The sequence below is a fragment of the Lagenorhynchus albirostris genome, chromosome 1 (genome assembly GCF_949774975.1).
Source record: "Lagenorhynchus albirostris chromosome 1, mLagAlb1.1, whole genome shotgun sequence".
In the NCBI taxonomy this organism is placed as follows: Eukaryota; Metazoa; Chordata; class Mammalia; order Artiodactyla; family Delphinidae; genus Lagenorhynchus; species Lagenorhynchus albirostris.
The window spans coordinates 56,559,940-57,136,655 of NC_083095.1; the positions used below are offsets into that span (position 1 = coordinate 56,559,940).

A 576,716-nucleotide genomic window follows, 5' to 3' on the forward strand; every position below is an offset into this window, starting at 1 on the left:
AGCTCTGTTTACAATAGCCAGGACATGGAAGCAACCTAAGTGTCCATCGACAGATGAATGGATAAAGATGTGGCACATATATATAATGGAATATTACTCAGCCATAAAAAGAAACGAAATTGAGTTATTTGTAGTGAAGTGGATGGACCTAGAGTCTGCCATACAGAGTGAAGTAAGTCAGAAAGAGAGAAACAAATACTGTTTGTATTTGTTTATGTATTTGTTAATTAAACAAATTAAACAAATACTGTTTGTATTTGTTTACAAATATGCTAACACATATATATGGAATTAAAAAAACAAATGGTTCTGAAGAACCTAGGGGCAGGACAGGAATAAAGATGCAGCCGTAGAGAATGGACTTGAGGACACGGGGAGGGGGAAGGGTAAGCTGGGGCAAAGTTAGAGAGTGGCATGGACTTATATATACTACCAAATGTAAAATAGATAGCTAGTGGGAAGCAGCCGCATCGCACAGGGAGATCAGCTTGGTGCTTTATGACCACCTAGAGGGGTGGGATAGGGAGGGTGGGAGGGAGACACAAGAGGGAGGAGATATGGGGATATATGTATAAGTATAGCTGATTCACCTTGTTATAAAGCAGAAACTAACACACCGTTGTAAAGCAATTATACTCCAATAAAGATGTTAAAAAAAAAAAGTAGCAAAGTCTCCTCCTGTCTATTTTTTTTTCCATGTAGCCATTATACTCCACATTTGATAAAAATTTACTTTGGTGATTAAAATGTATCTGCTATCCTTTTAATAGTTGTTTATTGGGAAGGAGAAATGAAAAAAGTGAGGGTGTAAATAAGGTTGGGGAAGGAGAGAAAAGGAAGAGAAAGCTCATTTAATATAGTAAAACAAAATTGTGTGACTTTTATATCAAATATGTAAAATTTGACTTATATTTTTAAATTTCGATCAAGATAATGATTAAGTGTAAGTCACAGAGGTGCCCATGCCTATCAGTTGATTTTCCAAGACTGCCCTTGATCTCTTGCAGAAGGTCCTTTGCCCTGGCTGAGAGCTAGAGTAGGCTTGCCCCTCCTCTGATTGTACCTTGCACCTGCGATTGAGAAGACCTGAGGCCACAGGGACATGCTCACCAGGAAGCTAAACACTGTCTTCCAGAACTAGCTCCCTTACTTGTGACCTTGGAATTAACTGTCGAACAAGCCCTGAGAAACTTACAATTTTGCCTTTTTAGGCCCAAGAGGTGGCCAAAGGACAGCATTTATGAAGTTGGGTGCTTGCACTTGAGGCTGGAATGTGCACACACAAGTCTTTGCCCACAAAAGCTTGTGCACACACAAACAAGGCCCTTCACATGGCAGGAAGGATGGACAAGGCCATGGGAGATGAGTAGGCAGTGCTTAGGAGGCCCTCTGCTTGAAGCCCTATTCAGGTTCAGGCTCTGAGCTTCTAGGAGTCAGAGAAGTCTGATTGAAACCTGACCTTTTGGAACATGAATGAATCCTTTTGTTAGTTCTGTTTGTAACTTTTAAACTTTCACATACATGTTTACTTCCACCTGTACCCTTGGCCGCTAGCCCTATAAATGTTAAGAGGGATCTTTTCAAAATAATTCTAAAACTTCAAGCTGGCAAGGAGTTAACTACCAGGAAAAAAAAAAGTATCAGAGTTAATATATAAATTTTATATTAAGTCTTATATAGAAAAAGCAGAGACTCACCACAGATTCTCATCCCATCCCATCTCTTTTCAGTAATCAAGTTTCAAAGTTCACACTCTGCATCCTCATTTGCTTCATCCTCAGTATAGAAGGCTCCTAATCTCCAGCTCTCTAAATCCATTCTTAATTTAGCACCAAAATGCCTTTTTTGGAGATCCCACATTCTCAGATACTAGTTTCTGGTTAATACCTTTCTTCTCTCTAATTTCACCTTTTTCCTCTATTGTCTTTTTCTTGTCCACATATCATGTTATCATTAAAAACAAATAGCAAGGAATTCCCTGGTGGTCCAGTGGTTAGGACTTTGTGCTTTCACTGCTGAGGGCCTGGGTTTGATCCCTGGTCAGGGAGCTAAGATCCCACAAGCTGCACAGCACAGCCAAAAAAAAAAAAAAAGCAAAATTTAGAGAAATGGCTTTTCTTATGCCACTTTTTCCTTTAGATATTTTCTACTTACTTCCGTTTAAGTCCAAATTTTTATAATTTTTCCTTAGTATAACTTTGTCTAAATTATTCTCCATTATTATGTTTCTTGTCCACCTATAATGATGTCTCTATCATTATAATTGCTTAATCATTTGTTTTCTCTACACTGTAGGCTCTGAAATGGGAAGGGTTATATTCTCTTTCATTGTGATATTATAGGTGGATTTAAGTTAGGCCTAGCATGTTTCAGTAAATGTCTATTGAATAAAGAAAAAAAAAAATGAGTGTTGATACCTTTTTACTTCTTTGTTTAAATATGTTGTAGATGGATATACAAAAAGACACATAGTAGTATATATTATTAAAGTAAACAATATTATGGAAGAATTTATAATCAAGAGCACAAAGCAGACGCCAGTTCCACCCTGTTCTCACTATAATACCACTTTTCAGGGTCATCAAATGTAACCAGTATTGCTTATTGCTCACATGGTAGTTAATTGCATGCCTCTAAATAGTGTACTATTCTGCTTTTTCTGAGATTATCATCATTAATACTGTCTACTGAATTCTTGATTTGATAACAAAGCAGGTAACTTTCTTTTCCAATTCTCTCTTCTCTCCCTTTTCCAATCTTTTCTTGTTACACCACTAATTTTTGCTTCTTTCACTATCTTGCTGACTTCATAAAAACCTGTATATCTATTTTTTGTCCTAATAACTTTTATAGAATTTCCTGTCCTTCATTTTGCAAAGGAAGCAATTGTCACTCCTACCTTTTCATTCAATTTTCCTCTCATTTCTATTTATATTTACTTTATGAAGTACATTAGTACCCCTTATTCACAGTTTCCCTTTCTGCAGTTTCAGTTACCCTTGGTCAACTGCAGTCTGAAAATATTAAATGGAAAATTCCAGAACTAATTTGTACACTTTAAATTGCACACCATTCTGAGTCGTGTGATGAAATCTTATGCCATCTGCTCCTTCCCACTTGGGATTCCCAACCATTGGCATGGTGTGCTCCTGACATCCAACCATTGACATCACCATGGCTTGATGATTCAGGATCACTTGAAGCAGATGATCCTTCTCTGACATATTGTCAAAAGATCAATAGTAGCCTAATGTTACCTCACAATGCCTATATCATTCACCTCACTTCATCTCATGGTGTAGACATTTTATCATCTCACATCATCACAAGAAGAAGAAGGGTGAGTACAATAGATATTTTGAGAGAGGTTGTTACCGAGTTCACCTGTAGTCATTCACAGGTGGGCCTTGTCAGGATGTTTCTTGTGAGCTAAATAAAGGCATTTAGTTTAATACTCATTACCTGGGAGGCAGGGTTCCCAGAGATGGACCAATATGTATAATTTAAGCTTATAGGCAACATCTCTTTAGTGTTTAACTTGTAATAGAATATAAAGATTCTTCCCTATTACAAGGCCACATTCATGTAGCCTGTATTACAGTATATCATTATATTTGTTCTATTTTATACTTATTATTGTTAATCTCTTACTTTATTTAGAAAACATGCTACCACCTTCTCTTGCTATTAGTTCATGCATATTTTCATTTCTGCTTTTTTTTTGAGAATACCACTGGCATTCTATCTTCATACTTATGCTAGAAATCCATCAAAGTTTAAAATTTTATATGTAAAATTTTATTACATAAAAGTTATAATAATGTTCTTTACAAGTTTTTTCAGAGAACTGATTAAAGGTATCCCTTAGAAAACATTCAGTATGGAGATGGCACTAAACATCTATGTCTTAAAGCTTTTATTCCCTAGGAGTTATGGGAGCTAATTTTCAAAAGAAAAACAATATAAATGACAAACTATCAACACTGTTACTTATTTGGGAGACCAAATAAGAATAGTGGCTGTTCTTTAAAACAGAGTCACAATATATATACTGTTCTTGAAAACTGAATTATGGCTGTATGACCTCTCATTACTACTGGCATTTTCAAAGTAAATGTCAGAATTATACTTCAAAGAAAACCCACTGTGCCATGTCAGTTTCTATATTATAGGTCTGTCAACCATGAGATCACCATCATCATAGCTTATGATACAAGTAGAAGTAAATGCAACTCTCTATATTAAGTACTTTGCACATGTACTCAAAAGAACAGATGTCACAGTATAGTTTTGCTATTATAGATTTAGCTTTCTTTGCTACACAGATTCTTAATATGTACATTTCAACAAAATTTTTATTTTAATAAGTTTTAACTAAAATGTCATTGTTATTATCAAAATAATTCATTATTAGAAACTTAATATTCAATTATTCAGAAAGCTAACATTTCTAAAGTAATTTTTAAAAGGCAGAGAATGTAAGGCACAATTCGATTCTCCTGTGAGGCAGTTAGCTTGACTCTGTTTTGTGATCACCAGTTGTACTGCACCCTTGACTGACCTCAGTCTTAAGTGATAAAAGCAAATGTCTTTGCAGTTAAAGTTGCATAAGATCAAAATCACACCCGCTATGTATTATTCACTCCTCCAAACATCTCTAGAAAGTTTCTTAGCTGAAATAAATTCCAACAACAAAGTCAACAACTGTAAAATACAGAAGTCAGCCTGACTTTAGCCTCCAACATTTTCCATTAACACAGATTAATTTGTCTGCTTAGCAAGATGTCAAGAGAGATAACATTAGTTTCATGTCTACCAAAACTCAATTACCATACCTGTATTTTCATGTCTCTTCTTTAATCTCCACAGCTATACTCTGAGCTAGGAAAAATTATTTCCATTTTACCAAAGAGTTAATTGAGGTTCATTTCTGGTAAAAGGGTGTTTCTAAATCAATTCTCCAAAAAGTGGGGAGGTTAGGATTTAAACCTGGATAATTGAGATGTCAAAATATATGATGTAAATCAACTATACCCCAACAAAAATTAAAATATGTATGATATTTCAGTGCAGATTAATGGAAATGCACAATAGAATCATAAATTTTAGTAAGAAATTAAAGTATGAGGGAGGAATGGGTCCTGAGAAGATAATTACCATAAACTAGGAAGCCAAAGGGCAAACCTATCTAGTCTCAAATTGTTACCTAGGACTTCATGTAGTTAATACAAACAGAAAATAAGGAAATAATACTCTGTCAATATATAAAAAGAAACAATGAAATGAGGAAGAATGAAGAAAGGAAAGGATTAAAATAAAAACGAGAAAAAACGTAGTGAACTTGATACAATATATGTGAGATACAGAATGTGAATGACAGGTATGTTATTTTCATGAAGAACTCATTTGCTTATATTTTGCAAGGTAGAAAAATACTTGTCTTTACTTATTGTCTGCTAGTTTGATATGTACTCATTTATTTAGATTATATGTATGTGTATATATATATAAAATTAGCTCAAGATGAAATCTCATCAGAAACTGTAAATTCAGAGATGACTCTAACTGGTATGTTTTGACTTGATTATCTTTTCTTGCTTTTGAAGATTCCATAAAAGTTTTAAATGTATATATAATAATTAGATCAAGCAGTGAAGTGTTTATAATTAATTAAAATATATATGTATATATTGGTATATCTGTTGTAATGTCTAAGTAGTCAATAAATATGTGGTAGAAAACAACATAAATTAGGTTTTCACCTTTTGCATATATAGTAGCTACATTTATCACTTGGTTCTTTAGCTATGAAAGAAAAATTATAAGGAGATTGTATGAAATAGTCTTCTTTTACTTTGCATTGTACATAATTTAACAGTAATCTAATCCTTTTGCAGTTTAAAGGATTTTTATCCTGAAAAGAAAGCATAGTGCAAAGTACACTTTAGTGATGTATCTCCTCACATGGACCCCTGGCTGATTAGGGACATATATAATTTGTCACCATTGCTCTGAAACACAGTGTATGTATGGTTTCCTTTGAATACTGTAATTGAAGAAAATTATCCTCAAGAGAGGATTTACTTGTCTCAAAACATCAGGGTATTTTCAGATAGATCTGACTTTGAGGAAACAGATAAAGGAAAGTTGTAATTATCCATCGGAATTATCTTAAGGATTTTCTAGCACATGTAATGTGCTTGTCATGGTCTTGAATTTAAAATAAATGTTTCCCTTTGTTGTATTCTCTACTGCCTTTCAAGCCAGACCATGACCCATGATTCTGGTTCCTTTTTCAGTGATGCTGGTAGACACAAAGATGTAAAAATGTCAGTTTATCTATGAATTTATTCCTGTTAAGCAGTGAATTCTAGCTCTTGTCCTATAACCGGTATGTTTACTAGTATGTCTGTACTAGGTTACAAAATACACTGGAATCTGGACTGATTTCAAAATATTCTAAAATACATATACTTTAGATGGCTTGTCTTCTGTTGACTCTTCTGTTAGATACTGTGTATCAATTAGGTAAGACCAGTTTATGCTCTAATAACAAACAAACAACAACAACAAAAACCTTAGTTTATAATCCAAGTGGCTATAGAAAGAAAGATTTGTTTATTGACTGTGCCGAATGTATATCACAAGTTGGCTGGGAAATCTGCTGATAATAATCTGTAAGGAATCTAGACCGAACAAGGTTCAATCTTCAAATGTACTTCCATGACCACTGAGTTAGAAGGATGAGGATACAGTGGATCTAAGTTTCAGCTCAGAAGTAATACACATCACTTCACTTCTGTATACATTTTATTGTACAAAACAAATCATTAATCCAAGTGCCTGAGGAAGTGCAATCCTGTGATATTCCAAAATGGAAATGAATACTTGGTGAAGAGGGCCAATGAATAAACATAGTGCCTTTGTTGTTTTTCTAAAGAGTTTTCAATTTCTCATAATCTCTGCATACATTCTGCTGTTATGTGAGTTACAGTACTTATTTAAATTTAGTCATTTCATTTTACAAATGGTATTTTCTGTGCATGTGGAAGTATTTTATATTCATTATGTAATGGTTTCTGATTTGGGGACTATTGTTGGAAAGATCTTCCCTACTCCAGGGGTAAAATATATGGTCCAATTATTTGTCTATTTTAGATTCATTTTTTTAACATCAAAATCCTCCATATATGTTGATTTTATCTTAGCACATGGTGGAGGGCATTAATCTAAATATATTATGAAGATGTCTACTCAAATGACCCAATATTTAAATAGTTATATTTTCTAAAATGAATTAAAATGCTTCCTTTATTATCTACTAAATCACCACATGTAATAGCTATATTATCTGTACTTTCTATTAAACCTAGTTTTAAAAACAAATTTAAAAGATTTAGCCAGTTACTGTTAAATTGAGGGAAATTGGAAAAATGGTAAAAGGACTGATGAGTATAATTTATTTAAAATAGACCTAAGGGGCTTCCCTGGTGGCACAGTGGTTGAATCCTTCTGCCAACGCAGGGGACACGGGTTTGAGCCCTGGTCCAAGAAGATCCCACATGCTGCAGAGCAACTAAGCCAGTGCGCCACAGCTACTGAGCCTGCGCTCTAGAGCCTGCGCGCCACAACTACTGAAGCCTATGCGCCTAGAGCCCGTGCTCCACAACAAGAGAAGCCACGACAATGAGAAGCCCATGAACCACAACGAAGAGTAGCCCCTGCTCAACGCAAATAGAGAAAACCCACGTGCAGGAGCAAAGACCCAAAACAGCCAAAAATAAAATAAATAAAATAAATAAATTTATCAAAAAATTAAGAAAATAATAAAGACCTAAGGTAAATCTAAACATATGGGAATTTTAGGTATAAAACGGTAATGTTAATGCTACAAACTGCACATTGTAGCATTAGAGAACTAAAAACAATTGAGGTAGGGAGGCAGAGAAAATTGGAATGAAAATACTAATATCCCTATATTAAATAGCTGGGAGTTTGTCAAATCTGAAAATTAAATCATATAACTAAGAAACTAACTTCATCTTCAACATATATTTATTTGAATTAAAAATATGTCAATTTCTTTTTTATCTTAAATATAAATATAAATAGGCATAATTTATTTTAAAGATTTAAATAGCACCCCGAAGTAAAATCTCATAACAAAAGTATTTGTCTACTCATACCTATATATAGAAAGATATCTGTATAAGTTCAATTAACTGTAACAAAGATTATTATAGAACATTAAAATTACTTTATAGTTTTTATCTGTGGCCCTTTCTGCTTTTTTTAATGATTGATAATGAACACATATGCTTTACCCAAAAATTTTTTAGTTTTTATAAAAATGACTAAAATAAAATATGTCAAATAGTTAATAACGGTTACTTCTGGGCAATGGATATATTGTTAATTTCCATTTTCTTCTCTATACTTTTCTGTATTTTTTATTTTTTAAAACTAATCTGTATGAGAGTAATCTTAAGAGAATACTTTTCAAATAATTTTATAATATTTCAATTGATTGCCAGTTTCTGCAAGGGTTGGCCATGCTTTGTTATTCCTTTGCAGAATGACCCCCTTATTGGAAGTGTTCATGGTAATCCATTTTCGATCTCTTCCATAGTAGCAAATAGATTAAATAATGTTGTAGCTTTTTGACATCAGCCAAAAAGATATCTTAAATAAAAGTCATTGTTATCAAAATGTTAGTCTAAAGCATGTTAAACTAAGGGAGTAACCTAAGTAAATGTATTCTCAGTAAGTTAAAGTATGAATGAACACATTGCCAGCAAATTCTTTTGAAAGTATACTTTACATTACTAACAAACCAGCTAACTAACTAGCTAGCTAAGTAAATTAGTAAATACACTTCCACCCATATTTAGTCAGGTACTTTGAGTTGTCTATAGAAAAGCAGTAAACTTTTCTAGAGTAGAAATAAGAGATCTTCTATGCTTCATTTACTTGACAAAATAACTATAAAGGTGATGAATTGAGTGTGTTTCTGTATGATCCAGTGATTATATTTCTGAGTATATACAAAAAAATCAGTGAAGGAAGATACTCAGACAGGTTTGTATACTCATGTTCATTGCAGCGTCATTCACAGTCGTCAAATGGTGGAAGCAACCCAAGTGTTTATTGACAGATGAATGGATAACCAAAATCTGGTAAATAAATTTTGAGCCTTAAAAAGGAAATTTTGACACATGCTACAACATTGAAGACATTGCACTAAGTGAAATGTCAGTCACAAAAGGACAAATATTGTATGACTCATACAAGGTTTCTAGAGTAGCAAATTCATAGAGATGAAAAGTAGAATGGTGGTTAACAGGGGTTAGAGGAAGGGCTGAATGGAGAGTTAGTGTTTAATAAGTACAGAGCTTTAGTTGGGGAAGATGAAAACATTCTGGAGATGAATAGTGATGATGGTTGCAGAACAATGTGAATGTACTTAGTGCCACAAAATTGTACATGTAAAAATAGTTAAAATGATAAATTTTATATTATGTATATTTTACCACAAAAAAAGAAGGAATGCCTCTGATGAAGTTGCCAAATCTCATGTCAGTAGGCAAATTGTATTGCAAGGTATTAGATAGAGCCTCTGATGCTAATGCAGATTGATATAAAATGCAATTAAGTGAAGACACTCAAATGTTCACAAATCATTTCAAGTCATGAAGGTCCTCCATTTATATAGGGAGTCTAGATTTCTTTTGCTGTTGACATTGTACTGGTTATAGATTTTTTTTAAATCAAAGGTAATGGAACTGTGACATTTCCAAAAAATCACCCCCGCAAAAAAAAATAGAAATCCTTTTCTGTTGATGATGACATTTGGGTTTCATCTTGCAAAGAATTGTTAAAGTGTTATCTTACACAGTGAAGCAAATAGCCTAATTTTCAGTTCTTCAAAGAAATGTGTTGAAATGTAATAAAAATATGTTAATGATCTGGGTCAAATGGAATGCCATTGTTCTTTTTTTTTCTCTTTGTTCAGTAATAGTGTTCTGGACTATTTCCAGGCTTCATCACATCATTCCCTCTCTATTAGTATTCATTATATCATATATTTAATAGGAAAATAATAATAGTAATAATAATAACTTATATTTCTGGAATGCTGAGTATTTGTCAAATAAAAGATACCTAGGACATTATGTTAATTATCTCAAATGAACCCAAAAGTATACCTACAATATAGGTAGTCATACATCATTCTTTAGAGTAGGAAATTGAGGCTTATATAGCCTGAAAAAAATTGCCTGATATCATTTGAGATCAATCTCAGAGAGAGGCAGAATCTAATTCTCTATATGTATGCTTTTGTGTGTGTGCACAAGTGTGCGCTCTTAACCAAATATATGTATTGTGAATCAATAACAATTCTAGGTTTTCATGACCAGGCTTTTCTCTTCTCTTGGAAAAAGCTCAAGTTCCAACATTTTCAAATTATCTTCCTTTTTGTGTGTGAAAAACGATTTTAACTGTGGATTTTTAAGATGGACTGACATACATAATTCTCAAGGTGTTTTGGTAAGAACGTTATTTCCATTGGCAAAGGCATCACTTCTTCAGACTCTGGATGTTGGTCTCAATATGCTAGCTTATAGATGGGTGTCGGAATAAAGGTAGTGAAAACTTCTTTATGCTCATTTTGTTTGATATTTTCTATCCTTAATTCTAATGTAGCCAAAACTAATATTCATATTCTAACCATAATAAACTACCTTATATGACAATTTACATTCATAACTTAGCCGCTTGACACTTGGTACAGAATTGTACATTTTAAAATACACTTAAAAATTGTACATTGTAGTTTAGCATTTTTAACAAAGAGGATTTTTTAAACAACATGAAAAATGCTTGAAAAGAAATGAGGTTCAGATCTGAGAAATTATTGCTTGTTTGAATTTGAGATTAATTAGGGATATTAAAAATTATCAATGATGATGTGGCAAAACGGAGAAATAAACATTTATCTCTATACATCAGGTAGAAAAAGATGAATCAAGAATACATAAGAATTACTGTGTGTAACTCTGTATGAAAAAGCAACTGATTACTAATATAGTTGCAATAAATCCTAATTTAAGAGAGTGGATTGCTATCCTCAATAAGGAATATAAACATTTAAGTCACTAGAAAGATATATCCTTCTATTTTGCATTCAGTTTACTTTCCATTCATCAGTCTTATGTAAATTTTCTTTTTATGACCTTCACTGAGGTCTACTAATTTCTAAGTGGACAGATAAAAATAATTTTTAAGTGTAAGATGGAGGACCAAAGCTCCATGTGACAGTAAATTAACCATATTCATGCCTTTCCATAAAGTAATTCATCAGCCTTTTGTCAAGCATTTTCTGTGAAATGAAATGCCATGGTTTCACATCCTTACTGTACACAGAAAAAAAAAATGGTGAATTTTTCAACAGCTCTCTTACTAAAATCAGGTTTTTTTGGTTTTTTGTTTCTTTGGCTTTTACACCTAAGGTGCAATACTTCACTTTAAGAGCAAACCAAGTAACCATTCAAATTACTGCATGTGTGTGTGTGTGTGTATGTGTGTATACATACACACACAATATATATACACATATATTACACATAATATATCCATATATAGAACTTATCCATATAATATATATTGATAGGTGGACAGATAGAGAGAATGAAGGCCTGAGGTCCCACAGGTAATAATCTCATAATCTTTTAAAATATCTGCTGAACCCCATAATTTGATTGTACTCTTTTATTCTGATATTAAATTTAAAAAAACTTTTCCATAAAGATTCAATTGTTGTAAATAGAAATCAATCCAATTAAGTTCACAGTAAAAGAGAAGTTCCTACATATTGTTGGTATACTAAAACTGGGATACTATTATTAATGTATTTGAACACATATTATATTAACAGCTTTAAAATATTCTACATTTTTTTTAATCTGAAAAATTTACTTTGGATATTCTGTCGTGAAGAAATAAAATCAAATACAAAAATTACAAAAAAGTACTATGAATGAAGTTATCCATGTAATGTTATTATAATTGTGAAAAAAGTGGAAATGACACAAACATCCAAATATATGACATGGTTAGGTCACTAATAGAGGATTAATCAATGAAATGTTATATAGCCACAAGAATTATGTAATATATTTAGTAATTGGTAATAAACTGGAAATTATTTTGTGCAAAAAAGCACATAATTGAGAAACAGAGAGCACAAAATATTGATTTCATCTTCTCAGCAATATTACCATTGTTACTGTTCTATCTCTAATGATAATACTAGATACTCTAAAGAACGTTAATTTTCTCTCCGAATTGTTCACTGGAGAATTCCCGATTTAGTTTTACTTTAAGAGATAAAATGTGTATCTCCCTTTCTTTTAATAAAATACATATTTTATATTTTATAATCACTTTCAATTACCTTTATCCTTATAATTATGTGATTCTGAAGTAATATCTTCTCATATTTATTTACTGAAATAAACATCTATTTAATGAGAAAATATCACAGTATATATCGTTTCATCCAATTTTCCTTCCTGACAACTATCAATATATTTTTAGCAGTTGTTCTCAGTTGAGGTGTGGGCAATTCTGTCTCCCATGAAGCAAGTGGCAATGTCTAGAGATATTTTTAGTTGTTATTGCAAATGGAAATATGGTTCTGGCACTGGTGGATAAAGGCTGATAAATATCCCACAATGAGTAGGACAGCTAGCCCCTGGCTCCCAGTAAAGAATTATCTAGCCCAACATATCAATAGTGCCAAGGTGAAAGAATTCTGATTTGTAGTTTAGTTATTTAACACTTCTTAACAAAAGCAATTAGAACAGAATCTGGCTAATTTATGAAGTTAGGTAATTTATTAAAGGATGCTTCGAAGATCACAGAATCAACGAGAGAGCCAAAGATTTAAGTTCAAAGATGAAACAGCCAGGAATACTAACTGTAGATTATGTTGCATAACTAATCTGATACACATACCACTGTCACAGTCAGTAGCCCAAGACATTGAGGTTGCACAATACTCCCCTCCCCCATAGTTGAACCCTGCAATAAGAATTACCTAATGATTATACTAGGTATTATTAGCGTTGACATCCCTCCCGCGTCTAGAAACTGAGTGAAGATATATAGGCATACCTCGGAGATATTTTGGGTTTGGTTCCACACCACCACAATAAAGGGAATATCACAGTAAAGTGAGTCACACAATTATTTTTGGTTTCCCAGTGCATATATAAATTACAGTTATGCTATACTGTAGTCTATTTAGTGTGCAACAGTATTATGTCTTACAAATGTACATACCTTAATTAAAATGTATTTGATTGCTAGAAAAATGTTAACTATCAGTTGAGCCTCAAGCGGGTTGTAATCCGTTTGCTAGTGGAGGGTCCTGCCTCGATGGTGATGGCTGCTGACTGATCAGGGTGGTGACTGCTGAAGACTGGAGTCACTGCGGCAATTTTGTAAAATAAGACAAAAGTGCAGTTTTCTGTATCTCCTGACTTCCTTTCATGAATGATTTTTTGCAGCATGCAATGCTGTTTGATAGTATTTTACCCACAGTAGAACTTCTTTTAAAACTGGAGTCAATTCTTTCAAACCTTGTCACTGCTTTATCAACTAAGTTTTTGTAATATTCTAAATCCTTTGTTGTCATTTCAGCAGTCTTTGCAGCATCTTCCCCAGGGATATTATCCATCTCAAGAAGCTATTTTCTTGGCTCATCCATAGGAAGCAACTCCCCATCTGTTAAAGTTTTATTATCAGATTGCAGCAATTCAGTCACATCTTCAGGCTCCACTTCTAATTCTAAGTTATCTTGCTATTTCCACTACATCTGCAATGACATTCTGCACTGAAGCCCTGAAGCCCTCAGAGTTATCTATGAGATTCAAAATTAATTTCTTCCAAACTCCTATTAATGTTGTTATTTTGATATCTTCCTGTGAATCATGGATGTTCTTAATGGCATCTAGAATGGTGAATTCATTCCAGAAAGTCTTCTGTTTACTTTCCCCATATTCATCAGAGGAATCACTATGTCAGCTCTAACCTTACAAAATATATTTCTTAATTAATAAGACTTGGAAGTTGAAATGACTCCTTGATCCATGGCTTGCAGAAGGGATGTTGTGTTAGCAGGCACAAAAACATTCATCTCTTTATATGTCTTCATCAGAGCTCTTGGGTGACCAGGTACATTGTCAATGAGCAGTAATATTTTGAAAGAATCTTTTTTTCTGAACAATAGATCTAAATAGTGGGCTCAAAATATTCAGTAAACCCTGCTGTAAACACATGTGCTGTCATCCAGGTTTTGTAGTTCATTTACAGTGCACAAGTACAAAATTTAGCACAATTCTTTTTTATTCTTTTAGCACAATTCTTAAGGACCCTAGGATTTGTGGAATGGTGAACAAACATTGGGTTCAACTTCAAGTCACAAGCTGCGTTAGCCCCTAACAAAAGAATCAGCCTATCCTTTGTAACTTTGAGGCTAAGTATTGACTTATCCTCTCTAGCTATGAAAGTCCTACATGGCATCTTCTTTCAATAGAAAGCTGTTTCATATACATGGAAAATCTGTTGTTTAGTGCAGCCACCTTCACTGATTATCTTAGTTGGATCTTCTAGATAACTTGCTGCAGATTCTACGTCAGCATCAGCACTTGCTGCTTTACCTTGTACTTTTGTGTTATGGAGAAGGCTTCTTTCCTTAAACCTTATAAACTGACATCTGCTAACTTCAAACTTTTCTCTGCAGCTTCTTCACCTTTCTCAGCTTTCCTAGAATTGGAGAGAGTTACGGCCTTGCTCTGCATTAGGCTTTGGCTTAAGGGAATGTGGCTGGTTTGATCTTCTGTCCTCCATATCAGCAATAATGCTGTTTGTCTTTCCTATGATTCGTGTGTTCACTGGAGCAGCACTTTTTCCTTCAATAACTTTTCCTTGGCATTCACAACTTGGCAAACTATTTGGCACAACAGGCCAAACCTCTTAACAAAGAGGTTAATGGAAATAAATATTTTGAAAGTTTCATTATATCTACAGAAATCAACCACTTAAAAAGACATAATGGGAAACTTCCCTGGTGGTGTGGTTAAGAATCCGCCTGCCAATGCAGGGGACACGGGTTCGATATCTGGTCCGGGAAGATCCCACATGCTGTGGAGCAACTATGACCGTGCACCACAACTACTGAGCCTGCGCTCTAGAGCCCGCGTACCACAACTACTGAATCTCACGTGCCTAGAGCCTGTGCTCCACAACAAGAGAAGCCACTGGAATGAGAAGCCCGTGCACTGTAACGAAGAGTAGCCCCTGTTCACCGCAACTAGAGAAAGGCCACACACAGCAACAAAGACCCAAAGTAGCCAAAAATAAATAGATAAATAAATAAATAAATTTATTTTTTTTTAAAAAAAGCTAGACAAAGATATCACAAGAAAATAAATAAAATATTAAAAGACAATGGGAAACACTGATTTATAATAACAGTACTTAGGAATAAGTATAATACAAACTAAGCAAAATATTACAATATAAAAATGTCTCATTCCTGATCCCCCACTTCAAATGTGGAAAATAATAGAAAGGATTCCAGGTATTTGAGTAGGAAGAAAATCTCATAAATATATCAATTCTATTTATGTTAAACTATACATTTAATACCATGACTTTTTAAAGTAAGCTGATTTTAAAAATCCATTTGAATAAATAAAAGTTCCATCTTTGCTAATTTTTTTCAAAAAATTAATAATAAGGTGGTATGAGCCTACCTTTTCAAGATATTAAAATATATCTAAAAACTATATTGTTGCACTTCACAAAAATAGACTGAGAGATCTATGAAAAAGAATAGAAAGTCAGAAAATACACCTAAGTAAATATGAGATTTATTATACATTAGAGATAGCATTTTAAATAAAATGACAAAGGAAAGGTTATAAGTAAATTGTTCAGAAATAACTTTAGAGCTACCTAAAAAATAAGCTGGATTCATCCCTCAAACCTTACACCAAAAGAATTCCACATTTCAAAGATACAGTTGTATAAAAAGACTCTAGATGTGCTAAAATAACTCATGAGATATTTTTGTCGTCATTAATAATATTGAAGTGGAGACAGCTTTTCTAAACATATTATAAGTTGCTATAATAATAAAATTAAACATGAATAATTTTGACCAAGCAAACGTTAAAGCAGTTTTGTCTGGCAAAGTGATTGAAATAACTGGGAAAAAAGTTCTATCTCATAGGACGAGTAGTAGAGTGATTTCCTTAACATATACAAGTTTCTTTTAAACAAAAAGCAAAAAATATATACAAAGTAGGCTATAAAAAACTTCACAGAAACAAATATGTTTTTCTTATGCTTATGGAAAGATGATGCTTTCACTAGTAATAACAGAAAAGCAAATTACAACATATTGAGATATAAAGTTTCACCTTTCAAATGGGAATAGAATTTTAATAATTTGTAAAGATCTTGTGTAGTTGAATGCTGAGGAAATAGTCATTTTCATATATTGCTAGGGCAATAGTAAATAGGCAAAACTCCAACTGGAGGGCACTTTAATAATGTATCCCCCAAATTATAAATGCATTCTCATTCATACATTGACCCATTAAATCTACTCATGAGAACTCAACCTACAGATATACTTGCATGTATATAAACTTGCTTTTCGAAGGTCATTCATTACAGCATTACTTATAATAGCAAAAAACTAAAACAACCAAAATCCACCAATAGAAAATTAGTTGTTATAATTTACTCATATGATGAAATAATTTAAAATTTAAAATCACAAGTTCTTTCTGTATTGATATGGGATGAGTTATATGAAATAAATTGTAAAACAAACTATAATATGTAGAACACACTACCTTTTGTATAAGAAAATTATATGTGTTTATCTTTGTACAGGTGTAGGGTTTTTCTAAAAGCTGAAAACCTTGCCTGGCCACCAGGTAGGGAAACTGAGTGGCTAGGTGTTAGGAAGGGAGACTTTCCATTATATACTCTTGTAATTTTTGAATTGTGTATAGGTGAACATATTACATATTCAAAGAATAAACGCACTTAAAAATAACTTCCTCTCTAAAGTCAGACCATAGTTATTTTCTTGTTCCTCTTTCTCTCTTTCTTCTCTACATTCATTTTGGAATAAGTTAACATTATTGATTCTATACTGCCTCTCTACTCCTCTTGTAATCCCAAGAAAAATTATGTTCTTTTTTATGTGATTACTTATTCTTACTCCTGCTCAGCTTTTGTGTTGCTTTAGAATTGTATTCTCTTTAAAAGAAAGAAAGAAGAAAACATTTGAATTTTCAGCCTCTCTTTTATTATACTTATGCATTGAGAGTTAAACAAAAGGACTTTGGACCTTATCCAAAATGAAGAAAATTATGTGAAATATTGAAACAAATATCTTTTAAATTCACTTTAAATATTGTTGACATTTTCAGTTTTCATTCCATGCTAGTATTTTCCAGTGCCTAAAAAAGCTAGAGTAGCCTAGCTGGAATTTCCTGCTTTCTAACAGAAGCCTAAGAGGAACCAATATGAAACTACTACCAATACTACTAATAATAACAACAGCAACAATTATTATAATAACCCAAACAGAAGCCCTAGAAATGAAGAGAAAGCATTCAATAAATTACATTCAACCATGGTCAGGGTCTGATACATAGGGTAGCTATGTCTATTTTCCTAGTACTTGTAAATACTTAACTCAGGATTGAAAGATTAATACATAACAAATTTTATTTAGGTTAATTTATCTAAGTTGATTGTTCAGTTTCATTTTCCTTTTATAAAACATTAAAATGTGTAGAAACTAAAAATTCAAGAATACACTATTTGAAATATTGACATATTAATTTTAAGAATATAATTAATATAACTGAAGATAGGAAACCATAATTCTGAGGAATATTGTAAAAAATGTTCATAGTAAATTCTAATATATAAGGTTTGTAAATTAAATGCTCAGAAATTTACAACAGAGCCAATTTCTAAACAATATATAGTATTTTACAATGCATTACACAGGAAGCATAATGAGGTGACACACTCATAAATTTATTGCTCCTGAGGTTAAAAATGGAATATCATGCTGTTCAACCCCTTCAACAGTTACAGAAGTTAGTCTTTATTCTGAAGAAGATGTATTCATGTGTATCCAATGAAATATGACCAAGAGGTCTTCACCTTTATTTTGGTGGTTAACTCCCACTCAGTGATTTTCTCAGAACAGCTTGCCTTAGATTATAGCAATTTAATGGCATAGTTGGCCATTTTTACCATCTCCTTGAACTCACAAATGAGAAAATTTAAACATCCCACATGGGATTTTGCTCCAATTGCCCTCAGAATAAATGCATATTGATAATGATTATCATAATTACCATGTTAATATGAAAGTAGGCAAATCTACTAAAATAATTAACAGTCTAAACTGGTAGGAGGATGAGGTGGTAGTTGAAGAGAGAGTAACCCCAATCTGAAATATGAACACACCACATGAACATAATGAATTGCATTAATGTTTTTAAAATGTAACATTCTATTTCTGTATTGAAACAATCACGAATTTTATTTTATGTCAGCCATCTTTGTCATTGAGATTTTTCAGCAGCAGAGACTCCTGTCTGGAACTTTAGATATCTGCTCTGATCAGCACCTCTTCTTCTGGCTATCCTTCGTAGTCCATCTTCTCAGTGAGGCTTTTTCTAAACCCCTATTCAAGATGACAAGGTTCTTCCACTCTCTCTGACCTGTTCATGGTTTACTTTTCCCCCAGCACTTATCACTATATGACAACATATACTATAATCTTTTTTTTCTTTATTATCTCTCTCACCTAACTAAACAGGAAACTCAGTATGATCTAAGTCACTTTGACCATTATATTCACTGATATATTCTTAGCGCTGGAACATTGTCTGGAATATGGTGGGTTCCACAGATATTTATTAAATAAATTGATGAATACATGAAATAGAAGGAGATGAATAAAGAGTAGGAGTCTTTTATTGATAGATATTGTATTTTAGATGTTGATATTTTATAATTTTCAATTGTGACAAACCACTCTAAATTTGAACTATATCAGTGCTGCAAATTTTAGGTGAAATTTCAAAGGTAACTTAAGCATCTTGCTAAATAGAATGTCTGGATAGACAAAACATAGTGTGGAAAGAAGTACCAAAAATGTAAAGGATTCTAGTACATGGTATGTCTACTATTTTAATTTTAGCCATTCTAATAGATGCATAATGGTGTTGTATTGTGGTGATTATTTGAATTCCCTATTGACAGATCTTTTCATTTGCTTATCATATGTACCATTTTTTTATTAGACTGCTGGCTCAAACATATTGTCCATTTTAACTCTTGTTTTTCTTGCTATTATTAAGTAGTAAGAATATTTCCATTTATACAGGTCTTTAAAAAATTATATATATATATAAATTATATATATATGTAATTTCAGCCTAGAAATTGTGTACATATTTAGTTAGAATTATGAGGATATATTGGTTTTGATGCTGTAGTGTTAGACTTATAATATACCTTTAATAATACTTAATTATACTACTAATAATATTATCATATAAAGTATATCTTACAATGTATTATACTAATTATTGTACATCATATCAATACCTTGTACTACATGGCAGTATTTTTTATATTATTTTCCAGATGTTCATTAATAGTGTGTGTATATACATTTATATATATATATAATTTTATTTTTATATAGTGAATATATATCCTTATCTTGCAAAACTCTTATTAGTTCTAGTAACTTACTTGTAGATTATCTTAAACTCAATACAAAAAAGGTAGGAAGAAATATGAAACAAAATAAAGCAAAAGCAAATAGAATGCTTAAAATGTACTTCTCTTCTATTTCTTATGCTGGGTACTCATGGCTACATGTTTTTTAAAAATTACACCTTACATATGGCTTACAACTTTTCATATAGTCATGTATGATTGACTATTCTTTTTTATAGAAATTGCATTTTCAATTCATGTCCATTTTGTACTATGCAATCTATTTTTACTGCTTGGTTTAAACACTTTACATGTAATATTAAAGAAATCAAATACCTCTCTGTCATATATATTGAAAATATTTTTACTCAATGTGGCAGTTTGCTTTTTAACTTGTATTTTGTTTTTTTATTCACGTTCAGAATGTTAAATATTTATGTAGTCAAATTTATCAAAAATTTTCTTTATGCCTTCTGTAACTTTATGTCTAGCTGGACATGATTTTTCATTCTGAAAACATTTATTCATGCTTTGTGAAGTTTTATGACTTAATTTTTACTCAAATACTTGATTCATATAGAACTAATTTGGAGTATAAAGAATATATTAGGAGATATAGATAGATAGATAGATAGATAGATAAATTTCTCTCTATATATATATTTGGGGAATGGTGGTAATAAGTTGCCCAATTTGTCTCAACAGCATAAACTGCACTGTATAAGCCCTCTTTTACTCACTATCATAAAGTGAAGTCTTGTATGTATGCCTATTTTTAGAATTTTATCCATTTAATTTATATTTAATATTATCTCTTCTCCAGAATTCAATAATCATAATTACCACGAATTCATGGAATATTTTACTATCTGGAGTACTATCTGGAGTTTATTTTTCCCTCTTACTTTGTAAGTTTCCAAAGCAAATTTGTTGTCATTTTAACTGGGAAAACAATTTATTGCATAGTACTGCGTTTTCAGTACTTTGTCAGTCTTAATTATTATTAATTCAAGAGTCAGACTCCCATCCTTTAGCCCAGTTTTATACCCAGAGCACAGTGGATCCAGGGTGCCTGGGTTGTAGCTATCTGTTCCAGTTCCTATCTAGCCCAATGAGAAAAGAAAAAAATAAAACCTGTAATTTTATTGTAACTATGTATTTTAATTAAAACAATAACTGTTGTTTTTTTATTTTAAAGACTTTATTTTTTTAAACTTCTTATTTTATATTGGAGTATAGCCAACTAACAATGTTCTGATAGTTTCAGGTGCATAGCAAAGTGACTCAGCAATACATATACATGTATCCATTCTCCTCCAGACTCCCCTCCCATCCAGGCTGCCACATAACATTGAGCAGAGTTCCCTGTGTTATACAGTAGGTCCTTGTTGGTTATCCTTTTTAAATATAGTAATGTGAAAAAACAGCTCATGGAGCTCAATATCAAAAAAACAAACAACCCAATTAAAGAATGGGCGGAAGACCTAAATAGACATCTCACCAAGGAAGACATACAGATGGCCAAGAGGCACATGAAAAGATGTGCAACATCACTAATTATTAAAGAAATGCAAATCAAAACTTCAGTCATGAAGTTTGCAAATGCAAATCAAAACACCGATCAGAATGGCCATCATCAAAAAAATCTAGTTACAATAAATGCTGAGAGGGTGTAGAGAACAGGGAACCCTTTTGCACTGTTGGTGGGAATGTAAATTGATACAGCCACTATGGAGAACAGTATGGAGGTTCCTTAAAAAACTAAAAACAGAACTACTATATGACCTAGCAATCCCACTACTGGGCATATACCCTGAGAAAACCATAATTCAAAAGGACACATGTACCCCAGTGTTCATTGCAGCACTATTTACAATAGCCAGGACATGGAAACAACCTAAATGTCCAATGGTAGATGAATGGATAAAGAAGATGTGGTACATATATACAATGGAATATTACTCAGCCATAAAAAAGAACAGAATTGGGTCATTTGTAGAGATGTGGATGGACCTAGAGTCTGTCATACAGAGTGAAGTGAGCCAGAAAGAGAAAAACAAATATCGTATATTAACGCATATATGTGGAATCTAGAAAGATGGTACAGATGAACCTACTTGTAGGGCAGGAATAGAGATATAGATGTAGAGAAAAGACATGTAGACACAGTGGGAAGGGGAGGGTGGGACGAATTGGGAGATTAGGTTTGACATAAATACACTACCATGTTAAAATAGATAGCTAGTGGGAACCTGCTATATAGCACAGGGAGTTCAGCTCGTTGCTCTGTGACTACCTAGATGGATGGGATGGGGGGTGGGAGGGAGGTCAAAGAGGGAGGGGATATAGGTATACATATAGCTGATTCACTTCACTGTACAGCAGAAACTAACACAACATTGTAAAGCAATTTTACTCCAATTAAAATAAATAGAAATAAATGGTTAATACACATTAGAATAGTGCCCACCCCATCGTATGTATTATAATATGTAAGAGCTAGCTATTATTATTGCTGTAATTGTTATTAAACAAAAACTAGAAGAGTTAGTTGAGATTATCAGAAAATTTCAATAAAATTTTACACTTCCCATTTTCCATACAATAAATAAATAAATATAGCAGTGTGTACGTGACTTTGTTTTTTAGAACAGTTTTAAGTTCACAGCAAAATTGAAAGGAAGATACAGAGATATCCCATATACCCTCACACATGCATAGCCTCTCCACTATTTATTGTTGTTTTGAGAGTGGAAAGAGAAGTTTGAAAATGGATCTCACAGTGCATTTTGAGTACTACCTGATAATACTGAGTTTCAAAACTATTTTAAAACTTTTCTTATGAGAAATCTGAACATAGCTCAAGGTTAATTCACATACAAAATAATCAATACCTAAAAAGTAGACAGAATAGAAATTAAATGGTTATGATGTGCTTACCTCTGAGTGATCTCTAAGTTCTAAAAAGACATTTGAATTTACCACTACTATCCCAAGACTGATCAAGCAAATATGCTATAACTTCATAAGGTTTTCAATATTTATGATTTAAATACTGGTTCTTTATAAATACCTCCCTCTTAAATTATCATTACTTTAAAAAATATTCTAAACAATTGACCAGAAAAACTACTTTCTTAAAGAGAGTGAAAATAAGAAGCTATATTTCCAAGCATGAATATACCTACACCAGAGATAGTTGTACTTCTGTGCTATGTTTATACATCTCCTGGGAGGGATATTTCAGATTTCTTCCTTACTCTTTCTTTTGTTTCTCTAACAACTTAAGCACTTAGACTTTGGGGACTGGTAAGAGTGCAAAATAGCTGAATTTACACCATGCCTAGATTTAAAATGACATTGTTGTTTCCTTGGTAAAGCTACATCTTACAGCTAGGTGAATTAGTTGTCAGAAAAGTGGCAGTGATGATCTATTCATAAGCCAGGAGCAAGTAGCAAAGATCTAAGGAAAATACTGGTTCTCTGGAGAAATTGAAAAATTGATTATGCTTGCTAGTGTTAAAGCCAACATTCCCTAGGTTCCTGCTTCAACTGATGGGGAAACAAGAATCATAACATTTTAAATAAAATAGGGAGGTAAATTTGGATTAGGTAAATTATGTTAAGCATCCTGTGAACAAACAGTACCGATAAAAGAAAGGAATAATTGTTGAGATAAAATCTCTGTGAAAAATTAATTGTGCAGTCTTTCAATTTACTTAAAAAGCAAAAAAATTGAAATGTGTTTATATTAAGCTGTAAAATATTCAGCAAATATTAAATGTCATTGGAAATTATTACCAATTTGTTTATTAGGTGATATTTACATTAGAAATAAATTAGAATGCCAAAGCAGCAACATGGATACATATTTACTCCATGTGTATGCATGTGTATTTATGTAAATCAGAAACAAAAACAATGTGTAATATATACACCATATATTTTGAATATACATGATTGTGGAGAAGAAAAAATAATTAGAAGGGGTATGAAGTTTGCAATTCACCAAAGGAGGTAAATGCAGTAAGAAAAGTTAAACCAGAGATTATGAGAATAAAGCATGGCAAACCAGGAATACTACAATGAAAAAGTAGTGTCAACAGTGAGAGGAAATTTTTTTTCTCTTTTTAGTCTTGTTTTTTTCATATATGGTCACATATACACAAAATGTATTGACATAAATGTGCATTTAAATACAAATACATGCAAATTACAGCAGCACTGTATTAGCTACAAATCACTTCACATAATACACTATTTCAGGTATATTATCATCACAAAACAACTCAGCAGTATAAAGCAATGATATATGCATATTTTGAAACTAAGTATGCTGGATATATTTTGCATCCTTCCAGAGCCACTCCAGAATCACATCTAAGAGTTAGTTCATATGTCCCTTGCCTTCCTGTTGGCTTTAACCAATGAGAAATCATAAAGGAGGACTGGAGAGTTTGAGGAGAGAGAGGTCAAGGTATGCAGTTCCCTGTTTCCCACACTGTGAGTCTACCCTGTGCTTGCCGTATCCCTTCACAGAAGGGTGCTGTTTCTCCCATAATGACCTGTTCTACAGAATTCTCCTTTCTTTTGGAATTCTAAGTCTCTTCCTCATCTCTACTATTTGGAGCTAGAGGTGATGATAGTTGTATTGATACTAACCTCAAATCTGAGCACTATTCATTATGGTTCCCCCATATACCTCCCAAATTTTGAAATTGTTTTTTGTGAATAAAGTCTTAGTTATTCAAATTTGTTTGTGCCATCTGTTTCACATTGGGCCCTGACTAATACAATGAGAAAATAACGTTGATAATGAGAAAACAAAGTTGACCAATGGAAACAGTAGGAGTGGCAAAGCTTCATATAGAAAATACATCTGAATATGTACATAAACATCTGCAAATTGTGTTGTTCTATATAAGTGGTAACTTAAAGAAAAAAGAATGAGAAGCATGCTATCAACTATCATTACAATGCTCTCTAATTAGAATATCCTGTAGGTGCTCCTGATTCTCAAACTTCATTTTCAATGTAATTTAGAGGAAATTGTTAAGATTCTTAGGACCTCACCATAGAAATTTTGGTTTAGCAGATGAGGAGTGATTCATAAAACTGCATTTTAAACATCACCACAGGTGATTATACTACAGGTGTTCCAAAGAGTGGGATTTGAATAAAACACATGGACATAAATAAGATTATATTCCTTAAGAACAAACAAAAAATAACACTGCAAAACACTTAGCTATTATAACTGCAATATCTCACTAAACACTTGCTTGAGAACTTTAGCCAAACCACTCCTGCCTTCTTTATAAAGTAATATAAACAAAAGACTAGAACAAAATGGTTTCAGGATAGGTTTTTAAAGAATATGCCTTTTGCTGGTCAAAATAGTTTATCTGATTTCACGTATGACAAACCCTTTTTCTATGGTTACATGAAAGAAGCACTATGTTCAAGATACAATAGATTTAAATGTATGTCCTGAATTTTATTTCTGTGATTATTTAAAGTCAAGACTGGGGGAAAGAGAAGTAATTTGAAGACTGGTCTTGAAATCAACATTTGTTGATAATATAAAGATTGCATTAAAACATCAATAAAGGGGCTTTCCTGGTGGCACAGTGGTTGAGAGTCCGCCTGCCACAGGGGACACGGGTTCGTGCCCCGTTCCGGGAAGATCCCACGTGCCGCGGAGCGGCTAGCCCCTTGAGCCATGGCCACTGAGCCTGCGCGTCCGGCGCCTATGGTCCGCAACGGGAGAGGCCACAAGAGTGAGAGGCCCGTGTACCAAAAAAAAAAAAAAAAATCAATAAAAAACCATAACGTCTTATAAACTGTGAACTTACCTAAGTTAGCAAGCAGCAATGAACTCAGAAGATTATATGGTTAGATTTATAGCTAATGTAGCCTCTTTTTTGTGGCTATCTAAAATAACTAAAATATGTAAAATGACTTTTGATTAAGATTATTCTAAAACATTTAATAGATGTCTTGGCAATACTCCTAAAAATTTAATCTTCCCTATACAACTTGAAAATGTTGTCATATCTATATACCACCTTACTAAATATCCATGTAGTGTTTTTCTGTTAATGAATTTTAAATCAATTCAGTTTTTTAGACATGCTCTAGAAATAATATTCATCAAGCCATTGATTTGATATTTGTAATGTAAAATGGTTTGTCAAGTAAATGATTTACCAGTGTGACAGTTAAAATAATTCTCCATATTATCATTGTTATACATATTATATCTTGTCAGGTATTAAAATGTCTGTATAATATTTTCAGATTCTATTTCTCTAACTCTGGGAATTTATCAGGTTCTTTGAAAATGTATAATTTCTTGTCTAGTTTTGAGTAGGTCAGTATTGCATTTGGCCAAATCAGGTACTATTGAATAAAGAGATTTTTCTTATTCTTTTGCAATTAATTGGTTAACTGTTATCATAATTTTAGCTATTATTATGCCCCAAACTAACTGAAAATTGATTTTTCATTTTCAAGAAATGGCTAGAGACAAAATATTGTAAGTTTATAATAACCATATGCAGAAGACAGGATTGATGCCTACTAGTTATTTTTTTAATAACCATTCCCAAACTAACTTAGATTCTGATTCTCCACCTTCTAGAGAAAGAATGTCTTACTGAGTAAAATCATAAGATTGACAACATTTAAAGAGAAAAGAATATCTTTTGTGTTTATATCTCAGAAGACGAGGAAAGATTCATTAGGCATGCTAGCTAACCATAGATGTTGGCACTAGAGAAGGCCCCTGGTGGTGAGGTTACATTAAACTGGAGTGTTAAGTAACAAAAAGGGATACTATCAGAAGTGTAAATATGCATTCCAGTATAGGAGGAATCTCCAGGTCACCATCATTGGCATAGGCTAAGGGATGAGGACCAAAGGTAACAATGAAAGTAAAAGATAACAAACAGGTCAGGAAACAAGAATTCAATGGAATAAAATTAACAATATAAGGATATATTTTATCAGTTATATAATTGACATATTATATATTGAAAGCATGTTACAGGTGTGGGTTGGTTATTATAGACTCACCTAAGAATAGACTGCACACTCCTTCTTGAGCCCATCAAGTCTTGATGTAACTTGCCTCTGTCACTTCTCCAAATATATCTTCTGTCTTTGCCTTCCTAATTCACTACATGCCATGCCTGCTGACATTTTTTCTGTTCCACTAATATGCCCTATTCCTGCTTCCCAGACTTCAGATTTTCTGTAAACTCTGCCTAGAAAACTTGTGCCCTCAGATCTTCATATTGTTATTTTCTTCTTGTTATTCATATTTCAGCTCAAAATTCACACTCCTTAGACATGCCTTCCTGGTAATCATATTCAAATCCTAGAATTACCTAGGACCAAAAACCCACTGTTATATATCATCAGTAGTACCTACCACTCTCCAAAATTATCTTTTTATTTGTTTATTTGTTTATTTGTTTTCTCCTGCAAGAATGTCAACTTCATGAAGGGGAGGAAGGGGATTGCCTGTCATGCTAACAACTCTACTTCAACATCCTAAAAATGCCTGGTACATGGTAGGCAAAAATATATATTCACTAAATGTACCTATATTAGTCAATTTTTATTAAAATTTTCTGTAGAAACAAGCACCCCCCAAATCTCATAAGGCTATTTCTTGCTTATGTTTTATGTTTGCTGCAAATTTACAGCCAACATGCTCCAAAAGTTTTTATTCTAGGACTCAGAATGAAGGAGCCACCTTCAGCTGGCCATGACATTGTTGTTGCAGAGGGAAGATAGGGAATGGAAAAAGAGTTCAGTGACACTTAAAGTATGTCTTTTCCATTCACATTCTATTGTCTTATCAAGCGACTTGACCAAATCTGATTTCAACGGGAATTGTTGCAATTCACATGGCAATGGTCAGGGTTGTACAATTCTGGCAGCATTTTATAGGTGTAAGTTGATTAAAGTGTATTATGCTAGAATAAATTACACACTATTCTGTGCCTTACAGAGAGGGAAACCAGATAATTATGAATAATAATTCAATTTATCATAGTATTAGAATTAATAGAAAGTGGGTGTAGCAAAAAGCCATAGAGAACATTATTTTCTGAGTGAAGCTAAGTGAATTTTAGGTAAAGTTCAACCTGTGACTCAACTGTCAAGCACAATTAACATGCTGACCTAACTAACACTGGAAACTCCTTCTAAAAGATGTATGTATTTCATGAAACTAAGTTATCAACCATTCTAAGATAACAACATTATTTTATGTATACCTATGAAAGAAAAAATAGCCAATGAAATAGACACAATGTTAAGAAGCATTAAGCAGAGACAGTAAAAGGAGACTAACACATAGATATTAAAATCAATAAAAGATGGTGGTGCTACATATTAGAAATTAATTATTCAAATAATTAGTAATTTGTATTCAATATTAATTATTTAAGCTTATGGTACTTTTCCACAAGCTGAATATGTATTTATTTTTGACTGAATAAAGAGGAGATTAACTATGCAAATTAACAGATCAAATATACTTGTGGGAGCATATTTAATCTGCTTAATGTTCTTTAAAAATAATCACCTATTAATTTTGATCTATAAATGATTATTATTTCTAAGAAAATATTATCTACATGTCAACTGGACAGCTGTTGATACTTCAATTTGCAAAGAATACTGGGAAGCAAGATAGAAAATCTCGTTCTTATTGCCACTTAACGAGCAATACTTCTTTGCAAATAAAAGTTGACCTCAGTGAGTCTCAGTTTCACATTCTGTACAATAGGAATGGATTAGAGCAGCTATTTTCAAGCTGTGCTTCATGGAGTCTTACTTGATGGTATTCAGGGACCATTAAGGGATGGGAAATGTGGAGGAAGTAGGGGTAAAAAATCTCTTTACCTCTTCCCCAAATAGATAAGTTCATTTTTTAATCTATTCTATATAATGAAGTATCAAGTAACATTTCATATAAAAATTAAAAAAAGAAAATGTCTTTCTGACAAAAAGTTGAAGACTAGATAATTTCTATGAAAATACGTGTAAAAATTAAAATGAGAAATCACATATAAAAATTTCATGATTCCTGGACATGTCAAGTCTTAGAGACTGAAACAGACTAATATGTTAGGGTCTATCAGAAAGTGTAAGTTTTATACACTCAGGTTCACTTCACAGTGTCAACTAAAAAGTGTATAAAATGCTTTCTGATTATTAAAATATATAATACTGTGATTGCCAATTCTGGCAGGTCTGGAATTGTCCTGAGCCATTTTACTGAAGTGAGGCATGTATCTGTATGACACTAACCCCTAGTCAAGGCATAGGTTTACCGATTAATACTGTTGCCGTATAAAGAGCTTAAAAACCAGTTTAAGCTTAGCAGCATAGTTTATTCACAGTGGAGATAAATGACTCGCATGTGGTCTCAGTGAGACCCACAAGAGGGCGCTGCCATTGCAGTAGGTTACATAGAAAAATTAAGCCTATGTGACCTGCAGGGTGTAAGTCTGAGCTTATACTCTATTGTGGACTTCCTGATTCCATGGTACTCCATGCACAAGACAGTGATTCCTGACCCCCAAAAGAAAGCAGATCATGGTTCCCCTGCAGAGGAAGGATGATTGGAGATTGTATGCACATTATTTGAACCTCATCTATGAGCTAGCCTTTGAATTGTGATTATTTCTGTAATCTTTGCTATATGGTATCATTTTCCTGTTAACGCAGGATTTGTAAAACTTGTCATTTTAGTCCTGTGGGTCATCTTCTGCAGCAAATGAACCCTGTCAAACTGCCACCATTAATGTGTGTGCGTATGCACATGTACACACATACATACACCTACATTTGCTAACTCTTTCCTAAATGATTTACTATACCTTTCACCTACCTCATGTCATTTGAGAACTTACTGGATGACAATAAGAAAATTAATGGATACTGATGAGACAGGATGAAAATATGGATGGTATCCTCAACATAGACAATTTACCTTCCTGCGAGAAAAAGAGTGTCCAGAGGCAGCAGATCACAAGCAAGACGTGTGGAACCACACAAACCAGCGTTTGATACTGGCTCTACATTTATTTTCTTAGTAATCTTAACCAAGGAGATTAAACTCTTCAATGATGATACGTAAAAGGAAAAAAAAAAATGCCTTGCATGTTCTTATCATGTGTATTAGGAAAAAGTATATCTGTATCTACATCTATAGAGCTCTCTCTCTCTCTCTCTCTCTCTCTCTCTATATATATATATATATATGTACATTCTTTATAAATACATATATATAAGTACATATGTACCTATATAAATAGCTATACATCTATATCTATATTATATCAATATTAAAATTACCTGTATCTAGTTGTTACTCAATAATACCGAAAAAACAAAAAAACCCAAACCCAAAAACAACACTGATCTTAGTATTGAAATATTTAAACTACTTTGACATCCTTGGAACTTTCATTTTACTAAATAAATGTAAAATTCCTGATAAACCATGGCCACGCTTGATGAGAGATTGTTTTTTTTTTTTTTACAAAATTTAGACAGTGGCCATAGAGAATTGCTACACTTAACTCAAAAACAAGACAATTAGAAATTAAAGACAAACAATAAGACAAAACAAAATTGGCATAGAAGAAAAAATATATATTGTTAATTTTATATTATGTGATTGTATAATATGTAAAATGTGTCATAATCTCTACTTTTTCAAATAAACTTTAAATTTTTAAAAATGTGTATGATCACCTGAGGAGAGAAACAAAATTAAGTGTTTATGCATCACCATCACGGATCTAATTTGGAAAACATAGAACATAAATTATTTCTCCAATATATATGTGTTTGATTCCTATCCATTATTTTGCTAATAATAAGTTCATAATATAGAAATTGTCATATTAGGGACCACAGGGGTATAGAATTATAAATCAGAGATATATTTTGCAGTGGGGTTTATAACAGTAGGTGTAATATTCCTGTGCACTAATAATTAAATGCATAATAAATAATTGCTAAGTAGTATAAACAAAATAGATATAAAATGTTTCAGGAGTTTAAATGTAGAAGAAATTAGTACTAGACATTCTGGAAAATATCACTCAGGAAATGGTATTTTGTGACTCCAATTTTTCCGTTTCGTTTTCTAACTTGTTATTGTTAACATATAAAAAAGTTATTATTTTATACATTTATCTTTTATCAGGTGACTTGACTGAATTATGTTAATTCTAATAGTTCCTTTGGATAATTCTCTTGGATTTTCTAAGCAAACATTATATCATCTGCAAATAATGAATTCTGCTTATTATAAATTTGTCTTATTGCATTGATTAAACCCTCCAGAACAATGTTTATTAAGAGTAGTGAGCATCCTTATCTTATTCTTTATTTTAATGGCAAAAATGCTGTTTCTTTTCGTTTTATATGGATATTTATTTTCCTGTTAAAGAAGTTTTATTCTACTCCTATTTTATTAAGACCCTTAACTTGGAATGGCTCTCTTAAATTCCTTCTTAACTTCTAGAATATTGTTTTTTTCCTTTAATGTAAAAATTGTATTAATACATTTCCTAATGTGTATCTAGTTTTGCCTTCCTGTAATAAAATATATTTCAAAAGGATACATTATTCTTCTGGTATACTACTAGAAAATTTTTTATAGTTGTTGCAAGAATTATTTAGAATTATATATATATGTAATTCCAAATATATACACACACACACGTATAAGTTTTTTTCTTTCCAGTTTTAATATATTATAGTCAAAAATGTATCTTACAAGAATTCTACTTTTTGAAATTTAGTAATATTTGTCTTTTAGCCAGTTGTTCTAAAGTCCTATAGACATTTAAAAGCAATGTATGAGACAAAGCTTTAAGTATATTTGTGTAGAATATAAGATTCTAAATCTGTTATATTAAAATTATTAATATTATTCAAGGTGTTTCCATTCTTATTTATTTTTTCAACACTCAAAATAGTCTCAGGGAAATGTTAAGTAATTCTCACTATGATTATAGATATTTTTCTTATATTTCTTCTGGTTTCTGCTTTATATATATTTGTTTCTTTGTTGTTAGGTGTACAGTGGTTCACAATGTCTACCTACTTTGTGAATTGTACCTTTTATCATTAAAAGTAGTCATTTTTGTTGCATTTAATTTTTTGCCTTGGAGTCTGTCAAATGTTAGTATAAATTAGATTTATAAAGGTCTCTGTGACTTCTATAGATTATATGAGAGCAAGATGGAGGCAAGGAAACCTATCAGAGGCAGTTGTTGATGTTAGTGCCAGAAACAGTGGAGACTTAACTAACTAAGCTTCGGGGGAATGTGCAGAATGGGTCACCTTTGAGATGTATTTCGAGGATAAAACAAATAGTCCTAATGAAGAAATAGATGACTAGGTAAAGAAATAACAGTAATCAAAGAAGACTTAGATTTTGAGTTTATTGGTGTATACAATATTATAATCAAGATGGAAATATCTAGGGTAGGAAAATGTTTTCTAAAAATTCCATGGATTCTGTTCTTCAACTCTTAATTTTGAGAAGCTATTAGACATCCAGTGGGATTTTAGGGAGGAAATGTGTAAGTTTGGTTTTCAAGGAAAAGTTTTGGCAGCCTCCAGGAGCTAATCATGGCCTTCAGGGGACAGTGGGTAAGGAAAGAGGGATTTCTACAGTATTCAATTGACTAATAAAAAGGATTTGGCACAAAAATGACCTTTGGTAACTTGACAGTGATAATTTCTGTAGAGAGGAGACATTTGCCTTATCAGAGAAGGTTAGTGAGGGAATAAGTGATGAATGTGGAGCCACTGAGTATGCACAGTTTGGAGGATTTTCCTGTGAAACAGAGGGGAGCAGATAAAGATAGTCTGAGGGGAGCAGAGTGATGGTGAGTGCATATTTCTCATAAAGAAGTATATAGTAAAACTATGCTGATAGGTATGATAAATAGAAGGGAGAACAATCACAGGAGCAAAATCCTTGAGAAGACAAGAGAGAACACCAAGTATTCAGTGTTGCTGCTTTCATTATATCAATGCGGAAAACATTGAAGATGGATACAGTGGTGTTAGCTTGATTTGGTAGATACGAAATGTGGCAGTTCTTAATAGCTTTCATTTCCGTCCTTATGGAAGTGCTTTTTGACAGTTTTAGGTGAAAGAAAAAAGATATGAAATAATTACTTGGGACAGTTGAAAATATAGAAGGATTTCCAGACAGTGATTATACCCGTTTGAGCTCTTTGGTCGTCAATTCAAAGTGAGAACAGTCAGCTCTATTCTTAGACATTTTTCCCCACGGCAAGTTAAATTGCTTGGGGAAAATCCAGATGGGTCTAAGAGATGACTGGGATGACCTGAGCTGCACCATTTGCAAAGAACTCACTTTAATGATTGAAAATGGACAACTTAATCAAGAGAACAAATCTAGGACCCAGCATTCAGGTCAGATATTATGCATTTAAGTGAATAATGAAATAAATGTAACAGTGCAGTAAATGATACTGCTCTAATTGCAACAAATATGGAGAGAAGAATGATGGGAGAAATTAAAAATAAAAATTAATTTTCATGGACATAAGTTAAAAAAGAATATCCAAGCAATTTAAAAAATCATTTTGCTGGTTTCACCCTGATTCATACTTATTTTTAAATAGAAACAGAAAAAAAAATTATGGTAATGTAAATTTTGGAACTGAAAACGAGAATCTTGTAAGACTGAACATGGAAAATACTTTTTAAATCATGTACAGAAAAAAATATTTTCATGATTACAGTTTGGTTGCTTGTGTGATTTCACAATTGATATATTAACAAAGTGATAAGTAAGGCAGGAATATTTTTAAAGCCAAAGATAATATTCTCATAAAATTCCCAACATAACTTGTCAAAATCAATTTCTCCTGAGCATATTTTACTCAGTTGTGTTTTTATGACCCACTTTGCTAATAGTTTTTCATCCATGCAATGAAATGCATAATCTCTAATTTTACATATTTTTCCTATTAAATTATTGTTATTTTTAGACTTCTTTATTTAAAGTGTTAGATTTTTAACACTCCTATTAAAAACCTAATTTGCTCTGAACAAATTGGATTGGAAGATGCCTATGTTTTAAAGAATTAAACAAACAAAAAAAGAAAAGTAGAAAAGGAGTTTAAAAGTAATAATTTTATTTTTGTGGGACCAGTGAAGGTAGATCACAAATCTCAAATCGTATTTGAAGTATAAACCAAGTGAGAAAAGGAAACATTTGAAGATTAAACAGTAAATTCTTGGGTGACTAAAGAGCGACTCTATTGTTGGTATTGGTGAGGATTGGAGGAAAAACAAAGATTACCATGTTTTTCTGAAATCAAATTATAGTTAAATGAGTATAAAATGAAAATATAGGCTATCATTCTTATAAATTATACTTTTTGTATATATACAGGAATATATGTATATTCCTAGTTCCTGTATATTCCTATTTCCTGTATATTTCTAGTTCCCAATCTTAATAACTATGTAAACTTTAGAAAACTTAACCTTGCTAACTATTTTTTCTCTAAAATGAGAATAATATTCCCTCCAAACATTCAAAAAACATATTTAGCAAGTACCATTTATTATAGAATATTGTAGGCACTGGGACAATGTTGACAAAGCAGGCATGGTTTCTGCCCTCCATTGTAAAGATAGATAATTAGCAATTATGTAAATGATTATTTAATTAAATTATGAAAAGAGATATGTGGGAAGATTATAAGAGTTTTAATAAAGGATAGCTGGAGAAACTAGTTCAATGTAGGGCTGTCTTAAGTGAAACTTTTCTAAGAAGTGAAATTGTACTGAGGACCAGAGTTTGGTTAGACAGCTCATTAGAGAAAATATGAATGTAGCCAATTATTATATTTTTAGAAAGTTTATTAAAAATCATTAAAATGAAATTGAAAAGAATATTTTTTCTCCATCTACCACAAAATATGATGGTACCCAATACTGATAAGGACTTGGAGATATGAGCACTTTCAGCCAATGCTAGTAAAGCTTAAAATAGTACAAACAGCAGGCAATTTTTTTCTATTTTGCCCAATCTATAAAAAGTATCTGTCCTAAGACTTACATGTTTAGCATCTAGGCAATTATATTGAATAATAAATAATCAAAGAAAAATTTATAATAGAAATATTTATGTAGTTGAAAAAATACATAATGTCTAGTTCCACAGCAAGGCATTTAAACTATTATGATGCCTAATGTAGAATAAAGTATATCTATTAAAATGATTCTTTTAGTGATTCTTACTATATTTTCAATCAAAGCAGTTCAAATTTGAATATATTATGAATAGAGTAAACTTATTTTTATAAATTTTATTATAAAAATCATGGAAAGGCATTCACCAAATGTGAACTATTGTTCTCTCTGAGTTTTAGCATTAAGAAGAACTTGTATCATTTATTTTTGCTATAGCTATAACAACACTTTCATAGATTAAAAAACACAATATTAACCTGTTTATCTTGTTGTCTATGGAAGAATTATGACATATCTTGAAATAATAATTTTGAATATTTTCATTAATTATAAAATATATTTCATGAAACATAAATTTCAGATAAAATGGATGTTTGTTAAAGTGAACATGGCTGAAATATAATTTTTTCAGGTTGGATGGAAGTAAAATAGATTAAAAAATCAAATGTTAGAGGAGCACCAGTCACAGTGCTACCAATACAGAATTGGCAGGAATTGTTTTAGAAATGGTAAATAATATTTTAATAAATATTTTGCCCTTTGACTGCTGCCTAATGCAAATGTTATCATATTCTGTGAAAAGTGTGAAAAACAGTGTTTCTGTATCCAAAAAAATCAACAGATTTTTCTTCAAATGGGAAGATATTAGGTTAATTTGTACCATTTGCATATCTGACCTGCCCAAAACACAAACAAACAAAACCCAAATACAGATAGCCTATCAATTTACAAATATTCTATAAATTGTGTTTTATGTTATTCCAAACACTCCTAAGTCACTAGCACTGAAGCATGAACACATGCTTTGAAACAGGAAATAGTAGTGCCTTTTCATTAATTAGGATTATAATTTTTATAGAATTGCACCATCCAACTAGAATTTTAGTACAGTTTGGAATTGAAATATCACAGTTTGTGTTAAGACAGTGCTCAGGATGCTGGGTTAAATCTGGTAGTTCTTAAAAATGTATAATGAATAAAACATATCAATTCAAACTTGAAAATTTACAACATATTTTATTGCCACTTTACATGGAACTTACTACTCTGTTCAGCTCAGACTCCAAAGTCTGCCACTTTGCAGACAAACATTATCCAATTTCTGCACTCTTGGGATGGTGGTTCTTTATAGGTCAAATATTGCTTCCATGCAGTGGATATTTATAGCGTCCTACTTTGCTGGAGAAAAGCTGACATTGCAATACTGTATTTAACTTGTGAGCTCAGATAACAGATTGGGTTGATAACATTAGTTCCAGCTTTTCATTTCACCTTTCTTCCTTCTTAGTCCATTTCTGTGAATCATTCTATCTACCTAGTTGCACAAATGTCATGTCTATCAATTCAGGGAAATATCTGTTCCCTGTTTCTTTTCTCACCCTGGAGCATGTACTTTACCTTGACAGACGCAAAATGAAAATAAAGTGTGTCAGACTGTTTCTCTAAGCAAGCTGATAAAAATGCATAGTGTTCTTGTTTGTGAGGTTTGGGGGTTTTATTTTCTTTTTTTCTTTCTAAAGTCTCAGAAAAAGCAGTGCATGCAGGCATATACTCATTAAGTTCAAAAGCATCAAATACTGATTGGAATATGAAGAATCACTACACACGTCTGTCAGATATCAGTGCAGCCCTCTTAACCCTAAAGGAAATCTGTTACTGGCTCCAGTAGCAACATCCTAGTTAAATACATTTTAGAGTACATGCCGATTTGGCATATATAGCATCTCTGGTAATTTCCAGAATAAATATGCTGCAGTGAAGTATGACTAGCTGAAACAAAATAAATAATAATGATAATATTATTATACTTATCTGAATTTTATTGTCCTTTCACGAATTTCAAAACTAACCATCCCAACAATCCGAAACCAAAACATTGCAGTGTGTATATATTACAGCAATAGAAAACAATTTTCAAGATAAATAAAGGTAACTTCTTGGACAAAGTTCAATTGAATGATACAATATAAACTGAGATTGTCCTCACAGAGGATATGAAAGAATAATGAAGTTAACAAATTCACAGCTGACAGTTGCACCATCGACCTTAAATGAGCTTAGTTTGTTCTACAAAAAAAGACAGAAATATTCACAATAGTAAGTCATTAAAATAGGCACAATCAAAGTTGAAGTTTCAAAACTTTCACATACTCCTTATGTTTGGCAAATATTTACTTTATCATGTAAAAAACATTAAGTGGCATTTGGTAAATTTCTCTTTCAGCCAATAGATTTTCATATTTGTGGTATCTAGAATTCATTTATATGAATAAGTGACTCAATGTTAAGTCCTTCATAAAAGTCACATGAGATTTTTAAAGCAGCTCAATAGAGGTATAAATCGTATGCAATTCAATTCACTGTTTCTATTTGAGTGTATATTTAAAGAGTTTTACCAATGTATATAATTTTATTACAACTACCACAATTGATATAGGGAACCCCAAAATGTATATTTCTGTACTTTATTGATACTGATTTACCACAAACATCACTAGTTCACTAGTATATGAAATTTTTTTCAATATTTAATTTTCAATATTTAAATATCCAATAAATATCTGATAAAAGTAGTTTCCACTACTAACGTAAGGTAATATTTTGTCAAGAGAATGTTAATTGTAATTTTTTCAAAAAGAAATGTATTTTATAAATTATAATTAAAATAAAAACTTTTCCTACTACATAAGCGAGGAATTGCTTTTAACTTCTGTCAATGGGATCTGAAAAAGTATAGCTTGAAAAAATTAGTGGTTTTAATTTCACCACATAAAAAGAAACATAAAGGTGATGGTCCAGGGCTAGAACTAAAGAACTTTAGTGTCATTAAGAACCCAGACTCTTTCTTCACAGTCACCCTTATTCTATGCTTATTTGTGCACAGTCACAAGATGTCTACTAGAGTTCCGAGTATGGATGCTTAATATTCCGAGGAATAAGAAAATAAGATACAAAAAGGCAGTGAACAAAAGACATGTGCAGACTGTCAGCCAACACTGACCCCTAACCTACAACAAGCATGAATGAATGAATGTATCAATCAATATTTTTTTTAATTAAAATGTTGGTAAAATTAAAATCAATAATATTTTTTTAAATTAAAATCAATCAATAATATTTTTTTTAATTAAAACGTTGGTAAAATGAAAAGGCAAGGTACACACTTGGAGGCAGAAAATTTGTAAAACATCTAGCCAATCATCTGGCCACAGAAGTATACAAATAACTCTTAAAATTGAATGAGACAAAAATCTCAATAAAAAGAGGGCAAAAAATTTTGAAGTCAATTTAGTATAAAAAGAACAGTTAATAAGCACATTAACACTTCTCAAGATCAGTAGGCTTCATGAAATGCAAATTAAAAACTCAAGGAGATACCTTTACACACACAGAAGCATAGGTAAAATTTAAAAGAATGACGATACTAATTATTAGAAAGTATGTGGAACATCTAGAACATTCATTCATTGTTGGAGAAGTTCTAAATGGTACTACAGTTTTGGAAAATAATTTGTTTCTTATTAAGTTTAAAATGTATTTACCATATAACCTACTAGTTCAACCTAAAACAAATAAAAACATGTTAACACAAAATTCAGATGCAAGTGTTCATAACAACATTCATCTTAATATCCCAAATCAGAACATCAGTCAACTGGTGAATAAACAAATTTTGGTGAAGGGATAACGATAGAATACTATTGGTATATACAACATAGATTAATCTCAACGTATTTCCAGTTGTCAGGAGCTAGATGGGAAAAAAATTATATACTTTATGATTCTATTTACAAACAACTTTAGAAAAGGCAAAACTATAGGGACAGAAAGCAGAACAGTTTTTCCATGTAACTGGGGCCAAGAAGACAGTATCAACTGCAGTGAGCACAAGAAAATTTGGGAGAGATGATGAAAATAAGCTACAGCTGTATTGTGGTGGTGGATTCACTGAGCTGTGTACTTAATATGAGAGAATTTTATTTTATGTAAATTAAACCTGATTAACAGTTTTAAAATGTGTTACATTTCTTCTTTCTCTTATTTTTCCTCCTCTTTTCCCTTCATGAATGAATCAGCCTAAAGCTACTAATTAGGGTTAAATAAGGCAGACTGACTCCTATGCTGGTGTGGTGGTAAAGGTATGGCCATAGTGGCTCACAAGAAGTTAGTAAGTGCTTCTATGCCAGAGGGTGATGGCCAGACATAGCTAGAACAGGGTGTCAGAACCCAAGTGGGTCAAACTTCTTCCCTGGGGTTGCTGCTAGGACCCAGTATCACTTCTCTGATATACCTTCCAAAGATGCATGAAAAGTATTCTAAACAAGAAGTATCAAAGAGACTCAGATTTGGGACATTATGCAAAACAAAACAAAAAGAAAAACAGAAACACCAAACAAACAATAACAACAAAAAAACTGGCTAGAAATGTCAAGATCTTTACAATCAAGAAAAGACTAAAGATATAAGATAATATTCTTGTATGTGGGAAATATAAATAAAAATACTGAGGCATCATATGGCTAATTTTCTCTCAGATACTTCAGAAAAATATTTTAAAGTTTCTCTACTGCACTTTTCTCTAAATTTTAGATAATGTCTAAATAAAATTGAACTATATTTTATAGAATTCCAAAAATTAACACTGTAAGGATGCTATAAAATTCTGAGAAAGATTAGATGAATATGATAGTGAAGAAACTATCCCTGATATTTAATATTTTAGTTTATTGAAAAGTAACAGATCTTGGTATTTAAGGAAAAAAATTATACAAATACATTGATTATACAAATTTTTAAAATCATCACCTAACTTACAGTAAGTCAATAGTTTGATCTTTGAAACATGAATCTTATACACAGTATTTTTTTTAATTTATTTTATTTATTTTTATTTTTGGCTGGGTTGGGTTTTTATTGCTGCGTGAGGGGTTTCTCTAGTTGCGGCAAGAAGGAGCTACTCTTTGTCATGGTGCACAGGCTTCTCATTATGGTAGCTTCTCTTGTGGAGCATGGGCTCTAGGCATGTGGGCTTCAGTAGTTGTGGCACACGGTCTCAGTAGTTGTGGCTCGTGGGCTCTATAGCACAGGCTCAGTAGTTGTGGTGCACGGGCTTAGTTGCTCCGCGGCATGTGGAATCTTCCCGGACCAGAGCTTGAACCCATGTCCCCTGCATTGGCAGGCGGATTCTTAACCACTGTGCCACCAGGGAAGCTCCTTATATACAGTATTTTAAAGATTAAAAATGTTTTTAAATTATTTCTCAAAAATTAAAGTTAATTTTAATGTCATTATTCAAACAGTAAAATCAATAATTCTGTGCAATTTATTTGCATTGAAAGATTCTTCCTGTTAACATATGTAGAGTCTGATCTATGGGAGAATGTTTAAAATAATTTACATTTTATACATTTTTTATTGAGACATTATTTAATCGAGTATAATTTTAAGCATACACTTTTATGATTTTGGACAATATGTATAGTCATGTAGCCAACATCAAATCAAAATAATAGGATAGTTTAATCACAATATCAAAATTAAATTATTTTCAACTAGCAAATTCCAAATATTTTAAACATTAAAATGCAAATATTCATTAGTTTAAGTATTTGCTCTCATACACACATTCAATATATCATTAACAGACAAAAAGCTTTAGTCCTATGTTTTAACATTCTTTGTATCTCTTTCTTTCCATCTTGATATTCTATGAGAATTTGTATTTTGGCAAGAGGATGCTAGGACCACTGAACACAATAAAGATGACTTTTTCAACTCTAAAATAACTCATATAATTAAATAAATTTTAAGTAAAATTATTAATAACACATTTCTCACTTTTTTTTTGGCCTTTATTTTCTCCTCGGAACAAATTATCAATCAAACCTAAAAATATTTTCTTTTTATTATTCTGTATCTCTTGGTCTTCATAGGAAAAATTTATGTATGCATGTGTGTATGTGTGGTCAAACAGGATTCTTATAAATATGTAACACATAGTCTTAGTGGGATCTTTCACATATAATGAAATATTAATCCCCCCCAATAAAAGGAAAGGAAGGGTAAATTGTTATCTCAAAGTTAAAAAACAGTTGTTTCACCCATTTCGTGAAAATATTTAATTCCATAATGATGTTTTCTCATCTTACAGAGTTTCTTGATCTATTGCTATTATTTTACATTTAATGACAAGTATATTAAAAGTAAAGAGCAATGTATACACACAAATTTCTTTAATTATTTATATTAACAGGACAGGGCAAGCAAGTGAAGAAGAGCCTTTAGGAACAATCAGTCCCAAAGCAACTAGTTTCAGAAATTTGAAAAAAAATTGATGTATGGGCTCAATAAAATCTTACCTGGCAATTAATAGAGTGAATGGTGAATGTAGTCTCAAGGTTGCACAGATATTTTTCTCTGATATGGATACTTTTTAATAATCCCAAAGCATTGATGATATTAGAATATTTTATGTAGCCTAGAATGCATAATTCAATTGCCCTTTTTTACTGCCCTGAATTTACTGTTTCTCTGTCACTGGATTGTAAACACTGTCCTTATTAAACACTGACATCTGACATACGTCCTTTATCATTGAGAATTTAATCAAAATCTAATAGAGTTATACTTTAAATCTTTTCTAGAGAGGATTAATGTATTTTAAAAACAGCAATTAAATTAATTATTTGTGAGCAGATGTACAAAATCTCAAATTTTCTACCATCATCTTAAAAATCAAATGTGTTTGGTGTCAACAAGATTCTCTCTCCCTCTTTCACTCTCCATCATTCTTCTCCCCCCACCCCTTCTTTTGACCATAGTCATTTGAGAATAAGTCATTTACTGACTACTTATTCAATAATACTATAACTTATGTCCTCTTCTTTTTCCTCCAGCAGTTCTTATAGTTTAGGGAAACAAAGATAAAACACAACATTTCTATCACCCTGACATTTGTGGAGTATTTGCCACAAGCTTTTTTATACGTATCTGTCTTTGACCAATTGTTAATTTTATATATACCATATATGAAAGGTGGTATTGAGCTTTTCCCCATGAAAAATCACCATGAGATTTTCCATATCCTCTTAGAAGGTAAGTTTTACTGAAAAAAAAGTAAATATATTTAAGAATATTAAAAATATATATGACCATGGTGAATGTGATATGATTTAAAATGCTTCATCATGATTCAGTATTGCATCTTATTCTGAATACATTTTCTGTTGTATTCTGGCAAGAATATGGGAAACAGTGAATAAAAAAATATTTTATATCTAATATTGAAGGGCTCAGCCATATTTTATGCAAATCAATCTCCTAACTAAGTCAAATTCCAAACCTCCTCTTCATAAATTTAATTATGTATTGAAAGTTGTAGATGTTACCTAGGGATACTTAATATTCAGTTTCACTGCAATTATTTACATATTTTAAAATAATGTCTAAATATTCATGGAGCTCATATATAAGTACAAGTCAAATGTGGATACATTGCATTTGATTAATGCCTCTAATAAAAAAGTTATTTACTGCTTCAGCTCAATGGAAATACTGACTAGCATTGCCAGTCAATATTGCTGTTATTCACAAGAGAAAAATATAGATCTTTACCCTAGCATTCACTTCTGTCATATTAGAACAATTGTGGTTAAAGAGATTCTGGATAAAATAACTAGACCTTTACTACAGTTTTCTATAATGTTATAAGAATAAGCACAATGTTAATAATTCCCTTAATTTTCTGAAGACTTCTTATTATAAAAGGCGATGAACAGAGTAACAAAAAGTGATGCTTTTGCTTTTCTTCATGGCATATTTAGATGGGAATAACTGATAAATCCTATAATTACCATTTTATTATATCAATTATGAAATGCTTTAGGATGTCATAAAATACAATTTAATCACTCACCCATACCTAAAAGCATATTGGTAAAGAATGCTTGTTTTTGGATGTCGGACACTCTTCTTTATAAGGAAGGATACATGTTGACTCAATAGGCCCCTAATTTTTTTTCTATCTATGAAAAGTAGTTCCTACTCGGAAGGTAATTACCCAGTGATGAGGTGATTGTTTGACGTATAACAGACTCAGCAAATGACAATCACTTTGGTATTTACGTTTACTAAAAGAAAAATGATCCTTACAATGAAAACGCTTTTTTTTAATAGTGAAGACACTTTAATGGATAATTTTGTCTCATCAATTTATTTATTTTTTATTGAAGTATAGTTAATTTACAATGTTGTATTAATTACTTCAGTACAACAAAGTGACTCAGTTATACATATATATACATTCTTTTTCATATTCTTTTCCATTATGGTTTATCACAGGCTATTGAATATAGTTCCCTGTGCTATACAGTAGGACCTTGTTGCTTATTCATTCTATATATGCCAGTTTGCATCTGCTAATCTCAAATTTCCAATCCATCCTTCTCCCACCACCCTCCCTCTTGGCAACCAACAGTCTATTCTCTATGTCCGTGATTCTGTTTCTGTTTCATAGATAGGTTCATTTGTGTCATATTTTACATTCCACATATAAGTGATATCATATGGTATTTGTCTTTCTCTTTCTGATTTACTTCACTTAGTATGCTAATCTCTAGTTGCATCCATGTTGCTGAAGATGGCATTATTTTGTTCTTTTTATGGCTGAGTAGTATTCCATTGTATATATGTACCATGTCTTCTTTATCCATTCATCTGTCAGTGGACATTTATGTTGTTTCCATGTCTTGGCTATTGTGAATAGTGCTGCTATGAACATCAGGGTACATGTATATTTTTGAATTATAGTTTTGTCTGGATATATGCCCAGGAGTGGGATTGCTGGAATTATATGGTAATTCTATTTTTAATTTTCTGAGGAACCTCCATAATGTTTTCCACAGTGACTGTACTAACTTACGGTCCCACCAGCAGTGTAGGAGGGTTCCCTTTTCTCTACATCCTCTCCAGCATTTGTTATTTGTAGACTCTTTTTTTTTTGCCTTTCAACTATTTTAATCCAACCACTCACCATTGCAGTGGATCAATTTACAGGAAAATATTATGTTTGTATATTTTTCCAGAGTGTACAACAACCAACTAAATAAACAAAAATAAAACAAAAGTGAGAAATGTGCTCAGTAATGGACCAGAGCCACAGAGTGGCTGAGACTCATCTACAGGTGACTGTTTTCAAAAACGTTATTTTCACTTCTCATCCATGACAGAAAGATTGAAGGAGGGAGGATTTCATTTAATGTTTGTATCCAGTTACCTAAGAATCCCTCTAGATTTCACCCTATACAAAGTATTCCCACCAATTTTTAAGACTTCCTTCCTCCAACAAATTTTAAAGTACAAACACAAAATAATACTATAAAAAATAAGTGTCAGGCTTCCCTGGTGGCACAGTGGTTGAGAGTCCGCCTGCCGATGCAGGGGACACGGGTTCGTGCCCCAGTCTGGGAATATCCCACATGCCGCTGAGCGGCTAGGCCCATGAGCCATGGCTGCTGAGCCTGCATGTCCGGAGCCTGTGCTCCACAACGGGAGAGGCCACAACAGTGAGAGGCCCGTGTACCACAAATAAAAATAAAAAAAATAAGTCTCAATGTATAATTTATATAATAGATTGAGCTAACATAGGACTTTTTCACTCAAATTATTTTAAAATGCTAGAAAAATTATAATTAAACATTTTAAAATACAGTTATGTTCAAATTTAAAGAAAACTTTCGATGCTAGAAATAAAGAACTCAAAACCAGAGCAATAAGTAAGCACTATTTTCTCCTTTTCTCTATGTGGGTTTCAGAACCAGATATACACATAAAGGGCTGAATGTGGATACAGGAATTACAGCCACAGTCCCAATGTGAAGTGCTGTTTCTGAGCTTTTTACATAAAATCATGAACCAAGAAAAGCTGACCCATCTTTGAAAAAAAAGATTACAAAACTCTGCCACTGTACTAGAGATATGGCATAGAGGCCAACTACTACAGTGGGTGGGAAAAGAAAACAGAGAAATATGAAACCAAATCCTTTAATGTGTAAAGCTAGGAAACTCCAGTTTGAGAAATTAACAGAAAACTAATTCAGTACTGGCAAAACTCTTAGAGCACAGGGAGAGTCAACCATAAAACAATCCCATAGAGGTATCTTCACATGAAGACATATAGGACTTCCATGGAAACAATTTCTTAAAAGACAAATTCATAAGTCGAACTTACCAAAAAAAAAAAATGAAGAAACGGATTGCCACAAAGCCAGGTCACAGATGCAATACACTGGAGAACTCATAGCACAGAAACAGCAAATAATAGAAAAATATGGAAGATATCTTAAAATAAGTATGCTTAAAGTGATCAAATAGATAGCAATAACAGAGATCTATGGCAAGAATAAGATAATATGGAAAACAACAGACAGCGTTTAGTTAAGTAGAACTAAAAGGAAATTCTTGAACTAAATATACGGAAAACAAAATTAAGAAGAACAATTCAAATTTAGGCTAAATAGCTTACTAGATACAGCAAGAATTAGTGAACTGAAAGATAGATTGGTAGAAATTATTTTGAATGCAGCACAGAACGTTAGAATTTTTTTTTTACATCTTTATTGGAGTATAATTGCTTTACAATGGTGTGTTAGTTTCTGCTTTATAACAAAGTGAATCAGTTATACATATGCATATGTTCCCATATCTCCTCCCTCTTGCGTCTCCCTCCCTCCCACCCTCCCTATCCCACCCCTCTAGGTGGTCACAAAGCACCTAGCTTACCTCTCTGTGCTATGTGGCTACTTCCCACTAGCTATTTTACGTTTGATAGTGTATATATGTCCATGTCACTCTCTCACTGTGTCACAGCTTACCCTTCCCCCTCCCCTTATCCTCAAGTCCATTCTCTAGTAGGTCTGTGTCTTTATTCCCATCTTACCCCTAGGTTCTTCATGACATTTTTTTTCATTTCTTTTTATGGCTAAGTAATATTCCATTGTATATATGTGCCACATCTTCTTTATCTGTTCATCCAATGATGGACACTTAGGTTGTTTCCATCTCCTGGCTATTGTAAATAGAGCTACAATGAACATTTTGGTGCATGACTCTTTTTGAATTATGGTTTTCTCAGGGTATATGCCCAGTAGTGGGATTGCTGGGTCATATGGTAGTTCTATTTGTAGTTTTTTAAGGAACCTCCATACTGTTCTCCATAGTCGCTGTACCAATTCACATTCCCACCAGCAGTGCAAGAGTGTTCCCTTTTCTCCACACCCTCTCCAGCATTTATTGTTTCTAGATTTTTTGATGATGGGCTTTCTGACCGGTGTGAGATGATATCTCATTGTAGTTTCGATTTGCATTTCTCTAATGATTAATGATGTTGAGCATTCTTTCATGTTTGTTGGCAATCTGTATATCTTCTTTGGAGAAATGTCTATTTAGGTCTTCTGCCCATTTTTGGATTGGGTTATTTGTTTTTTTGTTATTGAGCTGCATGAGCTGCTTATAAATTTTGGAGATTAATCCTTTGTCAGTTGCTTCATTTGCAAATATTTTCTCCCATTCTGAGGGTTGTTTTTTGGTCTTGTTTATGGTTTCCTTTGCTATGCAAAAGCTTGTAAGTTTCATTAGGTCCCATTTGTTTATTTTTGTTTTTATTTCCATTTCTCTAGGAGGTGGGTCAAAAAGGATCTTGCTGTGATTTATGTCATAAAGTGTTCTGCCTATGTTTTCCTCTAACCGTAGACTTTTTTTTTTTTTTTGTGGTACGCGGGCCTCTCACTGTTGTGAGAGGCCACTGTTGTGGCCTCTCCCGTTGTGGAGCACAGGCTCCGGACGCGCAGGCTCAGCGGCCATGGCTCATGGGCCCAGCCGCTCTGCGGCATGTGGGATCCTCCCAGACCGAGGCACGAACCCGCGTCCCCTGCATCGGCAGGCGGACTCTCAACCACTGCGCCACCAGGGAAGCCCTAACCGTAGACTTTTTAATGATGGCCATTCTGACCTTGCCTCATCAGTTTAGATGTCACCTTTTCCTGGAAGCTTTTCCTCATCTGCAAAGACTACATTAAGTCTACTTCCTTTAGAGAACTCTCTGTTTATTCTTATGTTTTAGACCACAGAAAGTAACTGACTGAAATGGTGTTGATCTAGAAGAGCTGCTAATAAAATTATAGGGAGGGATGGAGAACCAGATTAAGGTTGATCTAGAGAAAAAACAGTATAGAAATTGGGAAAGCAGGAAAAAAATTATACTTCTCCTAGAAGAACTGAAGTTTAACAATCAATACAGATACATTACTGGTTCTAATAATTCCCCTGCTGTCAAGTAGAAAGCAAGAGTGACAAACAAACCCTGCCATGTGAAGTTGAAGGTTAAGGTCATTATTTCTAGAGAAGCAGAATAGGAGCAGGTAGGAGAGAAACTGTCATAATTGAATCACTTTTCCTTGTAGCTGTTGTCATGTTATAAATGTCTGTGTGTGGCCCTGGCTACTTCTAACAATGAGTTATAATTGCAAATAAAATAAAAAACTAATAATTTTATACACATTATATATATGTTTTTATACAAATATTATGATTGGCTAGCCCAGAAAAATACACCTGAGAAGCAAAATAGGTCTTAAAATTGTCAGGTTTGATATGTGATTCTGTGGAATTTTGTTAACCTGCCATGAAATTAGAATATTACCTCTTTCGATTATTACTGAGTAATACTCTCTGTATTATCCAATATTTGAGTATTCTAGTTAGGCTACAATTTTTATAAGTAATTTAACAGTAAATATATAAAGTTATGTGAATGTCATGGGAGTACTTCAACATGCATTCAGTAACTAAAATCTTAATTAGAAAAGGCAATTTGGATCACACCAGCAAAACCAAGATATTCATAATTAAACAAAGGAAATGAGCTTATATGAAACAACATGTACCCTAATCCAAATAAACTTTTAACCATTCCATCAAAGTCAAACCACCTGAAATAAATTGATCTATCTCTGAAATATTTGTCATGAAACAAAGATGAAGACTCTCAGGGCAGTAAGCACTTTGTGGGATTTAAAATTTTCTTTTACTGTTGGTAATGTCTAAGTATTAAATTTTTGTGATGTCATCTTTCAATTTTTGAATGATCTTGTTTTGCCATTTACTTTATGTTCTTTATCTCATGACACATCACAAAATTTTACAGATTAGAAAACTAAAGACCATGAGATTAGCTATTTTGATATAGATCCTCATAGATTATGAATGGCACAGTTGAGATTAACTCATGTCCATCATACCGTAAAGTGTCTTTCTATTGCACCATACAAAATATCTGCATATGGTAGAAATTATTTCAGAGAATCATAAAAATTTTACACGTGTGCCTTGTTTCAATATGTTTTAAAATAGTTTAATATATAATTTTCAGATTTTTCTTAAAACAGAATGAGAAGTACACTCATCTGATATCACTTTATAGTTTTTTTTAAACTAGATTTTTACCCATTCTTACCCATACCTAATTTAATATGTTTTTATTTTGTCACATTTATCAAACTTTCAGAACCATCCAAACTATAGGAAGATCAACTTGAATTATTTTTATACCCATATATCATTGGCCTATAGAATATAAAACTACTTTATGTATAACACCTAAAATTGATAGAAATAGCTTTGTGATCAGAACAGCTGACTCTTTGTAGGCAAAACACTCAAATGTTGGCAGAAGGACTCTATCTTACAACTGAATGGTTTAATAAGCCTTGTCAGGGTCAGGCAACATGTCTTACATTGAAATAGAAAGCATCCACTAATCCAGAACAGAATCCTGTTTTAAAAGTTTTCATTATACAGCAAATCTGAAGGTTTGTTTTGCATGATACATAGTGATAAAATTCCATAAATTTCACTAATGACATTTGGACAAGACTACAAGCTCATTCATGTATTTCTATATTGTATCAGGATACCTAGATCATATTAGATGCTGAATGAATATTTGTTGAATAAAAAGTTTGGTGGTTGGATGTGTAATGTATAACTTCCAAACTAGGAATGATTAATTCACTCCATTCAACAAATAATTGTTGAGCATCTACCTTAGCCAGACATATTTATAGACATTGAGAATAAAGCTATGATCAAAGTAGAAGAAAAACATGTCCTCATGAGACTTATATTTTAGGGCATATGATAGATAATCCACAAGATAAATTGGTAAAATACAAAAAAAGTAAAACAGATAGCGATGAACCGTCTATAAACTGTGTGGTGACAAGTGCCAAAAATTGGAAGCAAATATTAATCATTGATTAATTTTGGTACTCTTGCACACTTGGGTATAAGCAACTTAAAATGTGATGCCCTAGAAACTAGATGTATTAGAAGGTGATAATGGATAGCGTAAGTGACAGATATGCTTCTAACTTTCATCTGAATGGAAAAGTCAGAATGTTTCTTAGTATATCTATGTACTCTAAAAAAGTTCACAGTAACATCAGACATTTTCTTTAGATCTGATATGTCACGTGTGACAGTTTCTCATTTAACTTGCTTGCAGTCAGTACCAAATATGACATTTTGTTAACAAAAGCATGTTAATGAGAATTTCTTAGTTCTAATATTCAATTCTTTAGAGATTATTTAAAATATTTCCAAGTATACTTTATATGGAAAAGACTCTTAAAGGTTAAGTAATGCAGATATTTTAATTGTGATTCAATCTCCTTTACAACAAGTGCTCATCTAGACAGAGTATCTAAATTATTTAATAAGGAAAGTAATGGAATTTTAAAATGTATAGCTCTTAGTTGTTTTTTGTTGTTGTTTTTTCTTCATATTATTCCAGATTCTTTGCTGACTATATGTAAATTAGTTAATTTTAAGATTAAGAAAGATTTTTAAAAGTCTTCTGCAGCTAACTTTCTTCAGCTTTCCCAACGCTTTGCCCTACTATCATTTTCCTAACATATTGGAAAGCCAGTTTTAAGGCTATAGAATTTTTAAATCTTTTTGTACCAGTGTACCTCTCTTAGTGCTGGATTTCAGAGACCAGCTTTTTATCTCCTTTCTTTGCTTTTCTTTTCCCTCTCTCTCTCTCTCTCTCTCTCTCTCTCTCTCTCTCTCTCTCTCCCTCCCTCTCTCTCCCTCTCTCTCTTATTTTTAATGGGCAAGAATCCCAGTTTCAATCATCTATTAAAAACTGAGTTAATTATATATCTGTATGCCTACATGCAAATTTGTGGATGGAGTAAAATGTTTCTAAAGAAAAGGAAATGGAACCCATCTTTGCCTTTACAGGTTGATTTTGAGAGAAGTAACACTTTTAACATGTATCTATTGTAATAGTAGTAGGAAATCTTTTATGTTTGTTGTCAGCTGTTTAGAGCAGTACTTCACAAGTATTTAGGCTCAGGACTCCTTTGCATTATATATATTGATATTCATTTTGTTAGATATTAGAACTGTGGAATTTAAAACATACTAATGGATTAATTCATTTAAAATAGTATTAGGACACCCATTGCATTTTAATATATTTAACATGTTTTATGAAAACAGTAACAATATTTTCCAAAACAAAACAAAATGAAACAAAACAAAACATAGTGAGAAGAGCTGCATGGTTTTGAATTTTTACAGATGTTTGATGTCTTCTTATACCTGTTCCTGAGTTGTCTGTTCGGAGAACATGTGTCAAATATGTAACCTCTGAATAACTCTACTGTACATTTTGAGAACTGCTATTTTGGAAACTTATTCATAATGATCTTGTACATTTCTCACATGATTTCTTAGGAATATTAGAATTTTTTCAACATGATTGTGAATGCCATTCTATTTAATCCGACTATGTTTTCTGAGTGGTTATGATTGGCTACTAGAAAGATTGTTGAAAGACATGTTTTGTTATTGTTTCTTCTGGTTTATTATTTTGCCTTAAATTCTCATTTTCTGATACTGGTAAAACAACACAAACTCTCTTTTTATCTTTATATGTGCATAGTATATTTAATGCAATTGCTGGTGTATTTGGTTTAGACCTATCACATATTTGTTTTCATGTTATACCTATTTATGTTCCCTTTTCTCTCTGTTTTTGGCTTCTTCATGTGAATATTTCCCCTTCATTAGCATTTGTTTAGGCATTCTTTTAGTGGCATCTCTAGAGATTTTAATATTTTTTTATTATAAAGATGAGTATAATATCCATTTCTATTATCTCAAGAGGCATCACCCCCTGTGAATCTAGATTAAGCTCTATTTAATTTATTGACATTTTACCCATCATTTTGAATTTAGCAATACGTTTTCAGGAAAAAGTGATACGAAACAGAGCTCATAAATCTTTTTTAATTGGTCTCTTGCTTATTATGCTATGAGTATATATTTTAACTCCCCATCCATTTAAGCTCAACAGGTGAATATTGTTATTTCATACAGGCAATATTTATTTACATTTACCACTCATATGCTTTCCCTGCCAAATTTTTAAAATTTTATTTCTCTCCTGTTTGTCTGAACTGCCATCTAGGAATTATTTTTCTACTGCATGAATAACATCACTTTCATGCCAGTTTGTGCAGGTCTATTAGTCTCTTATTTTAGGTCCCATCCTTTAATCCCTATGTGCTTTAGCATGTTTATATTGTTCTGAACTGTATTTCAGTTCACTAATTCTCTCTTAGGTTCCCTCAAATCACCTTTTAAACTCATTCACTGAATTCTTAATTTCAGTTGTATTCTTTTAAATTCTGGGACATTCGTTTGCTTTATTTTTATAGTTGCTGGTTCTCTGCTTACTTTCTCCATCTTGTATTTCATTTTCCTGATCATATTATATATAATAATATTAAAATTTGTATTTAATAATTTTATTACATTATATTTCTTTGGTCTCTTTCTGCTGTTCAACTTTGTGTTCACATCTTTGGAGACAGTCCTGTGTTTTTATAGGTCTGGTCATTTAGATAGAGAGATGGATCTTCTTTATGAAAAATCCTATAGATAACTCAAAGCTCTGGCTTAGATTTCCCATTGAGGATTTAATTTTGCTTCAGGCTGTCAGCTTGGCTGGAGGCAAAAGCAATCATAGATCAACTTAATTTAAATTAATTATAACTGGGCTTTGATCCCTATGACGAGTGGTCTATTTCTGACGTATGCTTTCTCTTAAAGTTTGCCCACCATGGTTTCATCCAAAAAGTGGCAGTTACACCCTCCTTTCCACTATCTTTAGATGCAACTTATGTTTCTCCATTTTATCTTCCCTAAGGCTTAAACATTTCACATTCATCATTCACCAGAAGGGAAAAGTAATACCAAATGGGACTCACAATTTTGGTTTTCCCTACTTTTCAGGATCTTAGCTTCACAAGTTTTTACTAGCTTGTTAGCAATCTAATGACTTCAAGTATACATTAAACATTTGTCAGCATCGTGATACGAGGATTCATCTCAGGGATGTAGAGCTAGAAACACTTCACTCTCCCATACTTACAACAAGACAGAAGATGAACTGTATATTAATGACTTCTGTTGAACCCATCAGAGAACCTAGGTCCCAGAGAATGGTGAATAAAGGGGGAAACCTGAGCATTTGCTTACTTGTGGCAGATGCCACCTGATATACAAAAGTCATAAATATTAATGTTCCTACAAGAAAGTTTTAGAAATTGCTAAAGTTTAACTGTAACCTGTGGTGAAGCTCCTGCTATCCACAGACATATGGAAGTTCCCACCCACTTGAAGGTTTTTCTTTAAGGGTATCCATCTGGCTCTTAAGAGAAGGACTGAGGAGAATTTAGAGATAGCCTCCCTCCCCCTATGTGGTGCTACTTGGTGGAGAGGAAAAACAGCTACTGCTGAAATTCATGTAAACTCATGTTCCCTATCTCACTTATGGAGCAAAGAATTTATTCTGCTGGGGAAAATTTCCACAGCAGCTGTTGGAAGACCAGGGAAGCCACATTCTGCCTGAACCAATTTTTCTTATATCCATCAGGTAACTAAGGCTTTAATCTGCAGGGGCAACAAATCCTAAACTGTAGTCTGAAGACACTGATGGACATCCACTGCAGTTGGAGAAAGAAAGAGAGTCCAAAAAAATAAACTTAATCCCTGGAGGAGGGGAAGAAAACTGGTGAAGGCTATACCCTCAACTCAGGTTCATAGCCTGAGGCTCAAGATGTTCCAAGAACCCCAGAACATCATAGAATGCTCCACATGACCCTTCCCCTCCGCCACCATACCAACAAGCCCCAAGGAAAAATTAATAGTGGAAAAGTTAGGAAAGCTGCAGCAAAGAGACCCTTTCAGGGAAGCAGTACAAAGGAGAGCCCAAAACCCAATCAGGGAGACAAAATAATAATAATAATAATAATAATAATAAAAATATTACTACAGGAATTTGAAGTAGCTGGTGAACAAAACAACAACAAATTCCAACTCTGGTAATCACAGTAACAACAAACTTTACACACAATCTGACTCCTAAATAGATTCATACAAATCCTCATACTAAAGGCCTATGAAAAGGAAATGGACTGTTCTCCAAACATTAAAAGTAAGTCCCCCAGTATCATTGTTTGATGGATGTCCAACTTTCATCAAGCAATTACCAAGCATGCCAAAATCAAGAAAAAATACTCTGAAGAGATGAATCAATTATGACAATCAGACACAGGTGTGACACAGGTTTGAGGACTAGGAACTACGAGGTAGAGAATCTTAAATAACTATGATTAATATGTTAAAGACCCTGATGGAACACACAGGAGCAGATAGGTAATGTCAGAAAAGATATGGAAATTGTAAGAAAAAACCAAATGGAATTGAGAGAAATCAAAAACAGTGTAACAGAAATAAAGAATGCCTTTGATGGACTCATTAGTAGACTGAACAGAACAGATAAAAGTATGGTGAACTTGAAGACATTTTGTGAAATTACCCATACAGAAAGTATCAGACAAACCTAACTTGAAAGACATTCTTCAAAATACATGGCCAGAACTCCTCAAGACTGCCAAAGTCATGGGAAAAATAAAAAAAGACTGAGAAACATTTACAAACCAAAGGAAACCAAGGAGACACGAAACTAAATAAATTTGCTATCTTGTATTGGATTTCTGGAGCAGAAAAAAAGCACATTGGTAGAAAACTGGTGAAATTCAAATAAAGTCTGAAGTTTATAGTATTGAAGCTTGTGTCAGTTTCTTAACTTTGACAAGTGCATCATAGATTTAAGATGTAACAGCAGGAGAAAAGGAGGAGTGCTATATGGTCTGAATGTGTCTCCCTAAAATTCATATTTTGAAATCTTAACCCCCAAAGTTGTGTGTACTAGGAGTTGTGGCCTTTGGGAGGATCTTAGGGCAGGAGGGTAATGCCCTCATAAATGGAATGAATGCCTTGTAAAAGAGACCTCACAGAGCTCCCTATCACCTTCTATCATGGGAAGACATAGTAAGAAGTTGTCATCTATGAGCCAGGAAGCAGGCCCTCACCAAGCTGCCCCACCTAATCTGGCAGTACCATGATCTTGGATTTCTCAGCCTCCAGAACTACAAGTAATAAATTTTTGTTATTTATAAGGTATCCAGTCTACGGTATTTTGTTATAGCCACCCAAATGGAATAAGGCAAAGGTTATATGGAAACTCTCTGTCCTATTTTTTATACTTTTTGTAAATCTAAATTTGGTTAAAAATTAAAAGTTTATTAAAAATTTTCTAATTCTAATTTTTTTTTGTGGAATAATTAATTGAAAACAACCTGAATCACCATTTCTTGCCTCAAACACATTTATAGAGGGTTTTTAACATCAGCCTGAGTAGTTTGAATTTTATGTTTGTAAATATCCACTGTGAGTAACAGGACATGATCAAAGCAAATTTTTTGAGACGAATCTTCTTGCTGGAATTTTGAATAAAAAGTAACTTTGGAATCCATGTATTAAGTTTTGAGGATATTTCTATAATTGTAGTACTTCTAAGTATGAATTAAAAATGGGCTAGTAAATTGTGGTGGTGATGGGAATGGGAAAAAGTACACTGATAGTATTTGAGAAGGAAGCACTACTAGGACTTTGTGACATATTACAATCTTCTTCTGATAATTAACATTATCTGATATTAATAATAATTCTTCATGTTTCTAATAATTAACAGAAATAATAAGACAGGGCTTTCTAATAACATAATTTCAGTTAATTTATCTCTGTGGAACAGATGGCATTAATACCTTAAACTTACTTTCACCTCAGCATGTGTTATTTGTGTGCCACCTGAAGCAACTAATACACTCATCAAAGCAGTGTGTTCTATGCTTAAATAAAGAGAGAAGAATATTAATAGAATCAGCCCTTAAAATCAAATGGTATCCCACATAAAAAGTACCTTGTTGTTATTAGCAGTGGTGGTAGTCGCGGTGTGTGGTTGTTTAGGAATTATTTTCTTAGTAAGATCTTTTTTTGTTTCTTTTTGTCTTACTTTTATACAATACAAAATTACTAATTACAAGGGTATGAAATACCCAATAATTGTTCTTTTAGAATAATAAGACCATGAATTTCAAGTCATTCATAATCTGCAATTGAGACAAGAAAAGCATACATGGTAAAGGATGAATTCATATATATTTAAGAGATAAAGGAAGGAATGAATGAGTACTGAGAAAATTCAAAACTGGGAAACAATTCTTATTAAATAGAGGTAAAAATAATGCTTCCAGGAGAGCAAGTGAAATTCTGTACATAGAGCTCAGTTAGAATCACATGATGACCTGTAGGAAAAATAAATTTGAATAACTTCATTTTTTTTACCTACTTTGCCCTTAGTAAGAATTGATAAAGGAAGTAAAACATATGAAAGACAAGAAGAAATTTAGGAAGAATAACAAAAATATAACATATTTTATAGTTTTCCTTCACTGTCATCTACTCTTTACTGAACAATGGGTTTTAACCCTGTTTTTGTAATTTTTAGTATCTGTTTATGACACATTATGCTTATTTTTTCATCGTTAAAGGAAAATAGTCAGATGGACAAGGTGTCCTTAGGCATATTTCTCAAGATTATTTCCCCAATTTAGTATTGTAAAATGTTCTGTATTTTAAGGCAACAGCTAGATTCCTACATTACAGTAATTGTAAAACAACAATTTATTTCCTTACAAAACTGTGTTACTTGTATATAGTACATGCGCTTGATGTATCTATCATGATAGCACATCTAGGCAAGATGAGCTACACCTTCAATGATAAACAGTTCCTTAAAGCTTTGCAGTTTTTATTTTCTCAAGACATTTCCAAAAAGCTGTTCAGAAAAAAATACATGTACCTATTAGGACACGATAAAAAACACTTTATTCGCCAAAAACTGAAGAGTGTGAAGTGGGAGTTTGGGGTTTCAAAATTATCCTTAGCTTTCCTGGAATAAATGCAGACATTTTCTTTAATAGGTTATTAGTTCTGAGGCTATCTTGGAAACTGGAGTCGCTACCATAAAAAAGTGTTATGGGAAACAATATCTTTTTAGTCTTTTCAAGAAACAAATGCTCTGGTAGTGACATTTCAGAAATGCCTTTCTGAAAATGAATTAATTAAATGTTTTTCCAACTATAGTTCTGAGAAATGACAGCAATGCTCTCTGGTTATTTAAGTTAATGGCATTTACATGTTTGCAGCAAAGCTTTTAGGACAAATAAAATATCTAGTTCCATAGGTCTTCTAACACAACTGTTTCAACAAATTTAGAGATAGAATACCTGGTGGCCTATACATAGGGGTGTGTGTGTGTGTGTGTGTGTGTGTGTGTGTGTGTGTAACATCAGCTTAAAAAGAAACTTCCATAGATTCTTTATAAATAATGTCTTGAAATATGGAAAAATAAAGACAAATAAGGTTTTATCCAATTCCATAACATATAAAAGATAGAAAAAAAAGAGGAAAAGCATTCAGAAGTACACCATGAATTTTAGCCTACATTGATTATCCGTATTGAAATGAATCCCATAAAGCAAAATCTAAAATAAATACAATTATTGTCTTAGTCATTTGGGGCTGCTAGAACAAAATGCCATAGACTGGATGACTTATAAACAACAGAAATGTATTTCTTATGGTTCTGGAGGCTGGAAATCTGAAATCAAGGTGCCAGCATGGTTGGGTTTTGATGAGAGCCATCTTTTTGCAGGCTGCCAACTTCTCACTGTGTTCTCACATGGCAGAAAGAGAGTAAGCAAACTCTCTTGTGATTCTTAAAAGGGCTCTAAACCCGTTATATATTAAGCTCTAAACCTTTATCTCTCAGAGGTCCCACCTCTTAATACCTTCACATTGGGGAGTAGGGTTTCAACATATAGATTTGGGGTAGGGAGATATAAACATTCAGTCCATAAGAATTATGGAAATTAATTTTTACCAAGATGTCATCCATTATTTTATTCATGAAATAAATTTTCAATGATAATAGTGATATTTTAAAGATCATTTTCTATCTAAAATTACATGTGCATTTCAAGTCATAAGTCTACATAAATATCTGCACCACTGATGTCCATATCCTTGTGGACTATTCTGATTACCTCAACCTCTCATTTTGCTTGAGTCAGAGCTAATAATGGAACTGATTGCTGCCACATGTTGTCTCATTCTCAAACGGTAATTTGCATGAGAGTATTTTGAAAAATATGAAAATGTCTTGGGAGAGATATCTCAAACTTAACACACATTGTCGTGATAAATAATCGAAGATTTTTCAATTATTTTCCACATGAAAAGAGCAAAAAGATCTTTTGAGTAATGAATAGTTGGTGGCATGTATTATACAAGCAGGAAAGGAGCTTATCTCTTTTGCATATATAAATTTTTGCATAAATCATAAAACTTTTCCAAATCTTCTGAAAATATGTCCTCTGCAGTAAAAGAGTTCACTGATGCAATTGTCTATATTATTTTAATTGGAAAAAATAAATCTTGGTGTTTTTTAAAAAAGTGCTAATTGCTTACATAGTTGTTAATAAATATAAACACTACATTCTGTATATATTGTTGGAAAAGGCAGGCATGTTGTTTGGAATTACACATATATTCAAATACCTGCTCTACTTTATTTATGACCTTGCAGGCATCATGTTAAAAAGTTACCGTTCTATAGACTCTTCAAAATCTGTTAACTCTAAAATGAAAATAATGAATGATAAGTTTGTTGGAAGGATTAAAGGAGGAACTTATCTGTGTGTGCTAGAAGAAATTGCCTTTCTAAGGCTCAGTTTCCTAGTATGTGTTTTTTAAAATTGTTAAGTGCAGTAATTCATGTAAAGGGCTTGAGTGTTCAATTATTAGTATTGACATATTGAACCATGCTTGGCATAATAGATGCTTAAGGCATGCTAATCACTTATTCTTAACCAGTAAGATATACTGCCCCAGAGTTTTAAAATACGGAAAATAAGAATCATTAAATATATTCCATGGAGTTTGGTAATATAATTTTCAAATATCTGGACTTGAGATTGTTTGCTTCAATATAATTTAGATTTATGAATTCCAGATGATGAATTTTATACTTTATACTAAAGTAATAAGGATTAAAAAATAAATGAAGAAGGAAAAAAAAGAGCACCAGAAAGAAAGCAAGGATGAAAGAGAGAGAAAATAAGAAAGAGAGAGGGAGGGAAGGGAAAAAGAAGTGAGAAGGAAGGAAGGGAGGGAGTGAGGGAAGAAAGGAAGTTTAGCTTTGCAATATGAGGTTTGTTTGGGGTTTTTGTTTTTTGTTTTTTGTTTTTCTCCACACACAGTCACCATCTGAACAGTCAGAGCCATTTGAATATTTAAATGTGTTGTGAAGCTACAGGAGACCACATGGCATATAAAAGTAATGTACTATATTGAAACTGTCCACTGTAAAAAAGTGCACAACCTAAAAATTGAAAATTATGTTTTATTTGTAGGCCTTGTTGAGGACTTAAGCCTAGGAGACAGCTTCTCAGATAGCTCTAAGGGACTGCTCTGAAGAGGTAAGGGAGGAGCCAGGATGTATAGGAGTTTTTGCAACAAAAACCAGGTAAAGATTACTGTTAATTAAAGAAAACAAGACATCTCAAGTTAATGAATTTAGTGCATTTCTTTGTATGGGAAGATGCAAGAGTCTGGGCTTACTGAAATCATTTTTTTTATATGCATTTGAGTATCTAAGGCCAGTATCCTGTTTTTCTCCATCCTGAATCCCCTCAGGGTGCACAGCTGGGGGTGGCTACAGTGGCTGATGGCTTGATGGCCACAACATCCTTTGTTTACTGATATGGCAGGTAGAATTCTTCATCCACTAAGCCAATGGGAATTGATGGAAAAGACTTATTAAAGGCTACAAATTAATCTGAGACTTTAGTGCCCAAAAGCTTCAACATGAACTAGCCAGGCTTAAAATAATTCTAAGTGTTATACTGTTAGGTTCTGAAAGCCTTAGTGTTAAAATTAAGCATTAGTTAAGACATTTGTTCCTCATAACTAATATTTAACAAACAGCATAATATATAGAAGACATGAGCATCTTTGATTTTGTGTGATAAACTTAGAATAGGTCAGCCTTAAATGTTTATTCTGAGATATAAATAACTAATTATAACATATCTACCAATTTAATTGATACTATGTTGATATTAATATAGTAACAAATAGAATGATTCACTGTTTCCAAGACATAAGGTAATTTTTTTTAACATCTTTATTGGAGTATAATTGTTTACAATGGTGTGTTAGTTTCTGCTTTATAACAAAGTGAATCACCTATACATATACATATATCTCCATATCTCCTCCCTCTTGCATCTCCCTCACACCCTCATTATCCCACCCCTCTAGGTAGTCACAAAGCACCGAGCTGATCTCCCTGTGCTATGCAGCTGCTTCCCACTAGCTATCTATTTTACATTTGGTAGTGTATGTATGTCCATGCCACTCTCTCATTGCGTCCCAGCTTACCCTTCCCCCTCCCCATGTCCTCAAGTCCATTCTCTACATCTGCATTGACATAAGGTAAATTTTAAAAGATTATTGTATATTTTCCTTCTATCCCCTCAGTAACTCCTGTACCCCAGCCCCTTTTACATTAAACATGCCTTTAATATATGTTTAATTTGTTCAGAGATTTAAATTGTTTACATTTGTAACAATTATGGAACTAAATTGTCAACCCTGAAACTGTAATTCTTGTCATCATTTAATTTATTTGCAAGGATACTTCTGTGTGTGTGTGTGTGTTAAGAATTCATGTGGGAAATAGGGGAAGTGATGGATATTGAATTGAATTCTCAGTATGAAGGCTCCTCTGATGTCTTTTCATTGCCATCCATCTTAATAAGAAAAGAGTTTTCCTGTCTTGTCTTTTTTGAGGGGAATTATGCCATACAATGAAATTTATGTTCTGTAATTTATTTCAATTTAAAATGCTGGAATTCTATGTGTTAAAAAATGTATATGTATATACATTTATATGTGTTAAAAAAAGAATATATGTATATATAATATTTATAATATATATAAAATATATAATCAAAAATATATTTTTCAAAAGTATGAAATACATATACACATGTATAACTTTATACAGATAATTAGTAGAGTAGTTTGATATGCATCTAACGGACTTTTTATTATATCAATAAAAAGGAGATTCAGATATTCTGCTTTTTTTCAGCCTTCAAAATATTATCATTAAATATCATATGGAAAGATTGTATGTGTGCACGTGATCACTTATTCCTAGTATATAGTGTATTCTATACAAATTGAAACAACAGCAAGAAAGATTTTTAAATAGCCTCATAGCTTTGGCAGACCGCCAGTGGTTCTAGCCTGAATTCAAATTAGTCCATTGCTGAAATTTAAACTGGAATAAAAGAGTCATTGTTTTCTTTTACATACAGTTATCACTGATATTTATAAATTTTTAGAACAAACTCAATCAGTGCAAACACACAGGAGTGCTATTATTTATTCAAATAAATATCAAACCATAATAAACAAATATGAGGCTGTAAACTGACATTCTACTTCCTCAATTTATTCAACATATCAGTTAATAAAATACAGTTTTCTAGAATCATAGATAATTGAATATTGCCTTCTATGATGAGTTAAATCAACCTAAGTCATTTTTAAAACAATCAAAGGAGATAGAAATGTGTTTTGAAGTTGTAGCAATTCAAAATTTGAAAATGATATATCTCAGCATGGCTTAATCTATATGAACCACTTTTTACTGCATCTGAAATAATATTATACAGCTAGTAATATTTGCTTATCTGATTAGCTTACTTCATAAAACTTATGAAATTTGTGAAGAGACCTTCAAGGCAGAGGAGTAAGACATGGAGATCACCTTCCTCCCCAGAAATACATGAGAAATACATCTACATGCGGAACAACTCCTACAGAACACCTAATGAACACCGGCAGAAGACCTCAGACCTCCCAAAAGGCAAAGAACTCCCCATGTACCTGGGTAGGGCAAAAGAAAAAAGAATAAACAGAGACAAAAGAATAGGGATGGGACCTGCACCTCTGCGAGGGAGCTGTAAAGGAGGAAAAGTTTCCACACACTAGGAAGCCACTTCACTGTCAGGGACGGGTGGTGGCAGAGGGGGAAGCTTTGGAGCCACGGAGGAGAGTGCAGCAATAGAGGTTCAGAGGGCAAAGTGGAGACATTCCCACACAGAGGATCAGTGCAGACAAGCACTCACCAGCCAGAGAGGCTTGTCTGCTTACCTGCCAGGGCAGGTGGGGGCTGGGAGCTGAGGCTCCAGCTCCTGAGTTCAGATCCCAGGGAGAGGACTGGGGTTGGCTGTGTGAACACAGCATGAAGGGGGCTAATGCACCACAGCTAGCTGGGAGGAAATCTGGGAAAAAGTCTGGAACTGCCTAAGAGGCAAGAGACCATTGTTTTGGGGTGCACAAGGAGAAGGGATTCAGAGCACCGCCTAAATGAGCTCCAGAGACAGGCGCAAGCCATGGCTATCAGTGCGGACAGCAGAGACGGGCATAAAATGTTAACGCTGCTAACACAGCCACCAAGAATCCTGTGTGCAAGCAGAGGTCACTATCCATACCTCCCTTTCCAGGAGGCTGTGCAGCCCTGCACTGCCAGGGTCCTGTGATCCAGGGACAACTTCCCGGGAGAACACACGGCACGCCTCAAGCTGGTGCAACATCATGCCGGCCTCTGCCACTGCAGGATCACCCCGCATTCCGTACCCCTCCCTCCCCGCAGCTTGAGGGAGCCAGAGCCCCCTAATAAGCTGCTACAGACGCCCTCAGGCAACCTACACACAGAGGAGGGGCCAAATCCAAAGATGAAGCCCAGGAGTTTTACGAACAAAGAAGAGAAAGGGAAATCTCTCCCAGCATCCTCAGGAGCAGTGGATTAAATCTCCACAATAAACTTGATGTACCCTATATCTCTGGAATACCTGAATAGACAATGAATCATCCCAAAATTGAGGCAGTGGACTTTGGGAACAACTGTAGATTGGGGTTTGCTTTCTGCATCTAATTTGTTTCTGGTTTTATGTTTATCTTAGTTTACTATTTTGACTTTATTTTCTATGATAGATTTTTTATTGATTTGGTTGCTCTCTTCCTTTATGTATATATATATATATTTTTTTCCTGTTTCTCTTTTTGTGAATGTGTATGTGTGTGCATCTTTGTGTGATGTTGTCTGTATAGCTTTGCTTTTACCATTGGTCCTAGGGTTCTGTCTGTCCGTTTTTGGTTTTTTCTTAGTATAGTTTTTAGTGCTTGTTATCACTTGTGGATTTGTTTTTTAGTTAGGTTACTCTCTTCTTTCTTTCTTTCTATGTTTTTAATTACTTATTAATTTTTTTATTTTTAATAATTTAAAAAATTTTTACTTTAACAACTTTATTTTATGTCATTTTATTTTATGTTATTCTTTCTTTCTTTCTTTCTTTCTCTCTCTCTCTTTCTTCCTTCCTTCCTTCCTTCCAACCTTCCTTCCTTTCTTTCTTTCTTTTTCTTTCTTTTCTTTCTTTTTCCCTTTCTTTCTGAGCCGCATGGCCAACAGGGTCTTGGTGCTCAGACCTGGTGTCAGGCCTGTGCCTCTGAGGTGGGAGAGTTGAATTCAGGACATTGGTCCACCAGAGACCTCCCGGCTCCACGTAATATCAATCAGCAAGAGCTCTCCCAGAGATCTCCATCTCAGAACTAAGACCCAGATCCATTCAACGACCAGCAAGCTACAGTGTTGGACACCCTATGCCAAACAACTAGCAAGAGAGGAACACAACCCCATCCATTAGCAGAGAGGATGCCTAAAATCAAAATAAGGTCAAAGACACCCCAAAACACACACCGGATGTGGTCCTGCCCACCAGAAAGATAAGATCCACCCTGTCCACAAGAACACAGGAACCAGTCCCCTCCACCAGGAAGGCTACACAGCCCACTGAACGAACCTTAGCCACTGGGGACAGACACCAAAAACAATGGGAACTACTAACCTGCAGCCTGTGAAAAGGAGACCCCAAACACAGTAAGTTAAGCAAAATGAGAAGACAGAGAAACACACAGCAGATGAAGGGGCAAGGTAAAAACCCACCAGATGAAACAAATGAAGAGGAAATAGGCAGTCTACCTGAAAAAGAATTCAGAGTAATGGTAGTAAACATATCTAAAATCTTGGAAATAGAATGCAGAAAATAGAAGAAATGATTAACAAGGACCTAGAAGAACTAAAGGGAAGACCAAACAAACAATGATGAACAACACAATAAATGAAATATAAAATTCTCTAGAAGGAATCAATAGCAGAAGAACTGAAGCAGAAGAACGGATAAGTAACCTGGAAGATAAAATAGTGGAAATAACTACTGTACAGCAGAATAAAGAAAAAAGAATGAAAAGCATTGAGGACAGTCTCAGAGATTTCTGAGACAACATTAAACACAACAACATTCGAGTTATAAGGGTCCCAGAAGAAGGAGAGAAAAAGAAAGGGACTGAGAAAATATATGAAGAGATTATAGTTGAAAATTTCCCTAATATGGGAAAGGAAGTAGTCAATCAACTCCAGGAAGTGCGAAGAGAAACATACAGGATAAATCCAAGGGGAAACATGCCAAGATACATATTAATCAAGCCATCAAAAATTAAATACAAAGAAAAATATTACAAGCAGCAAGAGAAAAACAACAAATAACATACAAGGGAATCTCCATAAGGTTAATCCCCATAAGCTGCTCTTTCAGCAGAAACTCTGCAAGCCAGAAGGGAATGGCAGGACATAGTTAAAGTGATGAAAGGGAAAAACCTACAAACAGGATTACTCTACCCATCAAGGATCTCATTCAGATTTGATGGAGAAATTAAAATCTTTACAGACAAGCAAAAGCTAAGAGAATTCGGTACCACCAACCAACTTTACAACAAATGGTAAAGGAACTTCTCTAGGCAGCAAACACAAGAGAAGGAAAAGACCAACAATAACAGACCCAAAACAATTAAGAAAACAGTAATAGGAACATACATATCAATAACTACCTTAAATGTAAATGGATTAAATACTTCAACCAGAAGACATAGACTGGCTGAATGGATACAAAAACAAGACCCGTATATATGCTGTCTACAAGAGATGCACTTCAGACCTAGGGACACATACAGACTGAAAGTGAGGGGATGGAAAAACATATTCCATGCAAATGGAAATCAAAAGAAAGCTGGAGTAGCAATTTTCATAACAGACAAAATAGACTTTAAAATAAAGACTATTACAGCAGACAGAGAAGGACACAACATAGTGATCAACGGATCAATCCAAAAAGAAGATATAACAATTGTAAATATTTTTGCACCCAACATAGGAGCACTTCAATACATAAGGCAAATGCTAACAGCCATAAAAAAGGAAACTGACAGTAACACAATCATACTAGGCGACTTTAACACCCCACTTTCACCAATGGACAGATGATCCAAAATGAAAATAAATAAGGAAACACAAGCTTTAAATAACACATTAAACGAGATGGACTTAATTGATATTTATAGGACATTCCATCCAAAAACAACAGAATACACTTTCTTCTCCAGTGCTCATGGAACATTCTCCAGGATAGATAATATCTTGGGTCACAAAACAAGCCTTTGTAAATTTAAGAAAATTAAAATCATATCAAATATCTTTTCCAACCACAGTGCTATGAGACTAGATATCATTTACAGGACGAAATCTGTAAAAAAATACAAACACATGGAGGCTAAACAATACACTACTAAATAACCAAGAGATCACTGAAGAAATCAAAGAGGAAATCAAAAAATACCTAGAAGAAAATGAAAATGAATACATGACAACCCAATACCTATGAACTGTAGCAAAAGCAGTTCTAAGAGAGAAGTTTATAGCAATACAATCCTACCTCAAGAAACAAGAAATATCTTAAATAAAAAACCTAAACTTACACCTAAATCAATTAGAGAAAGAAGAACAAAAGGACCCCAAAGTTAGCAGAGGGAAAGAAATCATAAAGATCAAGTCATAAATAAATGAAAAAGAAATGAAGGAAACAATAGCAAAGATCAATAAAACTAAAAGCTGGTTCTTTGAGAAGATAAACAACATTGATAAACCATTAGCCAGACTCATCAAGAAAAAAAGGGAGAACACTCAAATCAATAGGATTAGAAATGAAAAAGGAGAAGTAACAACTGACACTGCAGAAATACAAAGGATCATGAGATAAATACTAGAAGTAACTATATGCCAATAAAATGGACAACCTGTAAGAAATGGACAATTCTTAGAAAAGCACAACCTTCTGAGACTGAACCAGGAAGAAATACACAATTTAAACAGACCAAAGACAAGCACTGAAATTGAAACTGTGATTAAAAATCTTTCAACAAACAAAAGCCCAGGACCAGATGGCTTCACAGGTGAATTCTATAAAACATTTAGAGAAGAGATAAACCTATCCTTCTCAAACTCTTCAAAATATAGCAGAGGGAGGAACACTCCCAAACTCGTTCTACGAGGCCACCATCACCCTGATACCAAAACCAGATAAGGATGTCACAAAGAGAGAAAACTACAGGCCAATATCACTGATGAACATAGATGCAAAAATCCTCAACAAAATACTAGCAAACGGAATCCAACAGCACATTAAAAGGATCATACACCATGATCAAGTGGGGTTTATCTGAGGAATGCAAGGATTCTTCCATATATGCAAATCAATCAATGTGATACACCATATTAACAAATTGAAGAAGAAAAACCATATGATCATCTCAATAGATGCAGAAAAACTTTTGACAAAATTCAACACCCATTTATGATAAAAACCCTCCAGAAAATAGGCATAGAGGGAACTTACCTCACCATAATAAAGGCCATATATGACAAACACACAGCCAACATCGTTCTCAATAGTTAAAAGCTGTTACCATTTCCTCTAAGATCAGGAACAAGACAAAGTTGTCCACCCTCACCACTATTATTCAACATAGTTTTGGAAGTTTTAGCCAGAGCAATCAGAGAGGAAAAAGAAATAAAAGGAAACCATATTGGAAAAGAAGAAGTTAAGCTGTCACTGTCTGCCGATGTTATGATACTATACATAGAGAATCCTAAAGGTACTACCAGAAAACTACTAGAGCTAATCAATGAATCTGGTAAAGTAGCAGGATACAAAATTAATGCACTGAAATCTCTTGCATTCCTATACACTAACGATGAAAAATCTGAAACAGAAATTAAGGAAACACTCCCATTTACCATTGCAACAAAAAGAATAAAATACCTAGGAATAAACCTACCAAAGGAGACAAAAGACTTGCATGCAGAAAACTATAAGACACTGATGAAAGAAATTAAAGTTTATACAAACAATTGGAGAGATATACCATGTTCTTGGATTGGGATAATCAACATTGTGAAAATGACTCTACTACCCAAAGCAATCTACAGAATCCATGTAATCCCTATCAAACTACCAATGGCATTTTTGACAGAGCTAAAACAAAACATTTCACAATTTGTATGGAAACACAAAAGACCCTGAATAACCAAAATCTTGAGAAAGAAAAACGGAGCCTGAGGAATCAGGCTCCCTGACATCAGACTATACTACTTGGCTACAGTATTCAAGACATCATGGTACTGGCACAAAAACAGAAATATAGATCAATGGAACAGGATAGAAAGCCCAGAGATAAACCCATGCACTTATGGTCACCTTATTTTTGATCAAGGAAGCAAGAATATACAATGGAGAAAAGACAGCCTCTTCAATAAATGCTGCTTTGAAAGCTGGACAGCTACATATAAAGAAATGAAATTAGAACACTCCCTAACACCATACACAAAAATAAACTCCAAATGGATTAAAGACCTACTTGTAAGGCCAGACACTCTAAAACTCTTAGAGGAAAACATAGGCAGAACACTCTATGACATAAATCACAGAAAGATCCTTTTTGACCCACCTCCTAGAGAAATGGAAATAAAAACAAAAATAGGGGCTTCCCTGGTGGCGCAGTGGTTGAGAGTCCGCCTGCCGATGCAGGGGACACCGGTTCGTGCCCCGGTCTGGGAAGATCCCACATGCCGCGGAGCGGCTGGGCCTGTGAGCCATGGCCGCTGAGCCTGCGCGTCCGGAGCCTGTGCTCTGCAACGGGAGAGGCCACAACAGTGTGAGGCCCACGTACCGCAAAATAAATAAATAAATAAATAAATAAATAAATGGGACCTAATGAAACTTACAATCTTTTGCACAGCAAAGGACACCATAAACAAGACAGAAGACAACCCTCAGAATGGGAAAAAATATTTCCAAATGAAGCAACTGACAAAGGATTAATCTCCAAAATATACAAGCAGCTCATGCAGCTCAATATCATAAAAACAAACAACCCAATCCAAAAATGGGCAGAAGACCTAAATAGACATTTCTCCTAACAAGACATACAGATGGCGATGGCCAACAAACACATGAAAGGATGCTCAGCATCACTAATCATTAGAGAAATGCAAATTAAAACTACAGTGAGATATCACCTCACACCAGTCAGAATGGCCATCATCAAAAAATCTAGAAACAATAAATGCTGGAGAGGGTGTGGAGAAAAAGAAACCCTCTTGCACGTTGCTGGGAATGTAAATTGATACAGCCACTATGGAGAACAGTATGGAGGTTCCTTAAAAAAATTAAAATAGAACTACCATAGCAGTGGTACCCAGCAACTACCCAGCAATCCCACTACTGTGCATATACCCCGAGAAAACCATAATTCAAAAAGAGTCATGCATCACTATGTTCATTGCAGCTCGATTTACAATAGCCAGGACATGGAAGCAACCTAAGTATTCATTAACAGATGAATGGATAAAGAAGATGTGACACATATATACAATGGAATATTACTCAGCCATAGAAGGAAACAAAATTGAGTTATTTGTAGTGCGGTGGATGGACCTAGAGTCTGTCATACAGAGTGAAGTAAGTCAGAAAGAGAAAAACAAATACTGTAAACACATATATATGGAATCAAAAAAAAGTAAAAATAAAAGGTTCTGAAGAACCTAGGGGCAGGACAAGAATAAAAATGCAGACGTAGAGAATGGACTTGAGGACACGGGGAGGGGGAAGGGTAAGCTGGGATGAAGTGAGAGTGTGGCATGGACATATATACACTACCAAATGTAAAACAGATAGCCAGTGAGAAGCAGCCGCATAGTACAGGGAGATCAGCTCGGTGCTTTACGACCACTTAGAGGGGTGGGATAGGGTGGGAGGGAGACGCAAGAGGGAGGAGATATGGGGTTATATGTATATGTATAGCTGATTCACTTTGTTATAAAGCAGAAACTAACACACACACACAAACTTATGAAATTTGTGTTACAAAATAATTTGTCAAAGGTATTGCCTAAAAATCATTTATAATTGTTTTGTACATTAGATAATGCTGATTACTGGACATTTTTTCTAAATTATGTTATACATTTCTCAATATGTCAAATTTTGAGCATCTGATAGTCTTATCTATTATTACATAATTCAGTTCAGCTTCTGTGTTAGTGTGTTAGTCAGGGTTCTTCGGAGGAAAAAAAATACAATAGCATATATAGGTAATTAGCTCATGTGATTGTGGTGGCGTGGCCAGTCCAAAATTTGGTGGGGCTGTCTGGCAGGCTGGAGACTCTGGAAATTGTCAGTTTGAGTTCAAAAGTGGTCTGCTGTAAAACCAGGAAGAGTCAATGTTGCAGTTAAATTCTAAAGGGGGACTGTGGAGAACTCCATCTCATTTGTGGGAGATCTGGCTTTTGTTCTATTCAGGCCTTCCACTCACTGAATGAGGTCCACCTAAATTATAGAGACCAATCTACTTTAATCAAAGTTTACCAATTTAAATCTTATCTAAAATAAACCTAACAAAAACCCCCAGAAGTGTATTTAACCAAATATCTGGGCACTGTGGTCCAGATAAGTTGACACATAAAATTTACCAACACAATTCCACCCCTTGTCAACTTGGCAACCATATGCAGCTCTTTAAACCATACTTAATCTCCAAATAAAGAGAATAACAAGGTCATACTTTTGACTACCATGATATAACTATCCTGCATACAACCAAAGAATGTACTCTTGTCCCAGAAGAGGATGCAAAGAACTTGGATGATGTTTACTCTTTTCCTTGATATCCTGTACTTAAATACTATTAAGTAAAGTTAACAATACTTAAATAATACTATGATATAAAGTCAGTACACCTTATGTTACATGATAAGAATATAATAGAGGGAGAAAAACAAGATATTTGCTTAATATAATTTATATATATATATTTATATATATAGTATTCAAACAAATATATGTATTTGCTAAATGTATAGATAGATAGATATAGATAAATAGACACAGGCATGGAAACATATTTATAACAAAATAAGGAGGAAATACTTGTAAAAAATATCAGTCCTTATAACTGGTCAAATGGTTATAGCTGTTATTTCTGGCTATCATCTTCCTTTATTCATTTGTGTCATCTTTAGTTTCAGCAAAGCCCTCCTCTGATTATGGTTCTTTACCTGGTTAGGTGACTTAAATCTTCATTCCTGAAGGAACTGGGCCATTAGTAGTCCTACCTGGTTCGAGTTGATTTTAATCACAGGACATGGTAATACTTTGAGATGCCCTTGGGGATATCCTGTATACTCTTCCTTTCTTCCATTGTGGAGTAGCAGTCCAATTGCTCCTTGTAGACAGTAGCAGTCTCCCCAGCCAGCACTGTAACTCCCTTCTTTGCCTGTTGATTTAGAAGAATTGGGAACCCAAAGTGGCGAGGTTGTAGTCTTAACTTCTAATTTAATGAAATGACTTGTGTCTCCTGGTGGAATCATTTCTCCCTTTGGAACTTAGAATTCTATACCAGCAAAGCATAAGGGCCAGGGACGGAAAGAAATATGCTAGTGAGTAATAGTAAAATTTTCTATTATGAGGGGTAATTGTAGGTGGTGCCACTTCCATTTCCACCCCTTGATTTTTAGACCTGTGCATCCTAACTTCTGCAGAGATGGCTTGGATGCCATGAGTTGTGCCCATGACCTCTTTATCAAATGATTTTCCGCCATACCCTTGATATTCTTTCTAGAGCACACTTTTCTCTTTTTTGCAATATGGATAGGCTGATAATTTTCCAAAACTTCAAATTCTGGTTTTGTTTTGTTTTGTTGTTTAACAATTCCTTCAATTTATCTCTCTCCTCTCACATTTTACTATAATCAGTCAGGGGAAAAGAGGCACAGCTTCCTATGTTTTTCATACTATATAAATTCAAGCTGTTTTACTAACTAATACATACCATTTAATAAGTTAAATTCTATGCATGATTTGAATGCAACTCAGATTCTATGAATGATGAAATTTGAGGAATTGCCAATATTATTTAAAAATGCCATTATCTTAAGAACATCCTTATGAATTCTTTTAGACCAGAAGTGTCCTTAGAAACTAATAATCATATTTTTCCCTGAACCAAGACCAATTTAGAATATTTACATGACATAATGGTTATTGGGTGCAGTTGGGTAAGAATATGTATTTTATATAATATAAATAAATATATTCATATAAAGTATCTTTTGGGATTAGGAAGGAAAGTAATTCTCAATGCTGAATATAGCTATTTTATTTTCTCTTCCTGAAAATAGATTCAAAGACTAACATTTAAGTCACACTAAGCCTCTTGTATCTTCCATAAGTGCCTGTGTGTTAAAATATGCTAAATTTTTTCAACCTATGCGTGTACTGAGCAAAACTAAATTATGGTCATCAGTAAAATGTTAGTCTAGAAGCCATTTAGCAATAAAAGCTATAAAGACTTTTGTTGTAGTTACCAATAAGTAAAACTTACAGACTTTTCCATGAACTGTAAAAATCATAATTAGGAAATGAGTAGACAAAGCTGAGGTTCCACTCTTCATATTAGAATGTTGTTACATAAGAAAGAACATAGTGGGATTCTAAACTATGTCCACTCCTAGACACATCTATGAACTTGTTGACCCAGGTTAAGTAAAAGGGTTTTTACATTGGTAGAGAAGAGAGAAATGGGACCAAATCAACAGATCCACTTTATCTTCCAGTTCAGACTAGTGTTTTATGTCTGGGTTTAAGTTAGATTTCTATTGCTATGAAAAGAAATTAATACAAATTTACTGGCTTAAAACAACAAATGTATTGTCTTGCAGTTCTATATGTCAAAAGTCTTACATGAGTCTCAATGGGCTAAAAGTAAGGTATGGAGAGGGATGCATTTTTTTTTCTACAGGCTTAGGGAAACATCTGTTTTCTGTTTATTAATGTTGTTGTCAGAATTCAGTTGCTTGAAAATGTAGTACCTATGTCCCTGTCTAGTTTCTGGTTGTCAGCTGAAGGCCATTCCTAGCTTTTAGAATTTCCTACATTCTTTGCCTCAAGGCTTTCTTCCTTCATCTTCAAAGTCATAAATGACGATTCTTCTTATATCATGTCTCTCTGACTCACTCTTCTGTTTCCCTCCTCTGTTTCCAAGAACTCACGTGATTAAAATGGTTTGTGGACAAAGAATGTTGTCCGCCATTTTAGTAAACAAAGAATGTTACCTGCCATTCCAGTAAACAAGGAATTTTGCCTGTTTTCAAGCTATCAGCCGGGGCAGGCAGCTGACCCCATGGTGTAAGTATGTAAACAGGATACTGGCCATAGTGGTTAAGATGCATATCAAAGGAATAATTTCAATGATCCCACACTCTAGCATCTTCCCATATGTAGAAAAGCAGTAAAATCATTAACCTGAGATAGCTGGGTTTTTTTGTGATTAGTAGTAATCTTTTGACATTCAACTACATGTTTTATTTTTCAGCAAAAGTTCCTATATATTCTGGCTCCTCCCTTACCTCTTTGGAACAGTTCCTCAGAGCTATCTGAGAGGCTTTCTCCCAGGCTATAATCCTCAGCTATTAAGATCAGCTAATATAACAACCTTAATTTCCTCTTCAACTTTAATTCCTTTTTGACATATAACTTTAACATATTCAAAAGTTCTGTGAATTAGGAAATGGACATCTTTTTATAAGCATTTATTCTGCCTACCACAGAGTTCAAAGAGGGTTGGTTTTCATATTGGTTCCAAAGAAGCTATTTTGTTAAAGCCATGGTCAATAACTGGGACATAAATAGCACTGCCTCAACATAGACATTAGAATTCACGTTATTAAACTTTCGTTTGATTTTCTCGTTAATCTGCCTCATGTCAATATATGCTTAGACCAGACAGAAGAACCAAGAAGTGTAGAGGAAAATTTTTTCTACCCTGACACCCTCAAACAGAATCACAGCAGAGGTCTTTGGACATAGGGGCTAGAGAAGGAAAGGAAGAAAAAGAAAATACTATTGTATTTGTTATTGACATGCTTTCTCATGAAAAATCATCAGGAGATGCCCTAGAACTAAATGATATATTACTGTGTTGGTACTGTATTATATACAGCATTCTCTAGTCTCAAAGTGTGTCTTAAGGGGGCTGGTAGACTCTGTCATGTAATTTGACACAAGATAACATAAACATTATGTTAATATCTAAAAGAACTTCCTCATGACCTGCCTGAGGTAGTCTGGAGGAATTATTTTTGAAAAATAATATGACTATGCAAAATCTGCAGGTCATCTATCTATGCAGATAGATAATTGCTACTTAATGAAGATGATTGAAGAGTCTCACTCTGACATCAGTGAGAAGACAAGCCAGAATATTGAATATTACATGTAATAATGGCAAGATTGAGAGTTCTAAGTAATGTCATGTTAAAGGGCTTGATAAACAACTCAGTAATTTAGGGGACATACATGAGAAAGAATTAATTGCTTCCTAACAGGTTACTGATATGAGTTTAGCTGTGAAAGACATAGGCATGAGAGAATTACTGGTGCTGCCTCCTCTTCAACAAGCAAGAATGAAGAGTTGTAATTTAGGGACTTCAGACATTATAGTGAGTCCTAATAATAAAGTGTTTCTTGAACAAACTCAAAATCTCTAGGCCTCTTTCCAGTCTGCTGTTTCCAGACCTAACATGATTTCCAAAATAGACAATATATTTTGTGTGCCTATATATCTAACACTTTAACTCTGAATTACCTACCACTAATTATTTTCCATATCAGTAGAATGTAAAATTATCCAATTTTCTCACTAGTATTGGATTCTATATACATTATGTAGGTGTGATTTTAACTCTTGCACAGTTATATTTTATTTTGTAATAAAGGTTTATAAAACTGGAAAATCAACAGTTTAGATAAACATTACAGGCATATTTTTTATAAGATGCCCTACTACAACTTGAATTTTCTTATCATGTGGTTGTGGTAGTATATTGTATACCTACTGAAAGCTGACATGTAAGTTATATTGACACTTAAAAGTAACAACAAAGTGACATCTGAGAAATGGCAGAGAGAGGACCACTGGAAATTCTCTCCTCCATAAAATCAATGACAACACTGGAAAGAATTTTTAGAATTAACTTTTTCAGACTTCTGAAAATTGACCAAAGGCGTGCAGCAAATGAGAAGCATTTAGTCCAAGAAAAATGGCTGAATCTCTGTAAGAACAGCAAGGTTTGTAGCACTTTAACTGACTCTATTCTTATTTCCCCCAGGTTGTGCAGTAGCTTTAAAAACTAACAGTCTCACAATCAAGATAAAAGCCAGCAGCCTGGTAGCCACCTAAGGGGTCAAAATGTGACTGAAGCTTTTTCAAAGCTTCATTCTTAGATAATTGTCATTATTTTAAATTTCCCAGGAAAACCCACTTGCAAAGTTGATTTATTTGACCTGACTCAGAACTTACCCAGTTCAAAAGTATGTTTCCATGGGATCACTATCAAAAACCATTGAAATCAGTTGTTTTAACTCTGTGGCTTCCTGGCGCAGTGGATAACAGCTGTAGCAAATTACAGATAAACTTGAAAGAAAGAGCTGGAGAATGAGATGTTCATAAAGGCTTAGAAATACTATGAAATACTCCTGAGAATCTGGAAGGTCACTTGCGTCATAGGACCATGTGCATATCATGACTGAGCATAAGTTTAGGAAAGACCTAAGAAAGCTTTAAGCTTTTATCTCTAGATAAAATCTCGAGGCTCTGCTCAATCAAGAAGTAAAGGCTAAGGTAAAGTAAAATGCCTGGTGAAGTGTAAAGGCATACACCAATACTCATACAAAACCTCTCAGCAAAGATTGGTTGAATTATTGGTTTCAGACATTTAAGGAAATATCTGTGGAAACATTAGCTGACCCCTAAGCTAACCAATCAAACACATCAGTGTCCATGAATGACAACACAGAACTTACAGAATCATATCAGGAAACAAACAGCAAAGAGCAACAAAAACAAACTCTAGGGAAGAGAAAGAATATAATTTCCAGAGTTGCCAATTTATATTACATAGCATTTATAGTTTTCAATCAAAAATTAAGAAATATACCAAAACAAATAAACAAACAAACAAAAGCATGGCTCATACATAGGAGCAAAAAAGACAGTCAATTGAAATTGTCCTTGAGGATGTCCAGGCATAGGAATTACTAGACAAATGTTTTAAATCAATTTTTTAGAATATGCTAAAAGAACTAAAGAAAACATGTCTAAAGAATTAAAAAATGAGAATACTGTCTCAACAAATAGAGAACATCAACCAAGAGATGACAAAGAATCAAATAGAAATTCTGGATGTTGTAAAGTTTAATTACTGAAATGAAAAAATTTACCAAAGGAACTCAACAGCAGATTTAAGCAGACAGAAGAGAAAAATCAATGAACTTGTAGATTGGTTAATGGAAATTATTCAGTCTGTTAGAAGAGAAGAAAAAAGAATGAAGAAAGATGAACTCAGAGACCTGTGAGACATCATAAAAGATAGTAACAGACACATAATAGGATTTCCAGAAGGAGAGGAGATAAAAGGCAGAATGACTATTTGAAGAAAAAATTGCTGAAAAATCCCAAATTTCATGGAAAACATCACATATCACATAAGGTTTTTGCATTATATAAAGAATTCTTATTAAAAGCTCAACGTTTAAAAGACAAAAAAATTCAATTTAAAAATGGGCCAAGGATTTGAATAGAATTTCCCCCAAAGAAGATACACAAATGGCAAATAAGCACATGAAAAGACTCTCAGCATCTTTAGTTATCTGTGCAATGTAAATCAAAATGGCAAGGAGATAAAATTCACTTTCTCTAGAATGACTTTAATTAAGCAAAAGACAATAGCAAGTATTGGTAAGGATATATACCAATGGAAACAGTCATACATAGCTGGTGGGAATATAAAAGATTGCAACCACTTAGGAAAATATTTTTAGCAGTCTCTCAATAAGTTAGACATAGCATTAGCATATGATTCAATAATTCAACTCCTAGGTATATACCCCTCAAAATTGAAAACATGTTCACATAAAAACTTGTACATGAATGTTTATGGCAGCATTATTCATGATAACCAAAAAATGGAAACAACCCAAAATGTCCATTAACTGATTAAAAGATAAATAAAATATAGTATATCTATACATTGGAATAGTATTCAGACTTAAAACTGGAGTGTGAATATATGCCACATCATGGTTGAATCTTTAAACATTTAAATATTGGAAAGAAGCCAGACACAAATGCTTATTGTGTTATTCCATTTATATGTAAAGTCAGAATCGACATTTCCCTAAAAACAGAGCATATGTTAATGGTTTCCAGGGGCAGAGGGGAAGAAGAAAGAGGCAGTGGCTGCTAATAGGTACATTTTCTAACTGTGGTGATGAAAATATTCTGGAATTACAGAGTGGTGATGTGGTGATGGCTGCATTATTAGATTCATATTTAAACTAAAAAATATTATAGTTAGCATGAATAAAAAATATATTTTCCTAATCTATTGATTTGCTTTTATGTCAATACCTATATGAGTTACAAAATGAATTATAAAAGAAAAATGGATAGTGAAACTTTAATAATACAAGAAGTATTACTTGAATATGCAGTCAGGTAAAATAATTAGAGCCTTGTTTATTGGAGCATTTAATTTGAATTCTGTACTGATTTTAATGCCAGAAACATAAGTGAAGCATTTCAACAGCTTTATTTATAGATTGCAGCACTCAGAAAAGGTAATCTTTGTAGAAAAAGTAGAATATTTGTTTAATTGAGTATATTTTTTTAACCTTCTGTTTTTAACCTCATTTTGTCAACCTTGTGAACACACTTTTCATAAAGTTAAAAAATTAGAAATAAAATCAGAATAAAATGGAGTATTAAAAATAACTTAAATCTTCTGTAGATATGTATAAGTTCCCATTATACCTTCCCAATCAAGGTAGTTTGAGCTATTGTAAAAAAGTTCATCTCTAAAAAAAAAAAAAAAAAAAAAAAAAAAAGTTCATCTCTCTTTACATATGCCACTAGGATAAATATTTACATTGTTTTCTATGTCCAACAAAACTCCACTAACTAAGGAAAACAAAGTGCTTATCTACTCAAAATATATGACAATAGAATAATGTTACTACAATAGAAGAGAAAGTAATTGAACAATGACTTTATACAAATTAACAAGGTATTAATTATGTAGCTATACAACATCTCTATAAGCAAAACGTTTTGGAAGTAAAGAACTTGAGCAAAAGATATTGGAAAAATTTGAGAATATAGATTGTTTTAATTTTTATTCTAGTTAAAACTTGAGATGTTAGAAGAGAAATGGCAATGTGCAGTTGAACAGTTGGTTAATTAGATGGTGAAGATGAAAATGATTTAATATTCTGTACTTTGGCTTGAGATGCAAAAATGATAACTTCCTGGCAAGAAATAAAGGAAATCTCACAAAGACATGAGATAAAATATTTGGTAAAATATTTTTAACTTAACGAAATGACTTCCAAAATTTTTTTTATCAATAATTATAATGAAAAATCTCAAAATATATAGCATTCAGTGGTAGAACAAACTTGACTTAAATAGATTAAAGGATTGAGTTTTCCTATGATTTCTCAGGTAAGCAGGGAGAGATCTAAGGCACTCTTCAAAAGTGTCAAGATTGTGAAAAACAAGGAAAGACAGAGACACTGTCACAGATTGCAAGAGACTAAGGAGACATGAAAACTAAATTCGGTGTAGTATGCTGGTTTGCATCTGGAACAAAAAAAATGTAGAAAAACTGATGAAATCCAAGTAAAGTCAATAGTTTAGTTACTAGTATTTTACCAATATTAACTTCTTGATTTTGGCAAATTTGCCATGATTATTTAAAACGTTAACATTATGGAAAGCTGGGTGAAGGGTTTTGGGAAATGTCAGTGCTCTATTTTCGACTATTCTGGAAGTTAAAAATCATTTCAGCATGAAATGTTAGAAAAAATCTGGGAAAGAATAAAACGATCACTTGACCATTTGTATGTGGGTCTATCTGGAATCTATCTTCTGTTCCATTAATATATATGCCTGTTCTTATTTAAAAACCACACTCTCTTGAATACTATATCTAAGTCAGATACAAATCTTTCAACTTTGTTTTTTTAATTTCAAATCATTTGACTAATAGACTTTTCAAATTTGTTTTTGTTTCCAAAAACGTCTTACTGGGATTCTGAGATCACTCTGAATTTATAGATTACTTATTGAGAAATGGTATCTTCAAAATGTTGATTCTTCCAGTTCCTGAATATAACATGTCTCTTTCTTTAATTTCTCTCAAGATTGTGTGTAGTTTTCAGTGTACAAGTTTTAAAGACATTGTCAGGGACTCAGCTGAGCTGAAGCGAGAGCTGCATTTCCAGGTGTCAGAATAGGCATTTAAAGCAACAAGCCAAAGGTAAAAATGACAGTCAAGCCTTTAATCACTTACTGCCATAGTACAAGCAAGAGTCTAAAAGCAGAAAAGGTGCCCATTGCCTCCTGTTCCATTTTCCCTCAAGGAACTGTACTCAGGTGGATCAGCACATAAGAGGCCATTGCAAGGGATAATTACACTGTTGAGAGTGTCCTGAATAAAAGACTCCTACCATTTTATGGAGCTGTGTACAGTGGTAAAGGAAGGGGAAAGTAGTAGGAGTGGAAAAATACTGAATACTCACTGAGAGTGGAGAAAAATATCTTCAAGTTTCCCTTACAAGGAGACCTCCAAGTGGAGGTGCCTGGGCAAGGAATGCAGAGATGCATGAGAATGTGGCCAGCCAGAGGAGCAAGAGTTCTTGCTGTAACTACCTTCAGGGACTGCAATGTGCTAACAGTGCACCAAATCTAGTGTGAAGACAGGTCTTCCTCATGGGACCAGCCAGGTAACGCCTCTGTAATTGCCTAAGGTTGGGTCTGAAAAACCACACTTAGTTTTTTTGACCAGGAGCCTGATCTCTCACATATACTGTTAAATGTATCCCCAGATAATTCACTTGTTTGGATTCAATTTTAAACTATTAGTTTCAACTATTTTTTTTGTTAATTGCTGGTGTACAAAAATCCTTTATTTTTGTATATTGCCTTTTTTTGTGTACAGTTGAAAAGAATGTGCATACTTTAGTTGAATTGTGTTCTTAAATTTCACTACTCTTTAAGGATTTTTTTTCAACATTGACATTTTTCATTATATGAGCACAATAAGTTGAAGGTCTCTTCTCTTTCTTGAATATGAGAAAATTCTTAATCATTATTTCTTCAAATATTTTCCTCCCTTATTACTTCTATTTCCCTTAATTTTGGATTCTTATTATAGGGATATTAATACATCTTCTTGTATGCTCACATCTTTTTTCCTTTATATTTTCTATTTCTTTTTTTTCAGATGGATGAATGAAACATCAAATCAAAAATTTTAAATAAGCATAAACATTTCCCCAAAAAAAATATGAAAATATTTTGGAAATGTGAACCACTTGAAAATAGTGAATGTAAAAATTAATATTACTAATATGAAAATGCAGTCACTGGAGTAAAACAAAATGGATGCAAGAGAAGCACATACTATTTTTTTTAATTAAAGTATAGTTACTTCACAATATTGTGTTAGTTTCAAGTGAACAGCATAGTGACTCAGTATTTTTGTAAATTATATTTCATTATACATTATTCCAAGGTAATGGGTAGAGTTCCTTTTGCTATACAGTAAATTCCTGTTGCTTATCTATTTCATATATAGTAGCTTGTATATCTGTTAAACCCAGACCCCTAATTAGTCCTTCCCCCCTTCCCTCTTTCCTTCAGCAACCATAAGTTTTTTCTCCTGTGTCTATGAGTTTATTTCTAGTTTGTATGTAAATTTATTTGTATTGTTTTTTAGATTCCAGATATAAGTGATATAGTATTTTTCTTTCTCTGACTTATTTCACTAAACATAATATTCTCTAGGTCCATACATGTTACTGCAAATGGCAGTATTTCATTCATTTTTATGGCTGAGTAATATTCCACTGTATATATATACTACATCTTCTTAAGCCAGTCATCTGTTGATGGACACTTGGGTTGCTTCCATGTCTTGACTACTGTAAATAGTGCTGCTGTGAACATTGGGGTGAATGTATCTTTTTGAATTAGTGTTTTCCCAATATATACCTAGGAGTGTAATCACTAGATCATATGGTAATTCTATTTTTAATTTTTTAAAGGAACCTCCTTAATTTTTTTAAAGACCCTTTCCCTAGTGGCTGCACTAATACATTTCCACCAACAGTGTACGGGGGTTTCCTTTTCTCCACATCCTCTCCAACATTTGTTTTTTATAGACTTTTTCATGACAGCCAGTCTGACAGTTGTGAGGTAATATCTCATTGCGCTTTTGATTTGTATTTCCCTAATAATTAGCAATGTTGAGCATCTTTTCATGTGCCTGTTAGCCATCTGTGTGTCTTCTTTGGAAAGAAAAAAATGTGTATTCAAGTTTTCTACCCATTTTTGATTGGATTGTTTGTTTGTTTTTGATATTGCAGTTGATGAACTGTTTGGATATTAACCCCTTGTTGATCACATCATTTGCAAATATTTTCTCCCGTCCCATAGGTTGTCTTTTCATTTTGTTGATGGTTTCCTTTGCTGTGCAAAATCTTTTAAGTTTAATGAGGTCCCATTTGCTTATTTTTGCTTTTATTTCCTCTCATTTCCCCTTGAGGGACTGATTCAAGAAAATATTGGTTCAATTTATGTCAAAGAGTTTTATGCCTATGTTCTCTTCTAAGAGTTTTATGTTTTCATGTCTTACATTTAGTTCTTTAAGACATTTTGAGTTTATTTTTGTAAATGGTATGAGGAAATGTTCTAATTACATTGTTTTACATGTGGCTGTCTAGTTTTCCCAGCACCAGTTTTGAAGAGACTTTCTTTTTTCCACTGTATATTCTTGCCTACTTTGTTGTAGAGTAATTGACCATAGTGTGTGGGTTTATTTCTGGGCACTTTATTCTATTCCATTGATCTATGTGTCTGTTTTTGTGCCACTACCATACCGTTTTGATTATTGTAGCTTTGTTGTACAGTCTGATGTATAGGAGTGTTAAACCTCCAACTTTGTTCTTTTTGTCTCAAGATTGCTTTTGTAATTTGGGGTCTTTTGTGGTCCCATGTAAATTTTATGATTGTTAGAGTTCTGTGAAAAATGTCCTGGTTATTTTGATAGCAACTGTGTTAAATCTGTAGATTACTTTGGGTTCTTGGCCATTTTTAATAATATTAATTCTTCCAATACAGGAACATAGGATATCTTTTCATTTTTTTGAATCATCTTTAGTTTTCTTCATCAGTGTTTTGTAGTTTTCAGTGTATAGTTTTCACCTCCCTGGTTAAGTCTATTTCTACTTTTCTTATTTTTTTGCTGTGATTTTAAACAGGATTTTTTTTTGTTTTTTTACTTTCTCATTCTGATATGTAATGTTTAGTGTATAGAAACACAACAGATCTCTGTATATTAATCTTGTATCCTGAAACCTTGCTAAATTCATGTATTAGTTCTAATGGTTTTGGGGTGGAGAATTTACAGTTCTCTATAGAGTATCATGTCATCTGCAAATAGCGACAGTTTCACCTCCTCCCTTCCAATTTAGATACCTTTTATTTATTTTTCTTGTCTGATTGTTGTGGCTTGGACTTCCAATTCTATGTTAAATAGAAGCAACAAGAATGGGCATCCTTATCTTATTCCTGAATTTAGTGAGAAGACTTTCAGCTTTTCACAGTTGAGTATAATGTTGGCTATGGGTTTGTCATGAATGGGCTTTATTATGTTGATATATGTTCCCTTTCTGCCCACCTTGATGAGAATTTTTATCATGAATGGATGTTGAATTTTGTCAAATACTTTTTCTGCATCTATTGGGATGATCATTTGGTTTTTGTCTCTTCTTTTGTTAATGTGGTGTATCACATTGATTGATTTGCATATGTTGAGCCATCCATGTGAGCCTGGAATAAATCCAAATTGATCATGGTGTATAATCCTTTTTCATGTATCTTTGGATTTGGTTTGATAATATTTTGTTGATGATTTTTGCATCTATATTCATCAAAAATTTTGGACATAATTTTATTTTTTTACTGTCTTTTTCTGCTTTTAGTATCAGGTGATGGTGGCTTCATAGAATGAATTTGGGGGTGTTCCCTCCTCTTCAATATTTTGGAGTAGTTTGAGAAGGATATGTATAAGTTCTTCTTTAAATTTTTATATGTTTAATTGAATTTCCCTGTAAAGTTTATCCATTCCTTGACTTTTGTTTGCTGGGATTATTTTCATTACAAATTAAATTTCACTACAAGTGATTGTTGTGTTCAAATTATCTGTTTTTTCTTGATTCAGTCTTGGCAGGTTATACGTTTCTAGAAATTTGTCTGTTTCTTCCAGTTTGTTCAATTTGTGGGTATATAACTGTTTCTAGTATTCTCTTATTTTTTTTTTCATATCTCTATGGTATCAGCTATTATTTCTCCTTTTTCATTTCTTATTTTGTTTATTTAGATCCTTTTTTCTGCTTGGTGAGCCTAGCTAAAGCTTTATCAGTTTTGTTTATGTTCTCAGAAAATCAGCTCATTTTATTTATCTTTTCTATTGTTTTTTTAATTTATATTTTATTCATTTTTTCTCTGATCTTTATTATATCCTTCCTTCTGACTTTAGGCTTTGTTTGTTCTTTTTCTAATTCCTTTAGGTGGTAGGTTAGGTTGTTTATTTGAGATTTTTCTTGTTTCTTAAGGAAGGCCTATATGGTTGTGAAATTTCCTCTTTGAACTGCTTTTTTCTTCATCCCTTTCTGTAAAGTGTTGTTTTCATTTACATTTGTATTGAGGTATTTTCTAATTTCTTCTTTGATTTTATTTTTGACCCATTGTTTTTTTAGTAGCATGTTGTTTATTTAGTCTCTGAGTGTTTGTTCTTTTCTTGTTTTTCTTTCTGTAGTTGATTTCTAGTTTCATACCATTGTGGTAGGAAAAGATGCTTGATATAATTTCTATCATCTTAAATTTGTTAAGGATTATTTTGTGAGCTAGCAGATGGTCTATCTGGAGAAAGTTCCGTGTGTGCTTGAAAAGAATGTGTATTCTGCTTTATTTAGATGTAGTGTCCAGCAGATAATTATCTATTGTGTCATTTGGGACCTCTGTTGCCTTATTTATTTTCTGTTTGGGTGATCTGTCCATTGATGTCAGTGGGGTGTTAAAGTCTCCTACTATTATGTATTATTGTCAGTTGTTCCCTTTGTGTCTTATTTGGGACCCTCTGTGCTTCCTATTCCTAGATATCTGTATCCTTCTTTCTGTTTGGGAGGTTTTCAGTCATAATTTCTTCAAATACATTTTAATCCCCTTCTCTCTCTCTTCTCCTTCTGGAACCTCTTTTATGCACATGTTGGCACATTTTATATTATCTCATAGATCTATCTCACATGCTACTTTAATTTTTTGTTTGTTTTTCTGTCTACTGTTGTAAATAGGTGATTTCTATTATTCTATCTTCCAGATCAGTAATGCTTTCTTCTGTGTCATTTATTCAGCTATTCATTGTTTCTAGAGTGTATTTTGTCTCAGAAATTGAATTGTATATTTTTGATTGGATTATCTTTATAATTTATACTTCCTTGTTAAAATGATCTACATTTATATTGATACTCTTTCTTTATTCATTTAGCATTATTTTTATCACCAACTTTTTGAACCCAGTGTCTGGTAGACTAATTATCTCTGTTTCATTATTTTTTCAGGTGTTTTCTCTTGCTCTTTCAATTGGGAGTAGTTCCTCTGCCTTTATATTTTACTTATCTTTCTTTGTCTCTGTGAATTTTGATGAAACAGTTATCTATTGTGAACTTGAAAAGGTATTTTTATGTGGGGGGGGGGTGTCTGTATTTAGACTGTGTGTGCCCAGGAATGGATTTGATGTGGACACCAGCCATGCCTTTCCTCAGGATGTGCTGGCCAGTAACACCTTGATAGAAAGTATGCCTGGTGTTGGAGGAGCTAAAGCCTGAGCAGGGTGTGAGGTGAGACTTCCTCTCTGCTCCATAGCTGTAGCTTCCCTGTCAGGGGCAGGGTCTGCTTCCCCAGTTAATGGAGTGGAAGCCCTGAGGGTTGGGCTCAAGTAGGCTCTGTTCTCTTTAAGTTTATGTTATTTCTTCTCCCCGCACTGGGATCTCTCCTCTGCATCCCTAGATTGAGTCTTTTCTCAGGACCTGACAGCCCCAGATCCAATACCCAGCTGTAGCATGGAGTGGGCAGGGTCAGAGCATTTGCTGGCCTGGGAGTGGGGATCATGATGTGCTAGTCACGGGGGCTTGAGTGGCTGCGTTGTCACCAGAGGTCTGGGCTGCTGCCCTGGTACTATCTGAATATGTGCTAACAGTGGCCACTGCCACCTCTACTGGACCAGTCCCTAGGACCCCTGGCCATCTCTGCATCACCAGGTAAAGTCTTTTCCTAGGACCCAGCTATCCTAGATCCTGTGCCAAGCTCTGGTGTGGGGCCAGGGTGTTTGTCCAGCTTGGGTTAATGAGAGTGGTAGGGCAGCAGCCACCAGTGCAAAGCTCTCTCCTCCCAGCACCCATGCATTCCTTGCAAGTGGAGTCTAGGCTTTTCCGGCCACTCTATGTGTCCCAGTAGTTCTCCCAGAAACCAAGGGGGCTTATCTCCTCCATATAGGGCCCCAACACTGGGATATCCAGTCTGTGGCTCACATCCCAGGGCAAGAGTTTGCCTGTGCAGTCTTTCCTTTCTTCTTAGACCACTCCCAGGCATATAGGTCTCAACCAGATGCCTTTTTCCCCATCCTACCCAGTTATGTGCAATCTTTCTTGCAGCCTTGGTTGTATAGGAGTTCTTCTGCCAGTTTTCAGTTAATTTTCCATGATATTTGTTCTACATGTAGATGTATATTTGATGTGTTTGTGGAAGGATATTAGCTCCATGACCTTTCACTACACCATCTTGATCCCCCTCCCCCAAAGTCCATTTATTATTGAGTTTTATAATTAGAGAAAGCTTGTCTAATAACAAAATACCTAGTAATTTCCATATTAAAAATAATAAAGAATATTTCTATTTTTATCTTGCTTAGTTCTGTACAATAACTGACATTATTGACCACTCCCTCCTACTTGAAATCTTATTTTGGCTTAGGACCATCAACATTATTAGTTACCTACTGCCTTCTGGCTTAGCAATTTCATTCTCTTTAGAGCTTTGTATTCTACACAAACCTTACATATTGGTATTCCCTAGTGTTACTGTTTGCTCTTTCACTTGACAAAACTTTTCTGGACCAATGTCTTTTACACATACAGTTTTCTATTAGTCCTCAGTTTGAGTGCAAGCAATCAAAGCAAAAGCAAAAAACATTTATTTAGACCAGAAAGGACCTAAAATTGCCATAAATCCTAGAGTAGTGTAGGAACATAGGCTGCACTCTCTACGAAATACATAATTCAGGAGTGTTATTGGAACTAGCTACATTCCTTGTTGTTGCAACTTTTTCCAAACATGAATTATCTGCCTCCTCCAGTATCAATTATAGATTGTTCACACGCTTTGCTAGTATTTCAGAAATTCTAGGTTGTTTGATCACATACTTTACCCTGAAGAAATGAAAACCCCTACCTGCTTTACCATTTGTGGGAAATGATTGTTGGAATTGCCCATTTACACTATCATCAGGCATGGAAAAATGATGTGACACCCCAGTAGTCCCCAGGCATTTTATGCTTACATTTTCCCACACCCATAGTGGAGCAGCAAACCTGGCTTTTAACGGTGATCAGAACCAATAGCCCCTGCAAGTAACTCTTTGCCTGCTGTTCCATGTATGGAGCCCAAACTGATTGCAAGGTGATAATATCTGTAACATCTGTCTGTGCTCCCTAGTGGAAGAATTTCATCAGTTCTCACTACTAGTACTAGGATTCCAGACCTCTGATCCAGCAAAGCCTAAGGACTCAGGAATGTGAGACAAAAATTCTCTAAGTGGTTCACTAGAAATAATTATTAGAAAAACAAGACATACTTCTATCTTTTGATTCAATGTATTAGAATATGATATATTAGCTATTGATTCTGCTACTGGGAAAATTTCCTTTACCAATATCCTTCTGAGCCATGCCTAAGTTGGTTCGCTGTGTTGTGGCAGTTCATCTTCAATTTTCACTTAATACATCATATTGGATCAACCCATCTGTTAACCAAACTGAGCTCTTTTTTGTCTGCTAATAGTTGGTCTAGGAAAGAATATTTCCCCCACTTTAGGCCCTAGGTGCAATTTAAGAAGGAGGCATTGGTGCAAGAGAAGTAATTAAAATGAAAAAATTGTACTATTTGGGCTTCATCCCAAATGTACCATTTCTAGGGTATGATAGATTGCTATTTCACTTACTTTCACTTATGCTATTTGCTATTTCTTATTACTTTCACTTATGACACTTGACTTGCTGAGTATCTTAATCCATTTATGCTACTGTAATAGAGTACCACAGACTATATGGTTTATAAGAACAGAAATTGATTTCTCATAGTTCTGGAGGCTGGAAGGCCCAAGATCAAAGCACTGGCAGATTCTGCATTAGATGAGGGCCCGTTTCCAGGTTCACAGATGGCAATTTTCTCATTGTGTCCTTACATGGTAGAGGAAGTATGGGAGATCTTTGAGGTCTCTTTTATGAGGGTGCTAATATCATTCATGAGGGCTACCTCCTCATGAACGAATCACCTCCCAAAGCCCCCATAACTTAACACCGTCACATTGGGCTTTTAGATGTCACCATAGGAATTTGAGGGGAACACAAATATTCAGTCTGTAACAGAAGTGTAGCAACATGACTTTTAACTTAAAGCAGAAATTCTGAGAGGACACAGATCACTGGATCCTTGATACTTTCATTGGAGTGGCAGGTCTTTGCATCTGCAAGGGGTTTATGTCCAATCCTTTGGCCTGCCTGTGTCTTTTTAGGGCAAGCAGAGTATTTAACCACTTCCTCCTTATCAAACCCTATTCCATAATAGCATAATGTCGTCAATATAGATCAGCATGATGTTCTTGGGAATGTTCAAGACTACCAAAATCCCTGAAGACTATTTTTACAGAAAATAAATGTTAACATAATCTTGAATAAGACAGCGAATGTTTACTTCTATCTTTCCTACATAAAAGAATAACTGGTTTTGATCTCTACTTATGGGCATATTAAAATAAAGAACACATTTTCCTATTTATAATGTAGCAGTGACACTTTTCCAACACAACAGCTGGTTCTGGGGCCAGCTTGTGTAAGATTCTGGTAGTTTGCCATCATTTGCCATGTTTCATCTAGTTTTCCAGGATCCGGACAAGTGTCTAAATGAGGATATGATTCAGAACCCATATTACAGTTTTTGATGGGTTGCCAGTCTCTGCATTTCCTAATGGAATCTAGCAATGCATCTGATGCACTATCTTGGCTGAAGCAAGTAGACACATACTGAGTCTTCCATTTTTGTCTTTCTGCTATATTTCTATTCTCATTTCACTGTCATAAATCCAATGTGAGGGTTCTACTAGATGTTCTATCTATTAATGCTGATGATAATTGCACCTGCCTTTTCTCTGAAGGTAAAGTGCTACCATTTAACCTTTGCCTTTCTATAATCTACACTACTCTGGGTGACCTCTAGGAGCTAAGAGCAGAACCTGGCACACAGGTAGCAGCAAAACAAGGACCTCAGTCCCTATAGCTGCAAAGAAATTAATTCTATCAACATCTCATGATGTTGGAAGAAAACTAAAAGTCTCTGCTGAGAACCACAGCTCCACACTTTGATTTTAGCCCAGTAAGAGCCTGAATAGGAAATTCAACCACAATGTGCCCAAATTTCTGACTTATAGAAACTGTGAGACAATACATTTGTATAGTTTTAAGCCACTAAGTTTGTGATAATTTGTTTTGCAGCAGTAGGAAACTAATATACTTCCCCCACAATTACAATACTGTAGTGGTGAAACAAGAGGCTAAGGTAAATGCTGCTTACATGGTGGTTTGTTTCACAGCTGAGGAACTCCAACTTTATTAGCAAACCCAGACTTCTTATAATGGAATACAAGTAAATAAGTCTTCCCTTTTCTCCAGAGAAACAAATTCTATATGCTAAGGCACTTTGAAATAAATACAAACTTGAAAAAGTAGTATGAAATAAAAACAGCCAACACCTCTGTTTGCAAGATATACAGAAACATAAAGACCTGTCTCCCAACAGAAGTGACTTCTGGCTTTTCTCAGGGAACATAGTCACACAGTGAGGTCTCTGGTCTCACAAAAATATTTAATTGTATTATATCTACCTACTATGTAATTGCAATCTGACTTTCATCCTAATCTATCTTATTTGGTGTTCATGTAGCACAAAGTTACCCATTTGATGACTATTGATTATCCATAGTCTAGTAATAGACTAGTATCTACTGCATAAGGTTGATGTTATGATTAAACATGAGTTTGAAATGTAGTGAGCCCCAACAAAGGTGGTGGTGGCAGTATGTTCTAGTCATGGTATTGCTGGCAGAACCTGCTCTGGGGATTGTATAGAATTAGTTCTCCACCTGTTAGAGCCATCACTTCAGAATGGTTTATGCAGGCTTAGTTTCTTTATTAAGATAATAAAGAACCTAAGAATATAAAAATACATGTTTATTTATTTGTTTTTGTTTTTTTAAATCTGTCATTGGTTTAGCATATCTCAGTTTTCTCAGGGTAATTTTTAATGGTATGTTTATGAAAGTATATAATAAATATAGCAATATCATCTATATGTCAAAAGGTAATTTCAACATGACTATTCAATTTATAGAATAAAATATCTTACATAAATAGTATTTCCCTGAAAATTAAAAGTGACAGAAAATATGTTTAAAAAAAAGCCAAGTGACAGAAAATATGTATTATATAATTTATCAGTTAAATTTGTATATGTAATTTTATTATATTAAACAGAATCTTAATTTTTTGTTCTATAGCTTGATTGTATAGAAAGTACAGACTTAACCATAAATCGTTTTTTTCTATAGAGAATAGAGAAAAATATAAATAAAAGTTTTAACTTTCTCTGCTTCACATAATACCACAGATTTAACTTTAAATCATCAGGAAACCCTAACATTTTTGTATAAAGGTTAATTATATGATTTCTCAATTCCTCTATTTTTTAAAACACCTTTAATGGGTACATGTCCTTGATGAAATTCAAAATGTCATACAAATACTGACATTTTCTAAACTGAACTAGAAAGAGAATGCTTTTGAGTTGTACAGAGAACAAGTGTTCATTCCTACTTTAGTCACATTTGCAGTCAGATTTCCTCTGAAGTTCTTTTCTCGAAAAATTCTGAGAAACGTTATGAATTATAAAAAACATTAATAGAGTAAAACATGTTAAATGTGGAATATCAGAAAAATTTTATTTTTTTTTCAGAATGTACATTTGTTATATAATTTCAGAATGTACATATGTTATATAATTTGGACTGAAATTGTAAAGAAAAATATAAAACTTTTGACTTGTACATTTTAGCCTATTTCTTTAGGATCTAAATAAATTTTAACTGGTGTTCATATGTGAAAATATAAATTACTTATTATGCTTACATAATAAGTGTGTATGTATACACAATTGCAACTATAATTTAAGCAGAATAGAATATTAAAAGTTAACATACAGCATGCTGTCAGTGATTATCTCTGAGTAGTTGTAAGTGAATTTTATTACTTTAATTGAGATTTGTTTATGTATTCATAACTTTTATAGGGTTATCTTTGGTAATACGAAATGTACATGTTATTTTTTCTGTTACTGATGCCTTCAGCTGAAAGTAACATCAGAAAAGAGAAAATGGAAAGAAAGAAAGAAAGAAAGAAAGGAAGAAAGAAAGAGAAAGAAAGAGAGAAAGGGAGGAAGGGAAGGAAAAGAAGGAAGAGAATTACCAATAGTAGATGTCAATGATAGGATTTTAGATGAGCCCCTGTTAATATTTTTAGAAAAATGTTGAAGTATTGAATGCCATCTTTTATGATTAACCCCAGGGAATTATAGAGAAAATACATCAAGCTATGGAGTAAACAGTCAGATAACTTCTGGGGTGACAAGCACTGTTTTAAAATAGTGTATGAGGATTTGGTGGCAGCAGTGGGGGTCATGGCTCTAGAATGATAATAAAAGATAGAAATTCTGGTTTATGTTCCTCCATCTCTGTGTTCCTCTGTGGGTTAATCCTATATGAGATTCTCTGTGCTTCCTGAACTTGGGTGACTGTTTCCTTTATGGAAGTTTTCAACTATTATCTCTTCAAATATTTACTCAGGCCCTTTCTTTCTCTCTTTTCCTTCTGGGACCCCTATAATGCAAATATTACCACACTTGATTTTGTCCCAGAGGTCTCTTAAACTGTCCTCATTTCTTTCTTTTTCTTTCCCTTTAAAATCAGTTTGTATTTAAATATATAGCAGTTTCTGGATACCAAAATCACAAACTGTTTGCACATAACTTATTAAGGTTTGGATGCATAAAATCATAAATTTGGGAGGCATCATAGTGATAGTTTACTTCAACTTTCTTCCTAACTTGATTTTGTAATATTCTTTATGGAGAGTACTAAGCTTCCAGGGATGAAAAACAATCTTATAATGCAGGCTGTTTCTTTTGAAGAGGGTGATGAACAAAGTTTTTCTTATATGAAATAAAATCTACCTTTTTCCACTTCGGTTCATTAGTTCTAGTTCTTCCCACTAGAACAGCACAAATTAAATTCAAATTTTCCTCCACACAAACTTTCATGTATCTTCCTTTGGTGTTTTCTTCTCCTCCTCCTCCTCCTGTTTCTCCTTTTAAAATGATTTTATTGAGATATAGTTTACACACTATAAAATTCATCCACTGTCCTCATTTCTTTTCATTCTTTTTTTCTTTTTTCTGTTTGGTGACAAAGATTTCCACTACTCAGTCTTCCAGCTCACTGTTCCTTTCTTCTGCCTCATTTAGTCTACTATAGATTCCTTTTAGTGTATTTCTCATTTAGGTTATCATACTTTTCATTTCTGTTTGGTTGTTCTTTATATTTTCTAATTCTTTCTTAGAAACTTCTAATTTCTCACTCTGTGCATCCATTCTTCTCCTGAGTTCTTTGATCATCTTTATGATCATTACTCTGAACTCTTTCTCAGATAGATTGCTTATCTCCACGTCACTTAGTTCTTCTCCTGGAGTTTTATCTTGTTCCTTTTTCTGAAACATATTCCTCTGTCACCTCATTTTGGCTAAATTCCTATTTGTATTTTTATGTAGATGGTAGGTTAATTACATTTCTCAACCTTGGACAAGTGGCCCTCTGTAGGAGACATCCTATGCACCCCAGCAGTACTCTCCCTCTCATCACCCAAGGGCCAGGGGCCGGCTAGTCCCAAAGTAGTATCTGGCCTGTGTTTGCAGACATGGTCTACAGGCTGTGGAGCTGTGGTTTTCTTTCTTATGGTGTCTCCCCCCCGGTGGATGAAGCTGGTAAAGCTTTGTGCAGGCTTCTTGTCAGGAGGGGCTGTTGCCTGCCCACTGGTTGGTGGAGCTGGGTCTTGGCCCTCTGGCTAGGCTGTGTCTGGGGGCATGTCTAGAGGCAACTGTGGGTTCAGGAAGTCTTTAGATAGCCTATCTGCTGATGCGTGGGGCTGTGTTCCCTGCTCAGTTAGTTGTTTGGCCTGAGGCATCCCAGCACTAGAGCCTATAGGCTGTTGGATGGGGCCAGAACTTGGTGCCAAGATGTCAGCCTCCAGTAGCACCCATGCAGATAAATTCTTCCTTATATGTCCACCACCAGTGTCTATGTCCCCAGGGTGAGCCAAAGCTGCTCCCCCACCTCCCCAGGAGACCCTCCAAGACCAGAGATAGGTCTGGCCCAAGCTTCTATCAAATTACTCCTTTTGTACTTGCTCCCAGTGCACTTGAGATTTAATGTGTGCCCTTTAAGATTGAAGTCTCTATTTCCCCCTATCCTGTGCAGCTCCTGCAATCATGTCTCACTGACCTTCAAAGCCAAATGCTCCGGGGACTCCTCTTCCCAGGGCCAGAACTTCAGGCTGGGGGGCTTGACATGGGAGAATCTCACTACTATGGGAGAATCTCTCACTCCTGTGGGAGAATCTCTGCTATGTAGTTATTCTCCAGTTTGTGGGTCACCCACCCAAAATGTATGGGATTTGTTTATATTGTGAGTCTGCCCCTCCTACCTGTCTTATTACAGTTCCTTCTTTATGTCTTTAGGTATAGATGATCTTTTCTGGGAGGTTTCAGTCTTTTTCATCAATGGTTGTTCTGCAGTTAGTTTTGATTTGGGTATGCCTATGAGAGAAGGTGAGCTTAGCATCCTTCTACTCTGCCATCCTGGCTGCTCTCCTCTGTTTTCCTTTTCTTAAACCAAGCTGAGCTAAAAAGCCTTGTGGGAGTCTAGGAGTCCAGCAGAAATGTTTCAGCACATCATTGGAGCAAGAAAAATCTGAATCAAGGTCCTAGAGCTACACCCTACTTACTGTGTGCAGCAGATAGTGGGCAGGACATGGCATCAATCTTTGCTATTCAGAGGAGAAGGAGGCTACCATTTATGATATGACATATCTAAAGTGCACTGTAAGATCTTCCAAGATCTTCTAGGGTTGACTTAAAAGGCAACCCTAGGGGTCCATGTTTTTTCTTAATCCTTATCAGGATCGCTAGAGAGCAGAAGTTCCCTCTAAGTTTAAGATATCAGTCCTCTGGAGCCAGAGAGGGAGAATATTCCGAAGCTCAGGATAGGCACAGAGGCAAAGGCCATAGACAGCAGCAGCTGCAGTCACTAGAGAAAAGCTGAAACACCAGAGCAAGAGAGACCAGGTCCAGGATGCTGAGCCTGTTTTTATTTCACTTGCTAGGAGTCTGACCGGTGCTGACTCTAGAGAAAACACTGCCCAATGGGTAAACAATGAAAATACAAAGTTATATGACATCGAACTCCTAGATACTGTGATCGTTATGTGTGAGAAATGTTAGAAAGGAATCTCTGACATCCAGGAAGAGCTGCTACTGGGAGCTATAGTAATTTTTAATTCTCATTCCTTTCACCTTAAAATTATAAAAATGCTTTTATTTTCCTTGTCTGACACAGATAAAAAAACCAAAATAATTTCAGGTGGGAAATTAATGAATTTATATGAACATAAAATATGAGCATATATACATTAAATCAATTGGGAATATACTGAAAGGAAATAGAAAACTATTTTTAAGGATTATGTAACATTAAGCAGAAATCATTTTTACCAGCACCATATTGGGCAGGTATATATGCTTAAGGCGTGTTATAATTTGAAAATGAAGAAAACAATAACATTTTGTTTTCAGAAAGGTAGAATGTGTGGGATACAAGATCTTAATTAGAAATACTGACTTCTTTTTTTTTTTTTTTTTTTTTTGCGGTACGCGGGCCTCTCACTGTTGTGGCCTCTCCCGTTGCGGAGCACAGGCTCCAGACGTGCAGGCCCAGCGGCCATGGCTCACGGGCCCAGCCGCTCCGCGGCATGTGGGACCTTCCCGGACCGGGGCATGAACCCGCGTACCCTGCATCGGCAGGCGGACTCCCAACCACTGTGCCACCAGGGAAGCCCCAGAAATACTGACTTTTAACAAGAGAACTACAACTTTCCCTAAGCCTAAAATCAAGGAACTATGAGTGGACTCAAATATAGGCAGTAGTCTTGAGGGGGAGGGACTTGAGTACATATAGATAAATATGTGCATATATATATAAATATGAATGAACAGTCCTATCTGTAAGAAATATAGTCAATATGTGTATATATGTATACATTTTACCAACCTAAATATACTCTTCATGTACACAAAAATATCAGAAGGAGGAAGTTCATATTTAGATTTCTTCTGAAACCAGGGAGAAACAAAACAAAATCATTAATGAGAAGAGTCATATGGGAAGAAATTATATAAATAATCAAATACAGTAGTAATTTAGAGAAAGTAATTTTCCCTCAGGTAAGGAAAACATGATAATGATGCTTAATTTTTTCTTTAAAATTTAGAATATTCACTATCAAACCTAAATTTAGACTAATTTTCTTTCATTTAAAATTTGTAAAACACTAGCATTTCATTTTTTCTTAAAAAATTCTCTTTTGGAGGACTTAGTAACTCATTCACTTTAAGTGTAAACATTTTTATGTTTATAGGTTTTTACTTTTATCTGTATGCATATTGACATATATCTAGTGATGTAAATTAGAAATTAGTGTTTTATTATTTTACAGCTTATATCACATATATTCACTTATTCAATCACTTGTAATTATCAAAACTATTTTGCTTCTCTTAATTTGTACCACTTTCAACTTACTTCCCTGGTAAAACTCTTTTATTGTGAAGAAAACATTTATTTTTTTTCTTAGTTCTTCATAGCTTTGCCCTAACTTATTAAATTACCTGAGATGATAATGTTGCTAGAAAGTGTTCCTGTAGTTTTATTTCTATTGAGTTTATTCATGGAACTGTTTAATTATTTATTATATGGACTGAAGCAACATCTGTCATATTTAGAAATTTTAAAGACAAAATAAGGTTTGCATTATATTTCTCTGAATTACATCCCCACTAGCTATTTTTAGTCATAATAGAAAACAACCATAATTTTATACTGTAGCAACTGTTTCTTGTGTTACAATAAAGAATAATAGTTTAAAGGAATTGTTATGTGTATTCCTTGAGGTGGGACCAGGACCCTTCCCCAAGGCTGCACCATTGTTTCTTGGCTGCCCCTCCCTTGTCAGCATCCCTTCCCTTCCCAGATTAGCAACTGTCTGAATCTGCCCTTTGGAACTCTGGGAAGGTCATGGAGGCTGGAGGTCTGTTCCCTACAAGAAATGGGGGACAGAAAGTCTTCCATGCCCAGGAACCCCACAGGATTTTGCTCGGTTTCAAAAGAACCATCAAAAAATCAACATCAGGCACTGTGGACACTTATGGTAGCATGGCCAGTAGTTTCTCTGAAGATCGTCATGGAGAATCTCTGAAATTCTGTCAGCAGTAAAGATTCTTCCTAACTGGTACATTAATAAAGTAAAAAGAAAGTTTTATTCAGGATTGCTTGTCAAAAATAGTTTTGAATTGTCTGCAGCACCCTAAAAGAAAAGGCTTTAAATGAGGGTAATGCACTGCTACTTCTTCTCATGAGTTGGGAATGATTTAAATGCATAATTACAACGTTTAACTGGGAGGTAGCCTAATACATTGGAAAAGCAGAACATCTATTGAATGAAGTGAGTTCAGCAATGAGTGTGTTTTTCTATGTGCTGGGTGCATGTGACCACCTGAAATAGATGAGAAATAATTTTGATCATGTAAAAAGAAAAGAACCCAGAAGATATAGTGAGATTTTTCAGGAAATATTTAATAATGTCAAATAGACTTTCATATTTGGCTCATTGATTACTTTTTTTTTTTTTTTTTTTTTGCGGTACGCGGGCCTCTCACTGTTGTGGCCTCTCCCGTTGCGGAGCACAGGCTCCGGACGCGCAGGCTCAGCAGCCATGGCTCATGGGCCCAGCCGCTCCGCGGCGTGTGGGATCTTCCCAGGCCGAGGCATGAACCCATGTCCCCTGCATTGGCAGGCGGACTCCCAACCACTGTGCCACCAGGGAAGCCCTCACTGATTACTTTTAATATTTTTACTCTTTAGTAGAAAACTCAGATTTCACCAGGACACAAACTAACACAGCATTAAATTCTTTCATACTTTTGAAAAGTTTGAGCTGTATATTTTGGATGCAGAGTTACTGCTTGCATAGAGCAATACAGATCTGAGCACCCATGTAGAGAAGGCTGGTGCTGAAGAATCCCCAAGAAAGATAGGAGATAAAGCTAACCTTTCAGAGTATCTTGATGGTTATCAAACATTACATGGTGTGAAGAAAAAGGGAGTGGTGTCAAGCAACTTTGCTATTGCCTGATACTTTTAGATAATTATGTCAATATGGAAGGGAGGACACCAAGAGCCCTGGGAGGAGGTGTATGTATGGCTGTGTGGGGCAGAGTTGTCTTAAAAGATATTAAGACATAATGATATTGGAACAAGTGGATTCTGTCTTTTTCATTAACTACCTGTGTGCAGTTTACCAAGTTACTCTGACTTTCTGAGCATTATTTCTAAAATCCAAGATTGAATAATTAAATGATATCTCAAGTTTCTTATTACTTTGAAAATTCTGTTATTTTAAAATTCTCAGTTTTCACTCGTTCATGTTTTCTGGCAGAGAAATCTGATTCTTTAGTTATAAAGTAAGTCATGGAGATGTAATGCATAGCACGTTGACTATAGTTAATAATGCTGCATTGTATGTATAAAACTTGCTAAGAGAGTAGATCTTAAAAATTCTCATCATAAAAAAGAATTGTAACTCTGTGTGGTGATGGATGTTAACAAGACTTATTGTGGTGATTATTTTGCAATATATACAAACATTAAATCATTATGTTGCACGCCTGAAACTAATATAATGTTATATACCAATTACATCTCAATTAAAATAAAAGACATCTTTTTTCTTTAAATATAACAACTAGGTAGAACATCTTTGTTCTGTAAATTTAAATGCTCTATTTAAATACTATTTTAATTCATAATTCTTGACTTTTCTCTCATATTTTTTCACATCTTTCCTTTTATTGAAAAAAATTTTAGAAAATGGCAGTTAAAGGGCACACACAAATCAACAGAGATATATTAGTGGACAACCTAGGCAAGATAAAACTAAAAAATGCCATTAGCTTCTTTAATTGGTTAAAAGCACAAAATGTAACAGGCAGAAAATTTCTTTTAAATTAAAAAGCTGTGTTTTTTTCCCCCAATTCTCCTCAAGTCAGATATATACACACCCACAAAAATAGTGTGTGAAGGAAAGCTGACATACACAAAAAGTTGTAACCTGAATTAAGGGAAACAGCCATTGAAGCAGGAATTAACACAAAAAAGTCAGCAACAGGTTAACAGTTTTCAAAACTGAGTCCTCAAATACTGCATGACACAAAGCTATACCATATAAAGTACTGCTAGGTATGAAGGAAGGAGTCTGTACCACTTTTAGCAAAAATGCTTTTCCAGAGAAGCAAATCAAAACAACACAATCAGCAAACTAAAGAAGCTATAGCTAGATATTAGAGCTACAACTACTCATATCTGACCTAGAAAGTCCTATTTATCCAGAATAGACCAAATTTTCAGGACAAATTAGGGACTTTTTTTTTTTAACATTTCTTACTTTATCCATTTTAAGTTCTGTTTCTTTCTCCCATACCCCTTAATTCATCATGATTCAGCAGAAAGATGGCTGGTTATAGAATTGGCTATTTTTTTTCTCTGTGGTGAGACTGACATTGAGCCTGGATATTTCAGGCTTGTACACATCCATAACAGTGTTCTACTGTGGTCAAAATCTTAACAGTGAACTTGGTGAGCTCGCCTTCCCATTGCTGCTTTGTTCTTCCACTGATGAAGGTCAGCTTTAGAGTGTATTTGTCACCGAACCTTTTGAGAATGTACCAAATATCATCAGGATACATCCCTGTAGAATCTTTCCTGGGGCCACAAGAAAGATGCTTTTCTCCTTATATGAGGTATAAATGGTCAGGATCTGCATCATCACAAAATAGGATATGATGCACAAAGCCAGAACAGGCTTGGACTCTGAGTCCAAATCAAAGCCACTGTGGCAAAGAAACAAGAAATGGTACAGATGGTGAGGCGAACATCAGTTAGACCAAAATTCTCCACATACTTGTACATTTTGGCAGAATCATTCAAAGAATTTTTCACAGCTGACACATCCCATTTGTCAGTTTTTACAGGCTTATCATCAATCTTCCACTTGTCCAACAAGCCACTATGGCTACTGCCTGTCCCATAGCTGGGGCTGTTATCAAATCCCAGTCCGTGTGCCTGACACACGGTGAGGCCCAACAAACCAAAACATTGGAGTTTGAAGGGGAGAAAGGTTTATTGCAGGGCCAAGCAAGGAGAATAGGGTGGCTCGTGCTCTAAAGACCTAATCTCCCTAATAGTTTTTGGGGAAGAGAGTTTATAGACAAAATTTGGGGGGAGGTCTGCAGAGTGTGTGGCCTTCCTGATTGGTTGGTGGTGAGGTAACACGGTGGTGTTCCAGGAATCTCAGTCATCAGCCTTCTAGTTCCAACCAGTCTGGGGTCCACAGGCTGTGCTCAGCCTAAAGTTACCATCCTCCACCTGGGTGGGGGCCTTAGTTCCTGTAGAAGAACTTAGAGACATGTACCAAATTGTTAGGCACATCCCCTGAGGAGGATCCAGAATGAGGCCCCACCCTGCACTATTGTTTCTTTCTGCATTGCCTTACTCCCCTAATTAGTAACTTTGAATCTGCCCTTTGGAGCTCAGAGAAGGTCTAGGAGGCTGAAACGTTTTCCCTAAAAACAGGAAGTTGGTGGGGGTGGGGGTGGGGGGACTTCCCTGACTGTCCAGTGGTTAAGATTCCGTGTTCCCAATGCTGGGGGCCCGGGTTTGATCCCTGGTTGGGGAACTAAGATCCCACATGTTGTACTGCACAGCCAAAAAAAAAGGAAAAGAAATGGGGGACACAGAAAGGCTTTTCTACTTGGGAGGGGCCAACAGTGTCCTGCTCAGTTTCAATTCCCAGTTTTATTTGATATTTCTCAATCTTGAGGAGAACAAGAAGAGGAATAACATTTTGGATAGAAAAGTTAATCATAAACTCAGCAGAGGAACTCAGTTTTAGTGGGACTTGTGTTCAGGACCACTGTCAGCCCCACTACTATCTCTGCCACCATCTTGTCTCTTTCTCATTATTTCTTTCAGTTGATTCTTCGACTACATTTTATACAACTGAACCTGCACAACCACACAGGCACACAAATACATTCTCATGGTAGAAAATTTTTTGAGCTGCATTTTTAAATAACAACTGAAAAGAATGTAAATATATATGTATCTATTTAAACTACTCAGAATTTTGAAAATAAATTAGTTTAAATAAGTATTTCAGTAGACAAGAAGATGTTGCTATTTAAAATATATTCAACAGTTAATAGACTGAGTAAAAGGAAGGCTAAAATTTTGATTCAGGATGAAAGTTTTGTCTAAATGAGTTAAGTATGAATGGTATTCCTAAATTGTGAATATAGTAATTAATTCATTTTTCTTCTTTGGAATCTCGTGTCAGTTCAATTTACAAAGCTATACTCAATTTATTTACAAATATTTGTATTATCCCACTGTTCTATCAAATTCAGTTACTATCCAACCAAGTAGTAAAACTACCTGTTGTCTTTTTTTATTGCTTTTAGTGTCCTTGAAACAACATTAATTTTCTCCTGAAAAATAAAATTTGTAATTTCTATATAGATGGATCCTACTAACACTGGATGATGTGAAGGATGACACTTTTAGTCCATATTTGTGAATCAGATAATACTATACCAATTAGATAAATTCTGACAAATTTCATTTGATACTATGACATAGAAGTTCAGTTTATGTTGGCTGGTTATACATGAGTGCATATATGACTATATATGAGTGTATATATGATTATATATGTGTATATGTTTGTATATGCATATTTACACACCCATATATATATATGCACACACACAAGGTGATCATACCTATAATTTTAGAAGTATAATTTGTAAAGTCATAGATGTTTGAGGGTTGTTCTAACAAGCAGATAATATTCAAACATATTCTTATAATTTTGAAAATTAATGTATACAAATTATTGCATATCAGAATTTCCTTGACAGATTGCTATAATACCAAATGGATATATAGGACAGCTGTTGCTATAGCAACAGGATAGGCTTTGGGAACCAAATACAGGATAATTTTTTTTAAATGATCGTACCCATTCACCTCAATCCACATACATGATAATTTTTTCTTCTGTATATACATTACTGGCTATACATTATTATCAATGATTTAAAAAATAAGGTTTGTTTGTACTTCTCTGATATATTTATATATAAGTACATTCTAAAAACTTTAAAAAAATTGAGACTTTGGTTTTCTGCTGATTATTTGCTCTTATTTATGTTATGGTTTGATTTTCATGAATAACAGTTATATAGACATATGATAGATATAGAGATTTATATTTTTGTAATTTTGTATGCAGGTTAATTCTTATCATTGAGAGAATAGAACTATATATCTCAATTTCAGATGTATATATATAGATAGATATAAATATAGATATAGATATGTTCTAAACATTAACATAATTGACATTTGGGACCAAGTAAATTGGTCCCCTTTATTAGGGGAGGCTGTCCTGTACACCCTAGGATGTCTAACTGCATCCCTGGTCTCTATCCGGTAAATGCCAGTAGCATTAGTGGATGCTATTAGTGGATCCCCCACCACTCCCAATTTCAAGAAGCAATGAACGTATATAATTCAAGCAATGTATACCAAAGATGTCTCCAGATATTGCCAAATGTTCCCTTGGAGACAAATTGGCCCCTGTTGTGAAAAGCTGTTCTAATGTTTTAAAAATATTCCATACCAGCCAAATATATATTAAAGATTATCAGCAATAGATTAAATATTTAAGCATTTGAACTATTTGAAAAATCCACATACATCTTTGATGAATTTTCATGGACTCTTCCAGTCATTCAAATCTTGGGTCTTTAAAATATTTTAAAATATTAGATACATAAGCAAATTTTCTTTCCTATAAACAAGTCTTTTAATAATATGTAGTAAGAAAAACACATAATATATGTTAGGAACTTTAAATCATCTATGATTTTATATTATTTACAAGCTAATTAATTAACTTGCCTTGGTTTTATGTATGCTGGTAGATGACATGAGGTTCCTTAATCTAAGATGGGCAGTTTATTGCTAAAGCAATAGCAGTAGCCAGAGAATCAGTTTTATTTGTGTTAGATTTCTGAGTTCCACTTCCTACAGGGAGACCCAAAGAGTCAGAGGATAACTGCACAGGTGGGGTAGATTGTATTGTAGGAAAGGAATGTTGAGTTTAGAGAATTCAAATCTCTTCAAATGGGGAATTAGTATGCCTGCCCTTTGATCTAGAGGGTGACAATATCTCTATTTTCAATCCTGTTTGCTACAAAAATGTCCTTTAAAAAAGAAATCTGGAAGAAAAGGCAGTCAGTTCTTTGCTTACAAATGTACAAAACATATAAGAGACCCAGGAAGAATTGTTTCCCAACAGGTACTGCATATAGACAGATTACATGAAACATAAACTTGAATTTAATTATTGCTAAATAAATGCTGAAACAATTTGAAATCAAATTTGACTGACATGTACTGATTTTATCATCGGGACCAAGATATATAAAACCTATATAAAATAAATAAATACAGGCCCCAAATTTTAAAACACAAGTAATTGTGCTTTTAATTACCTGCCTTTTTTCCACTTCTAGAAAAAGAATATCCTGTGGTATTTACAGAATCAGACTTGGGAGCTTGCCTGTCTGGATTCAGATTCTGGGTTAGCTACTTAACAGTGATATGACATTAGAAGAGTTTTCTTTCTTTAGCTATTCATTGTTCAACTTCAGTTTTTTCTGTAAAAGAGAGAAGATACTAGTACTCATAGCACCAGCTGTTGCTAAAATTATAAGTGGTAATTCACGTAATGTATATAGTGTAGAACAAAATAAATAATAAATGCTACTTACTGTTATTTCTTCTTTATTGTATGAGTGAATTCAGTATGCAAGTCACTGAAGCAAACATTGAAAATGCCAAGATATATAAGACACAATCCTTGTTCCTAGGAAGATGATGGTTATTGGATGAGAGAAACAGTCACCAAAAGTTATTTTTATCTTTTTACATATGGTAAAGATATATAGAAAGTACTGTATTTTTATTAAGAAGATTCACAACTTTCTATGCTATATAGGTAAAGAGAAATATAAGTATAATTTATATATTTTTAAGAAAAGATTCAATGGATATTTTAATTTAGCCTGAAAAAACAAGTATTTCATATTTCACAAAAACACAAAAACCATATTTTTTACTGTGGTGTTTTGGAGATTGAATAGAAATTACAATGAGATAATGTCATTGCTTTATTTTTTTAAACCATTTAACTTAGACTTACCATTAGAATACTCATTCTAAAACTTTACTATGCTGTATATCATTGCTTTATTCTAGCAATTTAGTGAAATAAGAGCAGATGATTCTAACATTTATTTTATTACTGTCTCCTCAGTACAATTTTAAAGGTTTTTTCCTTTTTTATCTGATTTCTTGGAAAATAAATTTATATCTAATTGGGCCTTATATTTAAGTTTTTGTTCTTCTGAATATCTTTGTGCTCTTTCTGGGTTTAGTTGCAGGCTGTCTCTCTATATATTTTTTTAAATCTCTAACTTGTCTTTAGCACTAATATTGCAAAAAAATACAATGAGCTTAATGTTTTCTGATATCACTTCACCGTTTTTTTTTTTTTGACAATTTGGCATACCCTGTTTCTTTTATCTGAATTATCCTCCACCTTCATGATTCAGTTCACACAACAACTCAGCAAAAATTCTCCTTGATTATCTTAATGCAAACCTAGCCCATATGAACTTCTATAATAATCTTCCATCTTTCATTCATTCTTTTTTTTTCATTTAACCAATATTTCTTACACATCAACTATGTGCCAAACACTCTACAATGTACCTAAAAGGGAGATTAAATAAGACACCAACCCATCCTCTCCATGAGCTTGAGATTTAGAAGTGAACATCGGTATTTCAACTCATTAGTTTCTTTTTGTTTAATGACTTAAAGTAGATTGTTAGCCATGTGCAAAGGAGCACACAAAGGTGATGAATAAGCTTGTACTTGAAAATAATAAGATATAGCTAAGAGATAAAACAAGAAATAAATTCAAGACAGAGGAAGCAGAAGGGGGAAAAAGAGAGTAGTTTAAGAACAGGGTGTGTTTTATTGAAATCATAAGTTGGGTGTGTTTGGAAAACAGGTTATGTGATAGGTGAGAAATTGGCATGGTTCTCTGGGTATTAGTTTAGGATGGGTCCAGTTACTGGAAAACTGACATTGCATGCTATTATTGTGTTAACCTTTATTATTTGGGCACTTATAAGTAAGATGTGACAAAATCACATTGATTTTGAAGACATTTGACTCTGACAGTAATATAGAAACTATCTATGGGGAAATCTGAGTTACTTAGAACAAGAACAGTTCTGTTTGTCTGATACTACTCTGACTAATGAAAAAAAACAAGGACTATTCCCTTCAAAATATGTTTTCTCAATTTCTCTTTAGGATTGTGTTTTGTACCCCCTCCCTTTTATTTTTTACCTCTTTATATAACAGACACAATGGAGATACTTGAGGTACTTAAGAAGAACAACTCCATCTGAGCAAGGGGGAGAATGGAAGGTGATGAAGTCAGGGGGTTAATGTGGAATTAATAATATATATTGTGTAATTATATGCAATATGTATTACAACACACACACACATGCGATTACAGAACTAGATCAAATATGTTTGCAATATCAAAAAATAGAAATAGACTATCTCACTTATTAAAATGTTTGTTTTACATGTTATATATGATATATAATTTTATAATATTGCATATATTTACTTTATAGTCTCTGCTTTTGGTATGCAATATTTTTTGGTCTAGTAACTACTTTTATATTAATGTCTTATAAATACACATACTTCCTTGTTGTATAAGGTATTGTATATTGGCTTAACAGACATTAATAGATTTACATAGAAATATCTTCTACCTTATTTTTTTTCTAAATATCTGATTTAAAATTTTTTTCATTCCAAGTTAATATCTGTAAGGCAGCCAATTCTACTATTTATTTATTCTAGCAATTATTTGTTTTTCCTAGTTTTATTTTTATCTATTGGAGACTGTAATATTTGCATCCCTTGCCATCACTCATTCCTAGATTCTTAAAAACATTAACTGCTCACTTCCAGAACACATAATAAATCGTCTTCAAATTTTTCTTATTTATATATATCTTATTCTAAGAAAGGATGTATAAGATTAGTATTCCCTGAGTTTTTGCATTTTTATTGTCTGTTTGTTTCATTTATCCTTTTTTTTTTTTTTTTTTTTTTTGCGGTATGCGGGCCTCTCACTGTTGTGGCCTCTCCCGTTGCGGAGCATAGGCTCCGGACGCGCAGGCTCAGCGGCCATGGCTCACGGGCCCAGCCACTCCATGGCATGTGGGATCTTCCCAGACCGGGGCACGAACCCATGTCCGCTGCATCGGCAGGCGGACTCTCAACCACTGCACCACCAGGGAAGCCCCAGTTTCATTTATTCTTGAAAGACACTACTGCTTGATAGAAAAACCAGCTATCCTAAAAATGTTACACCATTCTGTTTTGGAATAAAATGTTGCTTTAAAGAACTGATTTTTTTTCCCGTATAAATCACTTGATACGGACATCTAAAATTAATTTTTCTTCAAAATTTTTCTGTGTTTTAAAATAAACTTTTGTACTGTTACTTGGTTAATTTTCACCTTTTGTTACTATATATATATATATGTGAATGGGTAATAATTCTTACTGATTTTTCATGCTTAAATGAGTTGTGTTTTCCGAGGTTATCTGGAGGTACTTAAAGTGATAAAACAGATTAGCTTTCCCAGTCTAATAACTAATGTACAGATTCCTCCCTTTGTATTTTTACCATGAGGTATTGAAAAAATGTCTCTTTGTTAAGTCACTTCTCTATCCCTCACAGATAAATCAATTCAAAGGTACTTTCTTTGTACCATTTTTATCTTCCAGAGCTCTACAAACCTTTCTTTTAAATGGGTCTCTTGTTTCTGAAGAATGTATTTTGCTGCTATACTACATTCTGAATTTTTTTTTTTTTTTTTTTTTGCGGTACGCGGGCCTCTCACCGCTGTGGCCTCTCCCGCTGCGGAGCACAGGCTCCGGACGCGCAGGCTCAGCGGCCATGGCCCACGGGCCCAGCCGCTCCGCAGCATGCGGGATCTTCCCGGACCGGGGCACGAACCCGCGTCCCCTGCATCGGCAGGCGGACTCTCAACCACTGCGCCACCAGGGAAGCCCTACATTCTGAATTTATCATCGTCTGAACCTCTCTTCCTTCATATTACTTCTGTATATCTGGGAGGCCCAGCATTTGTGCCCACCACTTCTGCTGCCTGCAGTTTGTGGTAAATTTCTATCAGTTGGAAAGGAGGTAGTTTTATCTGCACTTTTCAACAGCTTGAAGCTGGTATGGATTTTGAATCTTGTCAGTTTTCTCAGATTTGTTCACCTGGTAGCTACTCAGCCAAGTACCTCTCTTTTGGGGTATAAATTTTATTGGCCATACCTTCATTCTGAGACTTGTTAGATCTTTCAGTATCGTACTTTCCCTCTATCACTTCTACAGAGAAGTTGCTGATCCTGGTCACATACGCCTATGTTCAAGAGTTGATGCGGTTCCTTCTTACCTAGTGTTGTTGAAGATGCCATATATGGATTTTTTTTTTCCTTTTACTCTACAGTCCAGTCTGTCTGTTGACTATAGTAAAAAACAATGATGTTTGTACTATATTTTTGTCAATGGGAATCTTCAGTGGTATTTTATTTATTTATTTATTTATTTTTTGCGGTACGCAGGCCTCTCACTCTTGTGGCCTCTCCCGTTGTGGAGCACAGGCTCCGGACAAGCAGGCTCAGCAGCCATGGCTCACGGGCCCAGCCGCTTCGCGGCATGTGGGACCTTCCCAGACCGGGGCACGAACCCGCGTCCCCTGCATCGGCAGGCGGACTCTCAACCACTGCGCCACCAGGCCCTTCAGTGGTATTAAAAGGCATGAAATTGGATGATGCAGCCTAGAAAGTAAACACAGGTAAGAGGTCCCCAAGAAACTGTTACCTATACGAATTGGAAAGTGGAAAGGACAGAGTAGAAGACAGCAGTGTAGGAAGTCAAAGAGTTGGCATTTTGGAAACCAAAATTTAAAATGTTTCAACGAGGGTATGCTGCTGATAGGTGAAGTAAGATAAAAACGAATACAAGATGGGATTGGTTTTATGTTAAAATAGTAAAACACCTCTGTAAAAATTTTAAAATCTGGTGTCACTCTGGTCAATATTGCAGATGCTCAACTCAAGGGTACCCTAATTTTTTTAAGGATTGGTTACCAATATTTGTCTTAAATATTATAAATGCAAATGATATTTGTGGATTTTCCAATTCATAAGTATTTCTAGACTCCACACTGGAATGAATCATATCCAATAAGTTAGCACAAGGAACAGAATTATGTTTTCATCTTGAATTTTTTGTTGTCTTGTGCCAGTTACTGATTTATCGCCTTTCAGCTCCAAATTCACCCTGTCAGATTGCTCTGTGAAAATGGTACTTGACATTTTAAATACTTTTTTTTCCATTCCAGGTGGCAGGAAGCTCTGTCAGTAGAAGGGGCTGAAGAGACATTCCAGGAAGAAGGGTTTTTTCTTCCTAGCACAGGTCTGCTCACTCATAGCAAGTGACTCCTACAAGCATTTTCCCCTCTTCACTGCCCTTTCCTGTGGGACACGGGAGAGCAGCACTAAGCAGCCAGAAGCTTCTCCCAGCGTGTAGGCCTTCACCAGGCTTTCTGGTAGCAGTCTCTCAGCTCCTTCGGTGCTTGTAAATTCTCCAGTTCCCAGCTCCTGCAGTGCACAGCTGTAAGCACTCAGCTGTGGGCACCCTCCCCCACCACTTTTCCGGACCATCAGGCAGTTTTATAGCAGAGTCCTTTGGACCCTTGCGTCACATCCGGCTTCCCCAGTGCCCTGCTTCTGCACTGCATGACAGCCAGCAGCACCCAACAGGGAACAGCTTTCTCTGGCACCCCAGAGGGTAGATTTCTGGCAGGTTCCACCACAAGTGGAACAACACAGGTACTTCTCTGCCATTCAGTGAGTCACAGGGGTGCTTTCTCCGAGACCTGGATGTTGGTCTAGGGGAAGCAGGAGTCTTCCATGGGCATTCTATCTCAGCCCTAGGGTTAGTGACTGCTTTTTCTATAATTAGAGTTCTCTTTCTTAATAGTCAATCCCTCCTTACGCTAATACTCTAATAATTAATAATTCTTGATATTAAAGTTCCCTGTTCAAATTATTGTGTTATTTCTCTTTCCTGATTGAACATTAACTAAGTATGTATGCAGGACAATGCAAAATTCAGAGTCCACAATTCCATTTATTGATCTTATACCATAAGTTTAAATTTGACTCTCTCAATATTTTAGCATCATTATGGCTGTAAACCTAATAATCATCACCATATTTTGTATTGCATATATAACATGAACCTTGCACTGTTTTAATACATTCATATGGTTATCAAGTCAATTAATCTTTACAAAAAACATGTAAGAAAGATAATATTGTTTTCCTTTCTTTAACAGATGGATTAACTGATAGTAGGTAGGTTAAATAACTTTGTCCAAGATTATGTATCTCAGTTAAGTGACAAAGCTGAGAATCACATACAGTATGTCTGGCTCCAGAGTCTATGTTACCAACACTATGTGTAATTCAATTATTTTTCCTTTTAAATATGTGTTTGTAACAGGGAAGAGCCAAATCTGACTACACGTTGGATCTGTTTCTTTTACTTTAACCTTTGCTTTACACTGCTTTTGTTCACTAAAAGGATACTGTCTATACATAATAGCCTGCCTCAGGGAACCCTGCCCCTCTGTCTGAATGTTAAACCAAAGTGCCTTTGTTCAGGGAAACATCCGGACCCTGTCCATCTGTGGATGGTTGCAAGAAGAAGAAGAAATTAACACATCCCCTCCCTAAGGCTGGCCATTCCATCTGATATTTCCAAATTTATGGCCTTTTTACTTCCTCGTCTCCTCCCCCTCTGTGCTATAAAAGAAGCTGGCATCCAAACCCTGATAAGATGATTATTTTGAGATGTTAGTCTGCCATCTTCTCGGTCTGACGGCTTTCCAAATAAAGTAATATTCCTTCCTCAACACCCCATCTCCGATTTATTGGCCTGTTGTGTGGTGAGCAGAGCAAGCTTGGACTCAGCATCATGTTTATTTTCATTATAGTTAAAAACTAACTGGAAAAAAATGCAGTGTATCCAAATTTCACAAGTCACATACTCAGCTAATTGACTAACAAATTCTTACTGTCCTGGATTTTCCTTCCTGAGACCCACCCACCACTTATCAGTATTTGGTTTTTGTGTAACTAAGTATGTGTTTTCTGCCTCACTTTGTAGAATATAAGCTGCTTGTGGAAAGAGTCATGTCCATCTCATTCTTCTTTAAAGCTTAGCACAGTGCCTGCTTGTGTTTTATGAATAAATGCATAATGGAAAATAAATAATTCTCCCCAATTTTATTTTTATAATTCATACCTTTAATTTGGAGTAAATTTTTCTTTGGGGAAGAAAAATCTGTTTTTACATGTATGAATCATTAGACTGCACTAAACTTTTAGTTCTTCTCTCTTCACAAGGTATGTTAACACCATTCTCTTAAAGGAAGTTCTATTATTTTACTATTAAACTACTGTCTACATTTGATAGTTTCTGAACAGTTTGCGCTCAGTAAAATTTGTTGATGGATTCTTTAATCTACATTTTTAACTCTAAACAAGGAAGTATAATGAAGTAATACAATGCACTGCATTTTCTAGGTGTCAGTGCTTGGAATTATGTGTTCCTTCTAATGATGCTATGTTGAGGAAATGGAATGTGAAGTATCATTTTGAGCCCATAAATGTGGCATGTTGCATAATGAAAAAGAAAAAGTGGCAGTTGTTCAGAGATGTGTTGGTGGAGCCTTACAGCAGAATTGTGACAAAGAATACTGAGGGCGAGCTAGAGGATATTTTAAGCCCTGCTCTCATCTCTTTTATTTGTTTCTTCTCTAGTTCTATGTTTTAATTAAAAGAGTAAATTGAAACAGCCTGAATCTTTTAGCACCAATATTCTCAAGGGATGTTACAAGCCAATTGGGTTAAGAATCAGGCATCTACAGCATAATTTTCAGCCAACTAGTCAATGATTAGCACTCTGGCCCTGGATAAATCTCATAATCCCTTTGCAACAGTTTCAGTACTGGCAAAGTGTAATAGCAAGTTTGTCAGCTCACATTCCACTCACTAGGAATAAAACATCTCTAAGCAACACACATGACAAAGGACTTCTGGATTCACTCCAAACCCAGTACTACAAAAGAAAATAGTTGACAGATCTTGATGATTATTTCAAATCAGGATACAAGAATTGTATTAATATTTAAGGGCCTGTAGAAACATTTAATCAAATAATAATGAACATGCAATATTTGGTTGAACAGTAGACTTATATGTATATATGGCAAATAGATTAATCACTTCAGCAGACCAGCTCATTGACACTTTTCACTTTCATTTACCTATTTCTGTGTAAGCAATTTGTGAGATTTATAATTTTAGATATGAATGTGGCTTAAAACATCAAGTTGAATTTTGATTTGGACAGCTATGGCCTTCATAAAATTGTTATAGACACATTTTCTTTAATGTACTCCAGGATCCAAAACAAACAAAATCTACAATTAAAAAATATATATATTATAAAATTAAAGCAAAAACAATCTGTTAGATAAAGCAACCAAAAAGTTCCAGTTTCTTTACATGCCCTTTTCCTATATATTGCTATGGATATTAACTTTGGTTAGATTCCTTGTTCTTACATTATTTTTAAGTAAAGTGGACCTGAAAGCAAAGATCCTGAGGGAATAAGACAGAGAGTGTACTTAAGAAAAAATATTACATTCTATTACTGCTCAACAATGTTTATTTTGTTTGATACCATATAAATTTGGAGGAAAACCCTACTATTGCCCTTGTATTTTCCTAACTTTGAACATCATAGATTTGCTTTCACCTCTTTTTAAAGTTTACATAGATGCAGTTATACAAACTATACTCTTATGTATGGCTTCAATCACAACGTTGTATTTGTGAGATCAGTAATATTTCATGAAGTAGTTCAGTCATTTTTATTGCTATAATCTAATCTATTAAAGTTAAAACAATTTATTTACCCATTAAAAAAAAAAAGCAACAAAGTATTCCCCCCAATTCCTTGTTCTGATGGAACTGCACAAGTAATACTAAGACAGTTCAGATATATATATTTTCAAGATAAGCTGCACATATAAATTTCTGTTTAACATATTTATGTAATAATACCTTCTGAATAAACCCATGCCACCATTCATGAGTGGATTCTCTTAAATTGTAAAACCCTAGTATTAACACTCTGAAGAACTGGTATTAAAGCAGGGCTGGATTGACCTCTATTCCTTCATCTCCTTTCCTTATACTTCAAATCACTTTTATATTCTGGCTCATTTATGTTTCATAGCTAACATCTTATGTGTATATGTGTCTGTATGCTTTAATGAGGAATAAAAAATTACTTCAACCAGAAGACCCAGACCGGGTTCAACAATCTAGAATTCCTACAGTGCTAGGGGAAAACAAAACCCAAAAAAACAAAATTTACTTAATGAAGTAAAGTAGCATAGGCATGATAAAGAAGAAAAAAATTTTAAAACTTAGAAAGAAAAAAGGAAAGAAAGGAAGCAGAGAAAAAATGAAGATAGGAAGGAAGTGGGAGAGAGAAAAGGAGAAAAAGGATATCATGATTCCTATCAAAAGACAGAATTTGGGCTTCCCTGGTGGTGCAGTGGTTGAGAGTCCTCCTGCCGATGCAGGGGACACGGGTTCGTGCCCCGGTCCGGGAAGATCCCACATGCCGCAGAGCGGCTGGGCCCATGAGCCATGGCCGCTGAGCCTGTGCCTCCGGAGCCTGTGCTCCACAACTGGAGAGGCCACAACAGTGAGAGGCCCGCGTACCGCAAAAAAAAAAAAAAAAAAAAAAAGACAGAATTTATATTTTTAAATACTTTGAGTTGTTTAAGTGACTGTTTGCCTAAGCCAGAGTCTTTCTCTTGGAGACAAAACATACTTGTAAGTAAACAGATGTTTAAGGGAAAGGTGAAGAATTGCTCCCATTGTAAGTCACAGGTTTCAGCAAACTATGAGATATCTTTCCCTTTTTGCGTAAACGTCTTGTCTCCACATGGTTTGACAAGATGGGCTTTAGGCTTTCACCACACTAACAAGTCAAGAAAACTGTGTACGCTAATTCTGTGTATGCTACCATTCAGAAGGCTGTTCACATTCATTGCAGACTAACTTGGTCTCACCCTTCAGGTCCTGTTTGATGCCACACTATGCATCAAGCTTTCTCTGCACCCACAAATTCAGGTAGCGCATCCCACTTTATGACTCCATAAAACATTGTACTTCCCTGTGATATCATTTATCATTGTATATTGCTGATATCTATTAACTTGCTTTTTCTCCCATTTAATTGTAAGCTAAGCACTAAGGCTATAAAATAATGGTAGTGATATGTTTTATAATATATAAAACTTCCTTTATGCCAAGCACAGTTCTTTACACAAATTATAGTCTTAAATTCTTTACATTCATTTAATCCTCACAATGACCCTGGAAGTTAGGTGATATTATTATCTTTTATTCATCATTAAAGAGAGGGAAACAAATAGAGGTTAGAGAATTTGCCCAGGGCAGCGATTAAGACAGGATTCTTACACAGAAAAGCTGGTACCAGAGACTTTGATCTTAACCATCATAATATTTTGTATCATTATTTTAGCCCTAAGTCACAGCATGAATGTCTGGGACATAATATGCACTCAGTAGATATTGCTCGAAAAATAATCACTCTACTATCAATATTTGCGAATGAAAACTATATGAAAAATAAGTCTTGTATCTTCGGGTATTTTTATTGTCAAAATTTCTCTACTGATTCTATGTGCTCTACTAGCATTTTGCCATCACAAATGCATTATCTTCCCTTAAATGTATGTTTGAGTTTTCTGTTCTGTTTGTCTTGCTAGTTATCTAAACTAGAGGGCAAGGAAAAGAATATCAAAACAACATCTTGTGTAGAGGAATAGTCTGTGGAATTATACACATGATGATCTCCCCCTGAAAAAGAAGTAAAATTACAGCGTGTTTAAAGTTCATTCACCCATCTCTTGATGCATAAATCTATTCAAAAATGTTAATTGAACATTTTTAAGCCAGATAACATTTTAAGCCAGATAACATGTTAGACCTTGGACATGTTATGCTTTATAAGAATGAGTTATAAAGCATAGTCTTTCCCTCATGAAACTTAGTAGACTAGGGATGCAAATAAACATAAGTAAAATAAGAAGATATACATGTAATTCTAAATCCTGACAATGTTCTGAAGGGGAAATATGCATAATTGACAAACCATGTATATATAGGGAGCCCACCCTAGGCTGTGAAATCAGGAAATGTCCTAAGTCAGGAAGAAGCAAGAGTAACTAAACAGAGTCTGGAAATGAACTTGGAGAGAATCCTGAAATTACATCACTAAGGGCCTCAGAGGCAGTGTTAATTGTTTTGTGCTTCCTTCTAAGAAAAACAGAAGATAATTGATAAAGTTTTGGTCAAGGGATGGCATGGTGAAATTGGCATTTCAAAAGGACTGTCCTTGCTCCTGTGTGGAGAACTGATCTGGAATATTCAGCATATATTTATAGCTATTGTCTCCTGCTATTCACAGAAAAGACTATATAATAGCTAAGTTTAGCAAAACTTTACTGACATTGTTATGCATTTATTAAATATGCGTCTATCTAGTCCTCAAATCACCCTCATCATTACTTCCATTTTTATAGGTGAGGAAAATGAAGCTAAGATTTTGTGTAACTTACCAAATGTAAATTTAGATAGCGTGAAATTTTGTCTCCCTTAAAGCATCTTGGGCCAGTGTCTTGCCAGTGAAAACAGAAAGAAGAATTACTTGAGTGCTATCTAGGAGGTATGGTATGCCAGACTTAGTGACAGATTGATTTGGGGAAGGTCAGAGTGGTGGAGTGGGGAGAAATGTAGAATTGACTCCTAGGTTCTTATTTATGCAACTAGATATGGTTGGTGATACTCACTGAGTTGGGGAAGAAGAATTAATCTTGCAGAGGAGATAAAAGTTTCAGCATTGGACATGATGTCTGTGGATGGTTTTGAGATGTTCAAGGTGCCGTCGCATGTGAGTCAGAGGTAAGACCTGTGACAAAGGAGTTCCTAAGCGCTTGGGGGTCCTAAGTATTGATAGCAGTTGTTGGGAAGGGTAGCCAGTGACAAAGGTGTGACTTTCTTAAAGACAAGAATATCCACAGAAGTGAAACTAGGCCTACATTTTTAGAACTTCCGAGATTAAAAGTAGAGCTGTATGTTTGAGAAAAAGTGGCTATAGTTGTGGGAAAAGCTCAGGAAATTACAGCTGAGAATGATTCAACTGGAAGAATTATCAAATGTGTAGAATAAAAATATAAAGTCAAGTTATATGAGAAATAAAATATATCTTTAAATTTCAAGCAATAGACCTAATTTCTGACCTTAATGATAGCTCTTTCAGTGTATCGATGGAAATACGGGCAAGGTAAATTGAGAAGTGAGTGTCAGATAAAGAAATGGATACAGAATGTGAGAAACATGTAGGCATGCTTGATTTTTTTTAATTTAATAAAAACTTGCTTCATTTAAATTCTAAATGTGAAGGATAAAATGCCAAGGTGAGGTTGAAGACAGAAGAGGTAGAGTCAATAATATACAAGTCATTAGAGGGTCAGAGAAAATATGATCATGTGCCTAAGAAGAGGAACGGTTCTTCAAGTGAAACAACACTAAATAATAAATAACCATGTCTATATTTAAAATACAGAATGAATCAAAGAAAACTTTTCACTAGTATGTGCAATTACACTGAGAGTGTTTTATTTTCTAAATATAAGTAAACTCCATAGCTTAATCAAGTTAATATATTTGAGCAAATACTAAAGAGACCTCTGCACTTGTAGAGCTCTCTTCTGAAAGTTGTAGAAGACTAGTCTAGACAGATGTATGAGGAGGCCAGTGTTAATGAACAAGAACAAGAATTTGTGGCATGACTTCAAACAGCAGAATCTCTGTAGTATATATCTAGCTTGTTCACATAACATTTTAAGACCATGGATTTGCAGCAAGAAAAGTAAGCAAACTACCTGAAAAATCAATGCTTTTAAGTAGTCAAGTTTCTTGTCCTAAAGAAATACGTAGCCGTTCAATCCAGACTTGCATGATATACAGGCCTTTAGAGTTTCTTCCACTGGGACCTCGGCTAGGAGAATAGGGAGTGTATTAACATTGTCATGCCTTTTTCCTATACTCTTGTTTGATCGTTTGTTTCCATTTGCATATTTATTTACTCATTAGGCTATAATATCCCCTACACACTAGCCTATCTTCTTTGAGGGCCTAGTATTGAGTACTCTATCTGGTTGACTTATGAAGATAGTACGGAGTATTTGCATAAATGAACGCCTAATTCACGTTGCTGAAAAATCCATTCTCCAGTAATGTAGCTTAAGAAGAGTGATACAAAATCTTATTCAAACCAAAAATTACATGAAAACCCTTGCATTTTTATAGGATAAAGACAGATAGGAAGATAAGTATTATATGCACAATTACAATAAACAAGTTTATAATAATATCAGTAAAACAGAATCACAAAAGTTTCTTGTATGATGAACACAATAAATAATGGAAACAACTCTACCAAACTGGATTTCTTTGCAATTTATAAATATCTTGGATTCTGATGACATTGCAGTTGGTAAGCTAATAAACAGATTTAAAGATGTATATTTAACTTAAATATAATATTTTAACTAAAAAATGTATAAATGCACATTTTCCACCAAGCTTTTTATAGGCAAATAATTCCTTTTAACATGAATAATAGTAATAAAGCTCTGGCAAAATTTTTGCAGAAAACACATGTACAATGTATCCTCTGCTATTTTCATCTTTTTTCTTTAGAAATGATCAAGAAATTAGACACTTATGAAATAATCTGTGTATAGAATTCTTACATTTTTAGTTAATTTGTCCATCCATTAAATACCTGGCATACATTGCTAGTTTGAAAGGCTTTTTCAAGTATTTTCTAAATATTTCAACTGTGCTTTTAAGAGAACTAGGGGTCTCTCTTTTAAATTTATTTATTTAATTATTTGGTTGCACTGGGTCTCTTAGTTGTGGGAGGCAGTCTCCTTAGTTGCGGCATGTGGTCTCCTTAGTTGTGGTGTGCATGTGGGATCTAGTTCCCTGAGCAGGGATTGAACCTGGGCCCCCTGCATTGGGAGCATGGAGTCTTAACCACTGCACCACCAAGGAAGTCCCTCAACAGTGATTTTATAGAAACACCCTATTTCTTTTCCAAATCCTAATTTATGTAATATTTCATGACATAGTTTATAATATTTAATGAAATAACTATCAAGTAAATAACTCAAGTAAAACTAACAGATTTGAGAGCAGACATTTAGAAAATTCACTCTAAACTAATGGGATTAGAAGAGAGCATGAAGTATCCCATTATAAGTAGGTCATGTGAACAGTTTGCAAGGCAGAAATAGAGACACAGATGTAGAGAACAAACGTATGGACACCAAGGGGGGAAAGAGGGGTTGGGGGCTGGTGGTGGTGGGATGAATTGGGAGATTGGGATTGATATACCCTAATATGTATAAAATAGATAACTAATAAGAACCTGCTGTATAAAAAAAATAAAAAAAACCTGCTATATAAAAATAAATAAAATTTAAAAAAAATTTGTAAGTGGGTCATGTGATTCATGAATATGACACATTAATTAATTAAATTTATTTAATTTTTGGCTGTGTTGGCTCTTCGTTGCTACACGTGGGCTTTCTCTTGTTGCGGTGAGCAGGGGATCCTCTTAGTTGCGGTGCGTGGGCTTCTCATTACGGTGGTTTCTTTTGTTGTGGAGCACGGGCTCTAGGTGCACGGGCTTCAGTAGTTGTGGCTTATGGGCTGTAGAGCGCAGGCTCAGTAGTTGTGGTGCACGGGCTTAGTTGCTCCGCAGCATGTGAGATCTTCCCGGACCAGGGCTTGAACCTGTCTCCCCTGCATTGGCAGGTGGGTTCTTAACCACTGCGCCACCAGGGAAGTCCCAGCCTTACTTTAAATATGTATTTATAGAACTAATATAATACCTGTTTGTCTTTAATGAAAAATGAATTACTTAACACCATCTATTATTTTACTCATCTAACAGAAATATTAAGGAGCAGAAACACGTGAAGTAATTAAGAACCACCAATAGCCCATCATCACTTGTCAGTACACACTTCTCATAATGAGATATATCCTTCCTGTAAAACTGGGCTTTTAAAATTTTATTTAAAATATCTCCTAGAAAGAGATTTTGTAATCCAAGTTTCATTCTGAAAAGAAATTTAATCACATAATTATAAATAGTTGAAAATATGGATTTTATAAGGGAAATGTTAACAGGGTCTTAACTGCAGTGTTACAAATGTGATGCTGCAATAGGACAAACAGGAAATGAATTACAGTTATATGCAAAAATCACTATGCATTTTATAATGTCAAAAGATGAATATCTTTACTCATAGATAAATGACACTACAGATTGACATTTATTATCATTGTCTCTATCTCATAACCCATTCATTTATTTGACAAACTAGAAGATTATCAGTTGTGTTGTATCACAACTTGTTAGTTCTGGTTTACTGTTAATTATTTATTTTTGTAATTAGTCATTCATGAATTGAGCTGGCAATAATTATAGTTTTTTGACATCACATTGATAAAGCAAACATTAACACCTTATTATGTAATACGTGACTATAAAATGCCAAACCTTTAAAAAAAACTCTAAAATATACATAAAGATCTTCAAAATTAGTATCAGTTGGGAAATTTGTACTTCCTGCTTTTATATGTACAATGAAAATCTTTTATAACTCTCAATATCTTTGTAAGTATATGTTGCAGCTCCTTGATGTTATATTTTATTTGAATAACTGCTTAAAGCATTAGTTTTCTCACAAAATGCATATTGATATTACTTGTTATAGACACAAATTCATAAGATGTATTTTCGTTTGAATTTTCCATTCATATTTTATGATAAAAACACTGGATTTCTAATCATAAACCCACAATGTGCTCACTTTCATTTTTTGGTAGTTACATATAAAAAGTCAAACATCTTAAGGGAAAAATACATCTTTAATAAAAGAGAATATTAAGTAGAAAAATCAGGTAGTATTCAGTGGAATTATGATGTATATATTATCAATGTACTTATGAAATAAATCATTGATTTTTCATAAAATATATCCAATCAAAATTGGTTTATTAGTTTATATTTCCCAAGACATATATTTATCTCAAGTGGAGCATTTAAAAGCTAAAGAATTGTCTGTTAATCATTAGGAGGGATACTGACAGCATAATGTAAAGGCTTTAACTTCAGAAACTGTGATGAAGGAAATATTCCTAATGGTGTTAGCAGGATAAAAGGGAAAATATATGGTCGTTAAATGTCAGGCAAAACAACTGTGGGAAACTGTTATGTTCCCCAAGGGTAGGAAGGAAGCAGAGTTAAAGCCTTGAAGAGAGCAGAAGCCAGAATGAGTGAGTTGCCTCATTGAATTTGATAATCCAAACAATCTTATTTGGTAGGAATATATGAATTCAGGTTGTAGACTGAGACATACAGAAGTCAAATGATTTGCTCAGGTCACACCACTCAGAATTCCCTATCTCCTCTGCATCTAGGAAAGCTTATGACATTGAATTCTGGCTGAAGGAATTCAGTGTATTTCTTCTTGCATCTGTAGGCAGAGTGTGGACATCTCCAAAGTGACCTTGGAAGTCACTTGTCAAAAATTGAAGAGCCTCCATTTTCTTCATCCATGAATAACTAGATGAAACAGTATCTTCTGATTTATATGACCACCATTAACTAAACTCATGCATGCTCTAAAAAAAATCTGCTTTGTATTGACACAGATTTCAGAGATTATTATTTCAGCTAATACTTAGCTCAACTACAGTAAGGGTCTTTATTCTTTATTATAAGAAGAGTGTAATATAATACTAGTTAAATGGGCTTCTAGACAATTAAGTTTATCTAATCAGATGTGTTTTATTCATGTGTGTAGTAAATGTAATAGAGAATATAAATAAGAAAGGAATAATATAACAATGAGGTATTAAGAAATTATCCTCATTCCAATAACTTCAAGGTTTCTTTTGGTATAATGCACACACAAGAGTTAGAAAGGAAGGTAAATCTATCTACTGATTCCCTTAATAAAAAAGATAAAGCCCACATCTAAGTAATTGGACTCTTCTAACAGTGGAATCCCACCTAATGCTTGGGCTCAAGTGGGTTGAGCGTGGTTATGTGGTAGGCTATAGAGAATTTGGGGGAGTGGTGTATTCTAAAATGTATGATTCTCTAATTATGCTGGCCAAAAATCAGTCAATTAAGAGTTAGCTAAAATAGTGTCTGGCATTGACTATCAAGTCATCACCAATACAGAAACAGCATCTGCTTTTATCAAGTGTTTAATGAATTAAATCAGAGCAATATTATATTGTTAATTATGAGTAATTAATAGAATAAATATTTAGTGCAAAATTCTGCTAAGGACAAATATTAGGTGCTTTGCAGATAAGTAATAACAGAGCAGGTGAACACAGCAATTCATAGTGTGCTAAATCAAGTAGAGCACATTGTGAGCCAGGTTCCTCAATGAAAACAGCCGTGTTAATGAGACAATCACTATTTTAGCTGAGCTTAAAGTAGCCACAACACCGAAGGAATAAAACATTCTATAACACGATAAAGTTACCTACATAGATTATATACCAGTTATTCCCTAAAATGGAATATCTAACAGAGTATTATCACGTTAAAACTAAACTTATGTTTTTTTCTTTTTAGTGGATTTTAATTAGATTTCTCAGAGACACATACAATTTCTGTCAGAATTCTATATGAATCTTAAAGCAGAATAACTATATATCTCCTTCCATAAAAAACCCCCAGAAAACAGGGAAAAAAAATGTAACGGACCAAATAAATTGCTTTAGCAGTTTAAGAGAAATCCAGTCTGAAGAGAAAATACTCCTCTTTGAGAGAGAAATATTATGTCAAGAATTACACGTATTCTTTTCATACATATATTCAACAGTAGGTATTTTCCAATTTCCTATAGCAAATACATATGCGATGGCCAAATGTATATGGTGAGAAGGAATGTAGCCCAAAAGGAATGTATATTAATTAATAATTAATAGCTATAGTACAATTAATTAAATATTAATTAACAGTGAAATTCCTGCTTTGGTTTTAATCAATGATATTTTCTAGTAGGTTGTGTTGGTAATGATGATTATCATCTCCTATGAGAATTATTTATTTGATTAACATATTGACTATAATTCTGTTTTTGAAAATTTGCTTATATCTTAAAAATAATGACAGCCTTTAGCTATATATATTTTATTAGACATCTAATAGATTGCTTAAATGAAAAATATTAAAGAATAATAGAATAAATGCTAAATTGTGTGCTATATAAAATTAGGGGAATGATCCTGTGTAATAAGCCACTTATTGAAAAATTTAGACTAACTGTGGAAACTACATATAAAATATTGGGACAGTAACCTCCAGTGTGGATTAAGACTGGAATAATGTTACATCCACAGTCGTATTATTTTTTTAATTAATTAGAAATTATATTATTTTATTTAGAAGATTAAGAATATATCAATTTCCTGATGGATAAAAATATCTTATTTTTAATAAAATATCTATAATAAGTCAAAGCAACTGAACCATGTGGGCAGTCAGTAAATTCTGTATCATTTTATTTTGGTAAGTAGTCCTGTGTTTTTCATAATCATTGATCACTTTTAAAAGCCTAATAATACGTATGACCTGAAATTCCTTGCAAGGCAACTAAATGAATACAATGTTTGTAAATTCAGTATTTGAAAAAATACTGTTGCTGCATTGATTATATTGTGCTTTTTATAACCGAAATACTGAAAATCAGATATTGTACATAGAATATAAATAGTATAAACTTGAAATTCCTAGGAATTATTGTTAGTATAATGTTCATTATTTTTCAAAGTACATCTCAAATGAATATTTTATAAAAATAGTGACAGAATATGTATTTACCTTCATGGATAAACTCCAAGATGAAACATCATAAACTGCAGGTTGCTTATCTTTCATTTATCAACATGCATTTTAATTAACTAATTAGTATATTTCTAAAGTCTCATTAAAAGTAGTGTAAGTATTGGGGCTTCAGTAAAATAGAAACCAAGATAACAAGATTTGGCTACTTAGAGAAAAATATTCCATATTGTGTGGACAGACTGATCACTCGGATGAAATGAACATTAGACAGGTCCATTTCATATACTAGACCAATATTTTCCATCCTTGATGTTTCTTTCTATCTATTGCCCAGTCTACCCACATGCATATCCCTCATGTAATGTCATTTCTTGTATGCATTATAAGTTCTTGCTCCCAAGTTAACCTTAAATTAGGAAATTTCTATTAAATTTGAATTCTAAGAAGCCAAAATAAAATGAATTGTTTTTATATTGCTCTTTCCACTCGGATGGTTGGGAAACCAATTCAGTTCAGCTTTTACAAATTTTACATGTACCTGATTGTTGATTATTAACTCAGCATCAGCTGTCTCCTTCTACCCCTGAGGGAAGAAGCCTGGGAACTCCTTTTCTCAGAATTCCTTGTGAGCTGGTTTCTAGGTTAGATTCTGCTAATGACAGGCATTCACAAGTGATTTAGGAAATGGAAAAGGGGGAACTAACGTGATAGCAGTTGCAGAAAGGTTATAGATTAGGGTTTTTAGAATCTTCTGGACAAGCTCATGTTAATAGCTTGGATACTCCAAGCAGGTGAAATCATCCAAGGCTTCCTTGAAAATCCTGCACTTGCTGACTGAATGACTGTTTCACAGGTGTTCCCTGCCATGGAAGACTTTAGTTTTCTGCTTTAACTCTCTTGTTGCTTAAAATATTTAGAATGACTTTTATTTTATTGACAGAATCTTGATTAACCAATTAGGGTTCAGAATAGATTATATTTGAAGCTTTATTATCAGTAAAGCATAATGTGCCCTTTAAATATAGTCTATGTTTTAGGGACAAATGGCCAGGCCTTAAAGAGATAGTACAGTATGTGTTTGTTCGTAGACTACTGAAGGAATTAAAGTTATAAATTCTAGCACATGAGGAGGTTCCACAATAACAACTAACAATATACTAATTTGAAGGAATGAGCATGAATTAAAGCAAAAGTATGCAAAGGAAAATGACCTGTTATGTATTACTTAAAAGAACATAATGCAATTTAACATAGCTCTACATTTCTGATATTTTTACAAAATATGTTTTAAAATCAGAATACAAAGAGTTATATGTACTTACTGCAGAAGATTTGTAAATTAGAGAAAAGCTTAAAAAGAAAATAAAAACATATGACATGTGATATGATGATCCAGAGGTGGAATGAAGAGAGTTGCTAAAAATAAAAATGTAAAGTATACTCACAAAGTTATCTGTATATATACAAGCACACACAAATTTTACATTAATTGGATGCTTCACATAAATTGCAACTTATGTCATGAACATTTCCAATACTATTAAATATTCTGAATCAAAAGCATTTTTAGTAAATCTGATTTCCATCATATTATGCACCACACTTTATTATATCAACCGTTCATTTTTTAAAATATGAGATATAAGAAATACCAGAATGAACATTCATGTTTATTAAAAAAAACTAAACAAAGGACAAAAGAAAAAGCAAACCTTTGCTCTACACATTTTTGCGAATTTCTCTTGGGAGATTCTAAGATGAAATTACTGTGTTAATATGTGAATAGCTTCTTTGTGCTTTACGTAATTTCCTTTAAAATTTTTGTTCTGGTACTATATAAGAGGATACACACACATACACATATATACAGATTTGGGGGACATATATATACAAACACATATATTTCAATTTACAAATAATTGTAAGTATTTTTATTTTTAAATATAGCCAGCTTAAGAGATAACAGCTGTTTTTCCTTTTTATATTTACATAATACAATATAATACTTTTAAATTATATTTTTAGTTTATCTGATTTCTACTGAGTTGAATATATTTTATACATTTATCACTGAGGTTTATTTCCTATTTTTAAGTCTCCTCTAAATGTATTTGGATCTTTTAAAATTATATTAATTATTTTCTTCCTCACAGAAATTTTTATATTATTAATATTTTATCATTTACATGTAGGTTGTTTTCTTTGCAGCTCAGAAATTGTATTGTTTTAAAATGAAATAGATATGTAGACATACTCAATTTAAAAATGCTCACATTGCCTTATTTAAAAAAAAACAACAAAAAGTCTTTATTTGAATCCATAACCTTGTCCCCATAGAGAATTCACCAGAATAGCCTCTACACACTGTCTAAATTTCTACCTTCTAATAACTCTTTTTGAAACCCATTTTAATTAAAAAATAGTACAACCTTAGTCCAAAGTAGAAATAAATACAATAAAATCTCAAGCACACATCATGCACACTTTTAAAAGTTAAACAGTTGATTAACATACTAAAAAAATAAATACAATTTTGCAGAGACAGTTGCAGCTCACTCTGCAGCACCCCCTCAACCCCTTTGCTTCTCTTCTTCCCTAGCAGTAAACACTCCCTGAAGTTGGCATCTTTCCTTCCCTTCTAGGTTTTTGTAATTTTACCACCTATATATGCTTTCTATTAGTAACCAATGATATTTTTGCCATGTTTTTCCATTTTATGTACTTGATGTCATATTCTACATGTAAAAATAGTTTGTTCATTTTCTCTCTGTACAGTATTCTACTGTAAGCCTGTACTGAATTTTTAGGCCATTCTCCCATTTATGAGACTTTTGATGCAAGTTGGTTATATGATCTGTAAAAACAGTGCTGTAATTAAAAATTCCTTCTAGGTGAATCGTTGTGAATATGTACAGAAGATTAATTTATGTTAAATACATGGAGGTGGAATTGCAACAATTCAGTATGTAAAATATTTTGGTATTCCATTTGGCCCACTTTTAACTTATTCCAGCTGCTTTGGCAAGCAGTTGCATAACTCTCTCATTCTGTTCTGGGCCATCACTGCCTCCACTGGGATGACCGTGGGAACCAGCTCAGCAATTCTGATTCATGTGCAAATCCAGACGTGTAAGGGAGTTAAATGCAATAAGATGAAACTCTGATTGACATATGTATACTCAGGCAGTCAATTCTCAGGTACGTTCTACATGGCCCTTTAAAGTCCCCAGTGGGATCAAGCTCCAGTTCCCCAGTGTAGTATTTAGCTCAATAAACCATAGTTGGATTATGTTTTTGTACAGTCAGGCCGCTCAAGACGGCAGTGCTCTTGCTCTCTGTACACCCCCTGCCCGACCAGTGCCTGATTCACCTACACCCCATTTACATGACTGATCTTCCTACATACTTGCCCCAGGCCCCAGCTGGTAATTGTTCTCATCAAAGGGGTGGTGAGGGGCGTGCCCCTCTACTGGTTTCCCTGGTAACTAATGAGCCCAGCTGGCGTCAATTCCCCTATAACTGGTAATCTTCTCTCCTACCCAGCTTCCACCGGGAGCAAAGACTAGCCCCTCGTCCTGCCGGCCAGCAGCCACACACGGTGGGGTGTCACTCCAGGCCTTGCTTCAGACGTGTAAGTTCCCCCATTCATTAAACCGTTGATGTCTCTGTTGCTGACTCTGGGCTGTTTCTTCGGTCTTGAAGCTGGGCAAGCACAGGCCTTATAGGCCTGCGGGGTGCAGCCCAACAGTTCTCCTCCCCTGTTTCACTCTTCACAGTCTCTCACTCCTGCTTTTTGCGGTCACTTCCCCAAGTAGTCTGCCTGCATGCAAGCCCTAGACTCCAGCTCTGCTTCAGGGGGCAAACCCAGATTACCGCTCTTGCTTGTAGTGGCCCTAGAGAAAGTATAATTTCAGGACGGGATTCTGAATGTGGTAATTAACCAAGTTGTCAGATGGTGAAGATAACTATCGCTGGTGGTAAGTGGGGAGGTAAAAAATATAAAATAAAATTTTGTTGAGAGCAGCACCTGACTATGGTGTGTTCAGAAGGTGAATTGTTGGTGTTTTGAGGTAGCAGTATCATTTGTAATGTATGAAGGCAATCAAAATTATAAGAACTGTAGAGTCAGAGGAGTCAGTTAAAGGTTTTAGGTACCTTCCAAAATTGCGTAAATACAGAATAACCAACCAACAAATCAAGGCACACAACTAACAACTAATGCCCCAAGGCATTATTAAAAGACACTTTAGCTCTTGTAGACTTAGGGCAAAACGTGTTGAAAATCAGACCCAGGATTTTATTTACGTATTTATTTATTTATTTGGCTGCGCCAGGTCTTAGTTGCAGCTCAAGGTTCTTCATTACCACATGCAGGATCTTCATTGCAGCACACAGGATCTAGTTCCCTGACGAGGGATCAAACCCGAGTCCCCTCCTTTGGGAGAGCAGAGACTTAGCCACTGGACTACTAGGGAAATCCCCAGACCGAGGATTTAATTTTAAGAACTACAAAAGATGAATACCTAGCTTAAACAAGTCTCTTAAATGGAAGTCAGGGCCTCTACAGGGAAACAATGAGACCTGAGTCCTAGGACAAAGTCATTAATATAAAGAATTTAAGGACCTTCTTGCTCAGATTTCCCTACAGCCTCCAAGCTGGTAGCAGCAGCTCCTTTTATCAGCTTTAAAAGAAAGCCCTCTGGCTCGGAGACCCTTAGAAAGTCCTAATCTGAGTCAGCCCCCTCAAAAAAGGTACTCGTTCAACACCAGGATTTACCCCTACTTCATGCACTCTGTCTTCAAACCAACAATTAGGGTAGAGTCAGCCTAAGCTCCCCACAGAAGTAGCACACACCTGCAAAGAATCATCTCACTGATATGTGTGGAGGGGGTTTAGAGGGCATTGGAAACACGTGTGGAAGTAGATCTCGCGACTGCATGGGGAGGATTTATTGACGTAAAATTCCTCTCTTGTGATTTGTGGCTTGGTGTTGTGTTCAGGACACTGGTTTGTGCCTGATAATGTGCTGCAATAAATATGTAGGTGATGTAAGAACTGCCTTGGCAGAGTATCGAGAAGGAGAGACAGAAAACTTAGTGAACTGGGCATAGTCAGATGAAATTATCTTGTGAGCCAGAGAAGCTACCTCCAAACTATGATCGCTGAAGGAATAGGAGACAGATTCTGCTATTCTAGACTCATTTTTATTGATGTCGAACACCTGGGTGGCAAGACAACAGCTCTCAGTCACACTGAATTACAGATGAGAGACAACACAGATTTTCTCAAAGGCCCCAGTTTCTCCTCACTAGTTCATTTCATAGTGTCATGAAGAAAAAAATGCCTCATGGGCAACAAAGCCAGAGGAGAAACTAGGGTGCCTTAATCTGCAGGCCTTTAGGGCAGTGGCTAGGAGATCATGGTATAGAAGTGAAATAGATGGAAAATCAACTAGTGTGTTACCAGATTTTATAACCTAGGAAAAAAGGCAAAGTCTGGGAAGCAGAAGGGTGACATTAGCTGCCTCAAAGGTAAAGTAAATGGTAATCTCAGGCTCAGATTACAGACTAAACTACTTCCCAATTCCAGAGACTATTGATTAAGAGAAATTCTGGGATTTTTGGTTTGTTTTTTAAGGGTATTTTTTGAGACTGAATCTACAAGAATATAAAATATCTAATACCCAATTTTTCCCCAACTGCACCTGAGTCCATTTACAAGGATAAACGTATGCTGGGAAAAGGAGGTAACCCACACCTCCAAAGAGCTATTTCATACAGTGACTTAGCTGACAAAGTAGTAAACCCCAAACATTATCATCGCCAACAGTTAAGGCTGGGAGCTTATACTGGTCAATTGATAGGTGGACTAATGGCTCAAATCGGTGTCACAGTTGGTCTGTGGACTTACCCTGCAGTAATTTTTCTAACCCTTGAATGCAGATCAGAATCTACATATTGTTTCCTGACCAGTAAGTAAAAACAACTATAGTAGGAATGGCAAAGGGAAAATGCCCGGCATTTATCACTTCCCCATCCCTTCACCTCCAACCAAAATGGTAAATTAGGAGCCATTAGTTGCTGAGTTGTTGCTCAATGAAAAACTGCACAAACCCCTACAATAGTGATGTTTTGAGGGCTGGGTAGTCTGACCTGTCAGCTTTGCATTTGTAAAATGCTGTCAAGTCCCATGATCACATTTCTGCTCTGGTTGGTATTCAGAAATCAGGGGAGGGAATGATATCCTGATGAGACCTCACATCTCTAGATCAAATCACTCCTTTTCTTTTTGGATTCCACTTTGACCCTGGCAACTTTCTCAATTCCTTTCCCTTATGCCTTGTGGTGCTCTTCTAAGGTTTCAAGACAAAACCAGAGGTGCAGATAAATATTTCAGCAGAAGCAGTTGGTCAGTGAAAGAAGTGTTAAATCACAGAAAATATAAGTAAAAAAGACCAAAAATATTCCTCTTATTTTTTTTTTTTTACTTATTCCCCTCCTTCCTTCTGGGAATATTAATGTTGCCAAAATATTGGCCCTCTGTGCACCATTGCCAAATAGAAATACAGAGGCAGAGTTTTGGAGGAAAGAGAAAGGGTAGCTTTATTTCTTTGCCAGGCAAAGAGGAAACAGCAGGCTAGTGCCTCAGAAACTGTGCCCCCTCCCTGGGGAATAGGGAGAGGTCTTATAGTCAGGGCTCGTGGTCAGGGGTAAGTGATAAGGATCAAGGAAGTGACAGGCTTGCATTCTTCTGATTGGTTGGTGGTGAGGTAAGTGGGAGTCAGCAACATCAATCTTCAGGTTCCAATTGGTCTGGGGTCTATGTGCTTCCGGGCAGCACACCATCCTTAATCATTAACTTCTCCCACCTGGAGGGGGTTTTAGTATCTGCAAAACAGCTCAAAGATATCTTTGTGAGTATCCATTGATGGGGAATCTGGACCTTGCCCCAGGGTTTCACTATTGTTTCTCTTGACTGTTTGTTTCTCCCTTGCCTTGCATCCCCTCCCTTCCCTAATTAACAACTGCTTGAATCTGCGAAGTCGGAGAAAGTTATGGAGACTGAATGAAGACTATTTCCTCTAATCAAATAAATGGGGGACACAGGAAGGCTTTGTGCCCAAGAGCCCCACAGGGCCCTGCTTGGTATCATTAATATTCATCACCACTTTTACCTCTGTTCTTCTTCTTTCTCTTTTTTCTGTTGTCTGTTTCTATCACTTGCTAGATAGAGTCTTCTAGGAGAGTTTCTCCATCTGAATTTCTATGTTATTATTCACATTTAATCAATATCAATTTGTGTTAATTTTTGTATATGGTATGAGGTAGGAGTCCAACTTTATCATTTTACATGTAAATATACAGTTGTCACAACATTTTTTGAAGAGTATGCTCATTGAAACAACATGGATAAACCTGGAGTACATCGTGCTAAGTGAAATAATCCACACATAGAAAGACAAATACTATATGATCTTACTTATATGTGTAATCTAAAAAAGTCAAATTCAAAGAATCAGAGAAGAATGGTGGGAGGTGAGAGAAATGGGGAAATGTTGGTCAAAGGGTACAAACTTTCAGTTATAAGATGAAAAAGTTTTGAGGATATATATACAGCATGGTGATTATAGTTAATAATACTGTATAGGATACTTGAAATTTGCTAAAAGAGTAGATCTTAAGTGTTCTCATCGTGAAAAACAAAAACAAACAAAAGATATTGATTAACACATTGATGGATGTGTTAACTTGATCTAGTATGCATTTTACAATATATACATACAGTAATTTATGTTGTACAACTTAAAAAATATATTGTACAACCTAAATATAAAAATTTTTGTCAATCATACCATACCTCAATAAAACTGGAAGTAAATAAAATAAAAAAGAATTTTACCCACTGAATTATAATGGTCAGAAATCAATTGAACATAAATGTAAAGATTTACACTGGACTCTTAATTGTATTCCATTGATCTAAATGCTTATGACAAAACTAATGCGTTGATTATTTATAGTAATTTATTACTGTATTACAATCAGTTGATTACTGTATTTAGTATTGATTACAGCAGCTTTGTAGTAAGTTTTGAAATTGGGAAATTGAGTACATCAACTCACATTTGTTTCTCTTTTTCAAGATTGTTTCACCTCTTCTGAGTTCCTTAAACTTCCATTTGAATTTTAGGATCAGCTTTTCAACTTCTTCAAAAAGCCCACTGGGAGGTGATATCTCATTTTAGTTTTGATTTGCATTTCCCTGATGATTAATGGTCTTGAGCACCTTTTCATATAACTTTGCTATTTATATGTCTTTGGAAAAATGTAGAAGTGAGAATAGAATGATGGTTATAGGGCCTGAGAAATGGGAGATATGGAGAGAGGTTGGTCAAAGGGTACAACGTTGTGGTCATGTAGAATGAAGAAGTCTTGAGTTCTAATGTATAGCGTTATGACTACAGTTAATGTACATTGGAAATTTAAGAGAGTAGATTTCAGGTGCTTTCACACACACACACTCACACACACACACACACACACACGAAAGGTCGATGTGTGAGGAAATGCATATGTTAATTAAGTTGACTATAATAATAATTTCACTGTCTATATCAAAGCATCATGTTGTACTCCTTAAATATGTACAATTGTTATTAAAAACATTTTCAAAAAGCCAGCTGGGGGTTTGATAGTAATTATGATGATTCCATTTAGTGGAATTCAGTGAATCAGTTGGACCTACACTTTTTGTGTATGGGAAGTTTTTAATTTCTAATTTACTGTTTTTACTTGTTAAAAGTCTATCCACACTTTCTAATTCTTTTTGAGTCACTTTTGATAATGTTTGTCTTTCTAGGAATATGTCCATTTTATCTATGGCATCATATTTGTTGGAATACAATTATTCATGGTATTCCCTTATAAAACATTTTGGGTTTTTTTCCTATAAAGTTGGGAGAGATGTGCCTTCTTCCATTTTTGTTTTAGTAATTTGAGGCTTCTGTTTTTGCTTGGTTGATCTAGCTAAGTTTTTGTTGATGATCTTTTTAAAGAACATACTGTGGTTTGTTTTACAGTCTTTATTTTTCCATTCTCTATTTCATTTATTACTACTCTAATAGTTATTTTCTTCTGTTTATTTTGGGTTTGATTTCCTTTTAGTTTTTTAGTTGTCTATTATTACTATTGTAAGAACACTTAACATGAGGTCTTTCCTTGTAACAGATTTTTAAGTGTGTAATTAAATATTGTTATCTATAGGCATAATGTAAATCCGGTCACTAGGAAATCCAGTAATATGTGACAACATGAATGAACTTTAAGGGCATTATACCAAGTGAAATAAGCCAGTCACAGAAGGAAAAATACTACATAATTCCACTCATATTCGTATTGAAAATAGTTAAATTCATAGAAGGAAAGAATAGAATGGTGGTTGCCAGGAGCTGGGGGGAAGAGAAAGGAGCTGCTAATCAATGTATTTACAGTTTTGGTTATGCAAGGGAATAAGTTATTTTTCTAGTTTTTTTAAGGTGAATATTTAGGATATTGATTTGACATCTTGATCCTCATTTTATGTAGATGTTAACTATAAATTTTCCTCTAGCACTACTTTAGCAATATCCTTTGTTTGGAGATGTGTTTTTTTCATCTCAAAGTATTTTAAAATTTGCCCTGTGATTTCTTCTTTATTCTGTTACTTTTGAATGTATTGTTTAATTTTTACATACACTAAGTTCCCTACATACGAACCTTCAAGTTAGGAACTTTCAATGATACGGGTGTGCATTTGCATATCCAATCAAGTAAGTTAGTTCAAGTGTCTGATGTACATTGTCACGTGCATGCATCCTCTACAAGTGGTTGCGCTTCTGTGTACTTGACTATACAGTACTGTATAGAGTACAGTAGTACAGTATCTTTATTTCAAGTCCAGGATGTCTGGAAGCAAGCGTAAAAGCAGCAGTGTTGTAGCTGGTACTGCTAAGAAGCACCAAGCCATAACGATAGAAACAAAAGTGAAAATAATTGAGAGAGTGGAGTGAGGCAAAAAGATGGTAGACCTCGCTCATTCTTATAACGTTAATCGCTCAACCATCAGCATGATTCTAAAGAACAAGGACAAGATCATGGAACATGTAAAGTCTGCTGTGCCAATGATGACAAGAATATAGAAGAAACATGGAAAAGTGATGGAGGAGATGGAGAAACTTCTTAGTGTGTGGATGCAAGATCAGCCTCAGTGTCGAGTCCTGCTCAGCTTAATGTTGATTCAAGAGAAAGCTAAAAGCCTTTATGAAGGCTTGAAGAAGAAACATGGTGGAGAATCAGAGGGTGCATCTTTTAATGCCAGCCATGGCTGGTTTCATTGGTTCAAGGCTAGAGCCAACCTTCACAGTGTAAAAGTAAGTGGTGAGGCAGCAAGTTCAGATACAGTAGCTGACAGGGAATTTCCTGAAATGCTTTGAGAAATTATTGATGAAGGCACATATTTACCCAAGCAGGTTTTTAATGTGGATGAGACTCAACTGTACTGGAAGAGGATGCCAGACTGAAGTTACATCAGTAAGGAGGAAAAGCTGATGCCAGACTATAAAGCAGGAAAGGATAGGCTAACTCTGACTTTTTTTTCTATACAGCAGGTTCTTATTATCTATTTTATACATATTCGTGTATATATGTCAATGCCAATCTCCCAGTTCACCCCCCCCCCGGCCCCTGCTTTCCCCCATGTTTGTTTTCTACATCTAACTCTGTTGTTTGGTGGCAGTGCTTCCTGGGATATAAAACTGATGCCTTAGTTTATCATTCAGAGAACCCAAGGGCCCTTAAAATGTAGACGGGGGCTCTCTTCCTGTTGTGTGGAAGAGTAACCCCAAAGCCTGGGTTACACAGGCCATTTTCCAGGGCTGGTTTTTCCACCACTTTATCACAGAGGTAGAGAAATATTGCTTGGAGAAGGATATCCCACTCAACATACTTTTGCTGTTTGACAGTGCTCCTGGCCACACCGCATTCATGGATGACTTTCATCCCAACATCAAAGTAGTACATCTGCCACCGAATACTGTACTGTATCACTCATCCAACCTATGGACCAGGGAGTTATAGCAACTTTCAAGAAATATTATTTATGTCACACTTTTTGTAAAGGTAGTAAAGGTGAGTGATGAATCAGGAATAACCTTGTGACAATTTTGGAAGGACTATAACATCTACAAGGCCATAAAAAACATTGACTTTGCTTAGCATGAGGTTAGAGCCGTCACCATGAATGGGATTTGGAAGAACCTTTGCCCGCAGTTTGTTCATTATTTTCATGGATTTGAGAAAGTGGATGAGGAGTCCAAAGAGGTCTTCAGCAACTTAGTGACCCTCAGCGAGAAGCTGGAGCTAGATCTGCAAGAGGATGACTTCATTGAACTCCTTGTTATGCAACACGGGAAGCTTACTAATGAAGACCTGATGGAATTGGAGGCCCAGAGAAAGGACGAAGAGAGACAAGAGGAAGAAGTAGTATTGATAACTGAAAGACTGAAGAGATTCATGATGCAGGAAATGGCAAGGGGATTTTCTTTATTTGAGGATGCACTGTTAGTTTTTGAGGCACAAGACCCAAACGTAGAATGGTACACAAAGGTTGCTGCAGCATTTCAGAATGCAATCCAGTGCTATCATGTCATTTATGATGAGAAAAAAAGAGCTAATACTCAGACATCACTGGATCGTTTTTTCAAGTGGGTGGATAGAATTGAATCCAGCAAGGAATGAGAATCTGTGCCATCAACGTCAGGCATGAGTGAAATTGCAGCTTGCCCTCTGTCTCCTGTTGCTGAAGATCTTTCAGCTCTACCATCTTCCACCTCCTCTCTCTCCTCTAGTCAGTAACTCTTCTTGCCTGTTCTCTCAATGCCAGCCTCTGTATGCCAGCTTTTGTACTGTACTACTGTACTTTTCAAGGTACTACACTGTAAGATTAAAAATATTTTATGTTTTGTGTTTGTTTTTTATATAATATTTGTGTGAAAAGTATTATAAACCTATTACAGTACAGTACTATGTAACCAATTAGCTGGGTACCTAGGCTAATTTTGTTGGACTTAGGAGCAAATTGGACTTACGAACCTGCTCTCAGAACAGAGCTCATTCGTATATAGGAGACTTACTGTATTTGTGAGTTTTCCCAACGTATGTCTCTTGTTGGTTTCTAATTTCATCCCATTATGTAAGAGAATATACTTTGTTAATTTCAATTTTTTAAAAATTGAGATTTGCTTTATGGCTTTACCTATCATCCTAGAGAATATTCCATGTGCACTTAGGAAGAAGGTATATTCTGTCATTGGGTGGGATGATATTAAATATTTATTAAGTATGGTTGAATTATATTTCAATTCATCTATTTCTTCATTGATCTACTGTGTTGTTGTTATCACTATTGAAAGTGGGATATGGGTATCTTCAAACTAATCTTGTGAACTGTTGATATCTCCCTTGAATCTGTTAGATTTTTGCCATGTATTTCTGGCTTCTGTTATTAAATGCATCTATATTTATAATTATATTTTATTGATGAATTAGCCCTTTTATCATTATATAATGGCCTTTTGTCTCTACTAACATGTTTTGTCTTAAAGTCTATTTTGTCTGATTTTAATGTAGCTACTATAGCTCCTTTAGTTACTGTTCAGATGGTATATCTTTTCCCATTCTTTTCAACCTATTTGTGTTTTGGGATGTAAAGTTTGTCTTTGGTAGATAATATATATTTGAAACATGTTTGTTTATCCCTTCTACCAGTTTCTACTTTTTCATTCAAGTGCTTAATCCATTTGCATTTAAGGTAATTACTGATAAGTTACAATTTCTCTCTGTTATTTTACAATTTTTTGCATATGTCTAATGTCATTTTGTTCCTCTATTCTTCCAATACTGTTTTATTGTGTGCTATATCAATGTTTTCTAATGTATCATTTGAATTCTCTTATCTCTTTTATATATGTATTTTTCCTTTTTTATTATTTCTTTTTTTGTTATTTCTGTAGTGGTTACCTAGGAATTACAATTAACATGTTATAACATTTAGTTTGAATACCAACTTAAGTTCAGTATTATAAAAAAAGTTTCTCTTATATAGCTCCATTCCCCCCTTTTCCTTTTGCTATCATTGTCATGAAACTTACATCTTTATATGTTATAATCCATCAATGCAATTTTCTAATTATTACTTCCCGTAGTTCTTTTTAAAATTGTTTAAATTATCAGTTTTTAATATGAAAAGATGGTATATAATTTATTATGTATGTATTTATTTAAATAGATGGAGTTTATTACATGTCGATTACACACAGCATGTGGGATCTTAGTTCCCCAACCAGGGATGGAACCTGCGCCCCCTGCATTGGGAGCATGGAGTCTTAGCCACAGGATCACCAGGGAGGTCCCAATGATGTATAATTTAAAAGGGTATACAGTCATCCCTCAGTACTCATGAGGAACTGTTTCCAGGACCACTCCCACAGATACCTGCAAATGCTCAAGTCCTTTATATAAAATGGCATAGTTTGCATATAACCTTATAAAATTTTTAAATCATATCTAGATTCCTTATAATACCAAATACAATGTAAATGCTATGTAAATAGTTATATATATAAAGTAAATAGTTGCCAGAATGGACCAAATTCAAGTTTTGCTTTTTGGAAATTTCTGGCATTTCTTTTTGAATTTTGTTGATCTGCAGTTGTTTGAATCTGTGGATGTATAGCCCACACATATGAGAGCCAACTGTGTTTATAAAGTCCCTTATATTAGTCTATGTAGTTACCTTATCAGTCAATGTTCTTTTTTTCTTTGTGTGGATTTGAGTTAATACCTAGTGTTCTTCCATTTTAACCTGACGGACTCCTTTTAATATTTCTTGTAGGGTGTACCTGCTGGCAAGGAAGTTTCTGTTTTGTTTATTTGAGAATATTTTAATTTCTTTCCTTCTTTCAGAAAGATAGTTTGGCTGGATATAGGAATCTTGGATGAAAGTCTTGTTCTTCAGATTCTTTATTCTAGCAATGAATTAAAGTATATCTGAACTTGTGGTAGAATGCTATCCTTCATTTTGGAATTCTTAAAAGATCATTTTAGTATGAAGTCCACTGAAATGTGGGTCAGTAGTCAGAAGTTCTCCAAAGTTTCTGTGTGTGTGTGTGATTTAGAAAGAAGCTATCTGACTATGAATGATGTTCAAATTTATGTTTGAAGACCTTCTTTAGAAATGACTACAATTCTGAAATATGTAGTATAGTTATGTCATTGTAATTCTTAATGTTGCTTTTAATGAAGTGGTATTTTAACAAAATGAAAAGAGTGAAAATTTGGAAATAGAAATAGCACAAGTTTGGGAACAGTACGTCTGCTGTATATAAGTACTATAATGTTGTGTTACTGAGTCCAAGCTTGCTCTGCTCGCCGTACTCATGACAGGCCAATAAATCAGGAGATGAGGTGTTGAGGCAAGGAATAGCAACATTATTTGGAAAGCTAGATGTCCGAGAAGATGGCAGACGAGAGTCCTAGAGAACCATCTTATCGGGGTCTGGATGCTAGTTTCCTTTATAGAACAGAGAGAGGGGGAGGTGAGGAGGTAAAGTAAAAAGGGCATAAGCCTTGCAAAATATCTTCTGGTTTCACCAGACTAGGCGAGGGGATGTGTTAATTTCTTCTTTCCTGCAGCCATTCACTAGTGGGCAGGTTCAGAATGTTTCCCTGTGAGCTGAACAAAGGTACTTTAGTTTAACATTCAGGCAGACGGAGCAGGGTTCCCCAAGACAGGCCATCATGTATGCTTATAGCTATAGACAACATCCTTTTAGTGATTACAGTAACTTGCAACAAAAGAACTGAAGGCAAAGGTTAAAGTGAAAGAAACAGATCCAGCATGGAGTCAGATTTTTTTCTTCCCTATTACAATTGCAAAAGTAACATTTTTTAATTTTAAATTTGAATTATTGTTTCCTCAATTGAATGATTTGGGTTATAACTGTTGCTTGGTAGAGTTATTGTTAGGAGACTTAAAGAAAGATCCTTATACTTAGAAGATGTCTAATCAGGGCTTGCTAAAACAATTATCTTCCTCAAGTAAATAACTGTTAAAAAGAAAGTATAATTTTTCTTTGGCCATTTTCATTAATGTCTGTTTCATCCATCATCCATTATCATGCTTCTTTTCCATTCTTGCAAAACATTTCTTTTGAAGATTTAAAATGTGACAGCTTGTCATGTAGATATTGGAAACAGAACAATGAAGTAAAAAGACAATAATCCTAGCCTTCATTGTATTACTTGTGCCAAGATAAACTAGAACATAATACATATTTAATAAACATTTATGGCTAAAATAAATTTATGAATGAATTAAAGCTGAATTCTAAGTAGTTTTCAGAATGTTCTTGCCAGTTATTTGCTTGAGGGTTCATATGTTTGCTTGGGGGTTAATATGTTTGGATTAGCTAGTTTATGCAATAAAAGATAGCCCTGAAATCACAGTGGCTTAAAATAATGGATTTATTATTTTTTCACTTACTTATTTTTACCAGTCAGCACAGAAACTCATTTATGGACCCAGGCTAAATATTGACAATTTCTGTTTGAGAGAAAGAGTATATCACTGGCCAGAACCCTGTCACATGGGTTCTGTGAAACTGTCTATGAAACTCATAGACAGTTATAATTTTGCCATGTGCTTTGAATCAGGGAAGAACAGAAAATATTAGAATAGAAAATATTAAATAAAATGCAAATATTCCATAGTATATTTCATATCTTGCTAAATATTTGGTGGTGAAAAGAAATCCACTTCAGTTAATCAGACTAGTGGTGATGAAGAGAATAATGTAATTAGAAAGCAGAATTGTATCAAAAATAAGGTTAGACATGTAAGATCATAGACTCAGAGATGAAATCAAAAGAAGAAAAATGGAGTCTATCATTGGCCATATCAACAGTTAAAAACTGTTAAACAACAGTTAAAATAACAGTTAAAACCTGTGTCAGTTATTTACTGCAGTGGTCCCAAACCTTTTTGGCACCAGGGACAGGTTTCATAGAAGACAGTTTTATCATGGACGGGGTGGGGGGATGGTTCAGGAGGTAATGCAAGCGATGGGGAGCGATGGGGAGTGGCAGATGAAGCTTTGCTCACTTGCCCGCCGCTCACCTCCTGCTGTGTGGCCCAGTTCCTAACAGGCTGCAGACCAGTATTGGTCCATGGCCTGGGGGTTGGGGACCCCTGATTTATTGCATTTATTTATTATTAAAGTGGCCTGAAGAGACATTCTCTTGTCCTTATAAAATTAAATGTCAGTTTCTCAAAGCACTGGCAGTTTTATATACTTTTGAAGGAAACATACTGCTATCACCTAATGGATATTCTCATATGTAGTAAGAAAAGATAATCTAATTTTGTACTAAAATATTTAGGATGTTAAAAAATGATTACAATCAAAACATATGAAATTGTCTTCACCACCACTAGAAATCACCAAGTGACTCCATCCCATATTTCTATTTTAAGAATCTTTGCCTATTTTGAAAACCTCAGACTTATAATAATTCCCAGGTGAGATGTATGTCATATAATATTTTGTAATGAAATCCTTTGTTTCCATTTTCTAGAACATATCCATAAAATTAAATTTAAATCTAGTAATGTGACATACATAAGCAAACATAATTTTCTTGTGTCTTAGATATTCATTTAAAATAGCTCCAAGATTATTCTTAAATTCATTAGAAAAAAGTTTGTTTTAAAATGACCCCTATTTAATATTTTTATTAAAAAAGCTATATATTGCTGGAAACCAAAGCAATTGATGAAATAAATTTACCTCTAGCAATTTAAAAGTCTAATTTTCCATTTATATGGCATTTTATACTGTGCTACATTTTCTCCAAAATTACATGTACACAAATGATGTTTAGAAATAGTAATTTACCAGGATATAATAATACATGATTGAGATGTGGTGCTATATAAATTTCAAAACTTTAGTATTCTTTGCTTATTAAAAATTCTAGTTTTAACAGTGTAGCTTCTGTTTCACACTCTAATATGGGCACAGTTCTTTTATAAAATATTTTATATTGCCTTACTATGTTGCAATATATAATTTTTCCATCTAATACTTTTGACAAATCTATAGTGTCCATAATTTTACTCAAGAGAAATCTATTCTTTGTTTAAACATCAAAACCCCTCAAAATATTCAAAAGCAAATCCTAGCATCACTGATATATCATTTTGTGTCATCTAACAAAATTTTGGTTTCCAAATGTGCATAAGGAAGTATGATAGATGATTGTGCCATACTATGAAACACAACAAAGTTCCAAATGTTAAGGATGTTAAATCTGAGTGAATAAGATTAATACAATTTTCTGAGGTTAATTTTAGAGTTATATTCTAATTATCACTGAAAAATAACTATAGGTAGTTTTTGAAAAGCTTTCAGGGCTTAGGAGAGTATGTTGGGCTGGGTAGCATTGTTGGTTAAAGGGAGTTGGTAATAAATAAAACTTAGAAGAAAAAAATTAAAAATACAAAGGCAGTTTAATCTCAAACTGAAAAGTCTGAACCTTATTCATTTACTCATTATATGCTTTTAGTTGAGAAAGTATGAAATAAAAACCTGTCCTTTAAAAATATTAAATTTTTACTATTGTACAGAGGAGATTGGAGGAAAGCTAGAGGTAAGAAAACAATTAGAGACTTGCATTAGTTTAGAAATAAGAAAATAAGAGCTTGGATTGGAAAATTAGCCATGGGAATAGGAAATAAAGCATAACTAACAGATATATTTCAAATATTTTACATTACTTAATAAAGCATTAGCTATTAATGTGAAGAAAGACAGTTTTAAAATGATTTATACTTTTGAGCTTGATTGACTAGAGACATAGAGTAATTCCATAAGGGAGGAAGGTCAGAGATTCTGGCCATGGGGATTCAATATGCGTCTCATTTAAACATGTTGAGCTGGAGGGCACAACATATTGTGCAAGAATATATTTTAGTAAGTCGTTGGAAATGTGGAGCTAGAACTTGTAGAATAGTTTTTAGGATCCTAAGAAATAGATAAATTATATACAATTGCATAATTATACTTGAACGTCCCTATGTATAGCTTTATTTTAATTATTCATTTATTACAAGCTGTAAAAGTGAATTTGGAGGATATGAATGATCGTATATCTGTAAAAGCCCTTATTTTTCTCTAGCCCAGTGGGTCGAACTAAATTTTTTTTTTAAAGTTAATGAAAGTATGGTGACCTACTTTTCTTCTGAGAGGTCTTAAAATGCAAGTTTATTTTTCTGATTCTAATAATTCAAGTATTTTAAACACTCTTTTTTGGGCAGTAATAGCATGCATGATGTATTCTGCAGAATAAAGCTTATAGGGATTTCATACTTTGACATCTTGTCTCCTATAAGTAGATAAAATGTTAAAAAGGAAAATAACTATGATGAATCAGGAATATTAAAGAACATGTCACACTAATGAAGGAATTTATGTCACAAGAAGATTCATTTTGAATAAATATGTACAAAGACAATTGAAAGCAATAGGATATATAGGGCAAAGGATTTATGTCATATAAAGAATGTGGTTTCCTCTCAACTTCTTTTGTTAGTGCAAATGAGTAATATGATCATTCTGAAGGCGTGCTATTAATGTTATTAATGCTAAGATAAAGCAAATATAATTGTAACAAAATTATTTGTCTTACAAAATTGTCAATAGAGATTTTGCTAAGTAAATAATATTCTATTTACAATAGACAAAAAATATTTGTGCAGTTTTGTTACCAGTATCAGATTTTCTGTTTAGTTAAAGCTTTTTCTGGGGCTTCCCTGGTGGCGCGGTGGTTGAGAGTCCGCCTGCCGATGCAGGTGACGCGGGTTCGTGCCCCGGTCTGGGAAGATCCCACATGCCGCGGAGTGGCTGGGCCCGTGAGCCATGGCCGCTGAGCCTGCGCGTCCGGAGCCTATGCTCCGCAACGTATCGACAAAAATTTAAAAAAAAAGAAAAAAAATAGTGAAAAGCTTTTTCTCCTCTTAAATCTGAGGTTTTTGAAAAAGTATGTTTCAAATGTTAAGTTTAAGATTAATTACTGTGTGATCAGAATTCTCTCCACAAGTCGTAAGATCTCTTTTTGTCTGGAAAGAGTTTTTATTCATTCAATCAACATTTTTAAATCAAAAAGCTGTTATGGGCCTGTTCCAGGTATTGCTTATATAGCAGTGAATAAGACAAAATATTACTTTACATTCTGAGAGGAAGATATACAAAAGAAAAATAACTGAATTAATGTAAAATATCCTATTAGAAAGCCATAAATCCTATGAAGACAGGCAAAGGAAATAGAACTCTTAGAGTGTTCATTAGGGACAAATCATATAGGTCCTTATACAGTATTCTCAGTGATAGAAATTTGTGGAAAATTTTGGAACAAGAAGTAACATCATCTAATTTTAAGTTAGTAAAAGAAAGTAAATTTCATAGACCATTATATGAGGTGATAGTGGTTTGGTCAAATATAAGAGCATAAAAATTACAGAGAAGTGACAATACTAGGCATCTAGTTTACAGGTAGAAATGACAAGACTTGCTAAGGTGTAGAGAGACATAGACTATGAGAGATTGAGACAATTCAAGGATAATTTTTTTTGGCATTTTGGGGTCTGAGTAACTGAATAAGTGTTGTTATTTACTGAGATAGAAAATATTAGAGAAGGTACAGGTTAGATTTGCTTATTAATATCAAAATGAAGATTCTTAATATGAATATGGCAGACATGGCATAGATTTGTGACAGCTTCGCTTCCCATCAATCATGTAGGTTATTTTGTTTTCATTAATGCAGCACCTAATTATTGCCCTCTATAATAAAAATCTCTGATAAAAACTTAGTCTACAGTTAGTATTTAAAGTAAGCCATGAAACTTGTTTAGATTAAAAGGAGTTTTTTTGATAAAGAAAAGTTCTTGAAGAGTTAGTCTTGGGAAATTCTATTATTTACTAATTAGAAATAAAATAATCCAACAAAATAAATGAGGAGAAACACATAACGAGGCAGGAGGAAAACAGGAGAGTATGGTGTTGTATAGCATGGGGTAAAACATAAAGAAGGAGGAAATAATCAACAATAGCAAATGCTGCATGGCTGAATACCATAAGGACTGGAAATTATTTATTAGATTTCCTGACATGGAAGTCATTGTGAACAATAAGGAACTGTATCCATGGAATTGGACACATATGTTTGATTGAAGTGGGTTTAAGAGAAAATAGGAGGTAAAGAATTGAAGCTGGTGAGTATATAAAAATTAGAGGAATTTTGATATAAAGAGCTATGAAGAATGAGATATGGTGAAGAGTTACAGGGAATTAAAGCATTTGTTTTTCTTTTTACTGGGACATATCTCAGCATGTTTCTCTGCTCATAGGAATGATTCAAGTAGAGAAAAAAATAATGTCAGAGTTTGAACGTGTCAAACTCTTTCTAGAAAGTGTCAGAGTTTGAAATATCACCCTGATGCAGAGTTCTAGAAGCTGAATACTTAACCTCAAATTGTACTGCTTCCTTAACTGCATTTTAGTCTCATAAAAATAAAGCACAACTGAAAAAAAAAATGCCCATTGGTTTAAAGGAATAGATGCCATGGGTAACTTTTGAGAAAGAGATAGCAAACTTTTTCTGTAAAAGTCCAGATGTAAATATTTCAGTCTTTGGGTACAATATATCTATGTTACAACTATTCAGCTTGTCCACTGTAGCAAAATAGCAGCCATAGACAATATGAAAATGAATAGGCATGTCTATATTCTAATAAATCATTGTTGACTATGGGACATAATCTGCTTCTCACTGAACTAAGTGATAGTCTTTGGTGAGCTAACTGAAATGAAAGCCATTGTGAAATTCCTTAAGGATGAAATTTACAAGTTTAATTATACCCTATTTGCCAGTAACTAGGCTCAAAGAGATCCTTACAGTTGAGTTATACTGATAGAAATGTTTGACTCTAGGAGCTTTTTAAGGTATTAAGAAGAGAATAAAAAATGGGAGATACTTAGGAGAAGGGAAAGCTATAACAAGGAAACAAATTAAATGCTAGAAAAAAATTTACAATAGTGTGAAAGACGAAATGAGAATGTAACTGAAAGAACTTGATATAGTATCAAATATTTTAATCGATTTTGCTTTGAATTGTTACATAAGAGTTCAAAGTAAATCAACACCTTAACATTTTTAGAAGGTATTGCTATTTAGAAGGTATGATATATCAAATGCCATGTCATACAACCATAGTTTATTAAGGTAAAAAAATGACTTTAAAATCAGCAATACAGCAGCTTCAAAAATTTTATTTGCTATGTACTATCATATTCAGAGTCTTTCCAGGTGTTTTCGAGACTGTGTTAAATAATTTATAATTATGGTAACATCAACATCTTCCGAGGCAATTCATTCCGTTTTTGAATATTCCTAATTAGAAAGTTATTCCACTATGACAAAAGAAATCTAATCTTTCTTTCTTTAATAGCCTTTCAGATATTTAAATATAGGTATAGCATACTTTAACCATTCATGAAAACTGCAGTCAAGTACACTAAACGTAGAAAAATTAGAAACACATAAAACTTTGAATTCCACTTCAGCTATTTGATAGATAAGGTAGAAGGCACATATTACAATAAAATTAATTGGAAACAATGAAGATAAAGAAATTTGTTGACACAGTACTTTTGAGAATGCTGAAGACCAGTTTATTCATTAACATTGCTGTAAAGATAAAGCCTGTTGAAGACTATTAATAAATCAGTTACCATAAAGATTCAAAGAGTAAAATCATGGGGGATGTGGTTAGTGAATTTCCAAATCTATTATACCACTAAATAATCTGTATCTTGTAGTTATGAAAAGGTTTTTTTTTTGCAGATAAAAGCAAGCATTCTCCTATGATAGTGTTTCTTACAAAAATATATGCTTTGGTAGCGTATGTAATATAGCTTTTTGTGTCCATGCTCTAGTCATTACATTCTTTCTTTATAAGGCTATTATAAGGAAATTGAACTTGGAGAAAATTGAGCCTATAATGTATACACCATCTGTATGATGACTAACACATTATCTGGAATATCATTCAATTATAGCTATAATTCCAATAATATTAAATGATATAAATCCACTTGGTAGACAGGAAAAATTTAAAAACCTTTGTTTTCATTTCCTCTCTAAACTCTCTTGAGAAATTAAATTGGCAATTTTAACAGATGTACTTTAAATTCATAAGAAATTTTTTCTTTTGAAACTATATGTCATACTATGACTTCTTTTTAGGCAATTTCTTAACTACACCCACAGTTTTTAAAATTACATTTACTGAGGTAAAATTTATATACAATAAATGTTTCTAAAGATTTTCATTTATTTAAGGTCTTGCTTCCTGTTGGTATTAGTTCTTTTCAGTCAGAAGTACTCCCTTAAGCATTCCTTAGGGAGCTGGTCAATTGAGGAGAGTAGCTTTTGTCTTCCTTTACCTGAAATTCTCATAATTTTGCCTTCATCCTTAATATATATTTTTAACGGATAAACAATTATGAATTTTCTATTTTTTCTTTAAGCATTTTAATGATGTTCCATTGTTTTTTGGTCTACCATGGTTTGTGATGAGAAGTCCATGTATATTTGAATTGTTGTTTCTCTCTCTGTATATTATATTCCTCTAGCTGCTTTAAAGATTTTTCTTTTTATCTTTTTTTATCTTAAGCTTTTCTGTAGCTTGACTATAATTTGCCTACTTATAATTTTCTTGGTATTTATCTTGTTTTGGGTTCACTGACTCTCTTGAATCTGTAATTTTTTTTTTCTTTTACAAATTTTGAGTAGCTCTTAGCCATAATAACTTTATTTTTCTGCCTCTTTCTCGCTCTTGTTCTCTGGTACTCAAGGTACATGTATGTTGCATTTTGACATTATCCCACAGATTCTTAGGTTTTATTCATTTTTAAATCTGTTTCCCACTTCGTTTGATTGGATAATTTGTATCAATCTGTCTTTAATTCTTTCTTCTGTCTCTCTATTCTGTTTTTAAATATATTCTGGTAATTTTTATTTTAGTCATTGGAAATTTCAATTCTAAAATCTTCAGTGCAAGAAAGCCATTTCTTTGCTAGATTTTCTATCATTTTATTTATTATAAATATGTTTGCATTTCTTTACCTCATTGACCATAGTTATAATATGTTATGTAAAGCTTTTGTTTGATAATTCCATCATCAGAGTAATAGCAGGGTTGACATCTGTTGACTTTTTTTTTCCTTTTGAGTCTTGTCATATTTAGTATGTCAAGTCATTTTAGATTGAATCCTGGTCATTGTAAATGGTTATGTTGTTGGGACTTTGTATACTATTATATTCCTCCAAAATGGTGATGTGTTTGATTTTATAGACAATTAATGTAGAGTCAAACTGTAAATTTGGTTACACCTATGCAGAGGAATTGTTCAGATTCCAGTTTAGAGTGATTTTAATCTCCTCACGTATAAGTGGTTCATGATCGGAAAGAGACTTTGGCAGTTTATATGCAAAATCTGAGGTTCTAGTTTTTTCAGCTATCTCTTACCCAGTGATTCTCTCTCAAGCTCAAATGGTTTTTGTTGTCCTAGGCTTCTTTCTCTTTTTACTATGTCCAGAAAGACGGCAGGCTTTCTCTCATAGTTTTAACCACCTCAAAAAAATACAATTATGATTCAGTCTGCCCCCAGAATTTATAGCTGTTATTTACAAGATTGATAGTTTTTTAGGAACTTTCTCTGCATTATACACTTATTCAAATTTGATTATGTTTTAATTTATTTCAAAATATTTCCTATTGTCTTTGATTTTTTTACTTTACCATGATTGATTTACCAGTATGTTTAATTATCAAACAAATGGGGATTTCCCTGTGGTGTTTCTACTGCTTAATACTAATTTGATATTGTTCTTTACAAATAACATACTCTGAATAATTTGTCTTTTTATTTTCAATTTTTCTCAGTTTCATTGAGAAATAATTGACATATAAAATTGTGTAAGTTTAAGGTGTACAATATGATGATTTGATACAAGTATATATTGCAAAATGCTTGTGACAAGTTTAGTTAACAACATATATCACATCATACTCTTACAATCTTTTGTTCTTCATGAAAACATTCAAGGACTACTTCCTTAGCAACTTTCAAGTGTGTGATACAGTATTGCTAACTATAGTCAACCTTCTTTCCTATTGGTTCCTAAGACATTCATCTTATAACTGAAAGCTTGTATCCATTGAGCAACATCTCATTGTATCCCCCACTCCAGTCCTACTCTTGGTTTCTGTGAGTCTGGCTTTTTTTATTTTTTTTTTTAAGATTCCATATATAAGTGAGATCATATAGTATTTGTCTTTCTCTGACTTATTTTACTCAGCATAATGACCTCAAGGTACGTCCATCTGTTTTGCCACTAATAGCAGGTTCTCCTTTCTCATGGGTGAATAATATCCCATTGTTTGCCATATATATCACATTTCTTAATCCATTCATTAGCGTCCATTCAGTGGATGCTAAGATTGTTTTCATGTCTTGTCTATTGTGAATAATGCTGCAACAATCACTGTGTGGAAATCTCACTGAGATTTTTGATTTTACTTCCTTCAGGTATATACCTAAAGGTGAAATTGCTGGATCATTTAGTAGTTCTGTTTTTAATTTTTTTAGGAATAAACATACTGCTTTCTACAGTGGTTTAACCAATTTATATTCTCAACAACAGTGAACAAGACTTCCCTTTTCTTTATAGCCTTGCTAACGCTTGTTATCCTCTTTTTTTATGATAATCATTTTAAAAGATGTGAGGCAATATATCATGGTTTTGATTTGCATTTTTCTGATGATTAGTGATATTGAACATCTTCTCATGTATGTATTATTCAATCTTTTTGGAAGAATGACTATTTAGGTCCTCTGCCAATTTTTAAATTAGATTATTTGGTTTTCTGAATACTATGAGGCTTTCATATATTTTGGATATTAATCCCTTATTAGATATATGTTCTAGAGATATTTTCCCCTATTCCATAGGTTGCCTCTTTGTTGTTTGTTTCTTTTGCTTTCAGAAGCTTTTGAGTTTGATGGAATTCCTCTTGTTTATCTTTACTTTTGTTGCTGTGCTTTTGGTGTCATATCCAAAAAAAATGTTGGCCAGAATAATGTCAGGGAGCTTTCCCCTGTGTTTTCTTCTAGGAGCTTTATAGATACAGGTCTCACATTTGAATCTTTAATCCACTGCAAGTTAATTTTTGTGAGGGATATTACATAGGAGTCGAATTCCATTCCTTTGCATGTGGCTGTCTTGATTTACCAATGCCATTTATTAGAGTGACTGCCCCTTCTCCACTGAGTATTCTTGGTTCCCTTGTTAAATATTGGCATGTGCATGTCACCTCCATTTCTGGGATCTGTATTCTGTTCCATTGCTCCATGTGTCTGATTTTATGCCAGTATCATACTGTTTTGAACATTATAGCTTTTTAGTAGAATTTTATATTAAGAAGAGTGATGCATCCAGCTTTGTTCCTTTTTTTTTTTTTTTTTTTTGTGGTACCCGGACCTCCCACCGTTGTGGCCTCTCCCGTTGTGGAGCACGGGCTCCGGACGTGCAGACTCAGCGGCCATGGCTCACGGGCCCAGTCGCTCTGTGGCATGTGGGATTTTCCCGGACCGGGGCACGAACCCGTGTCCCCTGCATCGGCAGGCGGACTCTCAACCACTGCGCCACCAGGGAAGTCCCAGCTTTGTTCCTTTTTAAGGTTGTTTTGGCTATTCTGGGTCTTTGTGGTTCCATGTGAATTTTAGGTATTTTTCCCACATTGCTATGAAAAATGCCATTGAATTTTTTTTTTTATATCTTTAACTCTCTGTCTGCATTTTCTTTTTTTTTTTTTTACATCTTTATTGGAGTATAATTGCTTTGCAATGGTGTGTTAGTTTCTGCTTTATAACAAAGTGAATCAGTTATACATATACATATGTTCCCATGTCTCCTCCCTCTTGTGTCTCCCTCCCTCCCACGTTCCCTATCCCACCCATCCAGGTGTTCACAAAGCACCGAGCTGATCTCCCTGTGCTATGCTGCTGCTTCCCACTATCTATTTTACATTTGGTAGTGTATATATGTCCATGCCACTGTCTCACTTTGTCACAGCTTACCCTTCCCCCTCCCCATATCCTCAAGTCCATTCTCTAGTAGGTCTGTGTCTTTATTCCTGTCTTACCCCTAGGTTCTTCATGACATTTTATTTTCTTAGATTCATATATATGTGTTAGCATATGGTATTTGTCTTTCTATTTCTGACTTACTTCACTCTGTATGACAGACTCTAGGTCCATCCACCTCACTACAAATAACTCAATTTCTTTTCTTTTTATGGCTGAGTAATATTCCATTGTATATATGTGCCACATCTTCTTTATCCATTCATCTGATAATGGAAACTTAGGTTGTTTCGAACTCCAGGGTATTGTAAATAGAGGTGCAATGAACATTTGGGTACATGACTCTTTTTGAATTATGGTTTTCTCAGGGTATATGCCCAGTAGTGGGATTGCTGGGTCATATGGTAGTTCTATTTGTAGTTTTTAAGGAACCTCCATACTGTTCTCCATAGTGGCCGTACCAACTCACATTCCCACCAGCAGTGCAAGAGTGTTCCCTTTTCTCCACACCCTCTCCAGCATTTATTGTTTCTAGATTTTTTGATGATGGCCATTCTGACCGGTGTGAGATGATATCTCATTGTAGTTTTGATTTGCATTTCTCTAATGATTAATGATGTTGAGCATTCTTTCATGCGTTTGTTGGCAATCTGTATATCTTCTTTGGAGAAATGTCTATTTAGGTCTTCTGTCCGTTTTTGGATTGGGTTGTTTGTTTTTTTGTTATTGAGTTGCATGAGCTGCTTGTCAACTTTGGAGATTAATCCTTTGTCAATTGCTTCATTTGCAAATATTTTATCCCTTTCTGAGGGTTGTCTTTTGGTCTTGCTTACGGTTTCCTTTGCTGTGCAAAAGCTTTGAAGTTTCATTAGGTCCCATTTGTTTATTTTTGTTTTTATTCCCATTTCTCTAGGAGGTGGGTCAAAAAGGATCTTGCTGTGATTTATGTCATAGAGTGTTGTGCCTATGTTTTCCTCTAAGAGTTTAATAGTTTCTGGCCTTACATTTAGGTCTTTAATCCATTTTGAGCTTATTTTTGTGTATGGTGTTAGGGAGTCTTCTAATCTCATACTTTTACATGTACCTGTCCAGTTTTCCCAGCACCACTTATTGAAGAGGTTGTCCTTTCTCCACTGTACATTTTTGCCTCATTTATCAAAGATACGGTGACCATATGTGCATGGGTTTATCTCTGGGCTTTCTATCCTGTTCCATTAATCTATATTTCTGCTTTGGTGCCAGAACCATACTGTCTTGATTACTGTAGCTTTGTAGTACAGTCTGAAGTCAGGGAGCCTGATTCCTCCAGTTCTGTTTTTCGTTCTCAAGATTGCTTTGGCTATTCGGGGTCTTTTGTGTTTCCATACAAATTGTGAAATTTTTTGTTCTAGTTCTGTGAAAAATGCCAGTGGTAGTTTGACAGGGATTGCATTGAATCTGTGCATTGCTTTGGGTAGTAGAGTCATTTTCACAATGTTGATTCTTCCAATCCAAGAACATGGTATATCTCTCCATCTATTTGTATCATCTTTAATTTCTTTCATCAGTGTCTTATAATTTTCTGCATACAGGTCTTTTGTCTCCTTAGGTAGGTTTATTCCTAGATATTTTATTCTTTTTGTTGCAGTGGTAAATGGGAGTGTTTTCTTGATTTCACTTTCAGATTTTTCATCTTTAGTGTATAGGAATGCCAGAGATTTCTGTGCATTAATTTTGTATCCTGCTACTTTACCAAATTCATTGATTAGCTCTAGTAGTTTTCTGGTAGCATGTTTAGGATTCTCTATGTGTAATATCATGTCAACTGGAAACAGTGACAGCTTTACTTCTTCTTTTCCGATTTGGATTACTTTTATTTCCTTTTCTTCTCTGATTACTGTGGCTAAAACTTCCAAAACTATGTTGAATAAGAGTGGTGAGAGTGGGCAACCTTGTCTTTTTCCTGATCTTAGTGGAAATGCTTTCAGTTTTTCACCATTGAGGACGATGTTGGCTGTGGGTTTGTCATATATGGCCTTTATTATGTTTAGGTAAGTTCCCTCTATGCCTGCTTTCTGGAGGGTTTTTGTCATAAATGGGTGTTGAATTTTCTTGAAAGCTTTCTCTGCATCTATTGAGATGATCATATGGTTTTTCTCCTTCAATTTGCTAATATGGTGTGTCACGTTGATTGATTTGCATACATTGAAGAATCCATGCATTCCTGGAATAAACCCCAGTTTATCATGGTGTATGATCCTTTTAATGTGCTGTTGGATTCTGTTTGCTAGTATTTTGTTGAGGATTTTTGCATCTATGTTCATCAGTGATATTGGCCTGTAGTTTTCTTTCTTTGTGACATCCTTGTCTGGTTTTGGTATCAGGGTGATGGTGACCTTGTACAATGAGTTTGGGAGTGTTCCTCCCTCTGTTATATTTTGGAAGAGTTTGAGAAGGATAGGTGTTAGCTCTTCTCTAGATGTTTGATAGAATTCACCTGTGAAGCCATCTGGTCCTGGGCTTTTGTTTGTTGGAAGATTTTTAATCACAGTTTCAATTTCAGTGCTTGTGATTGGTCTGTTCATATTTTCTATTTCTTCCTGATTCAGTTTTGGCAGGTTGTGCATTTCTAAGAATTTGTCCATTTCTTCCAGGTTGTCCATTTTATTGTCATACAGTTGCTTTTAGTAATCTCTCATGATCTTTTGTATTTCTGCAGTGTCAGTTGTTACTTCTTTTTCATTTCTAATTCTATTGATTTTTTTTTAACATCTTTATTGGAGTATAATTGCTTTACAATGGTATGTTAGCTTCAGCTTCACAACAAAATGAATCAGTTATATACATACATATATTCCCATATCTCTTCCCGCTTGCGTCTCCCTCCCTCCCACCCTCCCTATCCCACCCCTCCAGGCGGTCACAAAGCACCGAGCTGATCTCCCTGTGCTATGCGGCTGCTTCCCACTAGCTATTTACCTTACGTTTGGTAGTGTATATATTTCCATGCCTCTTTATCGCTTTGTCACCGTTTACCCTTCCCCCTCCCCATAACCTCAAGTCCATTCTCTAGTAAGTCTGTGTCTTTATTCCTGTTTCACCCCTAGGTTTTTCATGACATTTTTTTTTTAAATTCCATATATATGTGTTAGCATACGGTATTTGTCTCTCTCTTTCTGACTTACTTCACTCTGTATGACAGACTCTAGGTCTATCCACCTCATTACAAATAGCTCAATTTCGTCTCTTTTTATGGCTGAGTAATATTCCATTGTATATATGTGCCACATCTTCTTTATCCATTCATCCGATGATGGACACTTAGGTTGTTTCCATCTCCGGGCTATTGTAAATGGAGCTGCAATGAACATTTTGGTACATGACTCTTTTTGAATTATGGTTTTCTCAGGGTATATGCCCAGTAGTGGGATTGCTGGGTCATATGGTAGTTCTATTTGTAGCTTTTTAAGGAACCTCCATACTGTTCTCCACAGTGGCTGTATCAATTTACATTCCCACCAACAGTGTAAGAGGGTTCCCTTTTCTCCACACCCTCTCCAGCATTTATTGTTTCTAGATTTTTTGATGATGGCCATTCTGACTGGTGTGAGATGATATCTCATTGTAGTTTTGATTTGCATTTCTCTCATGATTAGTGATGTTGAGCATTCTTTCATGTGTTTGTTGGCACTCTATATCTTCTTTGGAGAAATGTCTATTTAGGTCTTCTGCCCATTTTTGGATTGGGTTGTTTGTTTTTTTGTTATTAAGCTGCATGAGCTGCTTATAAATTTTGGAGATCAATCCTTTGTCAGTTGCTTCATTTGCAAATATTTTCTCCCATTCTGAGGGTTGTCTTTTGGTCTTCTTTATGGTTTCCTTTGCTGCGCAAAAGCTTTTAAGTTTCATTAGGTCCCATTTGTTTACTCTTGTTTTTATTTCCATTTCTCTAGGAGGTGGGTCAAAAAGGACCTTGCTGTGATTTATGTCATAGAGTGTTGTGCCTATGTTTTCCTCTAAGAGTTTGGTAGTTTCTGGCCTTACATTTAGGTCTTTAATCCATTTTGAGCTTATTTTTGTGTATGGTGTTAGGGAGTGATCTAATTTCATACCTTTACATGTAGCTGTCCAGTTTTCCCAGCACCAATTATTGAATAGGCTGTCCTTTCTCCACTGTACTTTTCTGCCTCCTTTGTCAAAGATAAGGTGACCATATGTGCGTGGGTTTATCTCTGGGCTTTCTATCCTGTTCCATTGATCTATCTTTCTGTTTTTGTGCCAGTACCATACCATCTTGATAACTGTAGCTTTGTAGTATAGTCTGAAGTCTGGGAGCCTGATTCCTCCAGTTCCTTCTTTCGTTCTCAAAATTGCTTTGGCTATTCGGGGTCTTTTGTGTTTCCATACAAATTGTGAAATTTTTTGTTCTAGTTCTGTGAAAAATGCCAGTGGTAGTTTGATAGGGATTGCATTGAATCTGTGCATTGCTTTCGGTAGTAGAGTCATTTTCACAATGTTGATTCTTCCAATCCAAGAACATGGTATATCTCTCCATCTATTTGTATCGTCTTTAATTTCTTTCATCAGTGTCTTATAATTTTCTGCATACAGATCTTTTGTCTCCTTAGGTAGGTTTATTCCTAGATATTTTATTCTTTTTGTTGCAATGGTAAATGGGAGTGTTTTCTTGATTTCACTTTCAGATTTTTCATCATTAGTATATAGGAATGCCAGAGATTTCTGTGCATTAATTTTGTATCCTGCTACTTTACCAAATTCATTGATTAGCTCTAGTAGTTTTCTGGTAGCATCTTTAGGGTTCTCTATGTATAGGATCATGTCATCTGCAAACAGTGACAGCTTTACTTCTTCTTTTCCGATTTGGATTCCTTTTATTTCCTTTTCTTCTCTGATTGCTGTGGCTAAAACTTCCAAAACTATGTTGAATAAGAGTGGTGAGAGTGGGCAACCTTGTCTTGTTCCTGATCTTAGTGGAAATGCTTTCACCATTGAGGATGATGTTTGCTGTGGGCTTGTCATATATGGCCTTTATTATGTTGAGGAAAGTTCCCTCTATGCCTACTTTCTGCAGGGTTTTTATCATAAATGGGTGTTGAATTTTGTCAAAAGCTTTCTCTGCATCTATTGAGATGATCATATGGTTTTTCTCCTTCAGTTTGTTAATATGGTTTATCACCTTGATAGATTTGCGTATATTGAAGAATCCTTGCATTCCTGGAATAAACCCCACTTGATCATGGTGTATGATCCTTTTAATGTGCTCTTGGATTCTGTTTGCTAGTATTTTGTTGAGGATTTTTGCATCTATGTTTATCAGTGATATTGGCCTGTAGTTTTCTTTGTTTGTGACATCCTTGTCTGGTTTTGGTATCAGGGTGATGGTGGCCTCGTAGAAGGAGTTTGGGAGTGTTCCTCCCTCTGCTATATTTTGGAAGAGTTTGAGAAGGATAGGTGTTAGCTCTTCTCTAAATGTTTGATAGAATTCGCCTGTGAAGCCATCTGGTCCTGGGCTTTTGTTTGTTGGAAGATTTTTAATCACAGTTTCAATTTCAGTGCTTGTGATTGGTCTGTTCATATTTTCTATTTCTTCCTGATTCAGTCTTGGCAGGTTGTGCATTTCCAAGAATTTGTCCATTTCTTCCAGATTGTCCATTTTATTGGCATAGAGTTGCTTGTAGTAATCTCTCATGATCTCTTTTATTTCTGCAGTGTCAGTTGTTACCTCTCCTTTTTCATTTCTAATTCTATTGATTTGAGTCTTCTCCCTTTTTTTCTTGATGAGTCTGGCTAGTGGTTTATCTATTTTGTTTATCTTCTCAAAGAACCAGCTTTTAGTTTTATTGATCTTTGCTATTGTTTCCTTCATTTCTTTTTCATTTATTTCTGATCTGATTTTTATGATTTCTTTCCTTCTGCTAGCTTTGGGGTTTTTTTGTTCTTTTTTCTCTAATTGCTTCAGGTGCAAGGTTAGGTTGTTTATTCGAGATGTTTCCTGCTTCTTAAGGTGGGCTTGTATTGCTATAAACTTCCCCCTTAGAACTGCTTTTGCTGCATCCCACAGGTTTTGGGTCGTTGTGTCTCCATTGTCGTTTGTTTCTAGGTATTTTTTGATTTCCTCTTTGATTTCTTCAGTGGTCACTTCATTATTAAGTAGTGTATTGTTTAGCCTCCATGTGTTTGTATTTTTTACAGATCTTTTCCTGTAATTGATATCTAGTCTCATGGCGTTGTGGTCAGAAAAGATACTTGATACAATTTCAATTTTCTTAAATTTACCAAGGCTTGATTTGTGACCCAAGATATGATCTATCCTGGAGAATGTTCCATGAGCACTTGAGAAAAATGTGTATTCTGTTGTTTTTGGTTGGAATGTCCTATAAATATCAATTAACTCCATCTCGTTTAATGTATCATTTAAAGCTTGTATTTCCTTATTTATTTTCATTTTGGATGATCTGTCCATTGGTGAAAGTGGGGTGTTAAAGTCCCCTACTATGAATGTGTTACTGTCGATTTCCCCTTTTATGGTTGTCAGTATTTGCCTTATGTATTGAGGTGCACCTAAGTTGGGTGCATAAATATTTACAATTGTTATATCTTCCTCTTGGATCGATCCCTTGATCATTATGTAGTGTCCTTCTTTGTCTCTTCTAATAGTCTTTGTTTAAAGTCTATTTTGTCTGATATGAGAATTGCTACTCCAGCTTTCTTTTGGTTTCCATTTGCATGAAATACCTTTTTCCATCCCCTTACTTTCAGTCTGTATGTGTCTCTAGGTCTGAAGTGGGTCTCTTGTAGACAGCAAATATATGGGTCTTGTTTTTGTATCCATTCAGCCAATCTGTGTCTTTTGGTGGGAGCATTTAGTCCATTTACATTTAAGGTAATTATCGATATGTGTGTTCCTATTCCCATTTTCTTAATTGTTTTGGGTTCATTAATGTAGGTCCTTTCCTTCTTTTGTGTTTCTTGCCTAGAGAAGTTCCTTTAGCAGTTGTTGTAGAGCTGGTTTGGTGGTGCTGAACTCTCTCAGCTTTTGCTTGTCTGTAAAGGTTTTAATTTCTCCATCAAATCTGAATGAGATCCTTGCTGGGTAAAGTAATCTTGGTTGCAGGTTTTTCTCCTTCAACACTTTCAATATGTCCTGCCACTCCCTTCTGGCTTGCAGAGTTTCTGCTGAAAGATCAGCTGTTAACCTTATGGGGATTCCCTTGTGTGTTATTTGTTGTTTTTCCCTTGCTGCTTTTAATATGTTTTCTTTGTATTTAATTTTTGACAGTTTGATTAATATGTGTCTTGGCGTATTTCTCCTTGGTTTTATCCTGTATGGGAGTCTCTGAGCTTCCTGGACTTGATTAACTATTTCCTTTCCCATATTAGGGAAGTTTTCAACTATAATCTCTTCAAATATTTTCTCAGTCCCTTTCTTTTTCTCTTCTTCTTCTGGAACCCCTATAATTCGAATGTTGATGCGTTTAATATTGTCCCAGAGGTCTCTGAGACTGTCCTCAGTTCTTTTCATTCTTTTTTCTTTATTCTGCTCTGCAGTAGTTATTTCCACTATTTTATCTTCCAGGTCACTTATCCGTTCTTCTGCCTCAGTTATTCTGCTATTGATCCCATCTAGAGTACTTTTAATTTCATTTATTGTGTTGTTCATCATTGCTTGTTTCATCTTTAGTTCTTCTAGGTCCTTGTTAACTGATTCTTGCAATTTGTCCATTCTATTGTCCATTCTATCTCCAAGATTTCGGATCAACCTTACTATCATTATTCTGAATTCTTTTTCAGGTAGACTGCCTATTTCCTCTTCATTTGTTAGGTCTGGTGGGTTTTTATCTTGCTCCTTCATCTGCTGTGTGTTTTTCTGTCTTTTCATTTTGCTTATCTTACTGTGTTTGGGGTCTCCTTTTTTGCAGGCTGAAGGTTCGTAGTTCCTGTTGTTTTTTGTGTCTGTCCCCAGTGGCTAAGGTTGGTTCAGTGGGTTGTGTAGGCTTCCTGGTGGAGGGTACTAGTGCCTGTGTTCTGGTGTATGAGGCTGGATCTTGTCTTTCTGGTGGGCAGGTCCACGTCTGGTGGTGTGTTTTGGGGTGTCTGTAGACTTACTATGATTTTGGGCAGCCTCTCTGCTAATGGGTGGGGTTGTGTTCTTGTCTTGCTAGTTGTTTGGCATAGGATGTCCAGCACTGTAGCTTGCTGGTCGTTGAGTGAAGCTGGGTGCTGGCGTTGAGATGGAGATCTCTCGGAGATTTTTGCTGTTTGATATTATGTGCAGCTGGGAGGCCTCTTGTGGACCAGTGTCCTGAAGTTGGCTCTCCCACCTCAGAGGCACAGCACTGACTCCTGGCTGCAGCACCAAGAGCCTTTCATCCACAGGGCTCCTTAATTTGGGATGATTCGTTGTCTATTCAGGTATTCCACAGATGCAGGGTATATCAAGTTGATTGTGGAGCTTTAATCCGCTGCTTCTGAGGCTGCTGGGAGAGATTTCCCTTTCTCTTCTTTGTTCTGACAGTTCCCAGGGGCTCAGCTTTGGATTTGGCCCCGCCTGTGCTTGTAGGTCGCCGGGGGGCGTCTGTTCTTTGCTCAGACAGGACGGGGTTAAAGGAGCCGCTGATTCGGAGGCTCTGGCTCACCCAGGCCGGGGGGTAGGGAGGGTCACGGAGTGCGGGGCGGGCCTGCAGCGGCAGAGGCCGGCGTGACGCTACAGCCTGAGGGCGCCGTGCGCTCTCCCGGGGGAGCCGTCCCTGGATCCCGGGACCCTGGCAGTGGCGGGCTGCACAGGCTCCCCGGAAGGGCGTGTGGCTAGTGACCTGTGCTCGCACACAGGACTCCTGGCGGCGGCAGCAGCGGCCTCAGCGTCCCATGTCCGTCTCTGGGCTCCGCAATCTTAGCCGCGGCTCGCGCCTGTCCCTGGAGCCCTCTCAAGCAGCGCTCTTAATCCCCTCTCCTCGTGCACCAGGAAACAAAGAGGGACGTAAAAGTCTCTTGCCTCTTCGGCAGGTCCAGACCCCTCCCCGGACTCTCTCCCGGCCAGCCGCGGCGCACCAACGCCCTGCAGGCTGTGTTCACGCCGCCAACCTCAGTCCTCTCCCGGCGCTCCCGCTCCGACAAAAGCCGGAGCCTCAGCTCCCAGTCCCGCCCGCCCCGGCGGGCGAGCAGACAAGCCTCTCGGCTGGTGAGTGCCGGTCGGCCCGATCCTCTGTGCTGGAATCTGTCCGCTTTGCCCTCCGCACCCCTGTTGCTGTGTTCTCCTCCGCGGCTCCCAAGCTCCCCCACTCCACCTCCCGAAGTCTCCACCCGCGAAGGGGCTTCCTAGTGTGTGGACACTTTTCCTCCTTCACAGCTCTCTCCCGCTGGTGCAGGACCCGTCCCTATCCTTTTGTCTCTGTTTAGTTTTTTCTTTTGCCCTAACCAGGTACGTGGGGGGTTCCTTGCCTTTTGGGAGGTCTGAGGTCTTCTGCCAGCGTTCAGTAGGTGCTCCGTAGGAGTTGTTCCACGCGTAGATGTACTTCTGGTGTATCTGTGGAGAGGAAGGTGATCTCCGCATCTTACTCTTCCGCCATCTTCCCGGAAACCTCTAATTCTATTGATTTGAGTCTTCTCCCTTTTTTTCTTGATGAGTCTGGCTAGTGGTTTATCAACTTCGTTTATCTTCTCAAAGAACCAGCTTTTAGTTTTATTGATCTTTGCTATTGTTTCCTTCATTTCTTTTTCATTTATTTTTGATCTGAGCTTTATGATTTCTTTCCTTCTGCTAACTTTGGGGGTTTTTTTGTTCTTTCTCTGATTGCTTTAGGTGCAAGGTTAGGTTGTTTATTTGAGATGTTTCCTGTTTCTTACGGTAGGATTGTATTGCTATAAACTTCCCGCTTAGAACTGCTTTTGCTGCATCCAATAGGTTTTGGGTCGTCGTGTCTCCATTGTCATTTGTTTCTAGGTATTTTTTGATTTCCTCTTTGATTTCTTCAGTGATCACTTCGTTATTAAGTAGTGTATTGTTTAGCCTCCATGTGTTTGTATTTTTTACAGATCTTTTCCTGTAATTGATATCTAGTCTCATAACGTTGTGGTTGGAAATGATACCTAATACAATTTCACTGTTCTTAAATTTACCAAGGCTTGATTTGTGACCCAAGATATGATCTATCCTGGAGAATGTTCCATGAGCACTTGAGAAAAATGTGTATTCTGTTGTTTTTGGTTGGAATGTCCTATAAATATCAATTAAGTCCATCTTGTTTAATGTATCATTTAAAGCTGTGTTTCCTTATTTATTTTCATTTTGGATGATCTGTCCATTGGTGAAAGTGGGGTGTTAAAGTCCCCTACTATGAATGTGTTAATGTCGATTTCCCCTTTTATGGCTGTTAGTATTTGCCTTATGTATTGAGATGCTCCTATGTGTGCATAAATATTTACAACTGTTATATCTTCTTCTTGGATCAATCCCTTGATCATTATGTAGTGTCCTTTTTTGTCTCTTCTTATAGTCTTTATTTTAAAGTCTATTTTGTCTGATATGAGAATTGCTACTCCAGCTTTCTTTTGATTTCCATTTGCATGGAATATCTTTTTCCATCCCCTTCCTTTCAGTCTGTATGTGTCTCTAGGTCTGAAGTGGGTCTCTTGTAGACAGCATATATATGGGTCTTATTTTTGTATCCATTCAGCCAGTCAGTGTCTTTTGGTGGGAGCATTTAATCCATGTACATTTAAGGTAATTATCGATATGTATGTTCCTATTCCCATTTCCTTAATTGTTTTGGGTTTGTTATTGTAGGTCTTTTCCTTCTCTTGTTTCTTGCCTAGAGACATTCCTTTAGCATTTGTTGTAAAGCTGGTTTGGTGGTGCTGAATTCTCTTAACTTTTGCTTGTCTGCAAAGCTTTTGATTTCTCTTTCAAATCTGAATGAGATCCTTGCTGGGTACAGTAATCTTGGTTGTAGGTTTTCCCTTTCATCGCTTTAAATATGTCCTGCCACTCCCTTCTGGCTTGCACAGCTTCTGCTGAAAGATCAGCTGTTAACCTTATGGGGATTCCCTTGTATGTTATTTGTTGCTTTTCCCTTGTTGCTTTTAATATATTTTCTTTGTATTTAAATTTTGACAGTTTGATTAATATATGTCTTGGCGTATTTCTCCTTGGATTTATCCCGTATGGGACTCTGTGCTTCCTGGACTTGATTAACTATTTCCTTTCCCATATTAGGGAAGTTTTCAACTGTAATCTCTTCAAATATTTAATCCGTTCCTTTCTTTTTCTCTTCTTCTTCTGGAACCCCGATAATTCAAATGTTGGTGTGTTTAATGTTGTCCCAGAGGTCTCTGTGACTCTCCTCAGTTCTTTTCATTCTTTTTTCTTTATTCTGCTCTGCAGTAGTTATTTCCACTATTTTATCTTCCAGGTCACTTATCCGTTCTTCTGCCTCAGTTATTCTGCTATTGATCCCATCTAGAGTATTTTTAATTTCATTTATTGTGTTGTTCATCGTTGTTTGTTTCAACTTTTGTTCTTCTAGGTCCTTGTTAAATGTTCCTTGCATTTTGTCTATTCTATTTCCAAGATTTTGGATCATCTTTACTATCAGTATTCTGAATTTTTTTTCAGGTAGACTGCCTATTTCCTCTTCATTTCTTAGGTCTGGTGGGTTTTTATCTTGCTCCTTCATCTGCTGTGTGTTTTTCTGTCTTCTCATTTTGCTTATCTTACTGTGTTTGGGGTCTCCTTTTCGCAGGCACATGTTTGTAGTTCCCATTGTTTTTGGTGTCTGTCCCCAGTGGCTAAAGTTGGTTCAGTGGGTTGTGTAGGCTTCCTGGTGGTCGGGACTAGTGCCTGTGTTCTGGTGTATGAGGCTGGATCTTGTCTTTCTCGTGGTCAGGTCCACATCTGGTGGTGTGTTTGGGGTGTCTGTGGCCTTATTATGATTTTAGGCCACCTCTCTGCTAATGGGTGGGGTTGTGTTCTTGTCTTGCTAGTTGTTTGGCATAGGGTGTCCAGCACTCTAGCTTGCTGGTTGTTGAGTGAAGCTGTGTGCTGGTGTTGAGATGGAGATCTCTGGGAGATTTTTGCTGTTTGATATTATGTGGAACTGGGAGGTGTCTTGTGAACCAGTGTCCTGAAGTTGGCTCTCCCACCTCAGAGGCACAGAACTGACTCCTGGCTGCAGCACCAAGAGCCTTTCATCCACATGGCTCAGAATAAAAGGGAGAAAAATTTGAAAGAAAGAAAGACACTAAAATAAAATAAAGATAAAATTAAATAAAGTTATTAAAAAATAATACGAAAATTTTTTTTAAAAGTAAAAAAAAAACACAGAAGGATAGAACCTTAGGACAAATGGTGAAAGCAACGCTATAGAGACAAAATCTCACACAGAAGCATACACATACACACTCACAAAAAGAGGGAAAGGGGAAAAATAATAAATCTTGCTCTCAAAGTCCACCTCCTCAATTTGGGATGATTCGTCGTCTATTCATGTATTCCACAGATGCAGGGTACATCAAGTTGATTGTGGAGATTTAATCCACTGCTCCTGAGGCTGCTTGGAGAGATTCCCTTTCTCTTCTTTGTTCGCACAGCTCCTGAGGCTTAGCTTTGGATTTGGCCTCGCCTCTGTGTGTTGGTCGCTGGAGGTTGTCTGTTCTTCGCTCAGACAGGACGGGGTTACAGAGAAGCTGAGTTGGGGGCTCTGGCTCACTCAGGCTGGGGGGAGGGAGGGGTGCAGATGCGGGGCGAGCCTGCGGCGGTAAAGGCCAGTGGGACGTTGCACAATCCTGAGGCGCACCATGTGTTCTCCCCGGGAAGCTGTCCCTGGATCCCAGGACCCTGGCAGTGGCGGGCTGCACAGGCTCCCCAGTAGGGAGGTGTGAATAGTGACCTGTGCTCGCACACAGGCTTCTTGGTGGCGGCAGCAGCAGCCTTAGTGTCTCATGCCCGTCTTTGGGGTCTGCGCTGTTAGCCGCGGCTCGCACCCATCTCTGGAGCTCCTTTAAGCAGCGCTCTTAATCCCCTCTCCTCGCGCACCAGGAAACAAAGAGGGAAGAAAAAGTCTCTTGCCTCTTCGGCAGATCCAGACTTTTCCCCGGATTCCCTCCCGGCTAGCTGTGGTGCACTAACCCTCTGCAGGCTGTGTTCACACCGCCAACCCCAGTCCTCTCCCTGTGCTCCGACTGAAGCCCGAGCCTCAGCTTCCAGCCCCGCCCGCCCCAGCGGGTGAGCAGACAAGCCTCTCGGGCTGGTGAGTGCTGGTTGGCACTGATCTTCTCTGCAGGAATCTCTCTGCTTTGCCCTCCGCACCCCTGTTGCTGCGCTCTCCTCTGCGGCTCCAAAGCTCCCCACCTCCTCCACCCGCAGTCTCTGCCCGCGAAGGGGCTTCCTAGTGTGTGGAAACCTTTCCTCCTTCACAGCTCCCTCTCACTGGTGCAGGTCTCGTCCCTATCCTTTTGTGTCTGTTTATTGTTTTTTCTTTTGCCCTACCCAGGTACGTGGGGAGTTTCTTGCCTTTTGGGAGGTCTGAGGTCTTCTGCCAGCCTTCAGTAGGTGTTCTGTAGGAATTGTTCCACGTGTAGGTGTATTTCTGGTGTATCTGTGGGGAGGAAGGTGATCTCTGCATCTTACTCTTCCACCATCTTCCCTCCTGCTCGCCATTGAATTTTGATAGGTATTACATTGAATCTGTAAACAGCTTTGAGTAATATGGACATTTTAACAATATTAATTCTTCAGATCAATGAACGTGGCATATCATTTCATTTATTTGTGTCTTCCTCACTATCTTTCAACAGTGTCTTATAGTTGTCAGTGTAGACAACTTTCATTTCCTTTGTTAAATTTATTCTTATGTATTTTATTGAATTTGATGCTATTGTAAATGAGATTGTTTTGTTAATTTCTATTTTTGACAGTTTGCTTTAATGAGTAGAAATAAAAATGATCTTTGTATGTTGATTTTTGTATCTTGAAGTTTACTGAATTTACTTATTAGTTCTAATATTTTAGTATTTTATGGAGACTGTAGGGTTTTCTATGTATAAGATAATGTCATCTGCAAAGACAATTTCACTTCTTGTGTTCCAGTTTGAATCCTTTTATTTCTTTTTCTTGCCTAATTGCTCTGGCTAGAACTTCCATTACTGTGTTAAATAAGAGTGGTGAGGGCTTCCCTGGTGGCGCAGTGGTTCAGAGTCCACCTGCCAATGCAGGGGATGTGGGTTCGTGGCCTGGTCCGGGAGGATCCCGCATGCCGCGGAGCGGCTGGGCCCGTGGGCCATGGCTGCTGAGCCTGCGTGTCCGGAGCCTGTGCTCCATAACGGGAGAGGCCACAACAGTGAGAGGCCCGCGTACCAGGAAAAAAAAAAAAGAGTGGTGAGAAGTCTTCTTCCTGATCATAGAGAAATTTTTTTTCAGTTTCCACTGTTGAATGTGATGTTAGGTGAGGATTTGTCATAAATGTCCTCTATTATGTTGAGGTAAGTCAGTCTATATTCATTTTGTTGAGAGCTTTCATCAGGAAAGGGTGTTGAAGGGAGTGAAAAAGTACAAACATCTAGTTATAAATAAGTCATGGGGATGTAATGTACAGCATGGTGACTATAGTTAATAATACTGTATTGCTGTTTGAAAGTTGCTAAAAGGGTAGATCTTAAAAGACCTCTTCACAAGGGGAAGAACAGTTTTTGTGACTATTTTATGGTGATAGATATTAAGTAGGCTTATTGTGATGATTTCACAATAGTGTACACAAATTTTGAATCATTTTGTTGTACACCTGAAAGTAATATAATGTTAAATGTCAATTATACGTAATAAAAAACAATAAAAATAAATGGGAAGGAAAGAAAGTGTGTTGAATTTTGTCAAACACTTTTTCTGCATCTATTGAGAGGCTTGGATAATATCTATCCTTCATTCTATTAATGTAGTGTATCACATTTATTGATTTGTCTATGTTGAACCATTTTTGCTTCCCAGGGATAAATCCCACTTGATCATTGTATATGTTCCTTTTATTGTGCTGTTGAAGATGGTTTGATAGAATTTTGTTAAGAATTTTTGTGCCTATATTCATTAGGGATACTGTCTTGTAGTTTGCTTTTAATGTTCTTGTCTGGCTTTTGAATCAGTGTTATGCTGGCCTTGTAATGTGAATTTGGGAGTATTCCTTCCTCTTCAGTTTTTTGAAAGAGTTTGAGAAAGATTGGCATTAATTTGTCTATAAATGTTGGTAAAATTCACCATTGAAACCATCTTGTCTTGGGTTTTTCTTTGTTGGGAGGTTTTGATTACTGTTTCATCTCCATAGTCATTATTGGTCTATTCAGATTTTCTACTTTTTATGATTCAGTCTTGGTAGTTTGTGTATTTCTAGGAAATTATCCATTTCTTCTAGGTTATCCAATTTGTTAATGCGTAATTGTTTGTAGTAGCCTCTTTAAAAATGTATTGAAATATAATGACATATAAAATTATATTAGTTTTAGGTGTACAACATAATGATTCAGTATGTGTATATATTGCAAAATGATCACCACAATTAGTCAACATCTGTCACCACACATAGTTAAACATTCTTCCCTGTGATAAGAACTTTTAAGATCTCTCTTAGCAGCTTTCAAACATGCAATACAATATCATTAGTTATAGTCACCATGCTGTACCTTACACACATATAACTTATTTACTTTACAACCAAAAGCTTGTACCTTCTGACCCCCTTCACCCCTTTACCTACTTGAGTCCATCCCTTGCCTTTACAACAACAAATAAGTGAGATCCTATGGTATTTGTCTTCCTGTCTGACTTATTTTACTTAGCAAATGCCCTCAAGGTCCACTCATGTTCTCTCAAATGACAATATTCCATTCTTTTTTTTTTGGAGGAATCATATATCATTTTATATATGTATAGTCTTCTCTCCTTTTTCTTGGTTAATCTAGTTAAAAGTCAGTTTTCTCTTTTCAATAAACCAGTGGGGTTTTTCACTGTCTATAATGGGGTCTGCAGTTGGCCAGCTTGTTACCAGGTGCTTGGTATGGTGTGGATCCTGTCTGGTCATTGGATGGATGACCACCATTGAGTGTTGTCTCTAATACACTGTTCAGTAAGGTGGCAGTGAGACAAGGGCCTGTTTCAGAGTCCAAAATTGGGACCTCAGACACGGGCCTATTGCCTTGTCACTGAGTGAGTCCCTGAATGGGTAGGACTGGCCCTGAACTATGGCTGAGAAGGGCTAGAACTGAGCCCAGGGCTGTTTCAGGTTCCACAGCCAAGAATGAGGTCTGCATACTTGGCTTTGGAGGCATGAATAGATGTGCCTCCTACCAGGTCCATGAGTGGGTTGAACTGGTCCCTGACCATGGCTGGAAAGACTAGAGCTGAAGATATGGCCCTATACAAATTTCCTGAGGCACAGATATGAGTGTCTCCCGTCAGGTCCCTGTGCTGCAGGACTGCTCATGGACCACAGATGGGAAGAGCTGAGGCCTAGTGTAGTACCCTTTTAGAATCTTCTGGGTTGTAGACATGAATGTTTCCCATGGGGCCCTGGAACCCCAGGACTGCTAGCAGATTATCAGTGTGAGGAAAGTGGCACTGTATATAAAGCCCCTTCCTGATCTCTGGGGGTCCAGATGGGAATTTCTCCTGCTTGATCCCTGTGCCAGAAGACTTGCTCACAGACTACTACCACCTAGTATACGGCCCTTTCAGGATCTCCCCTGCACGATCCCTGTGCCAGCAAGATGGGAGTGTCTCCAGCAAGATTCTTATTTTTGGATTGTGGCAGAGACGGGCTAGAGCCCAGTTATAGAGCCATTTAAGAATCTACAGTCTGACCAAGTTTAGTGGGCTTATCTCCAGAGGTTTCCAGACTGCAGCCAAGAGGGGCTAGAGCTGGTTCACAATCCACTTCAGGGTTCACAGCTGGGACTGAGGTCTGTAAGTCTATTTATTTCCTGTTGCACAAGTGGGCATGACTCCTCCCAGATCCCTTGGTGACGGTAACAGACCCACAGCCAAAGGTGGCATTGGCTGAGTTATCAGGGGCACAGAACTGTTTCTGTCTCTGTAGCCAGCACCATACTCATTGAGTCAACTACCTTCATTTGGACCGGACTTCTTAAAGTGGCTCTCGGTCTTCAATTACATCAGGGTTTCACAGTCTCCTACATGGATCCCAAAGCTCTCGTGAAGGCACTTCTGTCTGTGGATGGCTGCCAAATTATTGTTGTTGAAGGGAAAATAAGGGAAGGGTCTTCTTATTCCACCATCTTGCTGACGTCGCTCCCCTCAATCCTTTCACATTTACTGAGGCTTGATATATGCCTCAGCATATTGTTTGTCTTAGCGAATATTCTGTAATGACTTGAAAATAATTTTAATCTACTGTTTTTCATTGGAGTTTTCTATAAATATCAATTAAGTCAAGTTGGTTGATGGTGTTTTTCAAGTCTTCCTTATCTTTACTGATTTTCTGTCAACCTTTTTATTAATTGCTGAAAGAGGAATGGTGTAATCTCCAATAATAATTGTGTATATGTCTGTTTTTCTCTGCAGGTCTGTCAGTTTTTACTTCATATATTTTGAAGCCTTGTTATTAAGTGAATTTACATTTCAGATTGATATGTCTTCTTGATGAATTGCCCGTAATTTTGAAAAGTCCCAGTTAATAGTTCTTTTTCGTAAATGTACGGTATCTCATATTAATTTATTGTCTCTAGGTGCTTATGCTTTGCCTATCTGTTTAAATTTTTAAAGTGGAATTTTTGTCCATGAAAATTAGATTTGTCTTATTCTTCAGGTTTTTTAAAAATTATTTTTTCGAAAATTTAAAGAGTTTAAACAATTTTCATTTGATATAGTTATTGATACGGTTTAGTTCGTATCTCCCATGTTGCTATTTGTTTTCCATTTTCTCCATTTGTGTTTTGTTTCCTTGTTCTTTTTTTTAATAACTTCTATTTGAATATTTTCAGTACATTCTCTCTTAAGCCTAGTACTGGCTTATTAGCACAGATTTTACTAGTGTGTGATCAGTGTGATAATGTAGACCCCACAATCAAAGGAGCTGCATGGTTCGTTTAATATTCTGATGTAGCCATCTTGAAATTCTTAATAAGTTTTTAAAAGGCTTCAGCATTTTTATTTTGCATTGAACACCAGAATTTATGTAGCTGGCCCCCACACAAATATTTTATTTTTTAGTGTTTACCTTAAGATTTACTATTTTCATCTTTAAATTTTTATAGTCTATTTGCAGATAATACTGTTATCACTTCAAATATAAGAAATTTAAAACTGTAGAATTCTATTTGCCTCCTCTCATTTTTTGTGTTATTATTGCCATGTATTTTACTTCTACATAATCCCTATATTAAATCATTATTTTAAAAATTAGTTATTTCTTAAATACATTAAAATAAAATAATTATTTTTATATAGATCATCCGTTTACCATTTCTAACATTCTTTTTTTTTAATTTAGATTGTTTGGTTTTATTTATTTTTTTGTATTTAATTTATAAATTTACTTAGAGGTTATGTATGTGCAAGGTCTAATTGTGCAGGGAGATTAAATATAGTTTTGTGATTGTATTTATATAGTAACATTTGTCATCATTGGAGTTCCACGGAAATTGCTTTCTTTTTTCCTTTTAGTTGAAGTATAGTTGGCTTCAATAACAATATATAGTTTCAGGTATTCAATATAATGGTTCAATATTTTTATAGATTATACTCCATATAAAGTTATTATAAAATATTAGCTATATTCCCTGTGCTGTACATTATGCTTTTATATCTTATTTATTTTATAGCTAGTAGTTTGTATCTCTTAATCCCCTTCACTTATCTTGCTCTTCCTTCACCTCCCCACTGGTAACCCCTAGTTTGTTCTCTGTATCAGTCTCTTTTGTCATATATGTTTATTTGTTTGCTATGTTAGATTTCACATATAAGTGAAAACATACAGTATTTGTGTTTCTCTGACTTATTTCATTAAGCATAATACCCTCCAAGTCCAACCATGCTGTTGCAAATGACAAAATTTTTTAATGGCTGAGTAATATTCCGTGTGTGTGTGTGTGTATATATCTATATCTATCTCACATCATCCTTATCCATTCACCTGTTGATGGACACTTAGGTTGCTTCCATATCTTGGCTATTATAATAATGTGATAGATAAGCATGCAATCATCATAATAATTGGGGTACTTTTCAAATTAGTGTTTTTGTTTTCTTCAGATGTATATCTGGGAGTGGAATTGCTGGGTCATATGGTAGTTCTATTTTTAATTTTTTGAGGAATCTCCAAACTGTTTTTTATAGTGGTTGTACCAATTTACATTCCCACCAGTGGTGTACTAGGGTTCCCTTTTTTTCCACATCCTTGCCAACACTTCTTATTTGTTGTCTTTTTGATACTCTGTGTGTCCAAAGGGCATGCACTCCATCATCTCGTCTATCAATATATCCAATGCCTATAAAAATAAAAAGGAAGGTAAATCTAAATCTTTATCAGAAACAGATGCTAGAGTTTTATCCTCTTTAAGATAAAATATAAAACTAAAAAAATATATTTCCCCTTCTAAAGAGAAATGTGTGTGTGTGGTGTGTGACTTCTCTACAGATATGTTTGGAATATGCAGGAATACACAAATATAAACATACACACATTTTCATGTCCAAAATATGTTTCTTAAAAATATATTTAATGTTTGAAAAGTTCATGAGAAATTTGTACAGAAAAATGTATGTCTGGTTACAGACTGGTTTCTTTGTGGATATCAATAGAAATTTTTTAGGATTTCCATATAAATAACTTTTTTCTTTCTTTTAACATGAAAATTGTACATATTGAATCAATTGCAAGGATATGAAACAAGGAACAATTTCAGAAAATTCTATCACTTCCAGTTTTCTTTCTATATTGAATAATATTTCTACTAGGATTCCTAATATAGGTAAGTTCTGAATAGCTTTTAAAAAAATATTTTCCTAGTTCTTTTTATTCATCAATAGTTTCTAAATTCGAATTCAAATATCAGAGTAGTAGAGCAGGTTATTAAAGCAAGAATGTAGTTGAGATTGATAATATTCTGTTTCTGCAGCTTAGTGAGTTAAGATATTGGGGGCAGCATTACCTTTTTTGTAAGTAATTTATGCATGATACATAAATCTGAAAGCTAGACCTCCAACCTTGGCAGACTAAACATATTTCCACTGTTTCATCTGCCTGGTTTATTTCTTGATCCCCTTTCTGAGGTTGAAGGATTGAAACAAAAGCTCAAAAGTGGCTGTGCAACTCTGCCTTCTACCCGTATCTTTGCCAGTACTGAATTCTCTCCCATCTGTGCCTGTTTGGCTGCCTAAAGCTGTCCTCCAAATCAATAGACAGACTGGGACTCTTAGCAGATATGTATACATAAACACTTAATTTTACTGAACAAGTAGAATCTGCATAAACTGTATCATAGAGGGCATACACATAAAAAAGTATATTGATTTTTAAAAATATGAATATATTGTAGAAGTTGAGAATAGAGGGAGGAAACAAAAACTTTAAACAGCTTGTTGGAAAGCTATTTGTTGAATCTATACTCTGCATTTCAAGAGGGATTTTATGCAGCATAAAATAAAATATAAGGTAAATTGGAGAGCAAAGAACGCAAGCAAAATAAAGATATGCTTTGAAAGTCTTAGAAGCAATAAATATTTCCAGGAATATGAGCTAAAGCTTCTTTGTAAATGGATATATATTTTAACACTCTATTGCCTGCTGACTAAGTTGAAAGAGGAAATATTCTGGTCCAAATAGTAATCATTGCTGACGAAAGGAGTACGGACGTTTATATGCAGAGAGATACTTTTTGTCCCAGAAATAAATTTAAGATTTTATTATGCGGTTGCCTTCTTTAGGGACATTTGGAAGTGTAATGAATATTGTCTCCTCTACCACCAGAAACTTATTTTTGTTCTTGGTTCAGTAACTGCAATATAAGATGTGATTAAAATTTTAGAGCCAGTTATTTCAGCCAACTAAGCACATTCCTTTACCTTTACCCATATGGTTATTTCACTGCACTTCCTACCGCCATCCATATTCATACCCATGGCATTCTTTCATAAAGCCACCCTGTGCGTTTATTTCAATATGGTTCAATACCTTTCTTCACGGGGCTGTAATTTGTCTCCTCGTAAACAGTTTTATTGTGTTTGTGGATCATGCAATATCTTCTGGGGAAAAAAAAATCTCTTAATTCTTAACTTTCAGTAGTATTTAATGTCCTCACTGCAATGGAATATAGTTTTTCTCAGAAGAAATAAAATCACAGTTATTTCAAAGACTCTTCCTACTTTCACCTCCATAAAATTGAAGGGAAATTATGTAAATGATTTGTGAATAATACAGCCCACCTCTTGTATTAAACAAGGAAGCATTGTACTTCAGCATTTTTCTTTTGCCTTTTTAAAAGGCTCTTTCCTCTTAAATGCAGGCTAGTCACTTTCCTCTTTTTACTCTTGCTATTGCCTGCTATGCTCTAAGATATACATCTCTCTTCGATAAACAGTTTAGACCACATTGCTTTGCTTTTAATTAGGAAATTATTCTTGAAAAATTCAGCACTTGTTTGGTAATTTTTCCCTCAACATCTGGTGCACAGATTTCCTTGAAACCTTTGATTTTTGAGAATTTCAGTCCTATTTTATTTTATCTCCTTGTAGGAAGGTGACAACAGAAGTATCATCAGTGCTTAATATTTTAGCCTTCCTAAGATCTTGATGAAATTCCTCTCTTGATTTACTATGTCTTACCCTTCCAGTGTTAGGATTACATTGCCTCAAGCAGTTCATCTTAACCACGTTATCACAGCGTCTCTCTCTCAGACTCACTGTGTTCAGACTCCATCCACCTTTGTTTCTTCATCTAATCAAGATTTCATTAACATGTCCTTCAAAAATTGAGTTGTAACTCAGTTTCCCTTTTCTATACAGCTGTCAATCGATGCAAAATAGCAATAGGTATTCATATTTTATAAATTTATGGAATGCATTTTACCAATTAATTTATAGATAGTTCAATGCAGGATAAGGTTAATCTTTGGAAAAAATTGATATATAAACATACTTAAAACGGATAAATAAGTAATACATTATTATCTAATTGGGTAGGATATTTGCATGATATTTGTATAATGTTTTATATTGTCACATTCATTAAAATTAGCCTTGTAGTATGAATAGTGCATATATATCTCAAAAAATTACAATTGAGAAGAAAGGCTAAAGAAAAACATTAAGTATATAGTCAAAGCCCCTGGCAAAGTTTGAAGCCAGAATAATATCAGACAAAATAGAGAGTAATAGAAAAGCATTGCTAAATAGAGGGTAATTTGATAATGATTAATGATACACTCATCAGAAAGATGTAACTACAAAGAAAAATGTAATAATCTATAATGTAAGATTTTAATACACCACTCTCAGTACCTGATATATGAATCATACAAAACAGCAAACATCATGAAAGTTTAACCAATTCAATGAGCAAGCATGATCCGGTAGACACATATAAAACACTGTGCTGACACTTGCAGTATAATTTTTTTTAGAATACATCGAATGGTTTTTAAAATTGACTAAATGCTGAGCCGTAGAAAAAGTCTTAATACATTTCAAAGGGCTAAAATCTTACGTCATATTGTCTTTGATCAGATAGAAAATTCCATATATCTGGCAGTGTACTCTTAAATATTGCTTGAAAAAAGTTACAATGGATATTTGAAAATATATTTACCTGAAAAACAAACAAACAAAATTTGTTGGACCCAGCTAGAGCAATTTTTAAAGGGAAGCTAATGGCTGTAAATCCATATGCTAAAATTTAAAAAGTCTAAGATATCAAAATGTTATGCATCCATCTCAAGAAAATGATATGCAAGTTAAATTCTAAGAAATTAGGACAATGGGAATAATAAGGATCGAGCAGAAAGTAATGACATAAATAATACAATAGAGGAAATCAACCGAACAAATGGCTCTCTGGAAAGATTAATAAAATATATTTACACTTTCTAAGACAAATCAAGAAAGATGAGAGAAGACAAAAATATCCAATCTCAGATAAAAAAGAGGAGAATACTATAAATGCTAGAGATATTAAAAAGATAAAACTTAATGTCAACAAATGTGAAAAATTTAGATTTTATCATATTGCTTGAATTATGCAACATCAAAACTCACACAAGAGAAAATAGAAATCCTGAATAGCTTGCTATTTTAAAAAAAATTGAATCTGTATTTAAAAATCTTCCAACAAATAAAACTACATAGCATAATTATATTACCCATTATTTCTGGCAAATATTTAAGGAAAAGATAATTCCAAAATCATGCAAGTATTTCTAGAGAATAAAGAGAGGAAGCATCCAAATACAGTTGACCCTTGAGCAATGGGGGAGTTAAGGGTAAAGACACTACATGCAATTTAAGTCTACATATAACTTATAGCCAGCCCTCCACGTATGCAGTTCTTCCATATCCTTGTTTCTTCTGTACCTGCAGTTCCACATTCATGGATTCAACCAACCCCAGATTGTGTAGTATTGTAATATTTACTACTGAAAACTCTGCTTATAAGCGGACCTGCACAGTTCAACCCTTGTTGTAAAGGGTCAACTGTACATTTTAAAAAATTAAATAAATTTGGCATGTAACATTGTGTAAATTTAATGTGTATATGTTTCTTTGATACATTTAGATGTTGTTGTGTGATTGTCATTATAGCAATATTTATCATATTACACAATTACAGTATGATATTGTTGTCTATATTCATTATACTCTACATCAGATTTTGATAACTTATTTACTACTTCTTGCACGTATGTACCCTTAAACAACACCAGTCTTATCCCCCAACCCCCATCCACTGGTAACCACCAATTCTCTCTTTTTTTTAAAATGAATTTGACTTTATTAGATTTCACATAGTAGTGATATCATACAACACTTGTCCTTCTCTGTCTGACATCTCACTTAGCATAATGTGCTCAAGGTCTATCCACGTTGTCACAAATGGCAGGATTATCTTCCTTTCTCATAACTGAATTATATTCCATTGTGTATGTATGCTGCATCTTTTTAATCCATTATTCCTTTGGTGGACATTTAGGTTGTTTACATATATTGGCTAATGTGACTAATGCTACAATAAACATGGAATGCATGAAATTGAAATTCTGTTTTCATTTTCTTTGATTATATAACCAGAATATATGGATCATATGGTGGATCTATTTTTAATTTCTTAAGGAATCTCCATATTATTTTCCACAGTGGTTCGACCAATTTACTTTCCTGCTAATGGTGTATAAGGACCCCCTTTTCACAACATCCTTGCCAGCACTTGTTGTTTCTTCTCTTCTTGATGACCACTCTAACTGATGTGAGGTGATATTTCACTGTTTTTTTTTATTATTATTTTTTTTCGGTACAAAAAATGATTTTTGTATGTTGATTTTGTATCCTACAACTTTACTGAAATTATTGCGTAGTTACCACCATTTTTGATTGACTTTTTGAGATTTTCTGTGTATAAAAATGTATTAACAAATAATGATAATTTTACTTTTTCTTTTCAATTCAGATGTCTTTTGTTTCTTTGTCTTGCCTAATTGCTCTAGCCAGGATTTCTACTTCTATACTGAATAGAAGTGGTGAGTGTGGGCATCCTTGTCTTGTTCTTGATCTTAGAGGAAAAGCTTTCAATTTTTCTCCATTCAGCATAATGTTAGCTGTTAGTTTGTGGTATATGACCTTTATTACATTGAGGTTTGTTCCTTCTAAACTCAATCTGTTAAGGGTTTTTATCATGAAAACATGTTTTATTTTTGTCAAATGCTTTTCCTGCCTCTATTGAGATGATCACATAATTTTTATCTCTCATTTTATTGATATGATATATTAATTTATTGATTTGCATAAGTTGAACTGTCCTTAAATCCCATGGATAAATCCTTCTTGGTGATGGTGTATAAACCTTTTCATATGTTCTTGAATTAAGTTTGCCCATGTTTTGTTCAGAATATTTGCACTGATATTTATCAAGGATATTGGTCTATAGTTTTCTTGTGGTATTGTTATCTGGTATTGGTAATGGTGGCTTCATAGAATGGGTTTGGAAGTGTTCCCTCCTCAAGAACAAGTTAAGAAGACATTCTATAGACTAACAAAACTTAGTATTTAAGATGATGTGGCATTGAATAAATGATAGACAAAGGTCAACTGAAAAGAATTAGTGAGTACACTAACAGCCCAATACTTATACATAATCTTAATTTAGGACAGAGACAGTGGGGAAAAATGGTATTTTAATAAATCGTGCTGAGTCATTTGAATGTCTATACAAAGGACAGTAAATCTTGGCTTGTTTTGGTAATGTCACCCCCATACTCAAACTTGATGATTTGATCCAAGGACTCATAAGAATTGATAGCAGGTTTTATATATATATGATAAGCAAACAGATAAAGAACAACAGAAACACGAAAAAAAGATAAGCATTGGGCAAACTTCTGAGGAATAAGGTACAGGCTTCCATGTTCTTCCACTTCTGGTATTGGATAGAATGCATTTATCTCTGGCCTGTGACTTTCTGGGACACATGAAAAGTGTCCCTTCTCAGGGTGTTGATGGAAGGCTGGTCACATAAGCATATCCTGTTATGTGACCAGCGATGGTAACTGAAACACAGGAACCCCAAAATGAAAACTAGTGCACATTATCGATCTTGGTGTTTGTGCAAAGCAAAACTGATAAGTTGATATGGCACAACTTATTTTTCCAGATAAAAAAATCATCAGTCATTAACATAAAGAACCTTCCAAGGAGCACATTCTTGGGAGTTGGCCAAGGGTTCATGATGGTTCCAGGCAGCTTTGAAGACATGTGAGGACTGAGCAAACAGACCTGTTATGTTAATTCTTTTTCACACAATCCTATTTCACACCAAGAATTAATTATAAGTAGAGTGTAGATTTAAATAGAAAACCAAAGTAACAAAATTTATAGAAGATAATAGATATCACCTTTACCTTAGAATAAGGAATGATTTCTTAAATGGGGAACACAATGTATAACCATAAAGCAATGACTGACAAATTAGGTTTAAATTAATAATTTATATTCATCAAAAATAGAGTTAACATTTGTAAAAGGAAAAGCACAGATCAGAGAAGACATTTGCAAAACATATACCTAATGAAAGAACTCCTACAAATCAGTGATAAATCAGCAGAGAAAATGTGCAAAATACTTGAACAGGCTTCACAAAAGAGAATGTTTAAATAGGCAATGAAAGTATGAAAGTTTACTCAGCCTCATTACTAACCAGGGAAATGCAAATTTAAAACCATAATGATATATCACTCCTTACCCACCAGATAGGCTAAAATTAAAATGCTTGAAATTAAGAAATATTGGTGATGATATGGACAAATTAAAAATCTTATGTATTACTGGTGGAAATGGGATTTTATATAGTCACTTTGGAAAGCTGTTTGCCATTATCTACTGATGTTAATACATTAATATCCTTTGATCTAAAAAATATTTTTTCTGAGAGTATAACTAACATAAATGCGTGTATATGTTTGCCAAAAGATACACATGAAAGAGTGGATAGTAGTAGCATTATCCGTATAGGCCAAAAGCTAGAAAAAACTACACTGTACATCAAAAGAACAGATAAATAATTTACGGCTTATTATATGAAATATTTTACACAATGATAAAAATAATTGAAATCTACTTGCATATATTCACATGGAAGAATTTTCCAACATTATGATGAGTGAAAAAACTAGATAATAGATGTATATTATGTAATTCAATTTATATAAGGTTAGAAACAAGCAAAATAATAACTGCAGTTTTTGAAATCTGGTTAAAGACTACCTTTAAGGAAGAAGGAAATGATAAATATTGGATTCAGGAAGGGAAATTCAAAGTGTCAGTGTTACACTATTCCTTTTTTTATGTTACACTGAAACATCTTTGTTTATGTAACAGTGGCCATCTTTCATTGAGCAAATTACTTTATCTCATTTGAGTTTAGAAACTGTCCAGGAAAATAAATTACATACTTATTGTTTTTTAAATGTGGGCAATTCAAAACAACATGGTTGATTTGATTAAAAATCAATTTCATTATAAGGGTATGAGCTAGCTTAAAGAAATGAAGGAAAATTTCAACCAGGCTTTGGAAACCACGCAAACCAGAGTAGCTCTTAGGATTCAGTTTTCAGTAGTAAATTAACATGTTCTTCTGTAGGTAACACTGGGGAAAAAAATCAGCTCATTTCCTTCCTTTTGCCACTATATTAACTTCTTATTGTAACCTTAACAAATTTCCACACACTAAGTGGCTTTAAGCAACACATATTTATTCTCTTAAAGTTCTGGAAGTTGGAAGTAAAAAATGGATCTGCAAGCAGGTGTTTTTCCTGTAGGCTGTAGTAGAGACAGTGTTCCTCGCCTTCTCCAGCTTCTAGAGAATACCTACATTCCTTAGCTCATGGCCTTCTCCATCTTCAAAGTCTGCAGTATAGTGTAATCTCTCGCTGGCATCTACTTCGATTCTTATGTATTCTAACTCTGATTTTCCTGCCTCTCTCTTATAAAAAACTTTGTGATTGCATTGGACCTGCCCAGACAATGAAGGATAATCTCCCCTTCTCAAGATTCTGCAAAGTCTCTTTTACTTAGTAAGATAATATATTCGCAGGTTCTGGGGATTAGGATATAGACATCTCTGGGGGGCATTGTTCAGCAAACCATGGTCATTTTGATTAAACTGGGCCTTCTAAAGGGAGAATTTATTTCAATTATTCCATATGCCTAATTTTTCATGAGGAATGTTCAAGTACCAAGATTGAGCAGACAATCAAATTCATATAATATTTCAGGGATTGCTATTATCGTGTGTGTGTGTTTTTGTGTGTACAAATCATAGCTTTTCAGGTTTTACAGGGTGTGATTAGGTTAACATCCCCTCATGTTGTGATCACTTCAAAGAAATGTGATAGTCACATCACATAAAATTTAGTGTGCATATCAAAACTGATGACACCACTCGTGCACCAAGAGGGTAGGTAAAGGTCTATTACTAACATAATGAGGCTTTCTGGAAGGAACAAGGCTGACTCTCAAGCAGGTCTAGAAATGGCTTGAGATGGCAAGGAAAAGAGACTGGCTGGGATTTTACTGTGGTTAGAGGGTAGGACTGAGTTGATGGTTCTCCTGCACATGCAGCCTAGGGCAAAAGGAGGGAGCACTCAGGCCCTTTTATCAGCTGGCCCAGATGAGGGGCGAAAAGGAAAGGGAGTATCGGGCCTGAAAACTCTATGAAGTATCTCAGGTCCCGTGAACAACTAAGATTTAGTTGTAAGATAATAGAATGCTTCCCATCCCCCTACATCTTGCCACCAATCAACAAGGTTCCAATGTGTTAACAGTGGATTACTCAGAGAGCCAAAATGCACAGACAGTATTTAAGAATTTCTTAAGGAAGCCCCGAGACAACAGGGAAGAAAGAAAAAAGAGAGTAAACATACTACAGGAAATTTAAGCTCCAGGCATCTATGCTAAAGCAACCACTGAACATGCCAACAACAAACCAGTTTATCATAAAACCTCATTAAAAACCCAATTACCTTGGTTCTTACTACTTGATACATTATGTCCAGGTTTCACCAAAAATTTACAAGTTGTGCTAAAGAGCAAAGGAAAACACTGAAGGATTTTGGCTAAGCTAAGGACCAGTCGTGCCCACCCGGCTGCTGGAGCTGTTCTGCTGCAGTACCAGCTGAGCGGAACCCAAAACAGACGTAGTAACTCCACTCATTGCGCAGAACTTAAGGCCATCTCATAACTCTGGCAAATACTCCCTTAGATTAACTTTGGTATATTTTTCTACTGATTCTTGGGCTGTTCCCAATTGCCTCACTGTTTGATCCGCCCTTGAAAAATTAAATACTGGCAAATTGTAGACACCGTTCTTTGGGGCCATGAAATGTGGAAACAAATCATGGCTATTTATATAAATACCTGGGTAATTCATGTGGATGTCCATGGTAAAAGATCATTTTCTGATGCAACTGACTAGAAACAAGCTGCTGATCAAGCCTGCACTCCTCAGATTGTGACAATTACTGCCTAGATCAATCATCGTACTAGACATGGCAACATATCCACTACTATAAACTGAGCTACCACTGTATGATAGACCTGTGACTCCCGCCAAAAGTTTACTAGGTTATCTCCCAGTAGACTAGATCTCATTGCACTAGGTGTTTCCCGTATGTGTTCCACATCTGCAGATTGACTATATCAGGCCTTTGACCCCAGCTCAAGGCCACACATCATGTCTCACCACTGTTGATACCTTTTCAGGTTGTTATTACTGTTCCAGTCTGACCAACTGACCTGAGCTACAATGTGGTGCCCCTTGAAACTACTCTATCATTTTTTTTTACTTTTATTAATCATTTACAGTCTAACAACGGTATTTTTTAATCACAAAAGCAATTCAACAATACACTGATAGTTAAGATATTCAGTGGACCTTCTTCACTTCCTATCATCTACTGGTATCTTTTATTGTTGCACATTGGAACATCTTCCTCCAAAAATGACAAAAAGACTTCTTAATCTACCTCCTCCACCTCTTTGTGGTCTATACACATTAGAAAGACAGTTTCGTTGCTGAATGCAGCTACCTCCAGGAAGGAATAATCTCTTCTTGGTTGCTTGCTGGGCTGCTATCAGGATAAAAATAGGAACATTAAATAGACCTATTTTGAAATTTTATTATTTCAGGCTCTCCTGTTTCCCATGGGAAAATCAATCTCCTATGCCCTCTATATTTGATTTTTTTTCTTAAAGCCTATATTAAATAATAATAAATGATAATGAAGAACTTTGTACAAACAATTAACAGACTTCTACAAATTAAAGAGATATTATTAAGGTTTTTGTTGTTGCTGTTGCTTTTGATATTTTTGCTTTTTCCTTTGATTGGAAGTGATCGTCTCAAAAATGTAACACATATTAATAGGGGTTGAGGATACTTCTGATCCCTACCAAATGGTGGAGCAAACAGGCACTTAGATATTTGAATTTTTGACACACAGAACATACAGCCAATCACAAAGTGGATATGTCAATGCATTAAATTCTAGAAACATCTATCTCTTTCTTTTAACCTCAATATTAAATATAATTAAGTGAAACGACCATTGGTCATTTCCTAAATTTGCCATTCGTATGGGCTCACTTTCTCTCTCTCAATGACGCTAGATTTTCCCTACATTTTAGAACTATTTCTGTTCCAAAAAAGCCCTGATATTCTTCTACGCTGGTGCTGGTTTCCTTTATTTCACTTGCTTTTTTTTTTTTTTTTTTTTTTTTCAGTTTGCTGACTTGGTTTGGAAGCCAAGATTCTGCATCAAATTGTATGATTCTTAACTAGATATGAGTTTGTAAGAGCATTTGATTTTCATTATTTCTCGGCTATGGTATCCTGGTTTACACCTGGTTGAATTCATTTTGTCATATTCCCCTATCTTTATGGAGATAGAACGGTGCTCAAAAACCAATTTCTTCATTTATTAATACATTAGTGAAGAATCCTCACAGATTTTTGACCCTCCTTCTTCAATTTTTCCACCTTACCTATTATGACTAAGGGTTGGGAGGAGAGAATAAACTTTATTGTCCCAGGAAATGATTGGGCCTACAACCATGATGAAGGAAGAGAGAAAGTAGATTTCAGGTACATGCATTTTATTAATAAAGCTAAAGTCAAAACAGTCTTTTAAATCTTGATGTTGGCACATGCCCTGTGCATGCAACCAAAATTATGTTTTGATGATAGAGAATAAGAGGACATACTCAGGGTCATTATCTGTATGTTCCCTAGTTCTTCCAGAAAAACTAAGTGTCATTGTTTTGTAATGCTTTACTTCACCAATACATGTATGCTTTGAATGTTTTTAACTCAACATATCAAATGTTAAAGTGACAAGAATTTATGATGTATTCCATTCAAGGATGACCTTAATAAAGTTTGAAAACTAATCTTCAGAATCTCTGTATCCTTGGGATGCCACTCTACTTAAGGAAATAAATCTCTGATGAAATTTAGCCTGGTATAACAGAGAAAAGCCCTAATATGGATTACTTTTGGAGCAGTTTGCCATATTTTATTCTCCTTTCCTCTGTCATGATTTACCTTAATACAAACCCTGAGAGTACCATCATTTTCCATTACAGCTATTTAAACAATAAATTAATTTATGCAAATGTGCTAATAATTTTCTTTCTCTGTTAATATAATTACTTTTGAACAGGGTCGTTCTGGAGATATAGGTCGTTCATATCACACGAATGACAGTAACAGGGAATTTACACTTTCCACATTACACTGGGTCATGTAATACTTTGGTTCTTCTCAAAATGTGTCCCATAAAGAACAGTTACTCTGAATTTACAACTGGCTCTTTTCTGACCATTAAGTTAAATGGCAGTTGTTTTGTTTTTCTCAGCCCTTGGTTTGTCTCTCAAGACTTTCTCATAATTTACCTTCTTGTAAATACAGACATGCAGAAACACAAATGACTATTAAACATGCAACTAAGTATTAAACTTTATACTAATTAGGAAATAAAATAAAACTATAACAGATATATGACACTTAAAATATTTTTAAGGAAAGATACAGTTGACTCTTGAACCACATGGGTTTGAACTGTGCAGGTCCACTTACACACAGATTTTTTTTTTTCCAATAGTAAATACTTCAGTACTACAAAATCCCTGCTTGATTGAATCTGAGGATGCAGAGGCTCAGATAAGGAGGAATCATTTATGTGGAGAAACCTTAAATACAGAGGGCCAACTATAAGTTGGATTTTCGACTGCTTCGGGGGCTGGTGCCACTAACCCTTTGCTCAAGGGTCAACTGTATTTTCATTGTAACTGAATAGAATATATACTGGTAAATGTCTACTGAAGATACACTTTTCTTCCTCCTTAGTAAAAAATTTTTTCTGAATTTTTATGGATAACAATGCATCTGTTAGGAAACGTTTTTATTTAACAGTTTAACCTTTATGATGTATAATTGATGTACAAAAAATTGCATGCATTTAATGTATTCATCTTGCTGAGTTTGGACATATGCATGCACTGGTGATATTTCACTACAATTAAGATACTAAACACATCCATCTCCTCCAAAAACTTCCTTCTGTTTGTGTGTATGTGTGGTAAGAACACTTAATGTGACATCTATCTTATTTTAAAGTGCACAATAGTATATGGTTAACTATAGGTACTATGTTGTACAGTAGATTGCATCTGGGTTTGGTCATGTGATGTAGTTCTAGCAAATGATGTGAAGGTGATTGTGGCGATGAGATTTCAGATAAGGCTGTTAAAGACAATGTACCAGCAGAATTTCCTAGAAAGTGCTTTATCTTTGCCCTTCCTTTCTTCCTTGTTTCTTTCTGAAAATTGGATCACAAGTACGGTGTGAGAGCATCTTTCTTATACTTGAGTATTAAAATCAGCAAATCATAGGATGCTGGCACAATGAGATAGAAAGAGACTGAGTCTCTGATATCATGGAAGAGCTACAGAAGCCTTGTACTACCTACTTCTGGACTTCTTTTATATAAAAATTAAGCATTTATTGTATTCATTCACTTTTATTTTAGGCTTTTTGTTTTATGCAGTTGCCTAATTCAAATGCATGCACTAATTCTGGGGAAATAGATTAAACAATCTCACTGGTTGTTTTGTTTCTGCATTTAGGACAATTACTCAAATGTTTTGAAATACTTATTTCAAGGTTTTTCTCTTTAGCTTCTTAGTTTATGGACTTTTTTCCTCCACTTTATTGAGATAATTTACATATAACATTGTTCATTGTTTAAGGTGTACAACATGTTGATTTGATACACTTATATATTGAAAAATGATTACCACTACAACATTTATTAACACCTGCATCACAATACATAGTCACCATTTCCTTTTTTTTGTGGTGAGAATATTTAAGATCTACTCTTTCAACAGCTAGAGTATATTCATTATGCTGTGCATCAGATCCCCAGACCTTATTCATCTTTTAGCTGAAACTTTATACTCTTTGACCAATATCTCCTCTTTTTCCCCAACCCCCTGCCTCTGGTAACTACCATTTTAGTCTGTTTCTATGAAGCTGACTTTTTAAAAATTTGTATATAAGTGATAGCATACAGAGTTTCCCTTTCTCTGTCTGACTTGTTTCCCTTAGCATAGTGACCTCAAAGTCCATTTATATAGTTGAAAATGACAGGATGTCCTTTTTTCACATGGCTAAATAATATTCCATTGCATATATATATACCATGTCTTCTTCATCTGCTTATCCATTGACTGGCACTTAGGTTGTTTCTATATCTTGGATATTGGGAGAAAAATGCAGCAATAAGCATGGGAGAGCAGATATTTCTCTAATATTCCCTTTTCATATTTTTTAATCTATACCCAGAAGTAGAATTGCTGGATCATATGGTAGTTCTATTTTAATTTTTTGAGGAACCTCCATACTGTTTTTCAGAGTGGCTGAACAAATTTACATTTCCACAAACAATGAAACAGTGTTCCCTTTTCTCATCAGTATTGCTATTTCTTGCCTTTTTGATGATATCCATTCTAAAAGGTATGAGGAAATATCTCATTGTGGTTTTGATTTGCAGTTCCTTGATGATTAGTGATGTTGAGTACCTTTTTGTGTACTTGTCTGTTTGTATATCTTCTTTGGAAAATTTTCAGTTCAGTACCTCTGCACATTTTTAAACAGGAGCAATATACACATTAGACCAGATGGACTTAACAGATATTTATAGAACATTCCATCCAACAGCAGCAGAATACATGTTCTTCTTAAGTGCATACAGCATATTCTTCAGGATAGATCATATGTTTTGCCACAAAACAAATCTTAAATTTAAGAATTTTGAAATCATATGAAGCATCATTTCTGTACACAGTGGTTATGAAAGTAGAAAACAGTTACAAGAAGAAAACTAGAAAATTCACAAAAATATAAAGGTTAAACAACATGCTTATAAACAATGAATGAGTCAAAGAAGAAATCAAAAGAAAAATTCAAAAATATCTTGAAACAAATGAAAATGAAAACATGACATACCAAACTGTATGAAATGCAGCAAAAGCATTTCTAAGAGAGATATTTATAGCAACAAATACCTTCATTAATAAAAAAGAAGAATCTTGATTTGTCTTCTTCCCTCATACTCACATCCAAATAATGAGAATTCTTCTGGCTTCTCCTTGTAATACATTCAGATACCAATCCTTCATTACTATGTCTCTTGCTACCATCCTAATCTAACCCCACAGCACCTAAATTTCTCTCCTAGGCCAATGCAATAAAATTCTAAGGGATCTTCCTTCTCTTACTCCTTCATTCTCCTGTCCATAGAGCAGCTAGAGGAAGAGGCTGGAGATGATGGGATTTTTAAAAGCTCCCCCCAACAATATATCTGCTTTTATTTTTATTTGATTGCCTCTTCTTCAATTGTATTTTATTTGTCTTTTGCCTCTCTCCCTCTCTAGTTATTAGCATGCTCTTACAGAGGCTTATTTCTATTGTTTTTGTTGTTGTTGCTGAATCTCAAATACTACTATAGCATCTGACACATAAAGATTTTAATACACTTTTGTTAAATGGATGCATGGATTGTGAAACTTGGAATAAACCTATATGCTTAATATCAGCAAAGTGTTTAAATGAATTATGGGAAATCCATTCAGTGAACAATTTGCTGCTGTATAAATAATTATGTAGCATATTTTGTTTTATTTTAAATGAAATTTACTTTTAAGAAGAGATTTAGTTTTATTTTTAAAAGTTGTAAAGGTAGTACAGAGAGTTCTCATGTAACCCAAACACAGTTTTAGCGGTTATTAACATTATTACATTTGTATGGTACATTTCTTACAAATAATGGATGAATATAAATACATTATTATTAGCTAAGCATATTTTATTCAGATTTCCTTAAATTTTACCCAATATCTTTTTCACTCCCAGATCCCATCCAGAATATCACATTATTCATAATTTTCTATCATTTGTCATTCCATCATTCAAGTTCATTCATCATTTCTCTTTCAGGTCCTCTTGGCTGTGCAAGTTTTCCAGATGTTCCTTGTTTTTGATGACTTTGACAGCTTTGAAGAGCACTGACCAGGTATTTTATAGAATGACCTTCTATTGAGATTTTTCTGATATTTTTTCTTACCGTGAATCAAAGGTTATAGTGTTTGGGAGGAAGAACATAGAGGTAAAGTGCCATTTTCATCACATAATACCAAAGGCACATACTATCAACATGACTTTCAACAGTTGGTGATGACCTTGAGCACTTGGCTAACATAGTGTTTGTCAAGCTTCTTTGTTGTAAAGGGACTCTTGTTTACCTCTGTCATGCTGTACTCCTTAGAAGGAAGTTACTATGCTTAGCCCACAGGTGAGGAGTAGGGAATTATGTTCTGCCTCCTTGAAGACAGAGTATCTATGTAAATTATTTAGAATTTTTCTACATCGTAGGTTTACCCTCATTTTTATTCAGGTTATTTATTTATATCAGTATGGACTCATGTGTACTTATTCTACATTTTGGGTTATAATTAAATGTAACTTTATTTTGTCATTCAAATTACTGAAGAGCTTTGAATTTTGGGAGGTTTTTCAGTTGTCTCCTGTGTCATTTGGCATACTACAACCATTGTGGGTGTTATTTTGCATACTTCCTTACTTTCTGATATTATGAGTTCTCCTAGCTCATGTATATTTCATAATATCAGTCATTTCTCTTAGGAGCATGGGTTTTTAAAATTGGAGAGTGGTGTTAGAAACCAAGACATAGGTGCTAGGTGTGCTTCTTGCCTATTGTCATTGCTTTCAGTTTTCCTCAACTGACAGAGCAAGGAAATATATGCTCTATACTAACATATATATGCATGTATATCTATCAATATATGTGTATGTTACGGACTGTGTTTATATTAAGCTAAACTTGATCTCATAATGATGTCTCAAACTCTAATGTATCCGTTATCAAATGAGTCATTCTAGTTCCCCTCTCCTTGCTTATCTGCAATTTCCCTCTCTAACAGTGAGAAAACTGGCTTCAATTGTCTGCCATCCATTTACTTAATTGTTCAGTTCCAGTATATATTTATAGTAGTACCAGAATTGTTAACCAATATCCTCTGGGGTTTAACTTTATCAGCTAGTGTACCTTGCTTATATACAGTTTATTTTGTCTTTAATTTTAGATAGTCCACTCATTTCTAAACTTAGGTCAGTGCCTGTTTTCCCTACCCAGTTCTGTGAGATTTCTTCATACATTTGTGTTATATTTGGATTCTTGCTTACCTCATATCGTGAATTAGGAAGTGTTCTCTCTGCTTCTATTTTCTAGAAGAAGTTGTGGAGAATTGGTATAATTATTTTCTTAAATGTTCTTTAAATCATTTGTAAAACAATCTGTGCCTGATTATTTCTTTTTAGAGGGCTTATTAGTTATTGAATCAATTTCCTCAATAGATATAGGCCTATTAAAGTTATGTATGTTTCCTTGCATGCTTTTTGGTAGCATGAGTCCTTCACACAATTGGTCTATTTTATCTAAGATATCAAATTTGTGGATATTGTGTTGTGTATAGTGTTCCTTACCTCCTTAACAATTTTAATAAATAGAAAATATACTAAAGATAAATACTTTGAGGTGGAAACTCCATTCTGTCTCATTTTTGCTTGCAGTTGATGCAAATGAAGTGACTGACAAAAGCATTCCTGTTGGGTAATTAAAAAAAAAACAACTAAAATTTAATTTGGGTTCTAAAACACATTTTAGTCCCCAGTAATACTAAGAAAGATTATCAAGTCATATATAAATGTTCACTCTTCCAATCGTGTAAAAATTAATGGGATTTATAAATTAAAGCAAAAGTCTTTCAAAGGTCTTTCTGGCTTTCAAGTAAGGAAGTAGTCACAAGAAATTAAAAGTTCAAAATAAATTTTAAATCCCTTATTGAATATACGGAATATCAATATGGAAATCCGGCTAAATTGCCTTTCTTCAGGAACTAAGCATATATTGTATAATTAGAGTGATGTAATGTGCTACCATGGTAACACAGGAGTTTATATTCTGCAGCTGAATTTCTAAATTGAAATAATAAAACTCATCAATCATTTTTATTTTCACAAAGTGGTCAATAGGATCCTTACATTTCACATTTGCATGTAGTATAAAACATACATTCATATGTGTGGCAAAAGGTATTATTGCATTTTTGTTAAGTATAGACATCATAAACCATAAGAACACTCAATTCAGTACTCAGATTTCCTTGGTTAAATTTAGAACCATCTCTACATGAATGTATGACAATTTATGTTTTTAAACATACAGCTGTCTATAGAAATAAAAGGATTATAATTTATTGTGCATTTACTCTGAGCATAATTAGCTTACATATTTGAGATGTTATATTTAATTTCATCAGAAAACTTTTTTTTTAGGTATTATTATCTCTGTTTTCCTGGTTTAAATGGGTATGACACTTGCCAAATCCATACAATTAATAAATTTATGAGCTATGCTTTAAATTCAGGTATTCTTGATCTCAGTCCCAAATATAAATCACTGTACAGTACCATCTATTATAATAGGTTTTCCAAATACATAAAATAGGAATTTGAAAGTTATACATTGTAATATTATGATATATCCCTGAGAAAGTTGTTACAAGTAAGCATATAATGAATATGAAATTTGTTATTAAAATGTGGAAGATAATTTTTTATAAAGTAAAGCATTAATCTCTTTTATAAATGTAGATTCATATAGAAGATTCATTTATAGAAGACTATGCCTATACCCATCAAAATCTATGCTGCATTCTTAGATTTACCACTTAACATCTAGGTGACATGAGACAATTTATTCAAGTGTTTTTTTTCCTAGTTTTATTAAAAACAAAATAAATATAATAAAAGTATATTGATTATGGGTTTGTTGGGAGGTGTATTAAGGTTATCCAGAGAAACAGAACCAATAGAGTGGATGGATGGATGGATGAGTGGATGAGTGGATGGATGGATGGATAGATAGATAGATAAACATAGAGATATAAGAAGATTTATTATAGGAATTGGCTCAGGTGATTATGGAGACCAAAAAGTCCCATGCTCTGACACCTGCACTCTGAGAACCAGGAAAGCCAGTGATGTAATTCAGTATGAGTTTGAAGGATCAGAACCAGGAGCATTGATGTCAAAGTGCAGGAGGAGATGTGTGTCCCAGCTCAAGAAAAGAAAGCAAATTCACTCACCTTTCTGTTCTGTTCTGACCCTCATTGGATTGGATGCTGCCCAACCATATTGGTGAGGATGTACTTGGTTATCTTCTTTACTCAGATTCAAAGACCCTCACAGACACAATCAGAAATAATGATTTTACAGCTGTCTGGGCATCCCTTAGCCCAATCAAGTTGACATGTTAAATTAACCATCACAGGTGAATTAAGTGAATTAATGCATATAAATTACTTTTGAAATTGCTTGCTGCTAAATAAGCAATAATAAATATAACTGTTATCTACAACACATGCTATCAGATTTCTTGAGTTGGGATCATAAAAAGTTAATCCATGAGTTTTGTGGATTTGCTGTAAGAAATGTTTGATGTATTACTTCACTAATGTGATTTGACATAAGGATTTCTGTTGATTATTTACACAGACTTACTGGGAAATATGGAGGATAATTAATATAATGAGTGACATCATCAAGCAGCAATAATTTAGCTGGAATCACAATAGTAGATGCAGTCTAGGAATAAGAAGTATGAATTTTACAAATGTAAATTTGTCTTTATATAATACAAGGAATGTCCCATATAATGGTCTGAATTACATACCACTGTACTCTTTACTATCAAAAGATTGCTTTTCAGGAGTAGCATTATATTTATTATTTTATATTAGCTAGTAATAAAATGTATCATATTTGCAAGATCTGACTTGAAGAGGACAGATCATACTTTTCATATATTTTAGTTCTGACGTGGCTAACAGCATGATCTATCATCCCATCTTATGTGAGAGAGCAAGTTACTCCATAAAATATTGGCAGTGTTTGAGTAGAGGATTTTGATGCACAGATGAAGATAATTAGAAAATTAGTAATTAATAATTAATTATAATTAATAATTAAAAGCTGTTTGGACCAAAATCTTGTTACCAGAAAAGGAAGGCATCAGACAGGAGAAATAAACCACTCACATAATATTTCTGAACCTCGGTATTTGCATATACCTCCACTACACATATAATTTCAGGGCCTCAGCAATCATGGTGAATGAGGGCTTTTATTTCTACCAACTAACTAGTTTTAAAAACTTTACCAGACAACCTCTCTTTTTCCTATTGAAAAGAGAAACAACACATTTCCCCTGGTGATCCTCTTGATTAAGTCTTTATTTACTATGTTACAGATAATGGCATATGGGTTGGAGAGGATAAACTAAACATAAACAGAGTGGTATCTTCTTCCTTTTCAGCAACTGCTTTACTTCCTTCTTAGACTTTATGACATTATATCCTAAATATTTATTATTCTTTGTCTCTAGATTCTCAACACATACTCATTCTTCAAATTTTAATATTTATGTACTCTCAGTGAGGTTCTGCATCCCTAACCCACTTCCACTGGTTGTCTCCAACTAGTTTGTTTTCTCATTTGCCTAGCATTATTTGTATTAACATTTTCAAAGCATCATGACCTTTGAATTTTTTGTTGTTGTTTATTGAAGATAGTTGACTTAAATATTAGGTTCAGGTACAACATAGTGATTCAGTATACATTATGCACCATAAAATGTTATTACTGTATTATTGACTATATTCCCTGTGCTGTACATTACATTCCTGTGACTTATTTATTTTATAACTGGTAGTTTGTACCTCTTAATCCCCTTCACCTGTCTGGCCCATCCTTCCACCCTCCTCTGCTCTGGCAACCACAAGTTTGTTCTCTTTATCCATTCATCTGTTGATGGACACTTAGATTGCTTCTATATCTTGGCTATTGTAAATAATGTTGTGATGAACATTGGGGTGCACGTATCTTTTTGAATTAGTGTTTTTGTTTACTTCAGATCCAGAAGTGAAATAGCTGGATCATATAGTAGTTCTATTTTTAATTTTTTGATGACCCTCCGAACTGTTTTCCATAGCGACTGTACCAATTTACATTCCCACGAATAGTTTCCTTTTGTCCACATCCTCACCAAAACTTATAGTTTGCCTTTTTGATAATAGCCATTCAGATAGGTGTGAGGTGATATCTCATTACAGTTTTGTTTGCATTACCTGATGATTAACAATGTTAAGCATGTTTTCATGTGCCTGTTGACCACCTGTATGTCTTCTTTGAAAAGTGCCTATTCAGGTCCACTGCCTATGTTTTTAATTGGATTTTTTTATTGATATGGAGTTATATGTGTTCTTTATATATTTGGGGTATAAACACTTCATTGGACATATAAGTTGCAAATTTCTTTTATCATTCAGTAGGTTACCTTTTGTTTGTTGATGGTATTCTTCACTGTGCAAAAATTTTAATTTCCATTTGTTAATTTTTTCTGTTGTTGCCCTTGCCTGAGGAGATATATCCAAAATGTACTGATAAGACCAATGTCAAGGAGTGTACTTATTGTGTTTTTATCTAGGAATTTTATGGTTTCAGGTCTTACATTTATGTCTTTAATCCATTTTGAGTTTATTTTTGTATATTGTGTGTGAAAATGGTCTAGTTTCATTCTTTCACATGTAGCTGTCCAGTTTTCTCATCACTACTTATTGAAGAGACTGTCTTTTCCCCATTGTATTTGCCTCCTTTGTTGTAGATTAATTGACCATATGTGTTTGGGTTTATCTCTGCCCTCTCTGTTCTGTTTCATTGAGCTGTGTGTCTGTTTTTGTGCTGGTACCATACTGATTTGATTACTATAGCTTTGTAGTATAGTTTGAAGTCAGGGAGTATAACGTTCCAGCTTTGTTCTTTTTTCTAAAGAGTGCTTTAGATATTCAGGCTTTTTGTGGCTCCATATAAATTTGGGGTTTATTTGTTCTAGTTCTGTGAAAAATGCCATGAGTATTTTGCTAGAGATTGCACTGAATCTATAGATTGCTTTGGGTAGTATGGACATTTTATCAATACAGTTGACCCTTGAACAACAACAGTTTGAACCATGTGGGTCTACTTCTACACAGAATTTTTTCAATAGTACATACTACAGTACTACACAATCTACAGTTGGTTGAATCTATGGACATGGAACCATAGGTACAGAGGGCCAACTGTAAAGTTATACAGGGATTTTTGACTGCATGGGTGGTTGGTGCCCCTAACTCCCATATAGCTCAAGGGTCAACTGTATTAAATTTTCTGATCCATGAGCACAGTAGATCTTTCCATTTATTTGTGTCATCTTTAATTTCTGTCATCAATGTCTTATAGTTTTTAGAGTACAGGTCTTTCACCTCCTTGGTTAAATTTATTGCTAAGCATTTTATTCTTTTTGATGTGGTTGTACATGGGATTGTTTTCTTCATTTCTCTTTCTGATAATTCACTGTTAGTGTATGGATATGCACCAGATTTCTGTATATTGTCTCTTGCAACTTTACTGAATTCATTTATTTGTTATAACAGTCTTTGGAAGGAATGTATAGGATTTTTAACTTATAGAATCATCTCATCTGCAAAGAGTGACAATTTTGCTTCCTCTCTTCCAATTTGTATGGCTATTATACAAATTGCCTGATTGCTTGCCTGATTGCTGTGCAATCTTGCCTGATTGCTGTGACTAAGACTTCCAAACTCATTCTACGAGGTTAGCATTGCCCTGACACCAAAACCAAACAAAGATACTATAAAACAAAAGAAAATTACAGGCCAGTATCCCTGATGGACATAGACAAAAAAAATCCTCAAAAAATATTAGCAAACCAATGAAGGGGGCTTGTCCTCTCAACACTGGTGCGCAGGGACAGGGTGCCCAATGGGGGATTTGAATACCTTTCTCCTAATAAAGGATTTCCGAGTTTGTGATACCCCTTTTTGCTTGTGGGTTGCCAGTTGGAAGTGTGGGTCCTGACTATATTGCATCTCTGCCACTCCTACTCATCTCAGTGTGTTGTTTCTTTATATCCTTAATTGTAAAAGAGATGTTCTGCTAGTTTTTTAGGTTGTTCTGAGAGGGTTGGTCTATATGCGGTTTTAGTTTTGCTGTGTCTATGGGAGGAGTTGGGCTTAGGATCATTCTACTCCACCATCTTGATCCTGCCCTTTGAATTTAATTATTGACAATTATATATACACACACGTGTGTGTGAGAGAGAGAGACAAAGCTTGTTGATTCTATTTAATCCAGAGAGTTTTGAAATTCACCATTATTAGTTAACTCAATTTATGTATAATTTGTTAAATACTAAATACTTGTATACTAAGAGTACTATGTTAAATAGTGAAATGGAGATTATAAAGTAAAGGAGAAAATTAAAACCCACATAGATCTTGGAGTAAGGTAGGCCTGGCTTTAAATATCAGGTTTGAAAATAGACATGTAATTTGAGTCCTTTTCACCACCTGCCCATTTACTGCTATGATACAAAGCACAGTCATCTCAAACCTGGATTCTTACAACAGCCTCTTATAGCTCTTCCTGCTTTAGTGCCTGCCCCCTAGGTTCATTTTCAACACTGCATCCAGGATGATTCTTTAAAACAAAGTCAGGGCTTCCCTGGTGGCACAGTAGTTGGGAGTCTGCCTGCTGATGCAGGGGACACAGGTTCGTGCCCCAGGCCAGGAGGGTCCCACATGCCGCGGAGAGGCTGAGCCCATGAGCCATGGCCGCTGAGCCTGCGCGTCCGGAGCCTGTGCTCCGCAACGGGAGAGGCCCGCGTACCGCAAAAAAAAAAAAAAAAAAAATCTTTTTTCTCCTCTAAAGAAAATACTACAGTGGGGAATACTTCTCACTCACAATAAATGCCAAAATTCTTGGAATGGTTTATTAGGTTCTACAAACTGTGCTTTCCACACTCCACCCCTAACTCTTTGATCTCATCGCTTACTACTTTTTCCTGAGTCTCCCTCAGGCCCCTCACCTACTTCAGATCTTAACTCAAATGACACTGTTTCACAGAGCATCTCCTAGCTACACTATCTAAATTGAGATTACTCTTATATACTACCTGTGCCATTTCCCTGCTTTATTTTTTAGAGCTTATCAACATCTATATTATACATTGTATTTATTAATACTGATATTTTCTTTATATTGCCACTAGAATGTACGCCACATGAGCTTTTGTTCTGTTTTATTGCTTTATTCCCCAAGCCTAGCCTAGTAGGCACTCAAGAATAATTTTTGAATAAAAGAATAAATGAATTGCAGTGCTGCTAATTTTTAGATATGTGATGTCAAATTCTTCTCAATAATCTGAGCCTCAGAATCTTCATCTTTTTAAAGACCATAATATTATAATAATCATAATATCACTGTGAAGATTACGTATAATTCACCAAGGGCTTAGTGTAGAGTAAATGATGGTTTTATTGGTAGCAATTATTACTATTACTGGCTATTATTATGTCACTACTACTAATTATTATTCTATTACTAGTTATTATAATAATCTAGTTGATTTTTAGCTACCTTTTTGTTTGAAACAATTACAGTAAAGAAATACCCTCAAATGAAACCAAATCTGATTTTTAAAGTATGAATAGAATAATATCCATCCTCCTATTGTAAAAATCTAGAAAACCAAACAACTGTTAGATGACAGTTTTCAAACACTGGATGACAGTCAGCAAAGAACTGTGCTCTATCACTAAGAGAAGGAAAACCTAGGAAAGCCCTGGCTTTCTGCCTGGAGACAATCTCCAGGCAGCAAAGCTGAGAAGGGAGAAGAGAGTCCAGAAGTTTTTTTGAGTTGAAAAGACAAAGAACAGAGTTCAAGGAAGCAGACTGAGCAAGAATTTTCAGGGCAAGTGCTGGGAAGGAGAGAGATGCCGAGACAGAGCTTCAAAAATCAGTAAAGCATCCTCTTGAGCTTATATCCACTGGGTGAAATTTCATGAATTCAAGCAAAGAACAAATGCCAGGAAAGAATAATTTCAGGAAAACCATGAACCACACAATTCCTAGAACACATAAAGGTTTGTAAATCATTCAAGTTCACACCAGCCAGAGTAGAACAACCTTATGAATATATAGAGCGTTCACTAGACATCAGAAAGTTCACTGCTTAGTAGTAGACTATAGGCTTTATTCCAGAAGTTCCCTGAAAAAAAGTGTATAAATAAGCTTCAGAATGTTCAGCTGATCTGTAGATAACTGCCTGCCAGAACAAAATTAAACTCTTTAATTTTTTTAAGTTCAGCTTTTAAAAATATAAAATTAGAAATCCTTTCTCATCATTAAATTTACTAATCAGACAAATAAGCAAGAAAATATTACACATAAAATGAGAAAAATAGCCAATAAGAGCACGATTCCTAATCATAAATTCATAAGGTATAAATTCATAAAGATTATGAATGTGCTCAGTGATTTAAAGAAAACAATGAATATAATAAGGAGAAAAATATTTTAAAAAACCCCAAATATCTGAAATAAAACTTTTCTGGATGGTATTATTCACAGAGTGGACACAGTAGATTTAAATAGTAGTGAACTTGAAGATATATCAATGGAAATTATCTAAATTAATCATAGAGAAAAAAAGACTGATTATCTGCCCTATAATTATGCTTAAAACATAATTAACAGCATCAGTGACTTGTAGGACAGTATTAAATGTTCTAGTGCATGTATAATTGGAATTGACAAAGGAAGGTTGAGGAGGGAGGAAGAAAACACATTTGCAAAAGCAATAGCCAAAACTTTTCCAAATTGGATGAAAACTATAAACCCAGAATTCCAATTTAGTCTGTGAATGTCAAGCTGGAAATATATTTTTTTAAAAAAATGAACATACACATCCCAATTCATATCATAAATTATTTCCAGAAAGACACGTTATGTATAGAAAATCAGAGGTAAGGAAAACCAAATAATCAACGCTGCTGTATTCAGAAGACAACAGAATGATATATTTGAAGTGCTTAAAGATTAAAGAAAAAGTAAAAACTTTTCTAGAATTCTGTGGTTTAACAAACATATGGTAAAACCATAACATGAAATAGTACTCAGCCATCAAAAGGAACCAACCATTAATAGATGGGACAACTTAAATAAACCTTAAGAGAATTATGGTGTATGAAAGAAGATAATTTCAAGTGAATACTTTATGATTCCATTTATATAATATTCATAAGATGATATTATTATAGAGAAAGAAAACATATGTGTGGTTGCTAGTGGTTAAAGATGGGGGTAGTTGAGGATGCCTTTAAAGAAATAGGAAGGGGAAAAGGAAAGAAATAGGAAGAAAGGGATTTTAAAAGGGAGCTTTTGATGATAGTAGTTTTGTAACTTAATTGGGGTAGTAGTTACATGAAGCTACACATATAATAAAATTGCATAGATTTATACACACACCCACACAGAGAAACACACACAAATGTGTGAATATGTAACTGGTGAAATCTGATTATACAAAGTGGATTGTACCAATTGTGTCTTTGATGTTGTACTATACATACACAAGGTATTAACTTTAGAGGAACCCGAGTGAAGAGTGTATGTGGCCTTGCTGTCTATTTATTAGTTACTTCCTTTGAATCTATAATTATTAGATATTATAATAAATAGTTTTTGAAAAGTGAGGCACATAGAGATGAAGGATAAAAAAGGGAGCCTAGATTTTTATATGAAAATAAAATATCTTTCAAAATAATGAAATACCAAATTAAAAAAGTTGACGGGATCTACTATGACCATTAGATCTGAAGTATAAGAAATGTCAAAAGAAGTTATTTAGCTCAAACAAAAATAATATTAAATAAAATCATGGATCTATGCAAAGGAATACAGCCCCAGAGTTGGAAAATATGTGAGTAAATGTAAAAGACATTTTCATATTTTTAATCTCCTTGAAAGATAATTATCTATTTAAAGCAGAAATAACCGTGTGGGATTTAGAGCACAGGTATAAAAAGTCTGTGCCAACCCTAGGACAAAGGATATGAGGATACTGGACAAACTTGGACAAACTGGGACCAACACTAGGATAAAGGATATAAAGGTGCAAAGGAGGAATACTGATAGAAATCTGTAACAATCTCTTCCCTTTAATACACTTTTGCTAAATCTTCCTCCGGTAGACATTGTGGGCAACCTCCCCACCAGTTTTTGGCCACTATATTTTCTGAATTTAAGCAAAATATATATAAAATAATTTTACTATTAACAATTTATATGCAAAATTGTTATACTATCAACTTACGTTAATAAATAGGGATGCATCAATTAGAATGATTATATGTATTATAAAAATTCAACTTTAATTGAAATGCTGTATATGTTAATAGTATGCCCTTGAGCTACTCAAGAAACAGTTTTGAGTTTTACATAAGCCGTTGAGGGAGTGTGAAAGTGAAGTCAATAGACTTCTTGAACAAGGGAATTCCGCTCATCAGTATTCCATTTTGCAGTTACTATACTTGAACATAGATTAGAGAAGATTCTTTGTGACTGTTAATCATTAGCATTTTTTGTTTTAACGTAAGGTCTAGTGATTCTTCACACTGTGAATTTTATGAGTTGAATGAATATGGACACTGTTGGTACTACACTGTATTAAAAGAATTATCAATAAAAATAATGTTTCAATATTTCTGTGAAAATATATAATCATGACACAATTTGCATAACCTGACTTCGAACCATCAGAGCTGTTTCGGTTGGGTACCACAACAGGTAATTTAGGTTCATATTGGTCACTGCACTGAATTTATACAAATGTTTTGAAACTTTATCATTTGGTGGTCCAGATAGACCACTAAGATAGCTAAACTGAGTAGTTTAGCAGAGTCACAGCTTATTTCTGTATGTTTATACTAAGCAACCAGTAATAGAAATGTCAGAGAATAAAAATGGTCACTGCAAGTATACAGGCCTTGTCTGTATGTCAGTTCAGTTGAAAGTGATTTGGAGAGTTCACAAGCTTATTTGATAACAATAAGACTAAAGAACTGAAATAAAGTTTCAGGTCTGTTGCTTATATTTTGTTATTCTGCTCTGATAGAGAGCCATGCAATGGATGTGGTTAGTGGAAGTATAAATGAGGAAAAGGGTGGTTCTCTTCTGTGCATCTTATCTTAGCGAGTTAGAAATATACAATATGTGATCTCTATGTAAACTATGTTACCTAAATTATTTGAATACCTCATTAATTTAGCAAACCTTTTAAAATGCTTTCTATGCTTCTAGAATATAAAAACACTTGGATTGTTATATTTGGTTTAATCACTTCCCTAATTTCCTGTGCTTTATAGAAAAAGTCATAATCCACTGAACCAAGCATGTAAGACCCATCAAACTCTGATTTGGGGTAACTTGTCCCATCATTATCGTTAGTCAACTTTGGCTCTAGCCTTCGTTAGTCATTCTTTCCTTAAGATGATGTTTTTGAAACAGTTTCTTAGTATCCTAGGGTTTTGTTTTGTTTTGTTTCCAAAATGGCAAGGGCTCCATTGAATGGTGGGGTTGGGATGGGGTGGAGGTGATGAATGGGTGGGATTTGCTTCCCCTCACACCAACCAAAGAGATAGCTTTTTTCCCCCCAAACTCTGTATTTTTTGCTGTTTCATTTCCTGCCCTAATTTTTATTCTGGGCATTCTTTGGGTAAAAAAGAAGATTCTATTTTTAAAATTTAGATTGAAAGTATGCATTCAGTAAATTTCTCCCTTTCTACTTATTCACATCAGCTTATATGTTTTCTACAGTTTTCTCAATCTCTTGAGAGAGTATGGATTTATTATTTTGAAGATGCATACTTTGTTTTTAGATCGTTTAAAAGTGATACATATGTCAGCAAGGATCTCTAAGCAATTCATTCATTGCATAAATATTTATTTAATGATAACTAAGTGCAGGCACTGTTCTAGGTGTTGTACATACACCAGTGATTTAAACAAAGACTCTTGCCCTTGGAGACATTATAGTCCAGCAGGAAGAATATGGATACTTCACCATAAGCATAAATAAGTAAATAATATACAGTACTAAGTTAAAAGGAGAAAAGTGCCAGGAATAAAAGAAAAGGTAGAGCAAGGATAAAAGGGAATAGAGCTTATTGGTGTAGAAAGATTGAGGAAAGTTTACAATTTTATGTAGAATAGTCAGGAATAGACCTCATTTAGATGGTGACAGATAAGCAAAGACTTGAGAAAGATAGGTTAATAATCTGAGGAGAGAACATTACAGGCAAAAAGAACAAGAGCAGTTTGGGGGGAGCAGGTTCACTGAGAAGAGTAAGATTACTGGAAAAGGTCATTATCCATCCAGTGAAATGAACATTTAGACATATTTTCTGTTTCTTATCTCTACACATAATCATAAATGTTAGTGCTGAAGGGAATCACAGAGATCAAATCTTAAGTGTTTACTTTAGAGGAAGGAAATAGTTCCAAGAGGCTAAGTGACACCTAGTGGCAAAACAGGACTGACTCTAGTTGCTTATTCTATAGCCATTTGATGCTCTGAGGCTTCTAAAATGGTTGAAATGCTTTTTTTTTTTTTTTTTTTTTTGGAGTGACAGCTTTTAATAAAGCCTTGGACAAATCTAAGTAAATTGCTTTCACTTGAAGGATACCTGGCTTGCCTATATTTAATGCCAGATCTACTCGATGTTAAATTGTTGTTTTATTTGCAATAAAGAGCAGGTGGATATGTGAAATCCGTCATGGACCTGAGACCCCTGCGACCTATAAAAAGCCCTGTGCGCTGGAGGCACCGTGTTAAAGCGAGTTCTGATCACTGTCTTTAAATTATCCAATGTACTCATGCTCAGAAGGAGCAACAGCTTATTTTTTAACGCAATCTCTTGTAAAACATTTGATTCCCATACTGATTTTTTTTTTTTGCTGAAATATAAAGGTGTGGCCAGTTTGAAATGATAAAACATGAGTGTAGCTACTAACATCTGGTGTTATTTTTGGAGGAAAACATACATTTATATGAGTACCTTTCCTCATTGCATAGGAGAAGAACTACACATGCGTTAGTCTTATTAAATATCATCATTGTTGACATGTTGAAAACAACAAAGAAGAATACTTACAAATTCAGTAAGGAGCTAATGTATATAATTGGTTGCTGTATGTTATGAACAATAACAAGTAGAAAGTACGTGAATTATGTAGAAAAGGTATATAATGTCACGCATTTCTGAAAATATATGTCAACATAAAATACATACAAGTAATATGGAAAAACCCAACGATGTAACAGATATTTTCATTTTTACAGTGAATAGCCATATATTTTTCCCATTTGATAATTATTTTCTTCTATAATGAATATTTTTAAGTAAATGATAATACTAATATCCAACTGAAAGTTAAAATTTAACCTCTCAGAAATGAAAAAGTAGGTAAGAGATAAAACTATTAAAAAGAGGTTAAATTCTTAGTAGACATATTTTTTGTGGATGATAGAAGAGTATTACACATCACCAGAAACATAAGAAAATTTAATGCCTTCATTAAACAAGTTTAATAAGCTTGAACTTTTAGTGTCTGCAAGGCCAAATGATGAGTCTACCTACACTCTCATCACCCTGTACAGCTACCAGATGCAAGTTGAAAAAATTCTCAGAACTATATCAGAGTGGCAATGGGTTAAAAACATATAAATTCCTAAGAGATAGTAAAATTATCTCTTTTTTAAATTATTCAATACCATATAAACAGTCTGTCAACAGAATGGTATGCCTGAGGAAGAGTTAAGCATAATAGGGAGTATTCATTAGGATCAAATGTAAGTTGGCGATATTTATTTAGAACCCACTCTCTCATAGAAAAGTGAATTTACGAACTATCATATTGATTAATTAATATAGATAAGTGTAATAGATTTAACTTTATATAATACAGGTCTTGGTCCTGTGGATAAAAGTGATGAATAATATCTTGTCTCTGCTTTCCAGAAATCAGGAAGAATGTAGTGAAAGCTATACGTACAAAGTAATCACAGTAATACATTTTAAATGTTTTAATAGATATTTAAGTCAAATTCCTAGAGTAGTGCAGTTGAATTAACAGTCTGCAAATGTTTTATGATAATGATAAAAAGAACAACAGACAACAGATAAAAACAACAACAATCTTTACAATAGGTAAAGATTTCAGTGGTTGAAACTTTTCCCTCACGGTCTATTTCCTGCTCCACTTGTCAGTAGGAAGATCTATGTGAGATTACATGTGATAAAATTTAGACACAAATTAAAGGCAAAGAAGACAGTTCCAGCAAGTATGAAAAATTTGCCATTCCTTTTTTTCAGATAAAAAAACGTAATATAAATTTATACTAGCATCAGTTCTCTCTTCAGTGTTTTGTAATCAAAGGAATATGGTCCCTTAAAAGCACAAAATATGTCTTCATGATAATTTTAAACAGTTACATTTTTATTTTTTATTTGACACTCTACTAAAAAATACTTATAAAATAAATCTGTACTACTATAGCTTCAAAAGTGTCCTACATACCGAATTATTAGGCTGTTAAAAAGGATGTACTTCATGATTAGATATATTTTCATTCAAAGCGTCAGTTTATCCATTTAACTTCCAATGTTATGTTAAGATCTTTAACAAACATAAAAATTACTGAGCTACCAACTATTACAGCACCTTTTATTTTGATTTCTATTATAATTCTGTTTTGTAATTCTCAGTAAAATTTTCTAATTCTATGTCTGAATTGTTAATATTATTGCTATCTCATCACCTGTGATTTCATTTTTAACTGAAGAGATTCCAGTAAAAAAATCAGTAATGTATAAAACACATGCATTTTGAATATATCTTCAAAATATTATAATACTAGATAGTAAGTTAAAATTTACTGTAATTTTAGGCTTTGTTATTTCATGTAAAATATGTCCATATTTACTGTTTTGTTTTCTAAAACCATATTTCAGTATTTCCATTGCTTAACCCTCAGTTAGGATTCTTTGATAATAGGAAACAAAGAAATCAAACTCCCATTAGCAAAAGCGCGGTTTTTTCCCCCTGACTTGGGAAGACTAGAAATAATGTGTTTTTAAGCAAAACTTGATGCAGGTACTTAGAGAAATTATCAAAATCCATTCTTCCTGTTTTCCTTTCTCTCTTCCACTTCTCAGTGTGCTGAGAAAAATGTGGTTGATAATTCCTGATTCTCATTCAGCAGGCTGTATTATCCAAATCTGCCTTTTCCTTAAGCTCCTAAAATGAAAGAAACATATATCTGGGGAAGAATAAAGATCTGTCTTAATTTAACAAATGCACAACAGAATGTGATAACTGAATGTCCTGGAACACATTCTCAAACTTATGGCTGGGAAAGAAATATACTAGGAAGGCAGCCCCACCCCATTCACATGAATAGATGGGAGGAAGGAACAGTTACGCAAAGAAGGAAGGAGGGAGTCTCTGAAAAGACAAAATCAACTCTGTTATATTAAAATATAAACTTCAAAAAGTTAGAAGCATGAATGATAAGAATAAAAAATAAACCTGTCAACCATTTATTAACTAAATCGTTAATTAGACTAATGAGATGGTATAGCTGATTCAAATATCACTTGAAGAACTGAGATACATATAAGTACATTAAAGTGGCATGCAGAAATAAGGTGTTTTTAATAAAGAAATTTACAGTTAATACTGTTATCTTTTCTACTAGAAAAGAGACATTTACATTACATTACTATTAGGCCTATAATCAGTTGCTTTGCTACAAGTAAATATCAATGAATAGAAAATCAGACCAAGGTACATATGAGATAATCCTCATATGGACCTATTAGATAACACCCAGCACAACTGAAAGAACAATCCACAATCCCATTGACCTGTTTCCAAATCTGGATATTTTTTTCTTAACAGGTGAAATATGCAAAACACATAATTTGGAGTCGAGGCTTTCTTTTTCTAAACTTGGCTTATTACTTTAGACCAGGCACTGAATTTCTCTGATATCTTGTTCTTCACATCTAAAATCTGTCTACCAAACTTCAAATACGTTGTTTCATAGGAAGAACAATTATTTTAAACTACGGTATACATAAACTTATTATCATTATACAAAACAACTTTAGTGCTCTTCTATTCCAACTCTACTCAGACCTAAACAACAGATACATTTTGGTAACCATTATGTTTCAGGTACTACACTATGCTAGAAATACACAAGTGGTTAAAGTATGAGATCTTCTCTAAGTAATGTGAGGTCAATTATAAAGAAAAATGTGTAAATGAGTATTATGTTATAGAATTGCAAGTGCTATAAAGAAATCTATGTAATAATTTTCAAATGGGATTGAAGCTGGAAATTGGACATCATCAGTCCTATCTCAGTGTTTCAAGGTGAGGGATAAGTACTGATGGGGACTGACCCCTGAACTCAGGAAAACAGATATGTGTGGTAATAAATGTAGACAACCCTTAGCTCTTGTTATCTGTCTTCCTTGTTAGATGGTAAATTTTGAGGACAAGCAATCATGTGTCTTTTTTTTTCAGTGAAACATCTCAAGACTAAGTGTAATGATAGCAAGTAGGTGCTCAATATTGTTCAATGAATGGGTTATAGCAAAAAGATCAACATAATCAGCGACACTCATTTTATAGCTTAGTGTTCAATAATATTTAGTGATTCAAACTGAAAGTGAAACAAAACCTTACTGTATACAATAGGAGTTCTATATACTTAAAAATACAGTGAGAACATCCCAAAGAGTTATAATTAAAAAAAAAAATTAAGGGATTAAGTATAGCATGATTTATACTACATATTCAAAGATGCACATGTTATACTATTAACAATATATTTTAAAAACAATATTCGGTGTGGTAGATTTATTCCATTTACTTCCATAAGGAATGAATCAAATTTATTTCTCACTTTCCATCACCAGGTAACAAATAGCCCTCAGATGCTTGTCAAAATCCTAAACCAAACATCTTAACTGGTGGAAACTATTTTTAAAAAATTATGGGATACTATCTCCAGTTTCATGGCCTGACTTGATTTGATGGAAACAAAAATCACCTGGAAATGATTTTTTCCAGCTGGGAACATCTTTCAACACAGTTCTTTTCCCTTCCCTGTCAGATCTCATTTTATTCCTATATCCTTAAACACTTCAGTAACTTTTTTGCTCTGTTTCCATTTATGAGCATGCCAGTGACATCCACAAGTTTCTTCTCATCTCACTTTTGATGTTCCTATATAATTTTATGCCTCATCTTTTTCAGCAAGCACAGGGAATACTTTCAAATACTTTTTTGTATCTTCCTCAACTTCAAATTGGCAAAATGTATTGTGCAGTGAGGGATATTCTACTTAAATTAGCAATTCATTTTATTTGATGTTCTAACCATTAGTTTTAAGTGCCTTAATTATTTTACCCCTTTTCTGTAAAATTTTAATAAGTGTAGGTATGTATTTTTATAAGAATTATTTGCTTTCTTATGATTATTTATCTCTTATAAGTTGAGATCATTATTACAGCATCTTAATTCACCGTTGCACATAACTCGCCAACATTCTAATAAACTAAAGCAAATGAAATGTAAATTGGTATAACTTTTAAAGCTCTAAACATTGTGTTTGTTGGAGACAGATATTTTTCTTATAGTTTCTGTAGTCTTGCTTTCAGACAGAATTAAATATTCTTAGACCTGAATTTAATTTAATACTCATTTTCTGCTTTTGGTACTGTTATATTAGGCCATTGCCTAATGAGAACAAAATTATTTTCATTTTTATTCTTTAAATCATTTTGTATATTCCAAACCAGAAAAACATCTTAAGGAAATTATCAAACTTCCTCTTGTGTTTTTTGTACACAATAGAAATATATGTGTTATTATCCGTCATTCATAAATCAGTGCAGTCTTTAGATTTTTCCCTATGAAATGTTGATAATGCATTTGACTAAAGAAGCAATAGAGATATATCATCTGTTTTCATTGCTGAGAAAATGAAAACAATATCTATGAAAATAATTAAAATATTTTATAAATTAAAATATTTTATAAATCAAAATGTCTTTGGCTGTCAACAAAAAAGAAGAGGAGGATTTACATATAAACTTCATTTATAAGTAGAGTGTCTCACCAAAACCAAGTATATTGCTCGGGAAATATCAAAGTTACAATGTTAAAATATGGCTCTATGTTTCACAGCCATTAGCCCACAACTTTGATATTTTAAATTAGTAGCTTAATAACATTTGGTGATTGCCACCCATTGGGTGCAGCTTCCAAAGGGGGCTTGATAAGTAAGGGAGTACTACGACTCTATGGAGAAATTGGGATAAATTGATAGTTGGATGAGGGATTAAAACTAACTTTTGGTGAACTACTTCATAGCTGGGACTGAGCTTACAAAACCTTTTAATCAACTGAAGGCTCCTTGAGGTCACTTTTTTCCCTCAATTTATATTACTTAGGATACTCATAAAACATATCTACTCTTAATTTGTAAACTTAGGATACTCATAAAATATATCGACTCTTTCTAAATTATAAAATATGTAAGTGATCGGAATTTGAATATGGACAATTTGAAATTTAAATCCAGGCCACTTTGTCTTTTTCTTTTATTCTCGCCTTAAGGATGCCTAATTTGTCCAGCTGTCTCAAACCATCTTTCTTGTCTCCATATATCACCCTTAAATTGTTCTTTTACTCGAGGATTGATAGTGTAATAATAGTGAGAGTGCTTTCTTTCCCAGAAACATTTCATTTAAAGGTAAATCCTTGTACTAATGTCATCAGCTGGTAAATGAGGAAGGGCTTAATTTGTTTTGGAGCTTTATCTGGCTCTGTTTATTATAGTCACATTTCTTATTGTAGGGCCAACCATCCACTTCATATAGACACCTGAATTTTTATACCATTCTGCTAATAGAATAATCAATATAGCTAATTAATTTTAATATCAAGTTTTGCATGAGGAAACCATGCATTCAGTTCTGAGCTCCACTAACTTCTACCTTTGTGAACTTTTGAAATTTATTTGAATTCTCAGAGCATCCATTGACTTTGTTGCTTCATGTGTCAAAAGATTCCCTCAAATCGTTGTTTGGGGAATTTGTGACAATGTATTCAAAAGTGATACAGTTTATTATGATTAAGGGCACCATGTACACAGGAAAAAATATACTAGGGAACAAATAAACCTACTATGTACCAGGCATCATTCAAATCTAGGTAGTAGATGCCAAAAATGTCTTTTGATTAAGATGTACCTTAAAACAATATTCCCAGGGATTTAGCATTGAAAGAGCCAGTGTCATCCCCATCCTTCCTTCTCTTCCTTCCTTCCTTTATTCTGTTTTCCTTCCTAACTTCCCATTTTCATTTGACATTTGTAACCTTTCAATAAAAGTCCTAATTAAAATCATATTTAATCATAGCTGAAAAAATAAAAGTGTGTTCAAGGAAGTATAGTTAATAACCAGAAAATGGACAAGAAAGTTGTTGAACCTTCTCTCCACATATGAAATATAACTTTTATATATATACATGCATATATATATATATACACACACATATATATATATATGAGCAAAGATGGATTTCTATTGCTACTTTGACCTATTTATCTTATGTGCTAAAAACACAATAATTGATTTACAATAGGACTATAGAGTATTGTGAGACCTGAAAATGTAATTCCTCTTCATTATTCTTATTTATTAATTTTTTTGGTGTAGGCATAGAGAATAATTGTGATAGAATAAGTTTTTAAGATACCTGCAGAGCAATACGTGGTGCTGGGAAAATTGGACAGCTACATGTAAAAGAATGAAATTAGAACACTCCCTAACACCATACACAAAAATAAACTCAAAATGGATCAAAGACCTAAATGTAAGGCCAGACACTCTAAAACTCTTAGAGGAAAACATAGGCAGAACACTCTATGACATAAATCATAGCAAGATCCTTTTTGACCCACCTCCTAGAATAATGGAAATAAAATAAAAAAATAAACAAATGGGATATAATGAAACTTAAAAGCTTTTGCACAGCAAAGGAAACCATAAAACAAAAAGACAACCCTCAGAATGGGAGAAAATATTTGCAAATGAAGCAACTGACAAAGGATTAATCTCCAAAATTGACAAGCAGCTCATGCAGCTCAATATCAAAAAAGCAAACAACCCAATCCAAAAATGGGCAGAAGACCTAAATAGACATTTCTCCCAAGTACACATACAGATTGCCAACAAACACATGAAAAGATGCTCAACATCACTAATCATTAGAGAAATGCAAATCAAAACCACAATGAGGTATCACCTCACACCAGTCATAATGGCCATCATCAAAAAATCTACAAACAATAAATGCTAGAGAGGGTGTGGAGAGAAGGGTACCCTCCTGCACTGTTGGTGGGAATGTAAATTGATACAGCCACTGTGGAGAACAGTATGGAGGTTCCTTAAAAAACTAAAAGTAGAACTACCATATGACCCAGCAGTCCCACTACTGGGCATATACCCTGAGAAAACAATAATTCAAAAAGATACATGTATCACAATGTTCATTGCAGCACTATTTACAATAGCCAGGACATGGAAGCAACCTAAATGTCCATTGACAGATGAATGGATAAAGAAGATGTGGCACATATATACAATGGAATATTAGCCATAAAAAAAGAACAAAATTGAGTTATTTGTAATGAGGTGGTTGGACCTAGAGTCTGTCATACAGAGTGAAGCAAGTCAGAAAGAGAAAAACAAATACTGGATGGTAACACACATTTACGGATTCTAAGAATATCGTACTGATGAACCTAGTGGCAGGGCAGGAATAAAGATGCAGATGTAGAGAACGGACCTGAGGACGCAGTGGGGGAAGGGGAATCTGGGACAAAGTGAGAGTAGCATTGACATATATACACTACCAAATATAAAATGGATGGCTAGGGCTTCCCTGGTGGCGCAGTGGTTGAGGGTCCGCCTGCCGATGTAGGGGACACGGGTTCGTGCCCCGGTCCGGGAAGATCCCACATGCCGCGGAGCGGCTGGGCCTGTGAGCCATGGCCGCTGAGCCTGCGCGTCCGGAGCCTGTGCGCCGCAACAATGAGAGGCCCGCATACAGCAAAAAAAAAAAAAAAAAAAAAAAAAAAAAAGGATGGCTAATGGGAAGCTGCTGCATAGCACAGGGAGATCAGCTCGATGCTTTATGACGACCTAGAGGGGTGGGATAGGGAGGGTGGAAGGGAGGCCCAGGAGAGAGGGGATATGGGGATATATGTATACGTATAGCTGATTTACTTTGTTGTACAGCAGAAACTAACACAACATTGTAAAGCAATTATACTCCAATAAAGATATAAAAAATACCTGCTGAGGCAGGAATTAGAATTGATTATAGCTGGTTGTAATATGAAGAAATGTTATGTATGACAAGTCCTGATATTAGCAGAATCTAAATCATATGGATGAGAGAAATTCCTACTAATTTCATATGATTACTATCATAATCAGAATTAAGCTGTAGCTTTAATTGTGGATTTTCCTAATTAGAGTGACTTAATTTATGATATTGACAAGCATTTTAATATATTTCATTTAAAATTCAATCCCACTGTTTTCCAATCTTGTCAACTAAAATGTGTTTCAAGAATATTCAAGTCCTTTTCACTCAGGACTTCTATGGAAAAAGAAAGTGTAAATATCATATGCTTACAGTTTCCTTGGGGATTTGTTTTACGTTTCCCACCAACCGCTATAGTAAAAGCATATAGTAAAAAAATTCATCTAAGTAATTTATCATTAGTTAAGTGTTATTTCAAGACAGTGTATTCGTTATAGATATTTTGTTACCAAATTTGGGGAATTATTTATCAGGCTATAAACCTACTGAATACGTATAATTTTGGAGGTGGTTATATTCACTTATTTGGTCAATATTGGGAAGTTTTTCATCAGTCAGTTTCTTTTAATAGCATTGAAGGTGAGAATCTAAAAGATAATTGTTTACATCTGCAAGATAATTATTAATTTTGTTTTCTTTAGGGTTTAAGCAAACTTTTCATATTTTTTTAAAACTAGGATAAAATTCCAATAATTGTCTTTCTCAAAAGCAATTTTACCATTTCCCCTTAACTACTCATTTAATACTGATGAGCTCTAGGATGGGATTTAGTCTCCTGATTCATTCACAAAAGATCATTAGTATACTTTATAATAAGTCAAACCAAAGGCTTAGGTGGAATAAAAATATTCTTAACAAAACAAGTGTGCCATATTTCTATTCCTCTATCTATACCTATGTCTACATCTATAAAATCACTTATATTTAGCAAAAGATACCATAAAATACTCAGCAGAGAAATGGTAGATATGGGAAAATATAGATTTTTGATATGGATGGCAACAAAAGGTATAATAAAGTAACATGTGGAAAAATGTGCAAATTCATTAGTAGTACAAGTAAATTATTGTAAACTGATAGGTCTTTCAACATATCAGACTACAAACAATGAAACAATTAAAAATTATTTATGTCTTCCAGAGGCTTGATTAGAAGAGTATTTACATACATGGCAGGTGTAGGCATAGTTTTGAAATTAATCAGGCAACATTTATTAAAACTAAAATCAGCAGCTATACTCCAATAAAATTTTAAGTAAAAATTTTTTAAAAACCTTAAAGTCAAAATTAAAAATATAGATGGTCTGTGAACTAGTTTATGCTGAGTCTTGGACTCTCTCAATTAAAATGAAGGCACCAAGGCAAACAGACATATAAGCAATAATATTTATTAAATATGATCAAGAAAAATTTAAAGCAAAATACTTGTCCATCAAAGGGTTTGCTGGGGGAGAGAAAGCAAAAGGAAAGAGAGGGAAAAAACTGAAAAGGAAAAAATGGTGCATTTGATTATTACGTACATTAGAATAGTCTGTCCTTTAGTTACTTCTTCTGGTTCATCAAATAGATGACATTCTGAATGTTGCATAATGTAGTGTGTTTGTGTGTGTGTGTGTGTGTGTGTGTGTGTGTGGCAAGGGAGAGGGAAAGAAAGGGAGAGAAGGAGGGAAGGTAATGAAGGGAAGAAAGAGAGGGTGTATAAGGTTATATTTAGAAATAAAGTTAAAAAACAAATAGTTGAATGGAACTGGTCCTATATTTCCTTATCTAACTTAATATTGCAAAGTAGCTCTCCAATTAACCCTCTCCTGGAAAACTAAGACATTAATGAGAGGGATTGTTAGTGTTTATGTGGGTATGGGTGGTATAAAGTGGGATTAATCTTACACTGGCTCAACTATTTAATATTACTTAGGGAGATAATATTTGGCAAGAGAAATAAAAACATTGTTTTAGTCAGAATGAGCTGACCAGTACTAATCTCAGTTCTGTTGTGGATATAAAATAATGGCATTCACTTTTAAGACATACAATGTGGCATGTGTTTCTATTTGTCATGATTAGAAAGTATAAACATTATTTTCTGGAGTTAAAAGCCTAATATAGAGGTCTATTGTCTAGTAATATCCTAGAGTGAGAAAAGTAGATACACACTTTTTCTTCTCCTACAGAAAAAGATAGATACACACTGCCTTTTGGTAACACTCAAGAAAGTTAAAAGTTACGTCTTTATATCAGATGGACTGAAAACTCAGAGGACCTGATATAACTGTGTTTCTTTTAAACAGCCTCATTCTGATGGAGCATGAAAAAATTAGAGGTATTATAGTATTTGCTGAAGGAAAATGGTGGTAGCTTCAAAGATTCTGTCCTTACAGCAACCTGTTTCACACCTCCAAGTGTTGATGTAGACAGTTGAGGCTATTGGAGAACAAAGCTTTCATAAATCCCAATAAGAAAGGCTATAAGCAATTTTTTTTCCCAGATAAAAGTACAGAATTAACTCTCACAGAAATACAAAGAATGAAGATTTCTAAAGTTTAAATTATTTATTGGTTAGCTATATGCACATATTTACATTCTCATGTCTTTAAATGAGGCTGGAAGTCCTTAAATATTTAGAATGTAAATAGTAAATGTTTATGAATATTACATAATTTTATGAAGGATTCTTTACACTGCAGCCTTAGACCAAAGCTTTAAGTCCATAACATAGGATTTTACTCACTAGTTATGCCTTTATTATTTTTAGTAATTAATTATTTTAATGTTTTCTGAAATGTATCCACATTAACATGATTCCTGGCCTGTAGAATTATGGAATTATAGTGAACTTCCCATTGTTCACAGTGCCAAAAACAGCATGATAGTATATATGATGTACAGAATGGCATTTAAAGTTATTCAAAAGTCTCAGAAGAAATTTCAATCCGTTGTCAGTAGGACCACCGTACACTGAATAGGCTGCATGAGGAATTGAACACTAGCATAAATCTCTTCTTCATTCTACATTTTGTATTTCAGTTGCATTCTATCTTTAAGATATCTGTTAAGACATTTCATCTATGTGTCAGTATGGCATGCTGATATATTTATATTGTCTTTGTAAGCAAATTAATGTTCCCCTGCTATATTGAAAAACAATATAATCAAAATAGTTCATATGTAATCAGTATTTTGTTTTAAAGGCTACATGTCTATTGGTTTGTAGTGCCCTAATTATTTTTCTCTCCCTGAAGATAGCTTTCATAAAAGGTCATTTCTTTTCTTGAACAGGTAAATGGGATATTTACAAGTTGGCAATATGTAACCTTATAGTAGGATACCTAATGGAGCGTGGCAAAAAACAAATGAAACAATTTGACTGGCTGATAACCATTTCAAGCTATGCTAGTTTCAAGGCAATTACAGCAGTTAGAACATATCCAACTATTCAAGCATTTCTGTGAGTGCAAATCTATAACCATTACATGATTTAAGTAATCTTTAATAATATGAAACATTTCCCATTACTTCATGTAACATGTATAGCTAACTGGCAAAGAAGTTATGAAATACTGAGAAATTGTTCTCTAAATTTGACCAGATGAATTCTCGTGAGTTGTCTCAGGAATCCAGTTCAATGTCCTAAACACATTAATTTCATCAGAAAATCAAAGGGAATGGAAGAAAATAATCTTTAGAGATAAAGAATTTATTTACTATAGATTTTCTTCATTTCTGTAAAATCCCAATGTGTAGTTTTGCATAAGCATAATTATTGGGTTAGCATATATGTATTGACAAAAATCTAGAGCAGTGATGCTATTATTATTATAAAAATATTACAAATTTTATTGATAGTGTCACAACATCTACTTTAGTTCTTGGGTTAGTGACAATGTACTTAATTTTCTTTTCCAAAAACAGTAGGATGATATCTATACTGTGAAGTAATAGAATTATTAGGCAAATACTTCTATAACTTCCTAATGTATTAGTTATGTAATACATTGTTTTGAATTATTAACATTTTCCAGATATTCATATAGGTACTAGGGAAATATAATAAACAAGTTACAGGTCCTATTCATAAAGTTTTTGTGTTCTATAGGAAGAAACATAGCAGAAAATAAACATTCCACTGCTTTCTATGATTTGACACTGTATACAAGTATCATGAAAAGAAATGAAAATAGGATGAAGAGCTGGTGCTCATTTACCTAGGAAGGTCAAGAAAGGTATCACACATTTTATGAGGGGTATTTGAGATGAGATGTGAAATATGGGGAAAAAGGAGTCACATAGACATGTAGAGAAAAGCTTTCATAAAGAAAAAGAGTAAGTGTAAGGGCCATGATATGGTAATAAAGTTGGCATATCCAAGGAACGTTAAAGTGGCTGCTGGGATGGGTCACTCAGGTTCTACCCTCCCAGGACAAAAGCATTCCCACACTGCTGAGGATTGCTGAAAATTTTGCTTGAGAAAGTTGATTATATTTATATCTATATAAATATAGATATATTTAGTCTGTTTATATCTCTCTATATATCTATCATAAAGCTAGACCAAAGCTCTAACAAGGTAGCAGAGCTAGGGAGGAGAGCAAAAGCCAGAATCTTATGGCTACACTGAGAAGTCTGAGAGAAGAGTTAAAAACAACTAAGGAGCAATCAGAAAGATAGGAGCAGTGGTGTGCTGGTGAATGTTTAACGACTGACTTACAGAAGGGCAGAGGGGAGCAACTTTATAGTGTGTGTCAATTCCTGTGTTGTCAACCCTCCCACTATGGCGTATTTCAACCTATCAAAGCAAAGTCACTGGAGGCAGAGTTGGGAAGAGAGGTGCAGTAGGATATTATAGAGGATATTATATTATTATATATGCAATAGACCTAAATAATCTCAAGAGCATAGTAATAGTAAAATGTAGTAAAATGACTGATTAATAAGTTTTGAGTATTGACTACTTCAGTTTTTAATATTATTTATTGTGAGTTTATATAATTTAATTTTTATAAATGGCTCACAAAATACATGAGAGTTAAAGGATCAGCTCTTATGAGCCAGTTCAAGCCAGAAAGCACACCAATGGGCAGGAGACAAGTGAATTATGGAGACAGATTGAGTGTCTAGAAAACAGACACTGAGATAAAAGTCAGGAATTCAAAAGGTTTTTCGGGGGGTAATATTTTGAAAGAAAAAGTGGAGGAAGCAGAATTTTGTAAGAGAGGCTGTCAGACTGTGATATGGTCCTGACACAATCACAGCCAGACCATTGGTGAGCAGAGATTTCCTGTTACTGGAGTCCCATATTGGGAAGAAATGGCTTAGCTCCATACCATTGCCTTTCTCAGTTGTTGGCCAGGGATCATTTAAGAAGGGCATGAGGGCTTCCCTGGTGGCGCAGTGGTTGGGAGTCTGCCTGCCGATGCAGGGGACACAGGTTCGTGCCCCGGTCCGGGAAGATCCCACATGCCGCAGAGCGGCTGGACCCGTGAGCCATGGCCGCTGAGCCTGCACGTCCGGAGCCTGTGCTCCGCAACGGGAGAGGCCACAGCAGTGAGAGACCCGCGTACCGCAAAAAAAAAAAAAAAAAAAAGAAAGGCGTGAACTGAAAAAGAACTAACAGTGGGATGCTGTCAGCCACTTTCCCTCCTTACTGCTGGGCAACCCTTCCTTTCTTGAAGGGGTGTCGGAGGGGCACATCTCTGTGGCTACCACAGTTACCATGAGGTAGGAATGACCAACCATGATAAATTATGCTTTGTAATTGACGAGATAAACACAGAGAATTAACTCTTGGGAGTAATGAGATGTAAGTCTTCATCAGTGGTTTTCAACCTGATCTGAGAAAGAATATGAGGTGAGAAATGGAGACTTCGAGCATAAGTGTTTCTTTAAAGAATTAAAAGGGAGTGTATTCAAACAGATTCATGCATCGAACTAAGAAACAGGGTGGTAGTAGAGACATAGGAAGCATAGGAATGTTCCAAAACATTTAAAAGTTTTCATAAGCAACTTAATAGAAAAAAAGTGTCTTTCAGAAGAAAGATAATTTGGTTGTAACAAATTTCCCCACTTGATTTAAAGGAACAGATGACTCAGTAAATAGTTCTTGGTTTTCATTATATCCATCTTTTGAAGAAAATCAGGAATAAAGAGATAGTGGGTTTTGTCCAAAAATGGCAATAGATCTACACTGAAAACCATGGGGAAATGACATTTCCTCCTAAGAGTTATATCACTTTTGGAGCCAGGAATTCTTTCATTGAATTTGGGGATTAAATGACCTTTGTATTGAACGGTTGTTTCTACTCCAGTGGCCCTTTAATGGTGAAAGGCATTTTTAGTGAAATAAAAAGTGTTTTCATTGCAAAGTGTTAACACATTTTTGGTCATTAAGCTAACAAGTAGTTGAACAAATAGTAAGACCTTTTACTCCCTTAACTGATGTGTGCCTAGCTCCCAGTTTTGACATATACAAAGATCTTGGTGAAAGAATATTGGTAAAATTATACTAAAAACTATGAAAATAAGAGGGATTTCTGTGCATTTCTAAACGTGTAGATCTTATTCCTTTAAAACTGACTTTCATTTGTTCTTCAAACATGCCAAGTTTGCTGCTGCATTTGCTGTTGCCACTGCCGCTCAGAATGCCCCACACTAGACCTTTGCATGACTGCTCATTCAGACATCAGCTCACATTTCATCTGCTCAATAAGCCCGACATAGATCACCCAGCTGAACTATCCTCCAACTCCTCAGTCAAGCTCTACCACATTTTTCTCCCAGCACTTACCAGTTTCTGAAATTATCTAGTGCATTAACTTTCATTCTCCATTATACTAATGAAAACAATGACCTTCTCCTGTTCACTTCTCTATGAATGTTGCTACCAAGAAGTAGAACAGAATAGTACACATCATAGGACCTAAATAAAGAGATGCTGAATGAATGACAACTAATTTAATACCTTCTTTATAGTGTAAAGTTATTAATATTTGCTGATGTTTAAAATTAGTTTTATAAACAGCCCATTTTTCTCATCTCCAAGAATGGGATATTATTATTATTTTATTTTTTGCCTGCGTTGGGTCCTCGTTGCTGCTCAAGGGCTTTCTCTAGTTGAGGCAAGCGGGGGCTACTCTTTGTTGTGGTGGTTTCTCTTGTTGTGGAGCACGGGCTCTAGGCGCGTGGGCTCAGTAGTTGTGACTCACGGGCTCTAGAGTGCAGGCTCAGTAGTTGTGGCGCACGGGTTTAATTGCTCTGTGGCATGTGGGATTTTCCCTGACCAGGGGTCGAAACTGTGTCCCTTGCACTGGCAGGTGGATTCTTAACCACTGCACCACCGGGGACGTCCCAGAAAGGGGTATTATTTTAACTTCTCTACTGACTTATTCGTTGTCTTCATTTTCTCTCCTTCTACGTACTCTTCAAAATACTGTAACCAGGCTTAAACTGTCAACAACCACAAGTACTTCTGAAAAAAGTTAACAATAACCTCTAATTTAAAAATTGAAGAAAGGGCTTCCCTGGTGGCGCAGTGGTTGCGAGTCCGCCTGCCGACACAGGGGACACGGGTTCGTGCCCCGGTCCGGGAAGATCCCACATGCCGCGGAGCGGCTGGACCCGTGAGCCATGGCCGCTGAGCCTGTGCGTCCGGAGCCTGTGCTCCGCAACGGGAGAGGCCACAACAGTGAGAGGCCCGCGTACTGCAAAAAAAAAAAAAAAAAAAAAAAATTAAAACAAATTTTTAAATTGAATATTTTGGTGCTTGTCATACCATACTCAGCCTACCTTAATTTAACACCGTAGATCTTTCTTCTATTGACATTTTTCCACTGGCTTCTGGATACTTCTTGATCAAGTTTCCCCTCCTACATCTTTAAGTATTAAATGCAAGTCTCTATCTGAAGTTGGTTCCCCTTCTGCCCACTTTGAGCTGTCAATGTTAGTCCTGTCCATATTTATCTTTTCTTTTTCTTTCCATTCTAACTTCTCTTATCCTGTTCCATATCCCTCCTGTATTATATTTTCCTAAATTATTTCAGTAGCCATTAAGCTGGCCTCCCTGAGTCTGGATTTGCCTGTATCCTCTACAAAGCTGTCAGAAGAATCTTTCTAAAATAGTAGTCATACTCTAGCTTGAAACTTTAAAATGGTTTTCTTAACCAGTTAATAAACTTCTCAACAGCAAGAAACATGAAAGATTTTGCTCTGCATCCTCAGCATGTAGTTCACAGAGGGCATTCAATAAGTGTTTAAGGAAGAAAGAGAAGAAGGAACAATTGTTCAGACGATGCCAAATTACTATGAATAATGAATTTTCTCTTCCTCTTGAGGTAAGGAATTAGAAAAAGAGCTTTAAACAAAAGGTTACAACTCTGGTATTCCCAACTAGTGGTTAAAACCTTGCAAATACAAAAAGTTGAGCAAAGTGGACATTAGAGGGTTTAATGAAATTAATTTAAATCATTGATATAAATAATGTGTGTATATATTCATGTACCTGCATATATGCATTACACATCTACTAGAAGCAGGAAACAGCAAAAACATCAATAATTACTCCTTTTCTTCTTCCTCCATATTGTATTCAAAGAAACCAGTATCAGTGAAAAGGAAAGAAATAGGCAGGTTAGGCAAGGGTAGCAGATTTCTGCAGGGGAAAACTGGGATCAAGGGGGAATTTCTCATTTTAAATAGAAGAGCATATATTAATGCTATTGGTAAGGTTCCATTAGAAATAGAACAAGTGAAGGGAAGAGAGGAGATAATCTTACACATACTTATGACATGTAATCTAGACATATTCTTAAGTGTTTTTAGATGCATTTAGAAACTTGTCCTATCAATAGAGAGTAATCCTTAGGAAGACAACACAAAGGTATGTTTTACCTAATTGTCAGTATGTATAATCTTTTAAAATGATCATATTTAATATTGTAGATTATTTTGTGTTTCCTGAACAGGTCATGAGGTACAAATATTAATGTATTTATTTGAAAGTGAATATAGCCTGTTTATTCACAATGCAAACCACTATGAGAAAATAATTTTCCTGTATAGCAATATTCTAATGAAAAAAACCCATATAGCTTTCATTTACACTCTTATTTGTCCAAAGATAAATTTTTTTGGCCCCTTTTAAATTAAGGGTTTCCATTTTCTGTGCATTTTAAATGTTTTAGGAGCTTTTATATATAAAATAGTTTCATTAAATTGTTTTTTTGAGTGCTTTAAGCAGGGATGGTATAGAAAAACGTAATATTAGTAAAAATGACTTATTTATGGTACTAGACATTTATTTATGAATAAATGGAAAATTTTCTCCTTATGATCGAACATGAAACAAGATGTTAACATATTTCCATGGACTTCCTCATGATAATTTTTATTTCTAAATTTATGAAGGCAAAGATGAACTTAGATACAGAAAATCTAAAACACAAGACATCATGTTTCATTCCTAAACATAATATAATTTTCAGGGCCAAGCAAAACATATATTCAGCTTTGACAGAAGAATTCAAATGTTAATTTCATACCAAGAAATAAAGTTGTTTGTTGTCACTGAAATTCAAGGAGTAGAACCTCTCTGTAATTCTTCACAAGACCTACAACTGGATTATTAGAATAATATCAGTTGTATATACTCTGCACCCTTCATCCCCAGCTGAACACTAAAATAAAATGGATTGTGACACAAATGATAGTGTTTGCATGTCTCATTGTTCATGAATTTGAACTATTACTGTCTATTGATGTGTCCCTGTGTGTATTTAGACTAAATATATCAAACTGTTTCTTAAACTACTTATATAAAGGGCCACTGAGCTCAAAGTTGTATATTATAATCCTTTCTTTCCTGAAAACAATGACATTACAGTGGAACGAATATGATAAATATTGCTATTATGTGTAGAGTGGGAGTTACATTTTATAGTAAGAGATAATAAAGGCAATGTTACTTTATATGACTTTTCCATATGACTAATGAACACATTATCCAGAAGTTAGTAAGAGTCATGCTAAACATGTGATTCAAATGATAACAAAGATATTTATTTATTTTTTTAAAAAAGATTACCAGCTGTACTAACTTTAAGAGACACGATGTATAATGGGTATGGTTTAACATTTCTTTATGAAATAAGGAGAAAACTGAATCTAAAATTGTTAATTGTAGTTAAATTCAATTTGTGGATTAAATGAAGCAGTCTATGGTAATTCTCACCTCTCAAACTGGCACACAGTACTTTTCAAAAGGGTATGCTGTGAACGAAGAATATGTAATTAGGAAAATGTTTTTGAATCCGATAATAATTTCCTAAGACATAAATGATACAAAGGTATTATTCACATAATAAAAACTACAGAAATTATAGCTCCACAAAAATCTTGTAAGCCGGTGGTAATAGGCAGAAGATGCAATAGGGAGGTCACTCAAAGCATATTCTGCAATTACCATGATCTATGGATGACACATATAACACAGGCAATGGATTCATATGGACCTGAGTTTAAATTCAGGCTATTCCACTGACCAGCCCCGTAACATGGGGCAGTAGCCTGGGTCAGTTTATCCTACTCCTGCCTCAGTTTTCTTTTTATTTATTTCTTTTTTAAAATTTAAAAAATTTTATTGGAATATAGTTGATTTACAATGTTGTGTTACTTTCAGGTGTACAGCAAAGTTATACATATATTCATTCTTTTTCGGATTCTTTTCTCATATAGGTTATCACAGGATATTGAGTAGAGTTCCCTGTGCTATACAGTAGGTTCTTGTTGGTTATCTATCTTATATATAGTATTGTGTGTATGTTAATCCTAAACTCCTGATTTATCCCTCCCACCGACGTTTCCCCTTTGGTAACAATAAATTTGATTTCGATATCTGTAAGTCTGTTTCTGTTTCGTAAATAAGTTCATTTATGTCATTTTAAAAATTAGATTCCACATATGAGTGATATCATATGATATTTGTCTTTCTCTGTCTGACTTACTTAGTATGATAATCTCTAGGTCCATCCACCTTGCTGCAATCTTTTTATGGCTGAGTAATATTTTATCATTTATAAGTACCACATCTTCTTTATCTATTACTCTGTCGATGGACATTTAGGACCCTTCCATGTCTTGGCTGTTGTAAATAGTGCTGCAGAGAACACTGGGGTGCATGTATCTTTTTGAATTATGGTTTTCTCCGGATACATGCCCAGGAGTGGGATTGCTGGATCATAAGGTAGTTCTGTTTTAGTTTTTCAAGGAACCTCCATACTGTTCTCCATAGTGGCTGTATCAATTACATTCCCACCAACAGTGCAAGAGGGTTCCCTTTTCTCCACACCCTCTCCAGCATTTATTGTTTGTAAACTTTTAATGATATCCATTCTGACCTGTATGAGGTGATACCTCACTGTAGTTTTGATTTGCATTTCTCTGATAATTAGTGCTGTTGAGAATCTTTACATGTGCTTTTGGCCATCTGTATGTCTTCTTTGGAGAAATGTCTATTTAGATCTTCTGCTAAGTTTTCTTACCTGAAAATGAGCCACATGAAGATTCAATGGGTAGTGCAGGTAAATGACGTAGCACTGTTCTAACACATAAAGAATGTTCTAAGAAAATTGGCTTTTTTAAAGACATTTAAAAAAATTGATGTTAGATGCATTGGATATGGTATGTTTAGTAATATAATACTCTTTTATATTTAGTTCAATATTATAGTTTTTTATTTTGAACTTATTTTACATTTGAATGATTACTAAAAGTGGTTTCAGCTCTCCAAATTTATTCTATTAATTTCCCATTTCATCTCTTCCACAGATTAATTTTTAACTGCTTTTTTAAGTAAGAGAATTTTTAAATTGTGAGTATTTATATTTGCTGCATACTCTGTCAAGCTGTGGTGGTTGTTAGGCTGCCAACATAGGTATTTAAGGAAAGTAGGACTAACCCTTGACTAGATAGATGAAGTTAATTATAAACCTGCCAGCCTTCATTTACCACGCTGGTATATAACTAGTATGAGTGCAAAATCTCTTGTTATTCTCTCTTAAAAATGTAGCTTTTGAATAATAAGGACTAAAACAATCAAAAATTTATACAAGTGTAACTTCTCAAATTTTACAGAGGTCCAAGAATCAAGGAGTGTTGTCTTTCAGAAATAATATGTTTCAAGGTGAATAATATTTTAGTCCAGTACAAGAAAGATTTATTTTTAAGAAATCAGAGGTGTTTCTTTTTCTGCAAAGTGTATTTCATGATATTATGGGCATACATTATTAGAAATGATCAGAAATGATTCACATATTTTCTTTCATATTTAAGTGATACCTTCCTTGTTTTAAAGATAAAGAATCTGTAATTTAGAAGTGAAGTCAAGTTTACAAGGTCAGACAGAAAATGGTCTACTGGAGTTTGAAAATAATTATAATTACAAAGCCTTCATTTTCCTCCACTTCTCTATAGAGCCCCTGCAAGCCAATGAACCAAATGTTATATTATTACTTATGGAAATATTGAGATTTTGCCAGTCTTAATATGGGTTCTCATGGTTAATTTTATTCACCAGTATAGTGAAATTGTTTCATAGAATCATCATGCTTTGATTTTGAAAATATAACCAGGATAGTTCAAATCTACAGCTCACAAATATAATTATTATTTACTACTTTCCTTATGCTTTGTCGGCATATTATAATTATTAGTTACTCTTTAAAAAAAAACTTTTAAAATAAAGTGGTAATACTTTCTTCATTATAGACATGAAGAAATGGGATATCCAGAGGTGAAGTGATCTGTTAAAGCTCAAATAAAAAGCCATGGCCGAGTCAGAACTAGAGTCCTTATTTTTTACTAGGCCATTTTCCTACAGCAGATTTAGACACATTGGGAAAGAGAGAAGGGAGGGAGGGAGGGAGGGAGTGAGGGAAAGAGGGATAGATAGAAAGGCTGAGAGAAATTAAAAGGAAATATTTTAAAACCAGGGCAGAGTCAAAACGTTAGCGGTCTTTAACATCAATAAAAGCTGAATATGTTTCTAGTGTAATCTTTAAGGAAAAAGGAAGAAAAAGGTCACAAATTACTTTACAACACCAGAAATAGATCATGATATAGAGACATGTGAAAGAGAGAAAGAATGATTATATGAGAAAGTCATGCAGGACTTTGAGAAAGTGAGGTCTATTTGAAGTCCAGTGCTCAAGTAGGGAATCCACTTTTAAAGTTCTACAGGAAAAACTGACTCGAGCCAGAACACAGGTGCTCTTATATCAATAAGGCAAATAGGCACAACAGCCTTAGAGTTTTCTGAAATCTGTATGATAATCTATCTTCCATAGCTTGGGAACATGGAAGTAGTTCATAGTGATTTGTTTAACTCATTGAAAACCTTTCCAACCAAACTTGCTACTCCCATCTTTCCATATTTTTTTTTAAGTGTCTCTCTAAACAGTTAATTAACAAGTATTATTGGGAGTTAAATGGCTAGCAAGGAGAACACTAACATTCTTCCTGTTTAATGTATCACCAGACAAGTCTCTGGAAATATTATTTTATGGCTTTCTAAAAGATATTTGTGATATAATTGAGTAATGATATCAAAGACAGAAATTAGCAATATGGATCAAAGAAGCAGTGCACTGAGAGGGCAGCACCTGAAAATCCTACTGAATCATCCTAATCTAGATATTTTGCACAAGCCAGGTCCTTAGAAGGAGACTGAGTAGAGTTTAGAAATCTGTGACTTTAAAAGGCATCAAGTAGGAGTTAACAAAATTTCAAACATCTGAATTCAAGACAAAAATGTTATAGAAAATAGAATTATTTTATTTGAATTCTAGGAGAGATGATGTATCTTTCAATAAATTAAAGAAATTGACTTTTGGATCTTGCCTGGAAAATATTCAAAAGTAACGGCTGAAAGTGAAAAAAGAGGAAGAGATAAGGGCTTTGAGTTGCAATTTTAGGTTTATTATCCTCTTTATTACTAGTTGGCTTTGTGACCTTAGAAGAGAAACTTAGCCACTCTGAACATTATTTTTGAATCCATTAGATAATTATACATATCTCATGATATTGGTAATTTTATTAGATAATGTGTGAAAGTGCTTTACAAATTGTATAATACTTAAAAGTTAGTTGTAACAAACTCAGAATGTTGTGGATCCTTAATTCCAAAACTGGCTTGAAACCCACTACCTAGAATATTTTGGGTGTCTGATTTTCAAGCTATAGATGAGGCTTCCAGAAGTTAGATGTTTCACGATTTTTTTTCACTCTTTGATGGGTTTTAACTACTTCAACAAAAAATTATTAATAGCTACCTAGAAAATATGATCGTTTTTAGTTCCACAGAAGATATTGAAAAGTTTTTCCTAACAGTTAAAAAATAGAGTGTCTGACTTGGTTAAATATTCTGTAATAGACTAAGCTTCTTATCTTGGATTTACTTTTTATGAGCTAATACAGACTTTTATATGTTTACCTGAGATAGAAATTTTAAATATATATATTCTCTTGAGGTAAACTTGGATGTTCATGGAACAAATGCCATTGCTGGGTCACATATGAAAGGTAATTGGAAGAGTTTAGGGGTTTTTTTTTCATCTGGTTGATATAGAATTAGTAATGTAATGGGTTTGCACCTGGAACTTTCTGCTCATTGCAAAATACTGGCAGTTACTGAAGCAGCAGGTTGCAGGACGTGTGGCTTCAGTTTATGGAAATACTCGGACCACGCACAGACTTTGATATGCTACAAACAGGAATGCTCTATGTAAGGGAATGTGACTGAATTGTGCCTCTGCAGGGTTGGTGTCAACAGGAACCGAGTAAGAGTCCATGTCATGTAAATATATTTGGCCTGAAATCTGCCCAAATGCTAGGGCTCTTTCATTTCTCATGGATTTTATATAGAAGCCCATGGGTAAAACAGCTGTTGTTTTGCAGGAGCTGGTATACAGCTTTAGGCAAGGGATATTAAAAAAACAAAACTAAACTAAACCTATTTCAAAGAGAGTATCTCTTTTAACAATAGGTGAATTTATAATTCAAATGTTTGATACATCAAATTAAAATATAGAGGTAAACTAGCAATTCCCTATAAAATGGACTACAAAATTACACTGTAATAATGTATTCTCTATGTCTTCATTTTAATGCCGCTTGGATTGTTTATTAAAAGCCTGCTTATAAACCAAGTCAAGGGTTAGTTGCAAAATCAAATCATAAGCTACCAAGTTGTTAAGGTGTTGAACGTCTTCTCTTATATCTCTTGGTTTCAAAGATAAATAATTTAAATTCTGGAATTCAAAGATAACTATTCTCTTCATCTATTGAAAATGTAAAGAATTGGAGCATGACGATAATTCAGCATTTTACCATATATCTAAAGGATGATTCTGTAGACTTAAAAGTACAATGACCCTAATGACCTTGAGCACCATGTACCAGGGTAACAGATGACTATATGGGTTTACATATTTCTTTTTTGAGGGGCAGGTGGTGAAGACATAAATCCTGATTTAATGAGTAGTATTTTAATCCAATGATGCCACAGCTATTTCTTCCTTATATCTTAAATCCCAGTAGTTGGTGAAAATATCAATGTCTTTGGGATATTTTAAGCTAAATGCAAAAATTATTGAAAATTTTTCTGGAAATTAAAATTTCCCTAAATTTTTCTGTAACAACCTTCTTTTTAATTTTTTTTTGCAATAGTATCATTCATTCACAAAACTAACAAAATTAATGAACAACTCCCATGAACTGTATTATTTCCCTTTATTTCTAAAATATTTCTAAAGCAACTAGCTAAGGCTAAGCTTATCGCTCTTCAAAAGATACTCTTTTTTAAAAAATCTTGTTTTGAATCATCAGCTATTTTGTAAAGGTCAAAATATATTAATTAAAATGTACTTAGTAAATCTCTCCAGAGCTTAGTTTTGTCTGTTTAGCTTTTTAAAATGCCTGTGTGTTTATCAAGTAAGATAAAATATGCTTTACAAGGAACAAGATTTTCTGAAAAATGACCTTCAGGGAGGATCCTGGGTGGCCCAGACCACAAGTTGATAGGAGAGCCCAGCTTCGCTTCTCCCAACAGCAGGATTGGTGCCCAAGCTTAGTTTCCCACAGCACTCTGGGCTTCTTCAACTTGGCAGGGGTATTTGTAACCACAGACAGGCTCCAATAGCCTGATTGTTCCACAAGCTCCAGGTACAGAGCAACTGGCCTTCCCAGCAATTCCTGTAAACAGCTGCCACCTAAATCAATACTGCCTGGTGTCAAGCTGCCCATGTATTCTCCAAATGTAAAGTAGCGTTCCTTTGATCGCCATATTGAGGGAGCTCACAGTGGGAAAGTGTCTTCCCCACTAGGTGAAACCCACACTATGTCCAAAGGACGGCCTGGCCCTGGCACCCCTCTCCATGAGTTGGTAGAGGAACTAGGGGATCTTCATGCTGCTAACCTGATCTTGTAATTTTTCCCTTTTACCAAGAAAGCCTGTTCCTTAACCCAAGCCAAAATTCTGTTTGACAACTAGTAGCCCTAAAAGGACCCACCTATCCATAATAATACATTTTTTTCTTAATGCCATAAATATTACCCCTTTTTTGAGAAAGTTTCTGTTTTCAAGGAAAATATGATTTTAAAAATGTGGACAAGTTTAGTCATATATAATCTAAATTTCTTGATGAAATTAAAGCCATAGGAAGAAAAGATCTTTGTTGAGGAAATTTCACTTCATAAGTGGACAATTTCTATAAATAGTTCTATAACTATTTCAAACATACAAATAACTTGAGAGGATAGCAGCCACTTTTACTCTTTGTAAAAGAAAAATCAATACTAGACACAATGCTAAGAATCTATGCAGGTGATAGCACTGTGAAAAACTGACCAGATGTGGCTATGGAGAGCACATGCCCTGCCAGGGGGAGTCAGACAAGCTTCTTAAGTTCTATCTGACCTGTGTTTATGTGAATTTTTTTTAAAAGGAAACACTGCCTTATTTTAGACACTTTGGGCCTATAAAGCAAACAACATCACGTCTCTACATGCAATTTTAGGAAGATTAAGGCCAGCTGGAATATTTTGTGACTCTTTCAATATGCAAAAATTGGTATATTGTACCTTTTTAAAGAATTTCTATTGCAAATGAACGATTTTAATACCTTTAAAGAGTGATTAACAAATTAGAGACATCGTGCTAATTTTCAGTTTTCAAAACTAATGTTTTAACAAGTATCCTTTTGATATTGTTAAAATAAACCAAAATGGAGACCAAGCTTGAGAATCCCCCAAGCAGACAAAACCATTTAAGACACGTAAGCAAAACCACATCTAGCTTATTTCATGAATGTAAGTGAAACTTAACTTAGTTTATTTCTTAGAAATACTTGTATTCATCATAAAAGAATCTTAAGTCATCCTCCTAAAATGGTAGGAGATCATCACTTTTAACCAATCCCCTGCTGTCTGGAAAACCCCATTTTAATAACCAATCATTATAAAGGTTAAGCAACTAACTTTTCAGGTTATAAGCCATCCTGTTACATCATGCCCCTGAGCTTCATATCAGTTTGGATTTGAAAGTTGCCAGTTCTCGAGCTTTTCTTAGGTACACAGTATATCCTTGCAAAATATTATTTTATTGATCTAGTGTTCTAAATTTTGCTATTTCTGGATTTTTGACGATATGCTTGCTGACCTAAATGAAGACTGCTAAGGCAATATATTTATTACCCTAGAGAACAGAGAGTCAAATTACACAGGTGTTATATCACTGTCAGAAAATTAATTTATACTAAAAAATGTAATGCCTCTCAGATATAAAGTATGTTTTCAGATTTATCTCCAGAAAAGTCCATAAATAGGAGAGAATAACTATAGCTACAAGTATTTTAATGTATATTAAAATATATAATTTAAATATGTTTTCTTAGTAAAGATGAAAAGGGGCAAGTTTTGGTAGAATTTGAGAAATAGATAAATAGGTTTAAATTTTATTTTAGAAATAAAGCTAATTTTTGAGCTTAGCTCTTCCCTTAAATGTGGAGAGGATCCCTATAGATTTATGTTGTAGCTATTGAATTTAAGAATATATATCTATTTATATCACATGATCCAATATACAAAATATAGGTACATTCTAATAGCACATATGAAATAATAGATTAGTGGTAAAAATGTGTGAGCTTTTTCAGTATATTGTGTAATATATCAAATATATTACTTCACAGCACACATTAAAAAAAGCAACAACAATTTTAGGAAGTATATTTTGAAATTATGCTGAAGCAAGTGAAATTTTGCTAGTGTCAAGCAATTAAACTTTGATCCTGGTAGAAAGATTCTATTTCAAAATGCAAATTTGTAGTCCTCTGCAACTTCATAAAACTCTTGGTAAAGTTTTGGTTTCTAAGAGCAAAACCTTACTTGTATCTAGAGCAGTTATACCAAGTGTTTTGTCTAGTTTAATAGAAAATGCAAAGCTGAATTTACAGAAATAAAGTTTCAGCTTAACTTGACTTTGATTTGATGAAAGCAGTCAAGTTTCCAATTCCAGTTCAGTGTGTATTTGGATCTGGCTTTTCAGTTCACTAAGCCCAGCTAGTAAACCATACAAATTATCAGTAATTTGTCAGCATATGATAAATGACTTAATGCCAGTGAGCTGCCACTGATCCTATGTCATCTGCCTCTGCCTGGGTCAGCACATTTTCCTAATGCTCTAAGAACCTTAAAAAAGACAGTATAATAAAAATCATTTACTTAAGACCTTGACCCAAGTTTGTCCAGTAAAATGTGCTTAATATGAAAATAGTGCATTATGTAATATAATATGTTTGACTATGATAATCTACAGTTAACAATAAAGTTAAACTACTAGGAAACATGTAACAAGCAGGAAAAAAAGATAAAGCATTCATTATTCATGCATTTCTTTCAAAATAATTGTTTACCAAGCACTAAGATTTTTTTTTCTTCCAGTTATCTTATTTTCTAACATTTTATTCATAACTTACTTTAGCGTACTTACCCATACAGATGATTAGTGTCATAATGAACAAAATGGGTCACTGGTCTATCACTATATAGATTAACTTCTAAAACAGAGAATCTCCATTTTAATTTAACAACCACTGCCTATTAACCTTGTTGTTGTTTAGAAGAGAGGCTACAGAAAAATGGCATGAATGACTGACTTAAACTGGGCTCCCTGAAAACACTGGCCTTGAAGCCAAAGATTACATCATAATGCTTTATTGGAAGGATGTAATCCCAAGAAAAATGGACTGAAAAATTGGAAAAGCAGTGAAGAGCGAATATAATTTATGTGGTGTGTTAACCAGCTGGCTACAGCTTCCCAATAAACACATCTGCTTTCTCAGTCAAGTACCAGGGCTCCAGAGATGCATTATGGCACCATCGAGTTTCTGGATGGTCCTAGATTCCCTTCTCACTTGCTCAGAGTCACCCCAAGAGGCATTACCTCCCTGGCACTTCTGTGTTCTGTTGCACAGCCCTTCCAGGCACCTGCTGAAGAAGAGATCTGCTGTGCATGCAGTATGGTCAGGGAGAAAGCAGAGGCAGTCTCTCGTGTCAGCCGGCCCTACTTGTGAGGGCTTCTAGTTCTATGGTGGCTGCAGCAACACAGAAGGCAGCTGGGGTTTTTCAACTACTGTGGTGGCATAAGCCAAAGGAAGGATTATTTTGGCCTAGAAATAATGCAATCGGCTAAAACTTGTCAGAGTGGCAGGTAAGCATATCTGGAATATAGAATAAACTTCGCCTGGTATAATGGTACAACTCAATCCGTAATGATTGAAGCAAAGAGCTCAATGTATATCACTTTCAAAATTGAAGGACATAATGCAGTATAACGATCTATAATTTTAAAAGGAAAAATAAAGGTATAGGAAGAGAGGTGGTGAATATCAGGGCGAGCAGGAAAGAGAAAATAAACATGAAAATTTCAGATATCTTGCACTTGTGCTCAGAGTAAAAATACATTTGATGCTGAAATTTCTCTTCACCTTTTTGCAAATGGGAGTGAGAAATGTTCCCACAGAAGACTAACCAACTCATCTCAGGTCCATGGGGTATTTGGCTCATAATACGCTCAAGTTGATTTCCCTGTGCTACTTTCATTGTAGGAATCACTTCCATCTCTTCTTATCCTGATTTCTTTCTCCTGAGGCTGTCTCAAAAAATGAAATGAAATAAAATAAAATAGGCACATTTTTGTAGGTCGTTCTATTCCTGATATCTTCCAAATTAGCATACCTCTTTAAAATTTTATATCCCTCTTTGTAGTTTTTTGGTTTATTTACCATGTTGTTGAATATAATACACATATAGAAAAACTAAAATCTAAGACAAAAAATGAACTTTCAGTCTCCTGATATGGCCTCTCTCAATCATTAATCCTTCTTCCATCCTATAATTGTAAGTAATATAATAAAAGCAATGTTACATACATATATATGTGTATATATGTAATAAGCATAATCTTATTTCACTGTAGATTAGTTTTGCCAGGATTGTCTCTTTATATGTATAGAATCACACAGTTTGTATTCTTTGTGTCTGATTTCTTTGCACAAAATTATGTTGTTGAGATCCACCTATGTTTTACATGTGCAGCTCATGTATAGATAGTAGTCCTTACTGTAGGTATGTAATATTCCATTGTATGAAAATATCATTATTTATATATCCATCCTACTATTGATGGATATTTGGGTTTTTTACCAGTGTTTAATTATTATGAAGCATGCTATTATGAAGAATCTATACATGTCCTTTGATACATATGTGTCTGTGATTTTGTTGAATACATCTCCAGGAATAAAATTATTAGGTGACAGTATATGAATATCTTTTAACTCAGTGAAAAATGCCAGAGTTTTCCATGATATTTATAGCAATTTACACTCTGATCAGGAATGTTTGAGTTTCTACTGCTTTTGCTAGAACTTGGCCTTCAGACATTTTTGGGCCATTTTGCTGTATGTTTATTGGTACATATGGACTGGTTTCACAGTGTGATTTTATTGGTTTGAATATCTTTTCATAACTTTATTAGTCATTTACATATTCTGTTCTTTGAAGTGCTTGTTTAAAACTTTCCTCTATTATCCTATTGAGTTATCTGTCTTTTTCTTATAGATATTTTGGGGTTTATTTTATTTGGATAATAGTTTTTTGTTGGTCAAATATTATGCAAATGTCTTTTCTTATTTTCTGAATTGACTTTTCTCTTTCTCAGTGGTAGCTTTTGATGCCCTAGTCAATTTATTAGTACCTTTATTTATGGTAAGCAATATTTGTGGTCTGTTTAAGAAATATTTTCCTACACAAGGTTATAAATATATTCTCTTTTAGAAGCTGAATGGTTTTACCTTTCATATTAGAGCTATAATTCCTCTAGGACTGTTGTTTGGAAAAGAGTGACTGGGATAAGCTTTATTTTTTCCACTTTTAAAAAGTATAATATATAAATTGATATAAAATAAACTGTACATATATGAAGTATATATTTTTATGAGTTTGACATTTGTATAAACCTGGGAAATTATCACCACAATGAAGACAATAAATACAGTCATTGTCCACAATAGTTTCTTTATGCCCTTTTGTAATCCATACACTTCTCCATCTCAGGTGGCCACTAGTCTCTTTGAGTCAGAGTGGATTAGTTTATAATTTCTAGAATTTTATATAAATGGAATCAAATAACATGTAGTGTTTGGGGTTTTTTTTGATAGGCATTATTCATCTGCTATTACTGGTTTAAGATTCATTCATGTCACATTTGCCCATTGCTTGCTCCTTTAAGGCTAAGTGGTATCTCATTGTTATCTATTCATTTTCTGATGAGCATTTAGTTTGTTTTCAGTTTTGTCTATAAACATTCAAGTGTAAGTCTTTGTATGGCCATATATATTCATTTATCTTGTGCAAACACCTAGGGGTAGAATGTAATTGTACTATTTTATGCTTCTACAAGCAATGCAGGAGAATTGCAATGGCTTTACCCAATTATTCTAGCACCACTTGTTGAAAACATTATCCTTTCCTCATTAAATTGTCTTGGTACTTTTTCCAAATCTGTTGAACTATTTATATACGCTCTACACTATTTTTAATTTGTCTATATATTTTTCTTTATGCCAATATGGCACTGTCTTGCTTACTGTAGGTTTATCATAATTCTGAAATCAGGTTGTAAAAGTCCTCCAATTTTGTTCTTCTTTTGACTATCCTAGAATCTTTATCTTTTCATATAAACTGTAGGGACCAACTTGCTATCTTCTTTTTTTTTTACCAGAAAACCTACTAAGGTTTTAATCAGAATTGCAATGAATTTGGGGAGAATTAACAAAATCACAATATTGACTCTTCTACTCAGTGTGCATCATATACCACTCCATTCATTTAGGTCGTCTTTAATTTCTCTCAGCAATTTTTGAGAGGTTTCAGTACACAAATTTTGTCCATCTTTTCAAATTGATCCTAAGCACTTAATGTGACTGTACTTAATATGTTTATTTCAATTTCCTTTTATCCATTGCTATAATATAGCAATACAATTTATTTTTATAAAACCTTATAATTAGCAAACTTATTAAACTTATTCTGTTAGCTCTTTGTAGATTCCTTAGATTTTGTATATAGATAATAATGTCTTTTTTAAATAAATACAATTTTACTTCTTTTTAAAATTTTTTGGTCTGGTCTTATATTTATTTCTTTTCTAATGCCGTATACAGTTCAGTACAGTCTTGATGAGAAATGGCAGGAACCAACTTCATTTCCTTGTTACTATCTAAGGTAGAAAGCATTCAGTAGAGATTTTTTGCTAATATGTGTGGTTATTGCATCATCTTTACCAGAAAGTATCATCAAAATTATATGAATCTTAACGGGAAACTCTTCCTTAACCAAACCTTGTGAATCTGGATGAGCTGAAAATATTTTTTTCATCTTTATTTAATTGTTTATGCTAGATGAGAATATTTGCAATTACCTAAACACATTACGTTGGTTAGTTTAAACTATTCTAAGATTCCTGACAACAAGAAATTTCAACTTTAGTTAAGAATATGTTAGAAGCAGGTGTATTGATACTCACAAATTTTTTATCTATAATTTAATATGGCCAAAGAGAAAAACTGATTGATCCTAGAGATTAATTGTACGCTATACAGGACTGAATAATATCATAGATCCAATAGTGTCAGTTGATGCAAACTGTGCAAGAAGCTGAAGGAGACTGTTATTCTGTGATTAATGGGCTGATACATTCTTTTAATACCTATCGCAAAAAAAAGCTAGTATCATTTTGCATTCATGTGGGACAGATTCCATAACACATTTATTGTTCTCTCACAGGGATTTCAAATTATCCTGTTTGTTGTCACAACACAGGGGAAAAAAAAGACTGAGATTGTATTTATTATTAATTATATTGATAAAATGATGTTTATATCTCAAGATGAAGATCAATCTAAGACCAAGTTACAAATGTGTGGTAAACACTTAATAACAAAGTCAGGCTAATTAATCTGACTAAAGTACAAGGCCCAGTGCAAATCGTAAAATCCTTAGGCATAAGTTAGTTGAAATGACTAGAAAAATTTGACTTTATCTTACAGTCTCCATCTCTGTTGAGATTCCCCATCTGTTCATGAATGTTGTCTACCTTTACCATTAGACCCTTTAACGTGTTAATCATAGCTATTTTAAATTCCTTACCTGATAGCTCAAACATCTGGGTCCGCTATGAGTCAGCTTCATTGTTGACAGTGGTTATGTATGTGTGATAATTTTTTATTCTTGCCAGGGAATGTCACATCTTCTTTTATACTAGGCTGCTAGTGTGGGGTTTGGTTTACTAATCTAGTCATGGATTAAGCCAGGTTTGGATTTTGTAGTGGTTATGGTTAACTTTAGTGCACAAATGGCTTTACATTTCTCTTGCAGCTGGGGTGATGGTGGGTTTTTCTCTGTGTTTCTGCTTGCTCCTCAGTTTTCAGCCTATTCTGTGCACCTGCACTTCAGAGAAAGTCTCTATTCATCCTCTTGCCCCTTCTTCAGTGCAGTCTCCTATTTCTTTTTCCTGGTGTTTCCTGGCTTGGTGGTGGTGGACAAGCTATGTTGTCTATTACCTTGATCAGTCTCAGAGCTAGGCAGGCTCTTGTCCCTAAGGTCTCAAAGATGCTGCTTTCACAGTGATCATGCCTCTCTTTCCCATGATAGCCAGAGTCTGCCTTGTCTCTCTAATGAATTTACGTAGAGAATTTCCTGCTAGTCCTTCCAAAGTTTGGAGGCTTATAATAGTATTTGGTGTAGGTTGCTTGTCACACTTTACCCACAGGGATGGTGGATTTTTTTCTATTACCCTTCTCCCACTGCCAAGAGTCATCCTCTGCATACTGGCAGTATGGACTTCATTAATTTTTCTCCAGAACTTAAGGCTTATTTTCTGTGGGTGGAAGTGTCTAAGGGGAACTTTGTGTCTTTCCTGCAGCAGTGGCAGTATACTTCTCCAGGCCTGCACTCCAACAGAGGCCACTTTGCACCCAACATCCTTGTGAGCAACTGCTCAAAAGTCTGTAGAGTAGGTCCTGTGAGTAGGTGTAAACTGCCCTTGTGTCAGTATTTCTCAGTTTCTATTCTTTCACATTAGTTCATACTCAACTTCAAAGCAATATCACTTCTCCCTGTTTGTATATAAATTTAATATCATCCAACTAAAAATGCCAACAGTTTTTTCTAGCTAGACAAGTTAATTTTTATATGGATAAATAAATGAGTAGGAAAGACATAAAAACATTGAAAATGGAGATAAATCAGGGAGGGGGAGAAAGCTCTGTCATATATTAAAATATATGATAAAGTTGCTTTAATTAAAATAGTACGGTTTTGATGCCTGAATAGTCATATTACCATTGGACCTGAATTGAAAGCTAAGCAATACACCAAATTTTGCATATGACAAATATGGCCTCTCAAATCAGTTGGTGAAAAGATGAAAGTCTTAATAAACTAAATTGAGAAAACCAAGAAGGTAGTAATATATTTGTATATCACACCATGTATTGTGAAGATGTCCACATAGATCAGTCATATAAATGTAAATATTTGAAACCATATAAGTACTAGAAAAAAAGTTATGCCTGATTTGCATTACAGCTCTAAGACTGTGGTCCCAAAATGACAATAGAGAGATAAATTCAATTGATGTATACATGTGTTTATTTATTTGTGTTTTTTTGGGGGGGGTGGATATGAGGCTATATTATTGTTTATTTGTTATGTTTTTTTCCTGTAGAACATATACTCTCTTTTGGACAAATTCCTATCCCTCCCTATTGGCTCTTAGCTAACTTGCTTCATCTACTTTCCTGTAGGGTCCCTGAAGCTATTTTAGCTATCTGATTCACAGATATAACAGGGAGATTTAAATTCTCTCTGGTCAGGGAATGCTGAGAATTAAAAGTAATTAGAGGGCTTCCCTGGTGGCGCAGTGGTTGAGAGTCCGCCTGCCGATGCAGGGGACACGGGTCCGTGCCCCGGTCCGGGAAGATCCCACATGCCGCAGAGCAGCTGCGCCATGGCCGCTGAGCCTGCGCGTCCGGAGCCTGGGCTTCACAACGGGAGAGGCCACAACAGTGAGAGGCCCGCGTACCGCAAAAAAATTTTAAAAAATTAAAAAAAATAAAGTAATTGGAGCATTGAGCCATTATTTCTCAGTTACTGTAATATTTTGCAATTTAATTCATGGAAGGAAGAGGTAAATTCTTACCTATCATAATGTCAGTGTATTCATTCTGAAGAAATAGCATAAATATTATTAGTAGTTAAAAGCTATTATAGAAAAATGATTTTATAAAATAAATTCATACTTAATAAGAGGAATATATTTAATTTAAAATATTTGTTGGGTAGACAGGCACATGCTGAAGTGAAACACCTGACCATACCCAAACCCACCACCCCTGTCATCCATGGCAAGGAAACTTTCCCCTTCCGCTTGTACACATTTCTTATGTCAGGAGAGCCAATAGAAACTGGAGATAGGGCAATGAAAATGGCTTGAACTGCTGCCAAGGGATGTGGAACTTGCCAGGCACAAGAAGGAAATAAGGGAACTGGAGTTATGGCAGAGGACTGGGAGATGTGGAAAGTGTAATCTGATAAAATTTAAGTTGGAGTAAGAAAAAAACTACTCTCTCCATCACCTTTTCTCTCTCCTCCCTTCTAGCCCCCAGACATGTGGGTCAGAGTTGAGTTAGGCAGACTGCAGACATTTAAACCAGTATGTGCAAAATTAGAATTTGAATGTAACCTTGTCTTTGGTTTTTAAGAGCTAAATATAGGAGAGTTTGTTTAGTAGAAAGCATCTGGAAAGCTATGAGATCTGTCCAAGGTATCAGTGGGAAGACTGGAAGAAAAATTCATCGGAATGTGATTAAAGACAATGGAGGCAAGGCCATGTATTTAGGGATGCAGACATGGCCTTGCCATCAGGACAAGTTTGAAAGTAACACAGTATGATTCAGTGAAGAAAGTTTGGTTTTTTGCAAGAATATTATCTAAAAGAGCCATTCATAATTATTCTATATAGAATTTAAAAATTAAAGCATTGTCTTAATTATAATGGCCCAGAATAGTCATTACATGTAGATTTGTGTGGAAAACTCAAATGTATGAGCAATTATTTAATTTTTTAAAGCAGATACAAAGTTTTTTTATGAGTGTTAAAGTAGTAAATGACATTAAAATTTCTCTTTTCCTTAATCACTTAGGTAATAACGTCAGGAAGAAGTTTCATTACATGATAATTTTTTTCAACAGAATTTGTTATTACTATGCTTTAAAATTTTGCAAAAAGACTTTTTTTTTTAGTGATTCTGTCCTTTTAATCAGAAAAGTGGATGCCCCTTAGTGATGAAGCCATATATATATATATCAATATGTTGCATAGATTCTAGAAAACATAAAAATACATTATTTATATGACTAGAGCCACATTGTTGCAGTGCTATCACGCTTAGGGGGATTTCATCTCTAAGAAAATGCTTAGTCTCTAATGAATATTTATATCTCAGTTTCACTCTAATCTTAACAACATTGATGTTTTAACTAAATTCTGGAGAAGTGTAAGAGATTAGATGCTTATCAAATACTTATGAGCAGCAAACTACTGACCTAAACAAAGAAATACATGTATTAAATTATTGTGGTGCTTTGCAAAGAAAAGTATATAAATAAATCTGAATAAAGTGGCAACAGCATACTTGATTTTTTTCTTCTACCAGGCTGGTGAATTTAACAGTATTTAATTACATACTTTTTCAAAGAACTGGCACTGAGAAATATTTACTATGGGTGAGTGTTAGGAAAAATATTAAAATTTTTACCTTATAGAATATTTAGCAATAATAGAGAAATGTTCTATACTGTGTATTAGCCACAGTTAGATGGGAAAGATAAATAGTTCGGAAACTTTATTTTGAGAGGTATATATGTAAGTAAGATATGGAGAAAAGTATGATTTAAAAAGTTATGGCACACATATATATGTATTATAATCTGTATGGTTAGAATGAATCTGGGAATATTATTGTACTTGCAATATTATTTTAACTTTGGAGTTAAAAAATGTACTTAAAAATCACTCCATTTTCCCTTCTCTCCTGCTTTACTGAAGCTCAGAAAAGGTAGGGACTTATTACTTTGTCCATTTCTGTCTCAGGACAATCTGCTGAATGAAATACTAAAATCCTTAGAAAAGATGAGAGTAATTTCAAATCAGTCATGTACACACAGAGCAGAGTTCCTGGGAAATTTTAGCAAAGTCATGCTCATACTTTAAAATTTAAAATTCCTTATGTGATAACCTTATGGCTTCCATATCTGTTCAGAGATTGATATTCTAAGCCATTCAGTTCACTGGAAATATCAGAGTAGACTGGGTTTTGACTAGACTGTTGTTTCAATACATCAGTTTTGCACAAAAAAATGAAATTATGATAAAACATGCTTACTTATAGTTTGCAAATGAACACATTAATTGGGGTCACACTTGCCAGAAATAGATTGTTTCCACATAGCTCTAATCTTTAATGTTTTTACTATCTGGAATGTCATCAAAGCTTAGCCATTTGAAATGCTCACTGGCAGTACACACTTCTTTTTCAATTCTACATCAGCATAATGGTTAATTTAATAATGGGATCCAATTTGCTCTCTGAGCATGAACATTTTAATTATGTAAAATATAAATAAAGAAATCTTCGTTACAGAAATTCTTTCTCTGAAAGGTAAGGCAAACATAAATATTAATTTTTTTCTCTCATTTCATCGACCATGTTACTGGTTCTCAGGAAATAATTAAAACAAAGAATTTATTCATCTAGAATAACAAATCATGCAGATCAAATCTAGTAATTTCATAATCTTAGTGTTTAAATATGCATCTAAACATATATTGTTGTAACTCTTAAAACCAAATGAAATAAACAGGGTAATAAGACAATAACATTATATGAAAAGAGATATATGTGAAATAGTAAACATGAAAGTTACTGTCTGTATGATTTATAATGAAGCTGGCAATATGTTTTTACTTCCAGAGACTTCCAAGTAAAGGATAAAGTTATTAACATATTTAGAGTTACAGTTACTCCGGAATGTAATATTTGAGGAAAGGTTTATGAAAATGCAATAAGCACATATATTTCTCTCTGTGTGTGCTTAGTCTATCATTTTGAGGTATATATTTTTAGATTTGTTTTTACCTTATAATGCTTTATATAATATATTTTTTAATAAAACAGTATAAATTGAAATCTAGCTCTTCTTTTGGACTCTCCTCTGTGTTCCATACTTGCGTGGTAGATGGTTTGCTCAATATCCCATTTGATTTCTAATTGACATTTTAAATGTAACATGTCCAAAGCAAGTTATTTTATTTCCTTCTTCTAGTCACCTCATCTCAGTAAACAACATCACTCATTATCCCTCCTTTTTGTTCAGGCAAAAATCAAGGAGTTGTCCTGTACTCTCTATTTTATCTAATCTTTGGGGAATTTCTGTTGACTGTGCCTCTGTGGTAGGCATTAATCTAAGATGACCCCCATGATCCCCATCTCCTGGTGCTCATGCTCTGTGTAATGCCCTCCTCTTGATTGTGGGTGAGACTGTGGTTTGCTTCTAGACAGTAAAATATGGCAAAGATGAGGGATTTTGCAGATATAATTAAAGTCTTAAATCAGTTAATTTTGAGTGAATAAAAATGATTATTTTTTTGGCCCTGACCTCATCAGATGAAATCATTCAGAAGTGGCATTGAGCCCTCTCTAAGGTTAGAGATATTCTAGGGGATAATGGGATCCAATGAGGCAATTAGGGTATATGTCTAAATACATGTAATTGTTTGAGAGTAGCTCACCAAAAAAAAAAAAAAAAAAAAAAATTACCCCTGAAGACTGAAATTCAACCATTCTTGTTTATTTTGTTAGTAAGAATTTGCCTGTATTGAGATGAAATAACTTGGTGAAGGAAATCATATAAGACTTTCCCTTAATTAATTTTCAAATTAAATTAAATTCATACAACACTTAAATGAGATTAAGGAATTAGAGAGAGAGCCTGGTGTCATTGCATACTTATTGCAGGAAGAGATAGTCATACAGAATCACAGAGCCATAGAACGGGGGAAAGGGAATTGAATATAAAGATGACCAAGTTCACATTTCTGGCTAAGGGTGGATTCAGTTCCCACACTTTCCTGAAAATATGCCACTATGTACAACTGCCGGAGACAAAACGTCGGAATTCAGAGCTAAATATGTCACAGGACCATCTTAATGTAGTGTTTCTTATATCCTGTGTTCCTAAATCCAGGTCTGTAAGCAGAAATTTAAACATCTTATCCTAAGGGTGATGAGAGGAGGCTGCTTCCATAAAAATTTAGGGATCGAGGGTTAACAGCATGCATCCATATTAAGGATATAAGATTTGCTATTCATTTAAAAATACCTCATTGCTTTTATTATGCAGCTATTTTTGATTCCTAAATAAATGAAACCACATCATAAATATGTATGTGTGTTTATTCTCAAGGAGAGCCCGAGGGTAGTGGGGAAAATGATTCAAGTGCACAGCCCCTCTCAGTGGCACTTCAGATGGAAACACACATGCACTGGTATAAGGAGGTCAGGCTCTCTGAGAGTTAATATAGAAATCAATATTCTTCTATGTAATATAGGTGCAACATGAAAAAGACATGAGCTCTTTGGCTAGCTTCATGGGAAGGATTGCTCCTTAGGGAAATTATGCTAGCAATTGGTTCACTCATTTTGTTATTGAATTTTTGTCAGCAAAGTTGTTTGTGCTTTGATCAGCAGCAACTTTTATTTATAATTGAAACCTTTTCAGTACAGGTACCATAGGAATTAAATGATAATGGGGGTGGGTAAGTGCTTCCTGTTTATGAGGTAATAACTATATTAAGTCTAGAATTAACTTGGATATTGAAGTCCCCTAAGGACCTAGTAACTACTGAGTTACTAGGCAAGCCACACTCTCATTCTGATTATCAAATACATTTTGAAAAACAAATTATTTAAAGACCATACATTCAAAATAATTTTAAAAAAAAACAATTTATTAGGAAGGCTAGAGATAGCAATTTTTTTTTTTTTGACTTGGGTACTGTTTTTGATAGTATACTATCTAAGAGTCATCACTAGTCTGGCAAAACTGTTAGTATGTTTTTTAAAAATATTTTAGCTATTCCCTATATTATATGAGCACCAGACACTGTGCTGGTTTTAAAGGATGCCAAGATAGATGTGCAGAATAATACTACCATGTAATGAGCATTATAGTAGAGAAAAAAAAGTGGAACCATATAAGTACAAAAGTACAGATGGATATCAGATAGTATTCACAACAAATGTTACACTTGTACTGAGATGTAAAAGATTAGAAGTTTGCCTGGAGGAAAAGTTCTCATTTCCTTTGATAACTCTAATTTTCAAAATTCTTGATTTTGGAAAAGTATATACGTTTACACCAAAATGCTGCAAAAACTTCTCCATAAATCAAAAAAAATAACTGTGGTTAGTTTTCCCAGGAAATTCCAATAAATGTAAATAGGAAATAAATGTAAATATCTAATTGATATATTTAAGACTATTAACAATTTGCCTTTTTTAGGTTTTATTGCACATTTAAATATTTGACTCATTCATTTGATAGTTCTCAGTTGAAGCAAGCAAAAATATTGAGTAATAATTACTGAACAGTCTAATTTTAATCATGCGTCCATTTTGAAGAAAAGATTCATGGACAAAGACTAATTTCCCTATGGTTCTCTTCCCTGTTTATTGGCAGTTTAGGTCATTAGTGTTTCCGCCATTGTTGTCTCCTTATAATTTTCTGATTCCAATAATTTTGCTCTTGCTCTGCTTCTCTTCTTGCAAATATGTATATGCTTTCCCTAGATCATCTATAACCAATACATTACAATTTCTATTATCCTTCAGAATTATTCCAAAAATCTTCACTCTCTGCCCTGTACCTATTGCTATTCCCTTATTTCAAGTCTCAGCTATTTTAACCATCTTCTAATTGATCTCCTTGTGACTCTTTTCTCTCTACATTAGTCCATTTTCCGTGATGCCTGTGTGATCCTCTCAAAACTCTGGTTATATCCCTTCCCACATAAAGAACTTTGGTGGTGATCTATTGAACAGACCAGGAGGTCCACACAGCTCCTTCTCAAGCCTCTACTTTTATCTATGACCATCTCTTGACATTCTACTTTGTATTCTGTCTACCCCTGTGCTACAATCATCACTATATTCTGTTCACAATGATAGTCTTACATGATATGCTTGAACATATCATGATGTTCTTTGAAAGTTGCTTGTCCTTCTCTTGAGTAACTCCAGCTCTGACTTCTAATACTTCTTGATTCTTCAGGGAATTTGTCACTGAACTTGCAGTCTTTCACTAAGCTATGCATACCTTCAAATATAATATAATGTATACATTAATGACTTAAATTTTTTGGAAGGAGTTAGGTAGTACACAAACATGTGTATGTGTTTGTGTGTGTGTGCATAAGAAACAAGGAGAAGAACAAAGGAGGAACAAGTGGTAGAGGCAAAGAACAGAAGATAACCTGAGTAATTCAAAACAAAGTTTGGAAACTTCAGTTTTGCATTTAATCCAGAGTTACCCAAACATTTGAGTGATGAGAGTAGCCAGTTACATTGATTTCCCTATAAATAATAACACTACAAAATTCCGAAGTTACATTTCTATGGCCAAATCCACTTAAAAATGGAACAGAGTGCTAAGAAAATTTAGGCAAAATTCCCAGCAGCTTGATTTTGATTATCTAGGCAATTGAAGCAAAAACACTTTTAATGCTTGAATTAACCAAGTGATTACCTAAACTCTTCACTTCACTTTAGCTATGGCGACAAACACCTCATTGGCTTTCTCCCTAATCATACTTTTTCTGTCACAAGTCACTAAGCAGTTTCATGTATACATACTATTTAGAAACTCTATTTACTTAACTGGTAAGTTTAATACTGCACAAGAAATAAAGAAGGAGGCAAATTGTTTACATGGCCACATTATTCAGAGTCATTCTAGGAATTAATTTGGTAAATTGTCTCATACAATAGAAATAAATCTGAACACTAAGAAATCAAGAAATTACTTTTCTCATAACAAGAAATAAAAACACATACTAGTAAAACATCAACCCGCAACATTTTTCCCTCTCTATTCAGATATGCAAGAAGTGCTAACCATGTGATATCCATGATATTAATAATCTATATTAGCAAAAACATGTATCATGGTATTTGAACATAATTAGATTCCTAGAAAGTTCTCATAAATCTTTAAACATTGTAAATTAAGGGAATTATAATTACTCTTAATTTTAGAGGTAAACTACATTAATTAGTTTTGACTCAACTTTATTGTTAATTTTTTTTAAAGCAGGCATTTTCTCTTCTGATTGATTCCCTTTACTGTCCTATTATAGTTTTTAAATTTTTTCTCACTAATTTAATAAAAGTAACTCATTTGTTTTAGATTTGCCAGCCATGTATCTTACAAGGACTCTGTATTTAGCATCCTGGTAGTTGTAGCATGCATTATATTTCAGCTAACTAGCTTATATGCAAAGCAATAGAGTGAGCACAACTTGGCAAGACAAACCTCCTGATAGATGAAAAACACACACAGATCATTTTCAGTTCTACTTTATCATATTTGAGTGTAACCTTCCTTGAATTTACTTTCTCCCCTTATATAGTATCTTAAAATTATTTATTTTCTTATTTTCTTTTTGATCTTTCTTTTTGTTTTTAACCAGATTTATTGTGAAGTACAACACATGATGAATACATGAAACCATAAATGTATTGCTTAACCAGTTATCAAAAAATGTTCAACTATATAAGATCAAGGAATGAAATACTGTCAACAGCACAAAACCTCTCCCCCAGTGTGTCTCTTCCTAATAATTAGCTTTTCCTCTAAAATTAACTCCCCTGGGCTTCCCTGGTGGCGCAGTGGTTGAGAGTCCGCCTGCCGGTGCAGGGGACACGGGTTTGTGCCCTGGTCCAGGAAGATCCCACATGCCGCGAAGCGGCTGGGCCCGTGAGCCATGGCCGCTGACCCTGCGCGTCCGGAGCCTGTGCTCTGCAACGGGAGAGGCCACGGCAGTGAGAAGCCCGCGTACTGCAAAAAAAAAAAAAAAAAAAATCAACTCTCCTAACTGACTTTATTGCAATTTTTCTTGCTTTTCATTTTAGGGTACTGTATCAGTCTGCTCAGGCTGATGTAACAAATTACCATAGACTGAGTAGCTTCAACAAGAAACATTTGTTTCTCACAGTTCTGGAGGCTGGGAGGTCTATAGTCGAGGTGCTGGCAGATTCGGTTCTTGGTGAGAGCCCATTTCCTGGTTTGCAGACGGCTGTCTTCCCATTGCATTCGCAGTTGGCAGACAGCGCTGCTTGCAAGGGCACTAATCTCATCTTGAGGGCTCTACTCCCATGACTTAATTACCTTCCATAGGCCTTATCCCTAAATACCATCATATTGGGCATTAGGGTTTCAACCTATGAATTTTGGGGAGACACAAATTTTTCTAAGTATTCTCAGTTTTTAAATTGTATATAAATGGGATCATAGAGCATATATTATATTGTATGTCTCCCTTATTTTTTAAACTTTATTCCATAAAAATAATATAATTGTATGTATCTCTTTCACTCATGTTTATTGCTGCATAATATGCAATTGGTGATTATAGCACACATTATTTAACTGTCAGTGAACAGTTTACCCTATGATCTTTCTTGTATATGTTTCCTGGCACACCTATCTGTAAAGTATATTCAGGAGTGGAATTGTTCACAATAGGGTATGTTCCCTCTTTCTCTGTTTATACAAAAATGAATGCACCTATCAATCTGTCTTTGCAGTTAATACTGGTGTAATTTTAATCAGCAGTGGCTCCCTCCACATCTTCTTCTGAAAGATATGAGTTTTGAGGACTAACATTTCTACCTGCATAAGTTCTCCAAGCTATTCCCCCCATCCTGATGAGATACAACAAAGCTCAAAAAGAGAATAGATTGAGTGCAGTAACTCATTGAAATTTGATGATGGAACACATGACTAAATTATACTATAATGTGATGCTCTTTTGCTTTTGTTTAATTTTTTGGAGTGTAATTGCTTTACAGTATTGTGTTAGTTTCTACTGTATAGTAAAGTGAGTCAGCCATATGCATACACATATTGCCTCTTTTTTAGATTTCCTTCCCATTTAGGTCACCACAGAGCACTGAGCAAAATTTCCTGTGCTATACAGTAGGTTCTCATTAGTTATCTATTTTATACATGGTAGTGTATATATGTCAATCCCAATCTCCCAATCCATAACACTCCCTCTTCCCCCCTTGCTATAAGTTTGTTCTCTACATCTGTCTCTCTATTTCTGCTTTTCAGATAACTTCATCTGTACCATTTTTCTAGATTCCACATATAAGCAATATTATACGATATTTGTTTTTCTAAAAAAGAATGAAATAGTGCCATTTGCAGAGATGTGGATAGACCTAGAGACAGTGTTTTTTGCTTTTTAAATGTTTGGTATACTTTTCTGTTATTCTTATGTTAAAGTATTCCATAATAGTACATTTCCATTCTATCTGCATCAAATGTAAAGAAAATTTGAAGCTTGGCAAGTATAAAATAAAATAAGACACTTCTATTATGGCCTTTACCTCAATTCAGTCAAATGGTTCAGAGGTTACTACTACTAAATTAATTGTAATTGAATCAATAAATCACAAGTTTCCAACAACTGTTCACTGTAGAGACTAGTATTGGGAATTATATTTTTGGCAAGAATGTCTGTAGGATTTTTGTTTTTTTTCCTTACCCCAAATGCTCTTTTGGCAACACTTTTCTTGATTTGGTGTAACAGAAGACAAACACAACCCAGGGTCATCAAGTGAAATTTACCTTGTAGCTTTCTGTTTGCAAAGTTCTTTTCTGACTAAGGGTTACAAAGCTATTACTTTTTTCATTGACATTTCTTCAGGAGACTTGCATGAGTAGAGCTGACTTTCACTATTAGATTTGTAGATATGGGACACAGAAGTTAACTAAAGGTTTCTAAGGGAAATATTTTATTTTTTACCACATCATTTGCATAGTATAGATATCATATTTGCATTATATCCATATATTTTATTTTTTTCTGTTCCTTCAGGGACCTATACGTTAGTTTATTCTGCTCATTGTTTGAGCCAGTTGAAAATGTCTGGATAAAAAAGGGATAGCTCTCCTAAAGAGAAATCCTCATCATTTGGCCAATGATCACCTTCCAAAATATAGGCAACAAAGCTGAAAACATAACCTCTAACTGTCTTGGTTACACGTTGATGTGTCTTTTCTATCTCATTAGGATATATTTTCATCCATATCAAATCTAGACACATTGAGAATTAAAGACAGTTAATTAACTATGTTTCTAAGTAAAACCAAGTGATTAATTGTATGGTGGCATTTGACTAAACTGACTAATAACATTAAATTTTACATATTTAACTTAGCCAGAAAAATGTCTGTAAATGTTTTACTGGGAAAGTAAGTTCATACAGTAACTTGATAAAATTATTCTTTAATTTATTTTTGCCAAATATGGTGATCAACAATTACCATTGGTAGAAGACAGTGGTGAACCTAAATATAGATGTAGACATTTTCAAGGTTTACATGGTTCTCCCTTTTTCACTCTATATGATCTGATGAAGTGAATTTATTTACCCTTGCAAAATCTATTAATTAACCACACAAAATAATACTTATTGAGTCAATGCAGACCATGTTGCTCTTCACCTGAAATCTAATTCCTAATGTGTCCAGTACCTACTGGTTTTATCTAGACATCCTCATTTTGAGATGGTTATCTAGACATCCTCATTTTGAGATGACAACAGATACTTATACTCCAAATTGTGAAGATCAAACTCATTATCCTTTATTCTCTAAATATTTTCCTTTCATTGCTAACTTACATACCCAGTAACTTAGCCAAATTCATGGGCTTCATCTTTTACTCTTTTCTCCCTCTGTTACTTCACAATAGTCTCTCTGTATTTTATTAATGTTCTCTAAGAAGTATCTCTTAAATCCAAGTCTTCCTCTCTGACAATGCCTTAGTTCAGACCTTCACCATCTTTTTCTTTAATTATTATACTAGATTTCTACCTGTGCTCACTTCTCCTAGTCTCATCCCCCTCTACACTGCCAGTAGGATGATATTTCTATTCTCTTAATCAGAAAAAACGTCAAGAATCGTAACAAATTCCTGGGCATATACCCAGAGAAAACCATAATTCCAAAAGACACATGCACCCCAATGTTCATTGCAGCATTATTTACGATTGTCAGGTCATGGAACCAACCTAAATGCCTGTTGACAGACAGATGGATAAAAAAGATGTGGTACATATATACAATGGAATATTACTCAGCCATAAAAAGGAACGAAACTGGGTCATTTGTAGAGACGTGGATGGACCTAGAGACTGTCATACAGGGTGAAGTCAGAAAGAGAAAAACAAATATCGTATATTAACACATATATGTGGAATCTGGAAAAATGGTACAGATGAGCTGGTTTGCAGGGCAGAAATAGAGACACAGATGTAGAGTACAAACGTATGGACACCAAGGGGGGAAAGCAGGGGCGGGGGGTGGTGGTGGGATGAATTGGGAGATTGGGATTGACATATATACACTAATATGTATAAAATAGATAAATAATATGAACTTGCTGTATAAGAAATAAAATAATATTCAAAATATATCATAACTTCTGATGACTCTCATCTGTTCTTTACTTGTTTATAAATCCTTATCATTTAATAGACAAAATCCAAATTTGCTTTCACTGCAAATTTCCACATTCATGTTCTCTAACTCTTTAACATCACACTTATTCAGCATTTTTTTACCCTGAAATTGGACTATTTGTCCCAACCATATAAAGTTACATATAGCTTCAAGTTATATAAATCATCCATGGCTCTATATTTCTATATATGTTATCTTTTGTCATGTCTGTTTACCTTCTATCTGTCTGTAATATACCTATCTAACCTGAAATGTTGGCTTATCTTTCATGTATATTATGAAAATAGAGTTCAATAATTTGCTAAACATTTAGTGAGTACCTGTAATTAAAAAGTTCTAAAATTGGCACCAGGGATACAAAGAATTGTTTTTAAATATTACCTATTCATTCAACAAATATTTATTGATTACCAACTCTGAACAGAGCACTGTAGTTGTGGACATTCTAGATAGAGTACATTTCAATGGAGGAGAGATAATATTTGACAGGGAGGGAGAGAGAGATAGAGGGGGGCAGGGGAGAGATGTATGGACGTATGGACACCACCACCACCCCGCCCCTGCTTTCCCCCCTTGGTGTCCATACGTTTGTTCTCTACATCTGTGTCTCTATTTCTGCCCTGCATTGGGGCTACGAGGTCTCTGGTGGTCCAATGTCCTGAATTCAGCTTTCCCACCTCAGAGGATCAGGCCTGACACCAGGCCTGAGCGCCGAGACCCTGTCAGCCACACGGCTCTGGGAATTCAGGCAAAGTTGACAGGAATCAGCTCCAAATGTTAAGCAAGAAATCAAAGATGTACTTTTGATTAAAGTGGAGGAAGAAGGAGAAAGAGAAGGAGGGAAAGAATGAGGCTGGATAGGAAGAGGCAGAGGTCCAGGATAAGAACAAGGAGAAGACAGAGAAGAAACGTCAGTGTGGTTGGACTCTAGTGACGGTAGCAATAACAAGAGAGATGCCAGATCACGTAGAACTACGCAGAACCTAATAGGAAAACTGGACTTTAATACACCAGAACACCATTAGAGGGTGTTAAACAGGGAAGTGACAGGGTCTTTCATCATCATGACATATCTCTATTCTGGAGCTGACTTGATATTGCATTAATTTCTTTATATGTCTATGCTTCCTCCCACATATGATGCTCCTTGAGGGCAGAGAGAGTCCTATATACTCAATGTGTACATTTTGAACAAGGGAATGATTGAATGAAGAATTGAAATGAATGAAAATAACTTCAAGGGCTTTAAAATAGAGTTCTATAACTAATAAATTAGTGAGTAGTTTTATATGCCTACTTAAGGCCTGAACAAAGACTAATATATATAAAAACCATTTTTCTCAAGGTAGGTATACTAAATGGAAGAATTCAGTAACTGCAAATTATTTTATAATTCTCAGTCAGAGGGAAATCAGATAATTTTATCTACTGTATTTCTGAACAGAAATACTAGTAATACGACAGAAACCAGAACAAAATAAACATTTAGAATCAACATATAAAAAACTTCTTCACTGACCACACTTAAAACAAGCCTTTCTTAAAACATTTTTAAAAATCATTCCTTCCTTCAAAGTTATATTTTATTCATGCACACATATTGCTTATATCTTCATTTATAAAACAAGTTGTTCCTTAACATTTTTTGCTGACACCTTTAAAAATAGTCGGGAAGAAAATAGCCCAAAATAACCGGTCAGTGGAAAGCTTGGAGAGCTGCAAGTAATATCCAATGCATCCCACTAATGAGGGCAATACTGCCCGAAATGACCTTGCAGCAGATGATTTGGAGGCACTTGAAATCTTGCTTCAACAGCAGATCTGAGAGTTGTGGTGTTATTTATTTTTTGCCAAAGCTTAGCAGTTGGACACAAGAGTATGTGCTGCAGTAGTGAAAAATCAATATGATTACCTCTTTGCCACAGGGCTACATCTGACTACAATATCCTGGACACCACATATAAGCATCACTCACAGATAATGCTGCATTGCAGGTGGGAACTGGATGAGAACAAATAACAATGACATTTCTACTCTCAAAAAAGTTACAGATGGCATTAAGTTTTAACACAGAGTACATTAAAATAAAGGATTATGGTTATCTTTGTGGTATGAAATTAGAAACTGACTTGTTAGTGCTGCTTTCTGAGATCAGATTGAGTATATTTGGCCAAAAATGGGAGGCTCAGCTTACATAAGAATCGAGATCATATATATTTTTATTATTTTCTGTCACATTACTAAAAGAAATCATCAACTCACTTCACCTTCCCTATATGTTCAGTTAAAAATACCTTTTCATTGAAATAGCATTTAAGATAAGATTGAAATATTAGCATCAACCTTCAGCATGTTGAAACTGGTGAGGTGTTCTTGACTTTCAGCTCCAGTGGTTTGGGTAAAATGCTGCAAAGAAAGGAAACTATTTTAATTAAAGCAATTTGAGGGTTTATTTGCTGTTACAAAAGGTAACAGAAGGCTAGAAGTGTTCATATGCTTATCACCCACATTTCTGCACTCATATTATCTGTATACATGATGTTCAAAATTATATTTCCTAGTTAATAACTTATTTTTAAAATAAATAAATTTCAGGATATATTAGTGGCTAAAGACCAAGCAGTAAAGCTATAATTGATTTCTCTGTTCACAGTTTTCTCAAGCTTCATTTCTGTATTTTGCAAGGGAAATAGAATAACTACACCTCAGTAAATGGTTGAAAATAAATTTATACATATGAAAACCATTATCTAACAAATAGAATATATTTATCCACTTTACTTTTAGTGCACTATTATATTGACTCAGCCGCTGGACATGCTTTGATATAAATAGCAGATAAAAGCCCTCTGACTTGGAGACATTAGCCTCCATCACAACTGGTGGCTTGCTTTTAGTGATTTGGACTGTGGTTCAGGCTGTTCTGTGTATAAAACTACTTAGAAATTACGTGACAGATTCAGGCCAGAATTCAGAGTCTAAATGGAAAAACTGTACGTCTGTAGGCTTAGCATTCTAAACTAAACACATGACTCAGAGCAGGTGGATATGCATAATTACAAAACACTGTCTTAAGCTTTTAAAAATATTTATTCACCTAAGATATTAAACTGTATTAAAATAATGAAATTCTTCAGTGGAGAAAAATGTGAAGGTCTTCTGCTATGAAATATGTGCATGTCTGTTTATATTTATTCATTTAATAACAGTAATTCGCCACAAAAATAGGTAGAAATTTTATACCCTCTCATAAATGAGGTTTGGGCATTGGTGGATTCAGCTATTTTAGAAAGACCAGAGTAGTGATTCAGGCTGGTATGAATTAAATTCAACTTCAGGATGTACAAACAAAGGCAGCATGAGAAATCTAGCTGGTCTAAGGGCTCCTAAACATGAGTTTCACTCCAGTTTCAGGAATGAATTAGGACCAGAGGAAGGTGGTGGGGAAGAGCAAAGGATGGATTTTTATGTCTGAATGTATTGCGCCTTGCCATTTCATGTGGAGTGAGAATAAGATTGATGAGCTGCACCTGGCCCAGATGAGGTGGTTTCACAGTGGTAAATCTTTAAAAAAATTATTTTCCACTGAATGAGATACTTTCCATTTTTATGATACTAATGCTTTCGTCATAACAATAAACAGCCAACACAAAACAAATGGGGAAGAGTTTTTGTCCCTGTGTTTAATTCTTTTCAGGCTGTAATTTATGTCTTTTCTTTTTCGGCAATTTTATTAATTTTCTACTGTTTTTTGTTATATGTACCTACACACATATATAAAACATTTTATTTTATTTTTTCAGTATACAATATAATATTATTAACGATGATTTTAATGCCATACATTAGATCTCTAGACTTTTTCATCTTACATAATTGCTACTTTGTACTCTTTGACCAAGATCCAATGCTTGATTTGTGTACTACATACTTGTCCTTTTTTTTTTACTTCAATGGGTTCTGGACCTCAATACCCAGAATTTTTAAATATTCAGATGCACTAGTTTATAATATATTTTATATATAAAACAAATAGTATACTGAAAATAAAATAGATATTTCTCTCCCTCCAATTCTATGACCAGTTTCCTCTCCAAAGAAGTAACCAACTACAGCTGACCCTTAATCAACACAGGTTTGAGATGCAGTGGTCCACTTATCTGTGGATTTTTTTTTTTCAGTAGTAAATACGACAGTACTAAACAATTCACAGTAGCTTGAATTTGCGGACATGGAACCAAGGATACCAAGGAACCTTGTGGAGGAACCACAGATTCAGAAGGCCTACTGTTAAGTTACATGTAGATTTTCCACTGGGTGGGAAGGTTGGTGCCCCTAACCCCTGTGTTGTTCAAGGGTCAACTGTGTATATTTAATATGTTCCCTTCTACTTCATGATTTTATATTTATACTTTATTTATTGTGTAACACTACATTGCTTTGTATGTTCTTTGAAAGTATGAGCAAATGTTATCTTCTCTTCCTCTTAATTTTCACTCAAGATTATTTATAATCTCTATACATTGATATGTATAGACAACATTCTCATCTGTCTACTGTTGATTGATATTTGGTTTCTCACATTTTAAAAATTATTATAAGCAATAGACATCACTTCTGTTACACATACTCACTTTTCTAGAACATGCATCTAAATGTTGAAATGCTGAGTGATAACAAAAATTTTAACTTCACTAAATATTGTCAAATGTCTTTGCAAAGAGAGATACAACTTAAAATTCTAACATCAGTGTGAGAGTCTGTGCTTCACCCTCACTAAAATTTAGCATTATCAATTTTTCCTTCATGTTGTATTCTTGATAGGTATAAATTTGTATTTCACGTTTATTTTCAACTACATGTATTTATTTACTAATTAATATCTTTTGTATGCTTATTAGCTATTCAAGATTTTGATTATGCAGATTGCATAAATTCTTACCTTCTTTTGCCATTGAGTGTTTGTCTTTTTGTCTTATTGATTTGTAGAGACATTTAGTATATTTCCGTATTATTTTAAATTATTTTAGTCTTTAAGTGTAAAATTTTATTTTTTCATGTGAATATGCTTAATGTTTACCAACTTTATCAATATTTTCTTTATTAGTTATGATATTCTGCCTCCTGTATAAAGAGTTCTTTTTTTACTTGACCCTGCAAATGAATTTTTAAAATTTCTTTGAATAGTTTTAAAGGTGCTTTTTAATTCATTTTTTCACATGCAGTCCTTAAATCATTTGGAATTTACTTGATAAATATTGTGAAAATTCAAATTTTTTCATTTACCAAGGCAATTTTCTCAATATTACTGATTGAATAGTTACTTTCTCACTGATATCTAATGTAAATTTTATAACATGCCTATTTTCTTGATGTTAATTTCCAAATTTATCTTCATTTATATTTTTAAATATTTATGTTCATTTTGGGTTTAAATTAACTTTACAGTCAACTTGTTTAGATCTATGAGTAGTCTATTGGGAATTTAATAAAATAAAATTAATATTATAGATTAATTTGGGAGAAACTTAAATGAAAACAATATTGACAAAGTAAGTCTCACTACTTATTCAGTTGCATACCCTTAACAGTGTTTTGTAATTTTACACATTATTATTTGTTGGTACCTTATAGTTTTGTAATGTTATGATTGGGATTTTTTAAAATTTTTAAATTAAAACAAATTTTAATTGAAGTATAGTTGATTTACAATATTGTGTTAGCTTCAGGTGTACAGCACAGTAGGTCCTTGTTTATCTATGTTATATGTAGTAGTATGTACGTGTTAACCCCAAACTCCTAATTTATCCCTTCCTTTTCCCCTTTGGTAACCATAAATTTGTTTTCTATGTCTGTGTCTCTTTCTATTTTGTATATAAGTTCATTTGTGTCTTTTTTTAGATTCTACACATAAGCCATATCATTATTTAATGTTATTTTTTCTAATTAATGATTTCTGATAAATGGCAATGCTTCAGATTTTTACAAATATTCTTACTATGTGATTGATTCAATTTATGAATTCTGTAGTACGTCTGAGTGTTTTTAGTAGAAATAGACCATTTAAACAAATTAATTTCTAAAGAAGAAATTTTTTAAAAAATCAAAGAACTATTCTCAAAACAAACAATAATACAAAAAACTACGAAGTCAAGATAATATTTTAGGAGATTTCTACTAAAATTTCAAAAATCAGATATCTCCAAATCAATTTAAATTACTCCAGAACCTAGAAAAAGGTAGAAAACTTCCAAGCACCTTTATGAAACAGTGACTTAGATACTTATAGGTGATAAGCATTGATTAAAAAAGAATTACAGACCAATCTAAATTATGAATAGAAACACAAAATTCCTAAATAAAATAGTGAAACAATTTAACTGGGCATTATACATCCTGCCTTAGCATTTTTTTCCCTAGGTAGCTCAATGTTAGGGGATATATATCATTCAACATAGTATTAAATCTAAAGGGGAAATCATATTACTTTCTTATAGTAAGATTTTTAAACAAAGTTATGAAAATAATGGCAGAAGTCTGTGGGGTTTTTTTTTTTTGTTTTTTAAAATAGACTTGGGTCTAAGTCATAGCACTACTGCCTGCTATTTGTGTTATTCTGAGAAGTGACTCATCCACTCTAAGTTCCTGTATTAATATCTATAAAATAGGAACTGTGTTAGTCACAGCTCTTCCAGCTCAAGTAGGAGAAACCTAAACTTATTCAATATAGTTACTAAAAACAGAGTTATTATAAAGATATAAAGTCTCTCCACGATTTCTCTTTTCCCTCATACCACTTGACCAATTCTTTCTGTTGGCTTAATTTTCAAAATATATCTACCATTCTGGGTCTACTGCAATAAAACTTTGATTTCTGTGTTTTTGCACGTGTATTATGGAAGTGCTTCTCAAGTGTTTTGTGGTGAATGACCAGCTTTTTTTGTTTGTTTTCAATATATCTTACACTGTCACTTTTAAAAAATACAATGAAAGTGAATGAGCTTAAAAAAAATCACACACATTTATCTTGCCACTATGTCACGTTACACAAGTTTTCAAATGTTTACTCTTCATTCTTGTGCTTATCCTAGAGTGGTAAAAACAGTTCATGGACTGACACTCATCTGAGTAGGACTACTCATAACAATTTCCTCGATTTATTTGATATTGTAAAAACATAATCTAGAATATATCTCCTGTTGCTTAAAACCAATGTCTTCCCATCCCAGTTAATAGAATAATAGCCAAACTCTTTAGCTCAATGCAACAAGCCTTACCTTACCTGGCCTCTGTTTACTTATTCTGCCTCATTTTTGGCTACTCATTTACTTGCTCAGATCACTTTATTTACTCTGGCCTTCTGGCTCTTCTCAAACAAATTGAGCATATTCCCTGTCAAGAATACTTTTAATGAGTTTTATCAAATATACACAAAAGATACAGAGAACAAATCAAGAAGCAGCCAAGAACCCACAGTTCTAATTGAAGTTAACATTGTAGTGTACCGTATATTTTTTCTAGATCTAATTTCTTCATTTCCAATACACATATCACCTAACATTCTGATTTTATTTTTATCATTTCATGCATATTTTAAAATGTTAATATATTAATGCATTCTTGTTGTTAAAGTCCTTTAAGATGGTATTTTGCTGTAGTTTATCTTTTTTTTAATTCTTTCTTTCCATTTCTCTTTATATTAAATGTTTACTTTGTCTTAATACTTTCCTCCAATCTTTGTAGGATTTGCTTTTTCACAATATTCAAGTCTCCGCTCAAAAGGCACTTCCTCAAAGACCACCTAAAATGGTCCCCTACAGCTACCCATACTCTTCTCAAATATGCCTTGATTTTTCTTCCTATCAGTACTACCTAAAATCACAGTATTTATCTATTTGCTTGATTAATACTTGTCTCACTCATTAGGTGGGAAGCTCCATGAAGGCAGAGGCATTTTCTTGTTTACTGTTTTATCACCACAGTTTTAAACTGTTCGGCACATAGTAGGTTCTTCAAATATTTAATACATGTATATAGCTACATGAATTATCTCTCTGTGAACTTAATGACACACATTCCAGACAAGCCTTAGGAAAGGGCTAAAACGAATTTAGACATCCATCAGAAATTTAGGCAACTTCTCCTATAGAGAAGTACTGTTATTTTTTACTTTAAAAAAATCTGCATATCAACATTTTATGTTTCTCAATCTACACTGAATGAAAAGTGGCATTCCAGGCTAACCAAGCTTACAATGTTCATTGTGGTTCAAACTAAGCTATCAGGTATTTAGATCAGTTTAATATTCCCAACAGAGAAAATGTGATTGTTCTTTCTTTGGCCAAATGTCCAAATGCCCAAGTGGCCCAGTCACCTATCGCTGAGAACCTAGATGGGGTATGAAATCAAGAGAAGCATATGGTACATATATAGCACTTAGGATTCAAATCTAAGGATTGGGGTGACTATGAAAGCATTATTTTGAATGTATCAGACACTCACATAAAAAGTTAGTTTAAATATACTAGCATGAACATTTAAAGGTACTGTGTGAAGAAGAAATAGCATGAATGAAATCACCTCTATTCCTGTTATATAACCAACAATATATGTACAGGTTTAAGCATTTGTGTTTATTGTTGTACCAGAGATGCTTAATCTTAATTCTGTCAGTTTGAATTATGCATCTGTGTTCATGAGAAATATTGGTCTGTAACTTTTTTGTTGGTAATATTTTTGTCTGGTTTAGTATTAGCGTAATGCCTGGGTCATAGAATAATTTAGGAACTTTTCCCTCTGCCTTATCTTCTAAAAGAGTTTGTAGAGAACTGGTTTAATTTTTTTCTTAAAATTTTGCTAGATTCACCAGTGTACCCATCTGAGCATGAAGTTTTGTGGTTTGGAAAATTATTAATTATTGATTTAATTTGTTTAATAGATATAGGTTGATTTAGATAGACTAACCTTACGTGAGTTTAGGCAAATCTTCTCTTTTAAGGTAATAGGTCCACTTTATCTAGGATATGAAATTTGTGAACATAGTTTTCTTCATAGTATTCTTTTATTATTCTTTTAATGTTCATGGTGTCTGTAGTGATGTCCACTTTTTCATTTCTGATATTAGTAATTTATGTTTCCCTCTTTTTTTTTTTTTTTTGTGGTAGATGGGCCTCTCACTGTTGTGGCTTCTCCCGTCGCGGAGCACAGGCTCCAGACGCGCAGGCTCAGTGGCCATGGCTCACGGGCCCAGCCGCTCCGCAGCATGCGGGATCCTCCTGGACCGGGGCACGAACCCGTGTCCCGTGCATCAGCAAGCAGACTCCCAACCACTGAGCGACCAGGGAAGCCCTACGTTTCCCTCTTTTTTAGTTCATAACTAGAGGTTTATCAATTTTATTAATCTTTTCAAAGAACAAGCTTTAAATTTTGTTGATTTCACCTATTGATTTTATTGATTTCTGCTCTATTTTTTTCTTTTTTCTGTTTTACTTTGAACTTAATTTACTCTTCTGTTTCTAGTTAAAAGTGGAAGTTGAGATTATTGATTTTAGATCTTCCTTTTTTTCATTTGTTCACAGCTTTATTGAGATATAATTGTTATATAACATCATGTAAGTTTAAAGTGTATAAGTAAGGTGTTGATCTGATACCCTTATATATTACAAAATTATTGCCACCATAGTTTTAGTGCATAGTGCCACACCTACAACACATTACATAATTATCATTTCCTTTTTGTGCTGAAAACATTTAAGATTCACTTTCTTGGCAACTTTCTAGTATATGATAAGATATCATTAACTATAATCACTATGCTCTACATTAGATCCTCAGAAGTTACTCATCTTATAACTGTAAATTTGAACTTCTTGGCCACCATTTCCTCTTTCCCCCCACTCCCAAGCCCTTGGTAACCACCATTCTAGTCTCTATTTCTATGAGTTCAGCTTTTTTAGATTCCATATATAAGTGAGCTCATACAGTATTTGTCTTTCTGTGTCTGATTTATCCCACTTAGAATAATGCCATCAAGGTCCATCCATGTTGTCTCAGGCAGCAGGATGTCATTTCTCACTCCTGAATAATATTCCATTGTATATATATCCCACATCTTCTTTATTTATTCATCTGTTGATGGAACCTAGGTTATTTCTATATTTTAGTTATAGTGATTAATGCTGCAATAAATATGGGAGTGCAAATATCTTTTCAATATCCTGTTTTCATTTCCTTTGGCTGTATACCAAGAAGGGAGAATGCTGGATTATTTGGTAGTCCTATTTTTAATTTGTTGACAAACCTTCATATTGTTTTCCATTGTGGCTGCATTAATTTACATTCCTACCAATAGTGTACATGGTTCCTTTTTCTGAACATCCTCAACAACACTTGTTATCCTTTGTCTTTTTTTTTTTTTTTTGGTGGTATGTGGGCCTCTCACTGTTGTGGCCTCTCCCGTTGCAGAGCACAGGCTCCGGACGTACAGGCTCAGTGGCCATGGCTCACGGGCCCAGCCGCTCCGTGGCATGTGGGTTCTTCCCAGGCCGGGGCACGAACCTGTGTCCCCTGCATCAGCAGGCGGACTCTCAACCACTGCACCACCAGGGAAGCCCCTCCTTTGTCTTTTTGATGATAGTATTTTAACATGTGTGAGGTAATATTTCATGTGGTTTTGATTTGCATTTCCCAGATGATTAGTGATGTCAAGCACCTATTTATTGTCCTATGTGGAAAATGTCTGTTCAGTTCCTCTGACCATTTTTAATTAAACTGTTTTTTTTTTTTGTTTTTTTTAATATTGAGTTGTGTTAGTTATTTATGTATATTGGATGTCAACCCTTACCAGGTATGTGGTTAGCAAATGTCTTTTCCCATTCCAAATGTTGCCTTTTCTTTTTATTGATGGTTTCCTTTGTTGTGCAGAAGTGTTTTGGTTTGATGTGGTCCCATTTGTTTATTTTTGCTTTTGTTGCCTTTGGCTTTGGGGTAAAATTCAAAGAAATCACTGCCAAGACCAATATCAAGGTAATTACCCCTATATTTTCTTTTAGAAATTTTATAATTTCAGATGTTACATTCAATTCTTCAATCAATTTTGAGTTGATTTTATGTATACTGTAAGATAGAGCTCCAGTTTTTTTGTTTTGTTTTGTTTTGCATGAGGCTATCCAGTTTTCTCAGCACCATTTATTGAAGACTGTTCTTTCCCCATTGTATACTTTTGGTTCCTTTGTCAAAAATAAAGTGTGCATACATGCATGTGTCTATTTCTGGGCTCTTTGTATTGTTCCATTAATTTGTCTGTTTTTACACTAATACCATATTGTTTTGACTGTTATGCTTTATAATATAGTCTGAAATTAGGAAGTCTGTTGCCTCCAGCTTTGTTGTTTTTTCTCAAGATTGCTTTGGATATTCAAGTTCTGTTGTGGTTCCATACACATTTTAGGATTATTTTTTCTATTGCTGTGAAAAATTACACTGATATTTTGATAGGGATCGCATTAAATATATGGATGGCTTTGAGTAGTATGGACATTTTAACAATGTTAAGTCTTCTGATCCGTGAACATGGGATGTCTTTCCATTTGCTTGTGCCTTCTTCAATTTCTTTCATCAAAGTCTTCTAGTTTTCATTCTACAGATACTTCACTTCCTTAGATTTAAATTTATTCCTAAGTATTTTATTGTTTTTAATTGTATTGTGAATATGATAGTTTTCTTTATTTCTTTTTTAGATATTTTTTGTTAACATATAGAAATTTCTGTATTTTGATTTTATATTCTGCAACTTTACTGAATTCATTGATTAGTTCCAACAGTTTTTTGGTTGTGTCTTTAGGATTTTCTGTGTATGAAATTATATCATCTGCAAATTGTGACAGTTTTACTTCTTCCTTTCTGGTTTGGATGACTTTTATTTACTTTCTTACCTAATTGCTCTAGCTAAGACTTCAGCATAATGTTGAATAAAAGTTGAGAGTTAGCACCTTTGTCTTTTTCTGGTCTTAGAGGAAAAGTTTTCAGTCTTTCACAGTTCAATATAGTGTTAGCTGTGGATTTGTTGTTTTATTATGTTGAGGTGTGTTCCTTCTATACCCAAGTTGTTGAGAGATTTTTTTTCATGAAAGGGTGTTGTATTTGCCAACAGTAGCAGAACATTCTTTCTTTCTTCTCTTGTGCACATAGAACATTCTACAGGATATATCATATAATAGGCCACAAAACAAGTCTTAGAAAATTTTAGAAGACTGAAATTGTACCAAGTGTCTTTTCCAACTACACTGATATGAAAACTAGAGATCGGCAATAAGAGAAAAGATGAAAATTTTACAAGCATGTGGAAATTAAACAACACATTCCTGAACAGCAAGCAGTCAAAAGAAATCAAAAGGGAAATAAAAAACTCTCTAGAAACAAATGACAATGAAAAGACATTACACCAAGAAGTGTGAGATGCTGCAAAAGCAGTTCTGAGAGGGAAGTCTATAGTGATAAATGCACATATTAAGAAAATAGAAAGATCTCAAATAAACAACCTAACTTAATACCTCAAAGAAGTAGAAAAAGAAGAAAAACTAAGCCCAAATTTAACAGAAGGAAAGAAATAACAAAGATCAGAGCAGAAATAAATGAAATAGAGTTCAGAAAAACAATAAAAAATCAGTGAAACTAAGGATATTTTTGAAAAGATTAAAAAAATTGACAAATCTTGAGCTTGATTAAATAAGAGCAATGAGAGAAGACAAATAATAAAATCAGAAATGAAAGAAGACACATGTATTTCTGATGAGTGATACGAGAAAAATACATGGGAATATAGGAGACTACTATGAACAATTATTTGCTAACAAATTAGATAAACTTAGACAAAATGGATAAATTTCAAGAAAACATAAAACCTACCAAGACTGAATCAGGAAGTAATAGAAAATCTGAACAAACCGATAGTAAGGAGTAATCAGTTTTGGATCAGTAATCAAAAGCCTCCCAACACAGAAAAGTCCTGAACCAGATGGTTTCAACGGTGAATTCTACCAAATATTTAAATAATTAATGCCAATTATCTTCAGACTCTTCCAGAAAAATGAAGAGGAGGGAACACTTCCAAACTCATTCTATGAGGCCAGCATTACCTTGATACCAAAGTCAGATAGGGACAAAATAAAATGAAAGAAAAAACATATATCAGTATCCCTAATGAATATACAGGCATGCCTTGGAGATGTTTTCAGTTTGATTCTAGACTACCACAATAAAAAGAATATAGCAGTAAAGAAAGTCACAGGAATTTTTTGGTTTCTCAGTCTGTATATAAGTTACATTTACACTATACTGTAGTCTATGAAGTGTGCAATAGCATTATGTCTTAAAAAAGTACATATCTTAATTTAAAAATACTTTATTGATAAAAAGGCTAACCATCATCTGACAATGCAGGGTAACCACAAATCTTCAACTTCTAATAAATACAACATCTGCAAAGCACAATAAAACAAAACATGATAAAATGAGGTATGACTATATCTGCAGAAGCATCAAGAAAATATTAGCAAACTAAATTCAACAGTACATTAAAAGGATCATGCACCATGACTAAGTGGGATTTATCACCGTGATGCAAGGATGGTTCAACATATGCAAATCAACAAAGGCCATGTACCACATTAATAGTATAAAATATAAAAATCATATGGTCATCTGAATAGATGCAGAGAAAGCAGAATACTGAAAACAGAATACTGTTGAATTTTGAGTGTTCTTTATATATTCTAGATACTAGTCCTTTGTTGAATATTGGTTTGCAAATATTTTATTCCAGTGTATGGCATGTATTTTCTAAAATATTGCATTTGATTTTTTGTATCAGTACAATGCTAGGTTCAAAAAGTGAATTGGAACGTGACCCCTGCTCTTCTAATTTCTGGAAGCATTCATTGTTTAGTAATGAGTTTAATTCTTCTTTAAAAATTTGGAAGAATTCTCTACTGAAATTTCTGGATAAAATAATTTGGGGGGGATATTTTTATTTACAAATTCAATTTTCTGCTTGTATTAGGGCTATTCAAATTATTGATTTCACATTGTAGGTGTTGTGGTAGTTCATGTTTTTCAATAAGTGGATAATTTCATCTATTGTCAAATGTATATGTGTTTATTGATTCATAGTATTTCCCTATTTTTGATACCTTGGTAACATCCTCTGTGTCATTTCTTTCTTTTTTTTTAATTAGAGTATAGTTGCTTTACAATATTGTGTTAGTTTCTGCTGTACAGCAAAGTGAATCAGCTATGTGTATACATGTATTCCTTCCTTTTTGGATTTCCTTCCCATTTAGGTCACCACAGAGCATTGAGTAGAGTTCCCTGTGCTATACAGTAGGTTTTCATTAGTTATGTAATTTATACATAGTAGTGTATACATGTCAATCCCAATCTCTCAATCCACCCCCCATTTCCCCCCTTGGTGTCCATACATTTGTTTCTACATCTGTGTCTCTGTTTCTACTTTGCAAGTAGGTTCATCTGTCCCATTTTTCTAGACTCCACATATATGTGTTAATTTACAATGTTTGTTTTCCTCTTTCTGATTTACTTCACTCTATATGACAGTCTCTAGGTCCATCCATGTCTTTGCAAGTGGCACAATTTTGTTCCTTCTTATGGCTGAGTAATATTCCATTGTATATATGTACCACATCTTCTTTATCCATTCCTCTGTTAATGGACATTTAGGTTGATTTGATGTCATGGCTATTGTAAATAGTGCTGCAATGAACATTGGGGTGCATGTGACTTTTTCAATTATGGTTTTCTTAGGGTATATGCCTAGTAGTGGGAATGCTGGGTCATATCATAGTTCTATTTTTAGTTTTTAAGGAACCTCCATACTGTTCTCCATAGTGGCTGTATCAATTTACATTCCCACCAACAGTGCAAGTGGGTTCCCTTTCCTCCCCACCTCCTCCTGCATTTATTGTTTGTAGATTTTTTTGATGATGGCCATTTGGACTGCTGTGAGGTGATACTTCATTGTAGTTTTGATTTGCCTTTCTCTGATAATTAGTGCTGTTGAGCATCTTTACATGTGCCTTTTGGCCATCTGTATGTCTTCTTTGGAGAAATGTCTATTTAGGTCTTCTGCCCATTTTTGATTTGGTTCTTTGTTTTTTTGATATTGAGCTACATGAGCTGTTTTACATTTTGGAGATTGATCCCTTGTTCATTTCTTCATTTGCAACTATTTTCTCCAATTCTGAGGGTTGTCTTTTCCTCTTGTTTATGGTTTCCTTTGCTGTGCAAAAGCTTTTAAGTTTAATTAGGTCTCATTTGTTTACTTTGTTTTTATCGTCGTTACTCTAGGAGGTGGGTCTAAAAAGATCTTGCTGAGATTTATGTCAGAGAGTGTTCTGCCTATGTTTTCCTCTAAGAGTTTTACAGTGTCCAGCCTTACATTTAGGTCTTTGACACATTTTGAGTTTATTTTTGTGTATGGTGTTAGGAAGTGTTCTATTTTCATTCTTTTGCATGTATCTGTCCAGTTTTTCCAGCACCACTTATTGAAGAGACTGTCTTCTCCATTGTATATTCTTGCCTCCTTTGTCATAGATTGGGTGACCATAGGTACATGGGTTTATCTCTGGGCTTTCTGTCCTGTTCCATTGATTTATATTTCTGTTTTTGTGCCAATACCATACTGTTTTGATTACTGTAGCTTTGTAGTATAGTCTGAAGTCAGGGAGCCTGATTCTTCCAGCTCCGTTTTTCTTTCTCAAAATTGCTTTTGCTATCTGAGGTCTTTTGTGTTTCCATACAAATTGTAAATTTTTTGTTCTAATTCTGTGAAAAATGCCACAGTAATTTGATAGGGATTGCATTGAATCTGTAGATTGCTTTGGGTAGTATAGTCATTTTCACAATATTGATTCTTCCAATCCAAGAACATGGTATATCGCTCCATCTGTTTTTGTCATCTTTGATTTCTTTCATCAGTGTCTTATAGTTTTGTGAATACAGGTAGTTTGCCTCCTTAGGTAGTTTTATTCCTAGGTGTTTTATTGGTTTTGTTATAATGGTAAATGGGATTGTTTCCTTAATTTCTCTTTCTGACTTTTTGTTATTAGTGTATAGCAATGCAAGAGACTTCTGGGCATTAATTTTTTATCCTGAGACTTTATCAAATTCATTGATTAGCCCTAGTACCTTTCTGGTGGCATTTTTTTGGATTTTCAAGATACATTATCATGTCACCTACAAACAGTGACAGTTATACTTCTTCTTTTCAATTTGTATTCCTTTCATTTCTTTTTCTTCTCTGATTACTGTGGCTAGGCCTTCCAAAACTATGTTGAATAATATTGGCAAGAGTGGACACCCTTGTCTTGTTCCTGATCTTAGAGGAAATGCTTTCAGTTTTTTACCATTGAGAATGATGTTTGCTGTGGGTTTGTCATATATGGCCTTTATTATGTTGAGGTAGGTTCCCTCTATGCCTACTTCTGGAGAGATTTTATCATAAATTGGTGTTGAATTTTGTCAAAATATTTTTTTTTCATTTATTGAGATGATCATATGGGTTTTATTCTTCACTCTGTTAATATGCTGTATCGCATTCATTGATTTGCATATACTGAAGAATCCTTGCATCCTGGGGATAAATCCCACTTGATCATGGTGTATGATCCTTTCAATGTGTTGTTGGATTCTGATTGCTAGTACTTTGTTGAGGATTTTTGCGTATATGTTCATCAGTGATATTGGTCCATATTTTTCTTTTTTTGTGATGTCTTTGTCTGGTTTTGGTATCAGGGTGATTGTGGCCTCATAGAATGAGCCTGGGAGTGTTCCTCCCTCTGCAGTTTTTTGGAAGAGTTTGAGAAGGATGGGTGTTAGCTCTGCTCTAAATGTTTGATAGAATTTACCTGTGAAGCCATCTGACCCTGTACTTTTGTTTGTTGGAAGATTTTTAATCACCATTTCAATATCATTACTTCTGATTGGTCTGTTCATATTTTCTATTCTTCCTGGTTCACTCTTGGAAGGTTGTATTTTTGTAAGAATTTGTCCATTTCCTCCAGGTTGTCCATTTTATTGGCAAATAGTTGCTTGTAGTAGTATCTTATGATCCTTTGTATTTCTGCAGTGTCAGTTGTAACTTCTACTTTTTCATTTCTAATTTTATTGATTTGAGACCTCTCCCTTTTTTTCTTGTTGAGTCTGGCTAAAGATTTATCAATTTTGTTTATCTTCTCAATGAACTAACTTTTAGTTTCATTTACCTTTGCTATTGTTTTCCTTGTTTCTATTTCATTTATTTCTGCTCTGATTTTTATGATTTCTTTCCTTCTCCTAGCTTTGGGTTTTGTTTGTTCTTCTTTCTCTAGTTGCTTTGGGTGTAAGGTTAGGTTGTTTATTTGAGGTGTTTCCTGTTTCTTGAGGTAGGATTGTATTGCTGTAAACTTCCCTCCTAGAACTGCTTTTGCTGTATCCCATAGGTTTTGTGTCATTGCATTTTCATTGTCATTTGTCTATAGGTATTTTTTTTTATTTCCTTCTTGATTTCTTCAGTGATCTCTTGGTTATTTAGTAACATATTGTTTAGCCTCTATGTGTTTCTATTTTTTACAGTTTTTTTCCTGTAATTGATTTCTAATCTCATTGTGTTGTGGTCAGAAAAGATGCTTGATACAATTTCAATTTTCTTAAATTTACTAAGGCTTGATTTGTGACCAAACATGTGATCTATCCTGGAGAATGTTCCACATGCACTTGAGAAGAAAGTGTAATCTGCTTTTTTCAGATGGAATGTCCTATAAATATCAATTAAGTCTATCTGGTCATTTGTGTCATTTAAAGCTTGTGTTTCCTTATTTATTTTCTATTTTGATGATCTGTCCATTGGTGTAAGTGGTGTGTTAAAATCCCCTACTATTTTTGTTTACTGTCGATTTCTCCTTTCATGGTTGTTAACATTTGCCTTATGTAATGAGGTGCTCCTATGTTGGTTGCATAAACATTTATAATTGTTATATCTCCTTCTTGGATTGATTATTTGATCATTATGTAGTGTCCTTCCTTGTCTCTTGTAATAGTGTTTATTTTAAAGTCTATCTTGTCTGATATGAGCATTGCTACTCCAGCTTTCTTTTGATTTCCATTTGCATGCAATATCTTTTTTCACCCCCTCACTTTCAATCTTTGTGTGTCCCTAGTTCTGTAGTGGGTCTCTTGTAGACAGCATATATACAGGTCTTGTTTTTGTATCCATTCAGCCAGTCTGTATCTTTCAATTGGTGCATTTAGTCTATACACATTTACAGTAATTATTGATATGTATGTACCTATTACCATTTTCCTAATTGTTTTGGGTTTGTTATTGTAGGTCTTTTCCTTCTCTTGTGCTTCCTGCCTAGAGAAGTTCCTTTAGCATTTGTTGCAAAGCTGGTTTGGTGGTGCTGAATTCTCTTAACTTTTGCTTGTCTGTAAAGGTTTTAATTTCTCCATTGAATCTGAGTGATATCCTTGCTGGGTGGAGTAATCTTGGTTGTAGGTTTTTCCCTTTCATTACTTTAAATATGTCTTTCCCCTCCCTTTTGCCGTGTAGAGTTTCTGCTGAAAGATTAGCTGATAACCTTATGGAGATTCCCTTGTGTGTGTTTTTTTGTATTTTTTTTTTTTTTTTTGCGGTACACAGGCCTCTCACTGTTGTGGCCTCTCCCGTTGCGGAGCACAGGCTCCGGACGTGCAGGCTCAGCGGCCATGGCTCACGGGCCCAGCCGCTCCGAGGCATGTGGGATCTTCCCAGACTGGGGCACGAACCTGTGTCCCCTGCATCAGCAGGCGGACTCTCAACTACTGCACCACCAGGGAAGCCCCCTTGTATGTTTTTTATTTTGCTTTTTCTTGCTGCTTTTAGTATTTTTTCTTTGTATTTAATTAATATGTGTCTCAGCATGTTTCTTCTTGGGTTTATCCTGTATGGAGCTCTGTGCACTTCCTGAACTTGGGTGACTATTTCCTTTCCCATGTTAGGGACATTTTTGACTATAATCTCTTCAAATATTTTCTCAGACACTTTCTCTTTCCCTTCTTCTTCTGGGACCGCTATAATTCGAATGTTGGTGCATTTAAAGTTGTCCCAGAGGTCTCTGAGAGTTTCTTCATTTCTTTTCATTCTTTTTTCCTTATTCTGCTCCTTGGCAGTTATTTCCACTATTTTATCTTCCATGTCACTTATCCGTTCTTCTGCCTCAGTTATTCTGCTATTGATCCCTTCTAGTGTATTTTTCATTTTAGTTGTTTTATTGTTCATCACTGTTTATTTGTTCTTTAGTTCTTCTAGGTCCTTGTTAAACATTTCTTGTATTTTCTCTATCTATGCCTCCATTCTGTTTCTGAGATTTTGGATCATGTTGGCTCTCATTACTCTGAATTATTTTTCAGGTCTATTGCCTATTTCCCGTTCATTTATTTGGTCTTGTAGGTTTTTACCTTGCTCCTTCATCTGTAACATATTTCTCTGTCGTCTCAGAGTTGTTGATGGTTGATGTGTTCCTGTCTTGCTGGTTGTTTGGTCTGAGCCATCCAGCACTGGAGCTTGCAGGCCATTGGATTGATCTGGTTCTTGGTGCTGAGATGAGGACCACTGGGCGAGCTCACACTGATAAATATTCCTCGGGGCCTGAAGGTCTCTGGTAGTCCGGCAGCTCAGATTCAGTCCTCCCACCACAGGGGCTCAGGCCCAATCCCCAGCCTCAGAACCAAAATCCCCCCCCCCAAGCCACATGGTATGACAAAAAATAACCCAGACAAACAAAGCCCAAGGCAAATATAAAATAAAACTGAACAAAACGAAAAGCAAACCTACAAACAAAAAAAAATAAAACACAAATAAAACCCAAGAAAAATAATGAAAACAAATCTAAGCAAACAAAAGACAAACCAACAAGCAAACAACAACAAAGGAAAGCAAAAAACAGAAGACACACAAATAAACAAGAGAATCCAAAAATCAAAACCAATAATAAAAACAAAACTAACCTAAACAGAAAACAAAAAACGAAAAAGCAAACTAAAAGAACAGCTCGTTTCTTGAAGATTTTTCTTGTCCACTTAGATTCTGAGGTCCTCCACTAGTGTTCAGTAGGTGCTCTGTGAGAATTATTCCAATGTATTCTTGATGTACTTTTGAGGAGATCTGAACTCCACGTCCTCCTATTCCTGTCTCATTTCTGAGATTGGTAATTTGTATAATTTCAGTTCGTCTAAATTTGTTGTTGTGTGTATGTGCACTTTATGGTCTAGAAAGTGGTCATTCTTGCTATACTTTTATGATCACTTATATAGAAGGTATATCTGATGTTGCTGGGTCACATTTTTTAAAATGTGTGTAGATTATATACTGTTGGTTGGTTTTGTTTTTGAGTCCTTCTATGTCCTTCTTTGTCTTCTGTCTAGTTGTTCTATTAATTAGTGGTAGAGGGTATTTGTGGTTCCAATTATAATTGTGGACTTATCTATTTCTTAGAATTCTATCAGTTTTTGCTTCACTATTTTGCTGCCTTCTTCTTAGGTGCATATGCATTTAGGATTGGTATGTCTACTTTGTATAATGACCCTTTAATCACTATATATTTTTCCAGTCTCTCTCTGCTAACTTTCTTTGTACTGAATTCTACTTAACTTATATTAAATTATCTACTCCTTTTTTCCTTTGATTAATATTTTCATGATACATGTTTTTCTATCCTTTAATTTTCAACCTGCCTATCTCAATATATTTAAAGCAGGTTTCTTATAGACCACATATATTTGAATCATATTTTTTAACCTACTCTGCAGTATCTGCCTTTTAATTGACCCATTTAGATTATTTACATTTAATACAAGTATGATATATTAGGGTTTATTCTGCCACTTATTTTTTTGGTTTTTCTTTGGTCTCTCTAGTCTTTTTTGGCATATCTCTTGACTTTTTCTACTTTCTCTTTAGTTACTTGAGCAAACATTTTTGAGAATTCTATTTTAAATAGAATTCTATTTTAAATAAAATTCTATTTTGACATTTACCAGTTCAAGTCTAGTGCAGCAACTTTAGCTCTTTTTAAGTTCTTTCGCCCTCCCCTATTTGTAATATAATCCTCTTACATAATTTCTGTACAGACACTTATAATTTCATCAGGCAGTGTTCTAATTTTTGTTTCACCTGCCAAAAATAATTGAGAAGATGCATGAGAAGGAGAGTTTAGTTATCTGTGCATATTTTGCTTATCATGTTCTTTTCTTGTTTCTGATCTTCCAAGATTCCTTCTTTGTTGGTTTCCTTCTGTTTAGAGAACATTTTTATATATCCTTTTAAGGTAAACCTCCTAGGGACAAATTCTCTTATTTTTCAATAATTTAAGAATGTCTTTGTTTCTCTTTAATTCCTAAAAGATACTACACTGGGTAGATGATTCTGAGTTGGAAATTCTTTTTGAAATATTTGAAAAATATTGTGATACCTCTTTATGGCTTCCAGTTTCTAATGAGAAGTCTTCTGTCATTCAAATTGTTTTTTTTCCTCTACATAAGGTTTCATTTCTCTCTTGCTGCTTCAAAGATTTTTTTCTTTTTCTTTAACTTTTAGAAATTTGACTAACATATGTTTTGGATTGGGTTTCTTTAAATTTATCCTGTTTAGAGTTTGTTCAGCTTTTTGAAACTGTAGGATTATATTCATTGTCATTTTGAGGAAGTTTTCAACCATCATTTCTTTAAGTACTTTTTCAGACTTGCCCTCTTTCTCTCCTCTCCTTCCAGGAGTCTAATGACACATATGTTAGATTTTTTAAAAAATAATCCCACAGGTCCCTGAGGCTCTCTTAAATTTTTTTTAGTCTGTTTTCTCTCGTTTGTTCATATTGGGTAGTTTGTTTTGATCTCCCAGTTTCCTGATTGTTTCCATTTTGCTGTTGAGCCTTTCTACTGAGCTTTTTATTTGGTTATTGTATTTTTCAGTTCTAAAATTTCCATTTGGTTCTTAGTCATGTCTTTTCTTCCTTTGCTTACAACTTTATATTTCTTTGCTGAAGCTTTGTATATTTTCATTTGCTTCAAGCATGTAGGTAATAGCTCACAGAAGCATTTTTATCATAGCTGTACCAAAATCTTTGTCAGATAATTCTAACATGCCTGCTATTTTAGTGTTATTCATTGCCATTTTCATTTAGTTTGAGATATATTCTAGTTCTTGGCATGATGAGTGATTTTTTTTTGCTGAAAACTAGACATTTTGAGTATTATGAGAATAGATCTTAATTAAACATTTTGTTTTAGCTGGAATTTTCTGATACTACTTTGGCAAGTGATAGGGCACCACCTTGCTACTGCCAGATGGAGGTAGAACATCAGGTTTCTCATTGGGCCTCCATTAGCCAACAAGGGCATGCTCCTCATTACTGCTGGATGGGGATGGGAATTCTAACTTCCCTAGTGGTCTCCACTAACACTGGTGGGAAAGCTTCATTATTGCTAAGGGAATGTGAAAGTCATGGCTCTTCTCTAGGCCTTTTCTGATATCACTCTGGCAGAGAGAGGGAGGAGCACCTCATTACTGCAAGTGAAGGAAATCCAGGCTACTCAAGTGGAGTTTACTGAAAGCACTGTGCTTCTACTTCCAGTGGAGGTGAGAATCTTAGCTCTCTATTTGGTCTTTTCCAGCATTATATATTGGGTGTACCTCATAGAGTCTCTCTATGGTGGAAGTCTAGGATTCTCACATTGCCTTTGCTTACATGTGTGGGGATAGAGGATTATATTTCTGTGTGTGAGTGAGTGAGTGAGTGTGTGTGTGTGTGTGTGTGTGTGTGTGTGTGTGTGTGTGTGTGTGTGTGATGTTTAGCTGGAGTAGAGCAGTTATTATGTAAAGTTGTTTTTTATTTTTTTTCTTTCTAGAAAGCTTTCTTACTACTCTGGCTAGAGATAATAGGTTTTGGATGTAGTTCTTTTTGTCTTTTTGAGTTTCCATAATAGCAGTCTTTTTAACACCCAGCCTGGTATATACGAGACAAAAAGAAAACCCAAGTAACCCCCACCATGTTGTTCCCTGTGTCCTGAAGTAACCCAGCAAGTCTGCTTTCTTCTATTCACTCCTTAGAGTATTATTTTTGTTTTATATGTAATGTCTACATTTTTTAGTTGTACTTAGCATGTGGAATAGGGAAAAGTACTCTGTGTCCCGGAAGCAGAAGCCCATCTACATTTTTGTAGATCTAAATCAATTACTATTTTTTCCATAATGATTCTTTCATATTTTATCATCTTTGTACCTCTATTTTATCAGGTATTTCACTATCATAGTTCTTATGACCTGCATTTAATAATAACACTATTTAAAATAGTAATTGTCAATCACTCATATCTATATCTCAATAAAATGTTCATTATAGACTGCCTCTTAGAAAAGTGTGCAGTTATTATTTGTTATTCACAAATAACTAGATGAATAATTGTTTGCTCTACACATTTGAAGAATTCTTCCTCCTGAAAGAGATCATGGTACAGATAAGGGCATCATGGTATTAACCTTCAAATAAATAATTGGTAATGTGCTTTTTTTCATAATTTTATCCAATAGTACATCTAAAGTAATGACCTGGTGACCAACTAGTTGCTTAACTGCATTGGAGTCACTGCAGTTATTCAAGCGCCCTCAAATAGATTCCATTTCAAAACTAGAAGAAAAAAAAAAAGATATAATGACTTTGGGCTTAATTTATATTACATATATATCAAAGTTCAGTTCTTGCAAGTTAACATAGTTCTTCAGGGTTCACTGGAAGATAAAAGTGTGAGATTTTAAAAAAAACAACAAAATAAAACACCATAGTTTTGTTGGTCAATAAACACCTCTAATTTTGTACTTCATTTGATTGTTTTTAAAATATTTGAATTTTACAGATAATATTTACATGATAAAATTTAATGCCTCAAAATGGAAAAGCATAAACTGCTTAGTGAGTTTGAGATGCTGTTATCATGTAATGGCATTTACAATATTTTTAAAAAATCCAAATGTAGCTCTTCTTGCAGCATGACAAAGAGAATTAAATGTATAACACTTGGCTTTCTAGAAACTCATATCAAACAAGTAACCCTAAATTATATAAAAGATATATGAATAAAAGCTGAGCAAGTACACAAATCAATCAACATAACAACTTTATATACCAACAAAGTGAAAAACAATCACATTGTTTCTCTTGAATGAATAAAGATTTGCCAATTAAGGTTTAGACAAGTAGACCAAGAAAATTTTACTGCCTTTAAATACTCCCTTGATAATAGTATACTACAGATGATAAAACAAAATGGCTGGATTAAGTCCAAACATTATTGATTAAATAGTACTAGTTTGGAGATTAATTTGAACACATATTACAATACTTCATTTTAACAGTTATGAGTCCTGGCTATCATACAACTTGTTTGGTATTTCAATCATTTTTCTTTTCATCTTAAAATGAAAATAAAAATCATGATCTGCATTATTTTCTTTAGAGATATTGCAGTAAGATGTTATTTAAACACATTATGTCTAAATGCATTCTGAGTTATGATTACCTGATCAATTTGATTTGGGAGGAAGAACACTTTTATCTTCTACTATTATGTACTTTTTTTCATATTGAAAGAGTTCCATATGCCATAATGGCATGTTCACTCTGTAGTCAGTTTACTTCCTTTAGGAAAAGAAAGAGGCAGGGTGGGATAATACTGTGTTATAAAGAATTTGTCTGGTCTTTGTTCTGAGCTCCTGGAAGAGAAACTCTAAATCCATGGAATTTCCCCACGTGTGTATCTTTTTTATTAATGATGGGCTCCTCAGACTACACCTGAGTTTACACTAAGGAATTTATTAATGTTGGGCACCTAGATGGTTTCAGGATGGGAGCTGGACATGTGAGAAAGACCATGTGATGATTAGACAGGCCTTTGAGTGATATCAGCTAGGCCTCTGGAGAAGGGAGAGGGGCTAGAGATTGAGTTCAACTAAGAGGCCAGTGACTCAATCCATCATGCCTACAAGATGAAATTCCAATAAAATAACTGCACACCTGAAGGTCAGTGAACTTTACTCACTGGTAATCATAAATGGAGTGCTAAGAGAGTGATGAGTACTGAGGCAATGGAAGCTGCACATTTGGGAACCACCCAGACTTTAATTTATATGTCTTTTCATTTGACTGGTCCTGTCTTTTATCTTTTAGAATAAAAATGTAATCATAAATATGGCACTTTCCTGAGTTCTGTTAATCCTTCAGACAAATTACCAAACTTGAGAAAGTAGTGGGAACTCACAGATTGGAACACAGTTGGTCAGAGAAACCTGGAGCTTGCAGCTGTAGTCTGCAGTGAGGACAGTCTTGTGGGCTCTGGGCCATTAGCCTGTAATATCTGTGCTCACTCTGGGTAGTTAGTGTCAGCTGCAATGCAGGTAGTAATAAAGAAAAAATTATTTGTGACACTTGTTAAAGATGGTAAGGCATTATTCAGGACTATTAGATATAGGTGATAGGTATAGGGACAACTAAGATAGAATTTTGCAGTAGATGAGAGAGATTGGGTCCAACTCCAAATATAGCATGGACACATGGGAATTCATGTATAGCCAAGGAATAGGCTGGAGGACAGTGGATGAAAAATTACTAAGAGGAAACATATCAAGGATAATGGGGATTCTGGCTAAAGATTCTTGCTGAAGACAGGCCAGGGAGATCAGAAATCACCTGGGGGATGGTGAAGGATGAAAGGCCTGATCAGATAATGAGGGTGATCAGATATGGAGGGTGAGGGATTCTGGTTAATCAGACCTAGCAGGGTTCTCGTTAAAATTAGCTTTTTTAAGAAAGTGCACAGATGAGCCTAGAAGAAGGTTCAGAAGCCTGATTAAAGTTTGGTTAAGCAAAAAATCTTTGTCAGTAGTTAGCCTCAAAATGGTCAGCAATGATCCCTGCCATGTGGTATTAACACCATTGTATATTGTCCATCCACATTGTATGATTATTCTGTGTGATGGGTCAACTGAATATAGCAGAAGTGATGGTATATTACTTTCAAGATTGTTAAGGTATACCAAGCATTAAAGCTTTCATTTGTGTCCTCCCCTTTACCTACCCTCCCATGTGGTCTTGACTGATTTGCCATGCTATGGAAAACGGCTGTCACGGTGTAAGCAGCCCTGTACTAAGTGTGCCTACTTTTGGGAGACTAAGTCTAAATCCCCTATAAACATGTTTTGGCCAGGACTTGGAAAAAATGGCAAAAATTAAAATGTAGGGGTTGAAATAAGTGTAAGATGATGGAAAGTGTTGGTACTGCCAGTGTGCTTGGTCCTGTGCCCTCCACTTTACTTTGTGGATTGTGCATTCAGACCATGGCTGTTTGCAGCACTTAATTTGTTTTGATTTACTTTTAATAAATGTGAGTATGTGGTTGTTCATTATATTCTACACATTTTTTTGGTAAATCTGAAATATTTCTTGTTTTAAAAATGGAAAGGGCATGCATTCAAGTTAAATTCTCTAGTCTTAACACCTTCAGCCTTCTATTGGATTCTAGTGTAAATGATATATTGAAATGAATGTCATTACTTTGAATAAAACTAGTGGGAATTTTATAGAATCATCAGCATTTTCCCCCTGATATTTGCCCTCTCCTACTCAAAAGACCTGCATATATCTTGAGAATCAAATTCTTCCCTGTCTCTGAATCTCTGTGGGTAAAGCTGCAACTTTACCATTTCCTGACTAAGGAGTGAAGTTTTCCTATGGGTCAGCATTTTCTCTGGGGCCTGATACTCCTCCAGGAAGCCCACTACTAATGCTTTGATCACTTGTGCTGTTAAGAGCACAGAGTTCTACGGAAGGAGAATTCATCACTTCTCTTTGCTATTCAGTCCTGCAAGTATGCTTTGATAATTTTTAGAGTTTAGAGACCAGAGATTTTAGGTTTATTTACACCCCTTTTCCCTCAAGATTTCAGACATTTGTGTAGGAACTTGGACCACATACATATTTGATTTAGTCCTGATTTTGTTCTCCAAATTACCTCTACTTTTGTATTCAGCATGTTAAGTGAGTAACTTCATCAAGCTTGGTTCTCTCTTTCATCAGGATTAGTTCTCCCCCAGGACTTCCCTCAGTTAAGAGACTTTTTTTTTTTTTTGCTATATTTTAATAGTGCTTCAGGCAAACCTGTATAGACAGTACTTTAACAGATTCTCTGCTATTCTACCCCACCCCCTAACCTCAAGTGGAGACTCTTAAAACACAGTTTAAGAGTGTAAGCAGTATGAGTGTGACCCGCTTGTAAAATTTCATTCTGATTAACAGCATGGATTTTTAACTTTGGAAACTTCATTGTAGCATAACATCCTTACTTGATTCATTCTCAAGATTTATGGATTTTATAAGTGCTACAATAAAGAAACTGACTGAAGCTGTGTCTGCTTCATCTAGACTGAATGATTGCTTTTGTTGTAGTAAGGTTTTGAATATGCTTATTACCATCTCAAAACACATGCTTGTGCCTTTTTTTCTTATTTAATCACAAGCTGAGTCAGAGTATAAGTACAATTTAGCAGATGCTCTGTTTAATATGGTTAACATTCAGAAACTAAGTTCATACTCCCTCGTTTTCCCCCAACTTTGCCCAATATACTTCTTTAATGATCAAGTCATTCAGTAGTACATCTATTAGTGAGTACCTACTCTGTTTCCAGAGATAAGCAAACAAATATAAACACAACCAATGAGAACCTTAATGTGCTTAATACCTAATTGGCAGGGCAGGGAAGGGCGACAGTTATTTGAATACATTGGTATAAGGAAAGAAAAATTGAAATGAATATAACTTGAAAAATAAGTATACTATATTGTGGTAAAAAGAAATAAGACCAACTATTTGCAGCTGAGGAAATTAGAGCATGTTTCTTGACGGATGATTCATTTGAGTTGAGTCTAAAAGGAGGAAGCTAATCCCAGGAGGAGATGGATTGGGAGTGGGAAATATAGGTAGATTGCGTAGGGGCCAGATTAGAAACTTATATTTGTGTGAAGGAGTTTAGCTTTTGACATCTTGCTATTGTTAGAGAAGGAAAATAATATTTTCTTTTCTGTGTTTTAGAAAGAGAAGCACTACAGAATGGATAGGAGGGAAAAGAGAGGGGAATTAATGAAATTAATCAATATTAAATTCAGAGGTCCCAAGAATGTTGTTTTCCTTTCTCAGTTCTTTTTTCTTTTAATTTTATATTTCTCCTCAGTCCAAATAATGGTGTGGGTTTCACACAGCACATACTAAGTAAATGTAGAGTGTACACATCTGTCTGAGCATAATATCATTTTCTTACATCTGACAACACAGGGACAACTGTCATTTATAGTCCCTTTGTGATTCACCAATGAGAAAGTTTGTGTTTTAGGTACAACCATAATTATATAATTTTTACAGTCGAGAGGGAACTATATTTCCACTTAGGGCAAGCTTCTCTTTCTTACACTGGAAAGTTGTAATGATAATGAAACATCCATCTAGTTTAAATAGAGCCATTCTTTCTGCATGACAAAACTGAGTGACTCCTTCTCTCTCTCCTACACTGTTAAATGTATATCATAATAATTAACAGGCAGAAATGTCCTTAGAGAAGATCTAGTCCAATCTCCACAAATTATGGATGAGGAAAATGAGACTTAGAAAAGCTTCTTTCAATTCTACACATTAATTTCTACTTCTATTTTATTTTTATTCTTTCAGGCACCCAATACAGTATCAATACTGGTGTAGATACTTAGTCAGTATCTACTTAGAAAACTTAGCAGGAAAAGAAGCTGAATTTTAAATAACATTATATATTGCCATCTTTCCCCACAATAATAATGCTCTTCTCAGCATTGTGAGCCTGTATAACACAGCAGATTTATTACTTTTAACAGTAATAAACTACAAGTTTATGCTCATTATTTGAATAATTTATGTAGTACTATTGCTGAAATCTAGATTTATATTAAAATCTACAAAATGGTTTAGAAGTTGTCTTAATAGAATTTTTTTCGCTGTTTTTTAAAAGAAAAAATGAAGGAGAGCATAGCAGGTGACAGTAAGAGTTATGAACTCTCATATGTAAATTGGTATGGAAATAAATATAGTCTTCACGTTTTTATATACAACATTTAGGGACCCTTAAAGAATTATGAACTTGACCTAACATATTTCAATTTCTGGGACTTGGGCTAGAATGTAATTTTCTGAATAAAACAGTTTTTCTCTACGAACTTCATGACTGGGGACAGACGTTATATACTCTTAACATTTCTTTACACTGCTACTGAAGAGAGAGACTAGGAGGTCTAAGCAGGAAGACCTCACATTCCCTAGAATTGCAGCATTTTGCAGAGGTTGTATCCCTTTTTAATGAACATGTTTTATTTTTCTTTAGGATACACATTAGTTTTTTCTATATACATAAGTTCATTTATTAAATTAAACTAATTTCTCATAAGTGTCTGGATGAATAGACTTCAAATCACTGAGCATTTGATTAAAATTTTCATAGATTTAATAAATATTAAAAACAAAAAATTCCTGATTATATCCATATTTCCTTGACACAAATGAGATTTAAGTCATTCCATTACTTTATTTTTGGCAGCCTTTATACTCACGTTCTTATTGTTTCTATACATAGAACAAAGGAGTTTATTAGTAAGGTTACAAAAGATAAACCTTACTAATGTTGGTTATTTTTTACAACCAATTATAAAGTGTCTCCCAAGAAAATTTTTTTGTGTGTGTGAAACAAAAAATTTGTTCTAATAAAAAATTTTGATGAGACATTGAAGAGGACAAGTGATTCCAAAATAATACATAAAGTCACTACCAATAATACCATGTTTTTCTTTCCTGTAAACAATGGTTAATAATAATGTAATGGTATTTAGATGTTCAGCTGCAAAATCAAGAAAATAAAATTTTAGGAAGAAAGTACACTCTTAGAGAATGTAATCTAATGATGAGTGTAGGAATGAAACCCCAGTTGGTTTCTTAAGCAATCCAGGTAGAAGGGCTAAAAGGAAATTAGTCAATAAATGTAGGTAATTCTTCTGCACAGTGTAATTCAGTATCTTCTGTTAATGTGTGAAGAGCAAGAAGTTATTTATGAGTGCTTAATAAATATATGTTTTGCAACAAATAACAAAATTCTAAAAAATGATGTGATTTTATTGAAATACATCATTATACCTACCTAAAAGAGATGGTATTTTAAAAGATGCAAAGGTTAATGTCTCTGCTTATATGAGAGCTGTGTGAACTTGTATATATGTATGCTCACTGAGAATACATGTTCTAAACATTTAAAAATACTAAAATTCAAACTTCTCACATGTATCACCATAGGCAAAGAGTTTATTTAAAGAGATCCATACAGAGATGTAACAAGATTTGATTGAAATAACACACAGTGATATGTGTGACAAAATTTAATCCCTCTGATTTACAGAACCAGATGACAGGGGCTTATATGAGGCAGTTTAAGACTGAGGGAGAACCCCCAAGTCTGAAGGGGCATTCACAAATTTTCTTAGCTATCTGATATCCTGTCTGAGTCTGTAAGACGTGTAGTGTAGTTCTTATCACCTTATAAGGTATATATGAGAGTATATATGATACATTCAAATTAATGAACAGATGATTTCACTATGCATGATAATACTGTGTGACCTATGTCAGCCTATGGACAACTGAACTGTCAAGTTTATAGACAAGTCTATGTAGGTAGGTAGGTAGTCATTATATGAACCCCACACTTAAGCATGCTTTTCCAATTATAATAACCTCAGGACTCATCTTTAACTTGAGAAAATTAATAAAAATTATAGAAGTGTTCTCACAGAAAATGATATTTATAAAATTTTTTAACTTAGGATAGCCAAATGTTTCTGCTCTTATTTATAAATAATGGAAGTTATTATTTGAGGCAATAGCAATATTAAATATTGAATGAATATTTTCCTGAGCAAACACAAAAGCTAAAGCTAACATAGCTATCTGATAAAGAGTATAAAATATTTATGTGGGAAATTCTTAAAGAATACAAGATGAGAATCATGAGCACATCACAAGAAGCTACATCTATGACTAATTCTTTTGAAAAAAAAAGGTTTGAAAGAAATATATTTGTTAAAACTCAAAAAAATAAAAAGGACTTAGTGGGTTGAACGATAAATTAGACAGAATTGAACAGGGAAGTAGTGACTTGGGAACTGGGTCATAAGTAACTACAAAGGATGCAGCAGAAATCAAAGCAGCTGTAGTTTATAAAAGTGAAGTCAAAATATATGGAGATATAGTGACAAATTCTGACATACATTTAATCAGGACTTCTAAAGAATAAAATAGAGAAATAGATGAGAGACAGTACATGAAAAAGTAATAACTGAATTTTTGAGAGCTGAAGAAAGCCATAAATTTATTGATACAGGAATTATGTGTTAAGTAGGATAAATTAACTTGTAGACATATTTTATTAAAAGGGCAGAATACAAAATGAAAAGAGAAGATATTAAAAGTATCCCCTACTCAAGAGAAGAACAAAAATTATACTGTGCTGACTTTTCAACAAAAATAGTAGACCTTAGATGATCAAATCTTAACAAAGCAGACTCTAGTGCAGGTGTGCCAGGGCTAAATTCCATGGTTGTCATTTACTAACTCCATGGCTATAGGCAAGATAATTAAATTTTGTGTGCATCTATTTCCGCACCAGTAAAAGAGGGATTAAAAATAATAACTAATACATATGTTAGAGTAGGCACAGAGCAGCAATTATATGTTCCCAGGCTTAGAAACTATATGTTCCCAGGCTCTGGTAAATTTTAAATGCTAAACAGGTTTGCAATTATTATTATTTAAAGTTTGCAATATAATACTTCATTCATGAATTGTCCATAAAGTATATTTATTGTTCAAAAAGTACAGTAAATACAGTGCTTTCAGGTGAATAGAAATTGAAAGAGTTTGCTAATTAACAGACATGATCATAAAATCTTTGACCCCCCCAAAAATGTATTTAAACAGGAAGGCAAATGATCTGGAATTGGACGAAGAGAAGAAGGAAGTAAAAAAGGGTAACATTCAAGAAGAAACAAATTAGGCAAAACAAAGCTAAATCCACTAGTAAAGTAGGTAGGAATATAGTGTGTGAAAAATAAAGTAATAGCAATGATAATGTTGCTTAATTTGGAACTAGAAAAATTAAGAAATACCATTCTGGATAACAATAGCATTGAATGTGGGAGGGGAGGTATTTTGAACTAGTTTTTATACAAGTTTTAGAATGTTCCTGAGGACAGGCAAGATATTTAATTATCCATTTAATTAGTCAAGGCAATATTTAAATGACATTTTTAAAAGAAAAGAAATGATAAAATTTCCATTCTAGTAAATGAAATGTTATAAATAGTATCAAACCACCACATTTTTTTAAAAAAATTAATTTTAAAAGTCAAAAATTCTAAGATAACAGGGCTTCCTTGGTGGCGCAGTGGTTGAGAATCCGCCTGCCGATGCAGGGGACACGGGTTCATGCCCCAGTCCGGGAAGATCCCACATGCCACGGAGCAGCTGGGCCCGTGAGCCATGGCTACTGCGCCTGCGCGTCCGGAGCCTGTGCTCCGCAACTGGAGAGGCCACAACAGTGAGAGGCCCGTGTACCGCAAGCAAAAAAAAAAAAAAAAAAAATTCTAAGATAACAGTAAAAGAAGAATAAGTATAAAACAACATAATATTGTAGAAAAGTAAAAATATGGTATAAGAACATCATGATTGAGATAAAAGTATTAAATTAATTTTTTAAATAAAGATTGTCAGATTGGATTAAAAATGAAATTCAGAATTTGTTTTGTTTACAAAAGATACATCTAAAACAAAGATTGCAATTAAATAGTAAAGCATATACGGAAAAAACTAACAAGTACAAAACTAGAATATAGACTAATATTAGTGGAAATAGTCTTCCAGGCATAAAATATTAGGGAAAGAATAGGTTACTCTATAACGATACAGATTTTTTAATGATTGGGATGATTTTATGCACAAATATATAGAGAACAAAAATTGAAAGCTCTATAGGAGATATTGGAAAATTTGCTACCATAATGGGAGATATTAACAAATCTGTCTCCATTACAGGAAGTTCATGCAAAGAAAAAACAAAGCAAACATATAATAGACTGAAAACATAATTAAGAAGATGGAATTATTGGAAATAAATAAACTTATGACACATGAACAGGGCAAAAAGAAGTGGTCAACATTAATTTTCCTAAGTCCAGTACTTGGAGCCATTGTCACTTGAAGTTGGCTCTTTAGAAATATAAAAAGAGCTGAAGCCTCTTTCTGTATGCTTTTTACCATTCCATTAATTTACAGCTTTCTATACTTCATTTCCTTAAAATTTGAGACTAGGTACCTATATATTTCTGATATAACTATTTAGGGTGCGCAGGAATAATATAAATAATATGAATGGCACAGCTATTCAGAAACTTAGAAAAATACCTAACAAACACGAGGCTCAGTTTTCCTTTAAAAGTTCCAAACTACATACTGAAGCATTAAGAGCAGTTTGTTTTAAGAGCCTCAATTAAAAAAAAAAATCCCATAGGAATATAAAATGCAGCGATTTAAAATTTCTTGCAAAGTGAGTCAAAGATAAATGATATTCCAGAAATAAAATTGATTAGGTTTTTTATTTCCCCTGGGGGACAATTTTATCCCACATCTGGGGATTTCAATTTTGAATATTCTTAAATAGGAGGGAGAATTTGGACATAACTTTTACTGTGAGCAAATTAAAAATTTGCCAGCCCTGTGCTACCTTCTCTTGTGTGTGTCCCAAAGTCCATCCCACCAGTGTTCATGGGTGTTTGATCAATAAGCAAGTTTGTCCACAAGCAAAGCCCCAATTCAAAGTTTTATACTAGTTGTGTGTCCAAAAATATTTCCTTAGATAACATATAATTATTAAATTCAACAGGCTTCAATTTTTAAAATATATGATGAAAATGATCAAAGAATACAATTCTGTTTTGTGTTTGGGGGAGGGTAACAATTTTTCATATTTACTCTAAAGATTTTCTGTATCTTTAAGTAGAAATCAGCCTTTTTTGCAGATATTGTAGTGATTCCACTAAAAATAATCATTTCTAATTTTTAAAAAAAATCTGGCTACAAACAGCAGAAATGCCAAAAATTTTGACTTACTCAAAATAAAATTTATTATTCACATAAAAGGGGTTAAAAGCAGTCATGGTGTGACTTTACTCCCTAGGTACCTTTACTCTCCAGGTTCCTTAGGGATCCAGACAACTTTCAGCCTGTCCTCCATCATTCCAAATATAGCCTAGGCTTTCATGACTTAAGATATATTCATGTTTCAGGCAACCAAACCAAAAGAAAGATAAAGAAGAGATACAGTTTGTGTGTGTGTGTGTGTGTGTGTGTGTGTGTTTCAGTTGTCTCTTAGAAAAGGTCCTTGGAAGTTTGTGTTACCTACCCTTCCTTCAACTGTTTCCCTACCCAGTTATTATCTGCGTCAATAAGAAGAAATAGCCTTTCCTTTTTGTAGCAGCCAGCAGAAACTTAATTGGCTAAGGAATGGAGAAGGGGAGCTCATGCTCTGAAAGCACCTTCTTCCTGGGTCTAGGCAAGGACAAGCTTTTTATAGGTATGGGGTGGTATGGGGCAGAGACCATTATCACTTAAGTTCATGGAAATGGGTGGAAATTTCCTGGAATGGGGTCCATGCCTCTTTTCTGCCCTTTTATGGTCCTTCAGGGTTTGGGTTGGAAGGAGGTTGAACTAACATGGAGCCACGGAGATGGGAGGGTAGCATTAAAATGAGATGATAATGAGCTTTAGAGTGACCTTTGTCCCAGTTTTGAAGTTCAGCCAGCCTATACCATTTTCTCGTGGTTAAGCCCTCTTGTTCCCATCATGTAAACACGGCTGGAGACACAGTCAGTTTTGGCTTTGCAAGTTTGCCTAGAGGGAGGTTTTTATTAGAAATGGGGATAAGGGGGGCTTCCTTGCTTGCTTGTCTAAGGCGGGTGTACTTGTGTTTTATAGACACACTTTAGGCACAGGTTAGGGACCCTCTGGTTGCTCCCCTGGGTGACATTTGCACAGGATACATCTATCAGTACTTCATTTTGAGAGATTGAATATACAAGAGACAATGGCCTGACCATACATGAGCATAGAGCTCTGACCCACAGCCTCTGCAGTAGTCATTCCAGGAAGCTAAACCGCGCTTCTTCATCAATCAGTTGAAAACAATCAAGACTTGATCAGTGCTTCCTTGATTACCTAATTATTGCCACCACCTGCATCTCAGAACAAACCCAGGAAAGTAAAATATGTTCCTCAACCCAGTTTTGTAAGTTTTCCCTCATGTAGTTAGCCCTCTTGGAGCTTGCCCCTGCAGACAACCTTTAATCAGGGCATATGTGAAGCATTAACAGTTTTTTCACTAAAAAATTTCCCACTCTCCTGCATGTCTTTGAGTCTCTGCCAAATGCAAGTGCAGGTGACTGACCCCTTTACCATAACCTCTGCTGCTTCTCATTCTTCTTTTATTTCCACAATTCTTTGACTATGTTTATATCGGACCACTGGAGATGCTAATAATGTAGTTTTTAGTACCCCCAAAACCATGTACCAGTTTAAAAACCCATTACTATGAAAGAGGCAAAAATGAACTTTAGGGATCAACAGTTTCTGCCACACATACCAAAAGAGGCATGGAAAAATTTTATAACCCAACCTTGTAAGAACTGAAACAACATAATTTCCTGTCCCTGTTTTAGATAAGACTAAACACTCTTTCCTGTCCTCATGTTAAATAATTTTGGAGTGTGCATTTTTTCCTTCCCTATCTTAAATGAACCTAAAAACAAGTAAAATTATCTAGCTACTTTCTCCAGGAAATAATTTGCTGGAGATGAGAATTTGCACAGGCACTATCCTTACAAACTGGTACCGTTTTATGGGGTGTTTTCAGCCTACTTGGCACAACAGGGCAAAGACCTGCTTCCTTCATATAAAATCTAGGAAAAAAATTGAAATCACAGTGATAACTTCAGGAACTTTTACCATGCAAAGGATTTGAGTCAATTTAGGAAAAAGGAAAAAAGAAAAAGAAAAACAAAGGAAGAAAAACTTGTGAGGATATTCTCTATCTTCTCCATCTAAAAAAAAATGACATCTGCATTAGTAAGAGCTTTTTAATTATACAAGAGTATTATTATACTCTTGATGAAATTACTAAGAGTTCAAGTTATTGGTTAAAGTACAGCAATTTCCTCTCTTGTACATGTACATGTTTTAAAATTTGTTTTTCTACACAAATGCCACCTCCTCTCCTTGAAAAGGGACTATAGTTAGCCTTTTTACAGTAATAATTTCATACCTATTTTAATTCTTCTCTTTCCCTTCCATTGCATCTCTTTTTATCTTCTCTGGGAAAACTATGAAGAGTACTTCAATAAACAAGAATTCTCTCTCCATTATGTGTACACTCTAATAGTATCTACTCAAGTTAAATGGTTAATAATTTCTAAAAGAAAGAGGAAACAATTCATTGTGCATCTTTTCTATGTTTTCTCCTTGCAAAACTGAAACTTAGAAGAAATATTGCTTGTAAGTTTGGAAAATAGTTTTGGTTCCTAGACAAGAAGAAATAGTATACAATTAAAGATTTTAGTATAAATTCAAGAGATAGAATCTTTTGGTATATACATAGAGATTTACATAAAATACATAAAATATACATAAAATAATTCATGTAATATTCCTGATAATTAGTTTACTCTTTGAAACAGTCTTTTATAGTTCAACTTATAAAATACTCTTTGTTCTCTTCCTAAAGATATCACCATATAAAAATAATTTTTGCACGATATTTAAGAGATTTTTGTTTTATTACTTATGATTTAAACTTTATATGATTTCTACATTAATTCTATGAGCCCAGTAGTTACCATTGTTTCTACAAATTATTTAAGACTGTAAAATATAAACATGTTTAATTAGAAATTGCATTGAGATCTTTTTAAAAGATTTCAATATTGTAAATTATTTGCATACTACAATAAGGAAAGGAAATTATTTGTTGCATTAAATTGTAACTTCTAGATCCTTAGTTAACTTTATTTCAATATCTGTAATATTAAATTGAATTAATTAATATATAGTACTTGGATACCTAGACAATTTCCAGATGGAAAAAAAAGATGAAGTGTTAGTTATTAGATTATACATACCCATGTTCCTAATTTTTTATACAGACATGCTATAGAAAAACAGGTGAAATTTAAGCAATATTTACATGTATTTACTTTAAAATTTGTTAAGTGATACATAAACTAATATAAATGTAAGCTTCTGTCCAGAAAAACAAAACAAAAATTGATTACTTTGGTTCAAGGTGGTAATTAATATAAATGGTTCAGAAAACACGCAGTATAATGATTACAAATAAATTTGAAAATGAACACAAGATATTAAGTATGTTTGTCTATTGGCTTTTTAGGAAACAATTATACTCTATTAAGAGAGTAAATTGTTATAAATGTGAATACATGCATCGTTTTATTTAATATGCTAAAAATTTAATTATATTTTAAGCATAATGTAAATGACTAAATGTTATTATTTACATATGTACATTTTTGTATAAATATATAAATATAAAAGTATATTAAGATCATTGATCTTAATATTTTAGTTTATAAATAATAGTTAAAAACAAACCTATGGACATTTTGTAAATACAAAGTATCTGAGGAATGTGGAATCTGGATTTATAATGCCTAAATATGATGACTTAGTTGGTTCATTGTTAATGCATATATTAAGAAAGAAAAGAACTTAGGGATCCTAAACCGTAAATTTTTACATGCCAGATATTTAAAAAGTTGAAATTAGAGGGACTTCCCTGGTGGTCCAGTGGTTAAGACTCTGTGCTTCCAATGCAGGAGATGTGCATTCAATCCCTGGTTGGGAAACTAATATCCCACATGCTGTGCATTGCAGCCAAAAGAAAAAAAATTAAAATTAGAATTTTGGTTTTCGTTTTATAAAATCATTAAGTTTCCCTGTGGCCAAGTTACAGAGATTATTTTTTATCACCAAGATTTTCTGTTAAGTCTGAACTTTCATTTTTACAGTTTCTTAATTTTGAAAATAACATTATATTCCTAACATATATATTTTAGTTGTATATTATCAAAATGTCAAGTACATCAATTCTTTTACTCTTGAAGAGTATGATTTTTGTTTGTATTTTGCCTCCTTTGACAATCCTACTTTATTTTGTTTGTCCCAAATTTAGGCCACTCAGTTGGAGTTTTAAAAAATCAAACAAAAACCCTGTTAAACTGTCTTTCAACACAAAAGTTAAACAAGGTTTCCTAAAATGACCACACATAAAAACTATTTGTTCCGGGGCTTCCCTTGTGGCGCAGTGATTGAGAGTCTGCCTGCCGATGCAGGAGACACGGGTTTGTGCCCTGGTCCGGGAAGATCCCACATGCCGCGGAGCAGCTGGGTCCGTGAGCCGTGGCCGCTGAGCCTGTGCATCTGGAGCCTGTGCTCCGCAGTGGGAGAGGCCACAACAGTGAGAGGCCCGCATACCAAAAAAAAAAAAAAAAAAATTATTTGTTCCTTCAGCTTATAAAATAAAGCATAGTAGAAATAACTGGTTCTTTTTGATGTTATCAGCATTTTATCTTGAGTCATCTTTCATTTATTAAATTTAAGATCAATAATCTTATAAACACTGACAAATCAAAAAAAAATTAGTAATTCTATGTAGAAGTAAAAATAATTACTATGATTCAGTGTCTGTGTATTAACTAGGAATATATTTATGTATTATATATTTATTAGGAGCATATTCAGGTACTTGTAAAAAGACTGCCACCCATATACCTGTTACTAGGTTCCAATGCATTTATTAATTAAAAATATCACAGTATGCATTATGCTTTAAATCAAAAATCCCCCTTTCCTCACCCCACTGTTATGCATGAGTTTTTTTTCTATATCTGTGAGTCTGTTTCTCTTTTGTTATATACATTTGTTTGTTTTACTTTTTAGATTCCACAAATAAGTGATAATATACAGTATTTGTCTTCTGTTTGACTTATTCACTAAGTATAATACTCTAGGTCCATCTACATGGTTACAAATGGCAGAATTTTATTCTTTTTTATGAATGAGTAGTATTCCATTGTATATACATACCATATCTTCTTTATCTATTCATTTATTGATGGACACTTGGGTTGCTTCCATATCTTGGCTATTGTAAATAATGCTGCTATAAACATTGGGGTGTATTTTATCTTTTTGAATTCTATTTTCTTTCCTTTTTTTATTGGCTATATTCCTGAGTGGAATTGCTGGATCATATGGTAGTTCAATTTTCAGTTTTTTGAGAAAAATCTCCAGACTGTTTTCCATAGTGTCACCAATTTACATTCCCAACAGTGTACAAGGGTTCTCTTTTCTCCACATCCTCTCCAACATTTGTTACTTGTAGAGGCTTTGATGATAACCATTCTGCCAGGTATGAGATGATATCTTATTGTGGTTTTGATTTGCATTTTTCTAATAATTAGCAATATTGAGCATCTTCTCATGTGCCTGTTACCCATCTGTATGTCTTCATTGGAAAAATGTCTACTCAGTTCTTCTGCCCATTTTTTAATTGGGTTGTTTGTTTTTTTGATGTTGCATTATATGAGCTATTTATATATTTTGGATAGTAACCTCTTATTGGTCATATCATTTGCAAATTTTTTCTCCCATTCAGTAGGCTGTCTTTTCATATTATTCATGGTTTTCTTTGCTGTGCAAAGGCTTTTAAGTTTAATTAGGTCCCATTGGTTATCTTTGATTTTGTTTCCTTTGCCTTAGGAGACAGATCCAAAAAAATATTGTTATGATTTATGTCAGAGTGTTCTGCCTAGGTTCTCCTCTAGGAGTTTCATGGTTTCAGGTTTTACATTTAGGTTTCAATCCATTTTGAGATTATTTTTGTATATAGTATTAGGAGATGTTCTAATCTCATGTTTTTACATTTAGCTGTTCAGTTTTCCCAACACCACTTATTGAAGAGATTGTCTTTTCTCCATTGTATATTCTTGTCTCCTTTGTCATAGATTAATTGATCATAAATGTGTGGGTATATTTCCAGGCTCTCTATTCTGTTCTGTTGATCTATGTGTTTGATTTTGTGTTGGTACCATGCTGTTTTGATTACTGTAGCTTTGTACTATAGTCTGAAGTCGGGGAGGGTGATACCTCATACTTTGTTATATTAGCAAGTGTAATATCTCTTCTTGTATTGATCCCTTTATCATTATATAATGCTATTCTTTGTCTTTTGTTATAGACTTTTTTAAAGTCTATTTTGTCTGATATGAGCATTGCTACCCATGCTTTCTTGTTTTTTCCATTTGCATGAAATATCTTTTTCCATCCCCTCACTTTTAATCTTCGTGTGTCTTTAGTGTGAAGTGAATCTCTTGTAAGCAGCATATAGATGGGTCTTATTTTTTCATCCAATTTACCACCCTACGTCCTGATTGGAGCATTTAGTCTATTGATATTTAAAACAATTATTGATATGTATATACTTATTTCCATTTTATTACTTCTTTTCTGGTTGTTTGTGTAGTTCTTCCCATTTTTTGTTTGTTTGTTTGTTTGCTCATGGTTTGATTATTCTTCAGTGGTAGGTTTGTGTTCCTGTCTCCCTTGTTTTTGTGTATCTGTTGTAGGGTTTTGATTTGTGGTTACCATGGGGCTCATATATGTTGACCTATAATGATATTTACCTGTTTTCAACTGGTAGTCATTTAGGTTCAAACACATTTTAAAAGATCTCCATTTTTTACTCTCCTCCCCCACATTTTGTATTTTTGATATATTTTACATCTTCATGCTTATCCCTTCACTACTCATTGTAGTTATTGTTGCTTTTACAATTTTTTGTCTTTTAATCTTTTTACTAGCTTATTTAAATGGTTGATCCTCTGCTTTTACTATATATTTGCTTTTCTTAGTAGGATTTTTTCATTTCCTATAGATCCTTACTTCTTGTTATAGCCTTTTCTCTTCCATTAGAAAAGACTCTTTAACGTTTCTTTTAGGGTAGGTGTAGTATTGATGAACTCATTTAGTTTTTGTCTGAGAAGTTCTTTCTCTCTCCTGCAATTCTAAATGATAATCTTGCTGGGTAGAGTATGCTAGGTTGTAGGCTTTACCCTTTCAGCACTTTGAATGTATCTTGCCACTCCCTTCTGTCCTGCAAACCTTCTGCAAAATATCAGCCTGATAGTCTTATGGAGGTTCCCTTGTATTTGACTCTTTGTTTTTCTCTTGCTGCCTTCAGAATTCTTTTTATCTTTAACTTTTGCCATTTTAGTTATGGTATGGCTTGGTGTGGTTCTGTTTGGGTTTATTTTGTTTGGGACCCTCTGTGTCTCCTGTACCTAGATATGTTTCCTTCTCCAGGATTAGGACTCTTTCAGCCATAATTTCATCAAATACATTTTTGACTCCCTTCTCTCTCTCTTCTCCTTCTGGGACCCGTATAGTGCAAGTGTTGGTATGCTTTATGTTATCCAGAGATCTCTTAAACTGTTCTCATTTTTTAATTTTGTTTTTCTTTTTGCTCTTCTTATTGGGCAATTTCCACTATTCTGTCTTATAGAGCAGTTATGTATTATTCTGTATCACTTGGTCTGTTTTTTAATTCCTTCTGTAAGTTTTTCATTTCAGTTATTGTATTCTTCATTTCTGATTGGTTCTTTTTTGTATTTTCTAGTTCCTTGTTAAAATTCTCACTGTGTTCATCTATTCCATCCCCTAATTCACTTAGCATTCTTATTACTAATGCTTTTAATTCTTTATCTGATAAATTGTTTACTTTTGTTTCATTATTTATTATTTCAGTTTTGTCTTGCTCTTTCAATTGAGACCAGTTCCAATGTCTTCTCATTTTGCTTAACTTTCTCTCTCTCTATGAATTTAGGCGAAACAGTTAGTTCCTACAGTCTTGAAGGGGTATCCTTATATGGGAGTGTCCCTATAGACTCTGCATGTTCCCAGTGACTTTGGTGAAAAAGCTGGGTTTGACATGAACACAAGTCACGTCTTTCCCCTGGATATGCTGGCAGCTATAACCTTGGTATGAGGTAGGGCTGGAGATGGAGGCACTAGAGCCTGAGCCAAGTGTGAAGCAGAGCTTCCCCACTGCTGGGTGGCTGTCACCACCCTATTGGGGATGGGGGCATACCCCAAGTTGCTGGAGCAGAAGCGCTGAGTATCAGGTCTGCTCTGGCTCTATTCCCTTTAGTTGTGTGCTCTCCCTTCTCCTGGCACCTGCACCCTTGCCCCAGAGGTGAGCAGTGCTGGAGCAGGAGGGGGTTGTGTATAATGGAGATGAACTGCAGTTGGCCAGCCACAGACAGAGGTCCAGGCTGCCTGAAATGTGCCACCTGTGCAAGCACCAGCAATGGATGCCCCACCCTGCTTAGTCACAGCTTCTGGTCTGATTCTCCTTTTTCCCTTACAGCCAACCACTACACCAAGCCTCCATTACCCCTGCCCTCTTATGGAGCCATGCTTCAAGGCAGGTGGGGCCTAAATGGGCTCTCAGCATGTATTGGCATGTGGGCTGTGGAGGTCAGGCTTCCTTTAGAGATTGGTACCACCCCGATATGCTGCCTTTAAAAGCACCAGCAATGGCCACCCTAGTCCCACTCAGACCCCGACCCAGATCTGAGTCACCTCTGCATCCCATGGTAGATCCCTGGTCATGGCAGCCTTTGGTCCCCTGCATACCTGCCATGTGAAATAAGCTCGGTTGGAGCTTTGCTTGGCTCAGGCTGGGACACCCCCTGAGGTAGTCACTGGAAACTAGGCAGCCACTTGAGCAGTCCTCAATCCTCCCCTCTCTGCCCTACCTCAGGAGCAAGCCAATTCTCACATGTCCTTAGGAGTGAGGTCCAGGCTTCCCACATCCCCACTGTTGATCCCAGCAGGCTCTCAACCAGCCAATGGGACTCCTCTTCCCTGTGTTGGATCCCATGACTGGGGCACCCAATATGTGGCTTGAACTGCTCACTCCCTAGGGCAGATCTCCACCCATGTAATCTCCCTTTGCCTCTGACTCCCCTCCCAGGGGCACAAGTCCCAGACTGATCACTTCTCTTTCCTTCTTTCACAATTCCTTGTGGATCTTTCTCACAGCCTTGGTTGTACAGGAGTCTTTCTGCCAGTTTCCAGTCAGTTTCAGTGAGAACTGTTCCACATGTAGATGTATTTTTGTTGAGTTCTTGGGGTGAGGTGAGCTCCATGTCCTCCTAATCCACCAATTTGGTCAATATCCTTAGTATACTAATTTTAGACTTTAAATATTTAATTTAGTAAAATTGAGGGAAAACAGTCTTACATAAGATAATTATCAAGATTAATGTAATTAATAAAAATGTAAATCTGGATACCACATACATTTATTTTTCTTTATAACACAAAATGGTTATAAAAGAATTTCTAAATAAAGAATTCAAAGAAAATTCTATTTCAAAATCAGAATTTGTACAGATGATAGTCTAATCAAAATACTATTAAAATAGAAATTAATAACTCTTTATAACCCATGGTTATTTGTAATGGTCACTTTGGGTTTGAATTGAAAAATAAAACTTCATTGGGATCCCATTTTAAAATTAATAACAATGGAATCTAAGGATGAAGACATTTTGAGAGAGTTTCACAGGCTAAAAGAAACCTTGAATTTGAGGGAGATTAATTCCAAGATAGCAGTAACCCTGTTATTCAGACTTGTGCCTTGAAGGGTGATGTGGAAAGTACAGACAAAATCAAGATGATAGATAGAGACATAGTTTCATCTAGCGTTTCACATGTCATTTTCCTCAGTAACACTGTTTTTGCAGAAATAAAGAGCAGTAATAGAATTCTTTAGAAAAATCTAACCATGGACTGGTGGTAGTTTGGAAGGCTGTACTTATTTTAAAAAATTGTGGAGGACATTTGAAGTTTGCCGTTGATAAGATAAACATTATGGCAGAGGGATTAGTGAATTAGTTTTCAGTTTACAAATCTATCACCATATTTTTCTGCAGTTTGTATAATTTGCAATCTGGAAGATACCAAAGACCTCCTACTGCGCAATTGCTGCATACACCTCAGTTTTGCCAGTGTTCTGTAGTAGATGTTCTTAGAGATCAAAAAGGTGAGATTTTAGGGCTTCCCTGGTGGCACAGTGGTGGAGAGTCCGCCTGCCGATGCAGGGGACATGGGTTCGTGCCCCAGCCATGGCTCACGGGCCCAGCCGCTCCGCGGCATGTGGGATCTTCCCGGACCGGGGCACGAACCCGTGTCCCCTGCATCAGCAGGCGGACTCTCAACCACTGCACCACCAGAGAAGCCCCCTTGAGATAGTTTTGATTTGAAAATCTTTAAACACACAAGTCTTCCTCAGCTTAAGGGGTTAAGTCCTGAGAAGGCTTATAGATAATAGCTTATCCTAGCCTACCTAAAATATGCTCAGATCAATTACACTAGCCTACAATTGGGCAAAATCATCTAACACAAAACCTATTTTATAATAAAGTGTTGAATGAATTATGTAATTTATTGAATACTGTACTGAAAGTGAAAAACAGAATAGTTGTATGGGTACAGAATGATTGTTAGTATCAATATGTCAGCCTCTTGATCACGTGGCTGACTGGGAGCTATGGCTCACTGCTGCTGCCCAGCATCAGGAGAGAGCATCATACTGCATATCACTAGCCCATGAAAAGATCAAAATTCAAAGTACGGGGCTTCTAATGAATGCATATGCTTTTGCACCATCATAAGGTTGAAAAATCATTTAAGTCAGACCATTGTAAATTGGGGAATTTCTGTAGTTCTATTTCATTAGAGAATCAGTGGTACTACTTTAATTACAGTCATTTGCCTCCTGATACAATTTTTGATTCTTGACACTTATTTCAATAAATACTTTAGTAGGCATTTTACTACTGTTATCTGTGTGCATTTGTAAGCTCTCTTAGGAAAAATAGCCAAATAGGAAATGCTTTCCAAATCTATGCTTCATTGCTGCTGGATGATTAACTACTTCTGTTCCTTAAGAAGTAAGATCAGTCTTGCTTTCTGAATAATCAGTAGATTAAATTAGTGTCAACAGAAACTTGGTGATGGCTGGGAGCATGCTATTAAAAGAGCACTTTAAAAATCATTATTAAATAAATGAGTACAGTATAGCTGTCTGTTTTGCAAGGCTATCATCTTCACTTTGAAAACTTGTCTGTTCCATTTTACATTTAATTAATATCATGACAATTTAGATTTTTGTCATGTGCCTGTTAGGCATAAAATGAAAGTATGTTTTAAAGCCCAAGGTTTTTACATTAGCAAGAAGTTTTAATAGACGTTATACATTCAGTTTATCAAACACTAATGGCTTTATAGTTATTCTGTAAACATATAACATGTAAAACATATGGACAATTCTGCTTTTATATCTGGGATCCACAAGGAACACAGTTTTCAGAGTATGTGTAAATATTCTGGAAGGCACCACATTTTAGTGAAAATAGTAGAAAAACTTTGAGAATTTTCACTAATATACTAGAAGGGACTGGATCATAAGACAATTGTGTTCACAATGGCATAACTGCAACAGGATTTGCCTTCCTTAGTAAACAACAAGAGAACTTAAAAAAATAAATGAAAGCATTATTTTACCATTAGACAACAGACAGAACGAGACAGTAATCTGAAAGAATGGCAACAAGCAAGGTGAGTTTGACAGTCATATTACTTACTGGCTATAGGCACTTCCTAGACCACGATATAGATGCAAGATGTGGGAAAGTAAACAGACTGTGACAGTCTGGCTGATTTGAGGAGATGGAGATTGAAGTTTGGAGAGGCTGAAGTAACTGGAATTTGTGGAGCAAAGGACCACAGAGAGGGAACTATACAGAAAAGTAGTTCCTGAAATGTACATAGGGCTGCACATTAGGTGGTATTTTTGGCTGAGAACTAAGCTGCTCATGCACAGGGCAAGAATGCATGAAGCTAAGCAAAGACTCACTATTGAAGAGCAACAACTGCAAAGTTTAAGTAGAACAATTCCTAGAGTCATGCAGGGAAGGGAGATTTTCTAGTCCTGAGCAACCTGAGTAAAGAAACTTTGTTTACTAACTAGGAAATCTGTAAAGAACATGAATAAATATACTAATTCCTAGAAACATACAACCTACTAAGACTGAATTATGAAGAAATAGAAAACCTGAACAGACTAATAATGAGTACGGTGGTTCGATCAGTTGAATAGTTGAGCTAAACTAGCTCAAAAACAAAATCTTCATAGTCATGCCAGAAAATGAAGTTTAAAAACGAGGTTCGAAAATATCATGCTGATCTACATGCAACTAAACTTCCTGTTAAAAATCAAAACACTTTAAATGAACATAACAAAATCTAGGCATTCAGAAAATTAGTATTCCAAATGTAACCCATAGCAAGAGAAAATTAGGCAATGTAAATGATGCAACAACTTAAGTAAATAAATAAAATGAAACATCAAAGCTATATGTAATATCACACTGGAAGAGATAAAATGAAATTAAAATATGCAGTTTATTCAAAAATGCATAAAAGTGGAAAAAATAACAATGAGAAATTGAAAACAAATAGCAAGATTATAAACTAAGGTTGCATATATAATTACATTAAATGAGTGTTCAGTCTCTTCAGTTAAAGATGGAGATTTTAACAATAGATTCAAAAAGCAAAACCAAATTCTATCTTGTGGTGGTAGGCAAAATAATAGCCCCCAAGGCTGCCTACATTCCAAACTCTGGAACCTGTGATTATGTAACATAATATCATACTTGATACATACATAATACTTGATATCAATATAATATCAAGTAGCAAGGGGAAATTACAATTGCATATGGAATTAAAGTTGCTAAACAGAAGACAGATTATCCTGAATATCTAGGTGGGCACTACATAATCACAAGAATTCTTGAAGATGGAAGAGGGAGGCAAAAGGAGAGTCAGAGTCAGAGAAATTAATGTGGAGATGAAAAAGTCAGAGTAATTCTATGCGCTCAGGATTTGCTGTCTTTGAATATGGAGAGAGGAGGTGCTGTCTTTGAATATGGAGAGAGGAGGTGATGAACCCAGGGAGGTTGCTGGCCGCTGGGACCTAGAAAAGGCAGGGAAATGGATTCTTCCCTACAGCCTACAGAAAAAATTAAAACCATAAAAGAGATAAAACTGTAAACAAAAATGACTTTAGTTCCTCACCTGTATGCTCTAATAATTTTTTTATATTTTAACGGCATACTTCGCAAAATAACATTTCCCTACCTTATTATAAATTTTCAATAAATTATTATTTTTAAATCAATGGCAACGTAACAGATTTACATAACCATTTCTCTTCGTTCTTCTATTTACATATTAATTGACATCAAATTTTATTTATATATCTGGATGCTATCAATCTTACGAAATGAAGAAAGAATTGATTTATTTTAATTGATTTACTTTTATAATCCTTTAGAGGAAGACATAGTATAAAAATACATATTTGCTCTTTCGAACAGTTTGTTGCAAGAAGTGTGTCAATATCGTATGAATGAATTATTAAATGAAGTATTTAAATGATGGTATTTTAAAAACTTTAGCTATCAATACATAGTGATGCAAAAGTGGTTGTGTATGATGATCTCTTGCATGATGCCAGTTAATATATTCATTTAACAGATATATGTTAAGCATCTAAAAATGCAAGGTACCAGATAAGTTTGTGCTAACATGTGGTTAAGACTCTTAATCTTAATTCCAGTGAAATGTAAATGAAGGATCAAGTCTTCTTATTTCTTTTACTGTATTCCTGCTTTCCAAAGCAGTCAAATCAAGTAGTATCTCACGCATACATCTTTACAGAGGGGAAAAATCTATAGTGTTTAGATATTGAGCATGTTAAGTCCAGATTTGTAGCTGGAGGGGAAAAAGGGGAACTTTTCATTGGAATAGCTATGAAAAATGCACATGTCCTTTCCAGATTTAAAAATAAAAAGACTGATTTTCCAACTATGGTCAGAAATTGCTTTCAACCCCTAAATGAAATCATTAAAACCCCAATAATTTGAAGTTACAATCTCTTAGTATCTGTTTCTTGTCTGTTTGTTGGCAGTAATATCTGTTTCTTATCTATATCTCTGTCTGTACCTCTGTCTAAATCTATATCCATAAGCATCTGTATATCTCTTGATATAAGGAGAGAGAGAAAAAGAGCCATAAAATATTCAGATTTTATACATGGTCTAACTATAAAATATATTGCAAGGCAAGAAAAATACTATTTTTTTCCTGTCTACCATTACTTGCAAGCTATATTGAATCAGAGACTCATTTTTTCAACAAATATGTATTATATATTTACTATCAATATCAGTTTCCTTATGAACATTTAATAAAATGGGTTGTAAAAGTGACTAACTTAGGGTTAGTTTCTTCAGCTTGGCATACTGTGGAATGTAGGAGCATGTTTGGGTTGTTGCAGGACCCACAGCTTACTATTAAATAAGAATGGATATAGATGACCCAAACACATAGCAGGTTATTCCTGAGGGGACAGCTAGCCTGATAAATTGGATAAAAGCCACATTAAAGGTTGTTTTCCACAAGAATTGGAATTTTACAGACGAAGTGACTGATGGGCTATGTATGTAAGCCTTGTTGGACTGGCTTTACAATGAGCAGGATGTTCACCCACCTAAATATACCCCTTACTCAGGTCATAATAAATGCTGCAATTAAAGGGGCTCTATTGCATGGGCACCCCATGTAACCTTACTACGACAAAATCAAGTAATGGTCTGAGAAGCCGTATCAGATTTGTTTCAGCTTCCACTTATGAATTTTACATATGGTAAGAAAATTAGAGTGATCTACAAGACTATATGGACAGACCAAAAGATAGTCAAGGGATGCACACTAGAGGTTGGAAGACTAAGGAACATGATGAACTTGGCAGACCCTGACTGGAGTGACACAGGGGCTTAATTCTGTACTATCAGTTGTTGGGTGGACTGATGACAGGCTCTGCTGATCCCCCAATATTGAAGGGTTCTAAACAAATGACTCTACTTACTCTAGTTTGGAGGAATTTATGATGCCAGAAGGCAAAGAAGGTAATGAGAAAATTGACCTCAAAATGTCAGGGGTGATAGTGGGACAAATTAATCAGAATGAGTATTGATGAAAGGACCACAGTCTGCTGGCCTGACCTTCAGTTGGGGACTTAAAGCCATATGCACATATGTGAGTGAAATGGCCAGGGATTGGAAAAGAAACTTTTCTGAGGTTTCTTGCCAGGAGTTCCCAATGCACTATGATTCCAAAATATGTTGGTGAAGTCCTAATAGAGTCTAGATTAGTAGTATATGAGAATGCAATGGTTGATGGGACTAAGGTGAAAATTTGGATGAAAATTGGAATATTTGCACTGACTTTATGTAAAGTGATTGTGGCTCTTATACCCAGGATTATTGGAATGGATATTATGTCTGACTGGGGAACATTTCCCCTATCTTGCATAATAAAGCAGAAGGCATGCATTTGTTCTTTGTTAACTATTACTTGGACATGCTGAAAAGGAACTTACATAATTTTCCAAGCTCATACAGGTTTTCTTTTTTTTATTATTAATTTTATTGGAGTATAGTTGATTTACAATGTTGTGTTAGTTTCATGTGTACAGCAAAGTGATTCATTTCTACATATACATATATTCATTCTTTTTCAGATTCTTTACCCATATAGATTATTACAGAATATTGAGTAGAGTTCCCTGTGCTATGCAGTAGGTCCTTGTTGGCTATCTATTTTATACATAGTAGTGTGTATATGTTAATCCCAGTCTCCTAATTTATCCCTCTCCCACCCCCCTTTCCCCTTTGGTAACCATAAGATTGTTTTTGAAATCTGTGAGTCTGTTTCTGTTTTGTATATAAATTCTTTTGTAACATTTTTTAAAATTAGATTCCACATATGAGTGATATCATGTGATATTTGTTTTTCTCTGTCTCCACTTAATGTGATAATCTCTAGGTCCATCCATTTTGCTGCAAGTAACATTATTTCATTCTCTTTTATGGCTGAGTAATATTCCATTGTATATATGTACCACATTTACTTTATCTATTCCTCTGTCAGTGGACATTTATGTTGCTTCCATGTCTTGGCAAGTGTAAATAATGCTGCAATGAATATTGGGGTACATGTATCTTTTCGAATTATGGTTTTCTCCAGATATATGCCCAGGAGTGGGATTGCTGGATCATATGGTAACTCTATTTTTAGTTTTTTAAGGAACCTCCATACTGTTCTCCATAGTGGTCATATAGATTTTCAGTTGTACCAGTGTCAGATACCTGGTGGATAAAAAGATATTACTGTATTTACTAACATGCTAGAATGTAGAGTTCTATTTCCAACAAATTCTCAGTACCGTAGTCCGATGTGACCCATGAAAACTGTGCAAGTCTCATGGAGACCAACAGAAGATAATTAAGGCTTGAATAAAGTACTACCACCTCTATTGTCAGCAGTTCCTGATTTGGTTTTAACAGGAAAAAAAAAAAAAAAGAAAAACCTGAAGGAGACCAGTACTCAGTGATAGATCTTGCAATTGCTTTATCTTGATTTCAGTCTTAGAAAAGAAAAAAACTGCAGAGTGCCTTCACATGCAAAGTATCAAAATTTGAATTTACTCTATTCCCCCCAACGTTATTTGAATTCACCAATTTACTGTAATGATTTGGTTAGAAGGGATTAATGCTGGTCCCCAGTTGGATAATATTCTACATTGATGACATAATGATAATTTTCAATGGTGACACATGTGACTAAGAGATGCTGGATGATAAATCCAACAAAGTATCCAAGGGCCATCCAAACAGGAAAATTCTTATGAATAACAGGCAGAAGCTACCTGTGACATTCATAGGCAACTAAAAATAAAACACTGTCATTGCCTACCCTCATAACTAAGCAAGAAGCACAGTGCCTGGTGGACTTGTTTGGATTTGAAGGATTCATATTCTATGTGGATGCTGAAAGCTCAGCCTCTCTGCACGAGTCCTGAATCAAATCTCAGAGACAGCGTTTTGGGTGAAGTAGAAGAGAATAGTTTTGTTGCTTTGCCAGACAAAGGGGGACACAGCAGGCTCCTGCCCTCAAAAACAATGTGTCCCAGCCCAGGAGAATTTGATGAAGAGTTTTATAGCAATGGTTCAAGGGTGGGGTCTCTGACAAGACTAGGGTGTGTGCAGGGCCTCCACTCCCTTAATCTAGTCTCAGGTGGTTGGTCTCCTCATCTTGATGAGCTTCTCTCCTCCCTTTAATCTTGCCTCGGGTGGTTTCTTGGCTGCTCCTCCCTGAATCTGCCCTTTGGAACTCAAGGAAAGTCAAAGAGGCTGGAGTCTTGCCTACAAGAAACAGGGGACAAAAAAGGCTTCCATGCTCAAGAGTCCCACAGGGTCCTTCTCAGTTTCAATATCTGGGAATTTTGCTAGACACTATCTACAAAAATACCTGAAAGAAAGTCATTTTTGAACAGGGCCCTGAACAGCAGCAGCAGACTATGTCTGAATTATAAAAAGTGGTGGCTCATTCCATGCCTTCTAGCCCTTATAACCCCACTCCAACTTGGTTTGGAAATCTGTGCAGTTTGAACTTATGCAGGTGGAAGCTTATGGCAAAAGCCTGTGAGTGTTGCCCAATAGCAAGTACTGGGATTTTGGACTAGAAAATTTCCAAACACAGTGGTAAGATACATGCCATTTGAGAGACAATAATTGGCTTAATATTCTCCATTAATTAAAACTGCCCCTATTACTGAAGGACTTAAGATAATCTTGAAACCTGAAATACCTACAGTGTCTTGGGTTATGTCAGAAACACTCTACTAAGGCAGTATTCAGAAAAGTTCTATAAAAAGATGGAAAAGTTTTATATGCAGACATCCTGCTGAAGGGAGGTACTCACTGTATTCATGAGCAGGTAACCTCTCTTCCTCTAGGGTTGGCTTCGAAACCACCTAAGTATGTTGCTAGATCCTATTGCTACAAGTGTGTTGCCCTATGAACCGTTCCCAAAGGACACTATAAAGCACTCAACTGACCAGCAAAACACCGTGTTTACAGACGGCAGTTCCAAGGTGGATGAACAGCATCCTATTTTGAAGGCTGACACATTACTACAGACTAATGAAAAACTCTAAAGAAGATAGTAAACAAATCAGTTCAGTGGACTGGATTGCAGTGATGGAGTAATTGAAAACCAATAAAAGCCCTGATGTTTGGGTATATGCTAACTCATGGCTGGTGGCCAGTGGCTTGGCCATATGGTCAGGCAGATGGTCAATAAAAAAATGAATTATTAAAGGGATGCCTCTAAGTGTTACAGACTTACTTTAATGTGCTCCTTAAATTCCAATAGGATTTTAGTAAGGCATGTCAAAGCCCATCAGAACCCAGTCACAGATTGAAAGTTAATTAGAACAACCCAGTGGATATCCTGGTGCAGTTGCTTGAAGTGGCCACCTGGGTTTCTGAAGTGAGGAGACATGGGGGAGGTGCATCAATACAGAGATGGGTTACTCACAGCACACAAGGGAAACCAGTCTCAATACAAACTATGAACTAATGAATGGTGACTAGTTTTGTCCTCAACTGACGTAAAACCCCCAAATAATTGAATCATGGCCAGTTGTAATGACATCATTCCATAATAAATTCTGATATATGGAGACAATTCAATTTTGTTAGGAAGGTATAACAAATACTTTTGTAATTCTTATTGATTTGTTCTATAATAAAACTGAAATTTACCATGAGGATACTGCAATATGGTATAACACCGGCATTATTGGAAAGATTCAAGTACCTAAGCAAGTAAACTAAGCAAATTGGCTTTATAATAATTCTGATATGAATGATCAAATGTAGTGGGAAGTCAAGTTAAATTCTCCTTAGGATATAATACTGATGAAAATTGTCTTGCCTGAGTAAAAACTGAATTTGGCTAACCACAAGTTGATTTCTATGCTTGCTACTTCCATGCAAGTTTATCTTAAGGTACGAGTAACTGTCGATCGAAAGAGGAAGCAAATAACTAAATTAGTACAAAAATATTTTTTAAATGTATGTAATGGCTTTATAAAATGGATTAGTTATTTCTTTAAATCCATCCCTACCCTACACTGACTGCCCCAAATGCTAGGCATATTCGTGCTCATACTATTGCTGTGTATGTAATATAAATTCTTCACTAAATATAAATGCCTAGAAAATTTTGATTATTTTGCTGTAGCAGAATGTAGGCCATGGAACAGAGAGGTAGTCTGTGAAGGAAAGGGTTAATTCAGCAGACCTGAGTTGTTTAAATTCTGCACACCCTCCCAGAAAGGCCTGTCTTCAGGACTGGTCCTTGGATGGCTCCTAAAAGTTAAGCTGAGTTCATGAGTATTCTGCCTGATAAGAATGTTTTTCTATGCCTGATACCTTGACCTACACATCAGCAGTTTAAAAGGCTAACAATGTGGTTTATGGTGAATTCCTGTTTTTGTTCTAGGACTTGGAGTCTCAGTTACTGAGGTCAGTCATATGGGTGCTGCATGACTATTTGAGTGACCCCCAATCAAGACCATGGACACTAAGGCTCAGATGAGCTTCTCTGGGTAGCAATACTTCACACACGTTGTCAAACATTGTTGCTAAAAAAGTTAAGTGCATCTGTGAAACTCCATTGGTGTGGTCCCTTGGAAGCTTGTGGCTGATTTCTCCTGAACTTCACCCCATGGGCATTTTGCCTTTGCTGATGTTAATGTGTATCCTTCTGCTGTAAGAAGCTGTCGCCATGAGTATGAAGCTTTTCTAAGTCCTATGAGCCATTCTAGTGAGTCACAAAGTCTGAGGTAGTCTTGGAGACCTTTAACATAGTTAGAAACTTAAAGAGTGGATCAAATACTATGTAAGCTAGATACAGAGTAAATTTGTCAATCGACTGAAGAGAAAGCTCAAGAATAAATGTTACATATACCTCATTTACTGTAGTATCCAAAACAGTACAAAGAGCAGAAATAATTGGGTGAAAGATCTTACGGATACTAACTCAAACATTTTATTCATAATAACTCAGTATGTGGCATTTATATCTTTTTGGGTTTGTGTCCTTAAATCTCTAACACCTGCCCTCAGACATATGATATTTACTGTCCAGCTCTGTTGCTGGCTCTTTTTCTCTGAAAAATAGACTAATTCATCCCCTTCCAGGACCTGGAGGCTATGTCACACATAGAACACCAGAAGCTGGCAGGCTGCTTTATGGGAAAAAAGAAATTTTAGATATTTTGCCTGTTATCTCATTATTTTCTTCCTTTTCCCCCAAGTTTTTTCCACTTTTATGAAGGCTTTTCCTAAAAGCATCTCTTAGACTTCCTCTTCTTGGCCCTGCCTCTCAGTCAAATACATGGGCCTTTCTTTGCATAGTACTTTTGAGGACATACCATACCCTGCACTAAGGACAGACAAATGATCTGTTTTCTAAATGTATGTATGTGTATGTGCTTGTTAGATATACATTATGATACTTTTCAGGAGCAAAAAATACCTTTGTAGGTAATTACTTTACATACAAAATAGACAAAGGCAGTGGCAGGTACTGTTTTTGGCTTACAGAGCCCACCTCCCACCCTTCCTCCTTTCTAGGAATGACTGCCTCCCTCTGTATATATGAAAATGCCAGGCACTCACTTTCCCAGCTATCTTTGCAGGTAAAATAACATACGTGGTTAAATCCTGGCCTGTGTGAACAAATGGAATGTGTTCATGTTATATATTGTGTTTCCAGGAAAAATTTGCCGTCCCTTATAATAGAAAGTGATGTAAAAATAGAAGTTCCCGGGGCTTCCCTGGTGGTGCAGTGGTTGAGAGTCCGCCTGCCGATGCAGGGGACGCGGGTTCATGCCCCGGTCCAGGAAGATCCCACATGCTGCAGAGTGGCAGGGCCCGTGGGCCATGGCTGCTGAGCCTGAGCATCCGGAGCCTGTGCCCCACAATGGGAGAGGCCACAACAGTGAGAGGCCTGCATACTGAAAAAAAAAAAAAAAAAAAGAAGTTCCCTCCCTCCATTTCTCTATTTAGATGTTTCGATTCACTGAAAATGTTGCTTGGATCTGTTGTAGGCAGTTTGCAACATAAGCACAGAGTATCAAAAAAGAAGGTGATATAAGGCTATGATATCATTGTTTTGTTAAATGAATAATGGACTCAGCTACCTCTGGTTTCCTGTGTTTAGGGAAAAGAGCCACTCGGTGTTCTACAATAACAAACACACTAATAGGGTCATAGAAAATATTGTTGAGCCCAGGAGACCAAAATAAAGATGCTTAAGTTTAACTAATATTAAATTTCATAATCAATCATTAACATGAAATAAATATATTGACCATGTTACTGAACCAAACTCAGGAAAGTACAGCATTTATTTGAAGAGCACCAAGCAAGGAGAACAGGCAGCTAATGCTCAAAAGACCCAAACTCCCTGATGGCTTTCAGGCAAGGGTTTAAAGGCAACATTAGGGGTGAGGGTTGCAGAGTGCATGATCAGCTCCTGGACATTCTTCTGATTGGTTGGTTGTGGGTAATAGGGTGATGTTTTGGGAATCTTAATCATCAGTCTTCTGGTTCCAGTGAGTCTGGGGTCTATGTGCTTCTCATCAGCATGTAGTCAACATCCTTCACTGCATAGGAGTCTTAATTTCTGCAGGACAACTCAAAGATATGCTTCAGATTGTTATCTATATCCCTTCAGGAAGAACTAAGAGTTCTCTGACTCTATTATTCAAGCTATTATTACTTTTCTTACTTGACTGCTTTCCTCTGTTTCTGCCTTTTCCACTTCTCTCATCATTAACTGTGTGATTCTGCTCTTGGGAACTCAGAGAAGGCCTAGGAGAAAAAAGCTTTTTCTACAAAAAAGAGGTGGGGGACATGGAGTGGCTTGTAGCTGGGAGGGCCCTGCGGGGTCCTGCTCTGTTTCAACCACCTGCTAGGTTTTGTATATTGTTGACAAACTGAGGATACAGAAGTTAAATAAATAATTGTTGCAATCAAAGGTGGAAATGAGATGTTGGGGAAAAATGCTTCTTCCTCACATTTGGAGGAATCAGGAATGCATCACCCAACCATGTTATTTTTTAGAAGCTGATATGTCTGGAGAATGTGCTTTCTTTCAATCACTCATGGTTATGAGGTGAGCTTAGAGATATGGCCTTGCTTATGGGAGAGGTGTGTATTGGTCTAGTATGAATACCTGTTCTATAGTCACTGCCTAATTCTGATATTCAGAAGCTCACTTGACCTTACGATTAAGCCTCACTTACAAATGTCCTTTTTAAGAGGTTTTTAATCTCTATCTGTATTATTTACCTCTTACTTTTCAATTAGTCCAAAACTAGCATGTGAAAGAGCAGTTTTACTACAAGACTTCCCTCAAACTTCAACATGATAAGTTAACCATGACCCATTCAGGTAATTAAGAAAATGGCATAGGAAACTGGTGCTGGTGCCCCACATGTATCCCTTTTGCACTCATCTGACACTATGGAAAGATTTTCTGAGAAGCCAAGCACACCACAGAAATCTAGTGATAAGCTGAATCATTTGTAGTTTATATGTTTTATTTCCCTGAAATTAGTTGGGGAGTGGTCTTTATTTTGGTTCCCTCACCAATAAAAATGGCTAGCTGTGTCAAAATCATCGCTTTCCTTAGATTACTCTTCATTGCATATGAATTAGGTTGAATCCCCCAATAAAGCACAAATACATTTGCAGGATACTCCAGCATTTCCTGAAATCTTGATGATTTCCTTCTTACTGTCTCATGAATGGCTTTTGCATTTTGCACTGTGACTTGAACTTTGTGTATTTAGAAAGGACCAACAAATTCTTTACCAACTTTTTTTCTATTTTGCATGGAATCAGTCAAAATTTAGTAGGAGCTAGTTGATGTTTCCTTCAATCACTTCTCATAAGATTAATATTTCCATACACTTAAAAATGCTGACTTCCTGGTGGTACCTGTTTTGTGGTGTTACAATTCACTTTTATATAAAAATTTATTTTGGGTTATTTTATTCACATTTTGAGAGAATAGTAGGTGTTTGGTCTCTAGGCATCATACTGAAAATATTCTCAGATATTTGAAAATAAACTTTCACATAAATTGAATCAATCAATAAACATTAAGGGATTAATTTCTGTTAAACATAGACACATACATACAAACACTACAGATTAATCAGTCCTGTACTCTTTTGTATAAGTAAATTAATGTCATAACAAATTTCTATTTAAGAACACCAGAGCTCTTCTGAACCAAGAATCACTTATTTTGGCTAGTAGATTGAGATGTTTTAATTGAATACCTGGGGCTTGACTGCTGGGTGGGAAAAGAAACTAAGTGAAAGTGTAGAATATTTACCACCACAAAGAGAATAGGAAACATGAATAATTGAAATAGTTTTATTTTAAAATAAATACCTATAAGCTTCACAACTGCAATATAAAATACTCAGGTATTCAAAACCACATAATATCCATAAGTCAAATGACTACTGTTAATATTTATAAGGGAAGAAATTATTTTTAGTCACCTAAAGAAACACTCAATTAAGTGGTGAAAACTTAACAAACATGATTGAATAAGTATATATAAACAAGAATTGGGACTTCTCTGGTGGTCCAGTGGTTAAGACTTTGCCTTCCAATGCAGGGGGTGTGGGTTACTTCCTAAGAATTGTGTAGAAGTATCCGAATTATATAAACATTGTTGAAGAGTCTGGTCCATGCTGTATGTTCCCTTAGAACTTATAGGATGACTCATATAATTTTAAAAATAAATGAATAATAAAAATGTAGAGGGAGACCATCAAGATAGCAGAAGAGTAAGATGTGGAGATCACCTTCCTCCCCACAAATACATCAGAAATACATCTACATGTGGAATAACTCCTACAGAACACCTACTGAGCGCTGGCAGAAGAACTGAGACCTCACAAAAGGCAAGAAATTCCCTACGTACCTGGTTAGGGCAAAAGAAAAAAGAAAAAACAGAGACAAAAGAATAGAGATGGGACCTGCACCTCGGGGAGGGAGCTGTGAAGGAGGAAAAATCTCCACACACTAGGAAGCCCCTTCACTGGCAGAGATGGCGGGTGGCCGGGGGGGAAGCTTTGGAGCCACAGAGGAAAGCACAGTTACAAGCAACTCATGCAACTCAATATTAAAAAAACAAACAACCCAATCCAAAAATGGGCAGAAGACCTAAATAGACATTTCTGCAAAGAAGATATACAGATTGCCAACAAACACATGAAGGAATGCTCAACATCTCTAATTATTACAGAAATGCAAATCAAAACTACAACGAGATATCACCTCACACCAGTCAGAATGGCCATCATCAAAAAATCTACCAACAATAAATGCTGGAGAGGGTGTGGAGAAAAGGGAACACTCTTGCACTGTTGGTGGGAATGTAAATTGACACAGCCACTATGGAGAACTTTATTGAGGTTCCTTAAAAAACTAAAAATAAAATTACCATATGCCCCAGCAATCCCACTACTGGGCATATACCTTGAGAAAACCATAATTCAAAAAGAGTCATGTACCACAATGTTCATTGCAGCTCTATTTACATTAGCCAGGACATGGAAACAACCTACGTGTCCATCGACAGATGAATGTATAAAGAAAATGTGGCACATATATACAATGGAGAATTACTCAGTCATAAAAGAAACGATATTGAGTTGTTTGTAGTGAGGTGGATGGACCTAGAGTTTGTCATACAGAGTAAAGTAAGTCAGAAAGAGGAAAACAAATACCGTATGCTAACACATATATATGGAATCTAAAAAAAAAAAAAAAAAGGTCATGAAGAACCTAGGGGCAGGATGGGAATAAAGATGCAGACCTAGTAGATAATGGACTTGAGGACACAGGGTGGGGGAAGGGTAAGCTGGGATGCAGTGAGAGTATCATGGACATACATATGCTACCAAATGTAAAAGCGATAGCTAGTGGGAAGCAGCCGCATAGCACAGGAGATCAGCTTCGTGCTTTTGTGACCACCTAGAGGTGTGGGATAGGCAGGGTGGGAGGAAGGGAGATGCAAAAGGGAAGAGGTATGGGAATATATGTATATGTATAGCTGATTCACTTTGTTATAAAGTAGAAACTAACACTCCATTGTAAAGCAATTATATTCCAATAAAGATGTTAAAAACTAAAATAAAATCCAAAAAAAGTAATATACCTGCCATCAATATATACATTTTTCTAATTTTGTTCTCACTATGATTTTAATATTTAAAATACTGTTAAATATTTGGTAGACATTTAACTAACTACTCAGTTGATATAAACACCATCTTTTTCTCCTGGTAAACGGACTTTGGAATTTAGCCAAAGTAAGGGAATATGTATGATCTGGAATTTTCAGGGAAAGGACTAGAAGAGCTTAGTGTTTTTCTAAACTATTTGGAATAAAACAAAAGCTTGGGGTTCAGTAACACAGTATGTTAGTTTGAATGCTGAAGACAAATCTGTTTCTAGGCAGTGACCAGAGAAACATGAGCAGCAGGTGGAGGAGCAGTGTGTTGCTGTGTGTTTGAGTTAGACTGTCAAAGAACGGCTGGATGGTAGAAGTCCAGAAGCTTTTGTTATTTTCCACAGCAACCAACATAGCACCTGCTAGCCACATTGGCTGGATATAACAGAACTGCCTGCATTTGCAGTGGGGTAATGAAGAAGGGCTTACAACTGTAGTTCTCATTTAAAGAAGCATTTTCTAATTTCAAAAATGGTTTTATGGAGATCAACCGACTCTGGAAATTCAGGCAATTAAAGAAATTAATGATTTTATGTTTATTGAAAGATGTTGGTCTTCCAAAGAAACAAATATCTGTTTGCAAAGTAGAATCTGCATAATAGAAATATAGCAGTTTTTTTCATTTCTCTTGAATGTTTTTATATCAAAATTTAAAACTGTCACTTGCCCTGTGTGGCTTCAGTATCAGTCATTAAAGATTTGCTTGAGCCAAATTCTAATCACAGTACAGTTAGGACACTTAATTGTTTCCAAGATTTTCTCTTAGAGACAAGCTAAGTTGTGAAGCAGGATTTAGGATACAGGTGGGTAATTGGTCAGCTCCAATTGGTTGAGAGGTATTGAATTCCTTTTAGTTCATAGGCAACATACCTTGAACAATTATTAACTTTTAGGGAATAATTGGAGAATTATTTATTCATTCATTTGACAGTTACTTATTGAGTTCCAGTTATATGCAAGGTTGTTTCTAGGTAATTGGACTACATTAGTGAACAAAATAGACAAAGAATCTACACACATAGAAATGGATTTACTTTCTAGAAGAGTTAGATAATAGCAAATAATCATAATGCACAAGTAAACTTAAATTAGATGGTGATAAAATCTACAGATAAAAAGAAAACTAGAGCCTGGTAAGGGGAATCTAAAAGGAGTGGAAGATGGTTCAGAATAGAGGTTGGATTTTTAAATGAGGTGATTAGGTCTGGCATAATTTTTTTAATTTCTTTCTTTTCTCTCCTTTTTTTTTTTGTTTTTTGCTAAGGGAAATTCAAGTCAGTGAATCAGTGGAAAAGCAATGCAAATTGATGCTCATCTGAAGAATTAAGATTGTCACATCTCAATATTATGGCAGTTATACAGATTTAGAGTCAATTAACCTTTACTCAGTTCCTACTATTTGCCAAGTTTTAGTGCAAAGTGTAATCACTAATAATATGCTGATTAAATAACAGTGCTTTGAAGCAGTTATCACTGCCCAGGACACACTGTAGCTCATGGAGGCTAAGTGAATTGCTTAGGGCCACGATGGAGATTGATCAGAGGCAGGAAAGATGGAGGTGTGCTGAAGAGTGGTTATTAGCAATTTGATTTTATTTGGGTCAATAATTGCTTTTCTTTCTGTTTCTTCAAAATCAAACCTTGTAAATCAACATATTTATAAAGAAAACTTTAGTTTTAGCTGTTTTTATTTATGTGTTGAATATGATTTTCTAATTTAAACTCCTTTTAAGTTTGTTGTATCATCACATATGTTGTTACCTAGATTACATTTCTTCATTCCACATCAAAAAATAAATAATGACCACTCAGAACTCAATGATTGTTGGAATAAAATACTGGCTTCTAAAGGAATTTAAAATAATAGTTTCAGAAACTAGAGAAATGCAGTGCATCAAGAAACCAGTTTGTTGCTTATTTATATGCATGCATGGTGGTTGAGTAGATTTCGGAAGAATTCTGCTTCTATTCCAGAGAGGTAAAATTTTTCAGCTCCAAAGTAGCCATTCAAGGACATGTTACATTAAGTAGAAAGAAGAAACCAGACAGTACTTTCAGTGCTTTGCTTGGAAGTCCCCTTAGCTAGATAATCAAATTCATTAGACATATTTTAAATGTCCACATAACTGCAGACAACAGTTTCATTAAGCTCTTTGCCACTTCATAACAAAGGATCTCTATTTTTTTCCAGTTTCTGATGACATTTTTCTTATTTCCTCTTTAGTCATTTTTATTATCTCCTTTTTAGACAGCATCCTCAAAACCAGATTTCTACTAACACTCTGTTGAAATCAGTTTAGGGTTACCCTTATGTGCTCCTCAAAATCTTTCTTGCCTGCGGCATTCCATCCCTTTTGCCATATTTTGTTTGTTAGAAGCAAGTTTCTAGGCATGGTCCTCTCTGGAAGGGAAGAAGTTATGTAAGGAACGCCTACCTGGAGTTGGAGGTCACTGGGAGCCATCTCAGAGGCTCCTGTCACAACTACATTCAGATAACTAGCAGTCTTTTTATATTGTACCAGCAAATAAGTTAGATACAGAAAAAAGAAACAAGAATGTGGTGTCTGCAGCAAGGTAGTACTCCATTAGAAATTCTCATAAGTACGTGGCATCGGGTATGCAAATGCAGGAAATTCCATTCTCTAGGTTAGAAGTTACCAAGAAAAATGGATAGCTGAAGGCTCTCAGGAGAACATATTCTCTGATTTCTGTTTTTCAGGGTTTTTTTTCCCTTCTTTCTCTGCTTTAATTAGAAAAATTCCTATTTTCCAAATTTTCAAGTTTATTCATATTTTTTTCTAAATGTCTAATGTGCTGTATGCCTATCTAGTACCTTTCTTATTTTAGATATTACATTTAACTATATATTTTATGATTATCCATATAGTCCCCTAAAATTTCCTATCTCTTCACAATTTTTATTGTATTATCAACATTGTGTATAAAAGTTGATTGGAAACTGAAGCATAGTTTTGTTTTGTTTTGTTTTTATTTCCCAGAAAGTGTAGGCCTTTTCACCTCTGGGAGTTAGTGTGTGCATGTGGGTAGAGGAGGGCGCTAATCACTTTCACTCCTTGTGCAGTAAAGTTCAGTTAGCTTAGAGTTTCAGATTTAATAGGATAAAGTTCCCTTGTAATTATACCAACTCCCAATCACCAAGTGGTGGCCTTTATAATTCTACTTTAGTAATTAAACTGGAAGAGTGTTACATTCACTTCTCCCCTCTTTTTAATGCTACTTTTTTGACGTGGTTGAGATAAGGGTTATTGAGCCAAGGAATCTACTTCAGTGTTTGGGGCTTTTCTAGACTCTAGCCAATTTCACAGTCCCACAGTGAGATCCAAAACGTGCTTGATCCCCTTCATCCCTGCATGGTTATTCAGCCCATGGTAACCTTCCACCCCCATGGTCCACAACTTCCAGGATGCTCTGATATTCTATGAACACGTCATTCTTTATCTGTCTCTAGAATTTAATTCATCAAGGCTTCCTTAATCTTGCTTTCCATTTTGTTAGTCCCATTGAAAAGTATGGCTTTTATTTTGTCAAGTTCATATTATCACAAGAGCAAAGGTCTTACATGTCATTCTCTATCTTCCTTGGAAATGAAATTTCACTTGACTTACTCATAATAGTAGGACACAAAATGATATTCATTTTATATTCTTTTAAAAGGTTTGGTTTAATGTCTACAGATAAGTTTACTTAGAATTCATCTCTTCAGACTTCCACAATTTTTCAAATAGGTGATTATAATTTTATGTTAAACATTTTCACAATTCAGTTTGTCAGTCGCCTTTTAATAATTGATTTCTTTGAATAATTAAATGATCATTTCTATAACACAAAAAAAACCCTGATATTATATGGAATTAGAGTATATATAAAAATCATGACTTCTCATCCTTGTTTTACATTTCATAAAATTACTTAGATTTCTTAGCCACCATTTTTAATTTGTGGAATTTTAGAATTGATAGAAAATTTAGTAGTCTCTACAATCACTTTATTTTTCAGATCACACAATTACAGCCTAGAAACTACAACACATATATATGCATCTATTCATTAATGTGTCTTTTCCCAAAATGCTTTTCTGATGTGTCTTATTATCAGGACTCATGTGCACTGCTTTCTTCACAAATCCAGGGATTATTACTACCCAATGGGATTTACTAAGTCTGCTTTTCCATTTTTAGGTCTGATACCTGAAGCTTGTCTCTAAGAGCTACTCTGATAACATGGGCAGTCCTAAGGAGATACACACGGTTTAAATAACAGCTCTTCCTCTAATGCTGCCTCATTTTAAATGTGCCTTGATTATATTTCACTTACTGTGAAAACAATCTGCATTTAATTGCTTTTAACCTGCATAGTAAAATAAAGTAACTAAATTCAGTAAGGCTGATAAGTCTCCAATATTAGACCTTGGTAATCACAATTCAGAAAAAATTGTGGTTGTTTATACATCCTTTTTCTAAAGGCTGGGAAAGCCCTCTTTCCATTGTTGATATTTTATTAATAAACATTTTCATTTAATTAAGATAACCAAAGCTATAAATAAAAGTAGATGTATCTTGATTTGATCTATCATTTTTCTTAATGCTATTCATATTGATGTGATTTATTATTATAAATGAATAAGCATTTCCTTAAGGACAGATATATTATTTCAAGCATGTAGATAAATAAGTGATTTTTTTTCCAAGTATGACCTCACTTTTTAGTTTTAAATTTTAAATTTATTTTTCTTTATTCAGGTGCAGTTAACAAATATTCTTACTTATAAGATAAAGTGTACAGTGCAATAATGATTTGGTATAGGTATACATTGTGAAAGAATTCCCCCAGTGAGTTAGTTAACACATCCATTCCTATATATTTACAGTGTGTGTATGAGAAAATTTAGGTTCTACTTTCTTAGAAAATGTCAATTATACAATACAGTGTTATCAAGTATAGTTACAATATTATACATTAAATCCTCACTCTTTATTCATCTTATAAATTGAAGTTTGTACCTTTTTACCAACCTCTCCCTGTTTCTCTCACCCCCCACACCTGGCAAACACTTTTCTCTGTTTCTATGAGTTTTTTTTTTTTTCTTTTTTAGACTCCACATATAAGTTATACTGTGTCCTATTTGTCTGTCTCTGCCTGGCTTATTTCACTTAGCACAATGCCCTCCAGTTTCATCTATATAGTTTCAAATGACAGAATTTTCTTCTTTTTTTAAAGCTGAATAACATTCTATTGTGTACTATATGTATAATATAGATAGAGAAAATATTATATAGATACAGATATCTCCATTTTTCCAGTTATTTGTGGAGGGACACTAAGATTGTTTCCATATTTTGGAACATAGGAGTACAGATTATCTATTAGAAATAATTATTTCATTTCCTTTGGGTATGTATCAAGAGGCAGGATTGCTGAATCATATGGTGGATCTATTTAAAATTCTTTGAGGAAACTTCATACTGTTTCCCATAGTGGTTGCACCAATTTACATTCCCACCAACAGTGTACAAGAGTTCTCCTTCACATCCTCATCAGTATTTCTTATTTCTTGTCTTTTTGATATAGCCATTCTGATAGGTATAGAAAATATCTCATTGTGGTTTTGACTTACATTTCCCTAATGATTAGTGATGTTGAACACTTTTTCATGTACCTGTTGGCCATTTCTATGTCTTTGAAAATTATCTATTCAGTTTACCTGCTATTTTTAATGAGTGTTTGTTTCTTTTTCAATTGAATTGTATGAGTTCTTTAATATATTTTGGATATCAACCCCTTATCAGACACATAATTTGCAAATATTTTCCCCCATTTCATAAGTTGCCTTTTCATTTTGTTGATGGTTTCCTTAGCTATACAGAAGCTTTTTAGTTTGATGTAGTCCCACATGTCTATTTTGCTTTTGTTACCTTTGTTTTTGGTGTCAAATTAAAAAAAAAAATTACCATGCGTGACCAATGACAAAGTGCTTACTAGGAGTTTTATATTACATTCAAAGCTTTAATCCATTTTCAATTAATTATGGTACATGGTATAAGATAGTTGTCCACTTTCATCCTTTTACATGTGGTTGTCCAATTTTCCTAACACCATTTATTGGAGAAACTATCCTTTCCTCATTGCATATTCATGGCTCCTTTGTCTTAAATTAATTGACCATATATGTGTGGATTTATCTCTGAGTGTCATTTCTCTTCCATTGTTCTGGGTGTCTGTTTTTATGCCAGTACCATACTGTTTGGATAACTGTAGCTTTATATTACAGTTTGAAATCAGGAATTGTGATGCCTCGAGCTTTGTTCTTCTCTCTCAAGATTTATTTGGCTGTTCAGAGTCCCTTGTGGTTTCATACAAATTTTAGGATTGTTTGTTCTATTGCTGTGAAAATTGACCTTGGAATTGTGATAGGGATTACATTGAATCTGTAGACTGCTTTGAATATTATGGTCATTGTAACAATATTAATACTTCCATTCCATGAGCATGGAATATTTTTTCATATATGTGTGTCCTCTTTGATGTTTCTTATCAGTGTCTTATAGATTTCTGTGTACAGGTCTTTCACCTTCTAGTTAAATTGACTCCCAGATACTTTATTCTTTTTGATGTAATTGTAAATATAATTTTTTAAAAAAATTATCTTCCTGATAATTAATTGTTAGTATAGAGAAATGCAACAGATTTTTTCATATTGATTTTGTATCTTTCAAATTTACTGAATTCATTTATTCTAACAGTTTTTTGGTGGACTCTTTAGGGTTTTGTATATTTAATAAACTGCCATCTACAAATAGAGATAGTCTTACTTTTTTCTTTTCTATTTAGATACTTTTTCTTTTTGTTGCCTAGTTGAATCAATGTGGTGAGAGTGGGCATCCTTGTCTTTTTCTTGATCTTAGAGAAAAAGATTCTCACTTTTCAAGGTTGATTATGATGTTAGCTGTGGGTTTGTCATAAGAGCCTTTATTATGTTGAGGTACATTCCCTTTATACCCAGTTTTAGAATAGATTTTATCATAAATGGATATTAAATTTTGTCAAATGCTTTTTCTGAATCTATTGAAATTATATTATTTATATCCTTCATTTTGTTAATATGGTGTATCACATTGATTTATTTGAAAATATTAAAACATCCTTGCTTTCCTGGCATAAATCCCACTTGATAAAGGTGTATGATTTTTTTAATGTATTGTTGCATTCAGTTTGCTAATATTTTATTTAGGATTTTTGCATCTGTGTTTATCAGGGATTTTATATACCTTAAAATAAGGAATAGTGGGCTTTATTGTACATGTTGAAAGAATGAGGTAAGAGTATTATGTATTAATTTATCTATAAATTTCATGTGTAAATAAATTTAATTTAGAAGCCATAGTCTTTAAGGGAGTTGTGGTCTGAATTTGTTGTCTTGTACTGACCATTGCATGTAAATATAGTATACTCTTCTGGATGCAAATTTTAGAAATTCAGTATGTGTTAACATTAATAAAAAGGTTAATCCCAGTCTTTAAAAAAAGTTTTTCTTTTTCTTTTTTTTTGTAGTGTCTTTGGCTTTGGTATCAGGTAATGTCTTGTAACCTATATGAATTTGGAAGTTTTCCCTCCTCTTCAATTTTGGGGAAGTATTTGAGGGATTGATGTTAGTAGCTCTTTAAATGTTAGAATCCCCCTGTGAAATCATCTGATTCTAAACTTTCAGTTTTGTGAGGTTTTTGATTACTGATTCAATCTCCTAAGTAGTAATTAGTCTGATCATATTTCTATTTCTTCAAAATTTAGTCTTTGTGAGTTGAACATTTCTAGGATTTTATCTGCTTTTTTCAGGTTGTCCAATTTGTTGGTATGTAATTGCTCATAGTAGGCTTTTATGATTCTTATACTTCTGTGGTATCATTTGTAATGTCTCCTCTTTTTCTTGATAAGTCTATGTAACAATTTGTCTATTTTGTTTATCTTTTCAAAAAAAAGCTCTTCTTTTATCTTTTCTATTGTCTTTTAATCTCTATTTAATTCTGCTCTGCTCTTTGTTATTTCCTTTCTTCTTCTAACTTTGGGCTTAGTTTGAAGGTATAAAGTTAGATTGTTTACTTGAGATCTTTCCCTTTTTCTTAATATTGACATTTATCACTATAAACTTCCTTCTTAGAACTGCTTTTGCTGATTCCCATAAGTTTTGGTAAATTGTGCTTCCATTTTTATTTGTCTCAGAATATTTTTTAATTTCTCTTTTTAAATTTTTTCTTTGACTCATTTGCTGTGCAGGAACATGTTATTTAACCTCTTATTTTCGTTTACTCAAAATATTTTTTAATTTATTAAAAATACCCAGCATTCAAGAACAACTTGAAACTCTATATGAATTTTAATCCCGCTCCTTGCTGTCTTCAGAGCACTCACAGACAGAAGGGCATGGGGCAGAAACCTGAGACTTGGTGGAGCATTAGGGCTGACTCTGCCAGAGATTGGTTGTCACTGAGGCCAGGAGGCAGTTAGCACATGTCAGGGCCACGTTAGTTGGGGGACAAGGCAATAGGAGGCTGGGGTTTGTGAGGAAGTTGTGGAGATACAGACTCCAAGCTCCATCCAGCAGAGGAGTCAGCACTGGGGGAGCTCAGGGCCTGCTCACAAAGGATCCAGAATCATCATTTCAGACTGGCTGCCCCAGTGGGCCTCACCATGGGGTCTTGTCCTCTTCTGAGGCAAACCTTTTAATGAGCAAGTCTTTCAAAAGGGAATCATTTGTTTCATTTGTAAACCTAAAACAGATGTTGATTTCAGTTGGGTTATGTGTCCATAGCTGTAAACATATTCTACCATAATTTACATAGCAAATTGCAGATGGTACAGATAATCACAGTTTAATTGTATATATGTCTTAATTCAGAAAGTTGTTATATCTAATCTGAAAAGTTGGAAGAAATTCCTGGGAAAAATCACCCCCTACATGCCTCACCCAGTGAAAAACCAGCCTTATAACAGGGAGAGGAATATAGCTTTCTACCTTAAATTAAGTACTTCCATAAAGGATATTAAAGTTTCCTTGTAACTCTCTTTGAGGTGGCAGTAGATGCTTTAACTTAAGAGTGATTAAGACATGATTTGCATTACTGTTTAGGTTTAGTTTGAAGAGGCAGCATAATTGATAGAATGGGTAACACCTTCTGTAATAAATTTTTGTCTCTAAAAAGCTTGATCCTGAAAAAAATTCACAACCTTATGAATGAGTGTCATAATTGTTCTAATTCATGATTCATTCCATAACAAAATAAATCCTTTTACTAAGTATTTTATTATAGTGCTCTTAAATTTCTTAAAATTAGATCGCTCAATGTAATGTTAAAACTGCAAAAGCATTTACCACTTGGAAATCATAATTGTCGTTATTTTGCATTTAATAAACAATGCATCAACCAAATATCTTTGTGATGGTGAGCAAGTTGAGCTTTAGAATAGTGATTATTAAATGTATTTTTTCAATAGATGACATACAGTTTTAATTTTAATGGCTACAAGACTTTCTATCGATGCAATTATATGAATTTATACTTGCACCAGATACATATTTCTGCTAACATTTAATATTATCAAAATGTAAGTTTTTGCATGTTTGTTGGGTAAAAATTTACTTATTTAACAAATGTTTGTGCCTGCCTCTATATGCTAGGTCAGGTCTTAGTTTAGGTTTTGAGAATTTGGTAATGAACAAAACAGCTAAAATTCCTGTCCTTGGCAGGAATTTTGGCACCATATTGTCTTTTTATTTTCATTTATATGAAGTGTAGTGAAGTTGGGCACATTTTCATGTGCTTATCTGACAATTCTTATGATTTGCATTTTACCTTTGGTTTTAATTACTGATGAGTTTTTAAGTTAGTCACTTACATAGTTGTTTATAGTGAACAGTATCCACATTTCTTTCAGTAATTTTTTTTTTCTGTAAAGAGTTTAAGGTTTTTCAAATCCGAGATGATATAAGGAGGGCTCAGTATTCATGGATAACTTTCCTTTGCTAAATGTGTATCAAAAGTGAGGAAATATCTGTATATTAAATCAGTTTGTCAAAAGAAATACAAATCAAGCTAAAAAATAATTACATGATATTTCAAAACAAAAATTAGGGTTTTTAGAAATGTCACCCTAAACTTCCCACATTTTCACAGTTTGAAATAATTTTGCGTAAATAATAATTTGAAATTTGTGAAGATATATAAAAAAAGCCAAACTCTTTTTGGTACCTCTTTTCAAGAACGTCAGAAGAGAGATAATTATCTAGTTGTCTTGCTAAATATACATGTAGTTTAAAAATATGATTAATTAATGCTTTTCATTTTTTATGACAATTTTACTTTCTTCCTTTTTTTATTCCTTCTTCTCTTCTTGTAACCAAAATGCAAAAAGAAGACCATGTGCCAATGTACTAAAAATATTGTAAAGGATTTCAACTAATTATAATAACAATAATTTAATGTTAAATATTGATAACATACTTTATTAAATGTGTGTGTATACTTATTTAATCCCCATAATAATGCTCTAAGGTAAAGCATACTACTCTATTCCAATTTTATCCATAAGGAAACTGAGGCAACATTGTTATCCAAGGTTATACAGCTATTATTTAGCAGAGCAGGTAGTAAAACCTAGGCCTTCAGGCTTCAAAGTCTACTTCGTTAAAACTGGAATAAAGGTGTATACACATTGAGGCTTCAGTTACTGGCCAGGTCTTAGGGCTAGGCACTTGTGTGAACATTTAACACATTTAACCTGCAAAAACAACCCCCTGAGAATAGTTTCTATCATTGTGTGCCTGAGGAATCAAATGCAGAATGACTAAGTAATTTTTCAAAGTTTACAGGGAGTTATATTAGAGCTGAAATTTATACTCATTGTTCTATGACTTCAGATTCAAAGATTTGAGGAGATAGTATGCCCTGGTTTGTCCCTTTGATTGTCAGTTTGTCTCTGTTATTCCAGCCTAATTATTCATAGGGATTCATTTAAATATGACAAGTACCTCAATTAGGATGGGAAATTGCATCATTATCCTATTAATACCTCCTAGTTTGGAGCTCTTAAACTGCCCACCTTGAGTTGCAACTGAGAACTGTTACCAGGAGATCACATTATGCTGACCTCTGTAGCAGAAGCTATCTTACTGATCCCATCACCCCATATCAAGCTTCCTTTATAATTGACTGCTTGTATGGTTATCCCCTTAGGTCTCCTCTGGCCATATTTATGTCTGAGTTTCTCCTGCAGGGAAAATGTGTCCCTGTCTCTGTCATCATAAATAATTCTTTTACAAATATAGATTCACCATGAGAAAAATCATTCATCACTTGGGAATTTCTGGGTTAGATACATTGCTTCAGACCTGTTTGGAATAGGACCAGACACCTCATCCTCCCATTCTGATCATTGCTAGGTTTTTAATATCAAACAGTGGGTGAATACTTAGCCATTTCTATAAAAGAGCTTGGATTACATACTTCATCAAAAATGTCATAGGAATCAACATGATATAGATGATACGGATCGTCTGTAATAAAGATGATTTAAGCCTATATTTCCACTGTAAAAACATTTCAAATTAGCGGGACTAATGGGAAAGCCAAAGACCCAAACTAGTATCACTGATTGGAATGTCACACAAAGAAGGAGATAAAAGAAATGACAGTATTCATTTCTTTAAAATTAAATAGAAATTTTATGGAAGCATTTTTTTCCCTGAGAAGCATGAAGCACTGTTGTTGTTAGATGCAGATGGGTCAGTTCCAAACTCTAGCTCTGCTGCTCACTACTCACTAGCTCTGCTACATTATATAAATCTACTCTGACTTTTTCTTTATATGTGAAAGATGAATAATAATAGTGAATACTTCATAGGGTCCTTGAATATTAAATTAGATAATGCATGCTTGACTACTGGCATATAGTAGATGCTTAATACATTGTTGTCATTGCTGCATTTAACAATCTTATCAAATTTTCAAAAGGGAAATCTCACCCAACCTACTATAACTTTTAAGATAATTATTTATAAGTCAATAAGCATTTTAAACAAGTGTCAGCACATTTAAAAATTCTTAACATCATAAAATTTATCAGTTGTTTTGAAGAGTCAGAGTAAATATTCATAGTTCATTCTTGGGATTATTTCCTTATTTTAATTCCATAATTTGGTTTTGTAGTATGACAATATATTCTTCTTCAAAAAGAGACAATATTTAGACATTTTTTTTCTGGGTTCTTATGCAATATCAAAAAGGCCCTGTGAAAATACAGAATGTTAAAAGAAAAATTAACTGCTGTACACAAGCGTGGCTTTAATAATGTCTCTTCATTTTGGAGAGCTTGCTTTGGTGGCAGAGTTTGTCCAGCCCATGAACTTTAGCTCTTATTTAAGAAAAATGAAATGGATGACCCAGGGATACTATCACTCTCTGAAGATAATCATTAACAGTTCATGGGAGAGTAACCTCATAAGGTCAGTGGCAGGCTCATCTAAGATTTCTTCACCTCAGTGCACAGAATTGGGAGGTAATTGACCAAGTTACCACTGTCCTTTTAGCACTGAAGATTTGTTGATTGTTAGTTGATAAGGAAAATGACATTACTGTAATATCTTGTCCCTCACATTATTACCGTGTGCATGCAAAGAGATGATTTTATATTAGATCAGGTCTAGGACCTTGAATGAATGAAGAGAAGTTTTATAGGTCTAGTGAAATCTCTGCTTTTAGAGGATGAATTATAGTTTTTACTAGAAGGGAGTATTAAGCTAATAGCTTTCAGGCAAGTAATGTATTTCAAAGGGCAAAAGAGCTGCTAAGGTCTCTGTGCCTCTTTTTCTTACTTTTATTAAATATTTTATTACTCTAGAAAACACCTTAGAGCTTGTTACTGCAGAAGAGGGTCCTAAAAATGCAATAACACAATGTGCTGCAAAGACAACTCCCATTCTTATATATCTAACTTGAAGCTCCAGACTGTAAACAATGATCCTCACAGCAGATGTACCTGTTTTTCAAAATGTATTTCACATAATTTACTAGTAATTAGGCAGAAGCCTTTGTATTGAAGCTGTTTTATAGGTAAGCATCACATTAAAATACCTTCTAGGTATTAAGAAAAAATGGCACCCGACAAGAGGAGAAAAAAGAAGTTGAATTTATTCTTACACTACTGCAGTAGGGGAGTGAAACAGAACCCAGCCTCACTGTGGGAACAAAAAGGCTGGGAGTAGGCTGGGGATTTAAGCACTGGGTAAGCTAGTGAAAAAGCACTGGAGGACATTCAGAAAGGAGTGGGGGTAAGGTTGATCAATGGATGTGCCAAGCATTATGTGAGTTATTCCTGAGTTTGCAAATGTTTCTCTTTGTGATCAGGCCATCTATGTTTGCTAATTTGTGCCCACTGAAATTAGGCTCATACCCTCCCTCAGAGCCTGGGAGATAGAGGTGCTATCTCTTTCTATGACTACATTTCAGAGATAGTTCTAAGGACTTTAAGAGAATCTACAACTCTTAGTCATCTTATTATCTGTAAAGCAGGAAAGATGATAATAATTCTTACTGTTTTTGTGAGGATGAAATCAGCTAATGAAATACATTTAGAATTGTTACAAGCACAGGGTATGGCTTTTCGTAAATGAGAGCTTTCATTATCATTACCTAATATCCATTGCAGCTTTTTTTTTTTCCGGAATCTCAGTGGAACACATTATACTCTTAGAATTCCAGTATAAAAACAAATAATAGAAAATATAAAATTGTAAAGAAAATTATTTGACATTATATGAATACCTTTAATTGTTACAGCGATGAAAAATATCAACAACTACTATTACCCAGCTGGTAGAGTTCAACTCTTTCCCCATTCTCTCTCCCCAGTGCAGACTGTCAGTTTGAAGATATGTGTACTAAGTATTTGGATCAAAGGAAAGAATAAATCACTTAGTAAGAACATGAAATTTAACTTTACATGCTGATTTTCTGTTTGAAATCTATGGTGGGAAATTAAAAGTGGCAATTTTAATGGCTAAAAATGTATATATACACACATATGTATGTATGCATACATACATATATGAACACATATAGGATAAGTATGTATTATATATGGTCCTATTACATACATATATAGGTTAGGTATATTAAATCCATATTTACTCTCATAAAAATTTAGGATAGATTTTTAAGTGGACAAAAATATTTTAGATACCTTTTAATAGAGTCTTAATTACTTAAATAAATAAATGGTAGATGTTAATATTTATTAATATCTTTGGAAACCAATCCCTTATGTAAAACAACCTAGCAGGAAGCCAGGCTGCTCTAAGTCTTGTATATAAGGTTTGTGAGAAGTCAGACTGCTGTCTCTAGTAACAATCCAGGAAGTCAAACAATAACTTCTATAGCAATCAGCTCAACATGGCCAGGGCTTGATTAATAACTGAACGTTTCCCTGATTTCTGAACCAGTTTCCAACTTACGGCCAATCAGAGAAAGCCCAAATATGCATCCCTAACCAATCATATAGGATGCTCCCCTTCTAGTTAGCCTGCTGATAGCTTCCCCATACCAATGATCTCCAATCAAGGCACACCTAAAGCTTTCTCTTTTTGTTCACTATAAATCTTTTCCACTGCTCTGCCTGATTTTGAGTCTGTACCAAACACAAGTGACAGTGGCTGATTTTCTTGCTAAAGCAAGCTCTAATAAATAGCCTTTGCTTGTTCTTATTTGGTTGGCCTTTGTTTATTTTCACAGATACAGTGGAAGTCCCACTAAAGCCCACCAGTCTGCACTGCCCTTCACCGCAGATCCTAGCCTTCGACCAGGTACAGTATCCACAGGGGTCCCTTGTGCCTTGCTACTTGCAGGTTGTCTAGTCTGTGAAGATGTAGTAAGTCAGCATGGGGATCTGAAATCCATTTTTTTCATTGTCTTTATGTTGAGTTCCTGGGCTATTTATTATTTGGTTTGGTACTTGGATTTTATTATTGGTTCCTATTTGTTTGGCATCCTTGTTGGAATCAGGCATTCTTTCTCATCTCTCTTTGCTGTCCTTGTTAACTGTTTTGTGTTATGCAGTCTAAAAGTGTTCTTGTCATAAGAAGGAGAATCATAGTGTAGAACACAGGCATATGCCTTATAATCCTGTTGTTCAAGCCTGACTCACAGACCAGTGCAAATAATTTGGTCTTTGTTTATTTCCACAAAATGCAAATGAACTGTTTTCTAGCTCAAGAAAGAATTTATTAACATCATTGTGGAATAAGTCAATTTTGTAGTCCTGATTGCCTATAAATGTGTCTGTCGTTTGCATTCTCCTCTGAAACATTTTTTAAAAGATCTTTCTGATTTCCTCAATAATTAATAAGTAAAATGAAATTGCTGACCTATGTTCACTTATATGTGTCTGTCATGAATTTCCTCTTTAAAATTATTTTGAGACTGCATATAAACCATATGAGTTAAAATTTATATAAAAGTATATATTTTTAACTGGTGAGAAGTTTCATTAAGATTTGAGTCCCTTTAAAGAAATTAAGTAATGGGGTCTTCTTCTTGATAAAAACAACAAAAAACAAAGAACAAAACTGTACACCAAAAATGTTTACTTCACATTTGAAAAGATGTCTTTCAGTGATTCAAGAATTACATATGAGAATCATAAGGTACGTGTTTAATATGTTTATTATTTAATTTGAAAATATTGCATAAGGCATAATGCTAATTTTCAAATGGATTATCCTGTATCAATTCTTATGTGGTCCACTTAAGTTGCTGGTTTAATATTAGATTGTTTTGTGGTTGATATGAACATAGTGGTTGATGTTAGATTTCAGTTCTCAGAGATGCAGATGGCTATGACTCAGTCACTACATATCATATTTTCAACAAACAATAAGCAAATACACACACACGCATACACAAAACCTAAAACGTAAAGGAAGTAAATGTTTGTTGCTTCTTTGTAATCTTTTGCAAAGCTAAGCAGGTCTTGTGTGACTCTTCAGAAAAGCGTGGAAATCAGGGTAAGTCTATACAGTCTCAAAACAAAGTATTGAAAGCATAAAATTGAGAAGGTACACTGGGTATTTTCTCAACTAGGTATTAAAAAAATATATTTTAAAATAAATATCCTTTTTATTAGCATAGGAACAAAGCCTAGTTCCCAAAAGAAAAAGAAAATTACATGTTTTCTGGTAAAAAAGAAAAATCAGAGCGTGATAATGCTTTGTCCTTCCTAAATGGAAACAAAGCTATAGATTGGGATAAAGAAGATAATGAAGGAGAATATTTTATCAGAAATTATTATGGGAAAAATGTGTGATGAGGTTGTTAATAGAGTCAGCCAAAATAAAGGACAGGAATTGTGCTTTATCAATTGTACTTGATGTCTAGGCCCAGTGCTAATCTGTAGTTGTTGGAGAACATTGAAAAAAGACAGCTAAAAATTACAATGAAAGGTTATCTGTGGCCCCTAGGTATCCTTTACAAGTTCTAATTTATTGTTGTTCACTGAACTGTTTCAGTCTTTCAGTAGCCCACACATTCTATTTACTCTAAAACCAAAATGACAACTAAAGGCCTTTTGTACATGTGTACATTTGAGAAATAGAGTACATTTCCCAGAGTGTTTGGCCAGTATTTTTTTACAAAGACATTGAAATATATAGGCAAAATGACTTAAGCTTGTTATGTTGTCCCTGCTGTATTTTTATACTGTGCAACTTTGATTTTCAATTCCATAATCTGCTGGCTGAGTTTAGTTTGGCTACTACTGTTGGGATTCTATCATATATATTTTTTGCTGCTTTTCATCCCTTTGATAGTATGATTTTAATTCCCTAGTGGTAACACATATGTTCTCAGACATGACTCAAGGAATTATTAAAAACAATTTAAAGAAAATTGAATAAAATAATAGCAAAATACACACCTTGGATGCTTCCAAAAATGCTACCATTGTAAAGTTGTGTGATTTCCTTCACTTAGTTTTACAAACATATTTTAAAAAATCTTTTGAAATCATAATTTATTTGTAATATTTCATCACATTTCTTTGCCTAATATTATAAGATAGTTAGCCATGTTCCTGAATAGTTTTCATAAGCCTAATTTCACCACCTGTATTATGTACCTTTAATAGATGCTCTAAAATATGAAAACTCTCCCATAGAAGCTTTAATTTTGTTGTTTTTGGCTTTCATTGATGTCGTGTTGAACACGTATGTGCACATTTTTAAGTCTACAATTTTGATTCAACTGAAATTCAATTGTATTTCTGGGTTAGCCATTGGAAATAGACAGATGATTAATAATTTGTCCCGTTCACAACAAGCTCATGTTTTAGAGAAAGAGACCGTTAAAACATACATACCCAAACACAATATCTTCTCTTGGTCCCACATATACACAAATATTATGATCCTAATGAGAAAAAGAGATTAAAATAAACTCATGAAAAATTTGGTATAATTTTGTGTATTATCAAATACCAAATAAATCTGTGATTTATAAGGCTCATTAATTAGTGTCAGTCAATTTCTCTGCAAAATTTGTTACTGTTTTAAAATGCCCATTTCAGAGGATACGTGTAACATTTTTCTCTTCTTTGCACTGAGACTTCTTTTTAAATTCATCGTATTATTCAAACCTATATTTAAACAAATCTTTACCTACCAGAGAAGTTCTTACTCCACATTTCCCATTCAATTGTATAAATACACAATTTAATCTTACTCGACCCATGACAATTTTATGCACAAACTTATCTATTAGAATAGGGTAAATCATTTTAACTTCAGTCCTTCAGTGTCTCACAGGTTTTAGCTCAGTTTCTTTTTGAGAATGCTGCAAATAGTTCTGAAGGGGTTGGCTTTGTCTCATCTGCCTTTTATCTCTACCTCTGCTCCTGATCTGTCATCTCAGCTTTGTGTCCTTTGATGTTCCAAAGTTCTAGTTCTCTTTTTCTAATTATTTCCAACTTGAATTACTGCGGACAAAGCTGTACGTGATCTCAAACTCCTTTGACGGTGAAATCTTAAAAGCAAGTTAAAGACAATCACTTGAGGAATTGAAAACTTTCAGACTGAAACATTGGCTTGGAGCTATGCATAAAAGCAGAGAGAACTTGATACAGTCAGAGGACTGAGGAAGAAAAGCGTTTCTTTCCTTCATGGATTTAACATTAGTGTGATTGAACAACAAAAACAAAAAACCTAAACATTTTATATTATTTTCAATTATTAAGTTTTCTTATGTTTATGGAACGAATCTTTTCAATCTATTCAATATGTGATTGAGTGAATCTAACCAATGAGCTTCCAGCTTAATTCAGTATTATTGCTCTCAGTTGACAGTTGTTTTCTCTTAATAATTGAAACTAATTTCTGTGACATATTTCTGCTTCCAGCCAAGATTTAGTACTTCAGGCAGTGAATGACAGTGATACTTGAGAGATGAGAAACAAGAAGTGTGAGCCTTATGACTGCCTCATTTATTTCTGTCAAAGCAAAGATTGCAACAGGCAGAGTTTATTCAAGTTTATTTCAATAGAGAAGAGAGACTTGAACTCAGTTCTGCTGGGGTAAAAAAAAAAAAGAGCTGGAGGGTTGTTCATTGCTGGGTTGGGCTTTTGGAGAAGTACTGGAGGGGGACTTTAGGGAGAAGGTCAATCAATGGAATGTTATTTGTGAGTTAATGGGAATTAATAGAAGTTATTCCTGAGTTTGCAAATGTTTTTCTCTGTGATTAGGCCATTTGTTTGCTTACGGATGCCCACTGGCTCCTACCTCCCATAGGGACTGGGATATTGGGGCCCTATCTACTTTGATGTTTACATTTCAAAGACATGGTTCTCAGGTCCTTGAGAAAGACATTCCCTGGGTCCTCAAGTGGTCAAGAGGCTTCTGTGGAGATTTACGTGCATTGTAGAGAGGCAGAAGAAGAGTTTGCAGTTATAAAATTTCAAGGTAAATGCTCTGGGAAAAGGGATGTCAGGACCATGTCCAGAAATGAACCTGTCTGAAGTACAGTCCAGCTGAGAGGAACATTAAGACCATCTTGGTCACTGCCCTGAGAATTTCCTTGCCAAGGAGCAAGGATGGAGAACAATGCATATTCATAACAATGTTGAACTTTGCCTGATCCCTGTACACCTGGAAAGCAGTGATGGCTATAAAGTTCCTCATCACTTTATCTTTGGAAACAGTTAACTGCAGGGACCACCTTTCCTCATGACTAAGATAGTCATTGCCCACCATTCCCTGTGAGTCCCTTGTTTTACTGCCTTTATAAAACTTAAGGCTTACTTCCTTTTCTCTAAGACATTTTCCTGCAGAAATGAACTTTCTCCCTATTAAAATAGCCTGAATAAAATAATCTTCTTAATTGTCCAATGCATATTTTTTTCTTTTACAGTTTTCATGCCATGACTCATTTTTAAATTCCCTTTAAAAACGAGTCTTTTTTGCTCCTTTCTTGGCTGTAACCTGGGGACCAGACAGGAAGTTTAACACCTGATCTTGCGCTTCTGAGTCTTGCTCATGTGTAGCAGGGCAAGAATTTGATTTTGATTATTTTTGAGTACTGGCTTGATTTTAGTGCTGATTCCTTCTGCTTTGAGTTTTATTTTTGGTTTGTTTACAGACAATAAGTTATTTCCCATTGGGAATTTGGTTTTATTGTCTAACAATTTGGTGATCTTTATAAACAGATTAATGGCTTATAGAGCTCTTAGCATTATTGGATAAGAGACAACAGGTAATCTGGTTTATTATTCTTTTCGTTTTTTTCTGTTCTGAGCTCAAATCAATTAAGAATGTGTCTCCACTGAGAAGAGAACAGATCTTTGATATGGACCTGTGAGTTTTATATATCTGTGTTTACTCCTGATCCAGGGATGGGATTTTAGAATTGAGTTTATAAGCTCTGATATGTGTCTGTATGTACATTTTTGTGTCTGTAATTCAGAGAAGTCTTTCCCACTCATTAATTGTGTAATATTTCCTCCCGCCAGATGGTAATACCAAATTAGACTGTAGAATCTCATTAAAAAACTATATTCTGATTGGATTAGAGATAGACCTTACATAAATACAATATTCTCAATTTCTTTTATAGAAAATAAGAAAACTGAAGTAACTTCTGAGAGTTTCAGTTCTGAGATTTTAAAAGTATCCTTTAAGAAACCAATTTGGAATTTTTTAAGAATTCAAGTTCACATAATTAAGGTAAATCTTTGATAGGTGAGATTGTTACCTAATCAGATTCGGCTGCTTGCTGCTCAAAAAATCAGTACTCAAGGGAGAGAGACAAATGTTAGTAGAAAGAAAATTGCTTTTAATCAGAATGCTGGCAATCTGGGGAGGTGGTGGACTCAGTGTCCCCCAGAAACCATCTCCGAAGATTCTGCTTGGCCATGAAAGGTTTTAAAGGGAAAAAGGGAAGTAATCTCAGTTAATCATTAAAGTGGGGATCAGAGTCATCACCATCCCCCACTGTTTGCAGGCTTGTGTGCCGGCTTGTCAACTTCTTTTGATTTTTCTTTAGATGCTCTCTTGTTCGCACAGTTTGTGAGATTACTGAAGGGGAAACTAGGAAAGAGATCTGGTCTTCTGTTAATTACTTATTCTTCATTTCTACTTCTTGGATGTATGGAAAGAACCAACAAATTAGGCAAGGTATTGTGTGGTCAAAAGATTTAAAAAGTGTGCTAGGGCCAGAGATGAGTAGAGCATGGGGGTGCCTGGTTTTAAGGTTTGTGACAAAACAAAGGGGCCTCCTGCAGAGAGCTCTTTCCTGCAGAGAGCTCTTCCCTGTCAGAAGGGGCTTACAAATCCCCACTTGTCAGAACATCATTCCTTTTTTATGGGATCATGGGCAATGGTCCCTCTTCTGTAACTTCTTCATGCTAATGTAGGGCGCCATATTCTTAGAGTGCAAGATGTCAACAGGGGTCTGTAGCATCTCTTTGCTGACAGTTATAGTTGCCTGTTTACATACATGGGCAGAACAAGCTACAATTATTTTGATGCCCACAAAGATATAGATTATTTTGAGCAATAGTGTTAATCCCATCCTCTTAAGGCCAGTTCTTGGAACTGTGTTAGCCATAGACTCAGTACTGCTCAAAATAGAGCAGTTTATGTCATGGCTGCAGTCTGGTCACCACACAGTCAGCCTTTCCCCTCTGGTAGCAGTTACAGTATATGTAAAACAACTCAGGAATGTGCATCAGACACTGTCTGTGACTCTATAGTCCTAATCATTAGCTGCTTGAGCCTGCTCCTTTATGACTCAGGAAGACCTGGGAGACTTCAGCTTCTCTAAAAACAAGAGGCAGGAAACCTGGAGGGGCCTTTGTATTTGGGGGGCGGGGGGGCAGGCAGGGTTCTGCTTGGTTCCAAGATTAGTTTAATATTTTTGGTTTAATAAAAACAGCTATGCGTTTTCTGATTTGTCAGTATTAAATATAATATACATATACATTTTTATTCTACTTGGGTATTTCTCCCTAAACTTATACAGATTTACTGATTAAATAGGCTAATATTGCCTCTACTTATAATTATGAAAATATAAATTTTTAAACCAAATTGAATCATTATTCTGACAAACTATTACAATAATAGTTGTATTTTATAGTGTGTCAGAAGATAATTTCAAAAAACTTTAGGTAACTTGCATACTTGGACTGATAGTAGGTTGAGTTAATAGATACTCATAAGATATCTAGAACATTTCTAAGTAAGAGAATGCTACATTGATTACTAAGCCTAATTTAACTTTATATACTTCCACCTTTTATTTTTATATGCTGCAGAAAAACTATATCTTTAGGTATATCCTGAGCATTCATTTCTGTCCCTTTGAGAACTGTATAAATGATGTGTATGGCTATAGACAGCTGTGTTACGTTTTCATGAGCTCTGCAAATTTGCTGTAAAAGGCTGCTGTATGATCACGCACAGTTATCAACATCACCCTATCCCAGTTTTCTCTGTGAGATACAAGTTAGTTTCTTTGGTTAAAAGTTATAAGTAATGTGATGTTTAAACTATACATAGATACACTAGTTCAGAGAAATAGATCTGTATAAGTTCTTCTGTAGTTCAAAGGAATAACAAAATCTGCACACAATCTGTTCAGTGTAAATAATATAATACATTATCAGGCAAAACTTTGCTCATTTTTACCTTTTAAATGACCCCAAAAGTCTATTACTTAGTGTCAACATATCATTAAATAAGTTTTTAAAGAGATTCTATTAATATTTATACTTGGTACAAGGCTAACTGAGGATAAACCAAGACTCTCTGGGCAAAACAGATATTAAACTTACCCCACAATTAGAAATTCATGGATTACTGGAAACACCAAAAAAAAAAAAAAAAGTTCCAAAAGCACCAGAAACACCAAAGTAACTGTTTTCCTATACTCTTAAGTCAGTTAACATTTCTAGTCAGAATATGCTTCCACCGTACTGTGAGTAAGCCTTTTTAAACGTTTTTTTCTTCTTTTAAATTGTGGTAAAATACATGTAACATAAAATTTACTGTTTTTGCCATTTTTAGATGTACAGTTCAGTGCTATTAAGTACATTAATATTGTGCAAACATCACTACAATCCATCTAATGGAACTCCCTCATCTTGCAAAACTGAAACTCTGAACTCAAACAATAATATTCCATTTCCCCCCATTTCCTGGCAACAACCATTCTTTTTCTTGTTCCTATGATTTTGACTACTCTAAATACCTCAAATAAGTGGAGTTATACAATATTTGTCTTATTGTGATTAATATTTTACTTAGTATAGTATCCTCAAGATTCATCCATGTTGAGGCATATATTAGAATTTCCTTCCATTTTAAGGCTGAACAGTATTCCAGTGTGTGTGTGTGTGTCTAAACATATATACAGATATATATGTGTGTGTATTTCATTTTGCTTATCCATTCACCTGTCCATAAACATTTGGCTTGATTCCATGTTTTAGCTGTTGTGAATAATGCTGCTATAAAAATGAAGTGGCATATATCTATCCAAGACCCTGTTCTTAATTCTTTGGGGTATATACACAGAAATGGAAACATTGAATCATGTGATTATTCTATTTTTAATGTTTTTGAGGAAACTTCAAACTGTTTTCCACAACAGCTATAATATTTACATTCCCATCAACAGTGAAAAAGGGTTCCTATTTCTCTATATCTTCCAACACTTGTTATTTTCTGGATTTTTGTTTTTTGATAATAGCCATCCTAATGGGTCTAAGGTGATATCATTGCAGCTTTGATTTGCATTTTCCTAATGATTAAGAATTTTGAGCATCTTTTCATGTGCTTATTGGCCATCCAAAAATCTTTGGAGATATGTTTATGATATTCTTTGCCCATTTTTGGAATCAGTTGTTTGTTTTATTATTGTTGAGTTTTAGGATTTCTCTATACATTCTGTGTTATATCCATAATCAGATATATAATTTGTAAATATTTTCTCCCATTCGTTTTTATTTTGTTGATAGTATCTTTTGATGCACATTTTTTTTCTTTTCCGTGAAGTCTAATTTTTCTGTTTCTTCTTTTGTTGCTTCAGTCTTTGGTGTCACAACTAGGAAATCACTCCCAAATCCAATGTAGTGAAAATTTTGCCCAATATTTTATAAAAGTTTTATAGTTTTACCCCTTACATTTAGGTATTTGATCAATTTTAAGTTAATTTTTGTACATGATGTTAGGTAAGGGTCCAACTTCATTCTTTTGCATACGTACATCAGTTTTTTCAGCACCATTTGTTGAAAAGACTGCCCTTTCCCCCAGTGAATGAATTTGGCACTCATCGAAAATCATTTTACCTTATTTGTGAGGTTTTATTTCTGGGCTCACTATCCTATTCCAATGGTCTACATGTCTGTCTTTATGTGTGTATCATAGTGTTTTGATTACTATACTTTATAATATAGTCTGAAATCAGAAAATATGAGACCTCCAGCTTTGTTTTTGTTTTCCAGATTGTTTTGACTATTCAGCATCCCTTGAGTTTTTATATGAATTCCAGAATGGTGTCTCTATTTTTGCAAAAATACTTCTTTGGAGTTTTGATAGTGATTACATTAAATCTATAGATCATTTTGAATAGGATTGACATTTTAACAGTATTAACAATATTAAATTTTCCAATCTTTGAATATGGGATGTGTTTCCATTTATGTGTGTCTTTAATTTTTTCAGCAGTGTTTTGTAGTCTTCACTGCACGTCTTTTGCTTCCTTAGCTAAGTTTTTTTTTTGATGCTATTGTAAATAGAATTGTTTTCTTAATTTTATTTGTAGATTGTTAATTGTTAGTGTATAGAAACAGAACTATTTTTTGTGTCTTAACTTTGTGTCTGCTACCATTTGCTGAATTTGTTTGTTCTACCAATATTTGTTGAAACTTTAGAGTTTACTACGTATGGGAAACAATAGGTGATATATAGATATATGTGAGAGGAGATGTTTATAGGAATTGATTCATGGGATTACGGAAAATGAGAAGTGCCATAATCTGCCATCTGTAAGCTGGTGAATCAGGAAATCTGTTGTTGTAAAGCGGTCAGTGTCCAAAAGCCTGTGAATTGAGGTATTGGTGGTATAAGACCCTATCTGAGTCTGAGAGCCCAAGAATCACAAGTGCCACCAATGTCTGAGGGCAGGAGAAAATGTTCATCTCAGCTCTCTGGGCATCCCTTAGCCCAGGCAAGTTGACACAAAATAATAGTCTCATATATGTATTCCAAATGCTTTGGAAGCTTTACTGTCTCTTTAGCAAAATGATTCTATGGAATGCCTCTTTGTATCTCCAACGCCAAAAGTTTTTCTTGTAGATGCACTTGTGTTCTTATAGAATATACCACATCACAAAATAGACTAGAAATATAATAACATTATAAATAACATTATTTATCCCCAGATGTTGAGACAATGTGTAGATACTTTTTATCTTCCCACTGCCTATATTTTTCAATTTAAAAAGAAATTAGCACATTTAAACATTTAAGTTCAAGTCTGAGTCTGAGTCTGAAGGCAGGAGAAGACCACTGTCCCAGCTTGAAGATAATCAGGCATAGTGAGTTAATTCTCCCTTACTCAGCCTTTTATGCTCTATTCAGGTGTTCAGTGAATTGGGTACACCCGCCCTCATTGGTTAGGGCAATCTGCTTTAACTCAGACTACTGATTTAAATGTTAATTTCTTCTAGAAAAACCCATAGAGACACACCCAGAATAATGTTTAACCAAATATCTGAGCACCCTATGACCTGGTTAAATTGATACATAAAGTTAAACATCACACTACATAATCCTTTATTGTCTCTTTTGCAATAACCTATTACAGAAAAATTGTCTTTCATTTGAATTAGTACATTTTTGTTTTATATGTTTTTGGACTAATGTCTAAAAATTTTATTATCATTCACAGTTTTGCATTAAGAAATTCTCTTTATAAACCAAGGTGTATTCACTGTAAACTCTGAGAATTTAGTTATGAGTTTATTTCTAAAGCTTAATGCTTACATTTATATGATGAATTTAATCTTTGGAAGTACAATCAAAAGCCAGTTTTTATTTAATATGCATATCTAAAGTAAAAACATCTATAAGGAAGTATATTTTGATATTCTAGAAGGAGGCATTAAGGGAAGCCTATTCACAGCAGGCTTATCTTCAAAAGTGATTGGGAAAAAAATCTTAAAAATGAATAAGTATTGAAGATAACTTTTGTTTAATGACAACAGTTGTTGAAAGTTCATTTTAGTTATGAGAAATGAATACTAGTATTTTTAGTTGAATAGTCTGATGTTAATGTGACTGTAAACCTACTCCATGGTGACAGAAATTAAATGAAGTTTCTTTTGAGTAACTAAAACTACATAAAAGCAAGTTATATCTTTAATAGAAGCCTGAGACAGAAACCACTTGTAAGTTTAGGTTGTAATATAAATTTAGATTGGCTAAACATTAAAATGCTCATGTGAGTGTTTTTTCTCTTTCCTGAAGAGAAATTGATGTGTAAAGTGTGCCCTTTTATTGTCTAAAATCTTTCCTGATGTAGGAAATCCTTATATTTTACAAATCCCTCCCACTTTGCTCATCTTCCTGTGCAGTCTTATCCATCAGCAATCTGGTGATTCCTACGTCTTTCTCCCTGCCTGGACCTATCTACCAGGCAAGAGGTTATAAATCAACTTTCACCTAAAAGTATGCACTCTTGCATCCTCTAGAAAACTCAAATACAACGTGGAAGGATTATAAGAAGTGCTTGTTGTGGGTGCATGTTATATTAAATAGGATATCAGGGAAATCCTCACTAACAGAGTGCCATTGGAGCCAAAGTTTGAAGAAGAAAGAGAGCAAGCCATGAAAATGTCTGAGGGAAATTTTGTCCAGGCAGTAGAATAGCAACTACAAAGTTTAAAATTATTTATATGTTTCTTCTTTGTCTAAGCTTGGGTTTCACCACTCCCATCCCAAATAGACCTGAGAAAAAAATTTGAGTGGAGATATTGTATTTGGAAATAATCATAGAGAGCAGGAGTGGGATGTGGGACAGGTATACAGGGATGGGAGAAAAGCCAGTAAAGTGTGAACTGCAGAGCAGGTTACACTGTGTGCAACTGAGGACCCTCTACATTTGGGTAAAATGTGTCTCAGAATTATCTCACTGAGGGGTGAAAAAGCTTAAGTATTTATCCACCAAATTCTTCTTTAGTTTGGACTGATTTTTTTAAGGGCTAGAGAAATTGCTCACAGAGAAACTAAAAGACAGGAGTGACAGTGTATATAAAATATCTACAGTACTGAAAATGAGTTTTCAGATGTAGGCCAATGGGGTATGGATGGGCTTTGACAACACCTACTGTCCCTCAACCTAAAAATTAGCAAATTGGACTGATTCTGTGTAATACATTTCACTCAAACCTCTCTCTTACATTTATACCAATATTGGGCCAGTTTAAGCCTTTACCATAAACTAAGTGATTTTCAGTTCTATCAAACTGAAATTCCATTTTTATAACAAGCCATTTTTAATGCTCACTTCACTCTTCTGAAACAAAATATATAGAAAAAATAGAATATAACATAAAATAATTTTGAAGTACTAATGTAGTATACTAATACTAACATAAAGGAAAAACCAAAAAATAACTTAAAGTAATATGCATTTCAATAAGTATGCCCTGAAAAACCACTACACAAGAAGGCACAGTAATGCATCATAATCAGTGACATAGACTATTACAAAGATGTTGAATTGGTAGGTAACTGAAATATCAGGAACAGAGTAGTCATTGCTGATATAATTTCCCAAAAATGAACAGCTTATTGTAGAGTTGCAAAAAAACCCAAGTGCAAGTTTACCATTCTGTACAAACTGCTTGCATTTCTGAAAATGTTACTGTGTATTAAAATAAAGAATCAATACAGACACAGCTAAATTCAAACAACATTTTTTACAAAGTTATTACAATTTGTTGGCCATAAGCCCCATGCTATACATTTTATTCCCATGGCACATTTATTTTGCAACTGAAAGCTTGTACCACTTAATCTCCCACACATATTTCACTCATCCCTCCCATTCCTCTCCCCTCCTCTCTGGCAACTACCTGCTTGTTCTCTCAGTCTCTGATTCATTTCTGTTTGGTTATGTTTGTTCATTTGTTTTTGTTTATTTTTTTAGATTCCATATATAAGTGAAACTTAATGGTATTTGTCTTTCTCCAACTGACTTATTTCACTTAGCATAATACCCTATAGGTCCATCCATGCTGTTGAAAATGGCAAGAGTCCATTCTTTTTATGGCTGAGTAGTGTTCCATTTTATATATATACATATGCATATATGTTTCTGAATTAGTGTTTCTGTTTTCTTAGGAAAAAATACCCAGAAGTGGTATTGGTGGGAGGTATGGTGGTTCTATTTTAATTTTTAGAAGAACCTCCATGCCATTTTCCATAATGACTGTGCCAATTTGCTTTCCCACCAGTGGTGCATGAGGGCTCCCTTTTCTCCACATCCTTGCCAACATTTGTTATTTGTGTTATTATTATTATTATTTGCGGTACGCGGGCCTCTCACTGTCGTGGCCTCTCCTGTTGTGGAGCACAGGCTCCAGACATGCAGGCTCAGCGGCCATGGCTCACGGGCCCAGCCACTCCGTGGCATGTGGGATCTTCCCAGATCAGGGCACGAACCCATGTCCCCTGCATCGGCAGGCGGACTCTCAACCACTGCACCACCAGGGAAGCCCTACTGGTGTTATTTTTGATAATGGCCATTTTGTCAGGTGTGAGATATCTCATTGTGATTTTGATTTGCATTTCCCTGATGATTAGCAATGTTAAGCATCTTTTCGTGTGCCTGTTGACCATCTGCATTTCCTCTTTGGAAAAATGTTTATTGAGTTCTGCCCATTTTTAATTGGGTTGTTTGATTTTTTGGTATTGAGTTGTATGTGTTCTTTATATATTTTGGATATCACCTATATCATTTGCAAATATCTTCTCCCATTCAGTAGGTTGCCTTTTTTTTTACTTTGATGTGGTCCCACTTGTTTATTTTTGCCTTTGTTTCCCTTGCCTGAGGAGACATCTAAAAAAATGTTTATAAGACTGATGTCAAAAGGCATACTGCCTGTGTTTTCTTCTAGGAGTTTAATGGTTTCATGTCTTACATTTAAGTCTTTAAGCCATTTTGAGTTTACTTTTCTATATGGTGTGTGAATATGGTGTAGTTTCTTTCTTTTACATGTAGCTGTCCAGTTTTCCCAGCACCACTTATTGAAGAAACTTTTCCCCCATTGTATATTTTTGCCTCCTTTGTCATAGATTAATTGACCATGTGTGCATGGGTTTATTTCTGGCCACTCTTTTCTGTTTCATCAATATAGGTGTCTGTTTTTGTGCCACTACCATATTCTTTTGATTACTATAGTTTTGTCATATAGTTTGACATCAGGGAGCATGATACCTTACAGTTTTGTTGTTCTTTCTCAAGATTGCTTGGGTGTTTGTGGTCTTTTGGTTTTCCATACAAATTTTAGTGTTAGTGGTTCTAGTTCTGTGAAAAATGTATTTTGATAGGGATTTCATTGAATCTGTAGATTGCTTTGGGTAGTACAGACATTTTAATAATACAGTTGACCCTTGAACAACATGGAATTGAACTGTTTGGGTCTACTTTTAGGTGGATTTTTTTTTTCCAATAGTAAATACTACAGTACTGCAAGATACATGGTTGATTGGATCTGAAGATGTGGAACTGTGGATACAAAGGGCCACTATAAAGTTATACATGGATTTTTGACTGTGTAGAGGGTAGTGCTTCTAACTCTGGTATTGTTCAAAGATTAGACACATTAATGCTTCTGATCCACAAGCATGATATATCTTTCCATTTATTTGTATTGTGTTCAATTTCTGTCATCAATGTCTTTTAGTTTTCAAAGTACAGTCTTTTTACCTCCTTGGTAAATTTATTTCTAAGTATCTTATTATTTTTAAAGTGATTGTAAATGGGACTTTTATCTTGAATTCTCTTTCTGACAGTTCATTATTAGTCTACAGAAATGCAGTAGATTTCTGTATATTGTCTCCTACAAAGTTACTAAACTTATTAGTTGTAATAGTTTTTTTGTAGAATCTATATGATTTTCTATATATAGAAAATCTGCATCATACACTATTTGCATCATGTCATCTGCAAATAGTGACAGTTTTACTTCCTCTCTCCCAATTTGAATGCCTTTTATTTCTTTTTATTGTCTGATTGCTCTGACTAGAAATTCAATAGTATGTTAAATGAAAGAGATGAGTTGCATCCTTGCCTTGTTCCTGATTTTTGAGGAAAATCTTTGACCTTTTCATACTTGCGTACGATGTTAAGAATGGGTTTTTCATAAACAGCCTTTGTTATCTTGAGATATGTTCCCTCTATACCCACTTTCTTCAGAGATTTTATTACAAATGATGTTGAACTTTGTCACATGCTTTTTCTGCATCTATTGAGATGATTGTGTGATTTTTATCCTTCATCTTGTTAATGTGTATCACATTGATTGATTTGTGGGTATTGAATCATTCTTGCTTCCCTGGAATTAACCTCATTGATCATGAGGTAGGATCATTTTAATGTATTGTTTAATTCAGTTTACTAATATTTTGTTGAAGATATTTACATGTTCATCAGGGATATTGTCCTACAATTTTCTCTCTTTTTTCTTCTTTTTTTTTTTTTTTTGTGTGTGTGTGTGTGTGTCTTTGGTTTTGATATCAGGGTAATGCTAGCCTCATAGAATGAGTTTGGAATTATTCCCTCCTTTTAAATTTTTGGGGAGAGTTTGAGAATAGGTACTAGCTCTTCTTTAAATATTTGGTAGAACTCTACTGTGAAGCTGTCTGATACTGAAATTTTGTTTGTTGGGAGTTTTTTTTATTATTATTACTGATTAAACTGCATTACTGGTAATCAGCCTGTTAATATTTTCTATTTCTTCCTGATTCAGTTTTGGGAGATTGTATATTTCTAGGAATTTATACATTTCTTCTAGGTTTTCCATTTTATTGGCATACAGTTGTTTGCCTCTCTTGATGAGTCTGGTCAAAAGTTTATCAATTTTGTTTATCTTTCCAGAGAACCAGATGTTAGATTCCTTAATCTCTTCAATTTTTTTTTTTTTTAGTCTCTATTTCATTTATTTCTGCTCCAATCTTTATGATTTCTTTCCTTTTACTAATTTGGGATTTTGTTTGTTCTTCTTTTTCTAGTTCCTTTACATGTAAGGTTATGTTGTTTATTTGAGATTATTTTTCTTGTTTCTTAAGGAATACTTGTATCACCATAATCTTCCCCTTTAGAACTGCTTTTGCTGCATCCATAGATTTTGAATTATTGTGTTTCATTTTCGTTTGTCTCCAGATATATATATATATTTTGATTTCCTCTTTGGATTCTTCACTGATCCCTTGGTAGTTTAGTAGCATATTGTTTACTCTCCATGAGTTTGTGTTTTTCTTGTAGTTTATTTCTAGTCTTTTACTGTGTGTTTAGAAAAAATGCTTCATGCGATTTCTGTCTTTTTAAACTTATTGACTCTTGTTTTGTGTCCTAAAATGTGCACTCTAATCTCATAATCTCTTTCTCTTCACATCATCCACCTGATTTGGAAGAATGACTCTCAAAGTCTCATCTCCTTTGTTAAATCTCTTTAAAACATTGTGTCCTCACTATTTTTCTTATTTATATTCACTGCAGTGTAATTAGTTGTTTCACATTTGTGTTCCCTATGAAACACAATTTTTTGAGCAAAATTATATAACCATATTTTAAAAATTAGTGGCTAACATATTTATTCATCAGCACAACTGTGAATGAATGAATCAATGAATGAAGTGAATATTTTGAACTAGATTCTTGTTTGGTCACATGTTCTGTCTACTTATGTCTCTCAATTTAGTGTACTGTGTCTTCATTATTCATTATTCGATTTTATAAAAATTGGGTTCCCTAATTTATTAAAATCAGTCATTGTTTAGATAATCATTTATTGTTTAAATTGTGAATTTTGTAGTTTTATATTTTTATATCTCTTTTTTTTTTTGCATAGAAGCAGTTATATGCCTAATTTTTAATTGGAGTTTGGTATAAAATGATCTATATATTAGGGCCTAGACAATAAAATTCCTACCATGGGACAATGACTAGGAAGATTCTGTTTTTAAAGAGTGTTCTTTTCTCCTAAACAGTATCAACCAGGAGATTTTGATTTGTAGTGGACAAAACTATCTTAGAGGACATTGTGAAGTAAGAAACTTTATCATCAGTTGTCCTTTAAAGATGTCCAGCCCTTACTTCTGGCATAGGCACACACAGGAGAAGAACCTCTCTCTACAACCCTTGTTCATTCCTGGGCAATTTTCCCATCTACCTACATTGTTCCCAGTATTCTGTTTTCATCTCTCTACTTCATGAGTCCTAATTCTGTATTTTGTTTTCTAGTATATCCGGCCATAGTTTTGTGTGTATTTAATTTTTTTTTAACCTAATTCATTTTTTTTTTTTAAGATTTCTTCCTTGGTTCATTCCTTTCTTTCTTCCTTTTTTTCTTTCTTTTTTTAATCTTTCTTCCTTTTTCCTTTAAATAATGTCTTATTAAAAAGTTCATGTCTAAGTATACTTATAGGAGAACAAAGTTTATTATAAACTATTTCAAGACCTTAAATGCATTTTTCTGTTATCTATATAAATGCCATAACTTACAACACTGCAATAAAAGGTGACGTTACTTATCAATATCAGTATCAAGATCATTGAGCTAGCCAGGCTGAAATTGAATAATAAAACTTCAGAGTTGGAAGGGCCTTAAAGATTATTTAATAATGCAGATCTTGCATTTGCATATAGATAAGGGAACAGATAAGGTCAGTAGAAGCTGAATTACTTGTGTAAAGTCACATAATTAGTTTGAGGATGGAAAAAATACCTGTTCTTTGATACCTTTGCAGAGCTTTCTCTACCGTATTCCACTGCTTCTGTTGGTCTGACGCTCAGGACTGATACTCTTAAAAGTAATCATATATCAAGTATACTAGAAAACTCTGATATAGTGATTATTATGTACCAGGGTGTTAAAGGAGAGAGATAATATAAAAATATAAATGTATGATATACATTTGCATATAAAATGTGATTGTAGCCATAGAGAATGAAATATAATAAGAGAAAATGGCATAGAATTGAGCTTTGAATATCTCTAATATTAATAGGCAGGATAAAAATAGAAGAATAAAAATAGCACTATGAGATGTAAACAGAGTATCTGGATAGGAAAAAATCCAGAAAAGATCAAAGGAAGAAAGACTTTCAAGAAGCAAACAATAAAATGAATGAGTAAGATAAGAAGTACAAAATGTCCATTAGGTTTATATTAGGTTTGCATACATGTAGGTCATTTTTGTCATTAGAAAGAGTGATTTCTATAGATTGATGGAGCAAACTATAGCTGGAACTTATTAGGGACGCTCTTGTGAGGAGACCTTAAGGAGATAGTGACAAAATTCTTTGCTTGACTAAACTTTACTCAGGCTCCTGAACCTTCTCCTAGGCCCATCTGTGGACTTCCTTATAAAACCCAGTTTTAGCAAGAATCTTGCTAAGTCACTTTAGTCAGTATCTTCCCCACCATTGATATCTGATCATGTTGATATCTGATCAGGTTTCTCATTCTCCACAATCCCCCAGGTGATATCTGATTACCCTACCCATCTTTAGCAAGAATCCTCTTAGATCTATTAGATTGGTTTAGCCAGAATCCCCCATATCCCTGATGTTTTCTCTTATTTTCCATACACTGACCACCACCCAGTTCTTTGGCTATAAATTCCCACTTGCCCATACTGTATTCAGAGTTAAACCCAGTCTCTCTCCCACACTGCAAAATTTCATCATAGTGTTCCCTATACCTATTAATATAATGACGCGTCTCCAAATAAAGTCTTCCTTACCAGGCTTTAAAAAGTGTCATTGAATATTTTTTTCTTTAACAATGTATAACAAATATGAATCATTTTTCAAAAAGTTTGTTATGAAAGTGTAAGGTGGTATAATGTATTATTTGGAGAGTAAAGTAAAGGGGTAGAAAACTTCTGTTTAAGTTTTAGTTATATACTTTAAATAATGAAAGAAAGATAAGATTTAAATGGGAAATTAGAAAATTATATGAGAGATCAGGGAGACTCAGTGACTAAAATTCTTTCAGAAGGCTAGAGGGCCTGCCTGGGAACTAGCCAGCAATAGCAGAGAAGGATTGTGCAGATGCACATGGCCGTGGACTGAGAAAGTTGTGGTGTTTTCTATTGTGATGACTCTTGTCTTCTCAGGGAAGCAGAGGAGGGAGATGGGGAGGTGAGGTGTGAAAAGGGGAGGAGGAAGGAGGAAGAATCAAAAGTCTGGGAATTGTGAGAGAATTTTGAATTAACTATTGAAGTGAACTGAAGAGCAAGTTAGTTATAATATATAGCCAGTTTGGGACAAAAACACAATTAGAATATGAATCTCTAGACTTGAAATACAAATAATATTACAATTCCCCTCAGATAAGTACTAAACTTAAATATAAAGTAAACAAAAGTGGATGTTTTAGGAGATATGGATATGTCACTTGTTTAATATATATGATGAGGCATTAAAGGGGTAAAAATTTAGTACCAGTGATATCTTACATAAGAGGAAACTACAGTATACCTATCACTCATATTCACTCTACTCAAATAAAAGAAGGGAAATCTAACTTGATGATATTTTAAAATTATGTGTGACAAGTTCAAACAGATAGTGTATGAGCTTGAAAGTAGAAGGATGGATCAAATTCCTGATTTCCATTCTAGACAAATATTTGAGCCAAACAGCTAATATGGACATCTGATTACCAAATTCATGCTAGTTTACCTGTTTTAATTTATAGTCCCATCAGCAGGGTATGAGAGTACCTGTCCCACTTAATTCTTGCTAATCATAATAATATTTGTAAACTTTATTTCTTGAAAGGTGATAAAAATTAACATGAAGAGAGAAAAATTGAATTGTTATGTTGAATTGTTTAATTTTTTGAATCTGAATATTATTTTCCTGTGTGTTTATCCTTTTCTGAATGTGTATGTATTACACATCTCATTTGTCTATTGAGGTTTGGTTATCTTCCAACTGGTTTTCATGAGATTTATTATACTATATATACTTTGTCTGGCTCAAATAGACTGGTTAATAGTGTTGCTTTTTAACCATATACTCAAAGAACTTGGGGGCAGTTTGCACCAATTTAACAGCACTGTTTTTAATAGCAGTGAGATTTGTGAATTGCACCTGGTCCTTCTAAGACTCCCAGAGGGCTTTGTCTTTAGGGCTGGTTACATAAAAACAATAGGCTGAGGTGATCAGCAGACTACAGCAACTCCGTCTTAGTTCCAAAAAGTTTCATGGCCAAAATACTGGTTCCTGATTTGAGAAAGAAGAATATCTGGTACAGACCCTACGGAGGTAAGGCAATTGGGGAATCACACAAGATCTGTTCATACTCCTTGCTGTGAGGCAGCCCTTGGTTGTGATTCATGTTTCAATTAATGCTGTTGCTATACTGTATTTTTCTGCAGTGAACTGTGGATTTGTAAACATTTTTATCTATGGCTCTGTGAATCTTGATCGGAAATTGAACCTTGTACAGCTGCCACAATTAGTACAGATTATTTAAGAATTCAATTTTTATATGTCAAAATTGTTTATATTTTTATTTGTGATTTCTTTCCTAGACATTAACCTGATATAATTAAAAGAGAAACACCCTCCCTGCTGCTTTACACCTGCCTTTAAGGTGTTGATTTACTTAAGGTTTATACATACATTGCCTATTTTCAGGTGACTAATGATGAGAAAATAGTGCCTCTTCTGGAAATTTACTTAGCCTAAGGTACCTCACTTTAATTACTTTGAACAGAGTTAATTATGAAAATATGCCTCTGAGTAGCTAAATTTCAGGTACTAACAGATATTTCCAAAAGGGATCTTATTTCTTATAATTTATGTGATATTCTGATAGCTAGAAGATAAGACACAATGGTGTGAAGTGTTTTCTCCAAGAGTTCAATGGCAAAAATAAAGAATATGGAGCAGTCAAGAACACATTTTTTAAGAAATGGCAAATGATGATGGTAACTATCATGTATTCAGAGATCTCTTTGTTCCAGACCCTACATAAGCATTGTCTCAATTAATACTCCAGGTTAAATTATGGCGTAGTATTCACACATTGTAGGTGAAAAGTAATGGTATAGAAAGGCTACATAACTGCCACAATTTCCCCCAGATAGGAGAAGGTATACCACCAATTCAAAAAATATGATTCCCGGAGCTTAACTCTTAGGTATTCTCTATTCAATATGTGCTTACTATGCTCCAAGTATTCTTCTAATGCTATTGCAGTTACTGAAAAAAATCACTCACTGAATTTTCCTAATAACCCAATGGGGTAAGGTATTATTATCCCATTTTACGATTAACTAAATTTCACACTTGCAGAAAGTGGAGGAACTGAGATTCAAATGTAGACAGCTCCAGAGTCTCATCTCCTGAGTGTTAAGCTATGTTGCCTCCCATAGGCTCTACTGACCACAAAATGATAATTTTCTTTATTGAACATTCTCTGTATACTTGGCACAGTGCTAAAAGCTTGTGTGCCACATATTGAGAACAGTAAAAAAAATAATAATAACTCTTTATTGGTGTTTTTCAAGGGAGGGAAGAGAAACAAATTACAGTTAATGCTCCTGTATAAGAATGTGTGTTCCCTGGTTCTTTCCTACAACTCTTGTCCTTCTAGTGATTTGATATGCTGAAAGAGAGAAATTTATAACCATAATTATAGTATACATGAGAATGTCATAAGTGCTCAAAATGGTTATGGAGGACAAAGGGGACAGTGATTAATTCAATTTTTGAAGAGTAGGGAGTGGAAATGCTGTATAAATACTTTTAATCTGGGCCTTGAAGGAGAAGCAAGAGTTGTCTCTGTTTTACTGTGAGGTAATATTTGATCCAAACCACAGAGATCAGAAATTACAGATAATGGTGAGCAACCTGGTATAGTTGAACTTTGTACTGTTGAGCACTTATGTGTGAGAAGAAGGGGCAAGGATGTAATAACTTAAAGCAAAGGAACAAACGTTTTAATAATTTCAGTTGGGTAGACTTATCAGGTGTTTTAAATATATCATCCAATTTATTCTGACAACTCTGTGAGACAGATTTTAGGATTTTTATTTTACTGATGAAGAAACTGAGCCATGAAGAAGTTACATTTCCTGTCCAACATGACACAATTTTAAAAGACAGATTCAGGTTTCAAAAATAAGCCTCTTTCCAAAGGACACACACTTCTGACTATGTAATAATGCCTACTCTGATTATGGAGGAAGGTAGATAGTTTGAACCTCCATATGTAATAACATATATATATCTATAAAGAAGGATATAAATTAAGACAAGAGTTTCTCAGTTAATCATTCAGACAAGAAAAAAATTGATTTTTTTCAGTTCTAAAATCAAGCACAATAGATCACTTTAAACATATCATTGAAAAAAAAAACACTCATAGCATGAGCTGCACGCAGCAACATTCTCTTCAAAAATAAATTCATGGTAGTCAGTGCCAGGTTTGATGATAAAAACATACCATCCTCTAAATACAAGGATAAAAGCACTCTCCTGAATTGAATTGTGTTGTATACTTAAGTTAGATATTTTCATTGATCTAGTCAACTTGTTACTATCTTATGTCTTTTTAAAAAATAGCATAAATTTTCATGATGCTAATTCAGATCAACCCTTGAGAAAAAGCACATACCTGTAAATAAAATAGAATGCATCTTATATTTTGCACTTTAAGTCCTTATTTTTCTTTTTTAAAAAATTAGTGATTAAGTATCAGTAAAGATCGAGCTTTGTGTACATCTTCACATGGATGTATTTCAAAAGAAATGCAAATTATATGAAGTTTTATTTTATTGTATTCCATTTTTTCAGTTAGTGTTATTTGGATGGAAAACAAGAAAAAGTATAATGGCCTTTGTGCTATTTGGTTGACATTGTATCACTTCTTCCATTTGAATTTGATTTTTCCTTTTGAAGAACCACTATTCATACCACATTGGTCCACATAATTTTGAGTGATGCCCACTCCACCTTCTAGATTCCTGAGGTGGCCTCATAACCTAGACTTTCTCAGAGCCCCCTTTCACTCTTGTTTAGGTTGCAAATTTTCTTCTCTAATGATATCTTTCCAGGACATTCTTTGGTTTTAACTGGAGACATATTTTCTGTCCATCTGAAATGTAGATCATGACAGAACAATGGAGCTGTAGCCATATTTCTTAATGATGGCTTGTATAGAGATGCCTAGAAAATGAAGTCAACACAGAGAAGGTCATCACCAAGAGAAAGAGAAAATCTGTACCATACTCAGTAGTTTGGGGCCCTGAGTCCATCCATGTCTGGAACTTTTCATGGATGAGTGAACAAATGTCTTTCTTACTTTTTTTCTTTTATTTTCTCCCTCCCTCCCTACATTCCTTCCTTCCTTCTTCCCTATTAATTGTTTCTTTCTTTTTTCAAATTTAAGCTACTTTAAGATGAGGTGTCTATCAATATCAAAGAATTCTTATTACTAAAGGAAGTGACATTAAAAAAAATTAAAGTTTATGTACTGGCAGATTACTGCTTTGCTAACATACTGAAGGCAGCTTAATAATGGCAAGTGACCATGACACTTCTGGGATCTCACTTTCAGGCACAAACCTCAGGCGATTCAGTTTCAAACATCTTTTGACTATAGGTGTATTCACTCAAAATACAAATTACCAAAAGAGGACTTGAGTAATTTAGCTTGTGACACATTAAGACTATTGCTTGGTGTAGAGGTTATCCAAATTTGGGTTTAGTCATCTCCTCCCATATGGTTTAATGTATGACAGTGCCAAAGGAAAGAAGGGCTGTACCCAGAGAAGTTGGAAAATGATGTTGTGTAGGAAATAAATGCCCAGTCAAATGTATAAACATATGTACCAAATTGCCATAATAAATAAGAGAAGGATGATATTTCAAAATGAACTATTCATATTTATAATATATAACCACAGATTAATAACTGGTTTAGAAAAAGTCTATATTTTACCTGTGGAAAGATTTAAGGATGGATAATTCATTCAAATTATTCTAATTAGATGTCTTCTAAAAACAGAAACTTGGCTAAAGGAATATATAAAACAAATTTGGGAAAATCAGTTTCACAGCCAGAAACTACTAAGTGATTAAGAGAATGAATGGGTACATAAGATTTCAGTTTCCCGCAATATCACAGATAAGAAACACTGAATAAACTTCCTATTGAAAACAACTAAAAACATAGGATAAAATATTTAAATACTTAGTATTTCAAATCTAATGCCCAGATGACAAAAAGTAGCAAATCTTTAGAGGCCAAAAATAAAGTTGAGGCTGAAAGGTGTGAAGACAGACAAATACTAAATCTAGTTCTTGATCTGACATTATGCTCTGAACCCTAATGTGCTTAGGCTTTTGCTTTAAATATTTCAGAGGACACTGGAGCTGAATTAAAGGTTAAGGCTTACCTAAGGCAGCAAGTCAAAGAGCATCCAAGATAAACTTGGGATGCCAAAGGGCTTTATCCACATTATAAAGATGAATGGAAAATAAACTTTAACCTCTAAGCCTGTGCTCATGAGGATTTAACATGGAAATATATGAAATTTTACTGTCAAAAACCTTCAGGCAAACAGTTTATTTTAGAGGAGTGACATCTCTAAGACAGTGAAGTAGGAGACCCCAACCTCTGTGCCTCCACAGAGATCAACAATTAAATAGCTATCCACAGAAAATCAAATGGCTCAGAGAGAGCTCAGGAGTGCACTTAAGAAACTTCAGCAACACAGTGGAACAAAAACTTTGAGAATAACTACACAAAATGGAAAGGAAGAAGAGTTTCATTTTGCCTGCATCATCCAATCCTCTAGGCCAGAATTGTTCAGTGCCAAGAGGGAACTCTCCAGCTAGAAAGAGTTCCCCTCACTGGCAAGTGGAGAGCAGGGTTAATAACCAGCTTCCCCAACTTTTCAGGGCCGTGCACAATGGACCTACTTTAGCTTCATCCCATCCAAAGACCAGCAAAGCTGAGATGTATAGAAATGGCTAGGAACAAGCAGGAAGAGCAGGGACTACCAATATCAGCTATGGAGCATGAGCAGCCATCGTTCCCAGTCCTCTTCAGAGGACTATCTGCTTTCACCACTGAAGAACCAATGACCATCACAGCTGCCACCAACCCCCTGCAGATTTCACTGGTTTTGCCCCACAGGTATTCATGTTGGCAGATGCCAGTCAATTGAGTTCCTCTCCATTTCCTCAGCCCCTGTCCTGCCCCCACAAGAATAGGGGATCCATACCCACATCTATCCTAGACCTCTGTGGCTGGGTGAGTGCAGTACACTAGCCTAGAACACCACGACTGACCCCCACTGCTGGGAGTGTGCTTGGGACTAACCCATCTAGCTGTGTACTTGCACACCACTAGGCTGAGTCTCTTTACTGCCCTCCACTGCTGGACAGCCATCCTGCTGCCACAGTAGTACACGCCAACAGCCAAGTCCTCAGCAGCTGCCAGTGTGCTCACAGTTGGCCCAGGCACTTGCTTCTGGCCCTGACCCCCACCACTACATATGTGTTTGCAACTGACCCCTGCCACTACACCAGTACCTACAATTGGCCCCCGCAGCACAGTGTGTGCACATCACCTACTCTGGCCATCACGGCTACATGCCCTGGTCCCTAGCTGCTGAAACTGGGGGCACTGCTGAGGAACCCAACAGCCTTGCAGCCAGTAAGAACCTCCTGCAGTGCTTGTCAAGGTCCATGCAGTTGTCAGTGTGATGAGTCTCAGTGGCCTGAGCCAATGAGACATTACATTCCCCTAGGGCCCAGAGCTGCCGCACAGTCCTGCACTTGGCACACTACACAGGTAGACCTGGGGTCATAGCATGTCCCGCCTGTTGGTGAAGAGGAGACTGCTTCTTTACATGTGCAGATACCTATGTAAGGCTACAGGGATCAGGAAGAATCAAACATGACTCCATCAAAGAAACACAGTAAACTAATACTAACTGACTCCAAAGAAATGGAGATACATGAATTGCTCAACAAAGAATTTAAAATAATTGTTGTAAACATGCTCAGACATAAAGAACACTGGTAAAAATTTAACAAAATGAGGAAAAAATACAGGAACAAAATAAGAAGTTCAACAAAGAGATAGAAAACATAACTTAACCAAGGAAGTGAAAGATCTATACACCATAAACTATAGGGCGTTGATGAAAGAAATTGAAGAAGATACAAGTAAATAGAAAGATATACTATATTAATGGATCAGAGAGTTAATATTGCTAAAATGCCCATACTACCCAAAGCCACCTATAGATTTAATGTAATCCCTATCAAAATTTCAATGGCATTGTTCACTAAATAGGAAAAAAACCTAAAATTTGTATAGAAACACAAGACTGAATAGCCAAAGCAATCGTGAGAAAGAACAAAGATAGAAGCAGCACACTTCCTGATTACAAACTATATTACAAGGCTATAGTAACCAAAACAGTATGGTACTGGCATAAAAACAGACACATGGACCAATGGAACAGAATTGAGAGCCCAGAAACAAACCAATGCATATATGGTAAACTATGGTAAAATATTTGACAAGGAGCCAATGGGGAAATATAGTCACATCTATAAATTATACTATAAATGATGTTCACATGCAATAAAATGAAATTGGACCCCTGTCTTACACCATTCACAAAAAATTAGCTTGAAACAAAGACTTAATTGTAACACCTGAAACCATAAACTCCTAGGAGAAAACTTAGGGGCAGAAGCTCTTTGACATCAGTTCTGGAAATGATTTTTTGGATATGAAACCAAAGCACAAGCATCAAAAGCAATAATCCAGAGAGGAGTACATCAAATTAAAAAGCTTCTGAACAGCAAAATATACAATCAACAAAATTAAAAGGCAATCTGCATAATGGGAGAAAATATTTGTAAACCATATATCTAGTAAGGGGTTAATGTCCTAAATATATAAGGATCTCATAGGACTCATGAGCATAAAAAAAAAAATCTGATTAAAAAATGAATATAGGACTTGTTATTTCTCCAGAGAAGACATGTAAAGGTTAATAAGTACATCAAAATGTACTCAACATCAGTAAGTCCTCAGAGAAATGTAAATCAAAACCACAATGATATATCACCATTAAAATGGCTACCATGAAAAAAATAAAAGATAACAATTGTTGGTGAGAATGTGGAGAAAAGTGAACACTGGCGCACTGTCGCTGGGAGTATAATTCGTAAATTTCCACTATGGAAATCAGTATGGAGTTTCCTCAAAAATTAAAAATAGAACTAGCATATAATCCAACAGTTCATTTCTGGGTATATATCCAAAGGAAACAAAATCACTATCTCAGATAACTGTACCCCCATGTTCATTGCAGCACCATTCACAATAGCAAAGACATGGAAACAACCTAAGTGTCCATTTATATATGAATGGGTAAAGAAAATGTGATATATCTTAGAATAAATATATTATATATTAGAAGTATATAATAAAGTATTATTTAGCCATCAAAAAGTAGGAAGTTGTGCCATTTGCAACACATGCATGGACTTTGAGGGTGTTATACTAAGTGAAATAAGTCAGAGGGAAATGAATACCATATGATCTCACTTATATGTGGAATCTAAAACTATGGAGTTCATCTTTTTTAAAATTAATTAATTTTTTAAATACATATAGTTGATTTAAAACATCATGTTAGTTTCAGGTGTACAGCACAATGATTCAGGTATATATATTCTTTTTCAGATTCTTTTCCCTTATAGGTTATTACAAATATTAAATACAGTTACCTATGTTATACAGTAGGTCCTTTTTGTTATCTATTTTATATATAGTAGTGTATATATAAAATATATAATATAGTACATATTAATCCCATCCCCCAAAGGAAGGGACAGAGAAAGGGAGGAAGGGAGGAAGTGGGGGAGGGAGGAAGGAAGGAAAGAAGGAAGGAAGGAAGGAAAGGGAGGAAATAGAGGAGGAGGAGAGAGGAAGAGAGGGAGGGAAGAAAGAAGGAAGCAATGCAGAAATAAGGAGATGAGTCAGCAGTTTCAACAGACAGCCAGGTCATCAGATTTGGGTGTAAAATAAGTATGAAGAAATAAAAGTGGGGATGCAAATGTGAGTAAGGAAATACAAGTAGATTTGTAAAAGTACAAAAGTAAATCTCAGGAAATATGTTAATTGTTAAATTAAAACCTCTTATATTAGGGGGAAAAATAAATATAAAGTACCCATAATACATACAAAGATATAAAGAAATAGTGACTACTGTCTGTCCTTCATATCCCTATCCAAGGGCTCAGCACTGTCAAAACAGAGGCCCTGGAGGGCAGACTGTCCTACACCATTTTATACAAGGGACTAGAGCATCTGTGAATTTTGTTATCCATGGGGTTCTGGACCAATCCCCTGTGGATACTGAAGGAAAACTGTATAATGTTAAGAAACATAAACTAGAATAAGAAGTTTTAGAATGAGAATGACTAGCCTGGATGGATGGATGGATGGATAGACAGATAATAGATAGATATATGTAGATATGTCCAGATATAATAAAGAGAATGTGACAGGCATATTCAGAAGACAGTGACTGAAAATTCACTGATGAACACCAATAAATAATTTTAAAACAGTACATACATACTTATAAAATTGAAAATCACTAAAAATAAACAAATCATAAATGCTAATAGAAAAAGAAAAATGATTTCCTTTAAGTCAGTGATAGGGTGACAACTGACAACTCCTTAGTAAATTGGAAGCCAGATAATAATGACAACATGAAGAATATTACGAATTTTCTTTTGAATACTTGTAATAACAAGTGACTCAATTGAAAATGATTCAACATTTTCAAATTTATTCTTTCCCTTAGCAATTTCTGTAGGCATATAGTATGGTTATTTTTTAAATTAATTCTTAAAACTATATAAGGCTAATTTTGTGTTTTATATAATGTTATTAACTGATTTATGGAATTTAGGTTACAACTAAACTTTAGTTCTTTCTAGATTCACGAGTTTGTGAAAAGGCAAAATGTACAGCCCTGGTTATATGTACTGCTCTCTGTACAAATAGCAAGACAAGCAAGCTATAATTTATTTCAATTATTTTATTTATATTATTAGTATTTTATTATGCCTCATAAAACTTTCTTATAATTCTATTTATAGTTGAAGTAAAATAAACAGTTACCAAGTACCTACCCCTTTCTAGGTCCTTTATAGGGAGAAGTGCTTTTTGATATCTGAAAAAAAAAATTGATACTGGGGGGGGAAAAAGAGATGTAGTCAGATAAGTATTTCAATAAAATACTAGTGTTGGATATTTTGGGTGGAAGAAATGGAAACTCTTCCTTAAAAATATAAGCTATGATTTGAAGGAATTGTACATGCAGACTTTCTAGACAGAAGTATCAAACACATACTAAGAAGGTAACTTGAAAGAGCATGGAATTTTGGGAAAGTGAATTATTTTTATATAATTAGGGTTGAGTTCCAAGTGGAAAATGTGGCAAGAGACTAATTAAAGTGGTCTATAGTTTTCAGATCATGAAGGCCACTCTAAGGTATGAAAGAGATATTGGTATTTAGTCTGAGTGAAAAAGAGCAGTATATAATGGATTTTGAAATAAAAATGACAGGATTAAAAATTTGTCTTTTACATCTATTACTCCTGAAGCAATATGAAAGACAGTAGGTTCATCTGCAAGTATTTTCTCCCATTCTGAGGGTTGTCTTTTCACATTATGATTTCCTTTGCTGTACAAAAGCTTTTAAGTTTAATTAGGCCCCATTTGTTTATTTTTGTTTTTATTTTCATTATTCTAAGAGGTGGGTCAAAAAAGATCTTGCTGTGGTTTATATCAAAGAGTGTTTTTCCTATGTTTTCCTCTAAGAGCTTTATAGTATCTGGTCTTACATTTCGGTCTTTAATCCATTTTGAGTTAATTTTTGTGTGTGGGGTTAGGGAGTGTTCTAATTTCATTCTTTTACATGTAAGCTGTCCAGTTTTCCCAGCACCACTTATTGAAAAGGCTGTCTTTTCTCCATTGTATGTTTTTGCCTCCTTTGTCATAAATTAGGGGACCATATGTGTGTGGGTTTATCTCTGGGCTTTCTATCCTGTCCCATTGAACTATATTTCTATTTTTGTGCCAGTACCATACTGTCTTGATTACTGTAGCTTTGTAGTATAGTTTGAAGTTGGGGAGCCTTATTCCTCCTGCTCCATTTTTCTTTCTCAAGGTTGCTTTGGTTATTCATGGTCTTTTGTGTTTCCATACAAATTAAAATTTTTTGTTCTAATTCTGTGAAGAATGCCATCGGTAATTTGATAAGGATTGCATTGAATCTGTAGATTGCTTTGGGTGGTATAGTCATTTTCACAATATTGATTCTTCTAATCCAAGAACATGGTATATTTCTCCATCTGTTTATGTCATCTTTGATTCTTTCATCAGTGTTTTATAGTTTTCTGAGTACAGTCTTTTGCATCCTTAGGTAGGTTCTCCAAAATATACAAACTGCTCATGGAACTCAACATCAAAAAAACCCAAATAACCCAATTAAAAAATGGGCAGAAGACCTAAATAGACATTTCACCAAAGAAGACATACAGATGGTCAAGAGGCACATGAAAATCTGCTCAACATCATTAATTATTAGAGAAATGCAAGTCAAAACTACAGTGAGGTATCACTTCACACCAGTTAAAATGGCCATCATCAAACAATCTACAAACAATAAATGCTGGAGAGGGTGTGGGGAAAAGGGAACCCTCTTGCACTGTTGGTGGGAATGTAAATTGATACAGCCACTGTGCAGAACAGTATGGAGGTTCCTTAAAAAACTAAATAATAGAACTACTGTATGACCCAGCAATCCCACTGCTGGGCATATACCCTGAGAAAACCATAATTCAAAAGGACATATGTACCCCAATGTTCAATGTAGCACTATTTACAATCGCCAGGACATGGAAACAACCTAAATGTTCAATGACAGATGAATGAATAAAGATGTGGTACATATATACAATGGAATATTAGTGGGTCCTTTGTAGAGATGTGGATGAACCCAGACTCTCATACAGAGTGAAGTAAGCCAGAAAAAGGAAAGCAAATATCATATATTAACATATATGTGGAATCTAGAAAGATGGAAAAGAAGAACCTATTTGCAGGGCAGGAATAGAGATGTAGACATAGAGAATGGACCTGTGGACACCGTGGGGGAAGGGGAGGGTGGGACAAATTCAGAGATTAGGTTGGACATATATACACTACCATGCATAAAGTAGATAGCTAGTGGGAACAAACTATAAAGCACAGGAAGCTCAACTCAGTGCTCTGTGATGACCTAGATGGGTGGGATGGGGTTGTGGTAGGAGGGAGGTCCAAGAGGGAGGGGATATAGGTATACATATAGCTGATTCACTTCACTGTACAGCACAAACTAAGACAACATTGTAAAGCAATTATACTCCAATTAAAAAAATCAAAAATGAAACACATCAGGGAAAGGATACCACTTAGAAACATGTTACAAAAATCCAGGAGGAAATTAAAGAGATATAGATTTAATATACTTCCTATTTATAGATGCCCATTTTAATCTGATAACTTTAAAATAATTTCCAGTATGCAAAGTTTTATTTCGTTCATTAAAAAGATTGCTTTACAGTAAGTCCCCTACATACAAATGAGTTCTGTTTCGAGAGCACATTCATAAATCCAGTTTGTTCGTAAGTCCAACAAAGTTAGGCCTATGTACCCAACTAACACAATCGGCTATATAGTACTGTACTGTAATAGGTTTATAATAGTTTTCACACAAATAATACATAAAAACAAACAAATACAAAAAATAAAACATTTTTAATCTTACAGTACAGTACCTTGAAAAGTACAGTAGTACAGTACATCATCTGGCATACAGGGGCTGGCTTTGAGTGAACAGGCAAGAAGAGTTACTGACTGGAGGAGGGAGAGGAGGTGGGAGATGGTAGAGCTGAAGGATCGTCAGCAATAGGAGATGGAGGGCAAGCTGCAATCTCACTCACGCCTGATGGTGATGGCACAGTTTCTGATTCCTTGCTGGATTCAATTCTATCTACCCTCTTGAAGAAACAATCCGGTGATGCCTGGGTAGTAGCTCTTTTTTTTCTCATCATAGATGACATGGTAGCACTGGATTGCATTCTGAATGGCTGCTGCAACCTTTGTGTACCATTCTACATTTGGGTCCTGTGCCTCAAAAACTAACAGTGCCTCCTCAAATGAAGAAAATCCTCTTGCCATTTCTTGTGCTGTGAATCTCTTCAGTTACTTCTTCCTCTTGTCTCTCTTCATCCTTTCTCTGGGCCTCCAGTTCAATCCAGTCTTCACTAGTAAACTCATGTTGCATAACGAGGAGTTCAATGAAGTCGTCTTGCAGATCTATGTCCAGCTTCTCGCTGAGTGTCGCTAAGTTGCTGAAGACCTCTTTGGACTCCTCATCCACCTTCTCAAATCCACATAAATCTTGAACAAACTGCAGGCAAAGATTCTTCCAAAGCCCATTCATGGTAATGACCCTAACCTCACACCAAGCAAAGTCAATGTTTTATATGGCCTTGTAGATGTTATAGTCCTTCCAAAATTGTTGCAAAGTTATTCCTGATTCATCACTCACCTTTACTGTCTTTACAAAAAGTGTGACATAAATAGTGTTTCTTGAAAGTTGCTGTAACTCTGTGGTCCATAGGTTGGATGAGCAACATAGTACAGTATTCGGGGGCAGATGCACTACTTTGATGTTGGGATGAAAGTGGTCCATGAATGGGGGGTGACCCAGAACATTGTTGAGCAGCAAAAGAATGTTGAACTGGGCATCCTTCTCCAAGCAATATTTCTCTACCTCCAGGATAAAGTGGTGGAAAAACCAGTCCTGGAAAGTGGCCTGTGTAACCGAGGCTTTGGGGTTACTCTTCCACACAATAGGAAGAGAGCCCTTGGCTACGTTTTTATGGGCTCTTGGGTTCTCTGAATGATAAACTAAGAGAGGCTTCAGCTTCATATCACCAGAAACATTGCCACCAAACAACAGAGTTAGCCTGTCCTTTGCTGCTTTATAGCCTGGCATCAGCTTTTCCTCCTTACTGATGTAACTTCGGTCTCGCATCCTCTTCCAGTACAGTTGTGTCTCATCCACATTAAAAACCTGCTTGGGTAAATACATGCCTTCATCAGTAATTTCTCAAAGCGGTTCAGGAAATTCCCCAGCAGCTACCGTATCTGCACTCACTGACTCCCCACTTACTTTTACATAGTGAAGGTTGGCTCTAGCCTTTAATCAATGAAACCAGCCATGGCTGGCATTAAAAGGTGTGCCCTCTGATTCTTCGCCGTGTTTCTTCTTCAGGTCTTCCTAAAGGTTTTTAGCTTTCTCTTGAATCAGCATTAAGCTGAGTGGGACTCGATGCTGAGGCTGATCCTGCATCCACACACTGAGAAGTTTCTCCATCTCCTCCATCACTTTTCCACACTTCTTCAATATTATTGTCGATATCCTTGGCACAGCAGACTTCACATGTTCCATGATCTTTTCCTCTTTCTTTAGAAGTGTGCCAGTGGTTGAATGATTCATGCTGTAAGAACAAGTGATGTCTACCATCTTTTCATCTCTCTCCACTCTCTTAATTGTTTTCACTTTTGTTTCCATCGTTATTGCTTGGTGCTTCTTAGCAGTACCAGCTACATCACCACAGCTTTTACGCTTGCTTCCAGACATCCTGGGCTTGAAGTAAATATACTGTACTACTGTACTCTATACAGTTCTGTACAGTAAAGTACACAAAAGTACAACCACTTGTAGAGGATGTATGCACTTGACAATGCACATCACATATGTGAACTAACTGATGTGATTGAACATGTGAATGCACGCACACATCTTTGAAAGTTTGCAACTTGAAGGTTTGTATGTAGGGGACTTACTGTACATGATTTCCTCTTTAGATCCATTAACTCTTGTCCATTCTATTACTCTTTGTTTCTGTATATTCATGGTCTTTTGACAAGTTTTTGTTTGGTCCCATTTTTAGTCTCCACTTATTTATATTATCTTTGTGTTTGGTTACAATTTTATTTAATATCCTAGCTTTTCATTTGTATAACACTTTAAGAAATGCCTTTTCCCTGAGTACTCACACTCCATACATAGCTAAATCGAACAAATGGATTACTTTGGATTACTCTGTTGCACATCAGGCTCTCTGAACTCCATGGACTAAGTTCATCATTCATTCATTTGATGTTTCTGCATCAAAGAAGAAGGATCCTACAGTGATGAAGAAATGAGAGAATTGGGGGTTATAATTGAGGCATGCCTTGTAAGGCCATAAGGATGCAGGAGTTAGGCAGAGGGAAATGCAGGTGATTCCTCATCCTCTAACTTTGGTCACTTGGATGATGTTGATTTCACACTCTGAAACAGAAAATGTCGAATACAGATGGAGGGTGTTGAAATCTGCCTTTGATCTGATAATTTCAAGATACATAGCAGGTGATATAGAGGTCAAGATATAATTCAGATTTCAATAACAATGGTCTAGGAATCCTCAAAATATAGTTAGTAGTTGAAGTCACTGAAGTGAGATTTCTTAGGATGTGTATGAGTGAAAATGGAAGAAAGGTACACAAAGGGAAGGAATAGGAGAGAAGAGGACAAGAGTAAAGAACACAGCTTGAGAAGAGAGAAAAAGAGAATTTTTTAAAAAGTAGAAGAGAACTGGTACTGCTGCCAAAAAACTCAGCCTCTGTTCACCAGTGCCAAATAGAAACTTGGAGACAGAGCTCTGGAGGAGTAGAAAGGAGTAGCTTTATTACTTTGCCAGGCAAAGAGGGGAACAGGGGGCTAATGCTCTCAAGACTGTGCCCCCTTTCCAGTTGCATGGGCGGAAAGAATAAGGGCTGAATAAGGGCTAACATAATGGGGGTGCCCCAACTAGTTTCTGCTACAGCAGTACCATGAACAGAATCCTGAAGTTAACCGCTTTTAAGAGGATAGAGAAACCTATGAACTTTATATACATATTTGCAACAAAATTCATCTCTATTCACAAGCATTTACCACTGCAGGAAAAAAAAAAAAAACAACAGAGCAGGGTGGGTGGGGGTGGCAGGAGAGCCAGTGGGTTAAAAAGATTGGTGCCAGAGAAGGAAAGAAAATGTTTCAAAAAGAAGCATCATGTACACCGCTCTAGAAACATCACATCATAAAGTTCTGAAAGTCATTTACTTCATTCCACAACTAGGATATCATAGTGTTCTTGACCAAATAAAAAAAAAGTTATTTTTTTTAATAACAGAGGTAAATAGATTTCAGTTCATTGAGAATAGAGACAGTGAATATCTTCAATATGAACACTTCTCTCAAGGAGGTAAAAATATAAGGGGAAGGAATGAGAAATAGCAGAATTAAAGAAGGGCTTATGTCCAAGAGGTTTTTGTTTGGCTATTTGTGCTTTTTAAAAAATTTTTGAGAAGGAAGACAATGGAACAATTTTACAAGATGAATAATAGCGATCTGTAGAGATATTTGATGGAATATTTTCACTTGTCTTAAGTATGTGATTTAAATACACTTTATTGGAACATTAAAGGAAATTAAAATTCAGCATTTTTGTTTGTGTAAACTACGTAATTAGTTCCCCTCTTACTCCATCCTCCATGGGTTAACGGGAATTAAAGTAGATAAAAAACTTTAAATTATTTGAAGTTTAAGTAAATAATTACAAATTTGCTATGAATGAGCTGTTACAAATTAGAACACAGATACTGCTAAATTTAAGAAGCTATTCCCTCTCCAGGGAGCAAGTCATAGGCTTCTACACAGAATTTTTAGTCTTAGATCCTGCTGCCTTATATTGACAGCATAGAAGCCCAGTGGTGGGAAAAGAGGAGGGTTCTTGTGTTAAGAAATCATTTAAGACACGCAAGTTAACTGGCTTTTGATTTGAGGCATGGGGACTAATATGGTGCTCATAAAGACACAAGTAGCTAAATACAATAATAAATACTAAAGATAGCACTTTATTAATTCAAAAGTACATGTACATTTAATAGAAAAGAGCCTGGTATATACACGAGATTCAATATTATTTAATGAAATAATTTTAGAATCATAAAGATAAACTGAGTTTCTCTTTTTCTATTCAATGTAAAATGATGATTTAATGTCTCAATGTAAATCAGAGTAATTGGAGAATAGATTTAGTTGATTGGATGACATAGTCTATGCCAACCTCAGCTTATATTGTTTCTTTTTTGTCTGATATTGTCTTTTGCTTTTTTAAAAAAAATTAAGGCTTTTTTGTGGGGGGTCGGGGAGCAGTTTAAGGTTCACAGCAATATTAGGAGACAGTACAGGGATTTCCTATATCTGGAAGGAAGAAATTTTCTTTTACTCATATAGGTTTTTCTGGCTGGTCTAAGAATTACATTGACATGAGACAGATTAACAGGAGAAAATCAAACAAAAATTTAATAACATACATACATGGGAGAGACCCAGGAAAACTGAGTAACCAAGATGGCCAAAGCCCTCACCTTAAACATCATCTTCAGCTAAAGACAAAAAAGGATGTTGGGGGCTTCCCTGGTGGTGCAGTGGTTGAGAGTCCGCCTGCCAGTGCAGGGGACACGGATCTGTGCCCCGGTCCGGGAGAATCCCACATGCCGCGGAGCGGCTGGGCCCGTGAGCCATGGCCGCTGAGCCTGCGCGTCCGGAGCCTTGCTCCGCAATAGGCAGGCCACAACAGTGAGAGGCCCGTGTACCGCAAAAAAAAAAAAAAGGATGTTGGGGGTAATGGTTTGGGACTTAAAAGGGGAGGAAAAAATTCACCTGGAGATGGAAAAGCAAATGTTTGGTAAACAAATGTCTGCTGGGCCTTTCAGAGACAATCAGACACAGAGTGAACTCTGATCTCTATGCACTGCGTAGTCTCTCCCACCACATCTAGCCCATATTCTTTGCAGATATCTCTGGTGATAGCCCTTTATCTAAATTATTTAAGGAGCTAAGAGCGGGATAACAAGAAAGAATTCTTGAGCCTTCTGTTTCTTAATAAAAATCAACCTGAATTAATCCTCATACCAGTGAGACATTTGGGGGTGGCAAATTTTGTTTCCTTACACCTACATACCTCCAGCCCCACAGATGCCTAGCTTCCCACATTATCGAAGTCCCTCGCCAGAGTAGTACATTTGTTATAGTTGATGAACCTACATGGACACATCGTAATTACCCAAAGTCCATAGTTTATACTAGGGTTTACTGTTGGTGTTGTGTAGTCTGTGGGTTTGGACAAATGAATAATGATTTGTGTCCATTATGATGGTATCATACTGAGTATTTTCACTGCTCTAAAAATCCTCTGTGCTCTGTTATTCATTCCCTGCCACCCCACCACCACATACACCAAACACAAACCTCTGGCAGTCACTGGATGTTTTTATTATCTCTATTACTTTGCTTTTTTTTTCTGATATTTTTATTCCAGAACAGATAGCATCATCCCTGTAAAATGAATATTTAATGGTTTTGTGGACTAATATGGTTCAGATCCAAGTTTCAAAATCCAAGATTCTTTCCCTTGGAGTGTTAAACGTAAGTAGACCTATTGGTAATATAGAATTGACCCCCATTCCTTAATAAAAGAAACATACAGTCTAATAAATAAAATTCTATGCCAATAGAAGCAGTTCTAAGCTTGGACCTATAGGAATTCTCTTCTAAATACAAATTTCCAGCATTGTTTGAATCAACCTTGTTGTTGATCCTGAATTCCTCCATAGTTGCATTTCCTCCATAGTTACACAGCTTTGTTTTACTTAACTGAATAATTGTGGCATTGAGGATGATGATATTTTTAGGGAAAAAGATCAGTAAAATATGAACTTAAGAGTGTGGCAACTTAACCTGTCATTTATAAAGAAGAAGAAACCTATTCATTCTAGCATGGGAAAAGATAGTTATCACATAATGGAGTTTTTCAAGTAAATATGCAAAATGCCATTCACTACCACCATTGGGGTTTGATTTTCAAATATGAACATAAACATATGCATAAATATTTAAGGATTACATACTTTGTGCAATATACTTAGTGAGGTATCTTAATGAGAGAATATTTTGCATAAAATATATATAGGAGTAAATGGTTCTTCAATTACTTAAATGTTTTATTTATTTTCAGGGGGGTAAGACAGGTAATTTACAAACTTGAATAGTTAAATAGAATCAGAGACAGAAAGAATTAAAATAATACTGAAGTCCATAATCACTACAGGCATCCAGAGAAGGGAATGATTACTTTAAGAAATAGGTTTTCAAAGTGTGTGGCATATATTCCCTATAATATTGAGCCACTATCACATGAACATTCAAAGTGTACCTACTGCCATAGGAATATACAAATGGTCATATATACTTTATAAAAAAGTAAGTACAAAATGTTTAGTACAATATTCTATACATTAAAAATATAGAAACAAACTATTAGGTTAGAATATTTTATGAAATTAAAACTTAAATAAAGCAAACAACAAAATTTAGTTGAGGCAGTTCAACAAGCAACATTTCTATCGGAAATGATTGAAATATTCATTACTGGGCAATATATAAAGGCTAGCTTCTGAGAGTAGAATTCTTTGATTTCAGATTTTATTCTTGGTATCATGTAACTAATTAGCTAAACACCTTGCAGTTGAAAAGCAACTGTTAAAAGCCAGATAGAGACCACTGTAGTTTCAGTAGTTCTTTTGAGTTTCTGAAAATTTCTTCCTCCTAAAGGTCATCATTGATACATAGTTCTAAATTGATACTTACTGCTGGTCAAACACAGAAATATGACTTCACAGTCAAATGTAACAGACTTTATTTGCTTTATTTGTTTATCTAAATAGTCATTGCATCCTGACATGTCTTGGTTTTAAAAAAAAATTTTAAGTCATTAAGTGAGCTGAATGGGACAACTAGAAACAAAGTATTTGACCCAGTTTAATTTTCTTTTAATATACATGTTTCAACAAGATTTTTCAACAGAATGTGACAGATTCAGTTTTTCTATCACCAGCAGGTGCTGTGCTCAAAAGCTTAAACAGTTATGGTAGTTTAAGTGGAAATAACTGAATTAATTCAAGTGAAATGAAGGATAATTTCAGTTTCTAGCTGTTAACCTCATTGTATTTCTAGCAAAAACAATATGGTCCCCCCTTTTAAAAATTTTAGTGGGAATTTGGGTAACCTTTATTAAATATGTATTCTTGCCACTTACCTAAACACATTTATTAAAAAGAAGATGCTAAAATAGGACTCACTTTTTGTAAAGTAGGGGTATGAAGATAAGAAACTATGTGGTGATAATAAAAATAATGCAGTATTTACTTAAAATCTGAAATATGAACTTTTAGGTATAAGACACTAAAGGACACTTGTTTTTTTCCTCAAATGGGCTGAATTGCATTTGAGGTCAGTCAGTATGTAGCTTTATGAATATCACACAGCTCTGATTTTCGAGGGAGTTTTGTCTCTAAAAATAGAAAGATAATATAAACTGTAGACTATAATTGTTAGGTAACAAGTGTGAGAGTGAACTAAAGTTCACAAGACTGAAAATACAGAATAAGCAAAAACATTTAGTAAACTAAAGCAATGACCATTTTAATATGGATTTTAACATTTAATTTTTGGAACTACATTTGAATGGCAAAATCAATCCGTGTTATTCTACATTTATTGATATTAAGCATTAGTTTTGATTAGTAAAGCTAGATTTACTTTAGTCAAGAAAATGAGTTGTGCCAGGCAGTAGAGGGATCAAATTTTATTTCCAGTGGATACAGATTGGAGGACTTAGTGAAAATAATAAAGTGTTTCCTGTTTTACCTTCTTGGTTTAAAGATACTCTTAGAACAGTAAACCAAATAGTGTAAGCCTTTGGCTTCCCTCGACAGTTTGGTTTTAAGTTAGAATCATTTTCTGAAAACAGTCAGTGTCATGAAAGACGGGTGAGGTCAAAATATTGTGTTAAATTTCTCTCTGGGTAAATTTCCCTCTGCTGCTATTACATTATTCGATATCTTAAAAAATCATATTCTCTGGTATTTAATTATTGCAACTCTTTTCTCCGTTATGAAGTAATATTCATACATTATTAAAGAAAATCTTCCGTACTCATTGACTTTCTGATGTTTATGCGATATTAGTCCTAATAAATAACACGTCATAACCAATGGTTGCATGTGTGTCAAATGCCTTTTAGAGTGTGACCTTTCTGCTCAGAATACACTAACTGACTATAATGTTAAAAATACTTTTATTCAAATGTTGTTCCTAAATCTGTGTCTTAGGGAGTAATTGTTAAAGGTTGCAGTGATGACTTTGTCCACAAATGTAACAATAAAAAGGGTTTTGATAAAGAAATATATTTAAGAAAAATAATCAGTCAAGTGGCATTTTAGGGGGAGTGCCATACAGTATTGTTTAGAATCTATAATATTTTGAGCTCAAAAGTATGCATTATGCCATAATGTTTTATAAATCAACAAGAAGTTATAATTCCTTTGAGAATGTCCTTCTAAAATGGGCCTTGTCATTTGTATTCTGGATATGAAGAAGGCAAAACTTCATAAAACTTCTACAAGTCAAAGCTTTCTCCAAGGCTACATAGCTACTTTAATGTGTTTTTCTCCTAAATTATTATCTTGAACAAGTTAGGATTACCTAAACTTCCAAAATAAAGTCCCACATTTCTTTTATATTAGTATCTATATGTTAATGTAGGCACTCTACATAAAGTATTATATAATCAACATAAAAACTGAGCTGGATTTCTGTACTCAGTGAAATTACTGTTCCTATTAACAAAAGTTTTCATTACAAAGATACAGTCTATACTGCATCTACATATGTAGCATTATTAGCAAAATAGCTATTCTCATTTTCTCTGATTCCTGGAAGGGCTGCAACTAATATGTACTGTAATCTTTTACTCTAATGAATGACTCTGATATCTCCAAAGGATATTTATTAATGCCTTTCTTATTAACCAATTGATCATTCATTCTTCCATCCATCTTCCTAACATTTTTAAAGCATCACCTGTGTGCCAGGCATTGTGATATATACTTGCGGAACAGAAATAAACAGAGTTGAGATGAATTTCTTGTAATTAATTTACTGTGGTTAAAAAGCTGAGTTAAGAAGGGTGCCTACTAGGGAGAGAGTTAGTTTACTTGGAGTAAAAACTCACATAAAAGTTTAATTTTGTTAAGTAACTCCTTTTGTTTAGGGAAATATTTTTTGTCTCATCAATACAAGCTGAGGGTTCATGAACCTGAGCTGTGAGGAGATAGTAAAATGTTTAGCTAAGTTGTCTACTAAAAAGTGAACAGGCATCTAGGGATGTAATAGATCAAAAATGAGAAAAGGCAGTGACACGTGGGAAGAGGAGAGAAGGCAGAACAATAGGGTCAGAGGCTGGTAGCTGGGTCGATGGATGGGGCTGAAGACTTTAAGAGTTGGAAATTTGGGGGCCATCTGAAAACTATCTTCCATAGTGTGCTGTCATATAGCATCTCCTATAGTTAGTTATACTTAAATCTCCAGCCAATAATTTATTTTCTGTAGTATTATTTGTGGCATAGGGTAGAGGAAACAAAGAGATTTCATGCTTCGAAACTGGATTAGCATTAGACCACTGCAAATAGATGCAGTATGAGAATTCATAAAAAGTTGAAAATCACAGCCAGGTGTAAATAGAAAATAGCAATCAAAAGAAAGTTCTTGACAGATAATGAGAAAGCACTTAGTTTCACAGAGGATTTATGGCAGGATTGAACCTGTTTTATCTGGAAATTAAGGAGCACCTGCCAGTCGGGCTGCACTAAGCATATTAGCATGCCTGTTTTTTTTTTTTTTTTTTTTTGCGGTACACGGGCATCTCACTGTTGTGGCCTCTCCCGTTGCGGAGCGCAGGCTCAGCGGCCATGGCTCACGGGCCTAGCCGCTCCGCGGCATGTGGGATCTTCCCGGACCGGGGCACGAACCCGTGTTCCCTGCATTGGCAGGCGGACTCTCAGCCACTGCGCCACCAGGGAAGCCCTAGTATGCCTGTTTTACTCCCACTTTTAAGTCTACAGTTAACATTTTATAAAGTCACAAGGCAAATACCTAGCTCTATCATTCTTCCTCTAGAAATACTAATTTTATCTCCTAACTCTTCCCATTTTCTTTCACTTATGTCTTTTCAAGTGTTCTAACTTATTTGAACTCTCTTATCAATTGACAAAATAATGGTTTTTCAGAATCAAGTTGAATATGTCTACTGTAAAATGCTGAGCTTCCATTTCCTTAGAGTAAATTTTACTGATACTGAGTGAAATTTTTATTGGCGCCCAGGTGTCCACACTATGGACCAAAAGCCCAGTCAGAGAAGGCATCAATCTGTCCAGGAGATAACACTTTGACTGGGCTTATGCCATCCCTCCACTTGGGTCACCTCCTTTTGATTCTCCGAGCTATACAATCCACTCATGTCACAGTGGTTGTCTGATAACTGTTTCTTTTAAACAATATTTTAGTAAACTCTGCAGGTATTTACTTTATAAAGTAATACCTGAGAAAAAACTCTGTAAATGTGAAACTATAAAGACTGAAAACTTTCTACGTGTGTGAGATTTTTTATGCATGAGATTCGTTTGATTTTAATTTCTTTCAGGTGAACGTTTAGCTAAGGCCATCTCTCAATTTTGAATAATTGTATATTAAGAAATAGAATCTCATTTGCAAGCTAAACAGCACCATGAACATTATAAATTTTAGAAGATATAACTGGCATTTTTTCATGTTAAAATATTTTTTTAAACTTTATCACAATAACTATTGGGATGGACCTATGTATAGTGTCATAAATATTCATGAAATTTACAGTGATTAACTAGGTAAAGCATAAACCACATTTTTATTAGAAAAACATTTTCATTTATATTCTAGGAAATACAGTAGGCACAATTTCCCCATTGTTACATATTCAGAGAGGCAGTTTTAAAGATAGGGTTTATATAATGTTTTGCTTTCTCATTTTTATACAAACACTGATAAGGTAAAGTTCATTTTTCAGGGTTATTGATCATATGATATACATTAATTTTTATTTGTCCTGACACAGCAATTTTTAAAATGCTAATAATTAGAGCAGGAGTTTTGGAACAGTTAATGAGTACTCGTAAATTTCTTTCAATGATGCTTGTTACTAATTACTGCAGAACTATATAGGTAAAAGCAGTTGTTCAATAGTATATACTCAGGAACTGTTCAACATAATACAGCTGTTCAACACATGAGAATATTATGGTATGGGATTTCAGTTTAGAAAATGTACAGTATCAAAAATTTCCATCAAAAATGGTAAGCTGTGACAAAGTGAGAGAGTGGCATGGACATATATACACTACCAAACATACAATAGATAGCTAGTGGGAAGCAGCTGCATAGCACAGGGAGATCAGCTCGGTGCTTTGTGACCACCTAGAGTGGTGGGATAGTGAGGGTGGGAGGGAGACGCAAGAGGGAGGAGATATGGGAACATATGTATATGTATAACTGATTCACTTTGTTATAAAGTAGAAACTAACACACCATTGTAAAGCAATTATACTCCAATAAAGATGTAAAAAAATTTTTTTAATGAAATAATAAAACTAAATCAAATTTAAAATATTAAATCTAAGTAAAATGTAGATTAAAATTAATTCATGTTCAATGTCAAGCAGAGTGAGCAAGGTAAACAGACTTATTCATTTGAGTAGATAATTATAATTAGATATACATTAGATCTATAATGGAAGAATTGCAGTACTACATAGGTAAAATACCTAACTTGTATATAAGAATGAAATAAAGCTTTCTGAGGAAAAATAGTTAAGGTGAGACTTGAAGGAAAGTTAGGGATTAACCTGACAAGGGTTGAGAGTGTATGGGGAGGAGGATGCAGAATCATTCAAGTACAGAACCAGTATGTATGAATAGCAAATCAAAGAGGAAAGAGAGAAGGGAAAAAGGTCAGTAATGACTGAAATAAATGAGACATAAGGCCAGAGAGTTAGACATGGAACAGACCTTGCAGCACTCTGTAAATGTTAAGTATTTTGAAACACATTTAAGGGTAATGAGAGTCTTTGAGTCTTTGACTCCATTAAGTAAGAAACTGATATAAGATTTGTCTTTTATTAAGGTCACTCTGACTGTAGAGTGAGGAATGGATTGGAGATCATTCAACCAAGGAAAGAGACACTATTGATCTGAGACAGGGGGGTGGAGAAATAGAGTTGGAAATAAGATAGCATAAGATAAAATCAGCCAGTCTTGCTGACAAATTTAATGGGGAAAGGCAGAGAAAAAAAATTGAAGAAATAACAATAATGTTCAGGTCTGTGGCTTGAACTACTAGGAAACTGTCAATCCCATTTTAATAAGATGAAAAACAAAAGGAAAGGTATAGGTCTGAGGCCAAGAGAAGGATTTAATTATTGTTGGACATACTGAGCTTGAAACATATTTCAGGCCTTGTGGTGGAAATATCCAATAGGGGAACTATGGGGGCTTCAAGCTCAGAAGTGGATGGACTAGAGATATGGATTTGTTGATCTTTGCAATGCTACATATACATGGCAGTTAAAGCCCTGAGAATACTTTGTGGAATTGCATAGTTAAAATCATAAGATAATTTAAAAGTGATTAAAAATTTAATAATTGTGCATTGAGTTGGTTATATCTGCTGGGCTTTAGCAAAGTGAGAGCAAAGCAGAATATCCCAAATTTAGTTTCCCTGAGAGAATTCAACTAGGAAGAACCTAGTCATATTAGGACTCTGCTCCTGGAAGCCGGTGGCAGACAATTAACAATCATTGAATATTCATGAGCACTTCCACAGTTCTCAGCCAGCTTGCAGTTGGGGCCATGTGATTGGGTTCTGGCAGGGGCCCAGCTATACAATCATGAAAACACTTTGCATACGAGAGGAGTCTTTGAAAAGGTTGTAAAGAAATAAAGATTAAGACCTGTAAATGAATACTCTATATTATAATAAGCATTCTTGTCTTTCATCAACATTCTCAGGCAGTGGCCAATTCTGACAGGGCTATGGGAAGGGGAGTTAATGGGGAATGTATATTGTAAGAAGGAGGTAGACCTGTTGGTCTTGTAGGATCAATTAAAACTGAGTATTAATATCTTTCACACATTGGGGATGGGAATCCTCTGGTGTTTTGTCTTTAGTTCATCATAAACCATGATATTCCCATGAACATTAAGGTCTCTCACATATATGGCCAGGAAAACATCAACCTACCATACAAAAGCCTGTTTAGTTCACACTGAGATCAATATATCAGTGGTTCTCCACTCCTCAAATATTTTACAGATCACTTTACGGAGAAATTTACCAAAACAAATTACTGATTGTACAAATGAAAAACAGAAGGATGACTATTCCAAGTATGGCATGTGGGCACAACATATTAGAAGTCACCAGTATTGTTGGCATCTGTCCTCATTTTTCAATGAGGGGACTTTGCTTCAGTCTCAGTAATGTATAATATTAGAGTGAGCAATCTAGGTGTTTTTATACCCTCTATTTATTCCTTCCCATTGATGGATTGAGTTATCTTATTGGTGAGATATGGAGAGCTGAACAGGCTAGAATTAAATCCTTAAAGTCAAGCTAACCACTGGCTGGGGTCACTGTATTCAAATTAGATGTATATTTGTCCACTGATTTATCATAATTCTCTTTACTGCATTATCCTATTGACTTGTAAAACAGGCCTCACTAAGCTTTCATGTGGCTGCCTGGCAAAGTGCTATTTAGCACACCCAAACGTCCCCACAGTAGTTCCAATTATCCTCGTTTTTGCAAGTGTTTCTTTTTCTCCTTCAGTGGTATAGCTTTTTTCCTGTCCCCTACTCTTTCCCTGACTGCAACATACACAATCTATGTCCTTCAAGCTGTGTCTTTTGTTGACGATGCTTTTTCACCCCTTAGGTGAAACAGGAAGGCTGGAGAGTGCTGGAACGGGGAGAAATTCTCTCTCCCAGCCAGAGTTTGTTTCCAGAATTGAGCTCTGGCAAAGTCCTTTCCCCTGGAGACTAGGCTTGTCTTATGGAAAATGCTTTGGCCACACTTCATAATAGTTACTCTCCTCCTCCCCCTCCAGAGACAGCAGTGGGCTTTCTCTAGTTGCGGTGAGCAGGGGCTACTCTTCATTGCAGTGTGCGTGCTTCTTATTGCGGTAGCTTTTCTTGTTGCGGAGCATGGGATCTAGGCATGCAGGCTTCAGTAGTTGCAGCACACGGGCTCAGTAGTTGTGGCGCACGGGCTTAGTTGCTCCACAGCATGTGGCGTCTTCCTGGACCAGGGATTGAACCCATGTTCCCTGCATTAGCAGGTGGATTCTTAACCACTGCGCCACCAGGGAAGCCCCCCAGAGGATTTTACTGAATCCTAAAATTGAGAACCTGGTCAGGTTCCTAGAGGGGAAGTTCATGAAAGTTTAGGGAATCCCTAAGAATGTTCCCCTCAGAAGTTTCTCACTCTCTATTCCATACTCTGCCTCCAGCAACTCACCAAAATCGCCATTTAAGTGTTTCTACCAGTATATTGATCCTGTAGTTTCTGCTTCAGGTAATCAAACCCACCTTGCTCTATCTCTCTGGATGCACTTGTCTTTCCAGGCTTTATGGCAATTGTGTGCCCTGCAAACTTAGTGTCCAAGAAAAACCATTGATTCTTAGTTTGTGTAGCTTTATCTTGTTCTAAGAACAGGAGTGATGAGATCAAGCACTTTGCACATTAGAGCTGAAACTGAACCTGTGCAATTTGGTACTTTATTCCACATCTATACCTATGCCACTTTGTGGTAGTTTGGCTTCCCACTGATGAGAGTAAATAAAACCCCGGAATAAGTCATTATAGGTTTTGAAAAGAAATGGTCATCACCTAGAGACTGTGGACTTTGAGATTGACAGGGTTTAAAAATTATGGATCTGTATCATCAGGGGAGCTTTTACAATATGTCAGTATCTGTGTTCTACCCCAAGAGATTCTAATTTAATAGGTTTGGGATGGGGTCCAGACATCAGTGCTTTTTGATATCTCTCCAGGTTACAGTAATGTGTTAACCAGGTTGAGAACCACTGCCACAAAGGAACTTAAAAGACCATCTCTAGAAAAAATTTAGGCTATGGCTTGGAGGTGTTCCCAGTGAGGGAAAGAAAGAGAGTTTTTGATATTGCCCATTGAAAGTTTGAACATTTTAGCTGAAAAACATTTGAAAATATATATAGAGAGAAAACATTGTTGGGGCATGGCATTCAAGAATAATGGTACTAATTGTGTCACTCGGGGTAACTATGCTGCTTATACCATCTTCTAAGGATTGTTGCCTCACTCACAACCCAAACTGTACTCCTTTTGGTAACAGAGAGAGCTAGTAACAGTTCAAGAGGTTTAAAACTTACCCAAGGGCACAGATTCCATATTTATATATGAATTTACTTTTTAATAGGACTTGAACTAATTGTTCTCTCTCAAAAGTTGTAAAAAAACCAGGTAAAAAAAAGTGTTAGCCAAACATAATAGTGTATAAATGCAATATATAATGTTTTAGGGACCACGAGGAACGATTTGTAAATTGAAGTTACACAGGAACAGATGTTAGGAGTGGCCATGTGAAGCTCGCTGATCTATCTGTGGCAGAACAGAAGAGCGAAGCGATAAGAACCACTGACTAGGTCCCTAGAATTACTTTGAATTCAGCATTAAGTTCCAGCTTCAATTGCTAGAATCATATTTCCACTTCAGTTTTCATGTAGTTAATCTGATGTTTCTGTGAGATTTTATGTGTATCCTAAAAATGTAACCCCTTATTTGATGTAGTTTGAGGAGTCTGTTTCTTGCACTCAAATATGGCTGATTAAGTTATTCAAGGAGCCATATAATTTAGTCAAATGGAGCACAGGGTCATTTTAACCTATGTTTAAATCTCAGGCTCAGCCATGTCTAAGTATCCCATTTAATTAAAAAATACAGGCATGGGGACTCCTCTGGCAGTCCAGTGGTAAGACTTCACCTTCCAATGAGGGGGGTGAGGGTTCAATCCCTGGTCAAGGAGCTAAAATCCCACATGCCTCATGGCCAAAAAACCAAAACATGAAACAGAAGCAATATTGTAACAAATTCAATTAGGACTTTAAAAATGGTCCACATTAAAAAAAAAACAACTTAAAAAAAAAATACAGGCATGGCTCGTTTTGCTGCACTTCACTTTATTGTGCTTCACAGATATTCTATTTGTGGCAACCTGGGTCAAGCAAGTCTATTGGCACCATATTTGTTATGGTACCTGTGATCAGTCATCTTTTTTTTTTTTTTTTTTTGCGGTACGCGGGCCTCTCACTGTGTGGCCTCTCCCGTTGTGGAGCACAGGCTCCGGACGCGCAGGCTCAGCAGCCATGGTTCACTGGCCTAGCCGCTCCGCGACATGTGGGATCTTCCCGGACCGGGGCACGAACCTGTGTCCCCTGCATCGTCAGGAGGACTCTCAACCACTGCGCCACCAGGGAAGCCCAATCAGTCATCTTTGATGTTACAATTGCAAAAGTCCCTGGAGGTTCAGATGATGGTTAGCATTTTCAGCAATAAAATATTTTTTAATTAAGGTATGTACATTTCTTTAAACATAATGATATCACACACTTAGACTACAATATAGTATAAACATAACTTTTATATACACTGGGAAACCAAAAAATTTGTGTGATTCACTTTATTGCAGTATTTGCTTTATTGCAGTGGTCACGAACTAAACTGGCAATATCTCTGAGGTATGCTTGTATTGTGGTGCTAGTAGGGATAATTACTAAATCCATACTCTTTTTTGGAGAACTGTGGCTCAGTCTCTTAAACCTGGAGCCACATTCTGGGAACCTTCATCATGTTTGTAATATGAGTAAAGATAAAAATAAAGAGAAAAGATTGTGACCAGGAAGAAACTAATTCCTGAAATAAATTTCATCGGGTAAGCCTAGAGGTGGGATCCGGGAAGACTGAATCATTTTAATAAGGGGGTTTTTGCTGGAAGAGTATCTATAATTGACCGTAACAAGGTGGTATCAGGGAGAATTAACCAGAAAGAACTTCATTGGAGAAGTTCTGGTTTTATTTATATGAGATAGTAAGAATGGTATTTGGGGCATGGTCACAGTCACTAGGAGAATAAAAACCTTACTTCTAACCCAAGAACTTGTTCCCCATAAGATGGCTACAGAAGTACAGAAGAGAACCAAGTTTCAGTCAAATATAAGCACTAAAAGGAACTTGATTACCATGGAATGAGAATTATAAATACTATAGAAGAAGTCTGGGAAAGATGTTCCCAGCAGATTTCCTAATAAATGTTTCACTGGGCTCCAAGTTGAGTCCATATGTTGCACAGAAGCCCTGCCTAAGTAAGAGGTCTGTGTAAATTCTTCAGATTATCAACATATGAAAGAGTTTGGTTTCCATAAGGAGTTATCCTATTTGAGGCATTTTGCCTCACCCCTTATTATTATTTGTGTGTGTGATTTGATTCACATACCATAGTACTCACTTTTAAAGTGTAAATTATAGTGCTTTTTAGTGTATTCACAAAGGTGTACAGCCATCACCAATGTCTAATTACTGAGTATTTTCATTACCCCCAAAATAAATCTCATACCATTAACAAGTCATTCCCCATTCCCCCTGTCCTCCAGCTCCTGGCAACCACTAATCTACTGTTTGTCCCTATAGATTTGTCTCTTCTAGGTATTTCATATAACTGGAATCATCTACTATTTGTTCTTTTGTGTCTGGCTTATTCTACTTATTATAAGGCTCATTTACGTTTTTAAGGTAATTATCAATATGTATGTTCCTATGACCATTTTCTTCATTGTTTTGGGTTTGTTTTTGTAGATCTTTTTCTTCTCTTGTGTTTCCCACTTAGAGAAGTTCCTTTAGCATTTGTTGTAGAGCTGGTTTGGTGGTGCTGAATTCTCTTAGCTTTTGCTTGTCTGTAAAGCTTTTGATTTCTCCATCGAATCTGAATGAGATCCTTGCCGGATAGAGTAATCTTGGTCATAGGTTCTTCCCTTTCTTCGCTTTAAATATGTCATGCCACTCCCTTCTGGCTTGTAGAGTTTCTGCTGAGAAATCAGCTGTTAATCTTATGGGAGTTCCCTTGAATGTTGTCATTTTTCCCTTGCTGCTTTCAATAGTTTTTCTTTGTCCTTAATTTTTGCCAATTTGATTACTATGTGTCTCGGCATGTTTCTCCTTGGGTTTATCCTGTTTGGGACTCTGCGTTTCCTGGACTTGGGTGGCTATTTCCTTTCCCACATTAGGGAAGTTTTCGACTATAATCTCTTCAAATATTTTCTTGGGTCCTTTCTCTCTCTCTTCTCCTTCTGGGACCCCTATAATGCTAATGTTGTTGCATTTAATGTTTTTCCAGAGGTCTCTTAGGCTGTCTTCATTTCTTTTCATTCTTTTTTCTTTATTCTGTTCCACAGCGGTGAATTCCACCATTCTGTCTTCCAGGTCACTTATCCATTCTTCTGACTCAGTTATTCTGCTATTGATTCCTTCTAGTGTATTTTTCATTTCAGTTATTGTATTGTTCATCTCTGTTTGTTTGTTCTTTAATTCTTGTAGGTCTTTGTTAAACATCTCTTGCATCTTCTTGATCTTTGCCTCCATTCTTTTTCCGAGGTCCTGGATCATCTTCACTATCATTATTCTGAATTCTTTTTCTGGAAGGTTGTCTATCTCCACATCATTTAGTTGTTCTTCTGGGGTTTTCTCTTGTTCCTTCATCTGGTACATAACCCTCTGCCTTTTCATCTTGTCTAGCTTTCTGTGAATGTGGTTTTTGTTCCACAGGCTGCAGAATTGTAGTTCTTCTTGCTTCTGTCTGCCCTCTGGTGGATAAGGCTATCTAAGAGGCTTGTGCAAGTTTCCTGATGTGAGGGACTGGTGGTGGGTAGAGCTGGGTGTTGCTCTGGTGGGCAGAGCTCAGTAAAACTTTAATCCGCTTGCTTGTCTGCTGTTGGGTGGGGCTGGGTTCCCTTCCTGTTGGTTGTTTGGCCTAAGGCAACCCAATACTGGAGCCTACCTGGGCTCTTTGGTGGGGCTAATGGCGGACTCTGGGAGGGCTCATGCCAAGGAGTACTTCCCAGAATTTCTGCTGCCAGTGTCCTTGTCCTCACGGTGAGACACAGCCACCCCCCACCTCTGCAAGAGACCCTCCAACACTAGCAGGTAGGTCTGGTTCAGTCTCCTATGGGGACTCTGCTCCTTCCCCTGAGTCCCGATGTGCACGCTACTTTGTGTGTGCCCTCTAAGAGTGGAGTCTAAGTTTCCCCCAGTCTTATCAAAGTCCTGCAATCAAATCCTGCTAGCCTTCAAAGTCTGATTCTCTAGGAATTCCTCCTCGCATTGCCGGACCCCCAGGTTGGGAAGCTTGACATAGGGCTCAGAACCTTCACTCCAGTGGGTGGACTTCTGTGGTATAAGTATTCTCCAGTCTGTGAGTCACCCACCCAGCAGTTATGGGATTTGATTTTATTGTGATTGCGCCCCTCCTACCGTCTCATTGTGGCTTTTCCTTTGTCTTTGGATGTGGGGTATCTTTTTGTTGAATTCCAGTGTCTTCCTATCGATGGTTGTTCAGCAGTTAGTTCTACTCCTCTACTTTAAAGAGAAGCCATTCTTATATGTTGAAAATAAATCTGTATTTTTATTCTTTATAGATATCAAGTTTTCAATTTAGTCCTTACCTTGGTATTTAGGTTAACTGTCTTTTCTGAGAAAATCTTTAATCAATCTTAAGACTCAGAAAGAAAAACCTTTATTTCTGTGCATCACAGCTAAAATCTACTGTTCAGTCTTACTCCTTTCAAATAAGGAATATAATGAGAATACCAGTACCAGATCTACTCCCATATACTGCATAGGTTTAGTCAATATGCCTGTGGCGATGTTATCCTTATCTGTGTCAATTTCCTTGTATTACCATGGTTTCCAGGGGCTTCTAGGAGACCAAAAATGTTTCTCCTGTCTGCACATTATTTTCAATAAGAAATCTGTGTTTTATTTAAAGCATTTCTTCATTCTCCAACCCTTCAATGCTTAAATAATTCAAGCTTGTAGTATTTGTCTGTTTGATGAAAACTAGTTACTTTTGTTTCTTTAAACAGATAAAATTCTAAAATATTTTAAATTTTAATGCAGCAGGAAACCAATCTTAAGCCTAAATTTAGTTCACACCAATATTTTAAAATATCTGGAATTTGGAGGAGATACTTAAAGATATGCATTTATTTGAGGTATACTACTATGCTTGGATTGCAAAAAATAAGCCCACAAACTAAACAACAACAGCCAAAAACCCTTACCTATCATAACTGAATACTTATATGTAGGGAGACATACACCATAGCCAAAAATTACTAAACAGATTTAAACATTTTTATTAATCAGAGTTCTCCAGAGAAACAGAACCATATATATATATATATATATATATATATATATATATATATATATATATATATATATATATATATATGAAGAGATTTATCTTAGAGAATTGACTCATGTAGTTATGGAGTCTGAGAAGTCCCACATTCTGCACTCTGTGAGCTAGAAACCTAGGGAAGCTGATAGTGTAGATTCCAGTCTAGATCTGAAGACCTGAGAACTAGGAGCTCAGAGGGCTAGAGAAGATCCATGTTCCAGCTCAAGCAATCAGTCAGGGTGAAAAAAGGGGTTAATTCCTCTTCCTCTGTCTTTTGTTCTCTACAAGAACTCACTGGATTAGAAGATATCCACTCACATTGTGGAGGACAGTCTACTTCATGGGAGTCCACCAGTTCAAAAGCTAATCTCATTCGGAAACACCTTTACAGACACATCCAGAAATAATGTTTAATCTGGACACCGGGTGGCCAGCCAGGTTGACCTAAAATTAACCATTCCAATATTGCTGTATAAAAAATTATGTATATGTAGTTCTATAAAATAGGTATTTTGTTACATCTGATGCATTTATTAAGGTATCCATTCTACATTTGTAAAAATGATAAAATTAAAAATTCAGTTTTACGAAGCAGTAAACAAAGATAGAAAAGTAGAAAAATAAAAAATACTGACTAAGGAACAAGATCTTGGGTATTGAATTTACATTGCTCATGACAACTCACTTTCCTTTAAAGACAAGTAGGTCTAGGTCACTCTTAAAAAAACTTCTTAGTTCTCTCTCTCTGTCATTCTCTATGATTGAAACATACTAATTTCAGTCCAATAATAAAGTATTTTATTATACACTTAAAAACTTTAAGAAAAATCTTTCATTTCATTTTTTTGGTATTTGTTAAAATCTGTTTTCTTTTTTCCTCCTCACATTTATAGAAAAGAAAGTTCCCTTTTATAATAACCATTTAAATCATATTTAATTCTTAAAAGTGTCTATTAAATTAACATCATTTAAAAATAAAGTGAAAGCTGAAAGATAAATTACTACTTCTTGCAAAGTTCAACAGATATAAAATATCAGGTATAAAGCTATGATATGGGCATTTTTGTTTTAAATTCAATTAAAAACCTGAAAAGGCTTTCTTTGGACATTTTCATTGTTACTGTATTTATCCAACTAGAACAATAAACGTGACTGTCATTTTAAAAACTCCTATTATTGAAATGTTTTTCTTATTCTCTTATACTTATCATTGGGCTTAATTTTTAAAGTCAGGCTTAATTTGTATTCTATGTTAGCATCATAGCAAAATGTACACAGATACAATATGTCCTTGATTTTTATAAAAGCAAGGATTAGTGCCTATTATATTGTTGTGCTTTGCCTCATTCTTTCATACAACAGCTTTGGTCCATTTAATGGTAGTTTTTGAATCCAAATAAGATCCTTTAATTTGATTTAGCACTTTAGCATCTAAAGTCACTTTGCTTAATGGATCTGGTTTTGACTTTTTAGTCATTTTATTCATAAATGTACCACAATGTTCATCATCATATAAGGCTTATGATGAATCCAACCACAGATCACTGAAAATAAGGCACAGAGTCAGATAGCAGGACACCTTATTAGCACTTTTTCCATACCAATAATCATGTTATTATTTGAATTTAGCAAATTGCTGTCATACCATCCACTTCTAGCCCTTTTTTAAATGACCCTGTCAGATTATTTTGTTGCTGGGTTGAAGCCAACCATGATAATGCAGCTAAATGTGAAATTTGGAGGTACACAGCTCTTGCTCCAGACCGTTGGAAAGGAAACAGCATTTCCCCACCACAGTGCAACAGAGTACATCTATATTTCTTAATTTCAATTTTTATTTGAAGATAGGTATCTCTTAGCTGCTCATCTCCTTTAGGTAGCAGTCAAGCCTAAATCAGACTGGAAGGTATAGCATTATTTTTTTAAGTTTATAAAGTCATTTTAAAAATTTTCACTCATATCTCTGACCCCAAGTGAATGTATATTTATGTATAAAATTTAATTGTGCTCAAAAACTTAAAAAGAGATGTTACTGTGCATATATGTGTGTATACATGTGTGTGTGTGTGTATATATGTATATATATATATAGTATGTAAAGGGATATAATCTACTCTAAAGATGAAGTTACTTTCCCTGTATATTTGAAGATTATTAAAACGTGAGAGAATTGAGATGCTAATTTTTAAAAGTGATTAATTTATTTATTTTTGGCTGCGTTGGATCTTTGTTGCTGCACGTGGCCTTTCTCTAGTTGCGGTGAGAGGGCTTCTCATTGCAGTGGCTTCTCTCGTTGAGGAGCACGGGCTCTAGGCACGCAGGCTTCAGTAGTTGTGGCATGAGGGCTCAATAGTTGTGGCTTGTGGGCTCTAGAGCGCAGGCTCAGTAGTTGTGGCACATGGGCTTAGTTGTTCCGCAGCATGCAGGATCTTCCCAGAGTAGAGCTTGAACCCGTGTCCCCTGCATTGGCAGACAGATTCTTAACCACTGCGCCACCAGGGAAGTCCCAAGATGCTAATTCTTATATTCCAAAATAAACTTTGGATTCTCTTGAGTTCTCAGTAGTATAGATGGCAAATTTATATAGAGAAATACAATTATTTTACATAAAAATCAGATCAATTATCTATTTACTAAGTTTCTCTAAGTCAATACAGATTATCTACAAAATGGATCAATCGCTAAACTTCTAAAATTTTCACTCTTAGGGGAAGTTTTTAATTTTTAAAATCTCTCTATTGATATGGAGCACACATAAATACTTAGCACCTAGAGCATTTGTGTAATCTATAAAATACAGTTTAAATATTTACCAATTATTTAATATGTGCTTGGCATTGCTTTTAGAGTTTTAACTACATTATTTCTATTATTGTGTATAGAAATCATATGAAGTAAATATTGTCATTTAAAAAATAGTAATAATAGCTGGGTTTGAGCCCTTGCTTTATGTCAGGAACATCAAACATTATCTTTTAAAATCATCACCTATGATTATTAAAATAGGGATCAGACTAAAATAGGTAGATGTTAACTTAGTTTTGATAAATTCAGATTCAACCTTAAACTCACTCCTCAGATCCTGTTCAAAATGCTTCCTCTTGGTAGATGCTTTAGAGAATTTATGACTGGTTCATATTAAAACTGAAAAAAAAAATCAGACACTTCTTCTAATTGATAAGAAACATAGAGGAAATTTTTTGAATGTTTTTATTCCCTGAGCACATTGTTTGAATATTTGACAGATTATAGACTACATTTTATTATTTTGTCTCATAAAATTTACATTTTCTTATCTTCTCTCAAAAAATTTACAATGACAAAATTACACTTGACTCTGCCAATATAAACATTTTTTCCCTCAGAATGAAGCAACTGAGGAATTATTTTCTTAGATGGAATAGTGGTATTCAGCTATTTTAAGTTTCAAGAAACAGAGACACATTCAGTCATCTAACTTACAGTGCCCTCTCTCCAAGATTACTTAGAGAAGTAAGATAGATAGAAATAAACACCCGGCCATGTCTCTTCCAAGGAGAAGCTTGTTTGGGTCACAGAAGTAATTCTAAAAGTCCATCAGCAATTCTAGGGGTTCAACTGGACCTTAAGTAATTGGTCTTTCAGAAACAGTAAAATGATATCCCTGAATAATATTTTAGCTTCTGTCTCTATATCTATAGCTCCCAACTAACTGATATTTTTCTTTTCATGTCTTTAAGAGTAAAACGTCCCTGAAAGAGAATCTGATTGGTTTCCTCAATTATAGCTGCTTGTCTAAAACAGTGATGGCTCACACAGCATCTTCTAGATATATTTAGTTAAACATCCATTCTTCTTCAACTAAGTAAAGGCACAGTGGGAGGGTCTTAAGTTGACTTAATGCCTAGTCAGTAAGCAATGTGGCCATGGTAATAATAAAGCAGTTTCCTTGATAGGAATGGAGTTGCTTGTAGATACTTCACTTCATTCCAGCTCTGATTTTTGCTGCTTTGATAGGTAAGAAATGTTTGATTTGGAGAAACAGTCACTCTTATTCATTGCTGGTAGGAATAAAAAATTGTACTTTTGGAAAGGAATTTGGCAATAGTAATGTACAAAAATTATATATGATATGAAACTTTTGTGTAAGAAAGAGGAAGAAGTAAGGAAATATATAGTATTTGTGTCTTTTGAACATTTTTGGAAAGGAAGGGAGAGAGAGGAATGGTGGGGGGGGGAGGAAAGGAAAAAAGGGAGGCAGGGAGGAAGGAAAAGGGAAAGAAAAGGGAAGAAAGAAAAAGGGAAGGAAGGAAAGCCAAAGAGAGAAGGAGAGAGAGAGAGAAGGAAATGAGGGAAGGATAAACCAAAAACTAATAATAATAATATTGTTAATCTACAGGGAGTAGGTAGAAATGATCCCGGCTCTCCAGAAGTGGCAGTTGGGGTTTTTTGGTCTTTTTGTATCTTTTGTCCAGAATTTTCCCCAACTGCACATGCACAGTTATTTTTAGTCCCATACAGTTTCTTTGTATTTTGTTGCTTGAGGAAACGTGTGTCCAGGGGCAAGCATTGCAGCAAAGGGTCTCAGGTCGCAGCCTGTCTCATCCTCACATGGTCTTTTCTATGTGTGTTCACATCCCTGGTGTCTCTCTATGTGTCCAAATCTCTGCTTTTTTTTTTTTTTTTTTTTGCGGTACGCGGGCCTCTCACTGTTGTGGCCTCTCCCGTTGCGGAGCACAAGCTCCGGACGCACTGGCTCAGTGGCCATGGCTCACCGGTCCAGCTGCTCCGCGTCATGTGGGATCCTCCTGGACCGGGGCACGAACTCGTGTCCCCTGCATCGGCAGGCGGACTCTCAACCACTGCGCCACCAGGGAAGCCCAAAATCTCTGCTTCTTGTAAGGACACTAGTCAGGTTAATTAGGGCCCACTCTAACAGTGTCATTTTAACTAATCACTTCTTTAAAGACCCTGCTTCCAAATAATTGAGGCAATGGGAATCAGGACTTTAACGTATGAAGGGTGATACCATTTGGAGAGGACACAATTCAACCCATAATAGGACCCACATGCAATATAAACAATAACAAATGAATCACATAGTCACAGTGACCGGGGTGGGGAAGAAAAGCACTACCAATCTGGGAAAAAGTAACATGGGAAAAGCAGTATTTTGGTTATATACTCTAAGGTTAAAGACAGTAGAAAATACTGTACACAAATATTGAACTCTAGTTTGTAGTTTGTGTTCCATAGAAGTATGTGTTAGAAATTCCAAAATTATTTTATAAATCTTCAAGGATTATAAATTTTCCAAAAGTAAGTAGATATATTGAGGTAATGAGAGCCAAGGCTCTCATTTTCAGAGAAGGGAGTTACAAACAGAGAAGGTTAGAATAAATTCTGCAGAGTTGGATTGTAATTTGAAGTACCAGTTTAACTTGTGGAGAAAGAGAGAGTGATATAGAAATAGAAATAAATGTGTTTGTATAAATGCATATTTAAAAAAATTCTAACTAGCATCAAGCTACCCATATGTCTTGAAGGTAAAAAGAATCCCACGTTTTTGGAAGTGGAGGAAATGTATTCACCATCAAAGAAAAAGTAGGAGCCAAAACTAAGCTAGAAATTGGTTAGTTAGCCTCTAAGTGGAATGAAGACTGTAGGGTTATAATGAGTATGTACCTAGAAATTTACCTTGAAACAGATCTTTGAAGCCATAAGTATCAATCCATTAGGTTTGAAATCTCTGTGGTAGATATCCAGAAAAAATAATACTTTTTAAATAAAAAATAATAAATGAAAAGTTGTCTTATATCTGAAAATGGATTTTTATTGTGATGATTAACATCAATGATCCAGTATAACTTTCAAAAGCAAGAAAAATATAGTGATTACAAAGTGATGTCTGCTAATTTTTATCAATTTAGAGGGAATATAAATCTCAGTTTGAAAGTGTAAGTATGCCAGTGATGAAACTTCAGTTCATAAGCATTTCAAAGTCCCTCATTTGACAAAATTAAATACATTTGAAAACTTAATTCAACAAAATTTTAAATCTCACTCCTGTTTTTCTTTAGGTGACATCTATGTTCTAAGGAGGTTATGCAGTGCCAAGTTTTCTAAGGTGCGAGGTAGGGCTGGGCATCTTGTCTTCAGTTCTTGGTGCACCAGTTAATTCACTATTTTTCCTTATGCATGTAACACTTCAGAAAGACCCAAATAAGTTCCCACCCGTACTCCAGTTATTAAAAGCACAAAGCCCAAAATACAGATTGGAACACATAGTGTTAGAACCCTCTGGACCAAAATCAGGCCACTGATCACAGAAAATCCATTTCAGCAGCGATCAAATAGGCCACAGCTCTACAAACTCTCAGAATTTTCTATCCCTTTCCTAATTTCCTGTTAAATATTGTACTTGTTTGAATTACTAACCATTTTTGAGGGACTGGATTGATGTGGTCATTTACCCATGAAGAGGATAGAATAGGTGGTGTTGCAAGATTAGTAGCTGAATCCGGGAGACGTCACTTTGATAAAAAAAAATACCCAAACTTCAGGGAAGGGGTTAGGATAAGTAGATCTTTGAAGGACTAAAATAAATACTGAACTATAAGTAGAGCAAGTGGTTCTCTTCTGGGAGAATGAGAAGGAGAATCATCTGGATGGAAAGAAAACAAAGTGTTTCAAAGAAGTATTTGGAGGTAATTTTACAGTCTGATAGGAATGTATTGGATTGATACCTTTCATCATTTTTATCCCAGTTAACATTTCCATGGTGATACCATATCCTCTGCATGTGTTTTTCCTTCTTATCATAACCCTTTTATATAAAGGTTGATGTGTTTATATTATTGTTATGGAAATTCAGATTAGAGACATTTTTTCATTTCACTTTATTAACATGCATGAATTTGAAAATAGCTGTTGTTTAACTGATGATGATAATGTGAACTGATATTAATCAGTAGAGGTTATGGCACTTATGTCTGGGTGCTAAGCAGACTGACACTTGTGAGTTATCTGGTGTGAAACAATTATTTTCTCAGAGGATCTTACCATTGCTGAACATGTACGAGCTCTGCCCAAGGTAAACATACCATAGTGCTATTTATTTATTCCAGCTGATGTTCTGGCTGTTAACATAATAAGAAAAAACATAACTATATACAATCATTTACAGCTTTGTTACAGATTTTTTTTCACTTTTTGGAAAAAATTTTTAATCATTTTTAGTTTCCTTAAATACTTACTAATAGACATTTCATTTCTCCACATGAGCTGCAAAACCCAGCATGCGTTCGCCTCTCACTGAAGAATACCTAACAAACTCCAGTATCTGCAAAAGTGATTTGCCAAGTTGCCTCCTATTTTTCTCCAGTCGGTACTTTCCTTAGCTTTTGCATCATTCTGGTTTGTGGAAATGTATCTGATACCTAAACTTTATGATACATGCACCAAAAAGGCTTTGTTTCTCTAATTCATTCTTTTATTTTTAATTTAATTTTTATTTTATATTGGGGTATAGTTGCTTTACAATGTTGTGTTAGTTTCAGGTGTACAGCAAACTGGTTAATTATACATATACCCATTCTTTTTTGGATTCTTTTCCCATATAGGTTATTATAGAATACTGAGTAGTGTTTCCTGTGCTATACAATAGGTCTTTGTTGATTATCTATTTTATATATATTCAATAGTAGTGTGTATATGTTAATACAAACCTCCTAATTTATCCCTGCCTCCCACATTTCCCCGTTGGTAACCATAAGTTTGTTTTTGAAGTCTATTTCTGTTTTGTAAATAAGTTCATTTGTATCATCTTTTAAGATTCCACATATAAGTGATATCATATGATATTTGTCCTTCTCTGACTGACTGACTTCACTTAGTATGATAATCTCTAGGCCATCCATGTTGCTGCAAATGGCATTATTTTGTTCTTTTTTATGGCTGAGTAAAATCCCCTTGTATATATGTACCGAATTTTCTTTATGCATTCCTCTGTTGGTGGACATTTAGGTTGCTTTCATGTCTTGGCTATTGTAAATAGTGCTGCAATGAACATTACAGTGCATGTATCTTTTTGAATTATGGTTTTCTTTGGATATATACCAGGAATGGGATTGCTGGTAGTAATTTTATATGGTAGTTTTATTTTTAGTTTTTTAAGGAACCTCCATACTGTTCTCCATAGTGGTTGTATCAATTTACATTCCCACGAACAGTGTAGGAGAGAGTCCTTTTCTCCACACCCTCTCCAGCATTTATTGTTTGTAGATATTTTGATGATGTCCATTCTGACTGGTGTGAGGTAATACCTCGTTGTAGTTTTGATTTGTATTTCTCTAATAATTAGTGAGGTAGAGCATCTTTTCATCTGCTTTCTGGCCATCTGTATGTCTTCTTTGGAGAAATGTCTATTTAAGTTTTCTGCCCATTTTTTGATTGGGTTGTTTGTTTTTTGGATATTGAGCTGCATGGCCTGTTTGTAAGTTTTGGAGATAAATCCCTTGTTGGTCACATTGTTTGCAAGTATTTTCTCCCATTCTGTAGATGGTTTATTTGTTTTGTTTAAGGTTTCCTTTGCTCTGCAAAAGCTTTTAAGTTTAATTAGGGCCCATTTGTTTATTTTTGTTTTTATTTTCGTTACTCTGGGAGGTGGATCAAAAAAGATACTGCTGTGGGCTTCCCTGGTGGCGCAGTGGTTGAGAGTCCGCCTGCCGATGCAGGGGACACGGGTTTGTGCCCCGGTCTGGGAAGATCCCACATGCCGCGGAGCGGCTAGGCCCATGAACCATGGCCACTGAGCCTGCACGTCTGGAGCCTGTGCTCCGCAACGGGAGAGGCCACAACAGTGAGAGGCCCGTGTACCGCAAAAAAAAAAAAGATACTGCTGTGATTTATGTCTTAGAGAGTGTTCTGCCTATGTTTTCCTCTAAGAGTTTTATAGTATCCAGTCTTACAATTAGGTCTTTAATCCATTTTGAGCTTATTTTTGTGTATGGTGTTAGACAGTGCTCTAATTTCATTCTTTTACATGTAGCTGTCCAGTTTTCCCAGCACCATTTATTGAAGAGACTATCTTTTCTCCATTGTATATTCTTAACTCCTTTGTTGTAGATTAACTGACCATAGGTGCCTGGGTTTATTTCTGGGCTTTCTATCCTGTTCCGTTGATCTATACTTCTGTTTTTGTTCCAGTACTATACTGTTTTGATTACTGTAGCTTTGTAGTATAGTTTGAAGTAAGGGAACCTGATTCTTCCAGCTTCATTTTTCTTTCTCAGGATTGGTTTGACTATTCAGGGTCTTTTGTGTTTCCATACAAATTAAAAATTTTTTTATTCTACTTCTTTGAAAAATGCCATTGGTAATTTGATAGAGATTGCATTGAATCTGTATATTTGCTTGGGTAGTATAGTCATTTTTACAATATTGGTTCTTCCAATCCTAGTACATGATATATCTTTCCATCTGTTTGTGTCATCTTCGATTTCTTTCATCAGGATCTTATAGTTTTCAGAGTAAAGGTCTTTTGCCTCCTTAGGTAGATTTATTCCTAAGTATTTTATTCTTCTTGATGTGATAGTAAATGAGATTGTTTCCTTATTAATTAATGGGTTAATTTCCTTATAGTTTCTCTTTCTGATCTTTCTTTTTTTAGTGTATAGAAATGCAAGAGATTTCCGTGTATTAACTTTGCATTCTGCAACTTTACTGAATTCATTGATGAGCTCTACTAGGTTTCTGGTAGCATCTTTAGGATTTTCTATGTATAGTATCACATCACTGCAAACAGCGACAGTTTTACTTCTTCTTTACTAATTTGGGTGCCTTTTATTTCTTTTTCTTCTCTGATTGCCACGGCTAGAACTTCCAAAACTATGTTGAATAAAAGTGGTGAGAGTGGACATCCTTCTTTTGTTCCTGATTCTAGAGGAAATGCTTTCAGCTTTCCACCATTGAGTATGATATTAGCTGTAGTTTTGTCATATATGGCCTTTATTATGTTGAGGTAAGTTCCTTCTGTGCCCACTCTATGGACAGTTTTTATCATAAATGGGTGTTGAATTTTGTCAAAAGTTTTCTCTGCATCTATGAGATGATCATATGGATTTTATTCTTCAGTTGGTTAATGTGGTGTACTGCACTGATTGATTTGCAGATATTGAAAAATCCTTGCATCCCTGGGATAAATTCCACTTGATCATGATGTATCATCCTTTTAATATACTGTTGGATTTGGTTTGCTAGTATTTCATTGAGGATTTTTGTGTTTATATTCATCAGTGATATTGGCCCTATATATTTCTTTTTTTGTGCTATCTTTGTCTAGTTTTGATATCAGGGTGATGGTGGCCTCATAGAATGAGTTTGGGAGTGTTCCTCCCTCTGCAATTTTTTGGAAGAGTTTCAGAAGTATAGGTGTTAACTCTTCTCTAAATATTTGATAGAATTCACCTGTGAAGCCATCTGGTCCTGGATTTTTGTTTGTTGGAAGATTTTTAAACACAGTTTCAGTTTCATTACTTGTGATTGATCTGTTCATATTTTCTATTTCTTCCTGGTTCAGTCTTGGAAGGTTGTACATTTTTAGGAATTTGTTCATTTCTTCTAGGTTGTCCATTTTATTGGTATATCATTGTTTGTAGTAGTCTATTATGATCCTTTGTATTTCTGTGGTGTCAGTGGTAACTTCTCCTTTTTCATTTCTAATTTTATTGATTTGAGCCCTTTACCTTTTTTTTTTTGATGAGTCTGGCTAAAGGTTTATCAATTTTGTTTATCTTTTCAAAGAACCAGCTTTTAGTTTCATTGATCTTTTCTACTGTTTTCTTTGTCCCTATTTCATTTACTTCTGCTCTGATCTTTATGATTTCTTTCCTTCTCTGGGTTTTGTTTGTTCTTATTTCTCTGGTTGCTTTAGATGTAAGGTTAGGTTGTTTACTTAAGATTTTTCTCTCATGCTTTTAAAAATATATGTTATTAAGTAAACTGATGATTCAACTAAAACAGCAAGTCGGAGTTTTCTGTTCATTAGCATCTCGAAATGAGCCATCAGCAGTTTTCTGAAAGTTGAAACATTCACAATTTTTGATGTGTGATTTGATAAGGGACATATTGATGTGTTAAAAGTTAATGCAGCTTCCTATGGTGCCAAATTTATGCCAAGGGAGTATCTAATGCACAAGGAGAATCTGACTCAACAATCTCATATTTAACGTCAGTAGATTAAGCTTTACGGGAATTTTAGGAAGAAGGCAAACAAAAAAAATCACATAGGTTGGCAAAGTCATGCTTCCTGATCCCCAAGTGTTTAAATTGGGAACCAGGGAAAAAAGTGCACTGTAGGTGGAGAAGTGCTGACAGAGAGACAATCTTTAATGAAGGTTAAATAAAGATTAAGCTCAGAGCAGAAACAAGAGCCCTAGAGACTTTGGGTAGGCAAGATGCCCAGATGTTCTTCTTATCATTTCAGCCTGGCATGTGAGCAAAGCTGTAGAAGGTCAAGTGGGTAGGTGGCTGATTGTTGAAGATGATGGCAGGGTCATCAGTTATTCTTGTAGTGTCTGAGAATAGAACTGCACTGCTAGCTAGTTAATTAATGATTTCCTCCACATACTTAAAAGTCTTTTGAAATTTTATTCTTAGACTCATCTGATCCCAATAATGATCCTTTAGTCATCCTAACATTATACAATAATCTTAGCTACCTTCAAAGCAAAACAGTGTGGTTTTCACAAAGAATTACATGAAAAGCTAATTTCATGATTTCATGTGTATATGTAATTTGGCAATATGGCTACTATTACATTGTATTTGTACAATGGTTTAAGAATATAATGAATGGGAAATATTCTGAATGGTCTTCTTGTGATCAATGAAGCAAGGATTCTAAGACTTTTCCTTATGAGCAATTCTTACTGTCCCACATATAAGATTACCAAAGCATAAAGATCCGGACATGTCTACCTTCTGGCTTTGTTTCATTCCCTGATGATTTTAGGTTTCCTACTTATCAGAAGAGTCATAGTAGAGTAGGAAATAATATGAGTTCTTAAACGTATGTAATATTTTGTAGTCTGTGTTTTTTCCTTGTTAAGTTACCCTTAGGAACAATCATAAACTTGGTTGATAACCAAATGGGTAATTAGCACTACTTCATTTTCATTTTGGGGTCTCCAAATTCATAAGTTACTTCAAAATATCATGCCAACTCAGAATCTCCAGAAAAAAGAAGTGTTGAAATCCAACAATTCTGGAATCTCACACAAAAATTTTTAATTCAAAATTATCACGGGCTATAGTAAAGATAATAGCTACTGCCTCTTCAAGCATACATTTTTATAAATGATGCTTCTCCACCTATGGTTGCTCCTAAGGGGTGGACCTGGGTAACAATTTGAACAGCTGACCTTGCCTCCTCTCCTACATATGATATAACCAGTGATGTACACCAAACTCAAGTTGATTTAGTCAAATGCTCTTTTGTGAGAACTTCGAATTGGGACATTTAAAAAATGTGTCAGCTGCAAGGGAAGCCCAGTCACAATTCATTGGGGTGATAATGGAGCCATGACAATTCAAAACTATCCTCAAGCTGAGGTTAGACAGTAGTGGAAACTAAAAACCCGGTCCACATGTTACAGAAGAGCAAATCTGCAGAGATGCTGATTATAGAGATCGTGGACAGAGGAAACACACAAACACACAAAGTGAATAAGGGTGGAAGGGAGGGAAGATGAGAGGAAGGGAGAGAGAGAGAAAGAGAAAGAAGGAAGAGAGGGAGAGAACCTAAAGAATCATAGAAGGATGAGTGACAAAGAGAGTCAGAAACTGAGAATGTAGTTTTAAAGGCAGAGAGAATCCGGAATGTGAGAGAACAGAGGGAAGTAAAAAGAGAGAAAGAGAAAACACATGATGAGTGATATTCCCATTTCACTGAAAAACAGTGGCTTCAATTGTATTCCATGGTATTCCCTGTACTCCTCCTTCGAAGTATCAACCTCTGTTTTAACTTAAAGTTTAACCTCCTGGCAAAATCCCCCAAACTTCCAGACTTCTGAGACCCCTCTTTCCCTCGTTATCAAAACATACAACCCCCATGAGTGCAATAATGTCAAGAACTTCTATCCCATATGCCAAGGGGAACCCTGTGAAAATTCCAGTGATTTCAAGTTCTTGGAGAGGTTACATTTTTCTCATGAGCTTTTGCTCCATTTCTGCTAAATTCTTGATTTCACCTAACCTCTGACTTCTTCAACCTTTTTTTCAACACATGTTACTACAAGCATGAAATACGGTTTCTTTTTTTGTTTTTTCAATTTAACCAAGATAATCTCACAAAAGATAGTACTGTTTAGCATCAGCCATTGACAATTCATAGGAAATAATTAGAGATTATGGCATAAACCGGTGTAGGCTACATTGTACAAGTGAAAGAGCCTGGTCCTACAACAAACAGATTATTCCCTACAGTAATAGGGGATGGCTATTTTCCTTACAGTAATTTTCACTGCTTAGATTTCCTCTTTAACAGCCACACCTGCCAATTTGTCACCATAATTATGAGTTTTCTTTATCCACTAAGACTACAGGACCCTTCTCCCTCATTTCCCCTAGTCTATGGTTTTTCATTATCTGGGCTATTTCCAGAAAACTTCAATTTTTCCCATTTTATTTTGCAGAACAAGAAATTTGAATAACTGGTACTAAGTGCAACTGAAATTTTCCTTTACTAACATATCTGTAAGGGCAATTTTTTCAGCACCCATTATTTTTTTCTGACCCTTAATTCCTCCAGAGTTTTAATCTCTTTGCTCTGAGTGCTGTCAATCCCAAAGCCCCCTTCAGAAATTTTCCCAGCAAGACTACAGGCATAATATAATTATAACTTCAGTTAGCCAGTGTTGAGACCTCAGAATTCCTAAGGAAGGGATATAACTTGCTAGAGTCACAAAAATAATAATTTGGGGGAATACATCTATCTGTTTATCTACTTATCTATCTAGATGGATAGCAGCACAATAATAGAAATATACATATATTTTCCCTTATAGATATTTAGAAAAAATAAAATTGACTTATTGAGGATATTTACATGAATAGCTGTATAGTTAGTCAAGAGACAGTGGTTCTTATTTTGGTCCTGCATATTGTTACCAATGAGAATGAGCACTGACAGAAAAGTGTCCATAATATTTTACTTGATCTCTCCCTGACTTCGTTATGCTTATAAATTCATTACAGCAGCTTGGCCTACATTATTTTATTTGTATCAAAAATGAACAAATCTTTTAATGGCAACCATAAGTAGACTTCATATAGTTATGTCATAATTACTTTATAATTGTATATGTTAGAAATTCTAGGAAAATTATGCTCAAAATTACCAGGACACTTAAGAAACCACTTATCTTAAAATTGCTTGCTTTATGCAAAAATAGGAGGTGTCTGATCTTTCAGAGTAAATTGGTGTACAGAGGTGGGGCATTGAGTTGAAATCCTTTGAGTCATCTCTCTGTGATGTCAAGAACCTTGTTCATGGCATCTTGAGTCAGGGGATAGTTCCTTTTTTTTAATTTTTATTTTTTCTCTAGCTTGCACTTAGTAATATTTGATACATAAAGCTGCAAGCAAGAATGTTCGACTTGGCAAAATATGCCATTTGAAAAAAATTTACGTAAACTCAAATGAAAAACTGGTATCAAAATTAACACTAACTGCTGACAGTAGTGCCATGTTTTCATTTTCAGACCAACACTTTTTTCTTTGTACTTTCAGGTGCACATATATTTTATAGTTTAAGTTAATGATTTTTATTTTGCTCACAGCTTCTCAGAATAAACACTTAAATTATCATAATAAGTGTTCTGCATGGATCCCTTAGATACAGAGATGATTTCAAATCAAAATCTAAATTTTAAGGTTTTGCTTTCACATAAAAATGTTATATAAGATATTTTTATGACCTCACTATCCATTATTAACTTTTATGCTATTTAGCTGAAGTTGTATTGACCTTGGCAGGCTGGCTGGCTTGTTATCTGTCATCTTATCTATCTTGCTTTTCCTCAACTACTTCTTATGATTCTGTTAATCTAACCCCCAATTCTGAGCATTCCACAGACTTTTTACTCTTTCTCTGCACTCCTCAACCCACTGAACTCATTTGGTTAAAGGTCTTTTTATCAGGATATGTTTGACTCCATGAACATTTCCAAAAACCACAAATACTCCAAATCACATATTTATATTTCCCCCCATTAAACAATAAAACACATCTTACACTTAATGAGACTGTAAATAAAAATTAAGATAAAACTTTCAGAGGTTGAAAGATTCTAAATGTACTCAACAGTGGGCATTGTAGAATGACTGTAGTAATATTGACTGTAGTTAATATTAACATTAATATTAAATGTTGTATCTAGAAACCTGAAAATAAGATAAAAATATAGAACAATCAGTAGTTTTGAGTGAGTGTCATGATAAAACTTACCAGTCATAGAACACAGGTGATTTCACCCAGGTGGCATAGTCTTCCTTCACTTGACTTTCTGGCTCATCAGATGTACCTGTAAGGGATTATGTATGCATATCATACGTTCTTTCTTAAGGCACAATGACTGGTAGTTGTCTTTTACAAATATAATAGTCTCTACAAAATTACCATGTAGAGATCCAAGGCCAATATTATTTCATGCATGTTCCATTTAATTAGTAGATTGTAACTTATGAAAATGTCATTTGCCAAATTAAGTTATGACATTCCCTCCCCTCCTTGTATTAATATATGTTCAAGGAACTATTATATTCCATAAGGCTATTTTCATTGATTTGAACATTTATTCCAGCCAATAATCCTTTTCACCTATGGGCATGCTTAGATCTGTTGGAAATAATTTTGTGACACATAGTCAGTTAATGCCATTTCCCTTATATTTTAGTTTATTGGAAGAAAGATCTTTTGTAACATATTCAAATCAACATTTACTCAAAGTAATGTTCACTTCAGTGGCCTCATCTCTGCCTGAAACTTCATGAAGGTGTCTAAGATTTGTATTTTTTCCCAAAGTCAATCATATTGATCCAAGTTTCCATGTGTGCATATACTCTTACATGATTAATGCTTTTTCAGCCTTTACTAAACTCTCATCTGTTACTCAGTGAGTAATTTTTACACTTGGTAGGTCACTTTATAATTTTCATTATTTTAAAATAATAACATATTCTCTACTTATCAAGTCATCATTGTAGAATAACTTTAGATATACTAAGGACATTCCACCTTCAATGCATATAAAACCATATCTGGCTAAGAATCAATATTTTCTTAGCAATATTTCCTACTCTTATAGCCTGATAGGTGATTTTTTTTGTTATTATTTTTTACTTTATCTCTTGGACTGTCTGCCAGAGAGAAATACCATTTTTATCCATTCACAAGAGGCTCTGTTTACTAATAACAGGGTAAAGAATAACAAAACTATGTTGAGATATGAATTCTGTGACCTAGAATAGTTTTATTGACAAGGAGAGTATTGTGGCTCACTTCCTAACCATGCATTCTTGCTGTAGGAACTATTGGCCTTGCAACTAAACATAATTTTAAAAATTATGTCATAGATCTGTGCTTTTTTTATTGAATAGTTAACATGAATACAAAAACATGCCCTATTTCTAGCATTTACCTAGCATTTAATTTCTAATTCTATATTGGAACACACACACACACACACACACACACACACACACACACACACAAACACAGAAAGTCACCGCTTAACGAACAGTTTACTTATTGCTAATTTATCACAATAATATGAACTTCTCAATCTCATTCTACAAATATGGGCTACCTCTGAGAATCATAATTTTTATTAGAAGTCTCACTGATATCTCAGTCATTTATACTTCAGGATATTAAGTATTCATTTTCTTCTAATTTTTTAAAAAAATTATTTATTTTGTTTATTTATTTTTGGCTGCATTGGGTCTTGGTTGCTGCACGTGAGCTTTCTCTAGTTGTGGCAAGCAGGGGCTACTCTTTGTTGAGGTGCGTGGGCTTCTCATTGCAGTGGCTTGTCTTGTTGTGGAGCACAGGCTCTAGGGCACACAGACTTCAGTAGCTGTGACTCGCGGGCTCAGTAGTTGTGGCTCGTGGGCTCTAGAGCACAGGCTCAGTAGTTGTGGCGCACGGGCTTAGTTGCTCCACAGCATGTGGCAATCTTCCTGGGCCAGGGCTCGAACCCATGTCCCCTGCATTGGCAGGCGGATTCTTAACCACTGCACCACCAGGGAAGCCCCTGATTTTCTTTTAAACTTTATGATTCATTAGTCACTAATTTCTGTTGATTTTTACTTTAAAATAATTCTAAAATCATCTCTATTTTCAATGTGATCTCTATAACCCTCTTTTTTATTAAGTTTACCCAGTTTGGTTTTTGGAAATCTGTGTTTGTGTGTTTTATATTATACCAAAATTAAATCATCAAAGAAATTTTTAATATATACTTTGCAATAGATTATCAAAGATTTAAATATTTTCTCTGCACATAATACTAATGAAACTTCTTTTAAGCTATACACATCAATAATAAATTATATTTTAAGGTATTTGTATTGTTTCCTAATTTAAAAAGAAGAGAGAGATCTGAACTAATATTGTGTTATAAAACAGCTTGCAATAAAAGTCTGTTAAAAAATTCAGACACAGTTTTCTCAAGGCTCCCCGCTGCTGGTAGAATGAACTCCTTGTAATTGGGCAAATGTCAATGAGATAGGAAAGTGAAGCAAACTTTAAATCTGCACAATAGTTACGATTTCACGTGCATGTCAAACTGTAGCATTGATTTGATTCTCAAGGGCTATTGCAGAACCACATATGTTGTATTTCTCAGTAATCTAAGCAGGCCTAATTGGCTAAAGAACTTGTCCTACAGAGACAAAAGGGGAGAACTGAAACAAATCAACGTGAAAGCCTTTCCCCCGCCCCCCATAAGGAAACTAAGCACTCCTTAGAATGCAAGAAACTCAATAAATCAAGTTGAAGGTAAAAGAAAATATTGGACTACCTAATGAGATAACTTCTCAGAATGCTCCAATACTGGTTAAATTTAAAAAAAGAAAAAGAAAAAGGAAAAAAGAGTGCCCTGAAGGTCCAAAATCTTTTTTCTCTTTTGTTGTAAAGCAGGCTCCACAGTCTACTCTCGACAGCAAACCTTCCATCAAGAAGAGGTCTCCAGACTTTTTATTAATCCTGTAAAATATTTTTTAGATCTTCAACATAGCCTATAAATAGTCTAGACCTTTTCCACAAAATACTGTAGAAAGTTTTAAATACTGGTACCTCTGTTCCATTCTGTATCTATTCCTATTATTATGAGCTTCTCTTTTCTCCAATATTACTCTTCTGTTCATTCTTGGGAAGTTTGATATTTCCCTTTAGAAGATTAGTATCTGATATGTGAAAATACTAATAATGTAATAAGAATTAGAGTAATAATGTATAGTTTAACAACTTCCTTAATAAGGAAAAGTCAGAGTTGAAGGTTTAAAATATTTAAGTAAATATTAAATTCTTTATATGTTATCTGTCACTAAAATAAAATGATGCAAAACTAAGACTGAATTTAACATAATATTTGCTATATATGTTGTAATTAATTATAATTATAGAGGTAATTTACCATTAGTCACCTTGAGATGACTCTTGTAGGTTAAAAGATGCTTTGGTTCTCTAACATGTGGGAATGACAAATCATGTCTATATTCCTTTTCTGAAAGAACTGTACCTTCCCTTTAAAACCAACATGTAATATGATCTACTATCATTAATATTTTTGATATATATTTATACCAAGTCATTTAAGACTTATTTGAAGTCTGTATTCAGACTTTGCTTATATATCTTTTAAGAGTGTAATCCTTAAGGCAAAAATTATATTAGTTACTCCCATTATAAGACTCAGCAATCCACTCCCAGGTTTTTAGCCAAAAGAAATAAAAACATGTCCACATAAAGACATGTACACAAATATTAGCAGCTGTATATTTTTATAATAGTCCAATATTGGAATCAACTGAAATCTTCATCAAATGATGAAAGTTTTACCACAAATGAAATCTGTAGAAATCCATGGGTTGCACATTAGCATTATCACCTGTCTTATTTTCTTCACAGCACTTACCACTCTCTGAAATTAACTTATTTTGTAATTTTCTGAGTTTCCTGGGAGAATGTTGGTTCCTTAGAATTTATACCTCGTTGCATTTTTATTTATCAAGTGCCTAGAACAGTACTTGGCACATAGTAGTTTTGCAAAAATTATTTTTTGAGTGTATGTACAAATGCTTCATAGCTATAATTTTGTTTGATGATTATTTTGTTGTTTTTCTTGTTATGGAATAGAATTGTGATCTAAGCAGCTACATTTCCTGGTAAGGATTTTTTTTTAGTAATTTTCAGGTGAATTAATCTCAAGATAGATTCAATGCCTTAACAAAGCTTCATTATGAGATTTGCTGAAAGTTGACTCTTCTAAGCATTACCTTCAATAATATTCTCTTCTCATTTTTCCACCCATTATTATATTAGTAACTGCCAAAAGCTAAGGTTTTTAAGAGAACAATGTTCTGTTCAAGGCTGAATATATATTGAAAAAAATATAATAAATGTAGCAAATTATGTGGCAAGAAATCTGTTTCTTGACAGGAATTAGCTATAACTTAAATACATGTTTTTGAGCACTATATATATTAAAACCACAGCATTTGTAAATATAATGATATTTACAAATGGGGGCTATAAAAATGAACTATGCATTTTGTGGCTAACTTCGTCTATATGCAATTTGGAAATTATAATTATTTTTTTACCTTAAAATGTCAATTGACAAAATTTTGAGTTCAAAAAAAGTATAAAAAGGGGGCTTCCCTGGTGGCGCAGTGGTTGAGAGTCTGCCTGCCGATGCAGCGGACACGGGTTCGTGCCCCGGTCCGGGAAGATCCCACAAGCCACGGAGCGGCTAGGCCCGTGAGCCATGGCCTCTGAGCCTGCGCGTCCGGAGCCTGTGCTCTGCAACGGGAGAGGCCACAACAGTGAGAGGCCCGCGTACCGCAAAAAAAAAAAAAATCCATTTATTATGTATAGTTATTAATAAGTTACAGAAAATATTATCAATTCAATATGTCCTTTCAAAATCCAAGTCTTATAGCACAATTGATTTTTAACATATATCGTTATTTATAGTCATATAAATAATATATCATTATTTATATTATTTACAGTTAAACCCCCCCTTTATTGTACAGTTCTTCTGTTATCTACCAAAGGTATTTTCCTCTATTAAAATCAGCTCCTCTTTCCTATAATTCTATTCTAGGTCCAGACATTATTTTCACAACTCTGTATGAACTCAATTCCCTAATGTATGTTTAAATATAAGCTTTTCAGAATATATTTTAGGAATTCATGTATAGCTTTGTTTCTCAAATGTGATTTAGAACGACCTCAGGGACATTTGAAAAACACTGATTCTGAGGCATTTTCCCGGATTAATTAAATCACAGTCGGGTAGTGTGTCCCAGGCATTAGTAGTTTTTAAACTCCTCAGGTAGTTTTAATGTGATCCCAGTACTGATTATCACTAACACCAAACCGTATTAACCAATGTTAACATGCATTGGGCAAACATAGATGCCTTGATAAAAGTGCAGATTTTGATTCAGTAGGTCTAGTGTTGGGTGTGAGAGTTTGTATTTTCTAATCAGTTCCCATGTGATGATGTTGCTGCTGGTCCAGGAACCATACTTCATGTAGCAAGGAAACAGGATAGAGATGGTTGCTGAGAAAGAGGATAGCTCCTAATCTCTATGTAATCAGGAAAAACAAGGAAGAAGGAAAAAGCAAGGAAAAGGAAGCAGGAGCTAGCAGAGACAGGAACAATCTTTAAAGAAAATTGATCAGTGTTAGTATTTGAATTTACCAACTTTATTTAATGAATGTCTACTAGATATGGAGATTAATTTTTACCCTAATTAGCCTTCACTATATTTTTAAATGTGTACAATAAAGCTCTTGAAAAATAGATTCTGTTTTAAAGGACTTTTGCTCACATCCATTACATACATTGGTTTCTTTCTAAAAAAGCATAAAAAATAAAGAGCAAAGAAGACTTTGTTTACCTTTACACTGATTTACCTGGTTGTTTGTACTCACTGCTTTCTCAGCCCAGCTTTTCTCTAGTGTCACAGCAGAGCCTTCTCCATCAGGGCAGCTGGTGGGTACTGCTTGTATAGCTCCCAAGAGAATGAAGCAGGTGAAGAGGCTGAATAGTGAACGATTAGCTGGCAAGAGGAGCAGGCAGTTCTTGGCTCAGATTCAGAAATTATTTTAACGTAGGCACTTCTTCCTTCAACATGCTTTGGTGGAAATTGTTACCACCTGTCCCTATTCCCAGGGGCTAATTTTCCTGCTGCCTAGTCAGCTTATAGTTCAAGAGGCTGTTAATGTTTGTAAAACTAAGAATCAGGAGGCATGCCCTTGCTGCCCAGATGGTGACTTCTGCACATCAGGTACAGTACATTTAGATGGGCAGAGTCCCGTACTTAGCATTCACTGCTCCATATACTTTTGCTGCTGATAATGTTTGGTGATAGCTACCTGGACATAATGTGATCAGTGCACCCATAAACACCTGAAAAGGTTTGTACATAGAAATGCCAACTTGGATTTAGTTTCAAATAGAATAGCACATTACTCTTCAGGAAAAGAGTACTCTTCTTTATAGGAAAAGAGAAGGAGAAAGAAAACAAAGAGACAAAACAGAATGTAAATAAAAGTGAATATAGAGGGAAGATGCTGAGAAAGGAGAATTTTTTTCTTAATTTATTTCCAAAATGCTTCATGAGGTTAAGAAACATTGTATAACTTGAGTTACACTTAGATTTATACTTTTGGAAACTTGCAGATGTTCTGGTTCGATGTTTTCTCATCAGTGATGAGACTGTAAGAAAATTCATAGGAAATCCAATTTTAGATCAGATGTGTGAGAAGGTATGAAAATTTGTGAGCTTGGTGCTTAGTGCAGAGTAAAATTTTGGCATATTCCAATAATAACAAAACCTGAGTTACACTCATAAATTCACCATCAACCTAAACATTGAATTTTACTTTCCAAAAGAGAACTGGTTAGAAAGATAAAAAGTATATATTTGACATGGACAGATGGAATTTTTTTTTTTTTTTGCGGTATGCGGACCTCTCACTGCTGTGGCCTCTCCCAATGCAGAGCACAGGCTCCAGACGCGCAGGCTCAGCGGCCATGGCTCATGGGCCCAGCCGCTCCGTGGCATGTGGGATCTTCCCGGACCGGGGCACGAACCCGTGTCCCCTGCATCGGCAGGCGGACTCCCAACAACTGCGCCACCAGGGAAGCCCCAGATGGAATATTTTACCAAATATTTATAGCATGATTTGGTGGTTTTCTGTTGTTCAAAAACATATTATCATTATATAGAAAACATGTGAGGTGTTAGTATAAAAATAATCTTCAGTTAAGAACTACATTGTATACTTTGTATCATACTAGAGATTTTAAAGCGCTTGAAATTTTAACTATCTTCTGTATTAAGGTCTCCACTGTGACTTTTCATTGATATTTAACATTTATATCAGATTGAGTAAGGACTAGAAAATCATCCAAATTCTTACAGCAATTACTTAAATTGTAAAACAACATAATAATTATTTTAAGAGGCAATATTGCTAAAAGTATTTTGATATGATTAATTTACGTGTTGATATATTCACCCATTTAAATTTACGTATTTTTCAGGTGAATGGAGGTTAATCTTTTCTAGAATCAAAATTAATTGCTCTGTATAGCACACAGAGCAAACAAATATATGGTCTATTTTAAAATCAGCCACTGTGAAATTCTGGTGGAGCCACATTTTATACGAAAACTTGAAACCAATGTGTTACTGAAAATACCATTCTACTTGGAAAGGTACAGTTTTAGAGTTAGAGAAGCTATGGAAGTGGCTTTGGTGGAGTGTTCAGACAAGATCGGAACTATAAGGAAGTGTTGGATAATTAAACAGAAATGTGTTAAAAATAGTCAGTTGAAAAATTACTACTTAACAGACACATTAAACAACAGCTATATTTATTTAGCTCTCCACAGATCCCCCAAAGAGATCGTTTTATGATGATCAAGTTAAGTTTTATGGCAATCAAGAAGTTCATCTGTTTCTCAAGGATTTCCATTATTTTAACTCTAGCTCTTAACTCCCCTTGCATTCCTTAAAGGCTCTGCTTATATTATCTTCATCTATGCCTGAATATAGTTATATGTAAATCTGAAACTTATAACACTTCTGTTTTCTAGAATATTTACATCTACTTCACCATGAAGCTTTCTTTTTCTAATATTTCTAGATAGCATTCAATTCTAAAACAAGATGCATTCGGTCATTGTAAAATGGAAACCTCTGATGGTCAACAAGACTACAATTTTTTTTTTTTAATTTTTATTGGGTATAGTTGACTTACAATGTTGTTAGTTTCAGGTATACGGCAAGCAAATCAGTTTTATATATATATATATATATATATATATATATATATATATATATATATATATATATATATACCTCCATTCTTTTTAGATTCTTTTCCCATATAGAATATTACAGAATATTGCATAGAGTTCCCTGTACTATAAAGTAGGTCCTTTTAGTTATTTATTCCATATATAGTAGTGTGTGTATGTTAATCCCAGTCTCCTAATTTGTCACTTCCCTCCACGTTTCCCCATTGGTAACCATAAGTTTGACTTAGATCTGTGAGTCAGGTTCTGTTTTGTAAATAAGTTCATATGTATCATTTTTTATTAGATTCCACATGTAAGTGAGATGATACGACCTTTGTCTTTGTCTGACTTACTTCACTTAGTATGATAATTTCTAGGTCCATCCATGTTGCTGCAAACATCATTATTTCATTCTTTTTTATGGCTGAGTAAAATTTCATTGTATATATGTACCACATCATTATCCATTTTTCTGTCGATGGACATTTAAGTTGCTTCCATGTCTTGGCTATTGTAAATAGTGCTGCAATGAACACTGGGATGCATGTATCTTTTCGAATTATGGTTTTCTCCGGATGTATGCCAGGAGTGGGATTGCTGGTTCATATGGTAGTTCTATTTTTAGTTTTTTAAGGAACCTCCATACTGTGCTTCATAGTGGCTGTATCAATTTACATTCCCACCAACAGTGCAAGAGAGTTCCATTTACTCCACACCATCTCCAGCCTGTACTGTTTGTAGATTTTTTGATGATGGCCACTCTGATCAGTGTGAGGTGATACCTCATTGTAGTTTTGATTTGCATTTCTCTAGTAATTAGTGATGTTGAGCATCTTTTCATGTATTTTTTGACCATCTGTATGTCTTCTTTGGAGAAATGTCTATTTAGATCTTTCACCCATTTTGATAGGGTTGTTTGTTTTTTGGATATTGAGCTGCATTAGCTGTTTGTATATTTTGGAGATTAATCCCTTGTCAGTTGCATTGTTTGCAAATATTTTCTCCCATTCTGTGGGTTGTCTTTTTGTTTTGTTTATGGTTTCCTTTGCTGTGTAAAAGCTTTTAAGTTTAATTAGGTCCCATTTGTTTAGTTTTGTTTTTATTTTCATTACTGTAGGAGGTGGATCAAAAAAAATAGTTCTGTGATTTATGTCAGAGAGTGTTCTGCCTATATTTACCACCAGCAGTTTTAAAGTATCCATCCTTACATTTAGGTCTTAATTCATTTTGAGTTTATTTTTGTGTATGGTGTTAGAGAATGTTCTAATTTTGTTCTTTTACATATAGCCATCCAGTTTTCCCAGCACCATTTATTGAAGAGACTGTCCATTGTATATTCTTGTCTCCTTTGTCATAGATTAATTGACCATAGATGTGTGGATTTATCTCTGGCCTTTCTATCTTGTTCCATTGATCTATATTTCTGTTTTGGTTCCTGTGCCATACTGTTTTGATGACTGTAGCTTTGTAGTATAGTCTGAAGTCAGGAAATCTGCTTCCTCCAACTCCATTTTTCTTTTTCAAGATTGCTTTGGCTATTTGGCATTCTTTTTGTTTCTATATAAATTGTAAATTTTTTTGTTCTTGTTCTCTGAAAAATGCCATTGGTAATTTGACAGGGGTTGCATTGAATCTGTGGATTGCTTTGGGTAACATAGTCATTTTGACCATATTGGTGCTTCCAGTCCAAGAACATGGTACATCTCTCCATCTGCTTGTGTTGTCTTTGATTTCTTTCATCAGCATCTTATAGTTTTCTAAGTACAGGTCTTTTGCCTCCTTCAGTAGGTTTATTCCTAGGTATTTTTCTTTTTGTTGGAAGTGGTAAATGGGATTGTTTCCTTAATTTCTTGCTCTGATCTTTCATTGTTAGTGTATAGGAATGCAAGAGATTTCTGTGTATTAATTTTGTATCCTGCAACTTTACCAAATTTATTGATGAGCTCTAGCACTTTTCTGGTAGCATTTTTAGGATTTTCTATGTATAGTATCATGTCATCTGCAAACAGTGACAGTTTTACTTCTTTATTTCCAATTTTGATTCCTTTTTTTTTTTTTCCACTCTCACCACTTTTTTCAACATAGTTTTGGAAGTCCTAGCCATGGCAGTCAGAGAAGAAAAAGAAATAAAAGCAATTCAAATTGGAAAAGAAGGCATAAGACAACTCTTGGTTTAACTTTTCCCCTTTATCTATGAGATCTCTTCTAATGCTACATTCGTTTGGTGAAATTGTAACCAGAGCATGTTGTAGCATAGAATATGCTTGATAGTTACAACTTGCTGTAAACAAGTTATGTAGAGGAATTAATCCTATCACTAGCTTTATCTAATTCCAGTTAAACATCATATTTGGCTATAAATATTCTTGGTTTTTTTAATGTCCTTGTTGTTGCTTTAAAGATCACTATAGGGAATGTATATGCTATAATTTGATAGAATATTTAAAATATAATTTCATTTTATATGTGAGATCAATGAATATTCAAATAAAAATAAATAATGGTAACTGGAAGCTCTTCTGCTAGTAGATTATTTAAACTTCTCTGAATTTATATCCCACTTTTATCATTCTTACATTTTTACAAAACCTTTTTGCAAGGTAAAGAATTAATCAAAAAAATTATAGAACTTCTTTCTAAGGAGGTTAAAATTTTGCTTTTTAAAAAACACTTTGCATCTTTTCTAATGATTATAACATTAATATACCAAAACTCTTTTTAATAAACTTACCCGGAATCCTGAAAGAACATCTTAAACCTCACATGGTTTATGGCTTGATGCCCAGAAAATATGTCATAACTCTTCTACCAGAAGGAACTCACAAATACTCTAAACCACTAATTTTATTTATAAGGAAGGTTGATTTACTCGTGGATATTAAGATGATCAGATAACCACACCAGAAGAAAAAAAATAGATACAATATTGCAATTGTGAGAATTTTTTAAGAGATATATCAAAAGTAGTTTCATTCAGGGACTTCCCTGGCAGTCCAGTGGTTAAGATGCTGTGGTTCCATTGCAGGGGCATGGGTTTGATCCCTGGTAGGGGAACTAAGATCCCACATGCCATGCAGTGCAGCCAAAATAAAAAAGAAAAGAAATAGTTTCATTCAAATCAAGCTAAAATAATTAAGTAGTCAATAATCTTTATATCTCAGTGTATAATTTTAATAGTAGTAAGAATGACTCCAATTCCATTTCCATAAGTTATGAAACTTCCAATTCCTTTCTGAATAATTATCTAAGATACTGGGGTGTGGGGCTTGTGCTCTCATGATTATCTTGGATTCTGTGCTCTTACTTCCATGTGTTTACTCTAGTTTGTGGATCATATCATCATCCTGCTAATGCTATTCATTTCTTGCCTACCACTTTTGCCAAAAAGCGATACTGAGACTGTTTAGTAAATTTCAACTGATAAGAAGCAAACAAACAAATAACAAAATATACACCAAGTCTTTGTGTTCTACATCACATATTTTGCTGTCGTGAACAGTGATCCTTCAACTTCAGTGGTTTATAAAACTAAAGTTATTTCTAATTCATGCTGAATGCACATCTCAGGTTAGCTGCAGCTCTATTCCACACCCTCTTCTTTTCCCAGACACAAGCTGCCAGAATACCTCCTACCAAGAACATTCCAAAAGGCAGAAGAAAAAGAGCTGAGTGAAGCACATCTTGGTTTGTGTAACTTCTAGTCAGAAATGATTCAGTATTTTGCTCATATTGCATTGTCGAAAGGAAGCCCTGTCACATGTCCATACCTGAGTTCGACAGTGTTGGAAAATATGATCCTCCTTATGGAAGGGCACAGAATAATTGAGAACAAGTAATCCACACTTCACCTAAGATAGGGAGCTAGGGAGAATCTGTCTCAGCATGCAAATAATTTAACTGTGTATATGCTATTCCACATTATTTTTTTAAAATATGTTATTTGGGGATAATTTTAGATTTCTACAAAAGCTGCAAGGATAGTACAGAGAGCTCCCATATCATCACTTATCTTCCTTAATGTTAACATCTTACCTCACCACAGTACATTTGTCACAATTAAAAAACTAATATTGGTACATCATTATTATTAACTAAAGTCAATGCTCTGTTAAGATTGCCTTCATTTCTACTGAATGTCCTTTTTCTGTCCAGGGATCTCATTTGATTGGGATTGGTTTCATTTTGATTTAATTTTTTAAAATTTTATTATATGTTGGAGTATAATTGATTTACCACATTATCAGACTCTCCTCCTCTTATTGGATTCTTTCTCTTTCCATCCAAATGCCCTTTTCATTCTATCCCTCCTAGATTTCTCTCAAGATAATTTAGTGTTTTCTCTCTCAGTTATTCAATAAAATATGTTGTGACCTATTAAGTGTGAGTAGTTCTATGCTCAAATGAGCACACGGACATGTTCTGCTTACTGTTAGAAAATTACATATATGGGAAAAAATATAAAATACAGTTGTAAAGGAATTTTATTATAGTCCAAAGAAAGAAATGCAAAATATATTTGAACATCTCTATATCTATGTTTTAATTCCAATAAAATTGATATTTTAAAAAATGATTATAAAAAAATATATGTAGTAATTCCACGTTGTGTTAGCCATTTTTAAATATTTAAGATGTTCCTGACATCAACATCACATAAATGTAAAATCTGAAAAGATAATTTTTCATGTAAATTGGTTTATTTTCACTATTTAATAATTGCCTGATGATTGGTTGATTTGATTGGTCTTAGCACTTACATTTTCCACAGCTAGGTAAATAATGTGCAATATGACATGTATTATTTGACATGGGCCGATTAGAAAACTCTAGTAGTAATAAAAGAACAGTTTTAACACCTTCAGAGTCATAGAGCAATAGTAACCTTTTCCAGTTTAAACTTTACGTATGTCTTATTGTTTATAGAAAATGAAAAGATAGAATTCAAAAATCAGTCCCAGAAATTTGTTCTTTCCTGGATTATCTGATGAGTTATATTAACATCAATCATTGATGTGAGTCCATAATCAAATATCCTCTAACAAGAGGGCAAGAATCTATATCAATCTCTCTATCTCTACTATCTCTACCTCTACCTCCACAATTACCTCTATATCTGTCTATATGTACAAATTGATATCTGTATCTATCTGTACCTGTATCTGAGTCCATATCTGTTTAAATTTGAAAAAAGGAAACCAAAGTCAGACTGCAGTTGTGGCAAATATGCAGTCAAAATTAATGGGCAAAATATTTTTATACTTCAGTCCATGTCTAATTGGGGAACAAATGCATCTGCAATTAATTGGTTGATAGTTTCTGTTTAAAATTTATTACAAGGCCAGCTTTTTCTGTTGACTTGTTTCTGAATGCTGGGGTTTATTTATGCTGCACAGCACTCTATGCTGAATGCAAAAGTGGAATGCCTGGGAAAAATCAATTGTCAAACTGAATTCAGACATTACAGTTTTTTTGATGTCAAAAAAGTCAGTACCGTCACATCCAAACACTTTTAAGGTTGAGAAACATGTTTTTGCTGTTTTTTGCTTCTTAGGTTTTAACAGTTTTCAAATGCTTAGTACATAGTACCCTCTCAGTCTTAATAGTTTTGTGTGGGGTGGGGCTGGGGGTGAGGGAGGTGGTTAAGGCCATTAGGTTTTGTGTGCTGTACGTTTACTTATATCTATGGACAAGGAATGGAAGAAAATCGCAAAGAACAAAGATTTTATATTGCTCTCAAAAATTATCCTGCTGAGCATTTCTCTTTCCCAGTACAAAGCACAGAAGGGTGAAGTCTTAAGTTTCCCAGAAGCATTTTGCAGATTTACTGTTGCTTTAAACAATATTTTAAGAAGTAAGTGCTTAAAGTTCTGGAAGATATCTAGGTGAAAAAGTAAGCAAAATATGCACAAAGAAAATTAAACACAATAAAAGGTCTAATCATTTTAAAATCTAACTTTTATTCATCAGTTTTGACAGAATGGTTTTTCTGCTTTCTATTTGTTTTCAATGTGGTTGCTTTGTGAAGAGGCAACTAAATGTACGTCTTATAATATCAGATATTTATATATTTATATACTCATAAGCATCTTAGATTATATATATGTATATATGTGTGTAATGTATGTGTGTATATGTTACGTATTCCATTAAATCTCTCCTCTAAGTGACCTGGTAAGGACTCCTAACATAAATCAATTATTGTAACTTAAAATGGATTTCTTCACCTGTAAATAGGCATTTTGCCAGGACAGCAAATCTCAGTTTGCCCAAATGGTGTCTGTGCAAAAAAGATGAACTAATAAACAGCCTTTTAAACATAAATCCTATAAAATAAACTTTGCAACAATATTGTTACTCATAGGAGTTGTATATTTGTGGTATGGTTTTCAGAGGGGTGAGCCAAGGTGACTTTAAAACTATGAATTAAGAACAGTATCATAGGGCTTTCCTGGTGGCGCAGTGGTTGAGAGTCCACTTGCCGATGCAGGGGACACGGGTTCGTGCCCCGGTCCGGGAAGATCCCACATGCCACGGAGCGGCTGGGCCCGTGAGCCATGGCCACTGAGCCTGAGCATCCGGAGCCTGTGCTCCGCAACGGGAGAGGCCACAACAGTGAGAGGCCCGTATAGCGCAAAAAAAAAAAAAGAACACTATCATAATTTAGGCTTGTATAATTGTCAGGTTTCTAGTTTCTGCTGTCTACTTTCTACTAACACACCTATATTCCTTCTTTTCTTTGTATTCAGAGGTATATCTTCTTCTATCTTATCCAACCATCCACTCATCCATCCATCCGTCCATCTGTCCATCTGTTACAGTTGTTTGGCGCAGCAGTGTTTTATTGGGCATTCTCTGCTAACTGCTGGGCAATCCCTCTCCTCTCATTCCAGGAACTTATAGATGTGTATGAATGACACACAGGCACCAAGAGATGTAAAATAAAGCTATTGCTCTCATAGTAAATAGCAAAAGGATTCCCCAGGGAGAAGGGCTCAGATTCAGTCAGGAGTGAAACAAGATGAGGAGTGCAGAGTGAGCAGGGTGGTAGAGTCATAAGGAGGCAAGTGGTTTTGCATTTTTAATTGTGTTTAAGGGTAGAGCATGGTTTGGGGTGACCTCCTGTAACCTGGGTCTCATGTGATTTGAAATTTCAAGGAATGCCAAGGGGAGAGAGAAAAATGGGTTTTCTTTCAGATTGCACAGATGTGGGGCAAAGAACAAGGGGAAATTTGAGGACTTGAAAACTCTCAGAGGCCAAACATCAGTAATGGAGTCTCTCTCTTTATTACAAGTGACATTTTGATTGCTGTCCCACGATGCTAGGATTGATCTCACCCCTACATCCAATCGGAGTAATCTCATTCCTCTTTTTAGATCCCTTTCAGATATAGGAAAGTAAGTCGGTCCAAAGTCAGTCAGCTTATTGATCTGGTTGTAGTCTGACTGAGCAGTAATTATGGGAAGAGTAAACTGTTTACTTTTCAATCCATTTTGAGAATTCTGGTTGACCCAGAAAGACACTGATTAAGGTGGCAATTGTAGCAGCTCTAATGGAATTTGGCTCAAGAAACCAAAAATAAAATATGTGTCATAATCTTCCACTGACCCTTCCCAGACCTCATCCCCATCATGCCCAATAAAATTTTGATAGAAGTTATAGAATAAAAGTATAATAGTAAGAGGAAAGAAAAATAGTATTTCTCTTTTAAAGCTGGGTCAATGCCAGTGCTAGAACAAATGACTGCCTATGCCTGATTGTAAATCTCACCAATTTTCAGCCACCTGCATGACATAAGAAACCAAATAATGGCCAGCATGTTAATGAAGACTTTTAAGGTAAAATATATGTTTATTTTAAATATGTTCCTTCTGTGTTTATTTCAAATATGTTTACATTTTAATTTATCTACAAGATTAGTTGTTACAATATGAGGGACTTTCCTTAATTGTTCTTACTGGTTTCCTTCCTGCACATTTTAGGGGCTGCCACTCACTGATTTTTTAATTCATATCCCCTTACGGGGTTTATTCAAATTTTTCATTCAATGTATCTTTCTTCTCCTTTAGTTCTAGTTCCTGTACCCCTCCATGACCTAAAATGAATGGGAAAATACCCCTCTTTCATATCCAAATCTTTAAAATCAGTTAAGTATAGGTTAATATGACGACAAGAGGTATATTCATCTCATTGCTAGCTCTGTTTACATACGGACATAGTATAGAAAAGTATTTCAGGTGTTACTGGATTAAAAAGAGAGATGTGAGATCAAAACAACTAGCCTCAAAACTTGGATATTTCTACAAAAGAAATTGTTTCCAACTTTGACTTCTATCTTGGAGTCATTCTTAATTTTCCATTTATATAGCAAATCTTGCAATTTTAACCACAAAACATTCATTTTCCTTTAAGATGTTATCATAGCTCTATTCTTTTTTTTATAAATTTATTTATTTTTTTATATTTGGCTGCGTTGGGTCTTTGTTTCTGCGTGGGCTTTCTCTAGTTGCAGCGAGTGGGGGCTACTCATTGCAGTACGTGGGCTTCTTATTGCGGTGGCTTCTTTTGTTGAGGAGCATGGGCTCTAGGCGCGCAGGCTTCAGTAGCTGTGGCACACGGGCTCAGTAGTTGTGGCTCACGAGCTCTAGAGCGCTGGCTCAGTAGTTGTGGTGCACAGGCTTAGTTGCTCCATGGCATGTGGGATCTTCCCAGACCAGGGCTTGAACCTGTGTCCCCTGCACTGGCAGGCGGGATTCTTAACCACTGTGTCACCAGAGAAGTCCCATAGCTCTATTCTTAGAGCTAGAATTTTTAGGAGCATTATTTTCTCATTTTCCTGTTTAATTCTTGCTTTAGGAATTAAATGTTCATTAAAACTTTACTTTCCATATTTTTCAGAGAAAATGATATAGGTCTATATACAAGAAAGCTAATTTTCCTTCAGCTATTTATTAAAATACCCACTGCAATTGAATACACTGAAACCCAAAACATGATTCTAAGGATTATTTCCATCATGCTTCACTACATGACCAAGAATGCATTTCACAATGAGATAAATAAAAATTCAATTTTCTTCCAAGTGCTATGCTCTGTCCGTATGTTGTGAGATAATATGATATGGCTGTTAGTGGAATTTTTAATCATATGTAGTAAAGGAACACAGGGGTGTCTGTATCTTGCCCTGCCTACAACAAAACTTTCTGCACATTGGCATATTCATTGCCGATTTTAATCCTAACTAGCTTGTCATACAATACAATGTGGAATAAAGAAAAAAGTGCATTTCTTAGGCTCTCCAGAAGAGCAAGCATATGTGTAGGTTCTGCCAATAGTGGCACCACAAGAGGACCTGAGGAAAAAAATGTGAAACATTTCATAGTAGTTGTTTTCTACCAAAACCAAAAACACCCTGGCCAATTATTTTTCTAAGAGATCTTTACACACAAGGAATAAGAACTAAAGGAAAACCAAGTGCTACAATGACAGATACACCAGTGCTCAGTGTTGAGTTGGGCCAAACAACTTGGGCTCACAGTCTAAGTGAGACCATACACTCCCCGTTGCCAGATTTAATTCATGCCATCAGCTAGAATAGAAACTTTAAACATTGATGAGCAACTCATTAGTGGGTAGATAGGGAGGATAAGGGGGAGCCAAAGGGAGACAGGATAAGGAACCTCTTAAATGAAGAGACAACAGAGACAAAAATATGTGAACTTTTAACATGTATGGAGACAGGATAAGGAACTTCTTAAATGAAGAGACAACAGAGACAAAAATATGTGAACTTTTAACATGTCCAGAGACAGGATAAGGAACCTCTTAAATGAAGAGACAACAGAGACAAAAATATGTGAACTTTTAACATGTACTGGCCCACTACATGTTTAAGGGGGCATGATATTAGGATTATCTCCTCTGTTCAGGAGAGCTAGGAGGGAGGGGGAGAGAAAGAAACAGACCTCCTCTTTTTGCAATAACTGGTTAAGCTGTAATGTCCTTCTTGGGGATCTCAAGTTTTAAAAGAGAACTTGTAAAGAATAAAGAGACTCATTGAAAATGTCTTTAAAAATGAAAAGAAGTGCCAGGAGAGAGAGTTCCCGGCACAAAGAGTGCACATAAATTTTATCATACCACTGAAAAGTTGGAAAGTTCTGATATACTAATCAGTTCAAGGTGCATATATTTTTTGAAACTTGTATAGTTTCCATTTTAAGTTTTTTAGTGCCGTAATTATCAAATATAAAAATTATTTTTTTCCAAAAGATCACACTTTAATAACTAAAGTGTGCAATCTAGCATAATTTAGAGGAATTTAAACAAGGCCACTTGTGAGAGGCCTTTAATTATGTAAACATTTAGAAGCATTATGTTAGTGACAGTTTCTAGGGAATGCCTAAAAATGAAATAAAGTAAGACTGATAGGGCTTCCCTAGTGGTGCAGTGGTTGAGAGTCCGCCTGCCGATTCAGGGGACACGGGTTCGTGTCCCTGTCCGGGAAGATCTCACATGCCGCGGAGCGGCTGGGCCCGTGAGCCATGGCCGCTGAGCCTGCGCGTCCGGAGCCTGTGCTCCGCAACGGGAGAGGCCACAACAGTGAGAGGCCCACGTACTGCAAAAGAGAAAAAGAAAAAGAAAAAAAAGACTGATACTTATAAATCTGAATTATTTTTGATAAGAAGAAACAAGTGGTTTAAATTAGTAAACATCAAGAATATGAAAAAATCACAATATTTTAAAAGTTTCTTATTTAGCTTGTCATACTTGATATTTTAAAATAGCAGTAACATTCAAGATATACATGTACCTTTCCATGATGGATGTTCCAGAGAACCAGTCATTTAGTCAGGTGTTATTTACACACTTAGATTTCCTTTTTAAACATTTTTGTGTGGGATATCCTGAATAGCCTTATCAGGCCTCATGTGGGTGGATTGTATTACCATTTAGATTATACATCTAGATACATTTAGATTATACATCTAGATACATTTAGATTATACATCATACTTACACGGCTGTGGACACAAGTTTAAAGAAAGAGAGATGCATAAATTCAGATGTAAATATGAATACTCACATATTATATTCAGAGGCAAAATCCTTTCATTAAATTTTTATAGTGAAATTTTTCAGATAAAGAGAAAAGCATGCTTAATCCCCTAAAGGTCCCTTATTCAGCTTTAACAGTTATAAGTACTTTCTGCATTCATTCTAATGGATTAATCTCTAGGTAGCATTTATACATTATCAAACTATCTCAGTAGATTAAATATTAATAGTCTAGATATGATTTTTTAATTTTGAATTTCTAATGAATATCTTGAACTTGAGTAAACTGATCTGGAAAATATTGTAAAGATTAAAAGATGCATCACTTTTGTTGGCAGTATCTAACAACATTATTAATTTTCTTTTTTCCAAAGAATGTAGGAAAAAATAATTTGCAAACATTTCTTGATAAGAAGCTATTTGATTCTTTCCACAAGAACTGGAGAAGGAGAGGTTGAAGTAACTCTAGACCCTCATCTCTGGCTCTTCCCAACTTTAAAATGGCAAAACTAACAGATGTGGGAAAAGTGGAAACATCTCTTCTATCCTATCAGGACTACAATTACCAGATCATGCGTGAGAAAGGGAGAGTTCAGACTTCTAGTACACATATGGAAAATACCATATTGGATTTCAATGTCTACTACTTTTGATCTTCCAGAAAGATTCTAGCTGCATTGTTCTTGTAAGTATCACATTGACAGCAATGGCTTCGAGTCAGCTTGTTGCAGTTAGGCCAAGAAGAATCCTAAATTATTAGCTACCCACCTTATTCTTAGCTCTTGCCAAACAATTATGTAATTTAACAGAATTTATTTAATATTATTTACTTTTTATCTTTGTGTATAGTAAATGACTTTAAGACATACCTAATATTTTTTGCAAGGACAAAATGAGGGAATATCAAGAGACATTTAACAGTGCACGCCTCGCACATGAGTGACCCCCCCCCCCCCAGTGAATATTATTTGCCCTTCCTCCTGTTATGTTACACATAGGATAGAGACTCGTAGAATTTAGTCAGGTAGAAATTCTTCCATAATAAATTCTAAATTCTTTACAGCTTTCCTCTCAAATTAAATCTTTGATATCCCTGAAATTGATATGATTTCATTTTTCTAACTGTGGATCACTACTTGTCCCAATATCATTTATCAAAAAGCCTAACCTTACCCATTGTCCAGTGGCACCTCTTTCCTGCATGGTGTTTATTTAAGAGTCTCTTCCTGGGCTTTCTATCATGTAGAAATGTTTTATCTGTCTATTCTTGCATCATTTTCAAACTGTCTCAAATACTATAACTCTGTAATGGTCCTTGAAACCATATAAAGCTCTCAGAGAACAATTAGTCCTTTCCCCCTAATCACATTTCTCTCCCAGCCCCTACAATAGTTATTTCTAATCATTACTATACATTCTCAAAGCCCTTGCCTGGCCACTTTCCCCACTACATTCAGCAGAACACCTTGAATCCTACTTAATCGAGAACATAATGGCTTCCAGGTCTTCCACCTCCAAAGTTATCAGCATCATCAATCATCCTTATAACCTTTCTTCCAGTTTTAGTAGAGGAGATGTTACTGCCATTTATAGCAACAACTACAAGTGTCATCTGAGTCCCATCTTCTCCCATTTTTTCAGGCACTTTATACCATTAATTAATTTTTTTTATTTATTATCTTCTATTCAATATATTCTGCCTCACTTTTTGGTAATAGGTTGGTGATTTTTCCCCTATTTTTACAAGTAATATATTTTAAGAATAAAATAGAGGAAAGGAAAACATGTTTGTTATATGTGAGTATAACAACTTACAAAGTTCATATCATACTCTAAATAATGTTGTATAAACAGGTTTTATCAGTATAGAGTATGAATTTAGGTCATAAATATCCTTTTAATACATGAGCACTTCTATAGAGAATTACAGTTTATGGATGCCTATATATCCCTTTTCGTTTTATAACATTTTGAAAATAATGTAAGTTCTTTTATTTTTGCTTCAAATAGACACAAGTATAATGAAAAGTGACTGTTCTTCCCACTCTACAGAATTAAGTATCTTGTGAATACATATGTGTATAAGTTGATATAATCCCCTTCTTATCAACACAAATAGAGAAATATATGCCCTGTGATGAACATTACTGTTTTCAATTAAATGATTTCTCTTGATAATTTTACATTACATGTTTTACATGTACAAAGTGATTAATATTTCCTAACGTCTGTATAATATTCCCAAACTATACTTTATTAACTACTTGCCTATTTTTCACTTCCCATCTTCTACTATGCCCATTCTTTCTTTCTTTTTTTTTTTTTTTTTTTGCGGTACGCGAGCCTCTCACTGTTGTGGCCTCTCCCGTTGCGGAGCACAGGCTCCAGACACGCAGGCTCAGCGGCCATGGCTCACGGGCCCAGCCTCTCAACGGCATGTGGGATCTTCCCAGACTGGGGCACGAACCCGTGTCCCCTGCATCGGCAGGTGGACTCTCAACCACTGCGCCACCAGGGAAACCCCCATTATTTCTTTTACTCATGCTCTTACTTCTCTAATGTTTCTTAAAATTATAATATTGATGTTTATTCTAAATGGGTATAAAATTTCTGCAGTACCAATCAATGATTACTCACAGATCTCCATGGACAATTCAATCCACTTTTTGCATTCAAATCTCATGATAACTGATTAGAAATTGTCTAATCCCATGGGCATATGAAAATCAACATTTCTAAATGAGAATGAATCTGTTTTCTCTAAACCTGTATGTAATATTTCCTTCTTACTCAATTCTGTTCTTCTTTGGTTTAAGCCAAAAAGGAAAGTCATCCTTGAATCTCTTCTCTTATAGTCAATCAGGAACAAAGTACAGCAGATTTTACTTCCTAAGTGCCATCCAAATCTATCCCCTCTGAAATCTCCTTGCTCTTATTGTTTTATTTTGCTGTTCACTTAGCTCTAAACTTAATTGCAAAGTGAGCATTTTAATTGGTCTCTCTGAAGCCATCCATTCTTCTCCACTCTAATATTTCAAGCTGTACTCAGGGATCTTTCTAAAATGTGACATTGATTCTGTTACTTCTATGCACAGAATCATTTCTTAGAATTATTTTTTTCAAGATAAAGCTGATGTTTTTAATTTTACATGAAAAAATAGCCTTCTGTGGCAATCAGAATTATAAAGCTATTTCCAAGATTATCCTCTGGCTATTCAATCAAACACTAATCTAGGTACTGTTGTAAAGGGAGTAGGTTACCTTTCAGCTGACCTTAAAATAGGGATTTTGGTCATACCCTGGATTATAATGGCAGACTCAGTCTAATCACATGAGCTTTTAAAGAAAGAGGAAGGCAGAAGGGAGATACAGATAGAATCAGTCATAGAGAAAGGGTATGAGAAATGGAATATTGTCCGTCATATCAGTAAACAAAGGATGTCACAGTCATCAGCAATTGCAGCCATCACAATGGTGAGCTGGTGAGCCCTAAGGGAACTCAGGAAGGGAAAGAATACCTGCCATTTAGCAGCCATCAGACTGCAGCCACTCTCTACAGTGAGCACGGAGGTAACTCAGGATGTAAAAACACAGGATGATGGCCCCAGATAGCTGAGGTACATATCAAAGGAATGATTGCAGTGAGCCCAGACTCTTGCATCTTCCCACACATAGAAGAGCGCTAAATTCCTTAACTTGGGATTTCTGGTTTTCTTTTTTAAGAAGATGTTGGGGGTAGGAGTTTATTAATTAATTTATTTATTTTTGCTGTGTTGGGTCTTCGTTTCTGTGCGAGGGCTTTCTCTAGTTGTGGCAAGCGGGGTCCACTCTTCGTCGTGGTGCACGGGCCTCTCACTATCGCAGCCTCTCTTGTTGCAGAGCACAGGTTCCAGACGCGCAGGCTCAGTAGTTGTGGCTCACGGGCCTAGTTGCTCCGCAGCATGTGGGATCCTCCCAGACCAGGGCTCGAACCCGTGTCCCCTGCATTAGCAGGCAGATTCTCAACCACTGCGCTACCAGGGAAGCCCTCTGGTTTTCTTTAATTTACAATAATCTTTTGATGTTCCAAATACCTACCCTTTGTTGCAAAACTTCTATATAACCTGGCTCCCCACCTCACCTCCTTGGAGCAGTTTTCTCAGGGTTACTTGAGATGCTGCCTCCCGGTCTTGAAGTCCTAAAAATTCCCATCAAATAAAACAACTCTCAACTTTTAGGTTGTGAATATTTTTTTAAGTCGACAGTTAGAAGGGGAAGTCAGAGAGATTCAAATCTTGAGAGGAGCTGAACCCTCCATTGCTGAAGGGGGTGATATGGAAAACATGAAAAGGAATGCGGGCAGTAGGTAGGAACAAAGTGTGACAGACAGCAAAGAAATGGGACTTCAGTCCTATAACCATGAAAAACTGGATTCTGCCAACCAGAATGAACTCAGAAGATCCTTTCCAGATCTTCTTATCTTTCTTATCTTTCCTTGATAAGAGCCCAGAAGGCTAACACCTTGGAATGGACTTTGTAAAAACTCAGAGCAGAGAAACCAATCAAGCCGACCATAATTTCTGACCTATAGAACTGTGAAATAATAAATTTGTGTTGTTTATGTTGCTAAATTTGTGATAAGTTATTACAGCAGAAATAGAAAATTAGTACACGTTCATAATCTTGACTTCACTCTCTCAAACTTTATCACTTATCACTGCCTTTTCCTCACTTTACCTTGAAGTATTCTGAAATATTTTCCCATATTACCAGGCTCTTTACTGTCTCAATGTACATACATCCATGATGGCTCTTTTTCTAGCCTTTCTTATTTTACCTGGCTAATTTCTACTAACTCTTCACAGCTCACCATAGCTAACATCTGTTCTAGAAACCTAGCTGAATTACAAAGTCTCTCTTGAGTCCTCCACTTCTTTCCTCCCATACACTGATTTATTTCTGTCAGAACACTTAAGGCATCCTCTGGTAATTATCAACTTGTCTGTCTCCCCATCTTTGAATATAAGCTCTTTGAAGACAAAGACTATAAATCAAATCTGTGAATTTCTTAGGCCCAGCACAAAACATAGACAGCATTTATGCACATCAAATATTTATTGAATGCATGCCAGAATGATGGGTGTGTAGTTTGCAATGAATTCTTAGGAATAACTTATTGACTAACAAGTATATCAATGAAATGTCACTATCCTTTCTGTAAAATTATTTTGTCAGTAAAGATTAATCTAAAGGGGTTTTTACTATATTCTAGCAAATTATCCTTGTTTTCAGATAGCTCATTTTAAGCTAATTGTCTGTAGTTGACAATGATGATAATTTTTCCTATTTAATTAAAAAACATTATTTCCTTGAAACTGTGAACTTTTTAAAAGATAAATCTTGTCACTCCCGTATTTGCATGTGCTTGTTCCTACTAGATGGATATTTATGTCTAATTTTTTTCATAGATGGATGATTAATTGTACTCCCCCTTAGGGAGCAATATTGAAAGATTATTCCCTGCCTTAATTTTTCTCTACATCCACAACATGCTCCACCCCAAATTGGAGAAATATTGATAACTGTAGTGAGCCTGAATTCCATTGACCTCTTTTTTTTTTAAAAAATATTTATTTATTTGGTTGTGCTGGGTGTTAGTTGCAGCAGGTGGGCTCCTTAGTTGCAGCACGTGTGCTCTTTAGTTGTGGTTTGCCGGTTCCTCAATTGTGGCATGCAAACTCTTAGTTACAGCATGCATGTGGGATCTAGTTCCCTGAGAGGTCGAACCTGGGCCCCCTGCATTGGGAGCATGGAGTCGTTTCCACTGTGCCACCAGGGAAGTCCCTATTGACCTCTTAGGTTTAGACTTTTCCTCCACTTCATTCACTAGGACCTGCCTTCTTAAAACAATATTTGTTGTTATTTACTATCACTGTCAATGATATTGGCTTCTCCAGACTACTAGGAAAGCTTGCATTTTCCCAACTTCTCTATTTGTGACAGTTGTAGCGCTAGAAGTTCATTTACCAAAGGGTAAGGAGTAGTAGAAAGCCCATGTTGGCCTTAAGGCAAAGCAGAACAGTCACATATTTTTGTGCTATTTTGCCCCGCACAAAGGTATCTGTCATAGGTGCCACTAAAGGCTGAAATATAGCCCAAGCTTGAGTTTCCAAAACCTATGGCCTGCAGGGCAAAGGCCAGAGGGATGCCTTATGTTCATTCACAGGAAGTTACATCATGTGCATTCCTGTATCAAATCTACCATTCTGGATTCCTTCGTCTATTTGCATTTGGTTCAAAACCAATGGTTAAAAGATGTCATTAATTAGTTAATTTTAAATCACACATCAGGCAGTAAAGCTAAGGGAAACTTAATTTTTAGTACCATATCATTATCTGAGATAATTTTTTTTATCTAAAATAATTGTGTCACAGTCTGTAAATATCTTTTCTCATGTTTAATCTTAGACATGCAAATTTGGCTATACTACTTAGTGATAAAAAAGATTATAGGATCTCTATGCTAGTCGTATGCATATGATAAACATATCTATGTTTATGTATACATTCACATGTGTGCTATTTTTAATGTTATACAGTCCTAGAAGGAAGACTGGTCTATTGTTTTATAAATAACTTTTGCCTCTTCTTAGAAAAGTAATAGTATCAGCTTAATGATGCATTGCTCTATTTGAAACATATTTATGTTTTTGCATAAGAAAGGGCAAAATCTTGCAAATTAATCTGATTAAAAATGATGATAGGGCTTACCTGGTGGCGCAGTGGTTGAGAGTCCGCCTGCCAATGCAGGGGACACAGGTTCGTGACCTGCTCCGGGAAGATCCCACATGCCGCGGAGCGGCTGGGCCCGTGAGCCATGGCCACTGAGCCTGCGCGTCCGGAGCCTGTGCTCCGCAACGGGAGAGGCCACAACAGTGAGAGGCCTGTGTACCGCAAAAAAATAAAAATAAAAATAAATAAAAAATGATGATAACCTAAAACTTATTGTAAAATTTTATTATAATGAAATTCTCATGTTTTTGGATGCTATTTTTACTCATCAAGCGTTTAAAGTATTCAGTTCCCTCTGCAGAATGTTGTTTGGATAAGGGAAAACAGTAAAGTGAGGTTGAATGCCAGCTGTTTAATTAACACCACTGATCTAGCCTACTTCAAATAGCATAATACTCTCATAGAGGAAGGAATTTTCTGTCAGTATTTCATTTAAAATATACAGTAAATACTTCTAAATGATTTAATGACTCTGCATTGCAAATCAGTTAATACATAAAATGAACAGAGAATATGCTTATTTCCTAGTTGGTTTTACAAAAATAGTGTTAGGTCAAGAAAACAAGCTTGGGATATTGTAGGATAAATAAACACAATGTAAACAGGACCACATTCACATATTTGTCTATAAAACTGGTTATTTTGTTTTCTTTCTATATACAAAATCAGAATGTAATGTACTTGTCAATATAAAGCAAACCCATAAATATTTTCCAATTAAACTCTTCTTTACTGCCTTTGTCTGAGTTGTAGCTCCTCAACTTATTAGCCATGACAGTTTGCAAAATTAATTCTCAGTTTCCTAATGTTTAAAATCTGTGTAATACTAGAGATTTATCTCCCTAGGGTGTTGGGGGGATTAACTGAGATAAGCCATGTAAAATGTTTTGCTTAGAGTTAGATACATTGAAAATGACCAGTAAGTGTTAACTATCATTATCATGATTATTTTTGAAAGCACTAGACATTTCTAATCACCTTATTTTATAAACTCCTATTTCTTGCTAAAAATTGAAAGGTGTAAGACATACCAAAATTATGGTCCAAATTGCCTTTTATCCTTGTTAGTGATAGTGGATACATTTGTAAGAGAGTACACTTATACAGTTATTTTTAAAAATCAAATAAATTTTCCTTCTCTACTTGGACTACTCTTTAAGAGATGATTCAAAGCTTCTTGAATGTCTGTATTAACATTATATTTAATTAAGCCTTAAAAATAAGGCAGATTATATTACTTTTCTTCTAGGCTTGCTATACGTTATTTAAGATGTTGATATGTAGTATGGGAATATTTTTGTGGCAAATTTTTCATTTCCACAGATCATTTAGCCACATTAAGCTTTAGGACCAAAACCAAGAAAAGATATTAAGATTCTTAAATATTTTCAATATATTTAAATATCTATTTTGATTTAAATAGGTATAAACACAAACAATACCAAAGATTACAGGCAGATCATTAGACATATACTTCCCTGTTCATCTAATGTCCAAGCAAAAACAGCTGCAAAGGGCAACAATGACATACAATACAAAAGTTTAAACTGAAGAATGGCCTAGAGAAACCAAAATATCTGAATAAATAGTAAACCAGTTAAGTGCACTATTTTGCCCACAAAACCAATAAACTCCATATTTCATTCATTTAAAAAAAATTTAATTAATATGCTTAGTGTTTTTTCTACTATATGTTAGGAGATAAAGGAAGTTAAAAACGCTATTGGTTACTTAGAATGTGTCATGTATTATATTCAGCACTAGACACTAAATCATTGATTTCTCACATCAGTGTTAGATATTACACATGTATCTTATATAATACTCTCAACAAATGTGTGAGTTGCATTTTTAATTCTATGAAGAAAAATCAGAATCCTTCCCTTTAAAAACATACCCAAAGTGGCAAAAGTAGAAAGTATCTAGGAAAAAGCCTAGATAAAACTCATGAGTCTTGGATGCTAAAGCTTGGAGGCCTCCTTTTAATAAAACTCTTCTCCAATTGAAGTTCAGTGCTCAGAAAGAGATTAATAATCTACTTTATTAGATATGACCAAATATTTAAATGCTCTATGACATATACTGAATGTATCTCCTTTTATTTAGTGACTCTATTATCGTGCAGTCATACCATGAGGTTAGTCAAAAGGTGCCAGGGTCTTGGGGAAGTGATCAGGCTTAGTTATGACTGAGACATATGTGTAAAGGGCAAAATGGGAAGAGGAAGATTAGAGGGTGAATTCAGGAATAATTATCAATAATCTCCCTCATTTCTCCTGATCATATCATAATGAATAGGAATGTAATAGTTTGTACTCACTTAACCATCTAATCTTTATAATTTTCATGCAGAAATTTGTGATTTTTGCATATGTACATAGTTCTAGATACCATTCCCCATGCATAAAATATTGCTTGTCTTTCTAATTCCACTGCAATATTATTTGTGCCCCTTGTGTCTTTATATATAAAAAGAGAGGATACATATTTTTCAGGTTTATAATTTAATCATGTTGTAATTATGCTTTAATGGAATTATGTGTGCATCCTGATTATTTTATACATGCATCCAGCCACTACTCTGAGCAGATCAAGGGCAGAGAATGCCTATCATAGTGTTGGTCACATAGTAGGAATGGTAAAAATAGATCTGATGAAAGGAAGAAAAAGTTAAGGGAAAGAAAATGAAGAAAAATGAAATAAAATGTAAACATTTAAGGTTTGATGGTTAAAAGGAATTCTAAATAAAAAATAGCAGTATTTCCAAACAAAAGAATTGCTTTCCTAGACTGTTAATAACTTTCAAAGATATTTATTTTTATGAACTATAGAACATTTAGAATATGTGTAATTATAACAAATAATTGAGGTAGTGTGTGATAAATAATTTCAGAAAGAATACAGAATACACACATTGTCAGTTTTGGCATCTCTAACACTGGAAACTAAAGTACGAAAAGGAAAACCATAAATTAGAATTTTTGTGGAATTCCTTTTTTAAACTACACTACAACATAGTTATATTAAGGATTTTAATTATAAAGTAATTAAGTTTATAAGACCATTATTTGAGAATTTATGATAATTAAGAAATGAAAGACACTTCTGCAAAATTTTCTTAAAGCCTCACACCTGCCACCAAATGCACAGTTTTAATCCACAGTTGAAAGTAATTAATGAAATGACAATGAGGTTTGTAAACTTGATGACAATTTTAATTTCAAACAAAAACACTGAATGTAAGAAACTATCAATGCTTTCTAAAGAGCATTTAGTGCTTTCCAAGTATCTTAAGGCAGCAATATATTTCCATTTTTCTCATGTGTCAGATATCAGAGAAAAAATAATTTAGTCTTCAGTGCTTATCTTCCCACTAAGAAAAATAAGGAAAAATAGTTCAAGTTACATTCATTGTAAGGTTTTCATATGATATTCTAGGAATTTAAACAATGTTATTCAAATATAAGTATGCAGAATCATATATATATGGAATTATTATGTATTTATATCTAAGGAATTTTGATGGGGGACACATTTTGAAAATCATTATATTATAAATGAATATAGTTCAGGGTAAAATGTCATAATTAATTGTACACTATAAAATTAGGTTTTATCCATATTGGCATATTTCTCAAGGACGTATACCTTGGAAATATTGCAGGTTCGTTTCCAGACCACCATGATAAGGCAAATATTGCAATAAAGAGAATCGTGAATTTTTTGGTTTCCTAGTGAATATAAAAGTTATGTTTACATTACACTCTAGTGTATTAAGTGTGCAGTAGCATTATGTCTAAAAATGTGCATAACTTAATTTAAAAACTTTATTGCAAAAAAAAAGCTAACCATCATCTGAGCCTTCAGTGAGTAATGGTAGCAACATCAAAGGTCACTGATCACAGATCACCATAACAAATATAATAATAATGAAAAAATTTGAAATATTGCGAGAATTTCCAGAATGTGACACTGAGTCAGGAAGCGAGCAAATGCTGTTAGAAAAATGACGCTGATAGACTTGCTTAACACAGGGTTGCCACACACCTTTAATTTGTAAAAAAACACAATATTTGTGAAGCACAATAAAGTGAAGCACAATAAAATGAAATATGCCTGTAATTATTTTCTAGTTGAAGAGAGGGAACGGGTGATGGGAAGAGAGCCAGTATAAAAGATGAGTACAGTTTCAATCCTGAAGGTATACTCTGTCATATCAGATTTAATAATCCTGCAATTTTAGGAGTTCTACTCCCCAGAAACAGGTTTCTACAAAAAGCAAGACACATATCTAATCAAAAATATCAATTGACCTTAGGGTTTATACCTTAGCTAATTTTTATCTATCTATAATTAGAATTACTCTTGTAATATCAATTCATACTACTTACAAAAGTATCTAGGATAGAAATATAGCTTTGCAGATAGCACTTTTCTGAATTGGAAATCTAGTATTTTTTATATTAATTGACATTTTCCAATTGCTCTAATTTGCTAAATTAATGGAATTGTAATATAGTTTTATATAGCTTTCAATTTATTTGAAGTAAACTTTTAAGAATAGCTAACATATTCAGAAATTAGAAGCATAAAGTTCAGTTGAATTATTCATTTGTGTAGTTTTAATGTTTTTCCCCTAAAGCCCAACTTTCTCTACACTACCAAACAACATGCAATTTGTTTGTAATTATTTAAAACGAGATGTCCTCTGTCTTAGTATATTGCCTACATCCCCATGTTGTCACAGTAGTTTCAGTATAGAACTTTGATTTCATGTCATATCGACACTTGAGATAGCAAACAACTATGCTCTACTAGAACAGAGGCATGAACATGAAAGTTAGTCTCATGCACAGCACACAATTAAAGTGAAAAATATATAGCAATAACTGTACTGCACAGAATAGAGAGTGGTATTGTGTTAGTCCACTATTTTATCATTTGAAGTGAGATTTTTACATTTGTTCCATTAAAATATTTGAAATTCAATCCTACCTTGTATTTCTATGGACTGTAAGAACATGTAAGCAAATGTAGAAAATAATCCATAATAGTTCTTTTCAGATTTCTCAGAATTTCAGAATAAAAATAATATTTTCTCAATTTATTTCCTGTCATAGATTATGTTTTAATTGAACCCTGGCTAACCATAAATTCCTGCAAATATTTTCTATATGCCATGCACTTCTGTCCTAAGTGCTCTATATAATCCTTGCAACAGCTTGACAAGGTAAGTTTTGTTATTATCCTGAGTTTGAAGATAAGGGAATTCAGATACAGAGAGGTTAGATCACTTGTCAGCAACATACAGCCAATAAATGACAGAAACAAGTTTCAAACTCAGGCAGTCTAGGCCATGTTGTTATACTTTACCACACACTGTTTCTTTAGTTCCCATTTTTCCACATACAGGTATAGAAAGGAGTAAATCCAGGTTTTGCAGAGGCCTGAAAATGATACAATTTTGGTGGGTCAACCTTAAGAAAAGGAGTACAAAATTGTAAATATTATATTAGTTATGAAAATAAATATATAGTTAAAATGACAAAAGAAATCGCAGCAAATAAAGCTGAAAATGCCAAAAACATCACAAAATTCAGAATAACAATATGTTTATTAATTAACTGCCTAATAGCCACCTAAGATGTATAACTTCACTATTTTTGATCACCTCTTTATAGGATAAAGATTTCATAATATCTTTAATATATAGATACTAGGAAGGTAATTCAGTATTACCACTAGCATTTTTTTTAACATCTTTATTGGAGTATAATTGCTTTACAATGGTGTGTTAGTTTCTGCTTTATAACAAAGTGAATCAGTTATACATATACATATATCTCCATATCTCTCCCTTCTTGCATCTCCCTCCCTCCCACCCTCCCTATCCCACCCCTCTAGGTGGTCACAGAGCATCAAGCTGATCTCCCTGTGCTATGCAGCTGCTTCCCACTAGCTATCTATTTTACGTTTGGTAGCGTATATATATCCATGCCACTTTCTTACTTCATCCGAGCTTACCCTTCGCCCTCCCCATATCCTCAAGTCCCTTCTCTAGTAGGTCTGTGTCTTTATTCCCGTCTTGCCCCTAGGTTCTTCATGACGATTTTTTTTTTTTTAGATTCCATATATATGTGTTAGCATATGGTATTTGTTTTTCTCTTTCTGACTTACTTCACTCTGTATGACAGACTCTAGGTCCATCCACCTCACTACAAATAACTCAATTTCATTTCTTTTTATGGCTGAGTAATATTCCATTGTATATATGTGCCACATCTTCTTTATCTATTTATCTGTTGATGGACACTTAGGTTGCTTCCATGTCCTGGTTATTGTAAATAGAGCTGCAATGAACATTTTGGTACATTGACTCTTTTTGAATTATGGTTTTCTCAGGGTATATGCCCAGTAGTGGGATTGCTGGGTCTTATGGTAGTTCTATTTTTAGTTTTTTAAGGAACCTCCATACCGTTCTCCGTAGCAGCTGTATCAATTTACATTTTCACCAACAGTGCAAGAAGGTTCCCTTTTCTCCACACCCTCTCCAGCATTTATTGTTTGTAGATATTTTGATGATGGCCATTCTGACTGGGGTACCACTAGCATTCTTGATTCAAAAAAATATTGTAGATAGTTTGTATCCATAAACATTCTACTTCACAGATACACACACTTTGTAGTACTACTGCAGAATTTTACCTTACAAAGCAAAGAAATATGGTAAATTTAATGTTGTGATATTCTTTCCTCACTTTCTTCCATGCAGTTAAAAACAACCAACCAACCCCATTTTACTCTTTATTTTGACAAATAGTCTAAGTGAGCAAATATTGGTGAATCAGGCCTTGCCTTCTACTGATACTCAATTACAGGTATCAAAGTTTGATTATTTTAGTAATTCTTTGCTGCATTATGCCATGAAATATTAGTCTTATTTATTATTGGAAAGAGAGTAATTAGTGCCTTTAAATTTAATCAGATTAGATTCCAGAAAACCCAGATTTGATTTAGAAAACTCCCGCTTAATATTCTGTTCCTATAGAACCAATTCTAGTACCAAAATCTTTATGAGAGGGTTCAATCAGAGAAACAGAACCAGTAGGATATATCTATACCTATATCAATTTTATATCAATATCTATATATGTATACATATGTGAATACATATGTACACATCTGTCTCCTTCTCTCTATTATTTATCATATTATCTACCTATATGGGACATTTATTAGAATGAATTGGTTTACACAGTTGTGAAGATTGGCTCAGCAAGTCTGAAATCTGTACAGAAAGCTGTAAGGGGGCTTCCCTGGTGGTGCAGTGGTTGGGAGTCCGCCTGCTGATGCAGGGGACGGGGGTTCGTGCCCTGGTCCGGGAGGATCCCGCGTGCCGCGGAGCGGCTGGGCCCGTGGGCCATGGCCGCTGAGCCTGCGCGTCCGGAGCCTGTGCTCCGCGACGGGGGAGGCCGCAGCGGTGGGAGGCCCGCGTATTGCAAAAAAAAAAAAAAAAAAAAACACAGAAAGCTGTAAGGACTGGAAGATCAGGACAAGCTGGAACCCCACAGACATGGGATGAACTTATAATTTTCAAGCTGGAATTTCTTCTCACCTTAAGTGAATCTTAAACATTATGGAGTCAAGTATTGGTGATCTTCAAACTATATATTCTAATGAATACCTAGGATAAATTATTGAGAGTTAGAAGAATGCCACTTATTAGCACAATTTGCTTCATTGAACTGTGTCAGATTATCTTTACTGAATTATGTGTCTTTTATAATTGAAGTGCTTCTGTCACAGTGCCTAATTCCTTATCATTTACTTGTTTTGTTTTGGCCCTCCATTCCCACTGAATGGCTATATGTAGAGAAAAACAAAACAAAGCAAAAACAAACAAAAATCTGTAGTGAAATTATGTGAAATCAACTAAAAAATTACTAATACTGGCTTGAATGATCAAATAATATTTTCAGTGGTAGATATATTCATGATATACAATATATGGGAGAACCAAACGTGGATAAATGTTGATTTATATATATATATATTTATTCATATATCGCAATACAAAATTTTGTTTGACTCTTAATGTCCTCCTTCAGAATTCTACTTTAATATACTCCCAGTGTAAAAGTATAATTTTTTTTTTTTTTTGCGGTACACGGGCCTCTCACTGCCGTGGCCTCTCCCGTTGCGGAGTACAGGCTCCAGACGTGCAGGCTCAGCGGCCATGGCTCATGGGCCCAGCCGCTCCATAGCACGTGGGATCTTCCCAGACCGGGGCACGAACCTGTGTCCCATGCATCGGCAGGCAGACTTTCAACCACTGCGCCACCAGGGAAGCCCTAAAAGTATAATTTTTAACATGTTGAAATATAATTTCTTTACACTGAGCACAGGTTAAAAAAAATTAACTCTGTGAGGAAATCAACATGATGGCAAACCTAGTCCAAAGGAAGATATGAGAAATTCACGTATTTTCAATAAAAAAAGAATGCTGGAATATGATTGTTAAATGAGAGAAAAAACTTAATTTTCTAAAGGTTAATAAAGACATAATTGTTGGGTTATCAGTTCCACTTGACAAAAATCACTGAAACCTCATTCAACAAAAATTATTTGTATCTTGTCAGTTTTCAACAATTTAACATCTAACTTTAAAGAGTGGACCTGAATCAGTAGTAAATAATAAATTACACAATGTTATATTCCCTTGGAGAAAAAGATTACTCTTTGGCAAACTTGTTACACAATGCTCTAATAAAACCATAAAGACATGTATTTGCCTTATTTTTAAAATGTTTTTTCTTAATATTAGACCATCGACAACCAGTGCCATTATATATATTTTTTCTGCATGGAGAGGACATACCTCCAAGATAATATCTATCTTAGCAGTGTCCATAACATTTTCTCTGCTCATCTTGTTATCAAATTTTAACAATAGATGCTGTCAGTTACTGGAGATTTTATACTTGTGTAGCCAAAAGAAAAAAAAAAAGAACAGAATAAAAAAACTAGAACAAAATTATATGCTGATACACAGAGACTGAGTGTTATATGTATAGGTATACAATAAAATCTCATGAAAGAATTTATTGGCATAATGCAAGGAGATCCAGGTTCTGGGACACCCAGGATTTCAGATAAAAGAGAAAAGGCTTTATTTATAATCCATATTATTACATGACAGTCATAAGTTCTGTCCAGGTAATGTTTGGGATTGATTATATTAAAACAAACAAAGAGAAATAAACTGCAGTGTCCTATTTCTTGATATTAAGCTTTTAATTGTAATTCCTGCTTATCTTTGGGGATGCAGGACTTTTAAAAATGTAAAAAATGTAAATTGTGTCTTGACCTTGGTACCTGGCATGTTCCATGTCAGAGAGAGCTAGGCTAAACTAAGTTTTAAAATATCAGTTTGAATTTTTCAAGTGTTATCTCAATATGGTCTCTTGGAAACAAATGACTCTCCAAAAATGTGTCGTTAATATCAGGCACTGTTGCACACACTATTGGAGAATCTATTTGGGGCAGTGTTGTTTATAGAGTTGTCTATGACAATTTTTATAAAAGTGAGTGTGGCTTACCTTTTTCTTTTCTTTTTTTGTTGTTTACTTTTTATATACTCTTACATGATAGTTGCCTCTTCTGCTTATACTTAAGGATACTTTTTTAAAAAGGAAATAGTGTAATCATGAACAATAGTAAATTCTAAGCTATTACTCAAATGGAAAAAATGCTACAGGTAAAATAAAGGTGCATTGATGATTATTGAATTCAGCAGGAAACATCATTCTATTACCAAAATTTCTTTGAGATTTGTGAAACTGGTTTATTTGACCAAAGTATGTTGCCAAAATCTTGGCTCTTTGTATACCGATGCCAAACAGAAATATGGAGACAAAGTTATGCAGGAGTGAGAAAGAGTGGCTTTATTTCTTTGTGAGGCAAAGAGGGAACACAGTTTGCTAGTGCCTTAAGAACTGTGCCTCCTCCCTGGGGGATAGGGAGAGGTTATATAGTCAGGACTTTTGGTCAGAGGTATGTGATAAGGATCAAGGCAGTAACAGTCTTGCATTCTTCTTTCTTCTGCAAAGTTTCAAAAGGGTGGAGTTGCTGACAAGATTAGGGTGTGTGCAGGGTTTCAGGTTGTTGGGTCTCCTAATCTTGATGAGCTTCTCTCGGCCCTTTAATCTTGCCTCAGGTGGTTTCATGGCTGCTCCTCCCTTGATTAGCAACTGTTTGAATCTGCCCTTTGTAATTCAGGGAAGGTCATGGAGGCTGGAGTCTTGCCTAAAGAAACAGGCGACAAAAAGGCCTCTGTGCCCAGGAGCCCCACAGGGCCCTGCTTGGCATCAAATATGCTTGAAGTTTAACAGTTTTTAGCAAAAGATCACGTTTGAGTGGGACTATTTCATATTTGGAAAGTATTTTCAATATTTGAATAATGACTGTGAACTATTAAATTGGAGAACAAGCCAGTGTTTTTTTTTTTTTTTTTTTTTTTTTTTTTTGCGGTACGCGGGCCTCGCACAGTTGTGGCCTCTCCCGTTGTGGAGCACAGGCTCCGGATGCGCAGGCCCAGCGGCCATGGCTCACGGACCCAGCCGCTCCGCGGCATGTGGGATCTTCCCGGACCAGGGTACGAACCCGTGTCCCCTGCATCGGCAGGCGGACTCTCAACCACTGCGCCACCAGGGAAGCCCGCCAGTGTTTGATTAATACAATTTGAGTGGGCTTGATTCTATACCTATGTACTAATACAACTATGCAGGGATTTGCCTAATGGTGAAAAGGACTATTTCAGGCAACATAGAGCAGGTTGCCAGCCAAGTTTGCTATTCCCCTTGGGTGTCTCCCTCTCTCTCTTTCTCTCCTTCTCTTTCTCTCTCATTTTCTCTCTCTCTCATTTTCTCTATTTCTTTCTCTGACTCTGTTTCTGTCTCTACAAATGATTTTTATAATGAGAGTCAAAGTATAAACTACATAACTAGCAAAGATCAGACAGCTTTGTCTATAGTTTATGGACAGAGCCTGTCACATTCCTCTTAGCTTTCACAATTGTAAAATGAAATTATTCATTTCCTTATTTGTAAAGACTTTCTAGTATTCCCATTTTTCTAAAGCTTCAATGAATTGGTGCTTCTCTCACACACTAAAACCTAGGTTAAAATAAAACACCTCTGTGCCTGTCTGCCTTATCTTTAGTTCTGGGAATTCCAATTGAGATATTAAAGCCTGGTACAATAGGATTACTGGCAATCAGAAGAATAGATGGTTTATAAGGCAGAAAAGCAGATAAATAGTAAATTATTTTCTAAAAAAGTAAAAGATGAAGAATAAGAAAAGAGTAAAATAAAGTAATAAAAAGCTGGAGAGAACAAAAGTGAAGTCATGGTATGAAGTGATTGTAAGGTATAAATCATTATTTCAAGATTCTCTTCGTGAGATAAAATATTGAAATACTTTTTTAAATACAAGAAGAGAATAGAGGACTGGGCAAGGATCCATCTAGAAGTTCCAAAGGTCAAACCCACTCTCAAAGTTAAAATTTTCATAGTTATATGGCTGTTTACCAAAAGGGAGAACAGCGCTGTTTCCAGGCACCTCACTGGCAACTGTACCCTAATTAATATTGTTATATTTATATTAAAAAATATGAAACAATTTAATTTTGTCACATACAGCATAGGGTCTGTTTAGAACCAGATGTTGCAAGATCCCCTTAATAGAAAACTATAACTACAGGTTAACAGTTTAATATAAAACCTTACTGAAAGAGATAATAAATATACTTATTTAAATATATTTGAGGGAAGTATAACATATATATTGAAGTATAAAAATCATTAGTTTTCAAATAATTATAACAAATTGAACAGACATGTAACTGTGTCCTATATTAAGAATAAATATATCTAGTATTCCCAATGTATGTCCCTTCTAATCACTACTCCCAACTTCTTCAAATGTTATGGATATATGGATATACATTATGCTTGCTAATAATATCCATATAATATTGCCTGTATTTGAATATGAATGGAACCATAGGATATGTATGTTTTTGTATGTCTTTTTGCTCCAATATTCTTATTTGTGTGTTTTTAATATTATACACTGAAATTACATATAGCAGCAGTTCTTTCATTTTTCTTCCAAATAATATTCTTTTATGTAAATATACCACAGTGGATTTATCCATTTTATTAATGTGCATTTATGTTGTTTCCAGGTTTTGTTAGTACAAATATAACAGCTACATATATTTTAATACAAGTTTTTTTTTTTCACAGAAATGCACATATTTATTGGGATTACTGGGTCAGTTTCTATATATGGATATGATCAGATTTAGTAGCGCCAAACATTTTACAAATTGGTGTACTAATTTATAGACCTTCCAATTTTTCCAAGTTCTCATCAATAATTAGTATTGTCTGTATTTTATATGAACTATCTGGTGAATGTGTAATGTCATTTCATGGTGGTTTTAAATTACTTATTTCTTTTTCCTGATAACTAATAAGGTTGAATACTTGGTTAGTGCTTTCAAACCTTGAGCATCCACTTTTGGGGAGAATTCAGAACCTTTTGACAGTTTTTAAAAATTGGTAACCAATCTTAATTTTATTTTTCCAATTTTTTTATTTTAAAATTTTTATTGGAGTATAGTTTTTTTTAATTCTTTAATTTTTAAATTTTTATTGGAGCAAAGTTGATTTACAATGTTATGTTAGTATCAGGTGTACAGCAAAGTGAATCAGTTATACACATACATATACCCAATTTTTTTTTAAAATTCTTTTCTCATATAGGCCATTACAGAGTATTGAGTAGAGTTCCCTGTGCTACAGAGCAGGTTCTTACTAGTTATCTATTTTAGATATAGTAGTGTGTATATGTCAGTCCCAATCTCCCAATTTATTCCTCCTATCCCATCCCCTGGTAACCATGTTTGTTTTATACATCTGTGACTCTACATCTGTTTTGTAAACAAGTTCATTTGTACCCGTTTTTTTTAGATTCTGCATATAAGTGATATCATATGATATTTGTCTTCCTGTGTCTGACATACTTCACTCAGTATAACAATCTCTGTGTTCATCCATGGTACTGTAAATGGCATCATTTTGTTCTTTTTTATGGCTGAGTTATATTCCATTGTATATATGTACCACATCTTCTTTATCCATTCCTCTGTTGATGAACATTTAGGTTGCTTCCATGTCTCAGCTATTGTAAATAGTGCAGCAGTGAATACTGGGGTGCATGTATCTTTTCCATTTATGGTTGTCTCCAGATATATGTCAGGAGTGGGATTGCTGGATCATATGGTAGTTCTATTTTTAGTTTTTTAAGGCTCCTCCATACTGTTCTCCACAGTGGCTGTATCAATTTACATTCCCACCAACAGTGCAAGAGAGTTCCATTTACTCCACACCATCTCCAGCCTGTATTGTTTGTAGATTTTTTGATGATGGCCATTCTGATTGGTGTGAGGTGATACCTCATTGTAGCTTTGATTTGCATTTCTCTTATAATTAGTGATGTTGAGCATCTTTTCATATGCTTTTTGGCCATCTGTATGTCTTCTTTCGAGAAATGTCTATTTACATCTTCCACCCATTTTTTGATTGGGTTGTTTTTGTTATTAATTATTTTTTTTATATTGAGCTGTTTGTATATTTTGGAGATTACTCCCTTGTCAGTTGCTTCATTTACAAATATTTTCTCCCATTCTGAGGGTTGTCTTTTCATCTTGTTTATGGTTTCCTTTGCTGTTCAGAAGCTTTTAAGTTTAATTAGGTCCCATTTGTTTATTTTTGTTCTTATTTTCATTATTCTAGGAGGTGGATCAAAAAAGATTTTGCTGCCATTTATGTCAAAGAGTGTTCTGACTATGTCCTCCTCTAAGAGTTTTATAGTGTCTGGCCTTACAGTTAGGTCTTTAATTCATTTTGAGTTTATTTTCGTGTATGGTGTTAGGGAGTGTTCTAATTTCATTCTTTTACATGTAGCTGTCTAGTTTTCTCAGCACAATTTATCAAAGAGACTGTCTTTTCTCCATTGTATATTCTTGCCTCCTTTGTCATAGATTAGGTGACCATAGGTGTGGAGATTTATCTCTGGGCTTTCTATCCTGTTCCATTGATCTATATTTCTGTTTTTGTGCCAGTACCATACTGTTTTGATGAGTGTAGCTTTGTAGTATAGTCTGAAGTCAAGGAGCCTGATTCCTTCATCTCTGTTTTTCTTTCTCAAGATTCCTTTGGTTATTTGGGGTCTTATGTGTTTCCATACAAATTGTGAAATTTTTTGTACTAGTTCTGTGAAAAATGCCATTGGTAGGCTGATAGAGGTTGCACTGAATCTATAGATTGCTTTGGGTAGTATAGCCATTTTGACAATATTGATTCTTCCAATCCAAGAATGTGGTATATCTTTCCATCTCTTTGTGTTATCTTTGATTTCTTTCATCAGTATCTTTTTTCTTCTTTAACTTATTTAGTAAGGTCTCAAACTTTTCTTTTTTATAATATTCATTTATTTAGCCTGCATTGGGTTTATGATGCTGCTTGCAGGCTTTCCCTAGTTGCAGTGAGCAGGGACTACTCTTCATTGCAGTGTCCTGGCTTCTCACTGCAGAGGCTTCTCTTATTGCAGAGCACGGGCTCTAGGCGCATGGGCTTCAGTAGTTGTGGCACACTGGCTCAGTAGTTGTGGCTTGTGGGCTCTAGAGCACGGGTTCAGTGGTTGTTGTGCATGGCCTTAGTTGCTCTGCGGCATGTGGGATCTTCCCAGACCAGGGCTTGAAAGCATGTCGCCTGCATTGGCAGGTGGATTTTAAACCATCTTTCATCAGTACCTTATAGTTTTCTAAGTATAGTTTTTTTGCCTCCTTAGGTAGGTTATTCCTACGTATTTTATTCTTTTTGTTGGCAATGGTAAATGATATTGTTTCCTTAATTTCTCCTCTGATCTTTCATTGTTGGTGTATAGGAATGCAAGAGATTTCTTTGTATTAATTTTGTATACTGCAACTTTACCAAATTCATGATGAGCACTAGTAATTTTCTGATAGCATCTTTAGGGTTTTCTATGTATAGTGTCATGCCATATGTAAACAGTGACAGTTTTACTTCCTCTTTTCCAATTTGTTGTTTTTTTGTTTTTTCTGGTACGCGGGCCTCTCACTGTTGTGGCCTTTCCCGTTGCGGAGCACAGGCTCCGGACGCGCAGGCTCAGCGGCCATGGCTCACGGGCCCAGCCGCTCCGCAGCATGTGGGATCTTCCCAGACCGGGGCACGAACCCATGTCCCCTGCATCGGCAGGTGGACTCTCAACCACTGCGCCACCAGGGAAGCCCTCCTTTTCCAATTTGGATTCGTTTTATTTCTTTAGAATTTCTTTGTATATATTCAGGATAAGAGTCCACTGTTGAATGTATTATATGGAAAAAGTCCTTTACCACTCTGTCCTTGCCTTTTCACTCTCTTTGGATATGTGTCAATGAATAGACCTTCCCAATTTTGATGTAGTCAGTCCAAGTTATCAATTTCTTATTTGAATTCTCTGTTCTTTTAAAAGAAATTATTTTCAAGGTTGGATGATATTCTCTAGTTATCTTACCTATGTTTTATTGTCTTATTTTTCACTTACATCTTCAATTGATTTATGTTTATAGAATAAAAAAAGGATAAGATTGATATTTTCTTTCTCATGTACCCATATTTATCCATATATGAACCTTTAGATCCAGCACCGATTTTTTTACATCTTTATTGGAGTATAATTGCTTTACAATATTGTGTTAGTTTCTGCTGTATAAAAAAGTGAATCAGCTATAGGTAAACATATATCACCATATCCACTCCCTCTTGCCAATCTCTCCCACCCTCCCTATCCCACCCCTCTAGGAGGTCACAGAGCATCAAGCTGATCTCCATGTGCTATGTGGCTGCTTTCCGCTAGTTATCTGTTTTACATTTCGTAGTGTATATATGTCAATGCTACTTTCTCACTTTGTCACAGCTTACCCTTCCCCCTCCCCGGGTCCTCAAGTCTATTCTCTACGTCTGCATCTTTATTCCTGTCCTGCCCCTATGTTCTTCAGAACCATTTTTTTTTTTTTTAGATTCCATATATATGTGTTAGCATATGGTATTTGTTTTTCTCTTTCTGACTTACTTCACTCTGTATGAAAGACTCTAGGTCCATCCACCTCACTACAAATAATTCAATTTCATTTCTTTTTATGGCTGAGTAATATTCCATTGTATACATTTGTCACATCTTCTTTATCCATTCATCTGTTGATGGACACTTAGGTTGTTTCCATGTCCTGGCTATTGTAAATAGAGCTGCAATGAACATTGTGGTACATGACACTTTTTTTTTTTTCTTTTGGTGATACGCTGGCCTCTCACTGGTGTGGCCTTTCCCATTGCAGAGCACAGGCTCCAAACGTGCAGGCTCGGCGGCCATGGCTCACGGGCCCAGCTGCTCCACGGCATGTGGGATCTTCCCGGACCGGGGCACGAACCCGTGTCCCCTGCATCGGCACGTGGACTCTCAACCACTGCACCACCAGGGAAGCCCCATGACTCTTTTTTAATTATGGTTTTCTTAGGGCATATGCCCAGTAGTGGGATTGCTGGGTCATATGGTAGTTCTATTTTTAGTTTTTTAAGGAACCTCCATACTGTTCTCTGTAGTGGTTGTATCAATTTACATTCCCACCAACAGTGCAAGAGGTTCCCCTTTCTCCACATCCTCTCCAGAATTTATTGTTTGTAAATTTTTTGATGGCCATTCTGACTGGTGTGAGGTGATACCTCATGTAGTTTTGATTTGCATTTCTCTAATGATTAGTGATGTTGAGCATCCTTTTATGTGTTTGTTGGCCATCTGTATCTGTATATCTTCTTTGGAGAAAAGACTATTTAGGTCCTCTGCCCATTTTGGGGTTGGATTGTTTGATTTTCTGATATTGAGCTGCATTAGCTGCTTGTATATTTTGGAGATTAAACCTTGTCATTTGCTTCATTTGCAAATATTTTCTCTCATTCTGAGGGTTGTCTTTTCATCTTCTTTATGGGTTCCTGTGCTGAGTAAAAAAAAGATTTTGAGCTTCATTAGGTCCCATTTATTCATTTTTGTTTTTATTTCCATTTCTGTAGGAGGTGGGTCAAAAAGGATTTACTGTGATTTATGTCATAGAGTGTTCTGCCTATGTTTTCCTCTAAGAGTTTTACACTGTGTGGCCTTACATTTAGGTCTTTAATCCATTTTGAGTTTATTTTTGTGTATGGTGTTAGGAAGTGTTCTAATTTCATTCTGTTACATGTAGCTGTCCAGTTTTCCTAGCACCACTATTGAAGAGGCTGTCTTTTCTCCATTGAATATGCTTGCCTCCTTTATCAAAAATAAGGTGACCATATGTGCTTGGGTTGATCTCTGGGCTTTGTATCCTGTTCCATTGATCTGTATTTCTGTTTTTGTGCCAGTACCATACTGTCTTTATTACTATAGCTTTGTAGTATAGTCTGAAGTCAGGGAGCCTGATTCCTTCAGCTCCGTTTTTCTTTCTCAAGATTGCTTTGGCTGGGCTTCCCTGGTGGCGCAGTGGTTAAGAGTCTGCCTGCTGATGCAGGGGACACGGGTTTGTGCCCCAGTCTGGGAAGATCCCACATGCCACTGAGCAGCTGGGCCCGTGAGCCATGGCCGCTGAGCCTGTGCATCTGGAGCCTGTGCTCCACAATGGGAGAGGCCACAACAGTGAGAGGCCCACATACCACCAAAAAACAAACAAACAAATAAACAAAAACGATTGCTTTGGCTATTCGGGATCCTTTGTGTTTCCATACAAATTGTGAAGTTGTTTGTTCTAGTGCTGTGAAAAATGCCATTGGTAGTTTGATAGGGATTGCACTGAATCTGTAGATTGCTTTGGGTAGTATGGTGATTTTCACAATGTTGATTCTTCCAATCCAAGAACATGGTATATCTCTATATCCGTTTGTATCATCTTTAATTTCTTTCATTAGTGTCTTACAGTTTTCTGCATACAGGTCTTTTGTCTCCTTAGGTAGGTTTATTCCTAGGTATTTTATTCTTTTTGTTGCAATGGTAAATGGGAGTCTTTCCTTAATTGCTCTGTCAGATTTTTCATCATTAGTGTATAGGAAGGCAAGAGATTTCTGTGCACTTATTTTATATCCTGCTACTTTAACAAATTCATTGATTAGATCTAGTAGTTTTCTGGTAATGTCTTTAAGATTCTCTGTGTATAGTATCATGTCATCTGTAATCAGTGACAGCTTTACTACTTCTTTTCCTCTTTGGATTCCTTTTATTTCCTTTTCTTCTCTGATTGCTATGTCTAAAACTTCAATAACTATGTTGAAAAATAGTGGTGAGAGTGGACAACCTTGTCTTGTTCCTGATCTTGGAGGAAATGGTTTCAGCTTTTCACCATTGAGAACAATGTTGGCTGTGGGTTTGTTATATATGGCCTTTACTATGTTGAGGTAAGGTCCTTCTATGCCTACTTTCTGGAGGGTTTTTATCATAAGTGGTGTTGAATTTTGTCAAAAGGTTTCTCTGCATCTATTGAGATGATCGTATGTTTTTTCTCCTTCAGTTTGTTAATATGGTGTATCACATTGATTGATTTGCGTATATTGAAGAATCCTTGCATTCCTGGGATAAACCCCACTTCATCATGGTGTATGATCCTTTTAATGTGCTGTTGGATTCTGCGTGGTAGTATTTTGTTGAGGATTCTTCCATCTATGTTCATTAGTGATATTGGCCTGTAGTTTGCTTTTTTTTTGTGACATCTTTGTCTGGTTTTGGAATCAGGGTGATGGTGGCCTTGTAGAATGAGTTTGGGAGTGTTCCTCCCTCTGCTATCTTTTGGAAGAGTTTGAGAAGGATAGGGGTTAGCTCTTCTCTAAATGATAGAATTCACCTGTGAAGGCATCTGCTCCAGGCATTTGTTTTATTGGAAGATTTTTAATCACAGTTTCAATCTCAGTGCTTCTGATTGGTCTGTTTATATTTTCTATTTCTTCCTGGTTCAGTCTTAGAAGGTTGTAGTTTGGTAAGAATTTGTCCATTTCTTCCAGGTTGTCAATTTTTTTGTCATATAGTTGCTTGTAGTAATCTCTCATGATCCTTTGTATTTCTGTACTGTCAGTTGTTACTTCTTTTTCATTTCTAATTCTATTGATTTGAGTCTTCTCCCTTTTTTTTCTTGATGAGTCATGTTAATGGCTTATCAATTTTGTTTATCTTCTCAAAGAACCAGCTTTTATTTTTATTGATCTTTGCTATTGTTTTCTTCATTTCTTTTTCATTTATTTCTGATCTGATCTTTATGATTTCTTTCCTTCTGTTAACTTTGGTTTTTTTTTCTTGTTATTCTTCTAATTGCTTTAGGTCTAAGGTTAGGTTGTTTATTTGATATTTTTCTTGTTTCTTGAGGTAGGATTGTATTGGTATCAACTTTCTTCTTAGGTCTGCTTTTGCTGCATCCCACAGGTTTTGGGCCGTCATGTCTTCATTGTCATTTGTTTCTAGATTATTTTTTATCTCCTCTTTGATTTCTTCAGTGACCTCTTGGTTATTTAGTAGCATATTGTTTAGCTGGTTGGTTTTTACGTTTCTCTTTCATCTGCTTATTTCTCTGTCTTCTCATTTTGCTTAACTTACTGTGTTTGGCATCTCTTTTTCACAGGCTGCAGGTTCGTAGCTCTTGTTGTTTTTGGTGTCTGTCCCCAGTGGGTAAGGTTGGTTCAGTGGGTTGTGTAGGGTTCCTGTTGGAAGGGGCTTGTGCCTGTGTTCTGGTGGATGAGGGTGGATCTTGTCTTTTTCCTGGGCGTGACCGCATCTAATGATGTGTTTTAGGGTGTCTGTGAACTTAGCATGATTCTAGGCAGCCTGTCTGCTAATGGGTAGGTTTGTGTTCCTGTCTTGTTAGTTGTTTGGCATGGGGTGTCCAGCACTGCAGCTTGCTGGAGTGGAACTGTGTCTTTGCATTGAGATGGAGATCTCTGGGAGAGCTCTTGCTGATTGATATTACACGGGGCCGGGAGGTGTTGGGTGGTCCAATGTCCTGAACTCGGCTCTCCCACCTCTGAAGCCCAGGCCTGACACCTGGCTGGATCACCAAGATCCTGTCAGCCACACAGCTCAGAAGAAAAGGGAGAAAAAAAAGTAAGAAAGAAAAAATAAATAAGTAAAATGAAATAAATTTTTTAAAAATATATTATTAAAATAAAAAAGTAATAAAAAAAAAGAAGAGAGCAGCAAGTCTAATAAACAAATCCACCAATGACAACAAGTGCCGAAAACTAAACTAAGATAAACATATAAATCAGAAACTAGTCAGTCACATACAGCAAACCCCGTCTATTTTTGCTCCCAAAACCCACTGCCTCAATTTTGGGATGACTCGTTGTCTATTCCAGTATTCCACAGATGCTGGGTGCATCAAGTTTATTGTGGAGATTTAATCCACTGCTTCTGAGGCTGCTGGGAGAAATTTCCCTTTCTCTTCTTTGCACAGCTCCTGGGGTTCAGATTTTGATTTGGCCCCACTTCTGCATGTAGGTCGCCCTCTGGCATCTGTTCTTCACCCAGACAGGATGGGGTTAATGGAGCGGCTGATTATGGGACTCTGGCTCACTCAGGCTGAGTGGAGGGAGCTGAATGCGGGGCAAGCCTGCAGTGGCAGAGGCCATCATGACATAGCAGTAGCCTGAGGCGTGCCATGTGTTCTCCTGGGGAAGTTGTCCCTGGATCACAGGACCCTGGCTCTGGCGGGCTGCACAGGCTCCTGGGAGGGGAGGTGTGGATAGTGACCTGTGCTCGCACACAGGTTTCTTGGTGGCTGCAGCAGCAGCGTTAGCATTTCATGCCATCTCTGGTGTCCGCACTGATAGCCGCAGCTCACTCTCATCTCTGAAGCTCATTTAGGCAGTGTTCTGAATCTCCTCTCCTCACGCACTCCGAAACAATGGTCTCTTGACTCTTAGGCAGTTCCAGACTTTTTCCCAGAGTGTTTCCTGGCTAGCTGTGGTGCACTAGCCCCCTTCAGGCTGTATTCATGCAACCAACCCCAGTCCTCTCCCTCGGATCTGACCTCCGAAGCCTGAGCCTCAGCTCCCAGCCCCTACCCTCCCCAGGAGGTGAGCAGACAAGCCTCTGAGGCTGGTGAGTGCTGGTTGGCACCGATCCTCTGTGTGGGAATCTCTCTGCTTTACCGTCTGCACCCTGTTGCTGCACTCTCCTCCGTGGCTCCAAAACTTCCCCCTCTGCCCACCCTAGTGTGTGGAAACTTTTCCTCCTTCACAGCTCTCTCCCAGAGGTGCAGATCCCTTCCCTCATCTTTTGTCTCTGTTTTTTCTTTGGCTCTACCCTGGTACGTGGGGAGTTTCTTGCTTTTTAGGTCTTCTGCCAGCATTCAGTAGGTGTTCTGTAGGAGCTGTTCCACGTGTAGATGTATTTGTGGAGAGGCAGGTGATCTCCATGTCTTACTCCTCCACCAACTTGAAGGTCCTCGCAAACTTGCTGTTTAAAATGTATTGGAAAAATAAATAGCACCACCTCTCTTTCACAATTGTTTGGCAAAAACTAGTTGCATGGCTATACATATATAACAACTACAAGGAAGAATTTTAAATATAGTTTAGCCACAGCCGTTGCTACATACACATTATTGGAGAAGAATAGTATGGGCTGTGAAGAATAGCCAAGAGTCTCAATTCCTTCACATAGAATGTGTCCAGTTGTACCAAGTAGGAATTCAATTCTACTTGATTTTTCATCCTGTGATCTTCATTATACAAATGGATGAAAAATAAAGAAATTGTGTATGAATTACTTGTCACAGTGTGTCTTCTCATGGACGCACCTCCAACCAGCATCTCTTCTATCAAAGATTTTTAAGTTAGTATGTATTTATAGAATTTAGAAGTTAATTATGTTCCCATAAAGATGGAAAAATTTTAATCAGACATTTGAGACATCCATGGCCTTTTAATTAACCATATTTTAAGGTACTTTAATAAAACAAAATATGTTAACTGGAAATTTATTGGCAAAAGTGATAATTTTATTTCAATTTTATTTCAGTTGAGATACATTGTTTCAAATAATAATTAGCTTTATTTTAATACTCATATTTAATTCAAGATAGCTTCAGTGAGTTTGATGGGAGAGGGATAATGGTTGACTAATAAAAATATGAGAAAAAAAATATGGCTTATGATTAGTGACCTCTCATAGGTGGTATAAACTTAATTTTATATTAAAGTCACAACACTCAATTTTGCCAAAACTCCACTGTATGTGCTGACATTTGAACACTTCCCACCCTGAGTTACACCAATCTTACACCTGTATCATTTCTAGCCCTCATCCAGTGTATACACTCATTTTTGGATATGGGCAAGAAAATAGTCCCAATATTCTCATTTTATTTCAGCTCAATGTCTAGCATCTGCTCAGTTCTTTCCCACAGATCTATCTTCCCAAAGACCATAATTAGTCTTGGTATGGGCACTCCTTAGCTCAAGCAGTGGGGATTTGGAAGGAGTTTACCCACGTGGGCTGGGATATCTACAGACATTTATGTGAGATCCATATGAGGCAAAGCAGAGACTCAGTATGGGCCAAGGTTAGGAAATGGTTCTTCCTTCCCTGCTTCCATGAAAAAAGAGGAGTCTAATAAATAAATAAATCTAACAAACTGTTAAATAAAATATGAGGTACATTTATCAAGGTACAAAAATAGAACATATTTTATTTAACAATTTATTTGCTATACTTATAACATTTATATATTTGGCCATATGATATATGAATCTACTTCTGTGGTCTTGTCCAAGTCCCTGCAAACGTTAGGATTAGAACTGCCTTTTATATATTTTTTTCACAATGGAAGAAACTTAATTTCTTTTGTTGAAGGAGCATTTCTTGTATCTGTACTCCTCTGTGAAATTATTTCTCCTAAAGTATTGCCTTTTGTTTCTTACCACCATATTCTTTCCAGTCAGTACCTCAGATAGCTACCATTCCCTCAGATACTTGTCACTGTTGGTGGTAGAAAACAGAGCTCTGAGATCAGCATCCAGCCCACCCCTGCCTCATCATCTTCCTTAAGCACAGAGCCCCACCATTAAATTCTTCTTACATAGAATTTCTGGAGCTGCTACTGATGGAGGCAGACCTTTTTTCTCTACATTTTTTGTATTATACTATAGCTCTCTTAGTCCAGGTATTGCTCTTAAACTTGTATAATTGTTATCTGCATAGTTATTTTAACCCATTCTCTTTTTTTTTTTTTTTTTTCTGAATCTCCTAAACTGTATTTGGAGCTGACAAAATCTTCCTAGAGACAAGGCCCTGAGCAGAGCCTGTCCCCACCATAAAGTTTTACATCAACTGTACACAACAAAATTAGCAGAGTGATCTTTGGCACTAGAATGGGTAACTCCTTAGCTGTTCATACAATATCCAAACTGCACATCACATGACATTAAATTGCTGGTTAACAGTTGAATTTTACATTTAAATTATCTTAAAAAGTTAGAAGTCCTAGCTAAGATTTTTTGGTATCAATATGCTAACCATATCTAACACTTAGTGCCTGACATAGAGACTTCTGTAAGAGATTTATTAGAGAGAACACAACTGATAGTAAAGAAAAACACTTCCAATCTTGGAAGTATATAGTCAAATGTCTTTGCTGGTTCAACAAGCTGACCCTGAAATGCAGAACTCTTACTTCTTTTATTTCTGTAGAGATTTTGCATGGGAGTAGGGCTTTCTTTTGTTTGGACTCCTGGATTTTGGAATACATAATCCATTCTCTTTCATGTAAGCTTCTTGAGGGCATAAACTATATCTCACCTATGTACACTGCCCCACATACACCTATTTCCTTTCAACGCCCCTTTCCCCATACTGCGCATACTCTATGAATATCATGCTCTAGTATTCATAAGAAATTTCATCAAACAATGTTGAACAAATAGAGGTATAAATTATTTCCATGGTATTTACTATCCAAAGTATATCATATTTCATGTCATTTTATCTTTTAGATTTATCTTTAAAAATGAGGATTTATTGTTAACTTGATTTAGTAGATATAAAACTACAAGAATAAGTCTTTCTTTGAATAAGTTCAGTGGAAGTAAACGAAATCTAAAAGCTCTGCTTTGGATTTTTAGAAATGTTATTTTATACGTATACCTGCTCTCTTCTTTCTAACACATTACAGAACCCTAAATTAAATTTAACTATGGGTTTTAAAATGTAGTACCTCTTTTGGATGAGTCAATTATTATAATAGATTGGGCTGAACAAAAATTATCTGTATTGTATGCTCCCAAAATTATCAGTTGCCAAATTATTCCATGGTTAATTAAAATATCATTGGTATGAAGTTTATGAAGCTGTCATGAATATACTGAAGCATTTTTCATAGACTTTTCTTACTGATGAGTCACAAACTTTATTATAGTTACCAGAAATGTGAGTGGCTATGCCTGATCTAAGTGTAGGCTGGATTTTTTGGTAAGCTTGAATGGGAATTTTTGGAATCGTTTTCCTCTACTAAATTCATTAGAAAGAAGATTTAGTCTTTATGGTTTTGTATTTGACAATCAATCCCATAGTAAATCATGTTTATGTTTTAGTTTTAATATGATATATGCTATTTTTATTCAGCATAAAATGCCTCATGCAATCTGCAGAAACTGGAAAATATTTTAATGATTAAAAAATATTTACAATTAAGATGTAGACTACTGAGTTAAAAATAACCCCGCACTGAGATTTGAAAACACAGTTTCTAATTCTTCCTCTATGTTAATGTGCAATTCTTTAATAATGGCACTTACCTCAAGGATTGTTCTGTGTATAAAATGGTATAATGCAAACTAAGTGCATAATTGTGTTATGTGTTCAACAAATGCTAGTTTTCAAAATTATTTTACTGTTAATATTATTTCACTTTTGTAGTTTTCATATTCTTTACCAGTAACATGAGGGTCTGTACTTATTAATCTCTAACATTATCTGTTGTCTTAAAATTCTATTGTGCTATGAGTTATATAAATGTTGGCTTATTATCAGTGAGACAGTGAGAGATAAGTCTCTGGGTCTTTTTCTTTCTTTTTTTTAATAAATGCATCTTTTTTTTAATATATGAGTTTTTTAAAATAAATTTATTTATTTTTGGCTGTGTTGGGTCTTCGTTGCTGTGTGCAGGCTTTCTCTAGTTGTGGCAAGCTGGGGCTACTCTTTGTTGCGGTGCATGGGCTTCTCATTGTGGTGGCTCCTCTTGTTGTGAAGCACAGGCTCTAGGCGTGTGGGCTTCAGTAGTTGTGGCACGTTGGCTCAGTAGCTGTGGCTTGCGGGCTCTACAGCGCAGGCTCAGTAGTTGTGGCACATGGGCTTAGTTGCTCCGTGGCATGTGGGATCTTCCCGGACCGGGGCTCGAACCTGTGTCCCCTGCATAGGCAGGTGGATTCTTAACCACTGAACCACCAGGGAAGTCCTCTGGGTCTTTTTCTGACTAGCAGCAGAAGTCACTCTTCCTTACTGCTAAATATTCTCATGCATTGCAAGGAAAACGTAAGCTGTAGTTTTACAAATATCTTACCAGAATAAAATTTAAATTTATGAAATCCCATTGATTAACATTTGATCAGGAAATAACATTTAGTTTAGATGAATGTTTTACTTTGCTGTTCTATAAAACTTTATTACAATTTAAATGTCTGTTCTCATTTGCTTAATATGAAAATGATGATAAATGTGTGGGAGAGTTGAGACTGGTACTTGCTTCATTTCCACCTATTAAGATTAAAAACAAACAAACAAACAAAAAAACAAACCCTCTGAAACATGTATTTATTCACTGGCTACTCTAAGAGTCACTATACCCCAAATGCTGTGAGTGATGTTTGGCAAGACAAATGAAAGAATATTGTAATAGACCTAAAGAAAAGTGATAGGGGTTAGACATGTAATTATAGAGGTTTTCCAACCTAGATGAGAAATGCTTTTCTCTCTAATATGGGAAAATTGACAAAGAAAAAAGGAAATAGATAAAGCAACCTAAGAAAGTTGACACAAATGTGATACCACATCACATAGAAATATTAATAAGGATTCATTAATATAAAACTATAGGCAGTGATGTACTTACTCTATACACTCTTGAAAGATGTCAAGTATAGCAAATCTCCATAAGCATTAACGCAGGAAACTGGCAGTAGAGCAGAAGCAACTATGCTGGGATGGATTCTAGGGTGTTTTCAGTGCATCTGTTTTCCATATGAGAGGAAAAGGATTAAAGTTTCCTTATTCTCCATATGAGAGGAAAGGGATTAAAGAATATGCCAAATGCAGATATATCCAGTTGAGGTCTAGGAGAGGATTAAATAAACAAATTTAGTTCATAGAATCATATAATTTAAGAAGGGACAGTAAAAATCAAATTAGACTTTTCCTTATAAGCTACAGATCAGATGTTATGACTTTTATGAGAAAACAATTATTTAATGACATAAGTACTATAGTAGAAAGTCTGAGAGTCAAGGCTCTAGGGCAAGTAACTTATCCTCTGTGATCCTTATTATAAAATGTACAAAATTGGACGAGAAGTCTTAAAATGTGCCACCCCCCCTAAAATATTGACACTGTGGAGACAGAGATCAACTTGAAATAACATCTCCTGAATCCTCTTCAATATTCTTCATTAATCACCTGTAAAATGAGAATATAATCGAGTTACATTATCTGTTAAATACCTCTAAATAATGTACTTCTGATCTCTTTGATCTATGGGCAAAGGTAACGATTTTTTATTTTCATACATTAATTAGTGGATCTTTATTTTTAGTGGTTGAAGTATATTTAGGACATAAACTACAAACAAACTAAAAGATAAAGGAAAAGTTTAAACTCATACATTCAGGAGAGATGTAGCCATATTATTGTTAAAAACCAACAACAACAATGAAATGTTTGTATGGTGAGTCATGGGAGGAACAGCAGAAGGAGGGGATAGTTCAGAATTGTAGAATGTGCAAATGGAGAGTCTGTTTGCTGATGTTCTGAAGTGGAAATGTACCAGGCAAGTACCCTCCTTATTTAGAAGCCTCAGACTGCCTGGCATGGATGTAACTCTCTCATGAGGGATTCCTTATGAATGAATAATGCAATTTGTACCAAATTATCTTACCACAGTATAATGATTAGACTAGGAAATGTGGTTGGATCTCAAAACAGCCACATCTACTCTGACCAACAGCCTGCACAATGGTCCTGCAATTGAGTTGCCTTGTAGGATAGTTACTAGCTAAGTTAAGGACATGTTTTGGTTACAGAATTTAAATGTGAGTAGAGAAGAAAGGGTTAGTTAATCCATCATGGAGTTAGAATAAGTAGCAGATGGAGAAAGGACCTAATAATGGAGGATTTATTCATTCTTCCTTAAAACCTGTGATGTCTTACAATATAGTCTCACATTATAAGTTTCTCACATCATGAGGTTGGCTATTTATAATCAGAGCACTGAGAATGGAAAAAATGACATCTCTGTGAATATTCAGAATGTCAAGGGAAGCCCTGGTTCACCTAGGCTCTCATATAGACTAGCTAAACACAACAAAAAGAGTAAAATTTCTTGTATTCCAAAGGAGGTTAAAGGAAAACTATGAATCGGAAAATGTATGAAATAAAAAGTGCAACAGATAGAATTCATCAGGAAATATATTGAAGTGAGTCAAATAATAGGGACAAGAAGGAAGAGGCAGTAAGGAAACTAAAATGAGGAATCCAGGATGGAATATGGAATATTCACGAAAGTAATCTTTTTTTTTTTAACATCTTTATTGGAGTATAATTGCTTTACAATGTTGTGTTAATTTCTGCTGTATAACAAAGTAAATCAGCTATATGTATACATATATCCCCATATCCCCTCCCTGTTGCATCTCCCTCCCACCCTCCCTATCCCACCCCTCTAGGTGGTCACAAAGCACAGAGCTGATCTCCCTGGACTATGCAGCTGCTTCCCAGTAGCTAGCTATTTTACACCACAAAAGTAATCTTAACATATGGTCTTTCTTCTCCCCCTACTGGGGCTTCTGCAAGGCCTGGGCCACCCAGTCTCACTTAATGGTTTTGGACTGAATTGTTTGGGAAGTGAGAGTAAAGGAGAACTTAGACACTACTTGAAAACTTTGTTTTTTCCTTCCTCTGAACTTTTGCTTAACTAGCTTTCCTGCTGAAGACTTTCCTCTGTCTTCTCTTTCACTTGAACTTAGACACTACTTGAAAACTTTGTTTTTTCCTTCCTCTGAACTTTTGCTTAACTAGCTTTCCTGCTGAAGACTTTCCTCTGTCTTCTCTTTCACTTATCTGAATCACACACATCCTTTGACACTAAGTGCCAAAGCCAACATCAAAGTGGAGTCTAATTTTCCACTTGAAAATCCTTATATTTGTCTAATTTAATTGAATACAATTTGATGTATATATTAGAAGTTAGAATACTTCTGTAATTGTCCAATCTAAATCTTTTCACCCATTACAGCTGGTTAAATTCTATTTCCACATATATGATACATTCAATACTTAACAAAAAATTTCATACTCTTCCATCTCCATGGGCAGACTGTATACACATCCATTCTTGACTTTGGACTTAACCACATGAGTTATTTTAGGCAATGCAATGTTAGTAGGCAAAATGAAAATAGATGCTCAAAATGTGTGTGTGCAGTCAGTATGCCCCCTTTGGTCACTGCCATTACAGAGAAGAGTTTCCTCCAGGTAGCTGTTGCCTGTCCATCATGGGCCTCAGAATTAAAAATCAGAGTAGACTAGACTACAAGCTGCAACCAAAGTAGGCCAGAGCTAACTTGAAGCTGACCCATAGATACATGAAAAAGAAAATCTAATTGTTAGATGCCACTGAGATTTGATGATTGTTTATTAAGCAATCATTAATAGATAATATTCCTTTTGCTAAGTAGAGAGGCTTGAGATAATCAATTCTATAGAGAAAAATAAGTTAGTGATAAGGCATAGAAATGAGGATGATAAGGTAGAATTAAACGTTTAAATAAGGAAGTCAGAAATGGTTTCATAATAATGATGATATTGCAAGTTGTTGAGGAAATGAGCCATGTACATATCTGTGGGGACAGAATTTCAAGCCAGCAGACTGGTAAGAGCAAAAATCCTGAAACCAGAATGTGCCAACCTTTTTTAAAGAATAGCGCAGAGGTAAGTAGGGCAGGGAGACAGATCTAAAGGCCTTAGAGTCACTGTAAATTACATGGGAAATCACTGGAGGATTTTTTAAATTATTTGTGGAATGAAATACGAGATTTATCTTTTAAAATAATTACTCTGCCTGCTTTGTTGAGAATTGGCGTGAAGGATGGAAGGCTAAAGCATCAGCACCCTGGCTGGTTAGGAAGCTATTGAAATAATTCAGAAGACAGTTAAAGATAGTTTAAACCAGTATAGCAGTGGTGTTCCAGGTCAGAAATATTCAATTTCTGGACATTTTTGAAGGTACAGCTGAGAATATTTGCTCATTAATTTTGATGTGAACTATAAAAAAATGGGAGGATCAATAATAATTCTAAGCTGGCTGGAAAAACTGTAAAGTGAAGTTGCTATTCACCAAGATAGGGAAGGCAATGTAGGGAGCAGTGACAGAAGACACCTGAAAGCATGGAATGTAGCATGAGTTGAGGTGATATGTTTTTGACTGGATATTGACTGAAGAATTTTACTGATGACCCTGCAAAACAGTGCTAGGATCCACTGTAATAAACAATGGATACTAGATGCTCCATATTTTTAAAACGTTAATTCATAAATAGGGTCAGACACTATCTTCCAGGGCTTACAAAACCAGACCAAACCCTCTCTTCCTCAGTGAACTCCCTTTTTCCTACTCCCTTGCTCCTACTTCATTGCACTCCCCACTAGGGTATATAATGAAAAAAACTAAAGCGAAGGAGAAAAGAAGAAAAATGTGGGTTACCACTGATGAGGAAATTGATGTTAGAAATAAAATGATGTTACTTCCCTGCCTATTTGGGAAAAAAGTAGGATTCTTTCCTCCCCAAGTAGAGTGAGAATTTACAGGTAGAGCTTTACTCTTAGAGACATAGACACTGGAGCTTCCTGCAGGGTAGGAGACTGGTATCTCATTTTCCTACTAGAAGTTTACTGGGCCATTGAATTTCAGAATCTCCCTTATGTTATTATAATAACATAATGAGCTCTGCACAACTTGATACATGTTCCTGTATTTGGTGTTTAGTGCTTTTTTTGAGGTGGTGTAACTTGACAGAAGCTTAAGCAGAGGAACAACAAGAATCTATGGCATCTATGCCTGGGAAGAAGACAGTGAGGGGCACTCAGTGGTTCCTTTGGCTCCATATTTGGACATGGAAGTTAGAGATGGACATGGGACTGCCCAAGGGTCTGCTGCACCTGTAAAAGTGTCGTACTACTCAAAGATAGTTTATAATGGACCATTGCTGGAGCCATGTTGAGACAAAGCTTCTCCTTTGCAGAGAGCTTATCACAGAAAGCAGGAAATAGGGTAAAGCTCAACATGTCTCCCAGAAATTTATGAACATTGTCGTCTGAAGCCACTAGGAGGAGACATAAACAAAGCAAGCCAAAATGAAAATGTAGATTCTTTCTTATCAAAGATGAACAGATTAGGGCTTCCCTGGTGGCGCAGTGGTTGAGAGTCCGCCTGCCGATGCAGGGGACACGGGTTCGTGCCCCTGTCTGGGAGGATCCCACATGCCGCGAGCGGCTGGGCCCGTGAGCCATGGCCGCTGAGCCTGCGCGTCCGGAGCCTGTGCTCCACAACGGGAGAGGCCACAACAGTGAGAGGCCCGCGTACCACAAAACAAAACAAAACAAAACAAAACAAAAAAAAAAAGATGAACAGATTATAAATGAAGTTACCTGCCTATTTCATTGTTCTTCTTCGCCTCAATCTCTCAGTCTCAGAATAAGAATCTTCAAAACAGAGAGGAAGACTATCTAAGAATCAGACCATAATAACCTTCTTCTTCCTGTGCAAGGTGCTGGGGTAGGGGAAGAAATAAGAGTGGCAAATGCCACTCCAGCTACTATAAGAAGTTCCACTCCGACTACTGTAAGAAACAACCCTGGGTGTGTCTGAAGGATTACATAGGATTTAATTAGCAATAAGATTGGCTTTTTAAATAACTGTTTTTAACATTTAATATGAGAGAGTGATCAATAACCTATGGGATCTTCCTGAAATATTCTTGTTGATCAGGAAATAGAAACCTAATGACCATAGTTGAAAGTAATGATTAGAGAAAAAGATAATAGCTTCTAACAGGCTCCTTATGTCATACCTCTGTAAACCACATATATAGGTATAAATATAATAGATATAGATATAAATTTCTGCCATCTTGAGTAATAACACTTTTTCCTAATAATTCCTTCTTGTTTTCTTCCTTTTTATAATGTAAATGTAAGAGTAAACATCAAAATTATGTCCCTTAGGCCCTCAAAGGATATCTGTGTTGATAGCAACTTGAGTGTTCTCCTGAATTATTAATATAAAATGTACATTTAATGATAAATGCCCCCCTCTGAATTTATACAAATTCTGGTTGACCCCAGGAAAAAAGTTTTTCCTAGTTAAGAGAAAATATTTATTTCAGATAATCTACCTTAATGGGAAGAAGGAATCAGTGAATCAATACATAACAATGAAGAGTTTACTACAGAGTCTTTAAGAGTATATCAGGTGATTCTGTATGTGTCTAAGATATGTAACTTAAAAAAAAAGAAAAGCATGCATAGATTTTAGATAATTTTTAACTGTCAACGCATACCCCATGGTGTCAGCTTGATGTCAGCTCTCAATTAGAAACACATAGTCATTTGGTTTCTTTCTTTTAATTTGAAGTATAGTTGATTTAAAATGTTGTGTTAGTTTCTGGTGTACAGCAAAATGATTCAGTTATATATATACATATATAATATATATACACATATATAATATATATAATATGACATATTAATTTTTAATATGTTGAAGAGACTTCATTTACTTTTTAAAAAAGTACACAGCACATCAGTCTATCTTTTTCTCTTGTTTTTTGTTGCTTGACTTTGAGATATTTTACCCCTAAGTATTGAGAAACAAACTGGGGGTTGTCTTTTTCTTTATGGTTTCCTTTGCTGTGCAAGACAACTCTCAGAATGGGATAAAATATTTGCAAACAAAGCAACGGACAAAGGATTAATTTCCAAAATATACAAACAACTCATGCAGCTCAATATCAAAAAAACAAACAACCCAATCGAAAAATGGGTGGAAGACCTAAACAGACATTTCACTAAAGAAGACATACAGATGGCTAAGAGACACATGAAGAGATGCTCAACATCACTAATTATTAGAGAAATGCAAATCAAAACTACAATGAGGTATCACCTCACACTGGTCAGAATAGCCATCATCAAAAAATCTACAAACAATACATGCTGAAGAGGGTGCAGAGAAAAGGGAACCCTCTTGCACTGTTGGTGGGAATGTAAATTGATACAGCCACTGTGGAGAACAGTATGGAGGTTCCTTAAAAAACTAAAAATAGAACTACCATATGACCCAGCAATCCCACTACTGGGCATATACCCTGAGAAAACTATAATTCAAAAAGTCATATTCACCCCATTGTTCGTTGTAGCACTATTTACAATAGCCAGGACATGGAAACAATGTAAATGTCCATCAACAGATGAATGGATAAAGAAGATGTGGTACATATATATAATGGAATATTACTCAGTCATAAAAAGAAATGAAATTGGGTCATTTGTAGAGATGTGGATGGACCCTAGAGTCTGTCATAAAGAGTGAAGTAAGTCAGAAAGAGAAAAACAAATATCGTATATTAACCTATGTATGTGGAATCTAGAAAAATGGTACAGAAGAACCTATTTGCAGGACAGGAATAGAAACGCAGACGTAGAGAACGGACATGTGGACAAGAGGGGGAAGAGGAGGGTGGGATGAATTGGGAGATTAGGTTTGACATAAATTTACTACCATGTGTAAAATAGATAGCTAGTGGGAACCTGCTATATAGCACGGTGTGCTCTGTGATGACCTAGAAGTGTGGGATGGGTAGGGGGAAGGAAGTCCAAAAGGGAGGGGATATATGTATTCACATAGCTGATTCATTTCGCTGTACAGCAGAAACTAACACAACATTGTAAAGCAATTATACTCCAATAAAAAAATAAAATACAAAAAAAAAAAAAACTAACTGGGGGGATGCACCTTGATCAACCAGTGTTCAATACAGCTACAGACAGAGCTTTCAAATTACACTATGCTGCAAAATGACACCAAAGAGCAAAGCATTGGCACTGCAAGAGGTTAGGGAGATCTCCCTCTTGGTAAGCCTGAGACCAACAAGTATGCAACATGCTCAATACCTCTGGAAATATCAGGGGGCCTCTAGATGCCCAGATAACTCTTTTGTGGTTAAAGCCAACTAACTGGATGTTTCAAAATTATGAACAGCAGTTGAGATCGCACTTCAAATAGCACAGAATTGGAAAAGTAACTAAATCATTAACAACTTATTCAAACATGGTTTGTTGGGTGTAGTCAAGTAAGCATTTTTTCCCCCAGATCAGTTTCAGTGATTGCATTGTAATAATGGTTTTATTCAAGAACTACAGATGACCCTTCCTAAGGTATAAATTTTCATGCCAGGTTTTCAACTGGTAGCAGTTCTGCTCACAAATTGAGATTATTGCCAAGTCTGGCTAAAAAGAAGCATTATGTAGCAATGACGTTATCAGTTTCTGCTTTCCCTGATTCTGTTCAGAAATAGCTACTTAAACTTGTGCAATATGCCACACTGGCCAAACTGTTCATGAGCCATTTCTAATTATGCTCAAGAGATTTTTGTTGTTTTCCCCTATCCCCTCCACTGGTGGTTTTGAAAATTAGTGAACATTCCTCATTCATCCATTTGCTTGTTCAACTAATGAATGTCAGTTGAGCTTCTATGGGATTAAAAGCACTCAAGCAGTTTATTAGTTATGGTCCAGTTGAAACAAACTACACAGTGATTTGAACAGAGAAAGTTTAATTTAAAGAACTGTTAACATTAATACGGGATTGGAGTAATAATTAATTGACTAGTAAGAAGTAAAGAGAGATCTAGAGAACGTGGGAACAGCAGATATAAAGAGCATCTGCTACACTAGGGCTTAAAGGATGCCTGAGGAAGAGCTCTCTACCCCAGGCTGAGATCTAGACAGTGATGGTGAAGGCATAACCATGACTCACTGAAAGGCAGAGACATCACCGTGGTGCCACACCAGTGGAAACTGATGCAAAGTCACACTCTATATTGCTACAGAAACAGCTAAAATGGATATATTTTACCAGAGGCACCGAGAGAGTTGCTGGTGAAAGATGATAGTAGATGCTGCTGGATGCCATGTGTCAAAGGAGCCAGCAAGCCACTGTCCAAATTGCAGGAGTCTGGCAATGGAAAATCTCCCACACAGTAGGAGTCTTGTACTGGTTTTTCAGTCTATCTCATTCTTGTAAACTTCCTCATACTTTTCTAAAGCATCTTATGTCACACATTATTTTGCAGCATTCCTATGTTTTGGTATGAGCCCATGAAAGAGATTGTCATGCAAGACACTGGGCAATTATAAATCTTCAAGACAAATTCCTTTTTTTCTTCACCAGCTGCAATGCCCAGTAGTGATTAAACAAAGATATGAGTGAAGTTCTTGGGTAGGAACCTTAAGTATGGGATATACAACCATCTATTTTTATATGGAATGGCTTCAAAGGCTACTTCTGAGGTTCTCAGTATATCATATAGGTACAATATGTGTAAGAATATGCAAAATAGCCACCTGCCTAATTTGTTAATTAATACGATGGTCCAAAGTACTTTGGCTAGAACACTTGCCAAAATAGAATTATGTTCTGTACTCTCTGGTACACTGCATTTGGAATAATAAATCTTACTGTTATTTTTATTTCCTCATACATTGGAGATTTGTGAAATTAAAGCTCTTTATTTTCATATTTTCTTTTATCAAACTATTTTTAAATTTTATTTATTTTTGGCTGCGTTGGGTCTTCATTGCTGTGTGCGGGCTTTCTCTAGTTGCGGCGAGTGGGGGCTACTCTTCGTTGCAGTGTGTGGGCTTCTCATTGCGGTGGCTTCTCTTGTTGCAGAGCATGAGCTCTAGGCATGCGGGCTTCAGTAGTTGTGGCTCGCGGGCTCTAGAGCACAGGCTCAGTAGTTGTGGCTCACAGGTTTAGTTGCTCCGTGGCATGTGGGGTCTTCCCAGACCACTGCTCGAACCCGTGTCCCTTCCAAGAGCAGGCAGATTCTTAACCACTGAGCCACTGGGGAAGCCCCTTAAAGCTCTTTAAAAAACATAACAATTTTCCAGTAAAACTTTTAAATAGAATATCCCATTCTTCCATGATGGGAGCTAATACATCATGGGAGCTTTCTTAGTTTTTATATGGTAGAGACTTCTGATTGCAGTGTGATAGTATTCCAGGTTCACTAGAGAAAATTTCCATAACACAGGAACATGACAATAAATGGTTAGTAACTCTATATTAGTTTCCTATTACTGCTGTAACAAATTGCCACAGATTTGGTGGCTTAAAAAATGTATTATCTTACAGTTCTAGAAGTCAAAAAACTGGTATGGTTTTATGGGACTAAAATCAAGATGTTGGCATAGCTACACTGATGCAACTGTTGTTGAAAAGTGTGTTGTTTAATTTTCACATATTTGTGAATTTTCCAATTTTTCTTTTTTCTTTTTTTTTTTTTAACTGATGTCTAGTTTAATTCCATTATGGTCAAAAAAGATACTTGGTATTATTTCAAATTTGCTAAGACTTGTTTTTTAACCTGACATATGATCTATCAGAGAATGTTCCATGTGTACTTGAAGAAGAATGTATTCTGCTGCTGTTGGGTAGAATGTTCTGTGTATGTCTGTTAGGTCTATTTGGACTATAGTGTCATTTAAGTCCTCTGTTTCCTTATTGATTTTCTATCTGGACGTGCTGTCCTTGTTGGAAGTAGGGCAATAGTCTCCTACTGTACTATTACTGCTGTGTATTCCTCCCTTCAGAGCTGTGAATATTTGTTTTATATATTTAGATACTCGAATGTGGGTGATGTATATATTTATGCAATGAATTGGCTCTTTTATCATTATATAATGACCTTCTTTGTCTTTTGTGACAATTTTTGACTTAAAGTCTATTTTGTCTCAGTATAGTCACTCTTGCCCACTATCAGATCTATATTTGCAAATATTTTCTCTCTTTCTGTGGGTTTTCTTCTTACTTTCTTTCAGCACTTTTTTTTTTCATGTAGTACAGTTTACCTATTTTGGCTTTTGTTACTTATACCTTTACTTTCATATCTAAAAAATAACTTCCTAACCCAAGATTACATAGATTTACTCAAACATTCTCTTCTAAGAGTTTAATAGTTTTAGCTCATATATTTAGATCTATGGATTCATTTTGAGGTTTTTTAAAAATATGGTGTGAGGTAGGGGTGCAAATTCATCCATTTGAATGTGGATATCTAGCAGTTCAAATAGATGATGCTTCCCCCAACTAAATTGTCTTGACAGCTTTGCTGAGAATCAATTGATCATAAATATTATCCTATTCCATTTATCTTTATATCTATTCTCATGCAAGTGCTACATGGTTTTGATTACTATAGTGTCATAGTAAGTTTTGAAATTCACAGATGTGAGCCTTCCAACTTTGTTCTTTTTCATGATTGTTTTGGTCATTAGGTTTTTCATGTCCATATAAATTTTAGAATCAGTTCTTAAATTTCTACAAAAAAGTCAGATGAGAGTTTTAATTGAGAGTGTATTGAATCAGGTAACCAATTCGGGGAATATTGCCATCTCAATAATGTTAAATTTTCTCATCTATGAACTTGAAATGCCTTCTGTTTATTTATATCTTTATTTTCAACAAATTCTTATAGTTTTAAGTATAAATATTATACTTTTATTAATCACATCCCTACATATGTTTGATATTTATATGAATGGGATTGTTTTTTAAATGTTTTTATTGTTCACTGCTAGTGTAGCAAATGATTTTTGTATGTTGCTCTTAGATCCTTTATCCTTGCTTAATTTATTTGTTAGTTGTAGTAGATTTTTAGTGGATATCCTGGGATATTCTATGTACAAGATCATGTCATCTGTGAATAAGCATAGTTTTATTTCTTTCTTCCCAACCTGAATTTTAAAATTTTTTTCTTGCATAATTTTCCTTGCTAAAAGCTCTGGTACAGCCTTAAATAAAAGTAGTCAGAGTAGATATCCTTGTCTTGCTTTCAGTCTTGGCTGGGAGGAAACAGTTGGTTTTTCACCATTAAATATGATGTTATTTGTAGGATATTTTTTGTTGGTGGTGATGCTCTTTATCAGTTGAGGAAATTCTCTTCTAGTCCTAGTGTATTAAGTGTTTTTATCATGAATTGGTGTTGTAATTTGTATGATGCTCTTTCTATGAGTAGCAGGTGTTTTCCCCCCTTTATTCTATTGATATGCTGAATTACATTAACTGATTTTAGCATGTTAAAAAAATCTTGCCATCTTGAGATAATACCTAATTAGTCCTAATGTATAATCCTTTATTAACATTGCTGGTTTGGGGTTGCTAGTATTTTGTTGAGAAATTTTATGTCTATATTCATAGCAGTTGTTATTATATAGTTTACTTTTCCTGTGATATCTTTGTCTGGGTTTAGTATAAGGGTAATACTGACTTTATACAATGAGTCTGGAAGTGTTCTTGCCTCCCTTATTTTCTGGAAGAGTTAGTGAAAAGTTAGTATTAATTCTTCTTTTAGTGCTTTGTGAAATTCACCAGAGATGTCCTCATATTTCACCAATGTGTATGACACTATTTAATTTTTAAGAAACTTATTATCAGTTTATGAGTGGATGTTAAATTTTATTAAATTCTTATTCTACGTCTTGATATAATCACTTATTTTTCCTTCTTTATTCTGTAATGTGTATTATTTAACTGAAGAAATTTTTTGAATGTTTGTTAATACTATAATCATGGCAAAACTATTCTTTTACACAATATATTATTATTTTATACATGAGTGGACTCAACTTGCTAATATTATATTAAGGACGTTTGTATCTACAGTTATGAGGAAATTGATTTGTATTTTTCTTATTTGTCTCAGGTTCGGGAGTCAGGGTTATGCTGCTATCATACAACAAACTATACGCTCCTCATTTTTAGAAAGGTTTTTGTGGGGCATCTGTATAGTTTCTTCCTTAAATGTTTTACAAAACACTCTAGGAAGGAATTTTCATTACGAAAAGGTTTTGATTATGATTTCAGTTTCTTTCATGGATGAGGCACTATTTGAATTTTTATTTCTTCTTTTTTTTTGTCTTTCAAAAATTGTCCATTTCATTTAACAAATTTATTGGTATATATTACACTTCCCTTTTGATTTTTAACTCTTTGTAAGGTAATATGTTTAAGCATCTTTTAAAACAGAAAAGTCTAATTACAAATGCTGTAAAGCTGACCTTTAGTCACAATGAGTGAATGCTATTATGAATGAAAGTAACTTTCTACTTGCTCAGGTCAAAGCCCTTTTATTGTTCTTTGTGATGAACATTGCAAGTAGGCATGAAGGTGACCACTAAAAGGATTGAAATTTATCTGTAGATCAATAAATTTTAGCCATTTTTCCCAAAAAAATAAAGAGGCTTTTGGGAGAGGGAACCATATATGCATGTAGATAAAAGAGAATGGAATGTTGCTTTAGACTCAAAAATTAAAATATTTATCACCAGGTGATTTTTTTCCTTTAGGATGTTTCAGGTAGGGGATAATCGTTTTTGTAGCATCCTTTAACAGCAGCAGAAGTAAACAACTTTGCACAATCTGTTTGGGTCCCTAGGAGAGTTGTTGTGTTATTATTAGCACTACCAAGGGAAACAAATTTTATGCTGGTGCATAAGTTGGCAACCTGAATCATCAGCTCCATTTTACAAAGTTACATTACAAGGGACAACTTATATAATAAAACACTGAGCATGTCTCTGTGAATAATTGGCTTCTTTTACAAAGTTCCAAATGATAAATAAGTACATTTAAGCACCATCAGCAATAAATTATGTTTACAAAATTAAACTCTAATAGACATAATAAATTACATGGTTTCCAAAACACTCAATTTTTGTCCTGTCTTATCACCTCATATAAACAGGTTTGACACTTTAGTCAAATGTCTTATTCAGGCTTTTTTCCTCTTTCTTCTTCCTCCTCTTCTTTTTCTTTCTCTCTCTCTCTCTTTTTTTTTTTTTTTCTCTTTTTTTCCAGATAGGCCAAATTGACTGATATAGAGTGGGGACTAGTTTACTTAGTTTCCTAATCTCTCCTTACTATCCATTTTCTGAAATGACTAACAACTTCTTTTCTCTTCAACATCCAATACACTGCCTTCTCCTAGTTTTTCTTTTATATGACCCTCTGTTCTTCCTCAGCCTCCTTTCCTAACTCCTTACCCTACAGAAACTCTCTCTGGTTTAGTGCACGAGAGGTCTGGCTACAGACATTTTCCACTCTAATTATTCTTATTCCTTAGATGATCTAAATGTATAGATTTAAATCTCATATATGCACAGATATGTCCAAATTAATGTTTTACCCTGAACTCTTTTATGAAATACCTATTATAGCTCTACTTTGAAGTCTCATGGGCATCTCAAACTCACAATGTCAAACTTAAGTATTTATTAATTCCCTTTTCAAATTTGCTCATGGCTCAGTTTTTTCACATCTTTGCCAGAGCACAAACATTAACCCAGTTTATTGGGGGTAGAAGACTTGCAGTTATCCTTCTCTAAATTCTTTCTCCACATCCTAGGACTAACCCATTAGCCAATCCTGAAACTCTGCTTTCAAAGTAGGCAGTGAAACTAATGACCATGTACCACCTCCACCTTCTTTAGGCTGTCCAAATTAATATTGTAGTAATCATTTAACTTGTTATCCTGTTTCTGTTCTTTCAGTTTTTTGAATACTTGATAAAAGATAGTGTTGTGTGTTTATGTGTATGACATAGGAGTTTTGAAAATAAAAATACATTAATAAACCCATCATCAAATTACTATTATATCTATTGTGTAAAACTCACCTTACTTTTCCTTCAGAGGTGATCATTATTATAGAAACTTTGTTCACTCTCCCACCAAAAAACAATTAGAAAGCTGATGAAATATATGGAACAATGGTTTTTGAACACTGGATAGCAGTCTGTGCAGAACTGTGAACTCAGAGAAAGATGACAATTGAGATGAGCTTAGTGACTGCCCTGCTTTTTTTCTCTTATAAACACATTCTGGACTACAATGCAAGGATGAGAATTCCAGTATGGTGGTGCTGTTGAGATGAGGAAACAGATCAGAGCTGAAGTTGGCTGAGGGGGCTGGATGTTGTCAAACAATGGTTCCCCAAACAGGAAGCTATACAGGAAAGAGCACCAGAAATCTGCATAGCAATTCCTTTTAGTATTTACAGAATAATAAACAATGGATGCATAGCTCCATGATACATGGCAAAAAATTAACCCTTTAATAAAGCTACTTGAGGGCTTCCCTGGTGGCGCAGTGGTTGAGAGTCTGCCTGCCGATTCAGGGGACACGAGTTCGTGCCCTGGTCCAGGAAGATCCCACATGCCGCGGAGCGGCTGGGCCCGTGAGCCATGGCCGCTGAGCCTCCGCGTCCGGACCCTGCAACGGGAAAGGGCACAACAGCGAGAGGCCCATGTACCGCAAAAAAAATAAATAAATAAAAAATAAAAAAAATTAAAGCTACTTGAGTTCTATGCCTGCCCTAGCTTTAATCTAGGGATAGTTTAGCTCTGCTACTAAGGTGTGATCTGTGTGTGTGCTCTCCCTATTGAATGCCTCAGGAGATCAGTAAGAATTTCCACTCCTAACTAACTTTGGCTGTCTAGAGCTTATAATATCTCCATGCCCTGTTTGAGCTCTAGAAATTTTTTAGTTTACATCTCCCACATTGATATTTTTGGTTAATGATTTTGTGTCATTATTATATTTTCTTCTAAATATTAAAAAATTATGCCTTCCATATTCACTTCTTATACCCATCTTAAGCTGTATGATAAAATATAGAGATTAAAATTCATTTTATTTCTTTATGGATAACCAATTTACCCAGCAAATTTATTGAATAGTCCATCCCTTCCTCCCAATCTACAATGGATTCACTGTCACATCAAATTTACATATATGAAAAGGTCTAGTTTAGACTGCTTAATGTTTAATGCTCTGTGCCAATACCACCTTTCCTTAGTTACCAGAACTTTATAATATCATTATATCCTATAAAGAGTTCCTCTACCAGAAACTTGCTCATTTTGAATGATTATATAATTCTGTTTTGTTTTCTTCCTACTCTTGATCCTTATATACATATGAGTCAATTTGTTAGCTCCATGAAATATCACAATGTGATTTTGATTCGTATTATATTGTGTCTATGGATCAGTTTGGGGAGACTGCATATATTTATAATAAATAGGAAATATCACTCAATGCATTTAATTCTTTTTAATGTATTTAGAATTTTAATTTTTCTTTCCTAAACATCTTTCTCACCTATTGTTTGAGAACAAAATATGCTTTCTGCTCCTTTTTGCCAAAACTGTTTTATAAAATGTATTTCTTATTTCATTGTGTCAGCTTACATTTATCTTTTTCCTTTCTTCTTTCAGTGTGTTCTCTATATGTAGATACATTTGAGATCCAGATAAGCAGCTCTCCCATTTTAGTTAACTAAGAATATTTTTATTTCACGCTCATTTGTAATATTTATTTTATTTTCTGAGTTCAGCATTCTAGGTTGACAGCTAGATATTATTTCACTTCATTTAAATTATATTTTTGTTGTTGAAAATTCTGTTATTTCTATTTGTCCAGTGTTATTAGGTAACCTGCTTTTGTTATTGTTGTTGTTCTGCCTGTTTTTAAGACCTTTTTCTTTCTTCGGCATTTGATAATATGCATATGAATTTATATTCATTTATCCTGCTAGAAATTTTTACAAATAATTTATTTGGATTTATATCTTTCATAAGTTCTAATCATTATTTCTTTATTATGTTTTCTTCATTTTTGGTCTTCTCTACATCTAAACTTTAATCGATAGTTGTTATAACATTTAATTAATCCTCCATCTCAATCACTATTACATGTTTTCTATCTGTGTTTCACATATATTTTCCAGCTCTATAGTCTTTGCCAGGTTTTGCTTTGTTATAGTACTTATTATCTTTTAATAGTATACATCAATGTGTTTGTATATATATGTATACATGAACATAGATGCATACTTATACATGTATATGTATTATATGCTTATATGCATATATGTATGTATATATATGTATATAAAACATATATAACATGCTCTGACTATATCATTTGGATCAAAGTTACATGAAGATATTATTTTCTTTGCTGTAAGTTCTGCAGCACATATCACCACTCGATAAGTACTTCTTGATGACTTAATATATATGCACTTCTCTTTTCATATTTTGTTTTAATTAAACAATATATGTATATTCAACTAAATATAGTTTTATTAACTGATATAACCCCAAAATTATAACCCCAAAATTATAACCCAATACGCTATTGGGTTTTTCTAAATAAAATTATATATAAAATTTACAAATATCAGATATCCTGATAGTGCTTAACTATAGAGGTTCTATCCCTAGATCATACAAATGCTCCATTTTGTAGTCAAATGGGTAAATGAAAGAATACATGAATGGAACCAGCCATTTGAATTCTATGATGAGGGAGGGGCAATTACCAGAGACTAGGCCATGTTGATTGGAAAAATATCCAAATACAAATGTTTTGGGGAATAAAAACTAAAATAGTATTGTGATTGGATTATAATGTTGGCAGTTATATCAATTAATAAAACTGCATAATTCAGTTTTTATTTAATTAACAATTATAAAACATGATGAAAATATAAGTATATATACTGATCTCATGTTGGTTGCAGAGTTATATAGAGGAGTTCTAATATAATGCCTACTCAGGAAAGAGAAATAGGAGAAAGGAAAAAAGGAAAATAGCCATTTTATTAGGGAGGCAGTCCTATTAAATGAATACATGCCCAGGAGTGTTCATGTGAGAGAAGTCAAGTTATCCTCAATGGTTATTATTTTAAGCTTCTTCCATAGGTTGAACATCTTTAATATTTAAAATGTAGTACTATAAAATTGTTTACATATACATTTTATATATTTGGAATATACATTTATTTGGACATATCACAGAGACGTTTACACAAAAGTAACTACAGTGTGTTTTATTAGTGACCAAAGAATTTTCAAGAGTGATTTTGACTATCCCTTATTAACCAACCTGGAATGTTAACCATTTGTATATCTCATCTTTTTGCTGTAGCAATGTTTCATAGCAAACAGCATGGGAAATAAGTGGCTTAAAGGCAAAACCACTTATTTTGTGTCCATGGGTATATGAATCAGCTGCATCTCTGCTTGACTCTGCTAGGCTGTACCGGGTTCAGTAAGATTCATCTCCAAGATGCAGGTTGGCTCTAAATGTGTGTTTAGATCCAAGCTGAAAGGGCATACCCTATCTGGGATATGAAATTCTCACACCTGTGGACAGGGGCACAAGAGAGAACTAACCAGTCCATGCAAGCACAGATAAAGCCTCTCTTTGGATATGCTCATGTGTCATACCCTCTAACATTGTTTTGGCCAGAGGGAATCACATAGTCAAATGCAACACTCACAGGGTGGGAAAATAAAATACTCCCCTAGAAGTGGGTAAGAAAGATTAATATTTTCTGAATAACAAAATATACAATATTATGTAAGTACAACTCCAAAGTTGGCTAAATTTTCCTTATGAAAAAATACCTACAATGTTCAGTTTGTGTTATACATAAAAAAGAATTAGGAAATATTATATTTCAGAAACATTTGTTTCTGTTTTCCCCAAACTTAGGCTCTTTTGATTTCAGTATTTTTAATAAGATTTTGAACAGCTTTTTATAATTTCTTTGCATTGCTTTAGTTTGTGGCAAAGAATATTAAACAAGTTTGTTAGAGATTTCAACATATACCATGATTTGGTCTACTAATTAGCTTTATAGAAACAGAAGGGATGAAGTCCCATAGAAGTGTTATTTATGGAGAATCTAAATTTATTCCAAGTGAACTTGTTTATTATTAACTGTCCTTTGCAAAAAAAAAAAATTGCTATAGCTATATTTAATGAGAAGCATAAATCACACCTAATGGACCATGATTCAGATTACCACCAATTTATGATGCTAAAATATGGACATAGGAATCTATCTTTCTATGACTAGTTCAATTTGTGTTGAAATATTTATGGATGGGGAGAATAGCTTTAATTTTTTTAAAAAACTGCATCAATGGAACATTGCATGTCTTTGTTTTATTTGGTTTATAAATATTGAAGTCATAAATATTGTTGATTAAAACTAGGAAATGAAACTATAAAGGCAGGCAAGCATGTCAACCTAGAAAACCTGTCTAAACAACAGCAACAACAACAAAAAAACAATTTTGGGGACAAGGAAGACGAGGAGAGAAAAAGAAGTATGTGAATTAATGTTGTATTAATGGTATCAGTCCCCTATTTGCAGAAGCTTGTGACACTGGGTCATTGGGTCGTATACTGAAGGCTAGACCAAGTGGTTCCCAGATTGTTAGGTCATTTTGATGCTTGCAGTCTTGAGATCTAAAATGTGAATGTCTTCAGTTTAGCAGAAGAGTACATTTTAAAATTTAAGATGAGAACATAGTTCATGCATTTCAATGTTCTCCTAAATTTAGACTTTTCCTAACACCATAACAATTAGAGGAATGACTAGCTTTTTCAATACTTCACCCAAAGCTAAGGTGTATGATGAGGGGCATTTCCTACTTCTTCATTCTCCTCCTTTATTCCTTACATGGCTGTGATAATTAATCTCCTACTGATAGTTACTTAGTGTTTTTCTAGCCTTTTTTTTCTTATCATATAGGTCGTACATGCCTACCTATTTTACATATGTATTTCAGCAATGATTGTGAAAGTGTCGATTGAGTACTGAAAGCCAGATTCTTTCCTCTAGTCACTTATATTTAGAGTAGCTCGTTTGTAAATAAATAGGCAATATAAAATCTGTGGGGGGCTTCTCAAGGATACCTTATTTTCTGATAAGTGACAGGTGTGAAGAGAGTGTGCATTGCTTCTGTCCCTTTCTCCTTCTTTCTTCCTGGAATAGACTTGGTTTCTGATGAGTCTGACATATTGAAACCATGATGAAACAAGTACAGGGAGAAAAACACAAGATGCTTTAAGGATGTCAGGGAAGAATAAGAGAGTCCTCAAACGGGTTAGATTGTTGAACTTCTTTGCCAACATCAAACACTGTCTATGTCCAATTATATGTGGAAAACAAAAGACTCTATTTTTAAAGGCATGATTTATCGAGTTTTTTTAAAGGCATGATTTATCAAGTTTTCAGTTCTTTGTGTCAGAAGCACCTGTACACAGTATAGAATATTTATGTAGAATAAATGTTATATAGAATTTCAATTATAAACAATATCAAATTTTCTTTTAAAAATTATTCAAATTTACACTCTACAAACAGCAAATAAGAATGCATGTTATCCTACATCTCTACGATATTGTTACTAGTTTATGTATTCCCTAACATTTATTAAGTGCTTAATAAATGTGCCCAGCATTTGTAAGAACAGGAAAATAATAAGGCTTCTGCCTTCCATGTTTCCAGTTATGTTTTTAGGTCGATTTTATTTGTTTCCTTCATTAATCCTGCAAAGTTCTTTATATTTTGTGTTTGTTCTATGGTTTAGATCAAAGGACAATATAAGAAGTTTAGAGAAAAGATTCTAGAATCAGTATGCTTGGGACAGGAATCTTGTCACCTCTATAGCTATGTGATGATGGCCCATTTAACTTCCCTGAGACTCAGTTTCACCTGTAACTTGAGGATAATAAGAATACCTATTGTAAGACTTATGAGTTATACTCAGCACCTAGAACAGATACTGTCTAACGTCACCAAATATTATAAGATTTTCAATTTATTTTATAATTAGTTTATATGTATAAATGTTACAAATTTCGGCATATTAATTTGCATATCATTGTCTTTTAAAATTTTGTACTGCTTACAATAGCTTAACTGTAATGTTTGTAGATTAATCATATTATCTGAAAATGATGTTTTATATTTCTTTCTGATATTTATACTATTATCTTTGTTATCTAATGGAGTTAGAATTTCCAGAACAATATTTATTATAATTATTATGTTAGAAGGCTTTCTATTTGAAATATAAAATTGCTGTTTCCTAACGATGATATTTTTATCCACCTTGGCATCTATATCTATTTTCTATCTCTCTCATGATTTTGCAGTAATGTTTTTGCATAGTTTTCATACCTTTAACAATTTGTTCATTATATCAAATTAATTCCTTATTTAATTTGTAATTAAATTTATTCTTTGAATTATTGATTCAAATCAAATTATTTATTGTATTGAAGAAGTCTTTGAAAAAAGGTGTACCTAGTCCTTCTAAATGCGTAGTAATAGTGTGTGGGCCATATTCTTCCCTCTGACCTCTGTTTAATAAGGCCTATGTATTGGTACCAGGTGAGTAGAACAATTCCCTCTATATCCTCTATTGCCATTAATAGTACTGCATAACCAAGACTTTTCTCTTGATCCAGTAAGCTAGGCTGAACTTATTCAGATGGTAGTCACAGTGTTCTAAGAGAGAAGGCTGAAGCTCTGTTTCAAGGGGCTGGGAAAATAGACACCTTTTCATGGGAGGAACTACACATGAAGGTACATGGATACAAAGATTATTTTCTACAAATTATCTATTACACTCTCTCTCACTCCTGAGGAGTCATAGTAAATCTCATTTTGCAATGAGGTTTTTTGTTTTGTTTTTCTTATTTCCTCATTTATAACCTAAAGTATTTGAATCACATAATTACCAAATAATTAGATGAAATTGATAATAATTTGGCAGGTTTTCATTTAAACACTACTACTTGTTTGATATGTAAATGTTGGTGTGTGTTTTGCCATGTTTGAAACTCATTACTTCATTACTAGTTCTTGGGCAGTTCAACACCTGAATGCCTATGTCACTTTACTTGGATTAATTGTGTAGCAGCTAAATACCTTGCCTCCCTCCTGGTATATGTAAGACTGTAAAGACTGTACCTAGCTGGGTCCCAAAAGGAGGCCAATAAAATTCACATTTGGTTGTTCCATATAATGTAGGAACACTTTTTCTTTTCTAAGCAACTGGATAGTAACCATATATTAGAATTCTTAAGAGAAACAGAACATATATATACATAAAACATACCTTTTTTCTATTGTAAGGAATTGTCTCAAGTGGTTATGGAGGCTGAAAAGCTGAGATGTCCCAAGATATGCAGTTGGCAAGGTGAAGACCCAGAAGAACTGATGGCGTAAGTTCCAGTCTAAGTCCAAAGTACGTGTCAACAGCGGAAGTTCCAATATGAGTCTGAGTCAAAAGGCAGGAGAAGACCAATGTCCCACCTCAAAGACAATTAGGAAGAGAAAGTAAACTCTCCCTTACTCAGCTTTTTATTCTACTCAGGTCTCCAATGATTAGATTAGGCCTGTCCACATTGGGGAGGGCAATCTGTTGTGCTCTGTCTACTGACTCCAATGTTAATTTATCCAGAAATACCTTCACAGATACATCCAGAATAATTTTTAACCAAATATCTGGATACCCTGTGGCACAGTCAAGTTGACACATAAAATTAACTATCACAAACCATTATTTTTTGATTACACATAGATAGTAGAAATAACTGTTCCTATCTCTGCATTATTAAATCCTTCCTGGAATATCAAGAAACCATATTATCCAACAATTACTTTCGACTACCCTTGTTCCCTCACCTCTCCCCACTACACTGGGCTGCACTCTCCCTTCCTCTCTACTAGGTGTTTGGAAGATGATTAGCAGCAGTAAAATTGGTTTAGATTTTATTCATATTCCAAGAAATTGAATTTGTGTCTCTTTAAGGCATATGCATTTAAAGAAAAAATAACCTATTTTATCTGCACCTTTGATACTAAAAATTAATCAATCATTCTTAATCACAAAAATACTTTTATCATCTTTAGTGTACCCACTTACTTAGGAATTTGAACTGAAAAATATCCTAAAGATTTTCAAGAATTAAGAGTAGATAGATATGAAGAGTAATACCTAGGAACAAACTATAAGTGACTACCCACAAACAGAAATGGCTGATTATAAAAATCAGAGAACAAAAAGAGTTATGAATTATATAGTCCTGAACTAGGTGTGTATGTGTAAGCACATGCAGGAAGGGGAGTTCATACACCAAAACTCCAAAACAAAATTAGAAACATGGAAGAAAAATATATATTTATTAGAAAACAAACAAAAGCCTTTCTTGGTAGTAAGAGGAATCACTTAATTAGAGTCATTAAAAGAAGGAATTCCCTTAATACAGAATTCAAGATCTCTTTTATCATTTTTCTCTCACTTTAAATACCATTGGGATGAAAAAGGAAAAAAAAGCAAATAAAAATATTGGTGTCTAATTTTATTTGAAAACTTGTGTACAGGTCAGGTAGTTACCAGTGCATTGTTTTCAATAAAATTGAAGATGACTTAATCTAGTTATCCATGGAGATATTGTTACAACAAATTCTGATGATAAATTACCTTGTGAGTTGTTTTGTTTGTTTTTTGGCATATAAATCAGAAGAAGATTAAAGTATTCAGTGACTTTGCTATAGAAAAATTATTTCCATGTAATTTTTTTTTTTTTGGCTGCACAGCTTGTGGGATCTTAGTTCCCTGACCAGGGATTGAACCCATGCCCCTGCAGTGGACACACAGAGTCTTAACCACTGGACCACCAGGGAAGTCCCTCCATGTAATTATTTTTATGAAAATGTTTTTCAGTGATTACTCATTGTAGCATTTAGAAATTATCATCCAAATACATAAACTGATGAAAATAATACAAAACATCCATTTCATTAAGTTGGGCATTCCAATAAACATAAACTTTATATATTTGCAAATTATCTAAATGTGTTCTATTTATAATGTGTTGATCAATTGCTTGCTATTTATAAAGATTACTAAAGTCAGAAAAATTTTTAAAAATTAGACTTAAGAGCACAATATAAGTACAGAAGATGTTAATGCATATGCATGTTTTTGTTGTAGAGAAATAAGAGGACATAGTCAGACTTTAAGAAATATACATCACACTAAAACAAAACTTGCATTGTAAAAGTAGAAATATCAATCCAAAGAGGAAAGGAAGGTAGTCTTACATTGGTATAAGTAAATGATTTGCAAACTCCAGTTTAGCCATAATGTTGCTCTTCAAGTAGTATATAATAGAAGACTTGGGGTGGCGGGGGGAAGATTAAGTGTGGCTGTGCTAATTGAAAGGGAATGGGATAAATATCTAATATCCAGGAGAATTCCTGAGACTGTCAATCACAGATTTGAACGTATTATATTTGATGATATCTATATACCTTTCCAAGTATGATTTCATGAAACGTAATTAAAATACTGTCTTTAAATGGTGGCATTCACACATTTTGTCTTCAAAGTATTTATAATTCAGTTTTATAAAGTTGTATTTCTGTACTGATTATAATTTCTGTACTGATTAAATTCTATTAAAATTTTATAAGTATTTTCATCTATAAACAGTTTAAATAATGTAGAAGTGTAACATATGAAATAGAGTCACCATCCCATGCTGATCTTCATATTTATTTTCTCCTCAGGAATTCATACTGTTACAGTTTTGCATATATCTTTCTCTATTTTAATATTATAAATGTATAATGTGTATAAATATTTTTAAAGTTTTAAATGTATACTTTATATAAAGGTAAAGCAAAATGCCTCTCTTTCAAAATATAGGGTAATGTGAAACAATGTTCTGGGGGGGACAAGATGTTGGAGCAGAAGGACCTCGAACTCACCTCCTCCCACAAGAACACCAAAATCACAACTAACTGCTGAACAACCATTGATTAAAAGACTGAAATCTACATCCAAAGACAAAGAAGAAACCACAATGAGACAGTAGGATGGGTGTGCTTGTGAAATTATCAGACTCCATACCCCTGGGTGACCAACCCACAAACAGGAGAATAATTATATCACAGAAGTTCTCCATTGGGAGTGAGAGCTCTGAGCTCCATATCAGGCTCCCTAGCCTGGGGGGTCTGGCATCAAGAGGAGGAGCCCCCAGAGCATTTGGCTTTGAAGGCCAGCGGGACTTGATCACAGGAGCTCCACAGGACTGGGGGAAACAGAGACTCCACTCTTGGAGAGTACACACAAGGTCTCCTATGTACCAGGACTCAGGACAAAAGCAGTCACAACAAAGGATGATAGGCCAGACCTACCTGCTTGTCTTGGAGGGTCTCCAGGGCAGGCAGGGGGTTGTGTAGCTGTCTGGGGACATAAAAGCTGGTGGTGAACATATACAGGAGTATTCATCTGAAGGCTGACATCTTGCTTGGGTCATTATCACCAAGACCTGGCCCCACCCAATAGCCTGTAGGCTCCAGTGCTAGGATACCTCAGGCCAAACAACAAATGGGCTGAAGACAGCCCCACCCATCATCAGACACGCTACCTAAAAACTTCCTGAACCCACAGTCACCTCTAGACATGCCCCTAGACATGGCCCTGGCTCACCAGAGGGGCCAGGACCCAGCTCTACTCACCAGTGGACAGGCAATGGCCTCTCCCACTAGGAAGCCTGCACAAGATTCTACAACAGCCTCATCCACCAGGGGGCAGACACCAGAAGCAAAGAAAGCTAAAATCCCACAGCCTGTGGAACTGAGTCAGAACCTACCCTAGGGCCAGCTGGTCCCTGGCCCTTAGGTGATGAGAGGAGAGTATAGTGCTGGGACACATAGGATATCCCTACAGAGGGCCACTTCTCCAAGGTCGAGAAGTATAACTAACCTTCCATGTACATAAAAATACAAATAGAAATTTAGACAAAATGAAACAGCAGAGGAATATGTTCCAGATGAAGGAATAAGATAAAACACCAGAAGAACTAAGTGATGTGGAGATAGGCAGTCTACCCAAGAGTTTAGAGTAATGATTGAAAGATGATCCAAGAACTTGGGAAAATAATGGATGAACAGAACAAAAAGTTAAAAGAAGTTTTTAATAAAGTGTTAGGAAATATAAAGAACAACCAAACAGAGTTGAAAAATACACTAACTGAAATGAAATTAAGGGGCTTTTGGGACAATGTCAAACACACCAACATTCACATTATAGGGGTCCCAGAAGGAGAAGAGAGAGAGAAAGGGCCTGAGAAAATGTTTGAAGAGATAACAGCTGAAAACTTCCCTTAACATGGGAAAGGAAACAGCCAAGTCCAGGAAGAGCAGAAAATCCCATACAGGATTAACCCAAGGGGAAACATGCCAAGACACATAGTAATCAAATTGAAAGATAAAAAGAAAATATTAAAAAAACAATGAAGGGAAAGCAACAAATAACAAACATACAAGGGAACCCCCGTAAAGTTATCAGCTGATTTTTTAGCAGAAACTCTACAGGCCAGAGGGAGTGGCATGATATATTTAAAGTGATGAAAAGAAAAAACCTACAGACAAGAATACTCTAACCAGCAAGGTTCTTGTTCAGAATTGAAGGAAAAATCAAAAGCTTTACAGACAAGCAAAAGCTAAAAGAATTTAGCACCACTAAACCAGCTTTACAACAAATGCTAAAGGGACTTCTCTGGGTGGAAAATAAAAAGCTACAAATGAAACAAGAAAATTATGAAATGGGAAAGCTCACTGTTAAAGGTAAACATATAGTAAAGGAAGGGAGGCAGCCACACACAAATGTATCTAAAGCAGTAATCATGAGAGGAGGAGGGTACAAACGCAGGATAACTGGAATGCATTTGAAATTAAGAGATCAGCAATTCAAAATAACCATGTATATATATAGACTGCTATATCAAAATATCATGGTAACTGCAAACCAAAAATCTGTAAGAGACATACACACAAAAAAGTAAAAGGGATCCAAACACAACAGTAATAAAAGTCAAAAAATCACACAAAAAAAGAACAATGAAAGGAAGAAAAAAGACCTAAAAAAAAAAATCCAAAACAATTGACAAAGTTGCAGTAAAAAATTACATATCTATAATTACCTTATATGTAAACAGATTAAATGCTCCAACCAAAAGACATAGACTGGCTGAATGGATACAGAAACAAGACCTGTATATATGCTGTCTACAAGAGATCCACAACAGGTCTAGAGACACATACAAACTGAACTGAGGGGATGGATAAAAGTTATTCCATGCAAATGAACATCAAAAGAAAGCTTGAGTAGCAATACTTATATCAGACAAAATAGACTATAAATACTGTTAAGAGAGGAAAGAAGGACATTGCATAATGATCAATGGATCAATCCAAGAAGAATATATAAAAGTTGTAATATATATGTACCCAATATAGGAGCACCTCAATATATAAGGCAAATACTAACAGCCATAAAGGGAGAAATTGACAGTAACACAATAATAGTGGGGGACTTTAGCACGCTACTTACATCAATGGACAGATTATTCAGACAGAAAATCAATAAGTAAACACAGGCCTTAAATGACAATAAGACCAGATGGACATAATTGATATTTATAGAGCAGTCCACCTGAAAGCAGCAGAATACACATTCTTTTCAAGTGCACATGGAACATTCTCCAGGATAGATCACATGCTGGGCCACAAAGCAAGCCTCCATAAATTTAAGAAAATTAAATCATATAAAACATCTTTTCTGACCACAACATTATGAGATTAGAAATCAACTACAAGAAACAAATGGCAAAAAACACAAACATATGGAGGCTAAACAATATGCTACTAAACAACCAATGGATCACTGACAAAATCAAAGAGGAAATCAAAAATACCTAGAGACAAATGGAAATGAAAATATGATCTAAAACCTATGTGACGCAGAAAAAAAGCTCTAAGAGAGAAGTTTATAATGATATACGATTACCTCAGGAAACCAGAAAAATCTCAAACAACCTAACATTATACCTAAAGAAAGAACAAACAAAGTCAAAAATTAGTAGAAGGAAAGAAATCATAAAGATGAGAGCAGAAATAAATGAAATAGAGACTAAAAAACAATAGAAAAGATTAAAAAACAAAACTAAAAGCTTTCTTCAAAAAGATAAAGTGAATAAAATTGATAAACTTTTAGCCAGGCTTATCAAGAAAAAAAAGGGAGAGGGTCCAAATCAATAACATTAAAAATGAAAAAGGAGAAGTTACAACCAACACCATAGATATACAAAGGATCATAAGAGAGTACAAAAAGCAACTATACACCAGTAAAATGGACAACCTAGAATAGACAAATTCTTAGAAAGGTACAGTTTCCCAAGACTGAACCAGGGTTAAATAGAAAAAATGAACAGACTAATTACAAGTACTGAAATTGAATCTGTGATTTAAAAAGTCCCAACAGGGCTTCCCTGGTGGTGCAGTGGTTGAGAGTCCACCTGCCGATGCAGGGGACATGGGTTTGTGCCCCGGTCCAGGAAAATCCCACGTGCCATGGAGCGGCTGGGCCCCTGAGCCATGGCCACTGAGCCTGCGCGTCCGGAGCCTGTGCTCCGCAACGGGAGAGGCCACAACAGTGAGAGGCCCACGTACCACAAACAAAGAAACAAACAAAAAAAAGTCCCAACAAACGAAAATTCAGGACCAAATGGCTTAACAGGAGAATTCTATCAAACATTTAGAGAAAAGTTAACACCTATCCTTTTGAAACTATTCCGAAAGTTTGCAGAGGTAGGAACACTCCCAAACTCATTCTATGAGACAGCCATCACCCTGATGCCAAAACTAGAAAAAGATACCACAAAAAAAGAAAATTACAGGCCAGTAACACTTATGAACATAGATGAAGAAATCCTCAATAAAACACTAGCAAACCAAATCCAAGAATACATTAAAAGGATCATACACCATGATCAACTGAGATTTACCTCAGGGATGCAAAGATTTTTATATATCCACAAATCAATCAGTGTGATACACCACATTAACAAATTGAAGAATAAAAATGATATAATCATCTCAGTTGATGCAGAAAAATCTTTTGATAAAATTCAACATCCATTCATGATAAAAACTCTCCAGAAAGTGGCCATAGAGGGAACCTACCTCAACACAATAAAGGCCATATATGACAAACCCACAGCTAACATTACACTCAATGGTGGAAAGCTGAAAGCATTTCCCCTAAGATCAGGAACAAGACAAGGATGTCCACTCTTGCCACTTTTATTCAACATAGTATTGGCATTCCTAGCCATGGCAATCAGAGAAGAAACATAAATAAAAGGAATAGAATTGGAAATGGAGAAGTAAAACTGTTACTGTCTGTAGGTGACATGATACTGTACATAGAAAATCCTAAAGATGCTACCAGAAAATGACTAGAGGTCATCAATGAGTCTGGTAAAGTTGCAGGACACAAAATTAGTATACAGAAATCTGTTGGATTTCTATACACTAACAACAAACTATCAGAAAGGGAAATTAAGGAAAATTTCCATTTATCATTGCATCAAAAAGAGTAAAATACCTAGGAATAAACCTACCTAAGGAGGCAAAAGACCTGGACTCAGAAAACTATGAGACACTGATGAAAGAAATTGCTGTTGACACAAACAGGTGGAAAGATATACTAGATTCTTAGATTGGAAGATTCAGTATTGTTAAAATGACCACACTACCCAAGGCAATCTACATATTCATTGCAATTCCTATCAAGTTACTAACAGCAATTTAAACAGAATAAAGTTGTTTTAACTTGTATGGAAAAACAAAAGACCCCATACAGCCAAAATAATCTTGAAAAAGAAAAATGGAGCTGGATGAATCAGGCTATATGGCTTCAAGCTATACTACAAAGCTACAGTAATTAAAACAGTATGGTACTGGCACAAAAACAGAACTATAGATCAATGGAACAGGATAGAAAGGCCAGAAATAAACCCATGCACCTATGGTCAATTAATCTATGACAAAGGAGGCAAGTCTATACAATTGAGAAAAGACAGTTTCTTCAAAAAGTGATGCTAGGAAAACTGCAAAGCTACGTGTAAAAGAATGAAATTAGAACATTCTCTAACACCAGACACAAAAATAAACTCAAAATAGATTAAAGACCTAAATATAAAACCAGATACTATAAAAGTCTTAGAGGAAAACATAGGCAGAACACTCTTTGACATAAATAGTAGCAATATTATTTGTATCTGTCTCATAGAGTAATGGAAATAAAAACAAAAATAAACGTGACCTAATTAAACTTAAAAGCTTTTGCACAGCAAAGGAAATCATAAACAAAATAGAAAGACAACTTACAGAATGGGAGAAAATATTTGCAAATGATGCAACTGATGAGGGATTAAACTCCAAAATATACCAAAAGCTCAAGCAGCTCAATGTCAAAAAAACCCAAAAATCCTAATCAAAAAATGGGCAGAAAATCTAAATAGACATTTCTTCAAAGAAGAGATACAGATGGCCAAAAGGCACATTAAGAGGCTCAACACTGCTAATTATTAGAGAAATGCAAATCATTACTAAAGTGAGGTAATTTACATCAAAAATTCTGCAAATAATCAATGTTGGAGAGGGTGTGGAGAAAAGGGAACCCTCCTACACTGTAGGTGAGAATGTAAATTGGTAAAGCCACTATGGAGTTTCTTTAAAAAAATAAAAATAGAGCTACTATATGATCCTGCAATCCCCATCCTGAGCACATACCTGGAGAAAACCATAATTTGAAAAGATACATGCACTCCAATATTTATAGTAGCACTTTTTACAATAGCGAAGACATGGAAACAATCTATGTGTCTATCAACAGATGAATGGATAAAGAACATGTGGTATGTGTACACAGTGGAATATTACTCAGCCAGAAAAAGAATGAAATAACGCTATTTGCAGCCACATGGATGGACCTAGAGATGATCATACTAAATGTGGTAAGGTAGACAGAGAAAGATAAATATCATATGATATCACTTATATGCAGAATTTCAAAAAAAGATACAAATGAACTATTTACAAAACAGAAACAGACTCAGACATAGAAAACAAACTTATCGTTAGCAAAGTTGAAAGCCGGGGTGGGGGGGTAAATTAGGAATTTGGAATTAAAATATACACACTGCTATATATACAATAGATGACCAACAAGGACCTACTGTATAGCACAGGGAACTATATTCAATATCTTGTAATAACCCATAATGGAAGAGAATATAAAAAAATAATATATATGCTTATATATATATGTATAGCAATCACTTTGCTGTACATCTGAAACTAACACAACATTGTAAAAGACTCTATTTCAATAAAAAAAAGAAATTTAGAAAATAATGTTCTGGGCTTACAAGAGAAACAGAAGACTTAGCATCAGTAATAAAGAAAGCATTGAATACCAGAATCCTGAGCATGTAAGCTAATGCTGCAGCAACTCTGAGGATGTGAGAGGAGGGAGTTAATCCAAAATTTTTAAAACACATGCAAGGATAGGAGATGAATACATTATCCTCAGAAGGCAAAAATTTGAAACTGAGACTCTTACACAAATACAGCTGCTGTATAGAAAACTCCAGATTTCTATTTCATCTGTACACACTAAGTCTAGTCCAAAGTCCCATAGTTTTCCATTTTTAAGCAAATTTGTAGAGGTCCCAAGAGTAGACAACATTTTTATCATAGTTGGTTAATCATGTTAACTAAATGGATACATATATCACATATAGTATATTTACTAAATATATATATTTTATATAATGGAATATATATGTTATACATACATAATCCATTATATAAAACCAAAATTTCTGCAAGAAGAAATAAGAAATTTGAATGGTCATATATTTAAATAAAGTAAATCATTATTAAAGTCCTTGTGTCAGAAATCTCAATATCTTCAAAGTCAACTCTTTAAAAGATTAAACAAAAATATCAATCTTATAATTATCTCTTACAGAAGTGAAAAACAAGTATATATTTCCCAAATTGTATTTTGAGACCAGAATTGCAATGGTAGTAAAAGTTCTTTTCATAAGACAAAGAAATTATAGCCCAATCTCCCTCATATATTTAGCAAAATAATTGAATTAGTAAAGAATAGAAAACATTTTTATTTATAGGTGATATGATTATATGTATAGAAAATTCAAGCAAATTTATTGAAAAAAATTAGGATTAGCAAATTTAACATTGTTACTAAAGGAAATATATTGATAAAACAATAATTGTAATTTGAGACTGCCAATAAAAATTAAACAAATGATAAATGATGTCAATAACCTCAAATATCTATGGATCAGATTAAGATGTCAGAGTAAGAAGACATGGAGCTTACCTCCCCACCCCCTCCAACAAACACATCCATAATACATCTATATGTGGAATAATTCTCATGGAAAATTAACTGGAAACTGTCAGAACACCTATATAAAAAAAGCTACATGAAAGATTTCCATGTAACAGAATAGGAAGGAAAAAGGCATAGGGTTGGAATGTCCACCCCTGGGAGGGATCCAAAAGGAAGAGAATGTCCACACAAGCAGACTCTTGTCCTGAGGAGGGAGTGGATTGAGCCACAGACTGGTCATCCCAGTCCTGGGATCCTATGCAGAGGAGACAAGCCTCCCTGGCTGCTGGAAGAACTTCTGGGATAGATAGAAGGGCTAGAGAAGCTTACATTCTACTCATGATGATTGCACAAGTGCTGGCTTGCAACAAACAGGGCTGAGAGAGCTCTGCACTGGAAGATACCACCTCACTGCACTCCCCAATCCAAGTGGGGAAACATCCTTGCCCCACTCACTCCACACTACAGCTTGGGGCTAGATCTGAAGCATACAAGGCCTGGAGGAAAGACTGATCTAGGGATGCAGAGGTGGCCCAGGGGCCTGTGATGTGGTCTGGGTGGGGCAGTAGCCATCTCAGCACTTATTCAGGCAGCCCCTTGGGAAACACCATGATCAGCAGGTGGCAGTCCATCTCCCAGCTGAGCAAGTGCACTGGCCCACTCCATACCACAGCTTTGTGCTGGATCTGGAGCAGACAGGTTCTGAGAGAAGAATACCATAGAGGCAGTCCAGATCTCCAGATCTCTGGTGTCAGTGTAGCTGCATTAATTTCTGTAACCACAATGCTCCAATCCACAGCTCCATCCTAGCAAAGGCTCCAGCCCAGCTCATTCCATGTAATAACCTTTCCCTAGATCTAGGATGACCACAACAGGGAAAGGGACACAACCTTGTGTTGCATCTAAGCTGAGTTGTGGATGGCTACACAGGTAGCAAGTTGGACCTCTGTGAACAGACAGACCTCACTTGCTACAGGACTCCCCTTCCTTTGGATAGGGCATGCTGCACTCAAAGGTAATGGAGCCTGATTGAATCCAATCCTCAGGGCCTCTACTCCAACAACTGAGGAGCAAACATGGACCCTAACAGGGTGGCAACAGCCACAGAGCAGAGAGGATGTCCCGCCTCACACCCTGAACAGATTTTAGCTCCCCCAACACTAACTACACCTCCTATAAAAGTGATAGGGGCCAGAACACCCTGAGAAAAGACATGGCTGGCATCCCCATCAAAACCAGCCCAAGCACCAAAGACATTGGACAAACACAGTCTACACAGAGATGCTCCCACAAAATAATAATAAAAAAAACCTTCAAGACCACCATAGCTAGCTGTTACTCCTGGATTCATAGAACCAGAGAAAGTAAGTAAAATGAAGAGGAACGATTCCCAGTTAAAAGAGCAAGAGAAATAACCTGAAAGAATAAATAGTGAAACATAGATCGCCAGTCAACCAGCCCGAGTTCAAAAAGATGGTAATAAAAATTCTAACTGAATTAAAAAAGATTATTGATATAAACACAGATCACTGTAGCAAGGAACTAACAATTATAAAGAAAACCCAATCAAAAATAGATAATTCAATTTCTGAGATAAAAAGCAATCTAGAAGCAATGACTAACTGACTAAATGACACAGAAGAACAAATAAGTGATCCAAATGATAGAATAATGGAAAGCACTCAATCAGAACAGCAGACAAAAAGACAAAAAAAAAAAAAAGGCAACAAATAAGATGTATGGAATATTATAAAACATGCAAACCTATTTATAGGGGTTCCAGAATAAGAGAGAGAGAGAGAAGGGGATCAAAAATATATATGAGGCAATTGGAGCTGAAAATTTCCCAGACTTGAAGTAAACAGATATCCAGGTATAGGAAGCACAGAGGGCCCCAAACAAGATGAATTCAAACAGACCCACACCAAGACATATCATAATTAAAATGGCAAAAGTTAAATAGAGGATTCTAAAGGCAGCAAGAGAAAAATAGAGTCAGTTACAAGGGAACACAAGTAAGACTAACTGGTTTCTCTGCAGAAACTTTGCAGGCCAGAAGGGAGTGGCATAATATATTCAAAGTCCTGAAAAGGAAAAACCTGCAATCTAGGAGACTCTACCCAACAAGAATATCATTTAGAATAGAAGGAGAAATAAAGGATTTCTCAGACAAAAAACAAACAAACAAACAAAAACAACTAAAAGAATTCAGCAATACTAAACCTACCCTAAAAGAAATATTTAAAGGTCTTCTCTAAATGGAAAAGAATCTACAGTCTACAGGAAATGGAAAAATGGCAATAGGAAAGGCAAGTATAAAAAATGACTGAAGATCACTTAAACCAGTACATAGATTTTAAAAATCAAAAAAATATATATAACTAAAATAAACAGTAAAAGGATAAGCTTGAAGATGTAAAGTACAATAGGATATCAAAATCACAAAATGTGGTGGGGGTGGGAGGGACATAGATCTTTCAGAATGTGTTTGAACTTAAATGACTATCACAGTTTAAAGCAAGTAGATATAGCTATGGGTCAACACACATAAACTCCATGGTAACTGCAAATCAAAAAAATATAATAGATATACAAACACCAAAAAGAAAGGAACTCAAGTATACTACAAAAGGAAACCAAACAAAAAGAAAAACAGAAAGAAATCAACAAAGAACTATAAAAACAACTAGAAAACAAGGAATAAAATGGCAATAAGTATATAACTATCAATAATTACCTTAAATGTCAATGGAATGCAAGATGCAGTTATATGCCAACAAATTGGACAACTTAAATAGACAAATTTCTAGAAACATACAACTTGCCAAGACTGAGTCAAGAAGAAACAGACAATATGAGCAGACCATCACTAGAAATGAAACAGAATCTATAATAAAAATTAAAAACCCTACAAACTAAAGTCTAGAACTGGATGGCTTCACAGGGAAATTCTACCAAATATATAAAGAAATTATATACCTATCCTTCTCAAACTCCTCCAAAATTTGAAGAGGAGGGAATGCTCCCCAATTCATTCTATGAGGCCATCATTACTCTGATACAAAACCCAACAAGGACACAGCAAAAAAAGAAAATTACAGGGCAATATATCTGATAAATATAGATATAAAAATCCTCAAGAAACTATTATCAAACCAAATTCAACAATATATAAAAAGGATCATACACTATGATCAAGTGGGATTTATTCCTCTGTCACAAGGATGGTTTAACATACACAAATCAATCAATGTGACACACCACATTAACAAAAGAAAAACCAAAGACCAAATGATCATCACAAAAACTGCAGAAAAATCATTTGACAAATTTCAACATCCATTCATGAGAAAACTTTCAGCCAAGTGGGTACAGAAAGAACTTCTCTCAACATTTATGTTAAATCCATAGGCAACATAATACTCAACACTGAACAACTGAAAGCCTTCCTGTTAAATTCAGGAGCAAGACAAGGATGCCCACTCTCACCACGTCTATTTAACATAATATTGGAAGTCCTAGACACAGCAATCAGACAAGAAAAAGAAATAAAAGATATAAAAAGAGAAGAGGTAAAACTGTCACTATTTGCAGATGATATGATACTCTATATAGAGAATCCTAAGGTCTTCACACAAAACTATTAGAATAAATGAATTCAGCAAGGTTGCAGGATATGAGATGAATATACAGAAGTCTGTTGCATTTCTATACACTAATAATGAAATATCAGAAAGAGAAAGTAAATAATCCCATTTAAAATTGCATCAAAAATGAAATAAAATAATAATAAACTTAAAAAAGATAAAAGACTAGTATGCTGAAAACTGTGAATCTGCATTCATAAAATGAAGATTCTGATTCTGTAAGTTTGGAGTGGGGCATAGAATCTGCATTTCTACCATGCTCCTGAGTGATACCAGTGCTTCAGATCCATGAATCACATTTTGAACAACAATGCTTTAGAGCTCATTTCTTTCACCAAGATGTGACAACTCCATATTGTGAATTTATTTATCCTATTTTTCTGACAGTAGTGTTTTGTGGGAGTTTTGCTCAATTTACCTATGGAACTCATTGATAGTATTAGGTTGGAGATTTCTTTTGTCAGTTCCTAAAAAATTAAAAATAAAATGTTTTTCACTATCTCAGGTAATTTTTCTTCCTGTACTCACTTGTACATGGAATGCCCTGTCCATTTGTATTTTTTGCAAGCTAATTGGTCTCAGATAAGAATCACCTGACTCTTCAGCTTGCACTGGGCAAAGGTGAACTTTACAGCTGTCACTGATTTAAACCCAATAAATCCTTGGTGAGAAATAAGACAAGATCAAAATCTTTCCCTTAAACTAAATGCCTCATCAGATGAAGAAATAACAATATCCATCCTTCCAGAATTGGGGGATCAAAAGGTCAAAAACAGAGGTTTCACATTTTGTATACTAGAGTAGAATGGTTGAAACGTGTTCAGAAAGATATTTGATTTATCCAACTGGAAGGGCAAAAGAAAAGACCACAGAGAATTATCCTTTCAGTAAGTCCTGATAGGAGCTATTACAAATAATTCACATATTTAAGAAAATCTCTATAAAGATAAGGTTTTGAGAAATACACAGGTACCACCGTTGTGATGTAGTTGGAATATTATGCCATTTTCCTAACTTAATATTCCATCTTCCTGACTTAATATCTTGCCTCTAGCTTGATTATTCTGACTCGTGCAATTTCCTGTGACCTAAAGAGCAAAGTGAGGCTTATTTTCTGTTCCCCATCTCCATGTGAATTATCTTAGAGAAAATAAACAAAATGAATATCAACCTTCAAGGAGAGAAACATTTTACTGAAATTGCTATGCCACCTTTTGTGGTTCCTAGAACCTGGAGCTTGGCTCCACAATTTAACACTCACTGAAAACTAAAAAGTAGCTGCAATTTTATTTCAATTAGAGGTCTGTATCTTTTTATCTATTCTGGAAATTCTAGTCAGATTATTATAACATTTGCACTTTGTGGATGGTCTCCAGTTTACTGCCCATTAAGGACTATTATGATAAATTTATTGATTACATGCTGTTAAGCATTTAAATGCTCTGTTGTGCAGAGTAATAGATCATAAAAATTGAGGAAAAAATCATTTTTGACCTATAAATATGTGGAATCATAAGGACAGAGACATAAGAGGTAATATTAATAAAACAATACTCATATTTTTGACCAGGAAACAAAAACCAATCTCTCTCTCCAACTTCATTTTTCTTTTCAGGAAAATAACACCAGTTATACCTGCCTCATCTCTTATGGTGTGCTGTGATGATAAAATTAGACAATGTATGTAAAGTGGATTTATAAACTGAAAAATTAGATAAACAAGTTTTTTTTTTAAATTTATTACACAGCATTATATAGTATAAGCCTGAAAAAGCAGGTCCAGAAATTAGTTCTTATACTTCCTAATTCTCTCTTTAATCTATGATGATATCTCAATCTATTCTACACATAAAAACAAAACCAAATACCACCACCACCAACAGAAAAAAATAAATAAAACTAGAACTGATTCTACAGAAACTTAGATCAAGTGAGTAATAAGGAAATATAGACTAAAAAATTTTTTAATAGTCAAAATGTTGAAAAGAAAAATGCTGTTTCAAACTATTTAAACATGTTCATAGCAGCATTATTTACAATAGCCAAGATATGGAAGCCACCTAAGTGCCCATGAACAGTGAATGGATAAAGATGTCGTATATACATTACAATGGAATTTTATTCAGCCATGAAAATGAACAAAATTCTGCCATTTGTAACAAGGTGCATGGAACTAGAGGGCATTATGCTTAGTGAAATAAGAGAGAGAAGGACAAATACTCTATGTTATCACTTACAACATATAAAAATAAGGAGTGAATATGACAAAATACAAACAGACTCACAGATGAAGAACACAAACTAGTGGTTATCAGTGGGGAGAGAGCCAAATGAAGGGGCAAGATAGGGGTAGAGGATTAAGAGGTACAAATGACTATGTATAAAATAAATGAGCTACAGGATATATTGTACAGCACATGGAATATAGCCAATATTTTATAACTTTAAATGGAGTATAATCTATGAAAATTCTGAATCACAGTATTGTATACCTGAAACTAATATTATACAACTATACATCAGTTTTTTGAAACTAATTAAAATCTAATTAATTTTAAAATGTTTCAAACTACTTAAAAGTATTTATTTCATAGACCATTAACTTTATTACCTATGAATTTTTCAAAACTCATGTAGAGAACTACTCCCAGGGGAAAAAATAAGAACAAATGCACTGCACTGTTTCCTAAAGGGTACAACATGCATGAAAGTTACTTAAAATATTGTAATAGGTATCATTTATGCCAAGAAGCTCTTCTCGACTTTGGGAAATTTTCAGATTTCATATCATCAAGTCACTGACTCATATTGAATATCATTTTTCGTGTCCTTAAATTTATTACTTTTAATTCTTGAATTATAGTATTTTCAGTATTGCAATTTGCCAGTAATTTTTAGGGAAAGCAGCATTCTTAATTGCTATTTTTATTTACATGGAGTTATGTTTTATCCTTATGGAAGTGTTTATAATTTTTTTCACTAACACTTTTCAAGTTTTTTTCTACAATGTGTACATAAGATAAAACAGCAGGAATATTGTGAATATCATTCTAGAGAGATCATTAAATTTACTGAGAATGAAAGTTTCAATATCCTATAAAATATGCTAAAATTTATTAAAAACACATCAAAACCTTGTTTATTACATTATAGTCTATTACTCTTCATTAGAAATATTTAAGTTGCTTTTAAAAAATGGATCCTTGTTCCCACCTTATTCTCCCCCCCTTGGTCTCCCTGTATTCCCTTAGTCTCTCTGTATCAGATCACTGCATGGCACTCTTGTATCCCTTTTTAACAAGCATTACAGCATAAGGGAGTACTCTTTAAATGCTAAAGCTGAAGAAAACTCTGAAAATGCCTTCCCAGATTTCCTTAAAATAACTTAATTCTTCACAAGATAGATTGCTCTGTAGAAAACATAAAGCAAAGTTTAAAATATGGTGAGAGAGATTATTACTCCATGAACTTCAAAGAATGTGCAAAAATAAAAAGGGCAAGTATGATATTTCTTATTTAATTCTCAGGCCCTTCTCCTAGTCTAGTTCTGACTCATGAAGCAGATGAAATGTTTATCTTTACAATTCCTTATAATTCTAATGACAGAATGCATTGTTTTTGGAACATGGTAGATTAAATTGTCAAGCTGGAGAAACTGACTAGTTTTCATAGAATTGACTAGTATAGCCAACAACTGAGAAAAACCAACCTATCAGTATCCTACATTCTGAGTCTAGAGAACAGCAAGCTGTGAGACCAGAGACCAAAGAAAGGCACAGTTTCAGGAACACTGTCATTAAGATCCTCTCCCACTTGCCTTTCCCTATTTAAGAGAACTGTTGAGATACAGGGACAAAGGTGGTCTTTTGAGGGAGGACAGATGATGAAAAGAAGTTATTCTCTAGGAGGGGATGTTGACCGATTTTCATTACCACCCTGGCATGTAGCAGTCATTGGAGAATTGCTTGTAAGGCAGCCTTAATTACTTACATCCCAAATAGGATATCTGCTTAGCCATTGGCCTTAACGGCTTTCTCATGTGATACCGAATTAACAAAGGCAGGAGGACTGAGGAGAAATGCTGTGGCCAGGCCAAGATTAGGTAAGGAAAACCCTTAAATGTACGTTTCCCAAGAGGTACAGAAAATGGACTTTACCCTTGCCTATAAGAACAGGCTCATGATTAGAGGTTTGGAAGACAGATTACACATTTACCTGGCAATATTTTGCTGGGACTGCCAGAGTGTGATTCAGAGTTTCAGGCATATTAGGCACATGCCACTAGGCCTCCCTCCTAGGTATCAAATTGAGTAAGTCGACACTTCTAAGTGTCCACTTTGCCACTGTAAGACTAAAGACAATGATCAGTTATGACCAAAAAAAAGAGTGGGAAGATCAGTTATGACCAAAAGAAGAAAGATCAGTTATGACCAAAAAGAAGAGTGGAAAGGACAGCAACTTCATCTCTCCTACCTTTGTATGATTTGTTACGACAGAAAAGATGGCCAGTTGACACACACTCAAATACTCATTCAAAGAAATATATTTTATTGAACATTTTCCCGTTCTTCTTAGCCTTTTTCACCAAGGAAAATAAATTGGTGGGCAAGAGAGGTGACTTTGAAAGAGCTTCACAGGCCCCTGACCTCTCCTCTCAGACCACTGGAGACACACATACAGCCTACATTAGTGAGAGAACAGCTTTGAATCCAATATAAAACATATGCTTTAAACTGAATTACTCTAAATTTTGAAAGCCACAAGAGAATTTAACAACCAAAATCAACTGAAAATTTAAAGGTTTCTACTGAGATATCATTGAGGGAGCCCAAGACTCAGGTGGAATAGTGGGGTTGGGGATAAGTTGCAAGGGCATAGAGGTGGCATTAAATAAAGAAATAAAAATTATTTAATGTATATGCTTCAAAGAGTTGAGTGAAATTTATCAAGCTGTTTATCCTGATTTTCACTAATTATCCCTTATTCACCACTTTTGCTTCTTCAAAAGAGGAAATACTAGGCTACAGTCCTCTGAAGAAACAATACACTGAAAGAAGCTAAATGATTTGAATATGTAATATATCCTCTCTTAGCATGATTTTCCTCATGTTTTTGCCATATACCCATGGGGGTGGGGGAAGAAGGGTGACATTGCCCTTGCCCCCAAGGAGCTTACAATGTTGCTAACATTTAAGAGGAATTACAAATACAAAAGTATGCCAATTATAAATATATTTCCTCTCTGCTCCAAATCCAGCCTTCTTTGCCCTGCTTTGCTGTTCTGGCAATAAACCCGGTAAACATTTCTGCTTTGGCCGGATGGTGTAGTGTTAGGATTTGTCGATAAAATGTGCTAGAGGTACACGGCAGGGCAGAGGGGTTCCTCTTCCTAATGAGTTTCATTTCTGGCCCTGCAGCACACAGTGGCCAATGGTATGCAGAACACGCAAAGGTACTCATCCCTCAGTGAATTTGAGCACTCCCACAGTTTTCAGTGGCATTCGTACAGGCAGCTTCCCAGCAAATTCCACTAGTAACCCAGAGGGCAGCTTCTCATAGTGTTTGGGCAACTTCCCACAAATATCATCAGCACCCCAGCAAGTAGCTTGCTAGAGGTGAGCTTATTTGGCACCCCAGTCAGTCCCCGTCCACAGCACCTCAGTGAAGTTTTCCACTCTCCAGTGTGCCATGCCAACACTATCTTCACTACGGTCTGAACCTCAGCCTTAGTGGGAAGTGAGGAAGCTCTTCCAAATTTGTTTCTGCCTTGGGTCCTCTGCCTCAGCCCTGGAGGTAGTGGCTGATCCCTGTATCTGCTCTCCTTATATCCTTTAGAATTATCTTTAGCCATTAGTAGTTAATCTCTCATTATTAGTTAATAATTCTTTACATTAAACTCCCCCTGTTCACCCTATTTTTCTCACTCAATATAGTAATAATACTGCTTACCTCACAGGACATGTAATACTTGATGCTTGGTATGGAATATTTTGTGAGTAGAGGACTGAGTAAGACACTTCTGACTGATCTTTCTGAGTCTCTTAGTCTATTCTGGCTGCTAGGAAAAAAAAAAAATGCCTCAACTGGGTGGCTTATGAACAGCAGAAATTTATTGCTCATCGTTCTGGAGGCTGAAAGCCCAAGATCAGGGTGCCAACACAGTTGGATGAGGGCCCTCTTCTTGGTCATAGACTTCTTACTTAAATACTTAGACTATTTTCACATGGTAGAAGGGACCAGAGAGCTCTATGGGATCTCTTTTATAAGGCACCAATTCCAACCATTCAAGATTCTACCCTCATAACTTAAACACCTCTGAAAGGCCCCCACATACTAATACCATCACTTTTGGGGGTTAAGATTATAACATATAATTTGGAGGACACAAATATCCAACTATAGCACTGAGATTTAAATAGATAGAAAACACACAGCTTGATTGACCATATGTGAAAATGTACCTAAATTAACTTTATGGTAATATTCATCATCTTCTAAAATTTTCATATAAACTCATGTTGAAAAGTGTATTTTGACTCTATATACAATTATTAGACATGATACATCTTTGGAGATTCAGATTACAAAAGGCCCATATTACTATATTATATAGGACCAAAAAGTACAAACATCCAGTTATAAAATAAATCAGGAAGTTGTAATGTACAGCATGGTGATTATAGTTAGTAATATTGTACTGAATATATGAAAGTTGTGGAGAGTGGATCATAAAGATTCTCATCACAAGAAAAAGATATATAACTGTATAGTGATGGATGTTAACTGGACTTATGGTGGTGATCATTTTGCAATATATACAAATATCGAATCATTATGTTGTACACCTGAAACCAATGTTACATGTAAATTACACCTCAATTAAAAACAAATGAAAGGCAATAAAAAAGATCCAGAAATTTAGGATCTTGCATATTTTGAAAGAGATTATTTTCCCCCAAAAGTAAAAAATGGAACTTAAAAGGCTTTGAATGTCCAGGGCTAATCAAATTTTTCAGCTGAGTAAAGTTATTTGGAGCAAATATCAGGGGGTAGCCTCCCAAGCTGCTCTTCTGGATCACCTTAAAATGGTTACACCCTTAAGTTTAGAGAGTGACCTATGTACTAGAACGCTTAGAAATAATCCAAATAAACTATACCGATTGTTTAATTGGATGGCTGATGATCATCCTGCTTGGTCCAGTAGTAAATTCCCATCTATTAGCACATAAAACTCATCTTCCTCTCCATTTTCTGGTTCTAAATCTTATCGATACTAATTTATTCCTTCAGCTGACTAATTACAGAATTAGTCCATGACAAATCATAACAAGTCTCAGGACCTCAGGTGGGCAGTGACTGACGATAAACCCAAAAAGAACACATGTAGTAGGAGTAATCAGACTTAACCTTGATTCACATTCCAACCCTTTGTATTGCCATCTGGCAGGAAAAAAAAAAAAAGCCTAGTTTGACTCTATGTACTATCATTAGCTATAATACACCCTGTAGATCCAGATTACAAAAGGTCCATATTACTATATTATATTATCTAGCTCAATAAGGCATTTTCAGTAAAACATCTCAGTGTCAAAAAGTTCCAAATGTTTGTCCTAGGACTGTAACTCTACAAAAATTAAAAATATGTTCTAACCAGGCATGTTAATAGTCTTTTAAAACAATGAACATTACTTCCCAGGGGTACTGCACCAGCCAAAAAGCACTTAAATTCAGTTTATTTTATAGAGCATATTTATAAATTAAATGTATTATTGGTCTAATTTTGAATTTGTGTCTATAATATCCAATGATAAATCAATGAGCCAAGCATCATGTTATATACCACATGCTATACAATGAAGAAAACTGTCCACTTCTTTTAAAATTTGATAATCTACAGATATTTTCTCTTTAAGTTTCTCCAGTTGATTGGAATAAACCAAATGCTTCCATATTCCCTATTATTTATGAACTATAATGTCTTAACCTGTTTAGCAAATCTTCTGTTGATCACTTTTTATTGAATTAGAATACTGTGACAACCAGAATAAAAACTCTAGCTTTCATATGCCTTAAAATAGTCTGTTGGTGATTTTTTTAAGGTATAAATTAAATTAAATATAAAAAATATAGCAAAAGCATAGTGGGTTAGCTGCCTTAATTCAATTATTTCTCAGAATAAAGGAAATTAAGTTATATGAAAAATATTACTAAAACTATTTCTGGTAACTAACTTCAATCTCTAATTTTTTTTCTTCCATATTTTCAAATATAGGCCATTATTCTGAGCTAAGCAAAGACCCATTACAATCACCTTTTATTTCTGTATCATTCTTATTTCAAAGTTCTCATAGGTACCCCACTTTTCTGTCATTCCAACGATTAGGTGATCGATTATTAAAATTACTAAAACCTTGCTATAAGGTATAATGTAAAAATTTGAGATTTTTTAACGTGCTTTAAACACAAAAAAATTCATGCAAATGAAAATTATGTTAAAATGCTTGGCTTCCACGTTAATCTCATGTTTTAATGGATATAAGAATTTAATGGAGATGGCAGAGCATATACATTTTCAACTGGCAGTAGAGGAAAAATTGCAAAATAGTTACAACTGATTGAAATGGCTTGGTGGAAACATTCACTTATGTGGTCCAAAAATATAATGTCTAATATTATGCTGGGTAGATTTAGGAAACAAATGCACTTAACTGGCACTTATGCAGAATATTTTAGATACTGCTGCAGATGAACCCTTTATGGATGATAATCTGAGAATAAAATGCAGACAAATATCTTGCTTAGCAGAGTAAGCCCTGTTCTTCATTTCTATATGTTATGCCAACTTTAAAACACATTGTTACTGGCATGCCCATGAAAATAATTGAAATGAACAGAAGCACTTATAAAAATTACTTGGAAGGAAACATTTTATTGCATTTTTACAACTGAGTACTTAAAATGCATATTATGAATAAGGAAATAAAGGCAACATTAATCGATTTTGCCATTTTTCTATGTGCTAAGAGAGTGGGATGGAACAAATTTATTTAGCAATTTCTTAAACAAGTGAATTGATAACTTAAAAAAATACAGATACTTATGTTAAAATAATGAATAACATGATTTGGGGGGGTTCATTAGTTTTTTTGTATCATGTAGTGTTTGCATAGTATGTATTTCAAGGTATCACTTGCACCCACACCCCCACTATAGGAAGGCAAAATATTTTTCTGCCATTATACTTAATGGTACCAACATAGGCTTGTTAGAAATCCTGGTATGTAAATATAATTCAGTTTTAACGCACATTATTAGCCTCAAACAAATCTTCTTAAACTTATTTGCTATTCTGGATAATAAAGCTCTCAGTTAACCAGCTGTAGATCGCACTTTTATACTGTAGATACTGGAATCTATACATTTTTTTTGATGTGACATTTGTAAGTTCTATTTGCTGAAGGTATACCATGCCCCACATACTGAACCATGTATGTCATTTATGTATTGCTTTATTAATATTTACAAAAAATATTGGGAATTAGGGTATAGTCTCATATTACATCTGAGGAAACTGAGGCTTAGTATTGTTCAATAATTTGTCTTTTTTAATAAGCTCTTCTATTAGATGACAAAATTTTCTAACTCCAAAACTTGTTATAAAAAGACCATAACAATGTATTGCTATAGTCAAGATCAGCACTAAATAAATTTTGATATTAAAAAAAAAGAAAAATAAGCCATAAAAGCAAGGTTATCAATGAAAAGCAAGCAAAGAATTTCTGCCTGAAGATATGACATTACACAGAAAATTTTTAGATTAATAGGCCCAAATTAAAACCAAATTGTGCTGTGGAATAACATATGTATATTATTTTATCTTTCTGAATGTCAGGCTGTTCATCTCCAAGGAAAATAAAACTTGACATATAGATCATTCTGTGACTTGAGTGATAGAGGATACATAAAGCATAGTACACTCTAGAAGCATATACTACAAAAATATAATCTTTTAAAATTTCAGTCCTCCTTTGTTTCTTCCTTGGGGGAAGGTGGTTATAAGTAAGCTAGTAGCACAGGTATAAGGACTGTTTTATCTAATGTAAAACTGCAATTGCAGGACTAGGGTGGGGTCATGATAAATTGTTAGAACTAAACAATAAAATATGCAAATGACCAATGATATAATGAGAGATTTCAACAAACACCTCTCAGGACATGTGAAGGCAAAAAGACAAATACAGTAAGAATATATTTTTAGAAGACCATTCTTCATGGATCTCTTGCATTTCTGAATATCTTGTGAGCAAAGGTACTATTTTCTGGACTTTTTATTCAAGAATATTTGTACAGAAAACATCTTTGAAAGATACAATGTTTCCTTCCCAGAGAAAAGGACATATTTGCTTGGAAGATAAAGATAGTGTTTCCCTCTGGAACTGCAGTCTAACAATCATATTGTTTAGTATTAAAGATTTGGATTCCGTAGGCTCATGTGTCCTCTCTTGTACCACAACTTACTGCATGGCCAGTGCCACCTGTCTTCTTTCCATTGGCCTTTGGGAACTGGGGCTGGGAGAACTGTCTTAGTTTGTTTGGGCTGCTATAATACCATATACTAAGTGGCTTATAAACAACAGAAATGTATCACATTTCTGATGCCTGGAAAGTTCAACATGAAGGCACCAGCAGATTTAGTGGCTGGTGAGGATCCACTTCCTGGTTCATAGATAGCCTTTTTGTCACTGTGTCTTTCCATGGTAGAAAGGGAGAGGAAGCTTTCTGGAGTCTTTTTTTTTTTTTTATAAGAGTACTAGTCCCATTCATGAGGGCTCCATCCTCCTGACCTAGTCACTTCCCCAAAATTCCAGCTCCAGATACTTTCACAGTGGGGATTAAGTTTCAACATATCAATTTTGAGGGGACACAAACATTCAGTATATAGCAAGAAGTGATGCCAAAATAATGATATTGTGGTTATTGCTAATGCTGAGAGTAATAAATTGTCCTTTGACCCTGAAGTCCATCCTGTGCTTTTAGTCTACCACAGTATGATGAATAATGGATGACAAATCTGTTAGGTTCCATGTTGGTTAAAATCTCATGCTCTTCACCATATGTTACTCTTTTGATTATGAGGATAGAATAATGAAAGAAACATGACTTTCAGGTATGCCTGACCTAATCACAAAATCTTTAAATGTGGATCTAGGCCAGAGACATGAGAAATCAGACAATTTATGTACCCTTTCTGGCTTGAAAATGAAGGGGACACCTTGGGGCAAATGATGCTGGTAGAATGTAGGAACTATGAGTAGGCCCAAGCTGACAGTCAATCAGAAAGGAAACAGTGACCTCAGTCCTAAAACTACAAAAAACTGAATTTTGCTTTGAACTTAACTGCTCTGGAATTTAACTTGGAAGTGGACTTTCTTCCCAAGCCCCTAGATAAGAGATCAACCTGGGCAATTCCTTGGTGTCAGCTCTGTTTTACCCTGAGCAGATATCCCAGTCATGTGGTACTGGACTTTTGACTTACAGAAATGGTGAGATTCCTAAAAACTCAGATGAAGATGGCAAAGTAGGAGGATGTGGAACTCACCTCCCCTTACAAACACATCAAAATACATCTACATGTGGAAAAATTCTCACTGAAAACTAACTGGAGACTGGCAGAAAGACTCCTGTACAACCAACGTTGTAACAAAAATCCACATGAAATTAAGTAGGAAGGGAAGAGAAGCAATCAGTTTGGGACCTGTGCCCCTAGGAGGGGACTCAAAAGAAAAGGGAGATTACAGGGGCAGAGATCCTCCATGGGGAGTGAGTGGAGGGTGCCCCAGCCTTGGGGTCCGACAAAAGGAAGACAAGCCCCCTTGGCTGTTTGGAGGGCTGTTGGGACTAAGAGGAGAGCTGTGGAAAGCCTGAATTGCACTTGTGAAGAGCAGGCAATGGTTTGCTTACTCCCAAAGCAGAGCAGAGAGAATGGATTGAGAACACGCATTGTTAACTGATTTCCCACATCCATCCCTGTGCATGCATGAGCCAAGCAAATTCTCCAGCCCTGCTTACCTCACATTGTAGCTCCACACTGGAATGAGAGCTGCTATGACCACAGAAACACCTTGGCGTGAGACACTGAGGCAGTAAAATGGTATCTAAGCAGAGAAGGGGCAGCCATTGCCAGTGTTTACACAGGTGGTGCATCAGAGGCAGTTCAGATATCTTATGGCAGCCAGAGTGCCACAGCCTGCACCCCAGGCCTCCCTGAGTACCATGCCAATGAGGGTGACACTGCTGGGAGGAGTGACAGCACACACTTGAAGGGAACTAAGCCAGCTTGGACCAGAAGTTCAGGGCTTCTGCTCTAGCAACTTGGGACCTACCCCTGCCTCCTATGGAGCAGTAATGGCCACTGAACATAGGAAAAGATCTGGCTCATTCTTGGTTCTTGCCCTAGCCCCTCCATCTCCAGCCTCACTTCCTACCAGTGATAGCTGCCAGCTCACCCCAAGGAAAGACGTGACTTATGTCCACCTTAAATCCAGATCTCACACCAAAACCACTGGCCACGGACAATATAGGGACGCTCCCACCCAAGGACACCACTTAAAGACCACAACAGGCAAATGTTTCACCTAATTTCGTAGAGACAGAGAAAGTTAAGCACAATGAGAAGACAGAATAATTTATCTCAATTGAAAGAACAAGGAAAAAAACAACTGAAAGAACAACCAATGAAAGAGAAATAAACAATTTACCAGATAAAGAATTCAAAGAATTAGTAATAAGAATGTTAACTGAATTGGAGAAAAGAACAGATGAATACACTGAGAATTTTAACAAGGACCTAGAAAATATAAAAAGAACCAGTCAAGGGCCTCCCTGGTGGCGCAGTGGTTGGGAGTCCACCTGCCGATGCAGGGGACACGGGTTCGTGCCCTGGTCCAGGAGGATCCCACATGCCGCGGAGCGGCTGGGCCCGTGGGCCATGGCCGCTGAGCCTGCGCGTCTGGAGCCTGTGCTCCGCAACGGGAGAGGCCACAGCAGTGAGAGGCCTGCGTACCACAAAAAGAAAAAAAAAATGAACCAGTCAAAACTGAAGAAAACAATAACTGAAAAGAAAAACACACTAGACAGAATAAACAGCAGATTAGGTGATACAGAGGAATGCATAAGTGAGCTGTAAGATAGAATAATGGAAATCACCCAATCAGAACAGCAAAAAGAAAAGCAAATTAAAAAAAAATTAGAACATTTTAAGGAATCTCTGAAATAACAAGAAGCATACCAACATTCACATTATATGGATCCCAAAATGTGAGATAGAAGGGAGTTGAAAATGTATTTAATGTAATTATGACTGAAAACTTCCCAAACCTGAAGAAGGAAACAGACATCCTGGTATAGGAGAAGCAAAGGGTCCCAAACAAGATGAACCCAAAGAGATCCACACAAAGACATATCATAATTAAAACAGCAACAGTTAAAGGGAGAATTCTAAAGGCAGCTAGAGAAAAGCAAAAGTCATATACAAGGGAACCTCCATAAGGTTAAGAGCTGATTTTTCAGCAGGAACATTGCAGGCCAGAAGGGAGTGACACATATTTAAAGTGCTGAAAGTGAAAAACCTTCAACCTAGGATACTGTAACCAACAAAATTATCATTTAGAATCAGAGAGAGAAAGAACTTCTCAGACAAGCAAAAACTGAGAATTCATCAATACTAAACCTACCCTGAAAGAAATGCTAAAATGTCTTCTCTAAATGGAAAAGAAAAAGCTATAATAAGAGTAAGCATCTATAGTAAAGGAAAAATCCTACTAGTAAAAACAAATATATAGTAAAGGCTGAGAATCAACCACTTAAATAAGCTAGTACAAAGATTAAAAGACAAAAATTGTAAAATCAAGCACAACTACAGTAATCAGTAAAGGGATAAACATGGATGCAAAATATGACATCCATCAAAACACAAAACGTGGGAGAGGGGATTGGAAAATGTAGATCTTCTATAAAGTGTTTGAGCTTAAAGGACTACCTGTTTAAAACAAATATAGTTATCAGTCAACATTTATGAACCACATGGTAATACAAATCAAAAACCTACAATAGACACACAAAAACAAGAGAGAAAGGAACATAGCACACACTGAAGAAAAATCAAGCCACAAGCAAAGACACTAAAAGAAGAAAAGAACAGGGAAAAACTACAAAAACAACCAGCAAAGAAGTAATAAAATGGCAATAAGTAAAAAATATTAATAATTACTTTAAATATTAATGGACTAAATGCTCCAATCAAAAGCCATAGGATGGCCAACTGGATGAAAAAACAAGACTCATCTGTATGCTGTTTACAAGAGACTCACTTCAGAGCTAAAGACACAAAGACTGAAAGTGAAGGGATGGAAAAAGATATTTGATGCAAATTGAAATGAAAAGAAAGCAGGGGTAGCAATACTCGTATCAGACAAAATAGACTTTAAATCAAATGCTGTAACAAAAGATGAAAAAAGAGCATTATATAATGATAAAGGGATCAATATAAGAGGATGATACCACACTCATTAACATATATCCACTCAATACAGGAGCACCTAAATATATAAAGCAAATATCAACAGACATCAAGGGAGAAATTGACAACAATATAATAACAGTAGGGAACTTTAACACCACACTTACATCAATTGACAGATTATCCAGAAAGAAAATCAATAAGCAACAATGGTCTTAAATGACAAAATAGAGCAGTTGGACTTAATAGATATCTACAGGACATTCCATCCCCAAACAGTAGAATAAACATTCTTTTCAAGGGCACATGGAACATTCTCCAGGATAGATCATATACTAGACCACAAAACAAGTCTCAACAAATTTAAGAGGATCAAGCATCTTTTCTGAACACTATGGTATGCAACTAGAAAAGAACTACAGAAAGAACAATGGGAAAAGAACAAACCCATGGAGACCAAACATCATGCTACTAAAAAAAAGCAATGGGTCAAGAAGAAATCAAAGAGAAAATCAGAAAATACCTCAAGACAAATGAAAATGAAAGCACAACTTTCCAAAATCAATGGGATGCAGCAAAAGCAGTTCTAGAAGGGAAGTTCATAGCAATACAGGCCTACCTTCAGAGACAAGAAAAATCTTAAATAAGCAACCTAAACTTCCATCTAAGGAATTAGAAAAAGAAGAACAAACAAAGCCCAAAGTCAGCAGAAGGAAAGAAATAATAAAGATCAGACAGGAAATAAAATAGAAACAAAAAATAGAAAAGATAAAACCAATATCTCTTTTTTGAAAACATAAATATTCATAAACCTTTAGCCAGGCTCATCAAGAAGAAGAGATAGAGGGCCCAAATAAACAAAATAAGAAATGAAAGAGGAGAAATAGCAATCAATACCACCGAGATACAAAAATCATAATAGAGTACTGTAAAGAGTTATATGCTAACACATTGGACAACCTAGAAGAAATGGACAAATTTCTAGAAATATATAACCTTCCAAAACTGAATCAGGAAAAAATAGGCAATCTTCTCAGACTGATCATTAGTTTAAATTGAATATGTAATTTAAAAAAGCTCCCAGCAAACAAAAGTGCATGACCAGATGGCTTCACAGGGGAATTCTACAAACATATAAAGAGCTAATACTTATCCTTCTTAAACTATTTCAAAAATTTGAAAAGGATGGACAGCACCCAAATTCATTCTACAAGGCTACCATTACCTTGATACCAAAACCAGAACAGCACACTAAAAATTAGAAAATTACATGGCAATACCTCCAATAAATATAGATGTAAAAATCCTCAAAGTATCATCAAACTGAATTCAACAATATGTAAAAAGGATCATACACCATGATCAAGTGGGATTTATTTCAGGGATGCGAGGATGGTTCAGTATTCTCAAATCAATAAATGTGATACACCATATTAACAAAAGAAAAGATAAAATCACATGATAACCTCAAATATACAAAGTTTTTGAAAAAAATTGAAATCTATTTATGACAAAAAATTCTCATCAAAGTTGGTATAGAGTGAATCCATCTCAACATAGTAAAGTCCATTTATGACAAACCCACAGTTAACGTCACACTCAAGGGTGAAAAGCTGAAAGTTTTTCCTCTAAAATCAGAATCAAGACAAGGATGCCCATTCTCACCACTTCTATTTAATATAGTATTGGAAGTCCTAGCCACATCAGTCAGAAAAGAAAAAGAAATAAAAGGGATCCAAATTGGCAAAGAAGAAGTGAAACTGTCACTATCTGCAGACATCATGATGCTATATAGAGAGAACCCTAAAGTCTCTCCCAATAAACTATTAGAACTAATGAATGAATTCAGTAAAGTTGCAAGTACAAGATTAATATACAGAAATGTGTTGCTTTTCTATGTACTATCAGAAAGAGAAATTAAGGAAAAAAATCCCATTTATAATGGCATCAAAAAGAAAACCTAGGAATAAACTTAACCAAGGAGGTTAAAGACCTATATATTAAAAACTATAAAATATTGATGAAAGAATTTGAAAATGATAAAAAGAAATATAAAGATATCCCTTATACTTGAATTGGAAGAATTAATATTGTTAAAGTATCTATACTTCAAAGCAGTCTACAGATGTAATTCATTCCCTATCAAAATACCCAGGACATTTTTCACAGAACTAGAACAAATAATCTTAAAATATATATGGAATCACAAGAGACCCATAATTGCCAAAGCAATCTTAAGAAAAAAGAACAAAGTTGGAGTTATCATGCTCTCTGACTTCAGACTATACTATTGGGTTGGCCAAAAACTTCGTTTGGGTTTTTCCATAAGATCTTGTGGAAAAACCCAAATGAACATTTTGGCCAACCCAATACAAAGCTACAGTAATCAAAACGGCATGGTACTAGAACAAAAACTGACACATAGGGCAATGGAACAGAATAGAGAGCCCAGAAATAAACACACACTCTTATGGTCAATTAATCTACAGCAAAGGAGACAAGAATATACAATGGAGAAAAGACAGTCTCTTTAATCAGTGGTGCTGGAAAAACTGGAGAGCTATATGTAAAAAAAATGGGATGAGAAAATTTTCTTACATCATATATAAAAATATCAAAATGTATTAAAGACCTAAATGTAAGACCAGAAACCATAAAACTCCTAGAAGAGAACATAGGCAGAACACCGTTTGATAAAAATTGTAGCAATAATTCTTGGATCTGTCTCCCAAGGCAAAAGAAAAGCAAAAATAAACAAATGGAACCTATTTAAACTTATAAACTTTTGCATAGCAAAGAAAACCATCCACAAAAAGACAAGACAACCTACTGAATGGGAGAAAATATTTGCAAATATATGACAAATAAGGGGCTAATATCCAAAATATATAAACAGCTCATACAACTCAATATTAAAAAAGATTAAAAAATAGGCAGAAGACCTTAATAACATTTTTCTGAAAAAAGACATACAGATAGGCAGAAGGCACATGGAAAAAATGCTCAGCATCACTAATCAGAGATATGCAAATCAAAACCAAAATGAGCTATCATCTCACATCTGTCAAAATGGCTATCATCAAAAAGTCTACAAATAACAAATGTTGGAGAGGATGTGGATAAAAGGGAAACCTTGTACACTGTGGGTGTTTTGTACTTTTGTGCAGCTACTGTGGAAAACATTATGGAGGGTCCTCAAAAAACTAAAAGTAGAACTACCATATGAGTATATATCCAAAGCAAACAAAAACACTATTTTGAAAAGATACATGTACCCTAGTGTTCATAGCAGCATTACTTACAATAGCCAAGATATGGAAGTGACCTAAGTGCTCATCAACAAATGAATGCATAAAGAAGATGTGGTATTATACACACACATACACACACACAATGGTATGTTACTCAGCCATAAAAAAAAAAATGAAATTCTGCCATGCGCAACAACATGGATGGACCTAGAGAGTATAGAGTGAAATAAGTCAGATAAAGACAAATACTCTATGTCATCACTAATTTGTAGAATCTAAAAATTGAGACAAATAAATGTCTAAAACAAAATAGAAAAAAGACTCATAAATATAGAAAACAAACTAATGGTTACCAGTGGGGAGGAGGGAGGGGGGAGGGACAAGATAAGGATGTGGGATTAAGAGACACTATTATGTATAAAATAAATAAGCAACAAGGATATATTGTAAAGCGCAGGGAATACAGTCAATATTTTATAACTTTAAATGAATTATAATTTATAAAAATATTGAATCACCATATTCTTCACCTGAAAATATTGAAAATTGCATATACTTCAATTAAAAAAAAGAAACATGATTTTCCAAAAATGAAGAATGAAGGCCTCACAACTGCTTAACAGAAAATGTGAAAAGCTCATGGAATTCAGCAGTCAACCTACTGACCAAACTCTAGGTCACCTAGGCAATAAATCACGTCTATTTATTGCCCATTTCTGGATACCAGGAAATAAGTTAAATTACTGTTACCTGAACAGTGCCATGAATGTTGCTGACTCTCCTCCATGTGGGAAAGCTTCCTCACCAATCTATCAACCTCCAGCTTGCTCCTTTATAATAACTAAAATAGCACTAAGATACATCTTGGATAGGAATAAGATTATGACTCCTTTCAGACAACAGTTACAGAAACACAGTACCAGTGAGCAGGTAAAAAGGAAACTTAAAAGCATTGTGGATGTGAATCAAGTAAATGGTTAGAACTGTGGCTGGTCCACTTAGATAAGAGGTAAAGATATGTAATGCTTTCTAAGAAACAATGGCAACAGCTGTATTGTCTCATGACCCTACTTATGCTGCATTTATCATGCCAAATTTTGATCAATTTGGAGATGGCAAGGCAAGGTCTCATCCTAGTTGGCATAAGGGATCTTTTGCCCTCTATGGGAGTTACCCTTGAGACAAACAAACTAGCCCAGAAAAACAGAAGAACTGGCTAGAATTCAAGTTCTTATTGCTCTGGATTGGGTTTACAATGTTAATAAAGGTGACTTACCGGAGAATGAGAAAATGATATAAAAAAATCTAAATTCCATTGTCCCTTATATTGAAAATGGGTGAAATGCAAATCAAAACTACAATGAGGTATCACCTCACACCAGTTAGAATGGGCATCATTAGAAAATCTACAAACAACAAATGCTGGAGAGGGTGTGGAGAAAACGGAACCCTCTTGCACTGTTGGTGGGAATGTAAATTGATACAGCCACTATAGAGAGAGGTTCCTTAAAAAACTAAAAATAGAATTACCATGTGACCCAGCAATCCCACTACTGGGCATATACCCAGAGAAAACCATAACTCAAAAACACACATGTTGGGCTTCCCTGGTGGCAGTGGTTGAGAGTCCGCCTGCTGATGCAAGGGACGTGGGTTCATGCCCTGGTCCAGGAGGATCCCACATGCCGCGGAGTGGCTAGGCCCATGAGCCATGGCTGCTGAACCTGTGCGTCTGGAGCCTGCGCTCCGCAATGGGAGAGGCCGCAACAGTAAGAGGCCCACATACCGCAAAAAAAACCACACATATGTACCCCAATGTTCATTGCAGCACTATTTACAATAGCCAAGTCATGGAAGCAATCTAAATGCCCATCGACAGATGAATGGATAAAGAAGATGTGGTACATATATACAATGGAATATTACTCAGCCATAAAAAGGAATGAAACTGGGTCATTTGTAGAGACGTGGATGGATCCAGAGACTGTCATACAGAGTGAAGTAAGTCAGAAAGAGAAAAACAAATATCGTATATTAACGCATATATGTGGAACCTAGAAAAATGGTACAGATGAACCAGTTTGCAGGGCAGAAATAGAGACACAGATGTAGAGAACAAATGTATGGACACCAAGGGGGGAAAGTAGCAGGGGAAGGTGGTGGTGGTGTGATGAATTGGGAGATTGGGATTGACATATAGACACTAATATGTATAAAATGGATAACTAATAAGAACCTGCTGTATAAAAAATAAATAAAATTCAAACATTCAAAAAAAGAAAATGGGTGAAAGTTTGAAAGATATGTTCTTGGAAATGGAGCAGCAGTTGCCCCATATTAAGGACGCCTCCTTAAAAATCGTTGCCACCCCATGCGTCAAGCAGAAGCGAGCCAAATGGTGCAAATCTCACAGCCCTAGTCCAAAAGCATGGGTCTATGGCTGCTTAGTAAATGGGTTCCCAAAGCTAAATAAATGGTGTTAGTAGTCACAACCATACCATATGATTCAAAGCTTTGGGTAGACAAAAAACAACAGAAGTTCATTTAGTTGAAATAGAAGCAGTTGCTACAATATTGGAAACCAAATGTAAATGCACCTTGTTTAATGGAATGGATTCAATCTCTCCTATGTCCTCTAATCTTTCCCTCCTTACTAATGAACTTAAATTCTTTAGGGGAAGGTAGGAGAGAAGGGTGGAGAGAGATGTGGTCAAGTTTTCGCTGTCGCCAAGAGGGACCAAAAGTGCTATGAACTCACCCATTTTAGTATGTGGGAAACTCCAGAAAGGGGATGGACTCAAGCTTTTATCAATCTGTTGGATTCAGGTGTCTAAATGATCAACCTGTTCAGTTTTGTGGAAGGAAGGGGGAACCCAGATTTAACTGGCGAAGTGTAAATGAGGTTCCAACGGAGAAGGGAAGCTAACATGACCTTGTGCGTGGTGCCCTTTGTGCCAACTCAATTTATAGTTTTAGCCACTTCTGAATGCATAATGTTATTATTTTGCTTGTTCTCTGAAAATATTAAATTATAGAAAGGATTATTTTGATCAGGAAGAATTCATGTATAGAAGTGCCAGTGGGACACATGGATAGCTCCAAATTTGTTTCCCAGTTCAGTCTCAGGCAGTCCAAGAAAAACAACATAGAATTTCAGTAGGGGAAATGGAAATCACAGCCTTGATTTAGAACTTAAACTCTACAGATGTAGTAAAGTAACATGATATCTCAATATAAAAGCCCCATATGGTCTACAGTTGGTGAAAAGACAAATGGAGGTGGAAGTTTACACAGGATTATCACCAACTAATTTTAATTTTGATCTGGCAGTCCTGGTTTTTCCAGATATCAAGGCGATAACTGAATCCATTGCAAAAGCTGATGATTTTTGATATGCTATCATGGACATTTCCAGCTCCTTCTTTTCTGCCCTCCTGTCACATAAAAACATGATCAATTTACATTTGTATGGCAAGGCCTCCAATATACATTTGCAGAACTCTCTCAGGAGTACTTAAACTTCCTTGCCTTTTGCCTCCAGAACCTAGGACAGGATTTAGTGCAAGTACCTCTACTGTCATATGTCAAAAACTTTCACCAAAAAAGGATGCCTTATTGGTTGGCAAGTCAGAAGCATCCGTATCAACAGCACTGACGGCACTATCTCACTTCCATCTGCAGAGCTAGCTGGAAATACCAGACAAAATTCAGGGGTCACCACATAAAGTTTACTGGGACTATGTGGGCAGATCACACTGTCAATCCTTTTGGCAGTTAGGGAAGGAAAAATAATTGCTGCCTGTTGAGACCCCCCACACACACACCTAAAAAGGACCTTGAAGGACACCTGAGACAGTATGTGCTTCACTTGGACATTCTACCTAGTCCCTTATATCAGTGAAACTCCGAATCAGCATTCATTGAATGGGACCCAAACCAACAGGCTGTGCTATAATCTGTTCAGCAAGCTGTGATGTAACAGAGAAGAACAAACCTGACTCCATATCTGATCTATTCCTTTAGATCTAACCTTTGTGCTCTGTTGCATGTGCTTAGTTATGCTGGCTCTGTACTTTTGTAAAAAAATGTTGCCTATTGTCTGAAATGTACATGATAGCCCATTCTCAAAGGCTCTGACTCCCAGGCTTGACCTTTAAAGGTATATCATTTTTCATTCATATAGAGAAAAAAGGTATGGAACAGATAATAGCATTTGTCTTGCTGGAGATTTATAGGAACATTGTGACCAGACCCTACGTGGATAGCTGCAAGAACAAAGGATTCCAGCAACAAGAAGTTTGCAACAACCAGCTACACACTCTCCTGCTAGTATAAAAGAAGACTAAATTTAACTCGAGTAAGATGGTTCTTTGGAACACTAGTCCACCATTTTCTTGGTCTGCTGGCTTTCCTAATGAAGTCACTATTCCTTGCCCTAATACCTTCTCTTGATTTGCTGGCCTGTCAAGAGGCAAGCAATATGAGCTTTGACTCGGTAACAGTGACACACTCTATTTTGGGGGACTCATAACTCTGATATAATTCCATACATGCAAAAACATTTAAAATTTAGCCATAGGTTTAGAGATTGATATGTAAGTGGTAAAATTATAAGGAAAATAAGAAAATAATTTATGAAAGTAACTTTTACTGTAGTAAATACATTTTCTATACTTTAATTACTTGAATAAGTTCTATACTAATTAATTGATTTAAGTACTTCAGTGAAAATTTTGTATCCACAGGTGTGGGAAGATCCAGAAACTGCCATATCCTGGTTCTTTTGCAATTTGCTCTTTGGTTACATGCCATTTTCAATCTGCTTGATGGAAAATAACTTGACAAAATATTTTGGAGTCTGGAAAACTTGAGAACAAGCAAAGATTTTGGTATGGCCAAACCTACTGTTACCTTCAGTTTGTTTTATTACAAGCAAATCCACAATGTTGGTTTGCTATTAATAGCTGAGACAATATTGCTCATCACTGTGGAACTATTAAATTTTGAAGGAAATTATATATGCATTAAGACCAATACTTAGTGTTGATATTCTCAACTATATTTTTGATCATGGATCCCCAAATGAGTACTTTAAATGTGCTGGCTGGCAGAAGGAAAAAAATCCATGGTGTTTTTTTGACCTACTTCCTACTTAAGATAAATAACTGAAAATCAGCAAGAGAGATACCTGCTGTGTGAATAATACGTGGAGAAGACTTGAAAAGGAACTCCGAAAATGAAGTTATAGTATTTATTTTAAACATATAATTGGAATATTACATGTATCTTTAAAAGACTATTCTCAAATATACTTTCATGATTATTATCCTCAACATAATATCTGCCAAAACTAACCTGAGGCAATGGAATTCAGAAAAATGATGACTGAGCAGAAGGAAAGAACTTGACTCATCACCAAGACAAAATATATGGACTAGGTTAAAGATCATTTTCCAATTTCTTAAGCTATATATATTTTACTCAAAAAGGTTGTTTTTATATGTAAATTGAAAAAAAGATTAGACATGCTCAGAATCTTCACCAAAATATCCATTCTTTTAAATGAATCCTGCTTGTTCAAAAAATGTCTGCCCTAAAGACACAGAAATTATAAATTGCTAAGTTAAGAAGCTAAATGTATATAATACCATCAATTTCTCAAAACCAAGAACAATGCCTTTCTAATACAAAGGTTTTGCAAATTTTCAAAACTCTACCAAAATATTAACATCCTATGTTCACAAACCTAACAGCTACTTTGCTATTTGAGAAACAAAAGGGAAATTTATGATAAGGGCCACTGTATGCTACCATTAAAAGTAGTCACTGGTCTCATTTGAAGGAGGAAAAATATTGAGTCAATAGAGAACATGTAATTAGGTAGTCCAGTGTTTTTCAAACATTATACATATGACTCATCTGGGAACCTTAAGAAAATGGAGATTCTGATTTAGTAGGTCTGGTGTGAAGCCTGATGTTTTGTTTTCAACAAGCTGCCAAGTAATGTCAGTGTTAGTGGTTCACTAACCACACACTTATATCGTTTTTTAGGAATCACAAAAAGACAAGTGAAAAAAATTGAGTGACTTTCTCAAAATGTAGGCACACTAGGCAAGAGAATACTTTAGGGCCACGGGATACATCAAACCTCTCCAGATGAGGTAATTACTTGGTAAGCCAGACTGGGAAAGCCCCAGACATGAGTTAAGGTTCTCCAAGGGATAATTCTCATCCCAAACTTGGATCCATTTTAAATTTCAAAGCAACATTTTTGTTTTTGTTTATTATTTTAAAGCTCTGTTGCTGCAGGGATCTGCCATTACTCCAAAGCCGCAACTATTTTAGTTTCAGCAGTGGTGGTTCATGTCTGTCACTGGTAGATTTATTCAAAGTTACGTTTTTGAAAAGGAGAGGGATAAAAATGTAAAGAAATAAAGGATTTTAAAATGTAGAGAAGATTAGTTGTTTTAGCAGTTTGCATTTTCTAAAATGGGCTATCGAGTCAATTAACACTTAAACCATGTCTTCCTCAATACTTCCTCAAACACTGGTTGTCAATCCACCTATCAATGAAGTGAATTTTGTTGGGCTGAGATTTGACTTCTGGAAAGCCAGCAGTCTCCATTACTTTATGAAATTTATTTTTTGAAGAATTCAAACACTGGAATAATGAAAGCTATTTAAAATGGTTTCTCCTTCCATTCATGAATTTTTGCTGTTGAAATACAAAGCTACAAAGCTCAAATTCATGTATTTGTACTATTCATTACTAATATATGCTCTATATAACTGATCTCAAACTTTTTTTTTTGACTTTTAAAAGCTACTTTTATTAAGGTAAAAACAGCAAATTACAAAGAATGAGGCTAGTGTAATTTCCTTAGCTCAAAGTTTTTTACAAAAGTTAATGACCTTGTACTTTAGTTCAAGAATAGTGGATTACAGGCTACTAAAATATTAAGTTTTATAGCTCTTTACTCCCAATTCCAGTGTTATTTGAGTTTGGGCAGATCCTATCTTCCCAAAGCTGCCAGGATGTGGTTGGGCACATATTCCTTCTTAGGCTCTGCTATGTATACATTCACTCCCTTTTGTGGCAGAAGCAAAAAGCAGATGTATCCAGTTTACTTTCATAGAATTAGTCATCAAATTTCATCATTTCTGTGACAGTAAAAATTCACCAATGAATATGTATTTTTTAAAGATTTGAAATATGTTTTAACCTCTGAATATACTTGTTTTCCTCATGCTAAGGGCAGCCTTGAGTTATGATTAAAACACTCTGATAGCTATAGTTTAGCAAAACATATTCTCCCTGATCTCACAGAAATGATCTCAAACTTTCAAGTGCATACTTTCTGTTTTGAAGTATAGGAAATCAATTCATCCTTTTTGTTTATTTTTCTTATGACACTTAGTATACAGCTATAGACATTGTGGGTGCTCAATAAACGATTATGAACATATGAGAGTTTATATCTAAACTTTATGACTGATGTATTATAAATCTGAAATTTTGCTGCTTGGTTTTCACATGGTTTTAATGCTTAAGGGAATAAGAAAAGAAACAGCTGCATCTCTATTATGACACAACCAGTTGATGAAATCACTGGCCAGGTGGCTGATGGACCCAGTAGCAATTCTGGAACAAGTGTTAAGGCTCAAATTATGTTGGGCCACTTTTCCAAGCTTGATGTTACCCATTTGGTACAAGCATCTGAGAATGTTATTTTGTCATAAAGTATATCATGTGCTAAAGTCATTCTCTATAGATGGATTTGATGTTAATGTACTTTAGTTGAACAAAAAACTCAATTTGCATGCTCTATCCTTTTTTCATTTTTCATGCTGTTCAGTATCCCTTCCCTCTAACTTTTATGCTCTAATGAACATTTTTATCTCAACTTTATACATACTTTATACATAGTCATTTACCTATGTATTGTATAATAAATATACTATATATACTGCCTTTCTTGCTCTTGTACTCTCTCTATATACATATGTATGGTAAATAAGATGTTGTAAAGAAGTTTGACAAATTTTCTTCTCAGCCTCAGTTTACATCTATTTCATTTCACATATTTACTTTTTGTTATTAATTAAAAAGTTGAAAATGTGCAATTATAGTAAATACCATCTAAAGTGGACCATATAGTCAAAATTATTTTTCAAATTTCATAATGTGTTTCTTGAGAAACTTTAAAAATCCTGAGAAAAATACAGGAAAGAAAACAAAGCCTGTATTTCTATTGCCTAATGATAGGTTTTGTTAGAACTTTAGGTTTTGTTAGAATTTTATTTCCTTTCTTCCTGTGCCTCCCATCTTAGATGTACAAACTCAGACATCATAAATTCACTTATGTTGTGGGATTCATTTTCTACATAAATTCTTGAATCATGCTATCCTTTTTATCATTATAGTATGGCATGGGAATTGTTTACAAGATTGTCTAATGATATTTTCTCATGTAAAGTAAGAATAAGTTATATAAGTATTATCTATGTTTGAACACTTTATTTACATGTAATTACTGCTTAGCTTACATATTAGCTATTAGATATTTAGAATTTGGAATTTTGTTGACATAAAGAATACTGACAAATTTTTATTTCCAGAAAAGTCATTTCATGCTCACACTAGCATTTAATTAGAGTGACTCTTTCAACTCACCATAATAAATGTTGAATATCAAAGAGTTTTTAAACTATTTCTAAGTGTTTATTCTTCTTAATCATATTTCTTTGTTAATCATATTTCTTAACCATATTTCATTGTTAATCATTTTTACACCATTTTACTTCCTAATATTTGACTTGTCTACCAAGATTATCATGGAAAATATTACATGTTTTATTAATTTTCTGGAATATTAAAATATTTTGAATTATTATTATTGAATTATTCATGCTTTGCCCACACTATGGTGTTGTTATTGCATGTATATAAAATTTGATGTATATCAATTTTAAATGCTTATTTGCTTAGGTCTAGTGAAATTTATTTTTTTCATTTCTTTTGTTGTTTATATGCTTAGAAAGACACTCCCCAGACAAGATAAGGAAAATATTTACCACTGGTTATTTCCGGTTCTCTGTTTTTACATTTAATGATATACTTTAACTAGAATTTATAGGTGATGAGGATCTGTCATATTGTTTCCATAAATTCCCACAGTTATCTCATTTATTGAATGATCTGTTAATTATGCATTATTCAAATATATTATCTTTCTTTTAAAAATGTTTTATGTATTTTTCCAGTCATGATAGAGTAGCTCAATACAGTAAAAGCTAAAAAAAAGCTTAAAAAATTATATACAAAGTCTCTTTTGAGACATCCACATAAATTAAAATCATTCTACTATCTTTGAAAGAAGGATAAGCTCAGGAAGTGAGCTCCACATTCAACTCAGCTCACTCCTGCAGGGCACTGTCAGAACCTGAGATCAGGGAAGTAGAGTCCAAATAGAGAATGATGGGACTTGGAGGAGAAAATGCAGAAATCAAACATTGGTGTTGACAAGGGTATTTGAGGGAGTAGGTAATAGAATGGGGGCACAGAAAAGGGGTTCTAAAAATATGCATGGAACTTCCCTTGGTTGCTGGCCAAACTCCTAAGTTCTGCATACTCAAGGTATGACCCAGATGTCTCAGCAGAAAACTGTTGCCTAGAGTTCTCCACAGAGATTTCAGAGGCTACACAGAGCCACAAGATATTCGAGTACAGCCCCACTAGAGAGAAAAGTTTGTAATAAATACATAGTCAAGACTTTCAAATTCTTTAGTAATATGCAAAGCTTTCTCTGTCAATTCAGGGCACATATCCCCATAGTGGGTGACCCATATGACCTCCATGCAAATGATGATGAGGAACAGTGACAGAAAAGGTGCAAGAAAAATTCCATCCAGTAAAGAGTGAGAAATCTACAGCAATGATGAAATAATGTTAAACAATTATGAGAAGCCCTTGTATTATAGTGGAAGATACTCCTGTTTTTAAAATGAATCTATTTCTGGATGAAACTTTCTTGTCCATGAACTTTCATTGACAGAAAATGATCTTTAGGGCTTATGTCTGGGAGCTATAGAGATGAGCAGATTTCACAGCTCACTTTTTGCTTGGCAAGTTTGAGGGCCTCAAGTGTTGCTTTAGAAATTTTTTTATTGTGATATTCATTTTCTTTTCTTTTTTTTTGAAAAAAAAGTTAGTAAGTCAGAATAGGTTATTCTGTATTGAACTCAGAGTGGTAAGACCTGAAAGGGCATTATTTCCACTCTTGAAATAAACTAACATATAAAGCCTAGAAAAATTTCAAATTAAGGATTTTTTTAAAGCCAATGGAGAACTGCAGTCATGGGGCAAACAACTGAAAACTGAAGGGAGACAGGCACATACTAGAATTGAATCACTTGCTTACCTGGGCCAAACATTGTAGGACACTGTATAACCCCATGAGAAGACTCAGCTAGACAATTTTAATAAATTGACGAGGACTAAAGTGAAAGTGGGAAACACCTATGCGGCATGAACATAGGGGGATTTGTACCTTATTCCAGGCTTTTCCATCAAGGAACACTAGTGAGTGCTCACAGTGAAGGTTGAGGAGAATTTTGAGAAATAGTCCCCATGATATTGGCTGAGGGAAGAGAATAGCAGCTATTGATGATATTCCACACCCCCTATACCATTTATAGAATCAAAACTTAAGTCTCCAGAGGGAAAAGGAAGTGGAAATGGTTTCCAGAGGGTATAAGAGATTATCTACAGCAGCTTGGGGCAGAGCCACAACAACAACCAAAACTTCACCCAAATTTATGTCACCTATCTCCCCTAAATAACAAATCCTTAATATACATAGTCAGGAGCAATGGAATTATAGTCTGAATACACTGTTGGAAATCCACTGCAGCTGTCAGAAGGGAATGGGAAAAAAACAGCTTTAGCCTGTGGAAGAGCAGGAATGTGTACTAGTTCTGGCATTGTATCTGGAGGAAGAGCAACACAGTAGGCTGAATAACAACCCCCCAAAACTGTTCACATCCTAGTCCCAGAACCTGTGATATGTTGTTAGCTTACATTATACAAGGGAATTTGAGAATGTGATGAAGAGTCTTTCAGTGATGAGATTATCCTGGACTCTCTGGTGGGCCAGATGTAATAACAAGGGTCCTTTTAAGAGGAAAGCAGGAGGATGAGAGTCAGATAAAGCTGACATAATGACGTAACTAAAGGATAAAAGAGGAAAGCATAAACAAGACAAAAAGACAACCCTCAGAATGGGAGAAAATATTTGCAAATGAAGCAACTGACAGAGGATTAATCTCCAAAATTTACCAGCAGCTCATGCAGCTCAATATCAAAAAAACAACCCAATTGAAAAATAGGAGGAAGACCTAAATAGACATCTCTCCAAAGAAGATATACAGATTGCCAACAGACACATAAAAGGATGCTCAACATCATTAATCATTAGACAAATGCAAATCAAAACTACAATGAGGTATCACCTCACACCAGTCAGAATAGCATCATCAAAAAATCTTCAAACAGGGCTTCCCTGGTGGCGCAGTGGTTGAGAGTCCGCCTGCTGATGCAGCGGACACGGGTTCATGCCCCGGTCCGGGAAGATGCCACATGCTGCGGAGCAGCTGGGCCTATAAGCCGTGGCTGCTGAGCCTGCACGTCCGGAGCCTGTGCTCCGCAACGGGAGAGGCCACAACAGTGAGAGGCCCGCATACCGCAAAAAAAAAAAAGACTTCAAACAATAAATGCTGGAGAGGGTGTGGAGAAAAGGGAACCTTCTTGCACTGTTGGTGGGAATGTAAATTGATACAGCCACTATGGGAACAGTATGGATGTTCCTTAAAAAACTAAAAATAGAACTACCATACGACCCAGCAATCCCACTACTGGACACATACCCTGAGAAAACCATAATTCAAAAAGAGTCATGTGCCACAATGTTCATTGCAGCTCTATTTACAATAGCCAGGACAGGGAAGCAACCTAAGTGTCCATCGACAGATGAATGGATAAAGAAGATGTGGCACATATACACATAAAAAGAAATGAAATTGAGTTATTTGTAGTGAGGTAGATGGACCTAGAGTCTGTCATAAAGAGTGAAGTAAGTCAGAAAGAGAAAAACAAATACTGTATGCTAACACATATATATGGAATCTAAAGGGGAAAAAAAGGGTTATGAAGAACCTAGGGGCAAGACAGGAATAAAGATACAGATGTAGAGAACAGACTTGAGGACACGGGGAGGAGAAAGGGTAAGCTGGGACGAAGTGAGAGAGTGGCATGGACTTATATATACTACTGAAATAGTTAGTGGGAAGCAGCTGCATAGCACAGGGAGATCAGCTCGGTGCTTTGTGACCACCTAGAGGGGTGGGACAGGGAGGGTGGGAGGGAGACGCAAGAGGGAGGAAATATGGGGATATATGTATATGTATAGTTGGTTCTATACAGAAACTAACACACCATTGTAAAGCAATTATACTTCAATAAAGATCTTAAAATAAATAAATAAATAAAATCATGTCCATTCATTATTTGAATATAAAATTTTAAAATGATTTTTAAAAGAAATAAATATAAACCACTCCTGGGGGGAGAAAAAAAGGATAAAATACTGTGTTATAAAGATGGAGGAAGGGTCCACAAGCTAAGGAATGCAGGAAGCCTCTAATGGCAAAGATTCTCCCCTGTAAGCTTCCAAAGTAACACAGCTCTGCTGACACCGCGATTTTTAGCCCACAAGACACATTTTGGAAGTATGATCTGCAAAACTGTACCATCATAAATTTATGTTGTTTTAAGCCATTAAATTTATGGCAGTTTGTTACAGTAGCAATAGGAAACAAATACAGAATTATCAACCATTTATTGCCAAAATCAAATTTTGTGAACAATTCCTCTAGTAAATCTGCCATACCATACAACTGCTATTGCTATGCATTTTTAATCGAATTCTTCAACTGCAAAAGTTAGAATGAGATGTGATGAAAAAACCGGAGGTTAGAGCAATGGACATTGAGGATGGAAGAAGCAGCCCTCGGCCAAAGAATTCCCCTAGAAACTGGAAAAGTCAATAAAACAGATTCTCCCCTGAATCCTCCCAAAGGAACACAGCCCTGACAATGCCTTGATTATAGATTTTTGACCTTCAGGATGATACGATAATGATTTTACTTTGTGGTGTTTTAAGCCACTGATTTTGTGGTAGCTTCCTATAGCTGCTATACCAGATAGCAGCTATAGTAGATTTCACAAGATCCCTTCTGAAAGTCACACCACCAAGAAAAGGGTTCAGAGTATCTACTTAAGACTGAATCTTTGTCACAATAATCAGAAAACACCCCATTTCCCAGCCCCTACCACCAAGCAAACAAGCATCAAATGAAAATAATAGGAACAGCCAAAAGAACTGCAAGAGAAAGATTCTTTCCGGAGAGCAGCAAAAATAAATAATTTTTTAAAAAGTCTTACCATGCTAGAGAAAAGTTTAAACTGGGCTCAACGTCAGATTAGAATAACAGGAACCTACACTCTAAAAGCCTAGCCAGAAAAAAAGGTGTACTCATCTCCAAACAGAAAAAAATGTTTATATCAATATTATTGTGCTATATAGCACACCTAGATTTTAACAAAAAGTAATGTGGCACACCAAAAGAAAAGAAGGAACACAGTCTAAAGAGACAAAGCAAATATTGAGATAAGAATCAGATATGACACAGATGTTGGAACTATCAAACAGTAAATTTAAAATAATTATGATGAATATGATAAAGGCTATAATTGAAAAGTTATAAAACATAAATATTAGATAAATAATTCCCTCAAAGATAATAAAACGTAGAGGAAAGAAGCAAGCAGAAATGCTAGAAATAAAACTATAGTGACAGAGATTGACTATCTTTGACAGATTCATCAGATTAGACACTGCCAAGGAAAGAATCAATAAGCTTGAAGAAGAACTTGTATAATCAGAACTACCTGACTAAAATGGAAAGAGAAACAAATATTGAATAAAAAACAGAATAGAATATCCAAGAGCTCTGGGACAATACCAAATGGTCTAACATATGTAATTAGAAGCCTAGAATGAGAAAATAGAGGTTGAAGATATTTGAAGAAATAATGTATAAGAATTTTCCAAAACAGTGACAGACACTAAAACAGACCTATCAAGCTCAGAGAGCACCAAGCAGAATTCATATGCAAAGCAAAGCAAAATCTTGAAGGCAGATAGAGAAAAAGAGCACACTACCTCTAAAAGAAAAAGGGGGAGAATTATACCAGACTTCCCATCATAAAGCATAAATAAATGGTTTAAGTAAATAACTCACCCATAAATAAAGTGATATCTGCAAGCTGCTGAAAGAAAAATGTTCAAACAGAATTCTTACCTTGCAAGAATGTTTCAAAAGTGAAAGAGAAATCATTAAATTGATAAACCTCTAGCAAAAATAAAAAGAAATAAATCATGAATGTTAGAAATGACAGAGCATCATTTGTACAGAACTACAGACACTGTAGCTATTAAAAGGACATCAAGGTAATAGTATGAACAACTATTTACTCATAAATGCAATAATTTAGAAGAAATGGATCAACTCCTTCAAAACTACAAGCTAGCAAAAATAAATCAAAATGAAATAGATAAACTGAATAGTACTGTAATCATATTAAATAAATTTTTAATTAAAATTTTTTTGTAAAACAAATCTCAGAAAACTTCACTGGAGAAATCTTCCAAATATGTAAAGAAGAAGTAATACTAATTTAGCAAATCTCTTCCAGCATATAGAAGAGGATGAAACATTTCTCAAATCAATGTTTGAGGCCAGCATTACTCTGGTAACAAAATCAGAACAAAGCATAACAATTAAAGAAGTTTCTCTATCATAAAATTATATGTAAATGTCTTCAAGAAAATATTAGCAAACTGAATAATCTAGAGTTGTATGGAAATTGTATACCATGACTAAATAGAATTCATTCTAAGTATACAAAGTTGATTTAATATTTGAAAACCAACCAAAATAATCCACCATATCAACAGGCTAAGGAAGAAAAAGCATGTGATCACATCAGTTAATTCAGAAAGAGCATCTGACAAAATCCAACATCAATTTATGATTAAAAAAACTATCAGGACATTGTAGAGGATATTTTTTATCAACTTGGTAAGATCACCTAGTAAAAAAAAATAAACCTACAACTAACATTGTACTTAATGATGTAAGACCGAAAGCCTGCCTTCTAATTTTGAGAACAACGAAAGCATATCCATTGTCACCACTCTAAACAGTAGTGATGTTCCAGCCATTAGAACAAAAAGAACACGAGAACATATAGTGTATGTTTTAGCCAGCACAATAAGGCAAGACAAAGAAATTAAAGGCCTGCAGACTGAAAAGAATTTTTTTTTTTTTTTTGCAGGTGACATTATGGTCTACATAGAAAATCTCAATTAATCTCCAAAAGTCTCTGTGAATAGACTTTTTCGTTCAGAAAGTTCACAGGATACAAGGTCAACAGCAGGAAAATCAATCACATTTCTACATAATAGCATGTAGAAACCAAAGTTAAAACTAATAGTACTGTTTCCAATAATTCATAAAAATGAAACACTTTTGCATTAATCTAACAAAACTTGCACTGGACTTTTAAGCTGAGTACTTTTTAAAATTACTGATAAATATTCAAAAAATATCTAAACAAGTAAAGGTATACTGAGTCCATGGAGTGAAAGACTTGACATACTAAAGATATCTTCCCAAATATATGTGTAGTTTAACACAATTCTTACAAAAATTCCAGAAAGATTTTCTTTTTTGCATATATAGACAGACATACTAAAACTTGCATGGAATGACAGTGGACTTAGAATAGCTAAAACAATTTTGTAAAAGAAGAATAAAGTAGAAGGAATCACCCAATTGACATTAACAGCTACTTTATACTCATAGTAATCAAGGCAGTGTGGTATTAGTGGAGAATAGACACACAGATTAATGTAATAGAATGGAAACTCATAAATAGATCCACACCAATATGCCTAATTGATAAATACAAAAGCAATTCAGTGGAGGAAGAATAGCCTATTAAACAAACAATCGGAACAATTTGTAGGGAAACAATCGGACATTTGTAGGGAAAAAAAGGAACTTTGAACTAAATTTCGGACATTTGTAGGGAAAAAAAGGAACTTTGAACTAAATTTCAAACTTTATACAAAAATTAACTAAAATGAATCACTTTTGGAGAACTTCTAGGAAAAAAAACTCAGAAAAATCTAAGCTTTTAGAAAAAAAATAGAAGAAAAACTCAGGACTTAAGGGTTGGTAAATAATTTTTAGACTCAAACCAAGAACACAACCCACAAAAGGAAACCTTTATAAAAAATGGATGTTATTAAAAACTTTTCTCTGCAAATGACTCAGTCAAGAGCATAAAAAACTAGCTGCAGACTGGGAGAACATATTTGCAAACTATATATCCTACAAAAGCTTTGTATCTAGAAGACGTAAAGAACTCTCAGGGGGGCTTCCCTGGTGGCACAGTGGTTGAGAGTCCGCCTGCCGATGCTAGGGGACACGGGTTCGTGCCCCGGTCCGGGAAGATCCCACATGCTGCAGAGCGGCTGGGCCCGTGAGCCATGGCCGCTGAGCCTGTGCGTCTGGAGCCTGTGCTCCGCAAAGGGAGAAGCCACAACAGTGAGAGGCCCGTGTACCGCATGAAAATATATTTCACCTAAGAGGACCCATCAATAAGCATGAAAACATGTCCAACATCATTAGCCTTTAGAGAAATGCAAATTAAAACCACAATGAGATACCACTTCTCTCTGTCAGAATGACTAAAATGCACAATACTGATAATACTATATGCTGACAAGGATGGAGAGAACTAGATTACTCATACATTGCACGTGGGCATCTAGAATGATACAGCCACACTGAAAAGACTACAACAGTCTTTTTACAAAACTAAACATTTACTTACCATATAACCCAGCAATTGTACTTTGGGGCATTTATTCCAGAGAAATTTAAAAGTTATATTAACATGCACATACAGGCACAAACAAAAAACAAAGAAAAAATTGTTAGCAAACCACGTTCCTTTTACCTGATGCACAGCAAGCCAAACCGCTGAGAAGCTGAGGTGTGCAGCAGAGAGGATTTATTCCCAATGCAACCAAATGAGAAGGGAGAACAAATCTCCGAACCTCCACCTCGAGGGCAAGGACCTTAGGAGGTTTGTGGGATAAAGAATAAAGAAGCAGGGCATTCTGAGATATGGGGAGCTTGGGGAGGGTGGGGAAAAGTGATTGGAAAAAGGTGCAATAATCTTCTCAGGTGTAATTAAGCTGCAGGCCTCTGCACGTTTAAAAATGGAGGTGATTAGCATGTTCTGAAGGTGGAGTTTTGGGTCTTCTGATGTCAAAAGGTCACTGGGCAGACACTCCTTCAGGCCAAATAGGAGGGTCTCTGGTCCTATCCAGTCTTACTAGACACAGCTGACTCCAACTTCAACTATAACTAGACACAGCTGACTCCAAGTTGCTGATAAACAACTCCAGCAAACATCTTACTGTTTAAGCTACCTGCTGCTTGGAGGACACACGAGTCTTAAAACTACCTTGATTAGTGAAGGCAGGTGAAATGGATTTGACTAATGATTACGCACGGTTTCAAATTCACACTCAAATATTCATAGCAACTTTGTTTCTAATAGTCAGCAACTGGAAACAACCCAAATGCCTTTCAGTGAGTGAATGGTTAAACAAACTGATATATCTATATCATAGAATACTGCTTAACAATGAAAATTAAATTAAACAATTAAAAGGAATGGATTCTTGATACATGCAACAACTTGGATGTATCGTAAGTCCATTATGGTAAGTGAAAACGCCAATCTCTAAAGATCTCGTATTGTGTAATTCCATTTATAAAAAAGTCTTAAAATGACAAAATTATAAAAAAGGAGAATAGATGAGTGGGTAGATGGGGCTAGAAATAGTGAGGAGCAGGGTGTTTGGGGGAAACTATAAATGAGTAGCCTGAGAGAGATCTTTGTGGTGATAGAATTGTTCTGTATCTTAATTGCAGTGGTAGACTACACAAATATCTACATCTCATAAAATGACATAGAATTATACACTCACATTTTCCCAGTGTTAATTCTTTGGTTTTGATACTATACTTATAACAGGTGTAACCACTGGTAACATTTGATGAAGGGTACATGAGAACTCTATGTACTATCTTTGCAACTTCCGGTTACCTGGAATTAGTTCAAAATAAAGTTTAAAAATATTTGAAAAATGGGAAAAATATCTGAGCAGAACTTTCACCACAGAATATAAATGGATAGCAAATAAGCACATGAAATATACTCAATATCACTACTCATTAGGGAAATGCAAATAATACCATGAGATACCAGTTCACACTCACTAAAGGGCTGTAATCAAATAGGGAGACAATATTAAGTTTAGATTGGGATGTAGAGGAACTGAAACACTCACACATTGCTGGTGGGAATGTAAAACGGCACAGCCACTTTTGAAAAGTTTGGTGACTTCTTATAAACTTAAAAATACACTTACCGGGCTTCCCTGGTGGCGCAGTGGTTGAGAGTCCGCCTGCCGATGCGGGAGACACGGGTTTGTGCCCCGGTCTGGGAAGATCCCACATGCCGCGGAGCGTCTGGGCCCGTGAGCCATGGCCGCGGAGCCTGCGCGTCCGAAGCCTGTGCTCTGCAACGGGAGAGGCCACAACAGTGAGAGGCCCGTGTACCGCATGAAAATATATTTCACCTAAGAGGACCCATCAATAAGCATGAAAACATGTCCAACATCATTAGCCTTTAGAGAAATGCAAATTAAAACCACAATGAGATACCACTTCTCTCTGTCAGAATGACTAAAATGCACAATACTGATAATACTATATGCTGACAAGGATGGAGAGAACTAGATTACTCATACATTGCACGTGGGCATCTAGAATGATACAGCCACACTGAAAAGACTACAACAGTCTTTTTACAAAACTAAACATTTACTTACCATATAACCCAGCAATTGTACTTTGGGGCATTTATTCCAGAGAAATTTAAAAGTTATATTAACATGCACATACAGGCACAAACAAAAAACAAAGAAAAAATTGTTAGCAAACCACGTTCCTTTTACCTGATGCACAGCAAGCCAAACCGCTGAGAAGCTGAGGTGTGCAGCAGAGAGGATTTATTCCCAATGCAACCAAATGAGAAGGGAGAACAAATCTCCGAACCTCCACCTCGAGGGCAAGGACCTTAGGAGGTTTGTGGGATAAAGAATAAAGAAGCAGGGCATTCTGAGGTATGGGGAGCTTGGGGAGGGTGGGGAAAGGTGATTGGAAAAAGGTGCAATAATCTTCTCAGGTGTAATTAAGCTGCAGGCCTCTGCACGTTTAAAAATGGAGGTGATTAGCATGTTCTGAAGGTGGAGTTTTGGGTCTTCTGATATCAAAAGGTCACTGGGCGGACACTCCTTCAGGCCAAATAGGAGGGTCTCTGGTCCTATCCAGTCTTACTAGACACAGCTGACTCCAACTTCAACTATAACTAGACACAGCTGACTCCAAGTTGCTGATAAGCAACTCCAGCAAACATCTTACTGTTTAAGCTACCTGCTGCTTGGAGGACACAGGAGTCTTAAAACTACCTTGATTAGTGAAGGCAGGTGAAATGGATTTGACTAATGATTACGCACGGTTTCAAATTCACACTCAAATATTCATAGCAGCTTTGTTTCTAATAGTCAGCAACTGGAAACAACCCAAATGCCTTTCAGTGAGTGAATGGTTAAACAAACTGATATATCTATATCATAGAATACTGCTTAACAATGAAAATTAAATTAAACAATTAAAAGAAATGGATTCTTGATACATGCAACAACTTGGATGTATCGTAAGTCCATTATGGTAAGTGAAAACGCCAATCTCTAAAGATCTCGTATTGTGTAATTCCATTTATAAAAAAGTCTTAAAATGACAAAATTATAAAAAAGGAGAATAGATGAGTGGGTAGATGGGGCTAGAAATAGTGAGGAGCAGGGTGTTTGGGGGAAACTATAAATGAGTAGCCTGAGAGAGATCTTTGTGGTGATAGAATTGTTCTGTATCTTAATTGCAGTGGTAGACTACACAAATATCTACATCTCATAAAATGACATAGAATTATACACTCACATTTTCCCAGTGTTAATTCTTTGGTTTTGATACTATACTTATAACAGATGTAACCACTGGTAACGTTTGATGAAGGGTACATGAGAACTCTATGTACTATCTTTGCAACTTCCGGTTACCTGGAATTAGTTCAAAATAAAGTTTAAAAATATTTGAAAAATGGGAAAAATATCTGAGCAGAACTTTCACCACAGAATATAAATGGATAGCAAATAAGCACATGAAATATACTCAATATCACTACTCATTAGGGAAATGCAAATAATACCATGAGATACCAGTTCACACTCACTAAAGGGCTGTAATCAAATAGGGAGACAATATTAAGTTTAGATTGGGATGTAGAGGAACTGAAACACTCACACATTGCTGGTGGGAATGTAAAACGGCACAGCCACTTTTGAAAAGTTTGGTGACTTCTTATAAACTTAAAAATACACTTACCGGGCTTCCCTGGTGGCGCAGTGGTTGAGAGTCCGCCTGCCGATGCGGGAGACACGGGTTTGTGCCCCGGTCTGGGAAGATCCCACATGCCGCGGAGCGTCTGGGCCCGTGAGCCATGGCCGCGGAGCCTGCGCGTCCGGAGCCCGTGCTCCGCAACGGGAGAGGCCACAACAGTGAGAGGCCCGCGTACCGCAAAAAAAAAAAAAAAAAAAAAATACACTTACCACATGACAGCCTTCTTCTAGGTATTTTCCCAAGTGCACTACAATGTTATGTTCACATAAAGCTGCCTGTGAAGGTTTATAACAACTTTTATTACAATCACCAAAAACTGGAAATAAAACAAGTTGCATTTCAACAGGTGAATGAATAAACAAACTGGTACATACATAGAGTGAAATATTGCTCAACCATTTAAAAATATTAGCTATAGATCCTTTTAAAACATGGATGACACATGTATTTTGCTAAGTAAAAGAAGTCCGACTCAAAAGACTACGTTTTGCATAATTTCATTTATTTCATTCTGGAAAATGCAAAACTACAGGAAAAGAAAACGGATTAATGCTTGTCAGGATTTGAGGGAGAGCAGAGTGGTTGATGAGATGGGGACAGCACAAGTCTATTGTTTGGGTGGTGGAATTGTTCTGTACAGCATTGTGTTGGTGCATCTGTCTGCATCTGTCAGAAACCATGGAAGTATACATCAAAAAGAGAGATTTTTACTGTATCCACTTAAAAAAAACAACCAACTAGGGTGTCAGGGGATGCAGGGATGGAATAGAGACTGTCAGAAATGAATCTAACTATATTACAAATGTATGCTATAACCTCACTGAAAAGGGTAGGCAGAAAAAGGAGCTCTATAAGTAATTTTGAAGAGCCATATTTTTAATGGATACTCTAAATATAAAGTCAAAATAGAACTGTACATCAAAACTGTACTCTAGTTAAACTTGTTGCTCAGAATGATATCAATTAGCGATTCTGAATCTAGGTGTATACTAGGTTGAACAAATAATTTTAAAATTATATAGATATATAGATATTGGGAGTCAGGTTTCTCATGTCAAAAAAGTTACAATAGGCCAAGGGTAAGGCTAGAATGAACCCTGTGTAACTGAATTAGAGTTGGAGATATCAGAATGAACTCATTTTAAGAGATAGATACATAGATGATAGATAAATAGATGATAGATAGATGGATAGCTAGATAGCTAGATAGACTGAAACTGTACATATATTACATACATATACTTTCTAACACCATTCACTGAAAGGGTCAAAAGTGGTGACAACCAGTAGCAATAACCATACTAAATGCTGACATCTTAGATTTTAAATACTTTTCTCCTGTAAAAGGAAATAGGCCTCCCTTGAGAAATGACTGATTCTAAAGCTAGGACAGCATATATACAAGATAAGCCTGAAGTACCTTGTGATGCTAAAAACAACAGCAACAAAAGGATGGGACATATGAGAAAGACAGAGGAGCTAAGTGAAAGACCTCCCAATGGACAAACTGGCAGAATTTGAGTAAATAAATATCTATAGTATTGTACAATAACTCAAAGAATAATATATACATATGAATCCATACTAGTATAAATACATGATTGGATATGTAAAATAAGTGGGAGGAAGGAACAAATCTTCCTTCTTAAAAAAGTCCAAATCATATCAGTAAGAAAGAATGAAGGAAATGGAAAATGGGTATTAGAACATGAGAGCAATCATTCTTCTTAGGCAAGATCCACTGATGAATGGTAAAATTAATCTGTGAGACTTTGGGGAACAGGATATTTGCATACCTCACATTGCCTCTTCCAAAATATTCATTAATTACCATGATAGCTCTAACATACGCCCACAAATTATTTGATAATCTTCCCTCCAGGAGATGAACCTTAAGTTCTCTTTCCTGGAGAGTAGCCTGGACTAAATCACTGTCTTCTGATAATTAGAGTATGAAAAAGAGGAGTGCCTTTAGAGTAGAGAAACTTGGTAGATGTCACCTTCACTCCAAGGGAAGGTTCATATCACCAGTGATAATTCATGTTGCTATTATGTTCCCACTTGTATGATACCAAGAGAAGGACATTCACCTGTGTGATACTTTCCCACATAGCCATAACCCCAATCTAATCATGAGAAAATGTCAGACCATCCCACAAGGACGGACAGTCTAAAAATACCTGACCAGTAGTTTTCAAATGTAAAAATAATGGAAGACAAGGAAAAACTGAAAAATTGTTATCCTGATTGGATCTTGGAACAGGAAAAAGGAAATTAGTATAAAGAAAACTAGATAAAGTCAAATAAAATCTATAGTTCAAAGTGTTGTACCAATATTAATTTTTTTTGATAAATGTACCATGGTATATTAAGTGTTGACATTAGGATAAGCTATTTGAAGAATAAAGAGAAGCTGTCCAAACTATCTTTACAATTCTCCTATAAATCTAAATTATTTCAAGGTGAAATATTTTAAAAGTAGAAAAACATCATGTTTTTGTTATTTTTGCCTTCGATTTAATGTATTGTTAATAAAAATAACATTTTTTTTTCTGAGACTTAGGGTATCAAGTCAACTTTCGTTCTTTGCTTTCTTTTTTCCTTATTTATTCTTTGCTTTATTGTCATCTTTCTTAATTTAATAGAAAACTCAGAGCCAGGTGAAAATAATAGCCTGTGTGGGAGGTCAACATACTTAATCAGAGCTTTGCCTCAAGGCCAAGACCCCTTGTTTTCAGAGAACTTCTAATGGATCTTCATTGTTCATAAACTTTTTCATTATATTTCCTGTTGTTTAGATCCAGAAGAAGTTTGTTTCTCTCACTCTGAAAGTCTTACATTTATAGATGTAACTTACTTTCATGTCTGCTTAAAAACTGGGTAATTATTGCCTGAGCTAATCTCTTTCTTATATCTTGCTAAACACAACAAGCAACAGTCAGTATTCAATAATGTACCAGCTTTTTGCAATCTTATCTCCTGGAGCTACAGGCTAAGTAGTCACTTGATTTGCTTTTCAAGTTATTGTAGACAGTACATTTACTAAATATGTTGTTACTGATAAACACAATTTCCTTCTCAGTCTCCAAAATAAGTTTATCTTCCATCTATAAGCAGATACCATTTTCTTTTGAATTATATGAAATTAAAAATTCATAATTTATTATATTTTGGTTTGTTGTTTTGGTAACGCCCATTTTATATATTGGTATATAACAAGTTGCAACAAAACTGAATGTCTTAAAGCAACTTCACCTTATTATTTCTCACAAACCTGTGGGTTGCCTTGTGCAAATTTCAGGAGTCTCCAAGTCCACCCTCACTTTTGACACCAACTGCAAGTTCAGTCGTCTCCAATATCAATCTTGCTTCTGACATAAATGTAATTGTGGGGTGGGGGGGTGGGCAAGACCATCCTCAGTTTCAATGTTTCATTAAAAGGACCCACCAAAATCAGTACAAATGTTATTCTCACGGTTGTGATTTATTATAATGAAAGGATGCAGATTTGAGCCATCCAAGGGAAGAAGCACACAAGACAGGGTCTAGGAGACTTTCAAGCACAGAACTTCCAGTTGTGCTCTCCACAATGTCTAATTTTCCCAAGAAAAAATGTGTGACAATATAAATGGAGCACTGACAACCAGGGAAGCTTTCCTGACCCTTGGTGTCTAGAGATTTTATTGGGGAGTGTTGTGTAGACATGGCTGACCTTAGTCTCCAGCCCCTCCAGAAGCTGACCTGGTACCCCATGGCCTGCATGGCCCCCATCATAAATCACATTGTTAAAATAGACTATTTAGCATGATCAAAGTCCCCCTGGAAAGTAAATATTATTATCAGGCAGATTCCAAAGGTCTAGGTGTTACCTCTCAGGAGGCTGGGAAAATACAAAACATTTCTTGGGTAAGCTTAATCCTTTACTACATGACCAGGCTCAAGTATACAGCTATTTTGCTCTACATGGTGTCAGTTGAGGTTATTTATGTGCCTAAATTTAGTTGGGAGATGGGCTGGGGCTTATATATTCAAGATGACTGTATTTTTCTCTCTGGAGCCTCATCTGGGATACCTGGAAATTCTGAGAGCCAGCTGGAACTCTACGCAGCAGAGAGGTCAGAATTTTTACATAGTGGCACAGGGTTCTAAGAGGATGAAAATGTGACCTGAAAGTTTTCTTAAAACATAGATAAGCTCAGAAATCTAGGCAAGTCACTTCTGTCACTTTCTATTGGAAAAAGCATATCAAAAACCCAGTCAAGATTCAAAAGATAAGGAAATGGCCTCCACCTTTTGATGAAAGGAGAGGCATATCCAGACAGGGATGAAAGGAATTGTTAGCCATCATATTTGCAGGTAATTTTCCTCCAATAGTATGCTTAAAAGGTACTAATAAATAAATTCAATGTGACTTTCTGCTCTATACAATCTCCTTTATCATACGGTCCAATTATTATGTAATGGGGGAAAAAAGCAGAAATTTTTGACTCTTCTCACAAGAATTTAGGTTATTATCCAGGATAGAATTTCTCAGATAATTTTCAATTTATGTATTTTTCAAATCAAATGAAATAATTAGCTATTGAAATGGCATTTAGTAGTATCAATACTAACATATCCAAAAGAATTATTGATTGAATTTAGTTTAAAAAAAGTTTTATAGGGCTCAAATTGAGCCAAAAATATTTTGAATGTGATTCAGAAATACAAAACATCCATTAGAAAGACTCAGTTATAGATGGAAATATGTGAAAATCCTTGTACTGACATGTTTCTATCACATACAAAATACTGGAGAGTAATATAAAACTCAATGGTGAATTTTTTTAAAATTAATTAATTAATTAATTTATGGCTGTGTTGGGTCTTCGTTTCTGTGCGAGGGCTTTCTCTGGTTGTGGCAAGCAGGGGCCACTCTTCATCGCGGTGCGCGGTCCTCTCACTATCGCGGCCTCACTTGTTGCGGAGCACAGGCTCCAGACGCGCAGGCTCAGCAATTTTGGCTCACTGGCCCAGTTGCTCCGCGGCATGTGGGATCTTCCCAGACCAGGGCTTGAACCCGTGTCCCCTGCATTGGCAGGCAGATTCTCAACCACTGCGCCACCAGTGAAGCCTCCAATGGTGAATCTTTTAGTTAAAATATCAATGTTTTCTTGACTTAGTGTATCCAAAAATTAATCGAAAGCTTCTTATTTAATATTAAAGTTATACACATCATGACTTGAGTAATGGAGAAAATACACCCAAAGAAAATGGGAAAATGCATAATTTTCTTTGCACCTGATGACTCAGTTTCACAAGAAGTGGCATTATTTTAGTGAACAAAATAATTTTTCAAAATCTCTCAGAAAATTCTCTATTGAAAATAATAAATTCATACTCAGATTACTCCTTCAAGAGGCATTTAAAGAACCATGGATATCAATTTATAATTATATTGTGATTGAATTTACAATAAAATACCAACCTGAGTTTTACTAATTCATATTAGTAATATGATTAGTGGACAGTTAAGTTTTGTCATTTGTATCCACAATTACAAAATCAATAGCAGGTTGAACTGTAAATGGTTGATGCATTTTGGTCTTCCTATTTGTTTATTGGTTTCAGATTCTGTGGATAGGTAAATAAATAACATGACAACCTAACCTTACAACTTAAGGAACTAGAAAAGTAATAACTAAACCCAAAGTTAACAGAGAAAAGGAAATAATAAATATAAGCAAAAATAAAGAAAATAGAGATTAGAAAGGAAATAGAAAGAGCAACCAAAACTAAGAGCTGGTTATTCTAAAAGTTAACAAAATTGACAAACCTTTTGCTAGACTAACTAATTAAAAAAAAGAAATGACTCATTAATAAATTTGTCAATGAAAGAGGAGATATTACAAGTGATATTGCAGAAATGCAAAAGATCATGAGACTACTATGAACAATTAGATGTCAAAAAATTAGGTGACTTAGAAGAAATGCATAAATTCCTAGAAACATACAACTTACTAAGACTAAATCTTGAACCAACAGAAAATATGAACAGACCAATAACAAGCAATGAGATTGAATCAGTAATAGAAAATCTCCTAAGAAAGATAGGCCAGGACTAGATGCTTCACAGATAATTATACCAAACATTTAAAGAAGAATGAATACCAATCCTTCTCAAACTCCTCCAAAAAATTGAACAAGAAGGGTCACTATCAAACTCATTTTGTAAATCCAGCATTGTTCTGATATTGTTGTCAGATAAGGACACTACTTACTACAAGAAAAGAAAATTACAGGTCAATGTCATTGATGAACATCAATTCAAAAATCCCCAACAAAATACTAGCAAATCAAATTCAAGAGTGCATTAGAAGAATCATACACCACGATCAAGAGGGATTCATCTCTGGACACAAGGATGATTCAACATACCCAAATCAATAAATGTGATACACCATATTAACAAAACAAAGGATAAAAATTACATAATCATTTCAATAGACATAGAATTTGAAAAATTTCAACATCCTTTCATGATAAAAACTCTCAACAAGTTTGGTATAGGACTCTACCTCAGCATAATAAAGGCCATGTATGAGAAGCCCAAAGCTAACATCACACTCAACAGTGAAAAGCTGAAAGCTTTTCCCCTATGAACAGGAAGAAGACAAGGAGCCCCACTGTCATAATTTCTAATCAACATAGTAATGGAAGTCCTAGCCATAGCAATTAGTTAAGAAAGTGAAACAAAAGGCATCCAAATCGGAAAGGTAGAAGTAAATTTGTCTCTGTTTGCAAATATTGTGAATATATATATATATATATATACACACACAAACATATATATGTATACACAAACACACAGACACACATACACACACACACATATCCCTAAAGATTTCACAAAAAAAATTGTTAGAAAAAGTGAATTAATTAAATTGCAGGATAGAAAATCACACAAAAATCAGTTGTATTTCTATACACTAACAAGATATTCTCTATAAGGAAAATTAAGAAAGCAATTCCATTTACAATAACATCCAAAACAATAAAATACTTAATAATAATAAATTTAACCAAGGAGATGAAAGACCTGTACTGAAAACTATGACATTGATGAAAGAACCTGAAGGAGACAAAAATAAATGGAAAGATATCTCATGTTCTTGGATAGAATATAAACACACATATTTTTTCCATGACATGTTTTTCTTTTCTTTTTTACTCTTTGGATTGTGTCATACCCTGATCCAATTCTGCATCCTATTTTGATTTATATTCATCAGTTGATTCATTGCTGACATCTATCAGACCCATGCTTTATTGTAGCTAGGCAGTTGGGTCTCATTCCTTATTGTCCAAAATTCAATGATAATAAAAAATTCCCTCAACTGTATTTCTTTGTGATTTAAATATTTGTGAAATGCTGAAACCATGTTTTCCTGATCATGCAAATGTTTTTTTAATAAAATATCTGTGAATGTATTCCATGAAGTCTATATGGCATGTCCTCAGAGATGTTTAATAAAATCTTATTTATTTGGAAAAAATATGTATTATTATCTGTCCTCTGAGGCTGAAATGCTGCCCAGAAAATCCCCCCTTATTACTGAGAATTCTTGACATTTTTCATGAGGTGTTTTACCAGTGATAACAGTTGTTTTTAAAATTAGTCTAACGATATATTACCTATTGGAGGGAATACAAAATAATTACATTTTTGATTACTCTTAACACAAAGTATTGCTAATTTAAATAATGTAAGAATTTTAAATCTTGGAGTCACAAATCTCTGTGAGTAGATTCCATTTGCATGTACACACAGATTTTGTGTATATTTCAGTCATTCAATGGTGCTTACCCATCATCCCCAGGAAAGATTCCTAGCCATAGGTTTTTAATTAGGTGAAGTAGTATGAGAAGGAAAACTATAATATGGCACAGAATATTACAAAATCAGGTCAATTCTATCTGTTTATTCAGTCAAATAATAATCAGAAATGTTAACGCTTTTAGGAAAATGCCTGTGACATAGTAAGTGTTAATCGACTAAAGGGGATTTCTTATTGTTTTGATGAATTCATACCTTTAACTGTGTACACTTATTTTTTTTGTTTCAGTTGTTATAAGATGCATATTTAGTTCAACATGTATTAACAGTGTCACAGTTTTTGATAATTATTAATAAATTTTTATACAATAAGTTATGTTTTACTTTACAGATGCCAAATCATTGTTAATAAAATTCCTTAAACTTTTGCCAATTATATAGCTAAAGTTCCATAGCTAAAAGGAATGTAAAATTTACTTTAATGTATTTTTATATCATCAGAATCAACATAAAAATGTGCAAATAAATGGGTGCATTTACATGTTCTTCACCATTATCTTGCTAAAACATTAATTTTCCCTTAGGTCCTTCTATTGTACTGGTTCCTATACCACTGCACATCTTAGAACATCATTCCCCATGGAAATAGATAAATTTAATGTAAAAGCTACCATTTTCTTCCATTAAAAATATGTTTGAAAAAATTCATTATCATTTCTCTATAAAAATATATGTATGTCATTTACACTAACTTCCATGAGAGATTTTTATTTGATCCAGAGCATATGTGTATTATTTTACAATATATTGAAAGGTTTTGACTTAATTACAGGATTGAGTCATAAAATGCTATTTGAGGGCTTCCCTGGTCGCGCAGTGGTTGAGAGTCCGCCTGCTGATGCAGGGGACACGGGATCGTGCCCTGGTCCGGGGAGATCCCACATGCCGTGGAGCGGCTGGGCCTGTGAGCCATGGCCGCTGAGCCTGTGCTCTGAAACAGGAGAGGCCACAACAGTGAGAGGCCTGCGTACCGCAAAAAATAAATAAGTAAAATAAAATGTTATTCGAGTTCCAACTCAGATGCTCTGAAATAGGGATAATTATTCTTAGTGTAGTATGAGTGGAATTAGGAATACTTGTATGTCACTTATAAAATAAAAGATCATTGTTGGAAAGAACATGGCTATCACATTATTTTCTCTTACCATTCCTTAAAAATTGAAATGAGAATATCACTAAATTTTCAAGCTTTCAGGAACACTCACCACCTAGAATTCAGATGTTTAATTCTAAATTCTACATCTGGTTTGTCACTAAGTTCACATATAATATATTCTCCAAACCTTATTTTTCATCTTTAAATTAGTGCTATTTATTAGACATTATCAAAAAATTCTTTCTGTTCTAATAATCTATAATTATATAAATTAAAAAATAAAAAAGAAGCTACTTATTCCCTCTCACCAAGAACGTCATACATTACTTTCACTTTCCTTCTGCATTGTCTTAAGATTTACAAGAAAGAGGAACATGCTGGCATGTTTAAGTACTGGAAAAAAAAATTTCTAGCAATTTTGGCTATATAAAGAGTAAACAAAGGGTTGTCTCATGATTAACAAAACCTCAGTTTTCTCAATCTTTCTGAGAATTTGAACAGATAATTCTTGGAACAGAGCTGAACTTTGACTTGTCTCCTGCAATACACCCATTAAATCTTTCTTCTTGCCCTCTCACCCCAACAAGTGATCTTGAGCTCTTCTGACCTTAGGACATTTTAATAAAGTCTTAAGCCAAGACCTTTCTGTTGTTTTTGCTATGTCTACACTATAAACATGAATTACAACTCTGTAAATTTAGCCTTTATCTGTCTCTGAATTTTTCTCCTCTTTTATTTCTCCACCAGCACTACAGACATACTTGGGCACTTTACAGTTTCTTAAATTGTCAGGGCTCCTTTTTGTGGAAATGTTTTCACCGTAAGGCTATTTGCTCTGAGTAGAATATTTTACTCTGATAAGATTGATGACAGTCTTTATAACAGCTCAAATAAAATTAACTTTGATCTCATTTTGTAATATTTTCCTTCCTCCATCAGCCAATCCATCAGCAAGTTCTGACTCCAAAGTATATACCAAATCTATCCATTTTTCACTTTCTCCAACACCATCTACTAATCAAACTCTCTCTGGTTTACATAAGAATCTTACTGTTTTGATTTTTGTCTCTGACAAAGAGGATTATACCTCCTATACTAATCAGGTTGCTTGTATTTAAAAAAAAAAAAGGCTGGTTATATTATTCTATTTCTTTAAATCATTCCAATGGTTTTCCATTGTATATATAATAATATCCAAACACTTAATATGGCTCATTTGGTCACACATCATCTGGCTCCTCCCTGTCTTGTGGACTTCCTCTACAAATCTTCCTTCACTCCAGATAAAGAATCTGACTGTCCCTAGAAAATAACAGGATCATTCAAACTCAAGACTGTTATACCTCCTCTTCTTATAGCCAGTAACACTCTTCCTCCAGACTGTCACATGGCTGGCTTGTCTTTGTAATTAGGACTGCTGGTCACATGGCGCTTCCTCAGAGAGCTTACCAGATGATATTATCTAAATACTATCCTCTCCCACCACCAAGTCATGCTCTATTTTGTTTTATTTTCCCACAATTTTATCATTTATTTATTTGTCTTATCACCAGCATTTCCCCAATTGGCCCTTTATTTGACAGGGCTCTTGTCTGTTTTGTCACCCCTGTGTGTCACCATTTTGCAAATATTCAAATATTTTTTGAGTTCCTGGCAAAGTATAGGTAATCAGTACATAATTTTGAAAAAAAGAATGAATCCCCTGAATATTTATAATATTTCTATATTTACCTTAAGCAAAATACTAAAAAAAGAAATGTTATCACATTCCTTTCATTGATAATAGGCCTAATATAATCAAGGTTTATAGTAAATCATTTCTATCAAACGAAACAGGTAGTAACTTTCCACTCTTTCCAGAAGCAGTATGATTAAGTTCAATTTCCTTTTTTCTTAATTAGCCACTTAATTCATTAATCAGAGAGCTTTAAAATGAATAATGCTTTAGAAAGACCAGAGATAATTATAATTTAGAGAAATTCAAAATTATTCATCAAAATATAATTAGAATATCAGACCGAATGAAAATAATTGAATCAAGTTAGTGATTCTATTTATGATTTCTGCATTTATTATAATAAAATTGATTTTATAAATCAAATACTTAATGTGTATATGACAATAAGCAACATAAAATAGACATGAATATTTAAAAATTAGCTACTTTGGAAATTTATTTAAAAACACCAAATTAAAAAAAGAATAAAAACACCTAAAAGCATATTTTTGAAAGCTTTTGTCAAATAAAACACATACTTTTTATGTGAGGGAGACAATGTAATGCATTTCACCAACTGAGATTTAAACTTAAATTATATGCTAGGTAATTTTTTCCATGATTTTTTACCTTTGGGGAAAATAAATATCAAGGTATGCTTGCTACTAAAATCCCTCAGTCTTTAAAAACAAAAAAAAAGTAACTGTCATCTGCATTTGTGCATAAGGTTCAGTTAGGAATTGTATGCAAAACAAATATTTTCATATGCTATAATTTTTATTTGATTCTATAATAATTTGAGTTGTCTTTCCAACTCTACATGTTGCTACAAAAATATAAAAATCACACAGGCATTGTAAAATTTAAGTATCCTTTGGCTTTTTGACAATGTATTTTCATGAATCCCTTTGGGCAAGAGAGAAAATGAACAATCAGTCCATGTGATATTTATACCAATGTATTATAGTTTTTTGTATTAAAATCACCTCATAGATAATTTTCATATCATTTGGATTTCTAGAATATTACACATTTAAATAGGCAGATTACATTTTGTGATATGAAAAATACATAATATTAAGATGTGACTGCCTCTGTTTACTCTTATTAAATGTGAAGTACATATCTTTCAAAATACGTATGCTGTTAGTAGATGGAAGAATTAAATATGAAAATATAAAATACCTTTCAAATTTTTGTTGATGATACTACCCTTTTAAAGGCAAAGTACTTGGAGAAAGTATTAGGACAAATATTAACATACATTATTTTAAAAAGACATATTTTCAAAAAATTATAACAATTAGAGTATAGGGAAAAGTGGGATTTGTTAATATGTCATCAGCCCTTGAGAAGGAGGGGGGTAAAAAAACACAGATTATAGTTCAAACACTGATCATATTTTGTTTTAAAATGCAGTCTGAATCTAAAGTAACTGTATATAACTCTTTGAGATCAGATCAGAACACTTGATTAGTGAAAACTGTCATTCTTAGTAAGAAGGTAGTTGGAGCCTCATTCCTCCCTATCCTGACTAGGTCAGAGTATAAAAATCTAACAAGAAAATGTAGAAATCCCATTCAATCAGTTAATGAAGGATGTTTCAACTTAATACCCAAACTACACAAAATCAGTACAAGAGAAGAAACATTTAGACAATTCTCACTTTTATATACTGCAAATTCTTAATTTAATATTAACAAATTGAATTCATCAGTGTGTAAAAAGTAAAAATAGGGCTTCCCTGGTGGCGCAGTGGTTGAGGGTCCGCCTGCCGATGCAGGGGACGCGGGTTCATGCCTCGGTCTGGGAGGATCCCACATGCCGCGGAGCGGCTAGGCCCGTGAGCCATGGCCGCTGAACCTGTGCGTCCGGAGCCTGTGCTCCGCAACGGGAGAGGCCACAACAGTGAGAGGCCCGCGTACCGCAAAAAAAAAAAAGTAAAAATAGATCATAATGACGTAGAAAGATTTATTTGGGATTTAAAGTTGGTTAATATTAGAAATATCTATTTAAATAATTCACAATTCTAAAAGATGAGAGGAAGAAAACCTTGTGAGGAACTCAATACATTCAGATAAAAGCACCTGATGAGATTCAATACACATTACTGAAAGATATGGTTCTACTTGAAGAGTAGAAAATTTTCCTTTAGGGAAATAGCTGAACAGGTCAGCCCTGCTTGAAAATAGGGAGTAGGCTCTAGGAACACTGTAAATTATTGCAGTTAATGTGTTTTAAGAATGCTCAGTGAAACCTTTTCCCACTCCAAACAGGCACTTGAGGGAAAGATAAGAGAATAGACTTAGGACTCAGAAGGAGCTAATGACAATTTAGTTGCCATCACCTACATCTATTCCAAAAAGACAAATGCCTAGGCCATGAAAGTATCTCGTTATGGAACAAAGGGAGTCAGTGGAAAGACAGATGTCATATACTTCTCTAAAAAGAATATCCAATCAATAGGTTTATTTCCCCTTTTTCACATTCTTGTTGAAAAGATTGTTTACTATTCTTAATCCTATGGGTGTGTTTAGAAAAATTTTAATAACACAATCTTGTTTGTTTTATAATTATCTATGTACATACACTGTCTTACTAATCTTAGTATTTTCATTTATTACTACATCATTATAATATTTTTATTTTTATATACACATTTATATTTTTCTTTTAAAACTAAATACAATTCCATTGTGCAGATATGTTATAATAGATTTAAATATACCTATATTTACAGTCACTTCTGTGGTTTACAATATTGTGTTACTGTCTAGAATATACTTACATATATAAATTTGCAAACTTATTGCACTTTTTTTTTTTTTTGCGGTACGCGGGCCTCTCACTGTCGTGGCCTCTCCTGTTGCGGAGCACAGGCTCCGGACGCTCAGGCTCAGCGGCCATGGCTCACGGGCTCAGCCGCTCCGCGGCATGTGGCATCTTCCCAGACTGGGACACGAACCCGTGTCCCCTGCATCGGCAGGCGGACTCTCAACCACTGCGCCACCAGGGAAGCCCAACTTATTGCATTTTAACATAATTTATTGGTGATGTAATTCCTGGGTCATTGATACCATATTTTGTTTAATCTGGTGCCTATTACAACTTTGTATTTCAGAAACTTCATGTTAATTTATTCTCTTTTAACATCTGTACACTATAACTATTAACATAAAATCTAAGTAGCATGTGAATTTTAATCTGTAATCATTGCAAGCTGGGTAAAGGAAAAAAACTCTATTACTCTGCATTTCCTAGATCACTAGTAATACTTGTTTATTGGCATTTTGAAATTATTCTTTGTAAAATAGATGTTAATATACTTCACCTGTTTTTCTACTGAGGTATGTATTTTTCTATTTGTGTACTGTAAAATTAAACAAACTTACTGAGATCTCCTATATAAAATTTACAGTATTGGGAGAGCAATTAAAAAATATACACAAATAAGTTTTAATTGTATATTGACACTATTTAGAGGTACACTTGTATATTAAGGATTACAACTTTTATCATATAATTGAAAATTCTCCATTCATTCATTTGCCTTCAAACTTGTGAAAGTCTATATTCTTTCACATTTTCCAATTCTTCTGTGGTTTGGAGCTTTAATTTTTCAATGCTTAACCTATCCTTTTGGAATAAGGTTATGGTAGGTACTCAGGATTGCCTCCTACAGTTGTGCAGACTGCACAGGTTTCAACTTCCAAGGAGATGCCAAAAAACAATTTTAAGAGTGTTCTCCAAGGAAATTCAAAGTGGAGACCATATTTATTGTTCCCAAAATCTTTAGCTAGTGCTCTAAATAATATTTATTACAAAATGAAGACTTTACTCACTAATTATAAAGACCCTTACCTTATGCAACAATTTTATTCTATCCTTTTGGTTTTTAGGCTTTGTGTAAAACTCACTTTCTGTTTTTAGTTATTTGGATGTTTTATTTTCTTGTATTATACAGTATTAATAGTAATGTATACATACAAATTTCTGATCAACTTAATATTCCCATTAAGATTATTAATATATTAGTTCACTTTTATTGTCAAAACCCATAATGTCATTTGATCCTCTATAAATCACAATATATTTTTATTATCCCTCTTCTAATATTTGTTAACTATGGCTATAATCTTAGGATATATTAATATTATTAAATTCTCATTATTATATATAACATCTTAGATTTTGGAAATTATTATCACTTTTTGGATTTAGAAGTATTATTTAGATTTTCCAGTATTTTATGTAATTTCTTGTTCCCTGAGAGTAATATTGTACCAAACAAAACTAATTTTTGAAGTGTTCACTGGGAATACATTTTCTCATTTCTTGAAAATCTGAGCATGTGTTTTTGCTCCTTATACAGATGAATAAGTTTCTTTGATAGGTCACTGTCTTATTATCTTAAAACAATGATGATATGATTAGTATATTTTGATATTTAATGTATCAGAGGAAAAATCTAATGCCAACTATTTTTGGTAAAAAAAAATACATGTCAAAAATGTATGTAATTATTCAATGACGGTACCATTAAGATATTACAATTTGGCAAAAAGGAATACTGAAATAAATTTCCAAATAGAAGTAAAACTTGTCAATATTCACAGTACAATAATCAGAAGTATCTCATAAAGTTCATTTGGATTCCTATGGACAAAAATCATGTATATTATCATCCACATGATTCAATTTTTTAACAATGTACCTAGTTTTAAATAGCTCAGGAGATAACCCCAAAGTGTGCTCTAGAGGACATCCAGTAATTGTTTTTGCCCATTTCAATATTGTACCATTTTTCCTAGTACTCCTCACCTGTGATCATAATGATCACAAAGCAAGATTATTCTTGATGCAAAAACAAATCACAAAAACCTGCCACCATTATGTTGTTCTGATTATTTATATAAGTGCAAGGAGAATGTCAATTAAGCATACATTTGTTTTTCTAATTTGCTTTGCAAATCTAGAGCCACGTACTATTGAATAACCAACCCCTAATGCCGTAAATGTCACTACTAAACTATTAACTAAAAGATTTCATAAGGAAAGTTGGATTGAACTTTTAAAAGCCTTTAGAATTTGCTAGGAAACTAATCTTAAGACACTCTACCAGGTTTCTCCTTCAATATCTATAAAATTAGGTGATTTCTTCTATTTTCAATATGCCTAAAGTTTATTAAGGTTCCTGGCCTACCAAGACATGTTCTCCCTTACTACCTGTCAAGATGGAACCCTGTAACCCATACACCAGCCCGGCTATATCCTGAAAATGTTGATTTATATCCTTTCCATACTAATAATTCTCCTTATTTTTACTACCATCCTAGTAACCATCATCTCAGGAACAATAATTGTAGTAATAAGCTCACACTGATTAATAATTAAAATCAGCTTCAAAATAAATAGACTAGCTATTATGCCTGTCTTAACATATTTAACCCAGGAGCCATAGAAGCATCCACTAAATATTTTTAACACAAAACATTACATCAATATTTCTTATAATAGTGTTATTATTAGTGTAATATATTCCAGTCAATGACAATCACAAAAAATTTTAATCCAACAGTATCCACCATCATAACAATAGCCCTCATTATAAAACTGGGAATTTCACCGTCTCTGAGGAGGTTCTGTATGTACTAGCTCTACAAATATAGCCAACATTTATTTCTTAAATGTGGTCTCTTCTATCTGATTAAATAAACAACATTCTCAAGGTAAGATCTCAGTTACACAATTGATTTGACTAAATAAACCCTAAACATATCCTAGCAATATGTGGATGAACGCTTACTGAACATCTGCAAATCAGTGCATTTCCATGAAAAGGAAGAAATCTAGTAAATTTCTTAATATTTGGAAGTCAGTAAGAATAAAATATGACTTAAAACACTTTTAGTTTACACAACTGGAGTTTACTAGTTTGTTGTGGGGTACCAAGATTTTAATATGAAAGAGAAATAGATTCAACAAAAAGCACAAAAAATTACTCTAAGAAATAAAATCATTTCTAACAAGACAGATTATATGTAAGATAAAAAAATCTATCATATTGCAGCCAAATTATTTATCAATAAACCAAGGAAGCAAACCCATCAGGTTTGAGTGAAATTTTCTTGACTTTAACACATTTTATTGTATTTTTTTTACAAACTCAGTTTTTCTAAACAAAGCAAATGAAATTCACTTTCCAAGTTTTATCCATTATTATTTCATGTTCTGAGGAAAACTAATACTTTATGTCAGCAGTTCTCCCTCAGGGGATTTATGAAGTCAAAGCTATTTTCACAATATACCAAGACCTTATTTTTGTTAAAATGCACTATGTTCATCATTGCTATCTTCAGATGAATTGAAAATATGTACTTAATGACTTTTAAGCTTCACATTTTCAACATGGTAAACATTGATGGTTATAACCCATATAAACAAAAGCTCCTCAGAGACTTCAGTAAGCCCAAAAGTATAAAGAGGGCTGGAAACCAAAACAGTCTGAGATTCAGTGCTGTAGATCAAGCTGCTTATTTCCTTGTAAAACAAAAGCATCTGCATAACTCTATTCCTGTCACTACTGCTCCGAGTATAGATTCAACTACTCATATTAATTAACTTTAGCCAGTTAACTAACTTCTATTTCACAGAGACAACTGGGGACTAGGAATGAACAATTGAGAACTGTCTGGTATACTCATGCATTTGGCAGACTATCAAAACTGTGAGCAAAGGTAAAAAACTCTACAGTCACACATCCCTTATTCATCTTCTTAAAGTAGCAGGAACAAACAAAATCAGTAATATTACCAAAAGACATAATCTATATATATATAACATAAAAATAAGAAGTAAAATTATATAAGCTTAAATTTATGCTTTATAATGAATGTTTCAGAATTCTTTCCCCATTAGAAATTATTTAGAAATCTAGTGATTATACATTAATTAAAATCAATTTTTTTTTTTTTGTGGTACGTGGGCCTCTCACTGTTGTACCCTCTCCTGCTGTGGAGCACAGGCTCTGGACGAGCAGGCTCAGCGGCCATGGCCCATGGGCCCAGCCGCTCTGCAGCATGTAGGATCTTCCCGGACCAGGGCACAAACCCATGTCCCCTGCATCAGCAGGCGGACTCTCAACCACTGCGCCACCAGGGAAGCCCCTAAAATCAATTTTTTATATCAATCCAAGATTTTAAGTTACCTGAATATCCTGGAAATTAACATCAAGCAGGCATACTACAAAATATGTGTACTGCTAAAATAATCTTTAAAATTACTCAGAAATAATGTTAACTTATTTGACTAGTCATCCTGTATAAGCTCAGGAAAGGAAAAAAAAAGTAGAATAAATGTATGCTTGTATAATACTTAATACTGATAAACATATGTGTGCTTATTCATATCTCCAAGCCATCAGACAACATCTATTTTGGAAAGTTTATAATATACTGATACTCTCTAAAGATAGAAAAACATTACAGATTTACCAAATGAGAGGTAAAGGCTTCCTGAATTATAGACACAGAGTACTTATGATTTCATATCTGTAACTTCAGACACAGGTAAAGAGTAAAGAAAAAAACAAAAATTCACATTTTTAAATATCAGAAAGTGATTCTCCTTCACTGGGAGCATACATTCTTAATTGATATAAGCTAAAAATATAGACAAATCAACAGAAAAAGACTAACAAACCAGATTTTCTACAGAAAGAGAAGAAACATTTACTATTAATCTACAGAGATCATCAAATGGTCAGACCACAAAACTAAATACCCAGTCATCTTTGCCACTAGTGGGGAAAAACTTATTGACTGTAAACAAAGGAGGAACAAAATGAAAACACACAATTGGAAGAAAGATAAAATAGAAAACCTAGTGAAAAAAGTCAGAAACATTATGTTCTATTGACACTTGGGTTTCACTTCCAGAATCCAGGCTAAGATTTACCTGGGCTTAAGCTATCTGAGGTGCACTTCTCTGACAACATAATTTTTCTGACTCTCAGATAAATATTGCACATTATGGTACATGAACAACAAAACTACTCAAAAATAAATTTAATAAGAAGGTGAAATAAAAAGAAATAAAAGGAATCCAAATTGGAAAAGAAGTTAAACTATCACTGTTTGCAGATGGCATGATATTATACATAGAAAATCCTAAAGATGCTACCTGAAAACTGCTAGAGCTCATCAATGAATTCGATAGAGTTACAGGATAAAAACTTAATACACAGAAATCTATTGCATTTCTATACACTAACAACAAAAGATCAGAAATAGAAATTGAAGAACTGATCCCATTTACCATTTCATCAAAAAGAATAAAATATCTAGGAATAAACCTACATAAGGAGAACAAAGACCTGTACTCCAGGAACTATAAGATGCTGATGAAAGAAATCAAAGATGACACAAACAGATGGAGAGATATACCATGTTCTTGGATTGGAAGAATCACTATTGTCAAAATGACTATACCCAAGGCACTCTACAGATTCAATGTAATCCCTATCAAATTACCAATGGCATTTTTCACAGAACTAGAACAAAAATCTTAAAATTTGTATGCAGATACAAAAGACCCCAAATAGCCAAAGCAAACTTGAGAAAGAAAAACGGAGCTGGAGGAATCAGGCTCCCTGACTTCAGACTATACTACAAAGCTACAGTCATCAAAACACTATGGTACTGGCACAGAAATATAGATCAATGGAACAGAATAGAAAGCCCAGAAATAAACCCAGGCACCTATGGTCAATTAATCTATGACAAAGGAGGCAAGATTATGCAATGGAGAAAAGACAGTCTTTTCAACAAATGGTGCTGGGAACGTCAGACAGCTACATGTAAAAAAATGAAATTAGAACATTTTTTAACCCCTACACAAAAATAAATGCAAAATGGATTAAAGACTTTAATGTAAGGCAAGACACTATAAAACTCTTAGAGGAAAACATAGGCAGAACACACTCTGACATAAATTGCAGCAATATCTTTTTTGATTCATCTCCCAGAATAACGGAAATAAAAACAAAAATAAACAAATCGGACCTAATAAAACTCAAAAGCTTTTGCACAACAAAGGAAACCATAAACAAAACAAAACAACAACCCACAGAATGGGAGAAAATATTTGCAAATGATGTGACCAACAAGGGATTAGTCTCCAAAATTTACAAACAGCTCATGCAGCTTAATATCATCAAAACAAACAATGCAATCAAAAAATGGGCAGAAGACCTAAATAGACATTTCTCCAAAGAAGACATCATACAGATGGCCAAGAGGCACATGAAAAGATGTTCAACATCACTAAATATTAGAGAAACGCAAAGGAGAACTACAATGAGATATCACCTCAAACCTGTCAGAATGGCTATCATCAAAAAATCCACAAACAATAAATGATGGAGAGGGTGTGGAGAAAAGGGAGACATGGGAATGTAAATTGGTGCAGCCACTATGGAGAACAGTATGGAGGTTCCTTAAAAAACTAAAAGTAAATCTACCATAAATATTTTTATTTATATTTAAACTCCACACTATATTTAGGTTGTTGTGGTTATATTTTCATTCACTTTCTATAGAAACCTGAATTCTATAGAATTCACACACAAAATTCTCTACTTGACACATAAATATTTTCTCCTACTGTGTTATAGATTATTGATTTTCACATTTTAAAAATTATATTCCTTGGAAAACAACATTTAGCAGAATGCTTTCTAATTTCTTACCTTATTTACATTTTTGTCTTCTTCTGTCTTGACATTCTTTATTTCATTGAACCCATTTTCTGTGCCATCATTTTAATATTTTAATAATTCTGATGAAAATTTTTCTTATGATAATTTTCTTGCATTCCTTTCTATAGCTCATATGTCTAGCTTTCATTTTGTATGCGTTTCCTCTCTTTATAATACTTTTGGCTTTGTGTAATTGCTTTTTTTAAAGAATATATGCTAAATATTCCAGTTTTATGACACTAGAATCCCATAGTACCTAATTTTAAGAAATATTATCTCTTAAATCTCCAGGATGTTCTTAATTTTCCTTTTTACTACAAAATATTTTACCTAAGTTATTTTCCCCCATTCTTCAATCTGAAACAAACTACATCATTTCTAGACTTATTTTGTTAATAGACAAGTTAGTTAAATTTCTTTTGGTTCAGTTCTGCCTCAATTCTACATCTAAAGTTCTACCATGTCGTTTCCAGTTTGTGGTTTCTGTCAGAAAATTGTACGCCTCAACATATATGGCATTGCAACTTTTCCCCACTACCTTTGCCTAATTATCTATGTATGAATGTAGTTGATGGGGCATTACAGTTTATCCACATTCTTTTTTCATCACCCACATCACTTAACTAAAAAGTCTATATCTCTTAAGATGTACAGACCCCTATTTGTATTTTTCTCTTTTTTTTTAACAAAGCATTTTCTGGCATTTAATATAATTAACATAATCTTTAAGTACAGATCTTACATTCCCAAAATAGCAGTAAAAAAAAATTAGGGTCATCATGCTACCTTTTCTTAGATGGCCTCTTTCATGAATCAAAGCCTTGGAATGCTAGTATCTAAAGTTTGAACATCTCTATCGCTGAGAGATTATAATTCCTTTAAGTAATATCTATTTTTTTAACATTAAGTTACATTTAAGCTTAAACATTTAGTTAAATTTTTCATTAAGTTGAATTTAAGTTCTCAATTTTGTCATTTTTTCATTATTCCATATTCATTTTATGAAGCTAAAATCACATAAGCTATTTTCTTTACTGTTATAAGATATTGATTGGCACATACTAGCCACTCCATAAAAATTGTTACATATTTATCAGGAGACATCTTTTCTATACAAATTAACACCTCTGCTTTCACTCTATTATTTATCACTATAGATTTTATCACTTTGGTATACTTATCTGAGTATAATATGAATTTAGTAGCAATAAACTACCCTGTAGGCAGTTACCTATGGCAGTGATAATTAAACATATTTCAGGGATGCACCCATTTCAAAGATCAATTTGATTTTTTTCTAGTGACAGAAAAGCAAATACTAAAGAAATGATGAAACGTATGAAAGAAAACAATACAATTACACTAATTATATATTTTGAATTTTGTGAAGCTTGAGTCTATCTTATGGTTTCACAATGGTACAACTTTACAAAAATTAATTTTGGGGTATATTAATATAGAGATTTACAAATAAAATAAAAATATTATAAGAAGTAATTACTGGATAAACGAGGCTAATACAAATATGTAGACAATTCTTCTAAAGTTTATTACAAAGTACTCTAATTGAAGCAGTAAAACTTGTTATTTAAATTATTGCAATAGTAAAATCAACACATTTTAGTCTAACATCTACTGTGTGGCTGTCCCTATTATAAACCTTGAGAATATGAAGAAGATTAAGCTGTAATCATGTCCTTGAAAAGTTCACACTGTAACTGCTGAAAACAAAATGTTTAAAAAGTCAATAGGTTGGTTCCATGTCCTGGCTATTGTAAATAGTGCTGCAGTGAACATTGTGGTACATGTCTATTTTTGAATTATGGTTTTCTCAGGGTATATGCCCAGTAGTGGGATTGCTGGGTCGTATGGTAGTTCTATTTTTAGTTTTTTAAGGAACCCCCATACTGTTTCCATAGTGGCTGTAACAGTTTACATTCCCACCAACAGTGCAAAAGGGTTCCCTTTTCACCACACCCTTTCTAGCATTTACTGTTTCTATATTTTATGATAATGGCCATTCTGACTGGCATGAGGTAACACCTCATTGTAGTTTTGATTTGCATTTCTCTAATAATTAGTGATGTTGAGCATCTTTTCATGTGCCTCTAGGCAATCTGTATGTCTTCCTTGGTGAAATGTCTATTTAGGTCTTCTGCCCATTTTTTATTTGGATTGTTTGTTTTTCTGATATTGAGCTCCATGAGCTGTTTGTATATTTTGGAGATTAATCCTTTCTCTGTTGTTTTATTTGCAATTATTTACTTCCCATTCTGAGGGTTGTCTTTTTGTCTTGTTTATGGTTTCCTTTGCTGTGCAAAATCTTTTAAGTTTCATTAAGTCTCATTTGTTTATTTTTGTTTTTATTTGCGTTACTCTAGGAGATGGGATAAAAAAGATATTGCTGTGGTTTATGTCAAAGATTGTTTTTCCTATGTTTTCCTCTAAGAGTTTTATAGTGTCTGGTTTTACATTTAGGTCTGTAATCCATTTGGAGTTTATTTTTGTGTATGGTGTTAGGGAGTGTTCTAATTTCATTCTTTTACATGTAGCTGTCCAGTGTTCCCAGCACCACTTATTGAAAAGGCTGTCTTTTCTTCATTGTATGTTCTCGCCTCCTTTGTCATAAGTTAGGTGACCATATGTTCATGGGTTTATCTCTGGGCTTTCTATCCTGTATCATTGATCTATGTTTCTGTTTTTGTGCCAGTACCATACTGTCTTGATTTCTGTAGATTTGTAGTATAGTTTGAAGTCAGAGAGCCTGATTCATCCAACTCTATTTTTCTTTCTCATGATTGCTTTGGCTACTCAGGGTCTTTTATGTTTCCATAGGAGCTGTAAGGTTTTTTGTTCTAATTCTGTGAAGAATGCCATTGGTAGTTTGATAGGGATTGCATTAAATCTGTAGATTGCTTTGGGTAGTATAGTCATTTTCACAATGTTGATTCTTCCACTCCAAGAACATGGTATATCTCTCCATCTGTTTATGTCATCTTTGATTTCTTTCATCAGTGTTTTATACTTTTCTGAGTACAAGTCTTTCACGTCCTTAGGCAGATTTATTCCTAGGTATTTTATTCTTTCTGTTGCAATGGTAAATGGAAGTGTTTCCTTAACTTCTCTTTCAGATTTTTCATCATTAGTGTACAGGAATGCAAGAGATTTCTGTTCATTAATTTTGTATTCTGCTACTTTACCAAATTCAATGATTAGCTCTAGTAGTTTTCTGGTGGCATCTTTAGGATTCTCTATGTATAGTATCATGTCATTTGCAAACAGTGACAGTTTTACTTCTTCTTTTCCAATTTGTATTCCTTTTATTTATTTTTCTACCCTGATTGCTGTGACTAGGACTTCCAAAAGTATGTTGAATAATAGTGGTGAGAGTAGATATCCTTGTTTTGTTCCTGATCTTAGAGGAAATGTTTTCAGTTTTTCACCATTGAGTATGATGCTTGCTGTGGGTTTGTCATATATGGCCTTTATTATGTTGAGGTAGGTTCCCTCTATGCCCATTTTCTGGAGAGTTTTTATCATAAATCGGTGTTGAATTTTATCAAAAGCTTTTTCTGCATCTATTGAGATGATCATATAGTTTTTATTCCTTAATTTGATAATGTGGTGTATCACATTGATTGATTTGTGTATATTGAAGAATCTTTGCATTCCTGGGATAAATCCCACTTGATCATGGTGTATGATCCTTTTAATGTGTTGTTGGAATCTGTTTGCTAGTATTTTGTTCAGGATTTTTGCATCAATGTTCATCTGTGATACTGTCTATAATTTTCCTTTTTTGTGACATCTTTGTCTGGTTTTGGTATCAGGGTGATGGTGGCTTTGTAGAATGAATTTGGGAGTGTTTCTCCCTCTGCCCATTTTTGGAAGAGTTTGAGAAGGATTGGTGTTAGCTCTTCTCTAAATGTTTGATAGAATTCACCTGTGAAGCCATCTGATCCTGGACTTTTGTTTGTTGGAAGGTTTTTAATTACAGTTTCAATTTCATTACTTGTAATAGGTCTGTTTATATTTTCTAATTCTTCCTGATTCAGGCTTGGAAAATTGTGCCTTTCCAAGAATGTGTCCATTTCTTCATGGTTGTCCATTTTATTGGCCTATAGTTTTTTTGTAGTAACCTCTTATAATCCTTTGTATTTCTGCAGTGTGAGTTGTGATTTCTCCTTTTTCATTTCTAATTTTATTGATTTGCATCCTCTCCCTTTTTTTCTTGGTGAATCTGCCTAAGGGTTTATCAATTTTGTTTATCTTCTCAAAGAACCAGCTTTTAGTTTTATTGATCTTTGCTATTGTTTCTTCATTTCTATTTCATTTGTGCTGATCTTTATGAGTTCTTTTTTCTACTGACTTTGCGTTGTCTCTGTTCTTCTTTCTCTAGTTGTTTTAAATGTAGGGTTAGATTGTTTATTTGAGATTTTTCTTGTTTCTTGAGGTGACATTGAATTGCTATTAACTTCCCTCTTAGAACTGCTTTTGCTGCATCCAATAGGTTTTGGCTCATCGTGTTTTCATTGTCATTTGTTTCTATGTATTTTTTAAATTTTTTCTTTGATTTCTTCAGTAATCTCTTGGTTATTTAGTAGCACAAGTACTATATTTGTTTCAGTAGTTCAAGGGGTGATAAAGATTTTCTTAATTATGACTCAGCACCCAGAAACTCTTAAGGAAAGGAGTAATATATTTTAAAACACAACATGAAAATATTTGTTTAGAAAATTCACCAGATTAAAAAAGTTGAAAGAGAAGCCCTAGACTATGGAAGCTACTTTTGTGTACTATGGTCTGCCTCAGAAGCTTTGGTTGGGAGGAACAATTCATAATACCAATATGTTATTCCAATAACTTGTTTTCCTTGTAGGTAAACACTACTTTTGGGCTCCATGTCTACCTGGAGGCACTGAATTTCTCTGTGCCTCAATATTTGTACTCAATGGTATATATGTTTCCTGTGTCCATTACATATCCCCATTTCTTCAAATCTGGTACATGAATTAATCACTTACATAATACCCTAGCATGCTTTCCTACTTATTGTTTCTTGGACCTCTGAGGTTGGGGCAGCCCTATAAAGACCTCAATCTCTAAAGCATTCCCTTCTAATCATTGTATTCATTTTGTTTTCTCTCCTTGAGAAATTCAGCCAAATTATGTCCATTAAAGTCACGTTTCCTTTTTCTTTACTTTTCTATTTTAGTACTTATAATTTTTTAAAAAATTACTTTTTGTCATTTCTGCAGTGTTTGTAAAAGATAATAAGTAAACGTACATTTCACAAATTTCAAGCTTTTGGAATTTAGTAATGCAATTATATGCATTCTCATTGTAAAAAAATAATTGGAAACTACACACTTATTTTAAATAATGGAAGACATGAACAGTGTTTTGAAAATTCAACAATTTAAAAAATAATATAGAGAATCAGGTATCACAAATTGCTCTAAGGCTAGGATGTATTTTCTCCAAAAGGTTTTAATTAGAATAAGTTGATGTGTCTATTATAGGATATAATAGAATATGAAATATATATTTAAAATCTAATTTATATAGTATTTCCATTTTTAATTATAGCTATGAAAATAAAGCAAAATCCAAAAATTAGTTATATTTAGAATGCTGACTCTCTTGTAGTAGATATTAAAATTATATGAATATTTGTATTATATACAACATTTCTTCCTGCAGAATGAGTAGCCTAGACTAGGCTAGCCTAGTTCTAGCCTAGATATTTTTATATATTAACTCAAATAGGCTTTTCCTTCTAAATTTTCAAAAAATGTGTTTCTAATACAATAATAACTTTGTGAAATTTGTAATTCTTAGAAAAAGAAATCATTTAGTGTCTTTATTTAAATGAATTACAATATATATTGGATATCCTTTATATTCATGACATATATATTGTCTACTGTCTACTTATGGCATATATAAGTAATATTATTTCATACACTATATCATGAAAATAATAAATATTATAATACTCTAGATGGACATAAAGCAAATACCAAAAGAAGTGGAAGTTCTAGATAGATACATAAGCTCTCTGAATAGACCCTATATTGATATGATCTGAAGTCATACTTAGCTAAATTGTAATATTAAGATGTTTTCTGTAATATTATAAAATGATATCAAAGGGCATAACATTGCAAAACTAAAAATTCTGTGGAACTGCGACCCATATTTTTCTCAATTCCTCTGCTTTTGTTTCTTACAGAAAGGAATTTATGTATTTGAGTTCCCACACCCACAGATATTTTGAAGAAGTAATCACTGATTCATTTTGTAATATTGTATTTTATTAATTCAGAACTGGTACATAGAGTTTTTAATATTGTGCATGGGCTTAAAAATTTCATCGTTAATCATAATTGTGAAACTTATTACTCTGAGTTATATCACAGCTTAATATATTAAGCTGCTGAATGAATCTAAGCAATACTTCAGATTAAAGAAAGCATATGAAAATCAGATTAGAACTTCTGTGTCCTATAAAATGCTCAAATAAACTTACAAATCTGAATTATTAATATACAATGTTTGTCCTTTTTGAATGTCCTTTGGGTGCATAAAAGCAATTCATAGAGAAGAATATGGTAGATAATTGGCATTGGGTTGAATTCATAACATTGTTAGAAAAAAATCTGCCATTCTAAACCCTGGAAAATGATTCACAAGCCAGAAAAATCACCAGTACTATATATCACTCAGCATCATAATTCTGTTTTGTCCAAATAAGCTTTACCAAATACCACTCTCAGATATGAGATTGAACATTCTTCATTCAATGCAAATATGAGTCATTAAAAATAAGTGTTTATGTTACATAAAATATTTCCTTTTAACTAGAAGTAAAAGGGTTTCTTATTCACTTCAATTACATACTTTGTCACTTGACAAAAATCACTATTATATACTTAAGTGATAAAAAAGAATAAAAAGTGTAGCATATCAACATTGTATTTAAAAAAGCAATCATTTATTTTATCCATGATTCTACAAAATTGCCAGATTAAATTATTTTTTCAGTCCAATTCTTTTTTATCTGATAAATTTAATCAACTGTGAATCTGTGCATCTGTGTGTATATACACTGACATGTATTTATGAATGTAGGTGGTGAGTTCTTCCCAAAGACTGAGTAGCTGGTCATAGTAAACCTTTCTCCCACAAGTTATATTCTAAATCATTATTTACAAAACATCCACAAATGGAGATTACAAAACATTTATAGATGGACCTGCCTCAGGCTTTGTTAGATAAATGAATGATTGAATTTCAAAGCCAATGTTATTCATTGCAACACTACTTTCTGAAAACTTTATCATTTGAATCAAAATGTTATACATTCCCCATTGTTCCTGATATTCTATCATTTAATGCTCTCCTCTGCTGGGCTGTGTAATCTCTGAGTCAAACAAAGTTTCTTGTGAAAGAACTGAACAACTGGAATATGCATTTTCCACTCCATTGCTCAAGGTGGTTTTCTTGTGTATTTTGTTCCTACTCCATAACAGAGACATCTTCCAGGGTATTTCTTATATTCTTATACAAAATTTGGTGGGTATAATGGTTTGTTCTTTAATAACATTTTGGTCCCCATGATACTAGGTACCTGATTGGTGGGAGTTTTCTCAATCTATTTCATGTGTAAGGGCTGTTTTTGTCATGAAATATGAAAAGTGAGATTTTTTCTTACATGCAAGAAACATCATGGTTGCTGGTAGAAGACATGAGATGCCTGAGTCAGAGATGAAGGATAGTTTATTATCTATAGCATTAGCAATAGAGTTTCAGCCTGTTTTGTTCCAGTTCACTGAGCCCCAATTCTCACATGGTGCCATGGCAAAGGCCAGGTGACATTGCATATTAATCATATTGTGGTTCAGATGAGGACTCCTAAGTTTAGTGCACTCCATCTCTCTTAAAAGGTAAGTAAGCATGCTCACCGTTTGCTCTGTAAGGAGACACTATCACTATCTTCCCCTTTGGTACAGAGCGAGTCATTGTGTTTTTCAAAGCTATTTTCCATACAGAAATCCTTGAAAAGATATTCTGAAACAAGGGCAATTGGAACCACACTTCACAAAACATGAAGAAACATGACAAACCTATGGAAAATTGCCTCTCAAAAGTTTTAAGCCACAATCACAATATCTTTTAGTCCAAGCTGATTATTATTTTATTATTTTATTTTATTAAAATAATATTATTATATAAAATTATTTTATTATTTATATCAGTATAAATCTAAAATACCTAGTTTTGTGTCTGTTTGATCTAGGTACATGTACTCATAGCTGCACCCAGAGTTACTATCAGTATACTTTGTTTCATTAAATTAATATGTATGTATCTCACTAAACACTGGTGTTAAGCTTATCAATAATTTTTAGCATATTAATAAAAATGTTCAACTATCACAATATAAACTTAGAACGTCTCTATCACCTCAAAGAGAAAACTTATGCCTATTTACAATCATTCTCTATCCCCACTCCCAGTACTATGCAACCACAAACCTACATTTGCCTCCAGATATTTGCCTTTTCTGGATATTTTATATAAATGGGATCATAAAATGAATTCTTTTGTGTCTGGCTTCTTTTACTTAACATGTTTTTGAGGTTCATCCATGTAGTAGCATGTACCATCAATTTATTTTTTCTTATGGCCAAGTAATATTTCACTGTATGTATAACCACGTTTATTACTGATTCACCAACTGATGGACATTTGGACTGTTTCCACTTTTTGATTATTGTGCACAAAAACTTTTCCAAAGTCACTGCACTATTTTACATTCCCAGTCACAATATGTGAGGTTTTAAATTCTTCCACATTCTTGTCAACATCACTCTGTATTATCTTTTGACGATAGCCATTCTAGTGTGTGGGAAGTGATATCTCGTTGTGGTTTTGATTTACATTTGCCTAATCACCAATGATGCTGTGCATCTTTTGATATGCTTATTGTTCAATCCTATATCTTCTTTGCAGATATGCCTACCCTAATCTTTTATCCATTGTTTTAGGTGGGTCATTTGCCTTTTTGTTATTGAGTAGTAAAAATTCTTTATATGTTTTGGACATAAGACCTTTATCAGATATATTATTTGCCACTATTTTCTTCCAGTCTATTAACAATCTTTTTTACTGAATGGTATGCTTTGAAGTGTAAGAAATTTTAATTTTTAAAACTCATAAGTATTATATTGTTTTGTTTTTGTTACTTGCGCTATTGGTATCATATGCAAGTAACTGTTGCATAACCAAAGACCCTGCTTTTTTTTCCTTAGAATTTTATAATTAAGTATACTTAAGTAAGTGTCAAATATAGTTATATTTTTTCATATTTCCATGAATCTTCCCATATGACTATCTCTTAGATTAAATATGATTATCAGGCTTTAGTAGGAAAGACATTCCTTTCCATTAAGTCCTTTGTTCTAAGTGGAGTAATTTTATTTCATGACACATCATTAATTGGATGCTAAGTCTGAGAAATTTTTATAGGTTTAGTGATTATGACTATTGGGTGTGACCATTGTATACTTCATTTGATCCTTGATACAACACTGAGTTTAACTGGCAATTATTGCTGAAAGTATTTCTCAAATCTGACTTTTACTTTTTGGAATTAGAAGCAATGGCAATTCCAAACCTGCAAATTGCCAAATTTGTGGGCTTTTTCTAGTCTTTTTCAGTTTTGCTTTCAAACTAGCCAATTCTTTTCTGATATATTTATTTCTTTTCTTACCTTGTATTACTTTACTAAATATGTCCCCAGAAATCAAGTCATAGTACTAGCATTTTACTTCCAAATTTTTCCCCTAGAGCTACAAGTGCATTACATACTTGATATGCTTCCATGTTTCCACAGACACAGGTTGACCAAATAATATGCCACTATATAAATAAGATCATCATCTTTCCAGCCTACTATAATAATTTAATTACAGAATACACATACACACACACAACTTCAATTTTTGTATGATATTTATCACTGATAATAATTTATGCATTAGACAGGATATATTAAGTTATATTGCAGTAACAATAAACAAAATTCTTAGTGGCTTATAATAACCAAGTTTTTCTCACACACAATACAATCATTGTAAGTAGGCTGGGTGCTCTAAATTACATGCCCTGCTTCAGAACCCAATCTGACAGAATAGATACCATCTGATATGTCTCTGGCCATGCTTTGAAATGTCTATTGGCTACAAGAAAGGAATAAACACTAAAAGAACAGAAATAGACAAAATAACTTTCAGACTCTTATATGAGGGTGATGATAAAAAAAGCACACTTCATCCCTCCAAATAAAGGAAAAAAGGAAAGAGAAAATTAACAAAGAACAGGCTGCAAATGTAGAAAGCACTTAAATAAATATGACCCAATAAAAGAGCAACTAAGATAAATATAAATAGACTGAATGCTCCAGATAAAGAAGAAATATTTAGAATGCATAAAATAAACAAACAAATAATAAGGTCTTTACAAAAGACGTATGAAATGCAAGAATTTTTTAAAAAGTAAAAGAAAAAGAATGAAAAATATGCCATGCAATAACTAATTAAAAGAAATATGGAGGTTGTTTTCTTAATATAAAATAAAACATTTATAGTAAAACACATTCATAGAGACAAAGAGATAACTTCTAGAAATAAAAGGCTTAATCTAATATACAAGTTAGGCCTCATGTAAGCCATCTATAAAATGATGCACAACCAAATAAGGAGCTAGAAAAACCAAGTAAGGAGATCATGAGAAAAGAAAATTGCAAGTCAATATTATTTAAAAATGTAAATCTTAAATAAGGTAGTGACAGCAACATATAACTAGAATAGTATACCATGATCAGACTGAGTTTTGCATTTTGAGGAATGCAAACTAATTTAACATTAGAAAATCAATTAATTAATGCAGAATATTAACAATTAAAATAGAAAAAAATTATATAGTAATATAGAATATGTTTGATAAAAATCATAAACTATTGATTGTTAAAATAATTACTTACTGCTGAAAGTTTAAAAGTTTTCTCTTTGTGTTTGAGAACCATTTCTGTTCAGCATTTTATTTCAGGTACCAGTCACTGAAGTAAAAATATAAAAAACAAAATGTATAAAACTTACAAAGAAAAAAATTATGTCATTTTAAAAATTAGAATTATTAGAAAAATATTATCTAATAACTTATCTAAAATATTACTATTAATAATTATAAAATTAATATATGAGATTGTAGTAACATTTCTGAATACAAAATTTTAAAGTGTATTTATATATTATATACTAGGAAAAAAAAAGTAGAAACTGCTCCAATAGGTAACCAAGAATCCATAAATATTGTTCCTTTAAAAAACATTCATGTTGTATTTATGTGTGTATATAGATATATATGAACTTATGTGTATATGTATATATTTGTACATATATGAATATATGTATGTGTATATATATACATACTGTGCCTATAAAAAAGATTATAAATTATGACATTATATACCACAAAGTTAATACAGTGTTGATTAAGCTATTGTACAATGCTTTTTTACTAGTTAGAATTTTTTATACTCATTGAAAGAGCTTATTTTTACTTATTTAAACTTAGTCATATATCATGGCCATATATTCATAAAAATAAAATAGTGAATGGAATTTTTAATAAATTCCTAAAATGTCTATAAATTTAAAAATTTACACTTCTGAATAATGTTTTACTCAGAACTGTTGATATCCATGTGTTTGAAAACATTTTTCTTTGTGTTCAAAGAGTTTTAGTGACTCAGGATTTTACTTAAAATTCAAAATGTGATAGTCATTCTAAAAATGTTGAAGTTCTCTCATCTGGCAAAATTTCTTTTTTTCTTTTGTTGATTGTTTCTAGCATATAAGCAGATTCTCAAAAATTTAACAATGAACTTCAGAGAAAAAGACATTCAATTATTCTGTTCATGCAGAGCATGAATTGGTTCACCAGCTCTGCTGGGGCTTTGACATTCCTCTTGCCCATTGGGAGGCAAAGGTCAATTTTTCAGCCTCTGTTGTATTGCTTTGAGAGACAGGCACTTCATCTGCACTTAACTCACTAGTAAAGCATTAACATATCTTTATCTACCCATTGGCCATTCTTAGGTCTCATTATAACAGTTGTTGCTTTGGAAGAAGATAGAGAATTGCCATAATTTCTCCAGTAATGAGTGTTTGCTTGATAGCATCAAATTCATGCTCCACTTCTCTGTTTTTGTGCCTTTCTGTGCACTCAATATTTCCATTTCAATTATCAATCAGAATGTAACCTTTTTAGTAAACATTTTATTTTTGAATAAATTTAGATTAAAGTTGCAAAAATAGTACAGAGATTTCCACATATCTGTCACCCAGTTTCCCCTATTGTTAACTTACATTACCATCATAACATTTGTCAAAACTAAGAAAACACTGATACATTACATTACTATCAGTTAAACTCAGGCCTTTATTTAGATTTCACCAGTTTTTCTGATATCATCTTTCATCTTTGTATTCCAATATCCAATCATGGTACTACATTTTATTTAGTTGTCATGGCTCCTCTGCATCCTCTGGTCTCTGACACTGCTTTACTCTTTCTTTGGTCTTTATGACCTTGACAGTTCTGAGGCATAATGAACAAGTAACCTGTAGAATATCTCCTAATGAATTTAACTGTTTTTCTCCTGATTACTTTAGTTCCATCCTTTTGAAGACAATTTAAATAGTCAAACAAACCCAAAATGCTTAGTAACAAAATGCACTAAACTGCACATAGATTAAATGAAAATGTAATTATATGAACACCTGTGACCAAGGTGATGCTGCCCAGCCAGTAACAACTATCTACTCTGGCCACCTTGCTGATGGTACTTATAAGATGCCATTGTTTATGAACCATCTCCTTTCTTCAAATGTTAAAATGTGTTACCAGGTACATCTTGGAATCTATGAAATAGAGGGGCATCTCATCACTTAAGATTTCTTGCCGAACAAGTAAACAGATAGCTGAAGACAGACATCACCTGAGTGCTACACAAATATAGATCCAATATATCCTTTTCTGAATTGGCAATGAAAAGCATATCTTAGAAAGGATGGAAGTTAGTCATGCCAATATATGTAGTTCTTTCTGGGCATTTTCCATCTTAGCATAAATCACCAATAGATGGTGGAGTTAATTGTGCTAATCAAGAAATAAATTGAAGAGAGTAGGCAAAGCTTGTGGTTCTTCCTAACTGAGATAGAAAGGACCAGCAAATACAGAAGTGCTCCTTTTTCTAGGTCCCTAATAACTACAACTGCATGAAGTTAGAGCTTATTGGTGATGTCACTGAAGAGAGAGGTGGTTTAAACCTAAAATTTTCTGATTGATATAACTTCAAAATTAATTATCTTAAAGAAAGAGATAATTTGTAAGTCTTAAACAAAAGCAAGGACATGAAAATAATTTTACTAGAAGGCAGAGAAAGAAGGCTGAATCATTTTACTTAGTTCTTTTTCTCTGTAATATATAGCCGTTATTTTATTTTATTATTACTTTTTTAAAATAAATTTATTTATTTTTGGCTGTGTTGGGTCTTCGTTGCTGTGTGTGGGCTTTCTCTAGTTGTGGTGAGCAGGGGCTACTCTTGGTTGCGGTGTACGGGCTTATCATTGCAGTGGCTTCTCTTGTTGTGGAACATGGGCTCTAAGCATTGTGGGCTTCAGTAGTTGTGGCGCATGTGCTCAGTAGCTGTGGCACGCGGGCTCTAGAGCGCAGGCTCAATAGTTGTGGTGCACAGGCTTAGTTGCTCTGTGGCATGTGGGATCTTCCCGGACCAGGGCTCGAACCCATGTCCCCTGCACTGGCAGGCAGATTCTTAACCACTGTGCTACCAGGGAAGCCCTAGCCAAGTTATTTTAAATGATAAATAGCAGAGAAAATATATACTAATTAGTATAATGCAAGGCAGTATACAAGAGATGAAGTTGTTTCCACAAGAAAAGAACAGGCTTACATTGGGTTAGCCAGAAAGTTAATTCGGGTTTTTCCATTAAGATGTTATGGAAAAACCCAAACGAATTTTTGGCCAACCCAATACCTGTATGTGGGCACTATTTGTGACCTCTCTGAGTAACAGAACATCATCTAGAACTGTCTTGTTTCTCCTCTCTGAACTGCTTTGAATTATTTGTTTTTGCAGCTGAGATCAATACATAAAGCTGAAAGACATGTTTGGGAGTTTTCTTTTAAATAAAATTCAATAAAATTTTATTTATTATATTCAAAGTTATTTTAATTACTCAAAAAAATTGATATAACTCTAAGTAATAATGAAAATCAAATATTAGTGTTTAGAATAGTTCAGGTAATCCTCTAAGCATTTTAAATATATTAACTATTTTATCCTTACAACATCTTTATGAGGTTGGGGATATTACTATGTCCATTTTACAGATGAGAAAACTGAGAGGTAAGTTTCATAAATGGCAGATGTTTAGTAATGGCAGGACCAGAAGTTGCATATAGACCCTCCTTACCATACATAAACACACTCAACTGCATCCTGAACAAACTGAAGTGTGGTAATGTTTTTATTTTACTTTCCAGTGTTTATTTGAATTTGTAGTATTTTTTTTTACAGGTCACAATTTATAAGCATTTGTGTAATGTTATATACCATTCATATTTATTTTCTAATGAGGAAATTATATCTAATCACATTCCATATTTCAAAGCATCTTTGTCATTTTGACGTGCACCCTAATATTGCAACAAATATGTGAAATTACATGGTCATTATGTCTTTTGGATGGTTCTTATTAACACAGATTCATAGAATAGGAAATATTGTTTTGGATTTCAGTGTCTGGTGTCAGTTCCTTGTTCCCATATATATCCATTCCCTCCCTCTTCCTTCTGCATATATATATATTTTTTTTTGGGGGGGGGAGTGAAATTCACAAATACATGGCAATGAAAATTGTTAGAATTTATAAAATTGATATATACATCCAAGCACATAATACATTGTTATTAAACTGGTTGTTTTTTAAATTGTCTTCTAAATCACTTTTAAAAAAGAATAAGAAAAATTACATTTTCTCTAATAATTACCTACATAACTTTTTTCTGATATGTTTTAGAAGATTCAAGTTATTATCTGCTGTCACTTCCTTTCAGCTTGAAGCAGTTTTTTAGTATATTTTAGAAATCAGTCTTTATTTATTTTTTTAATTCAGTCTTTCGTAATCTAGGAATGTCTATATTTGGATTTCATTTTTAACATGTAGTTTGCTGGGTATACAATTCTTGGCTGGCAGTTTGTTATTTTTCTATTTCCTTAAGGTAGAAGATAAAGTTATTATTTTGAGATGTTTCATTGCTTGAAATAGGCCTTACAGCTTAAATTTCTTGTATAGGCCTTACAACTTAAATTTCCTCTAAGCTTGTTTTAGCTGAAGCCATTCAATTTTGCTGTATGCTTTCATTTTAATTCATTACAAAATATTTCCTAGTTTCCCTTGTGATTTCTTTCTTGATCTATTTGTTATTTAGGTGTGTATTTTTAATTGCTATACATTTGTGAATTTCCCAGATTTCCTTCTGTTGTTGATTTGGAATTTAATTCATTGTAGTTGGACAACATATTTTGTATGAGTTCATTCCTTTTAAATTTATTGAGGCGGGCTTCCCTGGTGGCTCAGTGGTTGAGAGTCCGCCTGCCGATGCAGGGGACATGGGTTTGTGCTCCCACATGCTGCGGAGCGGCTAGGCCCATGAGCCATGGCCGCTGAGCCTGCGCGTCCGAAGCCTGTGCTCCGCAACAGGAAAGGCCACAACAGTGAGAGGCCTGCATACCACTAAAAAAAAAAAAAAAAAAAAAGCAAATAATAAGTTTATTGAGGCTTGTTTTACCATCCACCATACATACTATCATGGAGGATTTTTCATGTGCATCTGATAAAAATATGTATTCTGCTGTTTTGGGATAAAGTGTTCTATAGATTCTTTATTATATCCAGTTAATTTTTAGCTTTCTTCATGTCTTCTATATAATAGCCAATTTTCCTGCCTAAGTTTTCTATACATTATTGATTGGAGTATTGAAGTCTCCAACTATTATTTTTAAGTCATCTATTTCTCTCTTTAATTCTGTTAGTGTTTGATTCTTGTGTATAGGGGTTCTAGTTTTGGGTGTATATATGTATAATTGTTACATTTTCATGAAAATTTGATGTTTATTTTTATAAAATATCCAATATTATTTCTAGCATAATTTTTTCTTTAAGTATTTTTATTTGATTTTACTACAGTTATTCCAGCTCAGTTATGAGTGCTACTTACATATTTTGTCTATCTTCTAAGTTTCAAGTTATTTTTAACTTTTTGTCCAGTTTGACAATCTTTGCTTTTTGATTAGAGTGTACTTCATATAAGTGTAATAATGAAATATTTACCCCTAGATGACTGGCTAATTTCACTTAGCACTATCCCAGTGCTATCCATATTGCTGCATATGGCAGAATTTTTTTAGATTTTTTTAAAATTTATTTTTTTATTGAAGTATAGTTGATTTACAATGTTGTGTTAATTTCTGCCGTACCTCAAAGTGATTGAGTTATACATATATGCACATTTTTAAAATATTCTTTTCCATTATGGTTTATCATAAGATATTGAATAATTATTGATATTGAATATGGTTTATCATAAGATATTAAATAATTCCCTGTCCTGTACAGTAGGACCTTGTTGGTTACCCATTCTATGTCTAATAGCTTGTATCTGCTAACCCCAACTTCCCACTCCATCCCTCCCTCAATCCCCTCTCCCTTGGCAACCACAAGTCTGTTCTCTATGTCCATGTGTCTATTTCTGTTTTGTAGATAAGTTCATTTGTGTCATATTTATTAATAGATTCCACATATAAGTTATATCATATGGTATTTGTCTTTCTCTTTCTGACTTACTTCATTTGGTATGATAATATCTAGTTGCATCCATATTGCTGCAAATGGCATTATTTTGTTCTTTTTTATGGCTGAGTGGCATTCCATTGTATATATGTACCACATCTTCTTTATCCAGAATTTTCTTCTTTTTTTTTTTTTGCAGTACACGGGCTTCTCACTGTTGTGGCCTCTCCCGTTGCAGAGCACAGGCTCCGGACGCACAGGCTCAGCAGCCATGGCTCATGGGCCCAGCCGCTCTGCGGCATGTGGGATCTTCCTGGACCGGGGCATGAACCCGTGTCCCCTGCATCGGCAGGCGGACCCTCAACCACTGAGCCACCAGGGAAGCCCTGGTATTTTCTTCTTTTTTAAGGCCGAATAATATTCCACCCTTTGGCTCTTTAACCTTTAGTTTTTCATCTAAACTGGGAATAATGTAGTTTCATCATTGGATCATTATAAATATTAAATATTAAATAAGATATTCCATATAGCACCTGAGCACCTGGATATATTAAGGGCTTAATAAGTGCCTGCTGCTTATACAAGCAGCAAATCATTATTACTTATATTATTGCAATAAATTCAGTGAACTTAAGTAAGTTACAAACTCCCAGATCCTGAATTTACTTAAGTTATAATATATTTCTGGCCAGCCTCCATGATTCTGGTGAACTGCAAAGGACCTAATGGTGTAGTTACAGGAATAGAACCCATCCAAGTCTGGAACCAAGCTATTAGAGGAGTGTTACACTAAGAAAATTAGCCCTGTGAATTTGACCTTTGATTGATCCATATGTGCAGTCAGCAATTCCTGATGCATAAGTTTGTTACCAATCAGTGGAACCTGATGGGAAGGAAACAAGAGTGCCCAGAAGAAATAAATGCTTCTGTAAGGATAATTAAAAGAGGTTATTGAAGGAAATTATGGAATCTGGCATTGACTAAGTTGTGCTACTGACTCAGAGGACTTAGTTGGGATTTGAAGATCAGATATCTTAGTCTCTGATGTGGGGTCTAATATGTGTTCTGCAACATGTAGTTATGTCTGTGTTTTGAATCTTTCAACAGTATTAATGTATTTTTTGTATTTTAATATCTTTTAGAGGTATTTTGTATTTGTTCAATTCTGATAACTACACAGCAATTACTGTCTAAACTGTAAATGTAGAAATAAATAGTCTTTATGAAAAATAATAGTAGTATTTATAATTATTCAGGTGAATAAAAGCAGGAACCAGACAGAAGAGAATGCCCAGGTTCCTAAGTAGACTGTTTTTCCTCACACTTATGATTCTGGGCTACATAACAAAAGCTACCTGTTTGCTGTTATTTTCTTCTCCAAAACTATCTTTTATCTTTTAATTATTTTCAATATAGCATATCGTTGGAAGACTAAGAATAGCTGCATCAGTGAACAGGATATAAACTCATAGTGCATGAATGCCTCATTAGTTTTATGCATTTTAACCACAGAACTGACATAATTGAAAAGAATCTTAGTTCTCTTTTAACTTTGGCTTCATTGCATTTCCGTGAATTTTTCTTATAATTTGCAGGATGTTTTAAAGGTAGTTTTAATCAGCAGTACACTCTCCATTAAAGAGTATCCAGTTAAAAAGATCATTTGTTGCCCAGACACTCTGCAAATTGCTCATAGGTATCTTTAATGTCATGATAATGAGCTGGTGACAGTGTTTGTGCAGGATTTAGAGATGCTGGAATATTCATGGTCAGAAATAAAGTAGAAAGAATAGCTCACTTTCTAAGACTATGTACGGTATTTTAGAAAATATTTTTAATTATACAAATCACGTGGTATTTAAAATTTATAAATAAAAGCAACTTTTAAAGTCTATACTTCTCATATGATCACAAGATCTTGAAGATCACAGACTTCAGGGCTCATAATGTTTCTTCTATAGTGTTAACAAAAGGCCATGAAAAGAGTAAGAGCATAAAATAAGTATTTATTTATTCACCAAATATTTAATATCCATGATACTGTGCTAGAATCTATAGTAACTCAAAGATGACTGCAACAGTTATTAACGTATGGTCTCTCATCTCCCTGTGCATCCCTGTGTATGCTCTTTTTGATTACTGAGGCCAAGACTCTGCAAACTGTATTTCTCTTTGGCCAAATGGCTCCCTGTTGGGCTCAAGCAGAAAGGAACTGGATCTTTTCTCTTTTCCTACTGTTCTTACTAGAGTTACCCCAACAATGTTCATTCATACAAACAATAGCATTTTGTTCTAATAGCAACATTAGGTTTCAGATTGTAGTTTGTCCAGTAACTTAAAAATCAGCATTATCTTGTACCCTCAGAGATATTAGTACCTGCTTTATGGAATAAAGTTTCCAGATTCCTGGATCTCAGCTATATGAAATCCTTCCTCCAAATTCCTGAGGATCAGTCCTAGCTGAGAAGTATCCTTCCTCAGAGATCTTGATATCAGTTCCATGTGCCGCTTATTTTAAGATACTAAGTTTTAATTTTTCCAAACTTTTTCCTTTATTCCTCCACCCTCAGATTGACTGGTGTTTCCTGCAATTATCATCTGTATGATACCTTACTTTTTATTTCCTTCCTCACTCCCTAGTTAACAGGTTTTTTTAAATTTACTTTTTTATTGTGGCAAAAGATACATAAGAGTTACTAATTTAATCATTTTAAATGTACAGTTCAAGTTGCATTAAGTACATACACAGTTATGCAACCATGCCCACTGTCCATCTCCAAAACTTTTCATCCCAAACTGAAACTCTGTATTCCTAAAAACAATACTTCCCCGTCTTCCTCTTCCTCCAGTGCCTAAGACCACCATTTTACTTTCTGTGCCTATGAATTTGCCTATTCTAAATCCAAAATATGAGTGGAGTCATCCAATATTTGTTCTTTTGTATATGGCTTATTTCATGTAGCATAACGTCTTCAAGGTTCATCCCTGCTGTAACATATATTTTAATAATTCTTTCTCTTAAATTCTCTCTGTTAAAATAACTGACATGGTTTCTGTCTCCTGACTTGACCCTGATCAATACAGTGACTCAAATGACTTACACTTTACTAGTGGAGAAGAAAACCTGATAGCCTTCATTTCTGGATAAAAATTTAAAAGAATTGTTTTCAACTGACAATTCCATCCATAAAGGTCATTTATGTGAACTATTAGTCACATATTACTTCTGGAGGAAGTTCATTTTATCTGGTCCACACATTTTGATGGAAGCTTTCATTCTCACAGGGAAGGGAATGGGTTTTAACACTTCCATGACATTGTACCTCAAGTTTGACTTATTTAACTTTGTTTAAAAGGAAACATTAATTCTCATATTTTCATGTAAATTCATATTAAGATTCTCTTATTTTACTAGGATAGACAAGAGGTATATAGAGTGAGAAATGTGACATAGATGGGCCAGAAGGAAAGATTCTATTATTTGTAGCTTTGATTCACCTTGTAAACCTTCTTATGTTTTCTTTTATACCCTTTGATGATGTTCTGTATTTCATGATAACTTACTAAGAGTTATTTACATAATGCTCTTTTTCCTTGAACACACTTGTAGGGAAATTTAGGGGCATAAAAATGCAAAAGGAAATGCTTTTATTGAGTCCCATTACTCAGCCATAGGCAGAAGCTTCAGGGCCCACATATATAGTATAATGTGTAGTAAAACCTTTGTGTAGTTCTATCCCTATTACGACCACTTATCCCTATTCTACAGCTATAATTTGTGCCTCTGAGTTTTATCCACTATCTGTTAAGCTTATGCTCCTGATCCCAAGGGAGACTCTAAATTATTAGATATAAACAAATCCAAATACAAAACAAGGCTTGGAAGAGTAACCCTAATGGTGCCCTATTGTCCTGAAGTAAAGAGCCTCAACATCTCAAGAGTCTATTATTTACCGAAGGCCTTTCTGTTATTATTAATGAGACTCTGGGATGAAGGACTTACTCAAGATTTAGCGAATTATTTTCTTACCAACTTCATCTAACCTGGGTTTAAACTATTTTCCCTCAGAGATTATGTATTTTTTATTATTCATAGTCATAATTAAATAATTTGAAAGCCATTATAGTACTATACATAACTACAGGTAATGTATTTATCAGCCAAATTACAAAGTTTATAATATCAAAGTATTTTGATTACTCCCTTACCCTCCATCCTTCCTCACAATTTCAGACAGATTTTATTGGCTAGAATCTTAAGAAATATCTGGGCTTTAAGCCAAAATTTGGTGCTATTGGAAAGCCACTGAAAATTTCAACATTATATTTGAATGAAATATTCATTATTTTATCTACCAGCACAGACAGTATTACTGATTAAATGCATTTATCAACAGAAAGAATAGTTTTAAATAAATCAGTACTGAACCTCTCTCAACTGACTTTAAATTACACATTTATTATACAAAATCATAGTTAAGAGTTAGTAAATTTTAATAGTAAATTTTAATAGAAATGTAGCCAGCTTTTTTCTTTTAGTCAAGAATTTGAAAAAGTATTAGCTTAAAAAGATATTTGCTTTTGGGCTTCCCTGGTGGCGCAGTGGTTGAGTCTGCCTGCCGATGCAGGGGACACGGGTTCGTGCACCGGTCCGGGAAGATCCCACATGCCGCGGAGCGGCTGGGCCCATGAGCCATGGCCACTGAGCCTGCGCGTCCGGAGCCTGTGCTCCGCAACGGGAGAGGACACAGCAGTGAGAGGCCCGCGTACCACAAAAAAAAAAAAAAAAAAAGATATTTGCTTTTTAAAATAAGAACTGAGGAATGATGTGTGTTCTATGTATAAATATTATAATCCATTAATGAACTTGAAGGAAAGTGTGTGGAGTACTATAAAATATAATGTCTTAAAATGAAAAGACAACCTACTAAATGGGTAAAACATCTGCAAATGATATGACCAATAAGGGATTAATATCCAAAATATATAAACATCTCATACAGCTCAATTAAAATAAAAAACAAACCCTGATGAGAAAATGAGCAGGTAGACCTAAATAGACATTTTCTCAAAGAAGACATACAGATAGCCAGGAGGCACATGAAAAAATACTCAATATCACTAATTATTAGAGAAATGCAAATCATAACCACAATGAGACATCACCTCACACCTGTAGGGATGGCAATCATCAAAAAGTCTACAAATAACAATTGTTGAGGAGAACAAGGAGGAAAGAGAGCCCTTGTACACTGTTGGTAGGAATGTAAATTGGTTCAGTCACTCTGGAAAACAGTATGGAGGCTCCTCAAAAAAGCTAAAAAAAGAACTACCATATGATCTAGCAATTCCACTTCCAGGTGTATATACAGAAAAAAATGAAAACACTAACTTGAAAAGATACATGCACCCCAATGTTCATAGCAGCATTATTTACAGTAGGCAAGATATGGAAGCAACCCAAGCTTCCATGAACTGATGAATGGATAAAGAAGATGTGAGATACATACACACATACACACACACACACACACACACAATGGAATGTTACTCAGCCATAAAAAAAGAATTAAATTTTGTCATTTGCAACAATATGGATGGACGTAGAGAGTATTATGCTTAGCAAAATAAGTCAGATAAAGACAAATTCTGTATATTATCACTTCTATGTGGAATCTAAAAATGAAACAAATGAATGTATACAACAAAAGAGAAACAGATTCACAGATATAGAGAACAAACTAGTGGATACAAGTGGGAAGAAGGGGAGGGGAAGATAGGGGTATGGGATTAAGAGACACAACACATTATGTATAAAACAGATAAGCAACAAGTATATATTGTAGCACAGGGAAATATAGCCATTATTTTGTAATAACTTTAAATGGAGTATAATCTATAAAAATAAGATTTTTATAAATATTTTTATAAATATTTTTATTTTATAAATATTTTAATAAATTTTTATAAATTATAAAAATAAGTAAATAAATAAAAATATTTTAGAATACTCAATTACTATAAATGTCAGCCTCAGTTCTGTAATCTTATATTTTTTGTAATCTTATATTTTTTGTAATCTTTTGTAATCTTATATTTCACTGAAGATCCCATATGCCACAGAGCGGCTGGGCCTGTGAGCCATGGCCGCTGAGCCTGCGCGTCCGGAGCCTGTGCTCCGCAACGGGAGAGGACACAGCAGTGAGAGGCCCGTGTACCGCAAAAAAAAATAATCACTTTACGTATGTAGTATGCTCACCCCATATAAATATCCCAAGTTCATAAAACTTGTGTCATCATCCAACCTGTTCTAGAGTTCCAAGAAGTAATGACATTTAACTCATAGAATAAATACATACATGTGAGTTTTGCCTCAGAAAGATGATATTTGTAAGGTTCAAACCCTAACTTTTTGCTAAAAATATTTTTTAATCCATTATTCATGCTACACATCAAACATTTAAACAAGCTTTATTCTAGTTACCTATGAAGGCAACATTAAAATGTTTGGAGGAATGACTTTTCAGAGAGAAAATAGCCAACTGTTTAAATAATGTCTTTTGGGGCCATTTCAGTGTTGTAGAAAGTTTTATTATAACTTGGGCCTTCATGTATTCCAAAATGAAACAAAATAAAAACAAGAATAAAATTTTACCAAAGTTACAAAAAAAATTAATAGTTTGGAATCCCTAGAGTCATGATGATTTTTATTACTCTTTGAAATGAATTTTAGATGGGAGGAAAAAAGAACATAGCACATACTTTAATTTTATGAAAATAGTTTTCCATGGAATTCCTTATACATTGTTTTATTTGTATGATTTCAACATGAAGAGAACTAAATTCATTACAGATTTATTAGACTTGGCTTAGAACAAGGATCTATAAACTACTCTTCTGAAAAGAGCTAGATACTAAATATTTAGACTCTGCAGACCATGAAGTCTCAATTACCCAATGTCTTTGTTATACAGTAAAAGCAGCCATACATAGGATCTAAATGAATGGATGGGGCTGTTTTCAAATAAAATTTTATTTACAGGAACAGTCAGCAGGCTAGATAACCAACAAGGACCTACTGTGCACAGGGACCTATACTCAATATTTTGTAATAACCTATAAGGGAAAAGGATCTGAAAAAGAATATATATATACGTATATATATGCATATATATTTCTGTCTGAAGAGGTGGCAAGATTGGCTTTCCCCAGAGCAAGTGATCTCAGAGAAACAGTGCATGAGAGAACAAGCAAAACAGTATCATACTGTCTTTTAGAACCTATTCTTTAAAGTGGCATCCATCCTTTCCGTCATAGTCTACTATTCACCAAGTCCAACATCCTAGCAAATTTGGAGGGACTATAGAAGGGTGTGAATACCAGGAGGCAGAATTACCAGAGGCCATCTTGTAGGCTGGGCTACCACGCCAGGACTGACAGTGGAAATCACTATCTGAGAAACCATGTGGATAGAAATTATAAGAATGAACCTCAGGGTTGAACTCACTGAATCCAAAATCTCAAGGCCAAATTTTATTATAAAAAATTACTTGCGGGCTTCCCTGGTGGCACAGTGGTTGAGAGTCCGCCTGCCGATGCAGGGGACACGGGTTCACGCCCCGGTTCAGGAGGATCCCACATGCCACGCTGGGCCTGTGAGCCATGGCCGCTGAGCCTGCGCATCCGGAGCCTGTGCTCCGCAACAGGAGAGGCCACAGCAGTGAGAGGCCCGCGTACCGCAAAAAAAAAAATTACTTGCAAATAAGTCAGAGCTTTGTATATTTTACATTCCTAAATTTAAGTAAAATAATGTTATATAATAAGTAAAACCATCACTGTTTACTATACATAGTTCTACTGATAAAGTTGTGCTAAAATCCAATCTTTTGAGAATAGCCATGCCACATTATTTTATAAGCCAAACATTCTAAGTAGAAGAAAAATATATGTATCAGTGTTTGTATCTTTGTTTTTGTGTATCACTGACTCAACTATTCTGTAGAACAAAAAATTTCATGAATAAGGACAAAAATTAAGCTGGATGAGATATAATTCTATAATAGCTTACTTCTTTTAAAAGAGGTTCCATGAAATTAAAACCTGGTTTAATGACAACAACTAGTGGATACTCATAATTAACTAAGTACTCATAATTCCCAGTCTCTAACTCTGACTTTTCTGCTGGTCTGTCTTATCTGCCAGATTTATCATTCCTTCTCAAGAGACTGCCTGTAGAGGATACACTTCACCTGCCTCTTTTCATGGAAAAATGAACATAAGTCACAGGCTTCTAAGTAAAACTGGGGCAAGCTTCTTGGTTTTTTTTCTTTTTCTTCTTTTTCTTTTTGCTGTAATTGCAGACTTCTTTGCTGCTGAGCTCAGACACTAAGAAAGCCATTACTTCTTTTCTACCTAATAGAAAATGTATGTATCCCTTGGCTGCTCTAAAGGGAGAAGATAAACACAGACAGGACAAAAAAATTATCAGTCAGAACTGGAAGATGCTGACTCAGGTTTGTACCTACAGTACAATAGCCACTGTTTCTTAGAATGCAGTTATATATAGACACCAGAATTAATCCTTTCCAGATGCTTTCAGGAATACTTTAGGGTTGCAAACAGTTGATCTTGAATATTGTTCATGCAGTTTTTCCACCTCATATCCTAAAACCTGTAACTTAATATAAAATCAATGATATATGAAGCATGACCATTTATTATATGGAAAAATTAGTTTATGCCACAAGGGTACTTAAAAAATATTTTTGTTGCCTGTCCCTACATTTTATTTCCTTCATTACTTAAATGAGCCTTCTGGTGGCATAAAATGCAATGGTTTCCTTTCCACAAGATCTTTTCATCCTATTTATCATTTTCTCACTCTATACATTATTAGTGAATTGATTAATTGACCAATTCATTCAGCAATTCAACATTAATTGTTTATGGAATGAATGTGAACCATAGAAAACAGATAGAAATATAAGCCTTTTTGAAAAACTGTTTCAGAGCTGATATTTATCGGAAGAATGACATACTCTTTTTTTTTTTTTTTTTTTTTTTTTTTTTGCGTTACGCGGGCCTCTCACTGTTGTGGCCTCTCCCGTTGCGGACGCGCAGGCTCAGGGGCCATGGATCACAGGCCCAGCTGCTCCGCGGCATGTGGGATCCTCCCGGACTGGGGCACGAACCCGTGTCCCCTGCATCGGCAGGCGGACTCTCAACCACTGCACCACCAGGGAAGCCCCAAGAATGACATACTCTTGACTAAAGTGATCAGGGATCACCTTGTTAAAATATTGTTTTAAACAATTATATATGTTGATAGGAATAGACATAATACATATTTACTTTTGTGCAAGGATCGCTCAGGGATCCATTTTACGCTCCATCCATATGTGCACTGAAATTACTAAAAAGCTATACATACCCTTCTTATGCACAAAAAAAAAATAAGGGAATAAGGATAAGTACATTGTATAGATGAGAAATTTATACTATTATTGTTGTTGATGATGATGTTTTCCCCTAGTCAAGTGCAGAGGGGCTAGACTGATTGGAGGCAATACCTTCAACACACAATTCCACTTACTGAAGAAACAGCCAGAGAAGAGATACAAGCAGGATCTCATTAACACCTCCTAACTGAAGGGGCAAGAGCAAGCCATGGGATAGATAGAGGACAAACCACTTGGATCAATTTTTATAGTGCAAATAAACAGCTTTGAGAAGCAGCTGTGCTGGAAGCCCCAGGATTTTCTTAGTGCCTAAACCAAGTAGAAAGCTGGTACTCCTGTGGCTCCTTTCTCATACGACACCAAGCATCAGTGGGAAGACTAGGAAGAGCCACACCTTATGAGCATCATAGAGGCAAAGCAACAATAAAGATGGGGCTGAAATTAGGGCCTTGGCAATACTGTTTCAAATAATCAGTAAAGCCAAACAGAAAGTGTGTTTCTCAAAATTGGCAGCTCTCTCCCAACGCTCCTAAGGGCTGCTGGATCACTGAATTCAAAATGTCTGCTCTAATCAACCAGCCCTTCACCATGACATCTTTGTTGCAGAATATATTTCAGGTTAGTTTGAGGATTTTATACTTCACCTAGTTTCTTTCTTCTTTCTCCCCCTTGATGTTTAATTCAATTGAATCAGTTTTTAAACCAAATACTTTAAAAGTAGGCTTTTATAGATGTTGTAGAAAAGAAGGGAGTGCCATCAAAGGACAAAGTCCATGTTATCCCCCATCTTGGACTCAGGAAAAGTTACCATCACAGGCCCAGATGGACTCATGTAGCACAGAGTGAGGGCTCTTCCTGGAACCTGCCTGAGCTGTCGGACTCCTTATCCTTACTGTCCAGTTAAAACAAGAGGATTAAGATGAAGTGCCATGATTTTTCCAACTAAGATAGATGAAATATCATGAGTAGCAAGAAGAAATGTCAAATATTGTCAAATTTGTTTTATGCACCATTTTAGGTTATTTTTGTACTTTGATATATTTAGATGATAGATTGTTATATTAAAATATTAAACTCTCTACCAGGGGGAAGGGTGGGGGGAGGGAGTTTGGGATTCACATGTACACACTGCTCTATTTAAAATGGATAATGAACAAGGGCCTACTGTATAGAGCAGGGTACTCTGCTCAATATTATGTAACAACCTAAATGGGAAAAGAATTTGAAAAAGAATAGATACATGTATATGTATAACTGAATCACTCTTCTGTACACCTGAAACTAATACAACATTGTTAATCAACTATACCCCAATATAAAATAAAAAGTTAAAAAAAAAGAGTGGATTGTCAGATGCAAGCTATTATACAGAGAATGGATAAACAACAAGGTCCTACTATATAGCACAGGGAACTATATTCAATACCCTGTGGTAAACCATAATGGAAAAGAATATGAAAAATAAATAAATATGTGTGTGTGTGTATAACTGAATCACTTTGCTGTACAGTAGATATTAATACAACAGTGTAAATCAACTATACTTCAATAAATTTAAAAAAGAGTGGATTGCCAGAAAAATATAAAATAAAATATTAAATTCTCTTTTTATATGAACTTTATACCTAACACTTATCATGCAAGAGATAACACATCAGAAAAATCCATATTATTTTTTTATGCTCAGATTAAATATAGCTCAGAACCTGTGCTGACAGCCTGTTAGGAAAATCACTCTCAATCATTACCGAGGCTCTTTACAGAAGAATCAAGGAGTCTTAAGCAATGATTTGAAATGGCAGAAAGTGTAGTTTTTCTTTATCTCATCATGATTTTCTGTAATCTAATTTTCCAGAATATAAGGACTCTTGAATTTTTCAGTTCTTCTGCATGAGTCAAACTTGGGCCTGGAAATCTTTACTAAGAGTTGGAGCCATGGCATACAAGCTCCAGTTTCCTTAAGGTCCACACTCAAACACTGCCCTAGGTATTTATTCACTTTCATCCTGGTGTGTCTCAAGAATGTCAGTCACGGTATGCTTTTCACATTGGCATCTATTTGGAGTCTTAGGGAATCCCCCCTCCCTCTCTCACAAGTTTAAAAGCCATCCACCTATTTCTCCTCTCTAATAGCAAAATACTCAGGAATATCAAGTATCTGGAATTAAAACACCAGGAACACAGTTGTTTACATGCTTCTCATATTTAGCCTAGCAACACAAATCTCTTCTGGGGCAAGGAAACCAACAGTCTAACTACCAAATTGAATGAGGGAAGGAGAGTACAAGGGAGAATAAAACTCAAATTAATATCTCAATAAATTATCCTGCCCCACTTGCATCCTTGAAATAAAGAAAAATACCATTGTGGTATATTTTAATTTTAGCTGGATTTTAGACTTGATTTATTAGTATTTTATTTCCACAATAAAAGATAACTTAATTATTTATGGCAGTGATGTATATGTTTCTTGGAATATTAAAGCAGCTCACTTATTAAATGTTGAGCCTGATGCTCCTATTATAAGTGATTCATTGGCTAATTATGATTATGATAATTATAACCCTAATAAGATCTATCATTAAATAAATGTCTGTTAAGTGCCAAAAATATATCAGGAGATTTGCATACATTATTAACTCTCAACAATGTTAAAGCAGATATTATTATTTCAATGTTTCATATTAGGCTCAATTAAATTAAATTCACATAGATAGTAAGTAGAGGTACCTTCAGTCCTGGGTAGCTTCTCAATGGCAATAGTTTTCCTGGTGATCCAAATAAGGCTGGTTTTCCTTGCGTTGTGACAAGAATAATTAAATTATATGGCACGCTATTCTCTCCGTGTTTACATTTATCAGATTAATGCCTTGTTTGATTGCCTAAGTAGAGTCACAACTCTCCATCCTGTTGCCTTCGTAAGGGGCATAGTCCTTTATCTAAGTTCTCCTTAGTCCCTGATCAGGTCTCTTTACCATATCTGCTTTCCTAGCTACCTGGTGTGTGGATGAGAAGGGACTCTTGGAGGTGGAATCTGGACTAAGATATGAAGTGGACTCAGGGTTAAGCCACCAGGACACAAGCCTGTGTCCTCAAACGGAGCACATAGTTCATTACATGCTAAAGAAGTTATGTCCTCATCCCTCTTTATGTGAAAATGCAGGAATGAAGGGAACCACCAACTAAAAGATCACGTCCCCTTCCCCAGGAGTCAGACTGACGCAGGAAGGGATAAAGAAATGCAGAGAAGCAGAGGAAGCAGAGACAGCAGAGAAAAGAGGAGGAAGGTTCTGCGAAAGGGACTGTGCTATAAATTCTTGTATTTCTCTTCTATTCTTCTCAATCTTTTCTCCTGTCTATCTCAAATCATTTTTATTAGAATGATATCCATTCTATAAATGCCAGTAATTTATTTGCTTGAGATGAGGACTGTCAAAGAAATCCAAGAGGGACTTCCCTGGTGGTCCAGTGGTAAAGAATGTGCCTTACAATGCAGGGGATGCAGATTTGATCCCTGTTCAGGGAATTAAGATCCCACATGCTGTGGGGCAGCTAAGCCCAAGTGCCACAATTACCGAAATCGCGTGCCTCATCTAGAGCGCAAGTACTGGAAACTACAGAGCCCATGCGCACTGGAGACTGCACGCCACAACTAGAGAAGAGAAAACCTGCACACCACAACTAAAGAGAAGACCGCGCACCACAATGAAAGATCCCGCATGCCTCAACAATGATCCTACGTGCAGCAATTAAGACCTGACGCAGACAACAATAAATAAATCTTTGAAAAAAGAATATTACAACAAAACATTAATTCATCCAAAAAAAAGAAAATTCTTTGGCCACTGCAAGACTGAATTCCCATATACTCATTTTAAATATGATAGACAGATTTTTTTAACATCTTTATTGGAGTATAATTGCTTTACAATGGTGTGTTAGTTTCTGCTGTATAAAAAAGTGAGTCAGCTATATGTATACATATATACCATGTCCCCTCCCTCTTATGTCTTCCCCCCCACCCTCCCTATTCCACTCCTCTGGGTGGTCACAGTGCACGGAGCTGATCTCCCTGTGCTATGCAGCTGTTTCCCACTAGATCTAGATATCTATTTTACATTTTGTAGTGTATATATGTCCATGCCACTCTCTCACTTCGTCTCAGCTTACCATTCCCTCTCCCGTATCCTTAAGTCCATTCTCTACGTCTGCGACTTTATTCCTCTCCTGCCCCTAGGTTCTTCAGAACCACTTTTTTATTTTTCTTTAGATTCCATATATATGTGTTAGCATACAGTATTTGTTTTTCTCTTTCTGACTTACTTCACTCTGTATGACAGACTCTAAGTCCATCCACCTCACTACAAATAACTCAGTTTCCTTTCTTTTTATGGCTGAGTAATATCCCATTGTATATATGTGCCACATCTTCTTTATCCATTCATCTATCAATGGACACTTAGGTGGCTTCCATGTCCTGGCTATTGTAAATAATGCTGCAATGAACATTTTGGTACATGACTCTTTTTGAATTATGGTTTTCCCAGGGTATATGTCCAGTAGTGGGATTGCTGGGTCATATGGTAATTCTATTTTTAATTTTTTAAGGAACCTCCATACTGTTCCCATAGTGGCGGTATCAATTTACATTCCCACAAAAGTGCAGGAGGGTTCCCTTTTCTCCACACCCTCTCCAGCAATTATTGTTTGTAGATTTTTTGATGATGGCCATTCTGATGCCTCAATGTAGTTTTGATTTGCATTTCTCTAATGATTAATGATGTTGCGCATCATTTCATGTGTTTGTTGGCAATCCATATATCTTCTTTGGAGAAAGGTCTATTTAGGTCTTCTGCCCATTTTTGGACTGGGTTGTTTGTTTTTTTGATATTGAGCTGCAGGAGCTGCTTATATATATTGGAGATTAATCCTTTGTCAGGTGGTTCATTTGCAAATATTTTCTCCCATTCTGAGGGTTCTCTTTTGGTCTTGCTTATGGTTTCCTTTGCTGTGCAAAAGCTTTGAAGTTTCCTTAAGTCCCATTTGTTTATTTTTGTTTTATTTCCATTTTTCTAGGAGGTAGGGAAAAAAGGATCTTGCTGTGATTTATGTCATAGAGTGTTCTGCCTATGTTTTCCTATAAGACTTTTATAGTGTCTAGCCTTACATTTAGGTCTTTAATCCATTTTGAGTTTATTTTTGTATACTGTGTTAGGAAGTGTTCTAATTTCATTCTTCTACATGTAGTGGTCCAGTTTCTCCCAGCAGACTTATTGAAGAGGCTGTCTTTTCTCCATTGTATATGCTTGCCTCCTTTATCAAAGAAAAGGTGACCATATGTGCTTGGATTTATCTCTGGGCTTCTATCCTGTTCCATTGATCTATATTTCTGTTTTGGGGCCAGTACCATACTGTCTTTATTACTGTAGCTTTGTAGTATAGTCTGAAGTCCGGGAGTCTGATTCCTCCAGCTCCATTTTTCTTTCTCAAGATTGCTATGGCTATTCGGGGTCTTTTGTGTTTCCAAACAAATTGTGAAATGTTTTGTTCTAGTTCTGCGAAAAATGCCATTGGTAGACTGATAGAGATTGCACTGAATCTATAGATTGCTTTGGGTAGTATGGTCATTTTCACAATGTTGATTCTTCCAATAAAAGAAGATGGTATATCTCTCCATCTGTTTGTATCAACTTTAATTTCTTTCATCAGTGTCTTATAGTTTTCTGCATACAGGTCTTTTGTCTCCTTAGGTAGGTTTATTCCTAGTTATTTTATTCTTTTTGAGAGTGTTTCCTTACTTTCTCTTTCAGATTTTTCATCATTAGTGTATTGGAATGCAACAGATTTCTGTGCAGTAATTTTTTTTGTTTTTTGGTACACGGGTCTCTCACTGTTGTGGCCTCTCCCATTGTGGAGCACAGGCTCCAGATGTGCAGGCTCAGTGGCCATGGCTTATGGGCCCAGCTGCTCTGCAGGATGTGGGATCTTCCCAGACTGGGACATGAACCCATGTCCCCTGCATCGGCAGGCGGACTCTCAACCACTGTGCCACCAGGGAAGCTGCCATGTGCAGTAATTTTGTATCCTGCTACTTTACCAAATTCATTGATTAGCTCTAGTACTTTACTGGTAGCATATCTAGGGTTCTCTATGTATAGTATCATGTCATCTGCAAACAGTGACAGTTTACTTCTTCTTTTCTGATTTGGATTCCTTTTATTTCTTTTTCTTCTCTGATTGCTGTGGCTAAAACTTCCAAAACTATGTTTAATAATAGTGGTGAGAGTGGACAACCTTGTCTTTTTCCTGATCTTAGTGGAAGTGGTTTCCGTTTTATACCATTGAGAACGATGTTGGCTGTGGGTTTCTCATATATGGCCTTTATTATGTTGAGGTTTGCTTTTTCTGTGACATCTTTGCCTGGTTTTGGTTCTAGAATGAGTTTGGGAGTGTTCCTCCCTCTGCTGTATTTTGGAAGAGTTTGAGAAGGATAGGTGTTAGATCTTCTTTAAATGTTTGACAGAATTTGCCTCTGAAGCCATCTTGTCCTGGGCCTTTGTTTGTTCGAAGATTTAAAATCAGACTTTCAATTTCAGTGATTGTGATTTCTCTGTTTATATTTCTTCCTGGCTCAGTCTAGGAAGGCTGTGCTTTTCTAAGAATTTGTCCATTTCTTCCAGGTTGTCCATTTTTTTGTCATATAGTTGCTTGTAGTAATCTCTCATGATCATTTGTATTTCTGCAGTGTCAGTTGTTACTTCTCCTTTTTCATTTCTAATTCTGTTGATTTGAGTCTTTTCCCTTTTTTTCTTGATGAATCTGGCTAATGGTTTATCAATTATGTTTATCTTTTCAAAGAACCAGCTTTTAGTTTTACTGATCATTGCTATTGTTTCCTTCATTTCTTTTTCATTTATTACTAATCTGATCTTTATGATTTCTTTCCTTTTGCTAACTTTGGGGTTTTGTTGATCTTCTTTCACCAATTGCTTTAAGTGTAAGGTTAGGTTGTTTATTTGAGATGTTTCTTGTTTCTTGAGGTAGGATTGTATTGCTATAAACTTCCCTCTTAGAACTGCTTTTGCTGCATCCCATAGGTTTTGGGCCATCGTGTTTTCATTGTCATTTGTTTCTATTTGTTTCTAGGTAGTTTTTGATTTCCTCTTTGACTTCTTCAGTGATCTCTTGGTTATTTAGTAGTGTATTGTTTAGCCTTCTTGTGTTTGTATTTTTTACAGTTCTTTTCCTGTAATTGATCTTATAGAGTTGTGATGGAAAAGATACCTGATAGAATTTCAGTTTTCTTAAATTTACCAGGCTTGATTTGTGACCCAAGATGTGACCTAGCCTGGAGAATGTTCCATGAGCACTTGAGAAGAAAGTGTATTCTGTTGTTTTTGGATGGAATGTCCTATAAATATCAATTAAGTCCATTTTGTTTAATGTGGCATTTAAAGCTTGTGTTTCCGTATTTATTTTCATTTTGGATGATCTGTCCATTGGTGAAAGTGGTGTGTTAAAGTCCCCTACTAAGATTGTGTTACTGTCGATTTCCCCTTTTATGGCTGTTAGCATTTGCCTTATATATTGAGGTGCTCCTATGCTGGGTGCATAAATATTTACAATTGTTATATCTTCTTCTTGGATTGATCCATTGATCTTTATGTAGTGTCCTTCTTTGTCTCTTGTTATGGTCTTCATTTTAAAGTCTATTTTGTCTGATATGCAGCTTTCTTTTGATTTCCATTTGCATGGAATAATCCCCTCACTTTCAGTCTGTGTGTGTCCCTAGGTTTGAAGTTGTTCTCAGGTAGACTGCATATATATACGGGTCTTGTATTTGAATCCATTCAGCCAGTCTATGTCTTTTGGTTGGAGCATTTAATCCATTTACATTTAGGTACTTATCAATATGTTTGTTCCTATTACCATTTTCTTATTTGTTTTGGGTTTGTTTTTGTAGGTCTTTTCCTTCTCTTGTGCTTCCTGTGTAGAGAAGTTTCTTTAGCATTTGTTGTAAAGCTGATTTGGTGTTGCTGAATTTTCTTAGTTTTTCTTGTCTGTAAAGGTTTTAATTTCTTCATCAAATCCAGCTGGGTAGAGTAATCTTGGTTGTAGGTTTTTCCCTTTCATCACTTTATAAATGTCCTGCTACAATCTTCTGGCTTGCAGAGTTTCAGCTGCAAGATCAGCTGTTAACCTTATGGGGATTCCCTTGTATGTTATTTGTTGCTTTTCCCTTGCTGCTTTTAATAGTTTTCTTTTTATTTAATTTTTGATAGTTTGATTAATATGTGTCTTGGCATTTTTCTCCTTGGATTTATCCTGTATGTGACTCTCTGTGCTTCCTGGAGTTGATTGACTATTTCCTTTCCCATATTAGGGAAGTTTTCAACTATAATTTCTTCAAATATTTTCTCAATGCCTTTCATTTTTCTCTTCTTCTTCTGGGACCACTGTAAGTTGAATGTTGGTGTGTTTAATGTTGTCCCAGATGTCTCTGAGTCTGTCCTCAATTCCTTTCATTCTTTTTGCTTTATTCTGCTCAGTGGTAGTTATTTCCACTATTTTATCTTCCAGGTCACTTATCTGTTCTCCTGCCTCAGTTATTCTGCTATTGATTCCTTCTAGAGAATTTTTAACTTCATTTATTGTGTTGGTCAGCATTGTTTGTTTACTCTTTAGTTCTTCTAGGTCCTTGTTAAACGTTTCTTGTATTTTCTCCATTCTATTTCCAAGATTTTGAATCATCCTTACTATCATTATTCTGAATTCTCTTTCATGTAGATTGTCTATTTCCTCTTCATTTGTTTAGTCTGGTGGGTTTTTACCTTGCTACTTCTTCTGCTGTATATTTTTCTGTCTTCTCATTTTGCTTAACTAACTGTGTTTGGGGTCTCTTTTTCACAGGCTGCAGGTTCGTAGTTCCTATGGTTTTTGGTGTCTGCCACCCTTGGTTAAGGTTGGTTTAGTGGGTTGTGTAGGCTTCCTGTTGGAGAGGACAGGTGCCTGTGTTCTGGTGGATGAGGCTGGATCTTGTCTTGCTGGTGGGTAGGACCATGTCTGGTGGTGTGTTTTGGGGTGTCTGTGAACTTACTATTATTTTAGTCAGCGTCTCTGCAAATGGACGGGGTTGTGTTCCTGTCTTGCTAGTGCTTTGGCATGGGGTGTCCAGCACTCGACGTTGCTGGTCATTCACTGGAGCTGGGTCTTAGCATTGAGACAGAGATCTCTGGGGGAGCTCTCACCGACTGATAATATGAGGGGCTGGGAGGTCTCTGGTGGACCAATGTCTGAACTCAGCTCTGCCACCTCAGAGGCCAAGGCCTGACATCTGGATGGTGCACCAAGACCTTGTCAGCCACATGGCTCAGAAGAAGAGGAAAAGAAAACAAAAAAGAAAGGAAGGAAAATAATAGTAAAATAAAGTTATTAAAATAAAAAAATAAAGTAATTCAAAAAAAAAAGAGAGCAACAAAACCAATAAACAAATTCACCAGTGATAACAAGCAGTAAAAACTATACTAAGAAAAAAAAAGGAAAGACAGAACCCTAGGACAAATGGCAAAAGCAAACCTATACAGACAAAATCACACAAAGAAGCATACAAATACACACTCACAAAAAAAGGACAAGGAAAACATATATACACAGATTTTTAAAAGAGAGCAACCAAATCAATAAACAAATCTACAATGATAATATGCTCTAAATACTAAACTAAGATAAACATAAAACTAGAAACAAATTAGATGCAGAAAGTAAACCCCAAAGTTTACAGTTGCTCCCAAAGTCCACTGCCTCAGTTTTGGGATTATTCTTTGTTTATTCAGGTATTCCACACGTGCAGCGTACATCAAGTTGATTGTGGAGATTTACTCCACTTCTCCTGAAGTTGCATGGAGAAATGTTCCTTTCTCTTCTTTGTTTGCACAGCTCCTGGGGTTCAACTTTGGATTTGGCCTGGCCTCGGCATGTAGGTCGCCCTATGGCATCTGTTCTTTGCCCAGACAGGAGTGTGTTAAAGGAGTAGCTGATTAGGAATCTCTGGCTCACTCAGGCCGGGAGGAGGGAGGGGTATGGAATGCGGCGTGCTCCTGCGCCGGCAGAGGCCAGCATGACTTTCCCACAGCCTGAGGCACGCCATGTGTTCTCCCGGGGAAGTTGTCCCTGGATCACGGGACCCTGGCAGTGGTGGACTGCACAGGCTCCTGGGAAGAGAGGTGTTGATAGTTACCTGTGCTTGCACACAGGCTTCTTGGTGGCTGTAGCAGCAGCCTTAGCATTTCATGCCAGTCTCTGGTGTCCGTGCTGACAGCTCCAGCACACGCTCATCTCTGAAGCTCATTTAGGTGGTGCTCTGAATCTCCTCTCCTTGTGCACCTCGAAACAATGGTCTCTTGACTCTTAGGCAGTTCCAGACCTTTTCCTGGACTCCCTCCAAGTTTGCTTGGCACACTAGCCCCCTTCAGTCTGTGTTCACGCAGCCAACCCCAGTCCTCTCCCTGGGATCTTACCTCCGAAGCCTGGGCATCAGCTCCCAGCCCCCACCTGCCCCGGCAGGTGAGCAGACAAGCTTCTCGGGCTGGTGAGTGCCAGTGGGCACCGATCCTCTCTGTGGGAATCTCTCCGCTTTGCCCTCTGCACCCCTGTTTCTGTGGTCTCCTCTGTGGCTCTGAAGCTTCCCCCCCTGCCACCCTCAGTCTCCTCCTGCAAAGGGACTCCTAGTGTGTGGAAACCTTTCCTCCTTCACAGCTCCCTCCCAGAGGTGCAGGTCTCATCTCTATCCTTTTGTCTCTTCATTTTTCTTTTTTCTTTTGCCCTGCCCAGGTATGTGGGGAGTTTCTTGCCTTTTGGGAAATCTGAGGTCTTCTGCCAGCGTTCAGTAGGTGTTCTGTAGGAGCTGTTCCACATATAGATGTATTTTTGAGGAGGAAGGTGATCTCCACATCTTACTCCTCCACCATCTTGAAGCTATCCCCTGAAATATCATTTTTATTCTACCTGCCTTACTAACTAAAATTTAAATGAAGCCTTTTATATTTTAAACATGTCTCTATATATTCTATTCTTACACAACATTGCATTAATATTCCTGAAGATATTTTTAAATTACTTAGCCATTAACAAATATTAATAAAGTAATATATATATATATGTATTTTTTGTGGTATGCGGGCCTCTCCCATTGTGGAGCACAGGCTCCGGACGTGCAGGCTCAGTGGCCATGGCTCATGGGCCCAGCCTCTCCGCGGCATGTGGGATCTTCCCAGACCGGGGCACGAACCCGTGTCTCCTGCATCGGCAGGCAGACTCTCAACCACTGCACCACCAGGGAAGCCCAAGTAATAATTTATTAAGGGCTTTTGCCCTTAATAAAATCAGTTCATTTTAGTTCAGCCTCACACAAAGTTTACAGCAAAGAATATTTTGGAGCAGTGGTTCTGAAATTTTTAGCATGCATAAGGATATATTTGTTAATACAGATTGGAGCCACAGGCCCACAGTTTCAGATTCAATGAATCTAGGTACAACCTGAGAATGTGCTTTCCTAAATATTTCCCAGTTGATGCTGATGCTCCTTTTCTGGAGACTACAATTTTAGATTCTCAGGTATCTGGACAGAACTCTCATGTGGGTTTTTCTATTATGTTAATGTTAAATAAAATTTAAAAATTCAAGTCATTTATAAGTTCAAATCCTGGCTATGCCACTTATTAGTTAGTTAATAAGAAAGTCATTTAAACATTTTGCATCTCATATTCCACTATTATGTACAATAATATTATATTAGTCATAGCTTATTTTATAATATTACATTATAAAATATGTTATAATAGGAATAATATAATGATGCATGTAACTTATATATAATACAGGTAATAGTAATAATATCTATCTAATAGATTGTCATAAGAATTAAATAAATGTGCATATATAAAATTCTGAAAATAGTGGCTGCATATTTAGATGAGGGCAGAGAGAATGATTTCGACAAATAAAAGAGTTATAAGGGTGAAAAAAAAGTTGTCGTTTAAGTCAGTAATGTAGGTGACCAAGAGGAGAAAAAGCAGTGAAAAGAAAAATAAGTTAAAAAATTCTCTTTCTCAGTGAAAAGCTAGACAATAGCAGGTGTAGGTGAAGATATTTAAAAATCATAATGTTGAGGAAAATAAGTCATATACAAAATAATATGCTTCATGATTCCATTATATAAAGTTCAAAACCAGGCAAAACAAACCCATGATATTAAAAATGCACATAGTGGTGAACTTTGAGGATGCAGAGTGGATGGTGCTTTGGAATAGTATGAAGGGGTCTTCTGAGGTGGTCTTTTTATTCCATTTCACAATCTGTCTGGCGTTAACAAGAGTGTGCATGTTCACACATGTGTGTGTGTTTATGATAATTCACTGAGCTAAATAAATATTTAAGATTGGTGCACTGTTCTGCAGGTAGTTTTACTTCAATAAAAAAATGTAAGATATTTTAAAACATTTTTAAATTTATAAATCACTCACATTATAAATTAATTTCAGACCATTATATCAAGTGACTTAAATGGCATCCCCATTTCTATCCTCCAAAGTCAAGTTATCTTAAACTTCTCTTGTTATTTCTGTCATCTATTTGCACTCACTACTGTAAAACTGATCTTTCCTGTACCTGCTGTCTCTCTTGGTGACACCATTATCTACCTGGCTGTCCTTATCTGTAAGTTTAAGTATCCTCTACTCCATTCTTTCTTTCACACCCATATTTAATTAGTCACCAAGTTCTCTTGATACTTAACTATCGCTCAGACCATTTTTTAATTTGTGTTTTGTCTCAGTCTCCAAACTGTATCATTCTTCTTCCTGCCTCTCATTAGCAGACAAAATCAGCAACAAGAAACTACTTCGATTTCCTATTAACATTCCTTTGCATATGTTGTTTCGCTCTCTAGAATGCCCTTCTTTTCTCTACCTATTGGTTTTTGTTTATCTCCAAATTCTAGTTCAGGCATCATTCCCTCCACCTTCCACTTACAAAGGAAGATGTTCACTAATTTTTCCCTGTTATCTTTTGGTCTTTCACATACTTTTTAAAATGCAACAGTAGAGGATAGCAGCATATACAGTGCCTTCATGATCTATTTTTCCTGATCATCCTCTCTCTCTGACCATGCACAGACTGAAAATTTGGAAATCATAACGTATTTTCTTCACAACTACCACCATACAAAAGCATATCCTTGTAGGCTAGCACTGGGTTCAACCTGCTGCTTTCCTTTCCTTTATACATTGTATATATTCAGGGTTAAAAGCTGAATCAAAATCTTTAGGTAGCAGACAAATTTTTGTGTATTTACAAATTTATTTTTTCTCTTTTCTATTCCATTTGCTAATATCTAGCTCAATACCAAATTTGATGAAAACTAGTAACATGATATTTTGTGAAACATAATACCAGATATATTGTCAGATAGCTGCTCTGAAATCAGACATAAGTACTCTATTTTCTTCTGTCTCCAAACACAGTTATTTCTCATAAATTAATGAAGCATTCTGTGATGTTTTCTTACTTTTTATTTTAGATCAAATATATCACTCTGTCAGAAATAACAAAACTCCAGTAAATTCCTGCAAATATCTGAGATTTTCAGTTTAGTTTTTTTAATTGAAATATAATTGACAGGTTTAATTTTTTAAAGCTTCAAATTTTGTACCTTCTCTTTTTCTTTTTAAAATAATGTTTTGCATTTTTATGTGGCTTAGAGTTGTCAAATGTTTCCACCTATATTTTGATTTTCCCTTTCTCCAATCACACTGTAAACACTTGCCAATGATTACCATAAACAGCTAGAAAATATTAAATTTAATGAAGAGTTCCCTCTTCCTTGGAACTTTTTAAAACATTCTCTATTTCCTGAGGATTTATTATTGCTTTCAGAACTGTGAGTGTTATAACATAGGAGGAAGTCATATCATGTCCACAAAATTCTCCATACTTTAATTCTCTGCTTCCTCCCATTTTCACTGATTGCATTAAGAAACACACATTTAATGGGATTTGCCAATTTCTGGACTGATTTTGACATGCTTATCTTTCAAAGCTCCCTTGAATCTGGTTTGTTTTACTGTAAGAGTAAACTTTAAAAAAATTTTTCCTCATTCAATGCTTAGCTATGTTTAGGAAACTTATTTCTAACTAAAATTGATTAATTTCTGACCTTAATTTTTCTCTAGTAACATCAGGCTAACCTCTGGTCCTCATAACTCTATTTAAAAAATCTTATTTGATGTCTTGTGGTTTCCCATTTTCTTGCTCTTTCCTTCATTATTTATTTTGATGGATCAACAAAAGACATACTTTTTATAGCATACAATTATTTTTATGACTTTTATTTTACTAATTCTTTCACTGTTAATAGGCATTTTTTCATTTCATTTTCTCTTCCTTTTTCCCACACTTCCTCCTATATTACTGTTTCAAATGGAAACTTTCTCTCTCTTTTATTCCATCTAACTGCAGCATAGTCACCTTTTATTTCTCTCCATCCCTCAGGATCATTTCTACTTCCTTTCCCCACCCACCTTCATCACTCTTGGTAAGGCTCAGGGCAGAACTTGTCACTGTGAGATAAACAAGGTCAATACAAACCAAGAGAACTAGTTTTTCCCCATTTATATTTCTCATTCACCAGAAAATAAAAAAGGAAAGCTTGCTAGAGAAAAGAGATTAATCTTTCCTCAAGATATTGGTTATCTACTGCTTTGTAACAATATTGTCACAAGTTTAGGTGCTTAAAAACACTCACATTTATTATATCAGTTTCTGTGGTTCAGGATTCTGGGCACTGCTTACCTCAGTCCTTTGCCTCAAGATCTCACAAACTTGCAATCAACATGTCCACCAGGGCTAGAGTCTCATCTGAGGTATGATTTTGGAAAGAGCCACTCCTTGCTGGGCAAAGATCTTTCTTTCTTCCTGGCTGTTGGTCACAGGCTACCCTCAGTTTATTGCCATATGACCTTCTCCATATGGATGCTGACAGCAGGTTAGTTTGCTTCTTCAAAGCTGGTGAGATAGAAGGAGTTTCCTTGTAAGATGGGTGACAACTTCATGTACTGTAATCAAGTACACATCATCACATACATTCCCTCTCCTTTGCTGTATTCTATTAAAAGCCATTCACAGGTCCTCTTGATGCTCAAGGTTAGGGAATTTCACAAGAACATGAACACCAGGGGGTAGGAATTTTGGGAACCACCTCTGAAGCTATCCATCACAATAGATACAGTAAAATTTCTGGGTATTAGAGTTTTGGGGTTTTTTAAATAGTTTCTCCTTGAATGTGTTTTTCTGTCTGGTGATAAGAATAGTGATTCACAGAAATATCCCTGGAATTTAGGAGTAATGAACAAGCACTTGCTCATTCTTCCTATAGATATTTCAGAATGTAAGAGGCTTGCTAAGTTTGAAGGAACACCACCATTCTGGTCCCCCATGGCTCAGAGAGAGAAATTAGAAACAATTCCTGGTAGTTCAATGGCAGGGAACAAGACATTAGCCAAGAAGGAAGAGTTTTAGGGCTTGCCAGGCAGTCACCTGAGAAAGCAATGTTAAGTATATACAGAGAAGATAAGATATGTATCTCTGTAGCCATTATCATCAGCATGGAAACGGTAGGTAACCACCCCAGCAGTTGGAGAAGCAAAGTAATGGCCTTGAAAAGCCATGCAAGATCCTTATTCTACTCATGAGCCATCACGTACTTAAGAAGTTTCTTTTACTGTTTTATTATCCTCATTGAAAGAATCCATTTGGGGGTTAAGGGTCAGGAGGAATCAGGAAAATAGAAAACACTTAGAAGTGTGAAAGATAAGAGTATAAGAGAAGGATACATTTCACTGAGTAGTTGCCAAATGAAATTTTAATAAGTACATTAGTTTAAAATTTCTGTACTGGTAATATTACCAAATAATAACATTAAATTGAAGCTAATTTCCTCCCTACTTAACAGAAACAAACCTCAGGGTTTTTTAAGGAGTGGATTTTTAAGAATAAAAATATTTCTTATTTATTCATATTTGAGTAGTGCTTTTGATGAATTTTGATACAAATCTATGACTTTCAAATTGACCTAAGATTTAGTGATCATGTCAGTTTTCTCTATTTTTTTTTTTTTTTGTGGTATGCAGCGCTCTCACTGTTGTGGCCTCTCCCGTTGCGGAGCACAGGCTCCGGATGTGCAGGCTCAGTGGCCATGGCTCACAGGCCCAGCCGCTCTGTGGCATGTGGGATCTTCCCAGACCAGGGCACGAACCCGTGTCCCCTGCATTGACAGACGGACTCTCAACCACTCTGCCACCAGGGAAGCCCGGGAGTTTTCTCTATTTTTTACAGCTACAAATATATGCTGATATAAAAATCTCTAGTGTAGTCTTCCTTGGACACAGGTCTATAGGTAACTATGAGTCACATTCATTTGACTTTTTATGTATTTATGGCTGATGTCATGCCACTAAATATACTTGTGACAGGTGTTCTTTACTCCAAATAAAAGATAATTAATAATGAGGTATTAATACCTTTCTTATTATATTCAACTTTATTTCATATTCCAACAATCACATTGGAAATCTCATGAATAGCAATGAAGTTGGTCTCTTTAAATAGGAAGTTGTCATCTGAGGAAATGACAAAATTCTAAATAGGTTAAGACACTTCACACTTGCCCTGCTTGATAATATTGATATTAAGCCAATGCAGATAGTGTCTGGAATATAAAGAAAAACAAAATCCTGTATTTCTTGAATTCAATCATGTTTCTTCCAATATGTATTTTAAATATATCCATACATTTCTAGAATTTTCAGCATGTTCTCCCATACCTAAGCACCTGTGAGAGGCACTATTAATATCCTTCAAATGACCCAAAGGTCCACTCATTACCTTTTCCTCTGAATGTGGCCTTTAGATGTTCTTGTGACTTGTATGTTTTCTCTGTATGGGTATTTTTATTTCTCAACCCATTTTTTTCACCTCTTTGGTTAGAAGAAAATTCACAGGTAGCAAAGTTATTGCAAGAAAGATCAACTTTCTACTTATTCTATTCTACCTTTTCACACACTCACACTGCCAGCTCTTTCCATACCTTACTTCTTAGTTTGAACTTTTACTGTAATGTGCCTACAACTACCTCAGGAGAAATGAGTCCCAGATCTCTCCCTCTTGAAAAAGAGGATTTGCTGATGTTCCTTCTCAACTTCTCCACTTCACTCTTTTTCTTTTTCTTTCCAAAATCATCATCTTTCAGTGTCTCAATTTAAATATTCTTTACTTTTGCTTTTGGCTATTATTTCCCTTTTTTACTTATTTCCTCACAGGTGGTACTTAAGTCTTTCCAACAATAACAGAAAAATTCCTTCCAATATTTTAAGCAAGAACAATTTAGATGTAGAAAAGTTGTTTAATTTACAGTGTTTCTTAACTAACAAGACCAGGTGCAAATCATAGGTCCTTGAATCCTCAGTTCATTCAACTTCAATTTGTTCGTGCTAGTTCCTTCTTCATTATACTTCATAGCACTCCTGTGAGAAAGCTGAATTACAAGCAATAAGAGAGCCATTTCCAAACAGAGGAGTTGAAGCAAAGGAGTTAATTGACCTGTGAGTGGAGAAACCACAGAGAACATAATATTCAATCAACCAAACCACACCATCATAGCAGGCAAGAGAGAATTCTGATTAGGGACAAAATTGGAATGAATTTTACAGCAAGAACCTCATTAATTCATACTAATTAGAAGGCAAAAAAATAAAGGTTTTTTGAAAAGTTTGAAAATATAGAATGCTAAGATGAAAACTGATTTCTGAGTATTATTGGACCAAAAGGAGACACTTGTCTAGTGAAGGTCAATATATTAAGGAAGTCAAACAAGCATACTTTTCCTTTTTGTAAATTTGAAATAGGAGAAATATGAAGCTAAATTGACTGAATAGTTAGGCACTGGACTTGTCAGAGTATGTAACATTAAGGTCTACACTGGTACCATTGGCAAGTCAGAGCAATGAAAGAGAGAAAGTAGAATGGAACAGAAACTTAGAAAGACAGAAACAAATAATCTAGTCTCCAAAAAAAATAAAGAGTAGACTTTCTTTTTCCCTAGTTTTGTTTAAGCACTAATATTGTATTATGCTGGCACACTAACGAATTTTTGTTGTACAGAAAGATTGCTTGTTTGTGTATTCATGTGTGAGAGGAGTGTAAGAAGGGCATAACAGCAAGGTCAGAATTTTTTTAGATATATTTAAATTATCACCATTTTTGAAAGGTCATTAAATAGTCTTCTGTTAATGCAAGGCCATCAAAGAATATTTTCAACACATATCCTGCCCTCTAGTATCTTACACTCAACAAAAGAAAAATGTGGCCATTTCTGGCATGTGATGATAATCTTAAAGGTCTTAGTGATAAGTACAATAAATTAAATCTGTATACCATTGTATATGAATATAAAACCAGGTCTGAAACACACACACACGCAAAGAAAACAAAACACACTTGAGAATTGTACTTCAAAGAAAATACATCTAAAATAAGTAAATTTTGCATCAAGGAATAAATATTAAGTACTGGACTGAGAATTTCCATGTCCAGAGATACTAAAGAACAAGATAAATCTATTTGAAATAATAAAATTTGTATTGGTAGCACTTTGTGAAATACCTGGTTTTGATGTTTAAACATCCACCACCCAAGTTGTTTTAATGATTATTATTAATATTAGCTCTTACTATCTCTATAAATATGCAAATATTCAAGAACTATATTGTATTGAGTTGTGCTTTTCATAAGGGATAATCCCTCTTATTCCAATTTGCAAATACTCAATGGATTAAAGGATATTTGCTGAATCTCATGGATATTTTGCTAGACTTAGTTCAAAGGCCTCAGAGATAACATCCCATGGAGCTTTTTAATTAAATATCAATGTTTCTGTAAATTACTGATTGGGACCTAGATGAGATTTATCACAATGAATTGAAGTTGTCCCTGATGTACTTGCTTGGATAATTTTCTTTAGTACTCAGAGACCTGGATAGGAAAAGACAAACAGTTGATAAACTTATAATTGTGTTTTCTCAGCAGATGTGAGAAAGGGTAAGGGAAAAATAGAGTTGGGGCATTTACATCATCAAAATTGAATTTATGTACTTTAAGCTTAGTCTACATAGAGAAGAAGTTGAAGATAAGGAGGGCACTTTTCATTGATAGGAAATCAAGACATCAAGTAAGTGGTGGTTGAAGGATGATGAAATAATAAGCACAATTAAAATAGATTGTTAACAAAGTGGTTGTAGACAGTCTTACTCTGGAGATGAAGT

At 34.7% G+C, this 576,716-nt stretch overlaps 1 long non-coding RNA gene and 1 pseudogene across 1 annotated transcript; one reads left to right on the plus strand and one right to left on the minus strand.

The window, feature by feature from the left end:
- Positions 1-33,220: 33,220 nt before the first annotated feature.
- Positions 33,221-458,315, plus strand: LOC132530417 (uncharacterized). The gene is made up of 5 exons (XR_009543797.1): positions 33,221-33,327; positions 123,984-124,071; positions 182,002-182,077; positions 316,430-316,500; positions 458,204-458,315. It is a non-coding gene; the product is annotated as an uncharacterized LOC132530417 (long non-coding RNA).
- On the minus strand, positions 97,569-107,038 carry LOC132526573 (signal peptidase complex subunit 2-like; annotated as a pseudogene).
- Positions 458,316-576,716: the final 118,401 nt, after the last annotated feature.